The sequence below is a fragment of the Chlamydotis macqueenii genome, chromosome Z (genome assembly GCF_036417535.1).
Source record: "Chlamydotis macqueenii isolate bChlMac1 chromosome Z, bChlMac1.mat, whole genome shotgun sequence".
In the NCBI taxonomy this organism is placed as follows: Eukaryota; Metazoa; Chordata; class Aves; order Otidiformes; family Otididae; genus Chlamydotis; species Chlamydotis macqueenii.
This window is the reverse complement of record NC_141593.1, coordinates 9,398,572-9,961,560: the sequence shown is the minus strand read 5'-3', so window position 1 is coordinate 9,961,560 and position 562,989 is coordinate 9,398,572. Positions and strand designations below refer to the sequence as shown.

Genomic DNA, 562,989 nt, shown 5'->3' with positions numbered 1-562,989 from the left:
CTGTATGTGTGCACAGGACTGAGTCCCCCACCCAGAGCAGCAGGTGGAAGTGGAGTTGAATGGGAAGATGAGGCACACTGGGGTGCAGAGCTTCAGACTGAGGCCAGAAGAGTATGCTGGCCTGCCCGCATCCAGCCTTCACCCCGACTCCCGGCTGTGGCACATGCCGCGGCTCCACATCAAGGATGCTGCCCCAGGCCACCCACCACAGGGCCCATGCATGTGCCCAAACAGGTGCATGGGCAAGAAGGCACCTGCGAGGCCCAAAGCCGTGGTCAGAAAGCAGGATTACCCAGCTGCTCTCCTCCTCTGGTACCCTAGCTTCGTCCCTCCCACCCCCCCACAAAACACTGCCCTACCCTTCCCCAGTTACCACCCAGCCCCCCTGCTCACCCTGCCCACAGCTTCTTGCATCCCAGGGACATCAGGACCAGGGCTCTCTACCAGGCAGAGAAAGGTTTATTTGGCTCCATGCACAGGGACACCAAGCTTTGGGAAGGGGGGACCCTCCAGAGGGCTGCTAGGAGGCACAAGGAGGCACTGGGAGGAAGCAGGGCAGGGCGAGGGTGTGTTTCCTGGCCAGGGTGGTGAAAACATGCAGGAGCCCAGCCTTGGACCCCTTGGTCAGCAGAGAGCCTCAGGGATGCAGGCGGGACAGCCAGGCACAGGCAGTTGTGGTTCCCATCCCCGTCACATGCGGGTGAAGATCGAGGTGCCGACCCTGCGGGGAAGCTGTGTCAGCAGAAGGGGAGGCAGGGCTGCATGGCGGGAGGGCAGAGCCATTGCTCACCTGGTGGCTTTCCAGGCATCCCTGCGGGACGGGACCCCTTCCCGCAGGAGCCACACGGTCTCCAGTGTCTCCTTCCCGTGGCGATCCACGAAGCACTGGCCCACAAAGGCGGTGGTGGAGTCTGGTGGGGTTCAAGCAGGGCAGAGGGGGCTTGGAGCCTGCACCTCCAGACAGGGGAACCTGGGCCACCCACTCCGGAGAGACAGACAGACACCCCTGGCACCCGCCCCAGACAGGCAGCCTTCCCCTCGCTGTGTCCGGTGCTTGTGGCCAATGCGTGACCACAGCCAAGGTCTGTCTGGGTGCCATGGTGGGTATGAGGGAGTGTCCAGGGGGCACCCGACTCCCAGCATGGGCAGGGGATGGCTGGCTGCCCTGAGACGCCATGCCGAGTGCCGCCGTACCTGCAAACTGCCACTGCACGGTGAAGCCGAAGGTGGGCTGCCCCTTGGCACTGAGGTACTGCTGGGCCCCTTGCAGGGGTGACACCAGGATCTTCTTGTTGGTAGCCGCCACGGCAGTGTGGTAGGAGCCCGAGAAGGTCCCAGCTGCGTCCAGGGCCGAGAGGGTCATGTTGGAGCCCAGCTCGTTCTTCCACAGGCCCTGCAGGTCGCACTGGGGACCGGGGGTTGTGCCAGCGCCTCGGGCAGTGCCGAGCCACGGCCCCCCTCCAGCTTGTTGGAGTAGTGGGACGTGTGCCCCGCATGTTTGGGGGCTGGCACGGCCCCTTCGCATGGCAACTGGGACTGGTGGCACGGGCACTGGCTGGGCCAGCACCTCTCTGTCCCATGACAGGGCAGGGCAGAGCAGTGCAGAGCTGGGGGTGCTGGTTACCCACCCCATGCCAGGGGCAGGTGATCAACGCTACCCCCAGGGACAGCACAGCCAGAGCTGGCAGCCCCCTCAGTCACGCACGCTGCAGCCTGGATGGCACGGCATGGCATAGCATGGCATGGCACGGCACAGCAGGAGCAGGCAGCCCCTGGGCTGGGCAATGGGCCCAGCCTGTCCTTACCTTCCTGGCAGCGGCAGTGCAGGGGCCGAGCAGCGCCAGGGCGAGCAGGAGGCAGCAGCTGAGGGTCCCCATGGTGGTGCTGGTGGTGCCTGTGTGCGGTGCCCGGGCTCTGCCTGCGCTGCCGTCCCACGCCCGCTTGGCCTCTTTTATAGCAGAGGGGGCTGTGGCTGGGCAGCGGCCGCCCATGCTGGGCCTCCTGCCAAGGGTCAGCTCAGTGGGAGATGGGCCTCCAGAAATCAACCACCACGCCAGACTGAGCAGGGGCCTGCTCCCCCAGACAAGGCAGGGGTCCGGAGGGAGCACGGTGGGGCAGTGGGGGCTGCGAGGGAGGAGCCCAAGCCATGGGGGGTCATGGCAGGGGACACACACCCAGCCTCAGGGACAGTTACAGGAGAGGCCATGGGATGCCGTGGGGGGGGTGAGGCAATGTCGGCACCGAGGGAAAACACAACACGACAGAAGCCAGGTGGATGTTTTCAGCAAAGCTTTATTGGGAGAAGCAGGTGGTGGGGCAGAAATGTGGGTCTGCAGCCCCGGCGCTGATGCTGGCGCAGGAACCCCATCACTGCCATTCTCACTCCTTCTGTGATGCCAGGCGCCGGAAGATGTTGGTGCCAACCCTGCAAGGACACAGAGGGAGGAGGTGTAAATGCACCCTTGCACAAGACGAATGCACCATCCTGGTGACGAATGCCCACCCAGCCCCGTCCGCCTCAGCAGTGTTGCACCTTGATGAAACTCCCAGGAGGACCATGCACGAGAACCCCACTCTTGGTCACCCCTGTATTGGCAGCAGTTTTGCCAGTGCTGAGCACTGTGGCGTGGGAGAGCCCAACCCGCCCCAGGACCCCAGGACATGCAGGGGACCTGTGCAGGGCAGGGACAAGGGGCTCACCTGGTGGCTTTCCAGTCGTCCCCTATATTGTCCACGTGTGACCGGAGGAGCCACATGGTCTTCAAAACCTCCTTTCCCTTGTCATCCACAAAACATTGGCCCGTGAAGACGGTGACAGATTCTGCAGGGACAGGGCGGGAAGTGGAGGTGAGCGTGGCCAGGCGGCAGGTCAGTGCCGAGCCGTGGCCCTGCAGCCTGCCCCAGCGCAGGGGACAGTAACCCGGGCTGTCCCTGCCCTCTGGGGACAGCAGTGATGGGGAAAGCAGGCAGGAGGGGTCAGAGGGCTGGGGGTCTCTTGTGAAGATGAGTGGAGAGCAGTGGGCTTCAGCCCCAGTGGCGTGTCCTATGTGCCCTGGCCCCAGGAGGTGAAGGCAGCCAAGGAGCGCTGGGGTGAAGGATGGGGGAGCATCAGGGACAGCACCGGGGATGGGACAGCACTGGGGACACCACAGCGGAAGGCAGGGAATGATCAAGGACGGAGTAGAGGAGGGCAGGAGAGCATCAAGGACATGACAGGGAGGGCAGGGGAGCTCTGGGGACATCAGAGAGGAAGGCAGGGGAGATCTGGGGACACCACAGGGAGGCTGGGAAAGGAGATGCACCTGAGAAGCTCCAGTTGACAGTGAAGCCAAAGGTGGGCTGGCCCTTCCTGTTCATGTCGTTCCGGGACCCCTGCAGCGGTGACTTCTGGATCTTGTTCTGGGTGGCAGTCACAGCTGTGAGGTAGGTGCCCTCGAAGAAACCTCTTCTGTTCACAGGCCCCAGGGTCATGTTGGAGCCCAGGTCGTTGGTCCAGGTCCCAGTCAGCAGGCACTGTAGTGAGGGGGACTCAGCATTGGTGCCACAGCACAGCCCAGATGCGGGCAGAGCAGCAGGAGCCACCCCGGGAGCCCCTGTGCCCACCGTGCCCACCCTGCCCCGGGCATCCCAGCCCTGCCGTTACCTTTTCTGCCGAGAGGCCAGGAGCCACCATGGCCAGGCTGAGCACCACGAGGAAAGGAGTCGCTTGCACCATCTCTGCAGTGGGCAGACAGCGGCGTACGCAGGGATGCGCTCCTCGCAGGGCTCTGCCGATGCTCCTGCTCCTTCGCCTTTTTATTGCTGCCAGGGATGCGGGTGGCAGCTCAGGACAGCGCGTTGTGCAATCTGGGTGTTTCCAAATTTGTACTTCCCAGCTGTACAAGAGGGTGGTTGCAGCCAGATATTCCCAGAAGCGTCTGCTGACGCCATCCCTCCTTGCTCACACTTCCCTGGCACCTTGCAGGGAGGCCCTGGCTCCTGCAGGTCAGTGAGTGCCAGGACAGATGCTCAGCCGGGAAAACCCCTCTCAGGGGCTGTTGTCCGTTCTGCTTCCCTTTTGCCTCCCCTCTGTGGAGCCCAGGGTGCATAGGGGTGCCAAGCAGCACCCCAATGCACCCCAGCATCAGCTGCAGCACACACCCTCAGCCTGCTCCTCCTCAACAGGCATTCTTGTGCAAACTCCCCCAGCACCGGGCTCCTTCTGGGGCTTTGCTTTTTCCCCCTGGTACTGAAGCTGCTACAGATCAGGCTACAAAGTGCCTGATCTCCTCTCGCCCGGGGCTGGTGAGAGGGTTTGCTGCTGTTTTTACAAGATGGCTTTTGCTGGAAGGAAATTATTTTATGAAAAAGTAACATTCCCCAAATATCTTGGATGTCGCATTTTAACGCAGACAAAATTTTTATTTACGCAGGGATTCTTAAAATAGCTGTAAGTATGTGTTTACAGAATTCCCTTTACATTGTTGCTGGCTGGGGAGGCTGAAGGGGCTTTGTTCACATCAGATCTTCTCACCCATTCCTCAATGTTTTTTCAAGGCAATCTCCTAAAATATGTGTTTTATATCCCCCAGTCATCACAGCAAGAGCCGATGGACCCCTATTCAGCAGAAGATCCTCCTCTTCTTAAAATGGAGAAAAGGCAGCTCTTTGCAACATCTCAAAAAGACTTCCCAATTTTTTGCTTTCCCTTTAGTCCCACATTTGAGCTCCAGTTTCACAGTAAAATTCATCACTATAGGGGCTGGGGAACAATCCATTTCTGCTGCCAGCATGTCAACACCCCCTCTCCTCTCTGCAAGAGCCTCACAGCCCTCTCGCACCTCTGCCCACAAGAGCTCCCTGGCCAGCGAGGGAGCCCCACAGATGGGGAAATTCCTGCCTCTGTGTTTGCTTCCGTCTGTCTTAGAAACCAACTGCACAACAAGGTATGCTTTCCCACGCAGCTGCTGTTTGCTTTGGCTGTTTTTTCGGCAGGCAGGCACAGCCTGGAGCGTGTCCGAGGTTTGTGACAATGAGCACGGTTGGTCTGGGAAGGCTGCAGGAGGGGCAGCCATCATCCCCTCGCCATCAGTGCCTCACAATCATTCCCTTGCCACCACCCAGGTTCAGGGATCCCCCGCAGGGGGGGCACAGGAACGGGCAACGCAAGGTCTCCATGCTGCCACCTCTGCTGATGGCAACCCACAGCTTATTTATGGCCGTAGCTTCATTTTAGCATCACACAAACAATATCGGTGCTGCCTGCGCGTAACCTGTGTTGTTCCTCTGTTTAACAATCCGTAGCGCAGCAGGTGCAGAGAACAGCTCAGTGCTCAAGGTGTGTTGAGCGGTCTCAGCAGAGACAAAAATGAATCAAGCCAAGAGCTGAGGTATCTGCGCGGGGTTTGCACCCTCCAAAGGGCAGCCAGCGGAGCGGCTCAGGGCTGGCAATCATTACCAGGCTAAATCCTGTGGTGCCAGGCCTGAGCCCAAAGGGGGAATGGGTGGGCAGGGAAGAAGTCCAAAGCAGAAAGTGCTGAAGAAGTTAAAAGTCAGCAGGGCTGTGGTTTCAACTCGAGTATGTCAGGGATCAAAAAAGGGTTAATGGAAGATAAGAAGTAAGGGTTAACGAGTAATTAAACTTGCTGCTCAAACTGGGACTGAGTCACCCTTGAAATGCTGCAGTGCAGGCAAATAAATGTTAGAGAAAATCATGTCTGTACCCAAGGATCGTCCTCCCAGCCCGCAGCTGTGGCCCCGCAGGAGCTGCTGAAAGCCGAGCCTGTCAGATATCGGTTTTATTGAGGTGACAGAGTCAAAAGAGCAGGAAGAGCAGAAATATCCCTCGATGCAGAGTGAGTACCCCAACCTTTGAAAGCAGGTCTGCAGGCAGCCTGTCGCCTGGGGTTAAGGAGCGCAGCAATAAAACCCAGCCTGGTCAGAAGCCGTGCTGGCTTTGGATCCTGCTTTTGTCCCTTGCCAGCTGGATCGGGTGGCTGCCAACAGAAGAGAAATGGAGGCAGGCAGCCCCGGTAAGCCGCACCAGGGTCCTGGCACCCCTGTCCCCCTCCTGCCTCTCCAGGGTGGCCCTAAGGGCGAGCACCTTGGTCCCTCTCCATCGGCTGTGGGCTCTGCCATGGGAGGAGGACACCGGCCAGTCTGAGGGAGGCATGTCCAGGACAACCTGCCCTTCCTGGATAACATTGCTCCTCTGCCCAGGCGGATGCAGAACACTCTCCCGGGGAGCAAAGAAAAGGCCATCGATCACCGGCTGGCAGCACCAGGCCACCGCAGCGCTGCCCTGCCTGCACCAACTCCCAGGGCAGGCAAGGGCTGGGGGGGCACAGACCACTTCCTCCCCAGCCCCAAGGGTGCTCAAGGGTGGTGGGAGGGCTCTAGAGCAAAAGACTGTAAAGGGGGCAAAAAGACCTTTTAGCCAAACTGGGGGTCAAGGCTCCCTTCAACTCCCTAAAAACCAGTGACGTACAGCCTTCAAAAACTGTGCTGGCAGGGAAAGGAGGAAAAGGAAGCAAGGGACCCAGCCCTGGGTGGGATGGGACAGAACTCAGTCAACGGCCAGCCCTGGGTCAGCATTGCTCCCCAGAGAGGCATTTTCAGGAGGAATGCTAGGCTCCTTGCTTTCTCCTGCATTGCAGGCAAGTGAAGAGAAAGCAAGGGGCATCACACCTTGGCAAGTGGAAGGCACATCTTACTCCCATCAGCAAAACCCCACAAGAGTGAGCCTGCCATTAGGGCTTGCCCCTCCTGCCTCCCCAGCCCAGGAAGAAGAGAGGGAACAACAGTGGCTCCATGCTTCACCTTGCTCCCAGAGCAAAGAAGACACAAAAGAAGAAGGAGAGATAGCTGGACAAGTTTATTAAGAACTTAAAATGATTCATCCTCTAATATGTGCTCCACTGCCTGCCCCCAGCACCAGCAGGGAGGGGTGCTATGGTACCAAACCAGGACCTGCTGCTTGGGCTCCGATTGTCACGGGCTGGGGAGCCGGGGCTCCCCTGGGGATTGTATCTGCCACAGGCTCTCCTGGAGCTGGCGCCTTAGGGCAGAGCCAGTCTGTGTTTGCCACATCACTCAGAGGGACAACTACAGTATCCATGTGCCTGTGTGCACCAGTCCAATGTCCTCACCCACACACACACCCAGTTCTTTTTTGTTTGGATTTTTTTTTTTTCTCTGGCCCTGCAGACCTTACCCAGGCTGCTGGCTGCAGGAGAGAGGACTCCTGTGCTCCTGGGCAAGGTACCAACTCCCATGGAAGATGGTTACAGGTCCTGCAGGCTGTCAGAGCCCTGAGTGATAGGGAAGGGGAGGCACAGGCTCCAGCAGCACCTCCTTATCCCACACCTCTCCTCTCTGAGGAGACATCACCTGCACCTCTGGTCCCACCTCGTACTCAGCATCGGTGGCTGGAAGTGCCCTGAGGTGAAGGGCATGTAGTGGAGGTAGGGAAGGAAAACAGCAATGTGAAGATTATCAAGGGGTGGGGCGGATGGGGGAGGAGAGGGAAGGGTCTCTGCCCACCAGCTGAGGCCCCCCCCAGCCTTCCAGTGCACCCGCGGCCCTGTTCTGTGCCACCAGGCTCAAGGATGGATAGAGACCTGGGAGGGCTGCGTGGGTGCCGGCGCCTGGCCAGCTCTGCGCTCCAGGGCCAGCTGCATGCTCCAGATGCTGAGGGGCCGCATGTAAGCCAGGGAGCGGTAGACTTTCTTCTCCCGATAGGCCTCTGGTGTCTGGAAAGCCATGCCCAGTTGTTCCCAAACTGTACGGTAGCAGCCCTCCGCTGTATGAAAGCCTTCTTCCACCAGCCCCTGCAGCAGAGGGAAGATGACCATCAGCCCACCCACAAAGTGCAAGGAGATGGCATGTGCCAATGGGTGCAGCATCACCACTCACCTCCTGGATCATGGTGGCAGCCAAGGCATAGACCACGCCAACCCACACCTCATCAGACTGCACACTGGAGGTGTCGGGCACACCATCAGGTCTCATGCCATTCACCGCTCCCATGGTGCCACCAGCAAAGCTCATGACGTTCTTCTCAAAGATGGTCTTGAGCGCACTGACAACATGACTCTTGGGGAAGACCTGCGTAGAGAGAGAGGGCTTTGGGCTCAGCGCTCACACAGAGCCCTTGGGCTGGGTCTACAGGGAGCAGGGTTAAGTTTTCTGTTAGAAAGAAGTCACTAGGTAAATAGCTGCTCACTAGGTAAATAGCCATCTTCAGGAAAATAACAGGAGGAAGTGAAAAAGCCTTTTTCCCCGAAAAGACAAAAAAAAAAAAGTAGTTGCTTAACAGAAGAGAAGCTGAACTTCATTTTACCTTCCTCCTCGGGAGGCTAACAGCTCATCCAACTCAACTCTCAATAAACAGCATCTCGCCAACACTCCCCCCCGCAACATCTCTTGGGAGCCTGTTTTGGAGATCTGGCAAACCACACAATCCTCATCTTAGTTTGTGATCACCACTGTGCATTTCTAAGGCTAGCAACTATTTGAAGCCCAGACCTTCTCCTGGTAAAACAGCCGTGCTGTTCTCTCAGCCCATCTACACCAGCTGCAGGAGGCACTGCAATGCCTACAAGAGATGGGACACTGGCCAGAGGTGGCCAAAGCATGGCCTGGGATCAGTGAGGCTGGAGCCATCTTCCTGCCAAAGGGAAAGATTATGGCAAAGCTGGTTTGATGACATCAGAACACATCTTGCAGCTGTGAAGTGAATGTTGTGGATACTGGTAGTTTTGTTTGGGTAAATGCTCGGAACTGCTGGCAGGAAAAAAAAAAAAACTCAGATTCAGCTCAGAGGAAAAAACCAAAAACAGGGCTTAGTCTTGAGTGATTTCAAAAGGACTTTAATCCTTCCAATTTTGTAATTGCGCGGTGATGCAAGAGATTGTGGCCTGGACCAAGGGGAATTTGAGGTGAGAGAAGGGGCATCCCCCTTCACTGGGGATGAAGTGGTCAGACTGAGATGCACAGGGTAACTGATGGTTTTCTGTGTCTGGAGAGAATTGAACCTTTTATCTCAAGTGAAAGTTAAAGACTCACAGAAGGTCAATAGTGCTCACTGGATAAACAGCCATTTCAGGAGATTATCAGGAGGAAATAAAAACCTTTCCCCTCTGATAAGGGGAAGAAAAAAAAAAAAAGTTGTTAAACTAAGGCCAAGAGCTCAAAACAGTTACTGAAGTATCATGCTGAGTAAGCTCTTGGAAAGAAAAAAAACACCAAAAAAAACAACCCAAACAAAAAAAAAAGAAACCCTACAAACAAAAAAAAAAAAAAAAAGCCACCCCAACCCAACTAACCCCACCTAAGCATGAAAACACCTGGCAGCCAAAGAAAAAGCAGTGGAGCAGCAATGCACCAAGGCCTGCATTAAGCTGAAAAGCCTCTGTGCACAGCTGAAAGTAAATACTTTGCACTGCTTTCACTACTGGCAGTAAAACTAGGAAGCGTCAGCACAGCAAAAGTCACTGCTTTGCTGAGAAAAGCAAAGTTCAAGACTCAGTGATGTTGCAAGGGGAGGACTGGCTCGTCTCCATTCCACATCCACCTAACGGTGGTAAAGCTGTAATGAGAACTTTGCAGGCTGACCAACATTAGGAGCAATGTCACGGAGCAACCATGACATCTACTTGCAAGAAAGAGAAAAGCCAGGCGTCTCCCGGCTCACCAGCACAGCCCAGGGACATGCCAGACCTTTCTTGCCAGTCTGCTGCCACCAGAGCCAGGGGAAGCGGGAGGTGTGATGACACCAGATAGGATCTTGCCAAGCTAGGCTGGGCAGGCCAACCAGACAGCTTTGTTAGACTCAGAGGAAAGGCAGCAGATCCCTTTTATCTATACTAAAGCCAAGTATACAACACAGTAATTTTTCCCAGTGTGGCTCTGGAGATAAGCCCAAGCACTGTTAGGGAGCAGGATTCAGTAGAGGAGAGGAGCGAAGCAGCCGCTCACAGAAGGTTTTGGTGCACAGTTTCTTCAAGACTGAGGTCACAGGGTTTTCCTACTTTGCATTTCACTACTGACCTGTGCACGCAGTAGGAGCGTGTTAATGAGGCTACAAACAGGAGTGCTGCCAGCCAGGCAAGGGATCAAAATAAATGAGGAAAAAAAAAAAAAAAATTGATGGTCATAGTAACAGAACAGAGTTCACCAGTCCCACCTCCACTGAGCTCAAAGCTCACCAGCCAGCAGGGAAGAGTACCACCTTCAACAAAAGTCTGAGGCTATGGAAAGGCAAGTAAGATTTTCTAACTGCACCAGGTTTACTGCTTCCCCCCAAAAAGGGATGTTTGGGTATTACTGCATGAAATCTGCACCAGACCTTGCTTGGAGCCCTGAGCACCGCCCCATTCCCCATGCTCCAGGGAACCACATCGGGATAAATTAGGAGACTAACACCAAGCACCCATTTCTCGTTCAACCCCACAACACTCAGCACAAGCTGCTCCCGGGAAAAGTCACTTGAAGCTCTCCTCCAATACCAACAGATGGTGAAATGGTCCATCACCCTCAGAGAGCCAAGAATCTTTCCTTCCTTCAGGCAACCAAAGCATTTGCCTGTCCATCACCACCACAGACAGCTTTGGTCTGACAACTGTCTATGGGTCATAAATAATCCGTACGATGGCTCTCCACTTCCCAGCTCTGTTCTAGGTCTAGGTATTGCACCAGCTACTTTTACCATCCCATCAGACAAGAGGAGTTTTCAGCCAGTCCTTCTCGTGCAACTGAAGAGCAACAGACTTTCGTGACCCAGACAAACCTCAGTTCCCTTGGATATTCATTCAACTGGGCAACAAATAACACATGGAAAGTTTCATACACTTTTTTTTATCCCATTTTTAAACAAATAGGTCTTACTGAGAGCAAGCCCCAGTGAGACCTTCCTCCAAGTGTGCCAGAGGTGACTGTGTTTACACACCCCTGCTGCATGGCCTCTCCATGAGCAGATTTTGGTTTAAGGCAGGTTGCACTGATGTGTATCCAACAGCCTCCATCCGAGCACACACCTCTGCAGGGGAGCGAGCTGGAGCCCCTAATGCTTAACCCATGCCGCATACGAGCCCTGCTGCTCTCCTCCAGGCGCAGGTCCCACCTCACCCCACCCTGCCCCTTTTCTTACCTCAAACTCCCCTTGGTCCAAGCCACAAGCACCGAGAAACCACTGCCCAGCACACTGGTCTGACATGATGCTGTTGGAGGTGTCGCTCCCACTACTGTCATAGTTGTAGTATTTTCCTGGAAAAAGACAAGAAACATTTTAAAATCCATAGTTGAAGACTCTGGCTCACATATGCTGTCCCTACACTCCACTCTGTGAGGCAGGAGCATGGCAGCTTTTTCCAGAAGGCTTTCCTCTCTTTCCTTTCCCAAACCACCATACCTTTTCTGTTCCCTCTCTGATATCTGCTTCTTCCCTTCCACTTGGAGGGGTGGCATCTCCCCTCCTTCCCCCATCCTCTGCAAGGCTCCATGACCCTAGAAGGAGCCATGCCCCTCTCAGGGGACATATGGCCAGCCAAGTGTGGTTCCCCACCAGCAAGGACCCACCATTCCAGAGCATCCTCTCGAAAGCCTCCTTGCCCTTGCTCAGGATGTCTGTGTATTTCTGCTGGATCTCAGCATCCCCGAGCACCTCTGCCATCTTGCACATCATGCAGACAGCTGCCAGCCACAGCCCGCCACAGTATGCGCTGCCAGAAAAAAAGGAGAGCAGAGTCAGCAACCTGGGACACTCCACAGGTTGCATGGAGCTCCCACAAGAGATGGGCACCATGGTCCCAGCTCTGAGCTACCTCCCCCACCCCACACTCCTCATCTCCAACCCACACCTGCCTCTTGCTCACCTGGCTCCATTTACCACCCACGCATCATATGTCTGGTCAGCAAAACCACCATTTTCAATGAGCCCATCGTTATCCGTATCAAACTTCATCTCTGACTCCATCACAGCCTATGGGAGAGGCAGGAGATGGTCAGGCAGCCCCTGCATCCTGGTTGCCCCTCATGCTCTGCTTGGGACCATCCATCCTCTCAGGATGTTGCACAGCTCCCAAGGGAAGTGAGAAGAGGGGGGCGATGCCCCATGGTCTGATCTCCTCCCAGTACCTGGCAGACTGGCCACATGTCCCTCAAGTACAGGGAGTCGTGTGTCAGGTAGTAGTCACGGTACACCTGCAGTACAAACTTCAGGTTGAGGTCCTTCCAGTCAGCCGTGTTGTGTATCAAGTAGGCATTGACACGCTGCCACGGCTCGTCATCTAAGGACAGAGCAGATGCAGTAGGGTAGCAAGCAACAAACATCCCCTCTCCTAGCCAGGAGCAAGGCCCTAAGGGTGCCTTAGTGATCAAGCAGCACTAAATCAACCCTCTGCCCTCTCTAGCAGGAGCAACCTTCTTGCCACTCCTCAGCTTCCCTCTGACTCCCTCGCACAAGCTCCATACAGTCTGATCTTCACCACCATCACCACCCCAAACCATACAAGATGTTTGTTTTTCTGGGAACAAACAACAGTGTATTCCATGCACCATACTTGTTTCCCATAGCTTGGGTGTTAACTACCCTGAGAAAGCTGTGTGAGCAGCCCTGCACCCCCTCTGCCCCCTAGAAGGCCCAGCCAGACCCCTCACCTGGGTCCCCAATGTCATGTGGCACCACGTTCTTCAGCTTCACCTGGGCTGTCCGACCACACATCAAGTACTGCCGGGGCTGGATGTCCTCATTCACCACTGTGACAGCTGGAGAGGACACAGAGCAAGGGATATTAGAAAGGCGGCAGGCACTGCAGCAGCAAGCTCCAAGCACAAGCACGGGCAGGACCACCAGCACTGGCACATCAGGCTCCCCTTTGGGGCTCTGGTTGCGATTGCAACCATCTGCAAAGGGCTGTGAAGACACCAGCTGGCTCCCAGTCTCCCCTCAAGGAGACATGCAACTGTCCCTTAAGCAAGGTGGTGGCAGCACCCAGCACTGGGAGGGAATCCCAGTGGGCTCAGCTCTCCCGAAGCGCAGCAAAAGGCTGTGCCAGGCCAGGCACTGGCCAGGCCACCACCGAGCAGCCTCCAAGCCCAACCAGAGCATCAGGGTCTGCAAACAGCTCTATGCTTCTCCTCTGCAAGGGGCACAGAGCTGGGACTCCCCCAGGTCAGGCAGAGCCAGCTGTGCACCCCCAGTGCAGCAAGAAGGCACCCCAGTGCTGGGCAGAGAGATGCTGAGAGGCAGCAGCATTGGGGGTTTGCAAGTACCAGGGCCAGCAGAGGAGCCGGAAAGGGATGCTGACTCCATGCCCCAGACTTCTACTGCTGATGCTGTCCCAAATCTCCTGTCTCTTCCCTAGGTGAAGACATCAGTAGGCATCAAGCCAGGGTCTCCTGGGTCACTCACCAATGTCATACTGTAGGCTGATCTGCAGCTTGGGCCACAGCATGACCAGAGCGAAGGAGGCGTAGAAGTGCACATCGTAGGTGTTGTACATCCGGTACTCCTGGCCTGGAAGGATCAGGGAGATGGTGAGGGACGGGAGACCTGCCACAGGGAAGGGAAAGGAGGGGCAGGTCCTCCCTCCCACATGGCCCAGGAGGGTGGGCTCTTTATTGGTATAGGCAAAGGCTCCCATTAAAGTGTTTGTTTGTGGTTTTTTTTTTTCTACTTATAGCACCCAGGGGTCTGGAGAAGGCCTTGTGTAATATCCTACAGGGCTCAGTCCTGCAAAAAGGTTTTGCTAGGAGCAGTGCTGCTCCCTACCCATCAACGTGTGAAAAGCATCCCACGGCAGGTTAAAAACCACCTGGTGACAGCAACGGGGAGGGGTTGAATTGGGGTCATCCATCACATCCCTGCGAGTTACCTTCCAAATAAGCAAACCTTCCGTACTCCCGCAGGACAGGGAGGAGGTGGGAGAGGCCAGCCCCTGCCGGCCCCTGCAGGTCCTCAGCGCAGCAGTCCGGGGGCAGCTCCACCCAGATGGTCCCCCCATCCGTCATGAAGTACAGCTCATTGAAGAGGGCCGATTTGTACCAGGAAGGCAGGTGGCTGCGGACAAGAGGAAAACTCAATCACAGTGGCCAACGTGGTGACACTCCTGCTCTGACCAGTGCCAGAAGGACACCTAGAAGGTGCTCCAGTCTACCTCACCTGTTCTCCAGGACGGGCTTCTGCCATGCTTCGATCTTCCTCTCCCACTCCTCGTAGTGTGTCAAGGCGTGATGCGACAGGGCAGGAGCAGCATCACCTCCACTGCCAAAAAAGCGGGTGTACCGCCTGCCAAGTGAGGGTTTGCTGAGTATGCTGCGGGCTTAGGCTGGTAAGCCCACCCAGCCACAGGAGAGCGGCTGGACTACAGCAAACACCAGAATAACACAACTGCAGAGGAGTGGGGGCTGGGGAGACAGTCCCCTCCATGAGCTGGCAGGGCCATGGCCACAGGGAGCAGGTGGCACAAGCCTCACCAGGGAGCACTCAAGCCTGGAGGCAGGGAGAAGGGGATTTCGGGACATGAGGCAAGCCCCACTGGAGACAACGTGCTCACCTGAAGTGCAGCTTCTCCTTGGAGCCAAAGTGAACGCGGGGCATGTCCCAGGCCAGGGCCAGCTCCAGTGTCCTGTGCCCCCGGGCAGGCACCCTGCAGCTGGCACACACTGCTGCCGCGATCACCTCTCCCTTCTCCGTCAGGCTGCTTTTGCCTGCCGGGAAAAAAAGTATTCACAAGTCACCAAGGAACCCCACGGCGGGGTGACTGATGCTCCCATGCACCCCGAGGGGTATGAGACTATCCGGGCATGCCCCAGCCTCCTTGCAACCTGCAGGGTACTTCCCCAGAGTTTTGAGGGATGACATTACTGCACGTGAGTAACTGCTTTTTGCAAGCAGGAAAAAAATACCTGCCGTGGGCAGAGTATTAAATATAAGTCATCAAAGCAGAGGAACAAATCAGGCAGGAAAAGCCACCAGGCACGAGTGGAAGAGACAGAGCACCCCATGACTTTGTAACTGCACTGCACTCAGAGACACTGTGACTTTCTATGACAGTCATCGTTTCCAGCTTTTCACAGGGTGCTTGAACTGTGCCCCTATTTAAGAAAAGCCCTGAGGCAGCTGGATAATTATATGCTGGTTCTGACATGTGTCCCAGGTTAACTCATTAAAGCAACAATTTTAACAGAAGCACAGATCCTGACTGTGATAATGCCTGGCACGCACAAAGGAAAACCACATCCCAGTGGCCTGGAGAGGTCTGAGTGCATCTAGGCAGGAAACTTAGTTCTCCGGAAATATTTATGTAAACACCTTAGTTATACAATTTAAGCTTCAAGAAATCTTGCAGAGGCCCAGTGCCAGCATCACTAGTTTGTCAGCATCATCCTTGTCCAAAAGCTGACAAGGACAATAGGCAAACAGTCACTTTTTATCACAATAAGGGGTCAGCTGTGAGACTCCACCCTGCTTCGAGAGAGTAAGCAGATAACTGGCATGACCTAGAACTATCAAGGAAATACCAGAGACCTTCAGGGAACTGATATAGTAACAAGAGGACAGCAAATGATAGCAGTGCAAAACCCCAAGGACTGCAAAACACCCACTAGAACAAATCTGATGGGGCCCAGCTCGCAGATCTGGCAATGGGAATTCAAGGGAGGTGGCTGGGCATCACCCTGGCTACTCAGCAGAAATCTCAGTGTGCAACCTTACACAGATTAACAAGATACTGGCACATGCAATTAATACAGCCAAGAACACCCCCAAAGCAGTGCCAACAGCTTTTGGAGAAATACACAAGGACAGTGTGACAAGCAACAGGAAATTTGGATGCAGGCTGAAGCTGGGAATAAGCCACTGAGAGCTTCTTGCGATGGCAGCAAGGCACCCGGAGGAATAGAAACCTGCCCTTGCTTGGGTGCCTTGTGCCCCACCACCAGCATGGCCACACGCCCCTGTTCCCCCTCCACCCAGCCCACAGAGGAAGGAGGGACTCACCGGCGGGGGAATCCAGCCTGCCATCCTGCAAGAGGTCCTGCCACACCTCTCTACCTGATCCCGCAGGATTGAATGCCGTGAGGTGGGTGACTCCTGTGCCAGCCTGGGGAGAAGAGCATCATCAAGGGCTGGAACTTTTCACAGGCAGATGCAGCCCCCACCTTGCCCAACTCTGGGACCCTAGAGTCACTCCCCACATGCTGCCCAGCAATGCTAACTCCAAACCTACTCACCTGCTGTCCTGCAAGCTTCACCCATAGCTTCTGTCCAGGCACCCACCCCCAAAGAGGGTGCCCTTGAGGCAGGCATGTCCCCACTCCAGCTGTCAGGCAAGCACCGAGCACTGGTGATGACCCCAACCCATTGCGCATCCAACCTTTTATCAGCTGCCTGAAAGCAGCCTCCCATATTCAGCAGGGCTGTACAACTCCCACAGCGGGAGCCACACCACCAGTGCCAGCCCTTTACCTTCTCCCGGGCAGAGATGGCGAGGGTGAAGGGGTTCACAGATTTGCAGTGGTGCAGCAGGACTCCAGAGACCCGCTCACCCTCCTTCTCGAAGGTGAAGGGCTCGTTCCAGTGCCCTCCGCTCTTGTCGTCCTTCGTTCCCGTGCCATTCTGCAGGCTGAACATGATGGAGATGTCGATGTCCTCATCCCTCCCATTCTCCACCTCCCAGATGAACACTCCCACAGGCAGGCTGGAGTCCTGGCAGAGACACACAACACTGTGTAGAGGGCTGGTGCTCCACGGTTAGCTGTCGGAGCATCACTTCTCCCACAGCTGGGGAGACCAGGCAGGATGCAGCAGGAGCAAGAGCATCAGGAGCAGTCTGTTGCCAAGCTGGGGAGGAGCAGTGGGAGCAGAGGAATTTGGGAGGCAGGCAATGCAAAATTCATATCACAAGCCCTGGGCTAGCAAACAGCACACTGGGCAATAGACAGACGGAAAGCAGCATTTAAGGCTCAGACAGGTGTCTCACCACCTGTCTGCTCAACAGGTTGATACAGGCTCACTCGCTGGGGTAAGAGGAAGGTCAGGCATGTCAGCAGCGCAGCATGCCACCCTCGCCTGGGGCTGGGAGTGAGCAGGAGCAGCGTGCGGGAATGGCGAGGCATCACTTGCTGCCATCCTGAGCTTCCGCATTGCTGCAGGAGTTCCTCCTGGCTGGGAGCATTGCCGAGCGGAGACATGGGGAAACGCTGGGAAAGCCCAGCTAATGAGCAGCTCTTCCCTTGGGGATGGCAGGCAAAAGCCAGCTAAAACACTCTCAGGAACACCAAACTGACAAACCAACCCACAAGTACAGGCTGAGGGTTTCCCGAAACGCTACCACAGGATCCTCCAGGCAGTGAGGCCACAGCTCTGGACTGGCCATTCTGGGTGGACGGGAGCTGGGATGGTCACAGGACAAAACCAAAGGCAGGGAACAAGCAGGACAAAGAATCAAAGCACAGGTCAGATGGGAAAGGAGCAGCTGCCAGAGCTAAGTACAAAGAAAAACGGATAGCCTTTCCAGCACCAACTGCCCCAGGAAGGGCAAAGCCTTCCAGGGTCCCGCTGCTACGCACCTGGCAGTTGGCACTAGGGACAGGGTCTTAGGACGGAAGAAACAAGGCTGGAAAACAACATTAACAAGGTAGCAAGCCTGGCTGTCTTCAGGCAATGCTGAGCTGGGCAGAAGGGACAGGGAACTCCTCTACTGCAGCATCCCCTGACGCACAGGCAATGCTCAGGGGTTAAAAACTCACCAGCTCCAAGCCTCTGCCACCAAAACAGGACACATGGAGCATCACACAGCCCTGTCTCTCCTATGCCAATGCCTTCCCCCTCCCACGCAGGCAGCTCTGCCATATATCCCTGCCAGCCTGCTCCGTACGAGCCGTGCTGCTGCAGCATGGTGTGACTTGGTGTTCCCACGGGACAGGCTGCAACCAGCGTGGAGCCATGACCTCCTTACCTTATAGTCATGGGGGATGACGGGAGAGATCTGGCGGCAAGTGAGCACCACGTTTTGCCCCGGTAGCTCGTAGACCATCCAGGCACGGGGGTAGAGGGCATGGTAGAAGGCATAGTGGCCACAGTAGCCCCAGTTCCAGCCCTGCAAAGTGTTGGGTCTCTCCACAGACAAGACTTGCTGGTAAACCGTCTGTCCCTTGCAACGGAGGCACACCGTGAACTGGAGAGGAGAGGAGCACATGCAGGGGATGAGATGAGCCCAAGAGCAGGTACCTCAACCACCCAGGCCGCTGCAGTGCCACTCACATCCCTGCTGCACGTACCTGGTCAGCGATGACCGTTTCATAATGATAAATGCCAGGGTTCAGCTGCCAGCGGCAGAACTCGCCCCGCCAGCCACGGGTGATGGTGCCTCCCCCAATCCCGCCCAGCGGGCACCCTGGCAAAGACAGCAGAAGTTAGCACCCCCGTTCCTCTCCATGGTGAGATCTAGCTTAAAGACCTTCCCCTCCCATGCAGTTCTGGGGGCCACTCAGGACTGCCCACACCCCCAAAGCTCCTGGACCCACTTCCCCCCTCTACCACTCGGATGGCCCCATGTGAATCCCTGCCCACCAGCACATTGCACATTGGACCACCCCAGTGCCCATACTGGCGGCTGACCATAGATCTGCTGCAGGGGGACAGCGTACAAGAGGTCAATGAAGGCAGATTTCTTCTCTATGCGGGTCTTCTTGTACCACCACCTGAAGTATCTGCAAGGGAGAGAGGTATGAAAGAAGATGGGAGCAGGCGCCACTGTCCCTCCCGTGTCACCGGGCAGGACGTGGCCAGCACATGTGGCAGCTGCCCCTCTTGTAGATACACAATCGGAAGCTGTGTTCCAGGGTGTGTGGGGTGGCAGCCCCTGCCACCCATCTGCAGCACTTATCGGTCAGCAAGCAGAGCTCAAAGGCTGCCTGCAAGGGCACAGTGTGAAAACACGAGCACTCCGGTACCACAGAGCAGGGCTCCCAGCTCGTGCAGGGGCAGGAGGCTTTCCCGGATGCTCACGGAGAAGTGGGAATGCACACAAGGACCACCGCCATCACCACCTCCATGCATGGCAGGGCATGTCCTGCTAAAGAAGGTGTCAGAGCAGATGTGCAAGCCCAGAGAAGCCATACCCCACTCCAGGGATGTGAACCTTGCTCTTCCATCTCCACATCCCCATGGTCACACTCACAGCCCTGCCACGTGCCCACAGGGCAGATGGCACGGGACAGCCTTGGTCTGGAGGAGGTGATGCTCGCTCTCTGCAGCTGGCAGGATCCCAGGGACTCACCTCCACTCGCATGCCAGCTGGGCAGCCAGGCACCTCCCATCAGATTTTTCTCACCCATAGGCCTGGGAATCGAGAGACACCCAAACAGGGGCACACCTGCACCTGGGTGTGCTGGCACCACTCCGGCAAGAGGAGCAGGGCTGGGCTCCAAGTTGGTGCTCGTAAAGGACTGGCTTTTGCAAATGAACTGCCCCAAGTTAAATCTTCCATATGGAGACAATTAGCATATGGAAAACAACCACCAGACCAGAAGAAGCTGCTGAACTTCCCCCAGTGAACAGACAGGAAAGACCCAACCAGCAGCTCCATGGTCCTGGGTCCCAGCTGGGCAGCAGATGCATGGGAGCCCCCAAGGTGGCAACGTCCCTGAGCTACCCGCAGACACCAGTGCCACACCGCCAAGAGGAGAAACCCACCCCAGCTGGGAGCCTACAGCCTGTCCTGCTCCGGCAGCTCACGGGATGCAGAGCCCAGGCAACGAGCAATGGGTGAGCACTAATCCCCCAGACATGCACCCCCAGCCTCACAAGGAGGGGGACAGCGAGAGGGAGAGGCTCTTCCATGACACCCCCTGCTCCTACATATAGCCCTCCACAGCAAAAACAATTCACACTTGCCTCCCAGCTGCATGGTCACTGGATGTTCACCTTTACTCACCAAAGTGCCCAAATCCCTCTCAGGGCGAGATTTTCCAGGTTGCAGTCTCACAGGACCTGATTGCAGCCTGCTCTCCGTTCCTATGCACTCACCTTCATGTTTCACTGTTTAAGGACATTTTGCCTGCAGAGGTCCAGGGCACCACAAGAACCAGCCTGTCCCGCACGACCGCCTCAAATCAGAGCCTGCTGCTATCTTTGAGCTACATCTGCTGCAACTGCTCTTCTCCCAGCCCCAGCTTTACTCTGCCAAGGTAAGGTTTTGGCAGCATGCTCTCTGTCAAGGAAACGATTTTTTTTTTTTTTTTTTTTTCAAGCCAGCATCAGGGAAACAACCTAGCTGCTTCCCCAGCAGGTTTCTGGAAATGGGAAATAAGATGCCCAGACAGAGCAGCTGCAGCATGGCATGGCAGGGCATCCTGGCTCCTGGGAAAGGAGGTGACTGAGATATTTCAAAAAGCAGTTTTTTCCAGGAGCATACAGTGGGAGACATTTGAGATTAAAATCCAGCCACTGTCCGAGCTCTTTTGCTAGCTCAATAGCAAACTCTTCCCCTGCCAGCTTCTCCCAGAATTGTGCAAGCCCAGAGGAGAAGGTGGTCGATGCCCAGTTGCTGGCTACTAACAGCTCTGCCAGGGCTGCAGCACAACCAGGAGAAAGTCTTCATGTTCTGTAGCACCAAAACCCTGCCAGTGCCGGAGGGCATTTCTTTCTCTTCAGATTGGCAGTGGAATTAAAACCTGTCCAGACATCACCCAGCTGTTCCAGATCCATGCCATGACCCCCTTGCAGGGCACACCAGCCACCTCTGCGAAACCTGCCTGCACCTCTCCTGTCCCACCAGCCCCAGCTCAGACATTCGCATGACCTTTTCTTCCTAGATTTGCAGCTGTGGGTGTCCCCACAAAGGGGTTATCCCGACGAGCCACAATTAACAAAAATCCCACCCCAGGGCTGTCAACACCCCCAGCCACGCCACCCACAGCAGGGGCTGGGGCTGCAGGAGAGGACACTCACCAGCCAGAGGTTTAACTCAACACGACACATCAACCCAAGATGCAGTGGTTCCCTGAGACCTCCTCAGCCGAAGACTGCAGCAACCCCAAGGTGCTCCCAGCCACCTCGGGAGGTAAGGGCACCTGCACCAGGTGACTTTGCACTTGATGCACCAAGCCATGGCAAATTTTGAGAGCACCTCTGGCACAGGTGCCCCCGAGCGAGGGATGCTGCTCATCACGGCTCATTTGGGAGAGGGTACGCCGACCTGCAGGGCTCCAGAGGTTCAGATCCAGGTGCCACGACGCAGGACTGAGCTCCAGGCTCCTCTTGCAGCAGCAGCACCCAGGTTTCTATCAGCTGGCTGCCTCTGCCGGCCAGACACATGGGTGCCCACCAACGCCAGAGGTGCACAGCCGCCTACACATCCTTGCATCCCCGCGTTAGCGGCCCTTCGTCATCCGACACCGCTGCCCTTGGGTTTTAATTCAAACCCACACAGGTATATCTCACTGCCTTGGCCTTCCCTCTCCTCTGCTCTCTAATCCACAGCCTCCTCGCAAGGAAGCTTTGCCCTGCACAAGTATTTTGAGATGACAACCAAATTGCCTCCTAAATTTGTACAGGGGAAGAGGCAGTAGCCTGACTTTTAGCTTCTTGCTTTTGAACCTTAAAAATCTGTTTCTAGGCCTGATATAAGACACCTCCATTCCGAGACCCCAGTGGGAACCAAGAGTGGCCTCCCTAAGCCAGCGCAGAGGCGATCGCCTCTCCTCCCTGCTCACCCCACCAGAACCTCACGCTTTCCCACGGCAGCTTTTCCACCACCTTTATCTCTCTCGGTCTCCCATCCCCGATGCCCAGGCTCACGCCGGGGCTGTCTCCAGCCAGACCGGCACACCGTTCACCCCAAAGCGGTCCGCTATCTGCCCCTTCATCAGGCTCTGCAAGAACCAGCTTTGCAAGCAGCAGCCTCCAAGGACATCGACCAGGAAAAAAAAAAAAGCTCAGAAAATGGAGGCAGGAGATATAAAGCAAGTACAAGGAAATAAACTATCATCAGTTTCAAGGTTCAGCCCGACGGTTACACAAACACGGCCAGCGCTGGGGCAGCAGTTCTAAAGGTTAAAACAACACTGCTGTTTCCCACGCGAGTTTTTCCTGGCTGCTTCCAGCTCACCCTAAGGCAAAGTCGGGAGAAGTCCCCCATTCCCAAACCTGCCACAGCGCCCGGCATTTCAAAAATCCCTCCCTATTCAGCCCGGGTGGCATCTCCATCTGCCGATGGCAGCGGTGACGGGCACCGGCAGCAAGACCCGGGGGTGGGAGATGGGGGTCATCCCCCTCCTCGCCCCTGGAAGCGACACCCCAAGCCCTCCCAGCTCCTGCTCGGTTTTCGGGAGCCCGAGCACTGGGTGCTACCCCTAACCCAGCTTCGGCCAGTTTGCACCAGCGGCTCCCAGCGCTGGAGGACAGTGGTTCCCTCCAGCCCCGGGCCTGCCGCGACCCGCCGTACCCCGCCCTCCCTGCACCGGGGCATCGCCGGTGCCTCCGAGGGGCTGTCCCCTCCCTCCTCCCGCGCCTCCCGGGGTGTCCCCGTTTCCCGTACCGCAAGGCGAGGCCGATGTGCCGCAGGACTTCGCGGAGCGGCACATCGCCGGCCCCGTAGGGCTGCCGCGGCTCCTCGAAGCCGTGTGCCAGGCAGACCCGCCAGCCGGCCGCCGCCACGCCGCGGCCCCGCGCCGCCCCCTCGTACCGCCGCATCAGCGGCCCCGCCGCTGCCGCTGCCGCCATCGCGGCCCCCCCCGCCCCGCGCGCGCCCTCTTCACCGTGCGCCGCGCCGCGCCGCGCCCCGCCCCGCCCCTCTCCGCTCCGCCCCGCCCCGCCCCGCCCCGCGCCCCCGGGGCACGGCACCCCGCGCGCCGCCGAGCGCGTCCGGAAGCCCAGACCCGCCCCGCTACCGGCGCGACCTGCGATCCCCCGGGGCGCCCAGCCGAGCGCTGCCGAACACATCCCGAGAGTTGCCGAGCGCCGTCCGAGCGCCACCGAGCGCTGCCCGAGAGTTGCCGAGCGCTGCCCGAGAGTTGCCGAGCGCTGCCCGAGAGTTGCCGAGCGCTACCCGAGGGTTGCCGAGCGCCGCCCGAGGGTTGCCGAGCTGTATCCGAGAGCCACCGAGCACTGCCCGAGAGTTGCCGAGCGGTACCAGAGAGTTACCGAGCGCTGCCCGAAAGTTGCCGAGCGCCGCCCGAGCGGTACCCGAGCGTTGCCGAGTAGGCCTCTGGTCCGCCGAGCAGGTCGGGAGAGCGGCCGAGGGGAAACAGGGTCTGGAGTGGAACGGGGCGACCGGCGGGGCCTGTGCGGGGCGGTGAGTGGGGCCGGGGCGGCCTGGGGCAGGGGACGTCCGGCCATGTGTCCCTGGTCCCTCTGGTGGGCGTTTACGTTTGTGTGTTTGCAGTGGAGGCCGCCGGTGGCAGGGCTGTCCCTCACCCCCCGCACTGTGTCCTGACCCCACCGTGGGGCGGGGGGGGGTATGTGTGTGTGTGTCCAGGGCTGTGCGTGTTTCCCCTGCACGCCTCCGTGGGTGTGCGTGCGCAAGGCCAGGGTTGTCCCTGACCCCTGAACGTGTCTGTGTGCTCTCTCTGGCACTGGGGCTCTCCCTGACCCCATCTGCCTGTCCCCAACACCGCTGTTGCCATTCCCCCTCTATCACAGCGCCCAGCCCTTTCTCCATGCCCTCTGTTTTTTGGTTTTTTTTTTCTTTTTTTGGCAGGTGTGCAGCAGGGCTGTCCAAGCCATGATTGAGGTATTGGCCAAGCTGGGCCATGGGCCCGTCTTCCTGGCAGGAGAGGTGCTGGAGTGTGTGATCACTTTCACCAACCCGTTATCGGCCTCGTCTACCTCTGCCAGCAGGTATGGCAGCCTGTGCTGGTGGGCCCTTCTGTGCACGAAGCCTTGAAGTGGCAGAGCTGTCTGAGTCCATCCAGAAGGAACGGCACTCCTTCCCTCTTGAGCAGCCAGATGTAGTCATGGCTGGGTTGTGGAGCAATGATGCCAGCTCAGCCACTGGTGACTTCCCTGCCTGAGTACTCCCTTTAAGTGCTTTGAGCCATTGCTGTTTCAGGGCTGAAACTGAGGTAGTTGTTCTGGTTTTCTGCCTCCAAGGAAGAGGTGAGAAAAAAAGTATGCAGTTAGATGTTCTTAACTGCCCCTCAGGTGAGCCCTCAGCGACAGGGTTACTGTCAGAAAATGAAGCCAAACTGGCTGTCAAAGCAGGATATCTAGTTACACCAGGCTGACAGTCTCAGAGGGCAACATCCAGGCAACGTGGTTATTTCCTGCATTTAAGGAGGGAGCTCTCTGTGTCTGGCAGTGTGCTGACATGTCAGTGTGATCCCTCCCACCAGAGCTGGCAGGCAAAGGGGCAAGCACTGCCTAGAGTGAGAAAGAGGCAGCCTTCTGTGGCAGCATTTTCTGTGGCCCAGCCTTTGAGCTCTGCATCTCCCCTTCTCTTTACTGTGCCTGAAATAGGTGTTGAGGAAGCTTGGGAAGACATGAGCTTCCTATATTGACTCACAGGGCCACAGGCTCACCCAAAGCCTCCACATCCTCTGAGTGCATGGCCTTCTCTGATTCTCCAGGGGGTGGAGAGTGCTTCCTCATCTTGGGCCCTTCCTGGGAAGTGTCTGTTTCCAGCCCTGTCAGGTGCAGCATCTTTTCGTCACCAGTACGCTTTTCACATGTGATTGTTTTGGTGGATCCACTTCCAGTGCTTGCAGTCTCAGCAACAGCAAAGCAGTCTCTTGTATTACCGCTGTAGGGCTTCTTTGTTTATTGCCTTCCTTAACTTTCCATCTTTCCTTCCTGGTTCCTCTTGCCCGCTGAAGTCAGCTTGCAAATTTAGCTGTGGCGTAAGCGTCTAGCTTTCCACAGTTTTGTCTTCAGCGGTGACAGTGTGGTTTTTCCTGGTTCCAAAACATGTGAGACTGCAAAGGTACCAGGTGGAGTAGTTTTGGAGGTTCGCAGCACAGTTATTGGAGCTTCATATGGTCCATAGAAAACTGCCTCTTGGAAAAAGGGAAGTTTTTAAAATGAAAAAGCGCATGACCAAACTGATGAGACCTGGCTAAGTGTCCTCGTTTCGGCTGGGATTGAGCTGATTTTCTTCCCTGCACCAAATGCGTTGGTGGTTTGGAAACTGAAGCTGTTGAGTTGTGTAAAGGCAGAAACCACATCAAAGCACAATCACTGCAACAGGCAGATAGACCTGCTGAGGACTAGAACCTTTCAGGACTAGCAAAAGCTGTGGCACAGGTGGAGGAACTGAGAGGCACGCAGTTCAAGCATAGGCACAGAACTGAAGCACAGTAAGTAAATGGCAGAAAGTGAATTTGATTTTGATGTACGAGACATAGAAGAAACAAAGCTCTTCTGCCCAAAGGCTGCATGGAACATGATCCTTGTGGGTTGCAGGAGTTGTGAGAGAGGTGAGAGAGGAGGAAAGCAACCTCAGCACCAGTGCAGGATCCTTCTGCACCCTGCCAGCTGGACAAGCTAGGTCTGCTGGTAGGAAGGCACATGCAGATTTTCTTTGGGTGTCTGGTGAAAAAAAAGAAAACAATCCAGTGATATATTGTTGGGCAGTATTGAAAGTAAATGACGAAAATAAAAGATTCAAAATACAGCATTTGAAGGTACTCTAATCATGCTACGCTTAGACAAAATTAGTAAACATTGTCTAAACATTTTAAGCAAGAGCATTTCTCTGTTTCCCTATAGCAGATACATTATGACAGCAAACGTTACAGCAGCCCTTATGAAAAAGCCATGCTGGCAGTTTTCAAGATACAGAATTGTAATTGTGGGGTTAGAGGTAACTGGGTAGACTAAACAGCACGTGTTTGGGTGAAGGCAGCTAGCACATACAAAGATTAAATAGCACATTATTAGTCAGCTGAAACGAATGCAGCACTCATTTTTCTCTGGTTCGTCTAGACATTTAACTGCTCTGATATGTCACATCAAGAGATACTCATGTGCCCCAAAAAATCTCTGTGCTGCCTAAAACTCTGGTGTCAGTGCTTACTAATCAGATCATGATGTTAGAAAATACCAGAGGAGCCATACACTGGCTAAATTAACGAGACCTCTATTGAAATGAAAATAGATGAGTGTTCTGGAAACTGAAACGTTAGTAATGCCATGGGAAGTGCCCTCTGAAACAGCTGAGCTTGTAGCAGAGTCCAAAACATAAGACTGTCATGCTGGATGCAACCAGTTCTTGTGGCTATGCAGAAAGAGGTCAATTGACACTGTCGTCTCCTGTATCGCTATCAGTGAATCCTTGGCATCCTGAGGAGAAAATGGGTCCTTATGAAGGACCTGGAAGCATCCTTCTTTGGTCTGACAGAACCAGAAGTTGGTGTTCTTGAGGGGGACAGTGCTGTGGGGAGGGAGCACATCTGTGCCCTGCCTGCCCTGAGGAGTATCAAGCTTGAGGCAGCTGGGTGCTGTGGGCAGGGGCAGCTGGACCCAGGCTGCAGATATTTGTTGCTTTTGAATTTGCCCACTTCCCTGATGGTCGCATTGTTAATGGGGGTGCCTCAAAGTGCTGCTCTGCATGTCACTTCTGGCTTGGGATTTAGCTCTTTGTGGCTAAAAGTGCTCTGCCAGACCTGGCCCACGCACAACACCTAGAGCTGTCCTCTCAACAGAGCAGCCTGTGGCCAGTCCCAAGCTAGGCGTGATGATAAAGGTGAGCAGGTGAGTGGGACTTTGAACCGGATCTTGGGATGCTTGAGCTCAACGTGTTTGCTGGAAGATCCCTGTGAGGTTCTGCACAGGCCACCTCGTCTCTGTCCCTGTGGAAGGGGTGGCTGCTGACCTGTGCTGTTTGCTGTCTTCTGCCACCTGTACAGCAGGGCTTCTCGGGCCAGGGATATTTCCTTGCTCTGTGTCTCTGCTGTGCCCAAGGTGTTGTGGCTCAGACTGCAAATGTTGTTGCTAAACAACCTTGGGCCACAGAGCTGGGCCTTGGGTGAAACTGCTGTCAGCAGCTGGGGTGGAAGTGGCTTTGAATCAGCACTCCAGCTCAAGCTTGCTGCACAGGCTTTTTTGGAGGGGGACTTTTGAGAGTGGCTTCAGTAACAGTGAAGCAAGGCCTTCTTCCTTCTAGGGGAAGCAGTCCCACATGGAGCTGAGCAGCCAGAGCTGCTCTTCTCCCAATTCATGCTTGCTGTAATCCAGATATAAAGCATAGACACGAGTGTTTCTCTTCTTTGCTCTCAGTGAGATGTTGGCGTGGGCCAGCGCCCAGATCCACTGCCAGTTTCATGCCAGCGAGAACCGAGTAGCTCTCCCTCCTTCTGATGGCAGCAAGCACGACGTGCAGGCAGAGAACGAGACAGTCTTCGTCCCCAACAGAGGTGAGTGCTACTTCTGTTACGCCGGGCAGGAACGGTGAGAGCACAGCGAGCAGGAATCAAACAGACTCTTGAGGCCAGCATGCGTAGAAGCGAGCGGGAAGTCCGTGTTGCTTTCGTTGTATGATTCCCTGGTGATGGCTGCTGCAGCACCTTGTTAATTCTGAGATTAAAGTGTCGCTAGCTTGGAGTGCAACGTGAGAATCCACTGTCCAACTGTTCTGGGAATATCTCATGATCTGACAGGGACATGAGATGTTTCCTCCTTGGCCCCTTCTCCTCCCCATGCCACACCCATCAGGATAAAGCCTGGCCTGGACCTTGAGGCTGGGCAGCATTCACATGGTGGTTCTTCTCTTCCAGGAGAGCGGGGTCAGTGTATCCTGTCCACCCCACCCAAGATTCTCTTCTGCGACTTGCGACTGGATCCTGGGGAGTCAAAGTCCTGTGAGTCCTATCTTCTCATCCCCTGCTCAGAGAGCTCTCGCTGGGGAGCCCTCCTCTTGAAACTGGCTTTGCAGACGTGAGGGCTGCAAGCGGGAAACCCTGGTGCTCATGGAAGGTGAGGTGCTTTGTTGGAAGTGTGAATGCTAAGGAACAGCTGCATCGTGCAGAGTCTGTGCTGCACTATATGAGGGCTGTGTACTGCAATGTGTCCCTCAGTCCTGCCGCTGGCCTGCGTCCTTTGCCACAGGTCCATTTTGTAGCTGCAAGGCATAAAACGTTTTGAAATACCTGATTGCAACTGAAGGAACAGTTATATACACCTGTGTTTCCCTGCCTTTATTTCTTTGGCCACACTGGAATATTCTTGGGATTTAGGCTGGCGTCCTCTGAAGGTCCATGCTTCCTCTTCAGCTTGTAGCTGTCCTGGAGATCACAGAGGCTTCTGCTTGTCCTAGTTTTCCTGCTGTAAAAGAGAGCACTCCTCATCTTGTCTGCTCAGAACTCTCCAGGTCTCCAGAGCCCTCAAACGGTGCCCTTCCAGTGGATCCCCTTTAAGCTCTCCTTCATCACCACTTTCCCTTTTGCTGTTCAGAGAAATCTTTATCCTTTTCACGAGGTATTTGCAGCAACTCTTTTTCGTTGTTCCAGGCAGCCTCTTCTACCTGAACAGACAGCTATGAAAATACAAGGATGTGCTTCTCTCTCTTGGTCAGTGGCTGCATGACCCAGCCTGTCACTTTGTGTCAGATGTCCTGTGTGGTCCAGTGGCCCGTGGTCCAGCAGCAGCGTAATGTTAGACATTGCAAACTGTGCATGAACAGCTTCCTTGAGTTGTCCTATGGATCTGCCGGGAACAATTGATGGACCTCTCTTAAGTCACAGAGCAAAGGGAGTGGAGAGGCAGTGCCTGTGGTGGTGGGGGCTCCACTGGAGCATTGAGCTCTGGGGAGGTGAGAGCAGAGCTGCGAATGAGACTGAGGAACCACAGGCTGTGACATGATGGTTTTGAAGCTGGGATCTCCTGCCTTTCTGGGCTTGGAGTGGCCTGACTGGAGGGAAAGGCGGACAGGGTGAAACCAACCTGGCTTGGCTGGGTGGTTGGCGGCGTGGGGCAGTGCTGTCCAGGGCTCTGTCTCCTAAACTGCAAAGCCTATTGCTGACCATGTTGAGTTATTTACTTACTATTCTACAGCAGCATGCGGTGGGCAAAGGAGCTTGCCCTGCCACATCAGAAAGTGATCTGAAAGTGGCGTTGCCAGGGAGGAGGAGGAGGAGGAGGCAGAAATCTGAGCTGGCCTGAGGCTCACCTGGATTCGCCTGTGCTCCTCACTACTGGCAGTGTGTGGGGCTGGAGCATCCGTTTCCCAAGGGGGAAGCCCCTTTTCCTGGAGCATCTCAGGTGGGCTCAGTAGCCTCTGGGAGAGCAGACTGGTGACTACAGTCCAACCTCCAGTCTGGGATGGATTGGGAGAATTTCCGTGTGCGCTGGCTTTGCAGGCAGAAGTTGTTCAACCCCAAGCTTAAGCTTGTGATAGTCTGTCGTTCCCAGTGATGTTGTGTTGTGTGTATGTGTGTCCGCTCTGCCAGTGGGTGACACTGGCACAAGTAACCTGCATCTACCTTGTGCTTGGATGCAACTCTGCAGGAAGGACACAAACTCTTCTACACTTTGAGGTTCCTTGGCCGTATGTTACAGCCTTTCCGCTTGGTTGTGTAATGCCCGTGTCCATTGCATATGTCATGTAAGGTGCTGCTGTGTGTGGCGCTGCGTTTTTCAGCACTGGAGCTCCTGTATCACAGCCCCATCTCTGCCAGGCTGCTCACACTGATCCCATCAGCCTGTGGTGCTGCTCCTCTCACTCGAGACTGCAGCTGGCATGCTTGCAGATCATTCCTGGGGGCTCCTGCCAGGTCCATGGAGACAAAGCTAAGGCTGTGTGGGTGTGTATCTTAATTCTTAATTTCCTGTTTTTCAGAAGTTTTGAGTTTTGCTGCACAGTTTCAAAAGGCAAAAAAAAAACCCCCTAAGAAATCTTAATTCTGCTTCAGCAAAGTACTATGTTATTAAACTGTAGCCAGAGCTGGCACATATAGCTGAGGTTGTGTCAGGATGTCTCTTGATAAAAGGCCTTGTTTTCAGTTGCCAACCAGCTTATTCCCCAATATCTTCCCCCTATTGTGGAGCCTATATGTTGAAGTTGACTCACCTCCCATCCATTTGACACAATGCCCAGACAGAGCTCTTTAGATTTGTCACCATAAAACATTTTTTCGAGCCCTCAAGTCATATCTGTGGCTGTTTTTGCCTCCTCTCCGGTTTTGTAGTACCTTTAAATATTTAGTAGATCACAGAGAGGGGAGGAAATGGAAGCAGCCTGGACATGGGCTGAGAGCCCAGCCAGAGGGTACAGCGAGTGGGTAAGGAAGGCATCTGTAGCACCAGGAATGTGCTTCCTTCTGGGATATGAACGGAAGCGGTGACTTCTTGAGTCTCAGCATTCCTGTGCCAGGTAGCAAACCGCCCATCCTCCTCAGATGGTGGTGGTCTCTGCTGAGATTACCCTCACTGGGCGTGAAGGTCCTTGTGAGCCCTCTTGTTAAGCCTGGTACAGGGTGTTAACAGCAGTCTTCTGCCTTCCTTAGAGACATCTGATTTTCCTGCCTGTTAAGACAGTTCTCAGCTTTATCTGCACCCCAGTCCAACAGGACAGCCTTGTGTTTTAAGGTGTGACAGCCTGTCGGTGCTACGCACTAGTATGGGCTTTTTTCTTCCTTCCAGTTCTGTTATTTTAAATCTAGAAGTTATATTTAAAATGTAACCCTAGCTTTTATTCTAGGCCTCAGTGTTTAGGATGTGCCAGACATGGGGAAGGATCTGTGGTTTCACAGCAGGATGCTGCCCTTCCTCTGGCAGGGTGTATCTGCGTCACGGTGGGCAAGCCAGAGAGGTGGAGACTTTCCACATTTCACTGTTTGCGCCTTTCTTATTATACAGCGTGCGGTTTGGGAAAGCTGCAGGAGTGTTCACACTGCGCTGGGAAGCATTGGGGTTTGTGTGGTGGCCAGGGGGCTTCGAGAGGGCTGAATGTGGTGCCAGGCCCTGGCATCTCAGAGATCTCAGTCAGAGGCTTTGTGGTCTAAGTCATCAGTCTGTCAAGGGAGATACACCACAGATTGTTGTGAAGGTCTCTTGATTGTTTCTTGGCCATTCAGACCCAGTACTTCAGAGAAAAAAAAAAACAGGAAGAAACTAATTTTTGTTGCTGACTTCAGGGTTTGTGTAAAGTGAATATCAAAAGAGGCATGAGGTATTGATCGACACCTCTCCACCACATCAGGCAGAGCCCTGACGAAACCTCAGTGTGTGACTGTGTCGTGAAAGCGATGTGCAAAGGAAGTGCGCAGAGGCAAATTTAGGTTGAACTCGTGATGAGTAAGTTTAGCTCTCATGTGTTTGTGTTCCTGGATTTTACATCTTTCACATTCTTTTGAGGCAGAGTTTGTGTGTGTGGTTGTATATGCTGGAAGCAGTGCCTGGATAGCGGTGCGTGTGATGTGAGGAGCAGTACGCTGCTGCGGGGAGGCCGGGGGTGTGCTTGGCCTGCTGTGGGAAAGACGAGACAAGCAGAAAGCACCAGGCACTGTCCCTGGCTCAACCCCACTACTGTTCCTAACCCTCAGTGCAGGGAGCCTGTGACAGCTCCGGGAGCTTCCTTTTGGCCTTGGAGAGCAATCTTTTCTTTCTCCTTGCAGATTCATACTGTGAGACGCTGCCCATAGATGGCCCTCCCTCTTTCCGGGGGCAGTCGGTGAAGTACGTGTACAAGCTGACCATCGGCTGCCAGCGTGTCAACTCCCCCATCAAGCTCCTGCGTGTTCCCTTCCGTGTCCTCGTGCTCCACGGTAAGGCCACACACTGCCCTCTCTGCAGACACTGGCCTGGCTGCCCCCTGTCCCACTGACACTCTCGCCTTCTCCCCAGGGCTCAAGGATTACCAGTTCCCACAGGATGAGGCTGTTGCACCCTCAAACCCCTTCCTGGAGGAGGAGGAGGGCTTGAAGAAAGACTCTCGCCTAGCAGACCTGGCAACAGAACTGCTCATGGTGGCCACCTCCCGACGCAGCCTGCGTAGGTCATATCCCCTGCTTGAACCTGCTGTCCTTACCCGGGTGTGAAGCACGGCTCAGGGATTGCTGCAAATACCTCTCGCTGGCAAAGCGAAGCTCTGACTGAGGCTGTAGAGCAGCTCCATCAGGACCTGCTTCAGTCAGAGTTTCCCCTGGGCTCCTCCCTGCCAGTCTCAGGCTCTTCGTAATTCAGCCATAGAGACCCTCTCCCCTGTGTATCGCAGCCAGCACGTGCTTTGCTCTTGATTACTGCAGGCATTTCCCAAAGAATGCTGCCTCCAGGGCCTGTTCTTCATGCACACAGCAAGTGTGGGGCCATTGCTGGGCTCTGTGGTTAACCCGGAGTGCTGTGTGGAGCAGAGCCTTATCCTGTTGCAACCCTTTCCCCCTCTCTTCTTGTTCCATAGACCTCTATAACATCAGCAACACTCGTGGGAAGGTGGGGACGTTCTGCATCTTTAAGACTGTGTACAAGATCGGAGAGGATGTCATTGGGACTTTTAACTTCTCTGAAGGAGACATCCCATGTCTACAGGTCAGTGCTGGCTTCAAGGTCACTGTGAGGAGTGATAGGGGTTTTGGGTCTGCGAGAGGGAGAAGGGATAGGGGTGACTCTGGGCTGTTGAGGGTTTCTGGTGTGACCCAGCTGAGGTCCCCTTGGGGTGAGGTGGGGAAGGGCTCCTGATCTGAGCTCATTTGGGAAACAGAGTACCCGGGGCTTTGCGCCAGGGCTGTGTGAGGTTGTGAGACTGAGCACCTTGCTGGTTATCCTGCAGTTCTCAGTGAGCCTGCAGACAGAAGAGAGCATCCAGGAGGAGTTCCAGCGCCGGCGGGGTCAGCCGGTCTCCTTCAGCACGCATGCCCGCCATCAGGAAGCCTGCCTGCACACGGCCCAGAGCAGCTTCAGCCTGCCCATCCCACTCAGCTCAACCCCAGGATTCACCACCAACATCGGTTAGTGGCCACCAGGGAAGGGACCCTTCCCTGCTTGTCTCTGCAGGAGGACTTCAATGTCCCCAGCCCTGCCCTTGCTGAGCAGGGCTGTGTCCTGTGGCAGGGAGCTGGCCTGTGGGAGGGAGCTGGCCTGCATGAGTGGGCTTATTTGCATGTCCCCTTGCCAGGACAGCCAGCACTGAGGCAGCTGCTGTCCTCATCCCTTGTGGTGTTGACTACTGATCCCCCTCTTGTCCACAGTGTCCTTGAAGTGGAGGCTGCACTTTGAGTTTGTGACCTCCGGGGAGTCAGCGGGGACTTGCTTGGTTCGTGGGAGCCAGTCAGAGGCCGTCACCTGGACTGGGGTGGAGCAGATGGAAGTGGACACTTTCAGCTGGGATTTGCCCATCAAAGTCCTTCCCACCAACCCCATCCTGGCTTCCTACGTATCTCAGTTCTCCAGCACTAACTCCATCACCATCTGAAGCAGGGAGAGCTGGTAGAGGCCTGCAGTGCTGCAAGTGTGTGCCACCGATGGGAAAGGCACATCCCAATGTCCCCTTGGATTCATCTGCGACACCCGGGTGGGCACCGGGCAAATCTGTCCCTCCTGCAGATGGAGGAGCACTGTGCTTGCTGCAGTGTCTTGTGCTGCGGCCCTGGGCTGGGAGCTGGACCCTTCCTGCCTGGGTGAAGGTGCAAGTCCCAGCACTCACCAAAAAGAAATCTGTCTCGCAGGGAACGGCCTGATATGCCTTTACTCAATGAGTGACTTCTGAGTGGGAAACAGGGAAAGGAAAGCTCTTGCAGTGAAGCCGCATACCAGCCTTGGGTGAAGGTCACCCTACCTAGAGAGAGACCCCACAAGCAGAGGTCTGGCGTCCAGGTGAGGCACGCTGCCCACCTGGGCTGGGTGCGAGCCTGCTCTCCTGCCCTGGCACGCATTCTGCCTCTCGTGAGGGGTGCACACAGCCTGGTACCCCCATTACCCTCATCCGGAGGAGACGGGTCCTGGCAGGCCAGCATCGCGCTGCAGGCACGTGCTGGTGCCCCGGATGCGGCTGCCTGGTATCGGTGCCACGTGCTGCGGCAGCATGATAGCCATGATCCAAAACTGAGAAGCACCCAGTGCCTGGGCTGTTCTCTACCTGCGCTCCTGGGCCTGAAGGCATCCCGCTGGTCTCAGGATCCTTGGGGAGCTGGACTGGATGCGTGCTGCATATTCAGGAGCTGGGATGGATGTCTCCCTGCTCAATAGCCAGCTCCCCATTTCTACTAAACCTTTGAAAGAGTTTTCTTTGCATGGAAATCTAATAAACATCTGAATGTACTAAACTCAGCCTTCCCAAGAGCTTTATTCCTACACCGTTCCCGGTGCTGAACACAGCCCACCTCCCACCACAGTCACAGGCTGGAGCCCTCCTCTTTGTTTAATATCTTTATTGCAAGAACAGAAACATCAGCACAAGGCTCTGCACGACACAGGCATGGCACCAGCTGGGGCAGGCTGCCAGGGTGGCCAGCTCCACCCTGGCAGATGCAGATTGCTTCAGCTCCCTGAACCTTAGCAGGTCACCCAGCTCACCTCCGCGCTCCCCTGCAGCTGGGATGGGGACTTTCGCTGGGGACATCTTCTAGTGGTTCACCCTGCTCTGCCACCTGCCCCAGGCTGGCTCCGTTGCAGTGCTGCCCAGGGCTGGCCTGCAGTGCTGGGAAATCCCCTCCAGCCCCAGGAGCTGCAGGAGTTGGGTCGTTAGTGGTTCTAGAGGTGGGTTGTGCCCCTTGCGCGCCGTGGCAGAGAAGGGGCTGGCTGGGTGATGTGGGTCCTGTGGGAAGGGTCATGATGCTCCCCAGCAAGCTCCCAGCTGCTGCTGTGCAGGGGGATGGGGGTCTCAGAGGGCAGAGGGAGCTGCTTAGCTCGAGGCTGGATGCGGGAGTACAAGAGTGCCAAGATGCAGGCTAATTTGGTCCCGTACCCCTTTCTTTAGTAGCCGGAGGTTTCCTGCCCACCTGGGAAGAGATTCTGTAGGGTCTGCCTTCCCATGGTATGCAGGGCGTCTCACAGGGAGGGGGCCCTGGCTCGGTTCAGGATGCTGAAGCTGGAAGCAAAGCCGTACCGTGGCAGCACTAGGGTGTAAATGTTAACTCGGAACCGTAGTGCGTGGGTAGTGGTTTCCCTCAAAGGTGGCGGCAGTGACGTCTCTACTGGATGGGGCAGGTCTGGAGCATGCGGGATGTGTGCTCTGGAGGGGGGAGGATGATGTCGGGGGGGCGCAGGGTGCTGCTGAGCCTTCATCTGCTCAGCCCCGTGCCCAGCACCTTATTGCTCAGCGGCTCGGGGGTGCTGGCTGAGCCCCACTCGTGCTCCAGGCTCTTCACGCAGGGCAGGCTGGGGTTGGCCTTCTGCACCACCGAGATCTGGCAGGTCTGCGAGTCGTAGTGGGCCTCGCACCAGTCGGGGAAGTCGATGGGGTGTTGGGTGCTGTGGGAGAGGGCACGGTCCTGTCAGCTCCTCCCAGTCTGTGCCAGGGGGCTGCTGGCAGAGCCAGGTGGCTTCCTTCGCTGTCGGCCCCCCTGTAGCCAAGGTGTCTTGCAGGCCGGCTTGGCCAGGCTGGGCCAATGCCGCTGACACTCCTGGCCTCTGCTTTTGTCTTCCCAACCTGTCCCACCACCCTCGGCACCCTGGTGGGCTCCTGCCCACCTCTGCCTTTGTGCCCCAGGACCTGGCAACTCGCAGCCCCCTCCCAAGGCTCTGACCTTTGCTCTGCTGCATTTGCAGCCACCGGACCCACACAACCTCCTCCCCGCTGCGGGCGCAGAGGTGACCTGGCAGGGGTCAGCATCACCAGCAGTAGCCCACCCCCCCAGCACCCCTCAACCCCTCACTCACGTCTCGCAGCAGCCCACACCAATGGGGTGCAGGCAGGTGCAGAGCAGGCAGTTGGTGCTCAGCCACGATTCTCCGAGGGAGAACTGCTTCCCCTCGTACTCGCAGGGAGCTGCAAAGGAAACGGTGGCGATGAGCACACATGGGCCTGTGCCAAAGTGTGTGGGACCCTCCTTGGCACCCCTCTGCCCTGAAAGAGGGGATGAGGGGACATCACCATGAACTCCCACCCGCCCCATGGTACAAAAGGTATTTGGTGGCCTCCCTGCCACCCTGCAGGTCTGGGATGTGCAGGTGTCTGCCAAGGATGATGCTCCCATCCATCCTTTCCTGGCCATGCCCCGTGGATCTCCCCACTGGCCTGGGGGACAAGCAGCTCTTACTTCCCTGGAGAGGGCATATGCAGTGCCCCCTGGGGTTTGAGCATCTCTGCAGCCCTGGAAGGAGGCAGCAGAGGAAAGATGGGCAGCCTTCCTCCCTTTGATGCTAGTCCTGCACACTTGGCCCCAGCCGGGCTCCTGCCAGGAGCTCTTCGTGGCCCAGCGAGCTTTTTCTCAGCCAGGGCCCTGGGGAGCTGTTCTGTGGTTTATAAACTGCTCCTTCCACTCATCACTGGCCCATGATCACACTCGTGAGCTCGGTGCAGTCCCTTCCACGCTTCGCAGGCGTGCAGGGCAGAGCCCCGCCGCCCCGCGGAGAGCTGAGGCCTCCTCACTGACATCTTCCCGGCTCATCTCCCCACTTACCTTTAGCCTGGAAGTAGCACTTGGCCTGGGAGCCTGGCAGCTGGAGGAGGAGGGAGAGCAGCAGGCAAAGCCTGCCCCAAGCACACCCCATCTTCTGCGCTCGCATGGCCATTGAGCTGGGCTTCTTCACCGAGGTTGCCTTGCTTCTTTATTGCCTTTGCTCCTTTCCCTTTTCTCTCTCTCTCTCTCTCTCTCTCTCTCTGCCTTTTTAATGCTCTTCCCCCGATCCCAACAAGAGATATTTATAAAGTTCAGCTTTACGACCCTGGCCACCAGCTGTGCCCCACTGGAAAAGTTGTAAAACTCATTTCCTGATTTGAAAGGCATAAAAACAAGAGGTAGGATCAAGATTTTTAACAAGCTGTGAAAAGCTGATTCATGCCCTCCAGAAATGTCTCCAGTTGGAAGACCCTGTGGGTGCAAGGCTCTGCAGCGAGGGGAGATCCAAGGGACCCCAGTGGGGTTGCCCTCGGCAAAGCAGTGAGGACGCAAGCAGCAAGCGTGGGAGCCTTTGGCCCTTGACCAGAAGAGCTCCAGGCTCCCCTCTAGTCACGCTGAGCCATCTCTGATCCTTTACAGCGGCCAACATTTTGGGATCATCCCATCTCTCAGGGATCAGACTAGCACAGGCGTCCTGTTAACAACCAGGATGGGATGCAGTGGCACCATCCTCAGCGGGGATGGTGATGCTCGCACCTTGCTACCAGGTACCACAACGTGGCAGCTTCACCCCAGCCTTGTGGTCATGCAAGGGCTGAGGGTGACAGCGTGTTTTTTTGGCCAAGAGCAGGCAGTATGGTGACTGCCACTGGTGCAGAGCAGGTGAGAAAGGCTCTGCGTGAGCACTCATCTGAGCAGTGCCCATGAAAGCGGGGCTATGCCTGTGTACGCGCAGCACCAGCGAGATGGCAGTGCTGAGCAGCCCCTTTCAGAGGCTGGACACCGGCCCCAGCAGAAACAGGGAACAGGAGGGATGAAGTCAGGAGGTGAAGGTGCATTTAGGCGTAGCAATTGACCTGAGAGGGAAATGAGGGGCTTGGCTGTAAGCAAGAAGCTGTGGGAAGATGCCTCACCACCCTGAGATGTGCCTGTGGTCTGCATGGACCCTTACCCAGAGGGGCTGCCTCTGGACTGAAGTGGTAAAGCTGTTATCAGCAGGCAAAGCAAGAGGGTGGTCAGAGCCCTGGGAGCCACACAGCCCCCAAGAGACACAAGCTCTTGAATTGCCAAAAGAAATTCACAGCCCTCTTCAGAGGCACTGCCGGCAGCAGGAAACAGAGCTCCCAGGATGGTCCCGCCAGCAGCTCGGCCAGCGCGGGGCTGCGCCGGCAGCAAGGCGGTGGCAGTAGCGGTAGCATACATGGGTCATCTGCCTCTGCGTTAATCTCCCTACTTTCTGAGAGTTTGGGATAGGTTTACACTCTGACGCGTGAGGCTTAATATCCCTTCCAGAATTTGTGTTGGCATCCTCTATTATAGCTGGATATTTTTGTTATCCCCATAAATGCCCAATCCCTTCTTGAATCTCACTAAATTTTGGCCTGAGCATTTTCCTGTGGCAGCCTAATTAAGCATGGAGTGAAAAAAAAAAAAAAAAAAAAGAAGCTTCCTTTTATCCGCTTTGGATTCGCCACCTTTGTATTTGAAGGCATAGTCCCTTCGCACTGCTGCTCCGGGCCCCCTCGCCGTCCCGTTGCATCCCCATCCTGCTTCTCATGCTCTCACCTCGGAGGGATCAGCCCCAGCTTTGCATCCCCTCTCCCTCTCAGAGAGTCACACCGGCACCCTTGCAGTGCCCTGGATGATGCTGTGCCCCTCTGGGTTGGGTGGCCGGGTGGCAGCAAGCATGGGATCAGTGGGAAAAGCTGATAACAAATCGGAGAAGCTTGGGGCACCCATGAGTAACCTGCAAACCACAGGGCCATGAGCCGGGATGGTGAAGTGTGTCAGTGGCAAACTAAATTCACCCCTTGGTGCAGAGGTGTTACTGTATAAGGAGGATAAAAGCATTTCTTGTCAGAGCAGTAAATGAATATTCCCATTGTGTGTTTGGAAAAAGAAGTCTGGCACGCTAGCAACTGCAGTGAAATAATCCATCATCGTTTCACCACCGCGTACAGCAAATGTTAAACAAAAGCGGTGGGTTTCATTTGGAGGCCCCCGTGGATTTGGCCAGGCTTCCAGAGCCGTACCAAAAGTCTGGAGCGAGAGCATCTTTCTGCCGCACAGAGGGGCACTGCCCTGGCTCTGGCAGGGACACGAGGAAGCGTTCCTGGGATTTCTGCAGCTTGGCCAGCTGGGTTTTCCAAATAAAGGGTTAAGATGACCAGTCCACTCATGGCCTTTGGGTGGTTCAGTTGGTAAATGCAGGGGAAGAGGAAAGGGGGTCAGGACACCCCTTGGCATCTTGCAAAGGGACTGAGGTGGCAAAGCACCATGCTCCATGCCATGGCTGTGCATCAGGGGATGGGGGATGGTGGTCCCCCACCACCTGTCAGTCCTGCTCTTCCCCCTCCTGGCTGCTCTCCTTCTTCTCCTTCTGCATCTCCAGGTACCCACCTGGCCCTGCCCCACACCCCCATTGAGGGACTGGAGCATTTTGGTCTGGCTTTTACAGGAGGGGGCTTGTAGCTTGGAAAGCAGCAGCTGGAGATGACCTTGATGCTGGAGAGCTTCATCTTGGGTACTCAAGGGATGCTGTGGCTGGAGGGGCTGCACCCTCTCCGGCTACACTAGCCAGTGCATCCCAGAGGAGGTCTTGCCCTGGGAGGTGAAAAAGGGCAGCCAGTTTTAGTGCTCACATCTTAGGGGGACAACTGAGACCATGGCTGACCTATTCAGCCATGGAAGGGATGCAGGGGCTGGAAGAAGCACCTCGCTGTAAGTTCAGTCTCTAATTGATCAGGCAGAGGCCAACAGCAGAGGTTGACCTCATGTCCAGGCACGGTGGTGAGGAACAGTCCCCAGCCTTGAGCTTCCCAGGACCCTGCAGGAGACGGTAACATCCCTGTCTCAGCATCCCCCCAGCGGGACCCAGCTGCTCCTGCCTGGCCTGGCCACATGAACGTAGCCGTGCCCAGCAAGACCTGGGTGCCGCATCCCATTGAGGACACTGAGTGTTGCTGGACTCTTCTCCCAGCAAGGGCTGGGTGCTCTCTCCACAGAGCTGCTGTTCAAGCCCCTGGTGCCAGAGAATGGGACCCTGTGGATGGGCAGGGGCAAACACCCAAGGCAGTGGATGCTGGGACGAGGTGACAACAGCCCACCCCAGCCCCTCAGGAGGTGTGGGGGTAATAAACGATGCTGGACAAGTTGCCGTCAGCAGGATCCAGGAGTGTTATAAAACCTGAATCTCCTGAGCCTTCATTTGGGATTGCAGCTGCAGAGCAGGAAGCAAACAGGATCCCGGCTGGCATTGTGAAAGCAAACACCATAAATCCAAGGAAGTGCTGCGATTGCTGTTTTAGGCACTGGGGAGCTTGGCTCCTGCTCCCCACAAGCGCTTTATTTTCTCTCTAAACAGGGGGAAAAAAAAAAAAAACAACCACCCCAACTTATCACTGGGTCGAGCTGCCCCAGCTGGATCCCGGCGCTGTGTCAGGCCCTGGGGCGGCTGTGGGATGTGGGCACCTCTTCTTGCCCAGTGCCTTGGAGATGCTTCAAGCCACGGAGCCCCCAGGGCATTGGGGCAGGGTGTGGGCATGGTGTAGGCAGACGCCAGCTCTAAGCTATGTCTGCTCACCTGAACGCTCAACGCTCACAGGAGCATCCAGACTCCAGGAAGAGTTGAGCAGAGGGCTCAGAAAGAGCTGGCAAACCAGCAGTTGGGAAGGGGGACAAGAGGGGACAAAGGTCTACCAGGGAACGAAAACCACCTCACTCCATCCTTCTCCCTCAGCTGGTAAGCCAGATGGGATATCTGGAACTACACGGGTGATCAGAGCTGACCCCACCAGGACTAAAGTGATCAGGCTGTTGCTCCAGAAAGGAGAGTGGACACAACGAAAACGCTGATGTCGCCTCATTCTGCAGAAAAAGGTGCTCGGTGCTACCAGAGGAGCATGGGCTGGGAGGTGGGCTGGCAGGCCCTGCATGTCCTAGGTGTATCCCTGGCCTCAGCACTCACGTCCCACCCGTTCTCACAGGGAAGAGCCATCTGCACCCCACGGGTTGGGCGCAGTGTTTTGCAGGGGCTCTAGAAGCCTGTGTCAGATGGTGTGCGTGGGCCCCAGCCGTGGGATGAGGTCTGTCGTGGGATGATGTCTGTGGGTCCCCAGCCATGGGATGAGGTCTGTCGTGGGTCCTCCGCTGTGGGATAGGCTCCATGATCTGGGCAGCCGCACATTGTGGCTTCCTTGGGGTCCCTTGCCCTCTTGCCCTCACTCACTCCATGTCATCCTCCCTTGCTCGCCTTCGTCCTTCATCCCTCTCCATCATCCTTTTGCACTCTCATTTATCCCAGCTGTGACTGCTCCATGCCAGGCCAGGATTTGACACCAGTGGGTGCTTCCCCACTGCCCTCAGCCCTGGCAGGGTGCTGGCACCCACTCCAGCACCCCAGGTACCCCAGCACCCTGGATGTGCTGCAGCCCATGGCTCTGTCTGGGCTCCCCTCAAAGAAACGTGCCGGGAGGGCACGGGGTGTTTAGGAAAACAGGCCTTGGCACTTGCTGGCCATCCCGGGAAAATAAAAACATCCGGGCAGGCAGCCGCGCAGTGAGTGCGAGAGGCCGGCACTCCATAAATCCCCTGGAGCAGGTGCTTTGTAGTCGGCACAAGGAAATGAGCACATTATTCAGCTCGGCTTAAACCCCAAAATGTTTCCTGTCCTGTGAGTCAGAAATAACCCTGGGAGATCATTCCTGGGCCGCGCAGGAGCCACATCGGCCAAAAAAAAAGTGCCACGTGCCTGTTGGGCCTGGGGACCCTCCGGGGAGGTCAGGGGTCCCAGCACCCTGTGACAGAGGGGACTTTGCCGCTGCAGTGCCCTGCCACCGATGCTGACTGCAATACCGAACTGCTCTGGGACGTGAGCCCCTGGAGACCCCCAGACCTGTCCTGGGCACTGTGCTTCAGCAGGGACAGGGACACCCCCAGGAGATACCGGGGCTTTCTGGGTCCTGGGTGGATCCCAGAGATCTTCTCTGGTCCCTCTCTGGGATCAGAAAGGCAGATCCCATGCTCCAGCCATAAGCCTCTCTGTGTACCCGGCATCGCCCAAGTGCATCGTGGGCTGTTGGTCAGCACCCACAGGAGCACCCTGGGGTGCTACCCTGCTTTAGGAACACCCTACAGGAGAAGCCACGGATGGCTGGTGGCTTCATGGTGGGAGAGGGCAACTGGGCATGGAGCTGGGACCACTCGTACCTGGCGTGGGTATCCCAAAGCAGATGGAGGGGAAAGCAACACAGCAGGCACCCCCAGCTAGGCATGGGCAGTGCCTGAAGGGGGATGATGGGTGACATGTTCTGTCCCAGTGCCCTGCGTGGACACTCGTAGGGTCCCACCATGGGCATGGAGAGGTGTCAGCGCCGGAGGATCTCCCCACTGACACACCGGGACAGCCTCTGTCCTGAACCAGGGAGATGACACAGCTGCCACATTACCCGCATTTTTCCCTTTAAAATACTTGCCTCTGCTCTGTTTTTTCTGCTATTACACACAAATCCCAAATCCAGACAAGGAGACCTTCAAGTTTCCCAGATAGCAGGAGCAAGGGAAGCCCATATGTGCAAAGGTCACATCGTCTGCCTGCAGCCGTCCCTGTATGTCTCATGCCCACGTGGCCAAAGCCACCCCGACCTTCGGGAGATGTTCCTCGCCCATTTAGGATGGGGTGACTCCTCCAGTACCAAGAACGGAGAGCCCAGCAGGGCCCTGGCTCCTACCTGGATGGAGACTGGGACCCTCAGTGGTGCCTTCTCCATCCCTGCTCTCTTCCCATGCCCCACTTTTTGCAACCCCATTTACAGCCCCCAGCCTCCAGCAGGATGGGGCTGCTGCCCATCTGTGCCAGACCTCTCCGTGACCCAGTGCCATACGTGCCCTGGCACGGCGGTGCCCGCACGACTCCTTCACCCGGCCCCAGCGGAGCCGCCCGTGCTGCAAGCACCTACTTGTTGTGCCTGCTGCTCTCTTTACAGCCACCTCCTGAGGCTGACAGCTTTCTGGCCCTGCTCTCAGTGCAGAGGTTAAGGCACTTGGCAGAGGCCTGCAGCCCGCTAGCTCGTGTTGCTGTGTCCCAGGAGGTGGAAAAACATTTTTTTTAGCAGTTAAACAATCATCAGATTTGGGGACCTGCAGCTTGGTTTCCCTTGCTGGGAATACGGCAAAAAAAGATGGGAACCTCATGGGCACGAACTCTCCGGGGCAGACCAGCATGGCTGTGCCTTTGGTGCCCACCATGTGTGTTGCAGTGTGAGGACCACTGTGGACTACTACCTAACGCCATGGACCACCACGGACCACCACAGTCCACCATAGACCATTATGGACCACCATGAAATGTCATGGATCACCATAGACTGCCATGAACCACCACAGACCACTATGGACCACCACAGTCCACCATAGACCGTCATCGACCACCACAAGTTCTCATGGACCACTATGGACCACCATAGACTGTCATGGACCACCTCAGACCACCATGGGTCACTGTGGACCACCACAGTTCACCATCATGGACCTCTGTGGACTGCCACAGACTGCCATAGACCACCATGGACCACTATGAACTGTCATGGACCACCACAATCTACCATAGGCCATCATGGACCTCCAGGGACTGCCACAGACTACCAGAGACCACCATGGACTTTCATGGACCACTACAGACCATCAAGACCAGGATGCTGGGCACAGCTCCATGGAAAGAAAACTTGTCAGCCCCAAGTTATGGAATGCCAAGTGCAGAAAAACTAAAATTCGGCAAGAGACCAGGGGACAGGGCAGGTGAGATGGAGTTATAGAAACCTTAGAGCATGGTAAGCCGCAGCCTCGGGGAGCAGGCTGAGGGGACTGCAAGTGTACCAAGCCCCGCAGGACCCCATCCCCATCTCAGTTCGTCTCCCCTCATCTAGGGGGATACCCCACAAGGGATGCGGAGCTGAGGCAGCTGCCCCACGTGCCCTCTGGCTGCCTGGGTGTCCAGGTGGCAGTCGGTAGGTTGTAGCCAGTGTCCTCGGTGTAGGGGTGTAGAGTGTATGATGTACAATGTACGGTGTACGACGTATGGTGTGCAGTGTACGGTGTACGGTGCACACGCGGCAGCGACTGGGCCTCCTCTGCTGTCATGCATACACAAACACGGGGTGCCCTGGCACCCCACACCCCCCCCAGAGAGCACCCCGTGCCCCCCATCCCACCCGCAGCAAGACTACCCGGGCTTCCCTCACCCTCCCTCCACCCCACTCTGCTTTTTATCCCCACATCTGTTCTTTTTTTTTTTTTTTTTTTTAAAATTTGCCTCCTCTGACTGTATCCTGCCTGCAGCAGGTCCTGCAAGAACATTGTCACCTCCCAGACAAGTGACCTGTTGTCTGCTGCCTCTCTGCAGGGGGGGAGGACAGAGCCTGGGGAAGGTTTTTCTCACCCAGGGTGCTGCCAGCCCCTTTGTCGTCCCCCTCACAGCACCCTGGCCTGTGCCACCGAGTGAGCCCAGCCCAAGGCTTGGAGTTGTCACCGTGGCTCGGGACACAAACCCCCGGGGCTGGGCTGCCCAGTGCAGGGGCACACAGGCACCATCAGCGCCCTGTGAACCCCCGGCAGCAGGGGTGATTTTGCAGAGGCTGTGGTCCCCAGTGGGACCATCACGAAGCCCAGCCTCACCCCCCACGGGGAAGCTCTTCCAGACCTTCCCAGCTTCTCCTTTCTCGCCTAAATTTGCTGCCGGTTGGATTTCACCGTCCTTCGCCTGAGGCACCGCCGCCGGCTCTGTGCTGCCACCGGACCCGGGTATTTATAGCCAGCAACCCAATCCCCCTGGCTCGGGTGAGCCGAGATCTGCGACCCCACCACGACGGCAAGGACACGTTGCCCGTGGTGGGAACACCAGCCCCGGCACAGTGAGAGGGGGGCCCGCGATTCCCCGCAGCCCTAGCCGCCGGGGGACCCGTGCTGGGGTGCCGTGCCTGCAGCTCTGCTCTGCTCTGGGTGGCCTGCCCCAAATCCCGGCGGCGGCTTCAGCTGCAGCATCCCTCACTCGTCCGACCTCCGCGGGACCTTGCAGGGCCGGGGGTACCAGCAAGACCTGCGGGGTCCCTCTGCAGCCATTGGGCTCCCCCTGCACCCCACACACACATGCCACCCCCTCATAGCTTCGAGCCATGGGGTAGGAGCTGCCAACATACACCCACACCCCCCAGCCTCCCCCTTCCCCTCCCGACGGGAGAAAGCAGCAGGCTGGGAATGCAAGGAATGCACCGCAGGCATGCTGCCCCCGACGGCCCCCCCGCGCCCCACCGAGGCCTCCCCTGCAAACACAGGGCACCTCTGTGTGTCCCCCCCGGGCTCGGGCAGCCCCCCATGGAAGCCGAGGCTGGCATCTCCATCCCCAAAATCCCTGGGGGAGGACTGTGAGCCCTGCTCTGGCCAGGTTATCCCAGCCCCACAGCGTCCTGGGGGGTTGCACAGGGCTCCCCGCCCCACAGCCAGCCCTTGCCCCCAGAGTGCTCCCGTGCTCTCTGCGGGCTGTCCCCCGGCCCCTCTGCTCCCCTTGCAGCCCCCTACACCACCCCACAAGCCTGCAACCCACAGCGCAGGGGTTGGAGCCTGCTGCTGCCAGCCCCATGGCACACCCTGCCCCAGATCCCCTGCCCCCAGACCCCCTCCACGCCGTGTAGGCAGCAGGGACAGGCAGCAGGGATACTGGATCCCTGGGGCATGGCTCCCCCCTTGCACCTTCCACTGCTGGGGGGATATCCTGAGTGTCAGGAACATCTGGATCCTCAGGACATTTCTGCTTCTCAGGGCCCAACTCCCCAGTCGTTCCCCTGCACCCCAAATCTCCAGGGTTGTCCCCAACCTGGAGAGGGGATACCCATGCCCAGGGCACCGAATGTCCCGTCCCCTGTCAGCTGGCTGCACCCCACAGTCATTTATCTTCTCACCCCCCCTTCCCCAAAATGGGGGCAGTGCTCCTCAGGGTACCCCTTTGCCAAGGTCTCATCACACCACACTCCCCCTCCCCATTACCCAGGGCCCTCCACAACCCCTGGCAGAGACCCTCAGGATGGTGTGCCCTCTTCACAATCCCCAGCCAGTGGGGCACCCCAGAACCCCCTCCTAAACCTTCCTTACTGGACCCCCTCCCAGAACTGAGGTACCTCTTCTTCAATCCCCCCCTACCTGGGAATACCCCAAACCTGCATGCCTCCTCCCCACCCTGTCCCACTGGGAGCCCCTCCAGAACCAAAGTACCCCTTCCTCAACCTCCCCTCACCTGGGGACCCCCCAAACCTGGATGCCTTCCCCGACCCCTCCTCACTGGGACCACCCCCAGAACCCAGACACCCTTCTTCAATCCCTGCCGACTACGGGCTGCCAGATCTAGAGAGACCCCTCCCTAACCTGTCCCCCCTCAAATGAAGACCCCAGACCCCCACCCAGCCCCTCCTTACTGGACCACCCATAACCGAGGTAGCCCTTCTTCAATCCTCCCCTTAGCCTGGGGACACCTTGAATCCGGGTGCCCCCTCTGCACCCTGTCCCACTGGAAACTCCTCTAGAACCGAGGCACCCCTTTATCAACCCTCCTTCCCCACTGAAGACACTTGGAATCTGGATGCCCCTTCCCCATCTCATCCCACTGGGACCCTCCATCAGAAGCCAGGAACCTCAATCTCTGCTAACCAGGAGCTGCCAGACCTGGATAGACCCCACCACCACCCTGCACTGAGGACCTGAGAGCCCCCACCTCAAACCCTCCACCGGGGAACACCCAGAAGGGTACCACTCCCCCCCCCCCATCCACCCACATCCCACCATGCCTCCCCTAGAATCCAGGCACCACTTCCTCACCCCCCTCACTAGGGACACCTCAAACCCGGACAGCCTCTCCCCACCTCATCCCACTGGGATCTGCCCCAGAACCCAAGAACCTCAATCCCTTCCAACTAGGAGCTGCCAGACCTGGAGAGGGCCCTCTCTAGTCACCACCCGCCCCCCTGCCCCGCTATCCCTCTAGCACTGGGGACCCCAGAGCCCCCTCCCCAATCCCTCCACCGGGGGATATCCCAAACCCAGATGCCCTCTCCCAACCCCTCCTCACTGGGACCCCTCCCCAGAGCCCAGGCGCCACTCCTCAATCGCTGCCAACTGGAGGCTAACAGACCTGGAGAGTCGCCTCCCTAACCCCTCCTTCCCCACTGAGGACCACAAAACGCCCTCCCAAACTCCTCCACTAGAGGACACCCAGAACCTGGATGCTCCCTGCCAACCCCTCCTCACTGGGACCCCCACAGAACCCAGGCACCCCTCCTCAATCTCTGCCAACTGGAGGCTGCCAGACCCGCAGAGACCCCTTCCTAACCTCCTCCCCCCACCACTACTGAGGACCCCAGAGCCCCCTCCCCAACCCCCCAACCGGGGGACATCCCAAACACGGATGCCCCCTCCACCGGAGAACACCCAGAAGGCGACGCCCCCGGCTCCCACCAATCGTCCCCTCAGAACCCAGGCACCCCCCATCCCACCAGCCCCGCTCCTCCCTCTGGGGTCAGCCCCCCGCACGCCGCGGTGCCGTCCATCCCCGTGCCGTCCGTCCGGGCGGGGGAACGGGCGGCAGAGGGCGCTGGGCCGGCCCGGGGCGGTGCCGCACCGGGGCGGGGTGGGGTGCGGGGGGGGGTGTGGGGGGGAGGGCGCAGGCGGCGGGGGCGGGGGGCGCGGCGGGGCGCAGGGAGCGGCGGGCGGCGGGCGGCGGAGAAGCCAGCGCGGCCCATGGCTCCGCGGCTGCCGCTGCTGCTGCTGCTGCCGGTGCTGCTGCCGGTGCCGGCGGCGGCGGCGGCGGGGGGAGGAGGAGGAGGAGGAGGAGGGAGGCGGGCGGTGACCCCCGACGGGGCGGTCGCCAACTTGACGGTGGCGGTGGTGCTGCCGGAGCGCAACGTGAGCTACGCGTGGGCTTGGCCCCGCGTGGGGCCGGCGCTGAGCCTGGCGCTGGAAGCGCTGGAGCGGGGCGAGCCGCCCCTCCTGCCGCGGCCCTTCACGGTGCGCGTCGAGTTCATGAGCTCGGAGCTGGAGGGCGCCTGCTCCGAGTACGTGGCACCGCTCAACGCCGTGGACCTGAAGCTCTACCACGACCCCGACGTCCTTTTCGGGCCGGGGTGCGTCTACCCCGCCGCCTCCGTGGGACGCTTCGCCTCGCACTGGCGCCTGCCCCTCATCACCGGCGGGGCGGTGGCGGCCGGTTTCAGCCGCAAACGGGAGCATTACAGCACGACGGTGCGTACCGGGCCCTCGGCCCCTAAACTGGGGGCCTTCGTCTCCCACCTCCACGCCCACTTCAACTGGAGCGCCCGCGCCGTCCTCCTCTACGTGGACCGCAAGACTGACGACCGACCCTACTACTTCACCGTCGAGGGGGTCTACCAGGAGCTGCAGGATGGCAGCAACCTCACTGTCCGACACCACATCTACTCCCCCGACGAGGGCGGCCCCGACACCGCCGTGCACTTCATCAAGGCCAACGGGCGCGGTGCGTGGGGCGGCGTGGCGTGGGGGTGGGAGGGCACCCGACGCGGGACAGGGCTGGGGGAGGAAGGAGAATCTTCCGTGGGGCGCGGCGAGGAGTTGAGGATCCGCGTGGGAGCGCGGCCAGGGGAGGGGGGTGGGGGGCGAAGCGAGGGGACGGGGGTACAATGGGACACACGAGGGGAGGGGCTGGAGGTGCGGTGGGACCCGTCTGGGGCGAGGCGAGGGGACAGGGACACAATGGGACCCGTGTGGGGCACAGCAAGGGGCCAAGGACACAGTGGCACCTTTGTGGAGCAGGGTGAGGATCGAGGACACCGTGCGACTTCTGTAGGGCACAGTGAGGGGGCCAAGGGGACAGAGGGACTGGTGTGGGGCACAACAAAGGGACAAGAACACGGTGAGACCCTCGTGGGGCACGGAAGGGGTGCAGTGGGACCCATGTAGGGCATGGGGAGGGGTGGGCAAAGCAGATTGTATGTAGGGCTCAGTGAGGGGTGGGCGTATTTGGTCGAGGTGGAGAACAGAGGGACCTGCGTGACCGGGGGGGTGGGGTGCACAGGGGCAAGGCAGGAGCTGGGACCCCCTGGGCCACCCCAGTGACAGTGAAGGGGTCCAGGGCAGGGTGGGGAGCCACGAGGTCCCCACCACTGTCCCTGTACCCAGTCACCCTGTGCCTGGCGAGAGCCAGGGCAGACCCTCACCTTGATGGGACGCATGGTGTGAGGGGCATTGGGGCCACCCTACCCTCTTGCGTTAGCGGGATCAAGGTGTCCCCAGGGGCAAGTGGGACCCTGTCACCTCCTCAGGGGCTGTGGGTGACAGTGTGGACGTGGCCATCTGAAGGGCAGCGCCAGCTGTGGTTATGTGCCCAGAGCACCCTGGTACCGACATGATGAGGTGGCTCGGGCAGAGCTCGGGCAGAGCCCCCCCAGCCTGGCACCTGGGTCCCCTGAGCTGTGCCTGTCACCGCTGCACCCCAGGGATGGGGCTGGGGACGGCCCCACCCTGCTGATGGAGGGATAAATCAATTTGGTGCCTTGTGAGTGCCCCAGGAGAGTGGCTATATCGGGAGCGGGAGGAAATGGAGGGGCTTACGGAGGCAGCTGGAGAGCAAGGGCAGCCTGATGCTCTTTCATTATTGATGAGCGGGGTGTATCGATCCCGGAGCCAGCCGCTCCGCAATGCTTCTTAATGGATCCTGAGATGCTGTGTCATTAAGAAGGACATCGAGCCAGGATGAGTGGAGCCAGATGGGCCAGCACAAGATGTGGCCCAGGCAGTGTGGGACCAGGCTGGGGGCGTGTGGGAGGGGTGCTTTGGGGTGCTGGACCAGATTCCCCTGGAACCGGGGCTGGGTCCTTGCGGCTGGGTGTCCCATGGTGGGCTGTGGGACCTGAGCAGCTTGTGGCTGCCCCTCTCGTTCACACGGCCAAGGGTCTGGGATGGAGGCTCCCTGCTGCGCTGTTGCCAGCCGTGGGGTGTGGATCTTCACATGGGACAGGGGCGAAGGACCACGCAGGGAAAAGGGCTAAAATCAGAGACTCCCATCAACGTTTCCGGCTTGGTGCCATAAATCACCCCGATGGCAATCGATCCCTCCTGCTGCAGGCAGGGGGTCCTGGCTTCTGGGGGCCAGGGGAGGAGGTCAGGCGTGGGCAGAAACCTGGAGGCCGTCCGAGGCGGGATGCAGGGGACATCTGGGCCCCTCTGGCAACAGCCCAGAAATGGCGAAAGGGCATGGGGCTGAATGCTTGGCCCCACAGGGATGGGTACTCAGGGCCGTGGTGCTGACATTAGGTGCTTTCTTAACCCGGGGGGTGTGGGGCAGGGAGTGGGGACCCTGGAAGGCTGCCCCAGGAATGCCCACCTCTGCGTGTCATGGCACAGAGAGGGAAGCAGGAGGTTCAGCCGCAGCCACATCCACGTCCATGCCCTGCGGTGACACTGCTTGTCATCCCTCTTGGCCTCATCTTCCTCCTCCCAGGTGGTGGGCAGGAGTTTGGTAAACCTTTCCTGAGGAAAGCCGCTTCCCTGCCCCACCGTCTGCCCCCGAAGCTGCCGATACTCGACATTCACGGCCCTGGAGGGTGGGCACGGGGAGATGTGGGTGCGTGGCCCTGTCCCGTGTATGGCTGCCTCGTGCTTCACATTGCCTCTCTCACCCGGTGCCTGGGCGACGTGCAGGGGCCCACGTCTCTCCTGCCACTTGCAAAAGCGCTGATATAATTAGAGCTGTAGTTGAGGGAATTACCGGAGCATCTGCCTGCAAAGGCCAGGTCCCCTGCCTGGGGAGATGGCCGGCTGCTGCTGATGGGAGGGGGGTGCGTTTGGTCCTCACCCGTGCAATCCCTCTGGCACAGGATGGCCACTTGAGCGGGGTGAGGGTCTCTGTGCTGCAGTGTCCTATGCTGGTGGGGCCGCTCAAAACTGGGATTTGCTGCCGGAAAATGGGATTTGCCCTCTCTTTAGGGTTATCTTCGATCATGCAGGGGTCAGGCAGAGTGCTGCCGCCCTGTCTGCACGCTTGGGGTCCTGCCCGTCCCCCCGGGACTGTGTACTCTGCCTCCTGCATCTAAATAAATGTCTGGGGGGCTGCATACACTCCAGCCTTGCGGGACCCCATTCCTCTTGTCCTCAGTGATGCTGAGGCTGGCTGTAGCCATTCACCAACCCTGCCAGCTGGAGGCAGATGCCAGCGTCAGAGAGAGCCCCCAGCGTCGACCCTTCCCTTCTGCACGGCTCCCGCAACCTGTCCCCAGGGAGCCGTCCAGGCGCCGTCGATCCCCTTGCATGGTGGCCTTTGACCAGGCAGGCTTTTGCCGCCGCCGCCGGGGCCGGCTGCCCGGGGTGTCCCACCATCTGCCACCAGCTGTTGTGGTTCCCCAGCCCCTGTGGTGCTGGGGGCTGCCTTGTCCCCAGCGTCTGCGATGGGACTGGGAGGGTCCCATGCTGCATCCCTGCAAGGAGACCCTCCGCGTCTGTGTGCCAGAGGGGATGCTGGGCTGCCCACGCTGGCCAAGAAATTTGAGGACGGCGTGTTTCTGGGTGTGGGACTAGCGAAATGGGGAAGCAGAAATTGTTTATTCGAGGTATTGCAGCACTTGGAGAGAAACCATTTCTGACCCTGAAGCAGGCTTTTTGCTCATGCACAGCCCAAGCTGCCGTGATTTCCCTCTCCCCAGTACTCAGGAGCGGCTCCCCATGTTGCTGCGGGTTTCCCGTGGTGGCAGTGCTGGGTTTCTTCTCCCACCCGTGGGCTGCCTCGCTGCCCCTGCAAATGACCCCCTGCTGTCTGCGTGGCCGGGTGCCTGCCAGCGGCAGGGACCCCATCGTGGGGAGCAGGGACCCCATCCCAGGGTACAGGTCTTCCTTGTTGTCCCCAGCCCTCCCTGCACTCTGAATTCGGCCGGGGTACCGGGCCCCACACAGAAGGGCTGCGTGCTGGAGCCAGTGCCCAAGCGTGACATTCCTCTGCCGCCACCGCCTCCTCCGTTGCTCAATCCCGGGTTCCCAGCCAGGCTGGCTGGAGTGGGGGCCCTGGTTTTCCGGGGGGAGGGAGGAGGCAGTGGAAGGATCCTCAGTAGGGCTGAGGAGGGCCCCTGCTTGGGGGGGTTTCGGACACTCTAGGGAGCCCGTCCCCATGGCCCACGGTGCCCTGTGCCAGCCTCATGCCACCCCCATGCAGCCCCCGGGTGGGCATCCCATCGCGGCTGGCCGAGCCCCTGGCAGTGGGTGTGGACACACGGGGCGGCCGGCCGGGGCCCAGGCACCCCCTTGCCGCGCGGGTCATGCCAGGGAGATGCTCTGTTTCCAATTAGCGCCAGCGGCCGCAGAAAGTGCTGGAATCTGGGAACCTGCGCATTCCTGCCGCACGGCCGTCCGGCCGCGAACCCAAACACGGGTTTGTCTGTTCCCCAGGGGCCTCCGGCACACGGCCCGCGACGCCTCTCCCATCCGCCCCGCTCCCCTGGCTGGGGCTGGTGGGGAGCAGCTAGGGAGCCGATGCCGGGGGTGGCATCCCCTGGGTGGTTTTTGCTGGAGCAGAGCGCGCGTGGGTGCTGGAGCAAGGCGTGTGGGATCTGTGTGTGGGGCGTCTGCCTCATATTTTGGGCCAAGGGTTCCCCTGTTCTCCTTTCCCCCAAGATGGCTGATGGGGCAAGAGTGGGTCAGGGCCAGTGAAGGCAGTGGGGCTCTGTGGCCGTGGGGCACGCGGCATGAGAAGGCAGTGAGCCGAGCACTGCCCCATCTGCCTGCTCCGCCCTCCCCACAGCCACCGAGCATGGCCCCCGGCCTTGCTCTGCTCTGTCGCATCCTGCCCCACGCCTGAGCGGGGTGCCCCAGGATGGGGTGGGGGTGGCATCGCCCCCCTGACACCCTGCGTCTCACCGGCAGTGGTGTACCTCTGCGGGCCACCGGAGATGCTGCGGCAAATCATGCAGCTGGCTCAGCGGGAGAACCTCACCAACGGCGACTACGTCTTCTTCTACCTGGATGTCTTCGGGGAGAGCCTGCGGGGTGACTCGGCTCGCGACGCCTTCAAGCCCTGGCAGCAGAGCCCAGGCCAGGACTCGGGGCTGCGCGAGGCTTTCCAGGTGAGCTGCACCCCCCTGCCTGGGGATGGGGACTGCCCCAGCCCCTGGCCCCGGTGCATGAAGTGGGGTGCTGTGCTCGGTTGCAGATGGTGCTGGTGATCACCTACTATGAGCCTCAAAACCCTGAGTACCAGCACTTCCAAACCCAGCTCATCCTGCGAGCCAAGCAGAAATTTGGGGTGCAGCTCAACTACTCTCTGGTGAGTGGGTCACCCTGCGTGATGGGGCAGTGGGGACACCTTCCCCATGGGGCTGTGGCACCTCACCGGTGTGCAGAGGGTGGGACACAGCCATGGGCAGTGCTGGAGGGGCCATCCCTGCTGGCAGCAGCTGTGGGCACTGCCATCCCCACAGGGTGGGTGCACAGCCCAAATACGGGGGTCTTGTGGGTTTATGGGGCCGAGAGTGGGTGCGTGGCCCTGGTGTGGGGGTCTTGTGGCTGGGGTACCCCCACGTGCGTGGCAGCAGGTGCGCTGAGGTCCCCCCCACCCCCGGCAGATGAACCTGGTGGCAGGGTGTTTCTATGACGGGATGCTGCTGTACGCCATGGTGCTGAACGAGACCCTGCGGGAGGGCGGCTCCAAGAAAAACGCCACCCAGATCATCGAGAAGATGCGGGACCGCAAGTTCCAGGGTGAGGATAGGGTGGAGGTGGCCGGGACAAGGATACTATGGGGGTAGTGGGACCTGGTCCCCGTCCCACCTGTGTCTCTCTTCTCCCGCAGGGGTGACAGGGCTGGTGAGCATGGACAGCAACAATGACCGGGACACCGACTTCAATCTATGGGCCATGGGTGACACTGAGAGCGGGCAGTACGAGGTGGGGGCTGGCACCAGGATCCTGCTGGCAGCTGGGGCTGGGGGACGGGATGCTGGGGGCTGGGGGGGGCCTCAGCTCTTTCTGCTGCAGGTGGTGGGACACTACTCCGGTGTGGAGAAGCAGATTCACTGGCTGGGACGACCCATCCCCTGGGTGAAAGGAGCCCCTCCCTTGGACAACCCGCCCTGTGTCTTTGACGTGGATGACCCCTCCTGTGATAAAAGTGGGTGTACTGGGTCCCCACATCCCTCGGTCCCCAGCACCCTTCTCTGTGAGTGTGTGGGAACCTGGTACCCTGGCCAGCCAGGCTGCACTGACACTCCCTCCTGCCTGCAGCCCCCCTTTCCATGCTGGCCATCGTGGCTTTGGGCACCGGCCTCACCTTCGTCATGTTTGGCATCTCCAGCTTCCTCATCTTCAGGTCAGTCAGAGCTGAGGGAGCCTTTGCCTGGGCACCAGGCACCCCTCAGCCTGGTGGGGGGGTGAGCATGGCAGGGGGGTATGGGGATCTGACCCCAATGTGCTCTCCAGGAAGCTCATGCTGGAGAAGGAGCTTGCCAGCATGCTCTGGAGGATCCGCTGGGACGAGCTGCAATTCGGGAGCCCCGAGCGGTACCACAAGGCAGCAGGCAGCCGGCTCACCCTGTCCCTGGTGAGAGCTGCTGGTCCCGGGGCATCCTATAGGCTTCACCCTCCCTACAGGGCATGCAGAGCTTGTCCTGACCCTCCAGAGCTCATCCTGCACCATCCCCTGCACACCCCTGGGTGTCCTTGCCCTGCTCCATCGGTGCCTGTCACCCTTTGCTGTGGGGTCCCCATCCCTAAGCCCCTCCTTCCCCGCAGCGTGGCTCCAGCTACGGCTCCCTGATGACCACACATGGCAAGTACCAGATCTTTGCCAACACCGGACACTTCAAGGTAAGTGCAGCAGGAGGGGAGCTGAGCTCTCCCCCTCAAACCCCTCAGTCCTGCTGGGGTGCTCTTTCTTGGCTGCACTCCCTCCCTATGGGATGCCAGCACCTTCCTCCCCTCCCTGAATCTGCCCAGCGGGCACTGACCTCTTCTTCTTCCCTGGTACCCCAGGGCAACGTGGTGGCCATCAAGCACATAAACAAGAAGCGCATTGAGCTGACGCGGCAAGTGCTCTTTGAGCTGAAACATGTAGGTTTGGGGTCTGAGCCGGGGTGGGTGCTCTCCCTGGGGATGCAGGGGCCAGTTGTGGCGGTGGAGGGGGCTGCTGGGAGGAGCAGCGCATCTCACCCCACAACCTCAGTGCCATCTGGGCTCTGCTTTCACCTCCAGATGCGGGACATCCAGTTCAACCACCTGACCCGCTTCATCGGGGCGTGCATCGACCCTCCCAACATCTGCATCGTCACTGAGTACTGCCCACGGGGCAGCCTGCAGGTAGGGGGGCTTGGGGGCACCGGGAGTGGTGCTTAGGCACTCCAAGTGACCTGGCTGGGCTGGGTGTTGAAGACAGGGCTGTAGATGCTGGTGGCCGCCCAAGCCTCACAAGACTTGCAGAGAAGCTACCCAAATGGGCATCAGAGGTGGTGGAGGGGAGGGGGTGGGTGCCGTAGAGCCCTTCTGCAGCTGGGTGCTCGGTGAGGCTGGTGCTGGTGCCACCATCACCTGGATGCTTGGCGAGGTCCACTCAATGTGCTGCTTCAGGATGTCCTGGAGAACGAGAGCATCAACCTGGACTGGATGTTTCGCTACTCCCTCATCAACGACATCGTCAAGGTACCCGAGCGAGGGGCAGGAGGGGCTGGGGGAGATGCCTTAGGGATGGCAGCTTCACTATGTCCCTCTGTCCCAGGGGATGGCCTTCCTGCACAACAGCATCATCAGCCACCACGGAAGCCTCAAGTCATCCAACTGTGTGGTAGACAGCCGCTTTGTGCTGAAGATCACCGACTACGGGCTGGCCAGCTTCCGCTCATCCAGCGACGGCGAGGACACGCATGCCCTCTATGCCAGTGAGTGCCCACTGCTGGGTACTGGGGGGATGGGGTGGCCCTGCCTCACCACCCCATGGCCGTGTCCCGCCAGAGAAGCTGTGGACAGCCCCGGAGCTGCTACAGAAAGGGCGCTTGCCCACCCCGGGCATGCAGAAAGCCGATGTCTACAGCTTTGGCATCATCGTGCAAGAGATCGCCCTGCGCAACGGCCCCTTCTACATCGAGGGCATGGACTTGAGCCCCAAAGGTGAGGGTGGGGGACAGGTGTGGGTGGTCCTGTCCCCGCTGGGGAGGTCCGGTGCTCACTGTCAGCCACCCCACCCTGGCAGAGATCGTGCAGAAGGTGCGTAACAGCCAGAAGCCCTACTTCCGCCCCTCCATCGACATCGGGGTGCACAGCGAGGAGCTGGCGGTGCTGATGGAGCGCTGCTGGGCACAGGAGCCGGCCGAGCGCCCCGACTTCAGCCAGATCAAGATCTTCATCCGTAGATTCAACAAGTGGGTGGCTGGCAAGCGGGGAAGGCAGCATAGGCAGGAGTGGGGACAGCTTGGGGGGGTGGTGGTTTGGGGGCAGCTCTTCGCACAGTGCCAGCTGCCTGCATCCCGGCAGGGAGGGCAGCACCAGCATCCTGGACAACCTGCTGTCACGTATGGAGCAGTACGCCAACAACCTGGAGAAGCTGGTGGAGGAGCGGACGCAGGCCTACCTGGAGGAGAAGCGCAAGGCGGAGAACCTCCTCTACCAGATTCTGCCCCAGTGAGAGGGAGAGAGACGGGAGTGTGTGGGTCTGGGGGTTGGCATGGGGTCAGTGTGCACCTGCTGCCGTGCGAGGATGGGGTACCTTGCCCGCTCTCCATGCTGGTATAGGGTGAGGGACACAGGGGGAACGGGGGGTTTGGGGTGGGAGCCCACTGCCGTCCCCCTTGTCCTCACCAGCTCCGTGGCGGAGCAGCTGAAGCGTGGGGAGACGGTGCGGGCTGAGGCTTTCGACAGCGTCACCATCTACTTCAGTGACATCGTGGGCTTCACTGCCCTCTCGGCGGAGAGCACTCCTATGCAGGTGAGAGCAAGGCTTGGGGGACAGCCCCACTGCGGGGCTGGCAGGGGGGCTCACACCCTGGCAGTGCCATCCCTGGGGCTGCTGGACATGCGCGCTCCCAGCTCCACATGCACCCTTGCTCCGTCCAGGTCGTGACGCTGCTGAACGATCTCTACACTTGCTTCGATGCTATCATTGACAACTTTGACGTCTACAAGGTGAGGTGGGGGAGGCTGAGCAAGCACAGCCCCCCAAAGTGAGATGAGGAGCAAGGAGCCTGGGCTGTACCCACTCCCCCTGACCCTGCAGGTGGAGACCATTGGGGATGCCTACATGGTGGTGTCAGGGCTGCCAGTGCGCAACGGGAAGCTGCACGCCCGCGAAATCGTCCGCATGGCCCTGGCCCTGCTCGAGGCCGTCAAAACCTTCAAGATCCGGCACCGGCCCAACGACCAGCTCCACCTGCGCATCGGCGTACACACCGGTGAGCCCCCCGCGTCAGCCAGCACCGCAGCTGGGGGCTGCTCGCCCACTCGTCCTGCAGCAGCCCCAGACGTCTCTCTGCCCGCAGGTCCTGTGTGCGCCGGAGTCGTGGGTCTGAAGATGCCGCGGTACTGCCTCTTTGGGGACACGGTGAACACCGCATCCCGCATGGAGTCCAATGGCCAGGGTGAGCCATGGGGCTGGCATCTGGTATCCAGTGCCGCAGGTTGTGCCCCGCTCCCAGACCCAGCCATGTCCCTTTTGCCCCTCTCTGTCACCCAGCCCTGAAGATCCACGTCTCGTCCACCACCAAAGAAGTCCTGGATGAGTTTGGCTGCTTTGAGCTGGAGCTGCGCGGGGATGTGGAGATGAAGGTGAGGGTGTCGGGACCCCAGTGGGGTGCCAGCCCTTCCTGCCACAGGAACATGTAGTGGGTGGGTGGGTGGGGGCTGGGACCCCATGTCCCCCTCGGTGCTGGGGATGGCACCCCAAGGAGTAGCACTGGGGTGGGGAGGGTCTCAAGGCCCCACCTCTGCCCCCCAGGGCAAGGGGAAGATGCGGACATACTGGCTGCTAGGCGAGAGGAAAGACTCCAAAGCCATCTGAGCCCGGCGGCAGTGGCGGAGCCCCCAACCCCGATGGGGCGACCATGCTTCCCAGCGCCTGGGCCCCCCGGGATGCGCTGGCACCCCCCTGTCACCGTAGCTCCCCCCATCACCACAGCCCCCCTGCATCAGCAGGGTTTGGACACGGAGGGGGCCAACAGCCATGGCACCGCCTGCTCCCCTCCATCGGCACCAGCAAAGCCTGCTTCCCCCCACAGCCTCTGCTAGAGAGGGGGGAACCGGCCCTGATCCAGCCGGAGGGGGACCCCATATCCCCCCACCCTTTGAGGTCCTGCCACCTCTGCCCTTTCCCCCGCGGCTCAGCTGGCTCTGAGCTGCTCCCGGGGCCTGGCTGCCCCGCAGGGCACTTTGCCGTCTCTTTTCCGTACCTGGCCCCTAGCAGAAGTTGTGCCCGTGTCACCCCCTCCCTGGGGGGGGGGTGGAAATGGGGGCTCCTGTCAGGACTGACCCCTTGGCCAGGGCAGGCTTCGATGCCGCGGCTCCCCCCCTCCTCAATCTCCCCCTCCTCTGTATATAGCCCCACCCGGTCATGTAAATACCGCCCCCCCCCCCACCCCTCCCCAGGTGTAAATATAGGAGTCGCTGCAAACTATTTTGTTGAAATACAAACTTCCCCAAATCCTTCCGTCCCCCGACCTCTGCTTTGCTCTGACCAGGAGTGCCAAGTGGGGTGAGAGGGCCCAGGGAGGGACCTGGGCTGGGGATGTCAGCCTGGAGCATCCCAGAGCATCATACCCCGGGGGTCCGGCTGTGGTGTGGGGTGGGGGTCTGGGCGCGGGGGGCCAGTGTAGGCTGGCGGCAGAGGCAGTTGGCGAGGGCTCGGGGCAGTGCTGGGAAGTCAGGGCCACCGCGGCAGGGTTTGCTTTGGCGTGAGAGCTGCAATGTGTTCCTCTGAGCTCATGCTCTGGCCACGCAGCCGCCGCCTCTTACTGGAACCCACCTGTGCCTGGGGAGTGGGGCCGCGTGTCACCTGCTGTGGGTGCTGGGAGAGGGCACGTCCCTGGGGATGAGGCTCTGCCAGGGGCTCTCTCTCTGTGCCCAGGGAGGGAGGCTCGAGGCCGTAACATGTTTTGAGGCAGCAGAGGGGCTGGAAAGTGTTATCATGCCTGTGCTGCATGGCCCCATGAGGATTGGGATGCTGGGGACATGGTGCTCCCCCTCCAAATGCCCAGCTTGAGGACAACCCTGTAGTGGCAAGGATGCTGAGACCACTTGTGGTTCCCTTCTTTTTATTGCTTGTGGGACCAGATCTGGCTGCTCGGGGTGGCACAGGGCAGGGGCTGCCCTAGGTACTCGGTGATGGGAGTGGAGAAGGCTGCGTTCCTCCGAAAGGGACTGTCCCCGCTGCAGATGCTGGTGACACCCTGGAGGGGAGGGAAGCGGAGAGGTCCCTATCAGCAGCCAAGACCCCCAGATGCTGGCAGGTTGGGGTGCTGGGGGTCTTACAGGTAGGCTGTGGGCTTGCTCCAGCCAGAAGGTGCGGGGCTGCTCTGTGCGATAGTTGTGGGGCTGCGGGTGGAAGCAATGTGACAGTGGGCAGGGGAGCTGGCATGCCCAGGGGGGAGACAGGAGCCTTGTGGTCTCCTTGGAGGCTGCCGTAACTTGGGTAGGGGGCTGTCCTCTGCCTGTACCTGGGTGGTGGGCAGTGGCATGAGCTGGCAGCCCCTGGCACAATAGTCCCGGTGCGTGGTGGAGACCGACTCCATGGGAATATGGAACGGAGGGCTCTCCCCCAGCATCTTCTTCCTGCCAGCAGAGCAGACCCCACACCCCTCAGCTCTGGTGTCCCCTCCACCCTGAGCAGGCACTGGCAGCAGGGTCCCCTCCTCTGGGGCATGGCTGCAGGGGCGAGGGGGACACGGGGGCGCAGGCTTGCCTGTATTTCTGAAAGAGCATGGACTTCAGCATAGCCTCCCGCAGCCCTGTGGGGAGAAAAGTGCCATCAGCCTCGCAGTTAAGGTCTCCTCACTGCTTTTTTGTGGGGCACACAGCTCGAGGGGGAGATCGCCCTCACCTTGCCCCTGCAGCAGGGCCCTGTGCGGCGGGCGGTAGGTCATTTTCGTGGTGGTGCGTTCGGTGGGACAGGAGTGGAGCTGGTGGGCGAGCAGCCCAAAGTGGTCATGCCAGTGGATGAAGCCCTCACTACCCGGCTCCTGCCCTGGCGAGAGGTCCTGGTGGTTCGTGGTTCTCTGGGGATGGATGGTGGGGGCTGTGGGAAGGGGGCAGGAGCCCACCCTGCAGAGCCCCATGCCCGTTCCCAGCTTTTAGGCTTTTGATGGTCCCAGAGGGCTCTGGGCTGGGTTGGGAGGTGCAGGTGAGTCACCCCCTCCTGCTGTGCATCCAAAAGTTGGGGACACTGCCCTATACCTAAGGCCATGCAGGCAGGTGCCCAAGACAAATCCTGGGAGCAGCCCTAGAGGCACAAGCTGCAAAAAGGGGGGATGGTCCTTCCAGCCGGCTCCCCGGGACCCCTTGAGCAGGGGCACCTGCAGATTGGGCAGGGCTGACCTCTCCTGCCTGCCCAGGGGTCAGCCTGCCTCGTAAAGCCACCCTGACCCCCTGGGTGCCCAGGCTGCCCCTGCGGCTGGGCAAGTACTTTTTACAGCGCTTGAACAAACTGTGGGGTCCCTGGGCTTGGCCCATGTTCCCCCCAGCTTGGCTTGCCCAAGCAGAAGTCCCCGCATCCCCATGATGGGCTGCAGCACCCAGCTCCCGCCGCCCCAGCAGTGAGCTCCCCGCTCTCCTCCCAGAGCCTTGCCGTCGCTCCCCATGTGCCCGCCCGTGCCTTTTGCGCTATTGAATTTCATCCCCTTTCCATCCTGCTGGAGTCAAGGTCATCCGCAGAGCTCTGGCTCAGCCAAGGGCGGCTTTTTAAAGAGAGGAGGCTGCACAGGAGCAGGGGGCTTCACGGGACCAGCACGTGGGACGTGGTGGGGCGGGTTTGGAGGAGCATTTCCCTTTACGGCCCCTCAGAAGGTGGTGGGGAGTTACCTCCTCATGGCAGCTGTGGCTCAAGCGGCTCCCCCGGGGAAACAATTGGCTAGGCTGCTCTGCTGGCGTCTGCAGGGAGGTGGGCAGTACCGGTGCCACAATGGGGGGCAGCTCGTTGGGGCAAGTCCTCCACTTTCTAGGGCAGGATGGCTGCTCGACCCCGCAGGGACCCTTCCTGGGCTCAGCGGGCGGCACAGCACTGGGTGCAGGCGGCACGGTCTCAGCAGACAGCTCGTCTGTGCCCAACAGTATCTCCCGTGGCACCTCGGCTGCGGCTGACGTCTCCTGGAGCATCTCAGTCACAGCCGTCAGTGTCTGCCTGTGGCATGGGGGCTCCTCCGTGGGCACCTCAGGCAAGAGGACATCTCTCTGGACCCTGGCCATGCATGGTGGCCTCTCCTCAGGTAACATGGGAGGCACATGGCCCGTCAGAGCCACCCTGCAGGTGGGAACAGTCCCTGAGGAAAGGTGGTGGGGCGCATCCTTCAGCTCCCCCTTGCCTGCCATGTCCCAAACACCCACCAGCATGGGCAGGGCACTGAAACCGGGGACCGTGGGTCCCCCTGCGGTGTCACTCCCACTCCAGGGTAGAGGAAAAGGGACTCCTCTCCCTTTAGGGGGGTGGAAGCAGTGCCTGCTGCTGGATCTCCACCTCCACAACTCCCCTCTCCCCAGTTGCACCCACCCCCCAGCAACATGCTCCCCAGTGTCCCCAGCCCAAGATCTGCCCTGAAATGCCCCCCTCCCACTGTGCCCCATCCCGTGGCTCTGCACTCTCCAGCCTCCGCCCCGCCTGGGCTCTGCCCCATAATTTGTTCTCCAGCTGCGAGCCCCCTCCAGGCCGAGCCCCCGACCCCCCCATTTCTAGCGCCGCCCTCTCCCCTTAAAGCTTCCCAGGCCTTGCACCCAACCCACCAGGCCCCTGCTCCCAAAGAGTCTCCCTCGGGGGTCGCCCCAAGCTCCTACCCATCTCAATGCCCCCCTCCCCCGCCGTGCCCCCGGCCCGTCCGCACCCTCGGGGGGTCCCGGCCCCCCGCCGCCGCGCTGCCGGCTCCATGGCGCCTGCGCGGGGTCAGGCTGCTCCCGTCTCCATGGCGACAGTAAACATAGGCCGAGGCGCCCCGACGGCCGCAAGCTGATTGGTGAAGCCGGGTGCGCCAGCACCCTCCCATTGGCGGAGAGCCGGAAAGGGGCGGGGAAACCCGCGGCAGGGGGGCGGAACCAAGGAGCAGGATTTGAGAGGCGAGGAGCGAGGGGGCGTGGCCAGTGCTGAATGGGCGTGGCCGGGGTAAGTGGGCGTGGCTGGGGCAGGACAGGGTGAGGGAACATGGCGGGGCCTGGTGTGGGGCAGGGCCCGGGCTCCGGGGCCGGGGAATTGTCCCCACGCCCGCGGCTTCCCTGTCCCCCGGCACAGGGCTGCCCTGGTGCCACCAGCGGGGGCTGGGGAGGAGCTCTGGGCCCGGCCAGAGCTCGCAGGGCCTGGCCTGGGGGCAGGGGTGGCCCCAGAGGCTTTTGGCTGGGGACACGGGTGGGCACCCTACCCGGGCAGGGCACCTGGGGACACGCTGCTCCCCATGACTTGACCTCAATGACTTCCCTGCCGCCATTTGGGCCTGGCCCTGGCGCACACCCGTCTTGCCCCAGGGACCCACGGCTGGCCCAGGGGTGACGGGACGGGGCGGGACGGGCCCGGCGCCTGCCTGGGCACAGCCGGTCCCCCCGCCCCGCCGCAGGCGTGGACCAGCTCCCCTGGCCGCCAGCCCTCGCCGGGCCCCCGGCCCCCCATCCTCGCTGAGGCCGGGCAGAAGAAGGGCCCTTTGATAGCGCGCGGCGGGCTCCGGCGCGAGGGCTGTTATTCCAGCGCTCTGCGGTGTGCGCTGCCGAGGCCACCGCGCGCTCGGCGCTGGGGCCTCTGTTTTTCCTGGCTGGGGAATCTGCCCGGCCCCTCTGGCCTCGGCCGGCCGGGGCCCCCAGCGGGGACCGTTCCTCCCTCCGGGCGCTCGGCCTCGCGCCAAGCAGGGGCTCCTCCGAGCCCATCTGCCGCACAGCTGTGGCGTGGAGGGAGAGACGTGCCGGTGTTTGGCTCTGGGCCGAGGGGTGGCCCCTGAGGTGCAGCTGTACCCCAGCTCATGCTGGAGGTTGGGGGGCGGCAGGCTGGGCAACCTGACCCAGCTTGCACCCCAGGGCGCCCTTCCCAGGAGCGTGGGCTGCCCAAAACCTGGGTGGGCAGCACGGGTGCCTGGGGGGACACTGAAGGGACACTAAGGGCGCTGCAGTACAGTGTGGGGCTGGCGATGCCACCCTGGGGGCATGCACTCCCCGTGGGGCAAACTACCCTGGGGTGGCATATGATGGGGCGTCGCCATGGGGGCCGCACCCTGGCAGTGCCACAGTGGGGCAGCAGCCCTGGAACTGCTGGAGCACATCTGGCTGCCTCTTGCCGGCTGACACATCCCCCGCCGCCCCCCTGCCTGGCTCTTTTGGGAACTTGCGTCATTTGCGATAGTCTTCTGCTAAAGAATGAAAACAGCCCTGGGCCCCGACTCCCTCCCCCACCTCTCAATCCTCCCCCCCCCCCCCCCGCCCAGCCCCATGAGGCCGTGACCGCAGTACTGCTCAGGGACTGAAAAAATAAACCTGGCGCAGAGGAAAATGTGCTTGCAGGCGTCCGTCCCCTGACCTCGTGTGCCAGCACTCGCCCTCCGCCACACAGAGAGTCCCTGGGGAGCGCGGGGGGGCCTCCGGGTGGGCCTCGGGGGATGACACACTGGCGATCTCTGGTCCCTCTTTGGGCTCCCCACATCGCCAAGGATCCCCAGCCCTAATTTGGGGTACCCAGCCCCTCGGCAGGGCCATCCCATGTTTGAGAGCGGCCCCAGCCCGTGCTGAGGCTCGAGCAGGTCTTGGCAGTAGTAGAAAGCAGCAGCATCCAACATTTTTAAGGTCCATTTGCACCCCAGAAACATTCCCTGTGCTACACTGGGTGTGTGTTTTCAGAGAAGCGACCAGGCTCTGCCACAGCCCCACGCTGCTCCCAGGGAGGAGGGTTGGCCCCCGCCGCCAGCGCCACCGAGCTGGAGGCCGAACAGAGCCGCCATTCTCCCCGGCGGGCTGCGGTCCCCTGCGCGGCTGGCGGGGGGCCCAGGCGGCCCCGCCGGCGGTGCCAGGTGGGCCATGTGCCGCGCCAGCACCGGGCCCCCGCCGCTAAATATAGCCACGGCGGCCGGCCGCGGCCCAGCGCGTGGCGGGAGCGTGAGGCACGATGCAGGGAGCGCACGCGGGCAGCTGCGCGTGCGCCCCCGTGAGTGTGCACCCCTCGCGGGGCAGATGTGGCCAAATCCAGGCATACGTGTGCAGTCAGTGCGTATGAACACACACGTGTGAGCACTGCTGCACGTGTATCGTGCTGCCTGCGCGTTGCACGCGTGAAGCGGGGGGAGGTCTGCAGCATGCAACACTTTTTTTTGCACAGCGGTGCGTGCACGAGGGGCCTGGGGTGTGCCGCACGATGCAGGCACGCGGTCTGGCGTGTGCCACGCCATTTTGGGCAGTGGTGCGCACACAAGGGGTCTGGGATGTGCGTTTTTGTGTTGTCACGCGTGGAGGCTTGCCTGTGCACAATGCAACTTCTGCACAGCGACGCACAGGCAGGGGGGGTCCGGGGTGTGCAGCACAGCGAGTTCGCACAGCCGTGCACACGCAAACGATGTGGCGAGTGCGGCGCATGGGGGTACAGGGTACGCGTGTGTCGGGGGGGTAGCACGCCCACCATGCAGCCTGTCCCGCCGTGACCCACCTGAGAGCTCCCAGCGAGGGCCCTCTGGGCTGGGAAGGAACAAATGTGCAAATTAGTGCTTTTAGTCCAATTTAGTGCAATTAGCTCACTTTTGCAAGGCAGAAAAGTACTGGGGCTCTGGCAGCAACATGGGAGTGCTTGGGGGGCACCCACGGGCAGGGCGGGGGGCACGCAGGGATGCTGGGGCTGGGCTGTGGCAGCGGGGCTGGGTGGGCAGCCTGGGGACACCTTTGTAGTACCCAGCCTATTCCCCTCCCTGCCTCGCACCAGGATGGGCCTTTTGCCTGTGGGGATGTGCACCCCCCCTCAAAAAGCTCTTGCTCCAACTGGGGAGGTTCCAGAGCTTCTCCACTACCGGCAGGTTGGGATACGGGGAGCCCAGACCCCCCCACCTAAAGAAGCAGGGCACCAAATCCCACCCACCTTCATGTCCCGAGTCCTGCTGCCCTGTCCCCTACTGCTGTGTCGCCTAAAGCCACTGCTGCCCCAGGCTGGCCACTCTGACACAGAGCCACCGAAGCCACCACCAAGGAGATGCTTTATTGGGGGGGGTAGTGGGTAGGGGGGCAGCTCAGCCGGGGGGCCATCCCAGCTGCCGCCCCCCCAGCACATGGAGGTGCAGGTGGTAGACGGACTGGGCGCCGTGCTTCCCGTCGTTGATCACTGCCAGGAGAGGGACAGGGGTCAGGCCACCACCCCCTCCCCAGCACCCGGGACCACTGGCAAGGGTCCTCCTGCCCCATGGGACCACCAACTCACCCACGCGGTAGCCATCAGCCAGCCCTTCTGCTTGCGCAGTGCGTGCTGCCACCACCAGCAAGTGCCCCAGGAGCTGCGGGGTCGGGGGGTGTGAGTGGGAGAGTCAGCACCGTATCTGTACGGTCCCCCACACCCCAATGTCCCAGGGACCCCCTACCCCACCCCAGACTCACCTCGGTGTCCTGGGGACCCACGTGGCTGATCCGGGGGATGGGGCGCTTGGGGATCACCAGGAAGTGGACGGGAGCTTGGGGGGCCACATCACGGAAGACCAGGCACTGCCAAAGGTGGGGTGGAGAGGGGGGGAGCAGGGTGAGGCCCGCACCCACGGGTGCCGCCCACCCACCCCACGCACCCTGCTGCCCCCGCTACCTTGTCGTCTTCGTAGAGGATGGTGGCGGGCACGCTGCGGGCGATGATCTTGCTGAAGATGGTGGCCTCCTCGCCGGCCGCTGCCCGCTGCGCCTTCTCCACCTCCCCGTCCTGCCCGCCGCCCGCCGCCACGCACCGCTGGGACCGACGGGGGGGACACACACAGACACGGGACCTTACGGCCTAGGCCACCCGCGACGGGGGATCCCGCGGCGTGGGGGGATGGGGACGTGTTGGGGGGGGGTGCACACGGAGGAAGGGAGACGCCCACGGGGGTGACGGGGGGGGCGGTTGATGCACAGTGGGGTACACGCGGAGGTGGGGGGTGGATGTACACGGGTGCTCCGAAGTCTCGTGGCGTGGGGGTGCGTACAGCGGGGCTCCCTCCCGCCGTGGACTTTGCCCGGGGGGTGGGAGCGGCGGCGAGCGTGGCGCAGGCCGAAGGGACGGCCGGGCCCGCCCACCCGTGTCCGGTTCCCTCCACCCACCCACGCGTGTCCCCCGCGCCCACCTGCCCCACGCGCAGCGCGCCCCGCGCCGCCCAGCCGCGCGCCAGCCCCCGCGTCAGCAACGCCGCCATCGCCGCCGCCACGGCCCCGCCCCCGCCCCGCCCACTCCTGACCCCACCCCACTCCTCCGGCGTTTTAAAGGGCCCACGCGTGACTCGCGGGCGACACCGCCGGGCCGCCCGGCGCTCTGCAGCTACCTGCACGCCAGGCCTACTCCCCCGACTCAACATCTCCCAGCCCACTCATGGGTGCCGCGACCACGCGTGGGTGCTGTGATCACGCGTGGCAGCGCAGCCCCGCCCCGTCCCTGCTCACCAATGACCCACAGACGCCGGCTGGGCCAGGCAGGGTTTATTGGGTGCTCAGAAGCCCATGCGCGGGCGCTTGCGGCGCGTCTGCGAGGCGGAGGAGAGCTGGCTCTGGGAGGACGGGATGCAGAGTTGGCTGGCCTGGCTACCGGGGGGCTCTGGGAGCTCGGGGGGACCCTCTGCCCACACCGACAGGTAGTCCCGCAGTGTCTTCCGCCGCTCCTTGGGGATGCCACGGCAGCGAAGGCTCTGGGAGGAGAGCAGGGCTTCGTCGGGTGGTGGGGATGCTGGGCGGCTGCCGGCCGGCGGGGAACCCTCCTGGGGGAGCACGGCGGGGCAGGCGGGGGAGAGTGGCAGGGGGGCTGCGTCGCTCAGCTCCGACAGCTCGGACTGGTAGGTGAGGGAAGAGGTGAAGCTTGCCGAAAGACTGCGCTGGCCACGGGCTCGCTTCTGCCGCCGCCGCCGCTCCCGCAGCGCCCGCTGCCTCTGCGCCATGTTGAAGCTCGACCTTTCCTCCCACCATTGCCCCCAGTCTCCGGCCCAGGCCGCCGTCAGACGGGCGCTCAGCGCATCCAGATCCCCTGCTGGTTCCTCAGGCTGTGGTAGGGCAGGGATTTGGGTGGCTGGGGGGTCCCAGTGCTGGATGCGGCCCCCTTCCCGCATGGCCTGGCGCAGCCGCTGCCGTGCCTCCTCGTGCAGGGCGCTGGGGCTTGCCGGCACCTCCAGCTCTCTGCGGGTGAAGAGGCGCTTTTGGCTGAGGGTAGGGGGCCAGGAATGCCGGTGGGGCTCCCTGCAGCCCTTGGGAAGAGCCCTCAGCCAACGTCGGTATCGCAGGGCCGCAGCCGGGCTGGGCACGGCCGGGGAGGGCTCAGGGCTGGCACAGGGCTCCTGGGGCAGTTCGGCTTCCTCCGGGGCCACTGGCGTGCCTGCGTCCTCCTCATCCTCATTGATAATCACCTCCACGTTGGACAAGTAGAAGGTTTGCTCTTCCTCCTCTTCTTCCTCACTGCCCAAGCCCAGTGGGCTGCTGGCTGGAGACTCAAAGAGAGGGGAAGAGCCAGGGGCTGCTGCGGCCTCGTCCCCCGAGGTGGGTGCAGGGGGCTGCACTGCTTCATGGGTCAGCCTCTGGCAGAAGACATCCCCGGCCTCGGAAAGCTGGAAAACCAGCAGGGACTCCCGCGGTCCGTCCTCCTGCAGTGCGGCAGCCAGCCCTGCGGGGACACGGGAGGATATAGCCACAGGGATCCTGGCTCTGGGACCTGGCCAGTAGTGGGGGCAGCCCCCACCCTGCCATGGGTGCACCCACCACTGGCTCCTGCCCTCCATGTCCTTCTCTAGGTCGTAAATCTCTCACACTGCGCACGGGGCTCTTCAGGGCTTTGCTTTTGCTTTTGCTTTTTCACCCGTCTCCCCTCACGGCACGGCAAGGACCGTACCTCCTGCCCCTCCAGCCCACATCTTTCCCTGCCGTGGGAACTGCACCCCCGGGCAGCATGGGACACTCACCGGCAGCTGGGGCACTGAGGCGCTGCTGGAGCAGGCGTTGGCGGTGTGGAAGCTGGGCAGGCAGGTGCTGCAGGCAGCCGGCGATGCTGTGCAGCTTCTGCGGAGGCCCCGCCAGCTGGCAGGCAGACCGGCTGCCCCCTGTGGAAGGACACACCAAAAACTGACTGGTGAGCACGAACGCCAGGGGTAGCAGCTGGTCCCAGTGGCAAGCCACCGAGGAGACCCGGCCCCGCAGCACTCCCAGAGCCCCATCTCTCACCTCGGTATTGCAGCAGCAGCAGCTCCTGGGTGCGAGATGTGCCGAGCAGCACCTTATGGCTCCTCCCGGGGCCCCCTGGCGTCAGGTGGGCAAAGAGAGGGGGGGCTTTCATCATGTGCGCCCACTTCAGCACGGGCACCAGCGGCAACCGCTCGTCCAGCACGTACACAGAGAACTGGGATGGGGGACACGGTTCAGTGGGGCTCACCCAAACATGCCATGGCAGCTCCCCCCAGCTGGATGATCCCTGCACCCCACAGGCACCAGGAGCCTGGGCTGTGCCAGGGTGCCTATCTCCGTCCCCCGTCTGTCCCTCCTGGGAGTGGTGCGACTCACCTGGGTGGTGACAAGGTGCTGGGAGGGGTGAGCTCTGCCCAGGTACAGGGGCAGCACCACGCGCTCGCCCTGCTGGCAGCCGGCTTCCTCACCCACCTTGAACAAGTCGAAGTGGCATCTCTCGGGGGCCTGCAGCAGCAAATTGGGCTGCTGTCAGCCCCCTGGGTTGACTGACCCTCTCCCCCTGCCCACCACTGGCCCCGTGCCCACCCTCTCAGGCTCACCCGTGCATCCAGGCACTGCAGGCCGGTGCGGTCAGCACAGCTCAGCACACGTGGGTGGGCGGTGAAGTCACTCCAGCGCCAGGGCGAATGGTCCCGAAAAAACATGGTCTGGGGGTCGTGGCGGAGCCGCTGCAGCCTGCGGATACAATGCAGTGCTGACGCAGGGCAGAACTGCCCCTCTCACTTGGGCTACCTCCACCACTCTGAGACCCAGGGGACTGCGTGACCCCCTGCCAACCCCCAAGTGCGCCATCTCACCCCATCTCGACGCTCCAGAGGTAGACAGTTCCGCTCTGGGTGCAGACGGCCAGCTCCCCGGGGAGGTGAGGGCTGCAGGATGGGGGGCATGGCATCACTGCAGGGGCACGGACTCACCACAGCAAGGAGGGCTGCAGAGGTGGCAGAGCCTCCTCCTCGCAAAGCTCCCTTTCCCCAGCGCCTACCTGACGGTGAGGCAGGAGGTAGGCGTGCCGGTGCGGATGACTTGCAGCGGGGCAGGGGCCGCCCCTGTCCTACCCGGCACCCTCCAAACACCACAGTGATAATCTGAGCGGACACCAACGAAATCTGGCAGGGGACAGGAGGCAGCATGTGAGATGGCAGCATCCCAGGGGCTCCCTGCTGCCCCTCCAGCCTGGGATACGGATCCCATCAGTATCCTGGGATACTGATTCCAGGGCTGGCTCACCTTCCCCATCCACGCAGGCAGCTGCCACTTGCCGGATGCGCCCATTGAGCTCAAAGTGTGCTGGGGAGCCACGGGCGCGGGGCAACTCCTCCAGCACCACATCCTGGAAATCTGGGGTGCTGGTTAAGGGTGGTGCAACACAACCCCTCTTCCCTTCCCAGGGACGCCCCACACGGAAGGATACAGAGATGGTTCATGGCCTGCCCTCCGGGGTACACCATGCAGCCCATGCATGCCCCTATGTCTTTGGGGGGCAGCCAGGCCAGCGCTCCCCCGGTGGGGCTGTCGTCAAAGAGCAGGTTGGCCCACTGCAGCAGCAGCTCCTCGTGCACGCAGTCCGCCAGCAGCCCCAGCGGCACCTCAAAGAGCCAGTCTCGGCAGAGGTGGGAGAACCAGCGCAGACGTGAGGCAACGTGGTGCCGGGGGCACCCACTGCAGGGCAGACAGCTGGTGTCAGGTTGGGGGAGAGAGCAGGAGCTCCCCCAGCCCTCTCCAGGGGACATGGGGATGCTTACCGCCTGGCCTCCAGACGGTAGATTTCCTCCATCAGGGCCGTCATCCGGATGGTGTTCTCCCGTGCCTGTCTCTGCGGGGAGGGGAGGAGGCAGACGCTGGGGCTGGCAGCTGCCAGGTGATGGGTGGGAGGAAGGCATTGTCACCCCCGGATGAACACTGACCTTCAGCTTGGAGTTGCCCAGGTAGAAGTTCTTGTGTAGCAACTGCCCCAGGGAGCCAAACGCATCTTCAGGGTGATCCACAAAGAAGTGGCTCAGCTGTGTGGGAAAGATAAGGAGTGGCTGGGATGTGCAGGGATCTCATGCCATCCTCCCCAAGTCCTTGGTGGAACACGGTGCCTCAGGCCCTACCTGCTTGGTGAAGTCCAGGGCGGCTCCATACCTGCCTGCCCGGAGCTTCCTGCGCAGGATGCCACGGTAGAGAATGTCCTGAGGCGCGAGCGAGGGGACCCAGCAGCCTGTGGGGAGACGGTAGGGGCCGGCCGGTACCGCACAAGTACCAGGACACAGCGGCAGCACCATGAGGCAACGGCTCGCCCGTTCCCACTCCCTCCTGGGCGAGCACTCCCAGGCACAGCTGCTAAAGCTCCCCACACCAGCCTGGGAGAGCCGGCGGGGACCCCGAGCCGCAGGGTAAGCTCAGCAGGCGAGTGGAATGGGACGCGTGTCCCCCCTCCCTCGCGCCCCCCGGCCCTCACTCGCGTTGGGAGGCAGCAAGGGCACGGCGGCAACGTCGGCGGGTTCCCAGCTCTCGCCCTTCCCGCCGCGGCGGGGCACGAACGTCGTCTGGGCCTGCAGGGAGAAGAGAGGCGAGGGGTGAGAGCCGCCCGTGCCCGCCCGATCCCGGGCTCCCCCGGCCTGACCCGGCCCCCTGGCCCGGGCAGGGCGAGCTGCGCCGCGGCCTCACCTGGCGGCGGCCGGGTCCGGCCTCCAGCACCTGCCCGCGCTCGCCCCAGCCGGCGGCCGGAGCGGGGCCCCCTTCCTCGCGGGGCGGGCCGGCGCCGAAGTAGGAGGGGAAGAGAGTGGCCGGGAACTCCATGGCCCCGGGGGGCGGCAGTACCGGGCTGGGGGCACTGGGGCGGGGGGGGGCGGGCAGGGGCTCCCGGGGTCCGGTAGCGTTCGCTGCTCGCTGCCCGCGCACGGACGGCGCGGCCACGGCAAGTGACGTCACCGCCTTGCTGCCTGCGCCGCGCACAGCGCGGGGCCAGAGCGGAGTCAGTGGTAGGGCGCGACGCGGAGCAATACCGCCCCCTGGCGGCCGGCGGAGCAAACGCCTCCCCTCCACCTGCGCCGCCGGGACAGGGACGGAGCCGCGGGGACCGGGACGGGACAGGTCGGGCTGGAGCGGTGGGGGCAGGGCGCGGGCCTTGTCTCCCCGCTCCTCATCCACTGGGACAGCAGAGGGGGAACCCCCCCGCGGATCGTGCCGCGGGCCACACATGGACACGCGTGGGCGCTCGGGGTCGGCAGGGAACCCTGGGTGCTGCGCCGCCGTCGGGGCCGCGGGCTGTGCCCACGAAGTCACCCGCCCGCCTGCCCTCCGTGGGTGAGGGGGACTGTGACGCCGGGGGAGTTTGGGAATGACGTCAGGGGAGTCCGGGGATGACATCAGAGGAGTCTGGGGATGACGTCAGAATGTTTTAGAGAAGCGTGATGAGATCGTGTCCAGTCGGGATGGCCTCCCCGCGCCCATCAAACAGCCCCACAGTTAGGTAGCCCCCCAGTCCCCCCAGGTAGCCCTTGCTGCCTCCTGGCCCCTCTCCACAAGATGCCCTGTTTGCCCCCGGCGCTGCGGCCCTTTTGTCCTCCCACAGCTCAGCCCCACAGGCCCTGTCACCTGTGTCCCCCTGGGCACCTGCATCCCAGCTCCACATCCTCCATCCCCCCGTCCCTGTCCCCAGCCAGCATCTCCATTCCCAGTCCATATTGCTGTCGCCAGGCCCAGACCCTTGTCCCCATCCCCTGTCCCCAGTCATTGTTCCTGTCCCCAGCCCCATGACCCTGTCCCCAACCTGCATCCTTGTGTCCTTGTTCCTATCCCTAGCCCGTGTCCCTGTCTTCCAGCTCCCTATCCCTGTCCTCAGCCCATCCCTGTGATCCAGCCCCATGTCCCTGTCCCCAGCCACTGTCCGTGTCCCCATCCCGTGTCCATATCTCCAGCCTATATCCCTGTCCCCAGCCTACATCCTTGTCCCAGTCCCCCAGCCCATGTCTGTGTCCCCAGTCCCCAGTCCCCTGTCCCTGTCCCCCCAGCTCGTACCCCTGTCTGTGTCCCTGTCTCCAGCCACTGTCCCTGTCCCCAATCTTGTGTCCCCATCCCCCAGTCCCATACCTCTATCCTCAGCCACTGTCCCTGTCCCCAGTCTCCTATCCCTGTCCACAGTCCCATGTCCCTGTCCCCCAGCCTCGTACACCTGTGCCTAGCCCATATCCCTGTCCTCAGTCCCATTTCCCTGTGCCCAGCCCAGTGTCCTCATCCTCCAGCCCCGTACCTCTGTCCCCAGTCTGGTGTCTCTGTCCCCAGTCCGGTGTCCCTGTCCCCCATCGTACCCCTGTCCTCAGCCCCATCTCCCTGTCCACAGTTCCTGTCCCTGTCCCCAGCCTCGTACCCCTGTCCTCAGTCACTGTCCCTGTCCCCAGCCCGTGTCCGTGTTCCCATGCCCACTCGTGTCCCTGCCCAGCGGTGCCCCGAGCAGCGGCAGAGCCACCTCGGATGGTGAAAGGCCGGGGGCGGAGAGTGGGATCGGGTCGCGCAAGGGGGGCGGGCCGCGGCCGCCGGCGAGTGACGCGCGTGGGGGCCAATGGTCGCGGGTGGGGCGGCCTGGGGGGGCGGGGCAGGTGACGTCATGGGCGCCGGTCCGCGGCGGGGCTGCTGGCGGCGGGCGCCCCACGGCAGCCGTCGCGGCGGCATGGGCCGGCGGGCCGGCGGGGGCGGCGGGCAGCGGCGGCCGCTCGCCTCCCCGCTCTGCCTCCCCCTGCTCCTTCTGCCGCTCCTCCTCCTCCTCCTGCCGCCTCCCGCCGGTGAGCTCCGCGGGGCCGGGGGCGCGGGGAGGCGGGTGTGTGACCGGCCGTGGGGCAGAAGCGGGACGGGGGCAGGGGGACGAGTCGGGGATGGGGAGCGGAAGTGTGCAGACGCGTGGGGTGCGTGGACGCACGTCAAGGGGTACAACGGGAAAGAGGTGCGCGTGCAGTGGGGCTCAGGGCGCGTGTGTGCAATGGGTAGGAGGTCTGCATGCTATGGGGCGTGTGGGAGGGGGTGTGCGGTGGTGCGCAGGGTGCTCGTGCGGTGGCTCATGGGGATGCGCTTGCCATGGGTGTGAGGGACGTAAGCAATGGGATGTGAGGTGTGCACGCAATGGGGTGAGAATGGGGCATGGAGGGGTGCGTGCAGTGGGGGCGCAGTGCCTGCCTGCTGTGGGGTGCAAGATAACATGGCAAGCCTGTGTGGCGAGGCATGGGGTGCGCATCCAGTGGGGTCTGGGACATGTACACAACAGAGGTGTGCCCAGTTGGGTGCGGGGTGTGTGTGCAGTGGGGCAGGAGGTGCACGTGCAGTAGGGCACGCAGTGCATGTGCAATGGGATGCAGACATGCACGTGCAACGGGGTGTTTGTGTAATGGGGCATGGAGGTGTGTGCGCAGGGGGGTAACCAGAAGCCCACGCAATGGGGCACAAGGATGTGTGTGCAGTGAGGCGTGATGATAACCATGCCATGGGGTGTGGGGTACCCTTTTGGTGGGGCATGGAGATAAATGTGCAGTGGGGCACAGAGGTGTGTGTGTGCTGAGAGGATGCAGGCGGTGCGCGTGCAGTGGAACATCCAACAGGGACGCAGGTGTGTGGGTAGTGGGCCCTGGGGGCTGCAGGTGCAGGACAAAGGGCTGTGTGCACGCAGTGGGACAGCAAGGATAGACAGCATCCGGAAAGGTGCATGTGGGTGCAGCAAGGGGTCGGGATGTGCGGGAGGGACACCAAAGGGATGGCGTAAGGTGATGAGTGCGCTATGGGGCACGGGGAACCAGCTTGGTGATGGACATGCGGAGGGGGATGCTGGGGCGTGGAGGTGACATCCCCTGGGGAGGGGAGCAGGTGGCCGGGGGCTGCCCGTGCCGTGGGGCGGGGGTCACCGTGGGGCAGCGGTGGGGCGGCAGCGGGAGCTGTCCGTGGTGCTGACAGCTGACCGCGGGAGCTGTCCACGGTTCTGACCGCTATCCACGGTGCTGACCGCCCTCTGCGACCTGGGGCTGTGGTCCCGCGTGTGGGGGGGTCTCGCGGCTCCGGCCGCTGGCCTGGGGCAGAGGGGCACCCGCTTTCCTCCTCCCCCCGACTCCCTGGATAGGAAATCCCGCTCCTTGCTCCAGCAACACCCTTGTGCTCTGGCGACATTGCCACAGAGTTTCAGGCCGACCCTCTGCCTGCAGCCGGCTCCCTCCACCTTGCCCTGAGCAAGCAGGCATGGGGAACCACGCCAGGACCAAGAAGCTCCGAGTACTTCCACTCCTGGAGTTGCATTCACCATCCTGTCCTCCCTGGGGTCCCCTGCCAGGTCACTGTTCCTATGTCGGGAGCAGGGCTCTGGAGTGGCTTAGTGGTTCATGATGGGGTAATTTGGATCGAGTGCTCTTGTATTGAGACAGGTATTTAATGTCTGGCTTGTGTTGGCTGACAGTGAAGGGGAGGGGGAGCTGCCTTTGTTCCAGGCAAGGGAGCCTGGAATGTCAGTGTACAGCCAGCTGGGGCTGCATACACGCAGCAAAACCACACGTGCACACAAGCACATGCGCGCACTTCCAGCCAGGCGCACACTGTGCAAAGCGACCCTTCTTCTCAGCTATCCCACTCCCCACTGGACAAGTCCTCCTGGGCACAGCCCTGCTCCCAGCCCATCCTCTGCTGGCATCCCCCTTGCTGGCAGCTTGTGTGGAGGCACATCTCATCCTTGGTGCATCTCGGGGGAATAATGGATGGGTCTCCCAGGCTGGAACTGGGGAAGTGTGGCAATAGTAGGGTGAAGCTATAGCTGCTGTCTGGAGACCAGGTCTCCCTTGTCTCTACTGTGCCAAGGAAATGACTGTCCGTCTGCTGCCAGGGCTCCTAAAAATCCCTGGAAATCAAACTGTCAGGCAGTTGGGCAGGGAGAGGTGGCCCCAGTGAGTGTCAGGGCTTGCAGGAAGTGTCTTACAGACATCAGGCTGTGCACAGCCATGCGCGCCTATGCATGTGGGTGTGCATGCCTCCACTTTGCCGTGCATGCAGACAGCACCCACGTGTGCATATGTACACGCATATGTGCACCATTCTTCCTCCGCAAACCATAGGGGAGTGGGGGGTTGTGCAGGAAGTGCAGTGCTTGCTCCTTCTTCTCATGGCTCTAGGGTGGGACTCCGCGGTTTATGATGGGCTCTGTGCTGAGCCTCCTTCACAGGCAGAGAAGAGGGGCATCTGTGTGTCCCTGTGGGAGCTGACTTGCTGGGGCAGGGCTGAAGCCATATCCCTGAGCAGCCAGGGCCGAGGGCTCTTCAGGTGCCAGAGGATGAGTGCCCACAGCTCCAGGGACCAAGCTCAAGGCAATGCTGATCCAGGCATGATGCAAGCTATGCCAGGGCTGCGAGGCACAGCTGGGCACAGCTGACAACATCAGCCCTGGGGACACACTAAAATGGCACAGCCCCAGCCCCTCCTGCCTCTGGGCTGCCCATTCTGGGGCATGTTCAGAGCCTGAGTGGGTGGGCCTGGTCTGGAAGGAGTGCTGCAACCCCCCCGTCCCCCACCCCATTGAAAGTCCCTTGGGTGTCCTTTGCAGATGGGCTCTTTGTCACCGACTACTTCACCCGCACACCACGCAAGCTCAGCCCTTTCCGCTCCTTTGCCAGCATCGAGCTCTTCCACTTTCACATCCCCGAGGACACAGTCATTGCTGTCTGGAACCTCATCATCTTCAAGGAGCAGGGTGGCACCTTTGGGGACCAGTGCCCAGACCGTAGCATCACCGTGTGAGTAAGCAGCCTTCCCTGTCTGTTTCCTTCCTGTCTGCCTCCACCTGCCCCTGCTGCCCCCTGCTTAGATGTGCCCTGGAGCTTGCCAAATTGCACATGCATCTGTATGTACACGCATGCATATGTGGGTACCCATGTGTGCACAGATACATGCACATATACACATGCATGCTCACTCCCCATGATTTATCTTACCCGGACCGTTGCAGGCTCCACTCTTTTGTGCATCTCCTACATGAACAGTTTTGCTTGAACACCCACCCAGGGAAGATCACAGCCTCCAGCAAGGTCCTGGCTTCCCGTAATGTCTCTGAGCTTCCTAGCAGCATGAAGGACAGAACTCCATGTGTAGGGCCTGCCACAATGCTCAACTTGCACCCTGCTAACTACTCTTTCTCCTGCAGGTATTTCCGCTCAGGGGCTCCCTCTGTCATTAACCCACTGCACACGCACTTTCCCAGAGACACGGCTGTCCCTGGCTCCTTCGCACTGACCCTCACCTGGACCCTGCCCAACCGCACCACGGGAGTGTTCAATGTCACCAGCCCGCTGCCCGGGGACTGGTTCCTGGCTGCCCACCTGCCCAAAGATGAGGGCAAGATCTCTGTCAAGGTGAAGGGCTTGAGGGGACTGTGGGGTGGCAGGGCTCACTGTGGGGCTCTGCTGGAGCCTGATTGTCCTGGGCTTGCAGCACCCAGGGCAGATGTCCCAAGTGGGGACAGTGCCACATGCCCTTTGTCCCATGCTGACTGTTCTGCTGGTGCAGGGGCTCTATGAGGAGTGCCAGTATCTCTTCCAGCCACAGCTCATCGTGCAGCGCCTGGTGAACATTGCCGTGCTGTACCCTGGTTACGTCACCGAGCAGAGCATGGCCCCACACAACCGCTCCTGCCTCTACAAGTGAGTGTGAGAGGGTCTCCTAAGAAGGAAGCATCCCCAGGGTGGGCAGCTTAGGGTGCCCCATCCCTCTGGCTTGCCTCCCCAGCCCCATTGACCCCACTGAGGGGCAGGACCTGACACCGCTGTCCTGCAGGGTGTTCGTGCCCAGCTACACGTCGCGAGTGCTGGTGGAGGTGCTGCGGTGCCATGGGGCTGAGGGTTGCCCACTCTGGTTGCGTGTGCGAGCCAAGGCTCCCCCTCTGCACAACTCCACGGCGCTGGACTGCCGGGAGCACAGTCCCTGCCAGCTGGCACTGGACCTGCCCTTCTGGCAGCACTGGTACTATGTGCTGGTGGAGAAACACCCTGGGGTGCCAGGCACTGTCTCCTTCCAGGTCGTCGTGCAGCTCACAGGTGAGGGTGCACGAGGACATATGGGCAGGGGGCATGGTCTTGACTCTGCTTGGGTGTCTGGGTGGGTTAAGGATGCCTATAGGATCTGGCCCCAGCTGAATACAGGGTGATACTCAGCTCTGCTAGTATGGGGACACTGGAAGGTATTGGGGTGGGTTGCAGATGGAGATGAGCGGTGGGCAAGAAGGGGAGGGAACTAAAAGGGGGCTGGAGGGTCTTTACAGTGCCCCAGCTGACAACTCTGCCCCTCAGACTGCTCCCGACCCAGCCTGGCCCGGCCACCCTTCCTGCCCTCCAGTGCCTCCATGAACATGCCCCACTCCTTCGGCTCCGCGGGTGGGCTGGGGCTGGGGGACAGCCCTCCACCCACCAGCCCCAACGGCACGAAGCACCCGATCCCTATCCCCACCAATTCACCTACCATTGAGCGTTGCTGGCCTGTCCGCCCCACGCTGCGCAATGAGCTGGACACCTTCTCTGTTCACTTCTACATCTTCTTTGGGCCCAATGTGTCGGTGCCGCCTGACCGCCCCGCTGTCTTCGTTATCAACCTCCTACCGGTGCTGGACAGTGGTGGGGTGCTCAACCTGGAGCTGCGGCTCAACGTGGTGAGGTGGCTACGCTGTGCCCTAGATGGGGCAGGGCATCCTCGTGGGGACAGGCTGGGAGGTGGGTGATGTTGGGGCTGCAGCAGGGTGAGGGACAGGATTTGGGTTGCTCTTGGGTCACGGGTCATGGTTTGGGATCTTTTGGGTAATAGAACACAGATTAGGCTGCTCTGAGGGCAAAAGGATGCCTGGATTTGGATTGTTCTTGAGTGATGGAACATAGATTACGGTGCTCTAAGGGTGGGATGATAGCCAAGATTTGGGATGTTCTTGGGTGGGTTAGGGCACTGCTAGGTGGTGTGCCGTGATCTGGATGCTGTCAGAGCAGGGGACATCCCTGGCCGTGGTTTAGAGCCATCTTTTCCTCTGCCATCAGAGCTCCCTGTGTGGTGAGAACGTGACAGTGTTTGGGTGTCTGAACCATGAAGTCCCACTGACGTCCGGTGACAACGCATCGGTCACCTGTGAGACAGGTAGTGACCATCCAATCATGGCCATGATGGTCACACCCCCCGTCTGTTTGGCAAGAGGCTGGGTGGGAGATGGCAGAGACCGTGGGGGCATCTGGCCCAGGAGCCTGGCACCGGGTGCGCTGTTCCTGCCCCAGCTCTGCCCAGGGGAAGGGGCTGCCCCCTACCCTGCTCACCCTGAGCTCTCCCTGCCCGCAGAGTCCCTGTCAGGATTCCTGCTCTCTGTCAACGCCACAGCCAGCCTCAGCCGCCTGCGGATCCCCTACCCCCAAACGGGTAGCTGGTACCTGAGCCTGCGCTCGCTCTGTGCCACGGAGCATGGGTAAGAGCTCTGGCATGTTCCCTCCCTGCGTGCCCAGAGGGGACATCCCCACCATGGCCTGCATCCATGTGTGCTGTGGATCTGTGGGTGTGCCTGCCCCCTGTGCTGCGTGTCACCACTCATGTGCATGCACGTGGCTTTGCGGGCTGTGTGTCACCGTGTGAGTGCCTGCGTGGGCATGGACGGCTCTGCATTGCACCTCCCTGACCATCTGTGGGTCCCTGCAGCTCTTCCCTCTGTCTCTCAGCTTGGAAGGGCCTGTCAGCTTGCGAACGTCATGCATCTGTTGGTGCCTGCCCGTTTCTACGGCGGTGCCCATCTGCACCTGTGGCTGAGAGGGGACTGGGCTGTCGCTGCGAGGACAGGGCTTGGCTGCGCAGATGAGGGGGCAGCTGTAGTCAGGCTGCTGTGCCCCTGCTCTGCTCAGCATCTCCAGGGACCGGTTTTGTGTCTGAAACTGCAGCTGGCCCGTGTGTCTGCCTGAGAGCCCTGTGGAGGAGAGGGGCTGTTGTTCTGTGCGTGTGTCTGTACATGTGAAAGTCTATGTGGGGCTCTGTGCCACGCAGATGGTGCTGTGTGCGTGTTCGGTGCGTGCATGCATGTAGACAGCACCGGCTGTTTGGTCGTGTGTGCGGATGGTTCTCCATGGACCTTTGCATGCACGTTTAGGTGTAGACAAGCAGACAGTTCTGTGTCTGTGTGTGTTTGGGTTTGTGCAGGCAGACAGGGCTGCGTGCGTTCTGCGTGCACGTGTGTGCAGATTTGACAGCGTCAGCACACGCAGGGACAGCCGACACACATGCAGATGTGCCCTGTGCGTGCATGCAGACGACACTTTGTGCGTGTTTGCGCGTGTTGGGGTGCCTGCGTGTGCGCAGGTAGCACGTGGTGCGTGTTGTCGGGATGTGGTCCTGTCTGCGCTCTGGCATGCGGAGCTGCCGAGGTGCTGGGGGTGCCCAAAGCATGGGCAGCGCGGGGCAGCGGGGATGCTGTGCCTGCCCTGGCTCTTCCGCTGCATTTCCAGTTCACGCTGAGTTGCCAGTTGCTGTTGATCGTTCCCTGGCACGGTCACAAGCAGGCATTGCAGGGCATGGTGTTAGCACAGAAAAATTCAAGTGGAATAGGAACCAGCTGAATGTGTTGCTAAAGGCAAAGCAAGTCTGAGGGCGACCACCTTCCTCCTGCTCGCCCAGGCTGGCACAGACCATTGCAGTGCACAAGGTCCTTGGGGACCAGCTCTCAGCTGCCATATGTAGCACCAAAGCTGCTCATTTCCATGCTTGCCTGGTCCCTGTGTCTCCCATCACCTCCCAAATCTGGGTGCAATGTGTGCCTCTGGTGGAGAAGGAGCTGCTCAAGGGGTGCAGGGTGAGGGCTGACCCCCTTCTTCTGCGCCACAGGTTTGAGCCCTGCACCAACGTGACGGCCGAGGTGTACCTGCGTGCCTACCTCTCGCCCTGCATCAACGACTGTGGCATCTACGGCCAGTGCAAGCTGCTGCGCACCAACAACTACCTGTACGCTGCCTGCGAGTGCAAGGCTGGTGAGAGCTGCCCCTGGGCGTCCATGGTACCTGCTGCACCCAGGGACCCCCCTCGGCATCCTCCCTTCCTCCCTGGGGGTTGTGCACCCCGTTAGTCCCGCCACGCCAGCTCTGCACAGGGCGCTGGAGAGGGGCTTTCCTGCTCCCTCCCCAGTCCCTGCCAGTGCTGCAGGGGTGACGGCGGCTCTCCTCGTCTGCAGGCTGGAACGGCTGGGGCTGCACAGACAACGCCGAGGCTTTCTCCTACGGCTTTCAGCTCCTCTCCACGCTGCTGCTGTGCCTCAGCAACGTCATGTTTGTGCCTCCCGTGGCCATTGCTGTCCGCAGCCACTACCTCCTGGAAGCTGCTGTCTACATCTTCACCATGTTCTTCTCCACTGTGAGCCTGGGGTGGGGTGGCTGCAGCGGGGCAGGTGAAGGGCTGGGGCTGTGTGTGGCTCTTACACGCTTTCCCTCCTATTCCAGTTTTACCATGCCTGCGACCAGCCGGGCATCGTGGTGTTCTGCATCATGGAGTATGACGTGCTGCAGTTCTGTGACTTCCTAGGCTCCCTCATGTCCGTCTGGGTCACCGTCATCGCCATGGCCCGGCTCCAGCCCGTGGTCAAGCAGGCAAGCGTGGGGACAGTGTGCACGGGGCGGGCACAGAGGGGACCCATCCTGATCGGTACCCTGCTGCCCCCCCCAGGTGCTGTACCTGCTGGGGGCCATGCTGCTCTCCATGGCTCTGCAGATGGACCGCCATGGGCTCTGGAACCTGCTGGGGCCCAGCCTCTTTGCCTTAGGGATCATGGCCATTGCCTGGGTAAGGAGATGCTGTCCCTGTCCTCTTATGTCCCCATCCTGGCTGCGCTCAGCATCCTGCTCAGCTGTCTAGCCCCACTCCCAGGCCAGAATCCTCGCGCTGCCTTCACCCTTCCCTGTGAACCCCCTCCCTGGCTCCCTGGGGGATGTGGCATGGCAGCACAGGGGCTCTGCCCATCCCTGCTGGGGCTGCCTCCTCCAGCTCCCCCTTTCCCCACCACAGACGGCTCGCAGCATTCGGCGCCGCCACTGCTACCCACCGACCTGGAAGCGCTGGGCTTTTTACCTGTGCCCGGGAGCGCTGATCGCAGCGGCCGCCGTGCTGCTCTACGCCTTTGTGGAGACAGAGGAGAACTACTTCTACATCCACAGCATCTGGCACCTGCTCATTGCCGGCAGTGTCGGCTTCTTGCTGCCGCCCCGCGCCAAGCCCAGCAGGCGCCTGGGGCCGCTGCCCCGGCGCAAGGGCTGTGGGTACCAGCTCTGTGTCAACGAACAGGAGGAGCTGGGGCTGGTCGATCCGGCCGTAGCCTCCATCAACAGCATTTGTACCAGCTGATGCCGATGGCAGCCCGGACTCCTCCGGCACGGACAGCAGCCCCACGGGGCTCAGCACGGACTCTCTTTGCTGGCCACCCGTCCCCGGGAGGGCCAGGACTTCTCTGGGTGGACTCACAGCCTCCCGTGCCACCCTGTTCTTGCAATTACAGCCTGGTTGAACTTGTCTCCTGGAGCTGCTGCGGCTCAGTTCGGTGCAGAGCTGGGGGTACTTGAGGCTCCCCTCTTTGCAGGGCCATGGAAGTGCCCAGGGGATGTGGCTGGATGTGGAGGGAGGAATGGCAACTGGCTCTGGCTCTCGCTCAGGGGTCTGTAGCAAAAGAGTGCTGCGCGGGGGGGACACAGCTCCGGCATAGGGCAGGGTGGCCAGTAAGAGGTGGGAGGCCAGGGGCTGTGGTCTTTTGGCTTGCTGCAGGGCAGGCTGCAGAACTGGGATGACTTTGCTGTGGCACTGTGCTCTCACGGGACGGCTGTGCTGTGCCAGGGCAGCTGGGATTCTCCCCAAGCCAGCAGGACCGTAGGGAGCCCATAGGCCTGGGGGGTTGCTGCCACCAGCCATGAGCAGCTCCTTGCTGCGGAGACAGGCACTGAGCATCAGTGAGAGGGGGCATTGCATGGATTGTACCCCAACACCAGGCTAGGGTGGCTTTGCCTGAGCCCTTGTTCCTCATCTTCTGCTGTGGTCAGACCCATGGGCTCAGCACCCACCTGAGCTGGTGGTGACTGTGCTGGGGTGGCAAACACCCGGGCTGTATGCAGGGCTGAAGGACAGGGCATTTCCACCCTGCTCCTGTGGCTTGGAGGGTGTGAGACAGACCAGAGAGGAGAGGGGAAATCCCACTGCCCCTTCGCACCCCTTGCTTCAACCCTCCTGGATTCTTCCCAACTCCGCAGGGGTCTTTGGAGGCAAGTCCCCAGGCAAAGCTCTGCACCCCGGTGGTCACATCCCTGCTCAGCAGAGCCCACCCACCAGTAGCCCCCCTCCCCGTACCCGGGGGACAGAGCCAGGCACGGGGAGATTTACTGGATACCTAACAAGATTAGCAACAGCAGGCGGGCAGGCAGCTCCATAATAAGACTGCAATCTAATTAAACCTGCTGCTTGGGAGCTGGGCCCCAGCTGGCTGGAGCAGGGTGGGCTCGAGGGGGGCTGTGGGGGTGGCTGGAGGGGATGGTGGGGATGGGGTGGGCAGGAGCAGAAGGAGGTGTGAGCTGGTGGGAACGATGGTGGCAGTGGTGGGTTCAGGGCTTTGCTGCCCACATCTTTGGGATGTGCAGGAGATGATGGCTGCAGAGAACCCGCCTGGTGTGGACACGTGCCGGGGAGGCTGCAGTGGCCGGGCAGGAGCCTGGGTCCTGTGCAAGGGGGCTGAAAAGCTGCACCTGCTAGTCCTCTTCCTCCAAGAGTTCACCCTCCAGCCCTTTCTCTGCCACACAAAATGCCCTGTCTGGTCCAGCCAGGTGGCTGATTAAGGATTAAATTTTAATTAAAAATGTTACTCATTTCACCAAGTCCAAGCACATCTCCCCAAAGCAGGCCCCAGAGAGCAAGGAGCTCAGCTTTAGCTTTTGCATCAGCAAAACGCTGGAGGGAGGTGCACGCTGAGCACAGGGCTTGTGCCGCCCCCGTGTGTGCACCAGCCCGGTGAGTGGTCCTGCACAAATGCACCCCGATTTCACAGAGATGTCAGCAGCATCCTTATCCCTCCCGCATCTCCTGGCTCGCTGCTGTAGGGCTGAGGTGCAAACCTGCTGCTTGCCAAGTTTGTGTAGACCCTACACTAACAAAGCCCAGCAAGCATGCAGTAGGACGCACGTTCCTCTTGCAAGCAGCTGCGCAGCCCATCTTGCCCCACGGCAGACACCTTGGGGCGGCACATGCAGGTCTGGACCCCCGAGGGGTCCTGGCAGAGGCAGGCAGGGATTTTACCTGGCAGAGCCACCCAGGGAAGCCCGGAGGAGCCACACACCAGCTCCACTGGACGCCAATTCCCCAGGCTGCCGGGGCGGCTCAGTGCTCCCTCTCATTTTAATTAAACCAGCAACTGCGTTTTTTATGTCAAAGACAGGCCAAGTGGCCGACAGCGCTGCCGGGGAGGGAGCCAGGCCAAGCAGCGCTGGAGGGGATCCAGGCAGGCTTCACCAGCCCAGCTCATCCCCTGGGGGCCTGTGGGCTGCTCGCTGGGAATCCCTCTCCCCACTTCACCCCCCAGCCCCAGCAAGGTAGAAACCCCTTGCCTTGCCCAGGGGGGCTGGCACAGCTCAGAGGCCACTGCCGTGGGGTGCAAGTGCAGGACCTGTGGTCTGCAGGACTGAAAGGTTTTCACTCAGTGCTCCTGGCACCAAGCACGGTGAAGCTGCACTCTCCCACAGGACCCACAGTGCAGGGTGTGCAGCACTGTATCTCCCACCAAGCCCAACTGGGAGCGTGCTGGGACACCCTGTGGGAGACTCCGCATCTCCTCAGTCACATCTTCTTTGTTGTGGGGTCAGGACGGTGGGCTTGTCCATCCCTGTGGGGCTGTGTGAGATTTGACTGTGCATTCCCCATGATCTCCAGTTTCAGCCCCATGGGAATGCGCTTGGGGCGAAGGTAGGACTCTGCCTTCCATCCCTTGCTCAGAGTTGGAGTCTCTGTGACTCCCACCCCCTGCAAGTGTAAACAGCCTTCCTGATGCTCCATCCCTGCCTCTGCCAGGCACAGCAACCGCGTAACCATGGCAACAGTGTCCCTATCACAACCAGGTACATCTGACATCCCCATGGCAACCGACTCCCCGAACAGCCGGTGAAGAGCTTCACTTCCTCGGTGCTGGGGAGAGATTGAGGGGTTCGAACCCCACCAGGGCTGATGGCTGCAGGGACATGGGGACAGGCGCAACTGGGAAGGGCTTTGGCCAGGTGCCTTGGGCAGCATAAGCCTTCGTGGCCTCTGTCCTGCCAGCGAGGCTGCAGGTGAGGCAGGAGAACAGGGTGGCTTTGGGAACAGCATCACCCCAGCACAGCTTCCTGCATCCCAGCCCCATTCTACCTGCTGGGCTGTCAGTGCCATCAGGCCGGGTTTTCCTGCTCTGACACAAGCTCTGTGGAAATAGGTATCCCAAAGGCTGGCACCCTGCTTCCCCCCCCACAATCTCCTCCCATCCCTAACTCCCACTGCGGGGATGCTCTGCCCACAGCCTGCCCTCCCCACGCGGCTTCTGGACCCTCCTGCTGCTGCCTGCCCACGTCTGCTGGGGCAGGCTGGCCAGACAGTGGCCCTGACACAGCCTGTCGTTGCAGACAGCAATTGCACACCATGCAACTTTAATGCGTCAGGCCTGAATTATTGAGCCCCGCAGCGGGCTGCGTGTGCGCAGGCAGGACCCATCATCCCTCCTCCTCTCCCTGCCCGTCCATGCCCGAGTGGGCGGCAGCATATGGGGGCTGGTGAGGGGTCCCAGCCTTCGGGACTCCTCTTAGGATGCAGGAGGGTGCCATGCCCCTCGCTAGCCCGGGGGCGGGGGGAGGGGTGCAAGGTGCAGGTGGGACCATGGCTGTTGGTGCCACCAGCTTGGCGGCCCGGGGGGTTGGTGGTCCCTGTGCCAGGAGACCCCCGAGGATGGCATTGTCTCTGCAGGGTGCAGGGGCAGGTGCATAGGGAGGGATGTACCATCTTGCTCTGCCCACCGCTGTGGCATTTGCTCCCTGCATCCTGATGGAACCCCATGGCCAGAGGCAAAAGATCCCCTGCTGCTGCCCTGGGAGGTCCCTGCCCCACTTCTGCTCTCTCTGCTGCCAGGCTGCAGCAAGATGAAGCCTTTCCCACCATGAGTGCAGGCAGAGCTTGCTCCCTGGCCGGGCGCGGCTGTCACTGTGCCGCTCTGGGGATGACAAAAGGCTGGGAGAATGGCCCAGCTGCTCTCTTCTTGCGCAATTTGCCCGGCGTACCCTGCAGCCACTTGATGATTTTCTCATCAGAGCAGCGTCCCTTGACCGCCCTCCCTGCACAGACCCATCCATCACCCATGGCTGGCGCTGGCGCTGCCTGCCCAACTCTGTCCCTGGCTGCCCCTCAGCCCCGCAGGCAGTGGCCCCATGGCACCCAGCCTGGGGCGAGCAGCTCTGAGCATGCAATGAGGTGTCCCTGCCATGAGGCATCCCGCCAGGTTCCTGCTACGGGGCAGCACTGTACCACTGGTACCCATGCAACTGGGACAGAGCTGAGCACGACAGTCCCAGCACAGAGCAGGGACAAGGGGCTCCGAGATGGACCTGGGGCATCAGAAACCAGCATTGACTCAGCAGCATCCCACACCCCAACGCCTGGAGGTGTGAGAACGGGGTGGGGTGGCGTGGGATGCCCAGTTTTGCTTGAGGGTCTGGTAGCAGGGGCCATGGAGATGAGGGACAAATGGCTTAGCACTACGATTTTTAGCCACCGGTAACTGAGTTTCTTGGAGAGGTTGGTGAGGGAACCTGTGGTGGGGAGGTGGACTCGGGAATTTATCCTGGAAAGTGAGAAGAGGGCTGGCGAAGAGCTGCTCTGCCGAGCGGAAAAGCCACTTGAGTTGTGCTTAACTTCATCAAGGGAGCAGCATAGAAATCTGGGAGCTTGCTAGAAGAAATTAATAGAGCAGCCAGGAGGGCAGAGCGCCTGCAGACAGCATGAGAATTGCTCAGAGCAGCGTGCCGGAGACTTCCCGTAAATGAATGTGTCCTTTAAGAGATTTGCAAGGCCAATGTGGCTGAGGAGCGGAGCGGGCAAACGAGTGGGAAAGGGCATTCCTCAAGGAGGGGAAGCTGTCAAAATGAAGAGCTCAGGAAAAAGGATGAACCAGAGCAATAAAACCCCCAAAAGGGCTTTGAGGAACATCTTGGCAATGGCATAGAATTGCAAATAATTTTGCAATGCCAGCTTTGATCTGTTGCTGTAGTGATGAGGCTTTGGGGATGTCCAGGGGTGCACCGGAGCGTTGTGACCTGGACCTGCCTTCTTCAGATGAATCTTGGGATAGGACCTGCCTGTCCTGCAAGTCTTCACCTTTTGTGTTAGGACAAGGAAGTCAAGAGTTTCTGGCCCCGGAGCAGACATCCAAGGCCTGTATATCAACACAAAGGGATGCTGCTGAAGGAGCAGCCTCGGCACGTGGTGGTAGGTGAGGATCTCCCATGGGCTGCAATCGCAAGAACAAAGTCTACAAGTACAAAGTACAGTTGTGTTCGCTGTCGAGTGGTGGGAAATTAAGGCAGTTACTCTCGTGAGAAATCAGCCTCGCACCGACAGAGATCAAACTGTTACACCAAATGCAATCCTGGATAAATTTATCTTAAGAAGCAAGCCTGCAGAGGAAGATAAAACCTTGTTAGTGGAGGCTGAGAACATTTTCCATGGGATGCAAAGCCACCATTCCCTTTATGGCTTGGAGATTAAAGTTTTCTCATAAAAACCGTTCCCTGCCCCTCCTCAAATACCACCACTAAAATTTCCCTTGAGAAAACCAAGTGCTAAGCAATATGTTGTTATGTATGAACAGTGCTGTCAGTGGAAGCTGTGTTAAAGAAATCACATTGAATCTTCCTGTTGGAGTCTGAGTGGTGCCTGCACCGAGGGGAATATTACAGTTTATTCTTGCTTTATATAAAGATGCTTTGCCACCTTCAGGGCTAAAACCCAGGGCTCCACATTTCAAGGAGGAGCGTTTCAGCTAAAATTAAATGGAGTCAGAACAAGTGCAATCTGGAGGCTCCTGGTTCAGCAGGAGGGGAGGTAAATCCCTGTGGGCTCCGGGTGCCGGGTCCTTCGCCCCAGGGCTTGCCCACAGTCAGCAAATCTCTTGCCAGCACAGCTACAGATCCCAGCCAAGCCCATGAGAATTGTTGTTCTAATTAACTAATGAAGGTATCTGCCGCAGGGAAGATGGATGATCTGAGCTGGAGGCTTTCTTCTTGTTTGGGGTGGGGGGCACCTGGAGCAACACCCAGCTTCTCTTGAGGGACCCCGTAAGTGTTCATCCACGCCAAGAATCAGCTCGGCTGCTCTCATCTCTGAGTTTTCACTTCTGTCTCATCCTGTCTGCTGCCCTCAGGAGGTTTTTTGGTTTTTTTTTTCTTTTTTTTTTTCCCCCCAGACAAATCACAGGAGAAAAATTAACTTCTGAGGAGGGTGAAGTTAATGTGGGAGCTCCCTGAGCTGCAGCCAGCTGCAGCAAGAGGAGGATCCACTTCAAAGTGGGGGAGCCACTTCATTAAAAAAGTGAACCAGGGCTTTTGACATCAAGAAAAACCTCCTGACATATTTCAAAGCCGCTTCCCCTCCTTGTCCTTAGACACCTTCTTGCACGGCTAGAGGAGTTAGGAGCAGTGTGCGAGCAGGGTGCCTGCGGGTCACACTGAGCCCCAATTTACCCCATGGTAAACCTCTCCTTTGGCATCTGGAGTGGTTGAGAAGGATGTTGCAAGGTCAGAGAGCCAGGGGATTGTTGCGAATGCAAACACCCAGCGCTTTCACCACATCTAGGGGCTCTAACAGGGCGGCCAAACTGACCTGGGCTGTGGCTGGGGGTGGTCAGGTCTGTGTGCCCCTCAGCTGGTCACCCCAGGGCCTGGGGCACCCTTTGGGTCAGGAAAGGGAAAAGGAAGGGTTGCTGCAGTGGGGAAGCCACAGGGCTGAGTGGCAGGACTCAGCCCAAAGCTGTGTTCGGGGCAGTTGTTTGGGTCACGCTACCGGTGCCTCCACTTTGTGGGATGGGAAGGGGTTCCATCAGCAGGTAAAAACATCATGCTATTTCAGTTCCTCCAGACTTTGTGTATGGGCTCTGGGCTTCGACAGGCTGTGCAGCAAGGAGATCAGGAGAGTGGTGCACCTTTAACTTCCTCCAGAGTGGGGTAAAGCTGGGGAAAAAATCCTCCTCCAGACTCTCACTACCCCTGGGTTCTGCTCCAGCCGTCCTGGGGGTTGCATGGCTTTTAGGGCACAGGCTGGCTGCTTGGTGTGCCCTGTTGCAGGCTGTGGCATGGGATGGAGCCGTACGTCCAGGCTGCCCACAGCAGGACCCTCATGGTCCCTGGGCCTCCAAGCTGCAGCACTGAAACCCCGCTGAGATCCGCTGGTGCTTTCCCCTCTACTTCCAGCCTGGAGAAGGCCTTGCGTGCCCCAAAAGCAGCCTGCTTTCCCCTCCCCAGGCTCCCCCATGCTCTCCTGGCCATCACCCCATGTTGCCCCTGTCTGGAGCGGGAGGGGTCTCAGCAGGCACAGGGGTTGTTTCGGACAGACAACACCAAACCCTTCCCGGCCAGAGTCCCCTCCGCCCCAGCCCCGCTTCCCCGTGCTGAAACCGCCCGGTGCCTGCATCCCACGGGCGGCGGCTCATGAGAAAGAGGCTGGGGTCCAGCCCTGCCCCCCAGAACCCCCCTGTCCCCAAGGGGGCAGGGGTCCCCTCAAGCCCTGCAGAACGGGGTGTTTTTGGGGCAGGACAGGGCGTGCAGTGTGTGTGCCCCTGGCCGGACACCCCCACGCCTGCCCAGCTGCCTACGCCACGCACCCCTGCGCCGGGAGCGGAGGGGGGAAGCAGACCCCGGGGAGGGGGAGAGGCTCACCCCCTTTGCACTGAGGGACGACCCCCTGTTTTCGGGGGGAGGGCAATCAGGGGGATGGCGGTGTCCCCAGCCGCGGGGCAGGATGGACTGGGCTGGGGGCTGAGCCCTCTCAGGACCCCCGGGGACTGCCCCGCTCCGTAGGCGGGGGATCCCCCTCCTGTGACGTCACGGGAGAGCCCCCCTGGCCCTCGCCCCGCCCCTCCCCGCTCCACGATTGGCCGCACCGCCTTCGCTCCGCCGCCTGCGATTGGGTAGAGAGCCCCTCGGCCACGCTGCTCGCGGTGAGGCGGGCCTTCACCTGACCCCGCCCCTCCCTCCTCTCCTTGGTCTCCTATTGGCTGCCGAGTTGTCGCTTTAGTCCGGCCGGGCCCGCGTGACTCTCGCGGGGGGGCTGTCCGCGCCGCGGCCTGCTGTGCTGGGGTACCCGCCGCACCCCACTGCTGCCCCACCGCCACCCTACGGTGCCCCAACGCGCTCACACTGCACGTCACCCCACTCCACCCTTGCTGGGGACCCACACATCCCACTGCACCCCGCTGCACCCTTATTGACCTCACTTCACCCTCGCTGCAGATACACACACCCCACTGCACCCCCCTTGCACCACATGTCACCGCTGGTGCGGACCCACACTGCACCCCCCCTACAGGCCACTACGCCCCCCTGAACCCTCACTGCACTCCCTCGCTCCAGACCCACACACCCACTGTGCTTCCCCTTGTGCTGCACTGCACCCCCTCGAATCCCCACTGCATCCCCCTTGCACGTCACGTCACCCTTCCTGTGGACCCCCACACTCCCCTTCACTCCCTCTGCACCCCCCTGCACCTCACTTCACCCTCCCTCCAGACCTGCACACCCCACTGCACCCCGCCTTGTGCTGCACTGCACCCCCTCAAATCCCCCCTACATCCCGCTGCCGCTCACTTCGCCCTCGCTGCAAACCCACACTCCCCACTGCACCCCTCACTGTGCTTCACCTCCTGCCGAGGTCACCCCCCTACCCACCGCCCCAGCACCCCCAGAGTTTGGCGAATGGGTGCCATGGTGTCCCAGGGCTCGAGGGAGGAGGCTGCAGCATCCTGTGGGAGGCACGGCACTACGGCAGGGAGCCAGGAAGGGTGGTGGGGAGCATGGTGGGACGATGGGGATCACGGCAGGGTGGTGGGGAGCACAGAAGGATGACAGGGAGCACAGCAGGGTGGTGGGGAGCATGGGCAACCACAGCCCAAAAGTGCCCTCCTGTTGCAACCTCACTGGATGCAAGGGCTCAGGAAGGGAGACACCAGCTTTCTCCCACCTTCGCCCACCCCAGTCGGGCCCTGGGGCGCAGAAAGCCAGGGCAGCACTGTTTGCAGGCAGCAGCCCCACCACTATGAGGTCTGGGGCCAGAGCTGCCGGCCAGCAGCCAGCTGCTCTCCGCTGCCAGCTCGGGAGCACAGAGGATGGTTTGTGTGTGGCCATGGGAGCACCGTGCCCACCAGGCCTGACCCTACTCCCGGCAGCCCCCACGGCTGCGTCATGGGGCTGATGTGCCTCCTCAGCGCGACCCTCCTCTCTGACCCTTGGCGTGCAGCTGGCGTGGGATGAGGGATGGTGCCATCAGAGCTAACGGACTTTCCCAGCACTGCTCGCCCACGCTTCTCCCCTGCCAGATGCTGGCTGTGCTGTGATGTTGCTGCTTACTGGTGCCTAACACCTGCCGTCCTTGGCCACCTCGCTAGTGGCCCTGATGGCCATCCCCCTCATCCCTCTCCATGGCTTGGCCATGTGTGAGGTGCACCAGCTGGCTAGTGTGTGGTGCTCATCCTGGTGATGTCCATGGTGGGACATGCGGACTCTCGGCACATCATTTGGAGGACACAAAGTGCCCTGGCAAGACCCTGGGAGATGGTGTTTGTGGTGGGGCAGGCATCTGAGGCAGCAGTGGGCTGGCGCTTGCAGTAAGCAGAAGTTTCTGGAACATCTTGCCAGGGAGCTACAAGGACATGTACTGCAACCTCCCCCTGAAGGTCATGCACAGCATCTCAGTAGCACCAGCCCTGCTATGTCCTCAAGATGGACGATGAATGCTTCAACATAGACTGCTCACCCACCTTCCTGACTGGGCTTGACCTGGTGTGGACTGGCCTCTAGGTGTGGTCCCTCTTCTCCTGAGCAGTGACAGGTCAGCCGCCAGCCCTCCAGAAAGTGCAGAAAGTGCCATGTGGACTACTGTTCTGTCTATCCACCGGACACCAGCAACAACACCTAGATCCTCTCCCCAGACCTGGCCAAGAAATTCTGGAGGCAGCAGGAACATCCGTCCATCCCCACGAAGGATGTGCGCATCTTGGTGGAAGTGGTGGGGATCCAGGCAAGAACCAGTGACTGCTTTGCTGAGCACAATGTGCCATGACATGTCTGCAACTACTGCTAGCTGACGGTGATCCATGTCCTGAGCCCCAGGAGCAGGATGGGGCTCACTGCAGCATCCTGCAAGCCCCCTCAGTTTGCCCACTGGAAGGGACCCACCAAGGATCTGGTCATGAACAGATCATGGCCATACCATGCGCTGCCTCCCCAGCCCCAGTGCTGCCCAGGATCACCCGCCCCAGCCCCTTCCCTTGCAGAAGGATGCCGCCTGTGTCCCAGTTGGGCTGTCTGCCCCAACAGCAGACCGGCTCCCCTCCGCAGCCCTGCACCACAGACCCCTCCAGGCTGGGGTCTGCCAGCCCCAGGCACAGCTGGAAGCCAACGGGGAGCAGGCAATGGCAGAGAAAGTACCTCTGCCCCATGGTGTGTGGCCGGGGAGTTTCTTGGAGGCTGTAAATAGCTGAGTTCCCCTTCTACTCATCTCGAAAGTGAGAAGGGGAACATCCCCCAGAGAGGGGGAAAGAATTGGTCGATGGTCGTCGCTGGTACAAAAGCTATTTTTAATTTTATTAAAATGTCTCTTTTCTATAAACTTCCAAAATATCTGGGGCCTCTGCTATAAAGATTTGTGCCGTGGCTCTGTAGCAAAGCTGTTGCCCCTGGGGCCAGGGATGGCGGCACTCATGGCGGGGTGCAGCCGGCAGCCGGGGACATCTGAGGCTCCTCTTTGTGATCCACGTGGGGAGAGCCGGGGGAACAGGGAATCCCGGGGCCACCCTCAGAAAGGGACACATAGTGACCGAGGGGGCTGGAGTGGGTCTGTGGCCGGAGCAGGAGCTGGTGCAGGGTCTCGCCCACCTGCACCAGGCTGTGGGAGAGGAGGTGGAGGTGGGAGACGGTGTCACTGGCCAAGCTCTCCAGCAGCGCCTGCTGCTGCCGCGATGTCTGCAGGATCTGCACCAGCAGCTGCTGGACGCTCTGGAGCAAGCCTGCCACGCCGGATCCTGCAGTGAGAGGGGGGGTCAGTGGCAGCAAACCCTCACCACGGCTCCCAGAGCCCCCTGTGAGGCTGTGGGGATGCTGCAGGGGGGACCCACCGTGCAGGCTTGCGTCCGACGCCTCTTCACCCGCTGCCAGCTGCTCGCTCATGGCAGCCATCCCAGGGGAGCCCGGGGCTGCAGCAGCCACTGGTAGCGCTCGGTTTCCTCTTCCTATCCCCAGGGACATCTCACCAGGAAAACCTGCCACAATGGTTCGGCATGGAGGGTGCAACCAGGGTCCTGGAGCCACCCAAAGCCCCATGCTCAGTCTGACCCTCCTGCAGAGCCTCTGCCCTCTCTCCCTGTGGGCACAACAGGACAGAGCTGCCCTCCTAGAGCACGGGGACTTGCTCGAAGCTGCAGAACCTTACCGGCTGTTTGCTCAGCACTTTCCTGCTTCAGGGCAGTGTGACAGCCTGGAAGGAGAGCAGACACAGCCCATGAGCGGTGGCTGCATCCGGCCCTGGGGTGCACAAGCACAGTCGCCTGGGCATGGTACTCACCCAGGAGGGGAGGGGAAGGGAAGCTGCGACCGGCGTCTGCAATGAGAACCGTATCAGACCCTGCTTGCGGGGCTGAGGGGTTTTACTGGGCTGAGCAGGGCAAGGAAAGCCTTACGTGGCATGGCGGGGGGAGTGGACGGCACTCCAGCGACGTGTTCCCCGCCAGCTGCTGCAAGAGAGCAGAGAGGAGACATGCGCCGTCTGATGGGACCTGCTGGGGGGATCACCACCAGCCTGGGGTCTGCCCGGCTTGCCCCGGCCAGCCCCGCAGCCCGACATGCCCTAGCCACAGCTCCACAGCACCCTGCAGGGCCCCAAAGCGTTTTCACGAGCTAGATACAAAAGCAGGAGTCACTCACCCACCACTGCAATGCAGCCACCTCTGGGCTGGAAGGCAGCAGCGGCGTAGCAGCGCGCAGCAACGCTACACAACAGATTAGGACTGGAAGTGAAGGAGAATCCCACATCCACTTGAAACTGCAGGGGGAATTTAGGGAGACAGAAGGTAATTACCCACTGTGGGATGCTGGCGGGGGTGCCCACACAAATCAGACCCAGGGACGTATCCTGCATCACCTCAGCGCCAAACCCCGAGGAGTGCGAGGCGGGGCGTGGGATTCGTCCCTGGGTGCAGGGCAGGGCAGGGGAGCTGCAGGCAGCTCTGGCCCTCACACCCAGTCCTAACTCACCCAAAGCTTTATGGTGTGACTGGGGAAGGGGGGGAGCCAGGACCTGCCGAAGGAAGGGGAGTCACATGCCCTGCAATGCTGCATAGCCGCAAGAGCCCCCTGGGCTGGGTCGGGGCCACCGTCCCTGAGAGACCTTGATCTCCACGACTTGCTCTGGGGCAGCTAGCAGCCTTGCCATGCCCTCAGGCTGTGTCAGAGCCAGGGACTCCTCCTGCTCCATGCCACCCATTCCCATCCCCTCACACTCTGGAGCTGGTTTGGAGCCAAAGCATCTGGAGAGAGACATCCCAACACCCCCATCGATGAGCATCTCTGCTGAGGAACTCATGGCAGGCCCCCCTGACCCTCTAAGCCCCCCATTCCCATCATGCTGGCAGGGCTTGGGCTGGAGCCGTGGCCGTGCAGCCTGGTGCAGCGGGGCAGATCGGTACTTACAGCTCTCTGGCTCATCCTTTGCACCCTGCAGCAGTGGGGATGGCAGCACGCCCAGGGCATCCCTGCCAACATCGTGTTCTGCAGAAGGAGGGTGAGGGAGTGCAGAAAAGAGCTTCAATAACTGGGAGACGAGGGATCCCTGTCACCCCACAGCTGGTACGAGCCCCGCTCCAGCTGCCTGAGCCCGCAGGTACCTGGTGGCTCTGGTGAGGATGGAGAGCGGGCAGCAAGGGCTGACCTGCGCTTCCTGGGAGGCAGCTTCACCAGGTCTAGAAGAAGAGAAAGACATTGTCACAGAATCATAGCATCTTCAAGGCTGGAAAAGATCTCTCAGATCATCAAGACCAACCACCAGCCTAGCACCACCATGTCTACTAAGGGACCCTGGGTGGCCGTGTGGCTCCAGTGCTCCCCCAGTATCCCACATCCATCCACCCTGCCAAACCCACCAGCCCATTGCCAGCACCTACCCGGCATCCTCCGCTCGCCGAAGATGGGCCGCCCGGCCGCCTTCCAAATGCTCTTCATGGCTCGGTAATACGGGGGCAAGCGGGGCGAGTGGCAGCCGACCCTCCGGCGCGTCTCCCGCTCCGAATGGAAAGCCTGCTTGAGCGCCTTCCACTTGGAGCGGCACTGGGCCACGCTTCGCTCGTAGCCGGCTGCCGCCAGCCCCCGGGAGATGTCCCGCCACAGCGCCTCGTTGGGTCGCGACGTGGAGGCCATGAGCAGGGCGGCCTCCCCCGAGCCCCCCACCAGCGCCAGGAGGCTACTGACCTCCGCCTGCGTCCAGGCTCGCCCCCGGGGCATGCTGCCGAGGGCTCGGGTGGGCCCCGGGACGGCGGAGAGGCTGGGATGGGCAGGGCTCAGCCCCGGGGCTCGGCCGTGCGCTCCCGAGGGTGCACAGGGGGGCTGCGGCTGTACCGGGGAGGCTGCACCGGGAGCCACCGGGAGCTGCACCGGGAGCCGCACCGGGATCTCCGCCGGGGATGAGCGGGAGCCGCACCGGACGCCGCACCGGACGCCCCTGCGCTCCACCGGGCGCCGCACCGGGAGCTGCCGGGAGTCGCCGGCAGCCGCCACCGAGCATGTGCGAGGCGGGGGGGGGGGGAGCCGCTGGGAAACGTAGTCCTGGCTGCGCCATCCCTGCCACCACCATCACCCGCGGGAGGGGGTCGCTGCCAGAACTGTCCCTGGAGGGGCTGGTGGACTGTGCCCCCCCCCCCCGAGGGCACAGCAGGGCTGCTCATCACCTCAAGGCTCAGGGAGGGGAAGGAGCACCCCTGCTTCCCAAGGCTGAGATGCAGGTGCAGCCCCATAAAAAAAAAAAAAAAAAAAAAAAAATTAACAAAGGCAGCAGAAACCACATCCGAGCAAACACCCCTGTTGCCTTGCTGCTTTCAGAGCCGGGAGGCTGGGGACGCGGATAGCGTGGCAGATAGATGAGTCCTTAAAGATTTGTCTTAAACATTTCTTGGTGCAGAAGATGCGAGCCGTGCTGCGACAGTTGCAGGCTTCGCAGGAGACTCGTGTGTGTCAGACTTCGCCAGAGGCTCGTGTGCGCAATAGGTGTTATAACCACAAGCAACGGTATTTTCTGGTTTTGATGCCTGTCAACAGCTAACTGCGACCACTGCAGACTTTGCAAGAACGAGACGCTGGTTCCTGGCCCTGCAGAAGCAGGACACAGTCGGTATTTTGTGTTTTTTAATGACTAACAGGGTGCTAGACCATCGACCTTGGGAGGGTCTTGTCTGATATGATCCCCCAAAACATCCTCCCTGTGACCACAGGGCCTGCGCTGAACCAGACCATGCCTACCCTCGTGTGGCACCGCTCCCACCCTGCATATGCGTGAAGTTTCTTGGAACCAGGTGGAGATTTTGGGACTTGCACTGTATAAAAATGGTACCATCAGAGGAGGCTAGGGGGGGATCCCCACCACCAAGAGCAATAAGGACCAAGGGGACACTGCTGGATCTGCGGGTGGTGATATCTTCTGTATCTCTCTCTCTCCTCTCTTCTCTTTTTTAGGACTAGATCTAAGCAAGAATGTGTAGCACAGGACTTGTTTATCCAGTGAAGTTATCCAGTCAACTAGTTGCCATTGAGTTATTGTATCTAATCATGTGCCTTGTATTTTGTATTAATAAATCATAAAACTGGTTGGTTTGTGTTGCTTCACCTTAATTCAGTCCAAAGGAATCACGAACTTGGTCGCTGGTCCCAAGGGGAGGGAGGTCATCCTATACAGTTCCTTTTGGGTCGTGACAGAGAGAGCCCTGCGTCCTGTTCCCGAAGGATGCCCATGTCCCTCACATGCTCCCTAGGACAGATCTCCTGAGTGCCAAGGGATTGGGGCAGGGGAAGCAGCCTAGACACGGCTGCCCAGCCCAGCCCTGGCCCCACATCTGAGCTAGCAGCCATCCCCACGGCTCACTGCCCCAAAGCCTAGAGGTGTGGGGTTCCCTTGTGCTGGGAACACCACGAGCCCCCTAGGGTTGTGTGAGAGACTGTGTCGAATATTTGTCTCAACATTGTTGAAACATCAAACCACCATCCGAACAATGGCTTCCTGTTATCTTGCAAGCCAACTCCTGTTGTCTTGCGAACCTGAATGCAGAGCTGGTTCCGAGAAATCTAGCCCTACTCCCCCTGGCATGCGCCCAGATAATGGACATATATACCCACCCCCCCCCCCCAGGTAATGGGCATGCATATCACCGCCAGGTGAGGGGTGCGGCTAGGAAAACCAGCTCTTGAAATACAATGAAAACAACCAACATAAAAAGGGGAACATTTTTCGCCAGAATACTCTTCACTTCATTCATTCAATGGAATGCACATTCGCTGGAATACACATCCATGGAACCGACATCGAAATGACCAACACCGGACGGATCGTTCCCCCATCGAGTGAACTGGACTGTCGGGATGCCGCAGCTCCGTGGTGGTAGCTATTACAACCGAAACTCTTTTCCCTCTTTTCTTTCTTTCTCTCATTTCTCTTCCATTTACAAACTTGTTGTCCGGTTAATAAAGTTACCTGGCGCTTGACTCCGTTTTGAGTCTTAATTCTGTTCCCGAGAATACGAGCAAAACCACGCTGCGGTGTGTGAGAGGTTGGTCCAGCCGCCCCTAGCCTCCCAGGCTTGTCTGAGGTTGGCTAGAATGCAAGGGGGCCTTCCTCTCATCCGAAATTGGAACGTGACAGGTTGTGACCCAGGTGGTGCCTCTGGGGACCCCATCAGGAAGTGACACTTTCCATTTCGTGTCAGACCCAGCCGCCAAAGGGGGCTGGGAGGGGGTTGCCACTTCCCCCATGGGGCTCAGAGCGAGAGACTGAGGGAAGGATGGAAGAGGGGGTCACATACGCCGATCTGCGCTTGCCCCCCACACCAGGTAATGGCACTATGCTCCCAGCCCCTGCCACCCCGGCCCTCCTGTTGGGTCCCCTGCCCCTTGACCTCTGCAGGGCCCTTCCCCCAGCCCCTCGCTCCCTCCTTTCGGGTATCCTCTCACAAACAGCTCCTCTCCAGCCTCACTGCAGGGTGCCTGCTTTCAGGGCGAGGGACAGGAGCGGCTCAGGGGCAGGGGATGCCCTTTGTGCCCCAGTGCTGCAGCACACACAGGCATCCCCTCCTCTGCTCTGCCTCCTGTGCCAAGCACTGTCTCTGGGGAGACAACTTCTAGGAAGCTCAAGTTGCTTCAAATGGGGTCTCCCTCGGTTTCCCTGGGCTCCCTTCTCCCTCCTGAGACCCTGCCCAGGCTCCACAGACTTTTCATGGCCGGATGGTCCCCAGCGAGCCCCCAGGACCCAGGCTGACTCCCTTTCTCAGCTCCTCAGCAGTCGGTGCGGCTGCCCTGGTGCTGGGCAGCCCTCAGCCTGGCTGTCCTCTCCCTGCTGCTCCTGCTGGCACAAATCATCCTCGTCGGTTTGACCTTCCACTGTAAGTACCCGCTTGCGCCCGGACCCCTTCTCCAGGGGTCTTGAGGTCAGGTTTGGCAGCATAGAATCTGTGTACCAATAAAGAGAGCTGCGGATCGCCCATGGAGCTGGGCCCTCCTACTTGGGGCCAACGGCATTGCGGGTTCTGGGGCAAGCGGGAAAATTGGTGAGGCAGGACTTCACTTGCCTGGCTGGGAGAGAAAGCTGAGAGAACGGCATGGGCTCGGGCACGGCGCCGGGGCATCCCGCTCCGTCACATGGCAATGAAATGAAGACAGAAGGGTGAGCGGTGACACCGAAACCAAAAGGCAGAAGCACTTTCCCCGAAAGCCTGTCATGTGATGGGTTCCCAAGCACAGCAAAAGCCACAACGATGTTGGTGGGCTTGGCTGGCAGGTCACCTAAAGCAGTTGATACCTTCAGCTGCACCCATGGGGCTGTCCCAGGGGAGAGGGCTCTGGGTGCTGCTGGGAGCAGAAGCCCAGAGTTGGCAGGGACACTCCTGTGCTCTTCTTCTGTAGATTTAGGAAAACAGGCAAGCTGCACCCATGGTCCCTGCAGCACGGAGGAGTGTGCTAGCTATGGTCAACAGACACTGCAAGGTAAGAGAGCATGGCGGGCTCCTGGGTGAGGTTTGGAGAGGGCCTGGATGCTCCTTTCAAGAGGCAGGATCTGGATCACACTCCAGAATATGTTCCCCCCCCACCCTGGCTGCCTGTCCCCTGACTCACGGCACGGAGAGCGGCCCCAGCGCTGCTGAACAGGCTGCACTGTTGGGAGCTCTTCGGAAGAGATGACCCCAGCTCGGCTCAGGGTCTCCCGAACACGCCACCAGTGCCAGGCTCACGGCTGCCATAAGCATCTGTGTGCTGGACGGCGTCGGGTGCTCTCTTTCAACCAGCCTCTGGTGAAGCTGGAACCCTGACATCTGCAGTTCTCACTGCAAATGCTGCTGGCTGCCCCATCCCGGCTGCTCCCGCAGCCTGAGTTTCTGGTGTGCAGGGCAATGTCAGTTCTGCCCGGCCGGCTGGCTCTGGGATGCGGGGCAGTGCTACTACTTCTCCTCTGCCAAAAAGAGCTGGGATCAGAGCAGAGAGGACTGCTGCTCCAGAGGGGCACAACTGGTCACCATTCAAGCCAATGCCACCCTGGTGAGTGCACCCACCCTGGCCTGTTCAGCTCCCCATGGGCATCTGGGCTGCATTGGTGACCACCTCAAGGTCCCTCTGCAGTCACTCAGCCTTTGCCAGCATCATCTCAGCTCCATGGCTCTGGCCCATGTGCCCAAACCTCAGCCAAGCCTCCAGGCAGGGAGCTGGCGATGCTGCGCAGCCCCCATCACTAATCGTGTGGCTGGGGGCTGTGTGTCCCCATCCTGGGGAGCTCATGTGGCTCCTCTCCTGCGCTAGGCATTCCTGATGCGCTTGGCCAACGTGGAAGCCTTCCATGTGGGGCTGAAGCGGGACGGCTTCAGGTCTGATTGGAAGTGGCTGGACGGCACTGCATTGAAAGGGTGAGGATGTCAGCTCATCTGCCTCTTGTCTTCCCAGGGCTGCACTGGGGCATTTTAGGGATTGCAGGGCCTTGAACCTGGTGCCCACACCCTGCCTGGTTGAGGGGCTGGAGGATTCCCCTAAAAGCAGGTTTCCAGGCTTTGCTTGATGCCAGGAGGGACCTGGAGGTGCTGCGTGCATGATGGGGCTGGGGGCTGCCGGTCAAACAGGGGGATGGGGGACCAGAGCACGTGTCCAAATTGGGAGGAGGGTAGCAAGGGACAATGCTCCATGGAGAGGGTGAGCTTTGACCCCAGAGCATCCCTGTGCAGCGTCTGGTCCCTCACTGGAGGAGGTGCTGATGGGACTACCCCAGCACTTCCTGTCCACCCCGATTCAGCCCGTTCTCTCCCTGCAGGCTCTTCCCAATCCAGCGCTCCACCAGCTCCTTCCTGGCCTGTGGCAGGGTGTCAGGCTCGGGGCTGTCCGGCGGTCTGTGTGGAGATGTCCTTGGCTGGGTCTGCCAGCAGAGCGCAGCCACCCTGCAGTGGCTCCGGTCCTCACCCCCCACCTTCCTCTGGGGAAACACCACCTACGTCTGTGTGGGACCCTGATGACCGTGGGGCCTCCAGCCTGTTCCACCACTCTGTTCCCTGCCCAGCCCCAGGGTATGGGCATCCCTGGGCCCTGCTGCCTTCCTCACTTGAACCTCTTTACCTGCCTGGATCTCTGCAATTTGCCAATAAACTCTGGCGCTTGGATGCTGTGGCTGGCTTTGGGGGATGGGGGTGGTGGGACGGAGGTGGTGGGCATCCTCCAGCTCACTAGCCCGGTCGCATTGCTGCTCAGTGGTAAGTTGCAGCTGCCGCAGCATTGAAAGAAGTGGCCAGGGGCCAGCATCAACCTGAGCATCCCCATGGCCTGGTGTCAGCTCCTTTGCAGGCTGGAGCAGGTCCTCCCAAAACTCTGTGCTTTCTGGTCGTGGTGGCTCCCTGGGGCTTACACTTCTCAGGAAAGGCAGTTGGGAGGGGACCCTTTGCCTCCCACGTCTCATGGAGGGCTTGAGCTGGGCAGCAGAGAGTCAGTTGCCAGCAGAGGTCAGTGGCCTCCTCGGTCTGAGGAGGCCACAGCAAAAGCCTTCACTTTGCTTTGAGGCTAGGTGATGTGTGAGAGCCTAAAAGGCTTGCTGGGGCTTGACTTGTAGGGGTTTGGTCCTGGGGGCTGTTATGGTTTCGATATGGACTGCCTGGGCTGTGCCAGCAGCGTGCAACTCTGGCATGGACATCCCTGGGAGTCCCTTCTGGCACATGTGAAGGACCAAGCCCCTGCAATCACGGTCTCCCGAGCAGGGGCTGGGATGGGGAAGGTGATGTACGGGGCAGCGTGGCTGCGCTGCAGCCGGTACGCACGGGCTCTCAAGGCTCCTCACAGCCCGGGGAGGTGGATGCAGAGCGCGCTGCCCGAGATTGAGCTTGTTCATCCCCCCGCCCCTCAAAGCAAGAGTGGCTTCAGAAATAAAACCACTTTTTGCAAATGAAGAAGCTACTTCTGCTTTTCTGTACAGGAAAAAGTGGCTCCACCCTACGTGATCTTGGCCACAGCCTGTCACCTGACTGCGTTGGAGCAGGGCAGGACGGAGTTCCCACATTGCTGCCTGCCCGGGGCATGGCCCAGAGCGTGGTCTACGCAGACCTGAAGTTTGCCACAGCCCCTCCACCCACCGCCCCTGCCTGCCCCACAGCCCCCGATGAGGATGACTGCCCCTACGAGAACGTGGCGCTGGGACCAGTGTTTCTGGCACCCAGCACAGGTGAGAGCCCAGCCACGGCCACCGCCGTGGGGATGCCCCAGCACAGGGTGGGCACTGGGTGGTGGCAGTGGGACCCCGGGGTGATGTCTGTGGGTGCTCATATCTTGCAGAGCACTTGCCCAGGCGCTGGCCCCGGCGTTGGCGTGTCTCCGCGGGGCTGGTGGCAGCCAGCCTGCTGCTGCTGCTGCTGGTGGCCACCATAGCCCTGGGGGCTTGCTGTGAGTATGGGCAAGGGCCGTGGGGATGGTGCGTTGGGGCTGGGTGGCAGCTGGGCTGCTGGGGGTTTGTCAGAGCTGGGGAGTGCCTGGGGCTCGTGGTCCGGGGCTGGTGGCTGCCTCTTGCCTGGCCACCCTGAGCTGCCCTCTTTCTGCCTGCACTGCCTTCCCCTGCCTCCCAATTTCCTCCTCATTGCCTCCCATCACCTTTCCATTGCCTTCCCATTATCTCCCACTGCCTCCCATTGCCTGCCCTCCCCTTGCCGCCTTTGGGACTCCCTTTCCCTTCCCACTGCCACCCCTAGGACAGTCTGCCCACAGCCAGACACTCTTATCCTACTCTCCTTTGCACGGGCCATGCCCCGAGCAGGGTCACTCCTGTGTCCCCCTGCCTGGGCTGTCCCATCCCCGTGTCCCAGCTCACCCGCCCTGTCCCCAGACTGGCAGGTCACCCGCACCCTGCACGATGCCTCCCGGGAGCATGCGGCCGAGCAGGGCCGCCTCTCGCAGGAGGTGAGCACGCAGGAGCAGAGGCTGGAGCAGATGCAGCTGGAGCTGGCGTGGGCCCAAGCGGAGCTGCAGCGAGCATGGCGGGAGGGCAACAGCAGCTGGCTGGAGCTGGGGAGCCTGAACGCCGAGCTGCGGCGCATCATGGGGGTCCTGGGGAAGATGGAGAAGGAGATGCAGGAGGTGCAAGAGAAGCTCAACAACAGCGAGAGCACTGCGGCCATGCTGCGTGCCTGTGTGAACACAGGTAGGGCCGTGGCCGGGTGGGAGACCGGGCAGTGATGCCGCTGGGGAGATGCAGGGGCTGATTCCAGCCAGGCTGGGCTCCTCGAGCATCTGCAGGTGGGTGAATGCCTGAGCTGCTCCCCTGCCTGCAGACTGCTGCCCCGCGGGCTGGGTGCTCTACAGGAGCAAGTGCCTCTTCGTCTCAGTGGAGAAAAATAGCTGGCAGCACAGCCAGTATGACTGCAGAAGCAAATCGGCTTCGTTGCTGGTCCAAGGCAGTTGGCCATCATGGACGTTGCCGGTACGGAGCAGGGGGGCTGCAGCACTGCAGGAGGGTGGGGGCAGCGGTGGGGCTGGGGCAGCGGTATCTGCAGAGGTGCTGGGCTGGCACCACGAGCCGCAGGTTCCCATCTCAGCAGTGTGTGTGGAGCAGCACGGCCGGCCCTGGGGCTCCCGGGCACCAGGCAGGTGCTGGACGTGGGGCAGGTGTTCGACAGCTTCTCTCTCCACAGAATTTTTTGCAGGCATATGATTCCACGTACTGGATTGGAGACATAATTCAAAATCATCAGGATAAACTTAAGGTGGCACGTAATGTGTAAGTTCCACCTTGGTCACCTACAGCTCTCCCACCTGCACCAGCCATGGGTAGAGGCAGGTGCCTGGGCATCTGTCCCGACCATGGGACCCATGCTTCAGCATGGGCAGTGCTCAGGCTAAGAGGCTCTGGATCTGCAGCTCTGTGGAGGGCACCATGAGGCTGGCAATGTATTGGGAGAGTGGTGGTGGCACCTCTCATGTTCTCCTTCACTTCTAGGAAAAATTGGTTTCCCTCTTGTTCTCTAACATTCCGTGGGAAGATAAGCAGCGACTACTGCTTTTACAGTTATCCATGGATCTGTGAGAAGCCCCCAGACCTGAGCAGCCCATCTGAGACCTCTTTCCTCTCCGGGCCAAGGGGTGAATTTTGAGACCCCCCTCTCCACGGCTCCAGGGACAGGAGCTGGCAGTGCACAGCACAGTCACCCTTCCTCTTCTGCACAACTACAACCCCGTGTACCATTGCCTCAGCCACGTTGCAAATCTCTGGGGATACAGGTTGGGAAAGACGGTGTCTGCATTCTAAAAAAAAGATTTGTGGAAAAGAGACTGTATTTCTGTTTTCCACACTCATGCCCACACTTACATCCCCAGCCCCTGCCATCCAGCCCCGGCTCCCATTACTCACGGAGGGGATGCTGGTACCGAGCCCTGCTCACCTCTGCTGCCTTCTGCTGAGAATGGTTGGGGAGGTGCCTCCTGCACTTTGTGAAGCTGGCTTTGATGGTGTCATTGGTGTCCCCAAACTGTCCCTCTTGGGAAGTCTTTTGGTTTTACTGGCTGCCCCTTGCCTCTGTCGCTGGCTGCTGCTGGCTCCTGTCCTGCCCTTTCTCCTCCCTCCATCACCTGCCCTCCACCACAGCCCGTCCCAGAGCTGAGCTTTGTTCTCCTGGTTGGAGAACAGCCTGGATCCTGGGAAGAAGATGGAACTTGTCCTCCTGGTTGTGTGATGGTCCAGGCCCAGGGAGGACACGCTGGTGGGTGGGGAAAGCCAGGCAGGATTTACCAAGGGCAAGCAATGCCTGGTCGACCTGCCTGCTGCGGTGGGAGCACTGGGCTGTGGATGAGGGGAGAGCAATGAAGGCCGTATATCATGAACCTTTGAAGACTGGGACAGGGTTTCCCATGGTCTCCTCACTGGCAGAGTGGGGATATGTGGCTAGGAGAAGAGGAGAAGAAGGTGAGTGGAAACCTGGATGGCAGGAGGGCTGCAAGGGATTCTCGGTGACGTCCTTGACCAGCTGGCAACATCCCTGTTGGGTCAATCCTGGGGCGGATGCTCCTTGAAGTGTTCACCGCTGGCCTGGATGATGGGATGGGGATGGCCTCAGCCAGCTGGGAGGGCAACACCAAACTGGGCAGTAGTGGGTATACTGGAGGGCAGGACTGCAGTTCAGAGAGAAAGCCGGGTGATGGGAGCCTGCTGATTTTGGACGGGGGGAAAGAGTGAGTTGTGTAGCTGGGAAGCAAGGAGAAACCCCATGCATCAAGATGGGCAAGGAAGCGGCCATACTGAACAGGCCTGAGGGACCCACGAAGCAGAGGCTGGACAGGAGTGTGTCCTTGTGGTGGCAGAGCCCAGTGACATTGTGGGCAGCAGTGAGTGGAGCTCAAGGCTCTTGGGGCAGGGGTCCTGCTCCTCTGTGGGTACCTGGAAGGCCACATCTGGTGTCCCCAGGACAAGCCAGACGCAGCAAGTCCTTGTTTTGCTTGACGGCTGAGATTGCAGGAGATCTTCTACAATCCTGTCCCAGCCTCCCAGCCCCATCATGCCATGGACTGGCTCCACCAGCCTCCTTCCAGATCTTCTTTCCCAGGAGCTGCCCACATCCAGCTTTTCAAGGTGGTGCCCACCTCATCCCCCTCTCTGCTGAAACACAAGGAGGGTGAGCCCTGCCCCTGGGCTACCCTACCACCCCAGCCAGGTTGGCAACTGGGGTCCTTCATCACCCCCCTGGTAGCTCAGCTCCCACCATGAATCTTTCCCCCGTGATGGCAGGGGTCTCCCCTTTCCCTCTTATTCCCAAGCCTCCACAGTGCTCCCCTCCCAGTCCCACTGTCTTAAGGCTCCTCGCTGCATTCCCATTTCCTCCTGCAGCCTCAAGGCTCCTCCGTTTGCTGTCTATGATCTTGGGGATCTTCACTGCACTCCCATCACCCCCATGGTCTCAGGGGTCCCCAGCGGTTTCTTGCACTGATGGCACCACTGCCTGCACCCTCCCCAGGCAAGGCCCAGCCCAAAGCCCTGGGCAGGATGGAAGGCAGGAGAAAGGGCAGGATAGGAGCTGTCGGTGCTGAGGGAAGGGACACTGATGGCATCGTCATCCCCCAGCTCCAAAAAGACGTAAATGGCATGTCCTGCGCCAGCGCACCACCAGCATCCTTGGAGAAGCACAGCAGTCGGGAGCTGGGCTCCGCACCGGCGTCCCGAGTCACTGCCAGCTTGCGCTGGCCAGGGCACACAGGGACACAAAGAGGGCCGGTGCAAGGAGGTGTAAGTGTATGCATGAGTGTGACAGAGGGGAGCAAGGTCTGTTTTCCATGAGCCTTTCTTTAAAATACAGACACCTTTTTCCAGCACTTTGCAATGCAGTTGAGGCAATGTGTGTACAGGGGAGATGGTCTTGGGGTGCACCCCCAGCTCCGGTCCCTGAGCCCTATGACAGAGCGGGGTGGCAGTGCAGTCAGTCCTTGACCAGGAGAGGAAGGAGCTCAGCTGCTCAGCTGCGGGGGCCTCTCGCAGATCCACTTGTGCTTTGCCCAGCAACCTGAACTCTCTATTTTCCCAGAAGTTGATAGTCCGCAGCCAGTAAAGCCGTACCTAGGAAAGAGGGCACGTCTCAGAGGGTTAGTGACAGCATGCTCACTCTGGACACCTCTTCCCATGGATCCAAGTGCCGCTGGGGCAGGCAGGGTGCCTGACACTGGGACCAGTCTGAGGAAAGGACTTGTTCCTTCCCCTGGGCTCCTGCTCTGCCACTGGGAGGTCCAGCAGTGCACCTCACAACTGGGGTCTGCCCAGGGCCCCCTTCCTTCGGGCACTGGTCATTGGAGCATCACCACTTTTGCCAGGGGGTCTCACAGGGGTGAAATGACACCTCCTTGACACAAATAAAGGGGATACCTGTGGGATCAGGTACTTGTGCCAAGGACTGCTGCACTTACGAGAGCTGCTTGCTGTCCTGCCATGCAGGAGTCCTTGTATGAGAAAAAAATTTTGCTCCAACCCAGTACATAGAATCAGACTTCTGCAAAAAATTCTGTGGAGAGAGAAGCTGTCGAACACCTGCCCCACGTCCAGCACCTGCCTGGTGCCCGGGAGCCCCAGGGCCGGCCGTGCTGCTCCACACACACTGCCGAGATGGGAACCTGCGGCTCGTGGTGCCAGCCCAGCACCTCTGCAGATACCGCTGCCCCAGCCCCACCGCTGCCCCCACCCTCCTGCAGTGCTGCAGCCCCCCTGCTCCGTACCGGCAACGTCCATGATGGCCAACTGCCTTGGACCAGCAACGAAGCCGATTTGCTTCTGCAGTCATACTGGCTGTGCTGCCAGCTATTTTTCTCCACTGAGACGAAGAGGCACTTGCTCCTGTAGAGCACCCAGCCCGCGGGGCAGCAGTCTGCAGGCAGGGGAGCAGCTCAGGCATTCACCCACCTGCAGATGCTCGAGGAGCCCAGCCTGGCTGGAATCAGCCCCTGCATCTCCCCAGCGGCATCACTGCCCGGTCTCCCACCCGGCCACAGCCCTACCTGTGTTCACACAGGCACGCAGCATGGCCGCAGTGCTCTCGCTGTTGTTGAGCTTCCCTTGCACCTCCTGCATCTCCTTCTCCGTCTTCCCCAGGACCCCCATGACGCGCCGCAGCTCGGCGTTCAGGCTCTCCAGCTCCAGCCAGCTGCTGTTGCCCTCCCGCCATGCTCGCTGCAGCTCCGCTTGGGCCCACGCCAGCTCCAGCTGCATCTGCTCCAGCCTCTGCTCCTGCGTGCTCACCTCCTGCGAGAGGCGGCCCTGCTCGGCCGCATGCTCCCGGGAGGCATCGTGCAGGGTGCGGGTGACCTGCCAGTCTGGGGACAGGGCGGGTGAGCTGGGACACAGGGATGGGACAGCCCAGGCAGGGGGACATAGGAGTGACCCTGCTTGGGGGTAGGATGGGCCAGGCCATAGAGAGGACAAGGCAGCCCCAAGGATTTCAAGGGGCGGCAGGGGAAGGCGGTGGAAAGGCAATAGGTAGGAAAGGGAAGGCAAAGCGAGGGCAGAGGGAGGCGTTAGGGAGGTAAGAATAAGGCAATGGGAAGGTGATGGGAGGCAATAGGAAAGGAAAAGGAAGGAAATGCGAGGCAAAGGGCAGGCACGGGGAGGGTGAGGAAAGAGCAAGGGGGAGGCGAGGGGAGGGGAAGGGGAGAGAGAGCAAAAGGAAGAGAAAGTGAAGGCAACGCAAGGGAAGGGGAAGGCAGCGAGAGGCGGGGTGAGGCAGTGCAAGCAGACAGAGGGCAGCTCACGGGGTTAAGAAAGAGGGAGCAACCAGCCCCGGACCACGAGCCCCAGGCACTCCCCAGCTCTGACAAACCCCCAGCAGCCCAGCTGCCACCCAGCCCCAACGCACCATCCCCACGGCCCTCGCCCATACTCACAGCAAGCCCCCAGGGCTATGGTGGCCAGCAGCAGCAGCAGCAGCAGGCTGGCTGCCACCAGCCCCGCGGGGACACGCCAACGCCGGGGCCAGCGCCTGGGCAAGTGCTCTGCAAGATATGAGCACCCACAGACATCACCCCGGGGTCCCACTGCCACCACCCAGTGCCCACCCTGTGCTGGGGCATCCCCACGGCGGTGGCCGTGGCTGGGCTCTCACCTGTGCTGGGTGCCAGAAACACTGGTCCCAGCGCCACGTTCTCGTAGGGGCAGTCATCCTCATCGGGGGCTGTGGGGCAGGCAGGGGCGGTGGGTGGAGGGGCTGTGGCAAACTTCAGGTCTGCGTAGACCACGCTCTGGGCCATGCCCCGGGCTGCCCTGGTGGTCCTGATGGCTCCTGCTCCACCACGGTTGCACCTTCTCTCTGCTGCAAAGCAGAAGTGTGACTGGTTTCTGCAGAAGCAGAAGTTTGCTGTGTAGTGTGGCAGAAAGGTGCAGGAAAGCACAGACACGGGGACTGATGCCCTGTCATTGGCCCCACCACTGTGATCCCGTCCCCTTCCACGCCCCAAAACCACTCAAAGTCCCCTGGGACAGAACTGGGGCCGTGCAGCTTGGGGTTGGGGTGTTGGGCAGAGCTGCAGGGCTCAGTCTACTGAGAATCGACCCAAATCTCTGGGCCAGGGAAGAGCAAGGCTGCCTTCCACCTGGGAACAGAGGGCTGTGGGGCTGTTCCCATCCAGGGTGGAGGTTCCTCCTCTGTGTGCTCTGGTCCGGCGCTTGAGCATCACTGCTGTGCAGAAATGTTCGCTGTAATACCTAAAACAGATTTTCACATTGCAGCATGAGCTCTTGCTCTTCTCTTGGCCATATCTCCTCATTCTGCCAGCAAGAAGACCACAAGAGACCACGTCCTAAACCTTGAAGGTTCATGATAAATGGCCCCCCAGCGCTCCCAAGTAGCAGGCAGGCAGGTTGGGCACGTACCACTTGGCCCTTAATAAATCCCACTGGGCTCCCCCCAGTGCCCAGTAGGACACACTCCATCTTCTTCCTGGGGTTTTGGTGGAAGCTGCTCAACTTTTAGCTTTCCAAACTTCCTTCCTGTCCTGTTTGAAGCTGGCCCTGATTTTTGCCTTTCTCCGGTGATGAAGGACTTCCTCTGCTCTTGCAGAGATGATAGAGAGTGGCTCTGCAATGCCGTGCTCCGCCAACACTCCTGCACACCTCCAGTCCTGTCCTAGGAGCTGGCTGTGTCCAGATGTGCTCAGCTGGTTCTCAGCTCAGCGCCCCTTCTGGAACCTGCCTTTCTCTGGATGCAGTTCAGTAGAGACGTCTGAGATGCTGAGGAAGAGGAGGTTGGGACTGAGGAGGAGATGCTGAGAGTGCTGGGGTTGTCGTCTGGGGAAGGGAAGGCAAAGCAGGTGTCATTGCTCTATGCAGCTCTCTGGGGGAGGTGTGGAGTGATGCTGAAGTTGGGGTTTTCTAGGAGGGGACCAAGGAAAGGATGAGAGGCAGTGGCACAAGCTACATCGTGGGGAAATTCGCATTCCCAGAGGCCAGAAGGGGAGATCTGCATCCGTGAAGACCTCCAGCCCTCTGTAGAGCAGCCCCCAGGGCAATGAGCCCTTGTGGCCAGGCTGGCCCTGCTCTCCCCAGGCACTCCCCTGGCCCAGGGATTTGGGTCCATCCTTGCTCTGCCACTGCCTTGACCTCAGGCCATGCTGCCCTGACCCTGCTCCATGCCTGGGGGGATGGACCGTGAGCACTTTCTGGGTGTAGGAGGGGACGGGCCAGTGGTGCTGGGACCAATGAGAGGGTGCTGGTCCCCGCAGCTGTGCCTCGCTGGTCCCATCTGCTACAGCTCAGAGCAAGCAAACTTCTGCTTCTGCAGGCACCGGCTGCACTTCTCCTTTGCACCTCTGAGAGACGGTGCAATCACTGGGCAGCAAGACCATCCCAGAGAGGCATCCCAAGGGCAAGGTGGGAGCCAGCAGGGATTAGGGCTTCCCCAGCGCTTGCCCACATGGCACAGAGCGTGGTTTATGCTGACCTGAGGTTTGCCAAGGTGATGGGGGGCCGGAGCATGGCCAGCCAGGCGCTGGAGGCAGGTGAGAGCCCATGCGATCCCCCATGCTGCCGCCACCATGCCCAGCTCCGTGGACTCAGCCGCTCTCCCCTGCCTTCCTCCAACAGCCCTTGGCATGGACGAGGCGGAGAGCCCCTACGAGAACGTCCAGCCGGCGCCAGCGGGGCAGGATGGGGACGGGCCCCAGCCCAGCCCAGGTGAGTGCCCAGTTGAAGCCCAGGGGAAACCTGGGGAAGTCCTGGCGTGGGTAGTGGGTGGTGTTTTGGGGTGCTCCCACTCCTGTCCTGGAACAGGAAGCACCCACACTGTGCCACCTGTGCCATCACGCTGCCCTTCTGCTGCCTTCAGGCAGGAGGTGTGGGGGCTGCCAGGGGTTTCCCAGATCACCAGGTGATGCCCGTGGTCGGTCGTGTCTTGCAGGGCACTGGTCCTGGCGGTGGTGCATCCCTGTGGGGCTACTGGCAACCTGCCTGCTGCTTCTCGTGGCCACTGTGGCCCTGGGAGCTTGCTGTGAGTCGGAGGGAGTGGGCATTGGTGAGGCTGGGGGTGGCGGGGCAGCGCGGGCAGAGGGAGGCAGCGGAGCCAGGGTGGGTGCCATGAGTGAACAGGTGGGTGAATAGAAGCATGGCCGCCCACACTGGTCCGTCCGCCCTGTCTGCCACAAGTTAGCCTGTGTCCCTCGCACATGGCGGGTGCGTCCCATCACCCATCTTCCCCACCTCGTTCTGTTTCTGCTCCTTTCCCTTCCCCTCCAGCCATGCCCAGCCTCTATTGCTGTGCGCTCCCTGCCCCTGCCCTGCTCTGTCTGCTTCCTGCCCTGCCCACCCTCTGACTGTACAATTCCCTGCCATGCCTTTCCCATCCTTCCCCATCCACCATGGGCACCTCCCTGCCTTATCCTGCCCATCCTACCCCCAAGCAGGGTCACTCCTATGTCCCCCTGCCTGGGCTGTCCCATCCCCGTGTCCCAGCTCACCCGCCCTGTCCCCAGACTGGCAGGTCACCCGCACCCTGCACGATGCCTCCCGGGAGCATGCGGCCGAGCAGGGCCGCCTCTCGCAGGAGGTGAGGGCCCGGGAGCAGAAGTTGGAGCAGACGCGGCTGGAGCTGGCGTGGGCCCAAGCGGAGCTGCAGCGAGCATGGCGGGAGGGCAACAGCAGCTGGCTGGAGCTGGGGAGCCTGAACGCCGAGCTGCGGCGTGTCATGGGGGTCCTGGGGAAGACGGAGAAGGAGATGCAGGAGGTGCAAGGGAAGCTCAACAACAGCGAGAGCACTGTGGCCATCCTGCGCTCCTGCACGGCTATAGGTAGGACGATGGTGGAGCAGGGATGGGGTCCCCAGGGGACTTGCACGCCTCAGCAGGTGCAGTACTAAGGCACCAGCACTGGGTGTTTTGGCCACACGATGGGGACGGGGTGGTCCAGAGGGTGAAGCTATGCCTGCAGCAGAGGCTGAGCGTGTGATGTCTGCTGGGAAGACGTGGGGCTGTTCCGGGTGCCCCACCAGGGCATCTGTGGCTGAGCAAGCACCTGAGCTATGCCCCTGCCCCCAGATTGCTGCCCTTCAGGCTGGCTGCTGTACAGGGGCAAGTGCCTCTTCATCTCCTCGGAGAAGAAGACATGGGAGGACAGCAGAAATGAGTGTGAGAAGATATATTCTCAGCTCCTGGTCACCAAATCCTGGACTCGCTGGACTGTGCCGGTAGGATGCTGGGACAGAGGAGGGCAGGAGCTGGTGCATCCAGCCCTGGACTCCCCAGGTGGGTCAGCACCCATCTCGGGGGGGCCCTGGCCTGCCGAAATCTTGGAGGGTGCAAGGCTGATCTCTGGAACTGGTGGTGGACGTGGGGCAGAGAGGCTCTGGCACCCCAGGATGCTGCCCAAGCTGAAGCAGGGCACCATGGCTGTTCAGCTGTCCTACCCCAAGGAGCTCCAGCCCCAGGGACTCCTTAGGGAGATGACCACCCCCTGCAAACACTGCAGCACATGGGTACCATGGAAAAGCCACTAAAAGGCCTTTCTTCTCCTTCCCCAGACCTTCCTCAAGAACGCAGATGTCCCATACTGGATCGGGCTGCAGAAGAGCAGCTTCCCCTGGTACGAGTATGGCTGGCTGGAGGAAGCGGACTTGGACGACGAGGGTTTCTCGGAGGCGTGGTTCTGGGTGGACGGCTCCGTTTACGAAAGGTACCCAGCAGCACAGCCTCTTGCCAAAACCCTGTCTCCTCCAGCATGGCTTTAGGAAGCATTTTAAGCCCCACTAGTACCCAGTCCCAGGCACAAGCTCTGAGCAGCAAAGAACCCCAAAGCAGCCGAGTCCGAGGGGAGGTGGGTGCAGTGGTGTGACGAGATGCTTAGGGGCCATGCAAATGGAAAACCAAGACTTGGAGGGGCATGCACAGAGCTTGTGCAAGCAGGAGGCAGCGAGAGGGGACAAAAGAAACCGCAAGTTTTATTTGGGGTCTAGAGAAAGGGTTCGAGCACCACTTCTATCACCCACGTGCCTCCCCAGTCCCTCCTCAAGGGGAAACCAAGCCTTCCCACCCGCAGAGGGTCCTGGGCTCCTCCCTGCCACGTGTAACCCATCCCCAGCTCACCACCACTTCCTCTTGAGGTGTCTGAGAGCAATGGGGAGGAACAGACCCGTCTGGCCGGCTACTCAGCCCCTGCCTGCCGCCCGCCCCTCCGTCTTCAGCCCCGCTGCGGGGGGCTGTGCCCTGCTGCAACCTCCCAGCCCAAGGCAGCTCCTCCGGCCATCCACGTGCCCTCAGGGAGGACTGGGGTCTCCCCACCACTGGGCATTGGCAGGGATGAAATATCCCCCAGCAGCGAGGCTGAGATTTGAGCAAGGGGAAGGCTAAGGGTGGTCACAAGCAATGCAAACCTTGGGCAGAGGAGTTTCTCAGCCTGCCCAAGGGAGGGTAGGGATGCGTCAGCTGAGGCTTCAGCCTGTGAAATCCATAGGGGAGGAATGGGGGATCCCCCCTTTCACTGCAGCATTCAACCCCTCCCATGTGTGCATACAAGAGGGAACCCATCAGCACCCTTGACAAAGGGTGGTGGTCAGGGTGGCAGCCCCCGATGCATTGTTTCCCCCTCCAGGCCGTGGCAGTTGAAGTCGAACGGGTCCTGCGCTGTAATAAGCCGCGGGAACGTCAAAGCCACACAGTGCGCCGGTCCCGAGGACCTGCAATTCTGGATCTGCGAGAAGGCGGCGGGGCCGAGCTCCCCTTTCATGGCGTGATGTCCGCTGACCCCACCACTGCTGCGGTGAGAGCGCCCATGTCAGGGTCTGCTGAGCCCTGGGGTACCGGGATATGTGGGGTGTGCGTGGAGGAAAGTGGGAAGCCTGGGCCTCTGTGTGGGGCATGTTGACCCTCTCTCTTGGAGAGCGATGCAGGCACATCCCTGTGCTGGATGGAGGCTGCCTCCAACCCTTCGCTGCCATGGGAGCCTCTGGTCTGCAGTAGCTCAAGAGACCCCACTGCAAGCTGCTGTGCAGCAAAGGGGCAAAATGGGGGAAACCCCTTTGCAAGCTGCCTTCCCAGCCCTACTGCATGCGGGGTAGGCTGGGCAGCACCTCACCCTCACTCTCTGCCTTCCCTCGCAGCACCTGCATTCCTCACCGCCTCCGCTTCAGCCTTGCTGCACCCCTGCCCAGGATGCCCCATCCATGCGAGCAGCTCCCTTCCCTCTCAGAGACCCCTGCCCATGGGCTGCCCAGTGATGCTCTGGCATCACGAAGGCCGGGGGAGGCGGCAGCAGTGGCCGTTTCCCCTCAGCTGATGTGCTTCAGCAGAGCGGTACGCGCCCCACAGCCCAGCCCCACACCTGCACAGGGTACGCTGGGTCTTCCTGAGGACAGGGGCTGGTGTGCGACGGTGAGCCCGGGCCCAGCCACAGAGCGGAGCAAGCCCCGATGCTCAGCACTGTGGCCATGTAACATCCCCCCTGCAAGGAGCAAGTGGCGGTGCTGGCATGCAAGGACGTGCGAGCGGGGGACGGCACAGCTCCACACTCAGCCAGGTCCCCTCCCCACAGCAGGGACTTTCTGCCTGGCCCCACTGCAGGAGCAGCTTGGACATGGCTTTCAGGTAACCCAGCAAGCAACAGCCTCGGCAACCAAGGAGGGAAGCTGCCTCTGAACCAGCCAGTGCCTGTGCTAGTGGTTGGGTTTTTTTGGCTGATTAGAAAGTAGAGCAATGACCTTTAGGATTGTACGATGTGATGGTGCCTTTCAAAAGCAAAAGCAACTCCAACACTTGCAGCCGACTGACGCTTTGCGAGACAAGTCATCAAGACTTTAAATAGTTACTACACACGTGCACACGCGGAGATTAAACAAAACAGCCCTGACGTAACATTGCATCCAGGCCAGAGCAGAGGAAGTCATGTTCAACCAGGCGAAGAGGCTCTCAGTTTATTACGGGGTCGGGTCGTGTGTGCCATATATAGCTGATAAATTGCTGTGTGAACGAGCTTGCTTGAAGAGCAAAAGTGTGTTAAAGGCAGGCTTTTTGCAGGTGGCACGTGTCAGTCCTCCGTCTTGTCCGCTGTCTGAACCCACTTTATAGCAATAAAGAGACACAACTTGTCTGCTCTTTGCTTTCTTGTGCACCACCACAAGCGTGGACTCTAGGGCACAAACCCAAAGAACCTAAATAATAAATGGGAATGTGACTGAAACCATTTCAACTGAGATGACTACTTTGAGGGCACTGAGATCCTGGCCTGGCTTGTGGTCCCCAAGGGGGTCCCCAGACACTCCAGGCAAGTCCGTGCAACCTTTTGCGGCTGGGCTCCCCTTGGCGTCTGATGTGCATCCAAGAGACAGAAGCGTCAGCCTGAGTCACTAGACATTCAGTTTTTATTGAACACTTTAAATAAGCTGGGTATATATTACTAGCAATTATTATTATTAATAATAAAAAACACAAGAGTTCTGCATTCACCAGTGCATTGTGTGGGAGGGAGGAAAGCCGGCTCCCACCCTTGCCAGGGGCCGGGCAGCCTGGCCGTGCTGCCCACCAACCCCTTCCCCTTGGTGCCAGGATGGCACCCCGGCCCCTCTGCCAGCACCCTTGCTCCCGACCCCGTGTGCTGGGGGGACACGAGGCACCGTGCTGGCTCAGCACTCAGCCTTCGGCGTTGGGTGGGTAGGGGCAGCCCCAGCACTGAGGATTCTCCTCGTGCACTATCCCCCGGGCACTGCCCCTTTCCCAGCCCTCTGCGTGCCTCTCCCCATGTCTGGGACTGGCTGTGCTCCCCCTGTTTGTGGGGAAGCATGGGGACACCCACCAGCCCCACAAGATCCCCTAAAACACACATACAAACACTGACCCCTCTGCCTGCAACCCAGCCCCGCTCACTCCCCAGCCTGGGGGGCTGCGGCGGGCTCCCTGTTCTCCCAGGGGAGCAGGCTCGTTGCACACCCCTCTGCAAGAGCCTGCAGGGGGGTGAGCCCTTGGGGAAGAGGGGTCCCACATCCGGGATTTGAGCCCCGGGAGCCCTGTGGGGGGCCAGCCCTGCTGCCCAGAGCAGTGTTGGAGCGTGCCTGGGGCAGGCGTGTTATTGCACTTCAGTCCCTGGCAGGGACCCAGCCCGCCCCCGGGGCTCCCTGCAGACCCCTGAGGCTGATCCCGGTGGGACAGGCACCCAAGTGCCTGGGCAACACCGTGCTGGCCACGGCACAGGGCACCATGGCCACCAGCAGCCACCAAGCGCCAAGTGAGCGAGGACAGACCGTGGGGACGTGCTGGGTCCCAGGGTGCCCGGCACTAGGACTGCGCCTCCGGCAGCTTCAGGCTGGGCTCCGCCAGCACCGGCCCTGGAGCTTTCTGGCTGTGGCCCCGGTCATGGCAGAGGAGGCTCCTGGCCTCGCAGTTGAGGTTCTGGTAGCGAGGTGGGCTGGGTGCTGGCCGGTGGCAGACGGAGGCGAAACTGAAGCTGAAGGGACCCAGGCAGCAGCCGGGGCATGGCAGCACCTCGTCCTGCTCCAGCATGGTGCCAGAGCCATGCCCGGGCAGCATGGCCGCGTGCTCCGTCCGCTCCAACGTCGTCGCGCAGGGGATGCTGAGCTCGGAGAAGCCGTGCTCGAGCCCGTTGCCCCAAGCCAGGGGTTTGCTGACCACCACGCGGTTGTTGTTGAAGAGGAGCCCGTTGGGGGGTCGTGGCTCCGGCTGCCAGGATCGGGCACCCGAGGATGCTGTGCGGATGAAGTTGCTGTTGGGGGGTGGTGGGGGCGGCTGTGGTGTCTCGGGACTGTCGGGGCCGCAGTCCATCCGCTCCTCTGCCCTGGGGCTGGGAGCGGAGGCTCGTCCCCAGGCTGGGGGTGGGAGGAGAGTGAGTGGCTGGGGGTCATCGGCAGGACGGGGGGACCCCATGCCCAGCTCTAGGCCTCCCCGGCGGGGCAGCTCAGGGGAGGTGGGCAGTGAGTGGCACTTTCGAGGGGCGGCGGTGGGGGCCGAGAAGTCACACTGCACCTCCACGGCAGGCTCGGGGGTTACGGGGGTGCTGAGCTGAAGCGGGGCAGGGGGTGGCAGGTCGAAGGTGAGCGAGATGACCGACTTGCTCGGTGTATCGAAGAGCTTGATCTTTCCCCCCTTTAGGTCCTCGCGCTGGGAGAAGGGGTTGACGCGGGCAGGTGTCTCCTTGGTCCTGGCCCCACTGTAAGGCTCCGGTGGCCGCAGCAGGGCGGGCGACTTAGGGGGGAACATGTCGGACTGGCTGCGGGACAGGCGCTGGTCCGGCTGTAGGTGCTGCGTCCCCAGCTCGCGAAGAGGCGACTGCTCGGCACGGCTGGCCACCCTCCTGGCTACCCCTGGGCACAGGCACAAGAGTGGGTCAGCAGCCACCAGCAGCTGCCTGTATGGGGTGCCACGGGGTGCCAGGCACCCAAGAACCCAAGGGTGCACCCCAAGATGGAGGAAACAGCATCTGGCTTCATCCTGCAGACCTCATACAACCCTCATCTCCTTCCCCAACAGCTGCTGGGGTAGGATGGGACACCCCACACCCCCCCTCCTTGCACACCCCCATGGCATGTCCCCGGGGTGCCCACGTACCATTAAGCGTGGTCGCCGTCCCAGGTGCGGGCAGGCTCTCCCTAGCGCTGAAGAGGGTGGCCCCAGCACCCTCGGCACCCGGCTGGTGCTGCAGGATGCCCTCCAGGCACTGCGTGATTTCCAGGAATGAGGGGCGGGAGGCGGGCTCCATCTGTGGGCAGGAGAGGTTACCAGTGAGCTCTGCAGCCCCCTCAGCACCCCAGGGAGCCCTGCCTGGCAAAGGAAGCTCCCTGCCTCTCCCACCCCAGCCGAGATTGGAGGCTCACACTGCAGCAGTGGAAAGCGAGCTGGAGGAAGGCCGCCGGGCAGTCGATTCCCACCATGGTGCGGAAAGTGGTGACGTCCAGGCCAAAATCCTGCACCAAGGAAAGGAGGAAGAGTGAGGCTGGGGCACCACATGGCCCGGGTGACCTGGGGTAGCCTGGCCCCCCACCTCCCCGCAGTGATTGCATGCCACCCTGGGCTGCAGACCTGGCAGCACCCTGAGGGCACAGCAAGGGGGGACCCTGGCATTACCCCAAGTTGGGACAAGGCTGGAGGATGCCAGGACACAGATCCCTCCTGCTCTCTTCCTGAATCCAACTGTCCCCCTCTCCCAGCCAGGCCAACTATGGGCTCTGATGACAGGTTATTGGCAGAACATCCCCCCTGCCCCCAGCAGCATTTGAAACACAGCACCCCTGCCCTGACATGTGAGGCAGCTCCTGCATATGAGGCTCTGCCCAGCACAGGAGGATGATCCCTCTCATTGGTGAAATGGTCCCAGTCCCAGTGCTGCTGCCCGCCACCCTCCTTCCCCATCCCCATCCCAGGGAGTCACCTCGGTGCGGGGCAGGTAGTCAGGGTCAGCGGGGACACGAGCGATGGTCTCGCACAGGATGATGCCGTACGCGAACACATCAGCCTACAGAGAGCAGGGAGTCATGGGGGGGATCTGCAGTCCCAGGGTGATGTGCCCACAGCCCACCTCCTCCCTCTGTAGCCACACTGGGGCTCTGCTACCTTGCCACCTGAGGAATAACCAGTTCCTTCCCTCTGTGGCCCAAAAGCCGCCAGGGCTGCAAATCCTGCAAACCACTGGTGGCATAAGCCTGGACAAAGCCCCACATGTGGTAGCCACAGAGCCTCACCTTCTCATTGTAGATCTCCCCTCGCAGCACTTCAGGCGCCATCCAGTACGGGGAGCCCACCACGGCCAGCGGCTCCTTCTCGCTGCCCTCGCTGGGGGACATGGTGGGACATCAGAGGCTGCCTTCCCTGTCTAACCTCCCATCTACCTTTTGGGGCAGCCCAAATCACCATCTCCATTTCCCTTCCCGGGCTAACCCTCCTCCATGCACCCCACAAGCTCATCTCTCCCCATCCACACCATCCCCTTCTCCACCTCCTCCCAGCCAGCCTCAAATGTGTCCCTCTGCCCCGTGAGTCCCCACAGCCAGGGACCAACTCCACCACCCCCCATCTCCATCCTTTGAGTCACATCCCAAATGTCCATCCCTCCCCAGCTCCTGCTCCCAAGTGAGCTGGAAACCCCCCACTCCAAGGATGGGGACGGAGGGTGGACACTGCCCACGCACCTGTAGGTAGGGATCTTCTCTGCCAAGCCGAAGTCACCCACTACAGCTGTGTAGCCATTGGCCTCGCAGCGCACCAGGCAGTTCTGGAGGCACAAGAGGACCCCCTGTCACACTGAATACACCAGCCCTGACACACCAGCCACCGCTCCCAGGATTTCCTGGCACAGCGCAGCGTCCTGCTTCCACAGCCGGCCATACCTGGGGCAGTACCATGCATATGGGACAACGAGAGCAACAGGACGCCTTGGAGCATCCTGTACCTTGGAGGTGAGGTCGCGGTGGAAGATGCCCTTGGAGTGCAGGTAGCGCAGGCCACAGGCGATGTCGAGGGCCAGCTTGACACGCGTGGACCAGGAGAGGGGCACAGGGCTGTCCAGCAGCTGCTCCAGGTTCCCACCGTTGATGTACTGATGGGAAGAGCCGGGCCATCGCACCACTGCACCCCTGCTGCTTCCCATAATGCCGGACGCCCATCTTTCACCTCAACACATTCCCCAACCACCCCACAGCACAGCCGCGCAGTAGACCTTGCCCTGGACATATGCCATGGGCCAAGAAGGTGTCCCCACAGCCATCACAGTCCCCTCCCCAGACCTGCAGGAACCCCGAGACGCACGGCCGTTGCCCCACTCTCACCTCTGTCAGCGCGTGCAGCTGTCCCTGGTGCACACACACCCCCATGAACCTGCCAGAAAGAGGGGACCTGAGGGTGGTTGCAGTGGGGACCAGCCCCAGGAGCTCACCCAGTGCTGGCAGTAGCTGGAAACCTCCCAGGATAGGGAAAAGGGGGGCAACAAGGATGGCAGCAGGGGAGTAGGTCCTACCTGAGGATGTTGGGGTGCGAGAGGCGGTTCATCAGCTGCACCTCCCGCAGCATGTTGCCCCGGTTGCTGGTCAGTTTGTTCATCTTCAGCACCATGATCTGCCCCGACTGGCGGTGCCGCACCTGGAGGGGGGGTGCAGGGGAGGGTGAGCCCTGCATGCAGCCCCCCCCACACCAGCCTGTACCTGGTACCCACCCCAGCCCAAGAGGCAGGAGCTGGGCTCCCCACGCACCTGAAGCATGGAGCACCCCAGGGATCACTAGGGATGGGGGGGGGGGCTCTTCCAGCAGAGCAGCACCCCACAGATCCCCACTGTCAGCAACGCACATCCCCATCCTTCCGGGGGCACCCCGCTTGTCGTGCTCCCCTCACCACACTACATTGCCCAGCCCTCCCGAAGAGGCAATGGCAGTGCCTGCAAGCTGTGACCCCAACCCTTCTGCAAGGACAGGGAGGTACAGGGTTGCGGTGCTTTTTTGGGTCAGTACCACACAGCCAGACCCCACCAGGACAGAGTGGAGGACAAGGGAGGGGTACATTGTCCCCAAAACCAGCCCAGGAGGTGGTCAATGCTGGCCCACTGCATGACCCAGTGTGGAGGGGCACGGCACTCAGACGAGGCTGTATATTTAGCTGTCCCAACCCGACGCTGTCATGCGAGCTGGGGCCCTGGCCCCCAGCCAGGAACAGCAGCTGGGAGTGTGGCCAAGCACGGACACCCCGGTCCTTCTGCAGCCCCCTCCAGCACGTGTGGGGCGAGGGATGAGCACTGGATCCCCAGCATCGTGCTATGGGGCCAAAATGCTGCTAAGGGTCCCCACTGGAGGTGGGATGGGACACTTCACCAGAGCAGCAGCCTGTGACGGGGACACCCCCGCCAGTCCCAGTTGCCCCCGAGCACACACCGAGCCATGCACGGAGGCGCAGGCATTCCTCAGTGCTGCCGTCAGCTCCCCGCTCTTCTCCTTTTTAGTCAATGCTGGTTGAGGCTGCTGTGCTGGTGCCAGCCCCTGGCCCGCCCCACGCTCCCCCTCGCCCCTGGGATCGCCTCCCTGGGCAAAACACGGCAGGGGCTGGCTGGAGGCAGGGTGCCCGGTGCCTCCCGCCCTGCTCACAGCTCAGCCCCTGTCCCCACCAGTGTGCGGAGGCTGGTGTCGGTCCGACAGGGCTCTGTTCCCACCACATGGCGGGCACCGCTTTGGGGAGCAGCTGTCCCAGGGTGCATGCTGAGATGGGGACCCATCCAGCACCCAGAATCAGGGGACAGGCAGCAGCTCCTCCTCACCAAAGGGCCACCAAAGGTAAAAATCCCTCTTGATGTCTGGGTGCATCAAGGCCAAACCAGCCCCAGACAGAGTGGAACTGGTAGGCAACAGCTCAGCCCACCTAAGCCCACCGTGCCAGCCCCAGCTCACTGAGTTCATGGAGAGGCTCTGAATAATTCAGCAGCCACCTGCCCACGGGCACCTCACTCCGATTATGCCTGCGTCACCTCCAGCCTGCTCCAACCAGCCAGACTGGACCCTGACCTGTGGGCAGGGGCCACATGGCAGCAGAGATCAGAAGGGACCCTGGACAAGCAAGGACAGGACATCCCAGACATCTGCCACTGTGCGTCTCCATCCTGGCAACCCTGCCATGCAGTGGGGAGAAGGGAGGATGGGTCCTCTCCATACCTCCTCTTTGCTGAGCACCGGACAAAACGTCTGGGCTTGGGAAGAGCCTGCCTCAGGGCAACAGTGCAGTCCCTGCTGTGGGGAGCATGGCTCCTCACATCTAATGGCACCCCAGGTCCATGCCCACCACCCTGCTCACCCCACCCCATCACTGTCCTGCAGAACCTGGCACCACTGCCAGCCCCATCCTGGTGTCATAGGGCTTTACAGCTGCACCAGTGGGCAGGGCAAGGGGCACGGCCACCCCATCCCCACCATTCCTGCTTTCCCTCCAATTCATCTCCACGTGTGGGGCAGCACAGAAACGGGGCTCCCAGCCTTGCTGTGCAGGCTTTAAGGAGGAGACCTGCCTGGCCAAAGCAAGGTGGGCAGGGTGTTCCTTGGAGCTGGAAGTTCCTGGAGCTGGAAGCCAGAGCCTGGACAAGGCAGGTGGGACCCCCAGCCTTGCCAAGCCCCCCGCACTGGATGCTGCCCAGCAAAGCCCAGCGCTCCTGACCCAGTTCGCCTTCCCTTCCCACGCCGCACAAGACTGGCAGGACTGGCTGGGTCGGTTTGGCTGGCACCAGCAGCTGCCAGGCGCCAGGACCCGGCTTGACGGCGCAGGCAGACTCGGTCCCACCAGGATGGCCGTGGGTGGCAAGACTCTGGCGCCATGCGCCCACGACCGGAACGCCGGTGGCACGCACAGTGCTGGCACTCGATGGCTGTCCACCGTGGGGCTGGCCACATCCCTAGCCAGCAGCAGTGTCCCTGCATTGGGAAGCAGCTCCCAGCAGGCACTGGCTCAGCCCCACATAGCTGGGACATGCCCGTGGGTTAATTCCTTATTAATTAAGCCTCCTGCAACTGAAATAGGCTTGGTCAGGTACAAGTGCAGCTGTGCGGTGTCTAAGCCTTAATCCTGGAGGAGAGGGAGCCTGGGGGAGGGAAGGTCTGAAGAAAGCCCCTTTCCTGGGATTTCTCCCAGGGACTCCAGGAGCCCCTGGCCAGTGCAGCCCTGCCCTGGTACCCTTCTCTGAGATTTCCCCAGGGTCAGGGAGGGCTCCAAGGGGTCCCGGGACAGCCCCAGCCCCATGCACACAGAGTATGACCCTCTCGATGGCGCCCAGCACCCTGAGCTCGCTTGCAAGGCCCCGTCCTGCCATCTCCCCTGGAGGCTCCGTGGCTCAAGGCCAGCCCCTGCCTGGGCCCGCAGAGAAGGGGCTATGCTCCCCTGGGTTCCCCACAGTCTCCCACATACACTGGCCAGTTTGCCCAGGTGCTAGCAGCCCCTCAGCACCCCAGCTGCCCTCCAGAAACAGGCACAACAGAGAAGGGAGCAAGCCACAACCCCAGCCCGGATGCAGCCTCACGCTAAGGGGGTTTCATTCCCTGCTGCCGTCTGGGGAAGGCAGTGGGCAGCACAGCCTCCCCGGGCAGGACGGCATTCCCCCTCGTCTCTTCATGCTCTGGCACGGCGCCCAGGAATCCCAGCACATTCTCCAGAGCTGAGCTCAGCCTGGCAGCCGCGCCGGGGTGCAAGGGGGGAGGACAAGCCACCGGCTCCCCACTCAGGAGCCAGGCAAGCCCTCGCCCATCGCCGATGCCCCCCAGCACCCCACAAGGCCCCTCCCTTGGGTGCTTCACAGGGTGAAGCCAAGCTGGGGTGCCGCTGCGTGTCGGTCCCCATCCCATCTGTTGCCAGCACGCGGGGCTGGGGGATGGGACAGGGCTGGCTGCGGCCCCAGCTTGGGCGCAAGGGATCTGAGCTCTTTTAACAGCGGAAATTAGAGTCTTATTTAAAGAGCATGCTAATCAGAGCGAGCAGACGGCCCGTTCCCTCTCCACAGCCGACGCTCTTGTCTAGACACGGGGTGAAGGCCTCTTACCGCCACCTGCCCCACCAGCCCCCCTGCACCTCACATTGGGGACAGGCACGTCACCCCACTCAGCACAGGTCCCCTTTCCCCAGCTCGGTGCACACAAGGGGCAGTCACACAAGGACGTTATCCTGCAGCCCTTGCCACGGGGAGCCCAGCAGGGAAAGAGGGAAGGGCAGGTAAGGGAGCCAGCAATGCCAGTGCAGCCCGCAACGGCTGGGCCTGAGCTCGCGGGAATCCCAGTAAGGGCAACAGATCTTCTACTGGGTGGAACTGGAAAACTTGCAGTCCTGGCTTTATTTAGTGAGGGGGGGCTTCTGTAAGAAGCTGCTGGAAGTTGTTTCCCCTTTGCCCAGTGGACTCGGCCAGGCCTAGGGTGGACCTGCTGCTGGCCAAGGCCGAGCCAATTGGTAGCTGAATGTTCCCTGATAACGCCTCTGCGATAACGTACTTAAGAGGGGGAAAAACAGAAAAATTAAAAAAAAAAAAAAGAAGATGTGAAGAAGCTGGAGCAAGGGGCAGAGAAGGGGAGGCGTGAGCCTTGTGGGCCTTGCAGGCCTCACCCTCTGGCCTCCCGCCGGGCAGCCAACTGGGCCCAACTCGGCCCGGCCCGGCTGCAAGAAGTGGAGAGGAGAGGAGATGTGAAGAGAACCTGAGAGGCGTCTGCCTGAGCCGGTTGTGAAGAATTTCTGGTGAGAGGAACGGCTGCAGACGCCAAGGTCAGTGCAGAAGGAGGGACAGCAGTAACGCTGCTCCCGGCAGAGATTCCCCTGCAGCCCGTGGTGCAGCCCATGGTGAGGCCGGCTGTGCCCCTGCAGCCCATGGAGGCCCACGGAGGAGCAGAGATCCCCCTGCAGCCCGGGGAGGATCCCACGCCGGGGCAGGCAGAGGCCTGAAGGAGGCTGTGGCCCGTGGAGGGCCGTGCTGGGGCAGCCGTTCTGGAGGGACTGCACCCCATGGAAAAAAGACCCACGCCAGAGCAGTTTCACAAAGGACTGCAGCCCATGGGAGGGACACCACGCTGGAGCAGGGGAGGAATGCGAGGAGTTCTTCCCCTGAGGAGGAAAGAGCGGCAGAAACAATGTGTGATGATCTGACCGTAACCCCCATTCCCTCTTCTCCCCTGTAATGCTTGCCAGGGGGGAAGGAGGTAGAGATGATGTTAAGCCCGGGAAGAGGGAGGGGTCGGGGGAGGTTATCTTGTTCTCTGTCTCATTATTCTGCTTTGGTTTTAATAATAAACAGTTTTCCCCAAGTCGAGTCTGTTTCGCCCGTAACAGTAACTTTAAGGATTTTCTCCCTGTCCTTATCTCAAACCTCGAGTCTTTTTTCTTATATTATCTCTCCCTGCTCCCTCAGAGGGTGGGGGAAGTGAGTGAGAGACTGTGTAGTCTGGTCCTGAGTGGGGCTAAACCACGACACCTGCTCATTGCATGGAAAAGGCAGAGTCGCTCGAGACAGACTTCCTCTGGGGAAGCAAGAACTACAGGGCACACAGCACCCACTCCTGATGAATGCTTAAGCATCAGCAGCCCTCACCTCCTGCACTCCCAGGGGCGGCATCACGGGCACATGGGAACCAGGGCATCGCCAGCCCTCACTTGCAAGCCCAAAGCACAACCCCTGACAGTGCAGGAGAGGTGCTGACGGGTCCTGGGCTACTCAGCACAATGTGTTTCCAGCGCCTGGGATTCCTGGGTGGCGACAGCAGGGCCAGGGCTGCTCCCAGCCTCGCATGGCTGGCTGACCTCGGCAAATTCACTTCCTCCCCGCCTGCATTAGTTTCCCCATCTGTGTCACACCACTCCACCCTCTTTTGCAGAACAAGGCAAGGTCCACTGATGAAGGGCAGCAGATAAGAGGGAGGGAGTTGTATCATTAGTTGCACTGGTAAATTGTGAGTAAATAAAAACAATCTCAAAGGTTGGCAGGGAAGCGAGCAGAGATGGGCAGGCAGCAGTGGTGTCAAAGCCCTCTCCCAAGCTCTGTCAGTGCTGGGAGCCAATAATCCCCCTGGCACTGTGGAAACAGGGCACTGGGCTGAGCACACTGAAGGGCTGTGCCCTCGGAAGCAGCGTCTCGGGGAGCATGTGTGACGGCAGGGCATAAGGCGCAGAGTTGGGTGAGCGGAAGACCTCTGGGTATAGCCCCAGGGAGAGTGAAGCCAGGATGCTGCCCACAGCCCCCGCACCTGCTGCAGGTCATACATGGGAAAGTAAGAGAGGGATCTGGGGAAGAGATGCAACAGTGGTTTAAGGGCTAGAGAAAATGTCTGGCACAAACACACCCGGCTCAATCTGCTCAGTCTATTGGAGATGGAGAGGCGGCTCGCTGCGATGGCCATGTACCCGAGAAAATGGGTGGGCCTGGCAGCTCTGAAATTGCACAGGGAAAGGCAATGGGAACCAGCTGCTCCAGAGGGAAACGGCCCAGCTCTGCAGCACAGCAGGGGATCAGCTGGGAACAATCCCTGGGGAAGAGGGCAGCTTTCCATCACCTGTCGATTCCGCTCAGCCTTTCCGAGAGACGTGCTTGGTTGGAGTGGGATAAGGCTCAACCCAGGGGCAAGCTTGGGACACCGCGGCTCAGATGTGCTGAGCCCTTTGGCTTTAACACTGGGAACACAGTCACCTGTGCTGGTAGCCCAGCACCCTGCCTGGCCCTGGCTCTTCTGCACACCAGGGCTGAACAAACTGTAGGGACAGAGATGTCCGTGTCCCCTCCCCGTCCCCCACGCCCACCAAGGCTGGAATGAGGCAGGACCCAGCAGCCACATGGAGGAGGGATCCGCAAGTGCCCACGGCCATGGAAAGCACAGCAGGAACAAGGGAGGTGGGAGGAAAACGGGTCCTGTGCTGCCCTGCCAAGCTCCATCCTCCTTGCAAGCTCAGGCAGCCAAACCCCAGCCCAGATCCCAAGCCTGCCCCACCATCCTGCAGAGATCTTGGACGCAACCCACCGCACGAACACAAAGCCCCATCTGGCCCCCTCCTGCCCCTGCCTCCTCTCTGTCATGCACACACATGGGCTCCTGCTGCCTGATCCTGCTTCCACCACCCAACCTCCGCAGCTCCCCCAAATCCTGCATGCAAGTGGTCCCACAAGAACAGAAAACGAGCGGGAGAAGGAGCATTCTGAGGCTTCCACAGTGCCCGGGGAAGCAGAAACAGTAAGGCAAGGAGAGATCGTGGCCTGGCTGAGACACAGGAGCATCCATTATTAAAGAGCCGTATCCACGCCTGACATTATTAAATGCCTCCCTCTGCTCTGAGGTGCTGCTGTGTGCTCCAAGCCGGAGATCAATAGCAGGAACCCGGCCAGCGGAAAGGCCACGGCTCCACAGGGGCAGGAGTGAACACAGAGAAGAGGGACCCCTCCGCACACCTGCCATGGCCCCATGCAGGACACCTCTCTGCAGAGGAACTGGGTCTTCGGTGGTCTCCCTGTTGAGTGGGGAATGGCACCAGGGCTGGAGAGGGACCCCGGGGTCCTGCTGGGATGTGGATGCCCAGTTGTGCTGCACATGGGAGCGTGGTCCCACACAGGGGACACGGCACAGCGCTGCCTGGGACCCCAGTGACTGTGGTGGGAGGTGGTGGGGGCCCTGCCCAGCCCAATGCTGCTCTTTGAGGGGGGTGAAACCAGCAGAAGCACAGCTTAAGGGCAGTCCTCGCCCAGCAGCTTGTGGCACCTTAAGTGACGCCCAGGATGAAAACAAAACATGCACACACGTCCCCTTGGATGGGGACAGATGGCAGGGCAGGGCACAGGGTATCATCACCACACACCTCTGTGACACTGTTGGGACCCTGAGCTCCCCAACAGCACCCACGCACCCCTAACCAGGGCGTGGGGCACACACCAGCATCCCCGCTCCGGCATTCCCAGAGAGGAGAGGGGACAAAGGCAGCTCCGGGGTCCCAACCGGGGACCTTCCCCCACGCTGCTCCGCAGCATCACACCCCTCTCCCAGACCCAGTCACTTTTGGGAGGCTCCCGTGGGGTGCCCCACACATCGAGCTGCCCAGCGCAGGCTGGAGCAGGCCCAGCGACGCTGGAAATCACCTCGGACCGGCTGCGAACACCGCCCGCACCCCCTGCCACAGGCAGACCCTGCGCTTTTGACAGGGGTGCCCGGGGCCGGGCTGCCCACCACCCCACCCGTGCTCAGACCTGGCCCTGCTGTGACCCACGCCCCCCACCCCCCCATCTCTCCCAGCCTCCGGGGCTGGGGGTCCCGTTCTCCCCGCCCCCCATCGCGCCCCACGGAGGGCCTGGGCAGGGAGGGATGCGTGGGAGCCCCGCACACCTTGAAGACCTCGGAGAAGAAGCCGGCCCCGATCTTCTCGCAGTAGAAGTCGTCGATGCGCGCCAGGGTGGAGACGGCGCTGCGCAGCGCCCGGTACGAGGAGGGCCGCAGCCGCCCGCAGCCCGGCCAGGGCCCCGCCGCCTCCCCTTCGCCCTCCCCGGGCCTCCGCGGCAGCTTCTCCCACTCCATATCGGTCCCGCCGAGCACCCCCAGCGCCATTCACATCGCCGGCTGGGCGGCTCCCCCCACTCCTCCACCACCACCACCACCACCACCACCTTCTCCTCCTCCTCCCTCCTCCTCCCCGACCCCCTCGGGGCGATGCTAACGGCAGCGGGGCGGGGCGGGGGGCGCGGCGGGGCGAGGGGCGCTCATGGCCCGGCACGGTCGCGGCTGGGCCCCGCCGCCGCGGCCCGGCCCTGCGCCTCCACCGCCCCAAGCGCTGGGCACCGGCGGGGCGGGGATGGGGCGGGGACAGCCCTTAACTCCTTGGGACCCGCCGCCGCCGAGACCGGCCGGAGAAACCCCTCCTCCCACCTGCCACCCCCCCCACCGGTACCGGCGGGCAACGGCGACCCTGCACTCCCGGGTGACCCTGGAGGGTCCGAGCTGGCACCTCCGTACGCTCCTGCATGGGCAACGGGGTCCTTCAGAGGCCATCCAGTCCAACCCCCCTGCCAGGAGCAGGGACATCTCCAACCAGATCAGGTTGCTCAGAGCCCCGTCCAGTCTTGCCTTGAATGTTTCCAGGGATGGGGCATCCACCACCTCTCTGGGCAACCTGTGCCAGTGTTTCACCGCTCTCACTGTAAAAAAATTTTTCCTAATGTCTATTCTGAATCTACCTCCCTCTATTTTGAAACCATTACCCCTCGTTCTGTCACAACAGGACCTGCTGAAGAGTCTCTCCCTGTCTTTCCTGTAGGCCCCTTTTAGGTACTGGAAGGCTGCTATAAGGTCTGCCTGGAGCCTCCTCCTTTCCAGGCTGAACAGCCCCAACTCTCTCAGCCTGTCCTCACAGGAGAGGTGCTCCAGCCCTCTGATCATCTTCATGGTCTCCTTTGGACTCACTCCAACAGGTCCATGTCCTTCTTGTGTTGGGGGCTCCAGAGCTGGACACAGTACTGCAGGTGGGGTCTCACCAAAGTGAAGAAGAGGGGGAGAATCACCTCCCTTGACCTGCTGGCCACACTCCTTTTGATGCAGCCCAGGATGTGGTTGTCTTTCTGGGCTGCAAGAGCACATTGCCAGCTCATGTTGAGCTTCTTGTCCATCAGTACCCCCAAGTCCTTCTCCTCAGGGCTGCTCACAATCTGTTCTCTGCCCAGCCTGTATTTGTACTTGGGATTACCCATATATCCCCATATATGTCCCCATATATCCAGCCCCATGCCATACAAGGGTGATGGGTCCAGTTCCCCCCTAAAAAGAGCTGCTGCCAGGATGGGCCTCACTGGTACAGGCTTGGATGTCTCCTCACAGCCATCACCAGGCTGGATGGATGCTATGGATGTGGGGCTCTGATTCTCCTCATGCAACCACCCCTGCCTGGGGGGGTTGCCAGCTGTGAGGTCTGTCCTTGTGAGGAGCAGGGAAGTGCCCCCTCTCAGTGACAGTATGCCCGCTGCCTCTTGCACCCCTTCATGCTTCTCCCTTTCCTGAGCTCCCCGACTCCTCCCCCATCTCCTCCTGCTTCCTGCTCCTCCCCAGGCCTTTTCCCTGCTCCGCTGATCTGTCCTATCCTTCCTTGCCCAGCGACTCCCTGCAGCCAGATCTGCCCTTTCTTCGTCCCACACGTATCGCTGCTGCTCTCCTTGGCATCCATCTGCCTGTGCCGGCTCAGCCCTGCCCCAGCCGCTTCCCGGGCAGTGCCACAACCCTCCTGCACTGCCTTGTGCATGCACTGTGGGCTAGAGCAGGGGAACTGAGCGTCTGACTTCTTTATAGCAGGAGCAGCCCCCTGTTCCCCCTGGAAATGTCTGATATTTCTGCTCTTCCAGGTCCACAGAAGGGAGTGGGTCTGTGCAGGGCAAGTTTCCTGCTTGTGGGGAGGCAGAGTCCAGGGCCGAGGCTCTGCCAGTCACTATTTGTTGGATCTGAGCTATCCTTTTCCTCACCAATACCACTCCAGCCCTGTGCCTCTGCCTGTCAGAGAGATTGATAGTGTGTGCCAGCGAGGCTGCTGCAGCCACAGGGAACCGCGCTGTGCAAGAGGCCACATTCCCAGGCTTCCTGGGCCTCACATGTCTGTCCCGCTGACAGCGGCCCAACAGAATGACAGGAGCAGCTTCATGGGCCTCCCATGTTGGTCACGGAGAGACCAGTGTCTGCGTGTGAGGATGGGAGGCTGCAGGCTCTGCCCTTCCACCATGACGGCCAGCTGCAGCTGCTTGGATGGAAGTGGGTGCCTTTCTTCCCTACCTGGGCTCCGCCCTGGTACCCGAAATCTGAGCACCCTGCTGTGCCTACAGATCAGTGGCCAGCTCTTCAGTGGTGTAGGAAGCCACTCAGAGGAGCAAAGCCAGCTCAGCTGCGACCAGAAGGAGAGCAAACGTTGCCTCTCCCTTTCCTTTGAGTGCACGTTGAGCAGCAGCCCCTGAGGGTCGAGGCACCACAGCAGAGATGGGGAGTCCCGGTGAGGCATCTTGCAGAGAGAAGCGCAGGACCACTGCCCGTTCAGGGCTCCTGCTGCTTACAAGTGACTGGGTTTACAACCAATTAAGTTGTAACGGATAAATTAAAGCCCTGGAGACAGCCCTGACTGTGGAAATTGCTGCTGCAGGATTTACAGTCCCTTCTCTCATCAGCTCTGGTAGCTCTGCTGTGCTATTTCCACCACGCTATGCTCATGCCTGCCACAGCAGCTTTGAACAGAGATGTGGCTAAAGGTCCCCAGTGCCCCAAATCCCTCCCGTGGTGCAGGCAGGTACACTCTGGGCAGCAGGGTGCAAAGCCAGGCTGGGCTAAGGATACCCTGAATTAAGCTCCTCAAGGCCTGGTGAGGAAGAGCTGGAAGATCTGCCTGGCTGTGTTCTGCTCCTACGAAGCCGTAGGGGAAAGAGGAGGGGAGCTATGTCCTCTTCACCTTTCTCCTTCTGGGGTCTGCAGGCTCCCTCTCTCGCAGGGAGAAGTGCCAGGGATTAATAAACATCTTCTCCCTGTGTGCTGGGATGGTGCATCACCCAAGACAAGAGCTGTCAAACAGCCCAGGGAGGCCAGTGATGGAGAGGAGCAGGAGCTGAGGATGTCCTGTAAGGATTAGGGCACACCACGGCTGTGGGGTGGCCAGCGAGGGGTGCAGGAGGGCTTCCACGCAGAAACTTTGGTGCTTGCTGCACCCCCACCTCTGCTCCTCGCCAGCACCTGCAGCACTGAGTCCTTGCAGCACAGCTCTGGCTGGGGTCAGCCAACACTAACCCATCCTGAATGAAGGCTTGCCCTGCCCAGAGGTCCAGAGCCAAACCTGAAGCAGACCCCTCCTCTGCACCCATGTGTGAGAGCCCCTCTCTACCTTAGGCTTCTTCTCTGCAAATATTCAGGAAAATCCATGGCTGCTGCTGCGGGGGGTCCAGGGATGGATGCGGAGAGCGTGTGTGTGAAGCTGTGCCAGCACAGGCACAAGGCTTCACTGCAGGAGGGTTTTCCAGCCTGGAGAGGCTGCATAGACCCAGAGGTGAGCAGGACAAGGAGCATCGACTGACTCCCAATGACTCCCTTTGGTGCTTTCTCCCAGAATGTGAGGGCACCCTCTTGGTCCCAGGTGTCCTCTCACTCCTTTCCCTTCACAACCTCTGCTCTTTTCCCACATTGTCACACATCACCCAGCAGATCTCCGCACTTGCCCACATCTTGCACGTTCCCCAGCCTCCTGCTTATGAGAGGGCTCGTCCCTGTCAAACATCTCCCTCTTCTGCCCCATCAGAGATTGGTGGGGGGCGGGGGGCACAGCAGCATCTGTAGCAACCTGCCAGGAGGCCTGGTCAGTGCGAGGAGCCCAGAGTACATGGGAGAAGATCCCAGCCCCAGCGGTTCGTGAGCAGCCTGGTTGTGCCCAACAGCACACAGCGCAGGTGATGCAGCAGGACTACATTTCCCAGTGCGCTGTGTGTCCCCGAACCTGGTGAGCGCAGGGCTGTGCATGGTCCGTTCCCAGCACCGTGGCTGCAAGCTGCAGCGGCCCACGTCCAGCTGTGAGCAGGGACGGGTAAGGTCCCCGCTGTACAGGCACGTTGCTCCTCTCCCCGTTCTCTCCCCGGCACTCCAGCTGCAAGGCCGTTGTGGCAGTGTCTGCAGCAGGAGGGCTGCAAATATTTGTTGTGTCATTAATTTTCTACAAGCACAGTCAGCACAGCACCTGGCAGCATTTGCTCATTGCATCTTGTTATCTCCTGTCGGTGCTCCTCATGCCTGACTGCCGGTATGGTGACATCTGTGGAGGCAGCATCCACATCCCATCCCTGTCTCTTAGTGGTGGGCAGTGATTTCAGCTTCCTGCTCTACTGCTTCTCAAACCAGCCCCAGTGCCTCTGCCAGGGTGCACAACAGGGTGGCAGGGGACTGAGCAGCCGATGCCTGGACCCCGATGACTGTGTGCTTGCTAGAAGCCATGTGAGCTGTGAATCTAAAATCATTGAGAACACTGGTAAAACAAAACCAGTCACCACCTCTGAAAAGGAGGGACAGGCAGCTCTGGCCATGCCTGCACCACCTGTGACCCACAGTGATGTGACATGCAGCCATGTGAGCACAACTATCCTATCTCTGGAAACATTCAAGGCCAGGTTGAATGGGGCTCTGAGCAACTTGATCTAGTTGAAAATCCTTGCAGGGGGGTTGGACTAGTTGACCTTTAAAGGTCCCTTCCAACCCAAACCATTCTATGATTCCATGATTCTGTAACTACATCAGTGCAGTGAACCAGCACCGCAGAGAGCTTTGCTGGTCACCAGGAGCTGGTTGCCTTGTGCTGCACATGTAGGGGAAATGCTCCCACCTCCAGCATCTTCCACCCTGCTCCTGAACCAGCCTGAACAGCTTATTTCCCAATACCTCCCACCCTCCAAAGCTTCCCAGCAGGTAACAGGGCTGCTTATTGCTCTCTTGACCTGGCCCTGGGCAATGGGGCTCTCAGCAGCTCCACCCTCATCCCAGGAGGCTGTGCCAGCCTTGCTTCCTCTCCTGCCCCTTGCCAGCCTATGAGTAACACTCCCCAGCCACAGCGCAGCGTCCCTGGAGTGCCTGTGGTTCTGCCAGACGTAAGGCAGGAGCAGAGACGCCAAGAAGCTGGTCTGGCTGCAGCGGTGGGCTGAGCTGGACCACATCACAGCACTGCCCAGGACCGGCCTCGGCTGAGCGGGTGGGAGCAGCCCTGTGACCCAGGCAGGAGAGCAGGGCAGAGAGCAGGGCTGAGAGTGCTCAGTGGGTCTTGGCCTGCGGCTTTGGGGAAGAGCCTTCACCTGTGGTTCATCGCTGCCCTTTGATCTGCACAGCCAGACGTTGCTGCAGGGAGGAGCTCAGAAGCAGCGCAGCAATGGGGAGGGAAAGGCCAGTGAGGACAGGCATAGCTCAGCACAGTGCCTGCCAGAGACCCTACAGAACAAACCCACAGGCACAGTCCACCCCAGAGACCCTAATTAACAAACCAACATCCTCAGCCTTGCCCTGGCTTCCTTACCCATCCCAGAGCTGACGAAAGGAAAACCTTCTGGAGGAAAGCCATGAATCAGGCTGGAAAACCATTCCCTTGTGAACTCTGAACTTCTGTTTGGGAAGGGCGCGTCCCACCCTAGCTACAGCAGCATGGGTGGGAAAGATGGTCCCAGTCCCTTCTGCACCCCTGGCCTCAAGTAGAAACTCTGCAGCCCTGCTTATTCCCCCCGATGCCAAAGAAGAGGTAGGTGCTGCAAGGGGCTCCCCACCCTTGAGCCAGCAGTCACTCAGGCTACACCTTTCTGAGAAACTCCCCGACCTCCTCGTCCGCACTGCTCGGTTGGTTCCCTGACACAGTTCTGGCCTGTGCTAAATAGGACAGGTTCAAGAGAGGTCACAGGCCAGGGCCATTCCCAGCAGGAAACATGGACACGGCCACCAGCGGGCAGAGAGGAGAGTTGAGCCATGTGCTTAGCCTCCTCTGGCTTCTGCCTTCTCCTTCAGCTTCCTCACTCTGCAGTAGGGCACAGAGGAGCAGGGTGTCGATGCTGGGCTCTGGATGTCCACGGGACCCTTCCACCTGGAGGTCACTGATGCCACAGCCATGCGTGGACAGTGATGTCCAGGTGTCGGTGGGGCTGGAAAGTGGAGCATCAACTCTCTGTGCACCAGCAAGGTCGGGAGCTCCCTGTGACCAGGGACACTTCACAGTCCCTTCCCTTGTCCCTATGGCCTGGCCAGCCCTGTCCAGACAGGGCAGGCTGGGGTAGCACAGGCTGGAGCACGGCCCGGTGTGGGGAGGGAAGGCAGCTGCGCTGTGTTCAGTGTGGCAGTCGCCATCGTGCCGCTGCTTGCAGCCGATTCAATCACAGCTCTTTATTGCTTCTCCCGGCGGTTGAAAACCTCGTTAGGTTTAGCAAGCTCTGTGAGCAGCGCTGCCAGCCTTTCTCATCTCCTGCCCTCTCCCATGAGCAAGGGCACCCTGAGCTCCAAGGAAGCGAGTACATCAGCACTTTCCACGGGGTCTGAGCCGAAAAACCTTCCTGCATGCTGGTGTGGGTGCATGGGTCCAGCACAGGACCTGGTGTGCCAGGATCTGCCACGAAGGCAAAGAAAGGAGGTGTGTGTTCTTCTGCGTGGGGACATCTCTACACCACAACAGAGCAAGGGATCAGGGCTGTCCACACACAGCAGCCTTCTACCCCATAGTGGGTAAAAAATGAGGAAGGAGAGTGGGTCGTACTCGTTATGTTAGTGGCAAGCATGTCAGGCTGATGGTCCCAGGCCAGCAGCAGCGGAAGCAAATGGTAAGTGGTGGTGGTGCTGCCTTAACCTGTGGTGTCTGCAGGCTCCAGCAAAAGGTAGAGCTGAGATGAACGAGGCAGGTCTTTGATCCTGCTGTGCCCTGCATGCTGGAGCCCTGTTCCTAGGCAGCACCTGCATGCCACCACAACACGTTAATACCTTTGATTACTGTGGCCTAATTTCTGTCCACCTCTGTCACCCCACCAGCTGGTCACCCCACCCTGCTGAGCCCTCGTTCTGTGGTGGCTGATTGCACCAGCACTGGACAAACTGGTCTCCTGGGGTAATTACAGCCAGGAGAGACCTGGTGCTGCAGGCTGAGGGTGAGCCAAGTCTGACAACACCACTCCAGCACCTGGCCTGTAAGTCACAACATGATGTGAGTCCTTTCTTATGGGACATTCAAGATCATCCATGTGGATGCCTGATAGCCTGGACTCTCACAAAGAAGGATCACAGGCATCGTCTCGCCAAGCTTCCCACAGGGACTCATGTCCTCCTCCCAGTGCCTTTCAGGGACCTGACTTTCCCCATGGCAGGGGTGAAGCAGCATCCACCATCCTTCCCCACAGCCTTCTGCCTGGAAACCTGCCTCCCCAGCCTGCTTGTGTCTTGGCCCTGGGCTCTGTGGGATTACTGCTGGCCAAGGAGAAGTGGGCCAGGCTAAGTGGGGGTTCCCCATGGGAGGTTGTGGCATGAGATTGGACCTTCCTTTTGCCCACAGGTCAGCTGTGGTGCTGCTGTATGTCTACTCAGGAGCTTTCCCTTGGCTTGATCCTGGGCTGGAGACTCACGTGATTTTGTGCACATATTTATACAACAAAAGGCAGCTGCTCCATGGGCTCCGTGCCATCCCCACCACTCACATGGACTTACAGGGACGCAGTGTCCCTCCTCCCTCCTTCTTCTCCACCTGCCTAGCCTTTGTGGGGAACAGTGTCACGCCACAACAAGTCTTGGTCAGAGGCTGAAGGCTGGGGCAAGCCAGCAGGCTCCTCCAAGGCATCGCTGGTGCAGCGCCAGTCGGAGCGATGGGGCTGTGCAGCCCTCAGAAGACCAGCTGACACCATCAGCTGTGCCACCTTCCTCCCTCCAGCAACCACTGGCTCCACTTCACTGGGAAAACAGCTGCTTGGCTTTTTTTTTTCCCTGTTCATCCGGTTCCTTCCAGGCTCAGGATATTTTGGGCACTTCTCTGTTCCCAGCTGCCCTGGGTGACATAGGCGGTTCCTCGGGATTTGCCTTCCTCTGGAAGCTGTACAGGCAGAGAACTGAAAAGGGGAAATGCCAAGCCCTTTGTCTGAGACCCGTGTGTGGAAGGAGAGACTCATGACTCCACCAAACACATGTGCTCCATCAGCTGCCTAGGAAACAGAGCTGTGGTGTGTGGGTCCAGCACACGGGGCCGGGTGGAGCATTTGAGCAGGAGAGCATTGTGCAACGAAGGAGGTGCAGGGAGAAGGGTTTGTCTAGGCGAAAGAGAGCTGCTCTGCTCAGGCAGTGAGAGAGACCATAGGCATAATATGCTGCCCCTGCCAGAGAGCAGACAGGGGGATGTGGGTACGAAGCACGGGGCAGAAGGAGCAGGTCAGAAGTATTGATCTTGGCGTAGGGAGCCTGCCCTGAAAGCAGCACCTTCAGGCAGCAGGGTTTGGTGGGAAGCTAGTCCGGCCTGGGATGTTGCTTCAGATCTTACAGTTCCCACTTCCTGGGCTTAGCCAGGCTCCCTGTCCAAGAAGCAGGGTGGGACATGCTGGAGATGGCCCTGGGGATGGAAGCAGGGGTGGCTGGACCAGATGTGGAACTACTCGGAGGTCAGAGCTGGAAACCTGGTTTCTGAGCACATCTTCCTCAAACCAAAACGCAGCATCCCACGCCCCTCCAGCCTTACTCCACCCTGCTCCCAGCTGCGAACTGCTTATGTCCAATTTTGCATGATAAAAATATATTTCTGGGCAGTCAGCAAGTGTGCAGCCAGATGGGAGAGTGAAGTCTGAGAGCCAAGGGGAGTGGGAATGGCTTTGGGGCAGGTGTGGGCTGTGGCACAAGGCCAGACAGGCCTGGGCAGGCTGGGTGGGAGGCCATGGGCTGGCTGGCACCGCAGAGGGATGTGCATCAGGGCCGCAGCACCCGGGCAGAGAGCCTTGCTTGGCTGGGGTCCGTACTTCTGGGGAGGGGGGCATGGCAGGTGGGCAGATGGACTCAGAAAGGTGGGAAGATGCTCGTGGTGTAGAGCAGGCAGCACATCCTGCTCTCTCCCCTGGAAAGAGGTTGCTGGAGCGATCAGAGCAGAGGGGAAGGAGGGATGGTTATCCAGCTGCCAGGTCCTGCCAAGCTCTGCCCAGCGCCCAGCAGTGCCCTCCTGGGACCCCTGCACCCTGCCGGGCTGTCCCCCGTCACATCTCTGCTCACAGTCCACCCGGCCTGGGGGAGGCCAGGTCACGGGCTGACCTGGACCCTCCATAAGCTGCTTGGGAGCAGAGATGTCAGCCTTGGGTGGCCAGTGCCACCAGAGGGAGTCCCTGCCCCGGCTGCTGCAGCCAACTGAGTGACAGCAAAGATGCCCCAATGCCACCCATCTCCCAGGCCAGGATAGCTCCCTGCAGACCTCTCAGATATTTCTCTGAGAGCAAGGCAGGCTGTGATAAGCCAGCACGACCAGGCTGTCACCCTGGAGAGATCCCTCTGCACCCCGGCACTGCTGGGGCTTCCCTTACCCTCCTCCTGCCCGTTGGTCTGGGGTTCTGCCCCCAGCTTTGGGGGGAGATGTGCTGTAGGGGACCAGGACATTTGGGTTATATCGTCACCTTGGGGAGGGGGCTGGAGGGTTTCTAATTTCAGTGTGGCACGGTGCACTGGCCTTTGTCCCACTGTGTGGAAGAAGGTTTGGGATGGTGGGGCTGGGGTGAGGAAGAGTATGCAGCAGAGCTCAAGCTCAGGGCTGGGGTCTATCCGGGATCCTGTGGGCATTTTGCAGCCCTCCCTGCCAGAAGGGCCTCCGGGCTCTGTCAGCGCAGGCAGCAGCCCTGACCAAGGCACATACTCCATCCTAGAGAGGAAGCAGCAGCATGTGGGGAGCCAGCCCCCCAGATCACATGGGGTCACACGTTGGTGCTGTGCAGGGAGCCTGGCCATCCCAGAGCTGGATCTGACTGGGTTACCCTCCCCAAGCCCGATCCTGACTCACCACCTGACATCCCAGCCTGGCCTCAGCCCACCCCCATCACCGTGGCCATGTCTGATGATCTATAGCTCCGCCTCACACTGGACTCCCTCAAGGACAGGTATGGGGTAGGGAGGGGATAAGAAACAAAATATTTCTATTATTTGTGAGATCTGACATAGGAATAGACTTTACTGTAGGAAAATGTGGTGGACATGTTAGCAGTGCTTTCTGCAAAGCCTGGTCCTCAAAAGCCACAGGTACTTCTCATTTCCTTGTGGTTTTGTAGATGGTTTTGAGCCCTCAATGTTCTTCCCTATTATAAGTAAAACTGGTAGTAAATTGCAGGTGGTTTGGGTTTTTCTCTCTTCAGTCCAAAGGTCTGAGTCCTGTTAGTTCATTGATGATTGAACTGGACCTTCAGGAAGCAGCTCATCAATCATATTTACGATGATCAAATAAACTGCCTTGACGCCTCAGCCCAACTGAGATGAAGACATATGGCTGGCTGGTTTTATATTAAGCAAAAATGTACACGTCTGCCGCATGTTATAACAAGAAATCTGTTTTAGAAAACATCTAAGATGTCTTAGATGGCTCTGGCTACTGGCAGAGACAGTCCTGCTGCAAGGGCTAGAGCAGTACGCAGAGTATGGACAGCCCACACATGATGTGCTCTTGGAAGTGCAGTGAGTGGTCTCACGGAGCTGGAGCTCATCATCTCCTGTTGATCATGCCATGCTTAATTTGGATTCATGAGTTGCTGTGTGACTTGACCGTCCCTTGGAAATCTTGTTTCATTTGCACTCTGCTATGTGGTTCCCAGTGAAGTAAGGCATCATTGATTGCACTAGCAGCTCTAACGTTAGACTGTGTAAGAGCCAGGCATATGACTGAGTGCGCTGGCTTTCAGTATGTCTTCAGCATGTTTCTAGTGCATGCTACACACCAAATCTCAAAAAATTATAAATTTCTAAGGAGGAAGGGGCCAAATACAAATTGCTAGGCCCCAGTGCACTTCAGGATAGCAGAAAAGAAAAGAAATACTCACATGAGCTGCAATAGGAAGCCTCTTGCACCAAGGGAACCACCAAGGAAACAGGGAGGACATGACTTAGGGCTGCTGCTCCTCTTACTGCAAACTTGCTAGAAGACTTCATCTCATTGATCTCACAACAGCTGTACAGGAGACAGCTGGACTTGAGGTACTGATGTTCCTGAATGGATCTTAGGAGAGACCTAGCTTCCAGAAACCCCTCAGTGTTGCTGCTGTACTGGGGTAATGCAAATAGACACACCAAGCACCGTCCTGCAGTGCTGAGGGTGGTGGTACCTGGGAAAGGATCTGCCATGGAGCTCTGGGCCAACCAGTCCCAGTTGAACAGTGAGGAGCACCTTGGGTGGCAGCACCCATTCTCAGAACACTGATTGTGTTGGACCATAGAGCAATCATGCCCCCTGTCCAGGGAAACAGAGTCAGAGAGGCTGTATAACCCACAGAGTTGAAAGAGGGGCTGCCCAGCAGAGCTGCAACAGCACAAGGAGCCAGGACTCGTGGAAGCTTGTGGACATGCAATAGCGTGTGAGCTGAAAAGGGGCTCAGAGAAGAGCTTGGTGGTGGCATCTTCAGGGACAGGAGACTGAAGGAGTGTGAGCGAGCCAGATTTGGGGTTATGACCTACAGTGAGGAGCACCCAGAGAGTTCCCTCCCATACCCAAAGACTCGGCCTATCCTAGCCAGGGACAAGAATAAGTTTTTTCCATCCAGCTCCATCCCTCTTATCTCCAGTACTGTGTGCACTGTCCATGTCAAGACGCTTCACATCCTAGAAGGCACTGAGAAAGTGTAGCTCAGAGCAGGGTAACAGGAAAGGTTCGGAGGTGAAGGAAATGAGATACATCTAGCAGGTTCAGGAGCCTGTCAGATCTGGAAGGTCTATCAGTGGGGTTCAACAGCAAGATTGTTGCAGGTGGGTCGGTTCAAAGTAATAAGCAGAGAGATTTCAAGGCAAAAGTGATGCATGCTGAGAGTACTCTGGGGTGGGCTTGGGCAGGTGAACCAGGGGTGTTTTCCTCAACATCCACCACTGGATCTGGAGGGAAAGAGGAGTAAGGCAGACTCGAGAAGGTTTTGGGGAGGTGTTTGTGGGAGCAGGGCTATGGGGGCCTGAGTTAGCCAGCAAAAAGGCTGAACCAAGCCACCTGGGAAACTGCATTGAGGCTAGACCTGCCTGTGGGCAGATGGGTGAGGAGCAGCCCTGTGGCCGGTGGGATGCTCTCTTTCCAAAGAGGAAGCTTCTTGTACCACATGTGATTTCCCTATGTGGCTGTTTCATTTCTGTGTCTGCACCTCTCCTGCGCTGCGTTACACAGATACCTTTCCCCAGCGGCTCAGACGGAGTCCTGCCCAGGGAGTTGGCGCCAGCATGGCCCTGCGAGGGCTGGCTCTGGCCTTTCTCCTGGTCCTTGCCACGCTGCTGCTTGCACAGGGACAGAGGGACTCCAGTCCCAGGAATGAAGAGGAAGATGAGGAAACAGGTAGGAGCGAGTTGCACCTTCCTTTTACAGAAAAGGTTTTGCCGCTCCTCTCCCTGTACGTTTGCTACACAGCTTTACCCCATTCAGCCCACAGCGGCTGTGTTTGGAGGGCTGAAGCTGGTGTCTGCATCGGTCCTGAGACACTCAGGCATCCATTGGGTAGTGGTGGGGTGAAGCTCTGTTCGGGGATGGAGGGCAGCAAGCCTCGGTGTGCTGGGAAAGCCTCCACAAACGTGGGAGCTGCATTGTCCCTCCAGGGAGTGGGCAGTGTCCCAGGGAGCAGGGGGTGGCCGGTTCTTGTTGCACGGTGGGCAGACGAAGCTGGTGTGATCAGAGCAGCGGCGGCCTTCCTGAGGCAATCCAGGCAGCATCCCTGTCACAGGGGAAGGCAGTGGTGGTGCTCAGCAAAGACATGGGGAGCTGTGAGATGAATCCCTGTGTTAGGCGGAATGCCTACTCTCTCCCATAGCCCACGGGGTCAGGGGAGCTGTAGTTTGGTGGGATTGCTCTTTAACAGCATTGTTCTGTTCTATCTCTGTGCCAGGAGGGCTAGGGGCACCTCCTGGGTCTCTGCTAGACTCTTCCTATGAAGAACGTGGACTTTCCTATGGACACTATGTGCTATGCCCCGGAGTTGCTGGTACCTGTTGAGGTACCCATGGGGTACAACAGGAGCGACTGCTCGTTGCATCAGGGGCTAGGGGACCTGAGGTGTGAGTCATTCTTTCTGTGGGGAAATGGGAGCAGAAGTGGCTTGCCAAGTTGCCGAGTGGGTCATGAGTCATGCTACCCATCACTTGTGGCTCGAGGGATGCTATCTGTTGTCCAGCAATGGGCAGCCCTCAGCTATCCAGGGCAGGATGGAGCCTGTTCCCCTCGACTCAGGAGCAGCTCCTGCCCCTTTCTCCCATTCCCCACATCCCATCCCTGAGAACCCCTGTCAGTAGTCACCGCTCTCCCCTCCTTGGCCTGAGGAGTCCCAGCTGAAGGAGGCTGTGATGGGTTCAGCAGAGGCACTGGCTCTGAGTGACTGGGGGAAATTTCTTGGATCTGTGTCTGCAGAAGAGCTGTGGGGCACCAAACAGAGGTTCTGACTGTTATCCTCTACGGTGCTGCTGGTGTCTGCAGCACAGAAGGAGGCCATTGGAGTCCAGGTTATGGGCAGCCCAACAGAACTGCAGGTAGAGGCACAGCTTGCCTCTGCCTGCACCGAGAGGAAGGCCTTGGTGCCAAGCCCCTGCAAGGGCTTTTGCTGCAGTTGGTGCTCTTCACGTGTCGTGAAGGAATCATGTCTGCCATAGAAGTGTGCTTTTTTCACTTTCTCTCCATGTGCTGTGCCACTGCTTTTCAGGGATAGCCGTGAATAGATGAATGACCCACGTGCATTTTCTAGAGCAGACCTAGACAACAAAGGCTCACGTTACTTGCTGACAGTGCCCATGGCCCAGTTTTGCTCATCTTCCTCTCCCCACCAAGGTCTGCACAAGACAGCCTTGTGCTCCCATTGCTCCCACTTGCTACATGCCCTTGTGCCTCGGCCTTGCCAGCTGTTTCCTCACCAGCTCTTCTTGCTGATTTCTACTCCCTTAGGAGTGCAACCTGCTTGTCACTGTGTCCTCTTGCATTGCAGGTCATCATCAGCCTCCTGACCAAGTCAGGTTGTGCTCTTACTGCATCCCTTGGCCTTCTTCTGTGCAAGAGTGCTTCTGGCTAGTCTTCCAGGTTGTAGAGCATCTTGGGGACAGCCAGACTTCGGGATCTGTTTCCTGACAAGTACCAATAGGAAAAAAACCCCCCACATTCCTCCCCACAGGTGGAAATCTGCACTTTGACCCATGATTCATTTTCCCGCAGCAGAGGGATTTTCTCCTCACTGCCTGGTGTCTCTGGTCAAATGCTTGGTGCTGGCCAGTAGCCTGGACTCTGCTGGGGTGGGAAAGATCCTGGATGTCACCCTCAGACGGGAGTGTGAGGGTGTGTGTGCTGCTTCAGGGGGATTTAATGATGGGAAGAGGGAAAACACACCCCAAGGAAGCCTACCTAGACACGGACTGAGTCGAGGGTTTCAGGTCTGTCAAGGCTTTTGGCTGTCACAGTGAAGTGTGTGACCTGAGGGGGCTGGAAGGGATCCAGCTGCAGAGGAAGAAATTTCCTATCTGGACAACACACGCGATCTCAAAGGACGGGGGTGGTGGCCACTGTCCTTTGCGGTGGAGGGCCAGGGTGCAGGCTGAGATGATGGCGTGAAAACCTGCTACCAGATAAGGGAAGTTTGGTGATGCCCCTGTTCCAGTGTAAGGGAGTGCATCCCCACAACGGCTGGCTGGCAGGAAGCGGGCAGCCGTAGAGATGCATGTAGATGAGGAGAGATGCTTCATCCTAATTTAGGGGAGGCCACCTCCTACTCTGATGCCTTTCCATGGACTCAGTTTGCTCCACCGAGCCAGTCTGCGTGACATGTCTAGCAGGACAGGACAAGGCCAGCTCATTTTGAGTAAAGTGCACAGAAAAGGCCAGGTGCGTGGAGCGAGGTGTGAGCCTTGTGGCCACTGCTGTGAATGCAGATGTGGAGGTCTGAGGGTGGGCTGCTGGTGCTGGCAGCTGCCTTGTGCGGCCAAGTCTGGAGGATGTGCAGTGGCAGCAGAGACTCACAGGGTCTGGGGAACTCCCGTAGCCCCTCTCTTTTGGGGAGACAGCACAGGAGAGAACAGCATCCACCGGGCTGCCGGATCCCAACAGCTGGGATCCCTCCGCAGTGCGTGGGTGGGCAGGAGGGCCCACGAGTAACCCTCCTGCACTGCCCCGGAGGGTGTAAGGAGGGTGAATGCACCCAGGTCTGGGGCCTCATCCTGGCAGGTGCTCCTCTCTGCCACCCCTCTGAAGTGAGGGGGACCAGCACCCCTCTAGATGGAGCCTCCTCACCCTCGAGGATGCTGCTGCAGCTCGGTGATCCTTAGGGTTCTCCCTCATCTCCTTTGCACACAGGGAGATGTAAAGCTCCCTCCGAGTGGGACCCCAACCTGCGGTTTACCCCAAACCGGAGCAGCTACGCCTTGAACGATTTGGTGCAGCTGAGCTGTGATGGGGAGTATGTGCCATCGGTCCCCCAGATCAGATGCATTTCCAAAGGGACCCAGACCTTCTGGGACAGAGTTGCCACCTGCGAGGGTAAGCACAGCCCAGCACCACCCTGGCGCCGGGGTCCTGAGCTGGCGTCAGACAGGATGACATGGTCGTGCTTCAGCCCCACCTGGGTGACAGTCCAGGAACGGGAGACCTGGACGCCTCGGCTTTCCCCCATGTCTTGGCAGTGCCAGGGCACCTTCTGTCTCAGCACCATGCCATGAGGAGCTGCTGGTGGTCTGTGCTCCTGGGGAGGGGTTCAAAGGCAGGAACCCTTCCTGGCCAGCGTCCCCTGTCTCCACATGGAGAGCTGTAGCTGTGAAGCTGAGAGAAGGAGGAATAGCCAGAGGGGTTCAGCTGGAGGCTTTGGCACTTTGCTTTGCTAGCTTCCCTGAGAAGCTTCCCTGGGGTTTGGGTGAGCTCTGGTGGGGAGGTTGTCACTGCTGGTGTGCTCACCTGAACGTGAAGAGGGCCAAGAGAATGGGGTCTCAAGCAGCCCATGGTGGAACTGAGGGGAGCCTTGGGACTCCTGGAGATAGGGGTGATGATAAGCCCTGTGCCCCCTCCCACAGGGGCGCGTGGTGGGAGTAGAGGGACTCTTGTGTGAGTCCGGTTGAGTGGTCAGAGTCATGGGGAGGAGAGAGCTATCCCAAGCCTCCCCTTTCCACCTCCCAAAGCCACTCCTCACTGAATTTTACCTCTGACAGAAATGTGCAAAAAAACCTGCTTGGTGGGACCCAAGACTCCAGATGACACCACTTCGTGGGAATTACAAAAAGAATGAAGAAGTGACTCTGAGCTGCAACGATGGTTTTCAGCCATCCCTCACCCATGTCAAATGTGCAGGGAGAGCTGAGCCATTAAACTATTCTCGTTCTCCAAATGGAGATGTGTGGCTGGGGAGGAAAAGCAGTGGTGTCTGGATCCACATTGAGGGGAATGTAGTGTGCATTGGTAGGCAGAGTGTCAGGAGGTGCCTCTTGGGGAGCTCCGTGGTCAAATCCTGCCCCATTCATCCATCTCTGAGCTTCCACCATCACCCCTGTGCCCAAGGATGCACTTCTGGTGCCTGATCTGGGCCACTCAGATCTCCCTGATTTTGGTACCTGAGACCATTCGCCCACTGAATTTGGGCACGTCCTTGTCCACCACTCGCCTGGGCAGACCCCAGCCCCGATTCACTCACCCACAAGGAGACCCCCAACAAGCCTTGCTGAGAGGTCACATCCTGGCAGATGGATCTGTCACCTCTCTTCTCCCTTCAGGGACAGGAGGGATTGCTGGAGATTGCCAATACCCCACCACATACCCTTAACCCTCCTTGAAACCTCCCACCCCAACCAACACTTGTTTTCACTTCTACCAGAAACGTGCCAAAGGCCTCACTGGGGCCGAGGCCTCCGGCTGGCACCAGACCAGGAGAACTACAAGAAGAATGAAGAAGTGATGCTGAGCTGCCCTGAGGGTTTGCAGCCATCCTTCACCCATGTCAAATGTACAGGAAAAGTCCTGTCCAGCAGCAGCAGGAGCCCTGTCTACAGAGAAGCTTGGAGTGGAAGGGACAGCAGAGACATATGGATCAGCATTGAGCCCACGTTCAGGGTGGACTGTGTCGGTAAGGGAGGTACAGAGACAACAGGGGCTACAGTGCTGTAGATCTGACAGGCATTTGTAGCACAGGTGGCCAACAGCATTACGTCAGAATCTGGGGGATCACAAGACTCAGCTCTCTGTGTCCTCTTGGCCCATCAGGCAGGGCAAAGGTCTGGCCTCTGGTCCTGTGCTGGTCTCCTCTCCCACTCTCTGCTTCATGCAGTCACGGGCTCAGGCTTTATTGCCTTCTCAAGAGGACTCTGTGAGGGACAAACAGGGCACCAGGGTCAATGCTGGTCCATCAGTTTTTGTGCAGGCTTTGTGCACAGTACAAGCCCCTCATGGTTGTCCCCAGTCCATGGAGCTCCAGTTCCTCCTGGCCTTTCCTGGGAGGCTTGCGGTAGAGCAGCATGAGGTCCTTCTCATCCTCATCCCCTTGCCAGAGATACGGTGCAGGATGGCTGCGGTATATGGTGTCCTGGAGCTCCACCCTTTGCCCTGCTGTGCCAGGGAAGGGGATCCCTCCTTCCATTCCCTGGCATGCCCTGTGGGGCCAGCCCTTGCCCTGCTAACACCTTCCCATCTTGTTGATGCAGAGCAATGCCAGAAGCCCCAGTGGGACACCAAGTTTATCTTTGACCAAGAAAAAGTGACCTTCAGCCTAAATGAAGTGATGAAGCTGAGATGCCCTGAGGGGCACTGGCCTCCCCCCATGGAGATCAAATGTGTGAAGCTGAACCCAAGGGAAGGCTCCACAATTCCTCGCAGTGGCTGGGTTGTGAGGAATGGCACAAGCCACTGGCACCCTATAGAGAGGAACTTGACCTGTTTGGGTAAGTGAGGGGACCAGCCACTCTCTAAGTGCTTCCAGTCTGTTCTTCCCAGGCAGAGAGAGCAGTTCTGCATGTGTCCCACAGCCTTAGTGCCCTGTGCTCGGGGTGGTCAGGCCATGGCATGGGCATTCACTCCAGAGAAAACTGCAGCTGGTGCATCCCAGGTTTGTGTCTGCGTTGTTGGCAGCTGTGACACCCTGCACAGCGGCAAGGGCGACAAATCCTCATCACTGTCTGTAGCACCTCAGACAGCATGCTCAGACCAGCCTGATGGATCTGCCTGGAGAAAAGCATGACAGCCCAGCAGCAGAGCCGTACTTTGGCTGCTGGATTTGTTGGCTAAGTAACTGCTGGTATGAAAGGGTTGCCCCTGCAGAGAGGCCACAAGCACTTGCCCTTACCCTCCCACGGTCACTGCAGCACCCAGAGTAGCCCTGGGAACGATCCAGGGCCAGAGGAAGGTGCAGACAGTGGCTGAGTGTAGTCTGGGAGAAGATAGGATGGCCTTGTCTGCATTGTGCTGGGAATATGCTAGGGATGGAATGGTGGGGGTGATGGCTGCAAGGCTGGGAGGAGAAGGGAAGGGAGTGACGCTCTTGCAATGCTTCCCTTACAGATATCCTCCAGGTTATCCCCGAGACCTTGCAGATTTCCAGCACCAGCATCAAACTCAACTGGACCTGCAGGCTCCTTGATGCCTGCCAGAACATTTGGGCCAGGTGCCGGCTGGAAGAGCCTTCCTCCCCTCCCTGTGAAGCTGAGGAGGTGAAGGGAGAGGAGATGCTACAGGGTGAGGAGGGAACGTTCACCTGTCCCCCTCTGCAGCCCTTCACTGTCTACAGTGTCACCATCTCCCTGCTGCCCAGCACGATCCTGTACACACGGCTCCTCAGGACAAAGGAAATGGGTATGTCTACATGAAATGTAAAGGTGCCCTTCACCCAGTAGCTCAGCCTGATCCTCTGCTCCCAGCAGTGATGGTCTTGGGTTTGGGGCTGTTTGGAGCCTGTGAGATGGGGAAGGGGCTGTGCAGGGCATATGCCCTCCTCACTCTACCCATCACCATCACACCATTGCTGCTGCTGTGGCACGTGCAGCCTTTGTTGGGGACAAATCCTTGCCAGCCTCCTCTGTGACCCCATCCTCCTGTGCTTCCAGTGCCGGACAAACTGGAGAAGCTGTGGCTGGATGCCAGCACGGGGTCCCTCAGGTGGAAGGCACTGCCCTCCTGCAAAGGGGAGATCATCGGATACCAGGTACCAGCGGACCACAGACTGCCCGTGGTGCCCCTCACCGTGCCAGGCACCTGAGTGCCTGCAGCTCTGTGCAGGCAGCCTGGGGAGAGGTGTGAGCCCTCCCCGGCCAGGGCCCACAGGCTCTGCACTGCTGGTGTTTCTGGTGTGGTCAGGTTCCCTCCTGTCCCCAGCCAGTAGTAGAAGCCCCTCTCCACAGAGCTGCCCAGTGCATAAGTGAGAGGTCGGTGCTGCTCCCCACCTTCCTCTTCCAGCTAGAGGAAGACAGCTCCCTGTCCTTCCTCTAGCTGAACATTACGGCCAGGAGAGCACATGATGGCAGCTTCCTTGAATTCAAGCAGGTGATGGTGAACCAGTCTGTCACTCAGTACATGCCAGCTCGTCAGGCACCTGGAAGCAAATACACGGTGACAGTGCAAGGCCTCACGGCAGCTGGTGCTGGAGCTGTGTCACTGCTGGAATTTCAAACCTACGTCTCAGGTAATGGCTGTTCTGCCCTGGGTCTGGCAACGGTGGCTTCCCTGGGATCGGGTGCTGAGCCTGAAGCACCTTACAGGGCTATGTGTGCATCCACCCTGTCCCCACCAAGAGAGAGCCAGGGAGCTACTCAGCAGTGAGTAGTGTAGGGCTGGGTGAGTTCTGCTTCGAGGGGGTGCATTATCTGGTACCCAGAGCAGATGCATCACTTCAGCCCTTGTTTATGCATGTGAGAGCAGAGCTGGTCCCTCTACTCTTCTAGTAAAGAAGATGATACTCATCCCTGCATTTGGGTGCATGGAGGGCTCAAGGTCAGATAGCGCTAGGGCTGCTGAGCCTGACTCTGTGTGTCCTTGCCATAGTTTAGCCTCACTTGGGACCAAGCTACAGTCTCTCACTCACTCCCCCCACCCTCCGAGGGAATGGGGGAGAGAAAATATAGCAGAAAGGCTCGACGTTTAAGATAATGACAGGGAGAGATAATTCAAGTTAGCATTATGTGCAAAACAGATTTGAATTGGGGAAAACTATTTATTTATTATTAATAAAACCAAAGTATGATAATGAGGAAGAAAACAAAACAACTTCCCCCCACCCCTCCCTCTTCCTAGGCATAACTTTGTGCTCAATTACCTCTACCACCTTCCCCCGTGAGAGGCACAGGGGAAATAGGGAATGGGGACTGTGGTCAGTTCATCAATTGTCCCTTTCTGCTGCTCCTTCCTCCTCTGGGGAAGAACTCCTCGCATTCCTCCGCTGCTCCAGCGTGGGGTCCCTCCCACGGGCTGCAGTCCTTCGTGAAACTGCTCCGGCGTGGGTCATTTATTCCATAGGGTGCAGTCCCTCCGGAACGGCTGCCCCAGCGCAGGCCCTCCACGGGCCACAGCCTCCTTCAGGCATCCGCCTGCCCCGGCGTGGGGTCCTCCCCGGGCTGCAGGGGGATCTCTGCTCCTCCGTGGGCCTCCATGGGCTGCAGGGGCACAGCCGGCCTCACCATGGGCTGCACCACGGGCTGCAGGGGAATCTCTGCCGGGAGCAGCGTTACTGCTGTCCCTCCTTCTGCATTGACCTTGGTGTCTGCAGCCGCTCCTCTCACCAGAAATTCTTCACAACCGGCTCAGGCAGACGCCTCTCAGGTTCTCTTCACATCTCCTCTCCTCTCCACTTCTTGCAGCCGGGCCGGGCCGAGTTGGGCCCAGTTGGACGCCCGGCGGGAGGCCAGAGGGTGAGGGCTGCAAGGCCCACAAGGCTCGCGCCTCCCCCTCTCTGCCCCTTGCTCCAGCTTCTTCACATTTTTTTTTTTAAAGTTTTCTATTTTTCCCCTTCTTAAATACGTTATCGCAGAGGCGTTATCAGGGAACATTCTGTCACCAATTGGCTCAGCCTTGGCCAGCGGCTGGTCTGCCCTAGACCCGTCTGAGTCCACCAGACAAAAGGAAAACAACTTCCATCAGCTTCTTGCAGAAGTTGCCACCATGGCCTCTGCCACTACACAAAGCCAACACAATCCTCTTGCTATGTGCAGGTTGGTTGAGCAGGCTTCCAGAGCCTCCAATTGTGTGTGGGAGACGGGGCAAGTCCCTGCGCTCCAGAGCCTCCCTCTGCCCTGCCCTGCCCAGCAGACGTGAGGGCAGGGGAACGCAGTGCCTTGCTGCCTGTCCCCGCAGCAGCCAGGACAGCAGAGCCTGGGCGCATGTGTCTACGCGCGCACACACTCAATGCCAAGGCCAGGGCTGTTTGCTGACAGGTGGCGCAGGCTGTGGCACGCACTGCCGGCTGTGTTTTAGTTGCAGGGCAGCATCTGGGCCCGTGGCCTGTGTCGGCAGTCGCAATAGTGGTGGTGGTGGTGGTGCTGGTGCCTCTGTCTGCAGGGATCCTATGGTTTGTGCTGTCCAGGTGAGTAAGTAGGAGTCTTGGAGTCGCAACTCTGCCTCAGGTGGCTGGGGATAGACAAGAGTTTCCCCCTAGCTGCTCCCACCTTTCTCTGGGCATGGAGGATGCTATGGCAGGACTGGCTAGTCCTGCTGTAGCTAGGCTGTAGGGCTCCTGGCTGGGGCTTGTAAGCATCTTCCTTGAGGCTGGGGCAGAGACCACATGTGCTAAGAGACCCCATCCCTTGTTGCTGTTGCTGCCACTGCTGCTGTCCCCTGAGGTGTTGATGGGCAATGACTGCTAGCTTGTGAGAAGCCCAGAGGAGGGTATGCAGAGCCCTCTGCAGCTGGGTTCAGCAGGGCCCTGGGCCACTTCAGCATCTCCCCTGACTCAGGACTGCCTTTGCCTTCACAGGAAAAGGAAGGCCTTGCCCCGCAAAGCTGAGGAGGATCATTACACAGGTAGGGTCCCCATCACAGTCATGGCTGTAGGGCTGGAGTTGGAGCAGAGAGGGGAGCAGGTCTATTGCAGAAGAGCCTGTTGCCATCCTGAGGTGGCTGCAGGCAGCCCAACTGGCTCTGGCTGACCTGCCAGAGCAGAGTGTCTCACACCTGCTATCCCCCAGTCGAAAATCTCCTCTGGCTGCCTCTTCAGGCAGCTCCTGGTTGATGTCTCACCCTGCCCAGGGCGGGAGGTGCCTCTGCCCAGCCCTGCTGTTCCTCCCTGTGTGTGTCCCAGTGCTGCTGCCTGTCTGGGGCTGCCCTGCTCCCTCTCCCATGGCCCCTGAGTCCCTCAGGCTGTTTCTGTCGTGTCTGTCCTCTCAGAGCTCCAGCCCTATGAGAACCTGGATAATTACTGCGTGATCAGGAAGACTCTTCTGGCACAGGAAGATTCAGGTAGGTGATGGATTGCCCTGCCTCTGTTCCCACACATGGCAGGGAGAGAGTGGAGAGTGGCAGTTGTGACAGCATGAGCTACACATGCTGCCAAGGGCATGCAGCAGCCTCTGCCCTAGCTGCCCTTGGTCTCTGCAGGTAAAGACAGTCAGGCTGGAAGGCCGTTGCCCCAGCCCCTGCCTGTCCTGGAGTCCTTAGGAGACAGTGAGAGCGGTGAGAGAGTGAAGAAGATGGGGCCCATGTCCCTGGATCAGTGCTGATGACACTTCCCATAGCCCCTTCTTGCAGCTTGGTCCTCCACCACTGGAAGCAGGACTTCATATAGCTTGTGCTGGGTTATTGCTCCTCCTCAAATTTGCTCCGTCATCAAGCTCCAGCATCCTCTGTCACAGAGCAGGAGCAGCCCAAGTCTTGGGATGACCTGCCTGTGCCAGCAAGGATATATTCTGGCAGTCCTCCAATGTCCTGGCAAAGCCATCTCAACTGCATCCTGGTGCCTGCAACTGTCCTCTGAAATCAAAGCAGCTCACTGGGTCCCCTCTTTCTCCTCTCTGTATCCCCATATGCTTCTAGACTCTGGCCTTTACTTGAGTTTGACCCAGCCATGCTGCCCTCGCGGCTGTGCTACTGTGTCTGAACAACCAATAAATTGTTTTGTTTTGCAGTGGTTGCCTGCCCCAAGACAACCTGGTCATGGTTCCTCCCTGCTTTGTGTGTGAAAGCTCTGTCCTTATGAATCTTCATGGAGGAGCTTGGACTAGGCTTTTCCAGCACCTGGCAGCCCTGAGGGAGCACACTTGAGAAGCTGTGTCCTCCCAGTGCAGTGCTCTGGGTTCCTACATTTCCTCCTCCCTATCCTACAGGTATCGTGGTCTCAGCTAAGCCTGCCTGGGAATCTGTGTTGGTCTGTGACCCCCTCTGTGGGTCTTGGTGCTCGTCTCCCATTTTGTGAGGTGCAGTTGGCTGTGACCCTCTTGGGAAATCCCCAGCTGGCACGGTTTGGGATCTGCTCGATCTCAGCTGCTGCTGCTGCCCCAGTGCAGCCTCCAGCAGTCAGTGCCTCTCCTGCACTGTGAGATGCCAATGCCCAGTAAAGCCTGGAGGTTGAGCGACAGCCCAAAGTCTCTCCTTGCTAGAGGATCACACTACTGGACCACTCTCTTCTCCAGCTCTGTGGTTAGAATCACAGAATGGTTCGAGTTGGAAGGAATCTTTCAAGATCATCTAGTCCAACCCCTCTGCCGTGAGCAGGATCAGCCCCATCCAGCCTAGATTTGAACATGGGCATCTACAACTTCTTTAGGGAACCTGTTCCAGTGCCTCATGATGCTCATCTTAAAAAATTTTTCTTCTGTCAAATCTAAATCTACCCTCCTTCTGTTTAAAACCATTGCTCTTTGTCCTGTTACTGGAGGCCTTGGTAAAAAGTCTCTCTTCATTTATTTTTTAATCCCTCTTTAAATATTGAAAGGCTGCAATAAGGTCTCCCCAAAGCCTTCTTTTCTCCAGGCTGAACAGCCCCAGCTCTCTCAGCCTGTCCTTGTAGGAGAGATGCTCCAGCCCTCTCATCATCTTCATGGCCTCCTCTGTACTCACTCCAACAGGTTCATGTCCTTTATGAACGGGAAACCCCAAAGCTCAATGCAGTACTGCAGGTGGGGTCTCACCAGAGCAGAGTAGAGGGGCAGAATCACCTCCCCTGACCTGCTGGCCACGCTTCTTTGATGCAGCCCAGGATGCAATTGACTTCCTAGGCTATGAGCCCACATTGTCAGCTCATGACAAATTTTTCATCCACCAGCATCCCCAAGTCCTTCTCAGCAGGGCTGCTCTCAATCAATTAATTCCCAAGTCCGTATTCATATTGGGGATTGCCCCAACCTAAGCATGGGACCTTGCACTTGGCCTGGTTGAACTTCATGCGGTTCATGTGGGCATACTTCTCAAGCCTGTCCAGGTCCCTCTGGATGGCATCCTGTCCCTCAGGTGAATCAACTGCACCACTCCGCTTGGTGTTGTCTGCAGACTTGCTGAGAGTGCACTCAATCCCTCTGCCTGTGCGATTGATGATGGTATTAAATAGCATTGGTCCCAGTATGGACCCTTAAGGGACATCATCCGTTACTGGTTTCCACATGGACATTGAGCTATTGGCTGTAGCTCTTTGAATGCATCCCTCCAGCCGATTCCTTATCCATCTAACAGTCCATCCATCATACCCCTATCTCTCCAATTTTGTGAGCAGTCTTAGATGACCTGCTTGTGCCAGCAAAGACATCTTTTGACAGTACTTCATATGAGCTGTCTAACTATCATCGTGCTACCTGGTACTAGCCCCTGGGACCAAAGCATCTCCATTCCATGGGCTCTTGCTGGTGTAATCTGCATGCCTGATGGAGTTTCTCTTGATGGGTATTGGGCAGAGAGGGGAGGGGGAGCTTAACCATGTGTGGCTGCTGCTGGTTGAGAAAGGGGAATGTGCAGGGCTGGAATATGAGAAAATAGAGGATATGTTTCTGCTCCTGCCACCTTCCGAGTTGCCCACTCCCCATTTCCTATCCCCATATCCAGTCAGACTCGTTACTCTGACTGATTTGGCCATACAACTCGTGGTTTGGAGAGGGCTGCCCACTCCCCCTCAGCTCATGCCTGTAGTATCTCTGAGGGTTTCCTCAGGTGCTCAGCTGGTACTGAAGTTAAGAGTGGTCTGCACATTTGGGGACAGAAGAGAGTGTTGCCAGGCTGGAGGAGGAGGCAGCGAGGGATGGAGGAGCACAGAAGGATGAGAGAAGATGTTGACTGAGTGTATTTTTCAGAAGCACCAAGGACTGTTTCAGGCCTTGAAGTACTCCTTGCGGTTCAGATCACCATTCTTATCCCTGCTTTTTGCCAGCTCTTTATGCTCCTCCATCTCCTAAGATCACTGAGGGGAAGTACAGTGACTCATCACAACTCTAAAACCCATGTAGCAGTGTTGAGAAGCACACAGATGTTGCCTCAGAAATAGGAGCAGTACTTCTTGAATGCACTCGGGTTACTAGGAGGGTTTTGGGTGGACACTCTGGGACCCTGGCGATGGGGATTTTTCTGTTGAGTACCAGAACCTGGATGCCCCTGGGGGAAAAAAGCGGCAAAAGGCAACAGCACTAACACTGATGGGAGGTTCCTTCCCGAAAGAGGAACGCTCTTGTATTTCATCAGTTTCCCCGTATGTCTGTTTCCTTCCTGTGGTTGCAAGTCTTGCAGTCAGTTACAGATATCTGGGCTCAGAGGCAGCGAGTGAGGCTGAGATTTCAGTCTTGCCTGGGGACTTCACACTAGCATGGCCCTGCAGCTGCTGGCTCTGAGCTTTCTCCTGGTGGTTGCATCTCTGCTGACAGCACAGGGCCAGGAGGAAGCTGATCCCAAGGTCCAAGAAGTGCCCTGGGAAACAGGTAAGAAGCACTTCTTCCTCTCCCCTGGAAAGGTTTTGCTGCTCCTCCCCCTGCAAGTTTGATATGCAACTTTACTGCATGCAGCCCTGGGCTGGAGCTGTGTCAGCTGAGGTGCCTGGTGTCTTTGGGAGACCCTGGGGTGCAAAAGCAGTGGTGTGGGTGCAATGAGTGTGCTGTGGAAAGGACAGAATTGGACTGGATGGTCAGGGATGGGTTGTGGTCTGCACCGAGCCACCTTACCAGTAGTCCCCTGGAGGCTGCAGGCATGAATTCATGAACTGTGAATGAGGAGAAGGATCTTCAGGGAGCAGGGCTACCACTTTCTGTACACATCCTATGCCCAGGTGTGCCCGAGTGACACTGTGCCCATGGTGAAGAGGGGATGTAGAGGAGGGAGCAGGGCATGTCACAGGGAAAAGGGGTGAGTGCTGTGGTAAAGCAGGGGGTGTGAAGGGAGAAGGCATTGCTCACGGCTGAACCAGCACAGAGACCCCAGAAGTGTAACAGAATCATCTCTGATCCCTGTGGGAGTGATGAACTGTGGCTGGAGAGACATGCATCCCAGCAGGGCTGCTGGTGCCACGGCCCATCAAGGACAGCCTGAGCTGGGGTGTGTGACATGTCTGAGTGGCTGGAAGCTCCTTGCTGTGGAGGAGGGAATATAGTAACCCTGAACAAAAGAGTGGATGGAGGAGGTTCATGGATGAGTGATCATTCACGCTTTGTGTACATAAGGAGAGTCCCTCCATAACAAGCCTTGCCTGTGGATTGCATCCTGGGAGGTGGACATGTCACTTTCCCTCTCCCTTCAGTGGCTGTAGGGATCGCTGGAATTTCTCTCCCATCACCCATCCATGCTCCACCTCATCACCTCCTACTCCAACTAACACCCACTTTCACTTCTGCCAGAAACGTGCAAAAGGCCTCAGTGGGACTCAAGACTCCAGCTGGCACCAGACCAGGAGAACTACAAGAAGAGTGAAGAAGTGATGCTGAGCTGCCCTGAGGGTTTCCAGCCATCCTTCACCCATGTAAAATGTTGGAGCGAAGTCCAGTCCCTCAGTCATGGGAAACCTGTCTACAGAGAAGTCTGGCGTAGAAAGGACAGCAGAGGTGGCTGGACCCGCATTCGGTCCGGTGTGGAATGCATTGGTAAGGGAGGCATCAGGAGCTCTCCTGGCTGCCCTCCTCTGCCCTTCCTGAGCAGGGGAAGGCAGGCTGTGCGTACACAGGAGGTTTCAGGCTCTCTGCCTGCCTGGGGAAATGGTAGATGCTACTGAAGGCCATGTTGATGCAGCCTTTGAGCCTGCCCTGAGTCCAGCCTGTGGTTCACCAGTGAGTGGGAGGTTCTTGCTGGAGGTGCGGGTGATAAGGGGGTCCCTCAGGGCTTCTGATAAGAGCATGTGCACCAAGAAGAGAAGCATAGGAGAGCTATGTGTGGTGGAGTTTGTGGTCTGCATGGCATCACAGTTGGGGCAGGAGGATCAGAGGGCTTTGCCGCCTGTGTCCTCTCAGACCATGCAGCTGGGACTGCCACAGCTTGCTATCCCTAGACTGGTCCTCTCCAGACTGGGTGTCATGATGGACACAGGCTTGGCAACATGTTCTCACAGCCTGGGACACTGAGGTCCTCTCCCAGGGAGAACAGGGCAATAGTGGGCTGATTTGGGAGCCCAGTGAGAGGTTTCTGAAGTTTTGTCTGCTGCTTCCCAGCTCACTGAGTGCCCTGAGACATGGGCCACAGCAAGAGGGCTTGTGGCTGGTTCCCTGCAGGCAGCTGTGAGCGTAGGTAGTGTGGTGATGTCTGTGGGAGGGGAAGGAGATGCCCGGATCTAGTCAGGGATGTCCCTGCTCCTTGCAGGGGGGTTGGACTAGATGACCTTTGAAGGTCCCTTCCAACCCTAACCATTCTATGATTCTATGATTCTATGATTCTCCTGTGACCCACACCCGGGAACAGTTCCATGCATGGCCCAGGCTTTCAGGATGTCCCATCAGGTCCCCTTGGGTCCTTTGCTAACTTCATGTAGCAGGTTCCTAAGGTATGAAATAGCCCTGGCTTCTTAGATGATGTAACAAGGCCACCAGTCACTGGGCAAACTTTGTGCATAGTATGAGCCTCTCACGGACTCGCCCATTCCTCGAGCTCCTGCTTCTCCTGGCCATTCCTGGGAGGCTTGGGGGAAGCAGTGTGGGGCCCTTTTTCCTCCCATCCCCTTCCTGGGCATGTATTGTATGTGGGTAACTCTGTATGGTGTCCTAGAGCTCCATCTCTCACTATACAGTCAGGAACAATGAACCTTTCTCCTGGGTCTATGCAGAGCAGGAAAGGGCTAGGTGTTTCTGAGAGCTGCATCTGTTGGACTGTAGAGATGCTTGGACCCACAGACAACTCAGTTTTAACTGAGTGGGAAAAATTACCTTGAGCAATAGTAGTCCACATATTAACCCACATTTGTCCCTCTCCAGACTCCTCCTGATCCCCTACCAGAGAGCTGGAGAGACCAGTGTCAGCCTCTCACTTTCCCTCCCACCAAACTGGGTGGGGAGCAGGGCTGTCTGACTGCAGCACCTTTGCAGGGCTGGGAGGGGAAGGGAAGGGAGTGACCCTCTTGCAATGTTTCCTTCACAGAGATCCTCCAGGTTTTGCCTGGGACTTTGGAGGTTTCCAGCACCAGCATCAAACTCAACTGGACCTGCAGAGTCCCTGACACCTGCCGGCACATGCGGGCCACGTGTCATCTGGCAGGACCTTCCTCCCGTCCCTGTGAGGCTGAGGAGGTGAAGGGAGAAGAGATGCTACATGGTGAGGAGGGAACGTTCACCTGTCCCACTCTGCAGCCCTTCACTGACTACAGTGTCACCATCTCCCTGCCACCCAACACAATCCTTTTCTCATGGCTGGTCAGGACAGAGGAAACAGGTATGTCAGTATAGAAGAGAAGAGGCAGTCCTGGGGCGTGTCACAGGTAGGTGAGGTCCTTTGCCTGACAGCTCAGCCTGATCCTCTACTTCCTGCAGTGATGGTCCTGGGATCAGGGCAACTTGCGACCCGTGGGGCTCTGGGGAAGGGGCTGTGCAGAGCCCCGGAGCAGGGCATGACCCTTCCCCACTCTCCCACTTCTCACCACACAGTTGCTGCTGCTGCTTCTGTGGCACATGCAGCCTTTGTGGGGGACAAGCCCTCCTCAGGGGTCCCTTTGCAGCCTGTTCCTTGGGCAAGGTGCTGCCTGCACCCTGCTCTGGGCTCAGCCCCTCCTCACTGTGCCCATGTGTGACCCCATCCTCCTGTGCTTCCAGTGCCGGACAAACCGGAGAGGCTGTGGCTGGATGCCAGCGCGGGGTCCCTCAGGTGGAAGGCGCTGCCCTCTTGCAAAGGGGAGATCATGGGATACCAGGTACCAGCGGACCACAGACTGCCCGTGGTGCCCCTCACCGTGCAAGGCACCTCTGTGCAGGCAGCCTGGGGAGAGTGGGGAAGGGAAAGCTCTGATGACCTGCACCTCCCAGCCAGTCCAGCTGAAGAGCTGGCTGTGATGAGCAGGAGCATTTTCTGTCTCGTCCTCAACATTGCGCGTGCTGTGGGGCTGCCCAGAGAGGTGGTGGGTGCTCCCTGCCCTCTGCGTTTCCTCCCCCGGTCCGCTCAGCCTGTGGTTTGGCAGACTTTGCGGCTCGGTGTGCAGCACTTGGTGACGTGTCTGCTGGGGTGGCCTCTCGGGGTTTCCTGTGCCTCTTGTGCGCTTGTTTCTGGTTCCTGCCACAGCGAAGTCTGTGGTTTGAGTCGTCCTCTGCAAATCTCTCTTCTTCTAGGAGAGTTGCACCGTTCCTTTGAGTTTTCCTCCGTGCGTGGTTTGAATTGCCTCCAGCGTCTGTGCATTTGGGGCTCTTGCCATGGTGCAGCCCTGCTTTCTAGCACTGAGGGAGGCTGAGACCCTTACCAGTGTGCCCTGTGCCCTCTCTAAGGACAGACCTCTCTGTGGGGTGATGGGGACGCGGACAGGCTGCTTCTTCATGCTCCTCTTAGCTCTTTCCTGTAGCAACCAGCAAACAGGGGCACTGCTGGCATTGCTTATCAATCTGTTCCAGCTGGAACAGACACCTCTGATTGTGAAAAGAATCCTTTTTGCTGCCTTCAGCTAGCTGCTTTTTTGCATATTCCCAAGATGCCATTTCCATAAAGACCTTGACAGCAGTGAGGATGGCCTGGGATCTCACGAGAAACTCAGATGATGCATTGGCAAACGGGGAGCATCCATCTGTATCCCTTGTGGGAACGCTGTCTTGTCCTTTTCTCATAGACAAAGCCTTGAGAGTCCAACCTTGCACAGCAGCAAGGAGAAGTTTAGGGCCTCTCTTGTTGGAGCCTGCAGTGCTGCATCACCATACCAGTGACCTGTCCTCGGGCTCATTACACGTATATAGACCTCTTCAAATGAACAGCCTCCCTCCTGCCCTCAGAGGGGGGGTCCTTCACAGAGGCTTGGTCCTTTTCTCACAGAGGCAGCCGCTCTGACGTCTTGAGCGCTGGCTCCAAATTCCTCCTCTCCTCCTTTTGTCTGCTTTGAGGTCCACGCATGGGGCCAAGGCTCCTGCTGGCTTCTCTCCAGGAGCTTTCACAACTGGGGCAGGCGCAGAGAAGGGGAGGCTCTCAGGGGTGCTTTGCTCTGTCTCGGTGTGCTGTGAGCAGGTCCAGAGGGCAGGTCGAGCTGCTGCCCTCCAGCTCTGTCTCCTGCTGCAGCTGAACATCACGGCCAGGAGTGCGCAGGACGACGGCTTGCTGGAGATAGAGCGGCTGCGGCTGAGCAGCTCCGTCACTGAGCACCCACTGCCTGAGCACAGCCCTGGCAGCAGCTACGTGGTGACGTTGCAGGGACTCACGGCCAGAGGAGCCGGGGCTGCATTGCTGTGGGAATTTCAGACCAACGGCTCTGGTAACGCTCGCTGTGTCCCATTCTCACTGGGGTTGCCGTGTCATGCGCCTCAGCTGAGGCAGCTCCCTGTCCCCAGCCCTGTGGCCTCCCTGCCGGCGCTGAGGAGCCTGGGCACAGAGGAGCTGTGCTCTGCAGCTTGCTGTGTCCAGGACTGCCCCTGCTACTCACACCGCCCCTGCCATCCCGCTCGCTGAGGCTCGTCCCCCGGGTCTGCCCCTCCAGACACCCCGCACTCTCTCGACATCAGCTGCCGCAGTGTCCGTGACATCTCCCCATCCCAAGGGACGGCCGTGCTTCCCCTCCACCCCATCGCCCATCCTCCCGAGGTCACCAGGTGAGTGTGGCCCCCAGCACCTTTGCTCTTCACAGCCCCAAGATGGGTTTCTCCACTGGCAGCCGCCTCTGTCCTGCTCTCCCTGTCCCCGTCTCCCCTGGCCCTCTCACTCCCTGCCTTGCAGGGAGCACCAGCTCATCGTGGCTGCGACGCACAATGGCACAGTGGTGGAAGACGCCTGCTCAGGGGACCTGCAGCCCTTCAATGCCACCTGGCAGCCCGGCGCCTACGTGGCTGCAGTGCTCAACCTCACTGCCCCTGTGGACTTTGTCTTGGGCAACAGGACCTACGGGCAGGGTTACCACAACGCTGCCCTCCAGCCGGGCTGGAACTACACGGCCCTTCTCCGCCTCATCCACCGCTCGCAGCAGGTACCCGTCACGGGGGCTCCTCTCTCCTTGGACACTGCCAGCCAGAGTCTGGGCCAATCCGCCAATGGCAAGCGGCAGGGCTGCACAGGCTCTGGTCCTGGTCCCTACACTGAGAGCCCAAGCACCTTGGCAGGACAGTGTCCCCAGGGTCCTTGGCCACAGCTGGGGCACTGGGTGGTTGTGGGTGGGTGGCCTTTTCCCCCAGGGTGGGCAGTGGGGCAGGAGTGTCCTGAGCTCTCCCTCCCATCTCCTACAGGCAGAGAAGTTCACTTGCATCTGCTACAGCTTCTCTTTTGGTAAGTGCGCTCTTCATTCCTGGTGCCTGAGGGTCTCTCCGGGGTGTTCCCTTTTCCCAGCCTTGCTGCTTTCCGTCGAGAGGAGCTGGCCAAGCTCAGGAGTGGGGTCTCATGGTGGCAGAGGAAAGCTTTCATTTCCTGTACATGGAGTGAACCTCCATCTCAGAGGAAACCTAAGCCAAGACACACATCGGCACCCTTGCACACACCCTTTGCCATTGTTGGGGACGTCGCCAGCACGTGGCCCTGGCTGTGGCACCCACTCCAGGTTGTGTGTTAGTTGCAGGGCAGCCTCCAGGCTCATGGCGTGGGACTATGGTTGGGGTGGTTTTGCTGTTGGTGCTCCTCCTCCTGTCTGCAGGGATCTTGTGGTTCGTGCTTTCCAGGTGAGTAGGAAAGGAACAGGTTTAGCAGGGCCATGGGCAACTCCAGTCTCTTACTCAGGATTCCCCTTTGCCTTTCCAGGAATAGGAAGTCTTCACCCACTGAAGCTAAGGAGGATAATTAAAAAGGTAGGAAAGTGAAATTTGCTGGACCACCATCACAGAAAGGGCTGTAGGGTGTGGTGGCAGTTGGGAGGAGAGCAGAGATCTCCCAGGAAAGCCTGACCCTCAGGAGAAATACCTACTGATCTTCTTCACTCTCACATCTCCCCATTTGCCCCTGCCCCATGCTGCCAGGGACAGTCAGGATGGCTCTGCCTGTTAAGCTCCACGTGGCAGCAGAGCGTGGCTCCAGACAGTGCTCCCAGCCTGGAGCAGGGGCAAGTAAAGATGGGCATCCCAAAGGATGGCTCATGACTCAGCCCTTTGCTGTCCCATGGCTGTGTCAGCCTCTCCAGGGGAGAGATCTGCCGGGAGAGGTTTCAGGAGGGTCAGGCTGAGGAACTGCTGCTCTCGCCTGGGCACCAGCGCTTACCTCCAGGGACATGTGGTTGGGCACAGCTGAGATGAAGGAAGGGGTCAGGCCATGGCAGGTACTGCCTGTGCTCCAGCCTGTCTCAGACACTCATGTGTGCAGGCAGCTGCGGTGGCGTGAGCTCCCCAGGTAGCCAAGGGCATGCAGCAGCCTCTGCCCTAGGTGCTCTTGATCTCCACAGGTAAAGGTGGCCAGGCTGGAGATTAGTCACTCCAGCCCCTGCCCAGGACCACAGAAGACATTCAGAGCCATGAGGGAGCTGCAAGGATGGGGAGGATGACCCAAGCTCTGTGTGATAGCTGCCAGTGGCTCTCCTGTGACTGTGACCAGCACTGGGGTCCTATCCAATTCAGCAGAGCAAGAGGAAAACAGGAGGCCAAGGAGGGTTGTGAGCTTTTTTTTTCCTCACCCCCTTTACGTTCCAGCTTTCTTTTATTGTTATTTTAAGGCCTTTGAATGCAACTCTCTGTAGTTCCTTTTTTTTAGACTTTGCTTTCATTTTTCCCTTCCTGGAAGCAGGGACTGTGTGCCACATTTCCCAGTCCCTGACTCACATGGGCTCAAGCGGAGGCATGGTCCATGCTCCTGCTGTGTCATGGCTTCCTAACCCCTCTCTTCACTCTGTCTGCTGATATTCAGCCAAATCCAGGGCTCTTCTGGAGCATGGCCTGACCAGGCTGCCTTTGTAACTCTGGCTGTTCTGTCTGGACAACCAATAGAGGCTTGTGGTTTGGAGGGGGCTGCCTGCCCAGCTACAACTCCTGCTTGGTCCCCTCATTGTCCTTGTGGGGTCACATCACCCTGCACGGAGCTTGTTGAGGGGAGGCTATGAGCTGGGTTGCTGTGACACTGTGTCCCAGGTGATGCCTGACAGCCTTTGGGACCCCCATGGCTGTGCTGGGCAGCTCTCATATGAGTTTGGATGGGGTGTGTGGTGGGAATCAGTGAAGGGTGGTGTTCCTCAATGCACTCCTTGGGCAGGAGTGTGTTCTACACCCATGCTGTGATCAGGGCTGAGGGACCTGTGTGCTCTCAACTCTGGGCCAGGTCAAACCTGGAAGAAAAGTGAAGGTTAGATGTCACCACGACCATGGCCAGCACAGAGTCTTTATTGATGAGACACAGAACAGAGCCATGGGGTCAATCCTGGCTCTGAGGCCCCTTGCCCTTGAGCAGTAAAGGCAGAACCAGTCTTCATGGTGCAGCAGCCCCTGCTGGAACCACATCCAGGGTATCTAAGTTGGGACGCTAAACCCTGAGATTGCCATGGTTGAGCCAGGCAGGCTGGTGAGGAAGACCCTCTGGAGCTGGATCAGCACCTGTATCAGCATTAGGAAGATGGAGATCCAGGAAGGGGTTGTGTGGAGTGGGAAGGACGAGGCTAGCCCTACAGGACTGTGGATTGTCCCTCCCTTGGCTCTTGTTGGCCTTGGGCTTCATGCTCCTCCTGAAGTAGGACAGATAACCTGTGTTCCTGAGCCCCGTGGATCTTACAGTTGTTTGATGCGCCCCTGGCAAAACAGTTTGGGTGTTGGTGGAGCTACCCACTTTCCCTGGGGCTCCCTGAAGGGACAAGGGAGCCTGGATGAGACAACAGGTTCTCTTCATCCCTGGCACAGACAGGTGCAGTACTCGTGCTTCTGCTCTGGTCTGCATACTTGGGCTGTGATACCAGTTAAGTTTCTGCGCAAACTCTAGGCAAAGGATCAGGTTCCTCCTTCGAAGCCTGACCACAAATTGGAGGCAGTCCAGGCTGTGCTCTGCAGCCACAGAGGACCCTTTGGATGGTTTTTCAAGGGAGGAAAGCATCTTGGGGCTGTGCACACTCATCTCCTCTGGTTTCCACTGTTACTGATGGAGGGCTGTCCAGAGAGTCAAAGTCCCTGACAGAGAAAGGGCTGTGGCCGTGCCTCTACTTGAAATTCCCATAGGTTTCAAATGAATTCAAGTAACTGAGGGCTAATTCATAGCAGAGCCCATACTGCTGCTGTGGAGAGAAGGATGCACATGAGAACCTGATGCACCAGTGCCTGCAGTGGAAGGCCAGCCTTGGTCACCAACATCTTCCCGAGCAAGCCAGGCAACCCACTCTCTTCCTCCCACTTGGAGTCTGCCTTCTCCCACTGAGGAATCACAGATGTGTTCTCCAGGAGCTGATTGCTGGGCTACCCTAATGCTGGAGTCAGCTGGTCTCCAGAGGAGAGCCAGCGTCCACGACATGAAGCATTTGCTGCTCACTCCCATCTGATGGCCTCTAGCACCCAGATTGAGTGGTGGGGTAGGTGCAGGACAAGCACCTGAGCACCCACCAGTGCAACCCCCCACTGAGCAGGCCAGGTGGACCAGAAACGGGCAACACAGCCTGCAGCATGCTTTGGTGCCCACCTGGTTCTGCAGAACCTGCCTCTAAGTGACTGAGTGTGTCCCAGAAGCAGAAAACAGGGCTTTCAGAGGTCTCATCTGCCCCTGCCACCCCCAGGATGATCTGAGCACTTAGGTGCTAGGGCAGCTGCTGGGACAATCCAGGCTATGGCTCTTGCTCCAGTGTTTCCATCCTGGCTGGGTTTGAAGTCAGCACCTACCACATCTTTAATCAGCTGTCTTCGCCGCCTTTTCAGCATCCTCACAGCCTGGGATACATCCACCAGCCCCTCACTTTGGATCTGCTCACACAGGAAACTAGCAGCACAGAAGACTCCGCTCCGGCTGGCACCATCCCTGTGGACGAGAGCAAGAGGAAAGTCACTTGCCCTGGGATCACTTGGCAGTGCTGAGCCTCAGAGGTGTCCCACTAGCCATGCAGGCTCTCAGGATGGTCATATCCACAGATTGTGCACCCCGCCAGCCTCCACAGGGAAGCCTTCCTCCCTGAACACAGGTGAATTCATGTCCATATGTCCACCCTTCACCTAAGCTGAGGACGTTACTGTGACCCAAGTTCACTGATACAGCCTGGGCTGAGCCAGCTCTGTGCCACAGCTGCTCCTCTGAGAGACATCACTCACCAGCAGGTGACGAGGATACGTTTGTCTTGGCTCTGCCGATGGTGTGTCTCCACCTTCCCTAGCAGGTTGATGATGGTGGTAGGGTGTGGGGGAAGACTCTGCTGCATGGGCCAGTCCTCCAGTTGCCATAACCGAACTTCCAGTGCAGGCTTTTTGGGCTAGTGGGGGAAGAAAGACTGGGCTGAGAAGAAACCCATTGGCTTCACGGAGAGAAGGGAGGGGCAGTGTCTGTCAGTCCTGGCTCAGCTGTGCACACTGGATCAAGGAAGCAGCTCTGCTGTGGGATGGCCCAGACCCAGACTCTGTCCTCTTCCATTGAGTGCTCTGAGACCAGCAGATGGGCAGAGCACAAGATAAGAGCTGATCACCAGGTGCAACTGAGACTGATGCTGGTCCAGCACCCAGGCACCTGTAATACCTGTCCCTATCCACGAACCACCACCAAAATGAGCAGACCCTGTCCGTGGCTGTTGTCCTCCAAGTTAGAAAGGTACACAAATGTCCCTCTGCCTGGTACCTCTGCCTGCAGCCTCCCTCTCTTGGGACTAACCTCCCTCCCAAGCTGAAAGGCCCTGCTCTTGTCACTGCCTTTCCAGGACCCCGTCAGATCCTTCTGACTGTTGTGGCCTCCACCACCCCTAGCTGCAACTTTGACGCCAAATCAAAGCCTGCTGATGCTGGAGCCTGGCTGGTCCTCCCAGCTCTTGCAATGGCAGTTCTCAAAGGACTTGGCCATCTCTGCGCAAAGACCCCACCTGCTGCTGGTTGGTGAGGGCAAGCGTCCAGGCTGTGAAGCCATGTCCGGGCTCCTCTGAGATCAGGAGGACATGGAAACGGCCGTAGGCATCTTCGCCCTGGGTGGGCCAGAACTCCACATATGTCTGGGGAGGGAGACACATGTGTGGTCACAGACAGCCCTGACCTGCAAGTGTGACAGAGCTCAGCACCTTGCATGGGTGTGCTCATGCCAGCCCATCGCCCGTAAGCCACGGTGTGCACGTGAGTGCTCTGCCTGCCATTTGCTGGGGACCAACCCCTAGTGCTACAGCCAGGAAAATAATGCTCCTGCAGAGCGGAGACCAGCGGTAAGCAAAACCCAAGGGATGCTCCTTTGCTCTGGGACCGGGGACATCCCACTGCTGTAGTGACAATGCCGGGACTGTCCTCTTGGCTCTTCCAGGTGAGCAGGGCTCTCGTGAGAAGAGCTGCATGGGGGTAAAGGCAGAAAGCACATTGCCCAGCCTCACGGGGAGCCAGGAGAAGGGAGGTCTGCTGACCTTGTCCAGCTCCTGGAGCTGGTTCAGCACAACCACCGACGTGCAGGTGTAATCCCAGACCAGAGCCCAGAAATCCACCAGCGTGGTGGAGAAAGGCAGCTGGGTGATGATGACTCTGTCCTCATCGGTGTATGTCTGCAAAACACAGCGGGGTGTTGGGGAGAGAGGTCACCCTGTCCATCTCCTGACACCCCATCCGACAGCGGGAACGGCTCCCTGCCTCCCTCCAGCCAGGCCTCTGCAGGCCCAGGGGCAGAGCTGGAGAAGATGCAGGGCACCCCAGCCCTGCTCAGAGCAGGCTTGCATCCCTCAGCTCATCACACCGGGGCTCTGCTCCCCGAAGGCAGAACCTGTGCGTCAGCCTGCTGAGCTGCCTGCGCAGGCAGGGCTTAGGCTGATCGCGGGGGCCACCTCCTGGCCGCGGGGCCCCAGCCGCTGGGAAATAGTCACTGTGGAGAAGCCCCAGGGCTGGGACACCTCCAGCCAGGGCGGCACGGTCTACCCTTGCCTCGAGCAGTGGTGCCCGGAGTGGGACTTGGCTGCTCCCAGCAGCTCCCACCCCGCGCTGGGGCTGGAGCCTTACGTTGGCAAACACAGCGTTGATGTAACCTGGCGAGCCGTCTGCGTTCAGCGAGGACATTAGGATGGGCCGGCAGGAATCTGCTGCAGAGGCAAGGGGCAGAGAGAGAGATCTGATGAGCTGTCCTCTCCCTGTCATGGGGCTTTCCCTGCAAGCAGTGGGGCCAGCGTGGCTCCCTGCGGCACGGGCTGGAGAGGCTTGGATGAACAGGCACCACCAGCCCCAATGGCTGTTACAGCTCACGGCTGCCTGACACAGGATGTCCAAAACCCCAGGGGCGGAGGCACAAAGGCACAGCAGGTCCACCCTCCTCATGGTTTCCCAATGCCTCATCTGGGCTGCTGCACTGGGAAAGATTAGACCCAGGGATATGTTTATCTCAGGTGTACCCCATGAATGCATGCCTCCAGCCAAGCCAGAAGGAAGCAGGGATGGGGTCTTGCTCCCATGAAGGGACCAGCCTACTCTGTATTGCCAACCAGAAAATGACGATTGGACCCTGGGCAGAACCTGCCAGCGGCATGGTGCTGGGAGGGAAAGCAGCAGGGTATAGCATTGTCTCCCACCCACTGCTCTCAGGTGCTGGGTCACAGAGCAAGGGGCCGCCCATCCCTGCCAGCAGTACCTGGCAGGATCCCTGGCTTGCGGTTCTTGGGCTGGTTGCTGGCTTTCTCTGCTTCTCTGCATGGCAGGAGCTGGAACAACTCGGAAAACTTCTGCAGGGCCTGTAGGGATGATTCAGCCAAGAAAGTCCTTCCTGTCAGCTCCTTCCATTCTTCAGTCAGCCCAAAGAAATGCTCCCCCATCTCCATCCCACAGCTGGAGGGGGGAGTAGTAAGGAGGAGGAAACACAGACCAGCCCCAGCAACACCAGACCCAGTGCAATAAACCTTGGTGGTACCTTGAACTCCTTCTCAAGGACGTTGTTGTGCCTTGAGGTCTCGGCTTCTTGAAGGCAGTGGTCATGGCTGGCGAGGCTCTCCACTGGGACCCCAGTGCTGCCGCATAGCAAGCCTTCGAGCAGCACCTCATACAAGAAGATGTACTGTTCCTGCATGAGGACATGGGTCAGCTGCACAGTCTGAAGCAGTTCCATGAGGAGCCCTGGGACTTCAGACCACGAGCTCACTGGCATCAACCTGTGCCAGGAATGAGCCAGACCCGTCCTTCAGCCTTCCTGCTGTGGGGCCCTGAGGCCAGACACCTCTCAGTGCAGGCAGACATGCTCTGAGAAATAGCCAGCAACTGCAACAATTGATCCTATGATTCTATCTTCTTCTGGTTTAACGGTCCCTCTCAGACCAAACCCCTGCTCTGGGGAAGCCAATGAATTGGTTAGTCCTCTTACAAGAAGCTGGATGGTCCTGCCCAACCTAGTTGCTTCCAGAGGGTTCAGAGCATTGAGCAGACCATGGGGATGTAGTCCCTCAGCCAGGACACTGCTGCCCAGAAGATGCCGTGAGGGCAGACATCCTGAAAGCCTGAAGGACATGTGAACTCTCGTTCATGCTCCTTGCCTACAAGACAGCCCTCCTATGCCAGGACAACTGGTGCGTATGAATGCTGCTGGCACCTCAGGGGGTCACAGGGGAAGGTGGATCCTGACTAGGTTTGGGCACAGCTTTGAAAAGATCCTGCAGTTTCCATCACATGTCAGCTCCATTCCCTGTGGGTAGACCATGAACGGCATGGCCAGTGTGGCTTTGTGTGCCACATCCCTGGAAAGGGTGGGAAACAGATCTGCAGCCTGATAGCATGCAGGGAGCAGGTAACTCTCCTCACCTTGGTCTGCACCATGCTGACTCGCTGCTCCCGCAGCCTCTGCACGCAGTGAAACACATCTACCTTCCCCTCAGCCTTCCCCATCTTCAGGAGGAAGTCCAGAGCGATGAAGGTACCTGTGCGCCCGATCCCTGCGCTGAGGATACAGAAAATTGGTAGTCAGTGCTGGCCCAGCAAGCCTTGCCCCAGCACCCAAGTGCTCCCAGCCCAGTACCTGCAGTGCACGAGCACAGGTCCAGCAGACGCTTCCAGCCCCCTCTTGTTCACCATCTCCACCAAGCACAGGAGCTGGGCAGGGTTTCTGGGGACCCCATGGTCTGGCCACAGCAGGTAGTGAAACTGCTCCACCACTCTTGGGAGAGCACAGCCTGCCTATAAATAGGGAGATGTGGCTGGGTGCAGGAACCAACCTGGAAAGTTGTGTGAAGTAATCGCATGCCAACAAGTAGGGAGCAGTGGAGAAAACCACTTCAGTGGGGCACCAGCACACCGTGTTCCCCCCAGCAACCCCAGTGCAATGACTGCTCCACTATAGCTCATCAGACAGCAAAGGGAAAATCAAGCCAGCACACTGCCTCAAAATTCCTGCTACCCCAGTTCTGTTGCAAGAACAGAAAACACAGCTTTTTCCCCAGAAGAAAAAAAAAAATCACAGTGTAGAGAGTTTCCACAGTCATTGAAAAGCCCTGGCTTCCCCAAATAAGGTGTTTCCCAAGGCTGGTACTGCACTGGTGTGAATGTAGTCACTTTTGTTACCAGCCCATCACGTATTTTTCCCGAAACATCACATTCACATGGCCTGAACTGAAGAACTGTGATTTCCCAACATTAGGTGCTCTTGAAGCTTTACCTTTGAGCTAGATTTTGCTCTGGGAAAGACAAGAAAAGACAAGAATATGAGTAACTGCAATGTCTTTATATTGTAGCAGTTTACCCCTCCTTACAGCTCCATCAGTTTCTGATTATTTTCTGAGGTAAAACTTCTGCAGAGGTGCCCATGTTGAGAAATATTATTATGTAAGTTATCTTAAACCATAAACTATATGTCCAGGCTTCAGAGCTGTGACCACAGAGCTTCAATGTGGACCTTCTGCAGATTGGCCCAGGTGACAGGCATGCACCTGTCCCATCATCCTGGATGTACAGAGATGCCATTTGATACCCTTTAACAGCTTTTATGCCCCTTGTAATCACCTCACCCAAGCCCTCAGGGATGCATGATCTGCCCATGTGCATCACCAGTCCAGACTCAGCTGGGATGATCACTGGAGCAGACCAATTACCTTTGCCTGGCACAGAAATCTGGGGCCAATGCCCTGGCAGGGGATCCAGTGAGAGCAACACCTACCTTGGAGACCAGGTCTTGGCCAACAGCTCCCACCAGCTGCTGAAACCCAAAAGCATCCTGCATCTCCATGTCATGTACACGCCAGGCTTACCTTCTGCAGACAGAAGATGCGTGTGACAAGGCCCATGGTGGTCCTAGTGTTGCTGAGTGTCACCCTGAAGTCCCCGTAGACCTGCTCCTGCTCTGGCCAATACTGCTCACACTTGATCTGTCAACAGCAGTGAGACAAGCAAACCCATGAAGGGAGCATTGCAAGTCAGCAGTGGTGAAGAGCTGCTCCCTGCCCTCCTTGGCAGCTGGACTGGGAGCAAAGCAAAGCAAAGCAGGAAAGGAACGACTCTGGGGAGCACACGCTGAGATGGTCTCTCTACCTTGTTCTGCTCCACTAAGCCCGTCAGCATCACAATGACTGAAGTCGTCTCCTGCCAGACCATCTGCCAGAAATCCACCACCGTCCCAGGCATGGGTCCTTGGGGTGGAAGAGGAGAGCCCTGTGCCAGTGTCCAAGCCATGGGGGTGTAGCTCCTCCCAGGCATGGCTCAGACATTCCCAGGGTATGAGCAGCCCTGGGCTTCCCTCTGCCAGGGGACTAACACTGCAGAGCCTGGACACAGCAGAGCCTGGCAGGGCATGCTGGGGCACCTTGGCTTCATCACTGGCAGCAGAAATTGGAACAAGGAGGAGGGAGGGCTGGTGAGCCCAGGGTACAACAGAGATTCACTGCTGCTTCAGGGGCTTCCATGTCCAGACCCTTAAGATGACCATGAGCTGCACCCACATTTATGATCCTATTTCATAGAATCATAGAATTATAGAATGGTTTGGGTTGGAAGGGACCTTTAAAGGCCATCCAGCCCAACCGCCCTGCAAGGAGCAGGGACATCTCCAACCAGATGGATGAGGGAAAGGCTGTTGATGTGGTCTACCTAGACTTCAGCAAAGCCTTTGACACTGTCTCCCACGGTATTCTCCTGCAGAAGCTGGCAGCCCATGGCTTGGATGGGTACACTCTTGGCTGGGTAAGGAGCTGGCTGGAGGGCCGGGCTCAGAGAGTGGTGGTGAATGGAGTTAAATCCAGCTGGCTACCGGTCACAAGTGGTGTTCCCCAGGGGTCGGTGCTGGGGCCTGTCCTCTTCAATATCTTTACTGATGATCTGGATGAGGGCATTGAGTGCACCCTCAGTAAGTTCGCAGATGACACCAAATTGGCTGGGAGTGTGGATCTGCCTGGGGGTAGCGAGGCCCTACAAAGGGATCTGGACAGGCTGGAGAGCTGGGCTGAAGCCAATGGGATGAGGTTCAACAAGACCAAATGCCGAGTCCTGCACTTCGGCCACAACAACCCCAGGCAGCGCTACAGGCTTGGGGCGGAGTGGCTGGAGGACTGTGTGGAGGAAACGGACCTGGGGGTACTGATTGATGCTGGCTGAGCATGAGCCGACAGTGTGCCCGGGTGGCCAAGAAGGCCAACGGCATCCCGGCTTGCATCAAAAACAGTGTTACTAGCAGGAACAGGGAGGTAATTGTCCCCCTGTACTCGGCACTGGTGAGGCCGCACCTCGAGTACTGTGTTCAGTTTTGGGCCCCTCACTGCAAGAAAGACATTGAGGCCCTGGAACGCGTTCAGAGGAGGGCTACGAAGCTGGTGAGGGGTCTGGAGCACAGGCCTTATGAGGAGCGGCTGAGGGAGCTGGGATTGTTCAGTCTGGAGAGGAGGAGGCTCAGGGGAGACCTTATAGCTCTCTATAACTTCCTGAAGGGAGGTTGTAGTGAGCTAGGGGTCGGCCTTTTTTCTCGTGTAGAGAGTGATAGAACTAGAGGCAATGGTTTCAAGCTGCGCCAGGGGAGATTCAGGCTGGACATTAGGAAATATTACTTCTCGGAAAGGGTAGTCAGGCACTGGAATGCACTGCCCAGGGAGGTGGTGGAGTCACCGACCATGGGGGTGTTCAAGAAACGTTTGGATGTTGTGTTGAGGGATATGATTTAGCTGAGAAGTATTGGTGATGGTTGGACTGGATGATCTTTTAGGTCTTTTCCAATCTTGATAATAATTCTGTAATTCTGTAATTCTGTAATTCTGTAATTCAGATCAGGTTGCTGAGAGCCCCGTACACCCTGGCCTTTCCAGGGGTGGGGCATGTACCACCTCTCGGGGCAACCTCAGAGCATTTCTGCAGCTTTGCAAGGAACCTGATGCCTCCTCACTGCATGCTGCACAGAGCAGGTAACCCATCCTGGATTTGTGTCGTTGGAAGGAGCCTGTCTCCAAGTGCACTGGGTGCAGATGTGTCAGGCATTTGCAGGTTTGTCCCTATTGTGCCAGTCACCAAAAGGAAAAAAAAACAAGCTTGTGGGTGGAAGGACCATGCCCTCACCCTGGGCAGTGCAGGGACCAGCTCTGGACACTGGCCCCTAAGCCTTCCCTGCCCTGCAGCAGCTGTAACCACTGTCCAAGACAGAGGCCCAAGAGATACAGGGCCTTGCACTGAGCCATTAACAGCCCCTAGGCTGCTGTCCCAGTTCCCCACTCCCCAAAGTCCTCAGAGCAGACACTGGCATCTCCTGAGCGTGACGGCTGGGAGCACCCACCTTGAGCTGCGATGAAGAAGCGTGGACTCCGGTAGCTCTGTTGGGGAGAGGTTCAAACAGCTCCGATCACACGGGTCAAACACTTAACAGGGAATGAAATAAAGGACCCATCCCCACAGGCACCAGAGCCCTCGGCACAGCATGTCCCACTGTACCACTCCTGGCCAGTAGACAGTGGGTACCCAGGGGCTGAATCTTGGCTCCTGTCCCCTCACACAAGTCCCTTTTCGTTAGAGATGAGAACTACACACAAACCCAGAGTACTCTGGGTAGCTCAGAGAGGAGTGAAGAAAAGTGACATCCCAAGATCTGCCAGCATTTGAGGGCAGCAAATGCCAGACCCTGGGGACACCCATGTGAGGACTGTCCTCACCCAAAGCAGCTGAGCACCTCTCCTGCCCTGCCCAGGGACCTCTACCCTGCCCAGGGCAGGAATTCCTTGCTACCTACATCCACGTAGCTGGCATTGATGTAGCCATTCCCCGTGTCAGAGGGCTTCAGCACCACACGGCAGTGATCATCTGAAAGAGAAGGGAGGTGGGGAGTCAGTGGAGTGTCTCTTTGGGGCAGCAACGAAGTGACTATTGAAGGAGGGGAATGTAATTTAGGAAAGCCTGCGTCTGCCTGCTCCCTCCTCAGCAGCACTCCAGACCTCAGGACATGTTCAGAGGTAAAGAATGGCTGATGAGATGAAAGATGACATGGCACAGCAGGAAATGCAATGTGGGTTTGGGGAAGACTTCATGCAATGGCAAAATATCCACAGCATGTGGGGCCCAGAGGAGCTTTGAGTTTTGACAGAAATTGGGTCACTCCCTCTTCTTTCCTACAAACAGCCACCTCTGGATAGGAAAATGCGGTGTTCAGCAAGGACTAACAGCAGGAACAGGAATGCAGTGATGAATGATTAAGCTTACAGAGTGATTTGAGGAGCAGGACAAGGATTCTCCAACTGGATACAAAACAGTGGGACCAACAAGACAATTCTGGAAAATCCCTCCGGCTTTCAGTGTTCACAGAGGATGAGGTGAGGAGGTCAGCACTGCTGAACAGCTGGAGGGGCATCACCCTGTACCACCCAACCACCTCCAAGTGCCTGTGCCAGCCCCAGAGAGCTCTGCTTACATGGGATGATGCTCTTGTACCGGTTCTTGCTCTGATTACACAGCTCCTTCCCGGCGTCACAGGGATGCAACAAAGTGGAGGACAGTTGCTGCAGAAGAAGAAGACAAGCCGACTTTGCATTGGCACGTTTTCTAGGGCTGGCCAAGGCCAACTGCATCGCACACCCAAGGAAGGGATGAGGGCTGGGTGGACAGTGCAGCCAGGTGTGAAAGCAAAGCTAAACCAGACCTCATACTCTCCCAGACGCCCAGCGCCATGCCTGTTGACTGATTCATCCTCTGTCTGCTCTGCCTCTATTTCTGCCCTCTTAAACCTCTTCAGAGTCTCCAGCAGTTCCTCCACCGGGATCTGTGTGCTCATCTTGCCCACACCTATGGAGATCATGAGGCCAGGAGTTCAGCGTGCACCTGATGGCTGGCCCTACAGCTCTGCAGCTGGGACTGAGCTGGCATTGTGGTGGGCAGGACCCCACCAAACCTTAGATTGTCCCTCCCCATGAAGGTCCCTTTCTCCTGGGAGGCATCCCTTTCCCCACACCAGCCCGCTCTGGTCTCCTTGTTCCTCTAAGGATCTTACAGAGCCTGTAAGCCCTCCGCTATGCTTTTAACAGACAGTCTGTCCAGACAAGGTGTGTGGGGCCTCTGCTCATACTGCACCTGCTCGACGTCTTCGCAAGGGGATACTGCTGCTGTTCTCCAAGGTTTTAGAACTGTTGTGCCTTCGCCTGCAAAACAGCAGAAGAGAGAGACAAGAGGAGAGGCTGCTGCCCATGTAACAGCCCTGCCTCCCACCTTGCTTTATCTCGGAGTCCACCTGGGCACTTCCTGGCAGTGCAAGGTGCTGGATGCCTCACAGACTGGGAGAGGTGAGGCACATACTGACCTGAAGACCACGAAGAGCAGCAAAATCCCCAGGGCCAGGAGTGCAATGACCAGCACTACTGCAGTAACCACGGGCATCCTGCCCAGCAAGGACACCGACTCCTTCCCTGCAACTAGCACAGCCCAGGATCAGGCTCCTGCACAGCCTGAACCAGGTGTCAGGAGATCCCATTGTGGCATGAAGCGAAAAGCAGCTTCCCTCATCACCCACCACAGGCTTTGCATTGGAGAATAGCTAAGCTCGTGCAGAAAGAGCAGATGCTTGCTTGGTGCAACACCCTCCAGCACGAGCCCTGTCTCCCTGAGTGCCTCAGGCATGGCCAGAGCCTGGTGAGGTGTTTGCATTTCTGGGGATGCACATGCCTCAGGGGAGCATAAGGACTAAGATGCAATATGTGATGAGAGCAGGGATGATGCAGAGTGTCCACTGACATCAGTGCCACATCTGGCCAAGTGGCTTGAGGTTTCCCAAAGCCCATCTACCATAGATAGCCGCAAGATACAGAGAACTTTGAAGAAAATGGATTTAGGACAATGAGATCCTACCACTCCTGAGCTTGGCCAGCGCTTCTCGACGGAAAGCAGCAAGGCTGGGAAAAGGGAACACCCCGGAGAGACCCTCAGGCACCAGGAATGAAGAGCGCACTTACCAAAAGAGAAGCTGTAGCAGATGCAAGTGAACTTCTCTGCCTGTAGGATAAGATGGAAGAAGTCAGGTCACTCCTGCCCCACTGCCCACCCTGGGGGAAAAGGCCACCCACCCACAACCACCCAGTGCCCCAGCTGTGGCCAAGGACCCTGGGGACACTGTCCTGCCAAGGTGCTTGGGCTCTCAGTGTAGGGACCAGGACCAGAGCCTGTGCAGCCCTGCCGCTTGCCATTGGCGGACTGGCCCAGACTCTGGCTGGCAGTGTCCAAGGAGAGAGGAGCCCCCGTGACGGGTACCTGCTGCGAGTGGTGGATGAGGCGGAGAAGGGCCGTGTAGTTCCAGCCCGGCTGGAGGGCAGCATTGTGGTAACCCTGCCCGTAGGTCCTGTTGCCCAAGACAAAGTCCACAGGGGCAGTGAGGTTGAGCACTGCAGCCACGTAGGCGCCGGGCTGCCAGGTGGCATTGAAGGGCTGCAGGTCCCCTGAGCAGGCTTCTTCCACCACTGTGCCATTGTGCGTCGCAGCCACGATGAGCTGGTGCTCCCTGCAAGGCAGGGAGTGAGAGGGCCAGGGGAGACGGGGACAGGGAGAGCAGGACAGAGGCGGCTGCCAGTGGAGAAACCCATCTTGGGGCTGCGAAAAGCAAAGGTGCTGGGGGCCACACTCACCTGGTGACCTCGGGAGGATGGGCGATGGGGTGGAGGGGAAGCACGGCCGTCCCTTGGGATGGGGAGATGTCACGGACACTGCGGCAGCTGATGTCGAGAGGGTGCGGGGTGTCTGGAGGGGCAGACCCGGGGGACGAGCCTCAGCGAGCGGGATGGCAGGGGCGGTGTGAGGAGCAGGGGCAGTCCTGGACACAGCAAGCTGCAGAGCACAGCTCCTCTGTGCCCAGGCTCCTCAGCGCCGGCTGGGAGGCCACAGGGCTGGGGACAGGGAGCTGCCTCAGCTGAGGCGCATGACACGGCAACCCCAGAGAGAATGGGACACAGCGAGCGTTACCAGAGCCGTTGGTCTTAAATTCCCACAGCAATGCAGCCCCAGCTCCTCTGGCCGTGAGTCCCTGCAACGTCACCACGTAGCTGCTGCCAGGGCTGTGCTCAGGCAGTGGGTGCTCAGTGATGGAGCTGCTCAGCCGCAGCCGCTCCATCTCCAGCAAGCCGTCGTCCTGCGCACTCCTGGCCGTGATGTTCAGCTGCAGGAGGAGACAGAGCTGGAGGGCAGCAGCTCGACCTGCCCTCTGGACCTGCTCACAGCACACCGAGACAGAGCAAAGCACCCCTGAGAGCCTCCCCTTCTCTGCGCCTGCCCCAGTTGTGAAAGCTCCTGGAGAGAAGCCAGCAGGAGCCTTGGCCCCATGCGTGGACCTCAAAGCAGACAAAAGGAGGAGAGGAGGAATTTGGAGCCAGCGCTCAAGACGTCAGAGCGGCTGCCTCTGTGAGAAAAGGACCAAGCCTCTGTGAAGAGCTGAGGGCAGGAGGGAGGCTGTTCATTTGAAGAGGTCTATATACGTGTAATGAGCCCGAGGACAGGTCACTGGTATGGTGATGCAGCACTGCAGGCTCCAACAAGAGAGGCCCTAAACTTCTCCTTGCTGCTGTGCAAGGTTGGACTCTCAAGGCTTTGTCTATGAGAAAAGGACAAGACAGCGTTCCCACAAGGGATACAGATGGATGCTCCCTGTTTGCCAATGCATCATCTGAGTTTCTCATGAGATCCCAGGCCATCCTCACTGCTGTCAAGGTCTTTATGGAAATGGCATCTTGGGAATATGCAAAAAAGCAGCTAGCTGAAGGCAGCAAAAAGGATTCTTTTCACAATCAGAGGTGTCTGTTCCAGCTGGAACAGATTGATAAGCAATGCCAGCAGTGCCCCTGTTTGCTGGTTGCTACAGGAAAGAGCTAAGAGGAGCATGAAGAAGCAGCCTGTCCGCGTCCCCGTCACCCCACAGAGAGGTCTGTCCTTAGAGAGGGCACAGGGCACACTGGTAAGGGTCTCAGCCTCCCTCAGTGCTAGAAAGCAGGGCTGCACCATGGCAAGAGCCCCAAATGCACAGACGCAGGAGGCAATTCAAACCATGCACGGAGGAAAACTCAAAGGAATGGTGCAACTCTCCTAGAAGAAGAGAGATTTGCAGAGGACGACTCAAACCACAGACTTCGCTGTGGCAGGAACCAGAAACAAGCGCACAAGAGGCACAGGAAACCCCGAGAGGCCACCCCAGCAGACACGTCACCAAGTGCTGCACACCGAGCTGCAAAGTCTGCCAAACCACAGGCCGAGCGGACCGGGGGAGGAAACGCAGAGGGCAGGGAGCACCCACCACCTCTCTGGGCAGCCCCACAGCACGCGCAATGTTGAGGACGAGACAGAAAATGCTCCTGCTCATCACAGCCAGCTCTTCAGCTGGACTGGCTGGGAGGTGCAGGTCATCAGAGCTTTCCCTTCCCCACTCTCCCCAGGCTGCCTGCACAGAGGTGCCTTGCACGGTGAGGGGCACCACGGGCAGTCTGTGGTCCGCTGGTACCTGGTATCCCATGATCTCCCCTTTGCAGGAGGGCAGCGCCTTCCACCTGAGTGACCCCGTGCTGGCATCCAGCCACAGCCTCTCCGGTTTGTCCGGCACTGGAAGCACAGGAGGATGGGGTCACACATGGGCACAGTGAGGAGGGGCTGAGCCCAGAGCAGGGTGCAGGCAGCACCTTGCCCAAGGAACAGGCTGCAAAGGGACCCCTGAGGAGGGCTTGTCCCCCACAAAGGCTGCATGTGCCACAGAAGCAGCAGCAGCAACTGTGTGGTGAGAAGTGGGAGAGTGGGGAAGGGTCATGCCCTGCTCCAGGGCTCTGCACAGCCCCTTCCCCAGAGCCCCACGGGTCGCAAGTTGCCCTGATCCCAGGACCATCACTGCAGGAAGTAGAGGATCAGGCTGAGCTGTCAGGCAAAGGGCACCTTTACATTTCATGTGGGTAGACACATACCCGTTTCCTTTGTCCTGAGGTGTCCTCTGTACAGGATTGTGTTGGGTGGCACGGAGATGGTGACACTGTAGACAGTGAAGGGCTGCAGAGTGGGACAGGTGAACATTCCCTCCTCACCGTGTAGCATCTCTTCTCCCTTCACCTCCTCAGCCTCACAGGGAGGGAAGGAAGGTCCTGCCAGATAGCATGTGGCCCACATGTGCCGGCAGGTGTCAGGGACTCTGCAGGTCCAGTTGAGTTTGATGCTGGTGCTGGAAACCTCCAAAGTCCCAGGCAAAACCTGGAGGATCTCTGTGAAGGAAACATTGCAAGAGGGTCACTCCCTTCCCTTCCCCTCCCAGCCCTGCAAAGGTGCTGCAGTCAGACAGCCCTGCTCCCCACCCAGTTGGGTGGGAGGGAAAGTGAGAGGCTGACACTGGTCACTTCAGCTTTCTGGTAGGACATCAGGAGGAGTTTGGGGTCATGGTGTTCTCAGAAGCTGCATGTCACCTTTTGGGAGAATCCCCCCCAGTAAGATAACTGCCCCCATTCATTCAGAGATCAGGACATGGCAAGAGCAGGAGAGGGAAGTGCAGGACAGTGTGTCCCCACCTGGGCTACATCACAGCTCATAAGGCACAACAAAGAGGTCCTTCTGACCTCACACCCTCTGAGCTGTGTGGCTGCAGGCATCCTTTGGTGCTGTGGAGAGCACAACGAGACACATTTCATCCTGGTCTTGCAGGAGCTGCTTCCACAGTCATGAGCTTCTCATGCTGACTCTCATCCAGACACATTCCCAGCATCCTGCCCCTGCAAAGAACCATCCTGCTCCTGATGCCTTCCTTACCAATGCACTCCACACTGGACTCAATGTGGGTCCAGTCACCTCTGCTGTCCCTTCCCAACCACAGATCTGTTTCAGGTTTCCCATAACTGATGTGCTGGACTTTCTGTGAACATTTGACATGGGTGAAGGATGGCTGGAAACCCTCAGGACAGCTCAGAGTCACTTCCTCGTTCTTCTTGTAGTTCTCCTGGTCTGGTGCCAGCTGGAGGCTTGGGTCCCACCAGGGTCTTTCGCACGTTTCTGGAAGAGGTGAAAGTGGGTGTTAGTTGGGGTGGGAGGTGGCAAGCTGGGCTGGGGTAGCTGGTGGGATATCAGCAGTCATTCACGTTGAGGCAAAGTGGTGTAGGCAGGAGAGAGCTCCTGATGCCTCCCTTACCAATGCACTCCACACTGGACTCAATGTGGGTCCAGTCACCTTTGCTGTCCCTTCCCAACCACAGATCTGTGTATACAGGTTTCCCATAACTGACGTCCTGGACTTTCTGTGAACATTTGACATGGGTGAAGGATGGCTGGAAACCCTCAGGACAGCTCAGCGTCACTTCCTTGTTCTTCTTGTAATTCCTCTGGGCTGGTGCAAGACGGAGTCCTCGGCCCCAGTGAGGCCTTTGGCACATTTCTGGTAGAAGTGAAAACAAGTGTTGGTCGGGGTGGGAGGTTTCAAGGAGGGTTAAGGGTATGCGGTGGGGTATCGGCAATCTCCAGCAATCCCTCCAGTCCCTGAAGGGAGAAGAGAGGTGACAGATCCATCTGCCAGGATGCGACCTCTGGGCAAGGCTTGTTGGGGGTCTCCTTGTGGGTGAGTGAATCGGGGCTGGGGCCTGCCCAGGCGAGTGGTGGACAAGGACGTGCCCGAATTCAGTGGGCGAATGGTCTCAGGTACCAAAATCAGGGAGATCTGAGTGGCCCAGATCAGGCACCAGAAGTGCATCCTTGGGCACAGGGGTGATGGTGGAAGCTCAGAGATGGATGAATGGGGCAGGATTTGACCACGGAGCTCCCCAAGAGGCACCTCCTGACACTCTGCTTACCAATGCACACTACATTCCCCTCAATGTGGATCCAGACACCACTGCTTTTCCTCCCCAGCCACACATCTCCATTTGGAGAACCAGAATAGTTTAATGGCTCAGCTCTCCCTGCACATTTGACATGGGTGAGGGATGGCTGAAAACCATCGATGCAGCTCAGAGTCACTTCTTCATTCTTTTTGTAATTCCCACGAAGTGGTGTCATCTGGAGTCTTGGGTCCCACCAAGCAGGCTTTTTGCACATTTCTGAAAGAGATAAAATTCAGTGAGGAGTGGCTTTGGGAGGTGGAAAGGGGAGGCTTGGGATAGCTCTCTCCTCCCCATGACTCTGACCACTCAACCGGACTCACACAAGAGTCCCTCTACTCCCACCACGCGCCCCTGTGGGAGGGGGCACAGGGCTTATCATCACCCCTATCTCCAGGAGTCCCAAGGCTCCCCTCAGTTCCACCATGGGCTGCTTGAGACCCCATTCTCTTGGCCCTCTTCACGTTCAGGTGAGCACAGCAGCAGTGACAACCTCCCCACCAGAGCTCACCCAAACCCCAGGGAAGCTTCTCAGGGAAGCTAGCAAAGCAAAGTGCCAAAGCTTCCAGCTGAACCCCTCTGGCTATTCCTCCTTCTCTCAGCTTCACAGCTCCAGCTCTCCATGTGGAGACAGGGGACGCTGGCCAGGAAGGGTTCCTGCCTTTGAACCCCTCCCCAGGAGCACAGACCACCAGCAGCTCCTCATGGCATGGTGCTGAGACAGAAGGTGCCCTGGCACTGCCAAGACATGGGGGAAAGCCGAGGCGTCCAGGTCTCCCGTTCCTGGACTGTCACCCAGGTGGGGCTGAAGCACGATCATGTCATCCTGTCTGACGCCAGCTCAGGACCCCGGCGCCAGGGTGGTGCTGGGCTGTGCTTACCCTCGCAGGTGGCAACTCTGTCCCAGAAGGTCTGGGTCCCTTTGGAAATGCATCTGATCTGGGGGACCGATGGCACATACTCCCCATCACAGCTCAGCTGCACCAAATCATTCAAGGCGTAGCTGCTCCGGTTTGGGGTAAACCGCAGGTTGGGGTCCCACTCGGAGGGAACTTTACATCTCCCTGTGTGCAAAGGAGATGAGGGAGAGCCCTGAGGATCACCGAGCTGCGGCAGCATCCTCGAGGGTGAGGAGGCTCCATCTAGAGGGGTGCTGGTCCCCCTCACTTCAGAGGGGTGGCAGAGAGGAGCACCTGCCAGGATGAGGCCCCAGACCCGGGTGCATTCACCCTCCTTACACCCTCCGGGGTAGTGCAGGAGGGTTACTCGTGGGCCCTCCTGCCCACCCACGCACTGCGGAGGGATCCCAGCTGTTGGGATCCGGCAGCCCGGTGGATGCTGCTCTCTGCTGTGCTGTCTCCCCAAAAGAGAGGGGCTACGGGAGTGCCCTAGACCCTGTAAGTCTCCGCTGGCACCACTCACCTGCATTCCCATCATCCTGCTCACACCTATGTGCACACATATTTGCAGCAAAAAGCCCACTCAAGGCGACAATTGACTTTAGCTCTGCAGGTTGCACTTGTTATTCCCTGTGCTCCATCCCTTGCCCAAAGTACCCACTGGCTCCCAGGACTGGGTGCCTCCTGTCCCATTCCCCTCCCATCCTTTCCCGGGAGGGACAACACCCCCACATCTGCGTTGGCAGAAGGGACTTGACAGGAACTGCAGGTATAGGTTTAACCAGCTGCATCTTTAGTTGCATCTTCCAACACATAGAGTGGGTAATCAGTGGAAGTAAATCTTCATTTTCCATTTGTTTCTAGACCAGAGTGCCTCTGTCTGTCTGCATTTGAGACTCTACCCTCTGTCCAGATACCCGTTTTCACGCAATAAGAAATGTATCTCTCTGTGAGCTTTCTTCATCGAACAAATTCAGCCGTAAGTACCCAAACATTCTCCAAAGTTACTGGTGCGCAGCCAGGCAGGCACAGTTTGCACGGCTTCCCAAAGCATCCTAATGGCACTAGGACCCACCACAAAACGGTGACTGCTCTGCACTCCTCATGTGGCAGGCCAAAAACCCACAACAGCTGCATCATCTCAGCCAGAATAAAGCCCCTGCCAAATAAATGGAATAAAATCCCACCAGACTGGCAAACCGAGCAGTAATTATTTCAGGCAAGTGCGAGCTACTCGTGAAGGCACGTCCAGTGTTTCATTTTGCATTTCAGGGTCCCAAATCTTGCCTGTACAAAGTTTATTCATCGATGGGGATCCTTCCAGCTCAGAGTCACAGCAGAAACGTGAACAATCGTTGCTTGAAAAGAGGTTTGTGGGGCCTGACCTCAAGCAAGAAGCAGATTAAGGGAATGAAACCTCTCCGGTGGAGACAGCCCCAGTCTTGACCTTCAGTGCACAGGGGACTGGTTGCTTTTCCTTTTCTACGAGCTTCCGTACCTCCTGGTAGCTGTTACAGTCTCCGCAGTGAAACAAAACCCATCGACAGCAAAGGACATGGCAACCCACCGGGCGGAAAATGAGGAGAGGGAAAGAGAAATTCTGCTTCCTGTGCAACCTGCTGACACAGGTGCAGATTTTGAGAGATATCTGGGACAGTGCCTTCCTAAGAACACGGACGCGCTGCTGGCAGGGGTGGCTGCAGCTGCACGCCGGAGCTCTGCCTTGCTCCCAGCCCTCCCTGAGCCTTGCACCAAAACTTATAGTGCCCTCTGTGTAAGCAAGGCATTTGCTGCTGATAACAACCACAAATGAACTAATTATTGTTGACAGGAACTTAGGATTGGTTCAGCCTTTCCTTAGTTACGGGTGGTACAAGTAAATAGGTGCTGTGTGGGGCTTCCAGGCTGGAAGTGGGTGTGAAGAAATCCCTTGGATGCACCTGACACAACAGCCACACATTTCTGACTAGGCTGGCCACCGTCACCAGGACTCTAGTGAATCACTTATCTTAAACTGGGGCATTTATCAACACTAATCCTTTGCCAGAGATGTCAGAATCTTTTCCCTTTTCCTTTTTTCCAGGTGAAAAGGGCCTGGCAAAGGCGCAGTTTTACTCTATGTCCTCAGTCCTTCTCTCAGCATCTGCTAGGAGGGTGTGGCAGGATGCTGCTGCAATCCGGGGTGGTTTCCAGTGTGGCATCAGGCAAGGGCAGACAGCTGAAACGCACTTCTGCGAAGACCACACGTGTGCCAGCAGTGTGTCGGTGGCCACGTCTGCCCTTTGGCACAAGGACTGCACCGGTGAGCAGTCCCGCAGGCAAAACCTCTCGCTCCCTCCTGGTACCTGGCTGTGCCCACAGAGCCCCTTGCAAGCACCAGCAGGATACCTGTCCTCTGCAACTCGTCCTTTCCTTTCCGAGCCCTCTGAGCTGTGGGGGTGGGCACTTGGCCCCCTTTTTTCTTCCCCCCAGTCTTCCCTATGCACTTTGGTCTGCAAGATTTGGCCCTGTCGTGGTCATGTGCGGGGCAGGCGGGGGCTGATACAGCACCCAGACCCAGGCTGGGCATGGACCACGCTGGGCAGAGCCCGAGGTCTGGGTGGGAGAAATCAGAAAAGGCAGGCAGAGCCCACAGCTCATGCCCATCCTCAGAGGAGCCAGAGCCTGGAGAGTGTTGCTGTAGGGGAGAGCACCAGCCTCAGAAATCAGCCTGGGAATTAATGCTGTCTGGCAGAGAGATGGGTAGGATAAAAGGAGCTTGCTTGCTTTGCAAAGGGAGCTTGGGGGGCTGCCAAACCCTGTTCACCTCCCATGCGTGGAGCATCCTGCTAGCAGTGTCTGTGCCGTCGCAGCCCCTCCAGCGCTCGCCTCCTGCTGCTGCAGAGGAGCTGAAGGCACACAGGGTGTCGCAGCACCGACACCGTCTGTGTTCAGGCGTCTGCAGCCACTCAGAGCCCTTCCTGGCAGCATTTCTGATGACTGCGTGAGGGTAAAGCCTAGAAGTCTCTGGTTCCCCGCAAAAGGAGGAAGAGAAGACACCATCAGTCCACGTGAGTTTTTGTTTCAAGAACATTGCTGAATACAATTCAACTTCACTTCTTCCTATAAGCCCAAACCTAGCAGGTCTGTGATTACCACTTGAGATTCACTGGGAGAAACTAATTTGTGACTGCTGGTGCAGTCGAGATGCTGGGGGACACACCTCTGTCCTCGCCCTTCTTGCACTCTTTCCCCAATCACTCCATATTCTTCACGTACCAAATCCCATACTAAATCCAAAGCGCAGTGGTTACCTGAGAAGAAAATTAGCTCCATCCCAGCTAAAACCAGGACATATTTGCCATGGGAAAAGGGCGCCCATGGTGGCTGTTTGTGTGCTTTGGTTGTGGCCATGGGAAGCCACGTGGCACGTGTGGGTCAGAGGGTGTTGGATCTCCATCAGGCTGGAGCTCACCACTTGTGCAAAGGAGATGGATGCATGTGCTGGTGTGCAAGGGCACTGACAGAGACAGGAGGGTGCTCAGAAGGACAGTGGAAAGAAAGACTCAGCTTCTAGCCCTGTAGATACCAACAGCCTCCAGAGGAGTAAAGAAACAGTCATCAAACGCTGTTTTTCACCCAGTATCACAGTATGCAGATAGCCGCCCACAGGGCCTCCACCCTCAACTATAGGAAAGAGGCTAAGACAAGTGAAATTTCAGCATGGAAAATATGGTGCAGCTGTGACCAAACAGGAACCTCTTCAACATTCAATGTGCGTTCTCTGCAAAATGGAGAATGCTGAGTGCCTAGGCAGGAGTGGTAACAAAAGGTTAGTCTATTTGCCTCATACAGAGATTAGCTGTTATGTTTTTCTTCAGCTGATGTTATTAAATTAATACCCTCCTTTTCATTATTGTCTAATACTCATGAATATAGAAAGCAATTTACAGAAATATCTGGACTGCCTGACCGTGCTGCAAATGAGTTAAAAGAGTCTGGCAGGCAAAACAAAGCCCCAGCATGCCCCAGAAGCAGATGTCAGGGAGGATCAGGAGAAAAGAGAAGTAGCTGTGCTGGCAATTCAGGTCAGGCTCCTGGGTTCAGCCCTTTGCTTACCCGCAAAAGATGTACTTTCTGACATTGTATTATCTCGTACATGAAGAATAAAAGGCAAGCTAAGAAGCAGCAGGCAAAGTTCAACCCTTTTCCCCCTTTCTGGGCAGCTGACAGAGGTGACAGCAAAGCGCGCTGGAGCATCGCTGCGGGGGATGCCATGTGCTTGCTAAGAGGAGCTAAGAAGAGCAACCACTCAACGCTCCGCTTTTCCACCAGTGGAGAGTGGTGTTACAAGCCACTGAGAAGACACGCATGGGTCTTAAAGCGTCTCTGTACTCACCTTTAGCAACCAGTGAATCATCAAGAGCCACCGAGTGAATCATCAAGAGCAATGGGCAGAGCGAAGGTGGGGAAGGGGTAGAGAGACCCCAGGGCAAGGAGGCTTCAAAGCAGGTCGCTGAGCAAGGCACAGCGGGAAAAGCAGGGAAATGGCAGTGCTTTAACGTGCACTGCTCTGCCGTGCAAAAGGGCATCTGAGAGGGTTTTGAGAACAGGAGGTGAAACACTTGTTTCCTGAGTCTGTGCTCTGGTAAAGGGAAGTGGCAGCATGGTGGAGCATGCAGATCACAGACCAAAGGAGGTCCAGCCCCGCTCCGTAGCATCTCTTAGCATTTGTGATCCCCACAGGATTTACTCCAGGCACTGTTCAGAATTTGAGTCCCACTAACACAAAACTTTTTGGTTCGAGCGTGGCCTTATTTTATCCAGGAGCCTCCCACCCACCAGGCACTGCAGCTACGCTCCTAGTTAGGGCTCCTTGTCAGCTGCTACTAAATCACTGCATTGTGTCAAGCAAAGCTGATAGGAAAGCAGCCAGGGCCATCCTGGATCGCGGACCCTGCCTCTGCAGGGAAAACATCCCCTAGCAGCTTCCCCACCTACCTCCTTAGGGACTGTAAGGGGATGAGGCTTTTGTATAGGTGGGGCATTTCAGGGGACAAAAAAACCCCAGTAAGAACAGTGCAGTAAGACGATAAGATGACAATAGGACAATGAGACAATGCACGCTGCTCAGTGCAGGATGCCACTGTGACGGGGTGAGCAGAGCTGCAGTGCCGTGCTGGTTCACTCATGTACCACACACACCGACCACATCCTCTGCCTGCAGTCGCTCTGCTTTTCCCCGGGCTCCCAGCACCGCTGCCGTGTGCCCTCACCTCCTGCCCAGGATGCAGTTCTGCTATCTGACCTAATTTCCTCGGCAATTGCCGGCCAGTGGCCCACAGCCTTTCCCCGGTGACTTTTCAGGAACCGGTGCTGCCGGCAGTCAGTGCTTGGCATGAGGGACATGGCGAGCCGGGGAAGCTGGCCCAGTGATTTTGGTGCACAGGAGCTCTACTTAAAGGGGACAACCCTGCACTGTGGGGGGACCAGGGTGCCGGGAAGGGGACAGCAATGTGCAGTGGGAGCAGCTTGTCCATTGTCCACACCAGGCTGTTTCACCTTCTCAATGGTACCCTACATTTGCCAGGGTCATGGGAGATGCTCAGGGACCCCTGGGAAAGGGGACTCTTGGGTCATGCCCTGTCCCCATGTCCCCCATCTCTGCCCAACAGCTTTACCCTGTCCCACTGCCACTGTCTGCCGCACAGAGACCCATTCCACCCTAACGGGGATGGGAGGGACCCTCCAGCCCCATCCTGGCCATCCCCCTTGTCCTGTCCCTCAGTGAGAGAAGGCTCTTGATCCATCAGGTGGGAACCTTGGCACGGGTCCTGGGATGGAATAAGCCCACATGCTGAGAATGCAGGCAGGGCTGCCTGTGTGCAGCTGCCAGATGTTTTTGTCTTGGTTCCTTTTTTTCAAAAACACCAAGGTGCAAACTCAGCAATATCGTCTCTGCTGCAGACAGCCCCAGACTGCTCCAGGGACGGCTGGGTGCAGAGCACACCAAGGGTCTGTTGGCCACCAGGTCCCCGCTATGTCCCACCACACACGGCATGGCCATGTCCTGGCCTTACCGCGCACCAAGCTGGAGACCTACACAACACCTGGGCATGGTGGTACATGCTGGCCTGGGAGGACAGCTTCAGTGGGGGACAGGGGCAAGGGGAAGTCACTCTGGGCTGGAGGATATCCTCTGTCTCGGGCTTAGCCTATGATTTTTGAGTAACAGTGCATTGTGCTCACACTCCCTGCAACCACAGGGACATGTTTCCCCTGGGAATGGGCTCTTGTGGCCCATGTCACACAGTACAGACGCTGCTGTCACATCATATCAGCAACTAAAGGTCCTGGTCACATTACCTGGCCTCTGTCACAATCAGAGTCCTGAATCGACAGGATTTTCTCTAGCCTGTGTCAGCCCAGACACATCCCTGCAGCCGGTCAGGACGACATGAGTAGACGCTAGTGTAATGATTTTCATAATCTAGCTCCAGCAAGGTTGTTTTAGAGAAATACTCCAATTAAGACAGATGCAGAGCAATACAAGGTCATGGTCCCTGGACCGTAGCTCAAACCCCAGGCAGTGCCATGCTGGACGGATTCACCAGCCTCCTGGGAGGCCAGATAACGTGAGGCTACAGGTACCTGCTAAGTGACTCTGTTGGGATGAAAGTGTACAGCCTGCGTTGGAAGAGCCCAGCAAAGCCCTGGGAGTGCCCTGGCCTTCCAGCACCAAGGAAGCCCGCCAAAGAATAATCCTCGCACATCGTAACTCCTCTTCCCCAGGGTCTCCTGGACACACAGGGGCTCAGCTCACAGCTTCTCAGGTCTTTGCTGGGCACCAGCACCCATCTCCACTGTGGCAAGGACGTGGCATCCACACACCGTGCAAAGCCCAGGGACACTGCTCACTCCATGGAGGAATGATCTGCAGAGGCTTTTGCAGCACACTGAGGTCTGCCAGCTTCCATCCCCAAACTGAGCTTCATCCCACCACAACCCCACTGATGCCTGAGCGTCTTGGGCCCTAGTATGGACATTAGCTGCAGTCCTCTCTGACAAACCTACTGCACGCTGCGTGCGTTAAAGACACACAGCATCCTTGCCGCAGGAGAGCAGCAAAACCTTCTCTTGTGGGGAGAGGAGCGAGCACTTCTTACCTGCTTCCTGGGGCTCTGCAGACTCGTTGAAGTCCGGCTCTTCCTGCCACTGTGCTACTAGCAGAGGTGCGAGGAACAGGAGAAATATCCATCGCAAGGCCATGGTTGCTTACGCTGCCAGGGCAGGACTGAGGTCTGAGCCCCGCCGGCTGCCTCGCCGCGCACCCGTCTGACTGCAAGAGGTGCAAGCGCAGAAAGGAAACAGCCGCGCAGAGAAATCACATCTGGTGCAAGAGGCTTCCTCATTGGAAAGGGAACCTCCACCAGTGTCAGCACCACTTTCATTCTTCTCTTCTGTGCACCAGGGCAGCTTCACACCCCTTTTGCAATCTTACTGCTCTCCAATCTCTTGTCTGACAACCACAGTTTTCAGGTTTTTCTGGCAGGAGCAGCTACTGGACACAAAAGCTGGCTTACCTCCGCTCCTGGTAAGATCCCAGAAGTCCCAGAAGGATGTGTGAGCTGTGCTGGTTCATGACTGCGGTTTTGCAGGAAGATGCAACTTCCATACCGTTATGGAAAAGTCAAGCAGACACTACATCAGGACAACCCTCACCTTGGTACTGCTTAATAAGGACCATGATATAAAGGACTTCTGAAGGGCACTGATGATCTTAATTACCTGGCAGTGCACGCCATGGGCAGAAAAGCCAAGGTTTTGGCAGAAATGGCTCGGTACTCAAGACTGGGCTGAGAGCAGATGCTAAGGAACAAGCGGATGAGAGCCCCAGGACCTGTAGCCCAAGTGTTATGGCAGGTTGTGTAGCCAACACATGCTGTAAGCGGAAATGACCACGAAGGGGTGAGAAGGTGTCACAAGCACAGCAGTGGGCAGGGAAGCGGCTGCTGGTGAGTCTGTCTGTGCGGCTGGAGGCTGGTGGCACCGGCCACGGCAGCAGACCCGACCTTCAGAGGCGGCCCAGGGCAGAACTCGATTAATTTGTGCTCCTCCAGCCTCCCCAGCCTCCCAGCAGCCTTTGCTGGGTGTGCTTGGCTCACGTCCCAGCTGAAACACACAGCTGGGAGAAAAACAAGCCCCAAAATACCTTCTGAGGCTCTGCAGCAGGGCTGCTGCCCCTTGCGATGGCCTTCCTCTTTATAGTGCTCTTCAGCAGGGCTCTGTACTCCCATGCCTGTGGTCAGGCTCTGCTTTCTGCTGAAGCACGTCCTTCGTTTGATTTGCATATCCCTCGTTTGATTTGCACACCCTGACACACCTTCATTCAGCAGCACTGGGCAGGCCAGCATGGGGTGGCCCTCTCCAAACACACTCTCCCCAGCCACCCCAAAAATCTTACCCTGAGCAAAATGTGTAATAAGTCTTGTTTTAATCTTTTTTTTTTTTTTTTTTTTTTTTTTTTTTTCTGCAATGATGGTGCTTGAGAGCAGGAACTCCATCAGTCTTTTACCTCTCAGGGATGGAGCTGGAGTCTTCCCGGGCACTGTCCTTGTGCCCTCCTGGCTCAGAAGGGCAGCCTCAGCCTCTTCTCCTTCACCTGGGTTTCATCTTTTCCTGCCACAGAGTTAGTGTGTCCTCCCGGGAGCCTGCCTTTTTGTTTCCTTCACTCAGACATGAAGCTCACACATAGAGAGTTTGCTGTACCCAAACACACGTCCCCTGGCAGAAGTGCCCTGGGGCTGCAAGTGCGTGGTCAGGACCCCACATCGCAGCAGGGTACATCCCAGGGGGTGACTGGGAGGGATCCCAGGGTGAGGACTGGGGGGGAGCTGTGCTCCACCTTGTGCGGGAGGTTTGTGAGGTGGGGGGGAAGCAACCACTCCTCTTTCAAGAAATAATTAAAGGGCTGTGAAAGCAACCCACGTCAGTAGAAATAGGTTCCTCATTTGGAGGATCTTTGGAAAATGAGTAGGGAAATTCCACAAACTTAAAAAAAAAATTCCAAAGTCTAAAAAAAAAAATCACATTCCCTATTCCTCTGGGCACCACTCCCAGCACAATAATTGTCATGTCCTGTGTTAATACTGCATGGCATCTCCAAAAGCCCTTCTGAAACCTCAAAAGCCATAGAGGAACTGTGGCCCAAGCAATTGCCAGGAAGGCCTCTTGCTCTCTTACTCTTCACACTTCCCCTTGCTCCACACCGGAAAAATCTGGCCTTGAGCATAACCCAGGCTCTTGCACAGAGGATGGAGGGATGTTGCAAGCTGGTGCCACCTTCCCCAGCAGATCCGGCAGCTACGTGCTCCAGTCACACAAGGCAGTCTCAAAGCCACAAAGACAGCTTTGCCTTGTTTGCAACAAGACAGGACGTAGGTGTCCCTGGGCTCCTTGGTTTGGCAGGTCCTCCTACCCCACGTCACCCCATCACAGAGTGTGCCCGGCAGATCTGGCACAGCCAGGACGACGGGGAGGGTGGACTTCAGAGGGGTGTGAATTGGGAGCCGTGTCCTGCTCTGATGCCAGGGTCCAGGCATGCTGCCACACACTTGTCCCATTTTGCCACAAACCTTGCCGTGCCCTGGCATTTGGACTGTGTTTCACAGCAATTCTGCCACCCTGGGGGACATCACTCCTCTGCTGCGAGGACATGCTCTCCTACCAACCCTGCAGACCTGGTAGCAGGTTGGAAGCTCTTGAAGTGTTTGCAAAAAGAACTGCTGGCTGCTTCCACAGACTGTTCTTTGCTCTCTTTTCTATTTGCCTTGTTGAGCTTTTATATCTTACTTGCCTGATACTATTTTTTGTCACCTAGACATGACTTCAGCTCTTTGAAGGGGCCTCTCTGTTTTGAATAACCTCTGGTCCTGGTGGTTATACCTGCTGGTTCCTCTCTATCTTTTGGTACCAAGAGTACTGAAAGGCTGACTTAAATATTTGCAGGCTTGCTGGACATTGTGTGGCCCTGCTGCTTCTTTTAGTTTTATTTTATCCAAGTTCCCTCATTTCATGCACTTCCCCTTTCTGAAGCTGGACAAGATGCCACTGGACTTTTCAATCTTTGGTGATTACGCAGGGCCATGGAAGCAAAACATGTTGTGGTTGTCACCAGCAAGCAGCCCTGTCCTGAGAACATGCTCAGCCCCATCCTGCACAGAGCTCAGTTCATCATCTTCCTCACTGACCTCGTGGCACACATGGAGCAGCCACACACCGATGCCTTGCTGGCTGCTGCCTGGTGTTGCAAACCAGCCATTGGGATGCTTGAAGGCCAACAGCAGTAGTACTATACCTTACCTCTTCCTTTTGGTTGGGATCCCTGTTCTCAAAGGTGTATCTGTGGTGCACAGGGGTTTGCATCCCTCTTCTAAAACAAGGTCCTCATCGCTGGGGCCACACCTTGGAGAAATGGCTCCTGGCTGCTCCCAGCCTCCTGCCTACAGCTGGAAATTGGTGCTTCCACCCACATGTGCCATTCTCCTGCATGATGCTCTCCAGGAGCAGCACCTGGCTTGCCAGTCCTCACCTAAATCTCCCCTGGGGCATCGCCATGGACCACGCACAGCTGCTGGTGTGCAGAGAGACTGGCTCTTGCCCTGTGAGCATCGCAGCAAGGGGAAACAGAGGCTCTGGGCTGCGAAAGCCACCACTAAAGTGCATTCAGAGGGAACCTTGTGGGTTTCATTGTACCGATGAGGGCCTTGAGGCAAAGGAGTCAATGAAGGGGCTGAAGAAGGAACTCCGCAAGGCAGACACTGGTTTCAGTGCTGAGTCCCAGCACCATGACACAACTGCAGTTTTGTCCTTCCTCTGACTGAAAGGGAACCAGCTGCACCCCAGTGATTAACAAGGTCATACCAGCCAGGGCCTTGGGAAGCAGGTCCTGTGACCCCGGGCTGGGACAGCTACCGTACAGGGAGCTGGCCTGTTCCCGGGCTGTGCTGCAGCTGGCATAGCATGAAAGCTGGATGTTCAGCTGTTCTGAGCAGGCACAAAGCTCTCAGGGGTAGATATGGGCTCATAGACAGTTTGATGTCCCCAAAGCAGTGGTGTCAGAGCCACCTGCATGCCCATCCCTGCCTGGCAGCCCCTGCCCTGTGTGGGATTTAGGGATGTGTCACTGTCTGATAGATTCTGGCAGGGTGAGCATGGGCTCTGGCTGCCAGGAGGAGCATGGGCAGGAAAGGCAATCCCTGCCCTCCCCCCAATATATGGGTCTTCCATTTGTTCACACACATTCCCACTTGTGCCCCATGCTCCCTTGCACAGACGTCGGCACCGCTGCTGCCTTCCATCTCAGTGCTGCCTGCAGCCCTGGCAAGAGAAGGGTCAGTCCCAGCAAAGCAAGAGCCCATTTCCCACCGCACCGACACTTCCCCAGTTGCTCACCTTTTACAGCCTTGAAAAGCCGCCGTGTTAATGCAGTGCCTTCTTTGCTGCCTGTCACGTGCCACACAGTCGTGGTGACGTGACAGCCACGCTCCTCTGCCGGGCCTGATACTGGCTGCTACCGAGTCCGTTTGATGAGAGTCTTGCTGGCTGGCATGGCTTGAAGCTCTGTCCTTAGAAATTGTTCATGGCATCCTGGCTCAGCCGTAGGGTTCTCCCTCTGAAGACAGCTCTTGTGCTGTGGCTGCAGAGCCCCAGGGACTTCTGCTTGCCCTGGTCCTGCCTGTCCTGACTCCATGTGCATCCCTGTCCAACTCTCCCTGCCAGCCCCACCCAAATGTGTCTTCCCACCTCAGCTCTCCCAGCCTGTCCCCAGTTTTCTGGTGCTCAGAAGCCTCCTCCCTTCCCAGTGTCCCAAAGCAGCTTCTGAGAGCTGCTGGCATTGCTTCAGCCCTGGCAGGCACCCAGGGGCTGAGGTTACAACCTTTGCCCTGACGATGAGCCAGGTGCTGACGATCTGGGCAGGGAAGGTCCGAGGGGACCTACTGGGACCCCCTAACACTCGGCACCAGCAGGTCTCTGCCTCTCAGCTGGTGTATGTCCCTCAGGTTGTCATGCGCATCTGGAGTCCCACTGCACCCCCAGCCACGCTGTCACCCCACGTCTTTACGTGCCCCACCACTAGGTCCCACAGTCCCCCACCACCACTCCAAAGCAAATCCCCATGCCGTGAAGCTGGGCTCCTCTTTGTTTCCCACATGCCACATGCTCTGCTCCCAGGGTTCATCCCCAGAGCTTCTTTGCTAAGACCTGCTCCACGATCTGCAAGGAGGCCAGGAGCATCTTTGCCAAGCAGCAGCTGAGGGCTGCCTGCAAGGAGCAGGAGTGGAGGGCCCTGCTGCTGCTCCAGAACCCTGCATGGGTGACATGAGGCAGGCAGGGCTGACCCTGCATCTTGCTGCTGGTCCAGAGCTGCCCCTGACCTCACTCTGCACCTCAGGACATGTGAGGTTGGCGCTGATGCTATGGTGGGCACTGGCGCCAGGGTGGGCACTGGACTGGGGCTGGTGACTGCTCTGCCCTGTGCCCATGGAGGGCATGGGGACGCGGGGCCGGCCCTGGCAGGCAGCCTGCCATCAGGAGGCTGGGAAGGGACTTTACTGAGCTGGTGCAGTAAGGAGGCCAGGGACCTGCGCTGTTTGCTAGTGAAGGGTGCCTGCGTTTGGGTTCAGGGGAGCACCCATGCCTACAGCATGACCACCTTACCTGCTCCCATCTCTTCTGGAGGTGCTCACAAGGCCATGGGCCAGTACCCATCCCTCTCTCCATTGCCACCTGCGCCCCACAGCACTCCCCTTTCTGCTGCTGTGCCAAGGGGTGCTCAGCTCCCTGTATGGGGGCTGGCAGAGGCACCCTCAGACCAGGGTCAGCTCCAGGACAGAACAGCACCCGGCAGCTCCTCTCCCTGCTCAACTTGCTCCCGGTGGTACTCACGGCCCCATGTCCCCATCAGTATCCTGCAGCTGACCCTCCGGGACCTGGCCACCAGCCGCAGCAGCAGCACTGGCAGCTACTGCCCTGTACACATCGCTGCGTGCCTTGCAGCCTCGCAGGCTTCACGGGCTTCGTGCCCTGTGGCCCCTTCCTGATGGCGACAGGCTATCCGATAACCACCAGCCACGACCTGCTTGAGTTTAGCCAGATGACCCTGAAGAACACTTCAGCAGCTGCAAACCCCACACCAACAACCCCAAATCCTGCCACTGACACCCTAATCACCCCACTACACCCCCCCTGCATTGGAGGCTGTCCTGGCAGCGCACACCCAGCGAGCCGCTCTGTGTCAGGGCCGCAGTGCAGGCAGCTGGAAATCCCCTCTCCCACCCCAGGGCTGACTCAGCACCCCATGGGGCTCTTGCCAGTACATGGTCCCCTTCCCCATTTGGGCCAGTCCGTGCACGTGGGAAGAACAATTTGTGCAATTTGTAAACAGCCCTGACCACTGGCGCCTCTGAGAGGTTAATTAAAGCAGCCCATGTACAAGCCCTGGCTGTGCCGTGCCTCTCCAAACCAGGGCAGAGGCTTATGCTGCTTCATTTCTGGATTTTTTTTTCACCTGTTTTTGACTCACTCCACCACTGCAGACCGTGTGTCCACATGGTTACAACCAGCTCCAGTGTGGTGTCCTTGCAGCAAAGGCTGGACCCTCCAGCACAGCTTTTCCCTTCTCCTGGGAACTACTGAGGTGTGAAAGGAAGGGACGGGCTCTTGGGGCTCATTCCTGCCAGACTTGGAGGTCCAATGCTTGTGGAAGTCTGAGTTTAAAAACCAAGGAGCCCTTCCTTGTGACTAACCTGCACACGCTGAGCCTCATGGCCAGGCTGTCCCAGGCTCTGGGCCACATCCCCACAACCCATCCTTCACCGCCTCCTTCCTGCTCGGCTCAGGACTTCCTCCTCCTGCCCATGGGTTACACGTTCCAATTTGGCCTCACGTATGGACACCTTTCTGACAGCACTTGGAGCACCCTGGGGGAACAGATGCCAGACGGAAATGGCCTGAACCCCTGCCTGAAAACTGTGTGGTCCCCTGCCAGCATGCACAAGGAATAAAGACAAGGAACCTCAAACAACACTGCCTCTGAGACACACCACCATCTAATGATGTGACATAGCCTCCCCCCAGCCTCAATGGACAGGTCTCATCATTGGGAGCAACCCATCTTCTTCTGAAGGTCTGGTGATGGCTGTGGTGGAGGCAGGACGAAGCCTCCAGTGCAGTGTCCCAGCACAAGTAAACCTCAGACCCTTCCCCAGGACGGGCTGAAATCACAAAGCTGCACAGCAGGGAGCTCAATCAGCACCTTTTTTATTAATATGCGTCATAAATAAAGAAATAAATAAAGGCGAGACACCTTGTTCTAAAGGGGAAATACAAATTAAATATGGTGCAACGTCCGCTAAGCGATTTACAAGCAGGAGGTAACCTTGCAAGAGCAGGGTTCCTTGCCATGGGGAAGCCAGCCCAGGCACGATGCTGTGAGCAGTGTCAACCCGGCCAAGGCACCAAATACTGGCATGGCCTTTTGTTAACACTGCTCCCCACCTGACAGGCAGGTGAAGATCCCCACTCCAGCGGGCGGCATGAACATGGCAAGGAAAGGGTTGACTGGCATTGCTTTTGCCGAGGACCCCAGGACCCCTAGCAGCCCCTTGTGCTCGTGCACACTTATCCCCTTACCCCATGGAACTGCTCAGCATGATCAGAAACCCCGTGCCAAGGGGAACACCACCCTCCCTCCCTGGCTCCCCTGCTCCCTCGGGGAGCACCCCCCAATCTACCTGCCGGGAGCACTGCCCCCAACTCCAAAGAGCATCCCTATAGCCCAGTCAGGGACCCTGCCCTCATCCCCTCCCCTCCAGCCCCCCTCCAATGAACATCCCAGGGCTTTCCAGGCACTGGCTCCCTGCTCAGTGTGGAGGACATGAGGCCACCCCCCAAAGCACCCATCTCCACACAGAGTGGCACTACCCATCCCAAACCTACATAACACTGAACATCCACGCGCCTTCCCCACGACCCCGCACACCCCTTTGCTCCCCACACACACATATCCCATTCCCCCTCCCCTGGCCATGGCCAGGCATGGCCCCAGCCCTGCAGCCTGGCAGTGCCAGGCCACTTGGCCCGGTACAACCCACCAGGCACCACTACAACACATTAGGACAGGGCTGCTCCAGCATGGGGGAACCTGCCTTGCAGCCCCCCATCAAGCTGAAATGCAACCCATCAGCCCAGCCTTGCAGAGACCTTGCCAACGCACGGTGCTGCCACCCCTGTGGCTGATCATGCCAGGGATGCTGAAGGCTGCAGACTCTGCTGCCACCCCCAAGGAGGGGACAGCCAGCATCCTGCAGTCTCCAGCATGAAACTGAGCCAGGCAGCGGGGCAGCGCTGCCCTAGCAGGGACTTCTTGGGATCCTGCTATGTACGAGTCCACGGCCTACAGGTGCTGGAGATGGTGCGGGGTTGAGGGGGCTCAGGCGGTCCCCGGTGTGGCTGCATGCACGGTGATGCCTGGCAATACGAGGTGCAGCTCGCAGAAGACCTTGAGGGCCAAGTCGGCCTTTGGCAGCTGCACAAGGAGGAGCAAGAAGGGACCATCTACGGTTATGGTATTCTGTAATGGCAAGAAAGGTAAGAAACTAGCAAGAAGCTGTGTCTGTTCCTCTGGCAGGGTGGGCTTTCCCAGAGGAGACTCAGCAGCCCACGGTACTGTGCTTGGCCTTGTAGCCATGTCAATAGTCCTCGTCTCCTGGGTTGGTGACGTACATGATGGGCACCAGTCCCTTCTCGGAGCCGAGGCTGCACTGCAGCCAGTCACCATCCACCTTGGAGATGACCTGCAGGATATCCCCTTTGTTGAAACTCAGCTGTCCTGGTTCAGTGGCAATGTGATGGCAAAGAGCTTTCACCTCACTGCAGGCAGAGAGAGGGGAAGAAGGGTTAGCTCACCACAGGACACTCACCCTGCTGAAGTCCAGGCACCACTGCAGGCACAGAGGAACGAGGAAAACACTTTCTGCTTCCCTCCCCAGACAACTTCCGTCACCTGCAGAGTTGTGGTGGATGGATGCACAAGCTGCATCACTGGCCCGAACCATCCCCTGGTCCACGAGTATAAAGGGGGCCAGGTGAATCACAACAGGCAGAGCTGTGCCAACCCCAACCCACAACATCCCAGTACCTGGTGCCACTCACCAGGGAGGGTGGGGAGACAGCCCCTGGGCTGGCTGCGCTGCAGCAGGCGCTACGGCTGGCTCTGGCTGGTGGGGCTCTGGCTCAGGGGCTGCTTCTCGCCACATGCTTGCTCCGACCGTCTGGGCCACCAGCTGGAACACAGACTTGTCCAAGTTCAGCCAGCCGGAGGGCAACCTGCAAGGAGGAGACAGAAGCAGATAGTGGCAGGGAGGCATACGTGGATGCAAGGAGCAGCCACTTTCATGGCAAGGTCAAGCCTTAGGGGTCTGGCTTGGTGCACAAAGTGCACTGTGGTCCCCAGGCCGTCTCCTGGTGGGGAGGGGTCAGCATCCTGCAGACACACCATGGCCTGGACTTTTCCAGTCAGGGCATAGATGGAGAGGCAGTGTGGAGAGGTCTCAGCTACACTGGGCAACTTCATGCCTCCTCCTCACCTGTTGTGTGCAATAGTGATGGCTCCATGTTCTGTTCTCAGGATGTATTTTTGGGAAGGATGAGGTGATGATGGGGGCCATGCAGCAGCGGCCCTTTCCCTGGAGAGGGAGCTTAGGCAGTGGTAGAGCTTAGGCAGAAGAGGAAAGCCTGTGAGGTGGATTGAGCAAAGGTAGGATCTGAAGGGAATGGTTGTGTGGGAAGAATTAAGGCAGGCCAGCAGGGCAGGGCAGGGGAGGGCAGGGCAGGGGCGACAGACCTCTCAATTCACATGCTGCCTCTGATGTGCCACAATGGTGTAGCTCAGCAGTTGGCTATTGGCCTGACTTCCACTTGCACTGCTGCAACCCCAGGTTACCCAGCCCTTCCCAGCCCGAAACCATCCCTGTCCTTACCTGTTAGGTTGCCTGGGCTCTTTTTGCACCTTCCTGGACCCAAACAAGTGTCCCCACTTGATGGGCTGGCTGCCCTCTGACACATTGGTGCTGCTCTCTTCTTGGGGGGCTGCTGCTGCTGCTCCCACTTTCTGCTGAGTCCCAGTCTCCTTCTCCTTGCTGCGCTTCAGCTCTGTAAGCACCGAGTCTGGGGGGCTGCCCATCCAGAAAGGCCAGCTCCGTTCCTTCACCTCTTCGCCCGCTGGTACCTGCTGGGGCTTTTCCAAGGGCTCTTCCACAGCTTCAGGACTTGGCTTGCTGGCAGCCTTGGGCCTCTCCTCCAAGGTGCCCTCAGCAATGGGGCAAGACTCTGCACCTTCCACCACCCCTTCACGAGGAGGTGGTGCCTTGTAGGTCTCTACTGACTTGGGCACAGTATTCAAAGCTGCCTTCTTCTTCTCATAGCGGATCAACTTTGAGCCTTCAGCTGAGCCTTCGATGTAAATCTGAGAGCTCTGCATGAGCTGGTACCACCAGCCTGCCTGCTTGTCCTTCTTCCCCTCCCATGCACTCTCTCGCATCTTCCTCTGCTCTTCCTCCCTGTCACCATCTCCACAGGAGGCCCCCACCCCCTTGACCCTCTCACTTGTAGCTTGCTGGGGGCTGTGGCCTGGTGAGATGTCACCATCTCTGCCACCCACTTTGCGTCCTTCAAGGGTGGTGCTGCAGCCATCGGGATCCTCACTGCTGCCCCGCGTCCGCATCAGCTGCAGGGTGGAGTGTGCGGAAAGGAGCAGGTCCTGCTTCACACGCAGCAGCTCCTTTTGCTGCTGCTGCTCTTTGCCCATTTGCATCAGGTGGTGCTCGAAAAGGAGGTCTAGGTTGAAGGGCAGCAGGGAGAGAGGCTGGAGCAGGAGCAGGAGCTCCTCGAAAAGAGGCTGGCACACGCTGTGAGACAAGCACAAGAAGCCCACCGGCAGGTAGTGTGCCAGGATGATATCTGTAGAACAAAGGACATGAATTAGAGGAGAGACCCTTGCCACCTTTGCCAAGCCACCAAGAAGCTGCTGAAGCTGTGGGGAAAGGAGTTGGACACTAGTTTTTTGGTCACAGCTGTGGCTGCAGTCTGAGGCTCAGCACTGCGTCAGCGAGCACCGGATGCTCTGTGAGCTCTTGGCAAACTCACCCAGATCCTGCTTCCAGTCCTGCCGGCAGCCAGGACCTGCCTGGCAGACTGTCCACCAGGATGGCCTCTGCCAGAAAAGACCATGGGAGCAGGGTGCGAATAAAGAGCATCGAAGGGTTAGCACACGTTAAAATTCTCTTCCCCACCTCCTGGAGAAGAACAAGGAGCTGCAGCTCTGGCCAGTACCTCTCCCCCGCAGAGAGGCATCAGGGACAGCTGAACGCTGTCTTTCCAGGGACCTGGCTGGGCTCAACGGTGGATCCTAACAGAAAATGGACTAGCATTTCTACCCGCAGCACTCATCCTTCACTTAATTTGGCCACATCCGCAGTGCCTTCCTACCCTAGCTTTGCTGTCAGGTCTCACTGCCAGGGAGAGAGCTGCGAACAGGATTTGTGGCCATTTAACCCCACTGAGATAATAAACTTACACCACAGGCAGGATTTGCACCTTATCTCCAACCCCTTTGCCTAGCCTTCATCATCCTGACAGTCCTAGCTTTTGCTCTCACTTTCAGCTCTTAATGATAGCTTGAAACAGATGGTTGTCTTCTGCTCCAGAAACCTGGGATGCTTTCTCTTGGCACACTGCTGAGTACAAAGGCAAGTCTACTCTCCTATCTGCTCCAGAGAGAAAGGCTGACTGCATGTGCAGACCTGGGAAATGTCTGCTGCCAGCCCCCAAGCCTGCCAGAAGACACTGGGCTGGACCCCTTGCAGTGCATGAAGGGCTGAGCCCAGACTGAGCCACCAGCACTCTCAAGGGATCCAGCAGGTCAAGGGTGGCTGTCTCACTGCGCAAGAAGCACTTAGTCATGCCGCTTCTAGGCATCAGGCAGCTGGGTCGCGCTGCTGGTTTATCTGTACCCTCTAGAAACATTTCTGGTTGAAAAAATAGATACATCCAGTAAAATATGCTTTTTGTTTGTTAGGAGGTTTTTCTTTCCATTTCTTTCCATTTCCCATGCCTGAAGGGTTTCAGCTAAGCGTGCACATCTCCAGCCATGCAAAGCTCTCAGGCACTGGGCAGGAAATACAGAGATTTGGGGAGGGTTCGATCTGGCCTCCTGCAGCTAGACTGAGTGATCTGAATTGGAGGTGATAGCCTTAGGTACTAGCTGCAGCTGGGAAGGACATGGCTGGCCAGGCTCAGATGGAAGGAGCTGCATGGAGCTTGAACTTCCATCTGGGACTTCCCTGGCACACTGGGACTGTATATAGTCTAGTTCTTCAGCTCAGAGAATAGGGAAGCAGCTTAGGCTGAGAGACCAAAAAGAAAATTGCATGCCCCTCCTGTGCTCTAGGTTGTGCAGAATTTGGCCCCCACTGCACCCTACAGAAGGCTCTTACCTTCATGGTTGTAGAGGTGGTTGAACCAGAACTCCAAGGACCGGATACTGCAGGAAGGGAAAACAAGCAGGGAAAGAAAGAGTGAAAACTGATTAATCCCCTTCATCCTTGCTGTTCTACAAAAAGAAGTGTGACTGGAAAAGGGCATTTACACTTCAATGACTTTGTTGTCTCACTCTTCACTGGCATGTGCTCTAGTCATGATGTGCAAGTTGCAGACGGCAAAGGCAGGGACTGAGAGAATGAAGAACTATGCACTGTAGAAGATCAAGTTTGAGACCATCTAAGGAACCTCAAGGTGCACAAGTCCATAGGACCTGATGAGATGCATCCATGGGTCCTGGGGGAACTGGCAGATGAAGTTGCTAAGACATTATCCATCAAATTTGAGATATCATGGCAGTCTGGTGAAGTTCCCACTGACTGGAAAAGGGGAAACATGACCCCCATTTTTAAAAAGCAAGAAAGGAAGACCTGAGGAACTACAGGCCAGTCAGTCTCACCTCTGTGCCTGGAAAGGTCATGGAGCAGATCCTCTTGGAAATCATGCTAAGGCAATGGAAAGCAAGGAGGTGACTGGTGACAGCCAACACGGCTTCACTAAGGGCAGATTGTGCATGAAAAAATTTGGTGGCCTTCTACAACTGAGATTGGTGGATAAGGGACGACCAACTGATGTCAACTACCTGGACTTGTGCAAAGCATTTGACAGTCCCATATGACATACTTGTCTGTAAACTGGAGAGACATGGATTTGACAGACAGACCACTTGGTGGATAAGGAATTGGCTGGATGGCTGCACTCAGACGGCTGAGTGGTCAACGGCTCCACGTCCAAGTGGAGACCAATGATGAGTGGTGTTCCTTGGGGGTTGGTACTGGGACCTGCTCTGTTTAATATCTTTGTCAGTGACATGGACAGTGGGATAGAGTGCACCCTCAGCAAGTTCACTGATGAAACCAAATTGTGTGGTCAACATGCTGGAGGAGAGGGATGCCATCCAGACAGATGTTGACAGGCTGGAAAGGTAGGCCCGTGCAAACCTCACGATGCTCAGATGCTCAATCAGGCCAAGTCAAAGGTTCTGCACATAGGTTGGGGCAATCCCAGGCACAAATACAGGCTGGGCAGAGAATGGATCGAGAGCAGCCCTGAGGAGGACTTGGGGGTTGCTGGTTGATGAGGAGCTCAACATGAGCCAGCAATGCGCGCTTGCAGCCCAGAAAGACAACCTCACCCTGGGCTGCACCAGAAGAAGTGTGGCCAGCAGGTTGAGGGAGGTGATTCTCCCCCTCTACTCTGCCCTGGTGAGACCCCACCTGGAGTACTGTGTCCAGTTCTGGAGCCCATAACATAAGAAGGACATGGACCAGCTGGAGAAGGTCCAGAGGAGGGCCACGAAGATGATAAGAGGGCTGGAGCACCTCTCCTGTGAGGACAGGCTGAGAGAGTTGGGGCTGTTCAGCCTGGAGAAGAGGAGGCTCCAGGGAGACCTTATAGCGGCCTTCCAATACCTCAAGGGGGCCTACAAGAAAGATGGGGAGGGCCTTTTGACAGGGGCCTGTTGTGATAGGACAAAGGGTAATGGCTTTAAACTAAAAGACAGTCAATTTAGATTAGATACAAGGAAGAAATTCCTCAGTGTGAGGGTGGAGAGGCACTGGAACAGGTTGCCCAGAGAAGCTGTAGATGCCTCATTCCTGGAAGTGTTCAAGGCCAGACTGGATGGGCTTTTGAGCAATCTGGTCTAGTGGAAGGTGTCCCTGCACAGGGCAGGGGGGTTGGAATGAGATGATCTTTAAGTCCCTTCCAAGACAAACCATTCTGTGATTCTATGATTCTGTTTAACACTGAGTGTAGCGTGCATGCTCCTTATCTAACCTGGAAGGGCCAACCTGGAATCCTGGACCAGGGCAATTTCTCCATCAAAACCTCATGCACTGGGATTCACTGCAGCTCCAGGAAGCAGTGATTTAAGCAGGGATTTCTGGGAGTAATTTATGCATATGTTCTGTCTAGTTCTGTATGAACCCTGACAGACAGACTCTTCCCACCTAATGTTTTGTGAGTAAAACAAGCTAACATGTTCTTCAGTAGGCTACAGGCATCCCTTCTCAATGCTGGCCTGGCAGACTAGGTTTTGATCCTTCTGGATTTTCCTGAGGCTCACAGCTTCTTTCTTCCCTCACCTACAGCTGGGAAGCAGCTTCCCAGGTTTCTTAAGCCTTTTCATGGGCAAACGTGCCTGCCTTCCGTCAAGGACTAGCACCTACTGCCAGCCTTGGACATGCAGCCAGCCCAGGGAGCCTGCTTACTTGAGGAGGCCAAAGATGAATGCGTTGAACCTCATGGTGTGGTTTGTGAGCTCCGTGTACTGGCTGATCTTGCTGTAGAGGCTGTGCAGCAACTTGGTAGATGGGCCTACAGAGAGAAGCAAAATGTTGAGATTAGTAGTGGTCAACAAAGCTAAAACAGCACCATGGGAAGCAGCATCAAGGCAAGGACAGGCATTGTCTGGGTGTCCATGCCTGTATGTACACTGCCCCTCCACCTATCATGGAGATGAGCTCACTCCAACCCAACAGTTAGATGCCACAAGGGAGATAGGTTGTGGTCTGTCCCAGACTGCCACTTCAAAACTCTGGGAAAGTTTCAGTACTGCAAGGACCTGCTTCCCACACTTCAGGGACAATCGTAGCCCTTGGCTCAAAATCAGCAGGTAAACAGAATCTTGTGGTGAGTGGTTATAACTTGGGGTGTCTGCAATCACAGAGATAATCACAGAGCTGGAGATCTGCCACAAACAGGCTAGAAGGCTTTCCAGCTCTGGATGTACGCTCTTCATGATGCAGAAATCAGTGTGGTCCTGCCATCTGTAACCTCAGAAAGGAGTTCTCCTGGATGGTAGCCACTGCCACAATCCAGGGTGCAGACTGGTACTAGCAGAGGCTGTGGGCATGCTTGAGCCAAGTGAGCTGTGAGTGCAAATTTTCTTACAGACCAGGCTAGAGCACAACTCTGCCTTATACAGTAGCTGTGCAGGGCTAAAGATGAAGGTCTGGAAACACCCTGGAAACTTAGAAGGGGGAAAGGGGCATTCCTTTTGCTTTTTTCTTTTTTTTTTTGTTGCTAGGGTCTGTTACAGGAGAATTTGGAAATTTCAGGGGAAATGACAATAAATATTTGGGCAGAAAAGAGCAGTGGCTCTCCCATCTTGCAAGAGCAGGTCCAGGTGCACCCTGTTCCATGCAGGGAGCCAGATGTTATTCTGCATACCCATCCTTACAGTCATCCTTCCCCAGCACCTCCCAGCCACAACACAGGAATACCGCAGAGTGACCGGCATTGCTGCACACCCTCCATACCTAGCTGGGTGGATGCTTCTACCACGCTCCAGGGGATGTTCCTCCTCTGGCCAATGATCATGTCCAGGACGTAAGCCTTGAGCCCGTCACTCAGGATATCCCGGACAGCAGGGCACAGGTATTTCAGGATGAGATGCCCCACATTAGGGCTCACAGAGCTGTTCCCAAGTTTGGCCTAAGGGAGAAAACAGGCAGCAGGGAGAGGGTTGGTAATTGCTCTACATGGTACAGGTGATGCGAACAGTCCAGTCCCACTTGCCTACCACAGAAATCCAGCAGTCAATATCCAGACTACAACGATGCTCAGCAACTCCTTGAACAGGCAGGCTCTTCCCCTTCACCCCGGCTGTCTCATACACCAGTTTTGGGTTGCTCCTTGCAAGGTCTGCCTCAGGCTGGGATGAGGCAATAGCTTGGGAAGAGAGTATCTCAGCTTGGGAAGAGGATACCCCAGTTAGAAGGGATAGAAGGGATGCTTGGTTCTGCCTACAGATATAAAAAGGCTGTCCTGCTGGAGGAAGAAAAGAGCAGGGGAGTTTACTGCTGCTGTAAATTTTCTTGTGGCTATTTTTGAAGCAGGAAGCAGCAAGCCACATAGGAACTACCAGCAGTGAGGGGTTAAGGAAGGAACACTTAACTTAGTGACAAGCTGAGCTATAATTCCTAGGGATTACTATAAATAAACAGGGTGAGGGCCAAATTGAGATCTTAGGTTGAGGTGAGGAAGCATGTAAGAGCCCAGCATCAGCAGAGCAGGGACATACTCTGCTGCATATAGTACTTGAGCTGCCAAGGGGTCAATCCAGAGGGGACAGCCTCAGGCCTTGCAGGTCACATTTACGGTCCCACGCAGTTGTGTTCAGGGCACAGATTTTACCAGCTGAGCTGGAATTACACTAGCCAGTTGGCATGGGTCCACAAAGGGCCTGAACTGAGACTGAACTTCTGGGTAAGGAATAATCTCCCCAGATCCACTGAGCGTGGGAGCATGAGGGATGGGTGCTGCCTTTTGACAGGTGAATGCTCAGCCCATGGCACACTCACACATAGTGAAACCCTGGATCAAAACCACAGCGTTGTCTGGCAAGTAAAGAAATGGAGGGATACTGCAATTATTCCCCAAAGCAACACTGCAAGAATAAGAAATTCACAGTGAAAGCTGAGGAAATCCAAATAGCTCCGGTTACGCTGCACAGCAATCTCTGCATCAGCAACAATTGTAATTAGTGGCAAATTACCCTGGGTTCTGAGATATGATTGAATGGGTTTGGAATCTGTCCCTGTCAGGTTTCTCCTTGGGGATGGCACTCCAGGGCAGTTGTCATGTCCGAACAGTGTCACATTGCTTCCTCAGAGTCCTCTGACTGAGGCAGAGCATTCAGCATTGAGAGAAGGCACCACAAACAAGTCGAGTGTCAGAGGACCACGAACACTGCCTGGTATAAACAGAAGCAAACTTGCTCTGCTTCTGTTTTATTCCAGAAATGGGAGATGAGGGAAGCACAGGCCAAAGACAGCCAGCCCCACAGGCAACCTGGATGCACTCTGAAGCTAGTGGGTTCATGGTAAGGGCCGTAGGGGAAGCCTAGCTGCCCCAGATGGGCAATGACTGATGCACTTTTTTGTCATTGTGGAGCCCTGTACTACATCGAGGTACTGGGGACACTGCACTGTGTCCTGGCACCAGTGCCAGAACAGAATCACAAGATGGGTGGAGGAAGGAGACAGAACTCTGCACTACATGAGAAAAAAAGAGCTGGTGTGCTGCATCAGACCAGAAGTCCAGCTGACCTGATATTCCATCTTCTTAAGGGCCTTAAGTAAGTGTGTAAGAAAGAGTCAAATGACAACAAACATGTATAATACTTCCCCTTAATACTCTCCCAGCATATAACTACTTTTGACTCAGAGACTATCTAAGCTGGACATAATTCCTACATGTTTAATAGACCCCAATGAATTTCTCTTCCCTGTATTTTTCTGATCTTTCTTCAAATCCACATAATCTTGTAGCATCATCCAGCAAGAACTGTCACAGATTTGCTATAATCTGCTGCTGCATGATGTCCTATAATAGTTGTTTGTTTTGTTCTTGGTACTACAAGCTTCATTGGATACCTCGTATTTTTTGAACTGGAAGAGAATGGAGAGGAAATCTTTCCCCATCCTCTCCATGTCAATCATAATATTGAGAAGCCAGACTGAAAACAAGACGTACCTTCACTCCTGGATCTCTGCTGGTTCCAAAGTGAGCCACAATCAGGTCAACAGCTGTGTTGATTGCCTTCACCAGACCTAGAGGGAAACATTGAGTCAGAGAACTGCCAGAGGGGCTTCTAGCACGGACCCTGACCAAACACTTCATGAAAAGGCCCATGTCAGCGCATGTGCCCTCCTGGCCAAAAACACGCAGGGTCCCCCCAGCACCTCACCAAATCTGTCCCTGCCGGTTCCAGCACTCACGTATCAGCCTAACAGTTGGACAACCTTTAGAAGTGGCTGAAGTATAAGACACCCTGTCAGTGTTCCCACGGGACAGGGACAGTCACCTCCACGAACCATCCCTTCAGGGAGCAGAGATGGGGTCTGAGGCAAGGAGCATTTTGCTGCTCTGATCCTACAGGGTTTGCAGGGCAGAAGCCACGTGTTTGGCAAGCTATGTAATGACTTTTAGTAACAAGCCAGTGGTTTGTAATCTGACATCTGCATCAGTATGACACAAGAAGAGAAGCGGCATAGAAGGGAAAGCTGCCATCTGGTAATCACCAACACTTACCTGGCAAAAGCACGGGAACCTTTCTGCATATCCCTTGCCTCTGACATATCAGGGCAGCTGCCAATAATCCAGTGCCCAACCCTGCCTCTAGCATGGATCTCACCACAGTCACATCTTGTCCTGCTTTGGAATCCTTTCTCCCACCTTTTATATGAACACTTTACCATGTAGGACCCAACAGACCTTCTACCTAAATTAGAAAATCTCAGGGTAGCATATCTGCACCACCGCATGGATTCACAGGTCTACCCTTGTATACTGAGGCTAGGGTGGCATCATGCTCTGCCTTGGGGTCACATTCCTGTGCCTGCCTGCTCTCTCTGCCCTTTCTTGTGGACTTATGATCCTTTCTAATCGTACTTCTTGGGACAAGCAGCTCAGACATACTGCATGGCACACTGCATGGTGCACAGATCACAAGAACCTGCCATGGAAACAGCCATCAGCCCAGCGGGACTTGTAGTGATGACGCTACAGCAGAGAGGGGCAGGGAAAGAAACCATTACACCTACAGAGATGAGAAGAGACAGAGAGAAGCACTGTCTCATGCTGTGGTACACCACACCCTCCTCTGCGAGAGACAAACGGACTCACCCTTCTTCTGCAGCAAGTCGATGGAGATGGACTCTGTGTTGCCATCTGGGGAGAGGCAGAACTCGGCAGGGGGTTTCTCTGCTAGTGAGAAGTAGTCAGGGAAGAAGTCAGTGTAGGTAAGCTGGAGCTGCCTCATAGACTGTCCTGCAGGGCCAAGACAGGGGGAACAAGGATCAGACCCAATCCCTTATTCCAAAGTCTCACCCACATTGTTCGCTTTTCCCAGAAGCAACCTACACCAGCAGCCATCTTCACCCCAGCCTGTCCAAGACTGGGACAGCAAGGCTACAGGTTTCTAACTCTCCCAGCAACGGTTTGCAACGTGAGCCTGTACAGTTCAACCCCACAGCCCACCCAACATCTAGCTCCAGCTTGACTGGGGGCCCACAGGGACTGGAAGATACTGCAGGAGGTTCACCCTCATGGACTGGAACTGAGGGAAACCTTGCTGAACCAGACTCTCTGGTCTGCTGTGCAGAGAGCCCCAGCAAGTGGGGTCAAAACACAGAGACAATCCCTGCTTCTCACACACAGGCATCCACAGGCAACAGACTACAGGTCTTCTGCCTGTCCCCTGGGATGGCCTCTGTTTTCAAGGGGTGACTTCTGCAGGAGCTCTCTCATGTGGTCCATTTTCATCTGGTTGACTCCCCAGGTCTGTGCTAGGCATCTTCCCTTGAAAGAGGGATGGAGAAACTGTTTGTGTTGGCAGAGTGAAGAGCAGAGCTTTGGGGAATTCCCCCCACAACTTGGGACTGGCCTGAAGAATGCTCTTCCTCCCACTGATAGACTCCTCTGCTCTTCCCGGAGGACTCTCAAAGGCTCAGCCAAAAACAGCCTGCCCCTCTCAGCCCTTCCTGCACAGGTTTTGGAGGACAGGGAAGACTTTAAGGGCAACACACAGAGAAGACAGAGTCCCATGGAGCCCTACAGTGTGGTCAGCTGCCCCGTGAAAGCTACAGCCCAGCATCTAGCATGCTGCCAGGGTTGGGGCAGATGGGCAGACACTGTGGGGCACAGACACGAGACCTCCAAGGGCCACAACTCCTGAACAAGTAATGAATTACAAGCTGGCCACAATTCAGAAGCACCTGCTGAGGTCTGAGCCTGCTCTTCGGCCACTCATTTTCCCCTTCAGTCCAGCCCAGAGCTGGACCTGACTGCTCTCAGCTTGTGGAGAAGAAGAGAGGCTCCACACAGAGTGTACCCATCAGTGAGGCAATTTTCACCCTTCTCTTGTACCCCTTGGCCCCACTGTGAGCAGATGCATCACCCCTCCTGCTCAGAGCAGGCAGAGCCGTGATGAGGCGAGGCTGAACCTGAGCCCCAGGGTCACCTCCGAAGAGCCCCCCAGCAGAAAGGTGGTGCGCACCGTTCAGCTTGCAGTGGAAATGGCTGGTGTTGAGAGCGCCAGGGAGCTCAAAGATGGGGTTTCCCCGGTTCAGCCGGGGCTCTTGCTGCCTCCTGTCTAGGCTGCTTGCTAAGCTGGGCAGCCCCGAAACACGGTCCAGACCCAAGGGGTTCCTCCGCCTGTACTCCCGCCACTTCAGCGCTTGTGGGGAGAGGTGGTTCGCTAGGACACCGCAGGCAGTGAGCACCAGACAGGAGGACATGAGCAGATGGCAGGACGTGGAGGGGAAATGGGGAGAGAGAGGACAAGAAAGAGGAAGGACAGAGAAAGAGAAGCAGCACATTAGTTAAAAGTCCAGCAGCGTTTCAGGACGTTAGCACACAAACACGAAGGGAGGCAGAGGCCACGGCTGGGCAGGAGCCTGGGTGGCCTCGTGGCTGCAGGCATAGAGGGAGCAGGTTTTGGGTGAAGCACCTGCTGTGGGGTGCTGTAAGATCAGCAGCCCCACGCTGCCCTCTCCTCCAGTGTAGGAGCTGGGACTGGAGGGACATGCTCTTAGCGTAGGACTTTCTTTTGCAGGCAGAGTGATGATAGGGGGTGTTGGACATTGCAGCACCCAGATGCAATTTTGCCTCGGGCTGTGGCTGTAAGGGACGTGTTACTACAGCAAGGAGCCACAGCTGTAGGGAGCCAGACATGTTCCAGACCAACACATCCTAGTAGATGGGTACCTACCATTGAGGGGCCGTATTCCCACACTGCTCAGGGGACCAGAGCTGCTGGTCTCACTGCCACTTCTCCAGTGGGGATCTGCGTGGCCTCCCGCTCTGCTCAGGGGCATACCACCCACTGAGAAGGGCAGGAGGGACCCACTGTGGAGTCGGTACTCCGAGAGTGGTGGGCTTGGCTCCAGTGGTGCCTCCTTCTTGGGAACCGGCTTGGGGTTCTCCTTTTGCCTCAGAGCATCAGCTTTGGTGGCTTGGGAGGGCTGCATGGCACTGACAGCAGGGGAAGACCTCGTGGGGAGCAGGTTGGCAGAGATGGGGCAGGACCTGCTCCTGGGGGGCTGGCTCTCTCCAGCTCTATCCACGGTAGGTGAGGAAGAGGAGTCCACGCTTTGAAAGAAAGGCACGTTGCATCGCACAGGAGAATAACTCCCCAGGGGAGACGGCCGGGTTGTTTCGGGGGCAGGCTTCTTAACACAGCCATCATTGCGGGAGGCAGCTCCGTCTGCTGAGCGTTGGGTCAGGAGCGTGCCGTGGGTTTGGCTCCCCGCCGCCGCTGACTGCTCTGCTGAGGTGGCTGAGGCTGACGACTGCGAGATCTGCTGGCTGGCAGATCGGTTGCTGGACAAGCTGTAGAGTTGGGAAAGGCTGGAGGCAAAATGGCTGTGCAAGGCCCGGGCCTTGGGTGGCTTGCTGAAATGGTGCTGGAAAACAAAGGGCTGGATGGGCAGAGTCGTGGGACGCTGGTCCTTGCTGTAGCGTACCACAGGCTTGCCGTCTGTGCCACCACCTTCGGGGAGAGAAATGGGGTGAGAGTGTGAGGATGGGCAGAGATACAGTTATCGTCAGACAGCCCAGCAGATCACAGGCAAAAGGGAACATGTCCTCAGCTGTGGGAAGAAGAGGATGAGCTAGCGGCCAGTGACACAGGCAGAGTGCTTCAAGTCTGAACCAGCTACACAGATCATGAGCTGGCAGGGTAAAGGCACAGGGTCCCAAATGCAGGGTTTCCAGCTGTTTACAGCTGCCTGGAGGAGTATGGCACTGCACTGGGGGCTTCTCTCTCCTGGTAGGGTCACCACTTTCCTATCCCTTCCCCATCCCTTGCTCCCAGGACAGCATAAGCCATGGCCCCAGGTGCCTGTCCTCAGCTGGTCTCCACCCAGGCAGTACCACAAAGACACGGCCCGACGCACTGCAGTACAGCAAGATTTCTTATTGCAAAGGACTGTCCCCTCCCACACGTGCTGAGAACTCACCCCGCCGAGCACAGCATTACATGCGACAGCTCTGTGTCCCACATTGAGCTCAGTGCTGTCAGAAAGGCTGCTTGCCTCCCCTTCTCCCTCCCTCCTCTTTCTCCTGTAGCTGTTACCCCTCTGAGCACACAGGTCCCTTCCTCCTCCTGCCCGTACCAGATCCAAGCAGGACATTCCTAACCAAATCAGGACCACAGCAGAATAAGGAGAGCTTCCAACCCTGGAAAAGGCAGGTCTGCTCCATCAAATGACAGACAGGGATGGGTGTGCTGGGCTGACCTCCTACGCCTGCTTGCAGCTCCTGGTGGGGCCGCAATATCCCGAGGGCACAGCTGAAGCGTGGCACACTGTGCACGTGGTGCACAACGCACACAGCACTGGATGCACACACAGGGCTGACTGCGATCCCCGATCACCAGCCACACTGCTTCCTATCACAGCGTGGCACCTTCTGCCTTGCATCCCCATCACTCCTCCAGCCCACAGCGAATTCTGGGACCAAGGACCCGTCCCAGGCAGAGCCCTGGTGTTACCTGCTGTCTGTGGGGTGTGCCAGGCCTCCTTCCTGATAGCTAGTCCTGAGCAGGGCTGGCTTTCCCTCTAGTCCCTCCTCAGACCCTCTAGCATGCTGTTTTCAGCTCTGCATCGCTCCCCAGCTGCAGGCGGGAGCTTCGTGCATACCTGCCTTGCTGTCACAGAGCAGAGGGTGCAGGAACTGCTGCAGGAACCACAACAGATATATTGTCCTGGAAGCCCCTGTCTGCCTTCTCCTCCCCAGGCAGCTCTTGCTCCTCTCAAGCACTCCCCCTGCAAACCAAGAGGGCTGCTCCCGTGCTGCCTTCTCCCAGCAGACACCCGCCTTCCCTACCATCCCACACCGAGCACACACTCAAGACTCAGTAAACAAACACAACAATACCTAAAAACCTCTTGCTACAAAGGCCAAAATCTCCCTCATACCTGCCAGGACAATGAATGACATGTTCTTCCTATCTCCTGCAAGAAATCTTCAGGGCGTTAAATGGAGACAGTCCTTGGCACTTTAGGGAATATCTACTGCAGCAGTCTGGTCACAGCCCCATTTTAGACAGACTCTTACCCCTGAAGCAGGTGTAAGAACTGTCTAGGGCAGACCCCTAGACACAGGGGTCTCCTGCCATGCTGGAGAAACAGCCATACCTCTGATGGGGCTGCCACACAGCTTTTTCACCAGGACATGCAAAGGCAACACCAAGGTGGAAAGCAACTCATGTATTAAAGGCTTTCCTGCAGAGGGAGCTGGGACAATGACTCCCCAGAGGAACCCTTGCTGCAGTCCAATGCACCATGGAGGATACGGCCAGGGTATTCCAGCAGAGACACGCAGCTCCTCTAGTCTCTGCAGGACTCCTGCTCTAAGTCCTGGCAGAGACCGTGTGAGCTCTCTGACCTTGCATTGAGAGGAGACTGCTGGCTGTGTCTCCTCCCTCTCCACATCTGCCCTACGTAGTTCCAAATAAGAAAGGCTAAAAATCCCTCAATGGTTCGCTTCCCTTTGTCTGCTGGGAACACAGGTCTACTGAGCATCTTCAAATCTCTATCTGAGGAGCTAAGGGCAGGTGATTCTCATGGATTGGGGGAGTACAGCGGCCTGGAAGGGAGACAATCCTCCAAGCTGCACAGACCCTAAGTGCTAATGCCATGTCCTCTCTTACATTATATGAAAGGTTTGCACAAAACCTCAAGAGGCTTTAGAAATACAAGGACAAGACACTTGCACTGATCAGGGTCTGAAATAAGCACAGCAGGCCTTTCTCCCAGGGAGTGGTAGACCTGGAGAAAAACTGCACAGGCACCAGTCTCCCATTGCCCTGCTGGTTCCTCTGCTGCTCCCCTCTTGTCCCAAAGAGCAGCCTTTCTTTTTACTTCTCCATTCCACCTAGTTTGGCTCCTTACCGTCTGCTCGGGCTCTAACATCTCTTTGTCCATGGCCACCGGCAGAGCCACCTGAGAAGCTGGCATCTGCCTCCGTCAGCAGGGAGAGAGAGGCTTGCTCACCTGCCCCATGCCCACTGGGGACCTTCTCACTGGAGACCGAGTCTTTGGTGGAACGCAAAGCCTGGCTGTCCCCAAAAGTGTGATTTAAACAGAAGCCTTCGCAGCTCCGGTTCAGGCCATGGATGAAGGGCATGGGTGGAAGACTCTGGCTGCGGCGAGCTCTTTCTTCAAGGAAGGATGGGCAATTCCGCTGTGTCTCAGGGATAGGTGAGAACTCCAAGGAGGAATCACCACTGGACCGGAGTGGTGGGGAAGTACCGTTCTTTTTCCTGCCTTTAGCCAGTTCAGCAAAAGATGTCACTCGCTTTGGCGGGGAACTCTGGATTGGTATTGCTGGACTTTCACTCAGCTTGACCGGACAGCTCACCATACGCTCCAAGGAGCCCAGCCTGCTGCTGGGACTCCTGTCCAGGTTCTGGTCATAGCTCCTGGAGCGTCCCCGGCTTGAATTGAGGTTAGGTGGTGACACGTTCACGTAGACCTGTCCCTCAATCATGTTCTGAGTGGCTTCTTCCTTTGCCTCCTCTTCATTGCACTCCACATTGCTTTCTTCTTGTCTCAGGTCAGGCCTTCTGAACAGGTAGTATTCAGTGGGCTGGGCTGGGCTACCTTTGGTATGGTCTTCCGAGCAGCTAGTTATGGAAGATCCTGCCGGGCTGGGGGATGACTGGGAAGACAAGTCACACGTGACTAACTTATAATAATTCTGAGTAGCCACAACGAGCCGTGCTTGGCTCTGGAAGCAGGCAGTGAGGTCTGAGCTCTCCGAAGTGCAAGGCTCACAGTGGAGGTGGTAGGAGTTGCAGTTAGCATCAAGGACAGGTGAGGAGGAGTGTTGACACCCACACGCCTTCCCTGAACTCTCTGGGTGATGTGACTCGCAAGACATCTTGGATTCCGTGGGTGATGAATGCAAATCCAGGTAAAAAGCTCCTGTGTCTGTGTGGCTGCAGAAGGAAGAGTCACAGGACAGGTTGGCTGAATTCAGGTTAGATCGAGAATGGCTGTTCATTTTGTTGTACAGAGCACTGAAGTTCACCAGCACCCCATCAGAACTGTTGCAGGAAGAGTCACTGACATAGCCCATCTGTTGGTCAATCACTTCGGACTGACTTGATGAACTGTAGCAACGACAGTGCTGGAGCTCTGAGCTGGAACAGCTGCATGTCCGGCTGTGCATGGCATCTTGATTCCTCAGTGGTTCACCTGTGTTCTGGTTCCACTCCTGGTCACCACCATCGAAGGAGAAGCTGGAGGAGCCGCCACGATGGCAGCTGCATTCATCCAGCTCCATGCTTTCTGAGGCCTGGTGGCACCTGTTTGCGTTATTCCTCTTCTGGACATCATCACTACTGATTTTGTCCTCTTGTCCGTCTACGACACCGGACCGGCTGGCCATGTTCCAGGATTTCACAATATGGTTGGAGTCGTGAAGGTGGAAAGGGGGCAAGGCCAGCTCGTGCAGATGAAAGGGAGGTTTGCCAGCCACAAGTGAGTTGTGAAGGTGGAAAGATTTTTGACCCAAGTCATCCCCAAAGATGCTGAGATCTTCACCCTCGCTCAGCAGGAAAGGGTTGTGTCGCTTACTGACACTAGGGACAATCAAATCCCTAGCTTTGCCTTCTTTGTGGTCTGAGGCCTCTGCTGAGGTTTCGGAGGTCTGGAGAAAGCCGCTGTACACCAAAGAGTCAGTTTGTGAAAGGTCTCTGTCTGGAAGGGCCCGTGTAACACTGAGCTCTGGCTGGCAGAAGGGGTTGGTCCTTTTGCTCACGGAGCAGCACTGTCTATCGGGGACCTGGCAATGCACCAGGGGAATGTGATGGACAATCAGCGTCTCACCAGTCAGTTTGGGTGGACTATCCATGGTGAGGAATGCTCTTCAGGACATCAGTTAAGCTGGTGCTACCCATGGACAGGAAGGGCTGCACATGAGAGCCAGGCAGGACACTTCTCATGGGGGAATTCAGATACCTAGAGAGACACAAAAACACAAAGGAAGTCACCTCTCAGGAAAGGCAGTGACTATTTAGAGCATCCTCGGTTTGACTGACAACTTCATGTGCTGACAAGAACCAAATAGATTGGTCCTTTTCAGCACAAGTACCTGAGCACAAGATCCTGAGTTGTACTTCTTCAGGGAAAGCATCACAATGTAAGATAAACACATCTCCCTCCCTGCAGACTCCTCGACAACACTTGTGCTTCCAATTGACCTTACCTCACTTATCTGAAGTGAGCTACTGATCTCACTCAAGCAGCCAAAGGGCTGCACAGGCTTTGGGCCAAATGAAGACCTCACTGTGGATGGCACCGTACGCACTGTATGTTGACAGCAGTCCATCTACAAGAGCTCTCTGATGAGAGCAGTCCATCTTCTCACACTAGATTCAATATCTTTGTCTGTCTCCAGGTACCCCGAGCTTCCCTTCAAGAACCAAACACTGAATGGCACTGCCAGATCTTGCAGCGTTAGAGAGACACAAGTCCAGGCTGAGCCTGAAAAGCAGGAAGAGAGTGGAACAGGAAAGCAGCCACAACCATTCCTCTCCAAAATCCAGGAACCCCCGTGAGGTCCTGAGCTCTTTTAATGGTGTCAGGGAAACATGCCAAAGCATGCAACTACATATACGAACAAGGGCCTCTCATGTGAAAAGGAGCAGATGACTTCAGTGAGGCCATGGGGAGCCATTGGTGATGGTTAAATAGGTCCCATACAGCACATTGCCTTCTGCTGACCTTTCGCTGATGGTTAAGCCTGAGCTAAACTGGGTACTCCTGTGGTCCAGGGTGCCCGCTTCACAGTTCTCTAACACTCTGCCACATTATAATCTGTGGCACTTATCTCCTTATTTTATTACCTGCTGCACTTCACAGCAGTACGACTGCCACAGCCCACAGTCCCAGGAGCCGAACAGGCAGGGCAGTGAGACCTCCACTCCCTCAGTGTTCAGCAAACAGCAGGTTGTCATAAAGCTAGGGGAAGATGTTCCCCAGGACTCAGCACAGGAGGGCAGAGAACATATTCATTCCTTCATCCGCTTCTAACCCAGAGGTCCAATCTGCAATCGCCTCCAAGACAGTTCAGAGGGGTCTTCCCTCTTGCCTTCCCTTCACATGTCAGAGAAGTTGGTGCAGAGGAATGCATGGAAGGGCAGCTAAGGCAGCAAGGAGAGGGAGACACCACAAAACACAACAATGATCCAGGATGCCCCCGAGGGACTTAAAAATGACCTATTGCTCTTATAGATCCATCACTTGTTCTGAAAACCCTGGCCCAAACACCTTTGGTTAGCAATTCACATCCCATATCTCACCCAGGCATGCCCGGTGCTCACAGCACCCTGAGACCACGTACTGTGATCCTGCTCCAGACTCCAGGACAGAGTAGGGGGTAGACTCAGACTGGATATAGCAAATAAATTTTTTTACAATGAGGGTGGTGGAACACTGGAACAGGTTGCCCAGAGTGGTGGTGGATGCCTCATCCCTGGAAACATTCAAGGCCAGGTTGGACGGGGCTCTGAGCAACCTGATCTGGTTGGAGATGTCCCTGCTGCTTGCAGGGGGGTTGGACTGGATGGCCTTTAAAGGTCCCTTCCAACCCACCCCATTCTATGATTCTGTGATGACCCTGGGTCTGCTGGCACCACTGACCTTCAGACTCCAGAAAGTAACATATCTGTTTTTGCCTACCTGACCTCAGCGTTTCTGACTGTGGGATGATAATGGAGCTGCAAAGCCACATGGGAGCTCAGGATGGGAAATTGAGAACTGTGAGGTAAGTGAAGTTAGAACAACAGTGGAAGCAATGAGACAGCTCCACGGAAAGATCAGCAACTTCAGTTGTTTCAGCTTCGTGGTGTAAGAATAGCAATTAAAAGATGCTAAAAAAAAAGATCAAAGGAAGTACTTTCCTCCCACACATAGTAATGCTTCTCACAGACACAGGATGAAGCTGGCAGGAAAAATACACAAAAATGGAAATGGACCGAGTGTTTACAGTAAACACCCAATGATGTAAAAGTTAATGCTAACATCAGTGTCAGCGAACAGACAAGTCTTCTGGTAGCCTCTACCAGAGATCATATGAGACCTGCTCACACTCACCCTCATGTCTGCTTCTGCTGTGGTGTTTCACCCAAGATTAGACTCTGAAGTAAAGAGTTCACCAGGACCACTTGGACCACATCCAGCTGGTATATCATGAGATCCATGAAGTGGGTGAAGTGTATTACCCTTCACTTCCCTTTCAGTGACTCCTCTGTCTTATAAACCTCTGTCTCCTTTCCCACAGCCACTGAAAGAAATGAGTCTGTCCTCAGCCTGGTCCCTGGGATGAGATCTTTTACATCAGGGATTCCAAAGATCACAGTGTTCATGCCCCATTTTTGACCTTGCACACCACTGATGGTACATGTAGCAGTAGGTGCCCCTGTTTATCCTGTCTCCCCCCTCCAGCACTATGGGGAAAAGGCTGGTCCCCCAGTGCCTATCTGCTCCTGTTACTCCCTTTGTAGCTGTAATGCTTAGACCACGTCTCCCCGCAAGGCTTTGCTGTATTTTGAGTGTTGCCACAATGCAACCACTTGAAAAGCATCATTTCTGGGACACAGGCTGTGATGACAGCAGACTTCACTGCCGAAGCACCGGGTCTCCGCTGTCTCTGGGAAATGGCGGCTTGGACCCGGCTCCCAGCACCAGCACGGATCTGCAGACAAGCCCTGCTGAGCAACACACACTTCACGTTGGTGCAGATGCTGCTGTGGGAGGACAAGGCTTGTACAGGCACACTCTGACATTTGACAGCAAAATGCCAGGAGAGCTGACACACAGCCATTTCCCAGCTGTCTCTCTGGAGTCCTGGCTGCAACACACAACTCTGCCCAAGCTATTTGGTTTCAGTGGCAGCAGAGGCTCCCTGCGTGGACTGTGACTCACTGGCTGCTGCAGATGCTGCAGCAGATGTGTGCCCACTCTGCCTGCACCCACAGCCTGCTCCCAGCACAGGGCTCTGAGGTCCAATATCACAGGCGGCACGCAGCCAGCTCCTGCCGGGAGCCATTCTGCCAGCTTCCCTAGGGATATGCATGACTTTTTTCATGCCCTAGATACCCCTTCCTCCCTTGAGACACCTCTCCTGGCTTCCTCCTGCCTCAGGGATGCAGGGAGGTTGGCAGTGGCACTGCCAGCACAAGGATTATTCAGTTCCCAACATGAGAGCATCCTCTCTAGCCATATCATCCCTTGTCTCTCCCTCCCTGATTCTGGAAGACTGTAGAAGGATCCTCCCTCTTCTACTCAGAGTCTGGTAGTCTGGGATTGACACTGCATCAAGCAGAGTAGTTTCAGATTCTGCTGGCCTTGATCAGCTCTTTGTAAAGCCTTCACACCCCTTTGCAATGGAAAGTTTCCAGATGTGGGAATAGCAGTCTGTACTTGAACACTTTTTGCCACATCAGTTCATGCTTCTTATTTATCATTTGCCATAGTACAAGCCCACAGTGTGCCGAATCCTGCTCAATCCTACACATACAACAGCAAACACAGCACCCAGCAATGACCCCTGCCCAGAAAAATGTGTTGTGGCAGTGCAAGGCAGGGAGGCACACAGGGAGTGACACAACTCCTGACACATCAGTACCACAGCCATTTTGATGGCAAACGTCAAAATTCTTCACCTTCTCCATACTGACACCACCAGCTGCTACATGGGAGATATGAGTTTTCTAGTCAGTCAATTATTTCCTAAAGTGCTAAGGGTTACCTGGAGAAGGTGAGAAGTGGATACTTTACTCCAGTCAAGCTAATACAGAGCAGAGATGGATGTATTTTTGTGAGAAAACTATGATGTGCTGTGGAATTGCTTATCAATGCTTGTACCTGCATTATACACATACATGGCAAAAACTCATCAGCTGCAGCAAAGCTCTAGGTAATAGCAGGAGAGGAGTGTTGAGCAATAAAGGATGGCTCAGCATCTGAGAGCTGCCTGCCAAGCTGTGTCTGTGCTTTAGAAACCAGGCAGCATGCTGCAGATAACAGAGGCATGCAGCACCTTGCGGAGATGAGCCCTTCAGGCTCTGCACCTCATGCCTTGTTAAGTCCTTGCTGAGCACTACATAGAGCCCTTCAAATCCCACCTCTGGCCTACCCTTAAAGACTGAGGACATTGTTCCAACACTGGAACAGGTTGCCCAGAGAGGTGGTGGATGCCTCATCCCTGGAAGCATTCAAGGCCAGGTTGGACGGGGCTCTGAGCAACCTGATCTGGTTGGAGATGTCCCTGCTCCTTGCAAGGGGGTTGGACTGGATGGCCTTTAAAGGTCCCTTCCAGCCCAAACTGTTCTATGATTCTATTATATTGTGGAAATTTAAGGGTGGTCAGGGCAGCTCTCTGGCTTCTGTATTACAACTTCCTGCCTCGGCAACACTGATGAGAAGATGCAGAAGCCATTAGAGCCAGCTCCAAACTTGTCTGCAAGGCTCAGCTTCAATTAGAGGGAGCTGGTGCAAACACTGGCCTTGCCTCCAAGTGCTGATGCGTTAGGTGTGTCGGTCACATACCTCCAGGCATATCCCGCTGTCTGTTACCACTCCAGCCACGCTTTTGGAGTTCCATCGCTGATTGCTTAATACCCTGCTCCGCTCAGTGCTCTCAGCTGCGCACGTGGGGCGACCGGGTTCAACATGCAGCAACACAAGTTTCCTCATAAAATGTAATGCAATACTTGGAGAGGCATGCGGAGATTTAAGAAATAAAGGTTATTTAAATGCAAAAAGATTGCACATATAGCACAGAGGATGAAGAGGTAGGAGCAAGACCATCAGAACTGTCAGCTGGAGGTGATGCTGGCTTTTTGGAGACTGGCTTTTCTGAACAGATTACTGTTTCTACAAATCACAGTCACTTCATCTATGAAATTGAATGCCCAGTGGAAACCTTTAACTGTGAGAGTTCTTGCTGCCTCCTTCTGAATGGCCATGGTTTCACTGTCATCACTGTCTTTCTCAGATGGACCAAGATCCATCATGTCACTCAAGGGTGAAAGATGCAAAAACAGGGTTAAAAGCTGGGCATTCAGTTTCACAGACGAACCAGTAAAAATCCTTTTGTATTGGAGCTGCTCATTCTTTGAGGGTTGTTCCATGTGAATCCCTGACTCTTACAGAGCATTTGCATTAACACGCCTGAGGAAACCACACAGCTCTACAAAACAAGCACGAGCAGAAATGCTGCAAAAAGCAACGGTTTGTGTGCGTTTGCAGACAGGGGCACAGTACGGACATCTCCTCTTTGCTCCATGGGGAGAGATATATTCAGTTCACTCCCTGTATGTCTACCTCCAAGGCAGGTAGGAAAGGGCTGGGAGATGAATCCAAACTGAAAGCCACTCTTCAGACAGCGTGGGGGATCTCAGGGCTCATTGGTTCCAGTATCAGTTTCCTGGATCCCAGTAATGCAGTTTGTCCCTGCCCCAGCTCTGCCACTCCAAAAGTTGCCAGAAAGTACTGAATGGTTTTAAAAAAAAACCTCAAAAGGAAAATTCCGGCAACCTGGAGGGCATTCAGGGAGCAGCAACAGTGAAGGGGATGGGGCGAGGCGCACAGGATGAGTGGCCTGGGGACAGGTCTGAACCCTCGGGGTGAATAAAAAGAGGGTGGAGGTGAGGAAGCCTGTAAGTTGTTGCAGGCTGGGACTAGCTAGTGGTATCTGTTTGGACATCTGTTTATTTCTCGCCAGCTAAAACATCTCTGCCAAATACACGCCTACATTAAATGCTCTAGTAAATCATCCAGCACAATTAATGAAAGAAAAGGTGTAAAAGGAAATTCTAGTTGTTTAACTCATCCTAAACTTCCGGCTCTCCTTCCCTGTCTCTGGGAACAGGGAGTATAGTGAAGGTGGTCTGCCTGGTCACAGGGCGAATATTCCAGCACCCTGTGTTTAAAGGGGGCTGCAGCAAGATAGAAACACTAAATACTTCCTAAATTTCTGCCTCAGCCCAGGCTGGTTCCTCTTCTGGTGCTGAGCAAACAGCGAGTCCCGAAAAGACCACTTCCCTTTTCTTTGCATAATGAAGTGCTGCCTGGGCCAGGCCTTTTTCCAGTGGCTTCCAGGACAGCCTGACTAAGCCCATGATTAATGTACCATTACATCCCAGAACTATACGGGATTATGATGTGTTCAAAATGGAAACTGCAGCACATGACGATCAATCACAGCCCTTGCGCGCAGGGCAGCCAGGCACTGTGCAGGCCAGCGACAAGGCGCTCACCAGCAGAGATGAGAGGCTGCGCGTGATGAAAATAAGCAATACGCAGTATGCGTATTCCTGCCGATGACACAGCTAGCATGAGGCAGGTACTGCCTCCCAGTCAGAGGAAAAGAAGCCTCAGCTGCTCTGGGCATTTTGAGTTATGGAAGACATCAGAAATAGCTCGAGCAGCACATCGGTACCAGCTAACACGGGAGTCGGACAGTGACCGAACCAGTTTCTCCCAATTCGGTGCTCTCTCGCTCCATGACTCATCATCTGGCATGTGGCACACGGCAGGAGCCGCTTATAGGCCGTGACTCACGAGCACTGCGCATCCCACCGGCCGAGAACCTGCTCCTCCTCCTCCCCACCAGACACCCTCTGTCCCACCCCCCAGCGCATATGCTCCTAATTACCGTAGGCAAATCCACTGAGGAGAAAAGGATTCTGATATTTCTAGCTGTTAACATCACACCGAAACCACTGCTGAATTAAACCGCAGGCATAGTCACTCCCTTCTTACCACACACGCTGTAATGGCAGCAGCAGCAGGAGGAAGGCCTGCGCTTCCATTGCGCCTTTCTGCCTGAGCACTCTGAAAGCGTATTGAAGGTGTTACCAGAACATAATCATACAGACCCCCGAGTCTGTCACACAGCTGCACGCAACGGGGAGTGAGCAGCCGTTCTTGCTCGGTGTGTGCTGCGGGGGCAAAGGCTCCCGGGATGACAGCGAGAGGTGGAGAGGGCACGGATGCTTCGTATGGATGGAGATATTCTCAACAGCACTGGAGGTTTCAGAGATTTCTAGGGTTCTGAAGCAGCCCTAGAATTACTATACTTTGGAAATCACTTCCACTTCCCTAACATTTACTGGAATCTGGCTTCAGACAACTTGGTGCTGCCCAGACCGCGGCAAAGGAGAGGCCCTGCTCTACCTAGCAGTAGTGGGCCTTACCCTGGTATTATCTGGCAGTGGCGGCCATCAGTTCTGCCAGACAGCCAGAATCCCCGCATCTGCAGAGCTGTATTATTTTGAAATGATGCAGTCCTACATGGAATCTAATACACACGGCATGCAACCAGATCAAGAGCTCCAAAATCAAGCACAAATAGAAAATATCTCAGCAGCAGCCTGGTTTTATTAGACGTTCCTCTTCACAGTACACATCTAAATGGTTTTTCAAACAGCAGCTATGTCCAACAGCCCACTCCTGCTAAGACTGCAGGGAACTTTAACCCTTCCTAGCTCTAGGTAGTTCTGCCAAGACCAGAAGCAGTAACTGGATACACAGGAAGACATTTTCTGTCTCTGCAAAGCAGGAATATGCAATAAGCAATTCAGTCGTCTGGAGGCTGGCAGCACCCTGATCTGGGGATGACAGCATGCTACAAAGCAAAAAGGCTGAGCATCAGCCCAATAAAGGCAGCATCTGATGAGACTAATGCATCAAATTTATCCTGCCCTCTGAACATCTTCAGGACCACATATACTCTCGCTGCTGATATTCAACTGCTTTTAGACCACAGGCTGGATTTTTCAAACCCTTGAAGGTAGGTGGAGGAAAGGACCCTGTAGCACACAGGTTTGAAAAGGGAATTTTCCTGATTACTGTTCAGACTGTACATTTCTTGATCCTTTTTTTTTTTGGCCAGGTCCCCGAACAAACAGGTCCTCTGCAATCCTATCCAAATGCTGTCTGAATCTCACTTCAGCAGAATTCAGGGTGGGCAAAAAAAGAAAAAAAAGAGGCAGAATGATTCCCAGGATGATGGGACAAGAAGCTTCTGATCTGGGAACAAATCTTTGGACTATAGTGAGACTGTGCAAGATTAGAAATCGCCCTTTGCACAACACAGCAGGTCTTGATGTGACCTCCCTGGCCAAAACAAGTCGATTAAGAATGTTTTTCTCAAGGAAGAAAGACAAAATCAAGGGCAACTGTTGCCACCAGCTCAAAAATATGAGGGAGGAGAAAGAAGCAATGGACAGATGAACATATTTAGTCTTCACGGATGAACTGCTACAGGGAAGTTTTTATTTCAGCACAGGAACACAGACATCTGTGGACTGAACCAGAGAGGTAAAGCCCCGTCCTTCACCTTTGCCAGCAGAGTTCAGATGCTCCGCATGAGCTGTAATAACCCCAAAGTGTGCAAATGAGTGACCGGCTGCTCCATCCTCTCCCCTAGTCACAGGCTGCCTCTTCCATATGGGAACAGTTTACGTCTGGAAGTAGATTTCATAATCTGTCCACAGAAAATTAGGAGCTTATACAGTCATGGTGCTAGATATGCTTGACACCTCTAGTCTCCCTTTTATTTCTGAACTCTTGCAACTTCCAGGACTTGTCACTCCCTGAACCACTGAGTTCCACACCAAATCACAAGCCGCAGTAGTAGTTATCTGTCAGTTCTTTTGAACATACAAACATTTAACTTCATTGCTTGTCCCTGGGCTAGGGCAGAGAGAGTATCATATTTTCTAGTACATTTACTGCCCCTCTGAGCCGTCCCAAGCTTTTCATTTTGCTCACGTACAAGAGCATTCCCAGATCCGTGGTCCAGTCACCAGCCTCTCTCCAAGTGTCCTCCTGATGCGTGGGTGCGTTTGTATGTTCGCATGGCCAGCAGCACGGCAGAACTCAAAGAGGATCGAGACGAAACCATAGCATCAATTTACGTAACAGAATATTTTCCATCCAACAGAACTAACAAAAGGCAAGCCAGAACATTAATAAAATACTTATGAAGCAGACCAGGCACTCCTAGTGATTACACATACTTTCCTTCTGAGAGAAGAAACTCATCCCTTGCAGGGGCTGGCAACCCAAACCAAACTCAGCTAGTAAATCTCTATTTGGGACAGTTTATTTTAGGATACTGCTCCACAAGACAGCTCATGTGCTAATTAGGCTTGGAATGACTGGGCTCAACAGAGCATTAAGGGTCTAACTAACTAAATCTGATAACCCTGGATTAACCAGGTCTTCTGCTGAGGAAAGTCTTGCTGGGCTGCAGAGGATGCATACACCTTTTCAGTAGGAGAAAAAAGGAGGGCACACAGGGATGATCCTTGGCTCCGTACTGGAAGAGCAGGTCAGAGTCCCAGGGAATACATCAAGTCTACTGGAGGGACAACCACTCTGCTTTTAGTCACTTCAAGGGTGTTTGAAAGGGCTGAGGAGACATCTTAAGAGTGTAGGCTCCCAGATCTTCCCAGCTAGGACACGTTCACATTTGGACACCTCATTTCTTGAAGCTGTTGTGTCCTTTCTGTATCAGATGTCTCAGAGAAAAGCACAAGTGGTGAGGCAGAATTTGCCTCTCCTAAGCCCTTGCACTGAGATGGGCCTCAACTCAAGCAGGAGGTTTCAAAACTCTGCAGCTTCCGAATAAGTACTATAAATACACCAAGTAGCCTTATTCACACAAATGCCAAGTCATTTGGGAACATTGCCGGGCTTTGAAGTTTGATAGCAAGATCTGTAGACTAATTAATCACAGAATGTGAAATTACTCCTATTATCAGTTTCAAATAATCCTCCTTAAGTTCCTGGAATACTTCCATGTTACAAGCAGGGCACCTCATAAATTATTACCGTCTTTCTCTAGACCGTTCATTACTTCATATCACAAAGCCTACAGTTTTCCATTTAGAATCATAGAATCATAGAATCATAGAATAGTTAGAGTTGGAAGGGACCTTCAACGGTCATCTAGTCCAACCCCCCTGCAAGAAGCAGGGACATCCCTGACTAGATCAGGTTGCTCAGAGCCTCATCCAGCCTGGCCTTGAACGATTCCAGGGATGGGGCATCCACCACCTCTCTGGGCAACCTGTTCCAGTGCTCTACAACTCTCATTGTAAAAAATTTTTTTCTCATATCTAATCTAAACCTACCTCCTTCTAATTTAAACCCATTACCCCTTGTTCTATCACAACAGGCCCTACTGAACAGCTTCTCCCCATCTTTCCTGTAGGCCCCCTTGAGGTATTGGAAGACCGCTATAAGGTCTCCCCGGAGCCTCCTCTTCTCCAGGCTGAACAGCCCCAACTCTCTCAGCCTGTCCTCATAGGAGAGGTGCTCCAGCCCTCTGATCATCTTTGTGGCCCTCCTCTGGACCCTTTCCAACTGGTCCATGTCCTTCTTGTGTTGGGGACTCCAGAACTGGACACAGTACTCCAGGTGGGGTCTCACCAGGGCAGAGTAGAGGGGGAGAATCACCTCCCTCGACCTGCTGGCCACGCTCCTCTTGATGCAGCCCAGGATGCGGTTGGCCTTCTGGGCCGCAAGGGCGCATTGCCCACTCATGTTGAACCTCTCGTCTACCAACACTCCCAGGTCTTTCTCCTCAGGGCTGCTCTTGATCCAATCCCCGCCCAGCCTGTATTTGTGCTTGGGATTGCCATGACCCAGATGCAGGACCTTGCACTTGGCCTGGTTGAACTTCATGAGGCTGGCACGGGCCCACCTCTCCAGCCTGTCCAGGTCCCTCTGGATGGCATCCCTCCCTTCCAGCGTGTCGATGGCACCACACAGCTTGGTGTCATCGGCGAACTTGCTGAGGGTGCACTCTATCCCACTGTCCATGTCGCCGACAAAGATGTTGAACAGGGCCGGGCCCAACACGGACCCCTGAGGGACGCCACTGGTGACCGGTCTCCACTTGGACATTGAGCCGTTGACCACCACTCTCTGAGTGTGGCCATCCAGCCAACACAAATAATTTAACACATAACACAATAATTTAACACAAATAATTCCCATTTCTTCAGTGTCTCCTCTTATGAGAGTTTTCCAGGACTTTGTGCAGTTTCCTGGGCAATTTCTCAATTCCCTCCAACTCTGCAGTCATGCTTCTGAGCCAGGGTGACTAATTGCACACAGTTTCCCAATCAACAGTGGGATGTCTTCTGCTTTCTGTACCAACATCAGAAGATTCTGTACCATAATTTTCCATTCCATTTTTTATGTACCTTAGTATTCATATGTAGATGCTCACCAGGTAAAGTCCCTTATGATTAGGGTGATATCCAGGTACTTTTTGCAGTTTAATGACATCAGTTTAATGAGTTGGAATACATTTAATCAATTTAATCAGTTTAACGACATGGAACCTCACAAAGTCTACTTCTATGACTATCTTCTCTTACCAACATTTACAAACTTAGCACCAAGCTGAAAAAACAAAGGTTTAAAACACGACTAGCCTAGAAGAAACCAGGAGATTTTTCCTATGTATCTGTTCTCCGAGGAAAGGAGTTTCTTTTCCCTGTCTGTGGAGTGTGGTTTTAGGGTGGGTTGCTCCCTCAAGTTGCACAAATTCTTGGTGTAGGCTTGTGGGAAGAGGTTTCCCATGTTCCCATGCAAAATCTCTTTGTGGTCCCCCAGGAGATAAGAGGGTCTTCAATGTCTGATTAAGGTCTGGGCTGAATTATATCTTCCCTGGTGAATTTCCCTCATTAAATCAGTGAGGTCTGGTGGCTTGCCTCCATGAAAGAAGAGTCCGCTTTCGTTTTGATGGGCAGGCCAAGAGGTTGTTGTGGTTTTTCTTTTCAACCTCAACTGTTGCCAAGGGGAAAGCAGACAACAAGGCAGTAGACAAAAATAGGCTGTCAAACATGCTGTGGTACAGAGAGGAATCACCCTTCGGTATCTCCAGGACAAATACAAACACATTGCTTCAGTTTGGGTTGTTTCTCCACTTTGTAGTACCCAATCATGTCAGCAGCACAAAGTCTGGGAGATGTCAGAGTTACAGAGATGGAGACACTCTTGGGGTCTCTGAAGCTTATTGCAAAGTCACCAACAGAGGCACAGATAACAGGATCAAATAATATGGATCAAAAACCACCATCAGTGTCTCAACAAGCTATGTCCAAACATAAAACGAATTACGTGTGACTAGAGCATTGCCACCTTTGTGCACGAATCACCCTCATGCCATCACTTTGTCAGGGTGTGACACACCTGTTTCTGGCAGTTCTTCCTCTCCTTCCCTGTTACTGCACCATGAATTGGCTAGCCCTACTGCACCAGGGTCTATAGACCTCCAGGTATGTCTGAGGTCCCCCTGAGCTCCATACAGCCTCTCCTCGTGTCTGACCCACTCCTCCTCCGAAACCAGTCAGTCTAGAGGAAACAGGGAAAGGAAGCACATGGGAACAAACAGCCTGTCAGGCTTATTGCAATAAGAAGCAGTTACCACCTTCAGAGCTCTTTATAAATACAGTAATTATAAATAGCAAGTGCCTGCAGAAATTAAAATGAGGCATACGACACAGAGGTGAAGGCAGGAGGAGACATCTGGGTGAGGAAGATGCTCTCCTCAACAGCCATTTCAAGCTCTATGACCTGCAGCTGGAGGATAAGTTTCAGCAATAGGTTAAGTTAGATGCCACTGACTGTGGACAAGAGAGAACAGCCTGTTGCCAGTAGAAATCGGCTAAGTGCAGATGCATGCTGAAATCCTCTTGCTGTTCTTCTGAAGGGTCAAGCTTCAATTGCTGCTCACAATAAGCAACATTCAGGCAAAGAATTCCTTAAAAGTCACTACAACAACTCATGTACTAACAAGTGATGAAGGAGAGGTCAACTAGAGTAATCCAAACCCCAGGGCAGGTCTGTCACTCTGGGTATCCATCATCAGAATGAGTTAGGCAAAGTCGAGGAAGATACGCTGTGTGGGCCAACAATACCTTGGGACATCAGATACAAATTATACCTCCCACTGGCTCTTCTCATATATGGGCTTATGATTCTGCCACCTGAGTTACTAGAAAAGGCCTGAAGGTGGGACTACAGAGAAAAATGCCACATAAGCAGACACTGGAACTAGCCTTACTACTAAGAACAGAAAATTGCACTAGCACAATGGTCCAGAAAGGCCATTCTCCCTGCTGAGAAGGATATCTGTGAGGACAGCTATGCTATCTGAGCTTACATGACAATGTGGCATGAGGCACACCTCCCAGCTCTTTGCTACGGGAACTCCAGTGAGGGACCTAAAGAAGGTGGCCTGCTAAACAATTCAGGTGAATTTGACCTACTAGGGAAAATGAGGCTAAGTCAGCGTGTGTTTGGTCCTGCACCAATGCAGGCAGAGCAGAACTGAGAAGAGACTGTCCACTGAACGCATTTAGGTCAGGCTTTTCCAGAAGCAATGGCAGCTGATGCTAGTTTACAAAGAATAAGGTGCAGTTCTGGAGTTAAACTGATTAGATTAGTCTAACTGTGTAGGGAGCAAGGACTCCCTGCCCCCTTGAAGAGTAACACCTGAAGAGCCCATTCCCAGAGGGTCAGAGGGAGCTGGCAGAGATTATCTAATTGTTGCTGAATGGAGTCTGGGTTAGGCAACACTCAGGAGCACAGATTTTCCCCAGGGTTGACTGCATCACAGTTAAGCAACTCATCAGCTCAAACCTCCCATCACAACTTGAGTTCTCATGAAAAACTAATTTTCCTGCAACTGTATGCAGGGTTATTTTCTGGCACTGGTATGCAGGAGAGCTCCTAAGCATTTGCCAGAGCCACAGACACTCAGGTGAGTCTCTTGGACATCCGGGAATGTAGGAGAAGGCAGACTCTCCCAGTGCAGTCCCATCCCTTGCCCATGTGTCCCGCCCTTCCCCAAGAACAGAGCACAGTCTAGTCTGAGATAACAGTGGGTCCAAGGGAAGTATCAGAAGAAAACCTGCTGTATATTTGCCAAGGTCCTCCCTTGGCTCTAGGGTTCTTTTTTTTTTTTTTTCCCCTGTAACTCCCAGAGGAGAAAATCCCCTCGTGCCAGAAGGAACTGCTAGCTCTAATCACTCTCAAATATCTATGCCACTGGCCCAAAAAGCACAACAGGGCAGTGACACTCACTCTCTACTACCAGAGAGCATCTTGTGCTGGAGCAGAGAGAGATTGTTTGGTGGTAGTACCAGTTTCCCACCACTTGCCAAGCATCAGTAGAAAGCATTGCTGCCATCACTCAAATATTTATTATTTATCACTGAAAGGTACCAGCAGTCCCACACCCTCAGCACTGCACAAAGACCAACACACGGTCTCTCTCCCAAGAGTTTAAACCCGGAGGGTGAACCTGAGCCGGAAGTTGCCATCACCTCCATTACAGCTCTGGTTCCTGCCTCCCTCCCATTTACAACAGCTAAGAATTGCTGTCTTTTTTGTTGTTGTTGTCGTTTTTCCTGTCTGCTGATACAACCACCAGCAGCCTTGCCCAGTAAGAAATATTTGTACAGGTTTGATGGATAGAAAAAAAAATCGTCTACATGACCCTGAGGCTGCAACACAACTGTGGTGGGGAGAAGAAGAATTTGTGGACAAGCCTGCTCTTGCGCTCACCCTAACAGGCATGTCTCTGCTTTGACCCACTTCTTTCAGATAATGAACATTAAAATCATCTTCATTAAGAGAGGAAACTGGAGCAGAATCAGGGACTAGAGCCATTTGACAGCCCGTTTCTTTCTCTTTGGAGAGTAACCAGCATTCAGATGAGTGCTAGGGCACGTGGGGAACCTGCTCAGCAGATAACACGGCAAATCCCTGCTAAGGCTGGCTACCAGCACAGCTGTCATTGATCATTTCTATGGATTTCACTCCCTGCCAGGCAAGCTCCCCCTGCTCCTTCAAGCCTTATCCGGCAGCCTTTTGTATGGCTCTGGAATGGGGTGAACTTCTGGCTCTTTTGGACTTACGGACAACTGCCAGGACACTGTGTCCACATCAGAACTCTTCCCAGAAAGCAGCATAAGTAGCAGACAATTGAGCTTTCCCACTACCAGATTTCAATGGCTTCCACAAACACAGGGACAAAATCTTCCCATCCAGTACTGCCCTCTGCATCTCTCACCATCGGTTTGCTTTTCTTGGGTTCAACCATCAGAACCATGCCTACTGAGATGAGTTAACGCCCAGCATCTATGATACAGAAGCGGCTTTGGACTGAATATCTCAAGCTGACCCAGTTTATATTAAACACAAGGGTAAAAAGCAAACAGCTCTGTAATGAAACCTTTTTAATTTTTAAAGAGCAGATCTCTGGTGTATCAAGGAAAACAGTTATAAAGCCAACAAGAACAAAGAGCTTGGAGAAGTACTGCAGAAGAGACTTTGAATGTACATCATAAGTAAATAAACTTCAAGAATCACCAAGAAAGGTGAGGAAATTAGAACAGCATGGCTCCTGACCAACCTGAATGAATAGCCACACCAAGAAGGATATTAAAGGTAAGTAAAACAGCATCTTTGCTGCTGTTTTGGCAAGAAGCAGAATACTGGAGCTGTGGCGACAACAGTTTAGATAATACAGAGGAAAGAGGGTGCAGAAAAGGAAATGAGCTTTTGAAATGGAAACAAATTCAAGAAGATAAATGTGTTCAAGTCAGAGGGACAAGATATTCTTGATGCCAGAACAATGAAAGAATAGTTACATGATCACAGCTGGCAATATGGCTTTTGATAAAAATACCTGTAAGGAAAGAGAAGAAGGAGGGGAAGCTGTGCGGCTGGCGATTAATAAAGGTAAAGTCTGTACCTGTTCCAAAAGAGGAAGGAAATTGACCCATGTCAGGTTTATCAGCCTGCCCTTAGTACTACATACGGGTTTCAGAAAACATTGTAAGAGGATAATAAGACTGGGAAATAAACAAAAGATGAGGCAAAGAAGAACATGGGGTTGCAAAAGGTAGCCTACTCTCTGGATATCAGGAGTGATACCAGAATGAGATCTTGATTCACCAGGAGCATCAGACTGGAAGAAAAGTAATGTCTCTGGGACAGAGAATTTGTTCTTTTTTTTCCTATCACAGCTTCCGACACCTGAGAGTCAATAACGGAGGTGTGGGCAGGCTGTTCCTGAGTCCAGAGCAGATTCTCCTGGGCCACCTGCACATTCTGCAATGCAGGTCCAGGTCCCTCAGATCTAGAAATCCAACTGCGCTTTATCTCCAGCATTCTGCATCGATGCAGCAAGGAAGATACACAGCAGCAATTTTATTGCCTTCCTGTGAACCATTTCTGTCAGCTCCAGTCACCAGAAGCTCTTGCTCATCTTTCAAGCATCTCAAGGCAGAGATTATCTGTGCACTCTCACTGCTTAGCAGATGCTCTTGTAAGAGTGGCACCTACTAGCTAGGCACAGCCCACACGTCCTGGGGAGCGTTCCCATCCCACACAGCGAAGGAGGCTGCATCACCTTCTTTTTGTTCTTTTAGGCAAGCTTTGTACACACAAACTATACAGATTTTTTCCTCCACACCTTGATACAAGTACCTGTATCCTGCACAGGCATGTCCTGTTGCACGCCCTGTCCTCTGTCCCAGGACGCACCTACAAACACACAAGTGCTGTTGTTACCCCCCACCAGCCTCTTGCAGCAGCCTGTTCTGCAGCAGCACCATAAATGCAGCCCGGTACATCTAAAGGAGCACCTCTCCCTCCCTGCTCCCATCGGACTGAATGGGACAGAGACCTGGGGACAAAGGGAGGGGTCCCAGAGCGAGACAGGAATGAGAAGGGGCTGCAGTTCAGGAAGTCCTATGGGGCTTCCCGGATGTGGTCACAGAGCTGCGAGAAGAATGCACTCTGCTCTGTGATTTTGCTGGAAGCCCTCTCCTCCCCCACCTGGCACCCTGCGCTGAAACCCTGGGTTTATCTTCTTCACCAGGTGTAAAGGCTGGAGAGCCTTCCTGATCCATAGAGTTGGAGAGGGAGCAACCGACTGAGGACCTGCAGCAGCAAAATGGTTCCTCCAGAAAAGTGCTGCAGAACAGGCTGTGCTGAGGATTGCTCCCACCTCCACAAATTCCCCGGGGCCGCACACAGCACTGACCATCTTGGGGAACATAGTGAGAGGCTGGAGAATGACAGCACAAACAACACATTCACATTCCCTGACAATGACAACCCTGAATTTCCTCCCCTGTGCCCTGTGCTGCTGGTCTCTGACCCAAACCCCTCTGTTTCTCCAGCTCTGCAATGCCCTTCACATCTGCCTCTTCTGCTCCACGGTTCCTCTACAGCTCTGCCAAACATTTACCATTTTATCTACATTTTCCCTATCATTCTATTGCTCCCGATAGCCCTAAAGATGCTTTATCTGAATTATTCTTGAGTCATTGGTAAACTGCAGAAAGTTTTTGTGAATAGGTTAGACCTGCCAAGCTTGCTCTTTAGCAACACTGGTATACAAGGCTGTAGGTGCCTGGAGGTAAAAAAGCAGATCTCTACTTCCCCAATGCTCCATACACCTTTAAGACACCCATCCATCCAGATCCTGTATGATCTGCTTGACAGCCAGTGCTAATGTAACTCCCATTAACACCACATGGCCCCCAAACACCTGCAATTGCAACCCCACATACTCAGCATCTTCCATAAGCCCTCAAAATCGCATCTGCTATTTGTTTTGACCCTTTTGTTACTGCATTCCCATGTGTATCTTCACCTACAGCCACGCCACTTTACCACACATACCAAAATCTCATTCCTTCATACCTTTGCCTCATTGTTCTCACTGTTACCCTGAATATCGCCTCTCCAGCATCTATATCCCTATCCCACATGTATCCTCCTCTTTGTTCAAGCCCTTCTCCCTTTGCATTTGCAGAGGCAATTTGATGGAAGGATTTGTGCAGAGGGTGGGGGAGGGAAGAAGAATGAAGGTGGGGAGGGAAAAGAGGGATTTGGCTATCACAAGACCATGAAATTAAGCTCTAGTAACTGGTACCCAGCCTGAACCTCTCATTTCAGTAATTAAAAGCAGTAATTCCTCCATTCCTAGATAACCTTTCTTATCTGATCTGTGAAAGAGGCAGGGAGAAAGCATCCTTTTACACAAGCAGCACAGACACACCCTGGGCAATACAAAAGACTCCAGCCGGAACACAGCCCACGTATCTCTTAGCAGAAAAGCAGAATATTACCTGCCACAATATTCTATCCTAATGCTTTTTGAGCAATTGATTTACCAGTATTTAAAAAAAAAAAAGCCAAAAGCCACACTGACAGCAGCCTTTTCGCTGTCTGCGTCCTTTGTTTCTGGCTTTTCATGGACGCGCTGTCTGTCAAAACAGCTTTTGAGCTGTTCACAGCAGCATCACTGCCAGGGATGCACAGAGAGCACGGTAGCTGGCGGGACCAAAACAATCAGTGTGGGCTCGGCTGTCATGGCAGGCACAATAGAGAGCTGTGCGACGGCATTGTCGGGGCAAAGCACGGCTCGCCTCTGCACAACCAGCCCCGGACATGACAACTGCTATTTCATAGCTACAATGGACAAACACACATTCTGCGCAGCAACACCAGCCTCCTCACCCGCTTACATCCATTATAATCACAGCAGCTCCAAAGCAACGCAGCCTCCCAAAAGACAAAGCAATCCTAAAATCCTTTAGCTTCATCAGGTAGCCAGCAATGTACAAAAACAAACGAGCCGCTTCACAGGACAACAAATGGTCTGAAAACCATCAGTACGCCTAATGCCCGCCCTGATCATTTCTCCACCTCACCTTTCCACAGATCTTCCGTTCCCTGTCTCCTCTCACTGAACACGCTCTGCTCCGGCACTGCTGAGCACTCAGATTCCAGCGGGCTCTCTCCTTTCTCACCAGGATGCTGTGGGCAACACAGAGTCAAATTTTTTTTTTTTTTTTTGCTTTCACAGCTGCATCCCTGGCAATGCAGAGGGTCTGCGCAATCACATCTCCAATGCTCCTGCTGCTGCTGCTGCTGCTGTGACGTTGCTGCGCGTGAAGGAGCAAGCATGCCCACAGCACCGCCGCCGCTCCGGCTTGCAATCAGTCCCTGCGGGACCTCAGACAAGGCAGGGGATGGGAGGGAGCGGAGAAGGAAAGGAGGGGAGATAAGTCGAGCTGGAAGATGGAGGATTGATTCTTACAGGAACTGGGAAATCAGGAAGGTAGCATGAGGAGAAATACTAAAGCCCATGTCAGAAAAGAGCTGCAGCATCTTGCTCTGTTATGAGCTTGGGTTTCAGATGCTGCGTGGTCACATGCTGTCTGATCTCTTCTCCTGGCTTTGCAAAGGAAAGCAAAAGGATTGGGAATGCTGCATTCCTGCCATTGATAATGGCAGCTAGCACCCTTGCAGACAAAATGTTAGCCTGCAAAGCAACACACAGGAGGAGGAGGATGGGAGGACTTAAAACTGAGAGATCAGAAAAATGACAAGAAGCTTCCTGAAGCTTCTTTTACATTTCTGTGGCGCTTTGTCCTAAAGAGCTTGATCAACAGTACCTGCACAGCATCCCCGAAATGTAGCCATCCCTGGAGCAAGATGCAACCACCAGCACTTCCCCCAGTGCTGAATCCACCTGGCAGGGCAGGATGCCTGCAGTCCCTGCTGCCACAGGGAATCTCAAATCAAGATCCAAGCAACTATTAACTACAGCCTGTGTAGTTAACAAAATGGAGTGCCCACACTGGAAACAGCAACCCCTAAGAGCCCCAAAAAAGGAGGTAAAAATGTCACACGGACACACAATTCAAAGAAATGAAGAACTGTCACATACTCGAGTACATTTTCCTCTATGCCATGATGCACCCAAAGCAGCAACCAAATAAAACAAATACAACAGCCCAGACAATACAGCACTTTGCAGAAGCTTCTGCCTCTGGAGAGGTCGACACAAAAAGCTATGCCAGAAAAATGTTAGATCATTACTAGGAGCGGCTGCCAATTGTCTTGGATCCCAGACCACTAGAAATCTTTAAAATATCTTTTCAGGTAACACTCAAATCAGATTTCTGACTGAAAACCCAGTGGCTGGTGGGTGGCTCCCATCAAGGGCTCCAGAGGGAGCAGCCCAGGACTCCCACTCGTGTGGAGAGACCCTTCCAGGGAGGAAAGTGAAAGGGCCTTAGGCTGGCTGTGGGCTGTGCAGCCTGTTCGCAATGCGCCGGAGCCAGCAGTGCCGGCACAGCTCTGCCACTCACCTCCGAAACGCGGGGAACGATCTGTCAATCCATCCCAAAGCTCAGGCTCCGCAGGTGCCTCCCAAGAGGCCAGTGCCTGTGCCCCATTTGTGGTCCTTCACACTCCCTAGTCCACTGCTTACCCTTTCTTGGGTGCTCAGGACCCACACACCCCCTTGCCCCGTTCAAGGTGCCAGGACAAACCCCAGGGAGGACGCAGGAGCAAGGGACATACCTCCAGGCCTGGCCACTGCAGCAAGCAGAAAGCTAGTCCTGCCAGGCTCCACTCCACTCGAGCTGCAGTAAATGAGACTATTTACTGTACTCTCATTAGCGTGCAGCCCCTGGACCCCCGTACGGCCAGCCCCATTGTGTTGTCAGTGTTAATTAAGGCAGGCTCAAGCAGACATCTCCGGCCCGTTCAGCTGGGACAGTCAGGGAGCAGCAGCGAGGAAGGAGATGGAGAGTCTCAGCTGTGGAGCTCTGTGCAGAACAAGGAGCATTTGTTACCCAGGAGACTCGTTCCCACAGCAGAGAGGAGAATGGAAACTATTTCGGTGCCCTCCCCAGTCCTTTGCGAGCACTGCCAATGCTGACGCCAGGAGGTACAAATGCTGGCAGGCCGAGAGCTTGCCTGTATCCCTGTCCCTGCCACAGGACACTGGTGTTACCCAATTCACCGACAGCAATGCCTGCCTTGTGCAGCAGACACGCATGCCACAGCAGATGGAGTCGGGGGCCGTTTTGTTAAAAATCAGACAGAGCAATGCAGCAGATAAGGGGCTTCCAGAGAAATGCTCCTATTCACATATCTGTTCCAACATAAACACGTGTATCCTCCTCTCCAAAGCTTTCCCCCCCACCCCAAGCTCACGTGTCCTTGCACACCGCAGCGATCACCGCTTTGCTGCACCTCCCTCCCAGGATCTGCCCCTCTTGGCAACACCGGTAAAAACTGACAGGCTGTCCCAAAGCTTCGTAGGCAGTCAGAGATCACAGGCGCTGATGAGAAAGAAGAAAGCAGAGGACTGTCTTCCAGGAGATAACTTCTCTTTGATCACAGATGAGTCGGTGCGAGAAGGGGAGCTTGGCTGACTCCACAGTCTCATGCAAGGAGGGGAGCGGGGATATGGCAGGCTGGTGACTGCGCTCTTTAGAGAAGCAAGGCAAGCAAGATGGAGGTGCCAGAACACGCCTGTCCCAGCAGTATCAGGGGACCCCGTCCTGCTTGACTTAGAGAGGTAGGATTAGGGGCTTCTCACACACCGCAGCACTGTGGGGTGCAACTTGGCAGGAGAAAATTGCTTATCAAGCAACGTTGATCTCATTATTCACAGGTATCCCAAGTGCAGGGCAGGGTTTTTGCCATCTCATAAAATCATAAAGTCATAGAACGGTTTGGGTTGGAAATGACCTTTAAAGGCAATCTAGTCCAACCCCCCTGCAAGAGCAGGGAGATCTCCAACCAGATCAGGTTGCTCAGAGCCCCATCCAACCTGGCCTTGAATGCTTCCAGGGATGGGGCTTACACCACCTCATTTTCATTTAAAACTGTTACCCTTTGTCCTATCGCTACAGGCCCTACTAAAAATTCTGTCCCCATCTTTCCTGTAGGCCCCCTTTAGGTACTGGAACATTGCTATAAGGTCTCCCCAGAGCCTTCTCTTCTCCAGGCTGAACAGCCCCAACTCTCTCAGCCTGTCCTCACAGGAGAGGTACTCCAGCCCTCTGATCATCTTTGCAACCCTCCTCTGGGCCCTCTCCAACAGGTCCATGTCCTTCTTATGTTGGGGGCTCCAGAGCTGGACGCAGTACTGCAGGTGGGGTCTCATGAGAACAGACTAGTGGGGCAGAATCCCCTCCCTCAACCTGCTGGCCACACTTCCTTCCTCCTTGTTCCAAGGGTGTGAGAACTTAATGTGCAACATGTTCTCCCGCCCATGAATTCCAGTAAGGAAGTGCATCGCTATCTTGCCTTGCTATCTGCAGGCAAAACAGCACACACATGCCTTGGCATGATGAGCTTCTGGCTCATCAGGACCCCATCTTCAGCACAGTCAGGAGAGCAATGGACATCATCACTCCTTCCCACGTGCTGGGCCACTCAGGAGCAAGGTGGGAGCCACTCAGTGCCTTTCCACCTTACTCACTGACTGCTGACGGCAGAAGTTTGAATCCTCAGGACACAGCAACCCCATCCGCCACCTCTGAGGCCGTTTCAGGAACGCCAGGGAGAGGGATACCGGTTAGAGCCAAACTAAGAGCATGGTCCTGCTCAGCTGGAGCAAGGGGGAGCAGCACATAGAGGCCATCAGGAAATCAGGAGGTGCTGAAAACTTTATAATAATCCTCAGGAAAAAAAAACCAACAAATCATTCCCCATCCCTGCCAACCCTGCCTTTCAAGGTCAGACCATGTCCCTCTCAAACACACAGAGATCAATACAGGCTGATCGTTACCAAAATGCGCTTGACAACTTTTCTGTTTGGTGGAAACAAATACGAGAGTTTTTGAATGAGGGGTTAGAATCGAAGAAGATTGAGGAAAAACAGACATCAGCTTAGTGGCAATGCCTGCCCTCAGTCATCACATTTCCCTAGCAGGTCACTACCTGACCTTCCCGCACCGAGCCTGCTTTCCGAGAGGATCTGAGGACAGAAGCGCAGGAGTGTGTGGGGTTATGCCGGTCGCAGACACGTTGGGGATTTGCCAGCCCCCCATGAAGATCCTGACCCAGCAAGTCCTGCCCATTGCCTGGAGCACCAGTACAGGTTTCTCCAGGGCTAGCAACCCAGGGCAGGAGTTGCGCCTCCAGATAAGAAAATGGCTTGAGAAGAGAAAGTTGTTGCTGATTCTTTCCAAAATTTGGACATTTCCTGTTGTTTGCTAACTGTTTTCTAACAGAATTAATTCCCCAAATTAATTCCTCTGATGTTTAAGAACATTCTCTAAATTTCCAGCTTATCTTTATCCATGCACAGCTCACCCCTCTTCACTCCTGTTCCAAAAATGAGCTTTAACGTCAGTGTTTATCCAGTCTGTGTTTACAGTTATATCATCTGAGTTCTTTAATCACTTCACATTAGGTAGGCTCTTAATTTCTTTGATCATCCCTTCTCTGGACCTGACCCAGTTTGCACTCAGCCTTCAGAGAGTGACTGGAAATGTACAGAGTCTTCCAAGCAAGGTCTCACCATGACTTAATACACTAAAATTTCCTCATCTATGCTACAAGTATTTTGTCCAATGGGTAATGTTGGATGACATTTCTCTTTTTTGTAGCTGCATCCTACCAGTGGCTCACAGTGAATCTGTACATCACTGATAGACCCTGAATTTTCCTCCATCTCTCTCACTTTCCACAGTGAGCTCCCAGTTGGAGTTGAACTTTTTGCTTATTTCTCATGCGCACAGCTGTGCAATTTTGAACTATCCAATTCCCATTTGTATTTTTCCTTAAGGACATCCAATCTCTTCCTCCTGAATAACCCTGAACTGCCTCTAATCATGCCTCCTAGCTTTGTGTCTTTAGCACACATCACTAGCAAAATCTTACTTTTCAATGCTCAGAGCATTATTTGATGAATAGAATAGCTTCCATTTTGAGACTACTCTCTATTAACAACTTCCCCTCAGAGCAGTAGTTCCTCTTTCAACATTCCTGTTATCTTCCTATAGCCTGTTTGCTGCTCCTTACTTCTTGCCAAGGGATATCACGGATGGAAGAAGTCCACATGGGTTCAAGGGAAGGCAGGACAAGCACTTGAGAGATTCATTTCAGGTCACTAAACAGATAAAATACGATAGACTTAGCAAATCCTCTGGAAAAAAAAATATATATGATACCTGCTTGCCCTGCTTCCACTCTTCCCTAGCTGACCACTTGCAACTGCTTTTGGAAAAATAATACTGGGCTGGGTGTTCCTTCATCCCAAACACAATAGTAATTTCCAACTTCCTGTATTAAGGTCGAAACCTTCCTATTGTCAGCAGCTGATGCTTCACTGCCCAGGAAGAGAGGCTTTCACAAGCTCCATAAAAAGTCACAACTCCCAGATAGGAGTAGTACTGGCAAGGTTCCCCATGGAGCAGGGCTCTGCTCCGCATACCTCTACAGTACCAAGACGTCTAAGGGAAAACCAAAGTCATCCCACAGCCAGCTGTCCAACCACCATCCTTTCCAGCCCAGGATCCCAATATGTTCTCACTCTTTTTCTAGGAAAGTGCTGCTACCTGCACTTCACATGCAGTAGACTGGGGCAACAAGGAGATGTGAATCACTTGGAAGGCTGTGGGAAAGGGAGAACTGATCCTAAACTCCAGTGCCCATCTTTTAGCCCTAATAGTACTGGCCAAGCAAGAGCACAAAGAAATAGCTGAACGCTTTCAGGCAGAGGGAAATCAGGACAGAAACAACAGAGCAGCTGCCGAGTCATGCCTGAAGTCTCAGCTTCAATCTGATAAGCCAAGCTCATAAAGCTGTACCTTCAATTGAAGCGAAGCCTGGACACAACTGATCCAGCCAGAGATGTCAGGGTGTCTGAAGCAGGAGCTCAGCATTAACAGCAACCCTGTTTTCTTCAAGCACCCACTCAAATATTGATGACACAGTGTGAATATAAACTCTTTCACCAACCAAAGCCTTGGCAAAAGGAGCAGGAGGGGTATTATTACAAAAAAGACATGCCTTCTAATCTGGCAATCAACTGCTCTGAGCAGCCTGTGGTAACAGTGGATATTAAGGTGCTACTGGCTTCACTCCTATTAAAATTAGTTTTCAAAATAGGATCAATGCTGCCTTTACAGCACAATTTTCCTAAATGACTAGTTTCACCATAACTTAATAGTTCCCCACTGCCATGAGGAAAGCCTTAAGTTGCCACATTACGTACTGTATTGGAGCTGGTGAATTTGGCAGCCGCAGTTCTGCTGTATTCACCCGTTTGTGTTCTGACCTCAAATAAAATCATGTATTTCCAACTAAGCAGCTGAAAAGCTGCAGGGCTGAGCTGAATTTGCAGCCCTGAAATGGTTCACTGTCTATGTGCTAAGCACAACCACAGCACGCACAGCTCAAAGAAGGCGACTGCTCGAGGTTCCCGTGATGTGCAGCAGAGTGACAGTCCCTTCCTGCTCCAGGGGCATCGCCTGGCCAGCTCGGGATGAGGGGGACCGCACTGCAAACACGCCTCAGCTCACAGGGGCTGCAGGGGAGGGGATGGAGCCATAAAGGGGCAAGCAAAGGAGAACAAAAACATCACTGCTGGACACATGAGGGGCCACGTCCAAGAGTGGAAAAAGCCTCCTGCCCTCCCATTTCAGTACTGAGTCATAAATATTCCGGTTTTCCAAGGCAACAGCAAGTATGAAAACTGCTCTGGATTCCATGCGGAAAACCCACACTCTCGTCCCTCCGCACATGCCAAAACGCGTCCCTGCCATCACTGCCCAGAGCAACAGCAAAAGTCAAGCGGTGAGATGTGTCAGCCTGCTGCACAGTGAGTTCTCAGCAGATCTCTCTGTTTGCAAACACTCCCACTTTTGCAGTTAAGCTCAGGGAGCATATAACCACCTGGTGATTTATTAGAGACAAGTGATATTAATTATGGTTGTCTATAAAGATTTTTTTTCCCCTGAGTTTCTGCATGTACCATCCAAACTGGACACGCAGTGCTGCTCTGCAGTGCTAGTTGCCCCAGCTGGCTGTGTTTTAGTGTCAAATAAAGCAATGTCTAGACAGCTTGTTCTTCTGCAGAGCACTCTGTGATTAAAAGAGTCTGTTGAAGGTACACTCAAAAACCACCCACCAGCAGCGATGCTACAGCACAATATTGGCATTGGGCTCCAGTGCCACCCAAGAGACCGCCTGTGCTCCTGAGCACCCACATCCCAGCAGGCACCCAGGAAAGCTGCAAAGGGGACAGGAAACGGGACCACCGAAAACTTCTGCTAAAAAGTCTCTGTCATGCAGGCTTGTGACTGTGTCCTGGAGACCCCCATCCACCACTTGTGCATTCAATCTGCTGGCTCACAGATGGGAGGGTGGTTTCTTTACTCTTCATCTGTATTGTCTAGAGTACCGACACTGTTAGCTGAAGGGATAAGGTCTGTACATAAACAGCAAATTGACATAAATTATAATTATGACCATGACACCTCACACAGCACAGATTGCACATCCCCACCCATAACCATCACGCGTGATCTGCTCATTCGGGAGGGATCTGTGGTTATCGCAGGACACAGGCTGAACTTGAGTAATGGTGGCACTTTGCTTTGAAGCTGACAAACGGTATGTAGGGCTGTATGAATTGGCGTGTCGTATGCAACACGTGGAGTAACCCTTTCTCTCTTGCCCAACGTGCCTGATGGACATGTCCTACACAGGCAAACTGGAGAGAGCAAGGAAAAACAGAAAGGCTTAAATAGCAAAGCAAGCAGGTTAGTTCACTGTAGAAAACAAAGGGGTACATGAAAGCAGTTCTGAAATGTACAAAAGGCTGCTGCCAAGAGCTGTTCTCCATTTCCTCAACAACAGGAACAGGCTCCCTGGGGGGCAGAAGTCTAAGTTAGACATCAAGTAAAACGTATAAAACTAGTCATTCATAATTCCACCAGAAAAGCGCAGCAGTCAGGAGGTAAGATTGGTTTTCTTAATACTTCGCATGGTCTTGTCTGTCTCAGAAGCTGTTTGCTTTACTTATTTAGAGGCATGCCTTCCTGTAAATTTTCAGTGTCAGAAATTGGCTTCTGGAGGTCTTATTCTCGTATGATTTCTTTTTGACTCAGAGGAGCAGGAAGCCTCTAATGCAGGATTAAAAGCTGAGAGGAGTTTATTCTGTGAGGCAGAATACCCTGAGAAACAGAAATACGCTTCTGGAAAAGACACAGCAAACCTACAGGTACAGCCGAGAGTGGGAAAGCATCTCATGCCAGCTGATCCGGGAGCTAAACCCCCTGGCTGTTAAAAACACACTCCAGTTTGGTTGTTTTTTTTTTTTTTTTCCTAAATGGAACATGCTTAGCACCAGCTTTCAGCCTGTGCATTCGTTGTCCTTTCATCTACCACAGTGAAGAGAGTTTTTCTCATTAATTCAGCCTTGTTGAAGGTGATCCTTGACCACAGCTGAGAACTCTCCTAAACTTTCTCTTTGGTTACATCTTCTCATCTAGGACAGCAGGCTGTCCTGGATCATCAGTCAGCTGTACTCGAGATCTCCATGCCAGGTCAGCCCATGATTAAACAACATTTTGGCTCCATGTGCTTATCAGTGTGTGCTTAATTAGCATGAAGCGTCTAGCTGAGCACCTAGCTGCTGTGCAGCCAGTTGTACAAGGTCTGCTGCCTCCGAAAGACATGTCCAACCAAGAGGCAGGAAGACAGAGGCAGAACTGGGAAGTACGTGCCTATTCACTGCGTGCCACAGTTTTACTCAGGTTGGAGAAAGACTCACAGTGAAGGAAATGCTCTACGGATAAAGGGGATCTGTACATAGGAGGAAACTCTGCCATGTTCTTTAAAATAGAAAATAAAAGCTGGCAGAGGGAAAGCCCAGGAATCAGTGACAAGGGAGGCCACAAAGGCAAAACAGGTCACAGGAGATGCCTAACAAACACGCCAAGCTTAGATTGTGTTGGACAAGGTGAAGAAACAGGGCTTGACCTCAGGGGAAGAAGATGAAAGAGCTGGGGAACATGGGTCTATGAGATTACCCATGGAGACATCTCAGCACTTCAGCAACTGCTGGAAACCATGGTGTGGGGCTCTGGCACTGCACAGAAGACTACTGAGAAACATCCAGCAAAGAGATGCTTAAAGACGACAAACAAGGTCATGTGTCCCAATGCACCTCAGACACATTCCAGTGAAGGGAAGAAGAGAACACCATGGTGGAAAGAGCTCTGAAAGAGCCCTCAGGAGCTCTGAATGTACAGTGATACACAGAGGCTTAGGTGTAATAACAAGCAGCAACAATGATGACCCAGAGAGCTCCTTCATTGGCTGAACATGGGAGAGGAGCAGGAAGAAGCAGAGGAACCCAGAAGCAGGAATCATAGAATCATAGAATTCTGTAATAGTTAGGGTTGGAAGGGACCTTTAAAGGCCATCTAGTCCAACCCCTCTGCAAGAAGCAGGGACATCTCCAACCAGATCAGGTTGCTCAGAGCCTCATCCAACCTCGCCTTGAATGTTCCCAGGTTGCCCAAAGAGGAGGTTTCACCACCTCTCTGGGCAACCTGTTCCAGTGTTCCATCACTCTCATTGTAAAAAAATTTTCTGCTGATGTCTAAAAGCCCCTTGATGAAGGACTGATTGCCCAGAGTATGTTCCTGGAAAACCAGAAACATGCTTTTAATCTCCATGACATTATTTCCATCTCTGGACAATTGTGAGGTCTTTGAAGACCTCACAAACAGGAGTTAATGAAGCACTCCATCCTGAGAACAAACCCAGCGTGTGCCTCTCAACACACATCAAGGAAAAGAGAAGACCAGCTAAATGGTGAGATGGGGAGGAGGGCTAGCAAGGGCTGAGCATGCGAGGTGCAACAGTCCAGGCCGGAAGACAAGCAGATGTTCTGCTCTCACTCATTCTCACTGCAATGTCTGGAGAAAACTCACCATCATGGTGTTCTAACAGGACCTGCTCCCCTTCCCTGGGGACATCTGCCAGAATTAGTAATCTCTTATCGGAGGAGGTGAAGCATGGAGTGCCAAACAGTGCTTCTAACCTTTTTAGTAAGTTTTGCACGTCTGCTGCTTTCACAGCAACTTTCTGTATCAGCTTAAAATAAATCCAGCCCTTCTGAAAGTGAAGTACTGAGAGATTGCAGAAGCATCTGGTTGTCCCTTTACAAAGCCAGAAACTAGCACAGATGTATCTGGAGAGACAAATGTGGAGGCCAAGGAGCTGCAGAAGGGGATTAACGCTGCAATCCTGAACCCCAGCATCTGAGAGAGATGTGTGATCTCCCCTGCCCGTCACGCTGCTTTCAACTCAGAGCTAATAGGTAAGCCCAAGTACTGCCCTCAGGTTTGCAGCCAGGAGATACCTGGGCTCTTTTCCTCTTCTCCTGTGGGCAAGGCTCCATGTGTTAAGCGGTCCAACAGCAATAGGTGCTTCACTCCCACAGGGAGTAACTTCTCCTGCATCCCATATTAGACCAGGCAAGAGCAGAGTCACATCATCTGTCTGCAAGGAGCATCTCTGTCTTCAGATGGGGCTTCTTTAAGCATGAGTCCTCCAAGAAGCATTTCGGTGACCTCTAGGCTCCATATACTGAACACAGGGACTCAGTGGGGTCTCCTGCTTTCCACTGAGGTCTCCTGTTTTCTAGCACGTACCTGGGGCTGATGCTGCAGAAGCGTGAGAGGAGCTGAACTGCACAACTAGCACAGGACTTGACCAACAACAGGCAAAACCCAGCCTGAGGGAAAACTGCAGCTTCCAGCTCCTCAGTGGGACGGTGCGTCCTGCACTGGCTACACATCCCAAGAAGCGTGGCTCCCCAGCAATCTCTGCAGTGTGGTCTGGTTTCCAGTTATAGGCACCAACCACCCCATGAAAAGGGGAGAATTTTGGAATAACTTCCATTTTTATATGGATAGCAAGACTGTCCAGAGCTATAGCTGTTAATTCAGCATACAGACTTAGCATGCCTTCCACAATTAAACTAATCTCCAGCTACTAGCCCTTGGGATAAACTTAATGCAGGGCCAGAATCCCTACATATGCTATTGCTACAGCCCAAGATTTTTAGCGAAGCAGCAAGCTCTGGCCATGGGCCTGGCAGCAGGCTCGATTAAATATCAGGTTAACCGCTCCTGGCATTTCCTGTTCCTCTCATTAGGCCCAGCAATAATATTCAGAACACACAGGGAAAGCTCGGTAGCAAGTAGCAGAATTAGAAGTGCAAGTCTCACATCCTCCCAGTGACCAGCACATCTGCTGAACCCGAGGGTCTGTATCCTCTGTGGTCAGCAGGATGGCAAAAAGAGGGACAGATGGGGAGCCCTGCGGGAGCCCCGCTGGACCCCCTCCTGCTGCCCCCTCCCAAGGGTCCAAGGCTGCTCTCTATGGAAGATTCCCAACACTCGGGCTGAAGCGACGCCAGCATTTGGGCAGGGCTTGCTGTTATTTTTAACACTTGCTCACATAACTCTTTGGATGAATCCTGGGAAGAGCTTGTCACCAAAATAGTACACCGTGGGCACTATTTATACACCCACTGGCAACACAGCGAGATATGCTAAGGAGGGAAAGCGAGGGGACCCTCACCCCTCCTCACAGCTTAGCAAGTAGGGATATAGGGGGGCCCTAAAACATGATTTGTTGTTCAGGCTAGTCCTCAGAAGCAAACCATCATCTGCAGAACATCTGATATCCTTGCCTGTCCTGTTTAGGAGACTCTCATCCAGGTGGGAGGGAAGCCCAGGCACAGCAAGCTTGGGGAAGGTGGATGGCTGTGTGTCCAGGGGCTTCTTGGCCCTCACCTCTTTTCCCTGCGCAGCCCCAGTAAAGGTGTGCAGCCATGGGGGACGGCGAAGCGTTAAATGCCAGTGACGTTCTTGGAAGGAAGGCACCAGACTAGCAAAACTGACTGTCCTCTATCCCTAGGGACAACAGCAGCCTCAAGCCTTTCCATATCGAAGCAGCTTGCCCTAAGGGACTGAAGAGGGGAAAAAAAAAAACCAAACCAAAAAAACCCACGCTTCTGAGACTGGGAAATTTTCTAATTTTCTGGGGTAAAAAGAACATCTCTAAAACCATTTCTGTGCCTGTTGGACTTCCTTGATTTTTGTTTTCTGTGAGTATTTTCTCCCTCCCCCTTTCTCCCACAACACTGTCAGACTGCTCTCTGCTTCCCTGTCTCCCGGGGAAGTGAGTGACACGACCCGCAGAACACAGGATGCTGTGCGAGAACAGAGCAGGCGGAGGGGCTCCGGAGCACCGGCACACCATCCTGGAGCGCAAAGGGAGACAGCGCTTGCATTTCCAGGGCGTGGGTAAAAAGAAAACGGGACACATGCATTTTCTTTCCGTGTCATAGAGGCTACAGCCTCAGCAGCATACTGAGTGCTCATCAGACCTACAGAACAATGCAAAATAAAACCACATACGCACTACTAATTGAGGCGTGCTGTCCAGGCAGGGGCAGGACCAGCCGCGTTGCTTTTAGCAGAACAAATGGAAGGGATCAGCTCCTACCTTGCCAGGTACAATCTCCCCAGATCACTGGCTCAGATCGCTGCAGCTGGAAGCCGGGTGCAGCAGCCGCGGCACGAGTGCCGCAGGAAGAACACAGCAGGCAGAGCCGGCGATAATCCAGAACACAACCAGCCCGTCCCCGTGTTGGCTCGGGGATCAGCCAGCCGTGCCACCGGGAGTCTCTGCAGGCAGCTCCCCGGTTGCAGTGGGATGGCGGGCGAGAGGCAACGTGACGAGGCACTTCTTCCAGATGGGAGCCGGCTCGGGGATTCCGGCGGCTGCCAGCCACCTGCCCCTGCGCGGGCACGGTGGTGCCAGGGCGCTGGGCTCGCTCACAGGGCGCTTGGGCCGGAGAGAGAAGCCAGGGCCGCAGGCCGCTGGCAGGGACAGGGCCAGATCGCTAATGAAAGCCCCGGTGTAAATACAGCTGGGCTCTGGAGAGGACTATGGCAGAAATGCAGCTCGTGTTACAGAGAGCCATTTACAGCAAGCGCAGGGAGAAGCCAGCGCCGTGGGGCTGGCTCCAGGGGTGGGAGGGCAGCTGCCTGCCAGGGACCACGAGCGAGCGGAGATCCCCAACTTCACACTCTCCAGCAGCTCCTACAGCTCAGTAGACAGCATCTGCTAGCAGCAATGGAGACTCGTGCAGTGTCCCCTCCTGCGCCCCATGTGGGGCAGCCCCAGCCCCACACGTTCTCTGGGGCACAAAGCTACAGCAGCCCATTATGCCTGGGAGAAAGGCTGATCACAGGAGTCTGTTCCCGTTGTCCAAGCCTTCTCCCCATGCTCAGGGGCTCCACATCTTTTGGGAGTACTGCATTCAGGTCTGGCGCCCCCAACATAAGAAGGACATGGACCTGTTGGAGTGAGTCCAGACGAGGCCATGAAGATGATCAGAGGGCTGGAGCACCTCTCTTGTGAGGACAGGCTGAGAGAGTTCAGCCTGGAGAAGAGAAGGCTCCATGGAGACCTTACAGCGGCCTTACAGTACCTAAAGGGGGCTGCAGGAGAACTGAGGAGAGACTTTTAACAAGAACCTGTTGTAATAGGAGAAGGGGTAATGGCGTTAAATTGGAAGAGGGTAGATTTAGATTGGATATAAGGAAGAAATTCTTTACAATGAGGGTGGTAGAACACTGGCACAGGTTGCCCAGAGAGGTGGTGGATGCCCCATCCCTGGAAACATTCTAGGCCTGGTTGAATGGGGCTTTGAGCGACCCTGTCTAGTGGAAGGTGTCCCTGCCCCTGGCAGTGGGGTTCGAATGAGATGATCTTTAAGGTCCCTTCCAACCCAAACCATTCTATCATACTATGACTTACCCCCTCTCTCCCCAGTTCACTGGCTTTGGCATCTCCTGCTAGGATTCTCCTTTCCCTACCATTTCAGGATAACTTATAAGCTGTATTGCACCTGGATTTACAAAAGATGGGAGATAGGGACCAGCTCAGGAAAGAAGCAATGGGTTTGGGGGCTTTGCCTCCGTTGTGCCCACAAATGGAACCAGCAGCAGAGGAGTTTTGCAGGTTTTAGCCACTGCCCATTAAATGAGCACTGAAAGACCTTAGCAAGAGGCTGAGAAGGGGCTGTGTCAGGATGCATACCACAGCAGGCATAGCCTGTTTTCAGCAAGTCCGGTGCCAGGCAGGCATATAGCTCAGGCCAGTGACCTCCGGGTGGAACCAGTGACAACAAAGAGGGAGTCCTTGTAGTTCTGAAGCAACTGAGGTCTGCTCGGTAGAGGCTGGGGGGAACCTCCTTGCAGAAAATATAGCCTGGCTTCGAAAGAAAAAGTTTGAAAACAGTTGACCTAAGCCAATTGCATTAGCGAGTGCTGTTAAAAACCAAGCTTCAAGGAGAGCACAGAGACCCCAAAGTAACAGGTCCCTGTCCTGGTGATAGCCACCAGGCAAGCCAGCCTGAAATGCTCCCTGTTAATGAGAGCAGCTAGGTTGTATTATCTGTTGTCTCCTCTCTCCAGCAAACTGCTGGTACAGCCACTACCCCTCCACACAACTGGGAAAGCAAGGTCATCGGAGTTAAAACTCCCTGTTCCTGCACATGCCGATATTCATTCCCTGGGCTGACAGTGACTGCAATGAGGAAGGTGCTTTACGCCTTTCCACTCCACGCTGTGGAGATTCTCCACTGCAGCCCAGCCCAGCCGACCTTGGCATGAGATAATTCTCCATTCTACCATTGCAGAAGGAAAAGGGAAAATTTCCCAGTATTAACAACAGTGAATTTGGTACCAGGTGCAGCTCCCCAGGTCTGTCTGAGGCAAAATACAGCCACGACTTCATCGCCAAGTATTCATCAACATGGGCAAGAAGGCTCCAGACAGGGGGCTGCTTCTCCAAGTGTGATGAGCCCTCACAACTTATTCCCGCAAAGTGACAAACTGGGACAGGCCTCTCCTGGGGTGACAGGACAACACTGACTGGATGGTTCACTGCTAAGCATGACAACACCAAAGCCTTATCTTCTACCAAGTCGCTTCTGCAGCCAAACTGGTCTCATCCAGGGAATGGCTGATGGTCCCGAAGACTTTAAAAACCATTCACAAAAAGGCAAACGTGGCAGTGGAAGGTGTTTAGATCAAGGCTGCAATAGGGCTCACCACACCTGCAGCAACATGAATCCTGTCAAGGCACAGCTGACAGCTCTGTAGCACCCATGGCCTCTCAGGAGCACGGCACTGACCTCAGCCAGGGAACCCTGTCCACGAGCTCTCCCCTGAGCTTTCTGACCACACCTGGAGAGATGGAAGAGGGTGATACCCACCGAAAACAGGGTTTAGCAATCTGTACAGTGTGGCCTCATCTCAGTTTGAGAGCTGTTCTGCCCTGCAAGCACAGGTCCACCTCAGCCCGACCCACCACCCATGTTCATCATTCCCAGGAGGAATCCAGCCATTTCGGGAGACAACAGGCACAGTCAGCACCACTTCACGGGTTTTATGCAGCCCAGCTGCATAAAACCTCCCTGTTTGGTGCCTCGGTTTCTCCCCACCCCCGTTCCCCGTGAAATAAGGATCACAACACTTACCAAGTTGCTGCAGATGTTGGAAAGTTAACTTCACTGTAGGCTGCTGGAACTCTGTAAACAGCAACAAGCATTCTGCCAGACTTTTTCCACCCGCAAAGCAGAGACTCTTCGTGGCTTTCCCGGGCACAGCTTCCTTCACCCTCAGCACAGCAGGTTCGCTGCACAGAGAGGGATCTCCATGACCCCCAAAAGCAGGAGCTGTGGTCCCTCGACCAGCTGTGTCCAGGCCACCTGCCAGGCAGGACTGCGATGAAGCCAGCCCAGCCTCAGCCGAGCTGTCAAAGGCAGAGGAAGGGCTGGGGCTGCACCGCTCTGGAATTCCAGCAACGCGCAAACACCCCGTCAGCCTGCGCAAGGAATGACTCCTCCCTGCCCCGGACCAGGCTGAATCACTGGAAATACCAAAACAACGATGAGGTCACATTCCCAGAGCGAGGAACCGGGGCCAGATATAGCCGCCTGGAGAAGCGTGCTAAAAAGGGACTCGGTGTACAGGCTGGAGGCTCTGGCAGACAGGCACCCCCGGCATTTGTCTCGTTTAAAAACAGCTTGAGGCTGCCAGGAGACTCTTTTTTTTTTTTTTTTTCTTCTTTGCAGGGAGCAGGGAACTCGGCAGCACAACAGGGGCTTTAAACTCTTTATCCGTCCCACCAAAAGCAGCACAAGCATTAGAGCTCGTCAGGGTATAGATTTGGGTTCAAGGAACAAGGTGGAGGTAAAATTATGACTGGATTCTGAGTCCAGCGTTCTCAAAATCTCACTGCGATACTGTGCTCAGGCTTAAGCAGTTAAGAATCCCCCTGCAGCAAGCTGAATGATAGACAAAAATCATATAGCATCATAGAATCATGGAATGGTTTGGATTGGAAGGGACCTTTAAAGCCCATCCAGTCCAACCCCCCTGCAAGAGCAGGGACATCTCCAACCAGATCAGGTTGCTCAGAGCCCCGTCCAACCTGCCCTTGAATGTTTCCAGGGCTTGTACGACCACTACTCTCTGATTGCTTTTGCTATCAGTCTCAGCCAGCTTCCACCAAATAAAAACCCACTGTTTTGATAAGTTTTCAACAGGTTGAGTGACAAATAACAGCGGCTGCTGCTAGTGCACCTAAAATGAGCATCTAAGACACTCCATTATCAGCAAATAGACCCTTCAAGACAGTGCAGTTCCAGCTTTTCCCAGTTCTCTGTGGAGGGATACTGGAGACATTTTGTTACTTAGACTGTGAAGGAAATTGCAACACAGGACTTGGAAAGGACAGAGGAATTCACAACAGAATTTGCAATTGCCTGCTCTTTCCCCTCTCCGTGGGACGAGGCATTTGGATGGATTACAAGAACACACACAGTTATACAAAGAGGAGGCTCGAAAAATCCAGATTTTGTTCCGTTGGGACATAAACCAAATCCTAATCAGAAGCCAATGGGGAGCAAAGTTAGGACCAGACAGCTAATGCTGGGCATCTCAGGCTGGGCAGCAGTCACTGAGCTCTGCAACAACCGCAGTGTCTGGCACATGGAGCCAAGAGGCTGTGCCTGCACCAGCCCCTTTCTCCTGCAAGTGCTTTCAGATGTGCTAATAAGAGATGGACAAAAATCTGTGGTGACCTGTGTGTAACTCCCACAGGAAAGCCATTAGACCAGAAGTGCCCAAAACAAAATCAGTTCACTTTCACCCCACTGTTTCGGCATTTTCGAGTAACAAGAACCACCATGTTGAGTCACACTGAGAATTCTTCTGGTCTAGCGCCCTATCCGTGACATTTTGGCACTGGCATATGCATGTCACAGAGTATGGAGCGATCTCTCCTAAGGCCACCCTCTTCCAGCCCACAACAATCAGCAGTCAAGAAACTTCTACAGCCGGAGGTCGCACACTGGCCTCCACGTTTAACAGCCACTGAAACGCATCTTTGCCATTGAGGTGTCTGGTTCCTTTTGGAATCTGTGTGTATTTTCAGCCTTCATGCCATCTCGTAGCAACATGTTCTGCAAATCAACTGTGTTGAAAAAGGACTTCCTTAACCTCCTGCCTAATAAATAATTTTGCTGGATATGCTTCCTCTGTGCTGTGAGAAATAGCAAAGTTAAGTAAGGTCATTCCTTACTCAACATCTCCCCACTGCACACTATTTTATACGCCTTTACTGTTTTCCACTATCAACTACTTTTCCTTGTTTAACCTCTGTTCCTACAGAAGCTATCCCAGTCCCATAATCATCCTCATTCCCCTTTTCTGTATCATATCCAGGGCTATGCCACTCTTTTTGAGAGAGGGTGACCAGACTGTATATGGTACTCAAGATGCAGGCACAACATGACTGTATATGTAAATATACAAGAATATATATCAGCATTTTTATTATTTAGTCTTTTTGTCCAATGTGACGTCTGCCTTTTTGGCTACAGTTGAATATTGAGCTGACGTGCTCAGATAACAATCCACAGTGACTCCAAAGGGCTTCTTGTGGGCAGTGAGAAACTGCTCACGAATCACTGTTACATGCATAAATTTGTGGCATTTATCAGCATGGAATGCCATTTGGTGTTTTATCATGCTGATGGTTTTGCAAGATACTCTGTAATTTTTCAGGCAGTTTTCAAACCAACTACCGTGACTGACTTAGAATAATCAGGAAATTACCGTCTTCACTCCATTTTCCGACCCATAGCTAGATGTGTTGCACAGCGTGCACTCCACAGAGATCCCCGCAGGACCCATGCACTGCAGGTACCAGAGCTCTGATGCATTGCAAAGCCTGGCATTTGACAAGGCGTGCTTTAAGCACAGTGACCAAGGATGCTCAGTCTCTCTGTCCTCAAAGCTTTTAAAACAACTGGTGTGTTATTCTGTAGGCAATGGATTATGGTACACAGGCACTTTCCTTCCTTCCTTCTTTCCCTTCAACACCCAGTTACAGTCTCAAAAGAAACTTTCAAACCGCCCACCCCATCATAGATACCTGCCAGGTAACAGCGGAGGCTTTGCCCGGCACAGGCTCAATGATAGCACATCCATTACAGCAGTAGGATGGCCATGCTCCACATCCCAGTGATGGGATGAGATCAGCAGCACATCAAATTTGTGCTCACACACTGCCATCTGAACATGTGTCTTGCCCTGGCACTCGTGGAGGATCCTGGTGGAGTTTGAACCAGTTGTTGTGAAACCAGTCAACAAGTTCTTCTCATGAAGGACATGAATGAGTTGCCCAAGAGACACCAGCATGGTAGTGCATCGTTTTCTGCAAAGCAATTGGACTAGCAGAGATGTTGAAAGCATCCTAAGGCAGTGTCCTCCAACAGCAGCTTTTACAGGTTGCGCCAGACAGATGCTGGTGTCAGCAGAACACTTGTGACAGTATCCCAAGGGTTGCCCATGGGGAGACTGCTCAGGCAGGATTGGTCCCAAGGAGGACACTGTGTCTGGTACCCCCTGCTCCCAACCCCTGGCAATGTGGTTAGCATTTAAGACCATTTTAGGAGGCAAGCAGCCAGGACATGGTTGACTTTCTGGGCTGCAAGCACACATTACCGGCTCATGTTGAGCTTCTTGTACACCAGTTCTCCCAACTTCTCCTCAGGTCTGCTCTTGATCTCTGCCCAGACTGTCTTTGTGTTTGGCATTGCCCCGGCCCACGTGCAGGACCTTGCACCTGGGCTGGCTGAACATCATGAGGTTTGCATGTGCCCACCTCTCCAGCCTGTCAAGGTCCCTCTGGATGGCATCCCTTCCCTCCAGCATGTCGATGGCACCACACAGCTTGGTGTCGTTGGTGAACCTGCTGAGGGTACACTCTATCCCACTGTCCATGTCGCCAACAAAGATGTTAAACAGACCGGTCCCAACACAGACCCCTGGCATAGAACTTAGATGGCCTTGAACCTGCTCTTCTCTTACAGTGGGTAGCTCTTCATTCTCCCAGTCCCTGCTTTTGCCTTCTGTGACTTGGGCAATGTGCCTAGAGCCCTTGCTGGTGAAGACTGAGGCAAAAAATTGTTGAATACCTCAGTCTTCTCCATATCCCAGGTAATCAGGTCTCCCATTTCCTTCTGGAGAAGGCCCACATTCTCCCTGGTCTTCCTTTTATCCCCGATGTATCTATAGAAGCTTTTCTTTTGTCCCTGATGTCCCTGACCAGATTTAATTCTATCAGGGCTTTAGCCTTCCTTACCTGATCCCTGGCCACTCAGACAATCTGTCTGTATTCCTCCCAGGCTACCTACAACCTACACTCTCTGTAGGCTTCCTTTTTGTTTTTTTTTTTTTGTCTATCCCTCATCTGTCTCTCATCTGTTGCATGGAAAATATTGCCTACAATCCCAGCAGAAAGATAGAAAGGACACCCCTGCGCAATATCCTGATCTGGGATATTCCATTCTCCAGCTCACATAAAAACAGGGCAGATGTACTCCTGCACATCAACCATTGCACACTGCCCAGTCAAAAACTCCACCAAGTCGTTCTATAGGCAGCGCAACCAAGACCCTGAGCAGAGAAGGCTCAGGATACCAGGCATCCTGTACAGGAAAAAGTGTCAGACAGCTTCTGCTACCACAGCAAAAACTAAACCAGAAGCAGAACTGCAGGCAGAATATCAGGCAACCATAAACCAGGCTTGAACCTTTTGAATATTATATGTTCCTTTATTCACAGCCTGAAGGTTTTTGAGGGACGATTGCCAGGAGGTAAGGAAGCCTCTGAAGCAGCTGCTCTAGGTGTTGTTACCTAAGCCCAAAGGATGCAAACCCACTGCTGCCAGCAAAATGTCACCAGACTGGGACCTGGTCCTGCAGCTTCTATGAAGCACATGAACTATGAGACTTTCAGACTACAGTTCTCGAACATGAGAGTACAAATTAGTTTTCTAAATACAGACCTGTACTCTACGTGAAATGAATGGCCTGGATGCCTGCAGGGCTGATGGAGGGTAGCACTCTACTCCAGATGACATGAAGGACTTCAGTTTAAAATTCAGGGCAGGTACTGACTCCCTGAGTCACCTCGGTCTGCATACTTCAGGCCCCAGCTCCCTGCTGAACGAGAAGATACTGGTCCTCCCTGCCTCTCTGGGGAGGGGACCGTGATAAAGCTTAAAAGATCCCAGGATCTCTGCCATAAATTCCAAAGTTAAGGGGGGCAAATGGGGTTGTTCCTTAAGTAGAAAAGCCAGGCTTCTTTTATTAAATGCCTAATGCGGATGTGGAAGCAGGATGCAGTCAGTAACAAAAACATTGGCCTTCCCTGGAGACACAGCGCTCGGATCAGACGGCATGTTGTTTGCAGGGCGATGCACGGGGCTGGAGATAGCACCTATAGGTCTGCCCCAGCTTTGCATTCAGGTCTGGGAACAACCGCTCTCGCAGCACAAACCGGCAATTCAGCAGCACGGGCCTCGCTGGGGCACAGGCAGCTCCCCAAAAGCCAGGCACGATGCTTCCAGAGAACCTACAAAAAGCTGGTGCATGTATCATATGTTTTCCTAATTCAGAGGAAGCCTGGCCCAGCTCCGATTTCCCGCAATGTCTCTTGGTGTCAGGGGGGAAGGGGGTGGTTGGAAAAGGACAGATCCATTTATAGCTGAAAAGTCTGGCAGAGGGCTCAGTGCTGTGCGGAAAGGCAGGGAGCCAACAGCTCGGTACAGCCAGCTCCACCCAGCCCAAGAGGCAGCCTGGGGAAAGAGACAGGGGGTAAGGAAAACCACTTCCCCTCAAGCTGGGAGTGACAAGGGAGAGGCTGCTGCTCCACAGTGCCAGGCAGAGAAAAACACACTCTGCTTCTGAGCAAGCTAAAAAAGTAGGGCAGCAGAAGACTGGCTTTGGAAAAACTGAAGAGCAGCTGAACTGCAGCAATGGCCAGAAGCACTCACACGTCAAGCCCAGGCTGCAGGGCTCTGTGTCCTTCTTCTGAGCATCACGTCCACCCCTGCAGCAACCCAGTCCCCTGTCACTGAGAGAGGGCTAGGGGTGGCTCCTGGACAGGGAGTTGAGGCTGGAAACTGGCCTTTGCTAGGAGGAATGACAGCTCCGTCCCTCCAGCATATTTGCATTGGCCGACACGTAAGCAGATGTAGTAAAAAGCCCTTGACAGCCCTCATGGAAAAGCTTGTCCCTGAGGACAAGGCACCAGTTTAAAGCATCAACACGATTTTTGCTATGATGACTTCGGCTCCTCCCCACGTTATCAGGCATGAGACAGTGAAAGATGAGAGCTATTATTTAGCTAACACAATTCAGCGAGCAATTGTGCCTATTTACTATGAAGTTAGGAAAAATAACCAGTAAAGCCACGTTGGGGATCACAGAGATGATGTGGCCATAAGAAAAGCAAATGTGGTCTAGACCAGGCAGTGAAATACCAGCACTGTTGTGCAGGCACTGATGGCAGGAGCATCACACAAAAAAAAAAATTCTGGTCACTCGCATTTAAAAATGATAAACTTAAGTGAACAGGTGCAGAAAGGGCCTGAGGGAAACAGAAAACCTATCAAACAAGAAGAAACTTAAGAGCCTGGCTTGTTTAGCCTAGCCAAATGTAGGCAGAGAGCGGATAGGATTGCTCTCTTAATATATCACGGGAGACAAACAAAACTGCTGAAGCACAAGGATAATGCTGGCACGACAACAAGAGAATAAAAGCACTGTGAACATATTCAGGTTGAAAATCAGAGGGGGAGAAAAAAATCAGCCTCAGAATGAGAAGCTTTCCAGCTGGAACGTCTGGTATTAGGACAAAGTTTTATCAGTGGTCTGACAGGGTTATAGGATACAGCACCTCTGCCCATAGATATCCAAGAGGTCCCTTCTGCTCCTGTTTTTTTTCCCAGCTGGTAATTAGTATGGATCATTATTCAGATGGGTCCTTGCTTACAACAGACTTTGTTGAGGATCAGTCCAGTTGGAGAACCTAAAGCAACCACGCAGCACTCCTTTGCCCCCCCATTCCCTAAGAGCTGCTCGCGAGGAATGACTTCCAGGATAGAGGTCAGTGGAAGAGAGTGGTGTGGATGCACACTGATGAAGCGAGAGCCACCCGGCAGCCTAGCAGGAATGCAGCTGTTGCAGTTAGCCATGTTAAACGCCCTCGAGGTGCCCAAAAGCACCTGGTGCTCCACACTATTATTGGCAGAGGTTGCTCCATGTTGGATTCGGGGGAGAAAGAAGATGCTCTAAGCCCTCCTCTGTTACAATGTAGGAAAAGGAACCGTATCATCATGAGTTATCCTCAAAGCATTATCATTCTTAATCCTGAAACTGCTGCCTGGTGGGTTGGTGAATATTTAGGTGCTACAGCAGAACACAGTGTTGAAACCATGAACCTCTATATTATGCAATAATGAGAAAAAAAAGGGGGGGGGGGGAGGAAACCCAAAGCACATTTCAGGGATTAATTTCTGGTATATCTATCAAATACAAGAGCTTAATAAAAGACTAAATTATTATCTTCAGATATTGCACAATCGATGACATGAGGTCTGACCCCACCTTGCCCACAGGACCAAGTGAAGCACAGTGCACAAGAAAAATACCAACACTCCCCCAGCAACTGCCCCCTTCCCTGCAGGAATGCCCATTCCAGACACCAACAGGCCCCCCTCCCATAGGCAGCCCCCCACCCCTCCAATCTATCCTCCTGCAGACTCTCCTCCTGCTTTAGGAGGTCCAGGAGTAACATACACATCTGGTTATAAACTCCTTTGATCAATTAGCAGACTGGCAAGGAGTCAGTCATCCCAATATTTTTATTAAAAAAAAAATTATTTTACAAAATCAGGAGTGATGTAGGACAGACATCACTGCCAGCTGATATGTGTCAAAATGCTGATCTTGTCAAACCACTGAAATATTTGTATCTGGCGCACGTTCACCAACAGCTCTGGTATCCCCTATGCAGCATTTGCAAATCCCCTTCAGCCAGAAGGTGAGTGCTTTGCACGTAAACCGTATGAGAAGAGTGACACAGTCTCAGAGTTGCCTTCCTCTGTCAGCAAAAGGTCTGCCTCTGCTGCTCTGCATTGTATCCTGCTGCATTACACGCTAGGAACGGCTCTGATAGGACCCTCGGTCCACAGACTAGTTTGGATATTGTGGGGACGTCTGCTTACCTGCATGAATTCTCCTTTTTCCTCTAGCCCCAGGGAGGCTGACTGTGAAAGACATAATCCTCATCAGGAAGCCATGATTGTCTCTGCAAAGTGAATGGCAAATCAGAGGGAGGTGACAAGCACTATCACAGCAGTTTCCTCGGTCAGGGTACAGGCTCTCACTTTACTGAGCTATCTCCTTGCAGGGGAGATCACCAGATTTGAATTTGCCCCTTCCCTAGCAAGCAGCTCCTGGCTGCTGAAGCCTGGATCCAGTCCCAGCTCTAGCTTTGCACTGGCTATGTTGAAATTTAATACCACAGTTTGCAACAAGCCTCCCAAAGCAGCAGGTGCAACGGTCTGGTTTTTTCTGTGCCGAGTTAAACCCAGGGAGATGAGAACTTAAACAATCTCACACAGTAACTGCTGAAACTGGGACCACAGGCAGCGAGATGTTATATGCAGACTGGATGAAATGGGGACATGGCTGGCCTGTTGCCATAGAATCACAGAACCGTTTGGGATGGAAGGGACCTTCAAAGGCCATCCAGTCCAACCCCCCTGCAAGAGCAGGGACATCTCCAACCAGATCAGGTTGCTCAGAGCCCGGTCAAACCTGGCCTTGAATGTTTCCAGGGATGGGGCATGGGGCATCCACCACCTCTCTGGGCAACCTGTGCCAGTGTTCCACCACACTCGCCATCATACATTGCCTCCACCGACAGCTCAGACACTCAAGGCAGAGAGCTCCCAGTAAATACCAGATGGCTACGATGTAAAAAAATCCAATTCAGAACAAGGACGAAGTGTCTGCATTTGTATAAAGCAGCTGAAAAAAAAAAAATAAAACAGCCAGCACAGCTTAGTCCTCTGCACAAAAAAGCTCCATTTAGACAGCTCAGCAGTGCTGGCAGGACAGACTCGCATGCTGCCACGCTGGCCTTCCACCCACTAACCCCGCTGATTATGGAGCTGGTGTAACAAAACAGGGACCAAATCCCAGTCCCTCAGGATCACCAGGTCTTCGGCTGTGTCTGTGCTTCTTAGGTCCCTCTGCTGGCAGCCAGACTGGTAGGATTTTCAGCTCTCTGCAGCTCATGATTGACAGATGAACTGTTCCCAAATAAAATATCAGCCAGCACAGAGAACTCTGGAGAGGCAGAGCCCTCACTAAATTCCTCTGAAATGATTGCACCGCTCATCAGGGAGGGTGAGGGAGCCATCACAGCATGCTTCATCCCTTACACTGAGCAAAAGCATCCGTGGGTTAAACAGCAGGACACCCTGTGCTAGCTGTGAAAGAGCATCTCTGCCTCTGATACTGCTTGCGAGATCTCCATCGAGTCAGATGTGTCTGTGCCTCAGTCTGTTACGGTGGGAGACACAACCTGGTGCTGGCAGCTCAGATGAGCCCTAACCATGGCACTGGCTTCTCAGGGCCACACTTTATGGCTTGATCCGTATGAGAGCCTGAGCTGCTTCTGCCCTTTTATTGTAAGTCTAAATGAAATGGCTGGTGACCAGCTACAAAACCTGAGAGGGCTCAGAGGACAACGATCCCTTTCACAAGAGCAGATTTGCAATGCAGATAAAGCAGGGCAGGCTGATGAATGTCAAGTCCTTGTCCTTTGACCAACTAAGGGTTTCTCTGAGCTTGCAGCACTTCCTGACTGCAGATGCGGGAGGAGGGTGGTGTTTGGGCACTGGCCATCTCTTGAGAAACTGGATTAACCATTAGTTTGGAAGGAGGTTATTTCCTACTCATGCCTTCCAAAGTGCTTGTGTACAGTCAAAAGGGTACAAAATTACACATTTTACAAAAATTGGGGACTTGGTGGTTGTGTGGCTGGACCTAAGGCACTCCTGGGGTCAATACTGTCACCCCAGTAATACGGTTCAGAGTGGATTCATGACAGAAACAAAGGCACATGAGAAAAACATTGCCAATTCAGCCTTTTCCTCAGCCCAGACTTCTCTTTGCTCTGAGGTATGTAGTTAAAGGGAGAAAAAAATCAAAAATAGCATTATGAAAAATCTGAGAGAGCGAATATGCCTCCCACGGGATGTTCTGTCTTGTTCCAGGGAGGCCCTGTGGGATACCACACAACACCTCTAATTCACCCTGCCTGCCATCCCCAGCAGCATCACACGTCTTTGGAAGAGAAGCTGGAGTCAGAGGGTGCATGTGGGCAAAAGGAAAGGCCCAGGTCCTTGATTTGGTATCCTGGAGGGCAGAGCTCTGATCAGCCACCAGCTCAGTGCTTCGCAGGGAGCACAGCCTCCTTTCCTGGCAGCCCTTTACTTTGGTTTACTTTGTTGGTTTTTTGGTTTTCCTTTTTCTTTTTTTTTTTTTTTTTTTTTTTTTTTTTTACAGTCCTTTGTGTTTATACTTTTCACTATTTGGTGAAAATGTTCCCGTTGTGGCAAAAGGTGATTTTGGCCGCATGTTTCTCCCAGACATAATGAGTGCTCCGAAGCCATGCTGATGGGAGAAGGCATAGCCGGAGCGGCGGGTGCTGGTTCGACGAAGGCGTCTCTTGGGTGAGGGTGGAGGTGGCCTCTTTTTGGCTTCTTTGATCTTGAGCAGGACCTGAAATCAGAAAATAAGATAGAAAAAGTGTGAAGTGTATCATTATTCACAATTATAGTAAAAGAGGAGTGAAGAAAGGGAAACAGAAGCAGGGGTCCAAAGCCAAAAATTATTGAAAAAACAGGTGGATGGCAGGAGGGATTGCAGAGCAGGAACTGAACTGGCAGCACAGGGTGGCAGCCTGGTAAAAGGAAAAGGCAATCTTGTTCTAAAAGGTCTTAATGGGAGTGTAATCTGTAAGTCGTGGGAGGGGGTGATTTCAGTGTATTGCTCCTCGCAGCTCTGTGATGCCTTGGTTGGGGTATTACTGCAGCTCTTGTAGGTACTTCAGTTGAATAACTCAAAATGTTAAAGTCATCTCAACAATAGTCAAAACTCCAGAAAATTAATAAGGAAACATTTAAAAATTTAATCTAGAAAACAGGCTACTAAAGAGAATCTCCAGTATGTAAAAGCTTTTTATGATGAGGATGGTGATCGATAGATGCTTGTATTCTTTGGCAGAAGGGATGAAATAATGCACTTTATCTGCAGGTAGTGGGCTCTCCCCTCCCACGTGGCCACTGAGATCATCTGCAGACAAGCATCTCTTCAGAAAGGGGCTGTCAAAGGTAGGAGGCCAGTGCTGAATGCCCGTGGCTCAGCAGAATCCACAGCTGCTGGTCCCTTGTCATTCCTGCTGGGGACAAGTAGCAGTTCTAGGTACTTGGCTTCTCTATGCTTCAGGCCTGTATTTAAGTTCCTTTTGTACCTCCAGCTAGGGATTTTGGTGCAGCAGGAAACCCCAAAACTCCTCTCATGACAATTCACTTCACAGAGGAGGTAGAAAAATAAAGTAATTTTGCACTAGAGGGAGACAGAATCATAGACTCATAGAATGGCTTGGGTTGGAGGGGACCTTCAAAGGTCATTCAGTCCAACCCCCCTGCAAGCAGCAGGGACATCTCCAACCAGATCAGGTTGCTCAGAGCCCAGTCCAGCCTGGCTTTGAATGTTTCCAGGGATGAGGCATTCACCACCTCTCTGGGCAACCTGTGCCAGGGTTCTACCACCATCACTGTAAAATTTTTTTCCTAGTATCTAATCTGAATCTACCTCCCTCTTTTTTGAAACCATTACCCCTCATCCTATCCCAACAGGCCCTGCTGAAGAGTTTCTCCCCATCTTTCCTATAGGCCCCCTTTGGGCACTGTAAGGCCACTATAAGGTCTCCCCTGAGCCTTCTCTTCTCCAGGCTGAACAGCCTCAACTCTCTCAGCCTGTCCTCACAGGAGAGGTGCTCCAGCCCTTTGATCATCTTCGTGGCCTCCTCTGGACCTTCTCCAACTGGTCCATGTCCTTCTTATGTTGGGGGCTCCAGAACTGGACACAGTACTGCAGGTGGGGTCTCATGAGAACAGAGTAGAGGGGCAGGATCCCCTCTGTTGACTTGCTGGTCACACTGCTTCTGATGCAGCCCAGGCTTTCTGGGCTGCAAGCGTATTTTGCTGGCTCATGTTGAGCTTCTCATCCACCACCAGTCCCAGTTCCTTCTCCTCAAGGTGGGTTTCAATCCATTCTCCGCCCAGCCTGTATTTGTGCCTGGGATTTCCCCAACCCATGTGCAGGACCTTGGACTTGGTCTGGTTGAACATCATGAGGCTGGCATGGGCCCACCTCTCCAGCCTGTCAAGGTCCCTCTGGATGGCATCCCTCCCCTCCAGTATGTTGACAGCACCAGACAGCTTGGTGTTGTTGGTGAACTTGCTGAGGGTACACTCTATCCCACTGTCCATGTCACCCACAAAGATGTTAAACAGGGCCAGGCTCAATATGGACCCCTGAGGAACACCACTCGTCACTTGGTCATTGAGCTGTTGAGCACCACTCTCTGAGTGTGGCCATGCAGCCAATTCCTTATCTACTGAGTGGTCCATCCATCAAAGCCATGCCTCTCCAGTTTAGAGTGAAGGATATCATGTGGGACAGTGTCAAATGCTTTGCACAAGTCCAGGTAGATGACATCAGTTGCTTGTCCCTTGTCCATCAGTGCTGTACGCCCGCCATAGAAGGTCACCAAATTAGTTAGGCACAATTTGCCCTTAGTGAATCCATGTTGGCTGTCACCAATCACCTCCTTGCTTTCCATGTGCCTTAGCATGGTTTCCAGGAGAATCTGCTCCATGACCTTGCCAGGCATAGAGGGAAGACTGACCAATCTGTAGCTCCCCAGGTCTTCCTTTTTCCCTTTTTAAAAATGAGGGTTAAGTTACCCTTCTTCCAGTCATCGGGAACCTCACCAGACCGCCACAACTTCTCAAATACGATGGCCAGTGGCTTGGCAACTTCCTCTGCCACTTCCCTCAGGACCCACTCAGAAGCTCAGTCCAAGCACTGAGGCTGGGATTCTGTGCCACAGCTGTGTCAGACTTCTACTCAACTGAAGGGTAAACTCACCCCATTTTTACACACCTGAACTGCCTCTAACTGTGTCCTGAGGAATTTACTTCCTAGCAGTCTTCTCTAGTACCTACCTACCCACTTTCCAAGGGCTGGGAATTCCCCATCACTCATTCTCCAGCAGCTCTGGAGCATCTGGGGGGCTTCTCAGACATCCCAAGGATGCTGACCAGGGCAGCACTGAGATGCATGCCCTTGGGGCTGTGCTCAGAGACACTTCTGTCTCGCAGCTCAGTGCAGGAAGAGGAAGGAAGCACGAGGTGGCAGCAGAATTTAGCAGATGCTCCTGTTTGAAAGGCAGCGGGGAGCTGTGTTTATGCTGATCTTCTGGAGGGGTCCATTGTTTGGAGCGTGTTCTCTGCCCATGCCATCTCTCCCAGCCTCTCCTTGCCCTAATGGCCTCGTCTTCCTATTCCTGGGGATGGGAGGGCAGCTGCTTTCAGAGGAGGTGTAGAACCATTGGCTACATATGAAATAAATTCTGAAGTAAAAAAAATCCCCAGCAAACATGTATGCCCGGGCAGAGGGTGAAGGGCTGCGGTTTGACGGGCTAAAAACTGCACGGCAGCAGGGCAGGAGGAATATGCCACTCCTTTGCCACTGAGCCACAGGATTTGAACCCTGCACTGAAAAATAGTGCAGCTTCCTTGCTCCAGTGCAATCTAATCCACATCTCTGTAATCTCAGCCTTGGTCCCAGCTGCAGATGGTTTGAACTGTGCCACAAACCGAATTCAATCATCCTTCTCAAAGGATGAGGGGACAGATGGATGGCAGCACTTGGACCTACAGGGACATTCACTCTGAACAATGGCAAGCCTATGCAATATGGCTCTATGTTAAGCTTGGGTGGGAGCAAGAAGGATTTCTTATTTAAGAAGGTATCTCCTTACTTTATCACTGGGAGTTGGCTTTAACTGAGCCTTCAGGAATCGAAAGCCAACTACAGGCAGTACACAGAGGGTGATGCTGAGGAAGATTGCTAGCCACACGCTTGGCTGGCTGAGGGTGTTTCGAGCCGTACCTGAAAAACAAAAGCATGATTAAAACCGTAAAAGCTGCACTCTCACCATCATTCACTTGAACATTTCACCCTCTGTGATTCCAAAGCACTTGGCAAACACGCTAAAATTTAAAGCAGACACAATCTCCAACAGTGAAATCAATTTGCTATAGAGAAGACAGTGATATGAATACCACTGTCTGAGATGAGCAAAGGAAAATGCAATGTCCAGCAACAACTCAAGGAGATAAGGATGTCGGAGTGAATGACATCTCTTTACAAAGAGTCAAATCACTGCAAGGGATTGATATAAATGCTCAAGAGACCTTCTTCAGCAGCAGTCCCGCTCTCTCACCTTTTGCCAAGACTCTAGTAGAAAAGGAGGAACACGGTATTCTTACTTTCCAGCACCATTTCCTGAAGTATACAGAGTACTTACTCTGACTGCCCCAGAGACAATAGGACCACAGCCCTTTATGAGAAGAGCATGCATTGCTCTGGATGTCTGCACAAACAGCATGGCCTACTGAGTGTATTGGCAGAGCAACTGCCAGGCTCTGGCATGATACTGTCACCTTCTTTGAAACCAAAGTGCTCTCTTCTGTATCCTCCAAAACTGAAGGAAAGTGAGATAGAACAAACAGTCTGTGAAGCCATCATCACAGGGCTTAATGATGCTGTTGTTGGCAGTAAAGTTGCTGAATGTTTTATTTTCAGTTGGCCAAATTCTGCTGTAATACAACACCTCTGAAATTAAAATAAACAAGTTGATTGAGTCCAGACTAGAAACACTTTCCTTAAAAATGGTTTCAGACTGAGAACTTATTAAGAGACACTCAGCATTAAGGCTAATTAGACCTACATCGTGTCAACAGAGCAGCAGACAGAGATATCTCTGGCAAGTGAGTTGCCACTTGTCTTTGGAAACTGAACAGACACTCTTGCTTTTGCCACTCAGCACTTCTGATACTAAAAGCCGTCTCACGGTGGATGTAACCATCTTCTTGGAAAAGACATTGCCACAACTGACCTGCATTTCAGATATTTCTAAAACAGCCAGGCACCTTGGTATTGCAGTGAAGATGGTCAGAACAAGTCTTGGCTTAACAATTCATGCAGAAATAAAGGCATTGATTAATACACCAACCTGACACTTGAAAAAAAAAGCATTGGGATTTCAAAAGTAGAGTCTCATAACAATGCTATATCTATACTGGCTATGGATGCACAGAGCTATTAAAAGTATCTTAATTACTTTGCTAAGCTTTCATCTTCCTCCTGATCAAAGTCTCATGAGACAGACTCATTTTTATGTTATCCTTCACATTTTGCTAGCATTCAGAAATCTGTTATGTACAATAACTCCAAAGACCTGGTCATCACTGGATTATTTTTATTAGAAATTTACCATTTAATCTGGCTGAAGGCTCACCATAATCACATGGCATTTTTCTCATGTCTAAGTGGATGTTGTACTTCTATGCTTTCCTATACTAACATGTTAATATATTTACAAAAGAACATGCATCCTTCTGCAAACAAAATGCTCTTAGATATCTGCAAGTATTGCACACCTGGAAACAATATAAAAAAAAAAGCAGCAGAAAGCATTCCAGCCAGCTCAGATCCTTTATTTAAAGGATCATTCCCATAGCTGCATGTGAATGTGCATTTTTATGCAAGGAAGTGAAAGTGGCACAGGTTCACCTGGATTGATGGGATTCAAAATAAGCATTCTCAGTAGCCCTCAGAAATACCCTGGCATTTCTTGTAGAAAATGCAGTCAATATATTCCATTATTGCCTCTAGAGAGTATGTCCATTTTGAGTGCAATCCAGATTTGTCCCAGGGCTTACCAACGAATGGAAAGGAGGCTGTGAAGATCAGGTACATGCCATCGCTATACATGGTGAAGGTGATAGCAAAGTAAACAGAAAGGCTGCCCCAGATGAAGAACTGGTTCACAACTGTCCAGTAAGAGGTGTCCAAGCCAATCTGAAACAATGGAGCAATACAGCTACTGTCAGTGCCTTAATTATTTAGCAGATCTGTGTTGAACACAGCTAGAGAGCTTGTCCTCTTCTTTGTATCCCTGCTCCCACGGCTGTTATTCATTCCAGTTTCAAGAAATACCAAGCCACAGATCATAGGATGCTGGGAGACTGTTCAAGGAAGCATTACTCCATTTGCCTTGTTGTTGAACTCAAGCATTCACCAGTGGCCAGTACTGGAGGCAGGATGCTTACGTCCCCACCCCCAAGCTGTGATCTAGCATTGAAAGTTAGAAGAAGGGGCCTACAAGACCTCAGATAGCAGAAATCATTATCTAGGAAGGTGTGATTGATTGGCTTTTCTTTTAAGAAATTTCTCTCATCCTCCTAATACCATCTGAATTTTGTACCACCCAAGTGTTAGATATTTCTTCCAGCAAGTGCAGTTCTACCATCTGCATCATGCATGGGGCCAGGCTTCGGAGACAGCCTCATGATGGACACCCTGTAAATAACTACCTGATAGCAGACAGTCCTGTGCTTCAAACCCATCCCATAAAACTGGAATGAGTCCTTCTCTACTCCCAGCCTTAACTGTTTTGTCTGCTGTGACTGTAAACTTCCCAAAGCAAAGACTCTATGTTCCTGTCACATCGATCTTTCATAACACACAGATGTGCTGTTCTGCTGAACTGATAAGAGAAATTTGGTGATAGGAGACTTTTTTTTTTTTTTGCAAGAATGCAAGATGCAGCAGCAAATGCAATGCTATCAAGATCCCAGGTCACCCTCCAGATGCTGTCTTCATAAAACAACTAATTCCTAAAAACCCTACCTGGGCTGCCTTACCTGTACAGACACCACAATCAGTAAGCAGGTCTGGGCCATCAGTGCAAAGGACTGGTAGTCAGCAATGGCCTTCCCGTCACTTCTCATTGTATTGTACATGGCCCCATAGGGGATGAAGAAGAGAATGAGGGAACTGTAGATTCCTTGCAACATGCACTTGACAAAAACTATTTTGTTAAAATAGAGGTTTTGCTGGCCGGGCACGTATAGCTGAGGAAACAGCATGCTCCAACGATCATCCACATCCTGAAAGTAGACAGAAGATGGTCAGATTTGCTGGCACCTACCCAACTGACCACACAAGACCACTTAGGGTTGTCATGTCCGTGTGACATGCATTTCCCTGAGAAAAGGCTTAGCACACAATTCACTTAGCTGTGCTCACAAGCATGCCACATCCCAAATGTGGCACCTAGACACATTTTCCATGTTGAATTTCACCATTCTTCTGCTATGAAAACTCACAAGTGCTGCAAAAGAAAAAAAAAAAAAAGAATGTACACTTCATCTTAAGCAGACTGCATGGTCTGCTCTCCTGAGTGTTGCCTGGAAGCTAAGGGATAGAAAATACCTGCACTGGGCTCACACACAGGCAAGGCTGTCTGACTTGGATCCCTTAAGTGTCCAGAGTTGAACACTGTGAACTATTGTGGAGTAGCAAGTTCCTACTAATTTAACTTGTAAAAGGCATATAGGAGCAGCTTTATTGCTCTTACGTCTTGCTGAACAGTAAGAGCATATAAGGTAAAAATGTGTATGTGAAATTACTGCAGGAAGACTTCCACTAGAAAGGTTGAACCTGGAAAATCATAGAATGGTTAGTGTTGGAAGGGATCTTTAAAGGCCATCTAGTCCAACCCCCCTGCAAGGAGCAGGGACATCTCCAACCAGATGAGGTTGCTCCAAGCCCCATCCAACCTGGCCTTGAATGTTTCCAGGGATCAGACATCTACCACCTTTCTGGGCAACCTGTTCCAGTGCTTCATTACCTTCATTGTAAAACCTGGCTTCAAAGTTCTAGTTCATTCGTTATTCTGTGAGGTCATTAAAAAGTCACTTATCAGGCTTCAAGAACGCAGCTAGTAAGACGTGACTACTTCAGGGGAACATTGCAATGGCAGCTTTTACTGCAATCAATAGCCTAACCCCAAAGTCTCGTCACGCACTGAAATCCGCAAGCCAAATCAGGATAATACACCATCTCCTCCCCAGTGCATCCTTGTTTTGTGCTCTGACGTCTCACTGGTGGGAAACTATTTCAGGAGCTACCACAATAGCTAGCCAGAAAGTCAGTTGCTTTTGCTTCATGGAACTAGCTCAAAGTACCTGGAGATGAAACCTCTATAAAATCATCAAAGTGGTGACAGAAACAGTACCTGATCAAAGAGGCTCATTCCTAGCACCGGGAGGGAGGTATATACCAAATTGTAAAGCGTAATGAACCACTCATCATAGACAGTCTGAAAAAAACCCAACAGAGTATGGAGTTAGCAAAAGGCTGCCTTTTCCATCTCTTCAAAAGTATATACAATTAAATGCTGGAACACTACTGAGACCAAAAGTACAAGATCACTCAAGCTCAGCAGCGCTAAATGGCCCAGTGCTATAAGCTGTGGGAATACCTGAGGGAAAGATCACGTTATGCTAGCTCTGTTTGCCTAGCATCCACTGCTGGCTGCAGCCAGAGCAGGATCCGTCCCCCCGGCACCATGGAGGGGCTGCAGCAGGTGGGAGCAGCGCTCGGCGGTGGGCACCTTTGCACCCCCAGCTAACATTTGCACGCTATCTGCGCTTCCCAGGGGCTGGGTTGGGCTGGAGATTAGTTTGTCTTAAACCAACACCTAATTTTTCACTGCAGGAGATTTGCTCCTCTTGCAAACTGCTGAAGCACACCTGGGGTTAAACTGTTTGCTTCAGGTGTGCTAATAGGGCAAGCAAAGATCTTACACAGATCTCTGTCGATCTTGTCAGGCCTCTGTGTAATCTGTATCCTTGTTTGATGGCTGTAGTCACTTTGAACACTTCCAAAAATCCCAGGGGAGATCTATGTGCTTCATAATGCACCTAAATGTGTTCAGGCATCTGTCCTCTACCAGCAGTACGAAAAAGGCAGCAATATCTGCTTTATACTGATACAGCTGAAGAAGACAGACCTGTGTGTCATCCAGTGAGGTGGGGGCAGTGGCTTAGTTTATTTCTTTTTAAAAGAGTTCCCTACAGTTTGTTTGAAAATGCTACACAGGCCATCAGAAAACAGGGTGGACCTACCTGTGCTGAGAAGCCAGAGAAGAAGCCATACCAGAAATGCACTAATGTGAAGGCAAAATTCTTATAGAAGAAGTATTTGAGGAACTTGCACATGCGGATGTAGGACCACCGGCCGTGGACCAAGAGCAGGCGCTGCAGGTAACGGAACTGTGCAAAGGAGAAGTCGCTGGACAAGACCGCCTGCATCCCCTCCTGGCCACTGATACCAACCCCGATGTGGGCAGCTGCAACAAGAATGTTATTACTCATGTCATTAGAGTGAGAGTTTTGGTTACCCCATTTTTTAAAAGACTCCCCTGCACTGGAACACTGTGTAATCCCCTCCCAGCCTTCATAAAGAGCCATATGTAAAGTTACTCTTCAAAAAAATACTTTAGGGCACTAATACTTTCAGCAGCGTTATGATTTTGGCTGTGGTAGTACATTTCCGGTAACTGGGCTTGTATTATTTGAATGAAATTACACCCTTGGTCACAATTCATGTTTTCTTTCTGAATGTTTTCCAACAGCATAAATGCTGTTGTTCATAACAGCTGCTGTTATGAAAAAAAAAAAACTTTAATTTGACATATGACTTGTATTTACATGCATGCATGTCCTTCAAGCAGCCTTAAAATACTGTTCCAGAGAAGCAAAATCTTCAAAACCCTTATAGATTTCTCAGACGCAGTGCTACAAGGCAGACTGTAGCCTTTTTACATTTCCTGGGCTTTAACAGTTCAATCAAATAATTAGATAGAAGAGTCACGTCCCTTTTAATAGTAACTTGGGTTTATTAAACATGGACGTAAGTTTAATGTGACAGCTAATTATACAGCTTTAACTAATGAGAACAATCTTGATGGCTGGAGGTTGGTTAGATTCAGAGGTTTTCACGGAACAGTGAATTGATAAAATCCCAAAGTCCCAAATCTCTTGGGGGGGTAATTTCTAATTATCAAGTACACTTTAACTTGTATTTCTTACTCTTTCTTTACTGACTGCCTGACTTATCTCCCTTGAAGCTCTGTACGTAGCCTTTTCTTTCCTAATTAAAAGGCCTCAGTTAATAAATTCTTGCAAATTAACACAATGAAGATTAGCAATAGGCCCTTCTGAATAATCTTAATTTAATTATATCTAGTTAGGGGATGTTTTTCATAAATTCACTGAGATATTGCGGCATCAAATGGTGCTCAAGGATGAAGGGGTCTAGAAGCCCGTGCCTTATAACGCAAGGGAGATAACAGAGAAATAGCCCTAGGACATGGAAATGTTAAAAAAAAAATTCCATGTAACATTATACACATTGTTTACAAGCATGAAGATTTTCTTTCTGCATTGCAGACAGGCTCTTTCTGAAAGAAACTGGTTCATCCTTTTTATTGCACTTGTGACGGCAGCCATGCAGACACACAGGTGGACGTGTCACAGCCCTGGTAAGCTTTTGTCTATTCTAAGGTAGAAACAGAGAAATAGGCAATAAGTGCAACCATATCTTCCTGGAATCCTCGTGGTAGGAGCACAGCAAGGGGCCCTCCTCTGTGTCCTGGAAGGCAGGAGACACAAGTAGCCTAGAGTGACAGTGCTCTGTAGAAACCTGCTGAAACTTGGGGCACACTTGGTGCCAAGTAGAGGGTGATACAGAAGGCACTCAGATATGTGTTCCTGCTGCTAGGCCACCCTAGATAGCTACTACAGCAGCAAGTCTATTTGCTAGAGCATGCTAGCATCACTCACTTTTGATCATGCTGACATCGTTGGCGCCGTCTCCAATTGCCAAGGTCACAGCCTTCTTGTACTTCTTCACCAGTTCCACCACCTGGGCTTTCTGCAGCGGAGTCACCCGGCAGCAGATTACCACTTTGCACATGCAGGCAGTTCTCACCAGCTCCAGCTCCAAGTTCCCTTCCAGCGCGTAAGCCTGAGAAGAAGGAGAAAAGGGTGTTCAGGTCAGCCTAGCAGCAACTCATGGCCTGATGAAGAGGATGAAGCGGGAAGGAAATGAGAACTGAGCTATTTCTTCCATTCAGCAGAAGGAAGGTATGAGATACCCCTTTTGAATCCTTCTATTCAGTTGCAGCGAGCATCCACACCACACAACAGCGTGCCACGCAGCATACGCCTACGAGCTTGCACCTTGGATGCACCACAGCTGGATTTGCACAACAGCTGCTCTGTCTGATGTAACCTGACAGTGCAGCAGAAGTGTCAAAAACAGGAGCACTAATTTAATGAAGCTGTTGCTGGGCCTGAGACAGCCTTGCATATCTCCATGCTGTAAAGTCTCTGCTCATCCCTCATGGTTTATTTTTTAAGCTCTGGGAGATCTGAGGTATAACTAGAAGAGTTTTCAGTCTGGGAGCACTTAATTAAAAAAAAATAAACCATGGAAAATGTTGAGCTCAGGTGGGCGTGACAAAGCAAAACACAAAGCCAGGGAGAAGGCAACTTTGCGCTGAGTGCTGACCTTTTAATCAGTCAGCTGTATTATTTCTATTTGGGAAACACAGAGATAATTGGATAACAGGTCACCCCTCCAACTTCACGCAGAAGAGGCCAGTGTTAGTTTTTCATATTTCTCTCATGCTTTTTGGCTCTGTTCTTTGCCATCTCTTCTCAGTAGACATGCATGGAAGGAATCTACAGGGCTCTCTCCTCCTCGGAGCCATTACAGCAGGCCCACTGCCCTTTCTGCAGACTATGCTTTGGCCAGATACCCCTTCTTCTTGGAAGAGAGCTAGGAGTTACCAGTGCCCCCACTTCCCTCCTGTTAATGGAAGGCAGGATTGCTCAACAAGAGAGACCTTTTCATGTTTTCACTTTAGTACCAGCCCATCACTGCCGTTAGAGATGTCTTTTGCCACAATATCCTTGCTACAGAGCACTAGCAAAATGTTATCACATAGTATATTGATGGTACTGCATACAAAGCAGCTCCTATGATGCCATCACAGATGCTGATGTGGTTTTGTTCACTTGTTTTAAGCAAGACCACACGCGTGCATAGTTCTGTGCTGCCATCCCACCCATCTGCACACAGGGACATGGCACAGATTAGATGCTGTGTTTGAGGGGAACAGTATCAGCACTATCACCATTGTTCAAGCTCTAGGTTCTTAGAAATAAATAAATACATACAGTTTTGTCCATGCTGTCCTTGTGGTCCACACCCAGGAGAAAGCCATGGTCTTAGTGATACTGGCTGTGCCTACTCTGCTGAGGGCTATATGGGCTGGCTGCTCCCACACAGCCCAGATTTGAATTTCTTTGTGTGGGACATTTCTCCTTGCCAGGGTGTGGGTGAGTGTGTGGTTTTCCAGGAATAAAAAGAAAGCTTTGTCACTGCTGCCAGTGGTGTTTTTATAGCCCAGTATCTGGGGTCTGCCCTGCAGATGGATGATACGGAGTAGGAACAGGCAGGGGCTTGCAGCTGGCTTGGATGTCAGAGGATTCACCCATGCAGATGCCCCAAAGTTGATAGAACTTTTGTCTGTTTTGCAGTGGGGATCTAAAAGGGATTAAGGCCCTGGAGTTAAAGAGGGAGTGAGTATAAAAGAGGGAGAGAGGGTACTTGACAACCTAGACATGGCCTGAAAGTGTCCCCTCTACTCCAGGGTCAATAAACATGGCACACAAGCCAAAACTGGAGCAAGATGAGATTTTTTAAATAGTAATTTGCCAGACTGGTATAGAGCTGGGAGTTATACTTGCTGAATTGCCATTAGCAGAGGTTGCAACCTCAGAGACTAGAAGCATCTTGTCTTTGACAGGCAGGACCTCACAGCTCTTTCCACATCTACATATTTGCTTACCCTGGAATCTGGGAAAGCAAAATACCATAGATGAATAAACCTGATCTAGACTAAGCCTTCCTCTCAGACAGGTTGAACTGTATTTACATTGTTTTTTTTTTTAACCTGTTCTGAAAAATGTCCAAGGATGGAAAATTTATTCCAGTCCTTCACTATTCTCACCAGGAAGACATCTAATCCAAAACTCTCCTGTCTCAGTTTAATTCTATTACTTTGTTTACCTGTTATTATTTGCAGACTATTACCTAAACTGGCCAGTATTCTCTAGGCTCAGAAATCCTAACTCTCAGTTTTCCCCTATGCTTTCCACATCATGCATGATGACTCTTAGAGTTTTCTTTGTACGCTGTCTAGATGATCTACATTTTCTCAAAAAAAATGGCCCAAATAAGTTGAATTATTTCAGCTAAGACTTTACCGATGCCAAATGAAGCAGGAGGCTTTCTTCACAAGTCTTGCAGATGATGCTCTTACATACATATCTTTGATTTTTTAATGTGTGTAATTGATTACATGAAAGTGAAGAACAAGGCATTTGTTCTTACTGAATTACATTTCAATTTTTCCAAAATATTTCTTCAGTTTGTCAAAATTGTTTTCGAATCCAATCTTGAACTCCAAAATGCCTGCAGCTTCTCCTACCCTAGTGTTATCTGCTCTCTTTTTTAAGCAGTTAATTAAAACACTTATTTAAAATGTTAAAATATTTAATTATATCAGATAGATATGGGATAGACCCCTGCAGATGCCACTTAACTGTTGTTTTAGATCAACAGTGAGCCCTTAAAAGCCATACTTTCCAAGTAGTCTTACGTCTGTCACTTAAGAATTTAATCTAGACCATATTACTTCAGTTTGCTTGGAAGAACATCACGGAAGAGAGCATCAAACTATTTATTAGTTAAGTTATGAGATATACATCCTATCTGTTAAATATAAAAAAAAAAAGTCTGTTATCAGATATATTTAGTCGATAACATGTCTGATGTTATCTTTTTGCTGCTTCCATGAACTGTCTGATTATTTTTCTAGTACCTTTCTGGAAAAGAAAATTGATCCAGCTACTCTACCCCTCCTGTTCGCCTAACGTCAGGGCCAACTCTTCCCTTTTCCAATCTTCTGAAACCTTGCCCATCACCTTTAATGTCTCAGATAACCACTGAATCTAATCTTCAATTAGGAAAAAAAAAAATGCAGTCCTCTACAGCTAAATTTTTAAAGCATTTTCAGAGTTCCATTATGTCTCCATCACATTAAGTTCTTCAGAGAACAGCCCTACCAAGACTCTGAACCTTCCTTACCAGGCTGTGGCCAGTGATAACCAGACCATACACCCCATTTGCTTGCTCATCAGGTAGAACTTTTGTTTTTTTGGAACATTTTTCAAATTGAATGTTGATTTCATCACTGTCCAGAAAGGAGTCTGGCTTCATCTTTTTCCTTGCATTCCTAAAAAAAAAATAATGAAAAGTTTGTAAAGAGAGATATGTTTTATTAAATCATCTTTATGAAAATAAAAATAGTTTAGCTGCTGCTGTTTGTGTAGATCATCCATATGCTTCTGAAATTCTAACAAGAGTGCGCTAAACTGATTTAAAGTCAAACAAATCATCTGAGTGTTATGAAAGATGGTATCCCAAAGCGTATCCCAATTTTCTGTGCATATTGTCTGGTAACCACCTATTTCAAGAGAAAAGAACTGAAAAACTTTCCCATTTTCCACATATATATAAGAACTTGTGTCTACTGAGGAGGCTAGGGAGGAAGGTAGGTTTCCAGATAATGCTAGAAAAGGACCATATCCAAAGGACCACAATGTGGATGAATGGCAATAGCAGCAGAGCAAAAACCTGGCTTAAGCCTGGAGCCAAAGGCTTTGTGGCTCCAGATCCCTTGTTGAATGTCAGCTGATATTGCCTGCCTGTCTCTGCTTTCTTATACGTTTATACAGATTTGACCTTTAGATCAAGAAGCTTCAGAGTTAATAATCAGAGGAGGTTTCTACGTTGTGTTTAGCTGCTGGATCTTCCAGGGAGCCAGCTAGCCCTTATCTAGGGTCCCAGAATGCACCACATCAAGTAAAGCTCACAGGAAAAAAAGGTGGAATCATACAAAATACAAATGTTGTCAGTGCACAGCAATGAAGCTGTATATTTCAGCCATTTACCTCAGCTCATTAAGTACATCCTCAGATGTGCTGCCTTCAATAATGAAAACATCTTCCATGTCATCATAGAGCAAGTTGCAGGAGTAACCGATATTCATTGCCGTCTCTGGGAAAGATAAACCAGGAAGAGGACCCACGTTAGCAGCCCCAAACTCACCCACTGTACCTGTGGCCTTTTTACACACATGAAAAAAAAGCTCCCTTTCTCACTCAAAAGAGCTCTGAGCCTTCTGAGTTAACAGTTTAAAAGAGCCAGTGGAGTCACCTTGATGGACGTAGCAGCAAATCTCCCCTAATTGGATTTCACAAGGCCACCAAAAAAAAAAAAAAACCTCTACGAAAACGAAAAAGCTTAAAACACCCTTTGGCCAACATACTCAGAGCACCAAAAAACTTTTAATGTTGATTCAAAAAGTTTTCTTCTGGATTTGTAACTTTCCCTCTTCCTACTCCTACTAAAGCCACAAACCATAGTTCTGAAGAAGAATATCAAGACGTTTGTTAGAAAATCCTGAAAGAAAAGTCTTTTGGTATTTCAGAAGCAAAACTATTACATTTGGAACACGACAAAATGAAATGTTTCATTTTTCTCAAAAATTCTCTGCTCAGGTCTTGGATGAAATTATTTCCAATAACTTTTGGCCTCCCTGAAACACCATTATTTCAGTGAACTTACTATTTCTCCAGTAGAATTCATTGGAGTCTATTTACCATTCTTTCCAACTTAATGCTTTCTCCAAAAGCCTATGTTTCCTCTATTTCTATTCTGGATCATTAATGCCAGGATCAAAGTGAAACAACCCCAACATCTGCTTTAGCATTAAAGATCCTGGAAAGCAGGACAAGATTTTTTTCCACCTTCTTCACCAGGATGGTCGACTGTACTAAAGTGATACCACTTCACAGCGTATGAGATGCTCATTGTCACCTCTCCTAAGGCAAAGGATGCTGCCTTCACACTGCTTCCAGCCTCAGACAGGAATTAAGAACAGGCACCAGCTATAGTTACCTGGCCTAATTCCAGGTATCTGGAGTTTTGCCTATCTGGCAATGAAGCAAAGCCCTGTAAGATTGTCTTATGTGCGGTTTTCAAAGGAGAAAGAATGAGAACATGGGTCCTAGCAGAACCATCCTACTGGTGCGAGAGAAGAGAAACATCCAAAGCTGAAGCCCCTTTACCTTGCTTGTCTCCTGTGAGAACCCATATCTTAATATTGGCTTTGGCAAGAGTCTCAATTGTCTGTGGGACTCCGTCTTGTAACTTGTCCTCAATCGCTGTGGCACCTAGCAGCTTAACAGAAAATAGCAGGGAACTGGTAAGTCTTCCCATTGCGAGCAAAAGAGAAAGCATTAAACCTCCAGGTAGCTACTCAAGCAAACACAAATTAAATCCAGGAATAAGGTTGTCCTGATTTTCATTCTTCCTCAGCAAATTTACTGTACAGAATAGAGCTCTGATCCTACAAATGTCTCTAATCCCCCAGGCTCAGACGGATCATGAACATGCATGCAATTATTTGCCAACATGCTTGCAGGCCTACAGGTCTGCGTTCCTCCACGTGTCCCCTTCACAGCAGATAGAGCTTTAGCTGAGGGACAAAGACAGCTGTGGATCTGTGTCCCCAAACCTCCATATGCATCCTGTAGTGTGGAGCTTGCTCTCAGCGATATTGTATTGCAGCTGTCATATGGCTGCTAAACATCTTCTCCAGCCTACCATAGACCTGTCCCCACCCCTGCTCCACACTGTCACAAAATTAAATCACAAACTGCTCAGTCACAAATCTTCATTATTTTAAAGTTACTGCTTTTTCTGCATTTTGGACCTACTTGGTGGCTTTAACCTCTTGTCAAAGGGACATGAAGGTTTCACTGCTAGCTCAGGTTTAGACAGCATCTGCTACCACCTACCTCCTGCTGTTGGGAGACTAAATTCAGAGGTTGGTTTTAAACCCAATATCCCTTTTGACTTCCTGGCATGTTCATCTTTCATCAGCTATGAGTGTTATCAACCCAGACAACAGCTCTGATGGAACTTCTCTATAGAGTCCTCAAAACTAGACAACCTATATTTTACAGAAGTAGTCCCTGGTCCAGCTCGCAAGAGCTTAAATGCTTGTAGCAGACAAAGCCATCTCCTGGGAGCACCTGCTCATCCTTGGCAGCCTGAGTCTCAGCTGGAAGCCCAAAGACGGACACTGTTGTCAAATATGTCCAGGAGGAGAAAACAAGGACTTGCATCCCCCACAGTCATTGTCTTTCTGGAGCTGCAGAAAGGCACAATAATATTGTTGACAGGCCTTTGCCTGTCTGCCCATGACCTGGTGTAAGAGCATCAACATGACTATGATGCTTGGCAGTCCTCTACATTTCCTGGCTCTCACACCCATTCTCTGTCACAAGCCAGGCTTTCCTACACGCACCCTCTGTCCCTCTCTGCAGCATCTTCAGGAAGCAGACTCACTCCTGTATAGAGTATGGAGAAGGGTCTGGTGTAAAAAGTGTTTTCTCCTGAGCCACGCTTCTTCCTGCTGTGAGTCTGTGACCTCTTCTCTACTCAGGCTGTGAGCTTCATAACCCTTTCTTGCAAAGCAGATGGCTCCTTCACCTTCTAAACCTCCATGTCTTTCCTGCTTTGGACACAACCCACACAGCATTTGCACGATGCTTGCTTCTTCCCAGACCCTGCTGGCATCCTGAGCTAATGGAAGGAGCAAGGGTGCAGCTCCCAGGATTTCTGGGATTTCAGGAAAGCACTGCTGTGAGTGCAAAAGCTGAATTGCTTCCCCTCAGATCCCACACGTCCTTTTCATTCATTATTCACAGGTCTAAACACAGGCAGACCCCCCAGGGCATTCAAAAAGCTGTGACAACACTCAGGGAGAGAAGAATGACTGGAAGATCACAGTTTAGCCCTATTTCAAATTGACAGATACATGTTCATGGACATATCTCCACATCCTTCCCAGGGCTGCAAGAACAAAGAAGAGTCTCTGAAATGGAGGAGCACTGGGGATTATTCACTGCCTGCCATTTCAAAGGCAGGAAAATAAATGGATCAGCCATTTGCAGATACAAAGGACAGCTATGAAATATTTCTGTCCACGTCACCTCCCTTAGGCTCTAGTATGTCACTTCATCACGAGAAAGCTACTCTGACACCCACATGAGTTAAAATAAAACCATTCCCCTGCACTGGTGGCTGACACCCCAGTTACAGGCTCCCGACGGAGGTGCCAGTGAAAACCCAGGACTGCCATATTCCTATCTGCTCCTGTCACACAACCCACTGAGCTGTTTGCAGAACAATGTTTACTGAAGTCACACTTAGCTGTTTATTGACAAACCACCATCCTCGCTGCCTCCCCCAGAGCTTGGCCCAGATTCCCTAAAACACCGACCATTAGGTCTTTTTCAATCTCTTCGTATAACTCCGACAACTTATCTTCCCGTCCTTCCAAGGCAGTGCTTGCTTCATGGTGACGCCTGATCCAGTCCTGAAAGTAGTCTTCATCCAGGTTTTTATAGGCCACCACAAGTGTCCTCAGACCTTCACCAGCAAACTCCTGTGAGACAGTGGTGAGCCAGAATAGGTCAGAGAAGAACAGTTTGCTCACCTGGGCTTACAAAAGAACTTCTGAAAGCAAATAGCTATTTTAAAAGCTTCTTGCCTAAAGTCTGCAGAATGTAGACCACAAACCTTGGTGTGTTTTTAAAAAACTATTTCCAGACCATTTTATAATTGCCATGCACAGTCTGTACAAAGAAAAAAATTCAAAAGAGCTTTCCTACTTTCTATCTCTAAGGCTTTATATTAACCAGGTAGTTGTTTCCCGGGCTCATATTTCTCAATGTAAGGTTCAGAATAGTGAGATCTAAATAAACACTGAACACAGCCTTGAATTTTGGACCTGGGCTCAACATGTTTAGTGTACAAATGCTGGCTGAAAGGCATCGTGTGAGCACAATCAGTCATGACATCCCAGCAAGTCCTTATAACTGTGCTTTCTGCAGATGTATGACTGACGGTATGGCTCTCAGTGTTTGATGGAATAACAGAAATCCCTTTGTGAAAATGGAGGTGTGCCCCAAGGTTTGGAGTAAAGGTGCATCAGGAAGAGGCTACATCTACAGCTCAGCTCTGCCCTTTCCTTCACCGGCAACTTTCTCTGATTCCCCGAGGCAATGCGTAGAGATGTTTGTGCTACTGCACAATCTCTCTGGCAAAGCTTCCTCTTTTCTTGTGCTCTGCACTCTACCAGCAGGATCTAGCATCTCCTCTTACAAGGAGGAGTAAATATTGGCCAGACCGTCCTCTTGGGTGAGTAACCACCTATCAGTACAGATCAGCAACAATGTAAAAGGGCACAAGTTTGAGTGATGCATTTTCCTTGCTGCCCAGTCAATATACTCCAGCCAGCAAGTTGGCTTTGTCGGGGGCCCAGCTGAAGTGTCTCTATACCAATGCACGCAGCATGGGGAATAAACAGGAAGAGCTGGAGATGCATGCACACGAGCAGGGCTATGACCTTGCTGGTATGATGGAGACGTGGTGGGATGACTCGTATGACTGGAGCGTCAACATGGAGGGGTATAGGCTTTTTAGAAAGGACAGGAAGGGGAGACGAGGAGGGGGTGCTGCTCTCTACGTCAGCAACCAGCTGGAGTGTGTGGAGCTCCGCCTGGGGATGGAGGAGGACCTGATAGAGAGCTTATGGGTCAAGATTAGAGGACAGGGACGGACAGGGGATGTTACGGTGGGGGTCTGTTACAGGCCGCCTGGCCAGGAGGACAGAGCAGATGAGGCACTCTATAGCCAGATAGGAGCAGCCTCACGGTCACAAGCCCTGGTCCTCATGGGGGACTTCAACCACCCTGACATCTGTTGGAGAGACAACACGGCAGGGCACAGGCAGTCCAGGAGGTTCCTGGAATGCATGGATGACAACTTCCTCCTGCAGGCGATAGAGGAGCCGACAAGGAGGGGTGCCATGCTCAACCTTGTGCTCACCAACAGGGAGGGGCTGGTGGGGGATGTGAAACTAAAGGACAGCCTTGGCTGCAGCGACCATGACACGGTGCAGTTCAAGACCCACGGGGCAGCAAGGAAACTACATGGCAAGCTCTTTGCCCTAGACTTCAGGAAGGCGGACTTTGGCCTCTTCAGGGACCTGATGGGCCAAGCGCCATGGGAGGCGGCCCTGGAGGGAAGAGGAGTCCAGGGAAGTTGGTCCACGTTCAAGGAGCACTTCCTCCAAGCTCAGCAGAGGTGCATCCTGACGAAGAACAAGTTGGGCAAAAAAGGCAGGAGGCCTGTGTGGATGAGCAAGGAGCTCCTGGACCAACTGAATGTGAAGAAGAAAGCCTATAGAGGGTGGAAGCGGAGACAGGTAGCCTGGGAGGACTACAAAGAGGCTGTGCGAGTGGCCAGCGATCGGGTGAGGAAGGCTGAAGCCCTGACAGAACTGAATCTAGCCAGGGATATAAAAAGCAAGAAGAAAAGCTTCTATAGGTACGTAGGGGACAAAAGAAAGTCGAAGGAGAATGTAGGCCCCCTCCAGAAGGAAACCGGTGTCCTGGTTACCCGGGACATAGAGAAGGCTGAGGTACTCAATTACTTTTTTGCCTCAGTCTTCACTGATAAGGGCTCTTGTCTCACCACCCAAGCTGTGGAAGGCACAAGCAGGAACTGGGAGAATGAAGAACTGCCCACTGTACTCAAAGAGCAGGTTCAGCAACATCTGAGGAACCTGAAGGTGCACAAGTCCATGGGACCTGATGAGATCCATCCACGGGTCCAGAGGGAACTGGCGGATGAAGTTGCCAAGCCACTGGCTATCGTATTTGAGAAGTCGTGGCGGTCTGGTGAGGTGCCCGATGACTGGAAGAGAGGGAACATAACCTCCATTTTTAAAAAGGGGAACAAGGAGGACCCACCCGGGCAACTACAGGCCAGTCCGCCTCACCTCTGTGCCTGGCAAGGTCATGGAGCAGATTCTCCTGGAAACCATGCTAAGGCACATGAAGAGCAAGGAGGTGGTTCGTGACAGCCAACATGGCTTCACCAAGGGCAGATCATGCCTGACCAATTTGGTGGCCTTCTATGATGGGGTGACAGCATCAGTGGACAAGGGACGAGCAACTGACATAATCTACCTGGACTTGTGCAAAGCTTTTGACACTGTCCCGCACGACATCCTTCTCTCTAAACTAGAGAGGCATGGGTTTGATGGACGGACCACTTGGTCGATAAGGAGTTGGCTGGATGCCCGCACTCAGAGAGTGGTGGTCAATGGCTCGATGTCCAAGTGGAGACCGGTCACGAGTGGTGTCCCTCAGGGGTCCATCTTGGGCCCGACCCTGTTTAACATCTTTGTCAGCGACATGGACAGTGGGATAGAGTGCACCCTCAGCAAGTTCACCGATGACACCAATTTGTGTGGTGCCGTCGACATGCTGGAAGGGAGGGATGCCATCCAGAGGGACCTTGAAAGGCTGGAGAGGTGGGCCTGTGCCAACCTCATGAAGTTCAACCAGGCCAAGTGCAAGGGCCTGCACCTGGGTCGTGGCAATCCCAGCCACATACACAGGCTGGGCGGAGAATGGATCGAGAGCAGCCCTGAGGAGAAGGACTTGGGAGTGCTGGTGGATGAGAAGCTTAATGTGAGCTGGCAATGCGCTCTTGCAGCCCAGAAGGCCAACGGCATCCTGGGCTGCATCAAGAGGAGCATAGCCAGCAGGCCAAGGGAGGTGGTTCTCCCCCTCTACTCTGCCCTGGTGAGACCCCACCTGCAGTACTGTGTCCAGTTCTGGGCCCCCAACATAAGAAGGACATGGACAAGTTGGAGAAGGTCCAGAGGAGGGCCACAAAGATGATAAAAGGGCTGGAGCACCTCTCCTGCGAGGACAGGCTGAGAGAGTTGGGGCTGTTCAGCCTGGAGAAGAGGAGGCTCCAGGGAGACCTGATAGCGGTCTTCCAGTACCTCAAGGGGGCCTACAAGAAAGATGGGGAAAGGCTGTTTAGTAGGGCCTGTTGCAATAGGACGAGGGGTAATGGTTTTAAAACAGAGGGAGGTAGATTTAGATTAGAAATTAGGAAAAAATTTTTTATGATGCGAGTTGTAGAACCCTGGCACAGGTTGCCCAGAAAGGTGGTGGATGCCCCATCCCTGGAAATGTTCAAGGCCAGGCTGGATGAGGCTCTGAGCAATCTGATCTAGTCAGGGATGTCCCTGCTTCTTGCAGGGGGTTGGACTAGATGACCTTTGAAGGTCCCTTCCAACTCTAACCATTCTATGATTCTATGATCTGGAAGAAGGGGAGGTGAGAAGATTCCAGCACCTGCTCAGTCCCTTCTGACTGAAACCTCTCAGACTGCGATCACTGCAGGTGTGAATTATATTCAATAAGGTAAGCAGCTCTGTGGCCCTTTACTGATCACCTAAATAATTTGGATCCAAGGCACGCTTGAGTGCATCGGGTGCATGCATTGTAGAATTAACAGTGGACTTAGATGGAATTTAGTTGCCAAAATACAGATGCATTGTGCCATTTCAGGTGTCTCACCTCTCCTGCCTGGCTTCCAGCTCGTACTCCAGAGGAATACAAGTCTTCTGAATGTCCTGCATTATGTTTGCCATTCGTGTCCAGATGTCTTGGATATCCTAGAGCACTTCACATGGCACCTGGTGCCCATGCTTAGGCAACTGATTTGAGATCTAAGTCTTTAGAAATTTATTTCCCTGTCCATTCCCCAAAACAACAACAACAACAACAAAAACCAACCAAAAAAAACCCCAAACCAAAACAAAACAAAACAAACACCCACAAATAAAAAAACACCAAACCCCTAGTGCTTGGGTGCTGCTTCTGAAATCTGAGGCTTTTTCTCAACACAAAGTACATTTCCACACTTGCAGAAGTGGAAACCATCGAATGCAAAGATGTTGTGCAGAAGGAAACACTTACATTCAGGTGTTCTGTGGTCTCCTCTTTGAGAGAGCCGCAGGATGAATGAAGCAGCTCATAAAGAATGGTATCAGCCCCCTTGCAATACAAAGTCAAGTCACCTTCTGGACTCCGCACTATGAGGAAGAGGAAAATAAATGCTACAAATCCCAGACTGAGGTATTTGGGAGTTACAGCACTCCCATCAAAACAAACAAAGGTTTCCAAACTCTACCCAGTTTTGGCAAACTCCCAGGAATCAAGACAAGCTTTGCTTAGAAAATAAGATAATGCAACTACTCGCCACTTTAGTGGCAGCAGCATAGGTAACTGTACCCAGATTGCATTGGTCTTAGCAGATGCTGTGTGGGACTACATGGTTCCTACAGGCAGCACTTCAGGCAGGACATCTGCATTCAAAAGTTAAGAACAACTTGTTCTTAGAGAACTTGTCCTGCCACTTTTATTGCTCCTACCAATAAAGGTACTACCACTCTCTTGCTACCATTGTGATATGCCAATTCCTGAAACATCTGAGGATGTTTGAGTGTTAATAAAGGCTACACAAGGTTTCTTGAGTAATTTCTCCATTTTCCTTTTAGGAAAGTGAGCTTCTCTACTTGTCCTTGCTTTCTCCTTTCCCACTTTCTCAGATTTCACTGACAATTTTAAAGCTAAGTAGAAGAAAAGCCTTTCCTGCATTGTCATGAGGGAAGTAGGATATGTAAAAAGTTTAGTGTCTTCAGGAGGCTGCTCCATCTTTGTGGTCCAGATGTTAAGATGTTCTTCTGCCTGCCTAAGTTAAGTATTTGCCTAGCGCTGTTGCTGTGTAATTGAAAAGTCAAGGCAGCTCAGCACTCATTAGTTAATGTTATTCAGAAGGCATTGCAAAGGAGGTCTCCTAGGAAAAAGCATCACAGCAGAGTGAGGGCCAACCTGAGAGCATAAAAAGTCAGGAAGGAAAGAAGGGAGCAAAGGGAACATACCAATAACAGACATTCGCTTGCGAACATTGTTGAAATCAAGAATAGCCAGGAGTTTGTAGATTTTCGTTTCTCCCATTTCCACGACAGTGATGGTCTCTGGTGTGCGAGCCCGGAACACAAATCCAAAATTTCTGGCAGCAGTGACGAGGGCTCCCTCATCAGGAGATTGGGCCTGATACACCAAGTTACCTGATGTGCAAGAAAAAAAAAGTAATGTGGCTACTGCCTTGTTTCTGAGGCTAAACAAGTACAAAATCAAAGACATTATATAGCAGTTAACCCTTTGCTTTTCTATTGATTCCCAGAAAGCAGCACTAAAAAGCACCTTATGTCCATATGTCTCCATCAAATCCCATCAAATCATCCTCCAGACCAGTGCAAGAGGCCTCCTAGATTCTTTTGGGGTCTTCTATCACTTTTTTTTGGACTCCAACAGGTCTCACTGAGAGGAAAAATTCCTTGGGTTTAACCCCTCTAGTTAGATCTACATGTATTGTTCTCATCAGTATTTTCACCTTATATGTGTCGATCAATGCTTCTAGCCTTTGAAGTACAGTTTTCACCCTATCTGGGATTTCAGGAGACTGACCCAGTACCTGTGGAAACACTGGGTGAGCGGAAGTAATGAGTCTCCAGTGGACACATACTCTATGCTCTTTGCTCTATGGGACTTGGTGCAGAGTAGAGAAAGAGTGGGGCAAGCCACCTGCCACCTCAATGAAGCTGTGGCACCTTTAGCTTCCGCACTCCAGAGATGTGGTGTTTGCAGTAGCGTCAGCTCCACCACAGGAACACACAAGGAGTGGAGGCCCTGGTCCTTCCTCTTCCCATGTGGTATTATCTCCAAATACATTGATTTATGTGTAGCCTTTTACTACAGAAAATCACCAGGGAACCAAAAGGACCAATAAAAGCTTTTGTGGAGAGAAGACATACTGTAGTGCAGGGTGAACATAACCACTCAGTTTGGTGCCTTCAACAGTCCTCACCTTCCTTCTTCTCTTCTGGCATCACTGTGTGACAAAGTGAGAGCAGTCGAAAGAACCTGTGTGTGGCAACATCATTCAGCTTCACAGCTTCAACCAGGCTGTGGTCATAGAAGGCAAACTTCGGATCGGCTAACTGGTTGTATGAGAAATCAACCTTTTCTGTGTTCTGAAAACATATGGGTTGGTGTTAGTTGTGGAGCATATGAGCTGCTTTCATATGCCTGTACACCAGTGTCTGCCCATCATGGTCCCCCTCTCTTCCTTACAGTTACAAAGGGCCCTCTCCTGCAGGGCTGTTCATGACAGAGATTGGTGAGTCTAAGTAAGTGGGAGGTCATGAAAGCTACTGAATCACAGGAGAGAACAGACACTTGAGGAGCCTTTCAGAGCAGCACTCAGGCTGAGAACCTGAGTAGCTAAAGATGCCCCTCTGCACAACAGCAAATGTTGTTTGTACAGGATCCCTGCCAAAGGATTTATATAGGAAAGAAATGCCTGCCTTCAACACATGCCTGCTTGGAGGCATCATGCTTCTGATGTCAGTGGCTGTCTGTGACAGGGGAATGTGAAAGCCCAATTTAAAACAGTTCAAAAGGTTGTGTTCTCCACCCTATTCTCCCAAAGCAAGAAAAAAATCCTGATATGGAAGAAAGATGACAGACAAGTGATGTAAAGGTTCAACTTCACAGGCACTGCCTGTTTTGTCTAAAAACAAGGAGCCTCAAGCAGAGGGGAACGTACTGGAGAAATAGCCAGAAGCTCACAGCATGATGTGTCATGGAGGAATGCACTGCCAAGCCTGCCCAGGACAATTCTGACTCCCGCCCCATCCCCGATGAGCTCAGAGTTTCCAGGATGGGAGTCATCCTTTTGACCTCTGCAAGCTGACATTTAACACTGCAAAAGCACAGATCCTCCACACACACACACTCATCTGCACAGCAAGGTCCAGCCACTGTAACACTGTAGTTGTACGGGCAGCAGGACTCCGCTCCAGCAAGTATCATGGGCAGGAGGAGCTGCTGGGCCTCCAGTTGGCTGGAGACCAGCATGTCTCCCCAAGCAAGTCAGCCCTTTGCCTTTTGCTACCTGAGTGAGAGCCGTGTGGAGGCACAGCACTCGGCACAAATAGTCAATTTCAGTGGGCAATTTAAGTTTTAAATGGCCTGGAAATGAATAATTGGAAGGAGGAGTGAGATTTTCATCATCATCTTGCCATTTGTTACTTGGATTACAGTTTTCAGACATTTTAAAAATCCAAGACGTGGGTTTGTGCCAGCAAGCAGAGGGCTAGAGAGAAATGGAGAAGTCACCCATTTTCACGCTTTCCAATGTCCAGATATCAGAGGAATTTGACAGTGACCTTGTTGTCAATATGAACTGAACTCACGGATTCCCCTCTGAAGCTTTAATTAACTGCCAAGGATAATAAAATTCACCAGTGTCCAAGTTTCCAACAAACATCAATAGCTAAGTATTCAAGAGGAGCTGCGCATGCAGCTAGGATGTCACGTGAAGGTGGGGGAACACTCAGGCTACGGGACCTGCAGGTTTAAACGAGGCTTACTGGAAAGGAATGCAACTCTGGCAATCCTCTGACATCCACAAGAACACGCATCCCTGTTGTCCGGGTCAAGAGCATCAGCTATTGCAGGGTCAAGAACACGAGCTATGCCTGGGTGGGTTGTGCCCACTAGCACTTAGGCAGGCAGGTTCACTGAAAGCACAGATCCTGATAGCACTTCAGCACTTACCTCATTTATTTCTATCCTTTGCCCAGACGCATCATACACATCACCTGCAAGCAAGAAAGACTGAGGTCATAGCCACAAACTCCAGATAGGTGCAGTCTCTGAACTTCTCTACCACAAAAATTGGTTAAAGTGTTTTGAAGATAGTGTCTAATTAAAAAGTTTCAGTAAGCATAAATATCTTGACATGGGCACTGGAGACTGATGATTCATATAAATCAGTTTCTACTTTAATCCATGACAAAATCCAGAGACTGCCAGATGCTTGAAACATAAAGCAGTTACCATAAAAATGATTGGCATTTGAGCAAAGAAGACTTGGCTCAACCCAAAAAGGATGCAGTGATAGGTAGAAAATGAAGATGCTGCCAGGGGATAAATTCTCTTGGACCTTCCGTTTGGAATGTGAGACAAAATACAGCTCCTGGACTGTACTGAGTTTGCAACAATCCCTGGGCAACCACAGAGAAGGAGTTGTCAAAGTTAGTTCTTCCCATGTTTAGGTAGCAAGGCTGCTCTATTAATTTTCCCTGAACTGATTATTTGGTCACAGAAATGGAAGAGAGCTCATCTCCAGGAAACACTACTGAAACTTCTTCTGCCTGAAGGAAAAATTCACTTGGAAGGTCTGGACTGTGGCCAGCCCAGCCAGAGCCAACACTTAATTGAAATAAGACTGAATGACAGTGAATTACATGAATGGTAGGTCCATACCTGCACCAGCAACCTCAACTGTGACCAAAGTCAATTGTAGTGACTGATAGTCCTCACAAAAGCCCTGAGAGTGTAGAAGAAATTCAGAAGTGTTCTCTCCTGAGAACTGCATATCAGTTGATATCCTGGGAACTGTAACTGAGAGGCTTTTGGAGACCTCCTTCCCAATGGGAAACTTAAGCCTTTGTAGTACCTTCCCTGGCAGCAGAACTAATTCATCCTTTCTAGCATGGCTTTCCCAAGTGTCCCTAAGCAGCAAATTCCTAGGAAGAACTCCTACATTCTTAGGAAGAAGTTAATCATTTAGGAAACTATAGGCAATAGACTGTCCGCTTTCTTTCCGCATATTTCCCATTCACTTCTTAAACCCACATGCTATATCTGTGTTAGTGGTGACATCCACTTTTGAAAAGTCAACTAAGGACACAGACAAAATTAACAGACTGAATATTTTTTAACTGTTTAGCAGCACTGATGTTGGCTAGCACAGAATGCTATTTGAGATATGGTGGTCTCTAAAAAGGAAAAAAATATTTATAGGAAGAAATAACTGAAAAAAAAAAAAGACAAGTTTTCTGGCACCATAGTCCATCAGCAGATCTCACATAGGCAAAACAAGCATCAATCTATGAATAAGCTGTAACTAATTTCTCTGGGGGAATCTAACATGTTAATCAATTAGTCAGTTTGTGAACTGTTAGCACCTCTTGAGCAGAATGAAGAAAAGTGCCCGGGGCCATACAATGAACGAACCTTTTAAGTCAACAACTGTTAGGATCTAACAGAGCTAATAACTTTAGTTTCCCTTTTTTTCTTTTTTCCAGCTCCCGACAAACGTTTCTCTCTTCTGGAAGGTGAAGTACGTCAGAGCTAAAAACAAATGACCAGGCCATTGACTAGGTGCCAACGAAAGGTTCAGCTACCTGAACAGGATGTGAAAAAACACTACTCGTGACATCATAAATTGCTGAATCTTCAGTGTAAGAAGCTGATAAAATTTGCAGATAACCTCATAAGGGATGGCTGTTTTCACAAGTGGTTAGGAGGGAGTTAGCTATGTGAGTTATGTGTTATATTTTGGAGGGCTGGCAATACTTGGGTAACCATGTCAATAATATCATAAAAGGCTGAGATTACCTAGGCAGTGATACCAGAAAAAAAAAACAAATTTGTGTATAGATGTAGTAAAATTGGGACCAATGAGGAAAAAAGTAATAAGGTGCAGGTTCTTTGGGACGATACTGGGGCAGAAAAAAAGGAGGTAAAAGGGTGTCAAAAAGGAGAAACAAGGGACAGGAAAATGATACTAAGATATGCAAGTGATGTAATCAAGGCCATCCAGGCATCCCTGATGGGCAGCCCTGCACTTGATCACTGCAGCTTCTTCCAAGATGCTCTCTTCTGGATATCACATTTAGTCTGTGGGGACCAACAGGCATACAATAGAATAAACCTCAGAGAATAAGACAAATAGATAAACATACCATAGGATTTGCCATGGATGGAGCACTTGTTGAAACACATGATGTTCTGAGTGAGAGTTCCTGTTTTATCTGAGAAGATGTACTTGATCTGCCCCAGCTCTTCATTGAGTGTAGTGGTACGGGCCTGAGCCGGCGTGTCATTCAGCGGATAATACATTTTACGGTCCCAGTCAATGTAGAAACTGTTACCTAAGCGTATAATCTCTACACTGGTGAAACAGAAGGAGAAAGTGATGGAATATTCATTAGTTTAAGGGACAAGATCTTTAGCTTTCTCTTCAGCACCATTAGAAGACAACTTTGAAGGAAATGACAGGGTGTACTCATCAGGTCGTCCATAAATGACCTGTAGTAAGCAACGCTGAAGCAAGTCCCACTGAAACAATCTGTTAGGTTTATAGCAAATTCCTTTCCTTTATTTAGATAACAACATCTTATAAATGTATTTTAAGAGCTTCAGAAGTTTCAGACTGCAGGAGCGGTGGGTTTCACTTCGTGCGTTTTCAGGAGTGGTGCTCAGATGGGGATGGTTTCCAGCAGGGCTCTGGGGCTGGGCTGAGCTCAGTGCTGGGGATGAGCACAGCCACGGCTCAAACAGCCCAGAGCTCCGCAACAAGCGAGTTATTGTGTAACTCAATACAACCCAGGGGCTGTATCAGCTTGCAGATGATGTGAATTTCTCTTTGCTGCTGGTGTGACATACTGGACAGGAATGGGATTAACTCCTTATATTTACCAACACAAAAGAGAGTCTCAGTAGCAAAGCTGTCTGAAGAGGTAGGTCCAATGACAAACTATACAAGCCTGCTCAGTCTACACCCCAGCCTCAAGGTTTTGAGAGCATCATAGACTCTTTACCCTACTCTTTACCCCTGCATGCCCATATGCCATAACCAACACAGCACTATGTTTTCTGCGAACTGGCAACATTCACTCTGCTCATGTAGCACCAAGTACTATGGATCCTCCACCTGATGACACCTACTTACCTGGCAAGCCACTCCTCACATGAGCCCTAGAGCCACCTCAAAAGCACACCATTCATTTTATTTGATGGGCAGTGCAAGTGGGAGTAAGCAAGATCCTAAGCGTAGCAGGCTTCCAGCCTTACTCCTGTAGCATCCTACACCTATACCTCCCCTTTAACTGGAAAATCACCCTCTCCTCTTCCAGGGCTCACTGCTGTCCCCACTCCAACCCTGACAAAGACCTCTCAAGGCAGTAGAAATAAGAAAAACATTGCTGTGGTTGTATGCGATGGTCCACAATGGGGTTGTATTTGTGTCTAGGGAAGACGCTGCTCCCAGCTAAGGCAAAAGCTAAACCTCTCCTAAGATGAAATATGAAGAAGGTTCTGGCACATACCTGACGTAGAGCGAAATTGGCACCACTGTGTTTAGAATGATCACGTATGACCAGAACATGAGGAAGCCGGAGTAGGAGGCAGAGTTCACACCTTCTGCCCAGGGCAGATAGACCTGGAAGTAGTAGCCCTTATCATACTCCCAGATGCCATTGCCAATGGCTAAGATAAGACACATCAGTGCTAAAAATGCAAAGATCTGGAAAAAAAAAAATTGTATTTTAGAAACAAGGAATTTATTATGTTCAAGTTAATCAGAAGACCCTAACGAGGTTAGGTTGGACAGTCTGAATCACAGGAAAATGTTCCTAGGGGTGAAGGAGGAAAGACAGCAGCGTTATGACACTTTTACCTCAAGGACAAAATTACAGCATGCAGAGTCTGGGAATCTGGAATCACAAGACCTCAAATAGGTGAGGATTTAAGTTCCAAGGAGACATCTAAACCAGAGTGCTCATGGGCAGCTGCCTACAGAACGTGAAATCTCATTAGAGGTGAGTTGAGCTGTGGGTCCTCAAGCATCTGGCTGTGCAGTTGGGAACCGAAACTGCCTGGAGGACTTCACCTAGCCATTTGCTGGATGTATCATAGTTTTCCTCACCATTTCTGAAAAAATACTAAAGATAACTTGCAACACAGAAAAGCCAGCACTGTGCAGGCTGGAATTCAGCACTGGATATCATTCTGGCGGTTAAAGGAGAGTTAATCACTGACTCAGAATTAATGGTTGCCTTGGTACCTGCCATTACAATCTGATTACATTTCCTTTGAGCAAACAGAAAGCAACGTTAACCACGATGTGTATACTTGGACTTCAGAGAAGCCTATTCCTGATGGCTAAAGCAACCAGGAGAGGAGAAACTGGGAAGAGAATTTAAAAGTGGTACACCTTAGTGAAAACTGGAACTTGCTCAGGAGCACCATTTAATAGACACAAAAACATTACATAGGTTATAAAGCATTTTTGATTAAAAGAAGACAAGAACCTAGCAACACAATTCTTTGGAAAAGAATACAAAGAAAAAGAAGGGGAAGAAGGGAAGTTAACAGAAATTAATATAAACTGCAAGGAATTACAGAACTATGAATATCTAATAGTCACAGAAAATATCAATAAAAGAAAACAGTAAATTCATAAACAGGTGTGGAAAAAGCAGACATGTTCAACAGACAATCCTCCAAGAATGAAGGAGGAAGGAAGCAGAAGGAAGTGTCTATTCCATGTGATGTAGCAGATGGAAAAGACATTACCTTCAGTGACAAGGAACACTGTGTGGCTCTACCTGCTAATAATAAGCCTTTTCAATCCAGTGGGTCCAGGTAATTTAAAGAGTAAAGCTTAGAGGAACTAGCTGAGAAATTCTTGTAACCAGTAAGGTTAATTTTTAATAATGCTTTGAAAACTGTGAAACTCCACCACACTGGAAATCTGCTAATACAATTCTAATATTTGAAAGGTAGAAATGGTAATCAAGGGAAAGATAAACTGAAGTTAGCTTGACATCATTTCTGGAAAGAGGATAATAAAAAATTGTTCTATTGATATGGACTTCTCCAAATACTTGACTTAAAACAACCAACATCCTCATAAAAACGTGAAGATATGGAATCATTAGGCTGCACAACAAAGCAATTAAAAGTATGCAAGCATGGTCACTAGGGAGGAAATATCAGTAAGTTGAGACATTATGTATAAAGTCACCCACGAACAATCACATTACATCAGTAACCAACCTTTTTAAAAAACAATAATTGAGGTACAAACATAGAAACATTTCTCGTAAAGCTGATATTTGTATTGCTGAGGTAACCTGTGAGAGGAGGCAGGATACTTTAATGGGGTGATTTGAAACACTGACAAAAAGTTCACATATGTCCAGCTTGAATTTTAATTCCAAGAAGCTGCTAAAGGGGGACTGCAGTAAGTAAAGTTGCTGGGCTGAAGTTCAGAGGACAAATTTATTTCCCACATCAGTAGTAGCTTCTCTATTTAATTGTGGGAGGCCCAATAAATTACTCCACTTTTGAAATGGAGACAATATTGCTTGCTAGTAAGGAAGGTGGTGCATTGTTTTTAAATCTCTGTGACCAGGAGTAAAAACATACTTCAATTTGTTGTAATCATCAGGACTTGAGGATATGTGAGAGGCACAACCCAGGGACAGGTAATGTACTTTGTTAAACCAACAGACATAGAGAAAATACACAAGTCTGTCTATTTTTATAGCTATTTCTGTTGGTCAAATAAAAGACATTACTTCTCTCTACAGACCTTGTCTGTTGTAAAAGAAATTAATTAGAAGAGACAGGTGGCTCTTCTATCTTATCACTGTACCCTGAATGATTTCTCACTGCCCCACAGGTTAAAAATTGTCAGTTTGTAGAATATCACAACCCATGTAGGAAATTCAACATATGATTCTGTAACAGAAGTACACACAGGGCAAGACAGCAACTGAACTTTCCCATATCACAGCAGCTCTTGTCTACGACTGCACTTGCTTTATGTGCATTTTCCTTTATAAGCATTTTGCTTTATGTGCATTTTGCATGTCAATGGTCTCGTCCCTAACAACTCAAATTGTGTGCAATACTCATGCTTACACAAAGTTTACTAACACGCTGTTTGCTTTAAGGCAAATGCAAAAGACCAAGTAGTTAACAGCGGCCCTGGAGATTAATTTCTGTGCAGAGAAACAACTGTGTGCAGGGTGTTGTAATCTCAACCACAGCTCTGCAAGAGAAGGATGTGAAAAAACCCCAATCGTAGGCTGGTGCATACTCATGGGGTTTCCTCGTGTGAACATCCCCTGCCTCCCTGGGTCCTGCCCAGGCACTGCCTGTGAGATCCTCTGCAGCACTGAGTGGGATTTTCATAAAGTGGAGGGTTTTTTTTTTTGTAAAGAGTCAAAACTTTTGACAAACTTTTCCTGTCAGACTGTGAATTAAAACTGTCTCAATTTCTTTATTCACACTTTGAGTTCTGCTGTGGGATTTGAAGCAGCAAGTTGTTTAAGAGATGAAGGTGTTGGTTTTGTTTAGTGAGGGCAATTATGGTGGCAGCTTCTCTGAGAAGCTGCTGGAAGTTTCCCCTTTGTCCAGTGGACATGGCCAGGCCTAGGGCGGACCCACCACTGGCCAAGGTTGAGCCAATTTGTGACGGAATGTTCAGTGGTAACGCCTCTGTGATAAAACACATTTAAGAAGGGGAAAACCAAAAAAAAAAAAAAAAAAAGAAGAGAAGAAGCAGAAAAGGGAGGCCGAGAGAGGGAGGCGTGAGCCTTGCAGGCCTTGTGGCCCTCACCCTCTGGCCTCCCGCCGACCGGCCGACTGGGCCCAACTCGGCCCGGCCCGGCTGCAAGAAGTGGAGAGGAGAGGAGATGTGAAGAGAACCTGAGAGACGTCTGCCTGAGCCGGTTGTGAAGAATTTCTGGTGAGAGGAACGGCTGCAGACACCAAGGTCAATGCAGAAGGAGGGACAGCAGTAACGCTGCTCCCGGCAGAGATTCCCCTGCAGCCCGTGGTGCAGCCCATGGTGAGGCCGGCTGTGCCCCTGCAGCCCATGGAGGCCCACGGAGGAGCAGAGATCCCCCTGCAGCCCGGGGAGGACCCCACGCCGGGGCAGGCGGATGCCTGAAGGAGGCTGTGGCCCATGGAGGGCCCACGCTGGGGCAGCCATTCTGCAGGGACTGCACCCTGTAGAAGAAATGACCCACACCGGAGCAGTTCACGAAGGACTGCAGCCCGTGGGAGGGACCCCACGCTGGAGCAGGGGAGGAATGCGAGGAGTTCTTCCCCAGAGGAGGAAGCAGCAGCGGAAAGCGACATGTGATGAAGTGACCACAACCTCAATTTCTTTTTCCCCTCTGTGCCACTCACAGGACAAGGGGAAGGAGGTGGACATAACTGAAATGAAGTTAAGCCTGGGAAAAGGGAGGAGTGAGGGGAAATTGTTTTCTTCTCTTTCTCATTATCCTGCTTTGGTTTTAATAATAAAGAAATAGTTTTCCCCAAGTCAAGTCTGTTTTGCCTGTAACGGTAACTTTAAGGATCTCTCCCTGTCCTTATCTCAAAATTCGAGCTTTTTTTTGTTGTATTTTGTTGTATTACTCCCTCAGAGGGTGGAGGGATTGAGTGAGAGACTGCGTAGCTTGGTCCTAAGCAAGGCTAAACTATGACAAGATGACAGCCCTATTTCTCTGAAAAGAATCCTTCTCCAAGCGTGCTAAAAAGCAAGTTTTGGAGGGAAGAGCATTCCTGGAGCTGGCGGGTGTGTCCTTGGCGAAGGAACATTCACTTCTCTCTCAGATCATAGAATCATAGAATGGTTAGGGTTGGAAGGGACCTTCAACGGTCATCTAGTCCAACCCCCCTGCAAGAAACAGGGACATCCCTGACTAGATCAGGTCGCTCAAAGCCTCATCCAGCCTGGCCTTGAACGTTTCCAGGGATGGGGCATCCACCACCTTTCTGGGCAACCTGTTCCAGTGTTCTACAACTCGCATTGTAAAAAATTTTTTCCTAATTTCTAATCTAAATCTACCCCCCTCTATTTTAAAACCATTACCTCTCGTCCTATCGCAACAGGCCCTACTAAACAGCCTTTCCCCATCTTTCTTGTAGGCCCCCTTGAGGTACTGGAAGACCGCTATCAGGTCTCCCCGGAGCCTCCTCTTCTCCAGGCTGAACAGCCCCAACTCTCTCAGCCTGTCCTCGCAGGAGAGGTGCTCCAGCCCTTTTATCATCTTCGTGGCCCTCCTCTGGACCTTCTCCAACTGGTCCATGTCCTTCTTATGTTGGGGGCTCCAGAACTGGACACAGTACTGCAGGTGGGGTCTCACCAGGGCAGAGTAGAGGCGGAGAATCACCTCCCTCGACCTGCTGGCCATGCTCCTCTTGATGCAGCCTAGGATGCCGTTGGCCTTCTGGGCCGCAAGGGCGCATTGCCTGCTCATGTTAAGCTTCTCATCCACCAGCACTCCCAAGTCCTTCTCCTCGGGGCTGCTCTCAATCCATTCCCCGCCCAGCCTGTATTTGTGCCTGGGATTGCCACGACCCAGGTGCAGGACCTTGCACTTGGCCTCGTTGAACTTCATGAGGTTGGCACAGGCCCACCTCTCCAGCCTGTCAAGGTCCCTCTGGATGGCTTCCCTCCCTTCCAGCATGTCGACGGCACCACACAACTTGGTGTCGTCGGTGAACTTGCTGAGGGTGCACTCTATCCCACTGTCCATGTCGCCGACAAAGATGTTGAACAGGGTCGGGCCCAGCACGGACCCCTGAGGGACGCCACTTGTGACTGGTCTTCACATGGACATTGAGCCGTTGACCACCACTCTCTGAGTGCGGCCATCCAGCCAACTCCTTATCCACCAAGTGCTCTGTCCATCAAACCCATGCCTCTCTAGTTTAGAGAGAAGGATGTCGTGCGGGACAGTGTCAAAAGCTTTGCACAAGTCCAGGTAGATTATGTCAGTTGCTCATCCCTTGTCCACTGATGCTGTCACCCCGTCATAGAAGGCCACCAAATTGGTCAGGCACGATCTGCCCTTGGTGAAGCCATGTTGGCTGTCACCAACCACCTCCTTGCTCTCCATATGCCTTAGCATGGTTTCCAGGAGAATCTGCTCCATGACCTTGCCAGGCACAGAGGGGAGGCTGACCGGCCTGCAGTTACCTGGGTCTTCCTTATTCCCCTTTTTAAAAATGGAGGTTATGTTCCCTCTCTTCCAGTCATCGGGGACCTCACCAGACCGCCACGACTTCTTAAATACGATAGCCAGTGGCTTGGCAACTTCATCCACCAGTTCCCTCTGGACCCGCGGATGGATCTCATCAGGTCCCATGGACTTGTGCACCTTCAGGTTCCTCAGATGATCCCGAACCTGCTCTTCGAGTACAATGGGCAGTTCTTCATTCTCGCAGTCCCTGCTTGCACCTTCTACAGCTTGGGAGGTGGGACAGGAACTCTTGTCGGGGAAGACTGAGGCAAAAAAGTAATTGAGTACCTCAGCCTTCTCCATGTCCTGGGTAACCAGAACACCAGTTCCCTTCTGGAGGGGGCCTACATTTTCCCTGGACTTTCTTTTGTCCCCTACGTACCTATAAAAGCTCTTCTTGTTGCTTTTTATATCCCTGGCCAGGGCTTTAGCCTTCCTCACCCGATCGCTGGCCACTCTCACAGCCTCTTTGTAGTCCTCCCAGGCTACCTGTTCCCACTTCCACCCTCTATAGGCTTCCTTTTTCACTTTCAGTTGGTCCAGGAGCTCCTTGCTCATCCACACAGGCCTCCTGCCTTTTTTGCCCGACTTGTTTTTCATCGGGATGCACCTCTGCTGAGCTTGGAGGAGGTGCTCCTTGAATATGGACCAACTTTCCTGGACCCCTCTTCCCTCCAGGGCCGCCTCCCATGGCGCTTGGCCCATCCCTGAAGAGGCCGAAGTCCGCCTTCCTGAAGTCTAGGGCAGAGAGCTTGCCATGTAGTTTCCTTGCTGCCCCATGGGTCTTGAACTCCACCATGTCATGGTCGCTGCAGCCAAGGCTGTCCTTCAGTTTCACATCCCCCACCAGCCCCTTCCAGTTGGTGAGCACAAGGTCGAGCACGGCACCCCTCCTTGTCGGCTCCTCTATTGCCTGCAGGAGGAAGTTGTCATCCATGCATTCCAGGAACCTCCTGGACTGCCTGTGCCCTGCCGTGTTGTCTCTCCAACAGATGTCAGGGTGGTTGAAGTCCCCCATGAGGACCATGGCCTGTGACCGTGAGGCTGCTCCTATCTGCCTATAGAGCGCCTCATCTGCTCTGTCCTCCTGGCGAGGCGGCCTGTAACAGACCCCTACCGTAACGTCCCCTGTCCGTCCCCATCCTCTAATCTTGACCCATAAGCTCTCTGTCACGTCCTCCTCCATCCCCAGGCGGAGCTCCACACACTCCAGATCCCTGAGAAACACTCCTAAACATGAAAAAACCAGCTATGATTGCCATCAGGAAAGGTTCACTCATGATTAACCCTTCTTGGGACAGACCAGGGTGACATTTAACCAGGACTCCATTGGTGAGCCCCGCTTAAACACTGCTTTGTGCCTGGAAGTTTTATGGACAATTAAACACAAAATAGGTTTGCCAGTGTTAACATGGAACAAGTTTGAGTATGCTTAAAATGAGCTATTTATAGCAACCTGTGGCTGCTTTGTATTTCCAAACTCAAGAGTGTGATATACTGCCTCTTTTTATGATCATGCTTTGTAAACGGCGACCATCCAGTGAGCTGGAAGGACCTGATGCCACATCCCCTTGGGTGTGCAAAGAGCCTGCTGCACACCAGGCAGAGCTTTAGCTGGACACCAAAATGTTAGGTGCCTTAAAAATGTGTAAAAGAGAAAAACACACCCTTGGCTCCATCAGCACCCAAGAACGCAGGCAGGGGCTGATGCAATCAGCTGCAACTTGCTCAGTTTTTTAAAACAGAACCAGGAGGTAAATGCATCTAATTCATGTTCCTGAAGAGAGGCCAAACAAACTGAAAGCTCTGGGTGGGACCTTTGACTTGTGAAAGGAGATCTGCAAATCTTAATTGAATGCTAAATTCTGAGTTCCCTGTTCAGTCTTCTCTGCTCCATTTCTGTGCCCTGAGTATCCCTCACACCCCATCCTCCCCTCCTGCTAAAGCAGAGCAGAACACCTAAGAAAATGTGAAGTTTTTCAAATGCTTGCAAAATTTTGAATGTAAGCATCCAAATCTTGTTTGGTTTTGCTGTTCTTTTAAGTTTAAGGGAAGAAAACAGAGGAAAACCAGCTGATGATGATAATCAAGATTTTCACTTGGCAGAAACTGGTATAAGGTTACTAAAAGTAAGGGTATGTCCTTACTTTACAGGGAGCAAGGACTCAAGAGGGCTTGAAGATGACCCTGGAGTGGCTCTCTGTGCTGTGGCACTGCTTAAAGCAAATACGCATATGCAGATGTTCAGAACGCTGTCCCACAGCTCCGCAGTTGGGCTAATCACTGCTGTTTTGGTACAATTTCAGTCTCACAGAGGCACAGCTGGCTCTGTCCACTAACATCTTCCATCCCTGGGCTCACCTAAAAAGCTTTTGGTATCCCTAGAAAATAGCAGGAGGACAGGGGCTGGGATGAAGTGGCAAGTTTGGAGAGTGGTGCCTTCCTGGAGACGTTTGTGCCCCAGTGCTGAGGAGGCATGGAGTCACAGAGGGCATGGAGACCTCAGGACGGCCTTACTGTGACAGACAGGCTGCTGTTGGATGCCTTCTCCAGGGCTTGCTCCAGTGCCTGGGGATGGATTCTGGACCCAGCCTGACTGTCAGGTTGGGCTGGAGAACAAGGGCAGGAGGGAAGAAGAGGGAACAGTGGTCACCAGACCTTCCCAATGTCATACACAGAAGGTGGTGCAGCATGCATGAAAAAGCATGACAAACTTGCACCCGAAGGAAAATAAAAGCCTGAACTAAAGAGCTTTTCTTCAAGCAACATTAAGTAAAGCAGTGTCAGAGTGTACATATTCCTTCCTCTGGTGGCTTTAGACTCAAACAGTAAAATCTTGGGAGAGTCTGTGAAAGAATCACTATACCTCTGCCTGGAAGTATTTGCCACTTGTTAAAACCACCGACAAGTTCAGCTCTCAAATCAGATCTGTTTTCCAATTTGAGGAGAGTGCCTGCTATATAAGATTAGTGTTCTCAAGTTTCTCAGCTGCTAAAACCACTAGTTTCTGAGTATTAATGAGACTATGTCTACTATTTTACCCTAATGTGTTAAGTCAGAAGCTGGCATTATGTAAATTAACAAACTCAATTACCGAGTCCTATGCAGATATCACCAGAGATGCCAAAAACGCAGAAGGAAGAGGAGGAACTGCTAATGTTTATTTAAACAGAAAATGACAAAATTAGTAGGGGAAAAAAAGGCATTTGCAGACTTCAGAGTGACTCGCACAAAAAAATGCAGAGCAAAGGAGGGCAGAGCAAATGGAAAGCTCAGAAGAAAGGTCCTTAATGCTGTCAATGTAACGGCCTTGCTTTGCAAGATGGGCTGGCAGAGGTGCTGCAAAACTCAGCTGCTAATAAATTATTACATAATTTTTCTTTTTATCATTAGTCACTTCTACTGTTCCCTTGTTCATTTGGACAAAGAGGTGGAGCAGCTGGAAATAATGAATACATCTGAAAAAAAGAAGATACATTAATCAGACTTACCACCAACACAAGGACATTCATGAGCCGATCAATGCTCGTCCGTTTAAAAGTTGTTTTTCCACTGTTTTGCATTAGTTTGGTATCTGGCCCTGGAGATGAAACACACTGATTAGTTTTAATAATAAAGCTTAGCTGTTTTAAATCTGATTCCCTCTGAGGCCCCACTGTGCTCTACAGCATAAATACCCACCACAACTTTCTTGAAGGCAGGTACATCGTTTACAGTGCCAGTGGGAAACTTATGCAGCAAAAGGTTAAGTTACTTGCCTTAGATTATATGGAGAGAGTCACATAAAGCCATTAATTCTGGATTTTCATCCTGGTCTCTTCTTTCAGCAGTCAATCCCTTCCAGGTTTAATTACTTTTCACAGAATACCTGATTCTGCTCTGTTATTAGTGACATGTTATACACCCTCTCACGTGTCTACAGCAGTATAGAAACAACAGAAGGTCTATGCTCATAAAAAGCATAGATCTAATGGTCTACAATAATATTATTGATAACCCCCCTATTCCAATATGGATTAAAATAATATAGAAATGATGTGGAATTTTTAATCAAATACACTTAAGAGTGAAAAATTTTGAACAAGCCTGACGAGAGACTCCAGTTGGTACAGTGTGGGCCAGTGAAGGCAGATTTAATTCAGCTTTAATTCTTAAACAGATTTAACTCTTATATTCTTTCTTATTGATTGATCAAGCCCTCTGTCATGTACTTTGCCGTATGCATGTCTGAAACAAAAGACTACTTCTACTTACTAAAGCACTTAATCAATATGGAATTTGATGTTATAATGCAGCATTTGCAATCCAGTTTTCTCTTAGAGACCACTGTAAATAACCTTAGATTAAAATCCCCTGTAATATGCATAATTCCTAGCCTAGAGTTAAGATAAGGTGTCTCATGTAATGTTTTTCTTTTGTTTTTGGACCTGGTAGAAACATATTTTCCTAAGAGGAGTATTCTTGGTTCCTTTGTGCATGCTGGGTGTGATGTATTTCCGTGCTAGTGCTGCTGTGCTCTGCAATTCACACATAGTTTTTTTCTACCTACCAGCATAAATTACAAGACCGAAGCACCACTCTGTGTTCCTAATTGTACAGCCCCTCAGCAACATCTTCTCATTGTCCAGGGCATACTTCTCTCCTCGAAGAGTAAGAGTTCCTGTGAACTTATCCAGTTTGTTATTTGGTGCCTCACATTTGACTTCGCCTGTAAAAGAAATACAAAAACAAAATGATGGTGGAAATCTTCTTGGTCCGGAAAGATGTCAGTCAATACTGCATTCTCAGCTGTTACTCTGAGAGGGAGTATTTCACACTGTACCCGCAATCCACTCCTGACCCTGTCATTCCCATCCTGTATCCTGTATTTGCTGATGTTTTGGGATATTGCTCCTTCCCCATATTCATGTCATAATCCAATGGACCACAATGAATTGTGGCACCAAGTGGTGTTCCCCAGGGCTCAGTGCCAGGGCCAGTTCTGTTTAATATCTTTATCAATGATCTGGATGAGGGGATCGACTGCACCCTCAGTAAGTTTGCAGATGACACCAAGCTGGGGGGGGAATGTTGATCTGCTTGGGGACAGGAAGGGTCTTCAGAGGGATCTGGACCAGCTAGATTGATGGGCTGACGCCAATTCTGTGAGGTTCAACAAGGTTCAGTGCCAGGTCCTGCACCCGGATTGCAACAACCCCGTGCAGCACTGCAGGCTTGGGGAAGAGTGGCTGAATGCTGCCCGACAGAAAAGGATCTGAGGGTGTTGGTTGACAGCGAGCTGAATGTGAGCTGGCAGTGTGCCCAGGTGGCCACAAGGGCCAAGAGCATCCTGGCTTGTATCAGAAATGGTGTGGCCAGCAGGACTAGGGACGTGATCGTGCCCTGTACTTGGCACTGGTGAGGTTGCACCTCGAGTACTGTGTTCTGTTTTGGGCCCCTCAGTACAAGAAGGATGTTGAGGTGCTGGAGCGCGTCCAGAGAAGGACAACGAAACGGGTGAAGGGTCTGGAGCACAAGTCTTATGAGGAGTGGCTGTGGGAACTGGGATTTTTTATCCTGGAGAAAAGGAGGCTACAGGGAGACCTCATTACTCTCTACAGCTACCTGAGAGGAGGTTGTAGGGAGCGGGGTGTTGGTCACTTCTCCCAAATAACTTGTCATAGGATGAGACGAAATGGCCTCAGGTTGTGCCAAGGAAGGTTTAGATTGGATATTAGGAAAAAATTATTCACCAAAAGTGTTGTGAAGCCCTAGAACAGTCTGCCCAGGGAGGTGGTAGAGTCACCATCCTAGAGGTATTTAAAAGATGTGTAGATGTGGTGCTTAGGGACATGGTGTAGTGGTTAGATTAACGGTCAGACTCAATGATCTTGAAGGTCTTTTACCACCTAAATGATTCCATGATTCTATGATTCTGTGAATTTGGATTTATCCTGTTCTGTGAACATGGCAATTTTGTACCAGTAGAGTCCAAAACAAAGTTTCCATGCCTTTACTTCAGGCATGAAGAACTGTTGAACCAACAATATACTTTTAATCCTTCCATGCAAGTTCATAGTGGTAGGATAACTTTAGATAAAAGTGCTGAACTTATGTAATTTCTATTCAATTTTCTTTAAAACTGAAGAAGCCCAAGCGAGAAAATCGTAGCCTGAAGGCTGCAAGAGAGTAATTAAGTGAGGTGTCTTTTTTCACTGTTTTTTAATTTCACCTGCTTTATATCTTATGTCCCAGTAGCACATGAAAAAAAGGTACTGCTACCTTCAGCCATGCAGCTGACAAAGTAAGTGATTGGAGAGCTTGTTTCTATTACAATGCTTTATATTTATATCTTATAATGAAATGTGTTCACACAAAACTGTAAACACAGACCAAAAAAAAAAAGTATAAAAATTATTATTTAAATAAGAATTTGCACCTAGCATCTAAAGATTCAAAGCAGAGCCCTGTGGATATACTAGGAAAAACTGTAAAACACAAATACACCTTACTGAAAGGGAATCCAAGAGTTCAGTCTGTTCATTTAATCAGCAGGAACATTAACGTTATTTTGATCATAGGCTGCAAATACCTACATAAAGACTAGCATTTGCAGAGAATACAGTTCCTCCAGCTCCACCAGGCTCAGGAGACTGGAAACAAAATCCAGAGAGGTCCAGAAGAAAAGTACAACTTTAAGTATCATGGGAGTCTCCACCACTGTAAATTTCACAATCAAGTATGGATGTTCTTTTCATGGAAAAGTAGCTCTACTCTAGGGCAGAAAAACTGTCAGACTTGAAAGATGAAGTGATTAGGAAATCCAGTGACGCATGTGACTTCAGAGCCTGACAGCTAGGCTGATCTTCTGTTTTATCATCTAGTTAATCCGACAACAGTTAGATCTGTACTCCATCATTTCCAAAAGTCTACAGTAACCAGACTCGTCTCATTGCAGCCCTTGCAACTCCTTGAAAAGCACAAAGAAAACAGAAGCTTTGCAGTGCAACCTGAAACACGGCACAACGAGACTTCGGTGGATGAAACCAGGAAGACTGTGCCTCTCCTCATGCCAGCTCTGGGAACGTGTTCGTGTGAGAACCTTGCGTGTCAACATCCACATCCACTTTACAGTAAGTGGGTTGATCTGGGTTACTGGTATGCTAATTTTGAGATCAGAAGGGATTAACCAAGTTAGATCAATCACAAAAAAAAAGTGAACAGCTCTAGGGATTCACCCAATATACCTGCACCAACCCCAGTAACTATGCACGTCGGCAAGGCACTGTGCCACCTGCCTCCTCCTCCCATTGGCAGCAAGAAGATATCTGGGATGCGTTTCACCTGAAAGAGTTAAGTACTGCCAAGTCTACATGTGATAAGTACTAGATAACTGAAAAGTATTGTTTCCTTTCTTGTTTTCCAGTTCCCCAAATCAAATAAAGAAGTTCAGTGTTTTGCAAGCATCTTCCTTATTTGAACCATCACGATGTCAACAAACATCATAACTCACATTAAGCATTCCACTGAGTGCCTGTATTAGCTGCTCAACCCTTTCCTCTCTTCCTGTCTTAAGAAATAATCAGATAAAGAGTTACATAAATATTTAAATACTTTTACAGAGGTTTGCTAAGGGAAATGCAAGGTTGGGTCTGATTCCAGGCAGTATTCCCAGTACTCTGCCAAATATAAATCATCCTGGGAAATATTTTATTCATTTTAAGTACTGCAAAGAGGCCACTTTTATTTACAATGTAACTAAAATAGAGATTCAAAAGACAAATAAATACTTGATAAATGAAGTTTTAATTTTCAAAAATATTTTGAAACATTCTTTTAATCATGCAGTTTCAAGAATGCAGTATCCTTAGATAAGCATTACACAGAAAAAGCTTGAAAAATTATTTAAGATTAAGATTTTGCTTACAATTTGATACACACTGCAGCCTCTTCAGGAAAACAATTAAGGCATTCCACTCTGACTATTAGCATAAAGCATCTAATTGCACCTGTACAAACATTTTTCTTAAGACCTAAAACACTCAGAACCTCAGCCATCACTTCAGAGAAATCTTGATGTACTGAGCTGACACTCAGCTGAGACCACACACGTTATTTCATAAAACCTCAATGTACGAAGCAAAAGAAAAGCCCACGCCTTTGGATGACTCTACCAGAGACAGTTCCAGCTTTGCTAACTCTCTGCCACGTCCCCACCATTTGCCCTGGAATCGTCTAGTTATTTCAAAAAAAAATTTGTTTACATTGTTTTTCTTCTTTATCTAAAAATATTTCCTGAGAGCCTGCAGTCCTTGAGAGATTCCAAGGACAGCAGCACTCACTCCACCCCTTTCCATACCGACTCTTCCTGTAATCCTGCCCTCGTACCTAAGCCAACAGGGCAATGTGGAGCGTGACTAACGCCACTTGGTCTGTTCCTCCATCCTCTCTCTGCAGACAGATGATGTGTGAGCATGGAGTATTCTGGTTTTGACAGGTCTGTCTCCCTTCTCTGTATGTGCTGCTATATATTCCCTGGTATCCAGTGACAGGATGTCTGGGAATGGTTCAAAGCTGCACCAGGGGAGGTTTAGACTGGATATTAGGAAGCATTTCTTTACCGAGAAGGTGGTCAAACACTGGAACAGGGTTCCCAGTGTCAGTGTTTCAGAGGCATTTGGTCAACGCCCTTAACAACATGCTTGAACCTTTGGTCAGCTCTGAAGTGGTCAGGCAGTTGGACTAGATGATCATTGTAATTCACTTCCAATTGAAATATTCTCTTCTACTCTATTCTGTTCTGTTCTATTTTATTCTACATTGGATACACAAAACAATGCAAAGAAAGGACGCATTGCCCATTAACCACATCTGCACTCCTTGTCTTTAAATATTTTAAAATGCAGCCTTTATTGTGGCATCGAGAAAGGAGAAAAATGCTGGCACAGCGAGGCTTTGGACTGAGAAGTAGTCACCTTGCCTGTGTGCATAGTTAGTCTTCAGGTTTGCATGGTGTCTGGAAAGCGCTGCTGCTCAGAAGCTAAATGTAATCAATGCATCAGCATTTCTGCATCGATGTAAAAAGTGCTCCGTGAAAATAATCTGAGTTCAGAACTAAGCATCCAGTTCTGGGAGAAGTTTCCACTGTGCAATTCCACGAACCCTTGTGCTGAGGTTCAAGGTGGGTAGCCTCACCATGTATAGGCAGATGGTAAAGAGAACTGTGCAATCAGAAGGAAAATTGCCACCAATGTAGTTTCAGGTTATAGCCATGCATGGCACTGGGAGACCTGCAAGCAAAGGGGATCTGCTTCTCTACATATACTGTTGATACCTGCTGTACAGACTGCAATGTGCATGTTCTGTCCTCCTGCCACGGCATCCAGAGGACTCCTAGCAGGGAGCAGGGGACAGCCTGGAAGGAAGACTCCCAGGCACTCTCTGGACTCTGGTGTTTGGGCACATCCTCTGGAAAGCGAATGTTCCATGTAGACTCACCATTGAACTCTGTCAGTTTCTGAAGATCTTCTCCAAGCTCTGCAGTGACTGTCAGTGCCTGCTTCACCTTCAGGTTTGTTTCACTGTGACAAATAACAGGAGACAAAAACATGAACTGAAAGTCTTATGTGAACTGAAAGCTCTTCCTGAAAGTCATTTCTATTCTTGAGGACTGTCTTCTTCCTTAGACATCTGATGGACCACGCCACCATCAGCATTTTTTTACCTGGTCAAAAGGTGCAGTTGTCTCTTTCAGCTGCAAAGACAGGCAAGCCAGAGGAATTCTGGACATGGTATCATGGTACTGAAAAGAGTTAGGTGGCTCTGTCTTCTCATTTTCACTACAAAGCACAAGACCAGGCATCTCAGCTCCCTGAGCATCTCACTGTCTATTCTGCCACTCAAATCACACTGAACCCTGAGGGATCTGAGTATATAGGAGAGCTCTGGTTCTTCTCCCATGGTATTCTGGTCCTGAAGAGTACTCAAGTCCTGGGACTGGATAGCTGAGGGGTTTGAAATGCAATGTCAAAGAAAGACTACATTTGTTCAGGGCCTCCTGGTACTTCATGTACAAGAGCTACAGCTTATTATCAGCAGAAATCAGATGTGGAAATCCAGAGTACTGTTTACAGGGTCTTGGGAGAGACACAATTTCTTGATCTCTCTGATCTTGCTTAGTCCTTCGAGCTGATGTTAGCTCCAGGCAATGCAGAAAAGGTAATGTGAATTGGGTCACAAAGACGATATCAGATCCAGTTTATTCCAATTAATACAAATTAGTTGCAGCTCTCTGACTTATGGTCAGTTGTGCCCTGGGGTGAGCAACGTTTGGAAGCCTTTGCAGTGTGCATGCATTAATATTATGGTATAGCAGTCCACTGGAGATTACTGGAGTTATTCATCGTGATTATCTCACCCAGATAATCTGGCTAAGAGAAAAGACAGAAAGCTTCTGGCAGTGACCCGGGATATTGCAAGAACTAACTCTCAGTGTTAGAAGAACTGTCACTAAAAATAAAAGGCAAAGTCCCCTCCTCACATTTGCACTGGAAGAGGCAAAAGCATCCAGCAGAAGATGTTATTTTCAAGATACCTACCGAAAGTTTATTCTACGTATTAGGAAATTCTTCCTACAAAAACTGTTGCAGGTAAGGTTGCAGCACCCAGGGTCACCAGAGAAGATTTGGCCTTGCAGTGGCAGCAACAATGGCACCCGAGGGCCCGGCTCACTTACCCATCCAATTCAGCTGTCTCAATGTACGTCAGGCTGTGCGGCTCGCTGCTCGACAGTAACAGTAGATCGGCCTGAACATGGACAGATAGACTTGGCATGAGTTCACACCGTCAGAGGGCATGGCACCACAATGCTGTTTGTGGTTTCTGCACACCGCAGGTCTCTGAGGCAGTTATCACCACTCTGACTCATTTGCATGTGAATAGTAAGCGCAATTACAGATAATAACTGCAAGCAGGATGGAGAGAAACTATACTTACCGTCACAAAGTTGTTGTTTTCTAGTTTTATTATATCCCCCACTTGGACATTCATCCATTTTTCATCCTTTAACCTGCAAAAAAAAAAACCTCCCAATAAGTAGGTGCATAAAGCAAACATCCCTTGGGAAAGCAGGATACTCTGCTCTGCTCCTGAAGCCAGATTGTGAGTGCCACAATCTGGGCTGTTGATACGATGGAGCACGGTCTGCCACAATGTGGCCTGATCCATACTGAGCTAAGGGATCACCACAATACAAAAAAAAGCAGTAACAGTCGTTGTGGTCACCCGTGCAGGGTTGAGACCAAGCCCCACAACAGCAGCACAGTCCACGTGCTGTCCTTCTGTCTGGATTGACCACTCCCTTCCTTATCCTAAAGAGCCATCTCAGAAAAAAAAAAACCCTCTCTTCCTTGCATAACAACTTTTCCAAGTGGTATGAAGGGCCAGAGCAACAGATCTGTCTCTGTGCGGGCCTGGCTGTCAGGAAGGTCCATGTGGGTGCTTCGGCTGTGCATGTGCCCAGCCAAGCCCGTGTCTGCAGTGGCCTTCACAGCACTAAGCAAGATGTGCATGCAGACAGACAGCTAAACTGCAAGCACCAGCGTCACCAAGTCACGATGGCTGTATATGCAAAACCTAGGGGTGAGACATAACAAGAGTTCTATCAAAATGGGACTGGGTGTTCAAGCTTGAGTTCAGCTGAGCCCTGTTCTTTGAATGTTGGTGGGTCAGACAGGACCAGGGGTTTCCAATTTTTGAACAGAGGCAGAATGTTAGAAAATTTCTATTTCAATGTATGTGTTTCCTAGACACAGTAACTAATACACAATAAACTAAGAAATTGGTTTACTTAGTGGAAAGCACAAAAAGTATGTTCCTGTTCTTCAGTTTTCAGTTATATTTTTAAATGTTTGATCATCTGTTGTAGTTTACACAACATATTGCTATCTATAGTACGGAAAAGAAAGTCACAAGAGACTTCACAGCTGTGTCCTACGCACAGCTGGACTTCATGGAGCTGCAAGTAAGCAGCACATCTGTCTGCCACAAAAGCCTAAGTCTCTGCTTTTTTTTTTTTCTGCAGCAAAGAACAGTCCTAGCAGGACAATGTGCAAAAACACACAGCTGAAAGGTGTTGAGTACATCTAAGTCAGAAGTGCTCCATACACTCCAAGTATTATAACATGTATGAGGAAGCTATTCCTGCCACTTAATTTAAAATCACTTGTTGATAATGCCTAGTTTTGCTTAACACAGAAATAAATGCTATGAACACAAATGAACATAGAGAAATAGGCTTGCTTGACACTTCTAGGGTAAGGAATAACATAATACAATAGTCTTAAAGTATCACTTATTTAAACATCTATATATCCAAGAACAGAAACAGTTTACTTTTTATCTGTGCAAGGTCACATCATAATGTCTGCACTGACTGTGGAACTGTGTCTGGGTTCATTAATCAGACACATAGTGCAGAACTGCATCATGAACCCATGGTGTGAAAGATGATTCCATTTTAAATCATTTAGAGATCCTTGTAAATCACATAGAAAAAAAAATCATTATTATTAAATGCTCTTCCCAGTGATAAAAATTCAGTCCAAATTACAGCAAGAAGAAAAAGGACTTACATGCCATTGATCAGGACCTGGACTGGACGGTTGTTGACGTGTTTGTCGCTTTTGTGTCGATTCTGAAAATTTGATTGGTATGTTAAAAGGCATTTCCAGGAAATCATGCACACAAGAGCTGTAGGCAGTTCGTTAACATTTTAGGTTTTCACTCAGCTGGCTGAGTGGGTTAGGCAGATTAGAGTTATAACTGAGTCATAAAGCATGCTAGTAACGTAGGGCATAACTGGACTGCAAAGAGCAACAGGCAACACAGAGCTTGCTCTTGGAGGGGAGAAGGAGGGCAGAGCCTTATATGTCACTTAGCACAATCCTGACTCAGCTGGCTTTGGTCTTGTCCATCAGAGTTTCATAAAAACCAGAGAAATCCATTCCTCTGCTCTGAGACGGACAGTGACCGCAGATGTTCTGGCACTGGTCTCTGGGAGAGCACCTCGCCACTTCTCACCTACCTACTTGCAAAGTTGCAGTACGTCTCCAGAGACCATCAAAATTATTTACTAATGAGAGAAAATCAGATGCTAAACTCAGCTCTAACATCACTCCATGAAGTCAATAGAACTTTGACAATTAGCTGTGATGGGAGCAGACTTTGTCCAAAGCTAGGCAAGTTTGAAAAATCATACATGAGTTGTATGCTTACTTTCTACCAAATGTTTTTTCCACCTACATTGCGGCTAGATGGCAGAGGATGAGTTTTCCACAGTGGAAGCCTAAGAATAGGCTTCTGTGCATGAATCCAGACATATCTATCGGTGACCATATTTTCAGACATACTGAGAAAGTTTCAGAGAAAGTCAGTGGAGCTGCTGGGCTGCTCAGCAATTTGGAAATTCTAGCTCCTTTTTAGGTAGTGAACCATAGATTCGGGGATCTAAGCTCAGACCCCATCTTGGCCACAGACCAGTTCTCCAACTGCCTGCCACTGGCTGTGTTTATTTTAACACAAAGTTCGCTTTAGTCATTGTGCTGAAGAATCACAGGTAAACTCCGAAGTACAGGTCAGCAACAGGGATCTTACAAAATCATCGATGGCATCCTTGACTCCCGACACAGCCAGCACCAGCACGAGGGGCACCACTGTTGTAAACCAGGCCAGCGAGGAAATCTGGGGAATCAGCTGTAGGAAGAAAAGATCCGAGTTGTGAAATTTCCTGCCAGTTCAGCAAACAGATGTAAACAAAACACTGTTTCCTGTGAAAGCTGCAGACAACATTTTTCTATGATATGTGAATACAGAATAAAGACAGAAATGCATCTCCGTCACTTATATGTGACCCCACAAAGGTGGGACAGCCAGGGAACCCATCTTTGCTTCAAAACAAGCTGTAATTTACAATATAAACATGGAGCTGTCAGGAAGTGCAGCGGGTTGCTCTTTCTTGTTTGTAACATTAGGACTGCAGAGTCCCCAGCAGATTTCTCTGGAGGCACCAACATGGACAAGCCTGCTGTGAGGCACTCAGAGCTATCTAAGCAAGGCCTGCTGTGCAGAGCTTTCAAATGCTTCTGGTTTTTGTTTCAGTAACTCTTCACATTTTGCTGAAGTAAACTTCATTTCAATAAACAATACACAGCTGTTGCCAGGGCTGGCCTTGCTCTTCCAAGATCAACAGAGCCATTTGTTTCCCACATTCTTAGCAGTGAGAGGACCCAAGAGTTTAAGGTGACTCTGTCATGCCTTCACTGATGTAGAGATAGATGTCTTACCCCAGCATAGTTCTCCCCTTCCTCTAGAATAACAACACTAATGATGGAAGCAGTGTGACACCAGCATCACTGTGTCCATCCGATTGGATTTGGGCAGCATAAGCTCCATGTGCATTGTGAAGTTGACATTTATGCTACTAAAGCAGCTGCTGAAGGGTGGAGAGCTGCTCTTTGAGATTGCTCTTTTCGCTGCACTGTCACAACCCACATCCTCCAGGCACCACCGAATCCAGCCAGGAGGAATGATGTTTAGAGGCAAGCAGAGCCCTGCTCAGCTGTGGAGCCTGCACAGACCCCTAACAGCTACCTCCTCACCTAACTGGGAATATGCATGTCCTACTGGGCTCTGCCACAGGAGTCCCCACAGCCTACCCATCACACCCACTCCTGATGCAGGAGGAGATGCTCCCAGTGCTACGGTGATGGACTGAGTGGGCAGAAAAGGGGAAAAATTAAATGGAGGAATAAGTAAATAAAAAAGATTAATGGCTGCCCTCTTTAGCCTACCTTGATGCAGGTAGCAGAAAAAGCTGTATGCTTACATATACAGTCGCTCCTAGATGGTTCAGCAAAAGACACAGTGGAAAAATTTAAGGCAAATAGTTTGAAATACTATGAATTTGACAGACAAACAGCTAGAGTGCAGTACAACAACACAGGAACAGTGCTGTCAGCTTGGCTGAAAAGGCGCTTTCACTATTTTATTGAAAAATATACATGGGCTGAAATTTCCCAAATTTGTTCCCTGTAAATAAGCAAAGATTGTATGTCATTTGCTACAGGCTTAAGAAAATTTTGCCTATGCTTTTCTGAGCTGAAATTGAAAAAGAGCTTGTGAAAAAGGTAATTTTGCAAACTTTTGTACACTGAAAAGGTCAAATTTAAAATAGCATGCTGGAAACATAATCAAAATCATACCCTTTTTTTTTGATAATTTGTGTTCCAATGTGACTCAGAAACAACAGGGTACACTGCATTTATTCATATTCTAGCAAAGTGCAAAGGGCAGAAATCCTGCTATCAACTCCTGTGGTGCGTTCAGCTTTCAGGCAGAGGGTGTTACCAACAGCGATGGGCAAAGTGCAGCTCAACGCCATTAAGAGCCACGGGGTTCAACAGCGTTGCCAGCGCCTGACATGCTCCGTATTAGACACCTTCGGAGCAGAGAGCAGCAATATTCAGCTTTATGCAAACTAGCTCCAACCCTGCGCCTGCCTGATGTTAACTCCTTCCTTCCCAGGGAAACAGTACAGGTTACAAATTTGTTCTTTTTCTTGCTGTTTCCTTTGAAACTGCCAATGGAATTTGCCTTTAAACCAAGAGACAACTTCCTTTTGTGCTACAGGAGGAATAAGTAATGCAAATCCGAGGACAGCCAGGAGCACGCAGATGCAGACACGAAGGGGTGGTAGGACAGGGCATGAAAAAAGGTACACCATTTGTTGAGAACTTTAGTTACACTCTTTTCTTCATTTAGTTCAAACCCTCACATCCAATGGTAAGAGAGGAAATTGCTTTTGTTCTGCCCTACTTTCTGTCTACTTTAAGGTTTTACCCAAATGCTAATTCATAACAGGAATATAGCCTGCACTTTATTACAACTGTCAATGCATAGACCATCTCTAATGACAGATGACGCAAACTGCTAGGAACAGCACAGTGGATTCGTACCTGCAAAATCAGCAAGAAAAGAAAGTAAGCATTCGCTATTCGCTGAAACTGTTCGAACAGGTTGAGAGGCAGGAAAGTGAAGAAGTTGTACTTCGATGTTTTAATTGAATTGTTCTGTAAGGGGAAGAAAAAAAGGAAAATAAATAGGATTGGTAAAACAGGAAACAAAATTACAGCACAACCTATTTCAACTGTGTTTTTCTTGCTTATATTTAGCAATAGCATTGTTTCCAGCAGCAGCTCAAAAAACATTTCCTTTTCCCCGGCACAGTCATGCCAAGCCTGGATAAATAGACAGAATTCCTCCTGGAAGTGGTGAAAACATGATGCTCAGTTTATGCCAGTGCAACTGCAGGTAGACAGAGTCCCTCACAAGCAGAGATACATCTATCTTTGTTAGTCTTTGCACTTATATGATGCACAAATAGCATTAAATACTGTAACCAAGACATAACTAAGACATTTTGCTGGTAGTGTCTACAAAGAAGTGTCAGAAAATGCATGCCGGGCCAATTATCTATAATTTGTCTGAGACTCTGAAGCACCATTTGGCTGGATAACCCCACAGGAGCTATAGGTCCTCCCAAGAGCAGAACATGGCATTATTGTTTTCAGCTGATTCAGCACCCTCTCAACTCAGCAACTTGGAGCAGTGGCTTGTTTCTATTCCATAAAGATCATTTGAGTGCAGTGTTGTGCAAACAGCCACCGATACAAGAACTTGCGAGCTGCAGCTTTGTTCCCTATTTCCAGTTTCCTTTTCTAACTGCAGACAGCCACAACAATGCCTGCTCCCCTATCTGTCTTCATCAAACAAGAGAAAGACTCAAGCTTGTGATTACTGAACTGGATATTTTCTTCCCCAAAGATCTGGTCCAGTTCTTGACACTTGATAGGCAGGCTCAGTCCATCATACTGAGCCCATCAGTTTGGGCTGTCCCTTCAGTTTTCAGGTGTACTAGACTTTCTTTTTATATGACATTTATCAAACACTCAACCAGGTTTAGTCCTGGAAGCATGTACGCCATCTGTTGCCAGCACAGCTAAAATTTCCCCTTTAGCATCTCTCCAGAAAACGCCTATTAACCCCCTTTTAGGGAAAGTGTGACAGCCCAAGGAGGCAGATATTACACAGTGCACCTTCATTCAATAAACAGATTTGCTGGTTCAATGGAAGAGAAAATGGTGACTATAGTATTATAACAGCCTTCAGATATTGCTGAGCTGGTGGGAGGACAGGAGCTACTATGTATGAATCACAGGCCACTTCCAATCCATGCATTAATCCAGGATCTCGTCATCTAAACTGACACATATCAGCATGTTTCCACCATTAAACCATTTATTTAAGATCACCACCACAAGGTACGTACGGGGGAAGCTATTCCATAAGGTGAGTACAGGGGAAGCTATTCCATTTTAGGCAGGTACTGGATTTCTGGCTGCATCCAGACACAAAGTACGGCAACATTCTTCAGCACTAACTTCATGTTTTATCCCTTGTACAAGGCAATGAATAACTCTCTAAAAGAGCGGAGATGGAAACGCCCTTGGTGGAAGAGCTAGCCAAATCCTCCCGCTGATCGCACTCCAGCCACAAAAGATGTTTATCAGTGATCATCATATAAACAATATTGCCTGTCTCCTGGCACCATGTAGCCCTCTCCGGGTGTGGTTAACTCTTCCTGTGATCTAAATGTCATGACACATAGTTAAATTTGGGATATGTGCTGCGCACAGGCTCCACGGACGCGGCTGAAACAGAGGCAATGGAATAGCAGCATCCTCTACAAGCCCAGAATACAGAGAACTAAATTTCTTGACGAATCTATGTCCACCAGATACAGAGTCTGGCAGATTTTCTAATAAAAACTGCATCTAAAGATCCTCCCTTCCCGCTAATCTGAAGAAAAATATCATGACCACTTACTTAAGAAAAAGAGAAGACAGTAGCTGCAGGAAAAAGTAAGTACAGGGGACCTGACCTTTGTGTGTCAACTGACTTCAGAGAGTCACATACAACATGGGAAAAACTACTCAGTAAACACATGAAGTTTATAGATCTTTGCCTGTAAAAATCTCAGAGGGGGATAAGAAAAGAATGGGAGTGGTTTATTTCAATTCCTAACTTATATTTCTGTCCATTAATTACATCAGGATAACCACTGAATGAACCAGAGCCATTCACTTTGTTTCCTATTGCCATTAGGCACGGTAAAAACCTCAGACATAACAGCTTCCAAATGCTTAACTGCGGGAATCTGGACATCCAGTATTTTCTCCATAGTAGTTCAGGATCATGATACTGTGTGACACACACTGGCTTTTGGGGCACTGGAACACTACAGATCTCAGGGTAAGGACAGGGAGTATTATAGTGGATTTTCTCATTATTCTAGAATTTATAATTAAAAAGAAGCACCAGAAAAAAAGAATTCCTCATAATCACTATGGATATTTCTAACTCAACAAGTAACTTGTTCATGGCCCTCAGAGGCAAAAGGAATATCAATACTAAATGATAAAAACAAACTAGGGAAAACTTCAGCCTTTCCAATTCAAAGCTCTGCATTCCCACGTCACGGATACAGTTGTGTAAATTATCATTTATGTTTTCATGCAGTACTCCAGGGCTGTGTGCTTTGACAGCTCAGGCTCTCGGTTGGTTTCAGGGAATTCTCAGCTGGCCTCTGCTCTTGATCTTACGCTATTCTGTGATGGTCGACACCATCGCATCCTGTTGCTCCTTTAGAGCTGTACCAGAACCTGACCCTGGGACGGGAGGGGTACTACAGGAACCTGCAGCACTGCAGTATGTTAAACAGTCCATACGCACACGTAATTGTATAAACGATGCCTGTAACGCATCATCCTCCTTACCTCCCCCATGTTCTGCCTTCAGCGAGGGAGACTCCCATGTGGGAAAAGGGATGGAGTGGAAATATCTTTGAAGAAGCAATTACAGGAGCTTCTGGTTCTCCTAAAGATTTATAAAAAAAAATAAAATATCCTAGAAAAACAGCTCTACGGGCTGAGCAGAAAGATGGGAATCAGGAGCTTTACACTGATTCCCAGGTCTGCCCGAGACTTCTGGTTGATGGTGGGCAGCCCCTGCACCCTCCTGTGTCCTAAACGAACAGGCACGACTGCAGTCACCCACCGCCAGCCTCCAGCTCTCCAGATGCGAAGCTTGACACGAGAGCAGCGTTGTCTGTGGGTGAGGGATTATTCTCATCTGCTCTTTTCAGGGGCTAGATTCACACCTCCGGGAGGTGTGACTCTGCCGAAATGCTGTCCCTAAGAATAGTGCTTATTGCGCCACAGTTACACAAGTCCAGATCTGGCAGATGAGCTGTTACTTTGGGGGTGTGTTCAGAAGCCCGCCTGTGACGTCCGACTGCGGGCACACGCTCAGCAGATGGCTCCTACCTTTGTTCACTGAGCAAACAAAGCCTTGCTGTTAAAGTCACTGGAAATCAGAGGCACTGCGGCTTTTGTGGACAAATTACAGGGGCTGAAGGGTGATACCCAGAAAAGGCAGGGTATGACAGTGTATTGCTGATGTGAATTTGTACCCCTGGCTCAGTCACTTACTAGTTTCTAGCAGACAGACAGGGTGGCTCAAAGCAAACCTCAGTGAAACCTTGGCCATCCCGCAGGGAGGCGCTGGGCCACGACCACTTCACTGGCACCTGCGTAGCACAAAGCACAGACCAGTGAAGCAGCCGAAAAGCAGAAACAGCTTTCCCAGGTGCTCTGATAAAGCCTTGCAAGGAGGCAGCGGGAGTGTAATTCCAAGGCACTTTGTTTAACTGCAGCAGCGCAATCTGAAAGCACGCGGCTGCCCTACACAGAAGTGTGACCACAGGGCTGTGAATGCGCTCAAGGACAAATTTAATAAACTCCTGGAATAGGGCAAGCGGTACCACTGAGGCTTTGTTTTCCTAGGTAGTACAGAATAGCCAGACTAAATCAGTTTCAAGCCTACCAAGTTCACTGCCTTATTTGTGATGGTGGGCAGCAGCCCTGACCCAACAAAAGTCTGAGAAAGGCCAACGGGGTGCAGCTGAGGTTCATCTGCATCTCATCTTGACTCCTAAAAGTAAAAGACTGGCCAAACACCAGATATAAAAGGATCTTTATCCAACCCACACTCCTCTTTCTTTTTTCCTTTCTTTTATCTTTTTAACAATTTTGGGAATTTCTTACATATGTAACCCCTTGACGCCCTCCTGGCAGCATCAATAAAGTGAGCTCCAGGATCCCATCACATGTTGGATATTCCAGGAAAATATCTAGGAAAATGTGGTCACTGGCTGTGTTTTCCTATGCCGTTCCTTGTGCCTGGAGTCATCCTGTTGCAGAGCTGTTAATCCATGCAGCATTACAGTGGTGAGTGTCCTCATCACAGTAGTGCAGAGGAAGACACGGAGGCAGACGGAAGTGGTGTGGTTTGACGTCCTCACGCCACTGCTCACAGACAGGCCAATGCACAGGATCTAAAGGTCTTGTCTCTTAGTCATCTCCTTTCACTACATTGCCTCTTCTTCCTGCTCAGGTCAGTACCTGAAGCTGCTGCAAGGCAGGAAGGACAAGTGAAGGGGAGGGCAAAGCATCGCCAAGTGGTGCAGAGGAGGCAAACTCCAAACCACTGTACCTTGTTCATTAAAGTCTCACACAACCAGAATCCCAAACAGTACGCCAGGAGTTTTGTCTCCATGAGGTCTGAGATAAGATGAAGAGTGGAGAACTCAGTCCAAAGAGAGTCTATGGACTTCACTGCAGCTCATGACTGGCACAGCTCAGCTTTTATTTGCCTGTCAGGGCCCTAAGATGCCTTAACGGCCTTGACTTCACCTGGAGCTTCCATCCACAACCCCTGTCAGCTCAGGAGCTCCACCAAAGCCCAGCCCTGGGTCTTCAGTCCTTCCCTGAGCTACGTTGTTGGAGTACCAGTCTCCAGCCTAACATTTGTCCTAGACTCCCAGATGGACCTATGCATCCCTGCCTCCTGGATGGACCTTGGACTTATGGCATAGTCTCATCTCCAGTCCTGTCTTCTGCTGCTTCTGACTGGGCTCCCTAGATGGACCCTGGACCTGGTTCATCACGTCACTTTGTGTGGGATAGTTGGGATTGGCCCCATTATTAGCATCCTGCCCTGTCCCATCCAACCAGATGCTGCAGGACTGCATCCTGGTCAGTGAGGGCATTGCCTGCGCTAGGGTCACCCTCAGCTCCCAGCCTGTCCCCTCTTGTAGGGCAGTCCTACTCTGTTTGCTCCCTGACAGCTCCTCAGCTGTTCTTTGGACAAATCCAGCTAACATCTTCCTAAAAGCAGAAGGAGCAGTGCAGGTTGCTGCTGTAGCTATTCCTTCAGTGGGTACTCAACCACTTTTCACATGATCAGACAACACTCCCTTCAGCCTAGAGCGTGACGAACACTGGGAAACATTTGCGGGCTGAGATGGGAAGAGAGGGCAGCCCTTGCCACTGTCCTGACCACACAGACAAGGTCCTTGAGGATAACCCACCAGGCATCCTTCTCAGATCAAAGCACGCAAGGGAGGAGGTGGAGCAGAGTCTGAGCCCACTACTGGAGCTCCTTGCTCTCCGACAACATTTCAGAGAGATAAGAACCTGCTGATCCTGCCCAGGGCAATGTGTATTGGCTATAGGAAGTTAAATACATCCCTCCTATTTCACTAGAGAATTTATCAGGTGACCAGTGAGAACAAAAGCAGAGTTCAAGCAGCCCCCTCACTGCTGGTCTGGCAGAAAGGATGCTAGTTTGACCCTAGATCCTGATCCAAGATGAAATTTGTCATTGACTCATGGGCCCTGCATTTCCTCTCCTATTGTCTGAGAGCCAATTTCAAAGTTGTTTGCGCAGCCCTTCATGACGTGCCAGTGCAGCTGTGCTAAATTCCAACATAAAAGCAAAGAAATAAAAGGGAATTGGAATCAGAGTGAACATTAAAAGTCTTCAGAATATATTTTCTTCTTCAGAGCGTTGACAGACAGACAGCCCATCACGGTGGACACACACAGGGCAGTCCCGTTGCAGCTCTGCTGGGGACAGTGCAGACAGACTGGGGACAGCGCAGGCAGAGTGAATTGCCTCAGATAAGAACCTTGATTAAAGCCCTTAAATCTGAAACACATCTAGCACCTTGCATTTCACTTTATTTCAGTCTTTACACAGGCAAATCTCTTACTGAAGTCAGGAAGCATCTTCTTGTCTGCCGTGTGAACAAACATAGAACAAACTCAGAAACTTGACTTTTCAGTTTTATAGACCTATATAGAGTCCATTTTTGTGCTGCACTAAGTACCTTGGCATGTCACTCATTCACACTTCGTTTCTGAGTCATTCCTAACTAATTCTGTGAGCTGGTGGGTAGTGCATACCTTCACACTCAGCCCTTCCAGTTAACTGCACAGCACTTTGTTTTAAAGTTTGTTTCATTTTTCTAAGCTACTGTGTTCTTGCTGTGCAGGATAAGGCCAAGGATATCTGGAGTTGCACCAGTAAGACACGTAAGAAGCTTGTTCCAGTAATAAGAGACACTTCTCTCATCCCCCTCTCAGTCTGTACTGCCTCCATTCATGCTGATGAAGGAGACCACCCCAGTTCTCCAGCCCACTGTGTGACACATCTCGTATGCCCACGGGGCGCATCCTGTTCTTCCTCTGGAACTGTCCCTCCACCTCACCGTGAAGCCCATGTGTTAAGATTTCCACTATGTGTAGCTCCTATGCACCTCTTATCCTCATCCTGCCCTGTCAGTTCAGCTTCCTACACTGTCCAACCCTCCTGCCTGGCCGGTGCTTGGCTAAAGAGGCTCTGTGGCTGGAGCAGCGCGGCAGGGACAGGCTGCAGTTTGGCCTCTCGCAATGTTTTCTAATGAGCTCTGGGAGGGAATTGTGAAGTCTCCTGCAGCCCAAGTGTGATGGATCTGGACATGCCCTTGCACACATTGGCAGACATGGCACAGCATCCTGCAAAGCTGGTTTGAGCATATTCGGGAGTCTTGCTTCATACCAGGAGGGCCAGCTTTCAGCAGCTGCCAGGGCTGATGTCAGACTTCACAAACAATAGAGTTTTCAAGTCTTTCTCAGCTCCTCTCTTCTCCCTTCACAAATATCCTGTAGACTTTGCACCAGGAAGGGACGATAACCACCAGCTATTCAGGGACAACACACCCACCTCTGATCATACATTCCCACTTCCCTGTTCTCACTGCGACTAGAAAGGACAAAGCATCTGTAGCTTTGATCTATGCCTACATAATAGAAACTCTCTTTTTAGTGAAAGGCTGAAACCTTCACACCAGCTGCTGGTCGCAGCAGTAAGGCAACACTGTGATCCTGTTTGCATTTCCCTTTTTCTTCTCTTTCTTTTCCTTACTGGCCTTGCTCAGCAACAGCCTCACCCTAAAGAAACGTTTACCACCTCAACTAGTTTTGTTACAAAGAACCTGTTCTATAGGTTTTATGGCTAACATGGCCTTAAGTTACCAGGTAAAGTAAACCTCACTTCTATGGCTTTGACCTAAAGTCTTTTAGTACCTCACCACCCACTCACCTCTTCAAGGCTTGGCTGCTTCTGGACAGTTTTCTAGATTTCCTAAGCCTCAGTCTACACTGGACTCCAGAAATCATGAGCCACAGCTGACTAAAATGACAGGTACGATTACTGAAATTCACTCCCAAGTTTTAATAAATTATATTCAGCTGGCTCTTTGGCTCCTTCCACCTTTACACCTGATCAATGGATGCTTATGGAAACTCTTCAGAGCTCTCACAGTCCTCTTCTTAATTTTGGTTATTTGCAAATCCTTGGGCATGTAAGCAATCAGCTGAGCAGCAGTGACATGCAAAGCCAACCTTATGAATGGCTTTTCACAGAAACAGGCTCAGAACCAGAAGAGTTTCTTGTTCCCTCTACCCTGACATCATCGTACATCTCCCTCCTGCTTTCCTGCCCCACTGCTGCACGTAGTCTGCATTACAGTCAGTCAATGAAAGATTACACATCCATACGTAGTGGCAATACCCACGCCAGTACAGTACTGGTAGGTTCTGTGCAAATCAAATGCACTTTCCCAGTCTCAAATCACCAAGTTTGATATAACATTCATGCTGCATAGTCCTTCACATGTATTAACTACAATGCATTTCATATTCAGGACATATGCAGCAGCTCTGGACCTAGGAAGTCTCTAACCTTTTTTGGGTAGTTCATGGATGAAAGGTAGCCACATCAAGATCTTTAGGCAAAGCTGTTGACAAGTCAGACTTTCTACCTCACAAGAAAATACAATGTTCTGAAATGTTGAGTTTTTCCAGTTCTTACTGAGAAAGTACTTGTGATGTTCCTAAAACAAAACATGGTTCAAAGGAGCTCCTGAGCAAAACTCAAGGATAAATTTCAGCACTGGAATTCAGATACACAGAGGACAAAAATTCACAAAATTCATTTCATTATCAGTTGGCAGCTGCAAATGCTTTGAAAGAATGCAGCTTCAGGACGACCTCAAGGAGGAGATGACCCTGCAGCCAGGCAGGATAGATCTAGCAATTGAGCTACCCCTCCTCTGCTCTCAGTGTCAGCAAATGGTCCCCAGACTTTGGAAATCCAGTTGCCCAAAGGCTGCCTGCCACAGTGGCCTGGCAAACCTGGGTCACATCCGGCCTGTGTCAGGGTGCTCCTTGGAGTCACAGATTTCATGGCGTGATGTGAACTGTAGGCTGTAAAGGAGCTGGTAACACTGATAGAGCAGCTGGTGGGAACTGCAAAGGCCAGATTCAAAACCTTCCTGCCAGAGATCATTTCACTGCAAGAGCTGAGGAACTGACACATTTCCTTTCAGGTTTTACTTTAAATGGAGACACATTTCCAACAGAAAACTACACCCCCCTGGTTCCGTTATTGAAAGGTCTTGGAGCCTAATCCTGTAAACACTTTGACTCACAAATAATTTTTTGGAAGTGTGTAAAGTCACTGTCTTACACTTTTCCAGCATTAGATCTCCTTCAACTGCTCGTTCACAGGGTTGACCCCAAAGGCAGAGCTCCCTGCCATTGACTCAGTGATGAACCATCTCTGGCATGGTTCCTTGTTTGCAGCGTCATGTCTAACATGCAGTCATGTCACCCCCTTGAAACAACATTCAAGACATGAAGCAGATGCAGCTACATCTGTGACTACGTCTGCATTTACACTCACTACTTACAGCATATTCAAACTGCAGATTAAAATCCCGGTTGTTTGCTTGAAGTTGTCTCTCTTCCTCTGTAAAGAAGAGGAAACACATCAGACATGCTTGAAGATAAGCAGAGTCAATACAGATATGAATGAAGCATCCGAAAACGCAAGCAGAGCTGCTAAAAGCTAATGTCACTAGGAATCTGTGCTCTGGGCTAACCACCCCTGTGAGGGAATTGGAGAAGCTGGGAACACTGATAGAGCAGCACTGTGAACTGGTATGATAACACTCTTAAGACCATACGCCAAATCTCCTCTGCCCACAACCCACTGCAATTCCAGGTTGTTCACCTTCTCCTGGGTAAGAATTACCACTTAACTGGTGGTGCTCACTATTCCTGCCCTGCTCCATCTCTTCCCCCTGAAGTCTCTAGGGCTGTTGCCATCAGCCTACTGTTAGCGCTCTTCTTCCAGTACGAGCGCATCTCCTAGCATCATCCCACAGATGGGACACCACCACCATAGCTATCATGAAATCACAAACTACTGGAAGGGATTTCAAAAGGTCCTCACATCTATACTCTACCTCAAGGGTCATGCCTGTCAATCCCAATAAATGTCCTAGAAAGCTCCCATAATGGCTATTCTTCAGACTGCCTATTCCAGGACTGCAGTGTCCTTCCCAAAGGGGAGTCTTTTCTCCATTATCTGACATAAAACTCATTACTTCAATCTAAATAAATTATATCTTCTCCTGGGATGGTCAACATGCTCTTCTGCTCCCCCTCAGTTCCCTGTTCTTTTCGCCAAGGATGCAGAGCACAGACAAGTTCATTATGTATTGAAGCCTGTTATGCCTTACTGTAATTTTCTCTTTCCAAGGGTAAGCAACTCCAGTTTCTTCAGTCACTTCTTATGGGTCAGTCTGTCAGAAGCAGCATCACTGCTGCTGCTCTCCAGTTGGCTTCCCAGCAAGTTCCCCCCATTCTGGATGCACAGTGGCCAAAATGGGCCACAGTTTGCAGCTGAGGCCTTACCAAAGGGACACTCCACCTATCTTGTAGACAATGCATATTTGACATGGCAATTCACCTAGAAGTAATTTAAAATAATATCCTTATGCACCACCAGCGCGCAGCTGAAGGCATTCCAGAGTATGATCCATTTTGGCAGATGCTGTCTGGCAGAGCCGATGTCTTATCAGGCAATGCAAATCTTTCATTTGTCCTTGCTGAATTGCATCCAATTCTTTTCAGACTATTTCTCCAACTAGTCATTTCTAATCCTGTCTTTCAGTGCACTTGTATCTCCTGCCAGCATGATGCCATTTGCAGATTTACTAAGTGTGTTCTTTATTTGGCCAGCCAAGATGTAGAACAAAATACTGAATATCAGAATCAGGATACATCTGTGGGGAATCTCCTGAGTTTCATAATAAGCCATTGATAACTATTGTCAGTGTATTTTTTTTTTTCTGAAAAGTCTGGCACTCACTGTATAGTGATTTTATCTCAAGCATGTATCTTCAGTTTACTTGTAAAAATGCCGTAACTGACAGTCAAGATATGTGACATCTACCTAAGACTTTTGCACTAGCCCTCTGGCTACCACTAAAATGGAATTAATTTTGGTTTGGTGCAGTTTTTCAGGTCTACTGGATGTTAAACTTCTCTTTCCCACACACACTCCTAGGTACTTTGAAGTGGTTTGTTGGATTGTTTCAACCTCTACCCCAAAAGTGAAGCCAGTACACCTGTAATCGCTCAGCTTTCCTTTTTCCCCTGTTCCAAGACAGATGCTATGCTTGCTCTTTTCCCCGTCTTCTGAACCTTGCCTGTCTGTACACCAGAAACCAGGCCATGCTCTGCCCTGCCTAGCCAACCCACTCCCTCTCTTTTCCAGCCCAGAACCTCCCTCCTTCTCCTCTGTTTCTGTCAACTATTACGTTCGATGTCTAAAGAAAAAAAAAAAACAAACCCAAACCAAAAAAAACCACAACCAAACCCCAGATTTCTTAGCATTGTTTGGTACGCATTTTTCACCGAGTAGCAGACATAAACTGTCTTTGATCTCCCTTTTACTAGAAGGATTACAGAATCCCACAGATCCCAGTTTTTACAGAACAACTTTTATTGCACTTTATGTCCTTAGCAGCTTTTTCTCGCTTCAAGCCTTTTTCTTTATCTAGCTTGTGCTAGATAAAACAAGCTGCTTTGCACCTTCTAGAGGCATCCTTCCTCTAGCTGAAATGAATGAAGAGCTTGTTATTTCACTTTACACTCATCCTTTTGAGCCTTCCCTGAAGATGATAAATTAATATCAATTATTTAAGGAAACGACAGCTCTGCTCAATTCTCCCTCCACCCCGGATTTCCTTCCCATGAGATCTCAGTTACTAGTTCTTCATATTTACTGAAGACTTCCTTCTTGAAGTCCGTTTCAAACACTGTGCTCTTGTCATTTTTTCCTAAATATCATACCATCATTTTGTAATATTCCCGTTTACACTCCCTCCTGCTTTCACAGGATGAGCCAGCTCCTCCCTGTTGGAGGGAATCCGTTCCGGAACAGCCTCCTCTCTAGCTCCAAAAAATTACCCACCTCTGCTGCAGAACCCTGTGCCAGCTGATCAGGTCCTGTTCTCCTATGCTCCTCTCCAGCTCTGCCTCTGCATAGCTACAATTCTTCCTTTATCACTATGCCCTGTCTCTCAGAAAACTATATTATTTGTTTCACAAAAGACTGCCCTTCTTGGTTTTCTCTGCCTGTGTTCCTTGTAGTGTTACTCAGAGATCTGCAATTTGTTCATCTCTTTCTTCACGCTGGATCTCAAAGCACACAGACATACAAGGAAAACCTCTGTTACCTTTCCAGAATAAGCTTTATTGTTTTCTATTAATATTCCAGCCTCATGAGTTATCCCAGCACGTCTATTAAATGATGTGTTAAGACGGTGCTTATTCACTCTTGCATTAGCAAGTGTCTAAGCCATTCAGTGTACTGAACTGCTATCCTTCCTCCTTTCCCTCCAATAACCCTATAAATAGAGCATCCCTAATTTTTAAGCCCTTTTTCAGATTACCATTTTTTTTTATCTCTGTCTGTGGGCTGTTTTCATCAAGCCCTCTAATTACTGATGTGAAGCTATGCTAGCAGGTAAATGTGCTTTTCCCTTTCTTTAGGCACACCTAGCCGTGCCAGGCATTTACAAATCAGCTCCTCTCTGTCCCGACTGGGTGATTCAGACCAACCACAGAGGCTTCATTCAAGACCCTCACAGTGCTTAATCCTTCACTGCTTTCCTCTAACACGTTTTCCTGGTCTTTCACAATGGGGAGAACAATGTGCAGAGAGATCAGAGTGACCTGTCTGGTGTCCTAGAAGAAAACAGAAGGAGAGCGCAAGAGGTCCAAGCTTGCAGGGCTTCAGCTATTGTGTTGTGTGCCCCTTTGGGAATTTCCCTGAGAGCAATCAGAACCATCAAAGCAAATGAAAGATAAAGCTATTTGTTAAAAACAGAACTTCCCAACACTCGCACGTTTCCTCCCATACAGTAAGTGCTACTGTGATCGCCTCCCCAGGGGCTCCGAGTCTGGTCCTGGAATGAATGCCACAGAAGATAAATGGCTTTAATGTCAACAGGAACAGATTACAAAGCGTGAAAACCTACCGGGCTACAGAGCCCAGCACTCTTGCAGAGTCCGCGCTGGTCCTGGGAAGGGGAATGGGCAGGCAGGGGCAGAGCTGTTGGCACGAACCAGGCGCTTGTGTGGGGCAGCGCAAGCTGGCCAAAGATCTGTGGGGACCCGGAAATGAAAGGTTGAGCACTTGCAAGAAACAACCTTGTCTACGCTGCCCACAGCCAGCTGCATCTCCAGAAGAAGCTACGGACACACACGTTGGACAGAGAGGCACGAAGAGACGCAGAACTGCTAATCTGGGATGGAGCCCTTTGCTATATATTCCTGTGCCAGGACATGAGACACAGGGTCTCAGCAGAGACTCGGGGTCACACGGTAGCTTCTGAGAGGCTCTGAAGTCCTCAGTGAGTTTCTGTTTCTCGTAGGCAGGGCAGCCCTCGAGGGGACTGCAGGCAGAAGCAGAAAGCCAAGTGCTGCTGGCAGCAGCTGGATGTGCCACGAGCTCCTCTGCTCCCCTCACGGCTTGCTGGGGGTGTGAGGAGCCATTCTCCATCCTCAGCCTGCCCCCAGGGTCTGTGCAGCCAGGGAAGAGGCATCTGACATGTGCGTTTGACTTCCAGGGTCTTAAATGCTCCTCGAAAGACACCACACGTGTATCTGCTCCAGTGGGGACAGCAGCCTGGCTTCCCCCACGGGGAGAGATGCGCCGTCCGAGAGGAATGGCTTTTATGTGGGGGACACAAATAACTGCAGGCAGCTTAGGGATGGCACAGAAACATGAAGCAGTGGGATGTGAAAAAGAAACAGCAAGTGAAACTCACTCAAGGCATTGCCCTCCTGTCCCTGATCGTATAGTACCTAAGGGCAGGTTTTCTAGGACAACCCATTTCTGAAAGCCCCAGGTAGCAACAAACCTGTCTCGAAACTGACTGGAAAGTCTCTGCTGTGCCGTAGCATATCCATCCTGAATACCAGGACTTGTCCCTTTCTGGAGACCCAAGCTCTTGACAGCCCTCAACCTGAGGTGCTGTCCCTCAAGGCCAAAACAAGAGGCTAACTTCTAGTGGCAAGATTTTTCTTTTCCTTACTGGATAACAGCCAGTACCTTTGGCTAAAGCAAGAACAACCACCATGAATTGCAAAGGCTGCCTCATCCAACAGCATCAGCAAGCAGAACTTTCTGTCCTTGGGCTGCACCCCAGGAGAACCACCGCCAACCACGCGCACAGGGCAGCGCTGCCTCTGTGGTTTTATTTTTACCAGCAGAAGACCGCGAGGTCCTGCCGCTGTGCCTCCTAAACCAGCAGCTCTCAGCTGCTACAGACCAGACAACTCTTACTTGTTTCTGGAACTGTTTGGACAGAAATGAAGCCTCTTGGATGATCACAATAAACAAAGTTAGGGAAAGTCAGGCATTACAGCAGCTTTGCCTGGAAAACACAGCTCAGGGTATTTTGGCTGTACATCCAAGCATGCGTGTCTTATCATGCCCTGTTGATTCTGAAAGCATTGAGGAAAAAGGGAGGGGAAAGCTGAAGGGCTATCAGATGAGAAGTTTTTCATTTCTTCAAACTTTTTTTTTTTGTGTCTCTAAGCAGCTCAAATTTTCTGCTTCTGCAAACTGCAGTCACAAATCACTGGAAAGAAGGAATGGGATTTGTGCTCCAAGTTATCATTTCACTGCCACTGAAAACTATTTTAAATTATTCATCAGTGGAAACTCAGCGTACATAAATATGGCTTAGGGCCCAGTTCTTGATCTAACCACTGAGACCAAGTCAGAGGGAAAGTGGCTGTTTTCTCAGGCAGACAGATTTAGGAGCTAAACCACAGAATAACATCTGTATTTAATAAAATTAAACCCCTGCCAAAAATCAACTATAAATGTAACTGGCCAGCCCACCAGCCTTCTCCATTTAGGACTGCTGCATGGAAAAGTTCTGCAAAAGGTTAGATTCAAGATGTGGTCAGACAGCCTGGAAATTTGTTTCTTGTTTATGCTAAGGAGCATGCACCAAGAGCAATGCTTTCAACAGGCTGTTGGAAAAATTTTGTAGATATTCGTTCTTGTGGCTCCAAGAAACAGGAGGTTAAGGGCTGCCTGATTTTGCCAAGTCATATACAAACTAGGGCCTGATCCCTCACGCATGAAGTGAACACAGCCCAATTAAGGGAGTGCCAGCGTAACTAAGCCTGATAACAGAGCAGAGACAACACAAACTCTGTAAAAATAATTATCCCTACTCCACCCTTTAAACAAGCGACCTCAAGAGCACAAATGCTGCCCTGGACCAGCTATAAAGAGTGGCATCCAGGAGCTGGCCTCATCTCCCCAGCTTCCCTTGGAGAGCGGCTCTCATCAAAGCTATTAACCTTACCAGTACCATGTTGTGAAAGCTGTAACACGGTTATTCTGCTCCCAAGGGCATACATCAGACCTCCCCGAGACTGTAAATCATGTCTCTCCTGCAACAGGCTGTAAGCAGTCTCAGAAGACCTCCACCAGTTGCAGCATGCTTTTTGTTTCAAACCTCATCATCTGTCTCCTTCCACCTCCTCCTGTCCCATCTCCCTTCTACTTTTGTTGACCCCACTTCTGGGGACCTCATCATCACTGTGTCACCCAGCTCTTGGTATCGACTCTCGGCAGCAGCACAAGTGCCACCTTGCTTCCAGCATCCATCCTTTCACAAGCAGAGAAACCCTGGCCCTTATTTCTGGTCTTTGCTGGGCTGTTACTCTGTGAGCACAACTAACTGAAACTTGCCATGGTGTGTCAGCACCGCTATCCTCCCCCCAAAAAAGAGAATTACAGTGTCCATTGAAAAGCAACTCCATGGGAGAGGGAAAGTCATTGTATACTGTATTAGGCAACTAAAAATCACTGCTTTTAGGGAGGTTATTATAGAAGCTAGTAGCCAAAATCTCCTTTCACTTTAAAGCAATAACTGTCCCTTTTTGCAACCATGAGAGATGAAGAAAGCACGTAACAGTTTTCTGCATTTGCAGGTGGTGTACCTGGGTAGAGTCTCTACCATTGGGTTAAAGAGAAGAGGGTTATTTTTTACAGCAGCAATATCACAGGATTTCACATTCATCATATAGCGGCGCCTTGCTGGGATCAGAGCTGCACTGAGCTAACTCTACGCAAAACCAAAGCCAAATCTTTACCCAACAAGCTCAACACTTAATATGGACCAGAGGATACACGGGTGAAGGTCTGGGGCTCACACTGGTTAAATATCTACGTTTCACAGCCAGTCCAGAACGCAGACAAAAGCCGAACCCTCATTCCCGAGCACCAACCTAACGCTGTAACCGACCTGGTGCCGGCTGCTCTGTGGCACGAAACCGAAGCCCACCCCTGCCCTGAGCCACAGCTGGAGCCTGGCAGGGTGCAGCAAGCATGGCTGGGGCAGGAGGAGCGTTGGGAACCTGGTGGGATGGAAACAGGGAAGAAGGTCACAGCCAAGCCCTGCTCAGAGCAGGAACATGCCCAGCTGCCTGGCAAACAAACGTGATTTTTTTTTATTATTATTGATTCAAAGGAGGGGCTGTCCAGGCCTCCATGTTATAAAACTGCACATTTTCGATGTGCAGATGCCCCTTCCTTTACAGATCCTCTCTGGCTGCTGTGGCTGGAGAGGATTTACGCTGCCAGTCACATGCATTTTCATGTCTGGAATGGACAAGCTTGTATTGAGTGTGAGGGATTTAATTTGAAAAACTTGGGGCAAGAGCATTCAGATACACCACCATAAATAGCTTTAGCCCTATTCCCTCCTGCTTGCTCCTCCATTATTAAATAAAGATCTCCTTTATCCTGTCATGTTGCCTCAAAATAATAAGAATCCTCCTTCCTCTTGAAGAAATGAAATGCAAGAAATAATACACTTTTGTGGTCATGGATTGTGTCTTTGCTGCTTGGTACTGAGCTCAGCCACCTGCTAGCACTAAACAAACATGACATGGCAACTGGAATTTCCCACGCAGGTAAAACATTTCGTATGTCCCTGGTATTAATGCAATTTTTTTTTTTTTTTTCTGGCATCACTAACAGAGGGCCCACTTAGGAGAGGTTCTGACATATTTTCATACAGCACATGCAAGGTCTGAAGTAAAAAATCTTGAGGGTGAATTGAAATTATTTCTGCCTCAGGTCCAGTAAATTTTTAATATTAAGATAAAGCTGAATATTAGATCCTGCCCTTTTCTAAAAGCAGTGTTTGATATTATCACCATAAGGAGGAAGAAAACAAGAAAAGAGAGCTCCAAAAGGATGCCTGAGATTTGCCCAGTATGTACAAGACATGATCAAACAGCACTCTTGGGACTCAGGCCTGGAAGAAGTGCTAGGTAACCTCAAACCAGAAAAAAAAAATCCCTTTTAGGTTATTCTGCGAAGCGACAGAGGCAGCCTTATCTCTGCCTTTCCACATCTGCAATAATACCAGTTCTGGTTTTCCTTTGCTCCCTGCTCCCAGCGATGTCTCACCCACCTGCCTTGGCTCTGGGCAAGAGGTGGGGACTCCCCACATCTCAGAAATGCCTTGCAACAGGCTGTTTCTCAAGAGGCATCTACATCTTTTCATGTTTGTTTTCAGTCCGCTTCAGAATGAACGTATGCCCTTTTCAAATATATTAGCAGTGGGAATTCTGTCTCTTCTTCATTTCTGAAAATTTTAATTTTGAAAAATTTTGATTTTGAAAAATTTATTTTTTTCAAATTTGGTTTGAATTTTATATCACTTTACATGCTGGTTTTTGTAATGGTAGTTGACAACATTTTGACCAATATCAGCATGCCAACTAAAGCAATTGAAATAGTAATTTGTTTTTATTTTAAGAACTAGTCTGACAGTGACTGGCTGGCAAATTTAACTTCCTTTACTAGAAAACAGTATCTCCTAGACATGCTGGTAATGCCACAGCTTGACACAATTGCATATGTTGTTAATAACAGCGATACACAGCGATAGGAAGTGATGTAAAAATCATAAAAATAAATACAGCTTTGAAAAGAACTTTGAGAAGTTTTTCAATTAGCGGTTATTTCCTTCATGGGAAATTATGTAAAAATAAATATATTTTTCATACTCAATGTCTGTTGTGGTAGGACATTTCCTATAAGTTCTGAATGGGAGTCCCAGAAGGCAGCGAAGCTTTGTGTCTGTAGGGCCGGTCTTGGGCTGCTCTCTCTGTAGGGAGCTGCTCACCCTCACCAAGCTCTGCCCAGAGCCCAGCTGCTCAAAACCCAGCTGCCCTGGAGAGCAGGTTGTCCATAGCAGCAAGAAGGAAAACCCAATGGAGCTTTCCAAAAGCCCTGGCTCAATTTAGGTCCTTCCTCTTCCTCTCACAATGCCGCTCGGCTGGGCTTTGGAGATGAAGCTGGAAGCACACACCTTGGGATGAGGCTATTTGTACAGATGAGCTCTCTGTGTTCCCTATTTCTGTTCATTTTGTAGATTGTACTTGACCATCCCCACCCTCAAGAGATGAAGATCCATTGCTGAGATAAGCTGCCACAGGATCAAGCCCGTGATCACAAGTATTCCACATGTATCAACTGCTGCCAAGGCCTGATGCATATTTCTTCGCATATGCTCCATGAATCGAAAGTCTCACCATTCCTCTGTTTCATCAATGTTCATTGTAGGTTAAACCTTGGGGCAAAAGATCTTGGGCGTCTTCTCCACAGAAACACTGCTGATGCTTATCTGAGAGATGTACTTCTTCACTTGGGCTGAAGAGCTTCACTAAGGTTTGGTCATCTAGGAACTGGTTTCCTCCAACAGCCTTTGTATGTCTGACATGACACTACAAATTACTGCTCCGTGAAGTTGAGTTTTGGTTACATCCATGATTCTTTGTATAAAGAACATAAAACTGTAAAAACTTGACTCTTACCTGCAAGAAATTTAGACCATGTAGCCTGTCTTGTTAAACTATATCCACCTTGAAAGAACCCTCCTAATTTTGCCTGCATCTCAGCTCATGTGGAAGCAGCCATGTCTTGCTGAGGAGAAACTGCAAAATATTACTGGTTCTCCCTGGAGCAATCCTGACCCCTGTTTCAGCAGCTGATGCCTGAGGTAACCCATTCCCTCCCATGAAAGCCATACCACAAGCATGGCTCTTCAGTAGGGCTCCAGCTTTGTTTCTGGAAACAGAAAATTGGTCTTTCCATGAGCAGTACTGTCTCTCCAAGATGCGTGCACAGGATGTTCCCCAAAGAACCTCATCCGGTCTCTAGCAGCACAGTCCTACAGACTTCTCCAAATACAAAGGCTTATAAACTGCTGGATTAAAATAGCACTTTAACCCTGGCTGGATTTACTCCAGTGAAATGTTTGCAAGGAACAATCATAGCCCTGTCAGATTTTGGGCTGCAAGGGAAAAGAATTACAAATTAAAGGAGAGGAAAAGCTCTTTTATCTTCCTGTTATGGAAGCTCCTCATTCCCTTATCACACCAGTTTCCCTTATCCTTTTCTGAACTTCCTCCAGTTTGAATTCATTGGTTTTGAACTGGTGATCAAAAGCACATAAAACATGAAAATAAACTATTTTTTCCCTATGAAGTATGCTCCTTTATATCTAGAAAGATGTGAGTTTCTTAGACATTTGGTTGAAGGGGAGGCTGAACACTGTTCTGCTAAAGCCCACATACAGGGCCACGCAAAACACAATATTTCCCTAATACAGCAACATCATCTTTTTCATAATCAGAAGTAGGGATGCTCTAGAAGTAGGGATGCGCTGGGTGGATGGTGGCTCACAGACAAGCCTGTGCTCCCTCATCTCAAAAGCCAAGATGGAGAAAGAGACCTTGGGCTGGCAGACATCCTTCCCCGGGAGCAATCACAACCTCCTCTCCCGGGATTGTGGAAGTAGCAAAGAGACACCCCTGTCTTTACACCAAGGCTCATGATCTACCCCATGAAGGAAGGGGAAACAGCAGCACAATTGCAAAAATAAAGCTGGGGGGAAAAAAGCTCTTCAGCCTTCTCAGCTCAGAGAGGTTGGGAAAACATTAATTTCATGTCAAAACGAGTAGGGCACTAATCTCTGCATTCATCAAATACAAGGAGGAACACCCTGGGAAGGTGAAGAGCCAAACTTCACAGTGTCTGCAGACCTGGATTCCTGACCAGAGATCGCACCCTGGGCCTGGAAGTGAAATGGTAAAACACAAGACTGTTCAGTGGCTCCTGCAGCAATGCCTGATGAAGATGCATACTAAGAGGCTGTAGGAAGCTGGCCCACTCTAAGGACACGCTGGTAGCCCTCCTGCTGGACTTCTTCCAAGCAGTCATCTCTTCAGGGCTTTCTGCTGCAAAGTCCGTTGAGGATCGTGCTGCAGAGGATGGCTGCTCCCTATCTCCACACTCATTTTTCTGATGCCAGGTGGAGCTCACAGGGAGGGAATTATGTAGGCTCTGATTCCTCCTTCAGAGTTAGCGTTCCCTTCAGCAGCTTTTGGGGTGCTCTCAGTGTGCATCTCTACAGTTTGCTCTCTTTCCTACCTCTCCTTGAAGGGAATATCCGGGCCATTGCCATCAACACATTTCATCATCAGAACACTGCATCAGACCTTCACACTCACTTTCTTCTAGCATATTTTATAAACTCCTTGCGAGAGGGCACCGTGCATTGCTCAACCGCCCACTCCTTTGAAAGATCCTCACAGAAAAAAACACCAAAGCTCAGCTTCCCCAAGCCAGTTATGTGCCGTGACAGAGCACAAACTTTGCAGCCTGTTCTGTAGTGAGTGTCCCCCCCGTTCACTGGCACACAGGCTGCCGCACTCCTCCAAGGCAGTATGAAATGCAGGAAAATTAAAGAAAGTGTGTCTTCCCTCCCTGCTTGGTGGGTGTAAGACATGCTCACAAACACCATCTCAAGGGCTTGCACGTGTGCTGTGTTTACATTCATGAGTTTGTCACCCGTGACAATGGCATGACCAGGCCGCACTTACCTTTCAATTTCTTCTTTCCAAATTTTAACCCAAATAGAGACATCCCAGAACTTTATTTTAGTCCAACTCCATGGAAATTCTGCAAGAGAAAAGAGAACATAATTCACAATCATAGAATCATAAAATGGTTTGGGTTGGAAGGGACCTTCAAAGGTCATCTAGTCCAACCCCCCTGCAGGGACATCCCCGAATAGATCAGGTTGCTCAGAGCCTCATCCAGCCTGGCCTTGAACATTTCCAGGGATGGGGAAACATTCAAGGCCAGGTTGGATGAGGCTCTTAGCAGTGGGGCTTTCTAGTCCCGCAGTGTGACATGATGCAGCACTTACGTATAATTCTGTGCCCATGAAATGAAAGAACCAAACCCCCTAAGCACCATGGCCATTACTTTACCTCGGACATTTTGATCTGTTCATCTCCTGACACAGCACAAAGAAGGGGCCGGTGGAGGAGAGACTGAAAAGAACATTCCTACTACCTTGGCCCTGTATGAAAAGGAGAAATAGACCCACAGGGCTTGTACTTAAGGTACAGAGGAACTGTGTGACTACCCAGAGGCAAGACCAGCCTCCCTGAAGAGGAGGAAGCAATGGGAAGCACTGGTTTCCTGTACATCTGCCCGCATGCGACACGTGCTGGATCCCATTGCTGTCCATCTGCTGGTCACTCTCAGCGTGTGGGGTGGACTTGCCTCTATGGGTCTGAGTACACCTCCTCCCCTCCTGGCTGCAAAAGCCTGGGTTAAGCTGGCACTGCCTAGAGGAGCCCAGCTCAACAGGAACGTTGTACCAGTTGCTTAACTGGCCGGTGGAGCCAGGCTGAGACATCTGAGGGAATCGTAATCTACCTAGAACAAGTTTTCTAGGTGGCAGAACAAAGTTTTTGCACTTCATCCTATGCTCTCTGTGCGGAGCAAGGGTGTCTAAAGAGACAAGTATAGCAAATATGTCGTATTTTGGAAACACACAAATGCAAATACAGTCTATGGCACTGCCCAAAGGTGAGCCTGGTACATCGTCACTGGACAGTGCCCGCTGCAAGCTTCAGCTTCACATCTGCTCAGACAATGAAGGTAAACTCTAAGGAAAACTCTACAGTTATTGCGTATCTGTGCAGATCTCTATTCCAGATGTTAAAGCAAAGCTATATTTAGCGGCTGCAATTCAATGAGCCTCAGACAAAGCAAATAGCCAAGTAAATGCCCGCCAGCCAGCTAAGTGCCGCCCACCATGAGCTCTGCGCTGCCTGGCACGGTGCTCCCTGCCACCCACCGCCATGTTCAGGAGCCCCTTTGGCCACTGTGCTGGAGTGTGATTCCTCTTCTGTTCACCCATGTAGATCCAAGGGTTTCTGCTCTCTGGAACAAACGCTGGAACACCTCTCCCCAAAATTTCCTCTGTCCATGGAGCTAAACCACTTAAAGTTACAATATTCAATGTCACAACCTAAAGCTTTCTCAACCTTGCTGACCAACATTACTTTCCATCCCTAACTGACCTCAGTCAATCATTTTCAACCTAATTTCTTTCATGTTTTAGAGCTACTATTATGTCTTACAAAACCCTCCTGACCAGCACTGAGAGCTCCTCGTAAGCTTGAGGGAGGAGCGTGACACGCTACCCACATACCCAGAGGTAAGGACCTCAGATTTCCTAGAGCACCAGGAGCCACAGGTCTGATAATCACTGTCCACAGGCAGCATAAGGATGCAGGGGCTGGCTGGTGATAATCATCATACGGTTATAGTGCCAAACTCTGGATTTGGCTGTACTTGCCAAATGTTTTAGAAAGACTATCTGCAACTGCCAGACTTCTCCCAGCTGTGCTCGCAACTGGCAAGGCATATAATTTCAGCAGAGGGGAAAAAAATGATGTTTGTATTTGTGGGGGAGCAGAGAAGAGAGGGTGGATACAAGCCTTCTTTCAGCAGTAATAACATGAAACAAACAATGGAGTTAAGATCCCAAACAAAAAACCTGAAACTTCCTTCAGCTCTGACACATGGCTTTTGTTAATTACTGTGACTCTTTAATCACCGGTTTCTGGCACGACCGCAGTATGACAACAAGACTGCAGCAATACACTGTTTTGGCATGGAGGGCATCTTTAGTTCCTTCAGCTTCTCAGCATGTTTGATCAGGATTGCATTCATTGAACGTCTTCACTGAGCAGCAAATTTAAGTTAGCATCACAGCCAGCACAAATATCCTTACAGGCTCATCATTCCCATAAAACCTTGTCTTTTAGGGCTGATGGGGGTGATAACTTTGCCATACCCATTTGTACTGATTACCTCTCTGGTACGTCGTTTCCATCACACAGATTTGTGATAGCTGCTTACTTAGTTAAAGCCCAGGAGTTACGAATCCTTCCCAAGCTGACCTGGTCCTTTATGCAAAACTCAATTCCTGGCTTGCTCAAACCACAAGGTCATCTGAGAACGTGTCTGTGTGCAATGGGTACACACACACGACAGCATTAAGGGCTTGACACACCCCTATTGCACTGAGATGTACCTTTTATTTTCATAATATTGCAAAGATCGTCCTTTGTGGCTTTGTTACTGACTCACGCATCTAATCCTCATTCTCCTTTACCCAGCAAGTCACTCTGGCGCTGGCTATAGCGCCTTGCTGCTCACAGCCCAGTTTGTCCCAGTACACCTTCACATTGTCTTCAGTCTGAGAGTTCATTGACCATTGCCTGCAAGCACGAAAACAAACCTAGGCCAATGGTGATGGAGTTGTCCCTTTTGGTGGTGGTCCAGGTACTGCTCCCTTTTTTTTAGCTATCACAACTTCTACAGCCGGAGGTGGTCTCTCATCTGACCCTGGCTCTGCCTGCCTTTCAGTCCCAAGTCTTTTTCTTGGGGTGATTTGGACTTGCAATCCTTCCTGCAGGGTCCAAGATCTTTGCACCTAGTTGTATCTATCAACAATCTCCCCCAGGGTATTTTTTTTTCCAGATTCCACTTGTAATCAAAATTCATATCCCTTTTCACTCTTCTTTATAAGTCTCTCTATTTTTTAAATCCCTCCAAAGTTGCAATGATGGGTCTTCAGCCTTGTATCACTCACATTCACTGCAACAGTTTTAATTTCCCTTTGTGCTTTCTTTAAAAAAATGTCTCTCGTGTTTCATTTTCATGCGGCATGAAGTACTTCTTAAATTTTGGTAAGACACCTTCACAGTCTCCTATTCCTGAATTAATCAAAAGCCCATAAAACAGACAAAAACTTTCTGTAGTCAGGGAAAAAAGGCAATTTCCTGGCCGCCTTGGTTTTCCCCGGCACCAGCTATTTTCAGACGCAAAGTGAAGCATGGCCTAAATGTCCTCAAGTTGCCTTCCACAGAGTGTGTCAGCCCTTATGGACTTTTATTTGCTGTTTCATTTTCCATTCAATTTTTTTTGTTTGTTTTTTTTTTTTCATTTCTGTTTACTCCTGGTACCCTGCACTGCTTAGTAATCAACCGGTAATCATGGAGGTCCAACTCCTCTGCCTAACAGGACACGTGTTACGTCCCCATGTTTCCAGAGCCTGTATCAAAAATGATTTAAAGCTCAAATTCCCAGCTCCTCATATATAGGGATTTAGGGGTATAAGCTATGAATAAATTACCCCTCCTCACTAGAGAAGGCTTTGGTACCTACAGTGCTCTACAGACTCTCTAGCTACAGCTTACACTTCTGTGAAGACAATCTACTGGCTTTATGGCTTCTGACTGTTTAATCATGGGCTTTGGGCACTTTAATATCCACAGCAAGAAGCTACTTTGACAGGTCTTGAAGAGGGAAGGCACCCTTTCTCACAAACCAAGTTCAGACTTCTTGAACAGAGACGAGAGCCAGATTTTGGCTTGACAACGCAGAGCTCCTCCTGCATGAGGGGCAGGTTGCCATGAGCTGCGGCATGTGGAATTTGCAAAGGCTACAGCCTGCTCTTGTGAGAAGGGGTAATTTAACTGAGAAAAGCCATGGCACAAGTCAGATGAATGGAGAGCAGATGTTGCAGATGGAACACATGGCTAATTTCTTGGCCCTATTTCTCTGGATGTTGCTACACGAGATTCAATGATAAATACGGATTAGAAAATACTTTGTGCTTCTGCTCCCATCACCTTGTTCCCAGACTCTGTGAAATGATCCATGTTAAATACAGTAATTTTTGGAAGGGTTGTTTTAATCCAGATCACGGGGCGTAGTTTGGTACAGAACAAAATTCCTGCCCAAGCAGTGGTTTTAGTAGATCTGAGGGGGCAGCAAATCATGCTGTAATGCTAGAAACAAGCACACAGAGTCCAGGGGAATTAGGCAGGAGAACAAGGTTTCTCCAGTCAGTTTTGCCACCAAACATAGTGTGGTATGTATACACCCTAAAAAGCTTAAATAGCCCTGTCCAAGTAAAAGTTCAGAAAGCATGTCATGCCTTCACTCACCAGCTTTTATGTCAGGTCAGGTTTTGCATGTGAAAAGCATTTATAATTTAATTTTTTTTTTCATCTGTATTCAGCTCATGTAACAATCACAAATACCCACAGGTGTTAAACTTTTTTTTTTTTTTAATGCTAAAGTACTAAATATCCAACCAATAGATCCATATATGATAAAGTAGATCCCAAGCACTCGACATCGTGACAGACAAGGTTCAAGACTGCCCGTGCTGCCCTGTGGAGCTCTTGGTGGAGTGATGCTGTTAAATAGCACAAGACGAACCAAATCTACGTCCCCAGATTTTGAAGATGTATCACTTTAATCTGGATTTGGAGGCACAACAGAAAAAACACTGAAGGTTTAAAAGACACTAGGTGCCCCAACTCCCTGTTTTCTCCATGCCTCAGTCGCATGCCTGCTACGGGGGTGCACAACGTCAGGCCCTAAAGCAAGAGAGCCGTGTTCACTGCCAGGTGTCATGGTGAAGGACATCACAGTCGGTGCAATGTTTGCTAACGCCTCAGCAAGAGCCGTGTGGCGGCCTGGCATACCTGGCATGGACTGACCTTGTGATGTGCCACACAGAGGCATCTTCACACAGGGATCCCTTTAAACTTCTGGTGTACTAACTGATTCAGTCAAATTGTTCAAATTTTTGTTCCAAAGAGTACAATGCATTTGCTTTCCCCTATTGAAAGCAAACACAAAAATTTCAGCCATCAGGAATAATTAGTCCTAACACTCTTTTAACCTTGGGATACATTAGCATTTGTGTTTCTCCGCTCCTCTTCGCATCCTCTTGTGTTTGCAAAACAGGGAGTAGCACGTGTTGTACCAATGCCTGCTTTGCAAGGGGGAAACACAGAAAGTGAGCTGCAGGATGGACAACCGAAAAGTGTGCTTTTAATCCCAGAATAACACTCTTTCGAGGCTGAAGGCAGATTTGCCTGAATTCAACCTGGAGTAAGTTTAAGAAGCTATAAATGGTGATGCTTGGCATCAGGGTTTACGAAAGGAGCGGTGACTCCGGTTTAAATTGACAAGCTCCATGCAAAGAGTTGGAAAGTATCCCTGAAACCTCTCCAGGTTTTTAAATACCCAAAGAGGTATCCTGGATGAGGAGAACTACCCCTCCGGCTATTTTTTGGTGTTGTTCCAAGCTATACATACAGAAACCCATGAAACTGCCTGCTCCTACCCCCTACACTCAAATGTGCCAATGCAATTAGCTGTAATTGCTGGGAAACAGACTCAGTCTGTTATCTGCCACGTTTTAAAGTAATGATCCAATATCCTCCATCTGTCTTCACTAAAACACTCTTTAAACTGACACCAGGATGGCAGTCGAAAATTTGCATTGAGCTCCTTTGGGGAAGTCAGTCGCAACGCTCAAGTTACCCATCGAGAGGGGAGGCAGAGAGAGTTCCCGAAGAGAAACGCAGGCTGCACTCTGCTCCCCCCGAAACAGTGCAAACAATAGCCGCTTCCCCGGCCGGCTGCTGCTGCTGCTTGAAATCATTCACAGCCCAGCTCACCCCACCCAGAAGTCTATCGGCTCGCCCGCGGAAAAAGCTCAACCCCAAGTGCTTTGATTACGCTTTGCAACACTCTGGGGTCTGAGAAAAAAAAAAAAAAAAAAGGCAAGTTTTCTGCCCCCCCAAAAAACTGGCAGAGAAAAGAAACAAGCGGAAGGAAAGTGTTAAATCTTACCCTTGAAGGCTTGTAAAAGTCACAGCAACAAAGTTCCTGCCCTCCATAGCACTCCAGTACACTCCTCTCTTCTCATTTACACGCAGCTTTATCCCCTCCCAAGACCAACAGCTTCCCTTGTAGTCGCAGCGCCAGGACAGTCATCTAAGAGCGCAAAGCTTCTTTGCGCGGTGGAACGGGCATCGCGTGCATGTCTCTGAGCCCCTTAACATCCACCGTGGACCTGCTCTGCCATGCAATGTCCTGGTAACTAAACTTACTCCAAGTTCCCTACTTCTTCAGTCACCAGGCTGGGCTCCTGGCCAAATGCTTCCTTTTTTTTTTTTTTTTTTTTTTTTAATTCTGTTTCCTGTAGATAGGGAGAGCGTAGTAGCTCCCTTTAAAAAAAAAAAAATGCTTCAGCGCAACAAGCTGCAAAAGAGTAAAACAGAAAAGCAGAGCACCTAGGGTTGGGGCACCCCAATTGATCCCAAAGGCAACTGCTGCTCACCTTACCTGCCTCCTGCCGACGTGGAAGCTTTCAAAAGGAAACCAAGGGAGAAAAAGAGTCCAACATATCAAATTCCTTTTAAAAAGGATGAACACTGTAAGGGATCAGTTTCCCAGCAGCAGCCCCTCTCTCTGTGCCCGTAATGCAGGTTGGTCAGGGAAATATCCTACAAGCTGATCCCAAGGCTCCACCTCATCCACTTTTCAACAGTTGCAAGTAGCAAAAACTGTGCAGAGAAAAACCTCATAGAGCACAATTGCATAACTCAACCACAGAACTTCCTCCAGCCGGCAGGAGAATTGCTCCGGAGCTGAAACGTCAGGGCTTGCTCATCCCTGGTAGCATGACCTCCCCTTGGCCTCTGGGACACCTGCCTGGCCCCACCGCTGTCAAAGGGACCCTCCTCACCAAAACCTTCAGTGCTTCCATGAGCCTCCTGACCTTCCCACTCATTCTCTTACCTTCGACGAACCACATATTCACTTTTTTTTTTCCAAATTCTGGGACCTTTCACAGTACAGTGCCCTCCTATAGGCCAGTCCCCTGGCATTTTACCTACCAGGTATACTGCAAGGCTGAAACTTGCCCAAATTTAATTCACCTCCTGCTTCCCTATACCTGTGAATTGCGATTATTCTAAGCTCACCGTGGTATCTCCCTAAGTTGCGTTGACAGTAATGCCTGCCAGGAATGTGCCAATTTATTGCAGACAGAAAGAGAAAAAGTTTAACATAAAATCTTTCTAGATGTATTTATCTCTATTTTTTTTCCTTCATCTTCTGTGTTTTCCCAACAGATTTTTGTGAACATTGTTAGAATTAATTTCAAACCTACCCACAAACACTCAAATGCATTAATCAGTTGATTAATTATAGTAACACGAGAGCCAAGGCTTTGTCAAAGGTGAAATTTTCTGAAGTCCTGTCAAGAGAAAAGCTGTGGAGGATGCTGCAATGGCAGTACTCCAGTGGTCACAAAGGCTGAAGTGCAGAGCGGCAATGAAGAGGACCCTATAGCACCATAAGGAATTCCTGAAAGAGGAACAGGAGCCTGTGCCCCTTTACGATGACTTCAGGGTTATTCTTCCAAGCTACACCTATCTGTGACAATGTTCATTGCACTGGATTCCTAATTCCAACACAAAGGATCCATACAAACAGCTAGCATGGGAGGCATCTAGGACTAATCTCATCAAGATCCAGGTCATTTTGAGATGATTTTTGAACTGAAAAGCAACTTGAGAAGGAATTTCCCCTGCACTAGCCATTTCTCATGTTCTCACCACCCACACCCCATCTCCACATCAACAGACACGAGTATCACGTTTTTTCCTGCAACCAAAAGTACGAGGATCTGGATTAATTTCGATCCTTCAGCATATTTGGAGAACCCCTTGTTCTTGCTTCATTCTGGAGTTTTCCTCCTTCTTAGAACTTTCTTCTGCTTTCCCCTCCCCCCCATTTTAATATGCTAGCTAATGACAATTCATTCCACACTACTCCTGCTTTCTCCGCTGCTGTCTTTACACTTGTTTGTTACTGCTTTGACCTTGGCCGCAGTCATTTCTTCCTTCCTGGAGTTATGTTCATCTCCTTCCTTTGACATGGTAGTAGATTCACAAAATCATCTGGCCTTGGGGCTTGTTTAGACTTTAAAAGAGGTGAAAATTGGGTAGGCTGTTTTGCTAATGATTTCTCCTGGCACATTGGCAATGACTTTTCTTCAGCTATGCCTTCCCCATGGATGTCGGTGAACCTGCTCATGTGGGGAAGTTCAGCAGGTGTGGAAGCACTCAGAAGAGCAGAAGTGACTCAGTGTTCCAACCTCAGCTCTGAGGTCTCTTGTCCTTGCCTTACACTTTGGTCCCTGGGTAGCATCTTCCCAATGATCACACCGTTCGCACCCTCATTTGCAAATTTGCCAGTTGCAGTGTCAGTTGTCTAAATTCCAGTGCCTGCATAAAGGGCGTACATCTATGCTGGGTGTTTGAGCTCCCACGGCAGCCAGCTTGGTTTGGGCAGAGATTCAGCTGACCAGCTGCAGCACGGCAGCGGTGAGTTTGCTGTGACCCATAGCTGCCGGAATAAGAAGTTCAGTCTGTCGCCAGTAAATGAGCAGGCAGCTACCTCCAAACTGCAGTGCTTCACCTCTGAATTCTCCTCCTTCCCAGCTGCCCAGTAGTCACAGAGGGCTAGCTTAGAATGAGAGGGATTTGATTTCATGGCATTAAGACCTTATCCTAGGACTGTGTCTGGGAGAATGAGTTCAAATCACTCAGCCTGTGCTGGATCAGATGCAAACAGAAGACTTACTGACACTGAGGTTTAAGGGATGCTCTCAGTCCACCCTCCAGACCAGATTCCCTCCAAACGGCAAAGCCAAGAAAGCAGAGGACCCTCTCTGGACCACACAAGACACAAATATATCTGGTGAACCAGTAAGGTTTTGAGTGGCTTAATACATCCCCAAGTAACTGGAGAGGTTAGCTAGAGGATGGGAGAGAAACAGGAGAGAAACACATCTTGGAGCATCCCACAGGGTAGACAAACTAAACACCAGTCCCCGTCAGGAGCCCTCCCTGTGTCAATGCTGTTTTTACAATTACTGTTAATCTAGATGCTTTCCTAAGCATCCTGTATAGTTCAAAAGAAGCACTGATGATCTTTGCTTTCCCTTATTGTCTTTCTTGTAACTCCAGTCTGCAACTCCTGACCTGCAAGGTTTGAAGCTTGACCTGCTCCACCACGGCTGGTACCTCTCACTGCAGAGAAGCAGCTGTGGCCAACTGAGCCGAGCTGGGCTCCCCCCACACTCCGAACCAGTGCAATGTCCAGGGATCATTTCCACCCAAAGAGCCTCATCTCCAGCCCCCCAAACCAGGCAAGCACATTGCTTACGGTGACTGTGGGAGTCACAACTCCAGAAAAGCTTTTCTATGTGGTGCTGAAGGGTTTCCTCCTGACCAGCAAGGGTCAGCCTTAGGTGACTGAATCTTCTTCCACAGCCTATGCATTCCTCATCCTAATTTTTCTCCCCTGTTCTGACTACTCCTGGCCAGTGAGGAGCTCCTTGCGTAGGGGAAGGGGAAGGACCATACCTCTCTTTGGGGACCACTGGCACATCTGTCTTTATGAGCACCTGCAATGGCTATGAGGGGTCAGATGGGCATCTTGTCCCAACTGCCCTTGCTATGACAGAGTTTCTGCATCCTCTTGCTGTTGAAAGTCGGTGTAGGATGCATAAGAAATACCAGACTGAAGGGAATGGACTGGGACATTGATGCACACCCCTTGAATACCAGAGAGCTGTTCAAACAATATAATGTAGGAGGAACATCCAGTTTGCAAATCGCCATAGTCCAGGACACAGCACAATCATAAAGGGAATAATGAACGATCAAAGGTCTCAAAATGTACTGTATCACAGGTGAGGAAAGATGAAGCATGCTGGCAGTGTCCTTGATCCCTGTGGAGGATGTGGCAGGTGAAACTGTCCAACTGGCAGCAGAAAGCATGCCACGACACTGCAGGGGAAGGGAAAGAGAAAACCTACATTTTCCTATTATGATGACCAGGCTATGGGAGGAAAATGAAATGGACACAAGAAGGCAGCAACAAAACAACCAGTTGCTCTAGGGCTGTGCTTGCCTGCTGGGAGCTACTCAAGCCAAATTCATTTAACTGCTGCTCCAAGGAACTGATAAACTGGTAGAAATTCAAAGTAACTCAATTTGAAGGGATGCTGTGAATTCCTACCTATATGCATCCATCTCCCTGGGTGTGATCTGAACTGCGGTGTGCAGCATCAGCCCCGCTGGTTCATGCAGAAATATTCCCATACCTCACCAGTTACTCCAGCAGCTGGGAGCCGACACGGTACATACCGAATGGAAATGGTCAGAAAATAGTTTCAGTGGGTGTATGCAGAATAACGTGACTCATACTGGTCAGGATTCGGTGGAGTGCCACTTACCTGCAGGAGGGAAGGGTGCATGGCTAGAAATCCCCTTTCTCCATCAGAGCCCCTTGCCCGGTAGTCCAGGCCTTTAACAAACACTGATCAGCTGGGGAAAATCATGAGAAATCCACAAAGGCACAGCCTCTTGCCTTTAAAAAGAAAGCAGCAACTTGCTGTGGTGACTATTGATCTCATCTTCCTGGAACCAACACCTGTGAATGTGATTCCTCCTGACGTTTTAAACCAGAAATTAAAGTAGTCTCTCTTGATCGTCCCCTTGCAGCCCATAGGAGAGGGAGCAGAGCCGAAAACCTTTTGGTCAAAGAGCTTTCATCTGGGTTCAGCTGCTCAGATTACACTGAAGAGAAGATAAACCTGAGCTCAGTTCTGCAGGGAATGAGGCCCAAGATCATCTCGTCTCTGAGGTCCCATTCCCACCAGATTTGGGATCTCGTGTTTACGAACTTCCTTCTGGCCAAAAATTTCACGGCTCTGGTAGGGAAGGGCTGTTGCAAAGGGTCTTCTCCCAGGTACCTGAATTGTTGGCTGTGATCCCATGAGAAATCGGGTGATTTGATGGACACAGAAGTCAGTGGGAGCTGGCAGAGCTCTACCTGTCTCAGGATTACCTTCTTGGACTATAAATCTGTGTCTCTTCATTTGCCTACAACACTGCACGTGTCTGACTGCATGGGGAAAGCACAGGGATTAATCAGCCGCTGCAGCTAACCCCAGATGTGTCCACGCTGCTTTTAGCGCATATTTCCTAATCATCATGAGTGAACAAAGTGGAATCTCGGGGGGAATTCTTGGGAGGGCTCGTTAAAAGCTAATCATGCCTACGTGAATAGAAAAATCAATAGCTGAGGGCAAAGCAACAAGCCCCGCTTGTTAGAGGCTCCGACTGAAGTGCCCTTTGCAACACGGGTGTTACACAAGCCCTGCTGCTGTATTTGCAAGGCAGTAGCTGCCACAAGCACATGTGCTCTATCTGGTCACACTTCAAACACCATCACATGCACACTCCTCCAACGCACATCAAAAAACCCAGCTTGAGCCACGGAGGAATTAGGATATCCCACAGCGGGACCCTGTGATTGAATGCACAGAGGCAAGCCAACCCATGCTGGGCCAACAAAAAGCCTCGGCATTTCACAGAGTCTTCCCACGACCAGTGCTTGTGGGAAAAGCAGGCTGCACTTGTGGGAGAAATGGCACTTTTGTCACGGTATAACATCACTGGAGGGGCCGTATGATGGCTACACAATGTTAAATCTCCTGTAGCCTCCCAGAGATGCTCCAGTCCTGGCCATGCTCAGCCCCTGTATGCTCTCTGTAAACTCCTCTGCCATGGCGAAGCAAGCGCCGGTGCCTAACAGATATTGCACTGACAGTCAATTAACCTTCACATGAAAAGCTCCGTTGCATTCTGAGAGGATTCCTTTAAATATCTTGTCACATCCATTATGCTCATAAACACTTTAACCATAATTCCAAATTAAAAGCACCATGTGCATGTATATCTGTACTGTCTCTTTTCCAGGTTACAATCACATTTATCCTGCCAGGAAAAATTATGGTGGCAACTTGCTGCCTTTGATTAAATTTTCCCTACTAACAATGATCTTTTGTGTATTTTACAGCAGTATTTTCTCTATTAGGTCCTTATTATATTGTTATAGCTTTTGCTGGCTAAATGGTGATAAGACAGTCCACTTCAGAAAGGTCAAGGAGAGCTTGGGATGACCAACTGATGTTTGCTTTGGAAGCAGCACCAGCATCTTCGTAGGGACATGGTCTCAAAAGAGGACAGGAGTATGTAGGAGTGTATTATTCTGGCGCTGATGACTGGGAGTGGGTGAATTCTTGACCTGTCGTAATTCATATTCTTTGAGCTCTGAGAAGAGTAAGGAAAACTCTGCCTGACGGCAAAGGCACATGAGTCAAAAAAAAAACCAGCCATCTTATAAAACGAGGCCCAGGGAGCCTAATGTATAAAGAAGAGAGAATTTGGCTACTCTCTGAAACATCAAATTTCAGCTAATTAACCAAAGATCTAAAATGTCTGCACTAATACAGCCTGGCATAAATAGGCACAAAACTGTTGATTTCCCTGGAGATCTCCTCAAGGAAACGACATGATATTTTTATCAACAGTTTGCACTTCAGTTGCAGCATCACCTTGCCAGTAAGTAAGTCATATAACCATGGCCGTGCCAGCACGGCCACAGCACAGGCATGCCAGATCCTGGCACAGTCAGCCTCTGCTTACTCAGTGCAAGTTTTTTTTAATGTTAGATTGTTCCTTTAGCTATTCTCCAGGTGTTTAACAGAAATGCATGTTCCTCTGCACTTACAGTTGAAAACAAAGATGTGTATTATGCTCATCTCTGTGCACATGGACACTTGGGCATCTAAACAGTAAATTCACATTAAATAGAAGTTATGCACATAAATCCCTGCAGCCATATGAAAGACAGGAATAACTTCATGGGTGCACAGGGCCTTCAGGACTCAATGGCAGAGTTAAGAAGGGTACATTCTTCTCCCAAAAGCACTACCACAATTTGGGAGAACCTGGAGAGGGAGAAGGCAGCAGCAGGTAAGTTGGTCAGAAATGCAGGGACGAGGGTACGGCAGCGGACTCAGCCATGAGGATGCTGGGGCTCGAGGGTGTTCTTGTTTGAGGTTAATTATTGTCATTTCTCTTGCTAGGGTTTGATGTAGTATCACAGAAGATCCTTTTAAAATCAAGGACATACGCAAAATGGGCGGGACATATTTAAACTAAACACCCAGTTCCCAGTTTGTCATGCTGTGTTTGGTTTCCATGTGCTGCTTGCAGGGTAAAACTAGTTGTGGGACCCATAAGAAGAGACAGCGTTAGCTGTTTCTGATAGAGCGATGGAGATTTTACTGATGTATCTCTAGTAGGCAATGACACACAGCCTGAAGCTAGGAGTGTGCTAATGAAGGCACACAACAGAAAACTTAACCAAAGACTCTGAGAGAGGAAAGGGAATTAAGTAAGTTTTCAGCAGTACTGTGCAGCACGAAATGCCTAGTCAGGAGAAATAAATAAAGGAGTTTTCTTAACAAGGAAGTGCCTCCTCCTCACAAGGAGATGGATAATCTTCAGCTAATGACAGGACATTCCAACTAAAAATAATAGAAAGAGAGGTGGAAGCTACATGAGGCTTAGTGCAGCTGCTGAGAAACTGTACTCTTAAGCATAATCTTCAGGGTACATTTTGTTATGTAAGCTTCTTTTTTTTTAATGCCATGTTCCATTATTTCCAAATCTATGTTTTTAACTTTCTTACAGCCTTGAGTCTTGGCAAGCAACAAAGCACTCCTCATCCCGCATGCAGCACATCTCAAAAGCAGAGCTGTGCCATGCTCTGCCTATCGCCCAGCTCCACATTAGGCTACTGGCACCCCGAGTGGACGGATGCCCGTGTAAATGCTTAGGTGAGTTTGACAGCTAGTATTTGCAGGGCTTGGGTGGAGAAGAACCATCTTGTAAGGACGGTTAGTATCTGATCAGATTCCCTGGATGAAGCAAAGTACTAGAAAACACATGTAATCCCTAAAGACCTTTGCAACAATGACGTAATCAGAACAGAACAAATGCCTTCTGTCAGAAAATGAAAGTCATAATTTCTCTTAGAAAAAAGCAAGATTGCATTAGCTTTGGGGTCAAGCGTGGTAGACATGTAAACAGCTCAGAAGTTCTGTTCTTTGGATGCCATCTGCTGAACAGGTTATGTCTGCTCAGAAAGGCATGGACATGACTTTTTTCCTACAGTCAGATTGCTATTTTGGCCACAGGAGAAAAAAATAGCATAAAAGACAAAGAGGTTCAGCAAAGGCAGTGTCCCAGGTGTGTTTGTGGAGCATATTTGGGAAGAGCAGATTTACATGACTCCAGGATAAATGCTGAGAAGAAATTTTGTTTATGAGCCAAATAAAGAAAAGAACATCTTACTCTGGCCAACCCTCTTGCAGCACAGCTTTGCAGCAAGGGCTGACCAGAAGGGAAAGTGTGGGACAATCCAGAGAATTATGATCTCTGATGAGCAGCCAGAGTCAAAAGTAATGTCTGGTGACCAGCTGTAGCTGGGAAACCTCTCTGGCATGGGATGAAGTCGTGGGCAGGGTGTCTCTACCTTGAGACTCCCAAAAATGTTCATGACATGAGGTAACTATGCCAGAGAGGCATGAAATTTAAATAGACCAAAGCATGTATTGCTTAATTAATCAATACCTGGTCTGGCAGAAAGTTTTTGAGTTAATGATTTCTTGGAAGCTGGTTTTAGTCTGGAGCTCATCTTGCAAGTGTCCTACAATTTTGGTCAGGTTTTTCCATTTTTGGTTTCTGTTTTTAGTCTTCTGTTTGTTAACGAAACGAAAAGGGGCCTCCCCAGAGGCTCTTACAGCACTTAGAGAAGAGTCAAAGGAAGAAGGAAGGCACTTGCAGAGGTGTGAAGGCCAGGCAGCAGAAGCAAAAGGATTCACGTGTGAAAACCAGAAAATTTTGGAGCATACTCGGATGAAGTGAAATAGTCCTGGAGTCAGATCTAAACTGAAAAACAAACTCATTGCTTGATGAATGTAATGGTAATGAAAAGCACTGGAAACCAGTCAGTTTAATGTGCTTACAGCCTGTGTTTGCTGCGAGTGGAGCCTGGGGGTTCCTGTAAGGTACCTGGGACATCTGACACGGGCAGCTGAGGCATTGCAGTGATCCTTCGAGGGTGGGGGAGTCTAGAAGAGAATAGCAGGGAGGGCAGTCCTGACTGGGATGCAAGACAGCACTCTGCTGCAACCAAGCATAAAAATAAGCAAAACCATTGTTCTCACTCCTGGAGACTTGTATCAATATCTTTTGTACTCTTGTACAGCCAAAGTTGTAGATTTAAGATGGAAAAGTAAACTAAATCTTGTTTGTCCAAGAAGTGAAATGGCAGGTGAGGAAAGCGTTGGCAACAGTCCCGACAGCAACAACTGCATAAACTGCACACAACGGCTCTTATCAAAGGGCAGGGGAATGAAAGTGAAGGTCTGAACGTTAAACTAGTAGGTAATCCAGGTGGCCATTGAAATTCCAACCAGCAGTAGCTGCAAGTCCCAGTAAACCCAGGATCAGATGAACAATGGATCAGGAAGGAAGCAATGGATGAAAGAGTGACAGTGAATGACCTACGGAGGTGGGCAGGGAGCTGCACAGGCTCCTGGAGTGAGTCGGGAAAGGGAAAAGGACTCTTTTTTATCTAAGGATCATAGTTATCGGCCCTGTCTACAGGGCATGCACTCATCTCTGACCTTGGACCCACCATAGCATTGCCCAACCCAGTCTAAGCATTTCTCACTGCTGCCGTATGGTCACTGGACCAATACAGGGAAAGGCAAAGCCTTTAATGGACTGTGATCTACCTGTGTTTCCTCCTTTCAATGCTCCTCTTTGGAGCATGGAATTGGAAGCACTGCTAAAACCACGTAATTCAACCTTTGAGATGGGAAATTCAGTTTTAAATACATATATAAATATATTTACATGTATACAGAAGCTACAGACAGTAGAGCAGAACTCACCTCTTCAAGCTTTCCTGCCATATGAGTTTCGGGGACCCAAGTAGCTTTTCATCATCAGCTCTGTCAGTTCACATGTGTGCAAAAAACTAATCCTGCTCCTCCTGGGGCTGACACTGACCATATGCAAATGTTTTTGGGTCCTAGACTGGACCTGTGAGTGTGAGGGACTAGACGGCTATCCAGCCTAAACCCTGCCACGCCAAGCACGTGGAAGGTGCATCACTGGCGAGCAGAGCAGTTCCCGTAATGCAGACAACCAACTGGCTGGTCTTGCCCTGGGGATCTGTTTTGTCCGATGGTGACGGACTGTTCCCCGTGAAACTGGAAGCAGGTTTCCAGGCTGACTCGAAGAGATCATACTCCCAGAAAATAGTGTGATTTACTCTGATATAAGCATGGTAGCGTACTTCGCTGTTCCCTTCCAGTTATTTTTTTTTGCTTAAGCCTAGAAAAGTGACTTTCAGTGATGTTTTAAATTATATGTAGGTCACAAATAAGCTAACAACTAGAACAAAAGCTGAGGTGCAGTAATCACACACTTGACTAAATAGGATCCACAGAGAGATTTTGTTACTAAGAAAAATAAGCCGTTCGCTTGAAAGGAAGTAAACAGTTACTTCTGTAATGTGAACCGCAGGTTATTTTGCTCTAATGGTTTGAAAGCAGGTAACAATGAGAGATAAAGAGAGTGCCTCTATCACTAAGTATGGCCTTAACCTTTCTTTTCAATACTGTTTTTGAACTAATTTATCATTTGCAGAGGTATGCATTAATGTTAGTGCAGTAAGTTAACTTCAGCTGAAATAAAAATGTTTCTTCCCCTCATGGCCTCAGGTAGCAGATCTCCTGTTGGCTCCTGCAGGGCTTTTGCCTGAGTCAGGATACTAGAACAGTCATGTTTTCGTGGGAAGAGACAGAAGAGCAATGGTTTGCGGTGAAATCTTCCTTCAGTCCATGGCTGGAGTGGCTTACTCCTGGGCTGAGAGTCAAACCAGTATGAGGGAACGATGGAAGATTTGCTATGACAGATAAGGAAGGATTTGGGAGGGAAGGGGTTACTTTTCTCAGTAGCACAGAAGATATTTTGAATGTGTTTCATCTAACCAGTTTTTCATGTTCATAAAATCTTCGGGCATCCATGGGTTGGCCTCACCTCTTTGCACAGTGTGGCACATACAGCTTAATGAAACAAAAATAACCATGCCAAGTGAAAGCATATCCAGGTGAAACCTAATGGCCTGTGGTATCTATAGAAGGGATCTTAATCAAATGGTGCAAACCCTCTGTTATTGTCCCACACCCTCCATTATTGTCCCACACGCTCCGGTTTTCAAGGCAGAGAGACCATTTACAGCTTAGGGTACAACAGCCTTGTTAATGGGCCCGTCTCCCAGTTTGAGCTCAAGCACATCTTCTCCAGCGACAGCCAGTTATGATGCAAATCCTTTTGTGATGGAGGCAAGACATTGCTGTGTTTTCTGCCTTTACTGTTAAATTAAAATGCAATTGCCAGTAACGAGGATAGGGATGGTGCGGAGCACCATTTAGATTTAAGCACACAGGGAAGGAGAAGCCTGGCTCTCCCTTCACAAGTTTTAAACAGCGAGACAAGAGGGGCCTAGACACAAGGCCGGTAAAATGGACTTGTGCTTTCCCACTGAATCTGGAGAGCTTTACTAAAGCCTCTCTGCACTGGTTCCATCTCACTCTGCCTTTGGGTGTCACTGACACACTAAAGCTGGCACTGCACAAAGAAAACTTTACGTAGACACAAGACTCATTATCGAGAACCAACATTTACAGATGTAGAATGATCCAGTATGTGAAAGCTAAAAAATATACAGAAAAAAACCAACCAAAATCTGGGCTCCTAAACAAGTTTTCACACTTTTCTTCTAGGAAAATAAAGGAAGAACTTCTCCTACCTGGCTGTTCTGTGTCTTCTGTTCTACCTGAAGCTGTTTGTCAAGACAACCAGAAGGGATTGTTTTCAGCACCGTGCAAAAAGCTACAGCTTCTTTAACAATCCCTAGACAGTTTCTCAGCAGAGCACACCAGGCTCCTCTCCAGCCAAGCTGCGGAGCTCGCTAGGGAACACCGCGCTTTCCAGGATCGGGAGGCAAACCCTCGCAGGGACGCGCTGAACGGGATCCAGAAGTTACAGGATGTCTTTTGGTGTGCTTGGTGTGCTCGATAAGGGCTGCAAGAGAAAAGGCAAAGTTCCCGAAGCTGTGGGTGGAACATGGCACTGTGTAGCACTGAGTAAATAAAAAGCAATTGATCGTCGGACTCGAGTATGACATCAGGTAATACAAAGGTTTCTGTACTATAGGCAGGACTCTGGATTTCATCTCAGAGAAATGCAGCCTTAAAAACCTGCGGGTGCGTACGGCCGCAGTTAGAGCACCAGCAAGAGACGCAAATGAGACGTTGTGCTCAACTTTCAGCAGTCAACAGATTTATTTTCTTGGACAGCACTCAGAGGACTTCAGACACAAAACATAGTCTTTATGAAAGGTCATTTCATTACCTCCCATACGGACTTATAAAATGTGTCTGACTTCTGTGGGATAATTGATTATTTGGGGTTTATTGCGCCAAGTACAACAGGATCCTGATTCAGGCTTCTGGGTGCCATGGTTATGTGAACAAAACGTGTAGGTTCAGCTTTTGACATAAAGTTACCTGCCCTCTTCAGTCTTAAAAAAAAGTTTATGAAGATAATTCCGAGACAGAACTAATCTAAAAAAAAAATCAAACCTACGTACAACTGTGATAGAGTGTAATATGAAAACTTAAGTTTTAAAAAAATATATATATGTAAAGAATATCTAAAGAGTGGCATTTATCAAGCCACACCAGCATTGCAGATTTTCCTACAATTTGATAAAGCACACTTCCAGGCTTTGATTTGCTCCTGTAAGTGTTTTTGCCACTTGCTTTTAGGCTTGATGATATCTTCTGCCTAAAAAATTCAGTATTAGTGTAAAGTTTAAATAAATAATAATTTTTTTCCAAAGAAACATTTTTTTTTTTACATTCCTTGCAATATGCTGAATTATTGAAGTGGAAGGCTTTTTAAAAGGTAGTTCACATCTCCTTAACCGTCTTCTCTGTTTGGGGTCTTTTTGTGCTGTTTGGTCTCAGCTGATGGGGAGAGACTCATCAATACCGGTGTTCTCTGCAGCCTTTTCAAATTAAATCTATTCTTTCGTTTTTAGTGCTACAGATAGATAGGATTGCAAACACAGCAGTGAAAGCTTGCCATCTTATTTAAAGTTCTCCCTGTAGATAATAGGCCGTAGTTATGAATAATAGGGTCATGTGGACACCTGAAGAAGGGAGGCTAGCAGAATGAACAACACAGAAATAAGACTGAAATCCCTTCTCACACTTGTGACAAACTCTGGGCGAGTCAGTTAATGCTGCTGTAGTTCTATTTTGTAATTCATAAAAGGGAATAAAAATTCTTCATTTCCTCAAGAGACCAAGGAGGAGGCATCAGGAACTACAAGGTGTCTAGAAACACACTGGTGACATCTTGGTACATGAGAATTGCTAAGTCTCTCTCATGTAACAGAGGCACAGGCTGTCCCAAACTCCTGGTAAAACCAGGGATTTTTAAAATGGGAATACATACCTTTCAGGGGAGGTACAAATGAATAAGCTTTTTTTCTGCTCACTTTCCAGTTCTTGTATTAGTTCGTTGTACTATTATTGAAACAGAAGAATGTCTTCTTAAGGAAAAAGGTGCCACTTAGTAACAAGTGGTAGGATGAGAGGAAATGGCCTCAAGTTGCACCAGGGGAGGTTTAAGTTGGATATTAGGAAAAATCTATTCACCAAAAGGGTGTCAAGAACTGGAACAGGCTGCCCAGGGAGGTGGTGGAGTCACATCCCTGGAGGTATTTAAAAGATGTGTAGACACAGTGCTTAAGGACATGGTGTAGTGGTGGACTTGGCAGTGCTAGGTTAACGGTTGGGCTCGATGATCTTAAGGGTCTTTTCCAACCTAAATGATTTTTGGTTTAATATCAATAGTATATGACATCCTCTCTTGCTAGCATTTCTCCTCCAAGCACTACAGCTATGAGTCAGCAGGCTGGTAGGAAGACTTTTACACAGCATTTGGGATTGGTCTTGGAGCATAGGCAAAATTACAATTCTTTCCTGTCTTTTATATGTTGGTCACTAAAGTAAAAATAACTTCAAAATAACAATGGATAACAATTTGGAATGAAGAGTGCAGCTTGAGATTAAAGCTTTTGTAGCATGAGAACTCCCTTTGTCTGGAGTTAAAAAGCTACTGTTTAGGAATGATGCAATATTTAAGAGGAAAAGAAAGACAGGCTACTGCCTTATGGAAAGTCATTTTGCAAGAACTACTTAGTGCTTACAATTAGAGACCGAGGCAACAAAGGGAACCTTGTGGTTGGTGTCTACTACAGGCTGCCCTATCAAGGGGAGCCTATTGACGAAGCTTTCTGACTCCAAGTACAGGAGGCATTGTGCTCGCAGGCTCTTGTCCTGCTGAGGGCCTTCAACCACCCCGACATCTGCTGGAAAAATAGCATGGTGAGCTGTAGGCAGTGCAGGAGACTCCTGGAATGCATTGAGCATAACATCTTAGGCCTGGTAATGGCCAGCCCCACCAGAGGGGATGCCATACTGCACCTGATGGTCACCAACGCAAGTGAGCTAATCGGTGACGTCAAGAGTGGAGGTGGCCGGGCTGCCGTGATCATGCACTGGTGCAGTTTGCAGTCCTGAGGGGTGTAAGACAGGCAAAGAGTGAAGTCAGGACCCTGAATTTTAGGAAAGCAAACTTCCAGCTCTTCAAGGAGTTAGTCAATAGGATCCCCTGGGAAACTGCCCTCAGGGACAAGGGAGCAGAACAGAGCTGGCAGATCATTAAGGACACTTTCCATAGAGTGCAAGAGCTCTTCATCCCCAGGTGTAAGAAATCAGGCAAGGAAGGCAAGAGATCAGCATAGCTGACTTGAGATGTGCTGGTCAAGCTAAATGGCAAGAAGGAAAAGCACAGGCGATGGAAGCAGGGGCAGGTGTCCTGGGAAGAGCATAGGGACATAGCCAGGTTGCGTAGGGGTGGGATCAGGAAGGCCAAGATGCAGCTGGAGCTGAGTTTGGCGAGGGACAGAAGGAATAATCAGAAGGCCTTCTACAAGTATGTCAGCCAGAAAAGGAAGGTCAAAGATAGTGTAGCCTCCTCTCATGAACATGACTGGCAAACTGGTAACAACAGACGATGGGAAGGCTGAGGTACTTAACAAATTTTTGCCTCTATTTTCACTGGCAGCCTCTCTTCCCACACTTCTCAAATGGAGGGACCTCAAGTCAGGGACTGGGGAAGCAAAGTCCCTCGCACTGTAAGAGAAGATCAGGTTTGTGGCCACCTGAGGAACCTGGACATACAGAAGTCTATGGGACCTGATGAGATGCACCCCAGAGTTTGGAGGGAATTGTCTGATGTAGTAGCCAAGCCACTCGCCATGATATTTAGAAAGTCATGGCAGTCAGGTGAGGTCCCTGAAGACTGGAAAAAGGGAAACATTGCACCCATTTTTCAAAAGGGTGGAAAGGAGGACCCTGGGAACTACTGACCTATCAGCCTTCCCTCTGTGCTTGCGAAGATCACAGAACAGACCCTCCTAGAAGCTGTGCTGAGAAACATGGAGGATAGGGAGGTGATTTGAGACAGCCAGCATGGCTTCACCAAGGGTAAGTTCTGCCTGACCAACCTAGTGGCCGATGTGAACCTCATGAGGTTCAACAAGGCCAAGCGCAAGGTCCTGCACCTGAATCAGAGCAACCCTCAGTGTCAACACAGGCTGGGGGATGAGGAGATTGAGAGCAGTCCTGCTGAGAAAAACTTGAGGGAACTGGTGGATGAAAAGCTGGACATGAGCTGCCAATGTGCGCTTGCAGCCCAGAAGGCCAACAGCATCCTGGGCTGCATCAAACGAAGCGTGACCAGCAGGTCAAGGGAGGTGATTCTGCCCCTCTATTCTGCTCTGGTGAGACCCTACCTCCAGTACTGCATTCAGCTCTGGAGCCTCCAACATAAGAAGGACATGGACCTGTTGGAGAGGGTCCAGGGAAGGCCATGAAAACGATCAGAGGGCTGGAGCACCTCTCCTGTGAGGACAGGCTGAGAGAGTTGGGATTGTGCAGCCTGGAGAAAACAAGGCTCCCAGGAGACCTTATAGCGGTCTTCCAGTACTTAAAGGGGGCTTGTAAGAAAGATGGTGACAAACTTTTTAGCAGGGCCTCTAGTGACAGTTCAGGGGGTAATGATTTTAAACTAAAAGTGAGTAGATAAAGACTAAATATGAGGAAGACATTTCTTACAATGAGGGTGGTGGAACACTGGAACTGGTTGCCCAGAGAGGTGGTGGAAGCCCCATCCTTGGAAACATTCAAGGCCAGGCTGGATGAGGCTCTGAGCAACCTGATCTGGTTGGAGATGTCCCTGCTCCTTGCAGGGGGGTTGGACTAGATGGCCTTTGAAGGTCCCTTCTAACCTAAACTATTCTATGATTGGGTTTTCCCTTGACATCCCTCATCTCTTCTCAGAAGATTTCTTCCTGGGGGAATTCTTTCAAATGTTGTTGTCTCCTTTACAAAATATGAGGTACTGGGGACTGTTTTCCATCTCTCTGATATTCTACTTGTCTCCAGCTTCTAGACTATGGGTGGGACCAATGACCTGTTTTCCTTATCCTCTGTTAATTCAGAGCCTGTTTGTACAGAGCTACTGAGTGTGTTTCTTCAGCCCCAGTTTCTACTTTAGAAATATTCTGCTATGTTGTAGCTTCCTCCTATAGCTCTAATGTGCTAGGAAAGAGGCAAGGCAATGGACAGATCTCGCATAATTTCTTGTGGAGACTCATCCAGGAATAAGCACACCAGCCATGCTGGAATAAGAAAATTTGGCATTGTACTGATGGATGGAGAGGGTAATATTGAGGTTTGGCCCTCCTGCAGATCCAAACAGAAGCATAAAACCACTTTAACTGGATACTGGTCCTAAAGCTGAGATGCATCCATCAGCCATGTGATTTCACTCAACATTTTGGACAACAGTCAGCCTTACTTCATTTTCCAGGACTTGCCATGCAGGCCCCAGAAGTCGTACAGGTTATCAGCCGTAGACAATTGAATGTCTAAGAACATGTACTGGTTTAGTGTGAAGAGAAATAGGCACTTTGAGTTAAGAACACCTCAGCTCAGACCTGTTTGGTACAAATCCTCCTGCAAACAGAGTGGTTATGCTGTAAACCATCAGTGCAGTTTCATGAGATGTGGGCTTCAACAGAAAATCCACCTCTAGCAGCTCCTGTTTGCCCCCATGCTCAGACTGGGAGCTGACTTGGCCAAAAAAATCAACCAAACAAAAAAAACCCGGTATCTTATGGAAGTGTGCCTTCACACACCAGTGATGCCTACGATATGGGCCAGAGAGTGGGTGTTACTAAAACAGAGGAAGATGAGAATGTCCACTGTAAAATATTCAGCTTGACCATTGACGCAGAACCCTGTTTTACGAAGTGTATTTGCAACAAGGCAGCTTTAACTTGCCTTCAAAGATATGATCCAAATCTCTGGAGGGAACTCCCATGTATATTCACGACAGCTACCCAAACTCACTTGCAGAATTTAGAAGTCTCCTACTGAGAAATGTGTCAGCAGATGCTTCCTGACATTTAGTGCTAAACAGCCTATAATGACGCTATAAACAGCCTTTCACTCCAAAACCTACGAAGGAATAGCACAAGACCCCAGGGAGGGACGGCTCTGTAGAAACAGGGCTGTTGTTCCTGATTAGGATTCAGACGGCCCTCCCTGGCGTTGTTCGTTCTGGTGTGATTTGTTCTGCGGCACGTCAGAAGTCTGTTGCACAAACAGGCTCCCTGATGCTTGCACCATGATGGAAAATCAAAAATAAGATGTGTAAGTGAAGAAAGGGAGTCACAACCTAAATCTAAAAGCAGCACGTGGTCATGTAATCATTGCAGCCCACTACCGTCATGAGAACTCCTGACCAAAATTTCCATTTTAACTTTTGCAATAGTGTAGTTGTCACCTTCCAGGGAATTTTGGGAAGATTCATGTGCCTACTTCCCTTTGGCTGCTGTGAAAACTCTCAGTTTCCCAGCAGTTTGCTAGAATACCACTGACATAACCTTCAAAGCAACAATTTCTGAGGCTTCTGAGGAAGTGGAGAAGTTTCAGTCGTGGCTGAATACCCAAAGAGAAACTTTTCACCTCTCTGAACTGTCTCATTAGCAGTTGAGTGTTGAGAACATTACAACAAAAGAACATTAAAAGGCAGGAGAGACATCTTTGTAAAATATCAGCTAAAGAACAGTAAAGGAATAAAATCTGGTCCCAACAAAGCCGAAACTCATCCTCAGATAAGCATGAATGGTGAGTTCAGAGCTCACGTTGTTAGAGGTATGTCAAGGCCCATAATGCAGGCTCTCTGCTCAGGTTCAGCTCACTTTTGCCGTGATTGAAGTTAACATCATTAACACGATCCATCGTTAACTTCATTAACGTTACAGGACTTTGAACTTACAGCAGGACCATAAATTAGAATTTGACCCCACGCACCTAACTGTGCAAACAAGTAAAAGATGAGAAAAAATGTATTAAACTTAGACACACAAACCCCTTCAACTGGAAACATTTAAAACATTATTGTAAGTGATCACTCGCCTCTGTCTTGCTTCGTCCATCCTGAATTAGTCAACAAGCTCTAGAAGGTTACAAAATCCTTCTATTGAACACATCACATGAATTGCAGTAAGGCGTTCGTTAAGAGTAAGACGTCGCATAAAGGAGTTCAAATCCCCCGCACAAGCAGACTCAGACACACCAACACCCGTGCTAGCAGAGGAGAAATCTTTGGGAAAGGGCTTCCAGAAACATAATGATTAGCACGTTTTTAATAAAGGAGATTAATGTTAAAATACTCACTTAGCACCACAGGCGAAGCAGAGTACATGAGACCTAGTTTCCCCTTGTTGAACAAGATATCAAGGGCCATTTTTCGGAGCGTAAGTCAGAAATGGAGATACAATACTGTGTGCTAGCCAAGGGCTGGCCTGTGTCCTGTGTTTTTTTAATTTCCCAGGCCAGGTGGATGTCTCCAACCTGCAGCATTAGGCAGTCAGTGCCCAGGTCCCTGAGCAAAACCCATCTGCATCATGCAGCGGATGGGAATACGTCCCACTGCTCAAATCCCCATCTGGTGTTCACCTCAGCAGCTTTGGATGATTCCGTCTCCATCCTCAGGAGCTGCTCTGCCGAAGGACCCCCCCGCAGCACATCCCCTTCTTACAGCACGGCTCTCACTGGAGTCAATTTACAAAGGAGCTGTTAATTAATTGTCTCCTGTCTTAGCAAGAAAGGAGCAGCAAGGGCTCCCAGGTCACACCTGGCCTGCTCAAATCAACATTTTTGCCCGAGGAGCGGTGGGGTGTTACCCATATTTGGTTATGGTAATGTTTGGCAATGTAACCTGATCTTACCCTGATTTTGCCTTTTCATTATTTGGTGTGTCCCAAGAGGCGCCTGAGGCTGCCGAGACTCTGGAATAGGTTTTGGGAGGGAAAATTAGGCAAGAATTTCTAGGATTTTCCACACTTTCCTGTGTTCTTCCGAGCACGTGCATAATTTCCCCTCTACTCAAGGGACACTACGAGTTAAAGCAACATCCCAGACACACCCCAAAATTTCTGTTTTCCCCAGAAATACTATTTAGGCTTTTGAAAAGAGGCATCTGACAAATAAGAACAAGAGAAACTATTTCAACAATGACATGTCAAAGTACAGTTCAAATTCACTGGAGAATAAGTTAAACAAGGATGATATCTTGTTAGCATCATTTCTCCTTTTCCCAGGTTTGTGGAGTGCCTGAGCGTGTTCCTTGCACCCTGGGAACATCAGATGCTGAGAGATGCAAATTCAAAACCTCTGTGAAGACGCCTGCGATGTCCCCCAGCTACCGCAATAGAATTTTGGTTTAGCTTTGCAAAATCATCAAACTTCCTGCTATCTCCCATCTCCTCTCAAGGAAAGATAAAGGCTGGGTGTAATAGGTGCCCTACTTACCTAAGGCTTTGATCTCTCACAACTCTCTGCTCACAGGAGTTGGAAATTGTTTCTAAAGGAGCCCCACAGCGTATGTGAATTTACAACCCAGTGAGCTGCTGTGCTCTCCAAGAGGGCTGTCTTCAGCACCACATCTGCAAGACTTCAAAGGAGAGAGGAAAATTATTTTCTATTTACTGCTCCACTTTCCTTCTCGGCTGCCTCTGGACACTCTCAGCCCTAGAAGACGTGATGTTTCTTGGGACAAGCTCTCCACTGAACTTTTGTGAACTGTATCCAAGGAGAAATGTGCTCGTGAAAGGCTTCGGTTTTCCTTGAAGGAGTCGACGGGTGAAATACAACCCACCAGATATATTGGCCTTTGCTTCAGATACACACGCACGTGTATACACACTTCACTTTGACACAAGTACCTGAACCAGCAGACGAGCCCATGGCTAAGGCAGTGCTCTCCTGCAGCCCACGGACAGGGTGCCTCAGACCGAGGGCAGAGCATGGACAGCACTTCGAGGGCTTCGATTCCCTCACACCCGCTCAATTTAATCGCCGTGGCCAGTTAACAAGGGTGATGACTCAGCTGGTCACCTGCGAGCCTTTCCAAGTCTCCAAGCATAGACCATGGCTGTGTACCAATTCCTGCACTGCTGGGTCTTGCCCATGTCACCGCTGGGTGACATGCCATGCTTTCTACTGGGAAGAAACCTGAGTACATAGTGTTTCACCTTGGGGACACTGTGGTGGCTGCGTAGCAGACTTGGGCCAAGCTGTTGACTGGGGCAATGGGAGGAAGATGAGGTCTTCCATGCACGGCACTGTGCACACCGGGGCGGAGAGCTGGGACACCACCGTGCTGATGGAGCTGCCCTTCCAACTATGCCTGTAGTTTGGGTGGCTGGTTTAATGCCAGCCAATGCAGGGATACATGCTGCAATTGCACAGCCCATGCCACCATTGCATCCACTCATGAAAAGGCAGAAAAATCAGCTTGCCCAATGAAAATTAACCAAAGTCTGAGTCCTTTTTCAATGATGATACTATTTTACCAGTTACCTTGTATACGTAGTAATGCTCTACCACTCCATTTAAAATATTTTTCCCAGATGATTGTGATTTCTCGTTATTTTTGTCATGTCTCACGAGCCTTTGTTCCAAGTTCTCTTTAATGGGTTCATTATGCTGCATTGGAGCGATATCCCTTGCCAGACCTAGCTCTGAAGAAAAACAATACTATCAACCTGGCAGGGAGAACCCCACGGTTGGTTGGAGCGGCACTGGGCCAGCAAAACCACAGCACTTGCAGGATCTCATCCCTCAGTTTCTGCACAGCACCGGGGTGTGCAGTATCATCCTACTCAAGGTAGGATCCTAGCGGAGGCAGGACCATAGGTGAGCGGTGAACAACGTGTTACTCCCGGCTGAAGGGCCACACGCAGACGAGGACTCAGGCGGGTGATGTAACGCGTCTGTGGGAAGTCTGTTTGTGCTGCCACGCTGTAGAGAAAAGGACGTTTGCTTTCACACCACTTGACAAGAAAATTACTTTATCCTCACCAGATACCCCATGTCAGTGTTTTACAGTGTTTATAGTTCTGCAGGATGTTCCATTACGTAGTCGCAAAACACGTGCTCCATGCAAATGACAAACATGAGGGGGCCACAGAGCCATAGGGGCCTCTGGAGAACCATGTGGTCTGGCTAAGAAATCGAACCAAAAAACCCACAAGTCCTCCAGCACTGTTTCTGCTGCAGAGATAAACTAACCTTATTCTTTTCTTGATTGTGCTAGAACTAGATGTTGCATTTTCTTCATTATTTGTGACGTTACATAGAAAGAAACTGCTGAAGATTCAGAAGGCTTGTTTTTAACAGGGAAAAAAAAACTACTTCTGCCTAGGATTCTTATTCTACAGAGCTATGTAGTCAGATTAGATAATCTGAGGAACTGGCTAGGTGTAGAAGAGAAGGCAATAAGAACCCCAGCCACTAATTGACAAAGATATCTCCGGCCTCAGAGGGCTGGCCTGCTGTTTACCTCAAGCAGGTAAGAGGACTCATTGAGAGGCCTCCAGCAGGCAAGGCCCTTTCATTGAAAAAGCTTTACTTGGAACAGAGATGTCAAAGGAGCTTGGAAAGTTATTTGGAGCTGTGAAGAAGAGCGGGGTTTAAACCCTCTGCAGCACAAGTCAACATGATGTGAAAGAATACTTCTGCTTGATCTCAAACCTATTAACCAGTATGACCTTGAGCACTTGAGTAAGACGTAGCAACCAGACAGTTGAGAAAAGGGAAGCTGCCCATAACCCATGGACAAGGGACTAGATCAATCTCTGATTCTTCACGGGAGAGGTGGGAGAAGGAAACTGAAATATTTAGTTTTACCTTCTTTCTAACCAGCTGCTCACTGGGGGATGATGGGGGATACCGCCTGATCCTTCCAGGAGACTTCTGAAGTACCAAAGCATATGACGTGGCAATGGTTGGTTATCTGGCATTTCTTCCTTCTTTGTTCTGGACCGAATTCCAAGCAGATTGGGTTCACGTGGGTTCATTTCAGCAACTAATGCTTTCTGGTAAACCTGCAGCTAGAAAAACCCGTCAAGCCTCTGATCTTCTCTTGTTATGAACAGCTGAGCTCCTGTCACAAATGTGTAATAAAGCAAGAACCAGTGGCTGGAAGCCTCAAACCAAACAAATGAATGTTAGGAAACTAAGCACTCCCAAACCAAAAAGCAAAACACCAACAGCTGATCTCAATTTCTTGGTGTGTTAGCAGCAAGATGAAGAGTATCTTTCTGGGAGGGGTCACAGACACATCCAAAGCCTCAAAGCAGAGTTAACCTGTGATGCACCGTGACCTGGGCAGTGCAGCAGATGAGGTGAAATGATCTCCTGGTCCTTCCCTGGCTCTAGTTCTGTGGGTGTTACACATACTGCAGTCATTGCTGCTTGGGTGGAGTATGGGATAAGGCTATAACGATCTGTAATGAATTGGGCAGATGGTGGGGTGGTAAACTATGAGAGATCTGGTGGGCTCTTCTGTCACAAAAGCTGATGGATTTTAATTGCTTGAGAGGATTGCCTTTAGAAATCATGTAACAACGCTTTCTGCCAAGTCACGCTTTTCTGTCAGTCTTTTAAAACCACATTGCATGACTCAAATGAAACCTACAGTATGGACAAAATTGGCTACAGCATTAGCACTGATGCTTACTGATGCTCTTTAAGAGCACTGTAAGAATGGTGCTCTGCAAAACAGAGCTATTACTGGTTTGGGGATGGCATCAGGCAGGCACTGGAGACTGACCAGTATCCATCTCAAGGAGCAACATATATTTCTTTATCTCCCATCTCATCATTCCTCACTGTGCAGAGAAAATTACAAGTGGGTTATCCCCAGCCCACATTCCCTTCTCGTCCCTCTCTTCTACTTCCCTTTGCTTCAATCCTCATGCGTATTGGCTAAACATTTTTAACTTTCAGCAAAATGCCTGATTGCTACAGTCATTGCAGGTGGCACAAGGTGAATCCTACAGATTTTCTCAGTGGCAGAAACAAAAGATTAAACATAGGCAGAGGAACAACTCACCTTGACTGGATAAAAAAAGTTGTTATGAAATGCAGGAGAAAGCCAGTAATGACTTGTCAAGGACAGAAAAGAAAAAGACTTCCCATGCAAAATACATCAGCCTCCATGTTGTTTGCTGTTATTTTTGGTGGAGAGAGGCATTTGCTGGCACTATGTCTTTGAAGTTTAAAGGTCATATACTGCTTACAGAAGCATCTTTTTGTTGTGAAAGGGCCCAAAACAGACTGAGGGGAAGGGGGTGATCACCAAGTGTCATGTCAGTTATCAGGCGACTGATGGGAAGCACGGCTTGTACTCGCTGGCTTATGACCATGGAAATCTCTGCTTCTGCTGGCACAGAAACGTAGAACCGGGGTTTAACGAGTAAGCTTGTGGGTCTCCCAGTGGAAGAGGTTTGGTTTGTCGCCCTGGGGTTGTCACCGCCATGTTTCTTATTTTTCAAGAGTGCCCCCAAAAGAAAAAATCTCACTGCCTTACAAATCTGTGAAGAAAAACTTCCTCTAGCAGAGGTTTTACTTTCATTTACTTCGTAACTTGTCACTTTCAGAGAATGGATCTGATAGCATGCAGTGCTTGCCAGGTGACTGAAGCCTTTGCACCTCCTTCATTCAGAGAGCAATGGCAAGAGTTTAGTTAATCTGGACTCCAGCTGGAAGCAGATGTTCTCCATTTTATATTTTTCTCCTTCCAATATCTAGACTGGACTAGAAGCTCCCTCTTCTCCCATGCAGAAAAGCATGTGGGGATTGCTCATGCAGCATTGTCAGATTAAATAAAGGGTGATTTGGAGAAATCAGCTGTGATACAACAGCTTCATATCCTCCATCACTGACCATGGTCTCCAACTTCTGTTGGTGGCTGTTTTGCCACTTCCAATGGGGAGAAGAGGGGCAAGGAAGAAAATACCCCCAATACTTCACATATACAGCATGTGGGGACTGAGGGTATCTGTGAGAGGGTGGGTGTTTTTGTTGAAAAGTGTTTCAAAACTTAATAAGAAACTTCCCTGAAACACAGAGAGTATTTATTTGTGTCTTCAAACTCACTGCCCCCGCCCCTTCCCACACACAAGGGAATAAGCTATTGCTGCTGCCAAGCTTTGAGAGAGAACCTTGGTTGCTATTGTGTGGGCTTATTGCATCCGTGATGGTCATCCTCAGAAACTTCCTCCTTTGATGCAACAGATGACCCGACTTAGGCTTGACTCCAGGCGCACAAAAATAATTCCAAATAAGGATCTGCAGCCGGACAAGCTGCTGCGCTTGAGAGAAGGATAAACTGGCCATGTTTAGCAGCAGGAGGCTGTTTGACTTCACCTCTCACAGCTGCCAAAGTTATACACCTCTATGCACCTCTAGGAAGGAGGTAAATCACAATTAGATTTTCTGCTTCTCAAGATGCTGACAGACAAGGTTTATGTTCCTCAGTGTGCCAAACATTGGTGGGCAACAAGAGGGAGTCTTGGGAAAGAGCATCTCAAGGTGGGGTGGGGTGGAGAAGAAAAGAAAAAAAAAGATACATAGCAGGCACGGCGAGTGCTTCTTTGTTTGCAAAATTCACATAACTCACATGTACCTCCCCATAGGTTGCTTTCCAGGGTTGATACTCTCACATAATCTGAATTATAGCCAATAGATGGAAATGCCTTTGGCTGACAGTTGTCATTACACGAAACTAGCATCTCAGCAATTGGTGAATAGTTGCTATTAATAATGGCACTACCAGATGTGACAACTGACAGGTTTTGTCACCACATAGTCACAAAGATGATAAAAGGAGGTGTTATTCTGGGTTTGGCTCCAATAAGCAGTGAAAATACTAAAAAGAGCAACTCATAAAAGCACTATTATCCAGTGAATAGCTAGTTGCAGTTTAAATGCAAGGATAAGTAAAGAGCCTTAAGTAAAGAGTTTTTTAATTTCTGAAAAAAAAAAACCAATAAAAAAAAAACCCCACATGTATCAAAAATCAAACAAAGATAAATAAGAACTGATTAAAGTTCATCTGAATTAATCTTGACAAGGGGAACAGAGGAAATATAAAGGTTGTTAGAGGCAGACAAATTGAGAGCACAGAGTGCTACACGCTTTGTCGTGGGCAGAACTTGAAGCTAGTGCTTGAGTCTCCAAATGAAATCATGGCTGGGCTGGAAGAAGTCTTTGACAGTTTGTGATGAGCACTGCCAGCACTCCAGCATCCTGAGTGCTGGAGAGTGAGATCAGTATCTCTGGTCAAAGTTTCAATCCGCAAGTATTTTGAATCTTATCTGATATTCCTTGAACTTTAATATGTTTATATTATTTATCAGACAGTATTACATTGTATGGAAATAACTAATGCTACACTTCCAGACTTCTACTTATCATCTGTAGGTGCCAGAAACTATTGCTCTTCTTTCCCAATGTGTAACTGCTCTGATTTTCAGCGTATTTCGCAATGCACAAGAGCTGCTAAGAAATCAATACCAGCATCTCACTCTGTGTTAAGGAAGATTGTGGGTATGGAGGTCCCCAGGTCAGACTGACAGATGGGGTCTGGGATTGGAGAGACACAGTTCATGTGCCTGCTTTCCTGGTTCTCTTTGTCTTGGACACATTTAGGAGTGAAGAATTTGCTAAGGTGGTTGCAGAGCTGCTCTTCTGCCTTGCTATCTTCTCGTAGCTCATCACGGTTTCTTGAGATTTTGAGGTTGCTGATATGTTTCTGGAGGATTTCCTGGGAGTTCTGCTGCTGTTCCTGGGGACTCTTCTGAGACTAAAGCCTGTTTTGTGGTCATAGGTGACTGAGATAAAGCCATATGCTCTTTTTCAGAAAGAAAGTGGTCAAGGATAGGTAGATGAAGAAAAATCCCACAACAGAAGAACTTGGCTTCAGAGAAGGAAACGGCCTGAAACAGAAAGCAAGGAAAGAGAAAATACTGCGCTATGATCACTAGAAGTTCAGAGGGCTTAAACCCCTCTGATCCCTGGGAAAGGATCACTTCCACACTGCACTTCTGCTGACACCAAAATGTGGAACTTGAAGTCTGGCAGCAAGGGTCTGTTCATCTGTGAAGCTGGAGGCTACATGACTGGAGAACAACGTGCAAAATCTATCATCTATACGGCGACTTCCAACTTGTTAGGCTGACCTGAAGAGCGTGCAAAGTTTTAGAAGCAGTCTTGAAGGAAAAAAAATAATAAAAGGAAGGAAGGAAAGTGAGACAAAAGGCAATGTGGGTTTGGCAAAGCTAGAACGTGTAGGACCAACTTGACCCTAGCTCTGCTAAATGACTTCCCAGCTCTAACCTGTCAAAGGCGTAGACTTCTGTAATCTGCCTCCATTGCTTCCGAGATGACTTGGGAGCAGTGGCTGCTTGCAGAGCTAAATGCAGGATGGCAGGAGACGTTCGGTGTCATTCAGGAACCAGCTGAATCTTACCACAGGTTGCAGCTGTGGAAACCTAATTCTAGAGACAAATCTAGCAGCTCACATCTAGGTGGACTCAAAAAAAAACCATTGCCTGCAATGTCAGATGGGAACTTTCTGTGACACTGGAGGAGACTGGGGTTAGCGAAAGGACTATGAGGTGACGTAAAAAGTGGGCTGAGAAATATGAGAAGCCCACAAAGGCAGGGACTGATAACGAGAAGGTGTTCTTAAAGCTAGAGAAAATTGATGGTAGAAGGGTTGTACATTAGAGCAGATGTAAAGAAACTATGCACACATGACTGGAAATGAAGAGCATTTCTCATGAGCAGAAAACTAGCTCCTGTCTAGTTTAGCAGAACAAAGCTTAATGGGGATGGCAATGTTATCCAAGCACCAGGAGCTACTAGAGACTTCATCAAGGTAAACAACACTGTGGTGCGAGAATAAGTATTTCTAGATTGGCCATAAATCATAGGTAGCAACTGAGAAGATCACAGAATGGTAGAATGGTTTGGGTTGGAAGGGACCTTAAAGATCTTCTCATTCCAACCCCCCTGTCATGGGCAGGGACACCTTCCACTAGATCAGGTCACTCAAAGCCCCGTCCAACCTGGCCTTGAACACTTCCAGGGATGGGCCACAGCTTCTTTGGGCAACCTGTCCAGTGCCTCACCACCCTCATAGTGAAGAATTTCTTCCTTATATCCAATCTAAATCTACCCTCTTCCAGTTTAAAGATAGTTTTAAGTATCAGACAATTGAGGTCCTGAAAAAATAACCTAGTGTCCACACTCCTGGCTTGGGGGATTCTCCCACATCCCTCAAGGAGAGCTCAGACCCACAGTGTACATTCCACCAAGGGGATATCACCAGCCTCATTAGCCGTATTGCACACATTCACAGGTCTACATCCACAGTTTTCTCTACAAGGAAGGAAATAAGACCGTGAGAACAGAAAAGAAGGAAGATGATGTGTCTGGAGGGAATCCCATGAGCAGCCTGACCTCCTCCACTGCCACGTCCCTCCCTGCTGCTGCCCAGAAAAAGGGAAACTGAATCCCATGCCTGACGTGCCGGCTGCCTTCTCAGTCTGTCCTAGTCATTCCCCAAACCCTCCCATTCTCCTACCTGCCGCCTTGTCTCCATCTATCAACTTGCTAATTTCTTCCCGGAAGACTGATAAACTGCCCTCCCCACCTCTGCCCTTGGGTCTCTGCTCGCTCCCATCACACACCCAGAAACATGACATCCTTTCCCGTAAGGCACTTTTATCCCCATCACGTGCTCACATGCACACGCCATCCCTTCGAGTCTGGCTATCTCACTCCCCCAGTTCATTTTTTTTTTTTGTCAGTGTCACAGCCCCGAGTTGGCAACAGCTTTAGAAGGGAATTTCCCAAAGATCAAAAGGTTTGTTATGACCAAAGTTCAAGTCTTTCCGTATTCTTAGAAAATTATTTAATCTTTTCAAATAAAGGCTAGAAAGAAAAGGATTGTTAACAGCTCTCCAGCATCCACTGAATCTCAGCAGAGTGGCTTCATTCTCTCTCAAGTTTGCTGCAAGTAACAATGAGTTCCCAAGCTGCAGCAACCTCTTGAACTTCCCCTTTTGGGCTCCTACGAAAGGTGCCTCTGTCACCTCGGAGGTCTGGCAGTGTGTCTGCTCCCTGCTCCTCCCAGCAGCCTGCCAGTATCTTTTGCTGGCAGCCTGGAAGCTTTTTTGAACTACTGATTATTGCTCTTAAGATTAGGAGCAAACTTTTGCCTTTGGAAGGCCACCCCCTGGAAGCTAGTCCACATTTTGAATGCTGGGTGCTGTTCTGGTCCTCCTATTTCTGGTCCTGACAGCTCAGAAATGACCCATATAAACAGAAAAGGTTGAAAGAATGGCAAAGATTACCTAAGGTTTGGGATGACTGAATAAACTGGGACAAAAAACAATGACTAGGGTGGGATATGATAGGGGTCTACCACACCTCCGTTGCTCAGGTAAGGGCAGACAGGACCAGCACTTCAGCATCTTTCTGATCAGAATGGAGGGCACCAAACTAAATCAAGTTGCAACCAGGTTCAATTGAAAAAAAATGTAGGTCTTCATGCAACAACTTGTAAATCCACAGAACTCCCTTCAGGGGCAAGAGGACTCTCTCAAGGGGCGAGAGGAGAAAAGTATCTTAAGACTTACAGAGCAATCAGTCAGGAACATCACCCAAGTTAAAAGCTACCAGCACCACAAAGTGCACAGAAGGAAGCATCATTAGTTTACCTTGCTCTTACTTTTCTCTCGACAGCTGATTGTAAGCACTCAGGGAGGCAGGATTTGTGCAAGATGGACTCTTGGTCTGAAACCGCTCTGCTCTTCCCACAGACCCAGCAGAAAGCTGCCAGGCAAGAACAGTCAGACCATCGGCAGAATCCACCCACCTGCCTCCAGCACCCAGCTCCTCTCTCACCTCTCTCCTGTCCCACCTGGAGTCAGTGTCGCTCTACTCCGCAGATTCCTCCTGGATGGGACGGCAGGCGACTTCGCGCTCCCTGCTGCTTGTCAGCTTTGCCACAATGTTCTCAGAACAGCCTTTTCCAACTCTGGACAGCTGTCTTCACCCCAAGTACACCAGCATATATACATATGTATATATATAAAAATAAAAATATGTATTCTATTTATTCATTTAATATATTTATTATTATGTACGTACACATATTTGATACACACAGTGTATATCCTATATTGAACTGTCATTTTGAGGAGTGTTCAGATAGTGAAGAGAGCCATTGCCACAACACCGTATTGTTGCCACAGGTACAAGAAAAAGTCTCCATGTTTGTAGCTCAAGGCTTCACCATTTTTCAGGCAGGAAAGAAAATTTGAAAGTGTCACAATGAGTGTAAACCCAACAAATGAGGCAAGATGGGCAGATGGTTTTAGACAAAAATGCTACAAAGCAACACTCACAGAAACTGATTATATGATTAAAAAGTTCACAAACTTGGTTGGCAGGAAAAGCACTAGACTGGTGAGTAAGCAATATCATCGAATCACAGAATGGTGTGGGTTGGAAGGGACCTTTAAAGGTCATCTAGTCCAGCTCCCAGTATATGCAGGAGCCTTGGGTTCCTGGCTCTGTTAATAACAGCCAAACCTCTTGCCCTACCCAGGCCTCTTCCCCACGGTTACCGACAGCACTTTTCCTTTGAATAGCTCCTTACTGGATTCTCTCCACTCCAGCGCTCACTGAAGCGACAAGCAAGAATACTGATGAGTTAGAAACCTGTGTACCATCTAACTTGGTACTGAAGTGGGGCTTTAAAGCCATGCTTTAAACACCGCATCACGTGGGATATGCCATCAAGCTCAGTAAGTTCGCCATGATGAAGCCAGAAGCAGAAGTACAGCTACGAGCTGCACTGTGAGTTAGCCAAGTTACTCACGTTGCTGAGCATGTGTTACCTAAGGAAAAAATGGCATCTCGGACCACAAAAATTCAGAGACCTGCATTAACATGAAATACGACTATCTGAGTTATTTGAGTGTTATTTACCGGAAATTGGCAGCATCCCTAAAAAATGAGGAGGGGGAGTACTTTACTTGACATCAAGAAGGTTTATTCTCTCATCTCTTGTCAATACCATCTACAGACTACTAATGCTCATATCAGACTGAAAACTAGGAATAAAATTTGGTATATAACATTTTTTCTTCACGCATTATCTGTAAAGTATCCTACTGCCTGCCTGAGTCTTTCTGTTCAGCACCTTCAGGAGGCTGCTGGAGTACAAAGGAAACTTGACTTAAAGGCCAGACAGGAGAAAAAAAAACAGAATTAAGTTATTCTCAACGCTTTTCTGTGATGTCTCAGTGTGTTACCAGAAGTCAAGAACTTCAGGAAAAGATATCAAAGATGGAGGCACCATGGAGGAGGGGGGAATTGTCTGACTCATACCCCTTGCTGGGCATCTACAGCACCAAAGAAATATTTACATACTAAATGAGAGTAATTTGCAAAGATGCAGTAGCGATTCCACCGTATGTGATTTAGCAAATCCAATTACAGTTACACGTCAAAAGATGACTCCAAATGCTGCTAAAAGAGTTTATTAAAGACTGTACTAACAGTTCTCATAACAATGGCACGTACAATGATTCAAAATCATGACAAATAGCATGGGGTTTTGAGAAGCATTATTATAGAACACCACGGACAAGAACACAGCAGATGTGCCATCTCAGAACTCTACAAGCAGGCCCATGAAATACAGGAGTTGTATCATACAAGCTGTACAAGTGTCAGAGAAAATAGAAAAAAAAAGTAATTCAGTACACAGTCCTTGAATTTATTGACAGTATTACAGTACTTTATGGGCAAGGACTGGCTTGTTCCAGCTGCACTTTCCAGAGCACAACGGCAGCTGGAAATAGCAAAAAAATCCCCAAAAGAATAAAAGCCCTCCAACAAACATACCTCAGGTGCAATCACTACTCCAGACCCTCCTGCTTATGAATTTTCAGTCAGAAATTCTGACCTCCCTGCAGTCACTTTGCTCAGGACAGTGTTTCGTTTTGCAAGAAAACAAAACCAGGACGCTTCCTTAAGACAGTGCAAAAATATTTTCTATGGTATAGTTAAATCACAGATTAAGGACAATCAGCATGGATCAACTGCAGCACGGCCAACAGCAAATTCAAGATCAGAGCCGAATGGACCTGCTGCCCCTTGACCAGCACTCCAGACTGAGCACTTGCAGAAGGCAGAGGTGCTGCTCTCTCCCAAGCAAGCTATTATTTCTGGATTCATAGTGAGGAATGGTCTCAGCTACTTCAGGGTAACGAAATGCTACAGCAAGCCTGCAAGTATTAAATTAAATCCAATCCTATGTCAAAAAACTAACAAAAGAATATTGAAGAGGAAAAGGTATAGAGCAGTCATGTTATTTGTCACGGCTCTAATGTTGTTCCCTTCCTTACCATGTCTGTCATGGTAGCCAAAGTGTGACTTGCGGAGTTCAGCAGCTTATAGCATCCCTACAGCGATGCAGGATTCCCAGCAGCATGCGGGGATTTGTATTCTCCGAGACACACCATCTAATTACAATGGCAGGGCACCTACAGTCTGCTCCTGGAGTGTTGCCTTTGCAGCTTTTGGCTATGAGATCTCAGGCCCCTCTGCACTTGTCCCACTGGTCTCGTCCATGCTCGCAGCAGCACTTCCACGGTCATACATTCATTCAGTGTGCATCTTTAGAGCAATTTGCAACTTCTTTTTTAAGACGACATTGAGGTGTCTGCATATCACATTGGGACACAGGTATAATCTGTGCCAGAATATCCCCGGCAACTCCACAGTACACAAATTCAAGGAGAGAGAACTGTGCTTTGCCAAAACCCCAAATCATTCTTCTTCTCCCAATTTCCACACAGTTGCGTGTTTGTATCATAGTGTGATTATGTAGAACCTTTTTAACGTCTGCCAACTTCAGAGGATAAAATCACAGTGCTGCATATCAACAAAACCCAGCATACCCAGCCTCCAATATAAAATAATTTATATATACACAAAGCAGAATTTGCATCTTAAATAAGAGACTGTCTCTTTCTCTACGGTGTCTTACCCAGCTACTATTAAATAAATAATTCACATCAGATTGATGGATTTGTTTCTTGTACAGCACACGTGCGCTATCGGAGCTGACAAAGACAACATGAAAAAAACCTTTTGTAATTAATAAAAGAGAATTGTTGAACACTTGCACATATTGGCACAAGGCAAAAGAGAGAAAGGAACGTTACACAGCTCAGGTGCCCTCCTCCGTGGAGCGGGACTCAGATTTCAGCTTCACAAATTCTCTGGCAACTTCATCATTGGTTCTTTGAGAGAGAATCCTCAGGACTGTAAGTCCAGTGTCATCCATGTGAATCCTGCGCCCGAGGGGGCACCAGCAAGCACAGCTTCCTTTGTCTGCTATGTCTCTGAGCTGCATCACCGCTATCCCCAATACTCTGTCTTCCCGAGCAAAGCAGTAGTCTTTCACACAGACTTGGAGCTCGTAGGCATCAGGGCCATCTTCATTCCCCAGTATGCTGAAAAACATACACAGATTTACTTACAGCTTCTCAGAATGGCTGAACTCCCCTGAAAATAAAGGTGTCAGCAGCTGACTAGGGTGCTTAGATGAGGTACAGAAAACTCATTTCAATAGAAAACCCTGGTCACAGAGGGAGAAGGAAAACCTGTGGTGTATGGGCATTTTTGTTGATTTACAGCTGATAAAGACAAATTAAAAATGAACAACCCTTATCAAGTGGCCTTTGCATGTGTGTGTGTTAAACTGTGAAATGAGAGGAGCAGAGAACATTAAAGTCATGCTAATAGATTTTCAACTCAGATGACTTTAAACATTCCTGCTTCTGTTCAGAGTTGGTTCATTTCAGTAATTTTTTCACATAGAAGAAAAATTATGTGGACAGTCCCTCTCCCCCAGTTTGTTTGCAGTCTTTTGCTGGTCATCTCTTCTCCTCTCATTCTTACAGTACACCTGGGGGAGCACTAGTAGCTCCCTTTGTTGAGCCTCCCAAGAAGGAAGATGCTTTTGTAATAACGGAAGCCAAACAAGAAAAGGTCAATACTGAAGTGTTGACAAAGACCACTATTTTAGCAGTGCAAATTACTACCAATTCCAAGGGCTGTATCCTTGGAAACAAGTTCAGAAAATAAGTCCCACAGGTTAAGGTGAGATAAAAACATGCATTAAGATTAAAAGCACTAAAAATACGTAATGAACTTTTAGCCTCAACTCTACCAACAAAAGACACAAAGTTCATGAAAACAACGGAACACAGCAAGATGCGTTGATAGGACAAACAATGCATTTCAGAAGGTAGCCAAAGGACACTGCTGGTATAGAACAGACCTCAGCATCCCACTCACAACAAAACCTCCCATAACCTAGCTTTTCCTGCCAAGACCCCAAACACTTGGCCAAGCCGCTGGTACAAGCAGTCTTTTGGGCCCTGATGAGCAGGCTGTTCATGGACACCAGAAAACCCTATCTGTCCTCTGCATCTGTACTTGCCACGTGAGATCCCCAGGCTATTTTTCACACTTACAAATGAAAGGTTTCATTGTATTTGGGAGCCCAGTTGTTGCTCTTTGACTTGGTTGTGAACTTCCTCTTCTTGTCACTCTGATGGGGCCCAATCATGGTGATTTCAACAAATGGACGGAACATGCCAGACGTTTGCCACTTCAGGTCGTTGGCTGCCACAACTGGAAAAGAGAGTCACAACCTGTTTTACAGCAAATACTCATTTGTTCCCATTGCTCTGGACACCTCTCTGCTCTGCTTTCGATTTCTTTTTTCTGAGGACAAAGTCCAACTCCAAACACAGGAGTGTCCCAACACACATGAACTGGACTTTTTTTGTAATACAAAGGCACAGCTTTTTGCTGTAGTTCAAGTTGTGTAAAGGGAATTTAATGCTTGGGACAGCCTTAGCTTTTGCCATATGCATAGTGAAGAAATTAGTAAAAAAAAACCCAGGCATTTATGCAGCTCTGGGCATGCTGCCCTGCCAGTTCAGTGGTTAAATCTACATTATGTGTGGGATGAAAAAATACAAAAGGGGCATTTGGGGGGCCAGTATTAAGGTCTCTGTTGAAAGACCATGAACTGTGGGTGGTTCCAGAACCCAGAATTATTAGCTCTTTAATTCTCATTCTCTCTCAGGTCACTGCAGGGAGCAGACTGAAGCACAGGAAATAGCTCTGAAAATTGGTTTTTGCACTGCAGTGTAGGTTTAGCCAGGAGAAGAGAGGCCTGAAAAGCTGTTTATATAAATCTTTAGAGGAAATTAAAGTAGTTAAATATGCTGTATTTGAGCAAGGGAGACGAAGGAGGAAGAGGAAGTCTGAGATGAATCACTGCTTTAGTTATTTTCAGAGCAGCTCTTCAGGGACCAACGTGGCCTTCAGGATGGGGGAGAGCAGCCTCCGAACTCTTACTGGCTCTGCAATCTCTTGGTTTACATTGAGCAATTTCGCAACGTCACCATGTCATGCTGCCCTGTTCTCTGCAGCACAGGCTGAACTGTGGCGCCTGGTTAAAGTCATCATCTGATTTTTGTTTATTTCACATACTGTTGCTCAAAAACAACAGGCCTGTACATTGCCATGTCACTGGCTGGACTGGACAAGCTTATTTGCTGTTTGTCTACATGTTCCCAATGCGAAACATCTTCCTGATGTGAAATAGAGAAAACAATTCTGGATTCACATCCCATGAGCTAACACAGAAACATGACAACTGCCAACTGGAGATTTGCCTCGATGCAGTCACAGAGCCTGAGCAGTAACACATGCTTTGCCATACCTTTCACTGTGACCTTGTGTTCACCAGTTCCTGGGTGGGTATACAGGTCGATCTGTATGGACACTTCACCCACAGGATCATCCACACCTGAGCCTGTTGGAGGAAAATTGACACCCCCCGTGCACACAGGGATTATTGTTTATCGGCACCTATCTTTGGTTTATGGCCTCAGCAAGACAATAGGGTTTTCACAGTACACCTTCCATAGCCAGTTTTTCAGTGAACATTGATAAAATAACATTAATGCAAAACAAGATCAGGCTTGCATGCCCAACACACATAAACACTAATGTTCTTAGCACTCCACCATAAAGATCACACCCTGTTAAGAATACTAGTAAGAACTTTAAAAGAATTCAAGAGACCTAAAGGTCAACAACGGACCCTCACAGAGAGCAAGGATTTTTCAGAGATTCCTGCCAAGCTATTGTGTGCACATGCAGGCATTCCAGTTGTGGGCATCAGCATTCTTGTCTGCTCAGAGAAAAAGGGAGGACAAAAACACCCAACAAAACCAAGAAAAACAGACCAGAGAGGAAGTTTAAAAAGAAAAGACAAAGATGTCAGTGATTTGCACTGAGCCATAGTGCAGTCTCACTCTCCAAGAAGCTTTTTCCATGTTATATATCAGATAAAAGTTGTCATCCTGACTGCCTATCTGCCTCCCTTTGGAGGATAATGAGAAGCCCTTCACTGTTGTGCACCAAAAATTAGGAGAGAAAAGCACTCACAATTTGCATACTTATTTCCCTTCATCAATTAGCCAGGGAGAAAACAAGATGTAGCTTCACAGAGGAAAAGATAACACATTGTAACAGAGAGAGAAAATCTCACAAACCTTACGATTTGTGTATCATGATGTTTTCAACTTTTTAACTTTTAAAAATAATTATCATGCAATATGTGAAAATGACATTTTTCTAGGTAGGGAAGTCACGATGTCATGTAAATTACAGAAAAAGACTGCTTTGCAAAATGAAAATGAAGTCTTTGATAAGATAGTGAGATTGATTTAACTTTCTCTTTGATAACCGTCTGATCTCAGGGTGACAATTAGCAATGCTGTTGTAATTGGGATACCTACAGGGTAATTGGGTACCTACGAACAGTAGTGTTATTTTGTCAATTTTGAGGCTAAGATACATCACTAAGTGGAAGAATTGGTGTGTCTGAAATTCAAAATAAGGAGCTTGAAGGATATCATTAAACAAACATTTTGATTAGACAGATCTAACACATCAACTTTCACAAGAACAGTCTGCAGGCAGCAAAAACAGTCATTTAAAAAACAAGAGGCTGAGAGCTAATCTGTGCAATTCTCTGGAGAGAATTACATAGCCCAGAACTGTAGGCAGTGAAAGTCACATTAATATACAAGTATTTGAGCAAACATAACAGAACCTCAGATTATTATCTTCGCGTAGATTCTCATTCCTGACCTGAGTACAATAAACAGCCCCTAGGCTGTAACATTTGTACATGATCTTGAACGTATTGTTTTCTCCCCGCTTAGAAGGGCAGTGTTCCTTCTTTTCTGTATATAAGTACAGAGCTTTAAAATTGGTAGGCTTAATTATTGACCTGACCCATCTGATGGTGTGGGTCTGTCACATACACTGCCAGCATCTTCCATGGGAATAGACAAGATTACCAACAGTATATAACAGCTTTATCAGGCCACATCTGCAGAAACATCAACTGCCAATCATTTTACTATCTTTAGTGTAATTAACAGGTTATAAAGGAGATATTAATGCTTCAGAGGAATGACAGCAGAATCATCTCATTACCTTTGAGGGAGACAAAATTTAGGTATTTATGTTTTCTACCTTCATACTTGTCTTTTCATACAAAAATCTTGTTCTATTAACTGAAATGTTCAGAGACAAAAAACCACTTTGCAGATGCTCAGTGAAAAATATTCTCATCATGTACAACTGTGTGACATACTTGCACATTTAGTGACAAGTAGATTTAAATCTTGACACAGAAGTCTCATTGGTATTGTGACATGGGAAGGTGAAACTGCAGGACTGAGCTCGTGCAAGTTGTTACGGATGTATTTCACCTAGGATAACAAAAAGACTTTGGAGAGCAAAAAATAAATTGAAAGATGAAACATAAGAAGACTTAATTTTTTAGGGCTGTTCTGAGCGCCCAGACTTTCAGCTACCCCTTTCAAGCCAGATGTTTCAAGCTCAGCCATAACCTTGAGTGCATTATCAGACGTTACCATGTATTACAGTAGCCCATCTCAGCAGACCATACACATGCAAGTCTAGGATTTGAAACAGCAATACATAGCCCACGGTAAAGGGTAGGGGAACAAGTTCATAGCATCTCTCAAGAAACAGTTCATTTTTGAGACAGCTTTCACATCCTGTGAATAGATCTCAAGCTTGGGGACAGGCTCTCAGGCAGGGTACAGACTTCTACACTGCACAACCCGTGGCTCCATTTGTGGGATGCAAGCATTCGGTGAAAGTTCACTTCTACAGGGAGCTACAGGGAATGAGTCTCTGGAAAAGGTTTCTGAGCATGGGCAAGATGACTTCAAAAGCAAGGCAGTTGCTAATGTTGTTATGGTAACAACATTAGTCTTGAACATACCCTTATCAGGAAGAACATCCTCATTAGCGGTAAACCTAATACCTTTCCCATCATGCACTGAGACATGAATTCAAAAGGCAAGAAGCAAGCAGAATAAAGAGAGAAAAGTGTGAATTACAATCCAATTAGCAGTGTCACTTAAACAAATACAAGACAAATACTCTAGCTCTTAATAGACAAAATATCCTCTTAGATCTTCTGCACCAGCACAGGCTTTTGGAGAGAAAGGCTGTCTACAAGTAAGGGGTTGTCTGGGTTAAAACAAGAACAGAATTTGTAGTGGCATAACTAAACTGCAAGCCCTGACCCAACTTTGCAGAGCAAACATTTAATGGCATAGTGGTCAGTAAGAAAATGAGGGCAACATATACCTCACAAACTGGAAGGATGCAACCATTGAGCCGTGAAGTGAGAGAGGCAAGCAGTCAGCATTTAAATAGTTCTGTATGCAGCCATTTCCTCCTATAGGCATGTGGGAAGCTTGACTTACGCAAAGGCAAACATCAGTCAGAGAGCTCTGGTAAGCAGATTTCAGCTGTAAATACTAGTGTTGTCCCTTCTGTCCCTCCAAGGCATGTGTAGATCTTCAAATCAATCTACTAATGGGGGACACAGAGAGTGCATGCAAGCAATATCCTTTTCTAGCCCCAATCTCAGGGGCAAGTCATGCCTTTCTCAGAGATACTCCATCATTGGCCCTACAGATATTAGGTGGCATAGCACCAGTCTTTTGTTCCTCAGAGTCCAAAACTCTCAAGCCTACTAATTGTCCTGGTTCTGGCCAGGATAGAGTTAATATTTACCTGAGCTGGGTGGAGAACTGAAGCTGGTAGCCCCTATGGCTGGGATAGTTAACTAATTAGCTAACAGCTGGGGTTAATTTACCCAAATTAGCCAAAGGGCTATTCCATCCCATCTGACATCATGCTCAGTATATAAGTGAGGAGGGTGCTGAAGGGAGGCTCCCTGCTACTTGGAAGAGACTGGATGTGGAGATCTGTTGTGAGCTATTGTACTGTATTTGTGTTCCATCACTGTCTTGTTTTCTTCTGTCATTACTGTTAAATTTACTTTTTGTTCAATCTCAACCCATGTGTTTGGGTTTTTTTTTTCCTGGTTTTATTTTGTTTGTCAAATCTCCTCCTATTCTCTCGGAGAGTGGGGGGAGTGAGAGAGAGACTGCGTAGTCTGGTCCCCGTTGGGGCTGAACTACAACACTAATGTAGAAGATGCTGATTTGGACCAGCTCAGTGGCCCACCATGCCCAGTACCTGTCTCCTAAGGTAGCTCAGACAAGCCACAGAGAAATGTCATCAGTCAGCTATGAGACATCATCGATGACCTCATAACAAGTGCATCTTATGTCCTAAAACTAGAGCTTAATTCTTTCCAAGCTTCTTGGAAAGAAAAAAACAAAACAAGAAAACCCAGTCCAACACACACACGTGCCTTTGGCAACTCTGCATACTCCTGCTGCTCTCAGATTATGTTCAATTCTCTTTGTGTATCTGCTAAACACCCTCAGTGGAGTTTTACAATCAAATCATGCATTGCATGAATCTGCATCCTTGTATAAGCTTTGAATTTGCTACTTTGCAACTTCAACAGAGCATCTTCTTCCTGACTGTAGCATGGACTGTAGAACACTGCTGCATACATCCTTATATCATGGCTAATCTCAACAACATAATAGGAACCACATAAAAAGCTAGCTTCAATTCATGGTCTGGATATATAATGGGAAACATTTGCCATAGAACAGCAAAGATTGAAAATACACTGTGCACACAAGTTCCCAGTTAAAAACTCTAATGGCAACAGCCAAACTCCCGGAGTGCCTTGTGGATGTAGCAGTCTTTAACCTGTCTGGCCACTGGATGTCATCGTTGCTCTGCTGGGACACAGCTAGAGGACCATCCTCTCAAATGCACGTACTGACTCTTTAGTTAACTTCAGTGTTTTAATGCAGTACATTTCAACCTAAGCAAGAATATATCGTGCTGCTAAAAGCAGGGATGATTCAGTCTCCTAAAACTACATTCAACTTTTCACTTTAAAACTTTAAAAATAAACCTTGTTCTGCTCAAGAATTCTCAGTATTTTCTCCACTGGTTGGGGAATGCCAGTATCAAGCAGTCTCATTTGCACACGAGGGAAAAGTGTGATGGCTAGGGAGTCCTTGTCCCTTGATTTCAGGACTTGGTGTGACAGTACGCTGACAGTTACTACAGTCTGAGGGGTTGCCAGCTCTCATAAGCTTGGAAGAATTAAAGGACAAAGGACCCCAAGCAAAAATGTGGCAGAAAAACACCCTCAAGGAGTTGTACGACTTTTGCTGCTGAGATGCAATAGCCCCATGCCTACACTTGTACTTAAACAGCCTGAAAATTTATAACATCAGTTTCAGTTTTGACATAATAGTATCTAACAGCATCTCTCCCCTCTTTCTGAGATCAGTGAGATTCATAGTTAGCTAGTGAAAGTCCCTGATGACAGATCAAATTATTCTATACAGCAGTCAGGAGATGTTTACATGAAAGCAATGAAAGACAGAGTCAATTAACTATTTACTCCTCCCAAATCAATGAAATAGCAGCACTATCGTGCCTTCCCAGAGAGCTACCAAAGAACTCCGGTGATGCAATCCAGAAGTTCACTAATATGTTGTGGTGATTTGCAATCATCTGGCTTGCATACCTCCTGTACTAGCTGCAGACAAAACAATGCTTTTCTTACCCTCCTAAGAGACTTTTCTCTTTACAGGCAGCATGTAGCTCCATGACTCATCACTTTGCTCTCAGTCAGCCTTAGTCAGACCGACACGGGCTGCTGGCATCTGGCCTGTGACACCGGCACCGACTAGTTTCTGCATGGTATCTTGCTGAAATGGTCCCTCTCACCACGGTGTAAGTCTCAGTAGAAAAACTTCAAATTTCACTTCTTTTAAGTCACCCACCCACTTGAATTAATGAAATGTGACTGTTAAATGAAGGCTGCAGAAAAAAATACCACAAACACCCAGGACTTATGTTTCACATATTTCTGCTCTCTCAAGATGTAGTTGTTGAGCAGGAAATAACCTCCTTTTTTCCTTCCCAGATTCAAAAGCCCTGAACTGTCTCATTTCCAGAAATGTTACTGCTGAAAGCACTCTACAAACTGGCAGTACAAGACAGAGCAATTATGAACAGAGCAGATAGCTCCATTCGACTTTGCCCACAACACAAAGAGTCTTACCCTGAGCTGTCTGAGTCTGGACAAAGGTTTTTATAAGAGTGTCTGTGGTCTGAGTGTAGAGAGAGAGAGCATAACGAAGTGACTGCAGGTCTGGACTCTTCTCCAAGAAGGTTTTCTTCAGACCATTCCCACCAGCATGGAAATATTGCTAAGAGTAAAAAGAAAGAGGAAAAATACTGAGGAAGAATTGCAACCAGCATTCAACATTTATGGGCTATTGTGTGTGTGGATGGCAAAGAGCTGGAAAAATTCACAGAGCAGCTTCTGTACAGGAAATCCAGCTCTTAGACCAACTGACACCAACTGCTCACGGCTTTCCTCTTCCAAAGCACTTATATATGAATATGCTGGCTCCTAGCACATGCCAGTCACCTGAGTCTGTTCAGGTTTACACAAACATGGCAGTATCACTCAGTGCCTTTATTGCTGTAACAGACTCCTGCCATCTACTGAACTGGGACAGGCACTATCTTCCCAAATAGTATTTGGGGATGGAGCAAGGGTATGACAGAGACAGAAATGGAATCACTTACTTTGATAGTATCCAGTGCCAGATCCAAAACCGCACACTGCTTTGGAGTGAGACTCCTAGTTTCTTCTCTCACCATATGATCCTGCAAACAATCATTATATTTCACATGAGTATGTTGTCAGAGACTAAAGGAAAAGGAGTCACCGGTATCACCTCTTTCTCTGGATTCATGCTGTGGCTACGTGGCCACAGCATTAATTCAACTGTTTAAGGAACACTTAATGGAGTCTCACAGAGTCATTTATTACAGCTTAACTTGAAAATAAACCTACTTTCTCTGTTTCTTGCAGGCATAAAAGACAGAAATAAGGAAAGGAACTGGACAGAGATAAGTGACAATTTAAAAATCACAGTTTGTCTCTCAGAAAACCTAAACAAGAGTCTGCATGCTACCCCTGTCATTCCAGAGCAGCTGCAACAAAACTCTCTAAACACCACCTAAATCAAGGAATTCTGCAAACCAGATATTGAGCAAGGTTGTTAGATGTTCATTGTGGATTTTTAAAAAATTCTTCTACCTACAAAAGTCACTAATTCATCATGCTGTTGGTGTAGAGGAAGAAAAGCAAACAAGCAAGCAACATGTTCTAGAAAATACCTTTGCTAAAAGAAGGAGTTGTTCTCATTAAGACCCACCATCATCATGCCTGACTACAAGGATGTGTCATCCTTTAGTATTTCACTAAGCTCCTTCTCTCTGATGCTTAGTCTAGGTCTCAGGGAAAACCAGCACATTTTAGGAAATGAAAGCTTTGCAGAAACCCAAATTCTAACTGTCTGAACTGCTGGAGAGTCAGGCCAGCTGGCTGCAGCCTAGGTGCTGAAGCATTCATGAAAAAGGTGCAGGCAAATCAGGCAAAGGCTACTTACCCCTACTTTAAATGTGTCATAGCCTCTGATAAGAGACACTTTCCAGGAGACACGTCTACTAAATTGTCTTTGAGTAAAGTATGCCTGGTGTGTGGCATCACGTGTGCGTTTCATGCTGATAAGCCTGCCGGCTATCTTGCAGCATGGTGATTCTTCACATTGCCTGGTGCCGTTCCTATCCATTATCCACCATGATCCATCTCATGTCTGATGGAGATGGAGCTCACAACAGTCTAGGCACGGTGCTAGCCATTTGCCACACTTCTCACAGACATCTAGTTACCACCTTTGCACAGTGCTGCATTAAACTGTACAGAGAAGATGCTTCTCAAGTCAGCAGTACCTGAGACAAGTTTGTGGTTTCTTCAGTACTGCAGACACGTCTCAACTTGCCTCTTTTCCTCATGTAGGGTTCTCCTGGTCTGCAAAACCTATGTGCAGTAGCACAGTACTCTGTAAGCTGCAAAATATCTTCTGTTGCAACATGCTGTCCTTAGGGGAGCAATAGCTCTCCTCCCTCTTCTTCATGAGCTGGGAGTAATTCAGTTGAAGATTATGTGGCTTCACAGTTCAGTACACAGAGAGTAAAACATTATTTCTCTGTTTGACAGCCAGATTAAGCACACAAACAGCCAGAGCCCAAGTCCATGTCCATGGCAGAGGCCAATTTAGTCAGGGTAGTTGTGTCCACAAGGCAGAGTGACTTTCACATCTGTTAAAATAACTTTCTAGATCTACCTACCAGATTCCCCACAGTGCACAGAAATCAGGTGGTCAGTATTCTTCTCTTAAACACCTAAAGAGCTCATTCAGCCTCTGAGCAATCACCCTGCCACTGCCCACGCTGTCATTGCACAGCAACAGGTCACTGCTTTCCAAGAGACTTTCCCAGTGCCATTTACTTCAACACATTATGTAAAAATAACACAGTGACTGGACTGGTAATGCTTGCACCTACACACAGAGGAGCCCATGACTGTCATTCCTGTGCATACCTGCCCTTTGCAAATCCCACACCGTTCCTATAAGGGACTGCAGAGTGCTACCCTGCACTTCCCAGATTGCCAGCCAGAGGCAAGCCACAAATATTAACACCCAAGAGCTAGCAGCTTAAAGCAGAAGTAGTAAAAAAAAAAAAAATATTAAAATAATTTTGCTGGTCTCTCATCTTTGTATTCTCCACAGGTAACTCTCAGAAGAACCTCTGTGGTCAGAGCTCCACTGTTACCCTAGGGGCAGCGCAAAGGAGAGGAGGCTGCTGCTCCCTGCTCCTGCTGCCAGCTATTAAGCAAACCAAGCAGAAAGGTTTGATAACAAATGGGAGGCAGATATGTAGCACCAAGGTGCTAGTTTTATGGTTGGTTTGCTGAGTATTTTAAAATACACTGTGAAATTGATTTATCATCAGGACGAGAGCCTGTGCTTGTCAGGTCTATCAGTCTCAGTTTTCAGCCGAGTTATCTGATTCAGTAGGGCTCAGCTCTCCCTGTTCTATTTAAGGCAAATAAAGCTTAAAATCCAACCCATAATTTTCCCAGACTTTCAGTGGAACTGCAAAATGCACAGGAGAAGAGCTCTGAAGAGCCATTTACTCATGCCTTTTCTGTTAGCTTGTATGTGCCTGTAAAAACTATCAGATAAAAAAAAAAATATATATTTATCCACAATGCTTACACAGACCCAAACAATTTACACTCTTGTAACACCTTTACTCTTCTAGAAATTTTTGGACACAGTCCACATCATCTGTCTGAACTAAAGGTCTCCAGAAATCAGGTGCTGGAGTGCTTTCACACTTGTGTACGGCTCTCTTGCCACATACAAAAATCCCGTGTCCCTGTGCTGCTGTAGTCCTATGTGTGGATATGCAAATAAATGCTTGCACACCTGGGCTTGCCTGGTTTGCATGATTACATGCATTTCTCAAAATGCAGTCCAGAGTTATCAAAGTTAAGCTTTACAGTAACTAAACCGAAGACAGGCTGCTGCTGAGGGATGGCCTTCATCTGACTAGCGCGAATGGGAACGGGCAAAGCTTTCCACTCATTCCTGGCAAAAGACACTTTGTATATATGAAGAAATTCCAGTGAAGAGAAAATATGGAGGAAGTAAAAAATAACAGTGGATGTCACTGATTACGCCTGAAAATGCAAGCAAGCCACAGGAACTCGCAGTTGTCTGTGCTCAAACTTGTCCTTGTGACCTGGCAGGAGAAACAGAGCAAATTCAGAGCTCTTGCCAGGAGTGGATGTAGAGGGGCAGAGATGGCTTCTCTTCCTCCAGATTCTGGGTACTCGCTGCTGTTCTTGAAAGGGGAAGGAGATACTCACAGGAAAAGGGAATCATATTTGGAGGCTGTAGTCCAGCTCCCACTTTCTCAGGCTGGCTACAAAGCTCCTCTCTTCCCATTTCTCCCATGGAGGTGACATGGAGCATTGTAAGTGCAGGAAACAGTGGAGGCAGCGCAATCCTCCGGAGCCACCCCATCACCAGGGTGGACAGCCTGGCTGTGGGAGTGCATGGGGGCTGTCTACCAGCACAAGTGACAGCTATTCCCCTGGGGAACCACACTTTAGGGCTGATGTTATGTCACTGTTAACAGCTATGTAACAGCCTAAAATGCAGCTGGAGAAAAAGCCTGTGCATCTAATGACACACCTGCATGTCCGTATCACTTACTAGGATTGCTAATAAGCACTGCCTTAAATGAACTCTGTGCTGTCTGAGCTTATGAACATGTGTATGCAAAATATGTCTGCTGGGCAAGGGAAATAGACATATAAAGTGAGCTATAATAAGTACTCAAGAAAAAAAATACGGGAAAAGATAAATGCATTTTGAAATTGCACTAATCACTTAGGAGAATGCCCTTCGCTGTGGGGAGATTCCCCTGATCACACTCCATGACAGAGTTCATGTTCAGCTCCATCTTCCCTGCAGCACAATTCGTGCACTGTGACGCTTCAGATTTAGACTGCCTTTTGCATAATACCTGGGTTGTAGCACAAGTGAAACCACAACACAGTGCAATTTGAATGTTGTAAGGTGTCACTATTTTCATACCATTCCCGTCATGACCAGAGAATTAACGCCTGATTGGCTTATGAGGTGGTGTGCACTCAGTAACGCTCATGTCATGCACCGTCACGTCACACACTGTCAAAACATATCAACATGGCCTTCATGGTAAATGCCAGCTTGCCTGTAAAGAGAGCCCACGCAGAAGGAATTTACAGACACAGGCTCTCTTCCATAAGCAATGGTTATTTTTGTAACAGTTCATGTAATTCATCAACAGCTAGCACAATCATTTTTCCTACCGGTATCTCATTATCAGGAGCACATAAGGGACTCCCTTTTATACATGGGAATACAGAGGAAATGGCGAGATATTAAGAGCTCTACTTTTTAAATTTTGCATTGATATGCCAAACTGATCACTGTATCTACAGAAGAAACTACTGTGATGATTACACCCACAATAAAATTTAACAGTTAATTTAAACACAATACTAATGTTGGCAGAATGCATTTAAAAGCACAGTTAATGCATTTAAAAGCATTTCTCTACAAATGCACTCCGTGACAAACCACTGGAAGCATAAGACACGCTATGCACAGCTACACTTCCATGCTTACACACGCGGACATTAACACAAGCCATGCAGAACAATACCTTTAACTTTGACAAGTGTCCCAGTTCCTTAGCAGCACTGAAAATCAACTGTGTGCCCTATGATTGTAAGAAGTTAGAAAAGAAAGGAGAGGGGAAAAAAATAAGATTATAATCAAGCTTTGCATGTTTTCCCTTTGAGCAAGTCAAGTCAGTTCACAGCTAGAATTTTGCATAACCATCCCAAGGCCAGTCACAACACTTTACTCTGTGCCAGTATAAAGCCTGGCATTTCCATGGACATCACATCAAGGGCTATTTCAGAGCACAATATTCTGCTAACTGGTTCACTCTTGCTTACAGCAGCCACCCATTTAAACAGGATGTGCCTTGAAATGGATTGCAGAGGCTGGGGGTGAAGGCACTGCACTGGCTTCATCTCCAAGTTCTCCTTTAGATTTCAAGTCTAAATACTCATGAAGACAGCATAAGACTGGCCAAAGCAAAAGATCACACAACTGACAACAATGTCTGTATAGCAGTGAAGTCCAATCAGTGAGGTAAGGGTGAGCACACATCAGATCAGAAACAAAAGTGCATCTGAGCAGTTACCAGGCAAGAGACTGGCAAACAAAGTCCAGTAAATAATACAGCATTGCCTTTATGTGTCAGAAGCTTGGACAATGGCTCTTCTTCCCCCGCTTTGGCTTACTGATGCTGTGTGACCAATGAAGAAACAAAAATGGAAGATAAATCCCAATGATGGGCAATCTTGCTTCAAGTCACTTATGCTCTAGTGTAACGGATTTTTACATACTTTCTCCGCAGTGGTTACAACAAAGATATTCTTCATTTGCCCCACCACAGCATTTCTCTATTGTGTAATATTCCTTTTGCCTTGGGAGTCAAGTTCAAAATTTAATGAGAAAGTCAAAAGCAACTGTCATAGTTCAGCCCCGACAGGGACCAGACTACGCAGTCTCTCTCTCAGTCCCCCCACCCTGCAAGAGAATAGGGGGAGATGATATAAGGAAAATGGCTCGAGGTTTGAGATAAGGACAGGGAGAAAATTCTTAAAGTTACCGTTACGGGCAAAACAGGCTTGACTTGGGGAAAACCATTTATTACTAAAAACAGCAGGATAATGAGACAGAGAACAATATAACCTCCGTCCACCCCTCCCTCTTCCCAAGCTTAACATTATCTCTACCTTCTCCCGAGCAGCACAGGGGGGAAGAGGGAATAGGGGTTGTGGTCAGTTCATCATGCATTGTTTTACACCGCTGCTTCACGGTTGGGGGAAGAACTCCTCACATTCCTCCCCTGCTCTGTTGTGGGGTCCCACCCATACACCACAGTCCTTTGTGAAACTGCTCCGGCGTGGGTCATTTATTCCACGGGGTGCAGTCTCTCCAGAATGGCTGCCCCAGCAGGCCCTCCATGGGCCACAGCCTCCTTCAGGCATCCACCTGCCCCGGTGTGGGGTCCTCCCTGGGCTGCAGGGGGATCTCTGCTCCTTCATGGACCTCCATGGGCTGCAGAGGGACAACCTGCTCCACCATGGTCGTCACCACAGGCTGCAGGGGAATCTTGGCCAGGAGCCGCATTACTTCTCCCCCTCCTTCTGAACTGACCTTGGCGTCTGCAGCCGTTCCTCTCACAAGAAAAGTTCTTCACAATAGGCAGGCAGACGCCTCTCAGAATCTCTTCACATCATCCAGCTCATCTCCTCTCCACTTCTTGCAGCCAGCTCGGGCTGAGCCGGGCCCAGTCGGCTGCCTGGCGAGAGGCCAGAGGGTGAGGCCTGCAAGACCCATGAGGCCTGCGCCTCCCCCTCTGCGCCTCTGCCCCCACTCAGCTTCTTCACATCTTCTCTTCTCTTTTTCTTTCTGTTTTCCCATTCTTAAATACGTTATCGCAGAGGCGTTATCACGGAACATTCTGTCACCAATTGGCTCGGCCTTGGCCAGCAGCAGCTCTGCCCTAGGCCCGGCCGAGTCCACTGAACAAAGGGGAAACAACTTCCAGCAGTTTTCTACAGAAGCTGCCACCTTAGGCCCCACTCACTAAACAAAACCAGAACAGCAATCAAGACAATTATCCAGTCTCTTCTCCCAGAGGCACTTTATGGGGTGTCCTGGAATTTATTTTCTTCCACTTCACTACTTTTCATTCATATAATCTTGCCTTTTTCTTTAAAAAAGTCACAACTGCCTATTACTCCACTCAGAATAAAACCCCAGTCTACTGCAATTCTGGCCATGAATTGTGTATGTGTCATATCGTGAAACACTGCCCTCCACTTCTGCCCTTTTAGGCTTGTCAGATTTGGGTTTTAGGACCAAGCCAAAGCTACGGGTGATTCCTTTTCCCTCATTAAATCTCTCCTCTATTACCTCTCTCAGGAATGCCTTAGGTACGTCAGTATTTGTTTATTTGCTGCCTTTAAAGTCAGTACTCTGTGGAACAGGAACTCCCCTATGTGCACATTTGCAGAGGGAACTCCGGGAACAGGGTTCTACTGTCCTCTCAAAGATGATCTTTGTCCCTCCTTGACTGTAGTCGGTCATTAGGAGCTATCAGTTGAGAAGTGTCTGGAGAATGTCTGAACTGAATGTTTGAAATAAGCTTCCAGGGACAGACACTAGTCCTATTCTCCTTTTCACAGCCCTCCTCCCCTCTCCTTTCCTACCTTTTCTTATCTGAACAGTCTTTCACCCTCCCACTTCACCACAACTGACATGACCACTCCCCACCCTGAAATCCGTTGAACTGTAATGAAGCAAGATGCAAAACCAAAATTATTATATTGCCCTTTGCCCCTGCCTATGCCACTCAGTTTGCTTTCTTTGTTGCCTTATTTGGTATTTGTTTATTTGCTGCCTTTTAAGTCAGTATTCTGTGGAGCAGAACTACCCCATACACGCTTTTGCAGAGGAGACTCTGGGAACTGGATTCTACTGCAAAGATCATTACTGAAATAATTCTTTTTTTTTCTAGGATTAAAGTTAACATCAGCCCCACTGATGGGTTCCCCTCAGAAAAAAAAAAAAAAGTGTCTTTATATTTGTTGATAGAGGTAGCAGATGCCCTTTTACAGAAGGAAAGCAGGCAAACAGTTTACAGCTGTAACACTGGCAAGACTGAGACTCACTCTAGGGACACTGGACACCCTCTGCCCATTACTGCAGCAATCCAGAAGTGAGTTTTTAGATGAGATACTTTTTCTTTAGTTTTGCAAACTTCATACATTTTTTCAAGCTGAAAGATTCTGTGACCTCAAGTCACAGACAACCTCTTGATTGGCTCTGTCCGTAGCCACCACCTAGCCCTCACCATTGTTCAGTCTTTTATGTTTGTTGAATACAAATCAATATAGAATAAATATTATTGACTTTTTAGCTAAACAGCAGCTCTTGGTAATTGATTAAATTTTTAACTCTTAGGGATTAAAAAAGTGCAGTCAATAACTATGCATCCATAAAGCAAAGCTTCTGAAATATGACCGGGAGCTTCACTTGCTGCCAGTATCCGATGGGTAATGTTAGAGTACAACTCTCTAAACTGAAAGAGTACAAAAACTCTCTGTATTTCCAGTCAGCAAGGCTGAACATGACTGCACGCCAGGAGCAACAAGGATATTTCACTTGGCCACACCAAATAATCCACCAAGGGACACTGCTTCAGCCAGCACTCTGGTACGCAACAGATGTGCCTGCTGTTCTGTACAATTGGTCATGAAGTTTGTTTGACTTACGGGTCTTAAAACTTCAGGTTTTCATGTCTGTTGACCAAGCAGAAAAACATTTAACATTTTTATAACCTGAATTTTGAAAAAGTTAAGTGAGGAGTCTCAAAACATGCTAACATTAGTTAATGCAATGTTTTCAACCTTCATTGGATTTTTTTTTTTTAATATATATTTGAACAACAACTAGCCTAGGCACGTAGTCTCCCTGCCGCAGGCTTCTAAGGAGGGTAGGTCAGTAACATTGAGCAACACCCAGTGACTTGATATGCTTCAAGGAACAAAGCTGCTCAGATAACTGCTCCTGAGTTCTTGCCTGCTAAGAAAATCCTCATCGATCAGCGGCAATCCCTGTCAACGTGTTTGGCAAGAAGAAGTTGTTTTACTGTTACATTGAGTTTGTCATCAATGTTGGTAACATCTAACGAAAGACTGGACAGCTCCTTCCTCTGCCAAATGGCATTCTTGTAAGCAAGATGCTATATCTCCTGAAAAAAGTTGTTTGTTAATGGAAAGCATATCACAAAGATCTACATACAGCCCTTATACCATGTGTGTCTCTAGGGAATGAAAACAAGCAAGCTTAAATATCAGCTAGTTTTGAGAAAAGCTGCCCACAACGGAATTGATTGAAACATCAAGGATGAAAGATGAGGAAAAACTGAGTCTTATTACAAATTGTTTCTGCCTAGCTCTGTGGAAAGGAGCCAGATCTTAGTAATGTGGTAATCCTGGTTCTTCCCACTAAATTAGTTTTACCTTCTCAAACTTTTTGGAAACATGAAAGATACCTATAATCCACAACGCAGACTTTAAATTCCCTGTTAATGGTCTGACTGGTTTCTTCCCCCCTCAGAGAAAGCATTCGGAGAAGGATCATCAGCTGACTCAAGTCTAATTGCTAGAAGCCAACAGAACTGCACTGATTTATATCCCAAGAGGCTCAAACTCTCACAGCTTAACTGTCCTATCACTCAGTTGACAACGTTAGGAAAGAAATCTTTTGAATTCCAGTCCTTTTTTGGAAAACGTATCATTACTCAGGCTTATTCTTCTGAGACATACGAGTGCAAGAAAGTTTTATCTGGTATTGTACATTCCTTTGCCAGACTGTTTGTTAAGTCTAACATTCAGCAACAATGAAATCTGATCATTTATTAGCAATATTTAAGTTAATTTTTAAAACTTTATAATTAGGCAATGTTTCCTGCCACCTACTGAAAATTAGCCTACTTTTTAGTTGTTGTTGTATATTAAACACTGAGAAAATACATTTAAAAGTGGAAATTAAAAAGGGAAAATAATTTCCTATCAGCAGAGATCTAGGCACATGCGCAGTTCACAGACCCTCATTTCATTCAAGGCTAAGAAAGCTTTTTCTTTTCATCACAGAGGCAGCCTCAGACTTTTTCACTCCTAGCTAGCACAAACAAGAGGATTCATTTAAGCTAACACAAGTTAAGAAAGGTTTCAGAAAACCTCTTAAAGCCACACTCTCCTCCACCACATAATAGCTCTGGAATGGTGCTGCTTGTAGACGAGCCTGAAAAACAGGCAGTTTGGAAGTCACATGTAAAATCTGTCGGCAGCTTAAAGAAAAAATTGTTCTTATCTTGGATCACATTCTCATTTAGTGAAGTCTGATGAGTAGAAAAAAGCACAGCAGGAGCAAGAAGACATGGAGCCTCGCATGAATGGCTGCATTGTACCATGTGAAATAAATAAAGGAGAGACTCCAGGGGAATAATCTGTGTGTAAATTAAGCAACTCTTCATTGACCTGACTATAGCATGATGGCATGCTATAGTTTCATCCTAAGCAGTGAGGGAGAAAGAAATGTATAACTAATCCATTAATATCCCCAAACATTGTGCACTGAACCCCAAGATAAGGATTCCCAGAGTGCTATGTTTGCATATCTGCTCATCCAAGACAGAAAGTGTTTAATTAAGTGTTGATCTTTATTTAAAACTAGTGAGGTGTGAACTGCTTGGTGAGTTACTGGAGATCATGTTCCTACTAATCTCACAACCCATGAGCAGTCGATGCTCACAGAGGTAGAAGCCACTCATCTGAAAGTCATTAAGGCAGCCGCAGCTCAGGCTGTCAGAGTGGGAGGCTATAAAAGTACTCTATCCCCACGGCATCCTTCACAGGTAGCAGCTGACTGCTTTCTCACCTGAGCCTCACCCTACACGAAAATCCTCGAGAAGCGGTGGAAAATGGAAGAGGAGAGCTCAGATTTTTCTTCCCTGTGTAATACAGTCTGAGCTAATTTAAGAGGAACAGATCGATCTGGAGAATAACAGGTATTAAAGTACTGTGCCATGACAGGGTCATGCAAGTGACAAGTGATACACGCTGCAGCTGTCAGGACCCTTCTACTCGAGTACGCTTTCCGTGACCACCATCAAAAACACTTTTCCACCTCTAGCAATTTTATGGAAAGGATGGAAAATATTCCATAAAAGGGACTCTTTTCTACCATGAATATCCCTTACTTCTTAAGGGCTGCAGAGGAGTTTTAGAAGGGAAATCTTCATCCAGTGGAGAGGCAGCACTAGGGATTTCTATTGCTGAGGGCTGGGAGGAAAGTGAGTTACAGTGGCAGGGGCTATTTCTAGGTGTGATATGCTTTCAAAAGAAATAAAAGAGAAAACAAAATTAGATAAGAGGTGCATGGCAGAGAAGTAGAATAGCAAAGAGAAAGTACTGCTTCTGTCCACACTGCCAACCTTGAGTTTTGCATCGCCTTGCCCTGCCAGCCTTCACTACTAGAGATGACGAAAATCTGGTGGTGACAGAATAAATCACTATATCTCAGTGGTTAGGGGAAGCAGCTCTTTGGCCTTGTAGCCCATCTAGCCTTGCCACATGTTCCTTGCTCAAGGACTGCAGACAAGACCACTTTAATGACTGCATTGTTCACAACTGCCTTTCCGAAACAATAACTCTTTTCCAGTCTGGACTAGTTCAGCCTCCTCACTATGAAACAATTGATTAGGCAGCCAGAAATCCAGCTATGAGCATTTTTCATTATCTCAGAAAACTGAGGATGTGCTTCATTACACAAAAAGAGCTGCTCAATTTGAAACTGAAGTGAGGGCAACAAGAAACTCTTTGTAAAAAAAACCTCAAAGTGGCTTATAGCAACATCCCGCAGGTTTAAAGAATTGGCTGTTCACAGTTACTGCCTTCTTCACGATACAAGCACTGAATCACTCTCCTACTCTGCCTTTAAAATTCAAGACTAGTAAGCATAAAGCTCAAGCAGCTCCTCCCTGGTTCTCTCCAAGGCCCTTGATCCCACTGCTTCCATTCTGAAGGGGTCATGTTAATGCTGCTCTTACATGATGATTTTAGCACTTGTCCTCAAAGACCCTTTTTTAAAGCATTTCAACTGAGAGAAAAAAAAATTCATCCTTTTAAATTTAGAGTGGTTTTTTTTTTGTCCTAAATAAATTAAAAACGCAAGCAGAAATGATTACTCCAAACTTGAGCTCAGAGCAAGCAGTGTTTAGTAGCAAATTATGCCTCATGCTAATTTTATGCTTTTCAAGGCAAGACTGGACGGGGCTCTGAGCAACCTGATCTGGTTGGAGATGTCCCTGCTCCTTGCAGGGGGGTTGGACTGGATGGCCTTTAAAGGTCCCTTCCAACCCAAACTGTTCTATAATTCTAGGTATGACAGCACGCTGCATCTCAGCAGTTTTGTTTAAAGTTGTCACCATCACAGCCAGAGACACAGAGCAAGAAACAGAGCAAGAACACGTAGTACAAGATGCAGGTTTGCATTGCTTCTCTAGACACTGCAGTCCAAAGAGCCCACTCATAATATGTAGGCAACTGTTGAATACTGAAAATCACTATTGTTCTACTCAGTACTGAGTAGAAAAGAAATCAGCATAAATTAGCTACGGATCGCAAGTTTACTCCAACACAGAGATGAAAAGAAGTTCTGGACCATCTCCAGATAACGAGGTTATAAGCCCAAACTTCACATTGCCTCCAACTGAGTGTCATCCCCCAGAGCAGCTGGGCATATGTGACTGACATTTAATCCGTTTCTGTGGTTTCTCAAAATTGAGGAAGAGGTTAATCTTCCATTGTTAAAAACATCACTACATACATGACACACATTCATCCAGCACATCCACACAGCTGAACAATTATTTAAAAGACTGCCTTTGGAGGCAAACTATCTGAACATGCTCCCAACGCCCCAACACGAGCGAGACAGAAATCACGCCAGCCCATACTGATGTTAAAGCCTTCTAGGGGGTAAAACAGTGGGTGGTGTCACTTACAAGCAAGCCCAAATTAACAATATCTAGTCAGAGAGACACAAAACTAATAGACAACAATAATTAGGCAAAACTGTTACAGGTGTTGATCCAATATCATGAAGACAACACTAACTGCCCAATAATCCAAACATCCACAGCTCTCTTTAAAAGACTGCAAATCCCTGATCAATGTGATTTGATGTACTTGATGGCAACTGCTTTTGGATAATGAATTTTGAACTGTTTGGGTTTGTTTGTTTTTTTTTTTGACAGCGTGCCCTGTATCTTGCAACTCTACTATAAATAGAACTGCTCTCTTAGTTTACTAGGTTACAGACATATTTTTCCATGCTCAAGTAGGCTACATGCAGGCAAATTTACCTGGACAGATGACTCATTAGGTCAAGGAGATGAGTTAAACAGGCAATGGCAACACTTTCTGCTTTGAGTCAGGAATGAGAAAATGCTTTACCGTATGGTCTGTAAGAGGAGGCAGCACAATCAGCTTCTCCATGGTATTCATTACCACCCTCCAGAGCTCTTTCAGCACCCGTTTCAACACTGTCTTTTCACACACAGTCGCAAACAGTGTCAGGCTGCAGGGAGAGAGCAAGAACTGAGTAAGTTCAAAGAATGCAATCTGCAAGGAAAAACGAGATGTGTATGGGAGAATCAGTGCCCCACCCAAAGCAGTTTGTCATAATGATTGCTCTAAGGGTAAAAATCCTCCCTTTTCATACAGTACTGCTTGTCTTCACCCTTCTAGCACTGAAGACATTTGGCTAAAATGGATTTTTGACATTTCTGATCTCAATCATTGCTATTGACCTAGAGACTACAGAAGGTATCACTAAGTTATAGTAGTTGGGAATAGCCCAGATAAGAGCAGGTGTACTGTTGAGCTGGTTCCCTTTAAGAAGGTACTTCCTGACGTATCAGGTTTACAGAGTATATAGGAAAAAATTACAAGCAGACACGGAATAATAGGTTTTAAACTTCAAGGGGTTATTAAAATGATTTTTGTAAAATATCTTAATTAATACTTCCGAGACTGTTACGCAGAAGTTCCTGCACAGCTCCTGACAGCCGCTGAAGTCTCCAAATCTTCCACCTCTCTAACCACCTTACATAATTTCTTGGACTCCTCTGTATTTTGTTGCTATTGCACTGCCCACCAAACACCTGCAATATGTTTATTCTCTTTTACATAAAGAAGTTCTGCTTTATCTCCCTAGTTATTCCTCCTTTATTATTGTACAGGCTATCAAAAAGGCCAAGAACTGTTGACTCTTCTTCAAAATGATTGTTGGACTTCAGCATCTACTGATCACACTGGGAGAGCCACAAAACAGGAACTCTGCTGCCAGCAGCAGTGCACAGGCCATAGCTGACTCTTCTACATTGTCTAATGTCTTCTCCCGGATTTCCCTTCTTCCTGTAGCTGGTTAGACAGTAAATGAACAAAACTGAACAGGGACAAGATTGATGTGGGTAGGATTCAGCAAGCATCGAAAAACACCCTCCTCCTGTAAAGCAGGAAAGAATCCAGGCTTGGATTATCATAATCAAAATTACTTGCTGCATAGCTAGATGAAAAGCCTGTAGCATATCAAGCTCCTAGAGATACAAGGGAAGGTGGCTTCTCAGGATTTGTGAAGGTATGGATGGAAAATGCTCAAATGAGAGGGCATCTAGATGTAGTGATTCCTGCAGAGAGTCACTTACTACATAGTGACTCAAAGGAAAGATGGGACAATCAATACAAAAAGCAACAAAATAAACTGTATTTTAAACTTGTAAAGCTTTACATCTCTCTCAGCAGTTATTATGAAAATTCGTGGCCACTCCTTTCAAAATAAAGAACTGCTGTGCATCAGCAAGCAGTTTAACTTCTATAATGATTAAAAACTATTTCTCTTTGTAGATTAAGGCTTAGCTGATGAGAATTAGTGCCGTTAGCCACAAAAAGTCCCTGTACAGCTGAATCACACTGCATGGTGCTAATGGCAACAGTTAATTAAAGCAATGGATCAAGCTTATGTAGTTCAGAAGCTTATTTTATAGTCAGAACAGCACCAGGTATGACTAGAACACACACACTTCATATGACTGAAATACCGAATAGTGTATGTATCAAGCATGTAAGTACGGTTTGCAATATGTTTGCTAATTGGCTATAGTAAAATCTATACAGGAAAAAAAATATAGCTAGCACAGGTAGAATTTCAGTCTTTCCCACTACCTGATCAGCAGTGTGTTTTGCTGACTGCTGTAAAGGCCAGAGGGAGAAAGGAGAACTGAGGGTGTGCTCTGGCACTGAATGAAGGCTGAAGAGGTGATCCATGTCTTGAGAGAGAGGCAGATACGGGAAGAAAAATCATTAATTCTTTCTGAGAATTTAGAGTCTGGACATCTCAAGAACAATCCAAGAACATGGAGCTATTTTTCCTTCCCACAACCTGTTCCCAAAACGATGCACTGTATGTGTAACGTGTATGTGAACAGTCGCTTACTTTCCATCCAGGAAATCCATCAGTGGCCTCAGAACATTATCTGCATCTTGTGCAACTGTATTTCTGGCATTAGCAGCAACATTTCCTGTGCCTTTCACTTGACAGAGGATATCAGACATTTGCTTGACACACTCATCAATACGAGTCTGAAAGCTGAACATATAGAGAAGAGGCAAAACCAAGATTATCAGCGGCAGAGATCTCAGCTTTAGTACATAAGGTAAAACATTGCAAGTCCATAAAACCATGCACTCAGTTACATACTCTTCCTTCCTGAGAGTTGCTGCTCATTTTCTTACTTTCTTTGTTACCAAGGGGCATGCTATGCAGTTCCTTATGTCTGTCATCCACAGCCTACCACCTCTGAACACAAGACACAGTCACATCTGAGAGGAGTTTGTTAATTCAGCTTGCAAAAAGAAATAGTCCTTTCCTGGTTTCAAGAAACACTGTTACTCTTCGACTAAAGCACTTTGCTGTATCTTTGCTTTCTTCACAGGGTGTTACATTACGGAGACTGGGATATTCTACGGAGCAATAGTACAATGCATCCACAACTGTAAGCACGCAGGAGTCCATCGGCAGTAATCTGGTTATGACCCACCATAGGCTAAGTCTTTAAAATAATAGAGATAGACTGAAGGCTTGCTGAAACCAGACCACTGCCATACAGTCCATGCTATATCAAAGTGTCAAAACGGGATGTCGGGCTCAGCTGTGAAATGATTGGTGTCACTGGAAGTGACATGCGTAAGTTACTGTTCCATCTTCCATCTCTTACTACTAAGAGGAGGGTCAAAATGAAATAATACAATGGTTAAAACTGATTAATAGATCAGCAGAGCTGTCAACATATCAATTCAGCCAATAAAGGAAAATGCTTTGACATGTAAAAGAACAGCTAGTAACAACGGGCGTTACAAATGACAGTTAGCTATACACTAACAGCACAGAGGTTTGAAACCTGGAAGAGAAGTCGTGCTAGCAGATAAAGACGTAAGAGCAGGAACACTGGTTTGGAAGTCAGCTTTATATCTGCATAAGAGGCCTGAACTTCTGGTGTGCAAGCCACCTAAGACATCTGTGGGTTGGGTGCTACCATACAACCCCTCTGCCCTGTGGCTCTCACCTTCCTTCTCCACCCCATCATCACCTCTTTCCTTTCCTGCACTGCCACCCTCCAGCCTCACGGCCCCTCTTACTCACTTCTAACCTGCCTCTCACTGGAGCAATTCCTGCAGGAATTCCCTCCTTCACTCCTACAGCCTCCAGAAAAGAAGAAACAGAAGCTAGCCTTGCGTGAAGTATAAACCCTTTCAAGGCTCCTTTTCTCTATTTTATCCTTTAAAGCAGAAAAGGCTTCTGTGTCCAGACATAATCCCCTCTCAGCACAAAGGTGGTGAGGTTCTTTGGACGCGTGCTGCTTTCCCAGCAGGCACAATTACCTCACATAAATCAAGAAAAGTTAAGACCTGCAGTGTCAGGTGTGCACAGCGTTGTATGAGCAACTATTTACAGACTCTGCACAGAAAATTGTGGATATCTGTCTTGTCTCCCACATTTACATCCTTTAGAAGATCCTGCTTATACAGTAAACCGCAGCTCTGCTTTTCATTCCCCATTACTATTAAGGAATGAAGTATCTGAGCTATCTGACTTGCTAAACCTCTTGCTGGCACATGTCTCTAAAACACTCCCTGTATGTACGCTGACACTGGATAATCTCTTCAAATTATATTGGCAAATGTCAAGATTGTACCTTAATTGTCTTGTAGCATTGACACCACGGAGACAAAATTCACCCCCTAATCATGATTTCCCACTCATCCTCCACCTAATTATGAGCCTTATTGATCCAATTCAATTACAGTTTGAATCTCTCCATTACTTGCTACAGCGTCCATTACTGGCAATGGAACTCCTCACTTATCTCCCCACTTAGCTCTGTGTGCTGAAATCCAAATAGTCACTAACAAATCCCACCACGATTTTTTGGTCATAAGTACTGCAAATCTGTATACTGCAGGAGGCTAAGTTGGTTCTATTTGCTTTATTCTTCTTGTCCATGTTTCAGCTACACTACGGTTCATACCTGCATTAATCTTGTTATAAAGCACAACATGAAATGAATGGAGGTTATCATGAGAAGTGGTTGTTTTTGAAGATCACTTGGGAACTCTATATTTCTAGATTCTGCTTAATTGACATCTTTTATGGTTCACTACAAAATTATTATGAAGTCGAGCACATTTTTATCCTCAGGTAAACAGTAACATGATTTGCAATAAAATGTAATTGCCATCAATTACTCTACTCAATTACTCTACATCAATTACAATACTTTAAAGAGCTCCTCCCCTCGAAACATTACAAAACACCATTCACAGCAACATTAGAACAAGTCAATCTCAAATTCTAAACCTGTTTCCTTCTTATTCCGATATTCATTTAACAATCAGAAATCAGTCAGCTGTTTCAAACATTTAGAGCAGAACGTTTAAACAAGAATGTTGCTTCGTAAATGCTAAGCTGGAAACTGCTTCCTGAGCAATAAAGGAGCAGGCAGATCAGTCACTGACAAGCACTACTTACAGAAAAAAAATCAGTCTATGTAATTCAAATACATTTTACAGTTGAGAGATCTCCGTGTTACATTTCTAAGCAGAGCACTATAGAAAAGAGAGACTTTTAAAACATTTCTCACTTCTTTAGATGGTCTCAGTATTTGAAAGACCATGAATTTATGACAAAAAGAAAAATACAATGCAGTTGACATGAGTTTCTTTTCCCTTCCTAACTTGACTGAGTGAGATTAGAGAAAAGAAAGGAATGCTTCAAGGACAAGGACCTCATTATACTCACCTGTTACCAAACACTGCACTCAGCTCATCCAAAACATTGTTCAGCTTCACCTGGAGCTCTTTGAGATGGTCACTTGCTTCTGCATCCAACTGTGGATGAAAGAAGAGCACTTAGCTTGAATCCAGAGAGCAGTGCGCTGCCCTTTGCAGTGCTGCTCTTCACTGTTGAGGCTACTCTTAATATCACCACTGGACTCTGCCAGCTAGCATGCTCTCCTCCACTGCCTGCTGCTGTTACAGAAGCTGTGAAATTATCAACAGGTATTTGTCTAAACAACAGCAAGTGGTTTCTCCAGGCTCCAATACCTTCCGATACCCTTCCTGATATTTGCAAAGTTGAGAAAGAAAGTGAATGTGAACTCCCTGTGGCCAACAGAGTAAGGCAGGCTGAGAAATCATCAAGCACTCTGCATTACCTTGGGCTCACGGGTCATTTCACTGCTCTACGTCTAGAAGGAGACAGGGCTTTTCAGACTGGATGTTATTTACTTGCGCATTTCTCCATGCATGGTCTTGAAAGATGCTATTTCACCTTCCACCCTGCTGTCAGTATTCAAACTGAAGACTGACCCAGCCACTGCTCTCAGAAGACTGGACCCCAGCTATTTTGAAAATTTAGCCACAGCATCACAGCAAGAACTGTCATGCACCGATCACTTCTGGAAAGCATACTCTCAGTTATGGGTATTGAGCACAAGTAGCTCTATTCTCACACAGAGCCAGATAGCTTTTTGTGTACAACTGTTCAGAGAAGACTTCACAAAACAAACAAACAAAAGTGCTCCAAGCACTAAATGGACACTGCTGACACCCTGGCACATGCTGTAAGAAAGTGCATGCTCCATTATTATCAGCCCAAAGCCACCTGGTTTTACATTCAACGGTGCCATGTATTCCAGCTGTAGTCATCACTCCAGTCTCAAAAGAGCCACTTCTGAGCAACCTACCTGTGTGTATATATAACAAGACATGTTGAATGCTTTGGGATCACTTGCTCAGAGAAAGTAACTTGTAAAACAGATTTGCCTTTGTATGCAGGCAGGCAAGCTGCTTGTAAAACAAAAACCTTTCAGAAATGTTTGCATTTGGCACTCAGAGCTTCAGCCCTTACCTCTAAGGCAGAGTATCTGTTTACAAATGTAACGAACCAGATGTCAGTACAGTGAGTAGTTTAGATTTTTATAGTGTATCCACACATGCAGCTATACCAGATTGGAACATGACAGGAGTTCCTACTTCCACATTCAGTGCGGAAGCCCTCTCCATGTTCCTCAGCATCTGTCATAGAAAGCCAAGCCTCAGAGGATTTGGAATCTGATCCATTCATTTTCCTGTTGTGAGCTGGCATGGAAAACTGACTCTATTAGGCATTGGAACCTGTGCTAATGAAACTCCTGGATCAGAATTTTAAAAATAATTTTTAAAAAACCCAAGCAAATGACTATTACTTAAGCCTTATAACATTAGGCATAGCTAGCTCTGATTATTTTTCCTTTATTAAAGTGAATTTGTATTCCTGTTACCTTTAAAACTCCCTCACTCTAGGAAGGCAGAAGGAAGCTAATGCCACGCCAGTCAGCAGTCATTCTAGCCAAGCTTGTAGGTAACAAAACAAAAACAACATCTCTTGGCAGTGGTTTGTCTTGACCCTACATTAATCCTTCCTTTCTCTTACTGTGTAAAGGTGCAGTGAGTCACAAGCTGACTGGTTTGCTACCTGCAATTAATGCCACTGAACAGTCCTCTGATTTTGACCATTTCTGCTAGATTTGAGGCAGGACCAGTTCATGATTCATCAAACCATTTGAAGTAACTGCTTTTCCAGTTGGAAAAAAAAAAAAAAAAAAAAAGCCAGAAGAATTTGCCACAAACTCATGAAGTTCAACCAGGTCAAGTGCAAGATCCTACGCATGGGTTGCGGCAATCCCAGGCATAAATACAGGCTGGGCAGAGAATGGATTGAGACCAGCCCTGAGGAGAAGGACTTGGGAGTGCTGGTGGATGAGAAGCTCAACATGAGCCGACAATGCGCCCTTGCGACCGACCCAGAAGGCCAACCACATCCTGGGCTGCATCAAGAGGAGCGTGGCCAGCAGGTCGAGGGAGGTGATTCTCCCCCTCTACTCTGCCCTGGTGAGACCCCACCTGCAGTACTGCGTCCAGCTCTGGAGCCCCCAACATAAGAAGGACATGGACCTGTTGGAGAGGGTCCAGAGGAGGGCCACGAAGATGATAAGAGGGCTGGAGCACCTTTCCTATAAGGACAGGCTGAGAGAGTTGGGGCTGTTCAGCCTGGGGAAGAGAAGGCTCTGGGGAGACCTTATAGCGGCCTTCCAATACCTCAAGGGGGCCTACAGGAAAGATGGGGAGAGGCTGTTCAGTAGGGCCTGTTGTGACAGGATAAGGGGTAATGGTTTCAAAATAGAGGGGGGTAGATTTAGATTAGATATTAGGAAAATTTTTTTTACAGTGAGGTTGGTAGAACACTGGAACAGGTTTCCCAGAGAGGTGGTGGATGCCCCATCCCTGGAAATGTTCAAGGCCAGGCTGGATGAGGCTCTGAGCAACCTGATCTAGTTGAGCACGTCCCTGCTCCTTGCAGGGGGGCTGGACTAGATGACCTTTGAAGGTCCCTTCCAACCCTAACCATTCTATGATTCTATGATTTACTTCTACTTCTTGATAAGCTATCCAGATGCATGTGTTACAGGCCTAGAGAATGTTTGAGGTCAGGATCAACAACTTATTGCCCTGGTTCATGAATCATGCAATTAATGCCTTGTTTTACTGTGAGGTGACATGGAGGGCTCACCAAATACCTCTAACCTTCTCATTGCTATTGTATTTCTTGACTACAAACTGTAGTCTTGGGAGCAGAAGAAAGGCTGATTGCCAGCCCTGTACTGCAAGAAGGGACAGCTGGAGCAACGCTTTGCCAAGAGGATGAGCTCCATTATCTGCGGCAAAGAATTCACTCTCCTCCAGAACATCAGCTCAAAGCTCCCTTGGTGCAACTGGCAAAACAGCTGCTCAAATTTAACTTAGAGCTGCCCAGCCTTACCCTCAGGAAGCAAAGCCCTGGCAAGCATTCAGTATCCACCAAGTCCTCTGTCATCCTAGAAAGGCTGTTGTCTTTTGAGCAACTGCTGCTATGGAAGGAGAAGTCCACATAATACATTACTGATCATTAATGCTTAGGCATTGTCATGCTTTGGCTTGAAAGCAAATTTCCAGGAATTACCTAAGTGTGATTTAAGTCCATTAGGAAGGTGCTGATAGGTGTGCACTGCTGTTTCACATATATAAACTACACACCAGTGACAGAGTCCCTGTCACATGTTTAACTGCAAACTGTTCTTTGCCAATACGGTGAAGCACTGATAACAGCGCCCAAACGAAACGGCGTATGTTTTGCTGCTGCTGCTCAGCCAATGAATTCCAAGCATATCAGCTATCACTGATAACAGGAAATGCTTCTTGGACTGCGTGATAGCCCTGGCTAGTAGAGTAAAGCAGAAAGCAGTATTAGGCAGTTGGGTCACTGCCATACATCACGTCCAGATCATTTCTATCGGAAGCTGGAGCTCAGCAGGCTTATGATCACCATTCTGTGGGTGTATTGGAGATGATTCAGAGGAAGAAAGCTAATGAAAAGTTCTCTGTGCAAAACACAGGACAGCACCCACCAGTGGCTTCTGATCTCTGAGTAAATGCTTCAGTTCCAGTGGAAACAGTGGCTGGCATGGCCACAGTTCTGCGTTTGAGATTAAATATGTGACACAGAAAACTGAGGTGCATACAAAAAAGGAAGAGGTAACTCTGTATTTACACTTCAGGGAGGACAGCCGGACCCTGTTAGTTTCCTGCAAAGATTTGGGACAATCAGAGTTTCAGAGAATTTGGGTCTCAAAGTCTCATCCAAGCACATCCAGGGCTGGAACCTCAAGTTCTCTGCTAATCTGCCTGGTGGCATTTACAGCATAGTGCCATGAAGTTCAATTTAGGTTCATCTTCTGCTTCTCTCATGGATGAAATGGAACCCGTAAGTCTAAGAATGTACTGTGATGAGCTTCCAAGGTTTCCAAAGTTCCAAATTAGTTCTTCTTTGGTTTCTACACACATTGGTGAAGCACAAGAAACCAGAACTGAAAGGCTCCTCTGTAGCTGAAGAAACATAGCTCTTGCCTTCTAGAAGGCTGAAGATGTTAATCAATTCGTATCTTAAAGCCAGAGAACCTGTGAAATCATCAGGTCTGATGTGACATATCAGCAGACAGAGAATTTTGCCGTGCTATCCTATTTTAGCTTTACGCAAGTTACAGAGTTCATCCAGCTCCAGCTTGAAGTTGCTGATTTTCACTCTGTCTTCCTCCCCTAGCACCTGGGAGCTCCCCTTTGCAGAGGTGACTGTGAAGCAGGGAGCTCAACAGATCCAAACTCCCTTCAGGGACCTGCACTGAACTTTCATCCATCTCCCCACTTTTCTACAGGATTCAAGAGTAAGGAACCTGGAGCGCTGAATGTATCAGTGTTTTGAACCCACTGTCAAAGAGCACTAGGTAGCAGCAGTATTTCAAAGCTTTCTAGAGTTGTGCAGTGCTACAGATGGAGATGGATCTTTGAATCAGAAGCAAAGGAAGCCACAAGCACATAGTAACTGAAAATCCCCAAGTTCTAGCTTCACACATGGTACATCTAACATACGTGTTACAGGAACAACAAAATATTTGCTATGACATTCTCAACACTACCTTTGGGAACACCAGAAGGTGAACAGTTCAAGACGACCAGGACATACCACTATGCTACTTTCTTATTCTCCCATGGAAGCAGTTCCTTTCTGGGAAAAGCAGTCGAGATAATGTTTACATTTGGGCAATCTACTGTGTGACGTATAGATGAATATATACCAAATCTGTCACAGAAAGTAAGAACTGCCCTTCTTGAAGGAGAGGATAAAACCCATAGATGCATATCCAGCAGCATGTTTGTCTGCATGTTCTATTTTCAAAGCTGTTGTTTCAACAGTAGTTACTCACCAGTCAAGTTCAATCTGCATCAGTGAAAAGACTACTTAAACTAGGACAAGACCTTGTTTTCTCTAGCAAAACAGAGAACCTGGCAGGTTTCAAGTCAAGAAGCAAAGTACTATACAGCCACCAAGAGGGAAACCCCTGGGGATAGCAAATAATGCAGACACCTAACACAACACAATTTATTTCTGGTGCTCAGCAGCAGCCTAATAAAGTGGATAAGCAGCATTTGAAAAGAAATGGAAAAAAATAACTTCCAAAAATCAGCTTCCTAGCATGTTTGCCACATTTCTTCCCGTGTGCTTTATTGCTTGCAGTCTGGGTTTCTCTTCCTTTTTTTTCCCTTTTTGACTCCACAGTACAGGGGAAATAGTGGATTCATGACCTATGTTCTACCTTACCTACACTTCCTGAGGAAGGTTTTAAAAGGCAGAATGTAGAGAAGAGGTCTTGGGTAGGAAAAGCAGCCAACAGCCTTAGAAATACTACTTTTTCTCCCCTTGTTTAACACAGTATCAGGTGATAGCTTCAATTTTAAATACAGGGGAAACCTACTTAACGGCCACCACTATGGAAAATAGTAGCAAACTGATTCCTTAAGGGAAATTAAGTGTACATGGATCAAAACTTTATAAACCACTTCATAAATATTTCACCATAAGTTTTTTTTTTTCCTGAAAAATGAGCATTTAGCTACCACTCCTATTACAGCTGGGAGCATATAATGTTAGTTCTTGATGTAGGGCTCAGAAATTAAGATTGTTGAGATCACATGTGAAAGACAGCCCTTGTCTCATGGGTAAATCTATTTGTTGAGATTTTTGCCACTTCATAGAGTTCTGCCACTGAGCACAAGAAAGATTTTAAACAGCAATTCAGGCAAAAACTGAGCTGTCCATCAGCAAAGCTGACTTTCCTCTTGGCATACAGGTCATAGCACAGGCTCTACCACAACACAACCAAAGAAAATGCACTTAGGCTTTGAAAATAATTTTTTCCTAACATCAGCATCACCAGTCTTTTCTTCATCTTCCCGAATCTTGAAAAGCAATGAAAAGGAAGAGAAAAAAAAAAAAGATACATGGATTATATCAGAACAGAAACAGTGATCTGGGGGAGAAAAACCTTATTTCTGTTAAAATGGCCATCTCAGAACAGACAGACACATCTGAGTATCCAACAAAGCCTGAGTACAGAACTCTTATTTGCATGTCTGCATACTGGACATTTAGTGCCAAAGTTACCATCCCACATTTATATGCCACATAAAATGATTTGATAGCCAACTGTTCTCAGATCTATCTGTCTTCCGAGTTGTGAAACCACCAGCCATGCCCACATCTAGCCCACGTGAGCACACTACGTAACCTTTTATTTCCCGCTCCCTGCTATTCTGTGCTTCCAAACATTCCTTCCTGCATCTTATGGCAAATTTAGTTGCAAAGTCTTCAGGTATGACTGCCTCCTCTCACTTATAGTGCCAGGTGTCATGGGGCTCTCCTTAGGCCTGTAGTCTTCAAGAACCAGTATGATGCAAATAATTTAGTAACAGTGCAGTAGGAATGAGTAATACGCAGTCTCTTAGTGCTCTTACCTCTTTACCACCCATGGCTTCAAACATCTTCTCTAGCTGCACCCTCAGTTGTTGGATGTTATTCATCAGGATGCAGGGCTGAAGGGACAAAAGCAGGTGCCTGTTACTGCTGAGGGTACCAACACATGTTCACCACTGGTACAGTCTGTGCCTCAACACCCTTCCCCAGGTACCACCAGATCTGAGAGTCAAATAGGAGGTAGGGCACACACAGATTTCAGCACTCAAACATAAAAAAGACAAGTCATTTTATCTCCAGCTTGAAATGGGATGGCCAGTTCCAGAAACCCCAGATCAGATCTCTGCTGTTGTATTTTCCTCCTAAGCTTTATGATGAACAGAGAACAAACTGTCAAAAAATCAGTGCCAGGACAAGGCCCATTCTCTGCAGCTCCTGCCATGCCCTGCAAGAGTCCACACTGTGTCACCTTCAGCCTCTTAATGCTGCAATGTGTTATTGTGAATGGTGTACACCCCAGATCAGAAGGGGAACTACCAGTCACATCTGCACTCAGAGGCACATCTGGGTCCTGCCAGGCCAAGCCTGAGAGAAACACTCAAGGGCAGCCTGAGCAATAGACTCTTCCTTCTGCATCCCTAGTACAGGTGTGAGAGATAGGAAACCAGCATGGGACAGACCCAGGGTTTGAAAATGTAAGGCCTTGTTTTATTCAATACAATGAATTTTACTGAATTCAGGATTAAATAGCAAGATAACTAGTTGCAGACAACAGTAAATCAAGAGTGCTGCTAAGTACCAGATCTACAGAACAATCTGTGCTCTTTTTTCTTTTTTTTTCTCTTTTTTCTTTTTTTTTTCTTTTTTTTCCTCTTTTTTTTTTTTTTTAAATCACCCCTGTGACACACAATTGAGAAAGGCAGAGCAAAAGTTAATTTTAAGCGGACCTGACAGCCTCCAAGCCCTGCAGATCATCTTCAGGACCTAGTTTTATTTTATGGCCAAGCCAGAATTCAATCTGCAAAAGCATATGAATTATGATAAAAACAACACTGAAAATATTTGCATCATCAACACGGTCGGGTGCAACGTGAGAAACTTGGTTTCATCAGGACAAATGCGTGACTCCTCAAGGTAGAAGAGAAGCTCAGCATGACTCACCAGCTTCTCCTTGGAACAGTAGGACTGAAAGCTCTTGGAAAGGATGTCAGCATACTGCATCAGCACTTTCCCAATAGTCTGTGAAGACAAAATGGGAGCACTGTTACACGTCCTCTATCACTGCAGGAGAAATCCAGGAAATAAAACTTAAAAAACCATAATACTGTGTTGCATCCCACTAAAGAAAGATAAAGAGCTGGATGTTGAGGGTATTACCTTAGCAAACCTCCTGTTATAATGAGCAACAATGACAGGGTCCGGGCACTCCAGTTTCTTAATGATCTCAAAGCTCTGATTCAGCTGAGTGAAGACATCCACCACTGAGCAAGAGAAGAGAGCATGCTCGGATGTTTGCTGGAACTAAAACAGAAGTACAAAGAGTCATTTTCAAATGGAAAGACCTGAAATACAACCACTTCATGGGTGTCTCCATCATCTGCCATAGTGGAGGTAGGACAACTTTATCAAAACCTATGTCTTCCTCAGAATTAGTCAAAAGCTCTCCAAAAGGCCCAAAGGAAGTAAATAGCCAATTCTGTTGTGTTATAAGTTCACTGCCCTTCACCAGCTGTGACATGACAGGCACCAAGGAAATGTAGCATGATGCTGAGACCCTTAATGAAATGCATGGCTTGCCTGTCAGTTAGTGAGGAAAGAAGGAGAGAGTGAAGAGGGTTTTTTTAGATTTTCTTAAAATTCAGATACTAAAGAGAATGCTTACATTAGCATCACAGACTACAGTGCCAATAGTCACTGAACAAATGGGAAGGCTTTTGCTCTCCATTGGGAATACTCAGCAAATTAAGAATAAGATTATTCTGTCAGTGCATTAAGGTCACATTCTCACTGCATGACTAACAACATGCAAAGTGCCTTATATTTCAATCACCTCTCACAAACAGAGAGAGATGAGAGAGCACCAAGCCACTGGCTGACAGATTGACAGCAGCAGAACAGAACAGACATAAATGAATGATATGCACCTTGTTGTTAAATAGGTCTCTGTTACCTGTAGAAAAAAAAAGTCCTAAAATGAACTAGTTTCACAGTTGTTTAGCAAGCAAAAAGGACTGCAACCTCCATTTGTATCACAGCTGAATTTAGTGTTGTTCTTTGGTTCTGGACACTGAAGGAAGCAGCACCAAGTTGTTCTTCACTCAGAGTGACCTACATACCCCATCTTTTTTATCTCTCTCCAAAGCACCATGCAGGAATTCTAAGGAAACATCTTCATTTTCATCCAGCCACTGCATCACAAACTGCTCAAACCACCTGCAGGAGGGACAGGAAAGAGCAAATTACAGCAAGAAACAGAGCACCCCAGCCAGACTCAGACAGTGCTGCTGTTCCAGCAAACTTTGCCACTGCTAGATATCTGAATACTGTTATCTGTGTGTGCAGCCAAAGTTTTCTGAAATACTCCTACCTGTACACAAGCTATGGGTGAGCAGGGCCTGTATCATCACTTAGGCTGGACCAGCCTCTGCAGACTGTTGGTCCTGAGCTGATTTTGTCCTTCTCCCCGTCTTTCCTCTTCCTTGGTACCTTCCCCCCTTGAGCACCACCTTGCATCATCTCAGAGCACTTTATCTTTTCTTCCCCTTTCACTCATGTGCCAGACAGGACAAGGGAGACCTCCAAACCCACTATCTCCACATGCCAAGAGAGACAGCACTGTCCTGCTGCTTGTTTGGATGTACCATCTTTCATGTGAGAGCTGCAAATGAGTATAAAGGGAGGAAAAGAAGCACCAGCTTTCCAGAGCCCTTCATCCACTTTATCTGCAGATACAGACATATTTCTGGAATCCCAGGAGAGAGAATCAAGGCTAGAAGTTTTCTCCACTTTAATCCCGCTTTCCTTTTTCCCCAAGTCTTCTCTAGAATGCTCTCCCATTTCTACAGGCTGGTGATCTCACTGTGAAGATGTCTGAGTCAGATTAACTTCCGGTGATAGCACAGCACATCTGCTAGAGCTTGCAGGAAGCTGGCCAGCTCTGTAAGCAGCTCTTCATTGTTTTCTTTTAGAGAAGCACAAATCTAGTTCCTGTTAAGTTCTTGGAGCATGGTCCTAGAAGCAGGATAGCAAACTTTGTCTCTATTCCTTCTCCTCACTTCGGAGGATAAGCTAAGCAGCAGAGCAGAATCCAAGAAGCTGCTGAAACAGCCACTGCTGTATCTCAGGGGTTGTCTTACACGAGGTGGTGTCTGGACCTATCACCTGCACTGAACAAAAGGCTTCTACACAACCCCACCTTGGCCAAACAGGGAAAGTGAGAAGCAGCTTCAGTGATGGGACCTTAGAGCTGGCCATCCCTCTGTTCTCTGCTCTCTGGGACACATCCACATAATACAAAGCGGAGGGAGGTGTCTGTGTTTAAGCAACAATATAGCACTTACAGCTTTATTTAAATGTCTATCTAGACATAGTTGTGTGCCAGTGCCAACATGCTGCAGCTAAAGCAAATCTTAATTTCAAATATTACTAAACAGCATTCACAAATAAAGGGAAAAAGTGCCCATGTGCGATTTTAGTCCATGCAAAAGATTATTATATGAGCTTCACAGAGTGTAGCCTCCTCTAAACAGGCAGCTGTGTTCATAGAGATTGTGCTAATTATGGTCTAGGTTTGCAAAGAACATGAAAGCATGTGCCAGACATGAAAGGGAGATCAAGAGCAAATTCACAGACAGAGCATACTAGATAGCCTTAAATACTCTCAGCACTTAGAAACATAAAGCACATCAATGCTAATATTGGAAATTGTAACTGACACAGTGTTAAACGCCAACAGCAACCTGTCTACGCAGTCCTATTTAGTACAGACAGTAACAGTGGAACATTGTCACAGACATATGGCCTTCCTGTATTCTGGAAAAATTCCTTTTGAATGGCCCTTCAGGCTCCTAAAAGTCAGCATATTTTGTAGTCTGCTGCAAGTTTCTCAAGCTTTCAACATCTTGTTTAAAACTACAGTAGCGTATTTTAAAGTGACAGCTCAATCCTTAGAAAAGAACTCAGGCAGTTTACAAAGAAGGAACTACACATCTTCCACCTGTTTCACAGTGCCCAGGCTGCAAGCTGCTGACTGCTTCACATGTCATAGGTCCACGTGCAGGGAGGATTACTTGTTTGCATTGTGTTGTGGTTTTGTTTAGTGACGGGGGGCCTAAGGTGGCAGCTTCTGTAGGAAACTGCTAGAAGTCGCTCCCCTTTGTTCAGCGGACTCGGCCGGATCTAGGGCGAACCCGCTGCTGGCCAAGGCCGAGCCAATTGGTAGCAGAATGTTCCGTGATAACGCCTCTGCAATAAGATTTTCAAGAAGGGGAAAACAGAAAGGAAAAGGAGAGAAGAGAAGATGTGAAGAAGCTGAGCGGGGGCAGAGGCACAGAGGGAGAGGTGTGGGCCTCGAACAAGATAACCTCCCCCCACCCCTCCCTCTTCCTGAACTACAACACACTGGAAGCCATAATTTTCACTCTGAGAAGTAGAGCAACTTCCTGACTATCATTCATCCTTAGTTATTGCACAACATTTACAAGAAAGGGACAATCACTGTTGAGAACAGTCATTGTTCATTTTTATGGCTACCATATGCTGATACACAAAATCAAGCGTGTAGGTATTTTATTGCCTTACCAAACTGTCTAAACAAAGGTGGCAAGGAAAAAGGTACTGGTGGTGGTGCTGGTGTGTTTGTTCCCCATCCCATTAAAAAAAAAAAACATTACCTCCAGAAATAGGTTTAATATAAATCTTTAAGAGCAAAGTGAATCACTTAGGTCAGGTAAGGAAATTCTGTAACTACATTTGTAAAGCCAGGCTCGACTTTGTCCTCTATTGGCTGGCAGGAAAACCCAAGAGATATAAATCATCTATAAATACTTCCAGTCCCTAGGCACATTGAGGACGAAAATGTGTTTTGAGTTGTTAAGACAAACTTAGAGTTATCTTAGCCCAAATACCCCTTACAGTGCTTTTAGTATCAGGTCTTGCCTGTTGAGCAAGTGAGGGGAGACTCTGAGGACTATGAAGGCAAAATGATATTCAGAATTATCTAGCACAGAAACTAATACAAATAATCTGATTTCATGCAGAAATAGCTTCAAACTGTTATTATACGGCAAATATCCTCTTCCTCATCTGCTTCAGTTATTGATCTGTTACCAAATGCTGAAATGACTCACACACCAGCACACAAGGCAGAGGCTCAGGGTGCTGCTTCAGAGACATTCTGTGCTTGCAGGGGTCAGCACAGCCCGACTCAAGATGGCACAGCCAACCTCTCCAAATGAGGTTTGCACAGAATACGCCTCATTCCTGTCTGCCAGGAAAGGGAGTAACGCTTTGTAATTGAATGAAGGTTCACTTCTGTTGATTGCACAACAGTAGCATAACACAAAAGAATGCAATTCCAGCTTGGCCAAGAGCCTGGCTCCTGTGGTCTCAACTTTACAGGTGAATTAATCTTCTTCACTTGCTGTGTTGATGCATGTGGGTACCCAGCTAACATCCTGTGAGCCTTGGCAAGCGCAGAGACAAGGAGGCAGGCAGGGTTTCAAAGACTATGATGAAGTGAGCCAGAAGAATAAGACAGGACTTCAAAGGAAGGAATACCTTCCCCCACCAGAGAGGAGGTAGTCTCCAGTACAGCTACAATACCAGCTGCACACTAACATCAGTATTAAAACAAAACACAGAACACTTCTTTACATATCTAAAATGCTGGAATTTTTTTGGAAACTCACACTTCACAGATTTTAGCTGGCAGCTAAAAAGTGAAGAGAGGAAGTTTTGAAGATCCACTCCTAATTATGCTGTTACGTCAGTTTCAGAAACTGGTGCTGAATTTCAGAAAATAAGGGGAGCATAAAAACTTCAGCTTCAATACTTTGGAGCATTCACTTTATTCAGTCATATCTCAAGGCTATCAGAAACGTGTTTTGTCAAAACAAACAGCGAGTTTGTGGACAGTCTCATCTGTTGAGTAGACCAGCTGTTCTCTGGACAGTAGCAATTTAGTTTCACCTACAGAGTTTACTGATGTGCAAACCTGACACGTGGACCCCTCTGTTTAAGGAAGATTCAAGACTAAAAATACTTGTGATGAAGCAAATCAAAGGACAAGAGCACATTGCTGTAATTGATACCAAGGGGATATTTCGTGACAGGTGAAGGTTATGGTTGAAATAAACATCACCTGTGTCTGACAATGTGGCTATTGTACTAAAATGCAAAAGCAAAGTAACAAAGCCAGCGGCTGCAAACGTACATGATCACTGAAGCTCTACCACAAAGGCCAGCAGAGCAGAACAGCCTGCAAACGACTGCAGAATGAAACTGAGCATCATTATCCTGATTACACAGGACAAAAAGAGAGATTAAGAATATCTGATGGTTTGCCTGAAATTGCACTGACTCAGAGGCACAGTGAAAAGAACAAGGCTTTTGAGACTGTCGCTCCAGCACCCTATTCACTGAGTTAATGCCTCTTGCTGACCTGATTTGTTAAGCAAGGCCCAGAGCCCAGGCTGAGCAATTACGCCAACTGCCTCAAGTCTTATGAGTATGCAGCTAGCACCAGGCTTGAGGGACTGCATGCATGACCGGATAGGAGGAGAATTCAAAATTCCAAACTGGAAACACAGTCCAAGCAACGTGTGTATTTCAAGAGGGGCAAGTGCAAAGTGCTGCATTTAGACAGCAGTGAACAGGCATATACAAGATGGGAAGAACAGCTAGGTAGGACACTCTGTTAAGGGTACCTGGGGGCTGGCTTGTGGCCCACTGGAAGCATCACTAGTCAATGATACCATTGAAGAAAAAAGGAAGAAAGGCTGCTATCATCCCAGCGTGTGAGAGCAGCAGCAGTGCCTGCAAGGCAATGCAAGGCAAGATCTAGATGAAACATCAGTATTTAAGTCTGGGTGTTATATGTCCAGACACAGACAATCTGGAGAGAGATGAGTAAACCTCACTTACACGGAAAGCTGGGAACAAACGGGAACCAGCAGAAGACTAGGAAGGGACATGAGAAAACCATTGTATTCTTGTAAAACAGGAACAATTTGTTCTCCATTCCCAGGCTGATAGGATAGGCTGTAACAAGCTCAAATTGAAGCGAGAAAGATTTGGAGGTGGGGGAAGGGGAGTGTGCTAAACCTCCAAAACCCAGTGGAGGGGTAACAGTGAAGTACAGGGAAGCTGCTTGAAAGAGATGTGGAGAAACCATCACTGAAAGCCTCTGGAAACCAAATAAACAGTGGTCAGAAACAACACACCTGTTCTTGTCTTAGGCCAAGTGTGGGACTATAGCTAAAGTATTCCCTCCAGGTTGCTCAGATAACTTTTTGAGCTCATAGACTCTCTTCAGGTCTGAAATCTACTGCTGCTCTGTTAAAGTTAAGTAGAAGCTGAGAACAATCGCTTAGAGCACAAGAGTGACCACTTATCCGATGTTTCCAACTAAATCACTTGGTCTTAAAAAAAGAAAACATTATCTTTACTTAAAAATCTTATTGTGTGTATATAAATACAGCACTCATACACACACATACAGATAAACATACAGAACACACAGATAAAGCTGTATCTATTAACACAAGAATGCAAGCATATAACCAGAGACTGCTTTTTCACAAAAAAAACCCACACTGCAGGCAGAAAGTGGCTTAAAGACTGTCCATGCCATTGCTAAAGCTTTTGACATCTTGGGAGATACAGTACAATAAAGGACGGCATTGTGTCAGGGACAGTGGCACAGTACAGAGGGGACAAACATGCACATAAACACAGAAAATCAAGAGTAAAGAAATGAAGGCAGCCACAGGAGAACCAAATGACTACTCTCAAGGTGACACAAGGAGATACATGGTGGGGATTTACTACAGGAGACGTAACACACTCACGCGGGATATTCAGGCACTTTTCCCTTGAAGGCAGGCAGATCACGAACATATTCGTTGTACAGCCACTTCACTTTGAAGTGTAAATTCATATAGTCTGCACTTTTACACAGTCTGTGTTTTTCATGCTCTGTAAGGAAGGCAAAAAAAAGCAGTTAGGTCTGAATTTAACACTATCACTGCATCAGGCACAGGACGGTCTTATAAAGCATGTCCAGATTATGCAATGGTTTTGAGCATGAAGCACCTAAAGAGCTACAAAATCTTCACAACACAGGATTTCGGCAGCAGGCAAGGGTTCTTGGTGGTTGACTGTTGGGGCTCTGCAGCTTATTTCTGTAGCTCCAATTAATACTTCCTTTGTTAAAGACTTTTTAGTTGTCAAAGAAATAAAAATAGAGCAATCTCTTATGGCCTTTCCATTTAACATATTACAGTTCAGATTTCATCTTTGCAGAAAACAAATCAAGGAGAGCGAAATCTGTTCATTCTTGGATATAAACAAAGATAACACGAACATGTTAAGCTACATCACCTAAGAGACAAGAGTAGAAAGAAGCAAGTTCTTTAGAGTTTGACAGTATCTGTCACAAGCAAGTTCAAATGAGCTACACAGGAGCTGGAGCATTCCCTGATCCCCTGTTTGGATAAATTCATGACACTCCCTTTTCAGAAGGCAACTGTTTTCTTATTTGTATTGCTTTCCTGAGCACAGTCCACTGAAGGGACCCATGGATATCTACCTGCTGCTAAGCCTCTTCCTCCTCCCAGGTTTCGTTATGTTTTTGTAGCCAGGTTATGCCGGGACAATGCAGTTTCTCCCTGTATAATACACATACTTTCACAACATGACCCTTCCTACACACCTAGGCTGCTAAGGCACTTGCCATACTCAGACCTATGTTTCTGAAGGATCATCTCCCTAGACCACCACTCCCCTTTCTCATGATAAATGTATGCTGCATATCTTCGCTCTCAAGGCCCTTCACAGCCTACATCCACACTACCATCTTTCAGCAATTGACTCCCACCTCTGATCAGCCCACCATCCCTGGTTTTAAACTACTTGCTAAGTTCTTGCAAAAGCATCTCAACACTTTCTCCCAAGCCACCCCTCATGTGCTTAAACAGGCAGCTCGTTCTACTGCACAGCTTTTCTTCAAAATCTCCTTGAAAAATTTTTATGATGCTAAGAGGACTCAGTAGCCAGCTTTTGCCTGCGCTGCAATCCTGAACTACCAGCTGACAAATTCTGCATCGCCGCTCCCTAGTGCCGCCTATCCATATCCATCCCTTTCTTCTACTAAGCTTCAACAGTATGAATACACTTTGTGCCAGGCTTCTTTGTTCACTCTAGCACCACAGCAAGCTGCTAGTCCACGACTACAGTGAGAGATAGGAGACTAAAACATGGTTTTGGCTTAGACTCAGGGTTTTTTTTCCAAAATTTGACTTCAAACCCATCTTCCTACCTTTTATGTGATTACGTCATTATTGATGTAGCTTTCCAAGGGCATCACTGCTGACATACAGACAGGATTCAACTATGTTAAAAACTAGAAGTCTTTCCTCTTAATTTTAAATAGCTTTAATCTAGGACTTTGGTATAAGTACCCAGTAACTAAGTAGATATATGCACATGTGAGCATATATGCAATGTCTTACAGATACTCATCAGCAGAAGTTGTGTCTTAATGATGTAAAATGATCCCAGCTTTCTAACCAGACAGATAAGCTTAACTTACAATATCATCATCTATTTTCAGGTAAAAGTGAATTCTTGTCACTGTTTCAAGACATTAAGAAACTTTCATATCTCTCTTGAAGCTTCAACGACATGCACAAGAAGAAAGGCCAAATAAATTATGAATTATCCAAGTGAAAACACAAAAACCAAAGAACTTTTAATGCATAATTATTCCATCAGCCTTGCTAACTCCCAAGCAGTGGAACACTCCAGTGAGTTGTCTGCAAACCTCTGTAACAGTGTAATACAGATTTCTTTCTAATTCATATGTAGCAGATCCACATAGATATAATCTCAAAAAAAACCAAAAAAACAAAAAAAAAAAAACAACCAAACCCAAACCTAACCTTTCCTAATAAAGAAATTAAAATGTTTGCTATCTCCCAGGGGTGATGATGGTGAGATGGACAAATTACTTTATATGCGCTACTATTTCACATGTACTATGATCCACTGCTCTCCACAATGAATTTGCTTGTATTGGAGCCAAGGAAAGTCTATGCATGTTTTACATTAATAAATCTAGTATTTTTCTTGAGTGCTAAGGAAGTACAAGTACATTCAGTGTCTAAACCGCTGAACTCCCTCAAGAACAACTGCAGAAGACAATGCAAATCTTTCTCTGCACATCTAAAACTGCAAACAAACACAGCAACAACCGTGCTCACTTAGCTCCCTATGAGAATGAGGAAATCAACAGACAATTACAACTTCATTAACTTTGATATGTGCTGCCACCCCAGTGCTGTTCCCGCATGGCAAAAGCTTGGTTCCTGCAGAGAGAAGGTCTAACTCAGAGGTAAAAAGGACTAAAATCAGATTTATTTCCTCAAAATTAAGCAGTGCACTAAAAGTGAAGTACTTCAAGTCTTTTCCTAGTTTTTTAACGACATTTAAAACACTACTAAGTTGCAGAAGTGGAAGATGCAAAGCAGCCACAGAAGCATAAGCCCAAGGACTGCTACTAGGACTATCTAGCCATCTAAGTAGTAAAGGAGAGGCTTGACACCAAGGGGATAAAACTACTGGAAAGTAAAAGAAAGAAGGAGAGGTCTTACCACCATAAAAGAGAACTTTACGTATGCGAAAAAAAGGTGGGGCTTGTGACAGAGAAAAGACAAAAGTGAATTATAATAGCTCAAATATGCCAGAGGACAGAGAAAGCCAACAAAGCCCCAAAGCCCACTCATCCCCCCTTCAATGGACCCCATATGGTTTTGATCAGCTGCCTTCTTTGTAAAGGGAAATGTTTAAGAGCACCTGAAGGTGAGATGGAAACGCATCGGCCAGAGGTATACTTTGAAAACCTGTTTTAGAAAAAGTAAAGTGAAGAGCATGTGAGCCATCAGCCTTAGCACATTTCTGTTCTGCTTTATAACCTGCTGGCTTTTAAAGAGCTTAGCGGCAGCAACAGTGGAAAAGTGCACAGATATTCTGCAGCAACTGCTGTGTTTTATCCTGATAAGACCACAGAGTTCTGTAGGTCTCCTACATTTCCTCAGCAGATTTCATCTGCAAACAGTCTCCTCCGGAGAAGAGCTTTTAAGGTCACCAAGGCCATATTATTAAGGCATTAATAGGGAACAGTTTCTAGTGTCATGTTCAGTTTTGTTTTTCAGGTAGAGTACAGGACTTCCACCACATCCTTAATCCATGGATTTTTTTCTTTATCATCAACTTATTTTCCATGGGTTAATTTCCAGCAAATAATGCTAAACTTCTGCAAAGAAACTCCAATAGGGTACTGAGACTGTTCAAACATTAACACTTTAGACAGCTGGCATCTGTGTGTGCAGCTGATCCCCCTCCCCTTATTAGAAGTGAGGATGTGGCAGAATCATTTATTTCACTCCCGCCTGCCAAGCCTACTCATCCTATTAAAGATGCTTTCGATTTACAACTCTCCTAATGCTGTCCAAAATAAGATAAACCATTGCTGTCAAGGATGACATTGATTTTCTATTACTGTCTTTTAATGTCTTCCTAACAGAAGCCCTCTTTACTCAGAGGGTTTGTGCTTTCTGAGTCACAGAGGTTTCACAGAGGACAGCAAGAAAACTAGTAACTTGAGTTACCAGTGGGATCACAAGGATGTTATCCAGGTGCTGAGCACTCATCAGCATCCCAGAGGTGGAGGTAACTGTATGACTTGGAAAAATGCTTGGAAAACAAAACAAGTGGAGTAGATCCTGGAGCTTCTGCTGTGTCTCAGCAGCTGAGTCTCCTTAGGGGAGATGACAGGTCTGCATTGCACTTGCTTTCCACCAGCCTTTCCAGTAGTCAAACACACTGCTGCTGTGACTACTGCTACCAGTTAGTGATTGTATTTTAAACAGAAAATAAGTGTTTCATTTTTATGACTTGACTACTTTATACATTAGCAATCTAACTCTTCAGAATGTGTCCAACGGACATGCTGTAGCAACCACAGGCCAGCAAGACCTCTGTTTCTGAAGCCCCGAAACACTGTATTCTAGGTATAAATTAGTATTTATATATTACCCTGCACAGGCTACAGAGTGCACATGGGGGTAAGCTTCAGCTGGGACAGGAACAGTTAGCTGCCACCCATAGGGAAAAATGGAAACAACTCATGCAGCCAGACACTGCTTTCCAGCCCTGAGGAGCCATCTCCCATCTGAGCCTCCCAGCTCTTTTCCACACTGCATACTGGAGAGCAATGTGAAAGCACCAGGCTGGAAGGAGGGAGGGGGCAGTTTCACACAGCCAAGCTAGAAAAAAATTTACTCCCACTGCAGAGTAAAAGGGCCAGAGACCCTCAACTGTCACCCCAGTAAGGAGGGAATGAATAGAGCTACACAAGAACCACAGCTCTGACCTCACCAGTTATACTCCATCAGATGTTATCTACAGCTTAATGTCTGGGACATAGCAAAGGGGCTCTCACCCAGAACTGATTGGTGTATCGCGTACCATCAAAAAACCACGAGAGTGACTGCTCAGAACCAGAGTCTCCTAGGCAGCGCACACGATCCATTTCTGCAGTAGCAGTATGGTCTTCCACATCTTCTTTGCAGACCTGCGTATCACTGGCATAAAACTACAGGACACTAAAGCTAATATTAGCAACTACATGCAAAGTGCTAAAACTACAGGTAGTAGATGAAAGTCTTTGCCTACTCACAATATAAACTCTGCTAAGGAGCATGAACTTACCACTTGGTGAGGTGAATGAGCTCATGTTATCCAGAACTTGGGAACACAACATAAGGGAAAACATCATTAAGAAAGTTAGGACCAAGTATTATACTCTGGGTTCACATGCATGTTTATCTCCACAAAACAGATTAGCTTTTGTTGTAGAAAGCTCCTGATGGATACAGATCTTGGAGCACACTTGAAATGTACCCAGGGTTTACTCCACAAACTGGCAGAGAAGGGAATATGAAATTCCTGGTGTAGTTAAACTGGAAGAGCAACTCAAACTGAGAAATGACAGAGCCAAGAGTTGAGGACAGCAAATCTAATCATTGTCCTTTACATCACCTAATCTGTTTCCTTTTATGCCTTTTCTCCTCTCATTAAAAAAAAAAAAAAATGCAGTGAGCTAATCCAATCACCTGTATTTAAAATACATGTAGTAAGGTCTGTAATTCTATTATTGTAGAGCTTATTACAAAGGCTATCTTCATAAGTTTCTGGAGAGCAAAGCAGTGAGGAATCACACTTGCCTCAAATAGAATTTTGCACCCTGAGGATTTCTTGAATACATATTTGGAAGAGAAACACAACAAAACAGACTGTATGATCATTCAATTCTTCTGCAGTACTTGCACAGCTAGAGTATCAATACATGTATCATGCAGTTTTTCAGCTTTCATTCAAAATGCAAACCCTTACTGGTCCATCAGCTGCCTTTGTGTCAACTCTTCTCACCAAGAAATACTTTGAAGAGGGATGTTCTTTCAGCAAGTATTTGCTATGCATTGACGAACTCATAGATGGAAACATTATGCCAATCCTTGTCTTAAGAAGCTCACAAGTGACCAGAGGGATGTCAGAAAAAGCTAAAATAAGCCCAGATTCTCCACGGAGGACAGAATCAAAGGGGACATGATATGAGATGGAAACAGAGGAAACTTGGGAGGCAAAGTTAACTTGGGCACTGGCAATAAAATAGAGCCATGCAAAAGAGGAAACCAAACCAAAATAAAATAATAAAAGTCATGTCTCCTTTGACAGTCAAATTCACACACACAATCAGTAACATTTTTGGAGCTGCATTTTCGATGCAACAGGGAAAGGGAATCTTAGGAAAGTCAGCAACTAGGCCTAGAGAGATCCAATCCTCATGGCTGCTGGGAAAGGAGGAAGATACAGCACTTCCAACACATAGAAGGGCAAACTGCATTAGAAATTCCTGAGAGTGAACACACAGGGGTAAGTAAGGACAAAATGGAAAGGAGAGCCAAAATGGTTGCAGGAGCAAACAGTTTCCCGGGAAAGTCAGCATGAATTTATCACAGTTGCCTTATCTCTAACGCATGAGTAAGTAGTGGCAGTCACTATCAAAAAGACTCTTCAACACAGTTAGTAGGTCTTAGTCTTCTTCCCAGTGTCTGTTCTTACATCAACATGACCTCACAAGACAAAGGTACTGTGGGGTACAAGCATATATAACAAGTTCATAACACAGAAGTGAGAACACTTATTCAGACCTGCAGCCTGCTGAATTCAAACCTGGAGCTAGCAAAGGGTGTCCCCACACAGCACAACCTCTACCTCTACTGTGTTAACAGAGATTAAGAAATAGATCAAGTCAATCTTTTTCACTTACAGAGCAACCCCACAAACTGTTCCTGAAGAACAAAACACAGGAAACTATCTTAGCTGGCAGCAGTCCTTTTTTCTAGCAGTCTGAAGGAAGAGCCTAATAGGTTGTCATTCCTGTAAGTGAGCTTAGATCAAACTCAGGGCAAATGCATCATGCATAATTTTGTGAGTGACCAAAAGCAGTAACTTGATTTACTTTTGGATTATGAATACAGCCAGCATGCCACAGGCAGCACTGGCACTTCTGTTTTATCATGATATCACCTTACAGAAGATCATAAAGCTTAACACTGCAAAATACTGGGAAAAGAACTGCTACCACAGCTGCAGAGCTGGTGGGAGCTGGATGCTCTCTGAACCTTGTAAGAAGCCGATTACATTGTGCAAATGAATTTAAAGAACTAAAACCAAGTTCAGAAACTGTAATCGACCATCAGAAGAGCACTGCAAGTAGCAGAATTCCTGTCTGGGAGTTTGCTGGGCTTTGCTGCCTAACTCGTTTTCAGAAACAGTAAAATTTCTCATTAACTAGGAGTCTGGTAGAATTTTGCAAAGGTCAATTCAAAATGAAGATGTCTGCAGCAGGATTTGGTGTAACAGCATGTTTCTGCCAACAGTTTAGACTGTCTACACTGAATCATCCAGGGAACTACAGCCATGGCACAACCCAGAATCCACCTGCTTCTCCAGTCCTTTCTGCCACTGTACATTGCAGAAAGAAGCTGATCTAAGCAATTGTATCCTCAGGTCAAAGTGAACTTCTGTTTTCAGATCAGCTGGAATTACAATAAACAGGTTGCAACACAGCCTGACACACAAGTCTAGAGCTCATGCAGATCTCAGCCTCCATTCTCACCCATAAAGCAGCTGTCCACAAACAAACCACTAAAAAAATCCCTGCTCCAAACAGCAGGCGTTTGTCCTACCACGACCAATTCTATAATGCGCTTAAGCCTCATATACACCAAATGGATGGAGAACAATAGATCAGCAACAAGTCAGCTGGCAGCAGCAAGGAATTCTATGATTCTCTTACCTTCCATGGCATATTTCATATCCTGAGCAAAAAGACTCCACATCACCTCTGCGCTGATCTTCCCAACAGCAAGCTCCTGAGGAAACCTGGGGCGACATTTGGGAAAAGCTTTGGCATGTCACAGAACAAAGAGCTCTTCTTCATTCAGCTCTGAGCTAAACTACAAGCTGAAAAGCTCAACATTGCAGATGCTTCCTTCATGCCAGATAAATGATGAGGTGGAAACTGGAGATCATGGACTGGACTCTGTGGCATAGATTAAACTGAAAACACCACCGCTGTTGAGATTGGTTTTAATTCAAAAAGCCAGGCCCTGGATGTCTCTCCTAGAAGAGATGTAAATAATAATTCTGGGAATATTATCTCAATGCCCTTGCATCTTTTTCCCTTTTCTTGCTGATACTTCTTTTTTTTTTTTCCTTTTTCCCCAGGGTTACTAGGCAGACAGGTGAACACTAATGAAATGTCTCTGCCATGTTAAATCAGTGATCACTAGGGCATAATCCAGCTCTTTGTGTATAACACCTTGTCAGATATCTCCCTCTCTCTTGCTCTGTGGGACGGTTGGAGGAGTATTCACTGGTTAAACAGATCGGTTTCAGGTTCCTTTCTAATGTTGTGCCAATCCCACCCAATGCAATCTCCCAGTGCTGCACTGAACACTACGTTCCTAAATCACAGTGTAAGGTGTTGTCACCACGGTACCACTGTGTGTGCATTAAAGTGCATCCCAGAACTGCTCAACATCAGAAAAAACCAAAAGAACTCTCACCCCATTTTCAGGTGCCTCCCTGAGTTCAGGATTGTAATAATCAGGGTGTTTGTGCTTGAACGCCATCGTAACTGAACCTTTTGAAACTCTTCCATCCCAATCAAAAAGAGTTATTTATATAGACAGAGACAGATAAGACAGAAAGACAGACAGACAAGATAAGTACTTTATACTATAAATACAGACATGACAGAAGAGATAGAAAGCAGTTTAACAAATAAAGCAGAGCACACAGAGACTAGCTTTAGCCACACAGGTCATGGAAGATTCTTACTGGTTCAGGACTGGGGTGTAAGAATTCTTGTCCTCTTCTATGATGGAAACTATCAAAGTGATCAGCTTAGGCCAGAAATCCAGGTTCCTGATGCTGGGGCCCTGTTCCTCAGGAGGAAGGTCCTGATTCTTGTTCTGTGAAGGAAGCCATTGGAAAATCAGTGTAAATTTGAAGAGGAGAGAAAAAGCTGACAAATCTAGATCACCACACAAACTCCAAACATAAAATTACCTGTGGATCCTTTCTTTTGAAGAGCTTACAATTATTAATGTCTGCTGGCAACTTGCATGATCTAATGCAAACACAGTAACATGCCAAACCATGTTGCTTACTGGTGGTCTTAAACCCTAATAACCCTTGTTTTGTCATTTAACATGCCAAGAGCAGGTCAGGCTCCAGGAGACCTGCTGAGACATCATTTGCTCTAAGCTTATTTCAAATACTTGCTTTTTAGGCACTTGGATTGGTAACTATATTCATGTTGACACATTCTGTGTGCATTACTGCAGAGCAGCTAATAGAGCTCTCATGGATTTGAAAAGTTTGCCTTTAGAGGTACCTCCTAAACCCAGAGCAGGACACCAGGTGCTAGAAAACAAGATAAAATTTCACTGCTTGAGGTTTATCTGTGCTAAAGACAGTTTTCTTGATCAGTCTACATTTGCTGTAATTGGCTTTTGCTCACTCAAAGCTGCATCAAACCTCTTCACAAATAACTGGTCATGAAACAAAATAGCTGAGGCTGGCAAAACAAATTGTAATCAGTTAGTGTAAAACAATTTTCCTCCTCCACTTACTAATTAGTGCTTATTAATTGATTACAAGTTTTATGCATCCAGAAGATAACAAGTCACATAATTTTGTTTGTGTGGCTTTTCACTTCAATTAGTATTCTCGTTATTATCTTAAGAAAATCAGAAACTTGGATTTCTGCCTGCTTATCAGCTACTCACAGGATCTGTCTGGTACTCGCGACTGTACAGCTCATGACAGTTGTTGAAAATGTACTCATAGGTGGAGTTGAGGCAAGCTTTTACACAGTCCTTCACTACCTGGCTGGCTCGGGGTGGACTCTGCAGCTCTTGGACCTGGCAAGGAGACAACAAAAAGAGTCAAACAAAGCACTGCTCGTCAATCAAATAGGGAAAGAACAAGTTACCAATCTGGGAACTACCCAGGACTTGGTGGATACGCTTTCAGCAACTTGTGCTATCAGTGACCTGAAACCATGAACAGGTCGCTCTACCCAGGCATAAAACAGCAGTGACAACATTTATGTCCCCACAGGATCATTTGGAGTGTAAGAGATTCTGAAGTGCCAAGAAAGATTCTTCAGAATTTATAAATCCTAAATTTATAGGATTTTGCTATGAAGCCAGCGAGCAATCTTTTCAAACATTGGAAGAACATGCAAGAGACCAGCGGAGCACGTTACATCTGATCTGCAAAGTCTTGCTGAAGACCAAACACTCACATGCCTTTAAATACAATAACTTTCTTTAAGGACATCATTCTTCACAAGCTTTACAGAATTTTAAAGCACACCAAAATCCTTAGGGATGTGCCAACCAATACGCATTCTCCTCTTGCAACAACAGCTGTTTTCATTATTTCATTGTTTCATTGCTTTAGAAAAAACACTGCATGGTTATTTCAAACTAAACAGATATGCAGACATAACCCTGCAAATAAAACTATAACCTGAGAAAATTTTGATATTGTCACTACCTCCAAACTTTTTTGAATATTTTTATAAAGGAAACTTTCAATAGAGACATATTATTCGAATTAACACTTTCAAAATAAAGTTCTAAAACATCACTTAACCTAGAGCTTAAGAGTAAAATTTTAAGCACTTCCTGAAATAGCTTAAAGACTAGCTTTGTTTTTGATAAGATAAAAATTACTAAGTGGCATGTGCTAACCTAAAGCAAAATTCTTTTAAAAAGTTTAGAAAGAAAAATCAGGAATTAAAAATAACCTTGTTAGACATTGCTAGAACAATAAACTTAACTACAGAACCAGCACATTAGCATTCGTAACAACTCTCTTGGATTTCTACTGAAAGATACAATCTCATTTCAGTATCTTACCATCCAAGAAATAAATTTTAAAATATTTGCTAGGTAAAAGATGGTGAAGAGATGGTTGTGACTGATAAATGTTGCAGACAGTCTTATAGGAAAAGCTTCCTAATGCTGTTAAGAAAAGTAAATTATCTTCCTAAAACCAGCCAATTTTCCTTTTTTCTCTTTTTTTTTTTTAATATTATTTTGTGCCACATTTATGATTGAAAAACCGCAAGGAAAAAATAACTTTCAGCTGGATGCTTATTACGTGCTCAGCAGATGATCTCCATTTTCCTTAACTGTCTAAACCACAATGATATTAAATAATGGTTTGAAAATGGGAAACTAACTCCTGTGGCAAAAACTGCAGAGACCCCATTCCCATCCCCACCCATAACACTACCTTCATCCTGAAAAAAGTGATGCTGGTCAGCAAATCCACTGTAGACTTCAGGTCCTGCAGCCGTTCGCGGCTGCTGGCTGGGAAGTTATTCTGTCGACAAAAAAAGGGAAATCCTGTTGGAAAGCACAGCCAGATCCATGCAAGGCTTCAAGCATGTGCTAAATGAGGAAAGTGTCTTGGAAACATTTCCTGCTCGGGAAGCTTGTACCAGTCAAAACAATGCTCAATAAATAAGGCCTTTTTGCTGCAGGAGCTTATCTGTTTGCTTAATTAAATAGCTTCTCATATGAATGTAAAGTTTGTGGATGCCAGCAGACTGACAACCCTTGGCAGCAGGAGATTTTTCTTTGGCTGTAGAAGGAGCAGGCAGGGAGCAACAGCCTCACCACCGGCAACCCTGTCCTCTTGCTTGAGGTTGCTTGTGCATGCCCTTTCCTTTCTGCACTCATTGCTTGGTTTTTGGCTTCTCTTCTGAGACACCGAGAGGTGTAGTATATTAGCAACCTCTCCAGAGAAATAAACTGGACTGAGAAGGAAAAATGAGCACTGTTCCATGTAAGTAGTCACTGTAACCACTCAGTCCCCTGTAAGATCCAGTCTGCCAAGATAAGTATTTATTCTTCAGCGCCTCCTTTGCCTTAATGCATTTATTTTACATACTGTGCCCACCACCCCACTGTCCATAGCCATACATTCCTCTCCCACTCACTCTGTACATTGAGAGATCAATCCGGAGTGAATTATGAAGCTGGTCCAGAAGCTTCACAAATCGTTCTTTCTGTGGAGTAGAAAACAACAATAAACATCGCATATCATCACTGTCCAGTCAATGTTGAAAGTAAACAGCAGGATACTAGGGAATTAGCGTCAGATCTCAGAAGAGCAGGAGGAAGCACTATGGATGCATGGTATTGTGCAAACAGTATTTTCTTTCAGTTTGTGAATTTACTCTTATGTTGTAATTTCTGAAGTCTGTGTAACATTAGAATTGTCAGAAAAATATTCCATTACCACTCTGAAGTAGAGGTACAACAAAAACCCTTTTCATTTCTAGTCTGCAATTTGCACTAAGCTTATATTTAAGAGAAAATATTTATTCGGAGATGAATAAAGGAACAGGCAGAAAAGTGTCTAATTCAGAGCAGTGACACAACTCCAAGACCTTCTCTGTTAGTTCAGGTACAAGTACTACAGGCTTCTTGTGACTGTCTTCTCAAGGCCAGGTCTCTCCACTGGATTCTGGTTTGGCACTGTAAACACCTCCTCATTCAATCCATAAATTTTCAATCTGACAGGAAGCACGAGATTTTCCAAATAATTTTCCAGCACGCTCAACTCCACCACATGTTATATAAAAACCATTTTAACCATTAGGGGGATAGACTTTTTTCCTTGTTTTTTCTTAAAGCAGTTGCTGTTTTTAAAAACAAAGTTCTGAAATGATCAGATCACATGGTATATTTTATCAAGAGTATCATCACGCAGAGTTTAATATTATTTGCTCATTTCCACACCATCTGTGCTCCAGTGTAATTTGGATATGAAGAATAAACATCGCAATGCATTACACTGATGAATATCTAAAACGTGTGATGATGACAACAACAAAGCCATTCTCTCTGTCTAGTCTAGAAGAGGTCCACAGCTTCCAACTCCTCACAGATTTAATGTTCCTTAAAAAGAACAAGTTACTTATTGAAAGGCAGAAGCATCGTAGGCAAGTTACAGGAGTCCAATTGTAACATGACCAAACATACAAACATACCCCAAAATTGGAGGCTGCAAAGCGGTCCGAAGCAGAGACATTTGTGGAGGCAGTGGTGTGCGCATAATAAGCATTGATATTGGCAAGTAAGGTGCTCATCACAGCTGGCACGCCTGGGCACATGTATTTAGAGGAGAGACATGCAAAATGCCTGCAAAAGGACAGTTCTGTAAGTCATTCTGGTCTCTTTTGTGTAGCACATCTTGACTCTCTCCCTTTAATAACTCCCTTACTCTAGCTGGCACCATGAACAGATTAAAGTTATGTTTTCTCCCTTTCTGTAAATTTCCAGCATCTCAGAGCTTCAGAAAGATGTCATCTAGACAACAGATATGCTCCAAACAAGAGAAATCCCTGTACTACAGCCCTTTCCAGATCATAAAATAGCTTCCCAACTATTTGTTGCCAACAGCTTGTGACATAGGTGATACCCTGGGTCACGACGCCAGTTCCTAGAACCAAGCCTGACACAAGGAAATCTATATCATTTGCTGTCACTTGAGGCAGCTACAGGTTCTGAAGTGACATGAGGCAGCAGTAACTGCTAAGCATTCAAGAACAGTGAGATCATACACTAGTATTTCTGTGCTGCACTGATGTGTGCCTCTTTAGGGCTAACCCTTCCAGCCTGCAGCAAGCATGCACACCCGTTTGCATTTTCCCATTTAACTGCTCTCATTAAAGTGCAAGGAACCCTCCTCCAGGAAATCTCAAAATTATGCCAGAAGCACCTAGGGTTGTGAAATTATTAAATAATCAAAGAAAATCTGTTACACATAAGGGGAAAAAATTCAGACCTTAAGAGATCTGATGTTATGGGACATGGCAAGTAAAGTTCATTCCAACAGACAAGAGAGCTGGGCCATTTTTACACAGTCCTTTTTTAGCAGGAATCCTCACTGAGCTCCCAAACTAAATTTGGGAACTATTTTCTAAATGTAGCTTTATTCTGAAGGGACTTATCATAGGCATTAGCTTCTGAGCTAGTTAACCTACACATGAAGATAACCAAAAAAGCTCCAGTGAGAGAATTTCACAAGAATTCAGAAGTCAGTATTTCAGACAAATACAATACTGATGCCTGAATGTTAACTTGCTTGCTACGTGGTATCTATGCACGGGTTATTCATTTAGCCCCTTGGTAAATATTGACAGGAACATAAACCAGCTTTGTTTAGTTTGAAAAAGAGATGTGAGGAGTGGGGATCTATGTCTTGACTACTTAGCAGAGAGAGGAGGGTTATTGAGAAGATTGAGCCAGGTCAAAATTCTTTTAGAGGGAAGACTAAAAGATAAGCAACAATATGCAGCAGTTACAGCATAGAAAACTTAAAGTAATATTTTCCAATTTGGATTTCAACCAAGAATTTCTTCCCCAGAATAATACAGCCTGAGGATAGGAGTCCAGAGAGGTGGTCAATCTCCATCTTTGGAAATTTTCAAACTGAAAGACATCCTGAGCAGTCTGGTCTGACTTCCAAGTTAGCCCTGCTACAAGCAGGGACTAGACCTCCAGAGGAAGGTCCAATTCTTTTCCACTTTGGCTTAAATAAATATGCAGAAAGGGTGCTTGCAGGGTGACTTAAGTACAGATCGTAACTCATCCAAGGACTCAGACCCCAAAACTTATAACATAAAAAACTTCACTTTTGTCTGCTATATTTAATATGACATATGAAATAAGAAATGAGCTACGCATAGCACCACTAGTCTTTAAGAAGAAGAATGGCTAATCCCAAATCCAAGTAAAAGCATAGTGACAAGGAAAACGCTCTTTGAAGATCAAGAACTGCATTAGCCTAGCTCAAAAGAGGACAAATCAGCAGCTCCATTACTCAAACTTCCTATAAATGCCTTCAGCAGCACCTAGGAAATTAGTGACTTCAAAGGGCTGTATCAATTGTCACAACAGACATGTAGGACAAACACTTTCACAAAACCTCATCCCTTCTCACATCATCAGAAACCTTCAGTGGGATCCTTGGGCAGTATCTTTTTAACAGAAGAGTGCTCAAATACAGATCTTGAAGTCTTAAAACAGGAATGGCTCAGCTATCAATAATAAAATATGGTCATTTACACTACTAAAGTTGGTGTAATTCCTTAGAATTAGTTTTAAAGGTGTTCACACAAGCTGTTCAGATAGATGCTTAATTCCAGCACTTTGTCAGTATCAGCCATTAATTTCTAGACTTTGAGGAAATCAGTGATTCAAAGACAGGCAATCTCTTCCCGCTCACAGTAAGCCCCATAAGAAGCAGTTGTCACTGTCAAGCCTTTCATTACCAATGCATTACATCTTCTAAACATTAACAGTCACATCAAGTAGTTACATCAATTATCTGCACTAAAGACCACATGAAATGCATCTTACGTCATGGCCTGGTATATTGATTCAATGCCGTAACGCATTGCAAATTCATCCACGATCTCTTGAGCTGTCTCATCAAAATACACCTTCCAGGCATCATCTCCTTTGGCATCAGGGATCTTCACCACCCCATTTCCTTGCGCATCTGTGAGATGGTGAAAGAGGTTCTGAAATACAAAACAGGAAGAAAATTATATGTGAGGCTGCTGAAGCCCTCAAGTGAATTTCATTAAGAGCCTAGAACTGTTGAGAACGTGGCACTAACACCAATTTATTCACTTTCCTCCCTCTTTCTTTCCCCCTACCCGCTATGTATTTGTCTGCTTTTACCTTCTTTCCTTCTTGAGTATTTCTGAATTTTTTGCATGCACACCTACAACTTTACCCAGCAGACATTGTGAATCATGCAGTGGAGTGCTTCAATGCAGTGAAACCACAGGCTAATGAGTTTCCTGAAACCCATATATTTCAGAATGAAATGTCTTAACATGGACAAGCTATTTAAACTAGCTGATGCAACAGCTCTTTATCAGCTTTGCAATTTTTAACATACAGCAGAACAGTCCAAATAGATTTTTTTTGCCACAAAAGGACGTCCTTAAAATCACCCCTAACAACTAGTCACTTGGATTATTATTTAACATAACCTTTCACTTTATCTAACGTTAAAAAGACTTTCAGCTATCACTGCTATGCAGAAATTGCGTATTCAATTCCGTGGGTTTCTCAGTAATCCTCAAATTCACATCACTTACAGATTCATCAGCCTTCCAGACAGCTGGCTCCCTGTAGTAAGGGATGCAAAAGTCTAATGATCTCATTAGGAGGTAGAGGACTCTGCTTCACACTACTATTTTTCCTGATTAAATTATTCCAGTTGTAAATCATTTTCATTTTATGATACATAAAAAGAGACAAATTTGCAAAAAAGAAGGGCAGCAAGTGATCGTGCATGTTCAGAAGGAAAAAAATGAAACACCTTACCAAACAGAAGCCATCATTGAATTAAAAAACATTAAATATGTATTGAAGGACACAACATAGCCTGCAAAAACAAGCCTATTGATGTTCTTCTAAACTTCATATCCATCTGCTCCTTGGTAAGGCCAGAAGACACCACAGGGCTCATTTAGCCTGGTGTCTGCATAAATATCTTATTCCTCATAGCTGAATGTTCCTCTCTGTGATACGTTTGTTGGCCTTTTCTAATCTGAATTTGCTTAAACCTCACTGGACCTCATGATTTTCTTGTATGTCAGGTGAAAGGGGCTGTGACTACTCTTCCTTACTCATGCACTTAGAGATTGACTCTGCCACCTGCCTTCTCCTTAACAGAGAGACTGGGCACTTTGTCTCTCTCCAAGACAGGGTTTTCCCTTTAGTCCTTCTCACAAGTCATCTTTGGGTTTCTCCTAACTTCTGCAGCACTGCCTGCCCAACTTAGTTCACCCTGAGACAAGTCAGTACCCAGTAACTGCAGCTTACCTTCTGTTCCCCAATAGTTGTTCATAGCTATACACATGCGCAGCACCGAAGAGTTTATAACACCAATATCTGCATCACTCAACAGCCAGAGTCAAAGCCCACCTCAGATCAGAATTTACTCACAAAGCATTTTAGCATGCCTTCTCTAAAGAAAGACATGGTTATAGAACATGCTGAAAACATCACTCAAGGAAATTCAGAGGTTCCTCCATGTTAAGCTCATGGGAGACTCTGAGCTGGACCCCATGCATGACTTCTGCCTGATAGCAGCACAGCTGTGACAGTGGGATAGATTGAGCCAACCAGCCCTCAGTGAGGGTGAGACAGCCTAAAGCTGCCTTTGCCTTCCTGACAAATGTGGATCTGATCATCCAGAGTGTTTCCAGGTCTGCAGAACAGGGAAAAGAAAGCTCATCCAGGGCAAGGAGGAACACTTCAAGGAAATAAAGGTCAGAAAATTGCTTCTTCAAGAGACAGAAGGGACATGGTGATGATTGAGCTACACCCGCTTCTTACCTCATGAAGGCAAGTGTACTGAATGTGATATGGAGCCACCTTCTCCTCGCCTTTGATCTCCACGCTGATCTGCAGGCGAATAGCCCCAGATACTGCAGATTTATCTGTTCGTTTCTCTAGAAGGAAAAATCATCAGGAATTACATGCATTTTTCATGTTCAGAGAACAGCCATCTTGGGGCAAAAACACTGGAAAAGAAACTGCTGGAAGCTCAGGCTGAGCTTTTGATCAGAGTCACCATGGGAGAAAGTTTCTGACTTTTTTCTTTCAAAACTTGGAAAGACTGACGAAGCCAGTCCTTCTGACAACAAATGTGCTATAGGGTCCCTGGCCTTGGATTCAGTCAGTTGAACTAGAACCATCAAGGACAGATCCCTTTTCTGAGAACAGGGCTGACTGATGTGGAATTTGTTCCTCACTTCACCATAGACCTGAACTCCTGGGAATTGTTGGTTGTCCCTATCGAGATTTTAGACCTCCTAGGATTATTACTATGCCTGTCAACTCAGCATCACTCAGTTACTTGTCAGTACTTTCCACAGTGTTCTATTTTGGCCACTTGGAAAGGTCTCAACAACTTTGCAACCCAGTGCCGTGCACTTGCAGGTCTCAGAGACTGGTAAAATGCTTGTGTCAGCATAAAAAAGGGTATAGGACAGGAAATACATCTCCAGCACAGCTGGAATCCAACTCTGCTCCAAGCATTTAGCCACTCTACTTTCCAATGCCTGACAGGGAAAACCCATCAGACTTCTGACATGTTATACTCCTCTTAATTTTAACTGGGATCAAAGCCTTGCAGCTGCCCCACAGCACCATTATACGCCCCTTAAAATTATGTAAGGGTTTTTTTGTTGTTTTTTTTTTCCTCTCTTTCAAACTGCTCAGATGTTCTTGAATTGTTCTTGAACATTCCCAAACTAACATGTGACATGCTTTTAATCCCAAAGCACTGCTCACCGAGGTTGTACCACACATCCATTTCTCCACTCAGAGTACGGACTTCAATGATTGTCTGCCCCAGGAAATCATCTGACTCGCGTTTCAGTCTCTGCTTGACACGAGATTTGATGTCATCATCTTCATCCCATACTCGCACCTTGATCCGGTCAGAAGAATTATGGCACTCACTGCAAACAAGACAAGACAAACATAACGTTCTAGAGCACATAATAAAGCCAACATTTACATGCTACACGCTTCATGCTCCTCTTGATGCACTCATCCAATAGTAGAGGGATGTGTAAACCAAAAATGTAAACAAATGCCTATGTATTTGAAAGTGGAGCACCTGATAAGGACTACATAACTTTTTGGTGCACTCTAAACACTCCTGTGACATTTCAGTCACATGCTGAAGAACGGCCCTGTGCTGACTGCAACCACCAACTGCAAACTTGCTAAGTGGCTGTGACTCTCATGCTCATCCTCACTTTCAGCAGCAGTTCCCTAAACTTGAGAATTCTCTTCACCGTTGTTGCTTTGGCTGTGAAGCCCATAGCTGGTGATAGCTGGGCTGGTAAACTCAGCCTACACACCCCAAAAATGCCACTGAGCATCTCACTGTTTTCTGATAGCTGTCCCATCAATGATGTTCTGCTCAGCTGTAGGCAGTAAAGGCTACTTGTGCTAATGCATGTGCCCTATCTAGATGGCACAGCCAAGGCCTATGACGAACACCTTCACACTCTTTGCTAATAAAAGATAAATAGCTCAGGTGGAGGTAGCTCTCTTACTTCAAGATAGTCACATAACAGTATTGATGTACAATACATTACATCAGATGATACAAACACTGCCTGTGTGTGGGAGTAAAGGGTGGGATACAGCAGTTACACAGTTGGCATTTAATTACTAGAATTGATTCTGTCTGTCATTCACAGGTCAGACCAAAACTCTGTGCTCTGGGCAGATCAGTGAAGACATTTCCATTTAAAAAAGCAGTTTACTGTTTGCTGAATTGGCACCCTCCAGTTTAATGCACAGGCAGAATTTGCAGCCTCCCCCTCTTTTGAGGTGTTCAGATAACTTTTGTAGATACAAACAGGCTCCTGGATGTCAGAAGTGGGTAGAACCACCTTATAATAAGAGCTCTGCTCATTTACAGGGCATTCAATACAATAAAGCAATTTGAATGCTCATATGAGACCATGACAAGGGTGATTACTCACCATAACCACTACAAATGTCTGCCCTCAAGGAAATAAAACCTGTGAAAACAGGCAACTTCTGCTGAAGGCCTGTTTTCCAGCCTTTTTAACGTTAACATGCTGCATCTGTTGCTAAGCAACAGAGAGAGGGAAGAAATGGGTCAGAAGAGATCTGCTAAGCCGGGTCAATAAGATGTGTCAGTGACTGGTACTTGCGTTCACCCTACCAACAAATCATTTGGCCTCCTATTGTCACTATTGTGACTGACGACTGCTTAACAGATGACCATGCAGCTCCGACCAATTTTTCCAGCACAGAGGAATAGCTGGGAATCACATGGAGAAGACTAGAGGCAATTCCAGGCAGTTCTGATCATAGGCAGAGAGCACCATTGCTCCCTGTCTTTGCTGTGCAATCAAAGCTGTATTTAGAGTTCAGAAGAAAGAAGGTTCAATGTTTCTCTCCTGCCTTTATTCTCCGCTTCTTCCTCCCTTATGTCAAGGATGTCTTCCTTTAACAAAACCATGCAGCAAGCATTCACAAGCAGGGAATGCTTAGGCTGCTGCTCTTTGTAGCTCTCAAATTTATCTGAGTGCATTGCAATATCTAGCAATAACACAGCATAAGCACGTAAAAGAAATCCTCTGTTCCTGACACGGTGCAGTAATATACATCCTGGCAGTACTGTAGAGGCTCAAGGCTCAGAAGTGTCTGGGTGCCGAAAAACACAGCCTGGCACACAGTGCCACTTACAAAGCACCAGCAAGTTAGTTCCTGACTTCTTCAGACCTCACCTTCAGGCACACCAGTCCTTTGTTAGAACCACTTTGATCTTGTTTCTTTGCTACCAATGGTCAGAAACTTGCTCCTTTCTTCAGGAAAACATTCACTCTCTAGACTTAAGTCTACCTTTGGCAGTCCCACATGCACTATCCCATGCTCCTGGAGTGGCTGGCTATCATCCTTCACTTGGCTATAGCAGCATAACTCACTGCTAAGTGCTACAGGAAGCTTTCCAGCAGTTTCTATTTTACCACATCTTTCTCAGTTGTTTTTAAGAGACTGCTCAATTTGTACTCCTTATGCTGCTCCCATGCCAGAGAGTGAGCCTTATCACTCACTCAAGGCAGCTGAAAGCCTTGGGCTGCTGGCTTACCTACAAAATATCACCACCTAAGTCTGTAGGAACCACAGTCCTTGCTTTCAGTGAAGGAAGACAGTTGTGTCAACAACAGTTCACCTTCCAGAGAGCACCCCAAAACAGAGCCATGGATACTGGGGGACTTGGGCTTGTTGACTGATAACAGGCTTCCTAACTAATGAGAAAGAGCTTCCAATTTGTGATAGCATCATGACTCCATAAGACTGGGCATAACAAGCTATGCTGCTAGAAACTTTCCCCTTCATTAATACAGGAGCCGGCTCATTTCTAAAAGTGCGTGGCCTAGTTCTTGCTACATTTTTGTGAAGCTTTATTTCACTAAGTGTGCACATACATCCATCCAGTCTCCCACAGCTGAGCTCTCACAGCTTTCCCAAGAGGACACAGAAAGAAGAAACACTCTGTGACCCCATTGCAAAGAAGAAACTACTGAATGCTTTCAGGCCCATTTCAGAGTGCGAGAGACTGGAAATCAGGTTCCCTTTGTACATGGCCCAGGAATTGTCTCTTTCTTTTATATTTATATTCTTCTGATGTTTGCAATGGTGCCATTTTTATAAAGAACTTGCTTTTTTACACTTCATGCTACCAAATAAAGTAACATTTGCAAGAAAAAGCACACCAAATGTTTAAGCCAAATTAAAACCTAATAAATCACGACTTTTTTTTCCATTAAATTTTTCTGCCTGAAGTCAGTGGTTGCAGGAGCAGTGGAAGCAGCTGAGCCTGGTTCTGCTCTCTGTCCCATTCTCTACCTCCATCTCCTCTGCCACATTCTCCTCTGGCCTTCCCCAGCCCCAAACCACCAGTTCCCCACACATATCCCTTGTGCTGTCAACACTCCATCCTCTTTCCACGCCCAATTCGTAACTGGGCTAAGGGGAAGCAGCGAGCACACAAAGCTTTAGTTAATTCTGATCCACACACACAGTGGCATGCCCACACACACACTAATTGGTATATTGGTGGCTAAACAGAACAGACAACTGCTGAATTTACACTACAGTGCCTCCCACAATGGAGTTAGTAATTTCTATCTTTCTAATCTAGCTTCAGCTTCCGAAAAAAAATTGTAGAAAGTGAATCTTAGCTTGAGACCTCTGCCTGTCTGTAAAGGTTGGCCCAGATTGGCTCAGATGATGTCAGGAGTTTGGAATGGAGTATTACATGTGCCTCATCTCCTCCAAAAAGTGGAGAGAAAGACAAAGGAGAAGTGTCTGAAAGTGACTTTTGAGCCAGTGATTCATACTTTGAAGGAAAAAACCCAATGATATCTGTGGTGAATCTGCTAACCATTTGCTGCTTTTGCTAACAACATCTGCAGGACTGTTACTTAACCTCCACCAAAATGCTAGAGCCAAAGTCATAAGCCTTATGAAGTTACGGCAACACTGAAAATTTGCAGATTTGCCATAAGAGATACAAAGGTATACCTACAAAATCCTGTTTCCAGCAGTTCACGAAACCGCTACCCACAGTAAAGACCATAAGGGTAAAGCATGGAGAATGCCAAATCAAAAACCTATAACCTTCTAACACCATTAGCTGATGTTGCTGAACCTAAACTCATGAAGACAAACAGAATCTGGTAAATACCCATAAAGGTGAAGGTCCATTTGTATCACGTCCGCAGAAGCTTTTCTTCCCAATCAATTTCTCACTCAAGAAAGGTGCTGGCAACATGCTAACCCAGTGGGACACACCAAGCCTTCAGGTTCATTCCACTAATGCTGCAGTGAGACCTAGACTGTGCATCTCTAAAACGCACTATGTAGACTACAGGTGGGATGCCAACACGACCTTATCATTCAACATGCCCATTTTACGTAAAGATGTTTCCTTATATTATGTTGTTTTCTTGTATTTTCTGCCTGAAGAACAGGAGAGTCCAGAGGCTCCAAAAGCAGCCAGGACTCCACTGTGCCCAGCAGCTCCCAGAGCAGAAAACAGCCCCTGCCCTGTAGAGCTGAGAGGCTAATAAAGACAAAAAGGAACAAGTAGCTGTAGCAGGAATGAACAATGAAGTGAAGGAGCAGAGGCAGCAGCAATATTTTGCAGATTTAAAAGTATGTCAATCAAGCTCACAATTAAGTAGTTTTGTTGTGTTTTGATATGAAAAGAAATATTTACAGTTCAAAGAGTTCAGTGAATATCTGTATGGTCATATTTTGTGAGCAGTTTCCCTTCTGCACCATGGCAGATGGAGCTCTCAAGAAGGACCTGTAAAAGTTTGACAGTCCAGTGCAGGGGAGATTTCATGTAATGGTAGAGAAAGAAAGAAAGTGCAGAGCTACTTCTGGAAATAATGGATGAGAGGGCAGAAGGTGGGAGAATGCACAGGAGAGAACAGATCAGCAAGACTTTAGGACCTGTGATCATTTTAAAAAGCAAAATGATTTTCTGGACAATGAGAAAGGAAGCAGTAGTTGCAGCAAACTCAGTAAAGAGTTATAACATCGTACACAGAGGAAGCAGAAAAAAATGTTGTGTGCGTGAAATGGTCTGGCCCAAATAGCAGGAAAATTTGGATACGGTTCAAACAAAGTGACTTGACACGGCAAGGTTCAACTGGTAGCTCTGTTGTGGCCTACCTCAGTGGGAATAGAAGGCAGAAAACTTCTCAGGATAAGTTAATTTTTAAACAATGCCAAGTCTCCTCTATTAGGGAGAAAAAAGGAGAGTGGAGAAAACACCAAAGGCAAAATCATAGCGGTAAGAGAACAAAGCTAAAATCCTTAGTAGCTTAGAAGTTAAGCATGACAGCACAATAATATGCCCCGAGATCCAGCTGTTGCTGTCTAAGAACAAAGAAATGAGTCTGCTGTTCTAACTAGCATGAAGCTTTTTTTCTTAGGGGAACAAGTACAATCGTTTTCCAGCTACCCAATGCTACAATACCAACTGACAAATTAATGGTGCGGCTCTCCTAACTACAAAGAGCAGACAAAGTGATTCGGAGCATTACATCCTTAGCTACATTAATTCAGCTTCCCAAAAGGCACTTGCCACAAGGCATCAACCCTGCGTTCAAATTTAAGTTTCATACTGGTAACTGAGTAGGGAAACAAGTGGGATTTTATCAGAGTGCCAGTTTCAGGATCTGCAGTACTTGGAGAATAAAGAAACCAAGACAAACTGAATGGCCCAGGGTGCAGAATTACAGTGGCATTTATAAACACAGTGGTCTCAGACAGGGAAGTCTAAAATACAGCTCTGGAACAGTCACACATAACCACAGAGATAACTGAAAGATGCTGAGCTTGATAACAGGCTCAGCAGTTGAAAGGAAAACTGTGGAACCAAATAGAACCTTGTAGGTGACAACCCAGTGGTTATCTATGCAACAGCACCATTCCCAAAGGATTAACAGGAAGGTATATCATGTGGGGCTCCTCATGCCCCAGTAAAATATTTATTATCTGCTAGCAGGAGGTATTGCATTTATTTTAACTTGGTCACTCTTCCGCAGTGAGAGAGAATAAACATGCCTCTTGCAAACTGTTCAGTGACAATGTAATCTGTTCCAGGCAATGATTTCACACCCACCATTCAGAGGTTCAGACACAGCTGTACTCAGACAATACAGCTTCAAGGGTATGCAACAGTAAAATGAACGAGTCATTTTGTGTCTAGGAAAAGAAAAATAGCAAAGTCCTGTCTGAATCCAGCAACTTCTAGGGCTCACAGTCATTGAAGAGTGGGGTGCTTCCTGAAAAAAAAAAGGTGTGGAATAGCAGCCTCCAACCGAGCCCACGGCTCTCCCCCTTTCAAATGGAAACTCTGTCCTGTGGTCAAAAGTTTATTCTCATAAACACTGTCCGCTATTGCAACCCGGTCAAGCTGATGCTCAGCTTCAGCCTTTACAAAAAAGATTCTAAGAAGCCTGTGTTTTCTAACGAGGGTCTAGAACATGTCTAAATGGGGAAATAATGTCTTGTTCTAATTGCACTGCATAGTGCAAAAATATATTTCCTCTAATATTAATGGGCTCTTTCCTCATGAACTGAGAGTTACGCAGACTTGTTATGAAAGCTTCTACGTTCAAACAAGTTTTGTGAAAAAATTACGGGTAGATGGAGAAGAGAAACCCGTATCAGCTGCTGTCCCTGGAAAGTCTGCAGCCACCTGGCTCTCACGTACCAACTGATACAGACAACCTAGAAACAACTGGAGGTAGGACACGTGCTGCCTTCTGTCCAGCCAGAGTTAAGGGCAAGGGAAGAGATCTGAGGGCACACTGGAGAAATGTACAGGAGAAAGTAAGGAAGCTACCTATAAGCCTGCTCATCATAGCTATAGGAAAGGGATCTGGGATTATTGCAGAGGGGAATTGGATGCAAGGCATGGGAAGAATGCTTCCTTGCTCACAGAACAACATTTCTGCATTACAGCAATGCCTGGCATCCTCAGATCAAGCTTTTTTTTTTGTGTCAAAAACCATATATACAGAGGTTTTGCATCATCTGCAAAACTTTGAACTAAGCAGAAAGACCTTTCTATTTTCATAGGGTTTTGAACTCCAATGAAACATACAAAAATCTCTCTATACCAATACATTTCCTAAAGCTAAAGGTGCAAATATACAAATAAATAATTCTCAAAAAGAAACATGACCTGCAATCACTTGCTGAGACAACATGAATACGCGCCAAGAACTGGTCATTAACCTAAGCAGATGCCTCTAGTGACACAGGCTAGTAGTGACCTAAACAGTACTTATAAAGCAAACGTGAAGTGTTTTCAACATTGTCTTTTCTAAAATATGGTTCTAAATCTGGACTTCCAAATTGGGTCAAGCCTACCACATTTTTTTTTCTGAAAATATACAGAAAAGGAACAAAGTCATATTTAAGGACAGGTACTTAAGTTAATACACTTTTCCATCCATCATTGCAAATAAGCACAGAAAAAAAAAAACTATTTGAAATAGGGTACTGCAGTCTTAAAGATTTTAAATCTTGTTTAAGCTGGTTTTAGTAAACTTTACTGAGTCTGTAGAAAGACTTGTATCACTCAGCTGTACATAGCTCACCTCAATTCATGCCACAGATTACAATAACAATGCTATAATTATAATGACTGATGCACACAGATTTCTGGCTCTATATCCAGCCTTTGAAAAAACACTGGAATTGTGGTCATATAAAAGACACTGGGCACTTAATGAACATCAGCTACGAACAAGTCTGTCCAACAAATCAAACAGAAAAGGAGGAGCAATTGCTAACCCACACATTAGTTACCGACCTGACCTCTCTTTACGCACAGATCTTGAGCCCACTGACATGTTTAAGTGTTCTGAACAACAAATTTTTCATATGTTTACAACAAGGTAGGCTTTCAATAACTACAAGCACACCTTTCTACCATTATAACAAATTAACTTCACTCCAGGAGACAAACACCCCTCCTCAAACCTTTAAATTTGTCACTCTTTTGATTATCCTAACAATCTCTTCTAATAAAGCTTGATATGTAATGGGTATTTTTGGCCTGCATATGTTGATTTAAATTTTCATTTGATTATGGGGTAGAAAATTTCATCAATCTTAAGAGTTGAAAGCTGAAGATCCATAAATGCAAAAAACGAAGATGAACATGTAAAAGATCAGTGCTGCAAACACTTCTAAATTACTCTCTCCTCATCGAGCATAAGGTGAGCTTTGACATCTACTAATGAAACGACACATTGATTCCAGTACTGAATGCTCTCCTGCCATCAATCTAGACACTGTGCTTACTTCTTTCATCTCCTCCTGCTATTCCAAAGCAATTAAAACAACCACCTAGACACAGGCAAGATAGAAAGTGGCATCAACTCTAATGCCCAACAGCATATTTATCTGCTGAATCACAGACATGGCAATAAAATCTAAACAGTGGCACCGTTAAAACTGTGACATTTATCTCGTCGCACTATCTATCTTTAAACACAGTATTTGTTGAAGCTCCTAAAATTAGAAAGGAACACACTGCAAATACCATGGTAACTACTTGGCATGGTAAATCAAGGTCCTTAAGGCTCCCACACAGACTTACTGCTATTGTGACTAGAGCTACCCAAACAGCACCTAAGCATACTTACTACTTACCAAGCAGTAATGTTACCTTGGATTAAACTCAGAATAAAGCCAAGGGCTTACTTGCTCAAAATAGCACCAAGATTTTCCTGAAGTTAATGAGTAGCTCAAAACTACTTTAAAAATAATTTTGTTTGTATTGCACATTGTAAAGACAAAGCTGGGCTGATATAATCCTGATTTTAAAATACAAACAAATTTCAGTCTGCAGAGAGCACTCCCCAGAAGCAGTTGAGGCAAAAACAGGAAAGAAGAGCGGGAGAGGGGGAGGGGGGGAAGGGGGAGAGGGGGAGGGGGGGAGAGGGGGAAGGGAGGGGGGGGAGGGGGGGGCGGGTACTGAATAACACATTCTTCCACTTTCTGAAAGTAGTTGATATCTAAAGAATTGTGTCTCCAGCCTTTGTTTTCAATTCAGACATGGAAACATTGCTCACCTTGAAAGCAAGTAATTCGTCGAGTTATTGTACACTGATTTTCCAGAACTGAAATGGCAGATTCGTTGTGTCATAGACGAGCGACAAGCAACTACCTACCTTTAACTTTTGTTGGTCAAACACCAATAGCAAGTTACAGCAACACGCCACAGGAAGTTTACTTAGTCTTCTATAAAAACTTCACTCTTTTATATTACAAAGAATTTTGAAAGTATGTCTATTAACCAGGAACAAAAGTCACTGAGTTAAAGATTTTCCTTTCTCTTTAGCTTTCTCTAGAAACATCAATATAAGGTGTTCACAGAGCACACAGTTTATATATACACAAGTAAGACAGATGAGATGAACAGGTGTGCACTATGTAGGATGTTAAAGACATCAACTCTCCAGATGCACACACACAACACTGAGCAGAAATAAAACCATCATACGTTACAGCTGATGTGGGAATGCATATTGACAGAGAAGAAGCACAGATCATACAAACAGATCAGGCAAAATGGGGCCAAGAGTCCTTGCAAGATCACTTACAAGTAAAACTTCTCTTCCCATACAGGGTTCAGATTCCCAAAAATTGTTTTTGTCCTCTTCTTTGTTTTACCCACTTGAACGGTTACGTACGGATCACTGGAACCAGTTTTGTCTTTGGCCTGCAGACCCTGAGCACACACCACTGGAAGGAAAAGAGAAGGGTTACCATCGCAATGCAATAAGACAATGTGTCCACCCATCATGTTAAGCAGCAGCTCAGCACGGCCAGAGAAACAGGATTATCATTCATGAGAGCTCTTCTGATGAGCCTCAGCTTGTGGTGCACTAAAGTACCTGGGGTAGGAGTATCTCCACTTGCTACTTGTGCACGGAGCAGAAAAAGACACCTTCCTCTGCATTTTCTCTAGCTGCGCACCAAGTTTCACTTACCTCACTTACCTATGTGAGGACAAGAGAACCCATGCCTCCCTTACTCACCTGTGATTGTGATCTTTGCTGACCATTTTGAGGTGCCATCAAGCACACTCTGCTTCACTGTCTTCATCTGCTGAGCATGTGTCAATTTGCTCTCACAGAACACATCTCTGATCAAATCAAAGATCTCTGGCTTGTTCCGCTCCCGGATTTTCATGCGATCCTTCATGGCCATGATGAAATTCTGGGTTCGGTCTTCAGCTCCATGTTTTGAGCTCTTCTCTGCTGCTCCTGTGCACCAGAAAGTACACAATGCTCATCAGAAACAGATGAACAAAAAGTCACATTTCACTGAATCTACATAGCAGGATCAAAGCCATGAGTTTGATGGCTCCACATGATGGCTCTTGCTATTCACTTTTACAGCCAGATGCACTCCCCCTCCCTGCCACAGATTTCAACATACACAAAAGAATCTGGACCACCCAGAGCTGGAGGGGATAATGGAAGGAGTGTGTCCAGATTCCTCTGTAACCTGGGATGAGGTTGCTCTCCTGACAACAGGCTTGAGTTTAACATCCTTGCAGCGGAAGGAAGACCCAGAAATAAGGCTCTTACTTTAATAGCATGCCCCCTCCTCTCATCATTTTGCTTTGAATAAATAAATCCCTGCTTGGGCAAGTGCTAAGAAGAGGACACAGAATCTCCATTACAAACAGTATCTATAAGCTTGTCTCAAAGCTGCACCTCAGCACCACCAAAGAGCAGAAATTCTGATGGGCCAACAGGGTCAGCCTTTCCTACTAATGTGCACCACTTGACTCCACATTCAGCACAGAGTCACTGCACAATCTATGTCCTATTCTCCCTGGAACCATCCTGTCCGGATCAGGCATCAAGCTGGCAGCGTAGAATCATAGAATGGTTTGAGTTGGAAGGGACCTTTAAAGGCCATCCAGTCCAACCCCCCTGCAAGAAGCAGGGACATCTCCAACCACATCAGGTTGCTGAGAGCCCCGTCCAACCTGGCCTTGAATGTTTCCAAGGATGGGGTATCCACCACCTCTCTGGGCAACCTGTGCCAGTGTTCCACCGCTCTCACTGTAAAAAAAAATTCTTCCTGATGTCTAAGCTGAGTCTACCTCCTCCTATTTTAAAAGCATTACCCTTATCCTTTCACAACAGGCCCTGCTGAAGAGTTTCTCCCCAAAGAAAGTGGTATCCAAAGTGCCTCTTTGGATTGCACTCTGTTTTATCAGTTTGTAATGAGATAACTCAGATGATCCATTCTTAGAATCACATAAGCATAGTAACTATAACAAATATTTATAAGGCAGAAAATTCAATACTTGGGCCATCACAAGCATGGTGCACTAGTACAGTATCTAGCAGCTGGAAACACAAGAGTCAAGCATAGGGTCTGTACTACACAGGTATTTAACTGTATCTGGAAAAAGAGAGCCCCGCAGACTTCTTACAAAATATAAAAGCTCATATAATTATGAGATAGGAATGCTTTATGAAAAACTACTCCTTATTACATTTTGACATTCATGTTTGTTGTCAAAGTTCAGCCACTGACTGTTGTGTCAGATGTGAGGTATGTGTTAATGAAAGCACTGACATGAGCTAACAGGGCAGACAAACTCAGCTGTGTAATGAAAAGCAGGCACCCAAGATTGCACTGTCTCTCCACATGCAGTCTCCAGCAATTTCAAGTTATATCTTAAATCAGATTAAATTACATCAGTATAAAAGTCCTGTGAACACATTCAATCATAACATTTCTTTTAGTTTAATATGCCTCTTCTCGTTTTTCTTCTCTAGCATAGTTTAATTAAAGTAAGCTTTTTCCTAGAAAAATGATCTTCATCCAGGTGCTCACTAAATGTTAAATCACCTTAAAAATATGTATTAAAGCAGGTGCAAGTGAGTCCAAAAGGAACTATCAATCACAAAGATACATAAAGATATATTTTCTTCTGGAAGATGTAGGCAAATACGATTACCTGGAGCATATTAATATAGGACATTACAGTTTTGCATATGAAACAGTTTCAGCAGGTAGCGACCAAATATGAATAAAGTTCTAAGAATACACATACATCAAGGACCCCCAGCAGTACAACATAACAGGCAACCTTATTAGCAGTCTCAACAGGGCGCCCAGTGACTAACGCTGCCTGAAGACATCAATTTCTAGGGCCTTCGATCTAACATCTTTCACCGTCACTAAATTCACTCATAAAGAAACAAAACTCAATTATAACTTCCATGATCCAAACCAAAAAGAATAAAAACCCAGTTTGGAACAGACTGTGACCGCTGAAGTTTCAGAAGTTCATTAAGGACACTGCATACCAAGGCATGCTATTAGAGACCTAGGTATAAAACAAGCCATAACTTTGCATTACCTGATAATTGTTTTTTCATTTTACTTGCTGGAGGCTTGATATCCAGTATTTCATTTAGCACAGTACAATGTATCTGCCCCAGTTTCCCATTGTTGGCATAAGATGAAATGAAATCAAAATACTGGAATTAATTACGCAGTCCTTGCTGTCTCTACTCACCGGTGATGAAGAACTAGCACCACCCAAAGTGGTATCTTGTATCACCCAGCAATCATCCAGCTGTAGACCAAACATTTATTAAAGGAATATGAAATCAAAATGATACCAGGGGCTATACTTTGAACTTCAGGTAAGAAGTGCTAGTCAGTTTTAACAGAACTATGTCTTCTGGGGATGAAGGTGGAGTCTATGCAGTCTATGCAGAAAATTCTTGGGAAATTGGGGAAGGCCAAACTGAACAATTTACCTTTCCTAGCTGGAATTCTGAAATCTGTAGGGATCCAAAGAAACCAACCCCGTTATGACCTTTCTGACTTCAAGGAAATTAAGATGTAATGCATGAGCGGAGTGCGCTATTTCAGAACTATTTTCTAAATAAATTACTAGCCAAGCAGCTTGCAAATACAAAAGTTTCGCTGTTCATCACTGAAACGGGACAAGAGCTATCACAGTTCTGGGGTGGCATGGTCTGTATCATTGCCTTAACACAAGCACCCCAGGAGCACCAAATGATGCTTTAGAAGGCAAACTTGGACAAATGGAAGAATTCTTGTTAAAAACATGTTTAACATCCCCACCACCTCCAGAGACCTTGCATAATTCATTTATCGCTCTGCAAGTCTAGCACCAGTCTGGGGCATCCTGGGTTGCAGGATGCGCAAGTCATGTCACACAGACAGAGCCTGTACAGAGCCTTCTCTTTAGTTATCTGTAAGGCTCCGCTCTGCCTCCTGACTTTCAGAGGAAATCCCCCGTCTCCATCCATGCTGCTCCCCGACACTGCCCAGATAATTTACCCAGGTAAGAAGGCTCCATTATGCCTCCCCTGGGAAAGGCATCTCTCTCCCTGCAAGAGGTTGCACCTGAACTGTAGTGCAAAAGCCAGAGCCAGACAGACATGTTATTTACCAATGCTGATTAATAAAGAACAGACAAACCCCGTGTCTCAACAACACCCTTTCTTCATTTTAACACCTGTTTGTTTATGCAACACCACCAGAGTTCCCAGAACAACCACCGGGGGAACTAAATACCTACAATGTAAATGATATAAACCCAAAGCATGTTACTATACTGGATGGCAGAAGGTGCTTTTCCTGCTGTTGAACTCGGATCATATTTACTCAGTTGCAAAAAGAAGGGTTTGACTAGTGGATCAGTTTCTCAAGTAGTCCTGTAAACAGCAGTAGAAATGCATGGGAATGTACAAGTACTGGGCACAGTATCATAAAAACGCTACTGGGCTTTTCTTCTGTCTTCCTCTCTAGGATTGAATTATGAGTAAATTTATGACTGGAAACAGAAAGCAAACATGTCTATGTTGGAAATTGTATTGATATAGCTATTAGTAAACCACCAATGCTGTTACCTTATGCTTTAACAGGAAAAAGTCAAGAAAGTAACACTGGCAGGATAGAAGACAGCTGTTCAGTAGGCGGATAATACTTAGAAATTACGTATTCCCGAAACTTAAAATAGATATTCAAGTTTCAAATAAAGGTATCCTTCCTCCTTCTGTGCAAATATTTTCCTACATAGGATTCTGGGAGCAAACAAGTGTTCTTCACCATGGTGACTAATCACCCTTCAAACCAGAAGCCACAATGATTATCACAAGAGTGACTTGATCAGTCTCACTAACAGTCCATGGAATCTGGACTGCAGTCTCTAAATTCAGACTGCAACACACAGAAGCTTCTCATCCAAAAAGCAACAAACATACCTGACCTCCAGTCCTGAGTTAAAAAGCACTGAACAACTCTAGAGGTCGACCAAGACCACAGGAGCCAAAACAGTACCAAAAGTAAGGTATTCAGTAATGCAGCCTTGATAGCTCGTGTGAAGTTCTCCAAGGTTTGTTGCTCCAGCACACCATCAAGAAGCACTAATAAACACAGCTAATCACACTCACAACACAGATTTCATTTGAATAGTGGTTTGAAGCTTGGGATCTCAAGTCCTCATTTTCAAGAGGACAAGGCTCTGTTAGGCCAGGGCAATTTATTTTCTCAGGTTGAATTGTAATCTACCGAGGACTAGATTAGCACCACTACAAACAAAACCAAGACACACTTGCAGAAGCAGATTACTATGGCTTTTCAAACGCTAGCCCACAAATGTACAAGCCTTGCTAGCATAAGGGCCTTCCTCTCTCTCTCTCTCTGGGGAACCTGTTCCAGTGTTCTGTAACTCGCATCGTAAAAATTTTTTTCCTAATATCTAATCTAGAACTACCACCCTCTATTTTAAAACCATTACTCCTTGTCCTACCTCAACAGGCCCTACTGAACAGTCTCTCCCCATCTTTCTTGTAGGCCCCCTTGAGGTACTGGAAGACCGCTATCAGGTCTCCCTGGAGCCTCCTCTTCTCCAGGCTGAACAGCCCCAACTTTCTCAGCCTGTCCTCATAAGAGAGGTGCTCCAGCCCTTTTATCATCTTTGTGGCCCTCCTCTGGACCCTCTCCAACTGGTCCATGTCCTTCCCTTCCATTCTCTTCATAATTCTGCTTACTTCTCCACAGCCATTCCTTGGTATTCTACACATTTATCCTCAGCTTTACTCTTCCTTTGATATTAACATTGTCCAAGGCTCTGTATTTTAGTTAGTACTACACCAGTGCTCAGGGCAAGAGACAAAAGCTCTCTTTTTCCAAAAGCTTTACATGCTATGGGGATTTTAAAGAACATCCCTCCGCTCATTTTCAGTTGAGTAAGAAAGGAATTGTACCCATGCAGCAGAGATTTCACGTACTTCTAGCAGAAGGCTAAAAAGAGAGCACCTTCACTTGAGCAAGTATTTTGCAAGCTCATGACAAAAGGTAAGTGTGCGATCATCAGAATACAATCTTCTAAGTACCTAGAATAGAGAAATATCCTCAGAGAAACAACTTGGTGCCAATCGAGCCAGTACACACACCACAGCTGATTCCAGTGTCCTGCACTTCAGACATTGCCGATTCATGGAAGAGCCCTGCTGCACCAGTCTGTAAAGGGATTTTGATTCAAACTGCAACAAAGCATTTCTGAATTTGAGTATTATGTCACTGCAGTCCCACACACTTCTTGACTGTATCAGATACTCAGTTTCTTAAAAATATATAAAGGGTAAGAAAAACACCCTCAGAAGAAATAACCAAGCTTAATTCTAACAAACTTGGGGGAAGAGTTCTTTTTATCTCCCCCAGAAAGGCACTGAAGGATAGAAGACAGATAAACAGCAAATTCTGATGCTAAGGAATAAAACCCCAGGTGTCTGCCCAAAATTTCAAGCCATAGACAAGGGAATTGTATTATGACCAGCCTGAAAACTCATTTTACTCCAATGTAACACTTTCTGGAAGACTTACACAGATTGAAGTGAAGATATATCCTGAGGCATCAAGGCATAATCAATAAAATTGTATTTCTTACCAGTCTGAAAATTCATTTCACTCCAATGTAATATTTTCCAGAAGCCTTAAATACACCTAAGTGAAGATATGTGTTTGGTTGTTTTTTTTTTTACCAACAGCAACAATAAATCTTCTGGTAGGAAGAAATCCCTTCTGAGTTCAGTATACAAGAAAAGTTCAGCCTTTAGTTTCTCAGATCTTTAAACTGTTGCCTGTCCCCTAGAAACCCTGTTTCTCATTCCTCAAGCACAGCCTATGTTCTTCAAACATATATAAAAATTAATTTAATTTTTCTATTATCTTCTGGCTTGGTGGGTTCCAGACAGAAGGATTTTAGTATGAACATGCCAAAGCAAAGAACAGTTGCCTGAAAAAGATTTCTAGTAATGATAACATTTGTTTTCCCTACCCAGCAGCACATCCACATATTGGCCCCACCGTCGTCTTAATCTCCCAGCACTACCTTTCCTCTGGCTTCTCTGTCTTTTAATTACACAATTGCCATCTTCAGTTTCTTTTACGTCTCTACCCTAGATAATGATACACACCACACTCATACTGGGTTCATCCACCAAACCCCATCTCACAGTCTCTGTATCTTCCCTGTTCTGATGCTGGGCAGCTTTCAAATAACTCAGTAAGCAAAGTTTTCATTTGTTTGAGTTTCAGTTTTCTACATGCTTCACAAGTCTTGAGCCCAGTGTACTCTCAGTTGTTTCCTCTCTGTTTTTTTAACTCTGCATGCTGAAGTATCTTGTGTTTACATTTTGAAAGGAAATGTGCAAAGCAAACATCTGCAATCCCATGAATAAAATAACAAGTTCTTAACTAATGCTTTGTCATATATGAAAAGTAGAGTCATTTCCAGTTGTTACTTCTATTCCGTAGAGAAGCACAGACTATTGCCATCATCACATCCCACAGACCATTGCATAAGCTTATTAAATTCCAACCACAGATTAGAAAACCAGCCCTCATGGGTATTCTTCAGAGGTTGTTCCAGAGACTTCCTGTTTTCATCATTGAAATTGTCTTCTACTTCCAGTTTTCATCTTCTTACAGCAAATTTATACCATTTTTTTCTTTTATAAAAACTAAGCTTAAACAGACCATCTTCCTCCCTCCCTGCTCCCTCTTCCCCAACATAGTTTAGGCACAAGCAGGTTCAGACACGGATTAAACCAATTCACAGAGTTGTCACTGCCAGCTGTCAAACTGGCATCTACTGCTCAGAAAGGCTATAAGCCATGGAGAGCTGTAAGCTGTAAGAGTAAGCCAGATGTGTTACGCCTCTGCCTTGGGCTCCACAACATCCCCTTAGAAACATTCAATTGGGCCAAACCTAGTATGACTATTTTTACTTCTTTGAAACAGCGTTGTTCTTGTCCTTCTCCTGTCCCACACTGCCAGGCCTCTCTTTTGAAAGATTAAGAAACTCGTACCATCCTCTCTCGAGACATTCTCATATTTTCCCCATTACCATTGAACTCTCTCCAGTACCCATCCCAGTCTGAAGTCTCCCTTCTTGCACACAGATCATCACAGCTGTCCTCTGCAGGAATATACTTCCTCCCAGTCATTAGCTATTTCTTAAATTTAGTTTTTCTTCTGTTGTTTTCAACTTCATGACCTCTGCTCTGCACAACAGCTTTGCACCTGTTTCCTTACTGCTGCTAATGCAAACCTAATTTTCCTGTTTCCCATAGCATTTTCCCCATATTGAGCTATCACATCTCTATTGCAACATTATCACGCTGTATGTATCTGAATCAAGCCTGGATGCGCATACCGTAAGTTTCTCATCTCAAATACTGAAAATCATCAGTTAAAATAGAGATCTAGTGAACTCCAGAAACAAAAGTTACCTTCAGTCTAACTGACCCTCTACATCAGGTTGTATCAGAAAACTGAGTTAACTACATTCTCCTGAACCACATTAACTACATTCTCCTGAACCAAATGCAACACAGTAGCTCCTTCCATAGTCACAAAAAGGTTGCAACAAAGCCAAGGTGTCAATGATACAATTGCTCGAGCGGTATAAACTGTAAAAATCACCTTGCAACCCTCAAAGACAAATCTAGAAACACTAAACAACTGAGGAGGAACAGAGATGTTTCACCAGTATCAGCTGCATCTGACAAATAAGCCATTGCAAATAGCCCCAGTCCTAACTATGAGTGGTTTAAAACTCTGCACACCACAAAAATGTAAGTATAAACAGTGTCCATTTAGGGTGTTAAGATAAGCCAAAAGAAAAAACAAGTGACCTGTAATTCACTGGTATCCCTTGCTGGATGATCCAGCCTGGCTTTCCCAAATAACAAGAGCCTGAGGCAGATACAAGATTTGACTCTTTATATTCCTATAATCGCTGACATGGATTTGCAGTAAGTCTGTTTATACTTCACAAACTTCTCTGATTCCTTAGAGTTAGTCCATCAAGCTGCAACACCAAGAAAATCAAGACTGAACAGAAACAGCCCCACCTTCCTACTCAAGATTTAACACATATGGCAGAAATTTCTATTCCATCTAGACTAAGATATTTCGCTCTCAAGCAGGAACATAAATTTGAGACCAAATTAAGAAACTGTTTTACAAGCAAATAAAAATAACTAGACCACGCCAGATGCCTAAATTAATATATTTCTCTCTCTCTTTTTTTTCCTTTACTCAAATTCCTTTTACATTTTTCCATTGTTTGTTTAAGGCCTCATTTATTTAGAGTCACAGCTCTCTTGAAGAGCTTTTCCTTGAAGAGAGGGCTTAGTTTTTGAACACCACAGAAAAAAACAATAAAATACAGAAATGCTAGTAGGAAGATGAAATACTGCCCATACAAACACCTTCCTGTCTGACCCATCATCTCTGCTGACTCAGCCCCAGGTCTCTAAAGTGATTCAGCCAGGAGACCCTACTGTCAAAAGGACAAAATGCCTTGCCAACCCGCACTTCACACAGAGAATTCAAGCTAAGTCCACGGACTCCATCCCCTAAGCAGGAATCCAGTGCTGCTCCAAAGGGCTTAAAACAGTGTAACAGGCTGATGGCTGAAACGTGCAACCTGACTGGGATACAAGTGCAGGACAGAACAGAAGTCAGAATATCCAGCCTAGTACTCTATTCACTCAGCCCACTGCCTCTCTTCCATGCAGGATATGTCAGCAAATAGATCCCCTGAGTTGCCAAAGAGAGATTAAAGACGTTACACAGATTAAAGAAAAAAAAAAAAAAACAAATAGATGTGAAAGACTCAAGAATTAAAATTCCTTTTAAAGCACATCAAGAACAATGCTGCAAAGAAGTTATTCTGCATCAGTGGAGCCGTCTGTGTCCACAGAGCAATGGCACTAGGTTTAGCCCAATGGCACCTTTTCCGAAAACACAGCCATTTTAATAAACGCAGCTTCACTGATCTCTGAGGTATCACTTATACATTTATGAAAGCTCTGCTAAGACGTCTGGAACGGCCGCAGTCCACTGGCCACTACTCACTCTGCAAGCAGTCAGCATTGAGCAAGTCTTGGCACTTCTCATGGCACTTGACTCCACATTCACCGCAGCGCATTCCCTGTCGTGCAATACCCCACAGCAGCCCCTCACATTCGTAGCAGTAGGTAGGAGTAGTGGCTGTCCACACTTCAAAGTTGTGCGGGGTTGTACAAGAGATGGGGTAAATTAAGGCTTGCAAGGTCTTCTTATAGACATGAGATTTCTGAAAGGCAAGACCACACATAAAGCAACATTTTTGCTCGTTAACATGACTTCTAAGGGAAAAGGCACACTCAGGGCAATATATCTACACATATGAGGCAGCCAAATTTATCAAACTTTCACAAGCAGCAGAAGATACCTTTCTAAAAATGTTTCTCTAGACATTTTAAAAAGTGGATGAGAAGAATTAAGGTTTGTGGATGAGGAATATCTTGCACAAAGCACAAAACCACACTATTCCCCATGATAGATAGCACAGAAGGAAACAGTAAGATTACATTTTTCAGGATCTTGTTGACACATTAAATGTTATTTTTTACATGTTTGGTTTCTAAAAACAAATGATACAAGAAGCTTTGCATCTATATTTTTAGACATATGTTAAGCTGGTTCTGCATCCCAGAGAGCCAAATTTCCTTAATGTGCTTACTAAAAGTTAGCAGGAGCCAAGTAACCCTCCCACTTACCAGCTCTTCATCTTTGAGAGATGTTCTAGTGGCCATTGCTGAGGTAATTCCGGCTTTCCGGGACTGAACCAGTGACTAAGGAGGAAGAAAGTTTGTTATTCACCACCAATATTCAGAAATGCTCTGGCACTACATGCCCAGAGATGTGACCAAGGGGACTCTCTCATCCTAGACACTAAACAAGCAGTCTATTACATTCAAGTAATAGAATGTTTCTTAAACAATCGCTCATATCTCAGAAGAGTAAAATGCATACTATGAAAGGTCTCCAACTTGTTTCCACCTGTCCACAACCAGCCTCCCTCTGGTAAATTTTTATTTGTTTCTCTGGTGAGAACTGTCAATGAAACCTGGGTTCACATCTCCACTTCTACATTCTGGTAGCAATGGTAACTCTGCTATTGCCTAAGGTCACTACATGGAACTCACTCTTCTACATCTAACTTCATTCATATGCAAAATGAGATTATTTCATCAGTTTTACAACATACACAACACTCCTAAACGTGACAGTGAAAGGGTTACAAATAAACAGGATAAAAAAGGACAGAGCGGGTTGGGAGTACAGGATTGAATGTGCTGGTGCATCACGTTCACTGGCCATCACTGAACACAATGAACAGCATTTTCCCTTCAAAATTGCCTGTTTTGCACCATGGCAACATTAGGTTCTGCAGCCTTGGACAGCACAGGGCAGTGCATTTGCAGCACCTCACACTGGCATACAAAGGATTCCTTCAGCAAGCTGCTCCAGTTAGATGAAGGCAGCGAAGGAAATTAAAGCTAGGAACATCTGCTTTGAAATCATCAAACTGTACCAGAAATTTCCATTTATGCTCTGCTTTATGCTTTTTGAAGATAGTCTGAAAAAGTTCATTCCATCAGTGATGGAGCAGGACGGAGTGCTGGATAAACATGCACTGCAATACTGCAGGTTCAAAATAAAAAGCAAAAAAGTGGAGGGAGAATAAGGTAAAATAATTTTTGTTTCTGGTGAAGACTTAGTGGATAGTCTTTAGCTCTACTTACCATGGCCTGTAGAGAGAGAGAATGAAAGCATACAAAGGAAGTAACACAAGTTAATGCCATTATTGCGAAGATTTAAGATACAAGTAGTTAGTAAGATACATATTCAGCTTCCCATGGATAAGCTGGCAGAGAGAACTGCATGCAACTTTTGACAGGAATTACAGGACAAAGAAACTTCAGTCTTTCAGCTGTTACAGCATTTCTCCCAAGTATGAAATCGCTACGTGTACTGAACACAGCCAACAGAAAACCGTTTGTCCTGCAGAAGCCTTATTTCACCGTATCACACAAGCAAGCAAAACTTGTCCCCATTACTCGCTTGGCTCTTGTGCTTCCTCAATGCAGAAGCCTTCTGGCAATATTGCAAATTGCTTTAAAAATCCAAGCACATATGCTCATCTATCTACCCTCTGAAATTCCAGCATTCTGGTAAGCTGCCAAATATCACATGGACATTACAACTTTCCCTCAGGTATGTGATTTTTAGAAAAACATTTTAAAATAATGCAGGCCTAAAAAGAATCAAACATTCTGTGCAGAATAAAAAGAAAAAAAGAACATGAAAAATACCATCGTTCTGCCAAATTAATGAAACTGTCTACAAAACTGTAGCTCATTCTCACTGAGATTTTTCCAAGCACAACTCCTAACAATTTAGTGTAAGAAATAACTTACAAAACAGGAAATCTTCAGCTTTCTGAAGTGACACTGAACATTAACATATGTAAAAAGTAAAGCCACTTGCACTAATGAAATGTGTGGCAGAAGAAAAACAAATCTCTTACCAGATCACTGACAAGTGGAATTGGCTTTTTTTTGCGTAGATCAGGCATGCTATCAATGCCATAGAGACCACCTGCAGGCCTAGAAATTTAGGAGGGGGAAAAAAAAAAAAAAAGAAAAAAAAAAGATAAACAATTTCACCAGCAGTGAGAGACATTAAAGAGATGACCAAAAAAGCTTCCTTAAATCATCAGTCTCCTTGCTAATATCATAGTCAATAATAACAGGAAGAATCAGTTCACTGCAAATGCAACATAATAATAAACAAACATTGTTAACACACTGAAAAAAGGTTATTTTCCCATTTTTAGTTCTGAGGTCTGAGCTTGCTTAGAGTAGGCTAGGCACATGCTTGCAGAGCACCCAGGGTTTCAGAGTCACTGCTGCCAGCATGATGGGTGAAGGCAGCCTTATCCCCACCACTTCTGTGGGGCGCAGATTTGGCAAAAACACTTACCCAACCACAGAACCAGAGCTCTGCAGCAGTAACTCTCATGTAGCTTAGTCTGTGGCAACTGAGCCACAGGCCCCTGCTTTCAGAATTATCTTTTGTTCCCTAGGGAGAGCTCAGTTTATAGTTTACTCTTGGCATTGAGCATCACAGCAGGAAACGCTCTGGAAACTTGAAAACATCTTGTCTGCAGTCTGTCTCATCCCCTTTCTTTCCATTTAATTAATTTAGGATTCAGGGGGTGAGGACGAGGATCCCTCACTGGAGGAAACAAAATTAGCCAGACAATTATACTTAAGAAAGCGTAAAGTTAATGCTAAAAACAATTAAGTGTTTATCCACTTCACATGCAACAATCCAGACGTTCCTGCCTGGTGTTGGTGGCTGGGAGGGAGCACATCAAAACAGATCAGCCCAGGGGCAGGAGGCCGCTACCCATCATCTCATTCTAGGGTAGAACATACTTCATCCTGGCTCTCGAGGTCCATATAATTAATAGAAAAAACCTCACATCTGAGGAGAAAGGAGATTATTTTTGTTTCTATAAAAGGGACAATTCATGGTCCACATGTTTCAAGCCATGCAGACCTCTACACACAAGAGCTGCCATTTGTTGATGGAACTGGTGATGAGGCAAAAGGGCCAAGCAACACTCAGAGCCTGCTGAAATAAAACACTATAACTTGCCTCCTTTCCAATGAGACCAGCCTGGATAATTGTATTTGCATCCTGTCATTCACTGGTAACACCACATGGATACAAACCTGTGCTTGAAGGTCTGTTAACTCAGCTTAAAAGCCTCCAGTAAATCAACTGCATTCATCTGTAAGGCCTTAGGATAATGCTTTTTGCTAAGTGTCGTAGTTCAGCCCCGATAGGGACCAGACTACGCAGTCTCTCTTTCACTCCCTCCACCCTCCGAGAGAATAGGGGGAGATGATATAGGAAAAACGGCTCGAGGTTTGAGATAAGGATGGGGAGAAATCCTTACCATTACCGTTACAGGCAAAACAGACTCGACGTGGAGAAAATTATTCATTTATTACTAAAAACAGCAGGAGAATGAGACAGAGAACAGGATAACCTCCCTGCACGCCTCCCTCTTCCCAAGCTTAACATTATCTCTACCTTCTCCTCCCCCATGTTGCACAGGGGGGGAGAGGGAATGGGGGTTGTGGTCAGTTCATCACACGTTATTTCATGCCGCTGCTTTGTCATCAGGAGAAGAACTCCTCACACTCCCCCCCTGCTCCTTCGTGGGGTCCCTCCCACGGGCTGCAGTCCTTTGTGAAACTGCTCCGGCGTGGGTTGTTTTTCCATGGGGTGCAGTCCCTTCAGAATGGCTGCCCCAGCGCGGGCCCTCCATGGGCCACAGCCTCCTTCAGGTATCCGCCTGCCCCGGCGTGGGGTCCTCCCCGGGCTGCAGGGGGATCTCTGCTCCTCCGTGGGCCTCCATGGGCTGCAGGGGCACAGCCGGCCTCACCATGGGCTGCCCCACGGGCTGCAGGGGAATCTCTGCCGGGAGCAGCGTTACTGCTGTCCCTCCTTCTGCACTGACCTTGGTGTCTGCAGCCATTCCTCTCACAAGAAAAATTATTCACAACAGGCTGGCAGATGCCTCTCAGGATCTTTTTACATCTCATTCACATCATCTCTCCTCTCCGCTTCTTGCAGCCGGGCTGGGCCGAGTCAGGCCCAATCGGCCGCCCGGCGGGAGGCCAGAGGGTGAGGGCTGCAAGGCCCACAAGGCTCGTGCCTCCTCCTCTCTGCCCCTGCTCAGCTTCTTCACATCTTCTCTCCCTCTTTTTTTTTCCCCTGTTTTCCTCTTCTTAAATATGTTATCGTAGAGGCGTTATCATGGGACATTCTGCTACCAATTGGCTCGGTCTTGGCCAGCAGCGGGTCCGCCCTAGGCCCGGCCGAGTCCACTGAACAAAGGGGAAACAACTTCTAGCAGTTTCCTACAGAAGCTGCCATTTTAGGCCCCCCCTCACTAAACAAAACCAGAACACTAAGGCTGGAAATTGAGCATGCATTTTTCTGCTGTTGTGCCTGTCGTATTCATCTCAAACTGAAGAACAGGCCTGCAACATAACTCCTCCCCTGCAATAAATGCTTAGCCTGCCAGGTAAAACCCACAGCACCTTTCCATGTCTCACTCAACTTCCCCATGTCCATGTTGCTCTCATGCCTTGCTAACACCAAGAATAGGGTTCCTGAGGCCTTTTTCTTGACTACAGAGACTGTAAAGGAACCTTCTGCCTCTCTATCCTTAGCCATTCGTTTTCATCCCACACTACGCTGGTTTACACCTTTTGTCGGCTGCGTGACAAAGCTGGCTTGCACTTTTAACCTGCATATGTTGATTTGATACGCCACACCCAGCTGAAATGCTTCAGAACAAAACAATTACAGGAAAAAGGAATATGGGTCAAATTGTTCTTACTGCAATAAGAGACATGTGGAGCTACCCTTTAAAACAGTCTAGAAAACCAAATTGCCATTACAGATTTGCACATGCCAGGAAAACTGGGAGGCTGGTAAGTGACAAGAGGTAGCCTGCACCCCTTGGCAAGCAGGACCTACTCAAATCCCCTTTCAATACAGACAAATGTCAAAAATATTCAGGAAAAAAACAAACAACAACCAAACCTACTTTATGGCAGTCCATACTCTAGGATGGACAAGGATGTCACGGCACAGTAGTACAAGGCTGTGTCAAAGAGGGAAGCGGTCTGTTATATACAGAAACATGCCATAGTGCTGCAATGGTATAATTGACTTTTTTGACGGAGTGTAGGAGGGTGACATGTCCGAGCCACAGATGAGTTGACAGCTGCTGCTGGCTGAATGAGCCTGGTGGGAAGGTGAGCATTGACGTGTAACCGCGCGAACTGCGTCGGCTCTGCATGCAGCATGAGTCACATTTGCACTGCAGCACCGTGCAAGGCTCTCTGCACTCCTGTACGACCAGCACAAACCACCCACAGTCAGCTGCAACAACTAGACATCACAGCTGGGAAAGGAAGACAAACTTGGACATGAGAAAGGTAGAGATTTACAGCAGTTACTGTGAAATCTTTGGCCAAGAATGCAAAGTTTTCCAATGCTGGAAATCCCTTCCGCGAGGCTACATGGTGTTTTTAGTAGAGGCTACCCTCATTTCCAACAGGTAATTCCAGAAAAACTTTTTGCCAGAGTTAGACTACAAACTTCCCTTCTGGCTTATAACAGAAATATCTGACCCACAAGAAGAAATAAGAAATATCTGGATAAAAGTGTTTATATTGTCAGAACTCAGTACAGTCTTATTGGGATCAAACATGGAATTTCATCTGTTGTCCAAATGTTGCAAACCCTTTCCAATACTAGCAACGCTGTTTTGGGGTAAAATAGGTGTCACAAAAGACTACCCAGATGATGCCAAGAATTCCAGCACTATTTAAATCACTATAGAGTTTACTGGTAAGTTTTAGGTCAAAGATTTGTGTCAAATCACTTGAATTATGAAAGCATATGGAAAACAGAAAGCTGAAAAGATGCAACAAAATGGTCACAAGTGAAAGTCCAGTCAGTGCTCCTGCTGAAAGTCAATGGTACAGCTGGGAATTTACACTTCTCTACACAATTTCCAATTATTATTTTTTCCTAATTCAATTGAAAGAGAATTGTGATACTCTGACATTGTCCAGGAAAGAAAAACACTAAAATTACAGGTTTTATAAATTCAAGATGAGCCTAAGCAAGTAATTGTGCTTGAGAAACATGTCTAGTTACAACCTGGTTTGTTGCAAAATATTTATGATAGACTGAGGTTTATGATAGAACCAGGTATAAGCCAGACTGACAGAGAACAAGACTATTTGAAAGGTGCTTGTATTTGCCACTGAAAAGAGGCATCCTAATATCTAGATAGTTATACACTCAGGTGACCTGCTTTTAGCTTGTTCATATTTTTTTAAAAAATTAAAAATTCAGCAACAATTCTTATGAAATTATTCACCTTGTGCTTTCATCCACCTCAGTCTCTTTATTCAAGCACAATCTCTACTTTGCTTAATAAAATTACAGTGTTTGCAGAGACAGAAGTACTGATAGTGCCTCAAATACGCACAGTGTAGCTTTACATGTAATAGGGTAACTTACCTCTGCAATGCATGCAATAATTATAGCATTATTATGGAGTGCTGTATTGAGGACTGAATAGCATTTCTGTATAAGAAGATGATTTGCACTAATAAATAAAATATAAACATATGAGATTTTACACCCAGAGACTGATCCATAATATAAATTGTACCTTTTTTGTGAAGCTATCTCTCCAAAGCCAGTGATTACAGACAGGGAGATACATTTAGCATTATGCTAAAAGTGCAAATAGCTTGAAGCAATCTTTTAATACAAGTATTATCACAGGGACGCTTACATTAAATCTTGAAAATGTAAGCAAGCAAAGATGGTTTGCAATGACAGAAGATGATTACTTCCTTCAAAGGACACTACTTCTCTAATCTTCATATGAAAGAACTCCAAACATAACTGCTTTAATATACTTTGTGGCTAATAAGCTGCAATGAGGCTAAGGGTGGAACTAAAGGTTCATCACCCACAGCCATCATTTCTGGAAATCCCTTGCACGTGGGGATACAGTGAATAAGCCAAACTTTTTTCAAAACTACATTAGCCAGATTGTTTTGCTATAGCTCACACAGAAAGTGAAAAAAAAAATTACAGACTAGAGCAAAAAATTTGCCTTGAATATACAAAATTTCAGGACTGTAGGTGTATTCATCTTTCAGGCTGGGAAATCATTTTATGTGTGTAAACCAATAAACTCAGTACACTGTCTCCTTGTTAAAGCAGGAGAAGGTGCTGTTTATAGTTAGAATAAATCACTGTCTTCTGCTCCTGCTAATTACCAGTTCTCCAGCAGCCTGCTCAGCGACATCCCAGGCCCCTTAGGAAAGCACAGGGTTGCTAGGCAGCTCCAGGCATCTGCAGGTGTGGAGGAGGCTTTGTGGGAATACCAACATCACAGAACAATGATTCCAAAAGCAGAAAGCTGTATAATGAAGCCTCCGATTTAACTCTGCATTTTATTAGGGAAGCTTCTTTCAGTAGTACAAGAATTAACTTGTGTGTAGCAAGCCAACCTCTTGCTGACATTTCAGGGCAAATCTGCTACATCAGCTTCTAATGAGTGCAGCAGTACCAAACTGTATCACCCTAATTGCATACAAGGCACATAACCTAGCAGCTTGTAAAATGTGTCTTTGTCTTTTTTTTTCCAGAGAGGAGTCTAGGGAAGCTACCATGCTGGTGCCTATTATGCAGACTATCATGCTGAAATGACACACAATCAGAATTTGTCTGCGTCATTTGCTGTGAGTAGCGTGTTGCAGAGAGAACGCACAGCCTTGCACTCTCACCTGTGCAAAAGAGGCATGATGATCACTGCTTTAAAAACTACAAACTGCAATGATTTCCAGAGTTACTGCAGTTTTGACTACTGCAATGACCACAGAAATCACTGCAAAGACAGAATAGTTCCCCAAAGCTACTTTTTTCTTCTAAGAGCAAAAGACAGCAATCTTTCTGAGCTACTCTTTCTCTTCTCTGATGCCATCAGTGACTGATTCAGGAAAAAGGATCTCACTCAGACCACTCTGGGGTGCTCAGTAAGGATTATTTAATACTACTGTCTTAAGTACTTGCCGCCATTACGTTACAAATTACACATTGCAACTATATCCTTGTTGTTAACCACAGATCTCTTGAAGAGCTGTACAGCCCACCACCACCTGTTTAAGAGGAGACTCTGAAATACAGCAGCAGCTTGGCCCTAAGTGAGGTGTGGCCACTTGTTATTCCTGAAAACAGCCATTAAAAACATCAGAAGTGTTGCTTCTACTTAGGTTGAACTGTGGACCTCAAAGTACACTCTAATTATAAATACCGGGAAACAAGGTCTCAAAACACCACTTACCCTCCTTTGAGCCACGGTGGTTTTGATGGATCAGCCTCATCTTGACCCTTAAATGGGGGAAGGGAAAAGAACAATATGAAATTAGTTTCTGAAACCACCAGAAAAAAAAATTATTATTATATTCTGAGGAAAGGAAAACAGACCACACTGCATGCAGGCAAATGCATACAGGAATTTATTCAAGCACCTCCAACAACCGACACATCAGGTCAAGTCATACAGACACAGACAGGGTATGCGATTTCATTGAACACCTAGAAACAGGACCAGAAGAGCCTGTTCAGTGCATCTTCTCTTTCAAAAGGCAGTGTCGAAGACCAAGTTGGGTTTTTTTTCCAACCCAAGAAAAGCATGAGTTATTGTAGAGCTCCTGTTACTACAGGTCACCACTCACATCAACATGGTCATGATGAAGATGTTATAAATTAAAAGCACCTGTATAAAATGCACAAATGACTGATCAACATGAAACTTCGTACAAACATTTGTGAGCTTTGTTCGAGCTCAAATGCAAAGACTCTTTCGCCCCATAAGTGGGGAGGTCCCACTGCAGCTCACATCAATCAAATGCAAATATTTAATTTCCAAGAGGTGTCAAACAAGGGCCATCGCTTGCAAGACTACTGCAGGTGAACTGAGATCTCACAGTATGACGGACAACACCACAGACTGCAATATGAGGATTCATATTCATTAATTCAAACCACGTTCTTGTGCCTGTACTAGGAGTGTATTTATAGAGCAATGTTTTGTTTCTTTGAAAATCTTCAGTGGACTGATTAGAGCTGTGGAGTATTAAACACCTGCAGTGTACCTGGAGGAAACAAAAGGTTTTGGATAAGGGGAAAATAGTTTACCTATAACCGGAAACCTCTTTGTTCCAGCTTACAGTTCATACGCTCTCTTGCACTCCCTGAAAGGAAAGCTGGTTTCAAACAGGAGTAAGCAAGACACACTGCTAATAGGTAACACTCCAACCTCAGATAATCAAGTCTGTCAAGCATATGAAGAGGCTGCAACTTGCACACACTGAAAAACAAAGTATTTCCAGCCATAAAACTGAGAATCATCACAAAGTGAGGGAGTATCTGTCAGGAAATAAGCTTCAGTTTTATGCAAGATAAAAGATTATAGCTCAAAAAGAAAGACTCATTTATTTTGGCCTGTATTTTGGATAAGCTGTTCAACCTCAGTCTTCTCACAGGTGACAGATGAGGTCTGCCAAGAAGAGCAGAAAAAACAAAAGAATACAAGTTTCTATTTGAGGTCTCCACTTGTACAGTAGCAAAAGTCCAAACTTTTTGTTAGTTAGTCCTACAACTCCAGATCTAGGCAGATCTGAAGACGATACAGTTTTTATTTTATTTTTAAACAAGCATGAACAACGTGACATTATCCATAACTGGATGGACAATCCAGCTTTTCTACTTGTTCACATAGGCCTGCAGAGAAGGCAGGATCCCAGACCCGGTCTAGCACAGTTGCACGTTCCCCCCACAGCCAGAGCAGCACACCAGGATCCAGGCTTATACAGGAAGGACCACGCTCTACAGATCTCCATTCCAAACTGTGCTTCCAAAACTGCTCAGCCTGAAACCTGCATCCCCTCTAGAGGGATCTGAATCAAGAGCCGGTCAAGACAGTACATTTCAACAAGCAAACGCAACCAGATCCTTCAGAGCACACAAGGGAGGAAATCTCTGCATTTGCTTTCGAACACTTGGAAGATCTGTGGCCAGAAAGTAATCTTAAAATGGAATGATGTTTTATACTGGACACAGGTTGGTTCAGTTGTACTGAATGACAGAGAGTGGCAAACACAAACGTAGCAACATTTACTGGTAAAATGAATTAGTACAACAAGTTTTTCAATTAGTTTATCTGGGAAACTCTATATATAAGTGGCCAGTATTTGAGACATTAACAGATCACAAATAGCATGGGCAATGTTGCAGCCCGGAGAGCATAAGATTGTCAAAAACTCTTTTCGTAGGAAGAAGATCTGGGGAAAGCTGATACCTAACCATTTCCTACAGACAGCCAGAAGTCAAAAGAGAACACCTGGAAGTGTGGATGCAGGGAAAGGCAGAAAGCACGGTCTGGAAACAAACCTCCATCATCTCCTAGGTTTTGAGACACGCTGAGTAAAAGTTGCCTACAGTCCAGATAAACTGGACTTCTGTTCACTTATTTTAATTACTTTTGCCAAGCCTTTTAGACATGTAAATAAAAAGAAAACATGAGGAAGAGCTTCTCTAGGGTTGACATTAAAAATCATCTGGTTATAACAGCACAAAACAAAAGAAAGAGCTTTCAGTATGTGACAAGATTGATGCAGGGGCAAGGCAGGTGATGGCTGTGTGGTAACAGGAGTCATCACCTGCTGAAAGCAAAGTAAAGAGGTAATTTGCTCCAGGCAGCATTCTCCCTCAGAAAACACCGAGAGAACCAGCACTTGACATCCATCAAACGAAGGCTGATGCCTTGAGACTGTAGAAGAGCCAATGCAATACCAATGGCAAAAGCAGCATGAGGATATAAATACAATACTACAGGAGAACAGGACAGCTTGCGTACTCTAGCAAAAAGAACCTTTTTCAGTGCTACTTCCATGCAGTATGTTCTACTGTCTACTGAATAAGCACTGTGGCTAACTATAAATGAGGATGACAATTTGAAGGTGTCTGACTGTGGTAGTTCTCTAGTAGCCTTTAAAAAGGAGAAGCAGACACCAAACCCAACCAGTTTTAAAGAAGGAAATTGGGCAGTTCATGTATGAAGTAATGGCACAATATTACACAGTGGCAGAGGGCTGGCAGTCACCAAGGAGTCCTCTGTAGTCTCTTGTTGCACTGACATATGTAGTCAAAGAACCAGAGATGCAGTTAATACAAAGAACTTGCATTAACTACAAGTATTGGCATGAGGGTTAACAGGGTCCAGAGACCTCTGGGAGTGCCAGTCAAACAAAGTAATCCATAGTTTATACCACTGTTGTGGGCAGGAACACTTCATACATTCCTCTTCATTTAATGAAGGCAAATGGCAATGCTGTTTAGATGGATTTGCTGCAGCTGGGGAGTTTCCCACCCTCTGAAGGCAGCACTCACATGAGGACAAAGGAGGGCTCCAGTAGCTGCTCTAGGTCTTGTTACCAGCCATGGATCTGCTTGAGTTCAGCCCATGACGACAGCCTGGGCTGCTTAGAGCCTGAGCAAGCAGAGGAAATGACAAGCAGATGAGAACAACTCTGAATTTTTAGCACCAGCCTTCCCAAAACAAATGGGAGGGCAAAGGTAAAGTAGAAACGTTTAACACCTAGACATCCGATGTGGCTTATCACAGAAAGTGATTTGCTGGCTTATGCTTCACTTCTCTGCGCAGCTCTGTCACTTGATCTCTCCTTGAAAGCAGCCAGACCAGTCTGAATCTGAATTTCTATTTTTTAAATCTCCATTAAGCACATAAAGCAGCACTGAAAAGATGGAGAAGCAATCATGTAAAGAAAACAGCCCATAACATCTCTATTCAACTTTTTTTTATTTCTGATGCTGACGGACAACAGTTTTACACTCGCTGTCCAAAAAATACATTCAGCCAGGAAAGCATTTATCATCCCTACTAATGCAGTATATTCACTCACAGCAAAGCATGCTGCAATTAGTAGCTGAAAGGTCATCTCTGAGTAATTAGTTTCTTATCAACCAAGAACCAGTTCACAAAATAATGCCAGTGACAGAGTAGCATAAATTTAATACTCTGGATTAAATAAGTTAACAGATGGGATCATTTAACGCACAGTCATAGGGAAGGCAACATTTAGTGAAGCCTAAAAAGGAAACCAACCGGAGTTTTGCTTACTCAGGGAAAGCAGCAGCTAAGCCTACAAGTGACTTGAGAAGTTCTTTAAGCAAGCTGCAATATGTGAATTTTGCAATTTATCTCATACACAGGAAGATGTTTCAATGGACAGAAGAAACAATTACATATTTCTGTAGAAGAAAAAGTCCATAAAATGGACAGAGAGGCATCAAAATAAAAAAAAAAATAAAAAAAAAAGAAGGAAAAAAATCACCAAGCCTGGAGCAGCATAAGGAAAAGGAAGAACATCCCCAGATCTGTCAGCTCTCTCCATATAAATCCATGTCTCCACATAAAAGGCTCTCTAACAATGTAACTTTCCATCACATTTAAATACTGTATCTAGCACATTATCCTCTTAGACAAAAAACAGATGTAAAACACACAAAGCTGTTTTATTTTAAAAGATAAGAAAAAATAAATAATGACTTATTTATTTTGTAAATCATCCTAACTTGTTTTCAAACACCATGCTTTATTATTAAACCTGCAAAGCCTCAGTTTAGTTACAGATTAATCTGAATCAGGCTAAACCAAGGAGCAACTGTTTCACTGTCCAAATTAAACTCTGGTCACGCCTAATTAGACTGTTTCTTCAAGGATATTAGCAGAATCAGACTGAACTAAATCATCCCAGTTAAACTAGTCGGTCTTGTGGTTCAAGGTCTTCACTGACTCAAGTATGCCACATTTTACACACAATGCAAAAATGCAACCAGCCAAGGGATTATTTTACATTTACTGTATTCCGCAACAATGTCTATTTAAATAATGACTGAAGAGCCCAAAAGGAAGCTCCTTCCACCTGATGTACCTTCCAGTATCAGCTTTCCAGCTGCCAGACAAGCACCTTAAAGGAGGTTACAGTGTTTTTGCACTGCAGCCAGAAGACAACAGAATTCTACACCGATGTTTGACACTGGCTATCTCTACATTCCTGAAAAACCATTAACAGACAGACATTTACCAGAAAGAACGAAATAAAACTTCTGATACATGAGCCAATAAATCTTAGAAATGCAAATTCACCAAACGCAAAGGATGAGATCTGCATGGAGGCCCAAAAGCCATGCAAGGTTCAGCCCACTCTAGGAAGCTGATTTAGCCTGATTCATACAATAAGGGAGAGGCAGAAGCATAGCAGGCACTGAAGCCACACGGCATAGATACCCAAAAATACAAGAGCCAGAAATTTCTCTATATGAGGTACAGTTGCAAACACAAACTAAGATGTCACACAGCAGTAGACAAAAATATTCTGTGGATAGTCTTAGGAGGAAAGAGTTTCTTGTTGCCCACAGGGTGATAAGCAGACAGGCAACCGCTCCATGACCGGAGAAGGAATAGATGTAGGCATTAAGGGAGAAGTCCTGCTTTTCCCATGGGGCACATGGCCTTGCTGAAAGCAAAGTGCAGCTGTAGTTAGCTAAAAAGGCATGGGATCTGCAGCAGACACCTCCCAGCATCCATATTCTTGCTTAATTTTGGTAGTATAACCTACAGCGGTAACTTTGACTTTAATTGCTGTAAGTGTACAAACCAGATGGAGATGGAATGAAATAATACAACTGAGGAAAAATGAGGAAATACTTGGTTTAAACAAGATTCATAGAGGAAGACTAAAAAAGACAGGATAAATAATTTGGACTCTGCCAATATGGTGCCTGTGCAGGTTACACACACCTCACAGAGCACCAAAGGGAGGAGATCACTCCAAGCACTCATGTTTTTCTCTTTGTACAAGGTTACATGCACTGAACAGACTTTTAACTCACACACAGTGTAAACAATTCCTCTGACAACCGTAACATGCTACACTGCATGCTAAACTCCGGCCCCAGCAGGAGCAATTGACTATATGAAGAGAAGGCATGCACACACGGGAGTTTCAGAAAGAGATGCTGGTTACACATGTACAACCTGGAGCTCTCCTCTACCTCCTTCTGTGAAAAAAAAAAGAGAAGAAGGAGACGAACAAAAGTTAATAGACCAGATTTCTGCTGTGAGCTCTGTAAAATGATTTCTGAAAGTGGGGTAAACATTTGCCTCAAGTTCATAAAACATTTGTGCAGCAGAGAGTTTTCCCATGTGCTGCGTGAGACATACACTAGTTAATTAATCTCTACCAATTAATCTCATGTTAAACTAATCAAATTTCATCCATAACTGCACGTCCATTAAAATATATGATTTTGAGAGCTAATTTTACAGTTCCTGTTTTATCAACTCAAGAATTTTAAGTAATCTTAATACAGAATTGGAGCTGCTATTTACCACACTGCAAAGAGAACCTGTGTTTATTACAGAGTGGAACAGGATTTTTTCCCCCTTTCCCCTAGACTGCATCCACTGCCTGCATCTGAAGCTTTCCCCTCCTTCCCTCCTTGCCCCTCGTACATTTTGCCCATTACGAGGAAACTGGTAGCTCCCACGGAACACATTTTGCTTTTGCAAATACCATAATGCAGAGAGATATTTTCTGGTTTTATAAATCTAGGCAATTCTCCTCTGAGAAAAAAAAATCCAGAAGCCTCCTACACTAAATCTCATGTTTATGGATTGGCAATTTCAAGGCTAGTAAAGTTATATGAGAGTCATATACAAGATTTCCGGTACAGATATGATATTTTTAAAGTCTTCCAATCAGGTAATTCTGTATCCTCACAGAAGAATGATATTACTTAATTGTGTATGGAAGACGGAAGGGGAAGGAACACCTTCATGGCAACAAGGGCCACTCAAATTGGTTTAAAAGCTAAAATAGTTTTCAAAGTTACTGTCTATATAGGTGTAATTACACACATGCAATCTCTAAGACAGGAAAATCAAGAAGCTATTTTAACTCAGTCACTAAGGAGAAGTCAAATTACTTTAGCAAATGAAGTGCTGGATTGTAGCTAAAATAAAACCCCTACTTTCCACCTTAAGGCATGCCTACATGGATCCTGAGCAGGGAGGAAAGCCCCCAGACCACCCTGCAGGCCAAGCAGCAGTGTGCTGCTGTCTGCTGCTAACAGCCAGTGCTGCAGGAGTGCGTGTTTTTGACAGTCAGCTCTGCACAGACTTCCCGACCTGGAGAAGATGAGGAAACTTGGGGTCCATCCCAGACTCAGATGGGAACATGCTTTTTTGGGCACTGACACTTCTGACTGTTCTCCCTAAAGTGGTTGTCTATACCATCCTCCTGCTTGTCCCTTTTTATTAAGCAAAATCTTCTCACCTAGGCAGCCCCAATTGCACTTCAAGTCCCCTGGTTTCATCCTTCTTTTTGCACAGTCACCTCAGACTCTTCAAGGCCAAGCTTCATCTCTCCTGACTTGGTCCCTGGGATTGTTCCCGTGTGTCCCAGACGGGTCTAGACTTCTGTCATTCTTGGGTTTTTATCTCCTTTGCATTTGAACCAGACTGCTTCCTGATACCTCCCTGTGAAGTCTCTGAGCGCAGAAGATGCAGAAGACCTGGACTCACATTCCCTCTTAGGTCTGCCATGGCTCTCAGTCATGCCGAGCAAGGAAAACCCCGCTCTAGCCCCTGGCTGGAAAACACTGAGGACAGATGGAGTCTCTGGCAGCACAACAGCTCAACTGTAGCAAGCTACCAGTGAGCATATGCAAACCACACATTTTTCAAATGCTTATTCTCTTCGCTCATTTGGGGTTGACTTTCCAGAGATAAATCCTTGACACAGCCTAGCACTGCCAAATTTTAAGTCCTGAGGGCACTAAAGCTTCTCAAATATAGGTCAAACTTATTTTTATACAAACACAAAGCAATGAATCTTGCATTAGACTAATTTTTGGGGGAAAAAAAAAGAAAGTATTATTTTGGCTTAAATTCCATGCATATCTTTGATTTCTGAGCCCCTTCAGTTTGAAGCTGTTGGGGACAGTTTCAGGCCAAATATAACCCTTGTCAAAGCTCTGAGCAACTGCAAAGAAGTAAAATCTTCTCATTATGTCTTATTACAGCAGGTGTGCTCACAGCATCATCAATAGTGACTAACTTGGTTAAAACGTGGTCACAGAATTCTTTTACCATTCCACTTCTGAGCAGTCAATTTACATCTACAAAAATCTCTACCATTTCAGGGCTTTTTTAAAACATACATAAAGTCAAACTATCTTCATCTTCACTTACAGGTTTTTGTTTTTTTTTTTTTTCTTTTTCTCAAATTAAAACTATAAAAGCTTGCTCAGATTTTCAGGGGATATTTTATTTTTTCTCTTTTGACTTCAAATTAAACAGAACAATTATTTACATGCATCTGCCAAGTTCTAAATTGCTCTCGTAATTTGCATCTGTGTACAACTATAAATAATTTAAACCTTTATGCCAGTGCATCATCTCTGATTCACCAACACATCCAGATTTACCAACACCTTCAAAGTTATCATCCATTCCTTTGGTGCAGACTGCTGCCAAACAAATTTAATAAAGTACCTTGAACTGAACTTTCAAGCAGGCATGAATAATACCATGGTTCAGGCTCAGAACCAAAAAACTAGCAGGCAGAACTGCATTTTCAATGGACCTGACCTAGGAACTTAAAAACCTATTATTAAGAACAAATTATATTTTTAAAGTAAGACATAAACACTCGTCTGCAGCTGGGGAAAAAAGCAAACCAACGACCTTGCATTGCACTCTGAGTCTGATACTTTTTCCAAAGGAAAAAAACAAGAGCTCAGCTCAGACTTATTTACAGTACAGAGAAGATGCACATAGAACTGGTGCTTCCCTTTCTCAGAAAATGCATGCCAAAACAACCCTATTTCCAACTGAATGAGTATATGTTTAATTTTGCCCCGCTCTAGAGCCCTTGGCAATACTGTCGTCCCCTTCTCTCGCTCTGGCTACTGACAAGTGGTTATTCACCCACTGCTTCCTTGCCTGTCCTGTGTGAGCACCACTGCTTTGATTACATCCCTTGACAGCCGCTCTGGACAGACCTGCTCTTCCCCTCCCACCTTCCCTGCCTTGCCCTGATGGTCTGGGCTGCTTCACTTCCTGACATCTCCTCCAGGATTTCTTCCAAGTTTTCTCCAATTTCTCACCCCTTAGCCAGTGTTTTGCACTACCCTGGACTCCTTTAGACTCCTCCTGTCTCTCAGAGCATACTTCCTACATCATGACTTCATCTCATACTTATTGTTGTAACTCCAGTTCTCCTACCTACCGTATAGATATGCCTTTACACAAGTGGTACACAAGCATCAGCTCTCTGTCACATCACTAGACGATGTTCAGGGAAACTGAACCAGGGAGGCTCAGGAATGCCATTCCACCCCGGAGCCAGATCTAAGGCACTGAAGTCCAGCTATGATCCTCTTCCTCCTTAACTGTTTTGGCTGCTTCTCACCTTGTGAATATGCCTGTATTGCTCAAACTCTGTTGAGATGAGGAGCCTCCTCTCACATTCAGAAATAGGTTATTTCAATACTTTTGTTGCACTGTGGCAAATGCTAATTCAAACCACTGCCTGTTCCCTTCGGTCCTAAAATTAGGACTTAATGTCTAGAACTTGAACACTACACAAATGCTATTGAAAAAAAGGAAAATAATTAACAGAAAATAAAAACAGCTTTCTGAATTAAAAAAAAAAAGTTTAATCTGTACTACCTATACTTTAGGAATCTAAACATTACCCTGAAACACAAAAATATGTATGTATCTCTGCAAAGCCTGATACCAAATCCTAGTGCTTCCCTCATTAAAAACCTATTGTTTGCATCAACTCTATACTAAGGACCTCATACAAAATAAGAAAGTGAAGAGCTGATTACAAGCTTTATGATCTGCATAACTGAGAAGGTCACTGGTACAAGTGTCAAATATGGTTTGACAGATTGTTTCTTCACAGCTAAAGCACAGTCACTGGAAAAGATACTCGGAGCGAGACAACTCTTTGAATTGGAAAAGGAGCACTTTAATTATTCTGACTAGTTTTCATGACTGCAAAGAGAAAAGTGAACAAAATATCTAATACAAGGAGGTTCACAATAAGGATGTGAAGATCTCAAGCTGTAGTTCCAATATCTACCCCTCTTGAAACAAAGCCTCTTCCCTTAACTGCGCAGTGATTTGGACAGAGATGACACTGAGAGAGTTTTCTCACTGTTTGGAGAGGTAGGGAGCAACTGGACCTACATTTCAAGGTTATGTTTGGTTTTACCTATCAAAACATGGCTCATCAAAACATGTTGGTCACTATCTCCCACGTCCTCAGGAATGGGTTAACCAGCACTGCTCCACTGTTACGTCAGCTCACATCTGCTGTGGTCAAACACTTGATTATCTGTGCTGGCAATATGCTAGATGTAGCTCCACCAAAATAGAAAATTTCTCATGTCACGGAAAAGTTATGGAAACAACAGCAAAATGCAGGTCTGAACATTTTTTTTTTGTAAAGGTCTCTACTAGGATAACATCTAGCAGTGATTAAACACTGAGAACTCCCACTTCGTGATGGAGCCACTTGAAGTCTGGATCTCAGCTCCCAAAACTGCAAATCTGGCTACTTACAGCTCAAATACACACTTTGTTATCACATGTCATAACTATTATATTTAACAAGAAACTAAGTCACGAATTATGACAAAAAAACCCTAACACCTGCTATTTTAAAGATGCACTGCAAGTCGCTCTCAAAAAAAAAAAAAAAAAAAGGAAGAAAAAGAGGTGAAGCCTGCTAACTTGCATTTCAGTGTGTTACACAATAAATTTTAGGGTTTTTTGGTCAATACTGTTGTACAGCATATGTACTTGCCTTTGTAACTATTTGTTCACAACTTCTAATAAATCGTTCACCCACAGAGTGAGGTGTTGCCTACTGGTTGCACAAATATCAGATTTTGACATCTCCTTAAAAACATTTTTTCGGTTTACCTGAATTTGTCTCCTCGGCAGAAATCCAGTTTCCATCCTGTGCTAATTCTTTTAAGAGTCTCCTACGCATTTGTCTCTTTTCCCTCAGCACATTTTTGAAATTGTTGATGCATTTGTTCAGGTAGATGGTCTCTGCACACACTTTGTCAAGGCTCATGGGTCTGCACTCCTTTGCTGGCTCAGGTAGAGAGTTCACATCTCCTCCAAGCTCCTCAGGAGTTGAGCGCTGCCCAGTGGGGATTTCACAGTCAGACGATGGCATCAAGCTGGAAACAGGAGGCTCATGTGGAACAGAGGAAAGACTGGAAGGAACAAACGGCATCTGAGCAGATGCTTCACTGTTGACAGTTGTGTTGGCCTGGCTCTCGGAGGACTGACTAGGAGGGGTTTCTGCGAAGTTGTCAGAGCTGCCACACATACCTGAAGTGGTCAGAGTAAGCGTATTGTCATCATCCATCTGTAAGCCACTATCATTTTCCAAAAGGGTTTCAGAATCACTTGCCTCCAGTTTGTGAAACACCACCTGCAGAGCAGACCTGAAGTGATGAATAGCTTTCCCAAGCTTGTTAGTGTAAAACTTCATGTCCACAAGATCGATGTTATCCCGGGAATGGTCAAGGAAATACTGGGAATTTTCCAGGACATCCCTAAAGACCTGATCAGTTGGATCTTGATCATTCAGGTCCATTTGGATCATATCTTTCAAGCTGTCACTACTATCAGCCATTTCATCCGTTGTATGATCATAACTAATGGTTGTCACCCCACTAGAAACATCCTCTCTTTGAGTATCAACTTTCTCCACATTGGTAAATTTGCACAGGGTATCGCAGTCTATTTCAATTTCTTCTGTGGTTATCCCCTCATCTTTATCTAGAATGGAAGAACAAGTCTCAGTGACATTTTCAGTGTCAAGCCTGTGGTCACTACCATTGCTTGAAGCACACGCCTGGCTTGCACAGCCCAAAGAGTCAGGTGAGCAGCAGTGATCTCCATCACCTGATCTGGCCAAATTGGTCACCTGCGAATTTTGTTCATGAAGGGCCTGGTGAATGTCACTGGCATGTGAAGGCTGCTCACTGCAGCTTATTGTTTGTGCTTCCTTCCCAGTTTCAGGTATTGAGTTGCTTTTCTTAGTCGAGGTTGCCTTCTGCACAGAATCAAGTCTCTCCCCTACACACTGTGTTTTCCTACCCATGCTCTTATACTTCACCTGGCATGAGTCTGTTCGAAGATGCCCAGCTCTATCAGTTCTTTGAGCTGCCTCAGAATTCACTGGGTTGCGATGGTTTTTCTTGAAGCCAGTCTGTGAAGAGCCTGAATCAGTTTTGCAGCCTCTCTGGACATTCTGTCGCTTTTGCTCTTCACCGGTACCAATTCGGACCCCTGAGCTTTGCAGAAGAATAGACTTCTGTAAAATAAAGTCTCTCTGTTCACAATTGACAAGTTTCACAACTGCTGGTCTTGGCGTTAATGCCTTGCCTGTACCAATATCTGATCTATAGGCATCTTTTATGTACTTACTGCATTGGATGCCATTGAAACAGTGATATTCAGACAAGAAGCTGCAGATAAGGTCTACTGTGTTTTCACCATCTTTTTCTGGAATGCCATAAAAATATAACACTGGTTCTTCCTTGTGTACCTCCTTACTTGGCTCTCGAGCATGTATACCCTGGGTTTTGCCAGTCGAACCACCTTGCAGGCCTTCTATCTCACTCAAGACCGTATCCACGCAGCTAGAGACTTCATCCACAGAGCCTTTTATCAAGGTGAGGTGCTGTCGGAGCTCTGCAATCTCTGTCTGGATGCGACTTATTCCCTGGAGCTCTTTAACAATGTAATCAACCACATCAGCTGAGCGATCTCTTGATTGCCGTCTACGACTCTTGTACGCAGTGGGCTTTTCCTGGGGAAAGCACCCTTGCCTTTCAGCTATCTCCCTCCAGCTCATGGTAATGCTCAGGGAAGAAAGGTCCTGCCCGTCTGATACTCTGCCCTTTCTTTCAGAAGAAGTCTGCATCATACCATCAGAAGAATTTCCCTGCAAATCCTTCTTGTTCTGTTGGACTGAGCATGGTATTTTTACATAGCCATCCCAGTTCAGTTCCACCTCACCAACACACACTTCACTCACTCCCTTGGTATCATGTTCTCCATCCTGATGAAAGTCCCCTCCAGCAGTGGAAAATTCAGTGCTCGCAGGGCTCCGCTTTATTCCACAAACAAACATGTCTGTTTCAATCTCTACTGGGGAGAGCTGGCAGTGATGCGCATGGTTTGGATTCTCATCTACCTGGCCTTGAAGAAGCCTCTTCATTTTGTCCCGTAGAAAGAAATGGAGTTTTTGCTTCCGGAATTGCTTCCTGCCCCACAGTTTTACAACAGGTTGTCTGTGCAGAAGCACAATTTCATTTTCTTGCTTTTTCAATCTACTTCTAGCAAACATCATCAGCAGCTGCACCTGTGTTTCTCATAGTGCTACAAGCTGCACAAGCACACATCAATCACTTCCCAACGCACAACTCACATCCAGTTTTTATTCTGTCACGAAGCAGCTACCGAAAGAGGGAAAAAGACATTACAGTTTGGTACAGATAGAAATAGCCAAAGTAACTTAAGCAGCAGAATAAGAAAACCAGAATCCACATAAAAGCAGACAGAAAGAGGATGTGCTATTTAAAGTGTACAGACATTGTCTTGGCTTTGGCCACCTCCCCAGATCAAGTCCTCTTGTCGAAATAAGTGTTGCTTGCTCCCTCTTCTATCAAACAAAGTAAAAAAAAAAAAAAAATTAAAAAAGAAGAATAAAAGAGCAATTCTGTGGCCATTCCCTTTTTCTAACAGGTTTGCAAATTACTCTAAGCTGAGCTCCTGGAAATGGTACACTGTGTGACTTAATTACCCCTCTGAATACAGAATTCTGACAATTATTGGGGATTCTGTCCCTGCACATTTCCTTTCCTTTCAAGTCCACAATCTTCATACTTTCTTGCTTCAAACCAAAGCAGAAATCAAGTTTAACTTGGCACAGTACCAGCTATCCCACAAGAACTGCAGAGTGATGTAAAGTGGCAGGAAGACTGGATGACAGATTTTAAATGTAAAAGCTTTTTGCTATTTTAATTTTTTATCTTAATATTTTTCTACCAAACACTAAAAAAAAAAAACCCAAAAAACCTCAAAGCTTACAAGCTCCCAAGCTAACCTGCAGTTAAATATGCCACAGTCAGCATATGTAGGAACAGGCTGAGCTGACAGCATGAAGATTCTGCACGTCACTTCTACTCCAACCCTCAAGATTTTGCAGTGGATCATTTTCCCAATTTAAATCCCCTCTGTAAATAGCAAAAAAAAAAAAAAAAAAAAAAAAAAAAAAATTATGTTAATTACTTAAAACTTTAATGTGTCTTCACTGCTGTATTCACCAAGCAACATACAATCAGCTTTTTCTTCCAAAGAGTGTACGAGCAGAGACCCATACAGAGGTCCTCCTGGAAGCAAAGGGACTGGAGAAGCCAATGAGTCTGATGATTCATTTGGACTCACAGCTGAAGCACATATTCTTTCTCACATTCTCATTTGATTTAAGATCCACAGTAACTGTCTTTTATTTTTATGATTGCCTAGTTCTAAAAAAAAAAAAAAGTAATAAAAATTTAAACTCTACAACACACAAACATAATCAGCATGCACAACTTCCAGCCTGACTTAAGTTTTCCCAAGCGCATCCAGCTTTGCACAGGAAGGTTTACTGCCACATTGAAAGGAACAGAAATAGAGTTTCTAACCTTGTTTTTATTTTAGCTGTTTTAAAGCTAATGTGTTACATTTCACAACAAGATGTTTTTTGCAGCTCCATTCACACCTCCTTTGAGGTCTGTTAACCTTGGATCTCCTAATCTGGCCTTTGCAGCCCTGAAGTCTTCCACAGGGAGGGTCAAGTGTTGTCCCAGCAGCACCCACTGGAGAATGCTGGACCAGGTCCTGAGCACAAATACTTCATGATTTCAAGCCAAGCAGAGAATCAAACACTACAATAGGTCTCTTTGCACTGGACTGAGGCCTTGATCTAAGGCCAAATCAACTCACTCTGAGAATTTTCACTGTCAAAGGGCCAGCTCCAGAGCTCACAGCAGCTTTCACCCAGTACCTCTTTCAGAAGTCAAACAACAATTTCCATTTTCAAAGCATTAACTCAAAGTTTCTACACCCACACTGATCCCAAGCTGCTGCAGTGCAGAAACTTGCCCTAAGACATCCTCCAGCTCTAGCTGACAGCCACTTACACTACCAACAGCATTCTTCTGTTAGTGAGCATTTTCATCCTGGCAAATATCTTGTTTTCATTTTTGTTGTTTCACTTTGGGGGCAGGAAAGGAGAGAGTGGGTTTTGATCTGGAGGAAGCAGCATTTGCTGCTTCTTCACAATCAGAGCTAATTAATATGCTACAACAGAAGCTGCATCTGTGCTTCAGATAGAAGCTTCATCACCCAGCATCTCAGATGAACTTCCATACCAAAGGAAATACCTGCCCTTGTATAGGCTAAACAAATTCCCTGTTAGACTGATTGTTAGCCTCTCAAAGAAAACAAGTTTTAATTTTATAGAATTTCCAGGCCATTGTTCCATAAAGATCAGGTTTTCTTTCAAATGACTTCCTTATCTAACTACTCCCTCATGGAACGGGGTTGACCTAAGAAACATTTGCTCAGGCTCTCATCTTGTAGCACTTACACAGTTCACCTTTCCCTTGAGTGGCTAACTGGTGTTCAACACCAGAAAAACACTTTTGTATCAATATTAAGACCTGAACCCTCCGAGAGCAAGCACTTGAATTCAACGGCAGCCAAGAATAGCAGCTCTACAGCAGCTCTGCCCCAAATGTGTTGCTTGGGGGTAGCACACAGAGATGCTAATTTCAAATATTTTCCAGCATATCCAACCCCAAGCACTAGGAGAAAAGCCTACACACGCTTGTGCAAGGATTCCCTCAGAAATATTCATCATGCTTTCTTCTGCACATAGTTTTCAAGGCACCAGAGGGACTTAACGATCATTTTAGTTTAAAAAAAAAAGAAATCTATTCAAGGTAGAGTTTGCCCTCGTCTTCTTCATCTGCTGCAACACTCGACAGCAGCAGTTTCTTACGGACAATGCTTTTTCCTGCTGAACACTTACTTGCAGGACTGCAGCCATCCCAAACTGGCAGCTCAGTGCAAATACCACAATGCTGTCATTTTTATTTATAACTACACTGTTTGTGGTATATATATACGTATACATAGATGCAGATCTCCAGAAATGCTTATTTCATTAGAGATTTAAAAAAATACATCTCTGATTTCAAATACCAGCAATACCTTTCCAGCTTGCCCCAAGAGGGACAGAAACTGTTTCCTCCCAGGCTGGGAACAAGGCCAGAACAGAGCACAAGAACAGCAGTTCTGCTCAGAGGGAAGTCTCTGCCTCTCCCTACAGTGGGTGGAAGTGAACGGAAATCTGTTTCCGTCAAGGAGCAAAACACTGATGACTTACAGATATGCCACGAAGCAGGTAAGAGAATTGCCCTCTTTGCACCTCTCCCAGTGTCCCCTCTGCCTATTCCCCGCCTTCTGCCACCCCAGACCCACGCTCAGACCTGGAGCTCTGGATATTTGCCCACTTCATCATGTTGACTGGCCCCACAGTGCCTCTGCATCTCCTGCCAGGGTCCATCACTCCTCCTTCCCACCCAGGGTTGTGTGTGTGCTCCTGTTCCCTTCCACTGCTCCAGACTAGGTGCCCTGCAATTACTTGTCCCCTGCAAAGATCCCTTATTCCTCTAATGTTGCCTGTGTTAGGGTCGTGCCTCTTTGTGGCACATGGGCAAAGTGACAATGAAAGTTATTGCAGGTCCAGTCAGGGGGAAAAAAAAAAAAAAAATCAAAATCTAATCTGGATGCAAATCCTTGCTGAAGGATTCTCTTCAGAATCACTTCAGAGGTCACATTAACACACAGTAAGAAATAAAGTCTTTAAAGAAAGAGTATTTGCACCCTGGTATCCTGCCAGATACTGCAAGCCCTCACTGACTACACAAGCTTTGTTCTGACTGCCTTTTTAGCAGGCGTTTCTCTCCATGCTCAGTTCAGCGCAGCTGTCTCTGGGTCTGCAAACTAAAGAGCAGCATGCACAGGTTTCACCATATCTACATTCCCCAGCTTCCCAAAAGTAAGCCAGGCTCAAGCTGAGGAGGAGGAAGACATCTCTAGCTTATCTGGCAATGCTTGGGTTGATTTGCAATTCTGGTGAAGACAAAACTGACATATTAAGATTTTAAATGGGTGAAACAGGTGAACTACCACAAACACCACACAGCTTATTACCCTCTCACCAGCCACATTTCTGAAATAACCTTGTAACCCATGAATAACAGTTACTTTTGCTCCTGACATATGGATTTGTGATGACAACAGGAGCACAAATGTGGCATGCCAGCATCGATGAGGGAGAAACAAGAATGTGAGAAATCCCATGAAAGAATAAACTGTAATTATGAGATCACTGCTCATCAGCTGGGGATCAGCTTTACTTTGCACTTACAGCACCCTGGAGAAGGTGAGGCTCTCATCAGACTGAGGAGAGCTGGCTGCAACTCACTCTGAGCAGCATCTTCACTTGTCTGAGCCACTGGACAAACATGGTCCAAAACAAAGGCAGCTTTTTGGTACCTTCAGTGCTGCCCCACAGAGCAGTGAGCTGGCTGCAGTCAAGTGTTGGTATAGTAGGTAAGAGCACAACCTCTGTGTCCTTTACATCTCTGCCAAAATGAGGTTGGTTTGTCTTTTTACCAGCTGTCTGGTTTTCATCACACTAAGGAAATACTAAAACACCTTTACCCTACACCTTCATAGCAGAGGGTGCTGGTACCCCAGGGCAGACATGATGTTCAGAGTCACTGGCAAAGAGGTATAAAAACAATTAAGTACGACCAAAAAAACCACTTCACAGCAGTCTCTCTGGGTATTGACTCATGCCACCGTGGCACTGAGTGAAGTCTTTTAGATTAGGTCATATTTACAGTGTATTTCATACAAAGTGGTATTCAATTACCTGTACTAACAATTACATGAAGAAAAGCAATAAAATGACTGATAAATGGTCTTGCTACTTTATAAAGAACCATTTAAACATTAGGAATATCAATAACTAAAATGCAGGACATGCTGGGAAAAAAAAAAAAAAAAAAAAAAACAGTTTTGGCATTAAGATACAGAAATCATGGCTAAGGCTGCCATAGCAACATCGCCCCAGCACTATGCATGCTGAAACATCGACTCTTCCTGGGAATATTATAGCATTTTTAAGCACATAAATTGCTGAAAGAATCCTAACAACTAGGCTTGATAGAGATATGATGGGTTACTGCCAGCTTTGCTGATGTATGACTTCTGGAGATGAGCATGCAATTTTCTAATTAACATGATTAGATTCAATTTGGGGTTGGATCACACCTAAACATGGCATTATTGCTTGCTTTTGAGAATGTGCCTCTTTTCAAACCTTCTCCTGATAATTAGCAAAAACTAACTTTTCAGTCCTGGCATGAATTATTGGATCAAGAAGGTACTGAGCTGAGCAATCCTGGGCAAAGAGCAGCAGGACTGGAGAACAAAACATTCTTTTGAAAGATGTGTTCACCTCAGGACACTTCTGCTAAAAGTAAGGTGCAAAAGAGACACATGGCACTGCACAATGCCTTAAAGAGGAAATATATCCATTCTACTGAAAAGAAGTAGTTACAAAAGGATGAAAATTATTTTAAAAACAAAACAATGTGAACAAAAGCTATCACACGGTCCCTCAGTAATCCTTTCATAGTTCATCTGCAGAAAGCCTCAACCTAGATTCTCATTCAGGAATTACTGCATAAGCTGCGAAACCACATCCCAGCCCTGCTTGTGGAACTTTCTGAAATTTTTAAGCACTTCCAATAATGTTTTCCAGGTTTCTTCTGTACCTACAGGTTTGTTTCAATAAACTGAGCAAAAACTGTGTCAGAACACTTCAGTGCAGACACTAACGACAGCCAGCCTTCCCGTCTGTCACATTTTAGAAAAAAAAAAATGCTTGAAACCTTCCCAAAGCAGTCTGGTAGATGTGACTAAAGGTCAGGTTTGGCCAGTCAGTCTCTCTCATGGTGGAAGACTGATCCGGGGGGCACTGCATATTGGCTGAAGGGATTACACAGTTCTGCACCTCCCACATCGCAGTTATTTCTTACCTTTTACACAATGCCATTCAACTGAGGCAAAAAACACCTCGGAATAATACTTTTCTGTACCAGCAAGTTTTCAGTGTTGCTACAAAGTAAAGTAGCAGTAAGAATCACTAAATATGAGGATAAAACATCCATTAAAGTGTTGCAAGTGCATTCAAAAGCGTGAAAAATTCTGTTGCGAAACAGCATGAAATTAAACTCATGTAATTAGAGAGTATCGCTATGTAGTACAACAAAGAGATAGCACATCCTGCCTTGACTCCTTATTACCCTCTACAAATGTAAGGGACACCACAAAAGTTGCTAAGTGTCCCTTGGCTTTCTGTAAAATGGGACTAGTGTTGGTCATCCCCTCGGCATCACTCCTGTGAGCATGGACGGAGAGAGATTGAGATGTTCAGGTCTTTTAAGTCCAGCTGTCTTGGGAGCCTCCAGAGAGTGCCTTGGCACCAGGCAGCCCTGCCATTCTTCGAGACGTGCTCATTCCCTCTGCAGCCACATCCTTTTATCACAGCTTATTCTGCAAGCTAAAAGCAGAAGTGGCTGGCACAGTGATGCATCAGTTGCAGTAACAAATGAGGTCTGTCATTACCTGGCCGCCAAGAAAAGGCAGCATCCAGAGACAGAGTTAAAGAAGTAGGGGTTGTCCCTGAGTGCAGAGGGAGGCACAGGCTGGAAACTGCTAGTCAGATCATGCCTAGCCAGCAACAAGCTAAGTCTAAGGCACCTAACTAGTTCTGAGTCCATCCTGTGCTGAGAAAAAGGTAAAAAAGGATAACGGCTAAAAAAAAAAAAAAAAAAAAAGAAAAGAAAAGAAATCTCAGCTGCTTCTGTTTCTCTTATGTAAAGTTACTTCACTCCCTGGCAGCAAATACAAAACCTGAGCAGCAGCTATCAGCAGTTTAAGAGCAAACTGAGAAGCAATTAAGTTGAGCAGCCCCCTTATTTCCAGAGCATGGGGGTTTTGCACACAGCTGAATGACTCAGTAAATGGCTTACCCATGACAACCTAAAGCACTAGCTCTTCCTTAAAACAGGTTTTTCCCAAATCAGAACCCTAAGGACCAAGTGTTATATTGAACAGATGAGCCAGGAGAAAGAACCAACTTTTTGTTTAAAGGAAACAGCACCAAGAACTGAAACACAAGTACTGGAGGATGCTGACAAATTGGCTGGCCTTGCGATTAGGACTGTAGAAATGTTTGCTAGTCTTTGGGGAAAGGTTTCAGCTACCTCTATCTAACCAGAGAGCAGACAGCACTGTCAGTAAAAATCCAGTACTTCTGCTTTAAATAAGGCTTGTGTGCACCATTATGAAAACACTGAAGGGTGCTAAGAGCTCTGCCTTGACTCACAGAAGCAGAACATGCTGTACCTTTCCTCTGCTTGTAATCCAATTTACAACCCAGCGCTGAAGCAATAGTGTGAACTGTCCAAGTGCTGCATTTCTGACAAGAACCAGGAGGAAACACTCATCCTGAAGAATTTTCTCAAAACTCTGATTACTCAGTGAGGAGGTCTGGAGCTGGTTTTCCCGGTAACGGTGCCTCAGCTCACAGGGACACTCAGGTAGGGGAGAAACAGGCAGCACTCACCCAGCCAGGGTGACAAATTAGGAGATCCAACTTCTGTGGTCAGGGCAATGCTAACAGCGGCAGTACAGACTGGTGCTACACGATCTTGCTTACTGTTTCTGACCTATCCTGCACTCCTTTAGAGCAGACACTCAACAGCATTCAGCCAGGCTGGGTGAAGGTAACGTAGGCAGCTGATGGAATAATTAGGGTTTTCCAGCTCATGCTGCTAAGCTGCAGCACTCGGCAGCTAAAATCCTCCTGGGCTAAAACCGCAGCTTTACTTCTATAAGCTTTCTCCTTTTCATCTTGAGGACAGAAGACCTTAGCATAATGTATTAAGTCTTGATGTTTATCCCCCAAAGGCTCGCTCCATTAGCAAAAGAAAGCTGCCCATATAAAAGGAATGAGAACTGAAAAGATATCTGAAACAGTCACACCATCTGCTCTGATTCATGAGCTTGTACAGCATCCTCATCACTCCTGCATGCCAGTCATTTCATCTCATCAGCTCACAAGCTTCTCAGCACAGGAAATCAGGCCAATGACAAATACTCTTGGGTTAAAAGCAAGCCTGTTTTAAGTGACATTTAAGGAAGAATTAAACCAGTAATTTAATTACTCTCAAGCTATTTGCTTTTCAAGTGACCAAATTTAAATTATCCCCAAACCCCTTTCTCTTAAACTCTTCTTCACATAGTGATTTTGATGTCAAATTCCAGCTGAGATACAAACCCTCCTTACAGAAAAGTACGAGAAGTAAACAGACACAACCTCAATTATACCAGCAATAAGACATCTACAATTAGTGTCTAATGGCTGAACACAAAATCTGAAAAACAGAGATAAAAATGAACATATCAAGAGCAAACTGTTTTTACAAAGCACGTGTTTAAATCCAGTCAGCTTCCAATGGAGCTATTGTATTGCTAAAGTAAACACACACACAGAGCCCACACTAAAAATAAAGCACGATTCCCCTTGGTTGCTGCCTACTTGCAGTTTATATCCAGCCACTTATTTTGTTTCAATCATTTACTTACCTTGCTGCTTCAAAATAAAATAAAAGGTTAAAGTGTAAAGGAAATGTATAGAATTAATAGAAAACTACAGAATACAATAGCTTGTTCTCATAGAAAAGACAAGTCCCGAATGATTCCTAATCATATAAAGGTTCACCATATAATGAACTTTCACTACGGAGATTATCGAAATATTGCTGGTGTCCCATCTCAGATATCAGGGAAAGCAACATTCAAGGCACCAAAAGTATCCTACTCCATGGCAGCACTAGGACGGAAAAATCATGTAAAGTTGATGGTATGTTTTGAAGGGGAAAAAAAAACCCCAAAAAGAAAGCAGCTACTAAAAATCCAAAAAGCAAAAAACAGCAGAAGCCAATTAATGTAAAAGCCAAAAATGCAGAAATCCTGTCAGCTTCCAGGAGTATCCCTCAACAGAAATTCTTTAGTTCACTGCCACAGTGCATCTCTTCTCTTTCTCAGGCAGTACCAAGTACAGTTCAAACTTCATCCTTCTCTTCAGTTGTGACTCAACAGAAAATATTGTACTTCAGAGGCAGAGAGAAAGCTGTGCAGCTATTGCTACTTTACTCCTCCTCGTCAGCTGCTTACTGCCTAGCTCCTCACACACGCAGCCTCCCCGCTCCGCTCGCGCACCAACACTCCTCGCCTTGAAATGATTCTCCACTTTATTATCCATTCAGAAGGAAATACGAACTGATGGAGCCAATCTTACTAAAGACAAAACGCACTCTTTTGGCATTACAAGAGCAGGCAGCACAGTGCAGCAAGCCAGTCTGTGCTCGAAAAGCACTCTGCCTGACTCCTGGCATCCTGCAGGACTGTGGAGCAGGGGTCTGAAGAAAAAAGCCCAGCGCTCAACGTAATCGGCCAGCTCCAAGAAGATTCTTTGACCAACTCTGATACAGATGTTTATTTTTGTATCTCCTGTTCACCCCCAGATTAACCCACAAGATTCAGCAGTACCCTCACTGGAAGGAATCCTATCCAGTTTCCAAAGAAGACTAGTACCAGTTCTGCTACAAGTGTGGGGGATTCAACACCCATTGATCTCATGTTTCCCAAAAATAAAAGTCACATTGTTACATAAAAGAATGACTGCAGAAGTGGTGTGCACAGAATCAGATCCACTCACACTGTACTGACACTTCTCTCCTGGGAGTGAGCAGCAGCAGACACTCTCCTGGAAGAAGCGCCTGAATTAAAGGTACCATTTATTTGCCCCACAAGCTCTCCAGGGGCATCCAACGCACTGCTGCTAAGAAAATCTTCCTGGCCAGCTGGTCCACATTCACATCTTTCTTTCCACAAGTGCTCCCTTCATACTGTCTCCTTTCTTCATGCACCTAACACAAGCATCCACCTCCTTCCCAAATGACATTTCTCTGCCTTTAGCACCAAAGGCACTGTATGGGAGTTGTGCACATTTCCTGGTTTTGCTCAAGGACAATTCACTGCATCTTACAAAACAAAGTCTTTTCACAGTGTGGGGTGGGATTTTGAAGAGGCCTATATGACTTAGCTGTGGAAATGCCACTATCTTCCCATCTGCTCAAATACCTCCTACCTCCTTGTGAGCCAGCCTTGCTGTGAATGATACTTCCCTCTCCAATCTCTTACCTACACCAATATCAACTTTTATTCACTGCTTCCTCCCACAAGTGTTACTGTGCTCCCAGCCCTGCCCTCACCGCATGGGATATTCTCCTGGCACCTTCTACCCTCTGGTACCACAGCTCCATCCCAGCACCTCACAGAAGCATCAGCTGACACCAGCCACTCCCCACCAGCTCATGTGTTTGATAGACGTAAGTACAAGTTGTGCATAGAGGTAGACTAATGCAAGGTTAGGTTCACAATACTTTGTCTCACCAGCACCACTGGTGAACAGTACCCCTCTGCTCTTTTCATATGCAGCCACAGCACTGCCCCTTGCAGCCAGGCACAGAAATCAGGCCACCGACCTCCTTTCAGATCCCCTGTAAGGCTGGCATTCCTCTGTGGTCACTCATACCCTCCATCCCCCAGAAAACCGTCCCTCCTTTTGCTTTTTCCCCTCTCTGCAGGGGCAGGGACCACAGGTCAGATTTCCAGAGGTGCTTCAGCTTCAAATAATTTTAAGAGTCTGACCCCAAGTTTCTCATTATATGTTTGCACCCTGCCAGGAGAACAGAGCTCTGACCCAACTGAGGGCACTGAGTTCCACTACAATAGAAATGATTGCTACTAAACATACCAATTACAGCACTTGAGCTCAGAACCAAAGCTCTGTACCGAATTCATCCACATAAAGATGAAGACCAGGATTGGTGCCACACTTAGTATCTTGAAAGCTCTGCACATAAGTAAGACAAAAAAGATCTCGCCAGGGGTCTTTTTCAAAGCAATGGTTTTCAAAAAATATTAAGCATCCGTCAGACAACACTTTCTTATTTGCATTAACTCTCCATAGCATCTGAAACATCCATTAGACAGCCTCCCAGGCCTTCACATGCCTTAGAATCACAGAATCATAGCATAGTCTGGGTTGGAAGGGACCTTTAAAGCCCATCCAGTCCAACCCCCCTGCAAGGAGCAGGGACATCTCCAACCAGACCAGGCTGCTCAGAGCCCCGTCCAACCTGGCCTTGAACGTTTCCAGGGATGGGGCATCCACCACCTCTCTGGGCAACCTGTGCCGGTGTTTTACCACCCTCAGTGTAAAAAAAATTCTTTCCTGATGCCTAATCTGAATCTACTCCCTCTGTTTTAAAACCATTACCTCTCACTTTTTCCAAAGATCCTACTACAAGTGGAGTCAATGTTATCTTGCCATGGCTGCCTTTGTCCTTTGCATTTCTTTCTTCCTTCCTTCATGTCTGCCCATCCCTGCAGTGATGAACACTAGACATTAACACATTGAAGTGAAAAATGCACTGGGGCCAAAGAATCCTCCAGCTGCAGCTCTTGAGACCTAAAGAAACTGTGCAGATTTTCAAGCACTATCACATGAAATACCAATACTCCCATGGCTGCCTTTTAAGAACAAGAGTAGAAAAAAATATGGAAAAAGCAAGCAAGTCTCATTAGACAAAGAGACAGGAGATATTGCTAATGGACATCACGAGCAATGAAGTGCTGGAAAATGTCACGGCCCTGACCACAGCTCACAAAGAGCTGGAAAGGAAAATGCGGCTACAAAAAGACAAAAACATAGGTGCCCTCATAAGCAAGGAAGATTGCACCTTTCAGACATTTAAAAACTCTTACCTAATGCACAGAAGATTGAGACAGGCTCTGTTTTTCAGGGATTTTTTTTTTCTTTTTACTGAAATAATGAAGATAATTCTGAACTGGGAAAAATAGGCACAACTTGCATCTAAAAAAAGTCTAGGAGAAAGTGTGCTTTACCGTAAGGCTTAGAGCACCGAGTTATTTGCCTTCTTCTAAAGAAATAAACTTCCACTTAAAAATTTAAATACTTCTTACTGTGATTTTTTAATTCACCAGATTTTAATTTTAGGTTGAGCCAGCAGGGAATTATTAAAACTGATAAAACCAGGCTCAGCTATATAGGCCAAATGCTTTGATGTCTGCGAGGTATACTTTACCCTTTCTTCTTTTTTAATCCTCATTATCTATTTCATTCCAACTTCCTGTAAAGTACTGAATTATTGATAAAATTGTAAAAGTAAGCAATTCCTTCATGAGCACGAGTGGATTAACCAAAGGAAAATGAGCACGCTTCAAGCACAGGTCCTGCTCCTCCCTCTCCCACACTCACATCCCTTCTCCCTGCAGGAAGACAAGCAAGAACAGTTCTAGTGTCCCAGCTTTTGAGGAAGAAAAAAATTGGAAGGCTAACTAAATCAGAGGATAAGAACATTACATAGAGAGATGAAACAAAGAAACAAGACGGAAAAAAGTCAAGAGAGAAGAGGTGAAAGTCAATGGAGAGAGCTTGTCTGGAATAGCAGGTCTAAATTCTGTCCAGCTCACATATACTTAATTAATCTCCCAAATGGTCTCAGACAACCCTGACCCAAGAGCTCTCAAAAATTATTTTTATTTGTTTCACTGGAAGAAAAATAAGAAACATTTGTCCCAAATTAAACTGCCTTCTGCATCTCCCTAAAGACACAGTTCTCAGTTACGTAGTTTAGGTTCAGAGCTGCATTAGATTTCAGAAGTTCAAATACACAGTGTCAAGTTTATCAATTGATTCAGCAGTGAAAACATGCTATTTATTATCTTCTTCAAAGCCACAAGAAGATCAAATCAATCAGTAGTCTAAAGACTGAAGTGTTAATGAAAAAGCAGTGACCTCCTGCTGTTTGACAGCTGTCCTCTATGAATAATACACTTCGAGGAGCTGTGCATCACCAAAACATAAGCAGTGCTGCTGAGACAGAAGCCAGGAAGAGAGGAGAATCTTAATTCCAAAGCATTTTAAACTACCCTGTCAATGCCTTTTCTGTCATTACAATAGCTCCGCAACACACTTAAACATACACTTAAGATGTTGCTTTCAGATGAAAGAATAAGTTTCTTTAAGAAGCTGTCACTCAAAGCACTGATTCTTTCTTTTCCCCTTAGGAAAGGGTAAGGCAAGGTGCAAGGGCAACCTACAAGCACGAAAGGGAGCAAATGCACAGGTACCTCCTCCAGCACCTTGGAAATTGATAATGGCAAGATATTAGCCTTGAAACATTTGAAAAAAAGGAAGGAGATAACCTTCCCCAAAGCCCCAAAAGTTCTCCCTCCTTAAAAAGGATTTTTTTCCTCCCTTAAAAGAAAAAGCTTACAGAAAGACAAGAATAGCACTGGCATGTTAAAAAAAAACTGCTAATGATCAGAGGTACCGGAACTGTTTAGCTTCCAAAGACAGGCAACGTAAGTTCATTTGTTGTTAACAGGTGAGACCTAATCACTGTCCAGCTTAGCTTCCTAGGAAATACATTTACACTCCACACATTAACATTATCTGATTGTAAGGATGTCTGCTGAACCCTGAAGCATGAACAATTTCTGAACTAATAGAAGGAAAGACTTTCACATAGCCTAGGAATAAATGATATTTTGAAGGCCAAGAATATAGTAAGATTCAAGGAGTGGAATTTGTATAAGGTTAATGAAAAAATGAATTAACATAGCACTAATGTTTTTGCAGAGCCACAGATCTTTACACTTCACAGTTTAGGTCAATCTTTACCAGGCAGGGATTGATCAGAGACCTTAGACCTGCCTGCAATGAGTCCTCCCATCTCCTTCCGAGGCTGCTGCTGCCACACCAGTCAAAAACTCCTCCTGGGGCTAGAACAGATCTAGTCTGGCATGGAAATCTTTAAAGTGCAAAATCCTTAAAGACAGCGTTGGTCAAAAAGCTCAGATTAAAATCATCCTCCATTTGACTTGTTTATAGTCATCACTGTCCCTTGCAACAACAGATGAACCCTTTTTTAAGAGATGTCAGGCAGCCCTTTAAATGCACAGGCTAAACTTGTTTGTCCCTTTCTTGTCTCCACGTGGATGTTTGCATGCTTGACTTCTGCGATACAAAACCAAACACTATCAGCTCTGCAACCCACTGCTTCACAGAAAAGGCTATATTACTCCTCCTCATCCAGTAAGTTCCAGCCACTTCGAGGCACAAACAAGCTTTACATCCCAGACACCATGCTCCCTTCAGAAGCCGCTGCTCAGACAGTGCCAACCCCACTGGTCACAGCCCACATCAGCCTTCAAAACCAGAGCGAGACTTTAAAAGCAAAGCTGTCTCAGGTGACAGCTTCTGGGGTAGCATATTGTCTCCTTGTGCCCCAGCAATGACAGACACAAAACCTTCCTTAAACGTGCTCCTGAAAACAACCAAATGCTCCTAAAGGCTGCCTTGGGTTTTGGCTGCCCATTCGAAAGCACGGAAGCTCTTCTCTAGCTGAATTGTCATTCTCAATTTTTAATCAAGAAGTACAAGTAGAAGATGGACTATCTATTCTGCACTTTGCAAGTCGGCTGACTCAAAAATGTTACCTGCTGAGTGCCCTCATTCCAGAAACAACTATTATACTGGCTTTTAAGCTAGATTCGGCTTGAATAGCCAACAGGCAGTGAGAAAGCATCTATGGCAGAGAAAACTCTCCCTCTGCTGCTTCCTCCTTCAAATTACATCTCTCTCCCTACTAATGGCATCCAAAACATAAGGACTTGATATTTTCTGAAATTGGAAAATTACAATCAATGTCTTAATTGCATACCTAATTAAACAATCAGCATCACTAAAATGCAAAGGCATCTGAGCAGAGACATGTGCTGGAGCAGAAAAATCTGAAATTATACTCTCAGTTAGAGCTCTAATTGCTTTTTAGATTAAGAAACCTTGGAAGGAAATGTTGCAGATGCTGTGAAATGTAGACCTCAGGTAGACATTACAGCCTTCAAACATTAACTAGTTGAGGTAAGCACAAGGGAAGCATTTCAGCATTTCTATTGTAAATATAGATAGAGAAATAACAGGCTTAACTCATAGCAGTGGAAAGCTAGGTTAGACATCTGGAAAATCTTTTAACTGTAAGTGAGCATGGATTGTCTAGGGAAGCTACAAAATCTCTCCTAGAAGGTTTTAACAAGAGAGAGTATATGCATTTTTCAGGGTTGCTTTTCAGTATGCTAGATGATCTAGTTAATCTCCTCACATACTGCCCAGGTCTCAGTTTTATTGCTCCTTACCTACATTATTCTAGAACCTGTTTCAGGTAGGGAACTACATGGTAACATATACACGTGCTAACAGGCACCAAGGTGCATTACTCCTCACAGATGGTCTGCATGACAACCCAGCTGCCCCACAACACAACAGCTTACTTTACCTCGACCTGCTGGCCGCACTTCTCTTGATGCAGCCCAGGATGCGGTTGGCTTTCTGGCTTGCAAGTGTGCATTGCAAGCTAACATTGAGCTGCTTATCCACTAGGACCCCCAAGTCCCTCTCCTCAGGGCTGCTCTCCATCCATTCTCTCCCAGCCTGTATTTGTGCCTGGGATTGCCATGACCCAGGTGCAGGACCTTGCACTTGGCCTGGTCAAACCTCATGAGGCTGGCATGGGCCCACCTCTCCAGCCTGTCAAGGTCCCTTTGGATGGCATCCCTCCCTTCCAGCGTGTTGATGGCACCACACAGCTTGGTCTCATCGGCGAACTTGCAGAGCATGTTTTCCTACCTGAGCTTAACAGTGAGAACAGGAAAATTATCTCTGACAGAACTGTTTGTGCATTCTGCAAAAGGTAGGTCCCACAAAAGGATATGGCTACAGAAATTCAGTGCCCTGATCCTACAGGGCAGCACTCAGTACGAACCCAAAGACCATTCCCTCTCCAGTTGAAGGTAAACCCCTTTCTCAGTAAGTAGACAGGGTGTCCTACTGCTCACTAAACAAGAAACTATTTAATATTGTTTCCTTCATGTTATTCCAAGCATGACTACATGCATCCTTTATTGTATCACAGCCAGGCCCCACCATTACATGCAGTCACATCACCAATATATGCAGTGATTTGAGTGTTCTTTGCACTCACCACCATATTACTTCAGTAATTCAAACATTAATTGGTGTTTTCATAGCATACCTGCAAAGTGAAAAAGTCGCTATTACAAGTGAAGAATTTGGGCAGAGTCAGATCAAGACCTTTTTCTCTATTTGGACAGCCATCTCAAGTATAACAAAAGCCTGACTTTTCAGAGGACTTGAGTTTACAGCATATCAAACATTATGAAGTCTTCGCTTACTACTCTGATGGTTCATTTCCAGCATCTTAAGTCAAATTACTAGAAATCAATTAACATACCACAGGGAGAGGCAAAGGAAAAATCCTTTACACAAACCACCACGGCTTGTCCAGTATCATGTAACAACATGGCAGATGAGCAATAACTGATAATCCTACAGAGCTAGCATACTACCCAGCTACCTCTGCGGACAGATCACGTCCTCAACCAGCTCTTTCTTCCTCATTACCCACAGATGCATCAAATGTCAAAAACCGGGAAAGAATCTTTTTTACTACCCTACCTTTGTCTTGACTCTTGGCCTAATAATATGCTTTTCTCTGTAGGTAGGAATAATTTTGTATATTTATATTCCCTGCAGAAGGCAGCAGTTGATTAATGAACCAAAATATCCCATAAATACTTGTTATGAATGACATGTATGTCTCCGTCAGTCTCTGAGGACACTGTTAGTGTAGGCTCTCAACAAAAAAAAAAGTGCCACTGCCACACCACAGCTCTGACAAAGCCGTCTCTAGCAATCACACCTGTACTAATAAGCCCAGACACAGCTTTCGCACCTCTAGTAAAGGCATTTGACAGACTCTACAAAATGGGCCTGAAATAACTGGGTCTAGAAACATTGTCAGTCTGCTCCCCTGATTGGGAGGGACAGGGGTGGAAATTTAATGCAAAAAAATGAAAATTACTGTATTTAGAAAGGCTTTTGCAAGAGGATGAAAACTGCGCTACAAACCAGGCTTTGATTACATAGCTGACCTAATTCAAGTGATTTCAGAAGCCAGTTAGCCCCTTTGGCAAGTCTGTGATGAGAAGGACATGCACAGTTTGACCACTACACACTTGAATACCAAGCCGGGCAGGTGGGGTGTCAGTCCCGTAGCTGCCTCTGCTCTGTGCTCTCAGTTCAGGGGAGCCACTCCAACTTCACCGACACTGGGGAGAAGTGGATGTAAAGACTGGATGAAAAGGATGATTCTAGCAGCTGCACACAGTTGTATATTAACTAGCTATTACTACTGAGAGCTAAAAATAGAGCGACTTAATTATGATTAGGAGCATGTATCTATGTCATACAAATATGAAGAGGGTTGTACTTGCTTTAAATTAAGTTCCTTAAATTAAGCATAACAAAATTCAGAGTCAACACGAGCCAATCTATAGATAATTGTGTAGACAACACTGGATCCCTCAAGTACCTGTTATATGAGGTATCACAAAAACACTTTCATGCATTTCAATCTGCTGCATTAACATGATACATTGAATAAAAATAGAAAAATTTAAATAAACCACAATAGAATTTAGCACTCTCAGTTTCTCAACAACAGTTTCTCAAAGATGTGTGTGTTATCTTAAAATACAAGGTGAATATCAACTCATTAACAAAAATAAAAAACAGACGGAAATATGGTTAAAATAAACTGGTTTTTTACATGAAGGAATCTTTATTTGTATGTCATAAGTTCTCATATGAATCAACTTAAAGTATTGACCAAAAAGGAGGCAAATAGATGAATCAGCTCAAGGCTGAATCTAAATTCCCTTCTAGCTGGATAGCTCTATTATCTCCTTTTTAGTCTTGATATCCTGTTGTTTTTCAAGCTCTCACAGAAAATAATTTTCCAGGGTTAGCTTTTAAAAACTTGTAATAAGTATGGGTTCAATTGCAATTTACTGTCTAAATACGCAACTGATATTCCATGGGGAATTTTTAAAATCTCATTTAAGAACAAACCTGTTCACAAACTACACTGTATTTTCAGAAACTGTTACCACTTGAACATTTGTCAGAAAACAAAATTATATCTGTGACAGGTTCATTACTACACGAGTCACTAATAACGACTGTTCTTCAAGAAACTCCTCACGATATCTAGCATCCTCAATACCTACTGTGCAACTGCATGGAAAAGACACTATCCACGAGGGCTTGCAATATGATTTTCACCATTTTACTCCAGTGACAGCATCTAAGCAGCAAATACCTCTCCTACGCACCTCTGGTTGCGCTACGAAACCCACAGGGTCCTGCAACGCAGCAGAGCTCAGCAGCAACGGCAGGCAGGTGGGCAGTGTGAACACTGGGAGGCCACACTACAAAAAATAGTTACGGAGGCTGTGGTTCCATGGACATATCTCACAGCCTACTTAGAGGCTTCCTGGATGATGAAGTCTCATTCTTTGCTCCCACATGCGACTGTCATATAATAGCTTTCATAAACAGACCCATTTTTAGATTAATTAGAAACAGAAAGGGCAAAGAAACCCATTTGGAAGCTGTTCACTAACACTCAGAAAAATCACTTTCTGATTCCTAGCCTGGGTTTGTTCATAACCAGCTTATACCCTTCTGTTCTTGCGCTAACATTAACCTTTAGCTTAAATAGCTGTAAACTTGCCAATATTTACTCCCCTGCTCTATTAGTACATGGCAGCAACATCCGCTCTCAGCTTCCAGTTTGCTAAGCTGAGCCATACTTGTTTGGTCTCATCTCACAACATCCTCAGCATCTCTCCTCCCAGGACTGCCACAGTGTCCCCTCTCCCACTTCTGTAACCTATTCTCTGATTTTTGCAATAGCCTCCATCTTCTCCAAACCATTTCCTGGTTTCCCCCATGGCATACTGGAAATATTACAGAAATATAGACAGATGAGACCCACTGCCCACCTGGTCCATCTCAGTGTAGCACATGGTATAAAGCAGCACGCAATTAGTGTTTTTACTATCTTCCCATTTGCCAGGCAGTAACATTTTCTAGCCCCACATACTAGTGAGGGCAGACTATAGTTACCCAGAACAGCCCTTTCTTCTCTCTTCCTGATCCAGTGCATGAGGGGCTTAAACAGGACCCTCTTGTTTTTAACAGGATACTCCCATAGCAAGACTGGCCGGTGATAGCAGGTGAGCATGGCTGCTCACCTGGTATCACAGCATCCTGGAAGCCTACAGGCACAAGCAACCCCGTACAGCAAGAGCCTACAGCGCCCCAAGTAAATTATCACTCAGACTTAGCACAGCCCTTCCAGCATCTGGTACCTGCATGCTTGAGCAACAGATTAAAATCTCAAACTGCATTTGGGATTTCACCCCAGCTGTATGCCTAAATTATCTTTAGTTTTGTAGCATGCAAAGGATGAAGCTGTCAACGCGTTCAGGAAATTCTCCCTGCAGAACAGATATCTAATACCTTGATGTTCGCAAGTGCCTTTCAGCAAAGGATGCCTGTTACAAACCCAGCTCACAGACTGCCAGGAAAGCTGCAGGCACTTCCTTACAGACTCAAAGGCCAAGGAGGGGAAGAATTGGTCTCACCTTTACCCAGTACAGGTTTGGTTTCAAATGAAACCAAAGGGGAACCACAAAGCCCTTTTAGAAAGTGCCAGTGATTCACCACCACACCAATGGAAATGAACACACAGCTTGATCGAGGCTCATCTGATCCGTCCTCCACAATGTCACAAAATCGTTCAGACTCTAAATACAAGCAGACAGTAGACAACTTGCTGGTGGCCATGATATGGCTTAAAAATCCTGTTTATTTGCCAAGAACGGAGTCTGGATGCAAAGAAAGTTCTTGCACAGCCCGGCAAGAACTACCTCCTAACGGACAGCATTCTCTTGCTGTACCACAAGACCTTCAAGTGGCTTGAATTCAACAAATCATTGAGAATTGGAGTCCTGCTGTCTTTAGGCATGACATTAAGCTTTATTAACAATATTTGACTTCCAAATACCACTGTTACAAGGGGGGTCAAGAGGGGTGGAGGTGGGGCTACTTTCTTACTTAAATCTAGATACACAGTACCAGAAGATTCCAGTTACAACCACCCTTACACAATCCCAAAAAATTAGCTCAGAGGCATGCAAGGTAACCCTGCCCTACATCTAAAGAAGCTGTGTCACCATGCAGCTTGGAAAACAAGAAACAAGTAAAAGAAAAACAACACTAAAATACAAAATTGTCATGTAACAAACCCATTTTTCTGACCTAATGTCTATGAAATTATTATGTTATTGGAAGGGTTTGCTAACATTGCATGAATAGTTCACACTTCATTTATGATGCTTTCAGCTAGTGCTGGTTAGCTCATCTTTTCCCCAACTCTTGTGCTTTGCAAGCCAAAGCCCACTGCTATCTCTCCGGTGCAGCATTTCTTGTACAGATTGCTTCAGTAATACACAACCCTGGGAAATATCCCCTCCTCCCACACAGAGCCTTAAAAATAAGAGTGTGAAGTCTGGCTCTCCCAACAGCCAACGCTATTTTTAAGGCCTGCGTATGTGGCAGGTAGGAGTCCCCCCACCCACCACTCCCATTGCACCCCTATTCTGAGCAGGAGGAACTGATTTACTCCAACACTAGATGAAGCTCTCTCAATTTCTATGGATGAGCACCATGCGTGAGTGCCATGTTGAGGTGATGAGGACACCATAGGTTTCTGTGCCCCATCCCAAATCATATACAAGCCTCTATCAACAGAGCACATTGCTGTAGTTGTTTCTGCCATTACATCCCCAAAACAAGGTGCAAAGAGGGGAGTTTTGCATAAAGTGGCAATATTTGCCTCAGCTCCAACATTTTGAGTATTCCTCTACAGCCTTTGGTGTATACTGCTTAGACAACTTGGTCCACCCTCCAAATAGATCTGTGTTCCATGATCCCAAATGCTTCGGACAACTGCAGCAGTAGATTCTGGGAAAAGACAAGCACTTTCTCAATGAAGTATTTGGAAAAGTCTTGGTAAAAATGTGACTGCAAGCTGGACAGCACCAGACAGGGGAAAAGAGCTTACTGTAGTTCATCCCAGTTCAGAGGTGCTCTGTGTACATGGATAGCTCCTTCAGCCTGCAACACACAAGTCACTTCTGGAGAGACCAAATACAGAGATTGCTGTGACAAGACTGCCTAAGAGAAACAATGCCAAGGACAAAAAAGCAGCAATTCTGGGTACCTAGACTAATTGGGAACCTAGGAGTTGTACAAGACATAAGGTCCGCTACTCACATTGCCAGCCCACTGCTGCCACCCACACCTTGCTCTCTGATCAGCAGAGGTACAACTTCCACGGAGATGAAGGAAGTGGAGTGAGATACCTTTTCCTTTAGAAAACACCAACTTTCAGAATCAAAACTTGTTTTACAGGACCATGATGAATTTGAACAGGAGTATTTTTCAGGTTTAAAACAGGGAGGGAGTGCAGGGAAGAGTGATCCCCTAGAAGAGTGTTACAGCTTAGCAGCCAATGCACTTTTCTAAAACATGGGAAAGCTAGGTTAAAAATCTAAATAGTGCCCAGTTTAGATCAGGAACTAGAGTCCTGTGTCCTCCTTGTTCTACATATATTCTAGCTTAAGCTGCTGGCTCTTCTGCAGAGATGTCTCCCATCTGTCATATTCCAGTCAATCTCAAAAAGTCAAAACCAGAAAAAGTCTAACTTCCCATCCAACCCAAAAAAAACCCACCCACATTTTGCAAAAGCAGCAGTCACTTTCCATTCAGCTTCCCTCCAGAAGTCAAACACTCACACAAAGTGTTTCAAGTTTAAAAAAAATTGGATGTAACAGCACACTATTCACATCCATCCCGATACTGTCATTATGACCTTACAAGTCAGAGAATGGAAGCATACAGTTCAGCCAAACTGGATTACTTGAACTTAATGTGCAGTGCTGGTACAAAGTAAGAGATGCAGCTGATTGTGGAATATTTCATGTTTGTAAACTATATCCCAGATGTTGCACAAACACTTTCCCTTCCCTTTTAAGGAAATCAATGGTATAAACCTTGGAAGAAAAGTAAATTACACTTGGATTCCCATTCAAAGGCTTTAGTTTTGATTTATAGATGTGCAGAGTTTACAATACAAAACTAGCGAAGCAAAGCTATAGTCTTGAATACTGCTGTGGATCAGGAAAATAAATGAAATGTCAGGATTCTTTGCCTTCTGGTGGAGGATACTCCTGGTCTTGTAAGCCTACAGGAGGTTTGCAGTGAAAAAGTAAAATAGCATTACAGGAAAGTTAGCTATCTGCTCTGTGAACTCCAGTTACAACTAAGAAAACTCCCCAAGTTTGTTTTTTTCCTAACTAGCAACAGAACAGTATTGAGGAACAACTTCATTGTCACTGAAAAGGACAGATGTCCTGTGTGGCAGGGAATACCGACCATCAACATCAAAACTGTTTTTTAGCTGAGGTGAATAGAAGTTGAGTGTCAGTACACTGACATGTTCAGAGAAGCTTGCAGAAAATTCTGTTACCAAATAACAGGCTCCTAGCTGCTGTGGTCATTATGAAAAGCATTTCTGACCAGCATGCTGCTCCACAAGAGAGCATTTCTCTTAATTTTAGTGTAACTACTATAAAAAGCCTGCTGATTTTTCCCACTGGAGATAAGGTTATCAAAAAGCTACTCAAAACTCAGAAGAGCAGCTAATGCAAGAACAACACTACTTTCTTGTGTGTACATACAAATAATTATCTCTTTGCTATAACACAACTGTTAACATTTATTTATTGCAAAGGAAGTTAAAAATGGTAGTAGGACTCAGAGAATCTCCGTTAAAGATAAATAAACATGTATTTCATTCTAAACAGATGTGAATATGCAGATATCTTGTTTTAAGACACTCAGAGATGAGAGAAGCTTTTCCTCCTCTGAATACAACATGTCAGATGAACAGAGAGGCTACCAGAAGACACAAGAGAGACATGTTCAAGCACCGAGGAATCACCCCGCACTAAAAGCTGCCTTGGGAAAGCCGTGAAGGGCTTTGAGGAGTCCCACAAGACTTGCTAGTCTGCAAACCCAGATGCAACACAGGGAAGTAAGATTATGGCATGGGGAGATAGTAGAAACATCTCCACTACTGTTATATTTAAATGCCTTCTAGATAATTATTGTTGTGCAATTCCTATGGGATCTGAAAGCCACATAGGCATTTTATACATAAGGTAAGCAGAAAGCATTTGATTGCCATTGTGGGCATGGCTGACAACAGACAGTCTGCATTACAGCTGGCAGCAACCCTCGGATCACACCTTACCTACCCAGACCTGACCTCCCCTCTGGCACAGGAACGGCGATTTCATGGGCACAAGGGTGTTCTACAGCTCCCCACCAACCCTGATCCCAGGAACATTTCATCAGCAATGCAGGTATTTTTGGTAAAACATAACCTTCATAAATACAACAGGTAGAAAAGAAGGAAGACATTTAACTGGAGATGTAGTTTTTCTTTATGAAGAGAAGTTTCTAGCAACTCTGTCAGTGTCACAGTGCTTCAGTTTGCTTCTTTGCCACTGTGTGGGAGGCTTTGAAAATGCAGAGCTTACTCATCTTCACAGGACCGATAAAAAGACACCTAGGCAACAAAGCTTAAGGGGAAAAAATACCGGAAGTAAACTATTGCATGGACTACGTAGTTCATGAGAGAAGAAAGGGACAGTTTCTAATCTTTTGATGACTGGCTTAAAGCATGTATGTCCTCCACTAGCCACTTGGGCTGGTGTACAGTACATGGTTTTACTGATCAGAGGGCCTGGATTCGCACGTGGGGAGTGGGGGCACGCAGATAAATTACAATCAAACTAGCAACCAAAACTGGTACCAGTCAGTGCCTTGCTGATCTCCTCACTAACAGTGGAAGTCCAGAAAGTACTCTTCAGAGCACCCCACAGCTACATAAGAAGACAGTAGTGGTGGTTTGCACAAACAGCTTGCTTTCTCAAAATAATAGGGCTTCACACTCCAAAATCACTGTCTCTGGACCAGGACTTCTAAAAGCGAAGACCTTGATGGTTCTTAAATATTTGCAGGTGCTTGATCAGAAGTGGTGACTGCGAAGCTATAGGGCATGGGAAAATAAGACTAAAGATATGACTAGGTACCTTCAGGACTAGAGGAGAATAGTCATTTAGTCCCTCCCCTGCAGGTGCTTATCATGTTCTAGAAAAACAATGTCATGAACTAAATTTGTCATCTCAGTATGTGATATAGCTACACAGGAGTCAAAAAGAACAGACTATTGACATTTAACAGGGAAAGAAAGATTAAAATCAAAGTAATTGGTATACAATGGCATCTACAAGAAGAAAAATCAAAGAGGAAACACTGCTCCAATTACTTTGGTTTGGAGATGAAGAAAAGTAAAATGAGGTGTGTAATATCCTGATGTAAAAGAGGAAACTTATGCACAAGATGACTTCTCCCGTAAACAAATTCAATGGAAGTGGATAAAACCACAGACTTCACACCCTCTTGTAATACTTAAATATAGTTGAAAGAATTGGAAAGACAGGCAATATGATGACTTGACTGAATTTTTGCTCTTCTCCAGTCTGACGATTCCTCTGTGTTATACAAAACTCACATTCAAATTTGTTTAATTTTAAAAGTCACGCAGCCATGTCCCTGGCCGAAGGCTATTTCAGTTAAAGAGGGCTGCAAGTTGAAGATGCAATAGCTATGTGTTTGTTCTTCTGGAAAAGAAGCTCCCACAGAGGGACTGCAGTAGATGAGCTATCAATTAATCCCTCTTTGTAGACAAAGTTTTAAAGTTTTAAGTGTGAAGGTGAGAATTATTGAGTCATTCCTCTCAGGGCTGAAAACCCTAGTTTGATTCTGGAATAATTAAGTTTCTTCTTCACAAACACAGAAAAAGTAAAACAGCAGAAGTGAAGAAAAAAAAAACATAGAATCATAGAATCATAGAATAGTTAGAGTTGGAAGGGACCTTCAACGGTCATCTAGTCCAACCCCCCTGCAAGAAGCAGGGACATCCCTGACTAGATCAGGTTGCTCAGAGCCCCATCCAGCCTGGCCTTGAACGATTCCAGGGATGGGGCATCAACCACCTCTCTGGGCAACCTGTTCCAGTGCTCTACAACTCTCATTGTAAAAAATTTTTTTCTCATATCTAATCTAAACCTACCTCCTTCTAATTTAAACCCATTACCCCTTGTTCTATCACAACAGGCCCTACTGAACAGCTTCTCCCCATCTTTCCTGTAGGCCCCCTTGAGGTATTGAAAGACCGCTATCAGGTCTCCCCGGAGCCTCCTCTTCTCCAGGCTGAACAGCCCCAACTCTCTCAGCCTGTCCTCATAGGAGAGGTGCTCCAGCCCTCTGATCATCTTTGTGGCCCTCCTCTGGACCCTTTCCAACTGGTCCATGTCTTTCTTGTGTTGGGGACTCCAGAACTGGACACAGTACTCCAGGTGGGGTCTCACCAGGGCAGAGTAGAGGGGCAGAATCACCTCCCTCGACCTGCTGGCCACGCTCCTCTTGATGCAGCCCAGGATGCGGTTGGCCTTCTGGGCCGCAAGGTCGCATTGCCCACTCATGTTGAACCTCTCGTCTACCAACACTCCCAGGTCTTTCTCCTCAGGGCTGCTCTCGATCCAATCCCCGCCCAGCCTGTATTTGTGCTTGGGATTGCCACGACCCAGATGCAGGACCTTGCACTTGGTCTGGTTGAACTTCATGAGGTTGGCACGGGCCCACCTCTCCAGCCTGTCCAGGTCCCTCTGGATGGCATCCCTCCCTTCCAGCGAGTCGACGGCACCACACAGCTTGGTGTCATCGGCGAACTTGCTGAGGGTGCACTCTATCCCACTGTCCATGTCGCCGACAAAGATGTTGAACAGGGCCGGGCCCAACACGGACCCCTGAGGGACGCCACTGGTGACCGGTCTCCACTTGGACATTGAGCCGTTGACCACCACTCTCTGAGTGCGGCCATCCAGCCAACTCCTTATCCACCGAGTGGTCCATCCATCGAACCCATGCCTCTCTAGTTTAGAGAGAAGGATGTCGTGCGGGACAGCGTCAAACATGCATGCTACCACAAAGCTTTTTTAACATGTACAGTTACAAATTTCTGTGCCATTTTGTAACTGTCAAGTCTTAATTAAAAATACTAGATTTCTCTGACTCATGGTGCTGTAGGATGCATGTATATTATTCACATGAATATTAATCTCTTCCCAGGTAGGAGGCTGAATTGCTCAGGGGATTTATAATCACATCACATCACATATGGAAACTTCTTGGGTGTCTTTGTTTTTTTTTTTCTGTTCTCTCTTTCAAATTTCAGCCAGATCATTAACAATTAAGAGTCATAAGAATCATTTCAGTAGTCTATGTGAGAGGAATCCAGCAGCTCAGATCCATGAGCTGAAGCTCCATGAGTATTAATGAAATTATTTTGCACATTGAGGAAGGGGAACACGGAAAGGAGCTGGAGGCATTGCTTTAAACATTAAGGACATAAGCAGCTGCTCTAAGCGCTGGAACAAAAGAGAAGGATAGTGCTCTTGAAAGCTTCTAAGTAAGGACAGAACAAGGGAAGATATTAATAGGGTGATCACAGAAATGTGATACGACCTTTCCTAACTACTAACAAAATCACCTGCTTAGACTATCATCACAGAGACCTTGAAAATCCTGACCCTTATCTGGATAGTCTGTATATGTATCACTGACTTTCAAACAAGATCTAGGAATGAGCTGGTGATGCACAAGGTGCAGAAAGCAACTAGCAGAGACACTCTTCTAGATTTCAGCAAAGGTACAGAGAGAAATGAGCATGCATCTAAGAAAACTGCGACAGTCTTTCTCATACTTTAGAAGGAAAGGAATTAGACAAGATAGAAAAACACTGTAATTCAAGGACACAAACTAATAAAAACTCAGAAAATCAGTAGCTAGAGCTCATAAGAAACAGGCTTAAAGGACCAGGGAGTTCAGGAAGCTGTTAACAGTTAATGAAACAGCATGAACAGATGAAAATCACAAGCTATCCCAGTGGAGAGGAAGGAACAGACATACAATGAGAGACCTGTCTCCCTCTTCAGAGGGCTTGAAATCTCTTCTTGTGGAAGTTTTTAAGGTCAAGCATGATTGCATAGCGAAGAAACTAAAGGGACGAAACACAAAATCAAACACCTAGCAGTGAACACACAATATGACAAAAAAACATGACTGCTACTCACAAGAAGACAAAGCTATCATCATTAAGAGGGCATTAAGAAGGCTGTAACATTTGATGCCTTAATTGCTTAAGGTCCTCGCTGACAGGGGTAACTGCAATCAGGCAGCTGACAGAATTAGTATTGTTTTTTCAAAAAAGGAAAAAAAAAAAGAGTTTAGCGAGTTACAAAAAAAACAGGTCTTGGTAAAGGAAAACAAATTTGAAAGCAAACAGATAAGGTAGTTATTTTTAAGTCAGCCAGGCCTGATAAGTCTTCATCCTCAGGTACTGGGTTGCAACACTGGCAATCACAAAGCACTAAGAACTTGAAAAACAGGCAACGCACGTGAAGATTTGACAAGGGCAAAGCAAGTAGTTATGCTTAAAAAATAGGAAGAAGAGGACTTAGATAATTATGAAAGCACTAACTTGACTTTTCCCCTCCCCCTCCTGGGAACTGAAGACTGGAACAAATAAACTATTTGCAAATCTTCTAGAACATAAAAAGGAGAGAAATAACAGGGAGCACGGTTTCATCAAGAGTAGAACTGTGTCAAATGCATTTAACTCCCTTCTATGACAAGGTGAATTATTCTTAGGGCTAGGAGAAGATGAGTAGAAGTTTTATATGCTGAGGACTGCACAAAACTGCTAAAATAGATGCAAACACACTGCAAAAAAAATATACTCAGGTAGCCAAACTCAAAGAATGTATCAAGCAGGGTCCCTCAGGCAGCTCTGGTAGCACACAGCCTGGCAGCATGGGTACTACACAACTTTTTCACATACAACTTCAAGGATTTGTAGGCATAACAGATTAGGAAGAGATAGACAGCAATGTGCTTAAGGAGTGAAAAAAAACAATTCTAAAAGAACAAGTGCAGAGCCATATTCAGCTATAATACAACACAAATACAGGCTAGGGAATAACTAAAAAAGCCCTGCTTCAGAAGGAACCTCAGCTCTGGAAAGGACAAGAGGCTAACTATGTACTAGTGTTAGTGTGAGATAAAAAGGCACCATCACAGCAGGATACCTGATATCTTGGGATATCAGGATCACAGCCTGGAGAACAAAGTCTTAGTTGCTCTGTAGTGCACATGAGCAGGCTCTCAGCTGTGTATCTACATTCAGCTTTGGACACTGCACTTCAGGAAAAACAAAGAAATCAGAGGAAAGGAGCGGGGGACGAGGGGGAAAAAGACAAGTTGATTAAAGAGGCTAAGAAAAATCCTGACAAGAAAACACTAAAAGAAGAAATGGTCATTTAGTGAACATGAGAAGAGCAAGTGAAGCTTCATCCTCTCTTTGAAACAGCCCTTCACTATTTGAGAGAGGAAGAAAATCTGTTCTGCTCCTTTACTACTTGTTCTAATCATGAGAAATGGATTTATCTGGTACAAGAGACATCTAGAGCAGAGGTTAGGAAAATCCTTTGGATAGTAAAGAGCTAAGTCCTGGAGCAGGCTCCTGGAAAGCTCCATCTCTTACACTTTTTGTTTTAAGGAAATTTCAGATCTCTAATTGTTAGGAGTGGTCAAGGCAAAGGAAAGAATAACATTTTTCTGTCATCCTTAAACTAGTGTTTCTGTAACAGTCATCTCAAAGTATGTCTTCCTTCCAGTTTAGCAGAAACACAAAGATTGATGCTGAACCACCTCAAGGACCTTGCACTCTCTCAGAAAAAGAGATATCCAGGGAGAGGGATCACTGAATCTCTTGTCCCTTCTAGTATGTTTGTGCATTTGTTTATCTTAAGGCACAGAACTGAATTCTTTTGCTTGCATGCTCTACAGAACCACAAGTTCCTCTTCTTCCTAGATATTAATGGGGTTCTTAAATTTCACCTTCCATGTTGTATTGATAGTTTTGACCCAAATCCCTTCTGCTCAGAAGGGAAGTAACACAGTAATTGTTACATGGGAAAGAATTCACAACCCAGATAAGCAAGGGAAAAACAATTTCTGCTGTGGTACTTCAGAAGCCTCTACAGATTAAAAAAAAAAAAAGAAAAAAACAAACAAACAAAAAAAAAAAAACCACCCAAAAAAACAACAAAACCACACCCTCAAAAAAAAAAAAGTGTTTTGCTAAAAGCTAGCAACAAATCCAGAAGAGAAAGAGAAGTCCTGCTACTGATAGACAGATACTGTAAAATCTCTTACAAAAACAAAACAAGAGAGCTCTAGAAGAAAACAGTATTTCTAAATGAAATACATTAAATCTGCACTTTGAGTACTAGGCAATAGTTTATCATCTATAGAATATGAACACCATATGTTATCTTTCTGTGGGCATATAGATGGATGAAAGCACAACACTTGAAAAAAAAAAAGAAAAAAAAAACCAAACAACTTTTTGGGTTTTAATCGCTGTTTTCTAAAACAAGAGTGTTTATACTGTTGAAGAAAATGTCACAACCTTTTCCTTTTGACTTCCCAAATCATGATTATTTATTTTTAAATCTTACTTTCATGAGATGGAAATACCATGAGATGAGATTATTATACACCCACTTTCAATTACTGTATGTAAAAATATTTGATATAAAGTTTCCCAAGGAACACTTTCACACAACAAATAATATAAATAACTCCTACTAAGTTAACAAGCTATCCTCAAGCTGCCTTGAGAAAAAGTCTTCATTTTGAACAGTTTAACACAAATCATTTAGTCCCAAACATTATTATTACTATTTACAAATAATAGTAATAATTTACAAAATTTACTTCCGCATCTTTTCCGATATCCATCCCTAGCTCCAAACAATGATGTTAAAAATGTTTGGCAGAATAAGATAGGTCTAAGAGCATCACAAGATGCTTTTGATTAAATATTTGTCTGCAAAACATCAGAACTGTAAGAAGTGTCTTACAAGGAAGAAGAAATGAAGCCTTCAGCCACAGATCTAAAACCTGTGTAGCACAGAGAAGGAGTGAAGCAATACTCCATCCTACCTCTTGAAGCTGCAGCCGAACTTTGCTAATGGCTCGAATCCAATGGGCTCTTGCTGGAGGAAATGGTGGCGGCTCGTTGTCACCATGGTAGCTTAAAGGCAAGAAACAGAAAATCACTGTATGAAAAACACTCATCTGTGGCATTAAAGAGTCAATGTTACACAGCGCAATCACAGCTTCAGCTCTGGAAGCTGAAGTAACCAACAGGCTCCAGTCAACACAGCCCTGCACATGCTCTGGAAGTGAGAGGCTAAAGCAGAGGTTTTCTTACACAGATGAACTGTTCTGGAAACTGAAGAGCTGAAATATATAAGCTACGATACAATCCAGCCCCAGGAGTAAGATGATGTTGGTCAGAACATCTGGAAAGCAGTCCAAGATAGCTGATCAAGCCAGTTCAACACATTGGAATCACAACTGCACACAAAAAGAGGCAGACGGAAGATTCTCCAGCCTCTGCCTGTTGCAGGTCACTTCTAACCACCACCTCCTTCTGCTTAGCCCACCCTGCTACAAATTTACAGCCCCTCTTCAGTGGAAACACTGGCCACAGCGCTTAGCTGTGGTCTTCCCTATTCATTCTCCCTCCACCCTTTCCTACAGCTTTTCAAGAGATCACATGCATCTGGCAACACTGCTCCATCTCAGTGCCCCACGCACACTTCACACCACCTAACCTCATAATACATTGGGCATTTTGTTACATTCCTTCTTTCGTATGTTGCTGAGGTGTAAATAACAGAAACAAACATCTTTCCCTGTTTGCAAAGCACCCTGCACTGCTAACAGTAATAAAAAAAAAAAAAAAAAAAACCATAGCTGAGAGCAACATGCATCCATGTTACCCATCTAGCTCAGATGCAACTCTAAGGATCAACGTTCAGAGCTCAGTTCCATGCTTACTCCATGGAGAGGAAAGCATTGCCAGAAAGTGGAGAGAAAGAGAGCCAGTGATGCAGGAGTATTCAAGTTAGATGCCTAAATTAGCCTGAAATAGTCTATGTGAATAACCTTCCCTGTGAACAAATATAGGCCAGCCATTCTGGGACAAGACTCCTGCTGCTCTGTAAGGAGAAGAGGAAAGTGAGTCAGAGTTTAAAAACAGTTTAACACTTTTTCTAGTCTTGTTTTCCTTTTTTCATCTTTAGTGTAAGGGTTGCCTACACATGAACTGCTGTGGTTAATTCTCTCATACACACACAGTGAAACCCTCCAAAGGGTACAGATAAGCAGACATCTTTCCATGGATCTAACTGAACCAGATGAAAACAATCCCTCATACTTATGGAAGTATAACCATATCCACACTGGGAGCTGCAATGACTTGATTACCTCAAGGAAAAAAAAAATCACTCCCAAGGTTAAGTAGAGAAATTTGAAATTCCTATAAAACTTGTACAAAACTCAATGCATTACTCCCCCAACCTTAGCTGAAATACTTCTGAAGACTGTTTTCAATACTGCTGACAGCTTGGAAAGCCCAAGTGCAAGGACAAGAAAAGCTGCTACAGTGAGTCAGAGCAAGATGCCTATTCATATTGTAATTCTACAACCCACAGCTACGTAAACACTAACTCTAATTGTGGTAGCCTACTACACAAGGAAGGAACTAGTGCAGCTCTAACCATGACTACATGTAGTGCTTGGTTGCTCACACGTGAGCAATGGAAGCAGCTCTCTTTGGGCAAGACTACATCCATTAAACCAGAAACAGAAAATACAGCAAATAAACTTCAAGGCACTAGCAAGCATTCCTTATGACATACGTAGCAAACATAGTTTAAGCTTAGCCAATATCTCATAAATAACTGGTCTTGCACATAAAGATGTTTCACAGATCAGCAACATCAAGTTAGTCATTAGAGAAGGCTGCAAGAACAATGTATATAATTTGCCCCAGGCAACAGCAAAGAGAGGAATCCTCTTTAAATTAGTTGAAAAGAACTCAGTAATAGCTTCACCTACCTCACTTGGGCTCCTGCATCAACATCCTTGGGCTTCTCAAGTTCCAGAGGTAATTTAGCTGCAGAATGGTCTGCACGTTTGTCCTCTGTCTCACAGACCTTCTCTTCCTCTCCTTTGCCGCGAGGCTCTTCTTGCTCCCTGAGCCAAGCCTGACCATCTTTCTGGTAGCTGCACGAACTGTGGTAGGAATGATTTGACTCTCTTTCTTGGCGATCATCTTCTTGCTCGGAGCCATGGGCACTTTCATGGGAATGGTCCAGCTCACTGAGGTGAGAGCTTCCTTGGCTGACATTACAAGAGGAGCCATATCTACTACTGCCAGCAGGACTATGAGAGAATATGAAAGTCCATCAGAAAAAACAGTGGCTTGGAGAAACACAAGGCAATCTGTACATCTAGCAAACTGAGTGGGACACTAAATATTACTGAAAAGAGATGTCATGAAGTCATATTTAACTATTATGCTCCCTGAACTAGATCTAGAGTTCTGAACCTCAAAACTTTGGTAGGCAGTAGGAATACTTCATACATAGCCTACCAGTATATAAACCAGGTATGTCAATGGTCTTTCTTGAACCAATTGACTACTACTTCACCTTACATCTGCTAGACACAGTCAGTGAAGATATTCTAATAACCAGATAGGAATAAGAATGAAACCATAGCAATTCAGCATGGAAGTGTTTGTCTTCTGCAGTTTCACTGCAGCTAAGGTCTTTACCATGACCACTTAGGCTGACTATTGTTATGATGTACAGTTAGCGTACATCGTATATAATATATATATTATATATTTATGATGAAATACATTGCAGTCAAGACTAAGGTTGTCAAAACTATCAACTTAAAACCTTTTACAAAAGTAAAGCAATTTTTCAAAGAGAAGCCACATGTCTCACTCCAGTAGAGCTTTTTAAATAATTTAATTTATGTAAAAAATTAATGTAACAGGGGCAGGATCTCTGTGATTCAAGACACCACTTCCAGGACTGAATTCGTAGAATACTCATACAAAATACAGTGGAAGGAAATTTCTCATGCAGTCAGAAAAGCTACAGCCAACAATTAAGTAGCACTAATGTTTCTCTCACTTGCACACTTAGCAGAATTTGAAGCCAGATAGAAAGTTTTGGGAGTGCAGTGTTGCAAGTGTATGATCAGAGGCAGAAGTTTCACTTATATCACACCGAGACGCAAGTTTAGTGAGTCTCTGTTTTCATTTTTGAGGGCAATTGTAACTTAATATATGCATAGGAGTGACTGTAGACTCACAAAATACTGACACCTTCCTTCAATGGCTTTCCTAACTGCATGAAATAACCGTTGCACAGATTTTAGGAATAGTAAGCATTAGAATACCTTCACTGACATCTCTAAAAATGCTTTTAAATCTTGAATAATGTGAAATGAAACTAATTAGTTCTATATACATCAGCAGTAAGTTAAATTTCTCTCTAAAATTAAAAGCCTTTACACCTTGCATTTTGAAAACAAAATGCTCATTCCTTCCAATACATTTTACTTACTGTTACTTTTTTCTTAGCAAATACAACATAATTATCACTAAACAAGAAAGCAAAGTGAATTTTATGCAGCAGAATTAACACACAAAGAATATAACTTCTGAAAGGCTAATGAAATTAGCACTAAAAGCATCTTATTCTGTGGGACACAGTATAAGAACATGGGAAATCCAAATACACTTAGAGAAAAAAAGAGTGGGAAAGATGAGAAAATGGTCTAAGGGCTTGTACATAACTAGTGACTGCAGTTCCCCACGTCCTCTGTGACAGCTATCAGTAATACTACAAACACTTAACAACAAACAGAGGATGAGACTGATCTACAAACATCAGACACCAAGGCCAATATCTACTGCTGCAGTATTGCATTATAAATGGTCAAAAACTTGAAACCATTTATTATGCCTCAATTGTAACTAGCCTTTTCTCAGTCAGTTGTTCCACGCTATTCAGATCCGCAGCCTGTGTGCTAGGATGAAGCACTGCTCCATCTGGAGCAGAATCAAGCTCAGTTTCTTTCCCTTCAGGCTTGTCTGATGCAGGCTCTTCTGCCTGATCAGCTTTCTGCAGTTCACCTGAAACCACATTCTGCTGATCTTCTGACTCTTTATCAAACTTCTTTTCCAGCTCTTTGTTGGATGTATCATCAACAGTGCTCACACCAGATGGTTTTTCAGAAAGTTCATTGTCTACAGTGTCAGGCTGCTCTGAAGACAAGTTTACTTCTATATTTGCATCAGTCAGTTGATCAGAGACTGCAGATTTTGAGTTTTCATCTGAACTGACTGTTCCTAACACCTTGTCATCTGGTTTTGACAAAGCCTGTGGTGGTACATGTGGTTCCCTTTTGGCAGAGGTCTCCCTGCTCTCTTTTTGCCAGGGAAAGGAGAAATCCAGCTTTTTCCCAAATACTGCTCCTTGGGCACTCTCTGGCTTACTCACCTTTTCTTCACTACCTCCTTCAAATAGAGTTGAAGAAAGTTTCTTAAAGCTGGACATGAGGCCCTGATCTGCCCCTGCTTTATTAACAGAAGGTGGCTGCTGAGAGAAGAATGACCCAAATGGCTTCCCACTATCAGCAGATGGCATAAAACTGAACTTTGGTAAACTGGGCATATTTGGTATTTCGAAGCCTGTTTTACTACTGTTTGCCTCTGGAGGAACGTTATTAGGTTTACCCTGTTTCTTCAAGTCACATTTGGAAGCAATCCCTTCTGCAGGCACCTTATCAATTGCTAAATGTTTCTCCTGTTCAGCAGTTTGCTGTTCTACCTCACTTGGCTTCTCTTCATCCAGCTGGAGCACATGAACACTGGACTTACCAGCCGGAGCTGTAGGTTCTCTACCATTAGTACTGATCATGTCCTGCTGATCAATACCAGCATTAGCTCGATCCTCTGTAATAGCAGGCTGCAATTCAAGTGCAGCACTCTTGTCCAACTGTGAAAGGTTTGTGTCTGCTGCATTAGTTGAGGCTTCCATTTCCAGTTCAAGCCCATCAGTAGAGCCAGTCTGAAGGACATCAATGGCTGCCTTATCTGTAGAAGCACCTTTTTCCTCTGTTACATGTGAAGAGCCCACATCCAGTTGGTATGTATTTACATCAGTATGGTCTGTGGCCTCAGCCTGCGCTGTGTCAACCACATGACTGAACTCAGGCCCACATGGCTTAGCATCTACCATCTCAGAGGGTTGTGCATCATTACCCAGCTGCAGAACTTCGAGGGCTTGATCTTCACTAGAGACTGCTGTTTCTGGAGTGTTCCTCAAGGGTTCCTCTTTACAGGTTTCCAAGTTCCTATTTTCCTCAGTGTCTGTTTTCATAGGAGATTCTTTTGTGGAGTTCTCTTCTGCTGAAACAGGTAATCTATCTTCCTTTAGAGAGCTCGTGACATCTCGTTTAGACTCTCTGGCTGCAGCTGTATTCTCTGTCTCCCTAGAGTCTTTTGCTGGAACAGACCCAGTGACATCTTTCACAATATTGCTTTGAGGTTTAGGGGTGGATTTTGGAGGCATCTCCTTTGGAGATTCTTTTGGACCTTTGAAGATGCCAAAGAGATCATTTGTAAAAGCAGGTGCTGGACCACTTGGGAGGGATGAGAAACCAAAGAAAGAGGAGCTTTTCTTCTGTGCAGTAGGCGGTGCACTAGCTTGAGGTTGAGAAAAGAAACCAGATAATGTTTTAGGTGGTTTCATTTTTGTCATGAAACTTGAAAACATTTCAACTGAAGAATCCAGTACCGATTTATCACTCTCAGATTCCTTAGGTCTGTTTTGCAAATTAGATGTCTCTGGCATTTTAGAAGTAGAGTGTAGCTCTTGTGCCTGTTGTAACCTGTCACAAGGGGTTTGTTCAGGTAATTTATGCTGCAGTAACTCACGTTGTACACATACTTCTTCAGAGACCACTTCGTTTTTTCTATCACTTACAATGTTTAAGTCATTTAGACTCTGGGAATCCATTTTATCATCTAAGGTCATGCTATAATCTTTCTTTTCAGAAGCTTCTTCTTTTGAAGAATAAGACTCTTCTTTATCGATAGGAAATACAACATTGTCCATTTTCCCAGTGCTACCCAAAGTATCTTCTTCTGCCCCTAAGGAAGTGGTCTGTTGATCCTGAGGACCCTCCTGCACACTGGGAGCCTGAAGGCAAGGACCAGAAGCAGCCGAATCGGTTATTGCAGCATCATCAGTTTTTGGAAGCTTCTCTAGGTCAATCTCATCAGCTACCTCAGCAACACTTTCTGCATTTTCCACTGACGGCATTTCTGATTTATTTTCTGTGATCACGAGGTTTTTAGATGTTTGTTTGCCAGTCACTGCTGCAATAATATAATCCACTTCTTTTTTATTGTCTGCATCTTGTTGCCTGGTAGAATTGCTAACTTTGACACCAGAGTCAGTGGAAACATTTTGCCTCACATATGGCTTGGAGTTCACTGGTTTAGCTGGTTTTGTATTATTCTCCTGTCCAGGAGCAGTTTGCGGCTTTTCATCCAAAAGGGATGTCAAATTGAAGAAGCTAAAGCTAGTACTTTTTTGAGGTATGCTCTTCTCAGCAGTTGGACTGCTGGAGAAGAAGGAAGGCAGATGAAATAGCCCCTCTGTTTCTTGTTGCTTCCCACCAGCAGGAGCGGAAGTGGTAGCAGGTGCTGAAGGCTTTGGTTCATCTGATCCAGTGAAGAAGGAGAATATGCTCCTACTGGCTGGCTGTGATTTCGAAGCAGTCACATTAGAAAAGCTGAACGGCAAACTGAAACCTGACTCTTTAGGCGTCTGAGCTGGCTTTGGTTTTGCCTGATTAACTGTACCTCCTAAACGACTTCCTCCCCCTTGCTCTGGTGTAACTGTGGGTACGCTGCCTTGCTGCACAGCTGACTGACTCAACTGGCTTATTTTGGGATCTACACTCCTTGGCTTCTGTGAAGCATTTCCAGGAGGCAGTTTTTTACTCTCAGGAGACTCTTCCTCAGCTTTTCTGCTTCGGTGTTCCATTTGCACTCCAGGGCTAGGAGAGACCTGCTGGTCTATGCCTTCTGTTCTCACCCCTTCCTTAGAGGTGGAGGACAAACATGGCATACTTGCACTCTGAAGACCTCCAGACTTCTCAGTTTGTCGTCTCGACTCAGCCACAGTTCTGCTATTGGTTTTTGGCAGAGTTGAAGTACTTGAGGTTGGTTGAGGAGACACAGCCTCCACTTTAAAGAGATCTCCAAGGGATCCAAATAGTGATGAGATGCTGGAGGTTTCCTTCTGTTCTGGCTGTATCACCTTTTCTGGTTTATCACTTTGACTTTTTTCCAAATCTGGTGATGGCTGTGGAGCTTTACTTACTTGTGTTTTAAAGAAATCAAAAAATCCAGAAGCTTGGGTTTTGCTGGCATTTGAACTTGCAGGATAATCTTCTCCAAGGCTGAACAATTTCAGAGCACTTTTAAATAATGTCTCCTCAGGCTCAGTAGCTGGGCGGCTCTGATTTGGCTGTGACTGAGTAGGTTCATTAATACTTGTATGCCCTTCAAGGCACCTGGAAGCTGGTGTGGCTTTACCAGGTCTCTCTTCTAGTATGGGCCTGCCATCTGGAGCAGTGTGGCTCAGTTGAGAAGGAGATTTTGTTAATCCTGGTTTTTTAACACGGATGTTTTCATTCTGATTTAATTCTGGCTTTTCATTTCTAGCAGCCTCCCAATTAAGTTCTGATGAAGTATTTCTTCTTGGTTCCGAGGTAACAGGAGACTTTTGCCCTGCTCGTGCCTCATCTGTTTTTCTATTTGGTGCAAGTGATAAAATATCGGTTTTACTTTCAGATGATTTTGACTGTGTGTCTGTTCTCTTCAAGGCAGAATCTTCTGATATCTCAGGGTCAGGACCTGAAGACTTTCCAATAAGTCCACCTAAAGCAGAAAATAAAGAGCTAACTTTGTTCACTGGTGTTTTCTTATCTTCCTCAGTCTTTTTTACCTCTGTTACGCTTTCAGTAGATGCCACAGTTTCTTCAGCTTTAGGAGTAGACTGAAACAGATAGAAACCAAAGAACCCAGATGATCCACTCCCAGTAGTTGTCACAGGGACAGCCTTATCCACCTCCTTGGTGTGGACTTCCTTACTCAGCGATTTATTGAAAGCTGCTCTAGAATGTGTTCTGAGATCAAGGGTTAGTGGAGACTCCTCTGAATAATTCAGGGTTTCCTTCTCAGCTCCAAAGTCTACTTTGAGTTTTTGAAGTTTATAACCCGAGAAGTCTAATGGCTGCTCTCTCTGATAATAAATAGACTCTTCAAACATTTGTGAAAAAGTTTCCAAATTCATGTTCATTAGCTGATCGCTCCTCTGCAAAGCTACTGACAAATCCAGAGGTTTATTTGTTGTATAATCATCTAAAGACTCTTCTTCAGCAAACCAAAATAGCTCATCTTCACTGCCAAGAGGGACTTTAAAACCACAAACAGCAATTGTGTTGTCTTCTAGCACAGTTCTTGGAACGGAATCCATCTGAAAATTATAGTCCCAGCAGTCCGGGTAGGAATACGTTTCAGGAGCACACACATAGACATACTGCCCAGTGGGATCGGTGAGCAGCGAATACACATACTGGCTATCACTGTACATGTAATATCCACAATCACCATCTTCTGATGGCCACCACATTCCCTGCTCAAGCATCATTAGCCACTCCTGATACTCCTGGCTATAGGAGGAGTACATAAAGCTGTCATCCATACTTAAAGTCTCTTGGTCAATTAGAGTCCACATAGTTCCATCACAGCCAGAGGAGTAGCTTAAATCCATGGGCAACTCTTCTAATGAGTAACTGCCATCTCTTTCAAATGGTGGAAAGTTACTATAACTTTCATTGAGAGAATTAGCAGTCCATGCATCATTTTCTTCTGAACAAACATCCTGAAACATTAACTGGTCAAATGACTCATACGACATCACACTTAAATCTAAACTCTGTCCATCAAAATTAGCATTGCTCTGCCAATCCACCATATTTGCATTTCCATCCTTTTTACAGAGATTCACTACCGTATCATTTTCGGGCCAGTCCAAGAACTGAGAGGGCAGAACAGAGTTCTGGTTTAATACATAGTAAACTGGTACTGCTATTTCATTAGCGTCAGCCAGTTCTCCCACTTCGTATTCCCATTCAAAGCTAGAATGGCTTCTTGTTTCCTGATAAGCTGAGTACTTCTCCGTAAGGTTACAGCTTTTATTAGTCAAATTGAGAAATTTGTTTGATCCTTTGTTTAAAAGGGTTGGAAAAACTCTAGATTCTGCATCCTGATAAGGAATACGCCTACCATTTACAGGCTTTCCAGATAAGTCCTGTACCTTGTCTTGAGGATTTAGAGCATCAGGGAGCACAGGATGAACACAGTGGGGAACATGAGACTCAGCTGGTTTATTTACTCTTGCACTGGACAGATGATCAGTAGTTTTGGAAGATTTCATCGTTTTCACATTATCCAGTTTCTCCTTTGGTTTGGGTAGGAGATTGTTTAAGAAACTAGAAGCTTCCTGTTTTTCTGCAGTGCTGCTTTGAGTGTCAGAAGACATTCCTGGGTCACTGGATTTTGTCTCCGAGCTAGAATCATCACTTCTATCAAAAAGCTTCATGAAGCCTAGAGAGTTTGTTTTCACCTTCTCCTGCTTACATTCAGATAAGTTTTCACTTGAAGCAAATTTAAATAAGCCAGAAAATAATCCCGAAGTGCTTTTCTGGCCATCACTCTCGCTTTTAGCAGTCAAGTCTTGATTATTGGCAGTGTTTTCATTCGAAGAAATGCGAAGAAACCCAGAAAGAAAACTGGGTGTGTGCTTCTTCCGCATATCATCTGCACTAGCAGTTTCCAGCCCTCTGGCTGAAGAGATGGATTCAACTGAGCTCTCATCTAAGTCTGGTGTGCATAGTCCTTCTCTTGTCAATCTTCCTTTTACATTTCTAGGTCCTCCCTGAGTACTTTTAGTTCTCTGCTGCTCTCCTGCAGCCTTAGAAGTAGCAGAAGCACTCTCCTGGTGTTTTCTTCTATTTACTAGGGCACTAGATAGGTTTTCTTTATTCATGTTTTTTGTTTGTTCAAGTTCCTCTTTACGGTCTGACAAATTTGGAACAGAACTAGATTTTAATGAAATGGCATTTTCTGAATTACTGTTTTTGTCTTCAAGCAAAGAAATGCCACTAGGGGTCTGATGACTTCTTTGGTCCTGTGAAGGTGCTAGATTTTCTGCAGAAGAAAATTTAAATAATGAAGGAATAAAGCCTCCTTTCTCATTCGTATGTTCCTGCTTTTCTGAAAAACCCAAGCCACTGAAAAAAGGAAGTTTCCCAGTGAATGGAAATGAGTGTTCTTCATTTGATGAACTATTTTTTCTAATATCCTCCTCAGATTTATGGACTTTAAAAATCCCAGATGTACTTTCTTTCTGCCCTTGTTCAGCAGAAGGAAGTAACAATTGACTGAAAGACTTTTTGAGTGGACTGAAAAAGCTTTCAGATGCTGTACTCTGATCTTGAGACTGTGAATTAAGTTCCCCAATACGTCTGTTTTGCTTGTTTCCCAGTCCATGACCTGTAGTATGCTGATCTCTTAAGCGATTTGCAGGAGGCTGCTCCCTGGCAGTGGGCACACCCTCTTTCATAGTGGCATCTGACTGATCTGTAACATGATGCGAATCTGACTGCTTCTGTGGCACATCTTGCTGCTTGGGAACCAAGAGACCATCAAAACTGGCTTTCAGACTGAAGGAACTGACGGAGTTTGTGAACCTGCCAAAGATTGAAGACACAGAAGTGCTATTTGTATTCACCTCTGCCTCGCTCCTAGTCTGACTCGGCTGTTCCAGAATAACGCTGCTGGTCCTGGCTGCTGTTTGTCCAGATGGCATCTCGCTTCTGTTTGTCTCATCAGCTTTCACAGCATGGCGGTCCTCCTTGGTATGCTCCTCTTTCATGACTTCTTGTTTTGGCACTTCCTTCTCAGAGAAGATCTTTAAAGGATTAAACATGCCTAGAACAGAATTCATTACAGAATGCTGGTTCTGCTGGTTGCCAGCAGTAGTTCCTTGCTGGAAATGAAGCGATGCAGAAGCCTTACTGTCCATCTCAGTGGTTTCTGGCTTGTTGGAGTTTATGTTCTGGGCTCTTTTATCACCACTCACCTGGGATGGTAGCAAAGAGTGAATGGAGAACTTGGTGTCAGCTTTATTATCTGCCATCACTTCAGAAGATGAACTCTCACTTTTTGACTTACTAGAAGATACATTTGAGGGTCCACTGCCTGATGAGTTTCTGGTTTCTGCCTTCTCTGAAGTAGAAGAAACAAGCTTCTCAACAGAGGCTGTGAGCTGCTTTGTGCTTGACCCCACCTTCTCAGTGAAAGAGCTGAACAGGGAATTCACTGTATTCTTCACACCCGACAAGTCTGGGAGAGATTCGGATTTGCCCTTGGTACTCTCCTCTGCAGCAGGGTGTTTGGTCTGTTCAGACTTCCTGCCTTCTACTGAATTATCAACATTATCCTGCTTCAGTGGCAAGCTCTCAACATTTTTTCTGGTCTCTGGCAATGTAGCAAATTTACTGATTTCTTCCTCCTTTTCAGCCAAGTATTCTGAAACTGATTCTACCAGACACTGAAGTTCATCCATCGTGTCTATGTACTCCTCGCTGGGTTCTTCAACAGGAGACAGTGTTACATCTTGCATAGGATGACCATGCTTGCTCCCTTTAGTCTTGTGGTTTTTATCACAGCTGGCCTTTAACTGGGAGCCCAGATTTGCATGACAATTAGCAGTGAAGTTTCTCAAATGGCTGATGTTGGAATCACACCACGTTTGTGAAAGTGTAGCCAGTTCCTCCATTTCATCATCTGAAACAGGTGAGTACTGGAACTCATCAGAAGCACTGCTGTCAAATTCCTCAAGGATATCCACAGGTACAAAAGTGTTATCTGGCATTCCTATGAGTTTCATATCTTCGCTGTTACTGAGGTGAAGTGAGCTCTCGTGGTTCACTTGCTGCTTCTTGGGCAGCTTGCCACTTTTAACCATTAAGCCATTTTTGTAGGGACGCAGGATGGGATAAGCAGGTAACAGTTCCTCATTTTCAGAGGTATGGGTATATTTTCCAGTTCTATCATATACTGGGAAATCATCATTAGGTTCAGAACCAGTTTCCACATCATTGAAATAAACCATTTTCTCCCCAGGAAACTGCAGACCTTCATTACTTTGCAGGCTTATTTGTTCACTCTCTTCAAAATTGTATCGCAGCTTCTTTTTCCTCCTCCTGTCTATTGTGTCATATTCCTGAGGATATCTAGGGACATCTACAGACCCTGACTCCACACACACATTTTGGCAGCACCTTGATCTTTCACAGTGATTGAAATTTTCTCTTTTTGAGAGAGTTTGCATCCTTTTTACTTTTGCATCCTGCCAACTTCTACTTTTATGACTCTTTTCTAAGAATTCCTCTATTAGCAGTTTTCCTAGCTCTTCATAGTTACTCTCCTGCTCTTCTTCTCCATCTTCAGAGTTAAATGGAATGATCCTGACTCTTTCACTTCTAGCTAGAGATCCTTGTCTAAGATGAGAAATAAAGGGAGTGGGAGGGAAAGAAAGAGAGATGGCAAAAAAAAAAAAAAAACAGGAAGGGGAAAATAAAAGTTTTTTTAAAAGCTTTAGAAAGGACAGAAAAATTGTAATGAAAATAAATGCATTAAATAAAGGAAAATTAAAATAAGAAACATCCAGAGATAACAAAACTGAAAGTCTGCCAAGCTATCACCATTACGTTTCAATCAAATAGTCAAAAAAGCAGCATTGGTTATGATATTCCACTGGTTATAGTTGCAGAAAATTTAGAAATGCCTGTTTGAATGAGAACAGCTTTTTGCGATCAAGTGAGGGCATACCGCCTTGGCTGTGCCAGTACTCTGCTGTTACTTTTTTAAGCATGCTGAAAAAAAAAAAATCACTTATTACAGTATCAGGACTACCTTGACATGCATTCCACTACGCTACACATGCATTTCGGTCACTCTAGGCTGCAGACTTTATTTTAGCAGTATTCATAAAGCACACAGGCACTTTGTTTCTCCAGAGGGTGGCTACAGAGCAAGAGACTGCATGCAAGACTCAGGAGTCACTGGACTCCAGGAAAATGGGGACAGGAGACAAAATGTAAATTGCACACCAGCAACACAACGGGTTCCAGCTACTCCAGTCTTTGGTGGGAGGGTTCTCACTGCAGCTAATGCCCTCAGGGGACTCCTACCAACACAAAATGAAGATCCTCAGAGTTGTTACTGGATTAAAAGGCAAAACAAAACACTGGTGATGGATATTAGCCCATCGTAGGCCTCAGATGCTTTTCAGGATCTGTACCTTCCATTTATAATGCATCTAAAGAGATCCAGCAATCTATACTTGTCCATTGTGGGAGAATGGATTAAAACAACTAGTGTTTTGCTGTTAAAGAATCTGAGGCTTCCTAGAAACCAAAGTAAACGACCCTTGGGATTTTGGGATTAATTCTCAGTCCTTTATCAGAAGGATTATCTCAATTGTTCAACCACCCAAAGGCCAGCAGCAAGAAAGCTTTCTCTTCATCTAAATCTAACAAGAACAGTTCCTGCCAGCCTACATAAAAATGAGCAGGTAGAAAGTGAATGTAAAAAAAATCAAAATGGTCATCTGAAAGATGCACTGCAGAATGCACATCATTCGTTGTTGAAAACTAAGGAGCATGAGGGCACATATGCTCTGACTCCATAAAAGCAGAGAAGGGAAAGGGCAAAGGGCACGTGGGCTTTGTATGGATACTGCTAATACAAGAGTCTTCACCTTGAGAGTTGCCTGGGGCACCCCAATATAGGATACCGATGGGACAGCCCTGGAAGAGAAATAGGTCATTGCACGTTCACTACTGCTGGTTTAGTACTTCATTTCCACCAGTATTAGCTAACTTACAGTAATTGGAAAGATACTAATTACTTTAAATGAGCCTTGTTGTACACAGTTTAGAATACTTACTACACTTCTTGCTTGCAATTTTAAGCTGGTAATTGAAATAATTTTCTTTAAAAAGCTAATGAAATTTAAAAGATTCCCAGGGTCACCATAGTTACTGGATCAAGCCCTTCCAAATCTCAGGTGAAAGCAATGGGAGCTACATGACTGCCTGAGGAGCCATTAGCTGTAAATGCTGAACAAACAATTGACTAATTCAGGCATAAAAGAAATTACTTTTCGTTCTAATTAGCTTTTCCCCCCATAAGTGTTTCCTCTGCTATTCTACAAAGCATTCCTTTTACTAGAAATAAAGCAATGACAAGAAGTCCAACACCTGAGAGGAGAAAAAGATTACATCAGCCCAACATTGAAGTATCACAGATCTGAAAGAGAGCCAAGGCAAACAGCGAGTCACAGCTGAAACATATCACAAGACCACTTCACAGCAGCAACAGCAAGGACAGGCACAGAGGCTGTAAAGAGGTTAACCCACCTATCAGGCAGATCTAGCGAGTGCCTGCTCTCTAGCCAGCACTGGTGGCTTGTCATTTGACTAGACTCAGATGTGGACTCTAGGTCAGATCGGCCACTCACAGTGGAATCTATGCTACCATATCGCCTTGGAAGTAAATAGAGCAAGAGCAGGGAGACATAGGGGACACATGGTTACACAATAAAAACACTGCAAAGAAAGGTTAGTGCTTAAAAAAAATAAATCTGAGGGGAAGATTTCTGCTATTCTGAAGCCAAAGCGGCTGTTGGCAGCAAAATATACCCTAAAGACAAATAAAAACAATGTTTGTTATTCTTAGGAGAGAGGGGAATAAAATACATGTACTTCTATCAAAGGCACATAATCATGTATAACAGCTGATAAAGAGGATCAGATCTTTTCCAGTAAACTCAAATGTTGTAAGAAAAAAAAAAAAACAAAAAAAAAAAACAAAAAAACAAGAGTTAGTACAGCCAGTTCCAATTGAAGCATTGGCACAGACAACTTTTTGTCCAATTCAAGACAGGTTCTAGTAGAAACTTGTCTGATTCTTCTCAGTCTACCCAGGACATCCTCCTACAGCCTGTCATTTCCTCAGCAATCACCAGCTGCAGTCTGCCTGGAACACTGATTTCATCAGGCAGCTGCATGGTCCATGGCACTTAGAGCTGCTAGGAGCAAAATCAAACACAATTTGGTTTTGCAATATTGAGGTACAACTGTGTTTTGAAAATATTTAAGATATACCCACATGCTTCTTTTCAACCAGTTCTCATTAGAAATACCTTTCTGGTAAGAAAGAATCCCACATAGCTTCTTTGAAAAAATTATTTGCATTTTCTAAGAGTAAATGTGTAGGAAAAAATCTTGTTAGGCATGTGAAAAATGCACATGTGAACAGGAATAATCAGAGGAAATCCGTGACCACCTAGGACTCGCCTTCCTGGAGTGAAAGTAATTTTAGACCACAGCAGACTACGAAGCTCATAGTTTTTAAGTAAACTTTTATCAAGTCCAGATCCTTTCATATTAACACCTTCAGGAAATCAGAAACACATACATATTCCATCCTGGTATTCTTTAACAATTCAAACCAGAAGTGCTTCTTTGGAAGCTCTTAAAAACATATTTATTCATTAGATACAGTTAAAAGTTCACACACCCCTGCCTCCAAGCAAGGTAAGCCACGAAAGATTATTTGTATTGTCAGCAACACCCCAAGAAGTCACACAACTGCAAAAACACCCAGCCACTGTTGGCTTCCCCAGGCTGGGGGCCCAATGCCACTGTTCAGCTTGGCTCTTCCATAAAGAAAAAGTATCAGCTCACCTTCCCAGACTCTCAGTAAGATCTCCAGCAATTTACCACTGCAAACCAGCAGTAGAGAATAGCACGAGAAAGGGAATAACTTAACTTGCCTCTATAAGGTATTTAATGGACTAGGAAAAGAGCACTAAGAATGACGTGTCACACTGCTGTAAATGCATTTTATTGGCAAATTTGCCTCTACTGCTTGAAATCTCAATAACAGTAACTACATTAAATATTACCATTAAACGTCAGCTTTTACCATTAGAGATCAGAAGGCAAGAAGAGTAAAATTTAGCCTCAGCCATACACCTGTGAGGGCAACTGAATTCAGGTTCAGGCTTCAGGAAACAAGAACGTTCTTACCAAGGGGTATGAGGTAGAACAAATCAATTGTGATACATATAAAACCCTGCACCTCTAACTGTGACGATGTTTAAGCAACTGCCTCTTCCTTCAAGTCCAAAGGCAGAAGCAGCAGCATAGGCTGTTCTACATACTCACTCTTATCAAGCTGACCAGCACTGTCCGAGTTGTTCTGCTTTCCCCTTACACTTAACTCATCTTTTATTTGGAACTGCAGTTTTGCAGAGGTTCTACAGTTTCCAGCACAACCAGCTCTAGTACAGAGCCTCTGATCCCAGTAAGTTAATGCTGTAATGCTTAATACTTAAAAAATATAAAATTCAACACTGCTATATGATAACAGGAAAAAAAAAAGAAAACCACACAAACCTAGTTGGTTACAGACTTCATTCTTGAATATGCTGTTTTGGCAGAGCTAATAGAAGAACAGGAGATAATCTGGAGGAGAATATAAATTTGTCCCAAGAAATAAACTCCTAATAGGATAACTCTGCTAGACCACACTCGCGCCATGGTACCAGAAAAACCAACTACCCAGTGCTCTGGCCTTCAAAAGCAAAGGTGAAAGTACAACCAAGAATAAATTACCTCAGAATTGTGCATATCTTTAAAAAGTAATTCACTAAAGTGCCAGATTTGGTGCAGCACACAGCTTCATGTTTTTTTCCTGGCTCACAGCAGAGTCCCAGTGTTAACAAACTATGTAACACCTTTTTAGCAGAAGCTATGCAGAGCCCTTGAGCTGCCCTGTGCTGCTAGCAGAGCACCTTCAGGGTCTCCTATGGAAAAATCAACGGGAAAAGAAGAGCTACCCAGAAGACAGCACCCACCTGATGGCCGCGTGCTCCCGATAATCCAGATCATAATTCTGCAGGGAGTCAGCACAGGATTCCCGCAAGACCCCTTGCTGCTGCAGGCGTGACGGGACAGTGAACTGGTGCACAGAGGCATTGGGCTGCACAGTCGTGTGGTATGGAGGAGGAATGCTGTTACTTGTCTCACTGCGATAGTCACTGTCTCGATCATCCACAGCACTGTCAGCATCTTCAAAGGCTAAGAAACAAAAGCAGTTAAGGGCACAGCTCTCTCAAGTTGCCTTGCTGGGACAGTGAAGCCCGTTTAGTTTTCAAAGAATGACAAAAAATGCTACTTCTGCTATGGCTGTACGTCCATCTGGTAGCCTGTTATAACCTCCAGTTCTCTTAAGTATGTACCAAGGAATTCCAGTGACTGCCTCCATACTCTCCTTTCCCACTTCCTATCATAGGAGTTTATTTCTCTTTAGCCATTCCTAATAAGCAGATTAAGACATTTTTATTTAAAACAAACAGAAAAACCACCCCAACACTGAAAACTTCAGGTTCTTTGCTGTTGCCAAAATTAACATTTAGACATTGGGAAAAAAAAAACAAAACAAAACAATCCTTTACGGTAAGGAACTCTTTCATGGAAACTTTTCAACCTTCACGCTGTAATACTATCTCTTCTCAGTATCCTTAACCAGTACTCTAAGGTTCTGAATTCCTCTTTTTTTTTTTTTTGTGCCCTTTGTTTTTTTTTTGTAAAAGTATAAGTTAAGAGAAACTAATGAAAACCACTCAGTAGGAAAATCAGAAGAACTGGGAAAGTAGCTCTGCTTATAAACAATTACAGTACTTCTTATAGGGGAAAAATGCTACATTTAACACACACAAGTATATCAGTTTAAGTTTAGTAGTCAACACTAATGACAGCCTTCACAAAGGAAAAAAGCTCCTTTCCAGTGAGTCCCTCTCGCTGCAGAAACACTCCTGCTTGCCAACCCTTCAGAAAAAGAGAACGCAGAGTTACAGTGAGGAAAGGTATCAAAAATACAATATTGGTGTACAGTTGTGTTTGGCTGTGCAGGATGCAAAGTTTTTCTTGCCAGCTTAATGTGAAATACACACACTGTAAGGCAGTGGAGTGCACCATTAACATGCTTGAAACAAAGGAAAATAAGGATCAGCCATTATTCACTCTGCCACCAAAAGCCTGTTGACAAAGGACAATCAAATTAAAGGCCCCTCTGGTAAGTTATTCAATGGTATCTGTCCTACACAGCCATTCACTACAAGGCTGAAAAATAAAGTGAAAGTGCTGTTTTCATGCCAGATCCTTTAAAAAAAAAAAAAAAAAAAAAAAAACACCAAAAAAACCCCACCCAAAAAAACCCCACAAAAACCCCAAAACTTAATTTAACTGCTGAAATTCCAAGCAGATGGAACGCAGCATCAGGGAACACCTTTTTTCTCCCACTGACGCTTCTCACACCTCCAATTCCATTTCCACTTTTTTAATATAAAGTAAAATTTGTTCTTGGTGATCTTTTCAGTTCCTTCGCAACTGAGTAAGACCATATCAGTGCCCTAAAGTGGATAGAAGAGTAGAAAACAACTTCAGCAGAAAACGTATCTGCTAAATATAAAACACTTGAAAAAACCCAGCTCTACTCTCTTAAGTACAATTCATTTACAATTCAACTTGATTGTCCAGACTGAAAACAGGAGTTAAGCCTCCTGCCTTTTAGTAGTTTGAATGCTGCAGAGTTCCTGTCAGTCTCTAGTCAACTGAATAGAAATTAATAGCAATCAGATACTGGTTTATTCACCTTTATTAAAGTATAATATCCATCAATTTTATTAGAGTTCAGTGCTTAGAAGGAAACACTCCAGACGTCCTACACAAAAATGATCTGATATGCCGAAGTGCCAAACCCCTATGAGAAGCACCAAACTTCCAGCCTGTGGAGCAAGGGCTGATCTGTTTGTAGATCACAAGGGGCACACCATTCTCTGAAGGTTAATGAGCTATTACTCAGCTGAACAATGCCATTGCTGAACACTTGAGCCATTACCGTCTAATGCACAATAATTACCTTTATGGGGACAGAAACACTGTTTCAAAAAGCTTTCTAATACCCCACTTTGCTGCTTGACTAATTTCTTCTTCTCATCAGATGTAACTCTCATTTAAGGTAAAGCCTAAATAACTCTGGCATGATGCCAAGTTCTTCCAGTGTGGCTGCATAGTTATTATAAGCACTTGTAGGGGCTTAAGGCAGCCCAACTGAGCTACAGGTTCGAGATCCACTAAAAGACACCAGACCAACAACTCTAGGGACGAACAATTTCTCACACCACAACAGTAGACCAACAAACACAAATCAGTATTACAATTATCTGGGTCAAAAAAATAGTTAATCAAGTAATTTACTAGTACTGGGCTAAACTTAGCATCAGGGAGTGCAAAGACTTGCACAATTATGGTTATCAGGAAGCAGGATACGGCTTCTCCAGGTCAGTGACTTTGCCCAGCCAATGGGCTCAGAGATTTCCAAATTCCCTGACCAGACTGCTGCAGAAGCACTATCTGGATTTGTTAACTAGTCATCACATCTCACCTCTGCACTAATAAAGATTTCCCATATGAACCACAGTATCTCTAAGCAACATCTAAAAATACCCGATTAATTTAAACGTTAATCAAACATTTACAGTATATAAGTTTATAAAAGGTGGCACCAAAATTTCTCACAGTTGTTAGTCATGTTTAGCATGAGAAAGTCTTTTAGAGACCATGACACAAAATGCCTCCTCGATGACATGTTTAACGGATGCAAGGCTCCAACTACCACAGACATCTCTGAGGCAGGAACACATTGTTTTTCTGAAGTATGCGCCCTGCACCTACAGAATCCATATGTTAATACTAGCAGAAGTCCTCAACTGACTCATAAATAACGGCCAACTCCAGAAGCTCTTATTCATGCTGAGTTGCACCTACCCTATGAGCAATCTCACTTTAACAGAAGTGTTCACAAATGAAGACGTTGCTCAGCCTGATTAAAAGCACCAAAACCTGGCCCAAATGTGGCTTATAGCATGCACTTCCTTTGCAAGAAAGTATACTGTGCAATGCCAGCACATGGTGATCATTCTAGCTATTAATATACTTGATATTTAAATTTTATTTAAGCAAGAGACTGACAAGAACTTGCAGATGCAGCTTTGGGGATGCAGCATCCCTTCAAAAGGCACTACAGACCAAGTTTCAGCAAAATAACCCTCACAACACACATGGTGTGATAAATTCAAGCACAATCTTTTTCAAACAGGTGATACATCAAGCATAAGAAAATACATATACACCAATACATAAGGAAAGTTGTAGCTTAGCCTCAGTCTCTGAAGATTAGTTAATTATCAACAAGATACGTAACAGTAAACATAACCAGTCAGTACCAGTTTGAGAAATTTCATATATACCACAGAGCTCTCAAGAGATGAAAACTGTTTCTTTGACACTGGACCCACTGTGTAGAAGTGGAGGGTAAGGCTGAAGGGCAGGGCAGAAGCATGCTATTCATGTTTGTTAATTGAATATTCATGCATATAGGCAGCATAAGAAGAAAACTCATTGGACAGTCACATCACACAGCAGGGTTTTACAAAGAGTGGGGAAAATCGAGCAAGGACATCACTTCTCTGAAACAGTCTGTCTCCTGGAAATTCTGCTATTCCTCCCCACTCCTGCCTACAGAAGTTATTACACTTCAGCTGCAGGGCAGAACATTTACAGTTTTTAACATACTGATTTCAAAACCACTTTGCACAGTCCTCTCACACCGGCTCTACTAGTCAAATTTAAGCCCTGGCAACTTTTTTTACATCAAGCTTCGGGACAGGAAGGAAAGCTAACAGTGAAATTACTACAGGTGGCCAGATGAATGCACTTTCAAGAGTATTTTCCTTGTTGTAATGTCCCAATGCACAGCAGGAGCTCCTCTCTAAAAGCTGCATTCAGGTGAAATTGCCTCCTGCTTTTCTAGCGGTGATGTGTCATCAGCCACTGGGAGCTAGAGTCCAGTCCCTACGCTTAGTTATGCTCCCAAACTTGAGCAGAAACCTGGGCAAAAGCAGTAAGTGCAGCACACCTGAGCACTCGGGAAGAAAGGTTCATGTAAAGTTATGTATCCCAAAATCCCCACTACTTCTCCAAAATAAGCCATCAAGCTTTTCATAGCTTTTGTCTATTTTCGTAACAGTAGAAGAGAAGGAAGTGTACTAACTGAAGGAAAGACTTCCAGTCCAAGTCCGGAAGAAATCTCTGCCAGCTCCACACTAAGGCCTTTGCAACTCACCTTCCCCACCATTCATCCATCTAAACTGCTTTTCACGATAGCTGCCAACAAATTCTTTCCTTAAATCTCAGACCCCAATAATCCATCATCTACTGAACCATCAGCCACTTCTGACAATCATGTACACTTTCCGAAATCTTATAATCAAAATACATACTAGTTTAAAGAGGACCATTGAAGTAACAAAGAGGAAAAAAAAACTCAAAAGGACATGAGGGCATTTTTTCGAGGCTCTTCTATAGCTCTCCATGCTAAAAACTCATAGGTTTTGAGAAATCATTTAAGTGCAACTTTGCAGGTCATTAGTCCATCCTACTGCCGTCACCACTTTAAAATATCTTAGAAATTTGCATAATATTAAGACAGCAACTTAGGAATATTCAGTCTTCAGTTTAAGAGTTTTTATAACCTTGTTCTTCCCACTTGAAAATACTTTCTGCTGCTGAAATACTCAATAGTCTACTGGACTGGTAGTCTGAAACACAAAGACTGCCTTGAGCATCTACTCTTTCTCTTTCCTAAAATGAAACCAGGTTAGCAGCGCAAGATGCCCCTTTTCTGAAGTGCCCTCTGCCCAACTAGCAAGGCTCTGGGCTACAGCACTCCTCTTGCAAGAAGCTCTCACCAGGAAAAAGTCTGCCAGCTACCAACATGCTGTTTCGGCTGCTTCCTTCTCAGTTGCTGTCATGAGTTTACAATTAGAAGTACATTTTTCATTACATTATCAAGTTAACGGAGTTCATTTGGAAATATCATCAAAACTGACCCAAGCCTGCCTGTAAGGTTGCTAGTAAGATTTCAACGAAGACAGGACAGGAAGGATGAAGTACAGGAGGGAGGGAAGGAGCTCCACGATACAAGTATCTTTAAAACCAAAACCAGCACACACAAAGACTTGAGATAAACAGGAGAAACACCCTCTGCACAACCCTCCCTCTGACTGACTGATGCCCAAGCACCCCACTTGCCTCTCAAACATACAAAATTAGGGAATAGGATAAAGCTATTTAGGACACTAATCTTCATTTTAGTAGTATAAAAAAAGTGCAGTTAATTCTCCGTTATCATATCACATCTCTGAGAATAACTCCAAAAAACAGAGACATCAACACTGACAGCATGAGAAAGCTGGTCAACACTGTTGATGCCCCAAGAACTTATGGCTTGATCAAAGACAGGAGAACAAGGAGGACAAAACATGTGGGAAGAGAGACTAGGAAGTCACTGATGGATGACTTCTAAAACGCAGAATAGGTTCATGTGTGAAGTGTCCTGTAACACTAGCTGGACATTAGACTTAAGTTGCCTGGCTGCAGTAGGAGTGCCCTCTCCAAATTCCATTACGTCAAAAACGGAAAAGAATCAGGCAGAATCTTCTCCCTGTGGCAGTAGTCACTGATCTTTGCATGCTCCCCTCAGCAACACCCTCACTCTTGCTTTTGAACAAACACCTTCGCTTTAAGAATGATGGATCAATCTTTGCAGGTCCTATGAGCAGGAGAAGCCAGGCATTGTATCTTGAGCAGAAGCCTTGCCTGTTGGAATCCGTAGGACTTCCAGAAAGTGAAGATTCTTCAGGTATATTTTCTGGTAAAAATAACAAACTTTGTGGCCTCTGCAGAAGTTATCACACCGGTCTTCAGACGCAGGCATTAGCTCTGCAGATGAAAGACAGCTGCAGTATCTGAGTTTTATCCTTCCAAGGCTGGTAAGCACTAGCTAAAGCAAAGCCGTACCACTTTTGCTGTGATACTGTCTCACTGAACATGCTAAAATACCTACAAACCTTCTGCCACACTAGTGTGCACCAGCCATTTCTGCTTTCTGATTTGCTCCTATTTGTAATATTTGGAATTTCTGTGATCACTTCAGGCACATCTTTGTGTCTTAGTAAAACAATCACTACAGATTCCCTTGTGTTTTTCAGTTACCAAAAACATTGATTTGCGCTTAGGTGGGTATGAAGACTAACACAAAAAAGACATATACAAGCAGAAAACCAGAATCATGTTTACAGAGAAAGAATAATAGTCAGATTGAGCCATCTAATCCTCAATTTCCAGTACGAGACATAAGCAACTCATTTAAAACATGGTCAAAACAAAGCTGAACAGTGAAAAAAATGAACAGCCATCCATCCACGCAAATGTGAAGATTCAGTGAAAGTAAAAGCAAATACAATGGAACAGATTTTCTATATGCATGAATATTTCCACTTTCCTCATACTGGAGCATGCTGCATCACTACAGGATCAGAAAACTTGCAAGAAATCAAACTGTTACGTACTCAGCTGCTCTCCCCATCCGAAATAACTCCAGTTGCCTGCATGTAACACAAATGGCAGCAAAGAATAGGAATGGAAAAAGAAAGCTTAGAAAAACAAACCACAAGCACACTTTTCATATATTTAAAATGTCTTATAAATTGTGAGCTTGAAAATGTAAGAGTATTTTTCTTTATAAATACAACATTAAATTTATTTTAGGGCTTACTCTTCATTGTCCAGTTTGTTTGTAAGACCTACTGAAGATTAAGATCACTATAAACTCTAGGAATAATTAAGCAATTGTGCATTTATTAACACAAGTACACAAAATATTTATCAACACACTACTTAGCAAAAGCACTTAAACACAGTATTTCCTAGCACAGATATTATCAGGATTACAGACAGAATGCCCCAGAAACCAGAGTCCAGTTAAGAGCAGTATCTGATTCTAGGCTAAACTGTGCAAGTCAAGTGGCCAAAGTTGCTTCATGCTTCCACTTCTGCCCACTCTCCAGAACAAAATGAACCCAGTGGTGAAAGCACCACACCAGTAAGAATAGTCTGAAAAACTATCTTTGTCCACACAAAACAGCGTTAAGCGAAGAGTGCTTTCTTGGCAAGACACACACACTGGCACAAAACTTAAGAGCTCTCACAGCATCCTAAGGATGCAAATAGTCACAATTTAATTCTGCAACAGTAACCAAATCTCTTCATGTTAAATCAAAGGTGACAACAAACTCACGCCAAAGCTAAACTGCATGTTGGTAAGACAGCCAAGTTATTACTTATCAATACCCACGTTGTCACGAGGTCATACTCAGTATGCCAGAGGCAAGTAACTAATAATACAACTCTTCAAAGCACCTTGGAAGCATGCGCACAACTTGCAACTCCAAGAAAAGCTTCAGAACCAGCATTTCTAAAATATGGTGTGTAAAAAAAAACTCTTTAAAAAGTGAAATTTACAGGACTGTTGATGTGTAAGTGTAGCAGGCAATAAACAAATCCTTCACACACAAGCAGGGAACAAGCAAGAGCTTTGGGTCCTGGGTACAGCTTCATCTCTAGCTACCAGCCAGGTATAAATTTCCAGGAAGGGGATAGCACAGAGGATGGAACAAATCCCTTCCTCTGCCTTCATTATTAAAGTTAGAATGGGATAGTTCTTGATTTTAACTAAAATTGGAAAAAGTAGTTCTGACAAAAAATAATCTTTGTCCTTAAAAATTACCACAAGACTAGCTAAGCAATAACCTATTCTGGTCAGTAACTTCGCTTCCCACGGCTTTAATCTCTATGCACATGTAGAACAGAGGGGCTCTGGTGCCATTTCAGTTCTGGGGTGAGGTGGGGGAAAATGCACAGATCAGGAAAACTACAAAGGAAATGGAGTTTACCTGTCCTGCACCCTTCTCCCAAATATAAAACTCCCAGACTAACAACCTCTGCACAAAGCTCAGCACAAACCACTGTAATCCGCACAGAGGGAATGAGTGGCTCTTTCAGGGAAAACAGAAACCTTAACCCCAGGAACCAGCTTCCTGGCCACTGTTCTGATGGCTGGCACAACTCTACTCACAGTTTCAAGGAGAAAACCACCAAGTGCTAAAAACAAACCTCACAGATACACAGTCAGTTCTTGGAGGAGAACGTGTTGGTTTTGTGTAGCAGCAGAGGCTATGGTGGCAGCTTCTGAGAGAAGCTGCTGGAAGTTTTCCCTTTGTCCAGTGGGCCCGGCTGGGTCTGGGGCAGACCTGCCACTGACCAGGGCTGAACTAATTGGAGACAGTGATAATGCCTCTGTAAGAATGTATTTAAGAAGAGGAAAATTAAAAAAAAAAAAAAAAAGAAGATGTGAAGAAGCTGGAGCAAGGGGCAGAGAGGGGGAGGCGCGAGCTTTGTGGGCCTTGCAGCCCTCACCCTCTGGCCTCCCACCGGGCAGCCGACTGGGCCCAACTCAGCCCGGCCCGGCTGCAAGAAGTGGAGAGGAGAGGAGATGTGAAGAGAACCTGAGAGGCGTCTGCCTGAGCCGGTTGTGAAGAATTTCTGGTGAGAGGAGCGGCTGCAGACACCAAGGTCAGTGCAGAAGGAGGGACAGCAGTAACGCTGCTCCCGGCAGAGATTCCCCTGCAGCCCGCGGTGCAGCCCATGGTGAGGCCGGCTGTGCCCCTGCAGCCCATGGAGGCCCACGGAGGAGCAGAGATCCCCCTGCAGCCCGGGGAGGACCCCACGCGGGGGCAGTGGATGCCTGAAGGAGGCTGTGGCCCGTGGAGGGCCCACGCTGGGGCAGCCGTTCTGGAGGGATTGCACCTCGTGGAAAAAAGACCCACGCCGGAGCAGTTTCACAAAGGACTGCAGCCCGTGGGAGGGAACCCACACTGGAGCAGGGGAGGAAGGTGAGGAAGAGGAGGAGGAAGGAGCAGCGGAAAGTGACAAGTGATGAACTGACCAGAACCCCCATTCCATATTGCCCTCTGTGTCACACCGGGGACAAAGGAGTTAGAGATAATTGAAATGAAGTTAAGCCTGGGAAGAGGGAGGGGTGGAGAGAAGTTGGTTTTATTCTCGTCCTCATTATCCTGCTTTGGTTTTATTAATAATAATAAATAAATAGTTTTCCCCAAGTCGAGTCTATTTTGCCCGTAACTGTAACTTCAACGATCTCTCCCAGTCCTTATCTCAAACCATGAGCTTTCTGTTCTATTTTCTCTCCTTTATTCTCTCGGAGAGTGGAGAGAGTCAGTGAGAGACTGCTCACCTTGGTCCTGAGCGGGGCCTTCCTGCTACCAAGTTCCTTATGAACAGCATGAAAAATCCCACAGACTTTCAAAAGTAGATTATTTCCATGCCTAAGACAAATTGCAGCTGATCCCAAGCAGGGCATGGTGGAGAGACAAGCAGCTGCCTTTAGGCACCAGCCCCTTACCCTCCAAGTTTTCTTACATTGACAATTTGAGTCTTGGCTAACCAGGGCACGTTACAATTAAGAGACTAACTAGGAAGACAGTGCTGCAGGAGCAAATAGATGAGATGCGATAACAGAGAGTAAGGGAGTTTCATCCAGAATCTCAAAACTCTGCTTTTGTTTGTTTTTACTACCACCCACTTCACTTCAGCATCTAACATTTTGGATAAAAGATGAACATATTAGAGATTCAACACATACACTGCTTCATTTAAGATTCAGGAGCTAACAGTACATATCTCAGTCCTTCAGCATAATCACAGAAGACCTGGGCTGACAGTCTTGATATTTTGAAGGTTAATGAAAACAGAATTTCTTTTTAGCCTTTTCAAGTTGGTTGTCTGCTTCATAAAAATAATATGCACAACCTCAATTTCTTAAGAAAAAAAAATTCCTTCCAGATTACCTTTGGGAACAAATTTAAACCTGTACAGAACTTGAACTGAAAACACCAGGAAGTCTACACAGATAGAAAATGAAAAGCTGTCGCTCTAAAAACATACAACATACATTAACACTGGAGAAGATGATACAGACAAGTCAGACTAGTTACTCTGTGTGCTCTTAAATACCAACAGTGTGCCTCAGTTATCACATTATTTTGTATGCATAAGTTTCCGTACTCAAAAAATGAGGTTTCATATAAACCTCCAATTAAGGAGTAAGCGATGCCAGCAGCCTGGTGCCTTGGAAGCTACAACGTTCTTGTCGTTAACACATTTTATAAAGCACATTTAAGTTCCTACATTTAGCTGAACATAGCATATGCTCATTCTCTGTCCCAATTATGCAACTACTCAAGGAGGGATCCTCCTCCCCACTTCACACCGTCAATCCTGGATCAGCAGGGACACTGTAGAACAGCAGAATATTCCAAGTTTTTAATGCAATCTAATTTGATTGCTTGTGTGCCATTTTGTTTCATTTCTGTTTACAAGTTTCTTAGAGTGGCTGGGACCTACTATCCCTGCCAGAACATTATAGTTTACTGCTGCCCACTGCTTACAGTCATGCTGATAAATTATTTAATCCTCCTGTTATATGCCATGCTGAGTGAAGACAGAGAGCATCTAAACAAGTTTATAAAAGCAAACTGAGCTCAGGAAATTACACTATATTTGGTGCTGATGAAGTACTGTTTATAGAATACAAGCAGAGCTGGGAAGGTCCTGGTCAGTTCTTTCTTCTAGGTTTATTAAATCTTCTTTTTCCCTGGCTAAAATCCTCAACATAGCGCACACAGATCTCAGAGTTCATTAAAATGTGTGTTCTTCCAGTATGGAATTCACTTCCCAAAATTAAACGTGGTATTTTAGTGGAATAAACTTGTAAAATACAAAACAAACATTGAAGAGCTTCTTAGAATGAAGTCAAGTTTTCAGTAAGCAGAAGGAACATTTCATAACAAGTGCCACCATTTCCAGTTCAGTTTTGGAACACCACAGATGAGGGCTAAGAACTCTGCACAAAAGATGAGGAAGCACAAGAGCAAAATGAGCTAGAAGGAGCTGACGGAGACAAGAGCAGGCACTAGACTACAACACTAGAGTACTCTCCTTCCTCAGTACTCCCTCTTTTTCACTGAGTTTTACTTTACTTTAGCATTCAGCTTATGCTGACATTTTAGAGTATTTTATTTCACTAAATGAAATGGCTCTCGGGCCACCTTTACCATAGCTAAACAAAATCAGACTGAGAGCTGAGTATTTAAGCAAGGCTCAGATCACCATCAAATCACCGAGAGTATCCACTAAGTTATTACAAGCTTCTGCAACTCATTAATAACCATAATAAAAAAAAAAACTGGGCAGAGAGCAGAGTGTCACTTAATTTTATCGACAATAGAAAAACTGTAACATCTCTGTCACTGCACTAACACCTAATACAGCTGTCTCATCTTACAAATTTCTGGGCTACCAAGTCACACAGACTGGCTACGAAATGTACGCACAAGAACCAATGAAAGTTGAGAATAATGAGACACAATTTTGGACTATAGTGGATCACTAACTTTACATATATGCATAATAGCAAAGAGGGATATAATAGCGTAGAGCAACTTAGATAAAAGACCTGGTGCTTTTTTTCCTTCTGATTTTCAATTTTGGAGTCTCAGTTCAAGTCTCATTCCTCAAGGACACGTATTTATGTCTTGTGTATAAAGCTGAGCAATAATTTTTATGTCAGTTTAAAATCTTTAATCTAATTTTTAAAAAGGTTATATTCCACTGTGGTAACACAATTCAAATTAATTTTCTGTTGTTGCTATGACATTAAAGGATGTTTAATAAGGTTTCAGAGGCCTTAAAAAAAATCCCCAGGAGAAAAAAAAAAAAAGGAAACATTCATAAAGAGCACTAAACAAATTATGAAACTAAGAGTGGTTAACGGAGCATTTACTTTTTTTGATCACTGCTATAGAGAAACATGACAGTATTAGTAGCGTTCAGAATTTCAGGAAGAGCTTTAGGTTTAGGGCTTATTTACAAGTCAAAATTTTATTTCCCTGTCAACACCTTTCAGAATACAGCAGCTACTCTAGGAAAACAACAGCTAATAAAGTGCATTCAGAGGATCAAGAGCAAAGCCACAGATCTGCCCTCCTCTAGAGTTCAGCAGTTCAGTCAAACTTTGGTACTCTATAATCTTCTAATATAACCCATATTTTTAACTTCCATTTGCTGAGTACTTTTCCTTAGATGTATTCAGTCCTGAAGTAGCAGCTTTATCCTGAAAATGCAGGCAGACATTTTAGAGTAAGACCCTGAACCTGCATTCCTTCCAGCAGACCTATCATGCCTTCTGCCAGCCCACGCAGTGAGTACTGCAAAGCCACAGGAAAACAAGTCTCCCAGACAGGATTTACTCCAAACAAAGATGAACAGGAGCTGTCAGTCACCCAGAAGCAGAGAGGCCAGGAAACTTGCTTTCTCAGCCTGTCAGTGATCTACCACAAATGCTCATACAACGGTTTCACTTGTGCAGATGAGTAGTTTTTCCTAGTTTAATTAAAAAAAAAAAAGCCAAAAACCTCATTCACGTGTCCTGTTTTGAATTACACTTACACTGAACATTTTTGAGGACTGTTTTAAGGCTTATTTTTTGCACTGTGACCAGTAGTTTTACTCTGACTAGAGCACAGCTTTTCAATGACTGCAGCAGGATCTTTAGTGGCATCTGCCCTTGAGAAGGGGAAAAATCATTGACCTCTCCATTACTCCTCCCAGACTGGCCCGGTCTAGAGATGGCATAGGTAGCTGCTGAACTCTGTTGTTTCCAAGAGCAGATGTAGGCTGGTAACTAGAGAAAAAAAAAACAGCAAAGTTTATATAGAGATATATAGCATATATCTCTAAAAGAAGGAGAGCAGTATCATTTCCCAGTAATCGCAGCACACTATGCTGCCTGCCACTCTGCACTATTACAGATCATACACCTCTGCGAACAATTAAGATGGTCAAGTTGTGGCTTGCTTAAAAGCATTTTGCTGCTGCCTAGCCTTGAGAGCCTGGTATAGCAGATCATTTTTTTTAATGTACTGTTGCCAAAGAGGAAAAAAAAAAGTCTTAATAGGACGTCATTTCAGTACATATGCTGCCATAGGATCAGTTCACGCAGCTGAAGACTGGTGAATGGCAGCCAACATCTTCTCTGACTAGAATAAACCACTGGATTAAACAACAGCACAAGATGGCACGCTCAAACGAGTGCACATGTAACCTTGGATGGCTGTGATTTCATTCTATGAAAACAGGCTGCGTTACATATCCTGCCAACCGAACTCTTCAAGCAAGAGCTTTACCCAGCTGCCTTGGACCCACAGTCTGCCCAGATCTGCCAACTCGGTGTCACCACTTCTGCTAGAACTGTACCATCTGTGCTGTAGAATTCCTAGCAGCAGGGTTTGATAGCCTCAACCCAATGGCACATTAATGGCAGCATAAAAATGCTAGCATCCACAGCACAGCCCCCCAAACACAACATCAGTGTGGACATTATCAGGGCTTGCTGGGGAGTCTGGGGCAGGGAAGGCACTCGTCTGGCTTTTTAGCAAAGTTCCTCATCAGTGCCATCGAAAGCACTGCGATCTCAGTCTGTGCAGAGGAACGTTCAAACCTTCCAGATGCATGAGTGGAATCTGAGCTCCTAAAAAGAGAACTAATGGGCATCAGGAATGAACCCTCTCAAAGTGAGCCCTTGGTATTTTTGAAATAGTAGTCAATGTGTAGATATTAAAATAATTTTGCCTTACACATTTTGCAGAAATAGAATTCTTCAAATATCAGTGGGAAAGAAGGGTCAACACAACAAACGGATCTGGCATCGAATGACACTCATTCCTATAATGCATATAAAACATTTTGCCAGCTTTTAGGTAATTAAAAGCAGCGAGGCAGCAAGGAAACTACACGGCAAGCTCTCTGCCCTAGACTTCAAGAAGGCGGCCTTTGGCCTCTTCAGGGACCTGATGGGCCAAGTGCCATGGGAGGTGGCCCTGGAGGGAAGAGGGGCCCAGGAAAGTTGGTCCATATTCAAGGAGCACCTCCTCCAAGCTCAGCAGAGGTGCATCCCAATGAAGAGCAAGTCGGGCAAAAAAGGCCAGGAGGCCATGGATCACCAAGGAGCTCCTGGACCAACTGAATGTGAAGAAGAAAGCCTATAGAGGGTGGAAGCAGAGACAGGTAGCCTGGGAGGACTACAAAGAGGCTGTGCGAGTGGCCAGCGATCGGGTGAGGAAGGCTAAAGCCCTGACAGAACTGAATCTAGCCAGGGATATAAAAAGCAAGAAGAAAAGCTTCTACAGGTATGTCGGGGACAAAAGAAAGTCGAAGGAGAATGTAGGCCCCCTCCAGAAGGAAACCGGTGTCCTGGTTACCCGGGGCACAGAGAAGGCTGAGGTACTCAATTACTTTTTTGCCTCAGTCTTCACCGATAAGGGCTCTTGTCTCACCACCCAAGCTGTGGAAGGCACAAGCAAAGACTGCAAGGATGAAGAACCGCCCACTGTACTCAAAGAGCAGGTTCAGGAACATCTGAGGAACCTAAAGGTACACAAGTCCATGGGACCCGATGAGATCCATCCACGGGTCCTGAGGGAACTGGCGGATGAAGTTGCCAAGCCACTGGCCATTGTATTTGAGAAGTCGTGGCGGTCTGGTGAGGTAACTGATGACTGGAAGAGACGGAACATAACCCCCATTTTTAAAAAGGGGAACAAGGAGGACCCACCCGGGCAACTACAGGCCGGTCAGCCTCCGCTCTGTGTCTGGCAAGGTCATGGAGCAGATTCTCCTGGAAACCATGCTAAGGCACATAAAGAGCAAGGAGGTGGTTGGTGACAGCCAACATGGCTTCACCAAGGGCAGATCGTGCCTGACCAATTTGGTGGCCTTCTATGACGGGGTGACAGCATCGGTGGACAAGGGACGAGCAACGGATACCATCTACCTGGACTTGTGCAAAGCTTTTGACACTGTCCCACATGACATCCTTCTCTCTAAACTGGAGAGACATGGGTCTGATGGACGGACTACTCGGTGGGTAAGGAGTTGGCTGGATGGCCGCACTCAGAGAGTGGTGGTCAATGGCTCAATGTTCATGTGGAGACCAGTCACGGGTGGTGTCCCTCAGGGGTCCATCTTGGGCCCGGCCCTGTTCAACATCTTTGTCGGCGACATGGACAGTGGGATAGAGTGCACCCTCAGCAAGTTCGCCAATGACACCAAGCTGAGTGGTGCCGTCGACACGCTGGAAGGGAGGGATGCCATCCAGAGGGACCTGGACAGGCTGGAGAGGTGGGCCTGTGCCAGCCTCATGAAGTTCAACCAGACCAAGTGCAAGGTCCCGCACCTGGGTCGTGGCAATCCCAGCCACATACACAGGCTGGGCGGAGAATGGATCGAGAACAGCCCTGAGGAGAAGGACTTGGGAGTGCTGGTGGATGAGAAGTTCAACATGAGCCGACAACGCGCCCTTGCGACCGACCCAGAAGGCCAACCGCATCCTAGGCTGCATCAAGAGGAGCATGGCCAGCAGGTCGAGGGAGGTGATTCTCCCCCTCTACTCTGCCCTGGTGAGACCCCACCTGCAGTACTGTGGCCAGTTCCGGAGCCCCCAATATAAGAAGGACATGGACCAGTTGGAGAAGGTCCAGAGGAGGCCACGAAGATGATCAGAGGGCTGGAGCACCTCTCCTATGAGGACAGGCTGAGAGAGTTGGGGCTGTTCAGCCTGGAGAAGAGAAGGCTCAGGGGAGACCTTTATAGCGGCCTTCCAGTACCTCAAGGGGGCCTACAGGAAAGATGGGGAGAGGCTGTTCAGTAGGGCCTGTTGTGATAGGACAACGGGTAATGGTTTTAAAATAGAGGGAGGTAGATTTAGATTGGATATTAGGAAAAAATTTTTTACAATGCGAGTTGTAGAACACTGGAACAGGTTGCCCAGAGAGGTGGTGGATGCCCCATCCCTGGAAACGTTCAAGGCCAGGCTGGATGAGGCTCTGAGCAACCTGATCTGGTTGGAGACGTCCCTGCTCCTTGCAGGGGGGTTGGACTAGATGACCTTTGACTCTAACCATTCTGTGATTCTCTGATAATTAAAAGTCAGCTTATGTATCTACAACAAAGCTGTAGCATTTTTTTCCTGCATGCATGTGTGCACACACACACACCCATTCTAGATAGCATTCAGGGTTCCTTTTTATTCTCCTGGAGGAGATGCTGTCTTGCTCCTTTCTCTTTGATCTGCTGGCAGATGAAACACAGGTTTGCTTTGGTTCTTTTTGCTGGAATAACACTGTATCAGAAAAGTTATTTCTTTCCTTGTTGCACTAATGCACAACCCGGAGTGCAAAGTTACCTTCTCTAAAAAAAACCAAAACAAAAAAAAAAAAAAACAAAAAAAACCAAAAAACCCCCACTCATAGCCTTAGCAGACAGGGATTTTACAGAGCAAGAGATATGCAAGACAGAACTTCAGTTCCCTGTGGTTTATCAGGGTCTTACTGTGAAAAGAGCAACACCACAGACTCAAGGAAGTGAAAGAAAAAAAATACATGCAGAGAAGGGAGGATAAAACATTCTCAGAAAGATTATCAGACAAAGACAAGAGGACAGACATAACTCATTGATTCAGTGGCACTTAGGTTATCTTTTCTGAGAATCATACTGAACAAACCTGCTCTCTTCCAGATTTGTAGACTCTCTGACAAACGGTATAGGGCAGTATTTACAGCAGCTGATATTAACAAAGACTGCTGAGTCTCTTCCAGAAAGATACAGAATACCTTTCTCATCTCAGCTTGCACGGAGTCTGCTTCAAGCCAGCGGTACATTTAAGACACTGACAAAAGCGACTTACCTATGGCTTATAATGGACTTCTGTGTTGCTAGAAATGATCTTGAGCACACAAGCAAAATAAATCTTTACCTACCACAATAAATAACTTAGAGCTTATTGACTCAATAAATGCCAAAGTAATCAAATAACATTTTTTTCCAATCTGCTTCATTTCATCAGTGAATTTCCAGACAATAAAGGCTTCCTTTGTTTTTAATTTACATTCAGTTTCAGGTTGTGTGTAGAAGACAATATGAGGATGCTGCAGTGATCCAAGAATGAAGCATCAGGAAATGAAGAATTATGATTACATTTAACAGAAAAGCAAACAAAAGTGGATCCATGGGCACTATGGTGCTTTGCTTATTGCTTAGGATCACTGAAAGTTAAATTAATTGGAAATGTGATCTTTCTGAGGCAGAAGAAATATATAGGGATGCAGAGAGGTTGGGAGATAAAAATGAAATGGCCAAATGTAATGAATGAAGAGACAGGAAGTGCCAAAATCAGTAGGGCTGACAAGAGAGAGCGTGTACAAAACCAGACTCATCTGCTTCGTTAAAGAACAGGTAGGAAGCCCGAATCCTGCATTACCTCAGAAATCATGGGTCGGACTCGTCCAAGAACAGAGCAGCACTTCAGACTGTGAAAGTAGGCCTGAAAGCTCCATAATCTCCAGAAAAATGAGAGCACCTAGTCTGGACTGGTATTTCCCATGGCACCATGCCAAGGAGGCAGCCCACACATGACCAGAGATGAAAGCCTACCCTCACAGATCAGATGCTGGCTCTCAGACAGGGCCCAGCTCTCTTCTCTCACATCCCGCTCCATCCTTCTCCTCCTCTCTACCCAGGGGAGGTAACAGAACAACTTGCAACCATGCAGGAGATGTGGAAACAACCATGAGAAAAGGTGGTTTGGGAATGGAAACAGACGTGTAGAAAATACAGAAGCCGAACGCGGCAGAAGTGTAATCTCATTTTAACATGTAAGGACATGCATTTCACTGTTTAATGAATCTGACCCTACCTGCGGAAGTAGGCTTTTCTCTAGCTAGGACAAAGAAGCCAGAAGAGTCTTCTGAGAGTTGCAAGAGGGCTAAGTAGGACACCAGCGGCATGTGCAGTTGTACTGTTACTTCTTGAAATGCAAGCTATATGAAGTGTTTTGCTGCACTTTTGCTCTGCAGTACATCAGGTTTTAAGACAACTTCGTCTTTTTTAGCATTTGGGAAGATATTCTCATGGGGCAAAAACTACTTACACTCAGGAAGTTTTTTGCTCTTTCTAAATACCTAGTTCATTGTCCAGCTGATCGTGTCCTGCTCCCAGCAGTGAGCACATCTCATCTGGCACATAATGATGGAAAACTGGAAGAATCTCAAAAATGTTCTTGAAGGTATTTTTATTAAATCTAAAAATATATCTATCAATTATTTATCCACATGGTAAGAACACTCCGTACTCAGTGTGGTTTAGGTTAGGACACCTACCCTGCTCCTGTGTAAAAGGGGGCTGAGCTTCTGCATCATATGCGAAGGTCTGGCCAGCTTTCAATGGAGACATAATCAATGCATCTTCTGGGTTGAATTTTCAAGTTCCAAAGGACTACGCTACATTCAGGCAAGCTTGTAATTCTTATGCACATATTGATGTACATAGAGTTCATTTTTCAAAAGTACTTCAAAAGACCCAGGGAACTACAGGTCGGTCAGCCTCACCTCTGTGCCTGGCAAGGTCATGGAGCAGATTCTCCTGGAAACCATTCTGAGGCACATGGAGAGCAAGGAGGTGACTGTCACAGCCAACACAGCTTCAGTAAGGGCAGATCGTGCCTGACTAATCTGATGGCCTTCTATTTTGGGGTTACAGCATCAGTGGACAAGGGATGAGCAAATTATGTCATCTATCTGGACTTGTGCAAGGCATCTGACACTGTCCCACACGACATCCTTCTCTCTAAACTGGAGAGACGTGGATTTGATGATTTGATGGACAAACCACTCTGTGGACAAAGAATTGTCTGGATGGCCACACTCAGGGAGCTGTGGTCAACAGCTCAATGGCCAGAGATCGATGATAAGTGGCGTTCCTCAGGGGTTGGTATTGGGCCCAGCACTGTTCAACATCTTTGTCGGTGACATGGACAGTGGGATAGAGTGCACCCTCAGCAAGTTCACCAAGGACACCAAGCTGTGTGGTGCCGTCGACACACTGGAGGGAAGGGATGCCATCCAGAGGGACCTTGAAAGGCTGGAGAGGTGGGCACATGCAAATTTCATTATGTTCAATGGCCAGGCCAAGTGCAAGGTCCTGCACGTGGGCTGGGGCAATCCCAGGCACAAGCAATGGGCACAGAATGGATCAAGACCAGTCCTGATGAGAAGGAACTGGGAGTCATGCTGGATGAGAAGCTCAACATGAGCTGGCAACATACGCTTGCAGCCCAGAAAGACAACCGCATCCTAGGCTGCATTAAGAGGAGCATGGCCAGCAGGTCAAGGGAGGTGATTCTCCCCCTCTACTCCACTCTGGTGAGACCCCACCTGGAGTACCGTGTCCAGTTCCGGAGCCCCCAACATAAGAAGGACATGGACCAGTTGGAGAGGGTCCAGAGGAGGCCACGAAGATGATCAAAGGGCTGGAGCACCTCTGCTGTGAGGACAGGCTGAGAGAGTTGGGGCTGTTCAGCCTGGAGAAGAGGAGGCTTTGGGCAGACCTTATAGCAACCTTCCAGTACCTAAAGAGGACTTATAGGAAAGATGGGGAGAAACTCTTCAGCAGGGCCTGTTGTGAAAGGACGAGGGCTAATGGTTTTAAAATAGAGGGAAGCAGATTCAGATTAGGCATCAGGAAAGATTGTTTTTACAGTGAGGCTGGTGGAACACTGGCACAGGTTGCCCAGAGAGGTGGTGAATGCTCTGTCCCTGGAAACATTCAAGGCCGGGTTGGACGAGGCTCTGAGTAACCTGATCTGGTTGGAGACATCCCCACTCCTTGCAGGAGAGTTGGACTGCATGACCTTTAAAGGTCCCTTCCAACCCAAAGCATTCTATGATTAAATGTCTATTTTATATTTTTCCATGTAAGTAATTAGATATTCATAGAGGTAGGATACTTTCAGGCAGCAGATAAGCAAAAGTACATGCAGTGCCACAAGTTTTATTGAATTACTACAAAATTTTTAAATACATCAACCACATACTGCTATTAAATATTTAACATCAATTCTAATGACTGTTTTATTCCCATCAATGATTAAATTAATTCTTGTGCAATATTAATTGTTCAAACTACGAGCCTTCAATTAATTATTGCAAAAGGTCACTCTCTAACAAGATGCAGGCTGCTAACAGGCCATATAAAAAGGGCAGCTGCAGTTCTACTCTTTACCATGTCTATTTGCAAGAGCTGAGCTGGCCCTCCATGGAAGAAACTGGCTACAGGAGCCTGAGGATGTAAAAGCACCGTGCTACAGGAATAGGTGCAGCTGCTTTCCCTGCACAGAAGCATTGCTCCTCATTTACCCATACATCCCAAGGGTCCCTAGGGTACCACTGTTGGAATATTTTCATATGGCTTTGTACATGTTCCAGCCATACAAGACATTCAGATTTCCCAGATAATTGGTTAACGTCCATGTTTTGTTGAAGGTAGTTTTAAAATAACATAATAACAGTACACAGATAAATTAATTCTACTCAAAAAAACATAAACAGTAATTAACAGTTACTAATGTTAACAGTTTTATAGAGATTCTATAAACAGCCTAATGTATAAATAGCCTAATGTATAAAAGTGTAATATGCAGGCTATGTATATGTCTGTTCTGGTTTTGTTAGTGAGGGGGTCCTAAGGTGGCAGCTTCTGTAGGTAACTGCTAGAAGTTGCTCCCCTTTGTTCAGTGGACTCGGCCGGGCCTAGGGCGGACCCGCTGCTGGCCAAGGCCAAGCCAATTGGTAGCAGAATGTCCCGTGATAACGCCTCTGCGATAACGTATTTAGGAATGGGAAAACAGAAAAAAAAAAGAGGAGAAGATGTGAAGCAGCTGAGCAGGGGCAGAGAGGGGGAGGCGCAGGCCTCATGGGCCTTGCAGGCGTCACCCTCTGGCCTCCCGCCGGGCAGCCGACTGGGCCCAACTCGGCCCAGCCCAGCTGCAAGAAGTGGAGGAGATGAGAAGTGAATAAGATGTAAAAAGGATCCTGAGAGGCGTCTGCCAGCCTGTTGTGAGGAACGGCTGCAGACGCCAAGGTCAGTGAAGAAGGAGGGGGAGGAGTAATACGGCTTCTGGCCAAGATTCCTCTGCAACTCGTGGTGAAGACCACGGTGGAGCGGGTTGTCCCCCTGCAGCCCATGGAGGTCCACGGAGGGGCAGAGATCCACCTGCAGCTCGTGGAGGACCCCACGCCAGAGCAGGTGGAGGCCTGAAGGAGGCTGTGGCCCATGGAGGGCCCGCTGGGACAGCTGTTCTAGAGGGACTGCACCCCGTGGAAGAGATGACCCACGCCGGAGCAGTTTCACGAGCAGTTTCAGGACTGTGGCCCGTGGGAGGGACCCCATGCTGGAGCAGAGGAGGAATGCGAGGAGTTCTTCCCCCGACGATGATACAGCGGCGTAAAACAACGCGTGATGAACTGACCGCGACCCCCATTCCCTTTTCCCCTCCCGTGCCGCTCGGGAGGGGAAGGTAGTAGAGATAATGTTAAGCCCAGGAAGAGGGAGGGGTGGGGGGAGGTTATCTTGTTCCCTGTCTCATTCTCCTGCTAATTTTAGAAATAAATGAATAGTTTTCCCCAAGTCGAGTCTCTTTTGCCCGTGACGGTAACTTTAAGGATTTCTCCCCGTCCTTATCTCAAACCTTGAGCCGTTTTTCTTATATCATCTCCCCCTGTTCTCTCAGAGGGTGGGGGGAGCGAGAGAGAGACTGCGTAGTCTGGTCCTGATCGGGGCTGAACTACGACAATGTCTTATAGGATTTGAAGTAGAGGATAAAAGATTTGTTTAAATTATGAGACTTGAATTTTATTAGTGTTGTTGCCAAAAGTAGATAAGACACCTTAAGAGACATCATTGAGCTTTCATCTATTGTATGTTAAAGGCAGTGTTTCAGAAATCTAATTTTCAGATCAGATTCAGTAGGTCCTAGGTTCTTTTTCCATTCATGTTTTTAGAAGCATAAAAAAAATGCAAGATGAGATAAGCAGAAATTACTAAAAACATTTTTCATCCACCAACACAGCATTTAAAAGAAATATCAAAGAAATTAGGCATCGAGTACACAAACCTCTGGTGCATTTAAAAAGGCTACCAGCCATACCTGTCTTCATCTATTCTCCTCACCTTAAAATTTCATTTAAAAGTCATAAAAACAATATTCAACACATGATGCTTAAAGAGAACATAGCCTGACTTAGTTATATGAAAAAACTCAGCATTTAATTACTTGCGTCAATACTACGAGGGTCTGACAAACCTAGGTGACTTTGAACACATTTTGTGTTCCTATTGCACAAGACGATACAAACCAGTTAAAGACTCAGTGCCTGATTCAACTTTCTAACATCAGACGACCAACATTTTGAGGGGCACAGTTTTTCATAACTGACTGAAGTTATTGGCTTCATAAAGATTTCAGTACTTTTAAGAATAAAATGTTGTTCAGATGTACCATCGTTTGATAACTATCCTGAGAAGGAAATAAAGTACACTGAAAGTGGAAAAAATACTAAGAAGGAGAAAAGTCTAACTTACAACACTGGGAGGCAGCACTGGGCAATGGTTTCTTCTGGACTTCCTCCTGAAAGGAATACTAAAGGAGGGGGGGAAAAAAAAAAAAAAAAAAAAAAAGAATGAACAGACTGATAACAAAGCAAACAGTAACTTTATGAAACAGCTTTCAAAGTACAGCATGCCACACACAAGAGAAAACAGTCTCCTCTTTTTTCATGCCAAAACCAGGTATTAAAAAGTGCACATCTGGTTAAGGTGAAGCCTGCTTTACTACAAGCACAGGCCCTATTTTCAGTTCTGAGAACAAATTAGACATCTAAAAGATCTGATTCTCCACACCACGATGTCACTGTGACAGCGAGCTCAGAACTGACTATAAGCCCGTTTACGTTCAGATACTCAAGCACAACTTCAGCGATTCAAAACTCAAAGCGTGGGCTCACAGCAACAGTGCACCAGGACACTGAAGCGGTCAGATAATTCGTGTGCCTGGCAGGGCAGTAACACAATGCTTACCCAGCAAACAGTTACAAACTCTCCTGTGATCCACTGTACAACAAAGTGAAGAATTTTTCATCTCATTTAATACTGAATTAGAGAACACAGAGATATTTCAATTAACCAGCTTTGAGTTTTCACAAAGCTGTTTCTTGCAGCATCAAAGCATTCCTTAGGGGAATGCCAGTGGTTTTCGTTTTGTTATTCTCCTCTGTCTCATATTACATAGAGATAAGAGAAAATTTGGACAATTGAGCAAAATAATGGGAACAGTCTTTGCTAGGAAAAAAAGGTCTGATAACAAAGGAAGTGGCAACCTTAGCAACCTGGTGCTGCAATCTGTGCAAAACAGGGCCACCACACAGCCTCTCCTTGGATGTGGTAAGGATTAATGACCAGTTCATCACATGGAAGGTGACAACCTGCAGACTTCCACTGTGGCTATCTTCTGATCTGTGCTACTTAAAATGCACAATTGATCCTGAAAGGTGGTTAGTCTTATCATCAGCAAATTGCCAACTCACTGAGCTAATCAGGATTCTGAAAACAAGAACTGCTGGGTCTCACAGCACTGACTGGTTGACAAAGTGGTGAAAGGAAATCTGTTGATGAGCAATTTCAGCAACACAGGACAGTAATGAGTGCTGAATTATTACATTCAGAGATTCAAAAATGGCACTAGTTTGTTCTTTTCAAGGCACCAGCCCAATGGCTATCAGCAATCCCAAAAAGAAAAATGAATATTGTTTGTAGGAATAGAGACTGGAAAGTATTCTTATGACACCGTATAAACCCCAAATGAACCTGCTTCTAGAATACTGCTGTACAACTTTAGTGTGTTCAGCCATTGTCTCAAATGGAGATAGCTGAAATTAATGCACAGAAAAGAAGATAAAGGAACAAAGTTGTCCCGTACTAAACACCACTATGCAGACCAGGACTCTGGAGCCCAAAACCCATGCAGCAAGGTGAAGTCCGTAAAGCTGAGTGGCACAGAGTGGATGAATCAGGATCAGTTATTCATTTTCTCCAATACAGACTTTGTCTGCTCAGAGCAAATAAGATATTTCTTCAGGCACTGCTCAGTTAAAGTGCTGAATTCCTTTGCTACAACATAACTGACCTGGGCACATTCAAAAGGCAACTGATGTCCACAGAAGAAAAATCCATTGAGTGTTGTTAAAAACAAAAATACTGCCTCTGGCTCTGGAAGTTCCTGAGCTAAACTCACTGCAAATTAGGGGAATATGCAAGGAAGATACCATACCCGTTCTGGGTCACTGTCAGACATGAGCCAGGAGGAACCTTAGGTCAGGCCCTGCACGGGTGTGCTTACTTTTTTTTTTTTTCATTTTCTCACTAGTGACAAGGAACTCCCATAACAAATTTGATGTCACAAATACAGAGATATGATTTTGTTACTAGTATCTGATAAAAGCATGCACTTAGCATGCAGGTGGATGGCATTCCAGGGAAAGGGGAGCTAACAAAGCTCAGGATATCTTTCAGCAAGCAGCAGTTCGGTGAAGCACTAGAGGGCACCTATGCTTCACGTAAGGACCTGGGACAGACTGCTGCTACACTGCACAGTGGTATCAGTGATGGGCCAAATCAGACTGAGCTTTTCATCAACTCCAAGAGGTTCTCAAACGCCTAGGAAGGCAGGAGAGGTTGCCCTCAAGCAGGTACGTTTTCATCCACCCAAGCATTGGTCTGTCCTCAGTTAGAAAGAAAACCCAACCTTATTTTTCTCCATCTGCACAGTAAATCAAATAACTCAAATAAGGAGGGGAAAGGAACAGATAAACGATCTCAGAACAAAAACCTACTAAAGTCACTGACAGAACATTTTGCAAGCTATCTTGCTACAGAAAGAGACCTATTAAGAATTTAAGCAAGCACAATGTTCCTACTTAATGAGGTTGACATCGACACATGATGTTTTTTAAAAAATGCTGAACTTGTGCTACGGACATTAATACATCAAATCTTATTTTGCAAACTATATGAACTGTGAAGAAAAGTTTTCATCATGTAACTGTTCCATTCTCTCAAAAAAAAAAAAAAAAAGAAGTAAATTCTAGTTTATAGCTGTTTAGCCAAGTACACACTAGAAAAAAAAACAGGAAACCAAAGCCATAGCTAGCAGTGGTACAATACAGGATTCATAAACTGAGACATTAACAACTGGATTAGGAGAAAAGCTAACAGCTCCAACAGCCCTCAGTTCCAAGCAAGATTCAGTATCTTGCTTTGTCATCTTCTCAGAAGCAGCTACTGCAAAAAATGTCCTTTTTTACTTGATTTCACATATTAAGAGAACCTACTGCAGCTCATCAAAACCTGTTTCACTCTCTTGTGAGGTAAAGCATGATGTTACTTTTCCTTTCAGTGTATGTATGTACATCAAGAAAATAGTTCTCACTACTTGAGCACTGCCAGCATGCAGAAAAATGTTCCTCTCCTTAACACTAACAGTACACTTGAGAAAACAGTTCAGTAAACAGCTCATGGAAGACTTGTAAACAATGAACATTTAGCAGTTACCTTAATCACAGGATCTAATATGAAGAATAAAAGCAAATTATAAGGCATTCAGGTCTACATTCACCTTTCAGTTTAGATATTTACCCCATCATCTCCCAGCGAATTTATTCGTTCCAATTTTCTGGTCCAATATCTGGCCTCTTCTTCAGGGATATCTATACCAAAAGAATAAGTCACACTGTCTTATTAACCAGGCAAATTTGCATTTATCACTAGTAGCATTAAAACAGGGAGGGTATTCCAAGATCACACCACAAAAAAAAACCCCACACTTAATTTTGAAGTTAGACAGAAGGACCGTCTTATGTTAGCACTCGGATGGAAAATAAACATTTTAAATAGTAACACAGTTCAATGGCTTACGCTGCTTTCTTGTTTAAAGCTGATTAACCAAATGCGCACTGCATAAAGGTAGGAAAGAGCAAGACATACTGGCTCAGATGTAATTCAAGTATTAGTTTTGTGAAGAGCCATTTCACAATGATATTAATACACTTGCTATATGCTTGATAACACATAGCAAGATCAAGGGCCTCTTCTGGTGGCTTTTATAACCTCAAAAGAACAAGGGCTCCCTTCGAATAGCACATCTTGCTTACGTGACACAAATTAAGTACCAAAAAAGACATAGTCTCTTGTTTTCCTTTGCAGGCAACAAGCCAAATCTTTTGAGGTAATGAACAGTGTTACAGGCACTCATATTCACATGAAAGCATACTTCTATTTTTACACCACACTACAGTTCCATTGTGAAATGAATCACTACCACCTTTTTACCTTGTGGAAGATTTACCAAGTTTATGACTGACAGCAAGTAGCAAGCATTATCACCTTTATTTTGGTAACTATTTTCTGTTTCACACTTTGACGTAATATGGTGTCCTAACGGTTTGAGAGGAACACAGACTTCTGCCACTGAAAATTTCATCTCTCAAAGTGCACCCTTGGAGGTGCAGATGAACTGCTGTGGAAACCTTAAAAGAGGGCAAGTTAGGTACAAACTGTGCTTAAGGAACAGAGCAAGAGGTGCACAGCACCCAGGGAAATAACCCACTGAAAGAAAAAGCATCACTTAGGCTCCCAATCCAGGAGAATTGGGTAATTTATTTGGGGATGGAAGGATCACTGGAAAGACATAATAAAAGCTTCAGGGTTTTGGTTTTTTGGCCACTCAGTATCCCCCTGGCTGTAGAGTGGTTGGTTGGTCTTCCCTCCAAGAATGGGCAATGACTTCTGAAATTTGGCTATTCATGGTCCAAAACTGCACCAATGAAGAAACTTCAGAGCTCACACAGAAAGGAAGCAGAGGGACTGCTCCACTTAGATACCCCTAACCCTGCAAGCTTCACCATCCCAAACGCTGACAAATGAGGATAATACCAGTTCAGCTAGTTTTCCTGCCTCTTGCAACTCTTTACACTCTTGAGGTGCCTTACTAGGAGCCAAGATGTTTACACCTAACAAGTTTGTCTTCCTGCAAAGAATGGTACCTCATGAACACAGCTGCAATGATATGCTAAGCTAAGTGTTGGCAAGAATGGGAGAAGTAGACTGTGAGGGTCTTCTGATGAAAAGGTGGTTCTAAAAGTTACCTCCACTCCCACTCCCGAGAGAAACCATATTTTTTGGCATGTGAGCATTCCATTGGGACTCACAAAACCTGTCCTACATGTGTCCTCTCTCAGCCATCATCTTATGAAGCCAGTGAAACCAAAACACCTGCAGATAATAGGGGCTTCAGAAAGTTTTAGGGAACTGGAAACTTAGTAGCTGGTTCTAGAAAATCTGCAATAAATAGAAAAAAAAAAAAACCAACAACTTATTATCCTTGCTTGAAGGGAGACCAGCAAAGTAATTTATTTTAACCATAATACACAGAGCCACTTGCTCTTTGATGTACAGCACATTGCTTTTTTGTTATATGCTATTAGAAAACAAGGTAAGAGAAACATGAGTCTTCCACAATTACAGGAGTTGTAGAAAAACATGCATGCTTTTGATCGTCAGGGCTATGGATCACAGCTGCACAGATTTATTGGATGAGCTCTGCACAAATTAGGGATGGTATTCAAAGAAAATCTGGACAGAATTGATCTAGAAAGAAGACATCAATTAACTGAAAGGCTATCAGCATACAACCTCATTAGATTTAGGAGGACAAACTCCAAGAGGGATCTGAAGCAATCCAAACATTAAAGCAAAACCTACGGAATTTTCTCTTTGAAAGTCATAGCTTTTCTAAAAGATGAAGCAGCACTCAAGAGCTGAGAACTAAAGGTCAGAGTCAAAACAACTCAACCCTGGAGCCTGAAATTGAAACCAAAGAGATCTAGGAGAGATGAAGCAACAGTCTGCCATCACCACTGCATGAACTGCCGTTGTCTCTGGGTAGGCTTCAATGCTTTCCCACAGACTACAGCTTAGCAGTACGTCCAGGCATCAAGGAGCACCATGTGTCTCTTGGATTTGTTGTTCTTATCTTATATCCAATGTGTTCATTTCATAAATGGAGCTATTAGATTTTTAGTGCAGGATTGCTGCTGTTGTACTGAAACAGCTTCTTATGCAAGGCAAAGATAAAAATCTGCTACTCTGTAGAGATTGGCTGCTTTAAGGACATCTTGATCTTAGAGAAACTCTTGTCATTAATACAGATGGCAGTACAGCTACTGCACAGCAAACCTTAAACATGAAGCAACTGGCCTATGAACTTGAGTCAAGTTACCTGCTCAGAAGAATAAATGTTCAATGAGACAGAATTCTCAATTTTTTGAGGAAGTAGTTTATAACATTTTTTTAGTTTCAGTGTCCATTTGTGTCTCACCTCAGTCAGCTGTTTTGGTGAAGCTGGTTCTTTGGAATGCAGAGAATGGAAATCCCCAGGGCAGAGATTACAGACTGACTGCTTGCAAGGCCACGTCCACTGGCCAGCTCGTACCTCACTGCTCATCTCTGGATTACACTCCACTACATTAACTTTTGCTTGTAAGACGAGAAGATGAACTAGTCCAGTGGCCATCTGATGCCAGCTCAGGCTTCTGCTGACATTTTGCTTGGTAAACAAGAGGAGCAAGGCTAATGTCAGTGAAACAAAACTGCTGAACAAGAACAGACAGGAGATGGGCAGATCTGTTCATAGCTTTTGGGCCTTCTTAATTTCATACCAACGTGGAAAGGTTGCAAGCCCTACTGTCCTTGCTCCTACTGCCATCTTCAGCTGGAATCTGAAACCTTCCTCTTCTCTGGGCTCCTGGTGTCAGGGAGCAGTGAGGTCTGGTTGCTCCCTAAGGAACAGGAGCCAAGGGACATCCCATGGTTGGCAGGGCAGGGGACTTGCCAGACAGGGCTCTGTCCTACAGCACCTGAGCAAGGTGAGCAGGGCAGGCCCAGAGCTCATAGTCAGCTTCAACCAGGAGCCCAGACCAGCAGGCAGGTCCACAGTTACAAGGCAGGTCTGACATCAAGCCTGGAAGTCAGTCCGTTTCTGAGCCTGGATCTACGGGATCCACAAGCAGACACATATGGCGTGACTGAGGTGTGGGATCAGTGACTCCCACAGCGTCACTCAGGAGAGAAGGCTCAGAGCTGAAGTGGGACTCCCAGGCCCGTGAGCAAGGGGTGCGGCTGGAGGTCCTGGGCAAGGCTGCTCCGTGTCCGTAAGACTCTGCAGTGCACTTAGGGCCCTGACACCTGCATACACTGCACCACCACAGAAATGGGGACACTGTAATATGGAGGTTTGATCAGACCGAGGAAGGAGTTAGATGATAATTCCCTCCATCTACACAGACCTCTTCACTCACAGTTAGACACCTTCAGGTACCTAAACGTGACAGTATTCCCGCTTAGAGATGACTAGCTTGGCAATAACCAGGATTTTTTAGCCCTAAAGCTTTTTTCCCTGCTCAGGCTTGGCGATCCTTGCTCTACTCTTTGCACATCACCTTGTGCCACCTGAGTTTTTCACAGGTGGAAGGCCAGGGCTTGGACATATCCCAGGCAGGCAAAAGTGAGAACAAGTTCTGGAAGTAAAAGAGATACCTCCTCTCTCCACCGTTTCCTACAAGCCTTCACCTGGCTTCCTCTCTTCCCAGCCTCAATTTCTTCCCTTTCCAGAGGTACAGGAATCTTTACAAGTTCTCACTGAAATAACTTTGCAGAGCTGAGAATTTCTCTTTCTGTAAAGTTCCCAAGACAATGAAACAACAAAGCACATTTACTCCACCTGATGGCTGAATGCAGATCAGCATGCTCCCAGTCTGGGAGTGGTGAGAACTCTAAAAGCATTTTCACTCCAATTATCTTCTAGAAACAGCCTGGCACAGACCCAAACTGCTATAGTTTAGGAGCCAAAAGCATTTCTGAGTACTCCATCCTGTGAGGGACTTGCACATAGCCACTGAACTTCTAAAAAAAGGAGGACAGACTAAAATTGCTTTTAAACAGCAGAATTTTACACTTGAAAAGCAGCATTTTGGGAAGTCTGTGCCAGCACACATATTCTACACCCAGACAATGATAGCAAGACTGTCTTCTCCCTACCAGCAAATTTTCTAAACAACAACAACAAAAAAAAAAAGTTGTTTCCCTTCCTTGATAAGTCTATCATGTTCCTGAGAAGAAACAGATATGGTCAGTGGGGAAAGCTGTCTTTGCTAACAAACACTTCCTCCCGTCAAGGAGTTCATTGCAATTTTTAAAAGACTACCAAGCATAGAAATGCTTTGCACCCTAGGGGTTAATATCAGCTCTCACTAACATTTCACATTTCAAATGCTCACACTTTGCTGCACTTTCATAGAAGAGAATTTTCAGCCATTCTGTCTCTGCGAGACTGAACATTTAAAAACACAGGGCTGGCAGAGAACATTAGATGACAGCCCAGTCCCCAGCACCGCAGTCCATCACACGCAGATGCTCACTGAGGAAGGGCCCACAGATCTGCTCTCTCTCCTACACAACACAAGCTAATGTCACACTAACACCACTACTGAACACAATGCAAGAACATGTAATGGGACACACGGAGGATATAGCAAGGCCACCATAGATGTTCTTTGTCCCACTAGAAATCTGGGCATTAGCAAAGTTTAACCCTCGGATGACCACAGGAAAGGTTATTTTATATCACCAGGAGCAAAGACTACAACTCATACCAGCCCCTCTTAAGAAATGACTGCTTCCCAACTCTAAGCCTGGTAAACACTTCAAAACAACTTCATATGAAGAAGCGGGGTGGCGGGGGGGGAGAAACACCAAACCAACTCTAAGTTGCTTTCATCATGTACTACTACTAGGAGCATAAGCATGTTCTGCATTTATTTCAGCTTTAGCTGTTGCCAGTCTCCAGAGTACTAGGAGAAGACATACCAGGAAGGAAGAATCCTGAACACATCAGGTGGAAGCACAAGCAGCAAACTAATCTGGGATAAATCTAGTGCAAACAACAAACCAGTTTGTAAATCTCTTTGCATATACAATCATGTTCTACACCAAGGACTTCAGATTTTCTGGTTTTCAACTTCATTTATTCTCTTTTACAATCCCTTAAAAACTTCTCTAGCTCCAACCAAATACAATGGAACATTTTAAATGCACAGGCTGAATAACCTGAAGTACGGCACGCATGTGCATCACCTAGCCTAAATGAAACAGAGCAGCCAGAAGTGACAGAAGCAGCACAGAAGCACAGCCAAACAGAAGAACACACCATGTTTTTAGAGCTGCTATCCCAGACAGCTGTATTTTACCAGACTTGGAAAGCAGCACAAGCTGTACGCGTGCACACATATTGCTCCGGTTCTTGTGTATCTAAAACAGCCAGGAGATCTTCACCTGGGAAACAAAACATGATACACACTGTTCCTATGTGTCGCTCCAAAGACGCTGTTATTAAAACGTTACCTCTACAGCAACAGAGCTGCTGACTTAAGAACTTCCACAGCAGATCAGTGATCCACTTAGTTCTCTGTAGGTTTAAAGCAGCAGTTCCCAGCTCATATGACAACATAGTCTTGACATGTGGGGCACTAAGAGTCTGTACTTCTACCCTGCAGTTAAAAGGAAACTGACCTGCAAATCCATTGGGAGAGATGTAGAGGCAGTGCTGTGAGCTGAGCTACTTCCATGCATCCCTCCAAGACTCACAGTATTGTAAGGGCAGGGAGATAGAGTCTAATACATCTTGCAGGGTCCTCCTCTGTCCTAGAGGTGATGGCAGATGATGTCCAGTCATAGTGTGAAGGAAAGCACCACTGGAGAAGGTGATATAGGTAGATGCTGTCTAGACAACTATCCCACACTCTTGGTGCCTACCACTTTTCAGTCTGCTTCTGATCTTGCTGTGCCAGGACAGACTGAAAATGGTGAACATCCAAGAAGAACTGTAGCACTCTTCAAATGAAAAGCAGCAGAAGCCTTGAAAGAGCTAACCAATGCACCCATTTTTTCCTAGACATTATGAAACACTGGACAGGCAGACAACTTTTCACACTCTAAAATAAAAACTCTTCAATACAGTAGTGTGGAGTTCCTGTTATTTCAGTATTTGGCACAGTAAGCACAGGAATAAGTAAATACACGTGCTTTAAATGATCAATTGTATTAAAAACAGAAGAGTCATAAAAAGCTTATTTACTTCATGTTTACAGTTTTCTGCATTAAATCCTACTTCTCAGAATTCTATGTTCTGTAGAACATCATACTTTTTTAAAAAGTAGTTAAAAAAAACAAAAAAAACAAAGAGTCCTATGTTTTGAGTGTAGTAGTAGGGAGAAAATACACTACTACCTGAAATATTTTTTTAAGTCCAGATGCTCTTACACAGAATGGTTTACAACAGGGTTTGGTTTTTTTAAAAAAAAAAAAAAAAAAAAACAAACCACAAAATTACAGTGTAATACAGTCCAAAACATGAATTGCAGAAGAAAGCAATTCTCTTTTGGATATTCTCTGAATACATAGGGAGAGATCAGAACTTCATTTTCTTTTAAAGCAGAGACAGTTTACAAGGAACTATGTCAGAAAGAACTTAGATGAGAAGGTTGAGGCTACAAGCCTTGCCTTCAGCTATGTGTGCTGCATTCTCTTCCTCCCAGAAGCCTAAACACTTGCTCCAAAGAGCCAATGTTTCAGCTCACAAGGAAATCACGAGTTGCTCCTCTTCTTACACAACAAGTAATTTCAGTAATAAACTTCCCAGTGACAGGGTGACAGTCAATCACCAGTTCATGTTCATGGAAAGAGGGATGGCTCCAGACCAACATTAGACAGCTCCGTTGTCAAGACAGCTGAGATGTCAGATAACTTTTCCCCTTTACACACTAGACTGTAGTTTAAGAGCACTGCCTACTACATCTATAAAACACTGTGCTCACCCTGAATTGTACCATCCAGAGGACTGTGCACTCAAAATATACGCTGAGAGCACAAGATACAACTGGTACTGATTGTAGTGCTGCAGGGCCAAAGCCTGCATTCTCCCTTGCAACTGGAAGCAGAGTGTGAGACTGATAGATGAACTAACTTTTTTTCCACAGCAGATGGCCAGTCCTGACAGTTGCTGGACAAATGCCAGTGGGTGCACAAATGTTCCACCAGTGCTTAGAGCATGATACAAATTGCTCACACTGCCAGGGGCTTGGTAGCAAAAACTACACAATGGGCAGAGGATAAGAGATGAGCCTTACAATGACAGACACCTTTGAAACATTTCAGCGCCTAGTGCAGAAAAAATACCATGAGCCTCAAAAACCATCATCCCTGTTCTTGGTGCTAAGAGTCAGCTAAGAGCTGGAAAAAGAATCATACAGTGTTTTGGGTTGGAAGGGACCTTTAAAGGCCATCTAGTCCAACCCCCCTGCAAGGGGGACATCTCCAACTTGATCAGGTTGCTCAGAGCCCCATCCAACCTGGCCTTGAATCTTGAGAAGCTATGTAAGTCTTGGATGCATTCTGGCTAAGATCTTACTTTGGGGTTTTTTTTATTTGGGGTTTTTGGGGTGGTTTTTTGGGGGTTTTTTTTTGTTGTTTGTTTTGATTTTTATTTTAAGTAAAAGCAAATTAATTAAAAAAAAAAATCACACACAACTTTACTTGAGATGGGTTTGCTTCAATTAGCTACTTTTCCACATTCCGTACTTTTCAGTCACAAGCAATTGCCAGAAAGGCAGTTCTTATAACACCAAGTTATTTATATACTCTACTAATGACAACGTTCAGGCACACTGAGCATTAATGTTTCACTAACTGAACTGCACGCTCCTCACAGTGTTTAAGTGCACCTACCACAGAATAGCTCTAACAACACACTTGACCTCTTCTAAAGCCAAATTTGTCTAGATACAAAGAAGTGAATGTTCTCTGCTCAGGAACAAAATGTCTGACTGCACAATCCTGAAATAGTAATAATAGTTTCTTAAACTGCCACTACTCTAAACATTCTAGCACTCCAAGACCTTAAAATCTTCCCCATGTATTCTGATCCTGTTAGAAAGAAGCCCAGCAAGAAATGAACACCAGCCATTTGATCTGCACTGAACTATTTTAACTGAACTGAGAATGAGCAAAACTTGATTATAAAACTCAGGTTGCTCCCAAATAAAAGACTTTCTCTCCATTGTCAGCACCCTGGGTAAGTTATTGAAATGCACTCACCAAACGGTAATTCAAATCTTGTGTCCAGCAAAATTTTATGAGGAGTTGGGTTCTTCGTTCCACAGATTTCATCATGTTTCATTACAACTTCTGCCTCCAGTGTAGACCACTCCCCAGGACCTTCCTGTGAATTATAAGCCACAGGTGAAGTTTCAAGTCTGGCAGGTCCTTACGCAGCACCTGCACACATTTACTAAGACAAAAGACTCCAGGAAGAGCCTTACAGTATTATCAAGGCCTGGTACCCGATTTTAACACCAAATAACATCCATTTAGCACATGCTGGCAGCTTTTCTTCCAAATCTCAAAGGCCTTTACCAAGACAAGCAGCAAACACCTAGCAGAACTACTGCCTTCTCAGCAGAACGGTAAAAATAAGTCCTCAAAGGCAGGCATCAAGGAGTGCCTGGACAGCCAGAGAAACTGAGCACCAGTTAGACTCTCCACAGTGCTGGGCATCTCTGCTCTTTTCCTTTTGTAGAAAATATAAGCTCTCTCCCTGCTAAAATGTAATAATCTTAAATAAATGCTCTGAAATTCGAGGTAAAAAAAACCAAACATGTCCTATTTAGCTGCAGGAACTGCCAAATTGAGTAATTAGGGCAGTTACAGACATTGACAAAATCCCATTTCCTACTTTTTTTCAATTCATATTAGCACCACTAGACACCCTCTAACACTGCAACCAGAAGTTTTAAGAAGATGATGTAGATATGCTCTCGGCCTGCCTCAGACACTGGCTTGTCTCTGTCTTTAGCAGGAACTCAGAAATTTGAGCATCAGGCTAAGCAGTCAGTTCTTAAGACTTCAGATACTTGTCAATCACATGGGTTCCTTAACAGATTAAGCCCTGTTTTTTGAGTCCACATGAGTGAAACAACCAAAGGCCCCTACTTAAGCTCAGTTTTGGTCTCACTATAGGCAACCTCCTTCAAAAACAAAAACGTGATGCCAACAGCCCTCTCCCCTCACCCAGCCTTCTTAACTTCGCAAGTGGAAGTTTTGCTGAGAAGTACAGTCCTGAGCTGCACCAGGCCAGATCTGTAACACCTTAACTATCAACACTGGAGCTGTCAAAATAAAGCTTCTGTGTCAGCTTAACCTCATCGGACTGGTGAATGGCCTTCAGAGCAATCCACACGGTTCCAACCAGGGTGTCCCAGATCAGTCCTTTGTTCCATACTTCAACAATTAGGCCCAGGTCCAGCCGACTGATCTCACTGCAAAAAAAAACAAAAGGTAGTACGGGTGAGAAAAAAAGCAGAATACAATCTAATTTTGCTTTAGGTTCTGCGTTACCACTATGATTATACTAGTGAACTCTTTCCATACAGCTGTGTCAAGCTACAGAGAGCTTCTGAAAGCATGTGGTCAAGGTGGTTCATACTGACAGAGAACACTAGTTTCTAATTACTGATTTCTCACAGTTTAACACTAACTACACAAAGATTGCAAACTAAAACCCTGAACTATGTCATGTATGGACCACCAATTGAGAACTTGTCTGTGCAGCTATGTACGCAGAAGGAAGAAATCTGTGTTGGGCCAAAACCTAGAGGTGAGCTGTTCTTTGCCATGAGGCACCTCATTTCTAACAAAATGAGTCTCCTTTCCCTTCGCAGCACAGCAACACAAGCATACTCTGGTAGGTCCAAACACAGAATCATAGAATGGTTAGAGTTGGAAGGGACCTTCAAAGGTCATCTAGTCCAACCCCCCTGCAAGGAGCAGGGACATCCCTGACTAGATCAGGTTGCTCAGAGCAACCTGCCAATACATATCTGTGAGTGGAGCTGCAGCATGCCAAACCCAGCACAGCTGCATCAGCAGCATCACCTATTGCTGAGGGCTGCCTTGCACACCTTCTGCTCCAGAACTAGCTTCTTCCTGCGTGACACTGCAAGGCTTTGAGCCACACGAATCTCTGGCAGCAAGCAGCAACACAGACCTGCGACCACCGAGTGCCAAGTTCTTGGAAACACTTACCTGAAGGTTTTCATTAACATCTTCCCTCTCAGTAAGGAAAGGATGCATCTCAAATTTGCTTATTCCCAGTCCTTCATAGCATTTATGCCTCCCTCTTCCACACTGGTTTATAACATGCCTACTTAAGTGTAGCATAACATATGCACAGCCTGAATGCTGGTAAAAACAAAGAGGTGGAGAAGAATCCCGAGCTGTCTGTCTCACTCTTATCATGAAGAAAGGTTATTGTTCCTACCTCTCTGAACTCAAGACTTCCCTTTAGTGCAATCGCTAATCCCCAAAAGTAGGTATCTTGGACAAACAGCTTATTGTGAGTTTACTGGTAGTATCCTGAAGTTGAGTCTGCAGCTCCCTCAGTTTGGATATGGCTACTGAATACGGCCAAACTAACAACTAGCCACCTGCATCACCACCTCTCTGCCCTCCCACTGCTTGCCTTTTTGAAAATGATATCTATCTGATTGCACAGACTTGCAATAATAACAGGAATGACTGATTTTCTGCTGGCTGGACTAGTATGAGGCCAGAAACGGAAGGGAAGGGAGAAATACTCTATTTTCAGGCGTTCTTTGCTTCAAAATACATTGACAGAGCAAGACATTGACCATAAGACACACAATGGGCTTCTCTACAGAGCTCCACAGGACAGATCACCAGACAAAAATTAATTAAAAAAAAAAAAGAAAAAACAAATTTCAGTACAGTTGCTTTGATTGCCTTTGTGTCTCCCTTTCTCCACCTTCTGGTTAGATACAGAATAGCAGCAAAGAACAAAAGAGCTGAGATTGGAATTGGGTGTCCCTCCCTTTCCACACGCATACAGAATTTAAATGAAAGACGTTTCTAACAGCTTCAACGCCGATTTAATCGCCATGCTCTGAGCATCAGTTTGCACTCTCACTCAAGAGGTGTTTGCTGCAAATATGCAGTCTTTTTAAAGCTGACTCAAAATTAGAAGATATCCTCAAAGAATACATGAAAGTGCTTTACTGTAAAGCAAATAAGCAAATCACAAACAACCCCACAGCTCTAAATTCCGAAGCGCCATGTCTTAGTAGGAGTGTGGAAGCAAAACCAACAAACACAGGTAGAAAGCATTTTCTTAGTTGTAGTCTACTCTTCTACTACACCTCCTAAAAAAGGTAAACACGAACACAGAGAGTAAAAGCATCCTTCCCTCAGGGAAAAACGACTGTGTTCAAAGCCTTTTCCAACTCCAGAAAGAAAAAGAGCAAGCCAGTGAATAGTAGTATTGGAATACCAATTTTATTTCTCCTAGGACAACTTAATGTACACAGGATCATGCAAAACACGTTCCCTGCCATGTGTAATATTTTTATTGTAAAGAAACATCAGAACAACTGCGCTGTTGCCTACCTAAAGCACAGACAATAATGGCAAGGTAGATCAGCTAATATTCTGCTTTCATATCCCCTAGCAACTAATTATGGAGTGGCACAGTGACCTTACAGCATGCTAGCTCAGCTCCTAGTTGACAGCAGAGACCAGTTCCAGGAGCTGTTTGAGGGGAAGGAGGAGGAGCTGTCACAAACAAGTGCCATTCTTAAATCACTGGTGAGCAACCTCCTCTGTATCTAGCTATGTTTAAAGCTAGTTCCTGTCCACAGGACAAGCACAAATCACAGGAAGAATGAGTTAGTAGTTTGGGTATTGGCATGCGATTTGGCAGACAAGTACAATTCCCTGTTCCAACCTTACCAGTCATGCATGTTTTGTGTCACTGACAGCCACAGCCTCTGCCTGACCAGGAACTGCAGAGCTGAGACGATGTTGGCGTTCAGGAGCACATGTGTCTCACCAAAGGACAGGCTCCAGACTCTCCGCACAGAAGTGCACACCTCATGTGCTGCTCCAAAAGCAGAGCAGATGGGAGTATAGCTATGCTGGAAACACTGTACTGACCCAGGCGAACTCCTCAGAGACAAAAGCTTCTCACTTTTGGCAGAGGAGAACCAACTGCTGCTGGATTGGGAAACATACTGACAAAATGTCCTGTGGGTCTCTTGTTTCAGATACTATGTAAACACCTCAGATACACTCAATAACAGCAGCACTACCTTTGACTCTACAGAACGAACACAACATTCTCCCTGCAATAGTAGTGTCCACGCCAATTTCGGAAAAAAAAGCACCTGGAGTCCAGGATTCAGAAAATTTATTTCACTTTGTCTTACAAAGCTATAGAAACAGAAGCAGATGCAATATATCAATGAGTCATTCATCCAACAGTAAAAAAACCACCATTCTAAAAAATACTGGGAAATCCCTGGCTATGTGTCAGGACCAGAGCAAATCAGAAGTGCCAGCTGTACCAGAAACCCTGGGAGAGCTGGAACTGGTTCTGCTGCTCCTGGCAGGCACTGGCAGCCCCTCAAGCTGCAGCAGGGGAGCTGGAAAACACATTCACGGGCACCAGGCCAGTGGCAGAGAACATCAGCACACAAGAGCAGCTCCCACGCTGAGGTGATCAGGATCAGCGTGTCAAGGCCTTGAGTGTACCAACAGCAGCCCTTAACTGCCCTGACCAGCCTCACCAGTGGCCTCCACTCTTCCTGTGGCCCAGGAGATCCATTTAAGCTCAGCTATGGGCCTTCAGTCCTTGCCTAAGCTATGTTGTAGGCATGCTTGTCTCCAGCTTAGCTGCAGCTCTGTCCATGCCAGGCCATGGACTCCATTAATCCAGCCTCAACCCACAGACCAACTTCCCAGCTCAGCCTCAGACTTGCCTCATCACTGTGGACCTGACTGGCAACTGCTGGACTATGTCTGACTCTGATTATCATCACCAGGCACAACTCGGAGCCTGACTTGCTAACTTGCACTCCCATTACTACAAAGTTGTCTGACGACCTGACCTCTCAGCAGACACTGGCCTGATCCTTAGACCTGCCCCACTTGTGCTGATCAGGTACTGTGGGACTGGGCCCTGGCTGGTGAGGACCTCGCCCTACCAGCCATCCTACCACACTCTGCTTCTGGTCTCCCGTCCCTGCGAGAGCAGCTGGCCCTCACTGCACCCTGATACACAGGTCTAACAGCAGGAATCCAGGCAGACTGGTACTATTAAAGGACATAGGTTACTCCAGCCAATCTGTGGTACCAGTAGAGACAATCTCCCAACACACATCTCCATCAGCACAGGTCAGCGTGTACAACAGAAAAGCAAACTATTTAGGTTGTCAACAGGCTCATGCATTTTACATACTGAAGTACTCCAATTTATACAACACAAGAGCAGCTCCACAAACATCAGTGCTGTGGATGGACTCCACCACAAGCACCGCATCGCCACGCAACACCATACTTACAACATGAAGTCCTGTTCCCAGCATGGCTGGTCACCTCGCACGGCTACCGTCGTGCTCTTCACATTTTGCACTTTCAGGGTCACATATGTATTGAATTTATCTGGAGAACAAAAGGCACAAAGTTATCTCTTTGAGTATACCCTTTCATCACATAAGCACAACATTGCAAGGTTTTCAGCCCATACACTGCATCCCAGGACACACAACAAAAAGCCCATGTAGGAAGATATCATCACCGGGTTAAGGAGCCAAATGTGCAAGATGTTTTTCATCTGCCATCAAATTTTCAGTTACCATTATTTAAAAATTCATGCACAAACAAAAACAGGCAACTAAGCACTTGCATTAAGTCAGGGAGAAAGAAATAGCATAAAATCCTGAAGAACAGACACTTTGTGTGTAAGATCCTGCTTACTGAAAAGCAGACAGGAGGAAGAAGAGACAGCTTGAAGGAACAGGGCACATCATGCAGATCATGCAGAGCGAAAAACAAACTTGCAAAACATACAAGCAAGAAGCAGTTGGGCTGATCATCTCTTCCCTTCTGACCCAACAGTTCTCCTAGTTCCAACCTGGTTTTCAACCCATGAGTCCACAAAGAACTTTACAGACCAGTCAGAGGCAGAAGGAAAACACAGTGATCTATGCTAAATGTGCTAAAACTGATCTGCGTTGCTTAAACCAGCTGACCTAGAAGAACCATGTTACACTCACAACATAAACTTTGTTTAGATGTTTTGCTTTTTATTTTAAATCTGAAGAAAAAGCCCGGAACAACTTTTTTCGCTAGGTGCTGCTATCTCTTCGCTAAACTCAAAGTGGCCAAGCACAGACACATACAAAGTTCAAATATCAGAACCTGAGAAGGAATAAACTCCCTTTTAAGGGGAGTTATCACCTCAGACCTATCTATCAGTTTCATCAAGCCTGGAACAAGACATGCACTAAGTAGCTAGAAAGCAGTGTATATATTTTAATACTTCAATATTCTGCTGCATCTATTCCCAGCATAAGTCCACAGATCACAGTCCATTTTAATACTGCCAAAATTCTCACACATCATTGCTGTGGGCTACTATCGCACGTCCCAACATCTAGTTTCAAACAGCCTAACAGAAAGGGAAGAAAGGGAAACTACACAATCCAGATGCTCAGGAAGAAGTGGGAGTCACTGAAAGCCAGATTCCCTCATATCTAGCTACACCACTCGCATCCTCCTGGGACACTGGGCTTGTCAGCAAAACCACATGCTTCAGTTGAGTTGAGTCTAGACTACAGGACAAATATTTCACAGACGTGAGCAGGCTTCTTGATTAGAGAAAGGATAAAACCACATAGTCTCCTTTACAGTTGGAGTACTCTGCTTTGCTTCTCTGGAAATTCAAGGTTGGTGCACACACAGATCTTGACCTGACATGCAGTATGGACAAGGAGACCTGGGAAGCTTTCAGCTATAATCTGAGGATGGCTATATCAAAAGAATAAAGCTGAACAAAGAAGTAATGAATACAGCTGTTCAATTGCTTTGGATCTAAACATCTGAGTAAATGTCATTCCAGAAGCAAACTGCTTACTCTTTTGTAAACTGTACATCAAATTTTATTCAATGAATGTATTTAGCTGCTAAGGGATTGCTTGCTAGCTGCTGAACCACAGTGAAATAGTTGCCTAGGCTGTAAATACCAGGTGTCACTAGCTCTTTGTTTTTATTTTATCATGCATACACAAAGCCTAGCAGATGAGACTTCAATCCCAAGCACAGCCATTATGGACTGCCACATTAGAGAATGAATCACTTCTGCCGCACCATCCAGCAGCCCCCATCAGGATCAAGGAGGCACTGAATCGAGACAGGCACATGCCAGTTCTGTTCAGTGGACATTTTCAGATCCTGTTTTTAACAGAGACAGAGGAAGTATGAGAAAAAAAAAGGGCAGGGTGGAGTGGGAATTGGTGACAGTAAAGGAACATCTTTCCTCACCCATCACCTGTTCAGGTGAGGTGAGCAGGTAGAGGTTTCTCAGCACTGTAACACCAGGTCACATCCTCAAGCTTTATACTAACTCAGCCTGCCTGGACTCTTGAGGTACCTTTTGTCACTCCTCAGGAGAACATGTAGGAGCAGAGAGGAGGCAGATGAAAATTAGAGGGAGCAGCACGAGCCAGAGCAAGAGAGCAAGTGTCACCATCGGTGCAAACAAGTAGTAGAGCATGGCTTACCTGGTGGTCCTTGGAGTTTAGCTTTTTTTACTGTAAAGAGAAAAAAAAAGAAACAAAAAAAAGAAGAGGCAGTTAGTTATTTTGTCCTGCTAAAGTTTCATTTGAGTCAGTGTCACAGGGCATTGTGGCAACTGGACAGTATCCCTGAGTAGAGGCCTGGTAGCTGGAAATTCTCACTCATTTTAACAGCTTAACAGATCTGGAGGCAAAACATCTTCTATACCCCACCTCATCTCTCTAAATTGATGTATTTGAAAAATAATTATAGGATTAATGTTTGCAAAGCAATTTCAAAACCAGTCCTTTGCAACCAGAACTTATTGCTGTTTTGCCAGACGTCATTTCATACTACCTCACTTACAAAGTTACAGACACCATATAAGAAATAAGCATTTCTTTAAAAACAAAGAATCTCTCCTCAACAGCGCAGAGCAGACTTTCAACCACAGCTTGAAAATAATCAAGCCTGAATAGTAGCTCTACAGTATGACATCCGTAAATGAAATTAACCTGCTACACCAAACAAGCAGCAGTCGCAACTCAAATGTCACTTTTCTGAGCTCTCCTCTGTTAATTTAATTCCAGGACAGTTATTTATCCAAAAAAAAAAAAGTTAGAACACAAAACAGCACTGGTTCTTATCTCACTGGATGGAGAAGGACCATGTCTACCTACGGGAGATTTTGTTAGCTCATATCCTCACTGGTATTGCTAAGTGTAAGCACTAAGAGAAGACATCTCTAGGCTCTAGCTATTTCTCAGTGGAAAACTGACACTAAGAAGAAAACATATTTAACAAGCTAGGAAGCAAGATACACTTGGGAGCCAAAAGATTTAAAAATCGGTGTAGTGAAGTTTCCTCCAGGTAGCAGAGCATTCAACACTAACTAAAGGCTCACTTAAATAAGTGTTCTAGAAAGAAACTTTAAAAAATAAAAATAAAATAAAGTAGTGGCCCTTACAGTTACATGCACAGAGCTGCAATGGAGCTGGAGAACACCCTTGCTATTTGAGAAATTCTCCTTTGCAAGCATTTACAGTTCAGGTAGGTGTTTGCAAGAAGGAAACGTCATACCATTGTGTTGTACGAGCCAGAGGCGTCTCAAACAGAAGTTAGAAGAGCTGTAGCTTTTACCTAGACTGCCAAGGCCCAGGAGCCTTTAGGTCCAAAATAGACAGGTTTATTTTTTCCCAGGTTCAGGGCCTGAAGCATTTCTGATGCTAAACCTAATGATGCAAGCAAAACATACAATGGTGGAGGCCAGTGTTTCTGCTGACTGAAGATGCACATTCCTTTTTAATCTCCAAATCAATCAGTCTGTTTAACCATTGAGAAACAGGCAGGGCAATCTACCTACTTTCTAGGTGCTTTTGGGTACCACATAAAAGCAAATATTTCAATAAATACTGCCCTGGAGTGAGCAGAAACAAGCATATCTCTGTTCCTCCCCTCTCCCCCACTTTGCAAGAGGCAGGGGACAAAGAAAGAAGTATATGTGCTTGAGAGAAGGAAAAGAGGAGAAGGAGGGCAGGGGATGCACATCAAGCTTCATTTGGTCTCTCTCTCTGTTCATAACAAGCTCCACTGCTGTTAGCAGGGAAGCGGAGGCAACTCCAATGTGAAAATTTGATATTGTTTGTCAGAAGAGCAGCCAGACACAGAGGCGAGAGAACTGTCTCTGCGCAAACAACATGCAAACTAAGAGACAGGTGCTGTCTGTACACTGTGGTCTCAACCTCTAAATATTAAGAGGTTAATTTGACAAAAGGCAGCACACTGGGCACTGCCTCGTCATGCTGAAAAAGGTGCTGTGTGGGGCTGCAGCAAGAGTTGACAGGGCTCACAGCAACAGGGGTACTCTGTGAGGCTGAACAATCACAAGCCTGGTATGGACCCACGTAACAAAAATCGAGTCTTGTATCTTTTGCAACTACCACGAATGAACTCCATGCCTCTAGACAGCCCACAACTGATAAATTACACCTTTAGCTGCAGAAGCAGGGCTTATAAATAGAGCTGGATCACAAACCTGGGAATCTCATCTCACCAGTATTTGCCCTATTTGTAAATTTATGCATTATGTCCAAAAAGTTTCCACGAAAAGTGAATTGGACATGTTTTTATTTTGTTATTCCACTGGAAAGCTCTTCCTAAGAGTGTGTAAATATCATCCCACTACATCTCAGGATCGGGGCTGGCCACGGGACCGCAGGTTCACCATACAACAGGGTGAGCGTCCAGGAGTTCAGAGACCATAGAAAGTGCCAAGACCCAGGCTGTCCATCAGCCCAGGGAATTCACGGGTCAGGTGCAACGCGCAGAACGTCATGCCACTGCCAAAGGACCACAACTTTGGAAAGGCACAGTAAGGTTAGCTTCCCTAGGGAAACTTTTGTACCCACACCTGCTCGTTCTGTCTGGTTAGAGTTCCTCTACACCAAGTGCTCAAGAAAGGACACAAAGGAGTAACGAAGTCATAAAGAAGCCTGACACATGAACAGTTAATCAATCATGGTGTTGCAACAAAGGCTGAAAACTCATTGGCATTCCAGGGGCAGGAGGACAGCCGGCTGAAATCAAGCCATGTGAAACAGTACATTTTATAAAATAAAACCTGTACCACAATAGAAAACCATTCTCTAGAGCAGTTAAGTTTTACAGATACAGTTGCTTCTGCATTGCCACAAAGTAAAAACCCAAAGACAAAGTCAATCACAAGGTCTACCTTGGGAGATTTCCTGACTCGCTCCCATTTATCCCACAGGCTCTGTGGAAACCACATTTCTAGACTACCTGGAAATGTTAAATTCTATTCAGTTTCAAGCGGCTTCTCTCAGTAAACTCACAGCACAGAAAGTCCAGCTATTCAGAGGCAAACACCGGACTACATTGAGCTGCAATCCTTCTACACCACTCCAACACCGTATGGGAAGGACAGCAGGGAGGGAATGAAAACGATATAAAATTAGAAAGGAAAGTGAGATTTAGAGCTTTGCACTGCCATGCGAGAGCACTGCATGACATGGTTGCACAGGGATGCACCTGCTCTCACTGTGCAAGCAAAGATTCATTTAACCACTAAAAAAAAAAAAGACTTTGGCATATCAGAGACACAGCTACTGTACCTCAGTTTGAGGAGCTATTGGAAACCACACGGGCTGCACTGAAATAACTGGACGCAGATCAGACAGACAGATACAAAAGCAATGAAAACTGATGTAAGCACACAAGTAATCCTGATGTTTTTTTCTCTGGGAATCTCTCAACATTTTGATTTTACTCTCAATAAAGAGACACGGAAACAAGTAAGCTGAAGTTTTGCCTGGAACGTGGGGGAAAAAAAAAAAGTGACAACAGGACTCCAGATGCTCTAGAGCCGTCAGTTACAAACTAGCCGTTTGTCAGAGAGTCAGGCAGACTTCTGAAGAGTAGGAAAAGAAAATAAAAGCCGCAGACTGCAAAATGAGGTCCAGAATCATTGTGGAAGGGTAAAAAACAGCAGAACATTTATCAGAGTACTCTTAAATTGAGAGGAATTCTTGCTATCCACTTATTTTTCAGTGTGAAGGATATTTTTTTCCTCACTAGGTGCCACATACACCAGCCAGAGAATTAAAATTGAGCACCCTAAATAACTGTAAGGTTCAGATAACCCATTGCTCAAATCTCGTACAGCGGGAACACCATCATATTCAGTCAAAGGGAATCTGGGTGTTCCAAAAATCTGCAGATTTGAGATCACCTTTAACATTTGCTTGCAAATCAGAGTGATACAGACACAGGGAGTGCCTGAGCAGATGGC

At 49.4% G+C, this 562,989-nt stretch overlaps 24 protein-coding genes across 43 annotated transcripts; 8 read left to right on the top strand and 16 right to left on the bottom strand.

The window, feature by feature from the left end:
* Window positions 1–441: 441 nt before the first annotated feature.
* LOC104483449 (avidin) lies at window positions 442–1,903 on the bottom strand. Its single transcript, XM_086770793.1, has 4 exons — window positions 1,806–1,903; window positions 1,195–1,405; window positions 791–911; window positions 442–721 (listed from the first exon to the last, which is right to left on the bottom strand). Exons 1-4 carry the CDS (start codon window positions 1,875–1,877, stop codon window positions 691–693), a joined length of 435 nt encoding a protein of 144 aa, XP_086626919.1. The 5' UTR covers window positions 1,878–1,903; the 3' UTR covers window positions 442–690.
* A 371-nt stretch (window positions 1,904–2,274) lies between these two features.
* On the bottom strand, window positions 2,275–3,795 carry LOC147596253 (avidin-like). Its single transcript, XM_086770697.1, has 4 exons — window positions 3,644–3,795; window positions 3,303–3,513; window positions 2,701–2,821; window positions 2,275–2,425 (listed from the first exon to the last, which is right to left on the bottom strand). Exons 1-4 carry the CDS (start codon window positions 3,713–3,715, stop codon window positions 2,380–2,382), a joined length of 450 nt encoding a protein of 149 aa, XP_086626823.1. The 5' UTR covers window positions 3,716–3,795; the 3' UTR covers window positions 2,275–2,379.
* A 3,402-nt stretch (window positions 3,796–7,197) lies between these two features.
* On the bottom strand, window positions 7,198–22,708 carry GBA2 (glucosylceramidase beta 2). 2 transcript variants are annotated; one of them, XM_086771168.1, is made up of 17 exons: window positions 22,524–22,708; window positions 18,602–18,693; window positions 18,262–18,377; window positions 17,940–18,158; window positions 16,448–16,687; window positions 15,980–16,082; window positions 14,535–14,688; window positions 14,141–14,266; window positions 13,854–14,038; window positions 13,391–13,495; window positions 12,637–12,744; window positions 12,115–12,266; window positions 11,853–11,959; window positions 11,557–11,699; window positions 11,129–11,244; window positions 7,894–8,085; window positions 7,198–7,808 (listed from the first exon to the last, which is right to left on the bottom strand). In XM_086771168.1, exons 1-17 carry the CDS (start codon window positions 22,706–22,708, stop codon window positions 7,581–7,583), a joined length of 2,571 nt encoding a protein of 856 aa, XP_086627294.1. In that variant the 3' UTR covers window positions 7,198–7,580. The 2 variants fall into 2 exon arrangements, with proteins under 2 accessions (XP_086627294.1, XP_086627295.1); XM_086771169.1 differs by lacking the exons at window positions 7,198–7,808; window positions 7,894–8,085 and adding an exon at window positions 8,464–8,998 and having other exon boundaries at window positions 22,524–22,692.
* Window positions 22,709–22,874: 166 nt separating this feature from the next.
* On the top strand, window positions 22,875–34,180 carry RGP1 (RGP1 partner of RAB6A GEF complex). 2 transcript variants are annotated; one of them, XM_086771184.1, is made up of 9 exons: window positions 22,875–23,208; window positions 23,685–23,824; window positions 27,200–27,336; window positions 27,697–27,780; window positions 31,534–31,683; window positions 31,763–31,909; window positions 32,316–32,443; window positions 32,685–32,862; window positions 33,103–34,180. In XM_086771184.1, exons 2-9 carry the CDS (start codon window positions 23,709–23,711, stop codon window positions 33,324–33,326), a joined length of 1,164 nt encoding a protein of 387 aa, XP_086627310.1. In that variant the 5' UTR covers window positions 22,875–23,208; window positions 23,685–23,708; the 3' UTR covers window positions 33,327–34,180. The 2 variants fall into 2 exon arrangements, with proteins under 2 accessions (XP_086627310.1, XP_086627309.1); XM_086771183.1 differs by having other exon boundaries at window positions 22,875–23,279.
* Window positions 34,181–35,133: 953 nt separating this feature from the next.
* On the bottom strand, window positions 35,134–36,586 carry MSMP (microseminoprotein, prostate associated). Its single transcript, XM_010125350.2, has 3 exons — window positions 36,475–36,586; window positions 35,732–35,840; window positions 35,134–35,323 (listed from the first exon to the last, which is right to left on the bottom strand). The coding sequence occupies exons 1-3, from the start codon at window positions 36,584–36,586 to the stop codon at window positions 35,134–35,136; spliced, it is 411 nt and encodes a 136-aa protein (XP_010123652.2).
* Window positions 36,587–47,412: 10,826 nt separating this feature from the next.
* On the top strand, window positions 47,413–58,311 carry NPR2 (natriuretic peptide receptor 2). The gene is made up of 22 exons (XM_086770139.1): window positions 47,413–48,166; window positions 52,558–52,757; window positions 52,844–52,957; window positions 53,256–53,391; window positions 53,483–53,577; window positions 53,668–53,800; window positions 53,914–53,998; window positions 54,109–54,229; window positions 54,421–54,495; window positions 54,661–54,738; window positions 54,880–54,984; window positions 55,252–55,323; window positions 55,400–55,559; window positions 55,633–55,788; window positions 55,871–56,039; window positions 56,152–56,298; window positions 56,479–56,602; window positions 56,731–56,799; window positions 56,891–57,065; window positions 57,153–57,251; window positions 57,347–57,438; window positions 57,608–58,311. Exons 1-22 carry the CDS (start codon window positions 47,413–47,415, stop codon window positions 57,668–57,670), a joined length of 3,222 nt encoding a protein of 1,073 aa, XP_086626265.1. The 3' UTR covers window positions 57,671–58,311.
* Window positions 58,312–58,902: 591 nt separating this feature from the next.
* On the bottom strand, window positions 58,903–59,429 carry SPAG8 (sperm associated antigen 8). The gene is made up of 3 exons (XM_086770986.1): window positions 59,322–59,429; window positions 59,137–59,199; window positions 58,903–59,054 (listed from the first exon to the last, which is right to left on the bottom strand). The coding sequence occupies exons 1-3, from the start codon at window positions 59,427–59,429 to the stop codon at window positions 58,920–58,922; spliced, it is 306 nt and encodes a 101-aa protein (XP_086627112.1). The 3' UTR covers window positions 58,903–58,919.
* A 34-nt stretch (window positions 59,430–59,463) lies between these two features.
* On the bottom strand, window positions 59,464–61,751 carry LOC147596251 (uncharacterized). Its single transcript, XM_086770985.1, has 4 exons — window positions 61,695–61,751; window positions 60,682–61,120; window positions 59,705–59,879; window positions 59,464–59,612 (listed from the first exon to the last, which is right to left on the bottom strand). The coding sequence occupies exons 1-4, from the start codon at window positions 61,736–61,738 to the stop codon at window positions 59,464–59,466; spliced, it is 807 nt and encodes a 268-aa protein (XP_086627111.1). The 5' UTR covers window positions 61,739–61,751.
* A 3,245-nt stretch (window positions 61,752–64,996) lies between these two features.
* Window positions 64,997–66,197, bottom strand: HINT2 (histidine triad nucleotide binding protein 2). The gene is made up of 5 exons (XM_086770518.1): window positions 66,120–66,197; window positions 65,609–65,746; window positions 65,410–65,514; window positions 65,237–65,309; window positions 64,997–65,140 (listed from the first exon to the last, which is right to left on the bottom strand). The coding sequence occupies exons 1-5, from the start codon at window positions 66,186–66,188 to the stop codon at window positions 65,049–65,051; spliced, it is 477 nt and encodes a 158-aa protein (XP_086626644.1). The 5' UTR covers window positions 66,189–66,197; the 3' UTR covers window positions 64,997–65,048.
* A 256-nt stretch (window positions 66,198–66,453) lies between these two features.
* Window positions 66,454–71,032, bottom strand: TAF1C (TATA-box binding protein associated factor, RNA polymerase I subunit C). Its single transcript, XM_086771236.1, has 14 exons — window positions 70,861–71,032; window positions 70,652–70,745; window positions 70,305–70,411; window positions 70,116–70,211; window positions 69,954–70,024; window positions 69,623–69,870; window positions 69,439–69,549; window positions 69,194–69,317; window positions 69,009–69,080; window positions 68,751–68,886; window positions 68,527–68,655; window positions 68,191–68,365; window positions 67,932–68,069; window positions 66,454–67,636 (listed from the first exon to the last, which is right to left on the bottom strand). The coding sequence occupies exons 1-14, from the start codon at window positions 70,990–70,992 to the stop codon at window positions 66,480–66,482; spliced, it is 2,790 nt and encodes a 929-aa protein (XP_086627362.1). The 5' UTR covers window positions 70,993–71,032; the 3' UTR covers window positions 66,454–66,479.
* A 1,767-nt stretch (window positions 71,033–72,799) lies between these two features.
* On the top strand, window positions 72,800–81,978 carry TMEM8B (transmembrane protein 8B). Of its 2 annotated transcripts, XM_086770372.1 has the most exons (13): window positions 72,848–72,974; window positions 75,758–75,947; window positions 76,355–76,562; window positions 76,717–76,850; window positions 76,984–77,243; window positions 77,496–77,851; window positions 78,228–78,324; window positions 78,520–78,643; window positions 80,044–80,186; window positions 80,387–80,565; window positions 80,652–80,798; window positions 80,875–80,991; window positions 81,214–81,716. In XM_086770372.1, the coding sequence occupies exons 1-13, from the start codon at window positions 72,863–72,865 to the stop codon at window positions 81,547–81,549; spliced, it is 2,403 nt and encodes an 800-aa protein (XP_086626498.1). In that variant the 5' UTR covers window positions 72,848–72,862; the 3' UTR covers window positions 81,550–81,716. The 2 variants fall into 2 exon arrangements, with proteins under 2 accessions (XP_086626497.1, XP_086626498.1); XM_086770371.1 differs by having other exon boundaries at window positions 72,800–72,974; window positions 80,652–80,991; window positions 81,214–81,978.
* Window positions 81,979–92,020: 10,042 nt separating this feature from the next.
* On the bottom strand, window positions 92,021–95,149 carry LOC147596248 (uncharacterized). Its single transcript, XM_086770902.1, has 8 exons — window positions 94,619–95,149; window positions 94,343–94,417; window positions 94,149–94,226; window positions 93,140–93,193; window positions 93,025–93,060; window positions 92,893–92,937; window positions 92,579–92,722; window positions 92,021–92,485 (listed from the first exon to the last, which is right to left on the bottom strand). Exons 1-8 carry the CDS (start codon window positions 94,953–94,955, stop codon window positions 92,163–92,165), a joined length of 1,092 nt encoding a protein of 363 aa, XP_086627028.1. The 5' UTR covers window positions 94,956–95,149; the 3' UTR covers window positions 92,021–92,162.
* Window positions 95,150–97,498: 2,349 nt separating this feature from the next.
* LOC104478815 (killer cell lectin-like receptor subfamily G member 1) lies at window positions 97,499–100,276 on the top strand. The gene is made up of 6 exons (XM_086770993.1): window positions 97,499–97,547; window positions 97,985–98,095; window positions 98,616–98,696; window positions 99,097–99,245; window positions 99,504–99,607; window positions 100,006–100,276. The coding sequence occupies exons 1-6, from the start codon at window positions 97,499–97,501 to the stop codon at window positions 100,199–100,201; spliced, it is 690 nt and encodes a 229-aa protein (XP_086627119.1). The 3' UTR covers window positions 100,202–100,276.
* A 976-nt stretch (window positions 100,277–101,252) lies between these two features.
* On the top strand, window positions 101,253–103,316 carry LOC147596247 (B-cell differentiation antigen CD72-like). The gene is made up of 6 exons (XM_086771528.1): window positions 101,253–101,397; window positions 101,508–101,615; window positions 102,052–102,366; window positions 102,497–102,645; window positions 102,857–102,942; window positions 103,162–103,316. Exons 1-6 carry the CDS (start codon window positions 101,253–101,255, stop codon window positions 103,313–103,315), a joined length of 957 nt encoding a protein of 318 aa, XP_086627654.1. The 3' UTR covers window position 103,316.
* A 2,340-nt stretch (window positions 103,317–105,656) lies between these two features.
* Window positions 105,657–107,939, bottom strand: LOC147596246 (B-cell differentiation antigen CD72-like). Its single transcript, XM_086770515.1, has 6 exons — window positions 107,795–107,939; window positions 107,577–107,684; window positions 106,695–107,009; window positions 106,416–106,564; window positions 106,110–106,204; window positions 105,657–105,765 (listed from the first exon to the last, which is right to left on the bottom strand). The coding sequence occupies exons 1-6, from the start codon at window positions 107,937–107,939 to the stop codon at window positions 105,657–105,659; spliced, it is 921 nt and encodes a 306-aa protein (XP_086626641.1).
* A 1,661-nt stretch (window positions 107,940–109,600) lies between these two features.
* On the top strand, window positions 109,601–113,342 carry CD72 (CD72 molecule). Its single transcript, XM_086770869.1, has 8 exons — window positions 109,601–109,685; window positions 109,771–109,860; window positions 110,084–110,173; window positions 110,655–110,969; window positions 111,216–111,364; window positions 111,698–111,849; window positions 112,765–112,932; window positions 113,273–113,342. Exons 1-7 carry the CDS (start codon window positions 109,601–109,603, stop codon window positions 112,904–112,906), a joined length of 1,023 nt encoding a protein of 340 aa, XP_086626995.1. The 3' UTR covers window positions 112,907–112,932; window positions 113,273–113,342.
* Window positions 113,343–114,511: 1,169 nt separating this feature from the next.
* TESK1 (testis associated actin remodelling kinase 1) lies at window positions 114,512–127,197 on the bottom strand. Its single transcript, XM_086770375.1, has 10 exons — window positions 126,972–127,197; window positions 119,128–119,249; window positions 118,940–118,988; window positions 118,564–118,710; window positions 118,304–118,386; window positions 117,857–117,947; window positions 117,547–117,630; window positions 116,993–117,082; window positions 116,727–116,877; window positions 114,512–116,482 (listed from the first exon to the last, which is right to left on the bottom strand). Exons 1-10 carry the CDS (start codon window positions 127,188–127,190, stop codon window positions 115,440–115,442), a joined length of 2,079 nt encoding a protein of 692 aa, XP_086626501.1. The 5' UTR covers window positions 127,191–127,197; the 3' UTR covers window positions 114,512–115,439.
* A 12,317-nt stretch (window positions 127,198–139,514) lies between these two features.
* Window positions 139,515–149,933, top strand: LOC104477071 (uncharacterized). Its single transcript, XM_086770514.1, has 12 exons — window positions 139,515–139,608; window positions 140,356–140,375; window positions 143,457–143,703; window positions 144,116–144,364; window positions 144,939–145,175; window positions 145,792–146,082; window positions 146,334–146,431; window positions 146,716–146,908; window positions 148,693–148,801; window positions 149,192–149,238; window positions 149,602–149,673; window positions 149,812–149,933. The coding sequence occupies exons 1-12, from the start codon at window positions 139,515–139,517 to the stop codon at window positions 149,931–149,933; spliced, it is 1,779 nt and encodes a 592-aa protein (XP_086626640.1).
* Window positions 149,934–152,964: 3,031 nt separating this feature from the next.
* Window positions 152,965–160,547, top strand: LOC104483809 (receptor-type tyrosine-protein phosphatase U-like). 2 transcript variants are annotated; one of them, XM_086770373.1, is made up of 11 exons: window positions 152,965–153,107; window positions 154,017–154,259; window positions 155,740–156,030; window positions 156,408–156,505; window positions 157,846–158,038; window positions 158,261–158,372; window positions 158,497–158,743; window positions 159,000–159,039; window positions 159,320–159,425; window positions 159,505–159,551; window positions 160,139–160,251. In XM_086770373.1, exons 1-10 carry the CDS (start codon window positions 152,996–152,998, stop codon window positions 159,545–159,547), a joined length of 1,485 nt encoding a protein of 494 aa, XP_086626499.1. In that variant the 5' UTR covers window positions 152,965–152,995; the 3' UTR covers window positions 159,548–159,551; window positions 160,139–160,251. The 2 variants fall into 2 exon arrangements, with proteins under 2 accessions (XP_086626499.1, XP_086626500.1); XM_086770374.1 differs by lacking the exon at window positions 159,000–159,039 and having other exon boundaries at window positions 160,139–160,547.
* A 501-nt stretch (window positions 160,548–161,048) lies between these two features.
* Window positions 161,049–186,231, bottom strand: LOC104475484 (receptor-type tyrosine-protein phosphatase T). The gene is made up of 28 exons (XM_086770370.1): window positions 186,105–186,231; window positions 178,942–179,124; window positions 177,379–177,621; window positions 177,003–177,242; window positions 176,174–176,464; window positions 175,723–175,820; window positions 174,198–174,390; window positions 173,864–173,975; window positions 173,493–173,739; window positions 173,198–173,237; window positions 172,549–172,660; window positions 172,323–172,390; window positions 171,895–172,037; window positions 171,667–171,754; window positions 170,992–171,062; window positions 170,542–170,578; window positions 168,321–168,418; window positions 168,041–168,157; window positions 166,816–166,973; window positions 166,602–166,737; window positions 165,721–165,870; window positions 165,445–165,544; window positions 164,823–164,902; window positions 164,240–164,374; window positions 163,718–163,843; window positions 162,963–163,120; window positions 162,540–162,675; window positions 161,049–161,944 (listed from the first exon to the last, which is right to left on the bottom strand). The coding sequence occupies exons 1-28, from the start codon at window positions 186,205–186,207 to the stop codon at window positions 161,870–161,872; spliced, it is 3,738 nt and encodes a 1,245-aa protein (XP_086626496.1). The 5' UTR covers window positions 186,208–186,231; the 3' UTR covers window positions 161,049–161,869.
* A 7,013-nt stretch (window positions 186,232–193,244) lies between these two features.
* Window positions 193,245–247,376, bottom strand: RUSC2 (RUN and SH3 domain containing 2). 10 transcript variants are annotated; one of them, XM_086771284.1, is made up of 13 exons: window positions 247,060–247,376; window positions 231,380–231,485; window positions 210,501–212,573; window positions 207,317–208,096; window positions 206,603–206,803; window positions 205,231–205,374; window positions 204,079–204,155; window positions 201,861–202,035; window positions 200,811–200,916; window positions 198,495–198,541; window positions 195,981–196,959; window positions 195,154–195,327; window positions 193,245–194,871 (listed from the first exon to the last, which is right to left on the bottom strand). In XM_086771284.1, the coding sequence occupies exons 3-13, from the start codon at window positions 212,464–212,466 to the stop codon at window positions 194,691–194,693; spliced, it is 4,830 nt and encodes a 1,609-aa protein (XP_086627410.1). In that variant the 5' UTR covers window positions 212,467–212,573; window positions 231,380–231,485; window positions 247,060–247,376; the 3' UTR covers window positions 193,245–194,690. The 10 variants fall into 10 exon arrangements, with proteins under 10 accessions (XP_086627410.1, XP_086627411.1, XP_086627409.1 ...); XM_086771285.1 differs by lacking the exon at window positions 247,060–247,376 and adding an exon at window positions 232,127–232,218; XM_086771283.1 differs by lacking the exon at window positions 247,060–247,376 and adding an exon at window positions 232,127–232,202 and having other exon boundaries at window positions 231,380–231,683.
* Window positions 234,295–336,802, bottom strand: LOC104485914 (phospholipid-transporting ATPase ID). 3 transcript variants are annotated; one of them, XR_015261503.1, is made up of 30 exons: window positions 336,656–336,802; window positions 336,161–336,533; window positions 330,019–330,097; window positions 318,429–318,487; window positions 309,190–309,303; window positions 306,830–306,928; window positions 305,809–305,870; window positions 304,172–304,244; window positions 303,912–303,982; window positions 302,675–302,757; window positions 297,747–297,905; window positions 296,689–296,777; window positions 287,480–287,676; window positions 286,115–286,323; window positions 283,920–283,963; window positions 282,166–282,331; window positions 281,177–281,365; window positions 280,212–280,327; window positions 275,645–275,809; window positions 273,423–273,534; window positions 272,244–272,349; window positions 271,378–271,525; window positions 268,002–268,185; window positions 266,283–266,506; window positions 265,391–265,474; window positions 264,015–264,260; window positions 263,031–263,169; window positions 261,065–261,195; window positions 255,805–257,733; window positions 234,295–234,338 (listed from the first exon to the last, which is right to left on the bottom strand). XR_015261503.1 is itself a non-coding variant. In XM_086771294.1 (29 exons), the coding sequence occupies exons 3-29, from the start codon at window positions 330,059–330,061 to the stop codon at window positions 257,512–257,514; spliced, it is 3,534 nt and encodes a 1,177-aa protein (XP_086627420.1). In that variant the 5' UTR covers window positions 330,062–330,097; window positions 336,161–336,537; window positions 336,656–336,802; the 3' UTR covers window positions 254,784–257,511. The 3 variants fall into 3 exon arrangements, 2 of the variants coding, with proteins under 2 accessions (XP_086627420.1, XP_086627419.1); XM_086771294.1 differs by lacking the exon at window positions 234,295–234,338 and having other exon boundaries at window positions 254,784–257,733; window positions 336,161–336,537; XM_086771293.1 differs by lacking the exon at window positions 234,295–234,338 and having other exon boundaries at window positions 254,784–257,733.
* A 30,614-nt stretch (window positions 336,803–367,416) lies between these two features.
* Window positions 367,417–559,208, bottom strand: UNC13B (unc-13 homolog B). Of its 5 annotated transcripts, XM_086770217.1 has the most exons (39): window positions 559,187–559,208; window positions 556,967–557,066; window positions 552,754–552,871; window positions 551,652–551,775; window positions 543,081–543,151; window positions 539,973–540,030; window positions 517,316–517,538; window positions 502,278–502,604; window positions 500,313–500,403; window positions 456,989–457,035; window positions 450,554–450,632; window positions 448,740–448,814; window positions 448,054–448,273; window positions 438,654–438,881; window positions 438,216–438,357; window positions 428,818–428,987; window positions 427,858–427,973; window positions 425,860–426,023; window positions 423,486–423,636; window positions 422,430–422,498; window positions 421,721–421,810; window positions 420,202–420,336; window positions 419,249–419,382; window positions 418,203–418,288; window positions 410,629–410,755; window positions 404,896–404,992; window positions 403,937–404,080; window positions 403,721–403,798; window positions 402,601–402,678; window positions 395,975–396,063; window positions 393,113–393,265; window positions 391,072–391,195; window positions 382,629–382,685; window positions 378,084–378,164; window positions 377,551–377,698; window positions 374,314–374,370; window positions 371,704–371,796; window positions 370,442–370,601; window positions 367,417–369,415 (listed from the first exon to the last, which is right to left on the bottom strand). In XM_086770217.1, the coding sequence occupies exons 2-39, from the start codon at window positions 556,969–556,971 to the stop codon at window positions 369,130–369,132; spliced, it is 4,695 nt and encodes a 1,564-aa protein (XP_086626343.1). In that variant the 5' UTR covers window positions 556,972–557,066; window positions 559,187–559,208; the 3' UTR covers window positions 367,417–369,129. The 5 variants fall into 5 exon arrangements, with proteins under 5 accessions (XP_086626343.1, XP_086626342.1, XP_086626339.1 ...); XM_086770216.1 differs by lacking the exon at window positions 374,314–374,370 and having other exon boundaries at window positions 419,249–419,370; window positions 559,187–559,207; XM_086770213.1 differs by lacking the exons at window positions 500,313–500,403; window positions 502,278–502,604; window positions 517,316–517,538; ... (4 more) ...; window positions 556,967–557,066; window positions 559,187–559,208 and adding exons at window positions 402,010–402,045; window positions 462,770–462,792; window positions 467,735–470,183 and having other exon boundaries at window positions 448,740–448,815; window positions 450,549–450,632.
* LOC147596245 (uncharacterized) lies at window positions 504,200–512,722 on the bottom strand. Its single transcript, XM_086770212.1, has one exon. The coding sequence runs from the start codon at window positions 512,717–512,719 to the stop codon at window positions 504,200–504,202; it is 8,520 nt and encodes a 2,839-aa protein (XP_086626338.1). The 5' UTR covers window positions 512,720–512,722.
* Window positions 559,209–562,989: the final 3,781 nt, after the last annotated feature.

Bases quoted from the DNA above. Each gene is read 5' to 3' on its own strand.
- GBA2 (XM_086771168.1), bottom strand. From the start codon at position 22,708: ATGGCGGCAGCGGCAGCGGCGGGGCCGCTGATGCGGCGGTACGAGGGG. The intron at 14,689-15,979 runs GTGAGTCCCTCC...TTTTCCCGGCAG, and splicing joins CAGGCTGGATTCCCCCGCCG to GCAAAAGCAGCCTGACGGAG. The intron at 12,267-12,636 runs GTGAGGGGTCTG...CTCTGTCCTTAG, and splicing joins ACATGACATTGGGGACCCAG to ATGACGAGCCGTGGCAGCGT.
- LOC104485914 (XM_086771294.1), bottom strand. From the start codon at position 330,061: ATGTCTCTATTTGGGTTAAAATTTGGAAAGAAGAAATTGAAAG. The intron at 287,677-296,688 runs GTAAGTCTGATT...TTTTTTTTCCAG, and splicing joins TGAATGTCCTTGTGTTGGTG to ATCTTTGCATTTTTAGCACT. The intron at 275,810-280,211 runs GTAAGTGTTTCC...ACTGTCTCACAG, and splicing joins AGACCACAGAACACCTGAAT to GAGTTTGCTGGTGAAGGTCT.
- LOC147596251 (XM_086770985.1), bottom strand. From the start codon at position 61,738: ATGGAGCCGGCAGCGCGGCGGCGGGGGGCCGGGACCCCCCGAGG. The intron at 61,121-61,694 runs GTGCGGACGGGC...TCCCACCTGCAG, and splicing joins GGGGCCGGGACCCCCCGAGG to GGTGGCTCTGACGGGCCATG. The intron at 59,613-59,704 runs GTGAGGGCGATC...TTCTCCCCACAG, and splicing joins GGCCCTGCTGCAGGGGCAAG to GGCTGCGGGAGGCTATGCTG.
- LOC104478815 (XM_086770993.1), top strand. From the start codon at position 97,499: ATGGAAGAGGGGGTCACATACGCCGATCTGCGCTTGCCCCCCACACCA. The intron at 97,548-97,984 runs GTAATGGCACTA...TCCCTTTCTCAG, and splicing joins GCGCTTGCCCCCCACACCAG to CTCCTCAGCAGTCGGTGCGG. The intron at 99,608-100,005 runs GTGAGGATGTCA...CTCTCCCTGCAG, and splicing joins GACGGCACTGCATTGAAAGG to GCTCTTCCCAATCCAGCGCT.
- TMEM8B (XM_086770371.1), top strand. From the start codon at position 72,800: ATGGGCGCCGGTCCGCGGCGGGGCTGCTGGCGGCGGGCGCCCCACGGC. The intron at 75,948-76,354 runs GTGAGTAAGCAG...TTTCTCCTGCAG, and splicing joins CCAGACCGTAGCATCACCGT to GTATTTCCGCTCAGGGGCTC. The intron at 78,325-78,519 runs GTAGTGACCATC...CCCTGCCCGCAG, and splicing joins ATCGGTCACCTGTGAGACAG to AGTCCCTGTCAGGATTCCTG.
- HINT2 (XM_086770518.1), bottom strand. From the start codon at position 66,188: ATGGCGGCGTTGCTGACGCGGGGGCTGGCGCGCGGCTGGGCGGCGCGG. The intron at 65,310-65,409 runs GTGAGTCTGGGG...CCGACCCCGCAG, and splicing joins TGGGTCCCCAGGACACCGAG to CTCCTGGGGCACTTGCTGGT. The intron at 65,141-65,236 runs GTGAGTTGGTGG...CTCTCCTGGCAG, and splicing joins GGCTGATGGCTACCGCGTGG to TGATCAACGACGGGAAGCAC.
- LOC147596248 (XM_086770902.1), bottom strand. From the start codon at position 94,955: ATGCCCCGGGGGCGAGCCTGGACGCAGGCGGAGGTCAGTAGCCTCCTG. The intron at 92,938-93,024 runs GTGAGTACCATG...CTCTCCTTCCAG, and splicing joins CCCTTCCCCTCCCCTCCTGG to GCTGTCACACTGCCCTGAAG. The intron at 92,486-92,578 runs GTGGGTCCCCCC...CTCTCACTGCAG, and splicing joins GTCGGACGCAAGCCTGCACG to GATCCGGCGTGGCAGGCTTG.
- RGP1 (XM_086771184.1), top strand. From the start codon at position 23,709: ATGATTGAGGTATTGGCCAAGCTGGGCCATGGGCCCGTCTTCCTGGCA. The intron at 31,910-32,315 runs GTAGGTCATATC...CTTGTTCCATAG, and splicing joins CACCTCCCGACGCAGCCTGC to ACCTCTATAACATCAGCAAC. The intron at 32,444-32,684 runs GTCAGTGCTGGC...GTTATCCTGCAG, and splicing joins GAGACATCCCATGTCTACAG to TTCTCAGTGAGCCTGCAGAC.
- LOC147596247 (XM_086771528.1), top strand. From the start codon at position 101,253: ATGGCCCAGAGCGTGGTCTACGCAGACCTGAAGTTTGCCACAGCCCCT. The intron at 101,616-102,051 runs GTGAGTATGGGC...CCCTGTCCCCAG, and splicing joins CATAGCCCTGGGGGCTTGCT to ACTGGCAGGTCACCCGCACC. The intron at 102,646-102,856 runs GTACGGAGCAGG...CTCTCTCCACAG, and splicing joins GGCCATCATGGACGTTGCCG to AATTTTTTGCAGGCATATGA.
- SPAG8 (XM_086770986.1), bottom strand. From the start codon at position 59,429: ATGCTGGGGGAGAGCCCTCCGTTCCATATTCCCATGGAGTCGGTCTCC. The intron at 59,200-59,321 runs GTACAGGCAGAG...TTCCACCCGCAG, and splicing joins TGCCACTGCCCACCACCCAG to CCCCACAACTATCGCACAGA. The intron at 59,055-59,136 runs GTAAGACCCCCA...CCTCCCCTCCAG, and splicing joins AGCAAGCCCACAGCCTACCT to GGTGTCACCAGCATCTGCAG.
- LOC147596253 (XM_086770697.1), bottom strand. From the start codon at position 3,715: ATGGTGCAAGCGACTCCTTTCCTCGTGGTGCTCAGCCTGGCCATGGTG. The intron at 3,514-3,643 runs GTAACGGCAGGG...CCCTCACTACAG, and splicing joins CTGGCCTCTCGGCAGAAAAG to TGCCTGCTGACTGGGACCTG. The intron at 2,426-2,700 runs GTGAGCCCCTTG...GTGTCCTTGCAG, and splicing joins GACGACTGGAAAGCCACCAG to GGTTGGCACCAACATCTTCC.
- MSMP (XM_010125350.2), bottom strand. From the start codon at position 36,586: ATGGCCATGCGAGCGCAGAAGATGGGGTGTGCTTGGGGCAGGCTTTGC. The intron at 35,841-36,474 runs GTAAGTGGGGAG...TTTCCTTTGCAG, and splicing joins GTGCTACTTCCAGGCTAAAG to CTCCCTGCGAGTACGAGGGG. The intron at 35,324-35,731 runs GTGAGTGAGGGG...CCTCTCCCACAG, and splicing joins GGTGTGGGCTGCTGCGAGAC to CACCCAACACCCCATCGACT.
- LOC104477071 (XM_086770514.1), top strand. From the start codon at position 139,515: ATGGCCCTGCGAGGGCTGGCTCTGGCCTTTCTCCTGGTCCTTGCCACG. The intron at 146,083-146,333 runs GTATGTCTACAT...CTGTGCTTCCAG, and splicing joins CCTCAGGACAAAGGAAATGG to TGCCGGACAAACTGGAGAAG. The intron at 146,432-146,715 runs GTACCAGCGGAC...TCCTTCCTCTAG, and splicing joins GGGAGATCATCGGATACCAG to CTGAACATTACGGCCAGGAG.
- LOC104483449 (XM_086770793.1), bottom strand. From the start codon at position 1,877: ATGGGGACCCTCAGCTGCTGCCTCCTGCTCGCCCTGGCGCTGCTCGGC. The intron at 912-1,194 runs GTACGGCGGCAC...GAACCCCACCAG, and splicing joins CGTGCAGTGGCAGTTTGCAG to ACTCCACCACCGCCTTTGTG. The intron at 722-790 runs GTGAGCAATGGC...GCTTCCCCGCAG, and splicing joins GATGCCTGGAAAGCCACCAG to GGTCGGCACCTCGATCTTCA.
- TESK1 (XM_086770375.1), bottom strand. From the start codon at position 127,190: ATGGCGCTGGGGGTGCTCGGCGGGACCGATATGGAGTGGGAGAAGCTG. The intron at 119,250-126,971 runs GTGTGCGGGGCT...CCCCCCCTCCAG, and splicing joins TCTTCTCCGAGGTCTTCAAG to GTGCGGCACCGCCAGTCGGG. The intron at 118,989-119,127 runs GTAGGACCTACT...TCTTTCTGGCAG, and splicing joins TCGCACCCCAACATCCTCAG to GTTCATGGGGGTGTGTGTGC.
- UNC13B (XM_086770213.1), bottom strand. From the start codon at position 470,183: ATGTTTGCTAGAAGTAGATTGAAAAAGCAAGAAAATGAAATTGTGCTT. The intron at 448,816-450,548 runs AGATTTGTTTTT...TCTTCCTCCTTA, and splicing joins CTTGTCAGTGATCTGGTAAG to GTCACTGGTTCAGTCCCGGA. The intron at 421,811-422,429 runs GTGAGTGGGAGA...TTTTGTCGACAG, and splicing joins TTGATCTCTCAATGTACAGA to AATAACTTCCCAGCCAGCAG.
- CD72 (XM_086770869.1), top strand. From the start codon at position 109,601: ATGGCACAGAGCGTGGTTTATGCTGACCTGAGGTTTGCCAAGGTGATG. The intron at 110,174-110,654 runs GTGAGTCGGAGG...CCCTGTCCCCAG, and splicing joins TGTGGCCCTGGGAGCTTGCT to ACTGGCAGGTCACCCGCACC. The intron at 111,365-111,697 runs GTAGGATGCTGG...CTCCTTCCCCAG, and splicing joins GGACTCGCTGGACTGTGCCG to ACCTTCCTCAAGAACGCAGA.
- LOC104475484 (XM_086770370.1), bottom strand. From the start codon at position 186,207: ATGGCCTTGCGATGGATATTTCTCCTGTTCCTCGCACCTCTGCTAGTA. The intron at 171,063-171,666 runs GTAAGCAGAGCT...CTTCTCTTTCAG, and splicing joins GTACAAGAGCATCATCCCAT to ATGATCACTGCCGTGTGGTG. The intron at 170,579-170,991 runs GTAGGTAGCAAG...TCTCCCCAACAG, and splicing joins TCAATGCCAGCTACGTGGAT to AGCTACCGGAGTCCACGCTT.
- RUSC2 (XM_086771284.1), bottom strand. From the start codon at position 212,466: ATGGATAGTCCACCCAAACTGACTGGTGAGACGCTGATTGTCCATCAC. The intron at 205,375-206,602 runs GTGCGCACCACC...TTGGCCCTGCAG, and splicing joins TTTCCACTGCAAGCTGAACG to GACAGTCTATGAGGCAGCTC. The intron at 194,872-195,153 runs GTGAGTGGCACC...CTCTGCCTGCAG, and splicing joins CTGTCTCCCCACCCTCCCTG to TGAGGTGAAAGCTCTTTGCC.
- NPR2 (XM_086770139.1), top strand. From the start codon at position 47,413: ATGGCTCCGCGGCTGCCGCTGCTGCTGCTGCTGCCGGTGCTGCTGCCG. The intron at 55,324-55,399 runs GTACCCGAGCGA...CCTCTGTCCCAG, and splicing joins TCATCAACGACATCGTCAAG to GGGATGGCCTTCCTGCACAA. The intron at 56,299-56,478 runs GTGAGAGGGAGA...TGTCCTCACCAG, and splicing joins CTCTACCAGATTCTGCCCCA to CTCCGTGGCGGAGCAGCTGA.
- LOC104483809 (XM_086770374.1), top strand. From the start codon at position 152,996: ATGGCCCTGCAGCTGCTGGCTCTGAGCTTTCTCCTGGTGGTTGCATCT. The intron at 158,039-158,260 runs GTAACGCTCGCT...CTGCCCCTCCAG, and splicing joins ATTTCAGACCAACGGCTCTG to ACACCCCGCACTCTCTCGAC. The intron at 159,426-159,504 runs GTGAGTAGGAAA...TTGCCTTTCCAG, and splicing joins TTGTGGTTCGTGCTTTCCAG to GAATAGGAAGTCTTCACCCA.
- LOC147596246 (XM_086770515.1), bottom strand. From the start codon at position 107,939: ATGGCCCAGAGCGTGGTCTACGCAGACCTGAAGTTTGCCACAGCCCCT. The intron at 107,010-107,576 runs GTGAGTATGGGC...CCCTGTCCCCAG, and splicing joins CATAGCCCTGGGGGCTTGCT to ACTGGCAGGTCACCCGCACC. The intron at 105,766-106,109 runs GTAAGTGCAGCA...CCTCTTTCCTAG, and splicing joins CAGGACAGCAAGCAGCTCTC to GTACGGCTTTACTGGCTGCG.
- LOC147596245 (XM_086770212.1), bottom strand. From the start codon at position 512,719: ATGCAAACTCTCTCAAAAAGAGAAAATTTCAATCACTGTGAAAGATCA.
- TAF1C (XM_086771236.1), bottom strand. From the start codon at position 70,992: ATGGAGTTCCCGGCCACTCTCTTCCCCTCCTACTTCGGCGCCGGCCCG. The intron at 70,412-70,651 runs GTGAGGGCCGGG...GTCTCCCCACAG, and splicing joins CTTGCTGCCTCCCAACGCGA to GCTGCTGGGTCCCCTCGCTC. The intron at 69,318-69,438 runs GTGAGCCAGCCC...GTCCCCTGCCAG, and splicing joins TGCCTGCGTGGATGGGGAAG to ATTTCGTTGGTGTCCGCTCA.